This window comes from Ranitomeya imitator, chromosome 1 (assembly GCF_032444005.1).
Source record: "Ranitomeya imitator isolate aRanImi1 chromosome 1, aRanImi1.pri, whole genome shotgun sequence".
Lineage (NCBI taxonomy): Eukaryota > Metazoa > Chordata > Amphibia > Anura > Dendrobatidae > Ranitomeya > Ranitomeya imitator.
Genome location: NC_091282.1, coordinates 1,105,644,227 through 1,106,220,942, shown reverse-complemented (window position 1 = coordinate 1,106,220,942; position 576,716 = coordinate 1,105,644,227). Strand labels below are relative to the sequence as shown.

The 576,716-nt window shown below is 43.4% G+C and overlaps 1 protein-coding gene across 19 annotated transcripts; it reads left to right on the top strand.

Moving 5' to 3' along the window:
• Positions 1-137,150: 137,150 nt before the first annotated feature.
• Positions 137,151-570,759, top strand: SORBS2 (sorbin and SH3 domain containing 2). 19 transcript variants are annotated; one of them, XM_069744344.1, is made up of 24 exons: positions 137,824-138,044; positions 267,379-267,478; positions 410,520-410,569; positions 414,065-414,157; positions 421,802-421,828; positions 422,077-422,132; positions 441,768-441,900; positions 446,268-446,437; positions 460,477-460,543; positions 466,004-466,048; positions 469,699-469,891; positions 474,871-474,985; positions 489,724-489,807; positions 498,328-498,384; positions 508,272-508,315; positions 510,760-510,938; positions 517,752-517,837; positions 519,407-519,447; positions 519,561-519,675; positions 522,361-522,489; positions 523,320-523,523; positions 561,580-561,623; positions 563,078-563,184; positions 566,476-570,759. In XM_069744344.1, the coding sequence occupies exons 3-24, from the start codon at positions 410,560-410,562 to the stop codon at positions 566,535-566,537; spliced, it is 2,061 nt and encodes a 686-aa protein (XP_069600445.1). In that variant the 5' UTR covers positions 137,824-138,044; positions 267,379-267,478; positions 410,520-410,559; the 3' UTR covers positions 566,538-570,759. The 19 variants fall into 19 exon arrangements, with proteins under 19 accessions (XP_069600453.1, XP_069600451.1, XP_069600454.1 ...); XM_069744340.1 differs by having other exon boundaries at positions 422,005-422,132; XM_069744357.1 differs by lacking the exons at positions 489,724-489,807; positions 498,328-498,384 and adding exons at positions 513,639-515,210; positions 538,033-538,851 and having other exon boundaries at positions 422,005-422,132; positions 566,476-570,297.
• The last annotated feature ends 5,957 nt before the right edge of the window (positions 570,760-576,716 follow it).

The following is a 576,716-nucleotide window of genomic DNA, read 5'->3' as shown; positions in this document are numbered from 1 at the left end:
GCTATGACTGAAAGTTTGCAGAATACTTGACGGGGTTGAAAATACACGTGCGGACTGAAAACAATCCCCTTGACCACCGGGAAAATGAGATGCTGGGTTCATTGGAGCAGAGATGGGTCGCAAGAATGTCCAAATATAGGTATAATATCTTCTATTGGTCCAAATCAGAGAATACATATGCAGAAGCTCTGTCCCAGATCACCTAAGTGGGTCCAAAGAAAGATACAGATGAAGAACTCTAAGGCAATAAAATCCCAGATTTCAAGCAGCTTACGGCCCACAAGAGTCCAGGGAAGAACCCAGGTTCTGGGCAGTCCCAGAGATAAGTGGGTGCAACTGTAGCAGTCTGACCCCAAATTATCAGAGCTGGGTCACCCTAGGACAGAAACCGGGCATAGAGGCAAGGACCGCTCTACGTGCAAGAACCCTGCAGATCTTGGGCCAGTGGAAGAGGCTCTTCATGAAAGACATGTTTCTGTATTGAAGGATCCAATTACCTCAAGAATTTGGCAAGTGGTAGTCCCGCAAGGGTTGGTGGCCATGAAAGCTCCTGAGAAGGGTGCCCACTTCAGTATTGAGAAAACCTACTGATGGCAGCAGCAGCTAGTGAATTGACTTCAACTGAGACAGGTGGTTGAAGAGGCCTGCAGAAGATGTCGCTAGCGTCAGCTGACCAAACCCCCAGAGCAAAGGGCCCCTATCCAAGCTATCTGGACCTCCATGCTCTTGGAGGTGTTGATGATTGACTACCTGATGATCGGGAAGTCCCAGAATGGATACAAATATTGCTTGGTGATGACCGATCACTTCACTAAGTTCGCTCAACTCAGGACCAAACAGAGGAGGCAACGGCGAGAGCCATATGTTGGGACTAAATTTGTGTATGTGGGTGCCCGATGAGGATTCATTCAGATAAAGGAGCCTGTTTACAGGGAAGGGTAATGGAGAGTTGCACCAGATAAGTCTCGAACTAAACCATACCGCCCGCTGGGCAACAGAGCCTGTGAATGCTTCAATAGGACCTTGTTGCAAATGTTGAGAACATATGAAAAAAACAAAAAGTTGAAGTGGCCCAAATTCTTCTCCAAGTTGGTGTGGCTGTAGAATAATTGAGTCCACACAACTACTAGATAATCACTTATACAGCTCTGGCCACTGCAAAATGTTCAGTTTATCTATTTCTCTTTCTAGGTATATTTTTGAGTAAAATGTAAATTGTTCTTATAGTCTATAAACTTCTGACAACATGACTCCGAATTTCCTAGCAATAAATTTTGTATTGCTAGGAAATGGTCAAAATGAAAAAAAGCAGTGCTTTCAGACCTCAAAAAATGCAAAGAAAGCAAGTTCATAATCATTTCATCATCAACAATACTAATGTTTTAACTCAGGAAGAGTTCAGAAATCAATATTTTGTGGAATATTCATGTTTTTTAATCACAGCTTTCATGCATCTTGGCATGCTTTCCACCAGTCTTTCACACTGCTTCTGGCCCCAAAATTTAAGCAGTTCTTCTTTGTTTGATGGCTTGTGACTATCCACCATCCTCTTGATTACATTTTAGAGGTTTAAAATGGGGTTCAGGTCTGGAGATTGGGCTGCCCATGAAAGGGTTTTGAAGTGGTGGTCTCTTAATTTTTGCTAGAGCTGCATATGCTGCTGTTCAGGCTTAGTGGTCGAGAGATTACCAAGTTAGAGTTGGAGCCGGAAGACAATTGTCTGGGGAGTAGTCCAAACACAAGGTCAGCGAACACAGACACAGACCCCAGATGAGGTGGCTAGTAGAGCAGAAGTTTCAGGAAGTGGAGCATTCAGACAGATCCCCAACACAGTCAGAACCGGATGCTGGTGCAAGCCAAATGGCCTAAGAACAAACTGGACTATTGCTGGGAGGCAGTGCCCTACCAAGTAGTGACGAAAAGGCTCTGACTCGAGTATTGCATCGAAATATGCTCCGTCCCTGCTTTTCTGAAGTGGAGGGGGGGTCACAGAAATGAGTCCCCTGGAGAACCCACCTAATGCCACCCATTAAAGCTGTGGGTGATAAAGAAAAATGGGTTACTGTGCTTATGAGTCCGCAAGAGTTGTCCATACCACTCTCGAAGGGGGCAGAGAATGGGCCGTGAGACGACCTGCGGACCCAGGTGGCTAAAACTCCGGAGGCTCAAGAGGCACCCTTAAAAGAAGAATCACAAAGAACCAAACTCGCTAGTGCTAGCATTCCCCCCAACTGAAAAGCTCAAGATCAATTAGTTTGGGAACAGATTAAGCAGAAGACCAGAGAGTGCACTCAACTTCTGGCAGAAACTGGCCTATCTTCGAGGAAGCTCCAACCCTACAGGGATTCTAATAGAGACTAGAGACTTCTAGGATAAGAATTCACTATTTATCCTGCATTGTATATTTTGTCTGTGATTACCCCGTTTTGTATTGTTTAACCGTTGCTAAAGCTACCGCAATTTCCTACCACACTAGGTAAATAAACAGTTTTATTGGTTAATTCTACCTTGTTCCTGGCTGCATGTTGCATCCGGTCACCTTATAACACTGTGCTGACAGAGTCCCTTTAATTCTGGTCAATATTAAGTAATACAATTAATATAAAATTATAATTAATATGTTAATATTAATATTGAGCAGAATTAATTTCAGCCTATTGGTTTGACCTCCACAACAGTCACGGTCTCATGTGGCCTCTAGAGAAAATTAATTTCTCACCCCTGTTTTAAGGGGTTGTCCAGTTTATCGCACATCCACAAAATTGTTGATAAGCCACTGACTACTGGGACTCTAATCTATGAGAGCACGGGTCCCAACTCCCCCATTTGAATGGAGAGTTGGTGAAGCTTGCTCACTGCTGTTCTATTCAAAGCTTTTGGAGTTCATGGAGATAGCTGAGAACTGTAATGGCTACTGTATTTCCTCCTGTCCCATAGACCTTGAATGCACTACAAGTTTTACTCCGCAATGCATAGAGAGCAATCTGCATAATGTTTGTTTAGGATCTGTCTAAATTTGTGACCTTATTATCCCTGCTTCTTCCTTCAAATAACTTGACAATTACTTATTTGATTTATTTTGCCTGTATTTTATTACTGAACTAAGAAGTACATTGTAGCCTGATTTCTGTGTGATCATTGTGTTTTCTAATAGAATGCTTGGGATCAGGTCTCAATATTTCCTGTTCCTCTGTCACCAGATCTATTGCAATACACTTTGAGACTGGGAAAAGGCATCACTGAATGGTTCAGTTATCCACCTAGCTGGTCTTTTACACTTGTTTGTGGTGATAAAATATCTTGCATGTAGAAACTTTATTTTAAAGGGGAAATACACCAAAATGAAATGTTTAAAACTTTATGGACTAATTTGTTAAAACATGTAAAGACAGAAATATAGTAATAAAATACCCTACAGTAAATAAATAAATAGTATAGTGCACAAAAATAATATATGGTATTTAACCCCTTCATGACCATGGGATTTTTCGTTTTTCCGTGTTCGTTTTTCTCTCCCCTCCTTCCCAGAGCCATAACATTTTTATTTTTCCGTCAATTTGGCCATGTGAGGGCTTATTTTTTGCGGGACGAGTTGTACTTTTGAACGACATCATTGGTTTTAGCATGTCATGTACTAGAAAACGGGAAAAAATTTCCAAGTGCGGTGATATTGCAAAAAAAGTGCAGTCCCACACTTGTTTTTTGTTTGTTTTTTTTGCTAGGTTCACTAAATGCTAAAACCGACTTGACATTATGATTCTCCAGGTCAGTACGAGTTCGTAGACACCTAATATGACTAGGTTATTTTTTATCTAAGTGGTGAAAAAAAATTCCAAACTTTGCTAAAAAAAAAAAATCCGCCATTTTCCGATACTCGTAGTGTCTCCATTTTTCATGATCTGGGGTCGGTTGAGGGCTTATTTTTTGCGTGCCAAGATGACGTTTTTAATGATAGCATTTCGGTGCAGATACGTTCTTTTGATCGCCTGTTATTGCATTTTAATGCAATGTCGCGGCGACCAAAAAAACGTAATTCTGGTGTTTTGAATTTTTTTCCCGCTACGCTGTTTAGGGATCAGGTTAATGCTTTTTTTTAATTGATAGATCGGGCGATTCTGAGCGTGGCAATACCAAATATGTGTAGATTTGATATTTTTTTAATTGATTTATTTTGATTGGGGTGATTTAAACTTTTATATTTTTTTTATTTTTTTAACATTTTTTTCAACTTTTTTTTTTACTTTTGCCATGCTTTAATAGCCTCCATGGGAGGCTAGAAGCAGGCACAACGCGATCGCCTCTGCTACATAGCAGCGATCTGCTGATCGCTGCTATGTAGCAGAAATGCAGGTGTGCTGTGAGCGCCGACCACAGGGTGGCGCCCACAGCCACCGGCGATCAGTAACCATAGAGGTCTCAAGGACCTCTATGGTTACAATGGAGACGCATCGCCGACCCCCGATCATGTGACGGGGTCAGCGATGCCGTCATTTCCGGCCGCCCGGCCGGAAGCGGTAGTTAAATGCCGCTGTCTGCGTTTGACAGCGACATTTAACTAGTTAATAGGTGCGGGCAGATCGCGATTCTGCCCACGCCTATTACGGGCACATGTCAGCTGTTCAAAACAGCTGACATGTCCCGGCTTTGATGCGGGCTCACCGCGGAGCCCTGCATCAAAGCAGGGGATCTGACCTTGGACGTACTATCCCGTCCAAGGTCAGATAGGGGTTAATTAACGTGTTTTTGATTTTAAAAAAATGCGAAAGCCATAACGCCTTGTCACGGCAACAGTAATTGGGAAGGTCCTAACTCTAATATTAGAAACCTTACCGCTGCATATAAAAGGTGTGGCCTGTCATTGTATTTAACTGTCAAAAAAGAATGATGTGCACTCTGTAAACTGAAGTAGAAAGGTGCAGGCTGAACAAATAGTCCCAATGTTTATGGAAAAACAGCCGCACTCAGGTAGTTTGAAGATTATGCAAAAAGTATTATTTCTTTATTTGTGTGTACAGACATCACAAGGTGCTTAATGACGTATATGAGTTTTGCGGACAATAGAGTTAACGTTTCGACCAGGGATGGTCTTTGTCAAAACCTCACTTGCAGTAAGAGTAAAGGATGTAGAAGGAGAAAAGAATCAGTCCGATATGGGCGGTGCCTGTAGGAACATTGGAAAGCTATGTCCGTTTCTTAATTATGCCGGATGGGTATTTTCCGTAGGCCAGGGGACATAGGCTATTGTTCTTATGAGTCCAAACATTGATTCTTAATTGATTATTGTGTTGCTATCCTTGGAGGAGGATAGGGATGCAGGGTAATTGAACAATTGATGTTTGCCAATATGTTGATTACCCTTGGTAAAAATCCATGTAGCTTGTAGACCTGCAAACAGTGAAGGACAAACTATGATTAAAGGGACACTGTCACCTGAATTTGGAGGGAACAATCTTCAGCCATGGAGGCGGGGTTTTGGGGTTTTTGATTCACCCTTTCCTTACCCGCTGGCTGCATGCTGGCTGCAATATTGGATTGAAGTTCATTCTCTGTCCTCCGTAGTACATGCCTGCACAAGGAAATCTTGCCTTGCACAAGCGTGTACTATGGAGGACAGAGAATGAACTTCAATCCAATATTGCAGCCAGCATGCAGCCAGCGGGTAAGGAAAGGGTGAATCAAAAACCCCAAAACCCCGCCTCCATGGCTGAAGATTGTTCCCTCCAAATCCAGGTGACAGTGTCCCTTTAATACTGCTGGTCAGCTCTGCTCAGTTCAACTGGAAGTTGTACAAAAAATCTCAGGTCTGCTATATCGCTGAGTCAACTCTGCAGTAATTGTGCCAGTACTGCAATGAACTGCATGACAAACTAAGGTTTGCTACTGCGCAAAGTCAGCACTGCTCTGCCACTGCCAGCTCATCATTGAATGTTGCAAACTCAACTCTGCTACTTAGCTGAATCAATTCTACATAGCTGATCCAGTCCTATTTAGAACCTCCTGTGTTACTTAGGCCTGCTACATAGGCTCCTCATTGCTGAGTCTCCTCTTCATTCTTATGAACCACAAATCTGCATGACTGTTACAATTTTCTCAACTCTGCTTCATCAGATCCCATGATCTCCGTTTGCTCCTCCTGTTGCCGTTCTGCCAACAGAGCGGTTATCTATTCATGCTGCATAACAACTGCTTATTCTCCTTAAGAGCCGGAAGAGCAGTTGCATAACTTCCAACCGTCCCATCGGCTCCGGAACATTTCCATTTGGGCAGCAGGGCATGGCATCTCTGCTCACATGTAGTTAAACTAAATAAACCATTCTCTTCTCTCCACCAACAATCAAACTCCAACCTACATGTTCGCAGGCAGCAGATTTAGCTATGAGACACAGCCAACACTGATAATGGTAGGACAATGTGGTAATTTTGAGCTGTATTGCAGGCAGTGACCCCAAAAGCAGATTATAAAGGCACATAGAGATACATTATACACAGCAATGTATCTCTATGTCCCTGTACTCAAGAGGTGAAGAAAATAATTGCAGACAACAGCTAAGGCCGGCGTCACACACAGCGTAAAACAATACGGTCCGTATGCGCAAGGCATGTACTACGGAGGACAGAGAATGAACTTCAATCCCATATTGCAGCCAGCATGCAACCAGCGGGTAAGGAAAGGGTGAATCAAAAACCCCAAAACCCCGCCTCCATGGCTGAAGATTGTTCCCTCCAAATTCAGGTGACAGTGTCCCTTTAAATACTCAAACATTGAGTTAAATCTCATCCCACCTTCTCCTTGACCTGTGAATGATAGCCTAAAGGACATATAAAAGGGGATTTGCCTCTGTTTCCAGGGAGAATCTACAGGAGGCCAGCTTAATGGACCATAGCCTTAGCTGGAGGAATACAGATCTGCTTCATCGACCATCACTGAACTCTCAAAGACATTTGGAGAATCCAGGTTGGGACAATCAGGTCACCTGCCCACATACCTCACTGCACTCAGTCAGTTTCTAAGCTTGTCATTACTTCCTCTTTGTGGGTGCCCACCAAAAGCAAGGTGCCACTGGTGGGAGTAGTCGTCCCTGGTAGCCCCAAAGTCACAAATTCTCTAATCCCGGTGAGCCAACGGAAGGGTGAGACTCTGTATCTTGTACCATTTTGGGTATTTTCTATATGTTATTGTCTGTTGATGATTCAATCAATTATTGCCACATTGTTTTACCCTCACCCTGTGTTGACTGAGTGGTATTCTACCCACGGGAAAGGAGTGCGGGCATTCAGTGGGATAAACCCTGGTCCAAGTGGTCTTTCTTAAGGCAGCTGGGCAATCGGACAAGAGTACCCACTGACCCTTGTGTTACCACACACTCAGGCTGGCCACAATAAAAGGTCACTCTAAAATGTGCAGCTTTACCTTATTGGGTTGGTCCAAGAGGGTCAGAAAACAAGTCAGTGTCTGGTGTGACCACCATTTGCCCCACGCAGTGCAATACATCTTCATTGCATAGACTTGATCAGGTTGGTTATTGTGGCCTGTGTAATGTTGGTCCATTCTTCTTCAATGGCTGTGCGAAGTTGCTGGATATTGGTAGGAACTTGAACACACTGTTGTATATGCCGATCCAGAACATTCCAAACATGTTCAGTGAGTGACATGTCCCATGAGTATGCTGGTGGTCATGCAAGAATTTACATTCTTATATGTTAATATACAGTATATCCTGTAAATACCGTATATAATATATATATACATATGCTCAGCATAAATAAGTACACCCCTTTAAAACATAAATTTCAGTCAATTTCTCACTGAATGCAAGAACTATTTCCAAAATTTTTACAAGACTTGAGTTACATAAAACATTTTTTATCCCATAAGATGAAAGTAAGATGAATAATACAACTTTTGTTACAAAATCTTCAGTTTTACTAAAATTTATTGATGCAAAAATGAGTGCACCCACATCAAAAACTACTACCTTTAGAATTTTGTATGACCCCCATGATTTTTATAGATAGCACCAAGTCTCCTAGGCATGAAAGGATCAAGTTGGCGATATATTGCAATATCTATCTTTTTCTATTCTCTCTCTATATTTTTCTCTGTCACCAGGCATGTAAAAAAATTGGCATCACGCAATATACTCAATATATATCTGGGCCACTGAATAGTGTGTAAAAAATATGACTGCTAATAGAACAGTTTTATCCTAAATAAAAAAAAAGTCCAGATTCCAGTAAATGAGAAGTTTTGGGACAAGTACTGCAGCACATTGTGGATTACTTAATTATCCGAAGTCACAACAAAATGTAACCATAAACCCATGAAATCAACAAACATTGAGCCATTGCTCTAAATTCTCATGTACAGTATATATCTACAGTTTTACATTTTGGATAAAAACCCTCTGCCCCCGCTAGTATGTAGCAGGGGAAAGTTTATTTTTTGTTGTAATTTCCTTTTTACTGGATGTTGTAGTTTTACAGTAACTGTCCTGAATTGAGTGGTAAAACTAGTAGCTGAACGGAAATCTGCCGGTCTTAACATCCTGACATTGTTTACCATCTCAAAAGTCATTTTTTGGAAGTAAGGAAATCCCTTCCCAAGTAGCTAGTTATACTTATCACAACATAACATCCAAAGTAAACTTAGATTTGCATGATAAGGTGTGATTGTAACAAACTGGTTCATTATACATTATATTTAGCAGCCCTGTTTTATGTGAAAAATTCATATAGAGCATTCCTGCCACTCTGGAAAGATCATGGAATTTAATGGTTAATCCCATACCATTACAAAAGAATATGTAATCTATGACAATTTTGGAAAAAAATTCTATAGACATTTATCCTGAAAATGTCTTTTTTCAGTTTTCCAGTATAACCTGGAAGTTCTCATTTGCTTAAAATATTAAAAGTTATCCCCCTATTAACATGATAGGAGGTTCCTTACTGACCCCTTTGAATCCAATCTCTGGGACGCCCAGTGATTCAAAGAATGGAGCTCTGCAGAACCTCTGAATAGAGTAAAAGATAAGCAAGCACACCTCTGCTCCATTATTTATTTTTCTTGTAGTGCTATTTCTAACAGTCCCATAGACAATGAATGGTGTGGTGCGGTGTATGTTTGACCTCCACTTTACTCAGATGCCATGTTGCTAGCAGGATCCCTAGATATCAACAATATACCACCCAGGCTGTGGATCTTAGTCACCTGCTTATATAACAAACTTTTTATTCCCAATCAAGTCAAGTTTCGCAGCCATGATGGTGCCTTGTCAAAAATCAAATAATTTGTGATTAATGAAAAAATTCTTACTTATGGGAAATATAGAGGAGCACAGTTTTCCAATTTGAGTTCATGAAACTAACAATGTAAGAAAGCACAGTATAAAGGGCCTACATACAAAATAATGGCCTAACACTTCTCCACACTGTATAATGGCCCTCACTCAGCCCTCCACATAGTTTGATGGACCTCATACAATCCTTGACATTGTATAGTTGCTTGCATACAGTATAAAGGCTCCCAAACAGCCCTCCAAATATTCTAATAGTCCAGACATAGCCATCCATATAGTATAATGTACTCCATAATCCTCCATATAGTATACTGTACTCCCCATAGCCCTCCATATAGTATACTGCACCCCATAGTCCTCTAAATATTATAATGCACTCCTCATAGACCTCCATATAGTGCAATGCACCCCATAGTCTTCCATATCATATAATGCACTTCCCATAGTCCTCAATATAGTATAATGCACTCTCCATAGTCCTCCATATAGTATAATGTAGCCCATAGTCCTCCATATAATATAATTGCCTCCTCATAGTCCTCCTATAGTATAATGCACTCACCATAGTCCTCCATATAGTATAATGCACCCTTCATAGTCCTCCATATCACATAATGCACTCCCCATAGTCCTCCACATAGTATAATACACTCTACATAGTCCTTCATATAGTATAATGCCCTCGCCATAGCCCTCCATACAGTAAAATGCACTCCCCATTGTCCTCCATTTAGTATAATGCACTCCCTATATTCATCCATATCATATACTGCACTCGCCATAGTGCTCCATGTAGTATAATGCACCCCTTATAGTCCTCCATATCATATAATGCACTCTCCATAGTATAATGCACTCTACATAGTCCTTCAAATAGTATAATGCACTCGCCATAGGCTTCCATACAGTAAAATGTACTCCCCTTATTCCTCCATAAAGTATAATGCACTCTCCATAGTCCTCCATACAGTATACTGCACTCCCTATTGTTCTCCATATAGTATAATGCACTCGCCATAGTCCACCATATAGTATAATGCACTTCCTATATTCATCCATATCATATACTGCACTTCCCATAGTCCTACATATAGTGTAATGCACTCACCATAATCCTCCACATAGTATAATACACTCTACATAGCCATAGGCCTCCATACAGTAAAATGCACTCCTCATATTCCTCCATACAGTATAATGCAACTTTCTATAGTCCTCCATACAGTATACTGCACTCCCTATTGTTCTCCATATAGTATAATGCACTCTCCATAGTCCTCCATATAGTATAATGCACTCCCCATTGTCCTCCATATAGCATAATGCACTCTCCATAGTCCTCCATATAGTGTAATTGTCACGCTCACACCCTGACTGGTGGGCGTGAGCCAGGGGGTTTGTGGACCCACTGTGCCACGAACCAGACTACCCTGGAAGGGGCGTGACTAAGACACCTGCCTTGGTTTTCACTGGAGACTCTGATGTGAGGTCAGGCTTGTGCGGCAGGCAGCTGCCAGGTGCCACTCCAGGGTGGTGTCTGGCTGTGGCTGCTGATCCCACTTGGGGAGACGCACAATAAGACAGGTACGAGTAGCAATGGGGCTGGTGAGCACGGCTAGTACTCTGGCAGGTGGTCATGGCTAGTGTTGAGCGATACCTTCCGATATCGGAAAGTATCGGTATCGGATAGGATCGGCCGATATTCAAAAAATATCGGATATCGCCGATACCGATACCCGATCCCAATGCAAGTCAATGGGACCAAAATATCGGAATTAAAATAAACCCTTTCTTGCCTTGTAGGTTCATTCTACATGAAGGAATACAACTAAGAATAATGCCGGATGTATTTGGGGAGGTGGCGGAGACATTAAAGTCATAGAGGTTTATCCCAATCAAATAGAATAGCATGTTTTTTGTTTTTTTTTAAGACGTTCGGAGTGACAAAGATATTGACTATGTAAATTTTTTTTTTTATTTTGTCAGATATTGATGTTTCACTATTCCACGCCCTTCCCCTTCTTTTTTTTCTTTTTTTTTTTTACTTTTCCCACACTTTCATCTTCATCATCATCAGCAGCATCTTTGACATCAACTTCTTCTTCACCTTATTCATCTTCTTCTTCATCCTTTACTTTTTTTTTTTTTTTATTACATTCTTCATATTCATTTTATTCAACTATTATTATTCTTCCTATTCTACATATTCTTTTTATTCCACTGTTATTATTCTTCCTATTCTACTTCTTCATCATATTCTCATATGACAGGCATTCCCGTAGTTGTTATCTATAAAAGTTTGAAGATTACACCTTCCGTTCTGCCAGTCACAAAAGTTACATTTGTCCGCGTTCAGTTTGGCCTGCAGCATCAGGCTTTATCCAGGGGCACCACGAGGAGGAACGGACTCACCCCCATACACTGCTTAGTCTTCTTCTGCATATAATTTAGATAATATCTTTTGCTCTGATATTAAGTCTTATGCTTAATGTTCTTCTGCTCTTTGTTCTGCAGCCTCTTGTTCTTCTGCTTCTCGGTCTTCCATGTCGTCGTCTCCAGGGTCGTCGTCTCCAGTGTCGTCATCTCCGCCGTCGTCGTCTCAGCCGTCATCATCTCCGCCTTCGTCGTCTCCGCCGTCGTCGTCATCGGGGTGGTCTTCCGGGTTGTCGTCGTCGTCATCGGGGTGGTCTTCCGGGTCGTCGACTTTAGGGTCTTCAACTTGGAAATGTAGCAGAAGGTACAAGAAGGCTGAGAAAATGCCAAGAACCAGCTGATGGAACTGGAACTCGGATGGCTACCCGAAGGTTCAAGAGCCTATGGAACTACCGAGGACCAGCTGACGTTACTGGAACCCGGTTACTAAGCAGGAGGTACCCGTGCTAAAAAGCACTACCAAGGACCGCCTGACGTTGGCGGAACTCGGATACCCAGAAGGAGGCACCTAAGCCAAAGGCTCTGCCCGGAACCAGCTGACGTTACTGGAACCAGGATGGGGAGCAGAAGGTACAAGAGCAAAAGACACTGCCGAGAACCAGCTGACGGTACTGGAACCCGGATGGGTAGCCGAAGGTCCAAGAGCCAATGGAACTACCGAGGACCAGCTGACGTTACTGGAACCCGGTTACTAAGCTGTAGGTGCCCGCGCTTAAAAGCACTACCAAGGACCGCCTGGCGTTGGCGGAACTCGGATACCCAGGAGGAGGTACCTAAGCCAAAGGCTCGGCCCGGAACCAGCTGACGGTGCTGGAACCAGGTGGTGGACCCCAAGGCCCACAGGAGAGGAGAGAACAGCTAGGCCGCGAGGCAGCCGCAGTTACCGAACCCCAACAGTCCTACAGGGGGAGCTGGGCCTACTGGCACTACAGAACCAGCCTTGACTACCAGTTCACGCAGCCCACATAGGAAGCTCCTAAACTGGAGGCACCCTGGAGTTGGCTAACCCGACCGCACCACGACGGGGCAAGCATAGGCGTCTCAGTGAGCTTGACACAACCCGGAAACAGCTGACGGTGCTGAAACCAGGCTTGGCACGAGGGAGTACCTGTGACAAGAACACTGCCGAGAACCAGCTGGCGGTGCTGGAACCCGGATGCGTTGCCCCAGTGTGCAAGAGCCAATGGCACGACCGAGGACCAGCTGACGGTGCTGGAACCCGGTTACTAAGCTGTAGGTGCCCGCGCTTAAAAGCACTACCAAGGACTGCCTGACATTGGCGGAACTCGGATACCCAGGAGGAGGCACCTAAGCCAAAGGCTCGGCCCGGAACCAGCTGACGGTGCTGGAACCAGGTGGTGGACCCGAAGGTCCACAGGAGAGGAGAGAACAGCTAGGCCGCGAGGCAGCCGCAGTTACCGAACCCCAACAGTCCTACAGGGGGAGCTGGGCCTACTGGCACTACAGAACCAGCCTTGACTACCAGTTCACGCAGCCCACATAGGAAGCTCCTAAACTGGAGGCACCCTGGAGTTGGCTAACCCGACCGCACCACGACGGGGCAAGCATAGGCGTCTCAGTGAGCTTGACACAACCCGGAAACAGCTGACGGTGCTGAAACCAGGTTTGGCACGAGGGAGTACCTGTGACAAAAACACTGCCGAGAACCAGCTTGCGGTGCTGGAACCCGGATGCTTTGCCTATCAAACATTGTCTTCCTACAGCCCCAACTAGCAGTGTTGGAGCAAAAGGTAAGCAGGGGGAGCAGAGTGTAGGCCGAAGCCTGCACTGGAGTCAGCTTTGTGTCTGCGTTGCGTTTGCAGGACACTTTGCCGGCTACACAGTGGGGGAACAGCAGGCGGTGCTGAACCCCACTAACACATTGGCTGGTGTTTTTCTCTGTGCAGCTAGCACTTCCGGGCAAAAACTAGCGTTGTTACAGCCCAGGGTCAGCAGGAGGAGGAGAGGAGCAGAGTGTAGGCCGAAGCCTAGTTGAACCAATTTCAAAGGTAACCTTTAACCCCCCCTCAGGTGTTACAAAGTACAAGAGCCACACCTTGTGCAGCATTAATGCTGCACAAGAAAAGGTTGCTCTATTAATTTGTCTACTTGCACACGCTGAATGCAACACGTACACAATTTAGCCCATTCTACAGTCAAACTGTAGTTGAGGCGTGACTTGTATTTTTAAGGAGACGCAGCATAGGTGTCCCAAATAACGCCTTTGTGCTTGGCGCAGCTTCCTGAGCGTTGTTTTTTGCTGTACAGGAGTCTGCGCTCTTGTGTTATCCCTTGGCAATGCCCTCTTAGCGCTGCCCGTCTTATGACCTCATTTCATGTTGGCCGCTGCGGTTAACGATGGCCATAAATCCCAGACCCACACTGCCTTTTCATAAAGTCACACTGCGGTGCTGGGATTCGTGGCCTTGAGCAGTAAATATTTTCGACGCTCACACACGTCCTTACACCTGCTTCAGACTGGGCGGCCTCTGCTGATCCCTTTTCGCATGCCGCGGCCAGGAGGCCGCACAGTCTGAAGAAGGCGGAAGGAGATGAGTGACGACAGGCGAACATATGCACTGCTCGTGCACATAAACCACACCCTCGCTGACAAAATAAATAAGACAACGAGGGGCGTTGTTTCACGCAGGGCGGATGCACAGGCACAGCCAGCTAACCATGATGTCAAAAGACGGGAAGCGCTACCAAGGGGGGTGCTGCGTATCATTACAAAGGAAAGTCACACCTCGGGGACAGTGGAATGGTCTCAATGAGACACATTTTGTACGTGTTGAGTTCCACGTGGGCAAGGAGAAAAAGTCAGCCACCTTGTACAAATGCAGCAGTACTGCTGAACAAGGTGGCTGTTATACATAGAAACACCTGGGGGTGGGGGGCAGGCTCCCTTCAATTTCAGTTCATGTGCCTGCATGGCGTTTGCAGGGCACGTTGCCGGCTACACAGCTGGGGAACAGCTGGCGGTGCTGAACCCCACTGACACATTGGCTGGTGTTTTTCTCTGTGCAGCTAGCACTTCCAGGCTAAAACTGGCGGTGTTATGAGCCCAGGGTCAGCAGGAGGAGGAGAGGAGCAGAGTGTAGGGCGAAGCCTGCACTGGTGGCAGCTTTTGTTCTGTTGTGCCTGCGTGGCGTTTGCAGGTCACGTTGCCGGCTACACAGCTGGGGAACAGCTGGCGGTGCTGAACCCCACTAACACATTGGCTGGTGTTTTCTCTGTGCAGCTAGCACGTCCGGGCAAAAACTGGCGGTGTTAAAGCCCAGGGTCAGCAGGAGGAGGAGAGGAGCAGAGTGTAGGCCGAAGCCTAGTTGAACCAATTTCAAAGGTAACCTTTAACCCCCCTCAGGTGTTGCAAGGTACAAAAGCCACACCTCGTGCAGCATTAATGCTGCACAAGTAAAAGGTTGCTCTATTAATTTTGCTCCTTGCACACGCTGAATAAAACACGTACACTATTTAGCCCATTCTACTGTAAAACAGTAGTGGAGGCGTGACTTGTCTTTTTAAAGAAAAGCAGCACAGGTGTCGAAAATAACACCTTGGTGCATGGGCGCAGCTTCCTGAGCGTTGTTATTTGCTGTACAGGAGTCTGCGCTCTTGTTATCCCTTGGCCATGCGCTGTGAGAGCTTCCTGTCTTCTCACCTCATTTCATGTTGACCGATGCGGTTAGCGGTGGACATGAATCCCAGACCCACAGTGTGTTTGGAAAAAATCACACTGCGTGGCTGGGATTCGTGCCCTTGTGCAGTTAATATGTTTGCCGCTCACACATGTCCTTACACCTAATTCAGACTGGGCGGCCTCATCTGATCCCTTATCGCATGCCGCGGCCATGAGGCCGCACAGTCTGAAGAAGGCGGAAGGAGATGAGTTAAGACAGGCGAACATATGCACTGCACATGCCCATCAATAACACCCTCGGAGCCAAAATATATGAGACAACGAGGGGCGTTGTGTTGGCAGGGCGGACGCACAGGCACAGGCAGCCAACCAATGATGTCAGAAGACGGGCAGCGCTACCAAGGGTGGTGCTGCGTATCATTAGAAAGGAAAGTCACACCTCAGGGACAGTTGAATGGTCTCAATGAGACACATTTTGTACGTGTTGAGTTCCACGTGGGCAAGGAGAAAAAGTCAGCCACCTTGTACAAATGCAGCAGTACTGCTGTACAAGGTGGCTGTTATACATAGAAACACCTGGGGGTGGGGGGCAGGCTTCCTTCAATTTCAGTTCATGTGCCTGCGTGGCGTTTGCAGGACACGTTGCCAGCTACACAGCAGGGGAACAGCTGGCGGTGCTGAACCCCACTAACACATTGGCTGTTTTTCTCTGTGAAGCTCGCATTTCCGGGCAAAAACTAGCAGTGTTAAAGCCCAGGGTCAGCAGGAGGAGGAGAGGAGCAGAGTGTAGGCCGAAGCCTAGTTGAACCAATTTCAAAGGTAACCTTTAACCCCCCTCAGGTGTTGCAAGGTACAAAAGCCACACCTCGTGCAGCATTAATGCTGCACAAGTAAAAGGTTGCTCTATTAATTTTGCTCCTTGCACACGCTGAATAAAACACGTACACTATTTAGCCCATTCTACTGTAAAACAGTAGTGGAGGCGTGACTTGTCTTTTTAAAGAAAAGCAGCACAGGTGTCGAAAATAACACCTTGGTGCATGGGCGCAGCTTCCTGAGCGTTGTTATTTGCTGTACAGGAGTCTGCGCTCTTGTTATCCCTTGGCCATGCGCTGTGAGAGCTTCCTGTCTTCTCACCTCATTTCATGTTGACCGATGCGGTTAGCGGTGGACATGAATCCCAGACCCACAGTGTGTTTGGAAAAAATCACACTGCGTGGCTGGGATTCGTGCCCTTGTGCAGTTAATATGTTTGCCGCTCACACATGTCCTTACACCTAATTCAGACTGGGCGGCCTCATCTGATCCCTTATCGCATGCCGCGGCCATGAGGCCGCACAGTCTGAAGAAGGCGGAAGGAGATGAGTTAAGACAGGCGAACATATGCACTGCACATGCCCATCAATAACACCCTCGGAGCCAAAATATATGAGACAACGAGGGGCGTTGTGTTGGCAGGGCGGACGCACAGGCACAGGCAGCCAACCAATGATGTCAGAAGACGGGCAGCGCTACCAAGGGTGGTGCTGCGTATCATTAGAAAGGAAAGTCACACCTCAGGGACAGTTGAATGGTCTCAATGAGACACATTTTGTACGTGTTGAGTTCCACGTGGGCAAGGAGAAAAAGTCAGCCACCTTGTACAAATGCAGCAGTACTGCTGTACAAGGTGGCTGTTATACATAGAAACACCTGGGGGTGGGGGGCAGGCTTCCTTCAATTTCAGTTCATGTGCCTGCGTGGCGTTTGCAGGACACGTTGCCAGCTACACAGCAGGGTAACAGCTGGCGGTGCTGAACCCCACTAACACATTGGCTGTTTTTCTCTGTGAAGCTCGCATTTCCGGGCAAAAACTAGCAGTGTTAGAGCCCAGGGTCAGCAGGAGGAGGAGAGGAGCAGAGTGTAGGCCGAAGCCTAGTTGAACCAATTTCAAAGGTAACCTTTAACCCCCCCTCAGGTGTTGCAAGGTACAAGAGCCACACCTTGTGCAGCATTAATGCTGCACAAGTAAAAGGTTGCTCTATTTAGTTTGCTCCTTGCACACGCTGAATAAAACACGTAGACTATTTAGCCCATTATACTGTCAAACAGTAGTGGAGGCGTGACTTGTCTTTTTAAGGAGACGCAGCACAGGTGTCAAAATTTACACCTAGGTGGTGGGCGCAGATTCCTGAGCGTTGTTATTAGCTGTACAGGAGTCTGCGCTATTGTGATCCCTTGGCCATGCGCTGTGAGCGCTGCCTGTCTTCTCACCTCATTTCATGTTGGCCGTTGCGGTTAGCAATGGATATGAATCCCAGGCCCACAGTGTGTTTTTCAAAAAATAACACTGCGTGGCTGGGATTCGTGGCCTTGTGCAGTAAATATGTTTGCTGCTCACACATGTCCTTACACCTGCTTGAGACTGGGCGGCCTCAGCTGATCCCTTATCGCCTACCACGGCCAGGAGGCCGCACAGTCTGAAGAAGGCGGAAGGAGATGAGTTAAGACAGGCGAACATATGCACTGCACATGCCCATCAATCACACCCTCGCAGCCAAAATATATGAAACGAGGGGGGTTGTGTCGGGCAGGGCGGACGCACAGGCACAGGCAGCCAACCAATGATGTCAGAAGACGGGCAGCGCTACCAAGGAGGGTGGTGCGTGTCATTAAAAAGGAAAGTCACACCTCAGGGACATTGTAATGGTCTGTAATGAGACACATATTTTACGTGTTTAATTCTACATGGGCAAGGATAAAAAAACAGCCACCTTGTACAAATGCAGCAGTACTGCTGTACTAGGTGGCTGTTATACATAGAAACACCTGGGGGGGGTGGAGCCAGGTTCCCTTTAATTTCAGTTCATGTGCCTGCGTGGCGTTTGCAGGTCACGTTGCAGGCTACACAGCAGGGGAACAGCTGGCGTTGCTGAACCCCACTAACACATTGGCTGGTGTTTTTCTCTGTGCAGCTAGCACTTCCGGGCAAAAACTAGCGGTGTTTAAGCCCAGGGTCAGCAGGAGAAGGAGAGGAGCAGAGTGTAGTCCGAAGCCTGCACTGGTGGCAGCTTTTGTTCTGTTGTGCCAGCGTGGCTTGTGCTGGACACGTTGCCGACTACACAGCAGGGGAACAGCTGGCGGTGCTGAACCCCACTGACACATCACCTAGTGTTTTTTCTGTGTAGACAACACTTCCAGGTGGCAACTGACAGTGTTGAAACCCAGGGAATCAAAGAGGAGCAGAGTGTAGGCCGAAGCCTGCAGTGGAGCAAGTTGAAAGGGAACCTTTAACCCCCCCCAGGCATTTGTTGCTGAAAGAGCCATCTTGTACAGCAGTAATACTGCACATGGAAAATGGTGGCTCCGAAAATTATGCTCCTTGCAAACGCTGAAGTACACACTCATATAATGTGTCCCCTCACAATGTCAAACCGTCACGGAAGTGGGACTTTCCTTTGTAATGTGACACAGCAAAGCCGTCATTCCAACCCCCTTGGTGCCGTGCGCCACCTCCTCAACGTTGTTTGGTTCTGTCACGGAGCCCGCGCTGTAATGTTATCCCTTGGCCATGCACAGTTAGCGGTGCCCGTCTTCTGACATCATGTAGGTGTCAGGCTGGCAGTGCCTGTGCGTCCAAGCTGCCCGAGATCCAACCTTGCAGTGTCATCTAATGTAGTCCCACTGCGGGCCAGGGATCCATGGGCATGCGCAGTGCATATCATCGACTCTCACTCACCTCCTTCCTGCTTCTTCAGACTGTGCGGCGTCACGGCCGTGGCATGCTATTAGGGATCAGCTGACGCCGCCTAATCTGAAGAAGCGTGAAGAAGGGGAGTGAGAGGCTAGTATATGCACTGCGCATGGCCATGGATACCAGGCCCACTGTGGGATCACATTAGACGACACTGCGAGGTGGGATTTCGGGCAGCGTGGACGCACAGGCGCAGCCAGGACGACAACAAATTATGTCAGAGGACGGGCAGCGCAAACTGTGCATGGCCAAGGGATAACATAACAGCGCAGGGTCCATGACGGAATCAAACAACGCTAAGGAGCCAGCGCACGGTGGCAAGGGGGTAGCAATGACGGCTGTGCTGCGTCACATTACAAAGGAAAGTCCAACATCCGGGACGGTTGGACGGTGTGAGGGGACACATTACATGAGTGTGTAGTTCAGCGTTTGCAAGGAGCATAATTTCAAGAGCGACCTTTCCCTTGTGCAGTATTAGTGCTGCACATGGTGGCTCTTTCAGTAACAAACGCCTGGGGGGGGGGGACAGGTCCCCTTACATTTTAGGTGTGCCAGCGTGGCGGTCGCATGACACGTTGCCGGATACACAGCTGGGGATCAGCTGATGTTACTGAACCCCAATAACAGAGGAGCGACTGTTGACTGTGCAGACAGCACTTCCAGGCACCAACTGGCGGTGTTAGAGCCCAGGGACAGCAGGAGGAGCAGATTGGAGGTATTGCCGCACACACAGCTGGGGATCAGTTGACGTTACTGAACCCCAATAACAGAGGAGCGACTGTTAACTGTGCACACAGCACTTCCAGGCACCAACTGGCGGTGTTGGAGCCCAGGGACAGCAGGAGGAGCAGATTGGAGGTATTGCCGCACACACAGCTGGGGATCAGCTGACGTTACTGAACCCCAATAACAGAGGAGCGACTGTTAACTGTGCACACAGCACTTCCAGGCACCAACTGGCGGTGTTAGAGCCCAGGGTCAGCAGGAGGAGCAGAGGAACAGAGTGTAGGCCGAAGCCTGATTGGAGCAAGTTGAAAGGGAACCTTTAACCCCCCCCCCCAAGACGTTTGTAGCTGAAAGAGCCATCTTGTGCAGCACTAAGGATGCAAAAGGAAAAGGTTGCTCTTTTAATTATGCTCCTTGCAAACACTGAAGTAAACACTAAAAATGTGTCCCCTTATACCATTCAACCGTCCCGGAGGTGCAAATTTCCTTCGTAATGGGACACAGCACAGCTGTCATTCCTATCCCCTTGGTGCCGTGCGCTGCCTCCTCAGCGTTGTTTTAAGCTGTCACGGAGCCTGCGCTGTTCTGTTAGCCCTTGGCCATGCCAATTAGCGCTGCCTGTCTTCTGACATAATTTGGTGTCAGGCTGTCAGTGCCTGTGCGTCCACGCTGCTCCAGATCCCACCTCGCAGTCTCGTCTAACGTAATCCAACTGCGGGCCTTGGATCCATGGGCATGCGCAGTGCATATCATCGCCTCTCACTCACCTCCTTCCTGCTTCTTCAGACTGTGCGGCGTCACGGCCGTGGCATGCTATTAGGGATCAGCTGACGCCGCCTAATCTGAAGAAGCGTGAAGAAGGGGAGTGAGAGGCTAGTATATGCACTGCGCATGCCCATGGATCCCAGGCCCGCAGTGTGACTCAGTCAGAAGACACTGCGAGGCGGGATCTCGGGCAGCGCGGCCGCACAGGCGCAGCCAGCCTGACACCAAATTAAGTCAGAAGACAGGCAGCGCAAATAGGGCATGCCCAAGGGATAACAGAACAGCGCAGGCTCCGTGACAGCTTAAAACAACGCTGAGGAGGCAGCGCATGGCACCAAGGGGGTAGGAATGACGGCTGTGCTGCGTCACATTACGAAGGAAAGTCCCAGCTCCGGGACGGTATAACGGTATCAGTGAACACATTTTATAAGTGTTAAGTTCTGCGTGTGCAAGGAGCTAAACCAAAAGAGCTACCTTTTCCTTGTGCAGCATTACTGCTGCACAAGATGGCTCTTTCAGTAACAAATGACGGGGGGGGGACAGGTTCCCTTACATTTAGGTTGTTGTGCCAGCGTGGCGGTCGCAGGACACATTGCCGGCTACACAGCTGGGGATCAGCTGACGTTACTGAAACCCAATAACACTGGGTCGTATGTTTTTACTGTGCAGCCTGCACTTCTGAGCCGCAACTGGCGGTGTTGGAGCCCAGGAACAGCAGTTCAGGTGGTAGAAAGATGAACACAGCAGGAGACCTGGATGACACCCAATTACTTAATCAGGCAGAGGAGTGGCAAATTCCTGCGAGATCCAGGCCTGGTTCATTTTCAGGAAAGTAAGCCGGTCAACGTTATCGGAGGACAGTCGCATGCGACAGTCTGTTAGTACACCACCTGCGGCACTAAAGACACGTTCCGATAAGACACTAGCCGCAGGGCAAGCCAGCACCTCCAATGCATACTGGCTTAGCTCTGGCCATGTATCCAGCTCAGAGACCCAAAACTTGAACGGGGAAGAGCCGTCTGGGAGTACAGTAAGAGGGCAAGCCATGTAGTCTGTCACCATCTGACGGAACCGTTGCCTCCTGCTGACTGGAGCCGCCAGTGATGGTGTAGACATTTGGGGCGGGCACACAAAAGTGTGCCAGAGTTGTGCCATACTGGGCTTGCCTTGGGCAGAGGCACTGCTTCTGCTCCCTCTTTGGGCAGAGCCTCCCCCACTGCCTCGACGCACTGAGCTGCTTTGTAAAGCACTAGCAGCACTCCTCTCAGTTGGACAGGAGAAGATGATGGAATTCACCAGTGTGTCGTGGTACTCCCGCAATTTACGCTCCCGGGTCAACGCTGGGATGAGGTTTTGGACGTTGTCCCGGTAGCGAGGATCGAGGAGGGTGAACACCCAATAATCAGGCATGTTGAGAATGTGGTCGATGCGGCGGTCGTTTCTCAGGCACTGCAGCATGAAATCCACCATGTGCTGCAGAGTGCCAACTGGCCCAGAAACGCTGTCCCCTGCTTGAGACATGATCTCTGCCCGCTCGTCATCACCCCACCCTCGCTGTACACACTGACCACTGGACAATTGTGTCGCTCCCTCCTCTGGACGGAGCTCTTCCTCCTCCATTGACTCCTCCTCATCCTCCTCACAAATTGGCCCCTGCGTACCCCTTTGTGAGGAACCACGTGGCGCTGACTCTCCAGAAGCTGATGGAAAAGGTGACTCCTCATCCTCCACCTCTTCCACAACATCATCCCTTAACCCTTGCAAAGTTTGCTGAAGCAGGCAGATAAGGGGGACAGTCATGCTAACTAGTGCATCATCTGCACTTGCCATCCGCGTGGAATAATCAAAAGGACGCAAAACGTGGCAGACGTCCTTCATAGTGGCCCACTCTGTGGTTGTGAAGTCTGATCGGCGCTGACTGCGACTTCTTTGCGCCTGATGCAGCTGGTACTCCATAACTGCTTGCTGCTGCTCACACAACCGCTCCAACATATGTAACGTGGAATTCCACCGGGTAGGTAGGTCACAGATGATGCGGTGTTCCGGAAGGCGGAATCGGCGCTGCAGAGCAGCAATGCGGGATCTGGCCAAGCTGGAACGCCGCAAGTGAGCACACTCTAGGCGGACCTTGTGCAGCAGGGCATCAAGATCCGGATAGTCCCTCAGAAAACTCTGCACAACCAAATTGAGCACATGTGCCAGACATGGGATGTGAGTGAGGTTGCCAAGGGCCAAAGCTGCCACCAGATTTCGGCCATTGTCACACACTACCATGCCTGGCTGGAGATTCGCTGGCAGTAACCACACATCGCTCTCCTGCTTGATGGCATTCCAGAGCTCCTGCGCTGTGTGGCTTCGATGCCCCAATGAAACTAGTTTCAAGACGGCCTGCTGACGTTTGGCCACGGCTGTGCTCATGTCGGTCATAGGTAAACGTTCACGGGTCCATGTGGAGGTGGACTGTGACGGATCCTGCAGAGAGGAATCTGAGGAACTGGTGTAAGAGGAGGAGTCGATGCGTACAGACTGGATTCCTGCAATCCTTGGAGTGGGCAGGACACGTCCTGCGCCACTCGCACGATCTGTACCTGGCTCAACAACATTAACCCAATGGGCAGTGAGGGAAACGTATCGCCCCTGTCCATGCTGACTGGTCCACGCATCGGTGGTGAGGTGGACCTTGCTACTGACGGCGTTCAGTAGCGCATGTTTTATGTTTGCCTCAACATGCCTGTGCAGGGCAGGGACAGCCTGCCTGCTGAAGTAAAAGCGGCTGGGCACCTTGTACTGTGGGACTGCCAATACCATCAAGTCACGGAAGCTGTCAGTCTCCACCAGCCTGAACGAGAGCATTTCCAGGGACAACAGTTTGGCAATGCCTGCATTCAGAGCCTGTGCTCGGGGGTGGTTGGCCGAGAATGCCCGCCTTTTCTCCCATGCCTGTACTACCGATGGCTGTAGAGTAGACTGGGAGTGTGAGGATGACTGGGAAGGTGGTGCTGTGGGTGGAATTACACAAGGTCTCTGGACAACAGTGCCAGAGGTTCTTCCATGGCGATCCTGGGAGGAAGCCAAGCCAGCTGTGCGTGAGCTGGAGGAAGAGGCAACACGAGCTGAAGAGGTGGTAGCTGCCGCTGTTGGTTGGCCTACATCTTCAGTCTATTTCTGTAACTCCACCGCGTGCCTGGTCCGCACATGTTTCCACATATTTGTGGTATTGAGGTTGCTGACATTTTTCCCTCTTTTTACTTTCTGATGACACAGCTTGCATTTGACAAAACAAATGTCATCTGCAACTGTGTCAAAAAAGGACCAGGCACTGCAAGTCTTGGGAGCGCCCTTTTTGGCTTTGGAAAAAGACAGGCTCCTAACGGGTGCCAAAGTGGAGGCTACAGGCTCCGCAGTCTTCCCCCTCCCTCTCCCTCTTTGGCCCGTAAGGGGAAGCTCTTCCTCAGAGCTGCTCCCACCACCTTCCTGTTCCTCACGCCACGATGGGTCAAGGACCTCATCATCTCCACTACCCTCTGCCACCAACTGCTCCTCCTGGGTAGTCTCGGCAGCACAGTACGCATCAGAAAGCGGCACCTGAGTTTCATCATCAGATGCGTACTGCGCTGTGGTCACCGGAGGCACTGGCCCACCTGCCTCTTCAGAGTCAGAGAGAAAAAGCTGTTGGGCATCACTGCACACTGCCTCTTCTTCCATTTCTCCAATGCTGCTTGGCTGGCCCCCTGTTTCCAAGCCAAGAGATTCAGAGAACAGAAGTAGAGACGGCTCCTGTCCTGGGCTCTCTGACTGCCTGGCCAATTTGGCAGGTGGTGAAGAGACAGATGGCTGCTCTCCAGTGCTCTGTGCCTGAGAGGATGTGGCACTAACTGAAGTCGATGCCGAGGCGTTAGCTGCCATCCACCCGACAACGGCTTCAATTTGGTCTTCACGCAGCAGCGGTGCACGGCGCTCTCCGACAAAGCTGCGCATGAAGGACTGTTCCCTGCTGAAACTGAGTGACGACGAGTCACCGGCGCCCGCAGCAGTCACAGAATCACCACGTCCTCTCCCTGCTCCTCTCCCTGCTCCGCGCCCACGCCCACGTGCCTTACTCCCTGCCCTCTTCATCTTGGTTGACAGATAAAGATAAGCAGAAAAGTACTAAGGCCTTAGTGTGCTTATTCCTGAAATGCTCCTCCTAACAGGTGTAAGAAACACTAATGTTGTAAAGTGTGGACTAAACTTTATTATTTTTCAAATGTGGCCTACACAAGTGTTAAGTTGTGTTTGGTGAACTTTACTTTTTTTTTTGTGCAGATCGGGCTACAGAGCTAGTTTAAATCACACGGAGACCGTGCAGACAGCCGTAAACAGCGCTGCAAGGCCAAAAAACCCTCCTCTAGGTTATCCTATATAGTGTTTTTCCACTATTTAGCTGGAGACGGGTGGAAAGACACTAATAGGAATTTTTTTTTTTAATTTTAAACAGGCTGCACTATTTGAAAAAAAGGAAATTGTTTTTCAAGGTATGAGGCAGTAACGCACCCTGAGCTGAATCCAACCGGCTATAGCTGCACACAGACTACAGGGCGAGCTGCGCTCACACAGAGACCGTGCAGACAGCCGTAAACGGCGCTGCAAGGCCCAATAAACCCCCTCTAGGTTATCCTATGTAGTGTTTTTCCACTATTTAGCTGGAGACGGGTGGAAAAACACTAATAGGAATTTTTTTTTTTAAATTTTAAACAGGCTGCACTATTTGAAAAAAAGGAAAATTTTTCTCAAGGTATGAGCCAGTAACGAACCCTGAGCTGAATCCAACTGGCTATGGCTGCACACAGACTACAGGGCGAGCTGGGCTCACACGGAGACCGTGCAGACAGCCGTAAACGGCGCTGCAAGGCCCAAAAAAACCCCTCTAGGTTATCCTATGTAGTGTTTTTCCACAATTTAGCTGGAGACGGGTGGAAAAACACTAATAGGGAATTTTTTTTAAAATTTTTAAACAGGCTGCACTATTTGAAAAAAAAGAAAATTTTTCTCAAGGTATGAGCCAGTAACGAACCCTGAGCTGAATCCAACCGGCTATGGCTGCACACAGACTACAGGGCGAGCTGGGCTCACACGGAGACCGTGCAGACAGCCGTAAACGGCGCTGCAAGGCCCAAAAACACCCCTCTAGGTCATCCTATGTAGTGTTTTTCCACAATTTAGCTGGAGACTGGTGGAAAAACACTAATAGGAAATTTGAGAAAAAATGTGCAGCAGGCTGCACTATGAGCAAAAAAGGACAACTGTGTGAGGCAGTGTGAACCCCCCCTGAGCTGAATACAACCGGGTATATGGCTGCACACAGACTACAGAGTGAGCGGCACACACACACACACAGAGACCTTGCAGAACGCTGTTAAAACAGCGCTGCAAGGCAAGAGCAAGGTGAACAGTGAAGAGAACACACAGCGTTTTGCTAAATTAGCCTTTGGAAAGGAAAATAAAGCAATTAGCTAGCTCAACTGGCCCTCAGTTAGAACACAGCGTCCTGTCCCTAACTGAAATCACAGCAGAGTGAGCGCAAAATGGCAGCAGCGTTTTTTATAGTGCAGAGTGACATCATTTCAGCAGCCAATCACAGCCTTGCCAGTACTTACATGCCCACCATGCTAAACAGGATGTGCCCACACTTCCAATCATTCCTCATTGGCTGCTGCGTTCAGTTTGAATTCTGGGAACTTCCGATTCCGGTATCCGATACGCGGGAAGTATCGGAATTCGGTATCGGAATTCCGATACCGCAAATATCGGCCGATACCCGATACTTGCGGTATCGGAATGCTCAACACTAGTCATGTCTGAGACACAGGGCAGGCAGGCACAGATGAGACACAGGGCAGGCGGTCACGGCTGAGACACAGGGCAGGTGGTCACGGCTGAGACACAGGGCAGGTGGTCACGGCTGAGACACAGGGCAGGCAGGCACGGCTGAGATACAGGGCAGGCAGGAATGGCTGAGACACAGGGCAGGCAGGAACGGCTGAGACACAGGGCAGGCAGGTGTGGTGTATGAAGAAACAGGTAGAGACCTGTTCACACAGGAGATGCAGGTACAGATACAAGCAGGAAGGAATGAAGTATAAAGGAACAGGTTGAGACCTGTTCACACAGGAGGTGCAGCTAGAGATAGAAGCAGGAAGGAATGAAGTATGACGGAACAGATTGGGACCTGTTCACACAGGGGGTGCAGGTACTGATACAAGCAGGAAGGAAATAAGTATGAAGGAACAGGTTGAGGCCTGTTCACACAGGAGGAGAACCGCAAGGCTGCGGATAAGAGCTGTAGAGAAGCAAGAGATTCTTCAGCAGTAGAAGTACAGCAGAGCGGAACGGCAAGGTATGCCTAAAGGAGCTGCAAGAGATTACTATGGCAGCAGGAGCAGAGCAGAGTAGAACTGAGCAGAACCGCAGGAGTGCAGAGCTGGTAAAGCTGCAAGAGAGCGGAGAACAGGCAAAGTCACAAGGGTATAGAGCAGGCAGAGCTGCAAGAGTGCGGAGCATAAGCAAACAGAGAGGACACAAGGAAAGACACAGCAGGGAAAGAAGCCACAGACAAGGAGACAGGGAGACATAGGTAGGACAAAGTTCAGAAAAGATAATGATACAAGAGAAGGTACAGAAACAAAGACACAGAGACCAGGATATTCTGCCTCCTGGAGGGCAGACAGAGAATAACAAAGCAAAGCTAAGAGTAGAACCTCAGAGAAGGAGGAACACAGAGCAAGGCCTGGCAGCTCAGAAGCGAAACACTAACTGAGTTAACACATTGCACAGGCAAGTTCCACAGGGTGGAGCTGCCCTAAATACTAGAGGCCTCTTGGTAATTGGTCAGGAACACATTAGACAGGTGCACCCTGATTCCATAAGAATCAGAGAGTTCTGGTGCAGCCCCCATATACACACAACCAGGAAGCATGCAGAGAGCAGGCAGAAAGCAAGAGACACAGAGCATGGAGCCGGCAGCAGACAGAGACCACAACATGACCTGGAGCAGTGGGTAAGATGGTGTGTGAGGGATGGGAGGCCATGCAGTGATGCCGGCAGAGTTGTTACAGTAATGCACTTGCCATTTTCCTCCATGTAGTATAATGCACTCTGCATAGTCCACCATACAGTATAATGCACTCTCCATAGTTCTCCATACAGTATAATGAACCTTCCATAGTCCTCCATACAGTATTATACACTCCCCATAGTCCTCCATAGAATATAATGCACCCCATAATCTTCCATAAAGTATTCTGGCCACCACAATGATCTTACTGATTTAAAAAAATAAATAGTACAATGCTCACCTTTCCTCCTCATTCCCTCATTGCTCCAGCATCAAGCAGTCCAAAGCGCCGCAAATCTCAGCACAGCGGGTGCCATGTAGTGTGCTAAGACGACAGATGCCAAGAAAGAATGATTGGGGAGGGAGGGTCAGCTGACACTCCCTCTTTCATCAATGCTTTCAACTGAATCAGCATCTGGGATTCCGATACAGTTGAACTTGTGGTGACAAGCAGGGGGCCGGTGTTGAGCCTGGCTCACGGGCCCGTAGTGGCCACGTGGCCTGCGACCATTATTGGCAGTAGGCGACTGTTCCCCAACAGGTGGCAGCAGCAGCTGGTATTTTCAGGTGTTCATAGTCGTTGTGCCTGCACAGAACCTGGTCAAGTGAACACCTTACATATACCTTCCTTTGCACCCAAAAGGGTATCACCCAATGGTCTTGTGCACTTTTGTTCCACTACAGTTTATTTATTCATATACTCAATCTATTAAGTTCTAAGAAATTGAGTTTTGCTATTTCAAGAAGTATACAATAATTTATTAAAACATATCAGGAGAGCTGACACCAAATGTACTTCTTCTTGCTCTAAACCTGAGATTTTGTCTTGTCAGTGAATATTGCTATGGAAATTGGTAGTCATCAGCCTGACTGCTCTTCTGCGCCTGATTACTACAGATGGATGACTTATCTAAGAAGCATAAGCTGGGGATCTGAGTAGTTATGTCCAAACTTGTATGTCGGATTCCCTGGTAAAGAAGAGGAAGATCACTTAAACTAGCTGCAGTGTACCCATGCATAATCTAACCCCTTTAAATGCTCTTACACATTATTTTGTAATAAATTGAATAATATTCGCAAATTGTACGTGGCATCTATAATAACAGAGACAATTCAATTCAATTTATGTAGAATTGTCCTGTATTACTGGTCTGTAAGTGCACAAATTGGCATATTAGGGAATTGCATAATCTACAGTGCCCTAACAATCTCACACTAGATGCAGAAGCAATCTGCTGTTAGAGAATAAAATCTCTAAGGAAATTATATTCTCCCAGTAGCCTGGCAGAAAGCTACAAACTGCTTCTAGCTGTCTGTAGCATGCGCTCTATTGGCATGTAATAGGCCAACATACAGTAAATGGGCACCGGGGCAACCAGAGAGATTTTCCATAAGTGACCTACTCACGCTAATATATTTCTGCAAGGTTCTGCTTGTAGGAATATATCATACTAGCTATTGAACCCGTTCTACGCCCGGGTGACGAGCATTTATATTGGTATATGGTCTCCATCCTGGTATGTGCTGCTCCATCCTGCGCCCGCAACCTGTCATGTGCTGCTCCATCCTGCGTCCCCATCCTGTCATGAGCTGCTCCATCCTGCGCCCCCATTCTGTCATGTGCTGCTCCATCCTGCGCCCCAATCCTGTCATGTGCTGCACCCATCCTGCGCCCCCATTCTGTCATGTGCTGCTCCCATCCTGCGCCCCCATTCTGACATGTGCTGCACCCATCCTGTGCCTCCATTCTGTCATTTGCTGCTCCCATCCTGCGCCCCTATCCTGTCATGTGCTGCTCCCATCCTGCACCCCCGTTCTGTCATGTGCTGCTTCCATCCTGCACCCCCGTTCTGTCATGAGCTGCTCCATCCTGCGCCCCCATCCTGTCATGTGCTGCTCCATCCTGCGTCCCCATCCTGTCATGTGCTGCACCCATCCTGTGCCCCCATTCTGTCATGTGCTGCTCCCATGCTGTGCCCCCATTTTGACATGTGCTGCTCCCATCCTGCGCCCCCATTCTGACATGTGCTGCACCCATCCTGCGCCTCCATTCTGACATGTGCTGCACCCATCCTGCGCCTCCATTCTGTCATTTGCTGCTCCCATCCTGCGCCCCTATCCTGTCATGTGCTGCTTCCATCCTGCGCCCCCGTTCTGTCACGTGCTGCTTCCATCCTGCACCCCCATTCTGTCATGTGCTGCTGCCATCCTGCACCCCCGTTCTGTCATGTGCTGCTGCCATCCTGCGCCCCCGTTCTGTCATGTGCTTCTTCCATCCTGCACCGCTGTTCTGTCATGTGCTACTGCCTTCCTGCACCCCCGTTCTGCCATGTGCTGCTCCCATCCTGCGCCCCCGTTGTGTCATGTGCTGCTCCCATCCTGCGCTGTTATGATAAGGTAATTCAGTACCACAATGGACATAGAGGTCAGAGCACATACAGTGACCTGACAATAACCCAAAAAAATAGAACGAGCTCTGAGACGTGGGAACTCTGCTGACCGCAATCCCTAATCCTCTCCAACCACACTAGAGGCAGCCGTGGATTGCGCCTAACGCTCCCTATGCAACTCGGCACAGCCTGAGAAACTAGCTAGCCTGAAGATAGAAAATAAGCCTACCTTTCCTCAGAGAAATACCCCAAAGGAAAAGGCAGCCCCCACATATAATGACTGTGAGTTAAGATGAAAAGACAAACGTAGAGATGAAATAGATTTAGCAAAGTGAGGCCCGACTTTCTGAACAGAGCGAGGATAGGAAAGGTAACTTTGCGGTCAACACAAAACCCTACAAAAACCATGCAAAGGGGGCAAAAAGACCCTCCGTACCGAACTAACGGCACGGAGGTACACCCTCTGCGTCCCAGAGCTTCCAGCAAGCAGGAAAAAAACAAAAGACAAGCTGGACAGAAAAAAACAGCAAACAAAATAGCAAAGCGGAACTTAGCTTTGCAGAGCAGCAGGCCACAGGAACGATCCAGGAGGAAACAGGTCCAATACTAGAACATTGACTGGAGGCCAGGATCAAAGCACTAGGTGGAGTTAAATAGAGCAGCACCTAACGACTTCACCACAACACCTGAGGAAGGAAACTCAGAAGCCGCAGTACCACTTTCCTCCTGTTGTGAGTTCTGTGGCTGAGTTCACTTCTGTGGTCACAAGTGGTATTGCAGTCTCTGGGCTTCCTCCCTCAGGTGTTTTGGTGAGCTCGTTGGCTGCCTTGCTATTTAGCTCCACCTGAGTCTGTCTTCCTTGCTCCTTGTCAATGTTCCAGTGTTGGATCTGAGCTACTGCATCTTTCCTTGGGCCTGCTGCTCTGCTAGATAAGTGCTTCTAGTTTGTTTTCTGTTTTTTCTGTCCAGCTTGCTATTAACTTTTGCTGGAAGCTCTGAGAAGCAAAGGGGTGCACCGCCGTGCTGTTAGTTCGGCACGATGGGTCTTTTTGCCCCTTTGCGTGGTTTTCGTTTTAGGGTTTTTGTAGACTGCATAGTTCTCTTTGCTATCCTCGCTCTGTCTAGAATATCGGGCCTCACTTTGCTGAATCTATTTCATTCCTACGTTTGTCTTTTCATCTTGCTAACAGTCATTATATGTGGGGGGCTGCCTATTCCTTTGGGGTATTTCTCTGAGGTAAGTCAGGCTTGTATTTCTATCTTCAGGCTAGTCAGCTCCTCAGGCAGTGCCGAGTTGCATAGGTAGTGATAGGCGCAATCCACTGCTGCTTATAGTTGTGTGAGGATAGATCAGGTACTGCAGTCTACAGAGATTCCACGTCTCAGAGCTCGTCCTATTGTTTTTGGTTATTGCCAGATCTCTGTATGTGCGCTGATTACTGCACGCTGTGTTGCCTGATTGCCAGCCATAACAGTACAAGGAGACACACCAATGATTCCCAATAGAGGGAAAAAAGAAATCCTGACATCATTTTTTTTTCTTAGCTCTGTCTTCAGTCTTTTTTTTCCCCTAGACATTAGAGTGCTTCAGGACACAGCTGTGGACATGGATATTCAGGCTCTGTGCTCCTCAATGGATAATCTCGTTGTAAATGTACAAAAGATTCAAGATACTATTGATCAGAAATCGATGCTAGAACCAAGAATTCCGATTCCTGATTTGTTTTTTGGTGACAGAACTAAGTTCCTGAGCTTCAGAAATAATTGTAAGCTATTTTTGGCCTTGAAACCTCATTCTTCTGGTAATCCTATTCAACAGGTTTTGATTATTATTTCTTTTTTGCGCGGCGACCCACAGGACTGGGCGTTTTCTCTTGCACCAGGAGATTCTGCATTGAGTAATGTTGATGCATTTTTCCAGGCGCTGGGATTGCTTTACGATGAGCCTAATTCAGTGGATCAGGCTGAGAAAAATCTGCTGGCTTTATGCCAGGGTCAGGATGATGTAGAAGTATATTGTCAGAAATTTAGGAAGTGGTCAGTACTCACTCTGTGGAATGAATCTGCACTAGCGGCTTTGTTCAGAAAGGGTCTCTCTGAAGCTCTTAAGGATGTAATGGTGGGATTTCCTATGCCTGCTGGTTTGAATGAGTCTATGTCCTTGGCCATTCAGATCAGTCGTCGCTTGCGCGAGCGTAAATCTGTGCACCATCTGGCGGTATTGTCTGAGAGTAAACCTGAGCCTATGCAGTGCGACAGGACTATGACTAAAGTAGAACGGCAAGAACACAGACGTCTGAACAGACTGTGTTTCTATTGTGGTGATTCTACTCATGCTATTTCTAATTGTCCTAAACGCACTAGGCGGTTCGATAGCTCTGCCGTTATTGGTACTGTACAGTCCAAATTCCTTTTGTCCATTACCTTAATGTGCTCTTTGTCATCGTATTCTGTCATGGCGTTTGTGGATTCAGGCGCTGCCCTGAATCTGATGGATTTGGATTATGCTAAACGTTGTGGATTTTTCTTGGAGCCTTTGCGGTGTCCTATTCCGTTGAGAGGAATTGATGCTACACCTTTGGCCAAGAATAAGCCTCAGTACTGGGCCCAGCTGACCATGTGCATTGCTCCTGCACATCAGGAAGTTATTCGCTTTCTGGTACTGCATAATTTGCATGATGTGGTCGTGTTGGGGTTGCCATGGCTACAAACCCATAATCCAGTATTGGATTGGAACTCTATGTCGGTAACCAGCTGGGGTTGTCAGGGAGTACATGGTGATGTTCCATTTTTGTCTATTTCGTCATCCATTCCTTCTGACATCCCAGAGTTCTTGTCGGACTTTCAGGATGTATTTGAAGAGTCCAAGTCTGATGCCCTACCTCCGCATAGGAATTGTGATTGTGCTATCGATTTGATTCCTGGTAGTAAATTCCCTAAGGGTCATTTATTTAATTTGTCCGTACCTGAACACACCGCTATGCGCAGTTATGTGAAGGAGTCCCTGGAGAAGGGACATATTCGCCCATCGTCGTCACCATTGGGAGCAGGGTTCTTTTTTGTAGCCAAGAAGGATGGTTCGCTAAGACCGTGTATTGATTACCGCCTTCTTAATAAGATCACTGTTAAGTTTCAGTATCCCTTGCCATTGATTTCTGACTTGTTTGCTCGGATTAAGGGGGCTAGTTGGTTTACTAAGATTGATCTTCGTGGTGCGTATAATCTGGTGAGAATCAGGCAGGGAGATGAATGGAAAACGGCATTTAATACGCCCGAGGGTCATTTTGAGTATCTGGTGATGCCGTTCGGACTTGCCAATGCTCCATCTGTTTTTCAGTCTTTTATGCATGACATTTTCCGTGAGTATCTGGATAAATTCTTGATTGTTTACTTGGATGACATTTTGATCTTCTCAGATGATTGGGAGTCTCATGTGAAGCAAGTCAGAATGGTTTTCCAGGTACTGCGTGCTAATTCCTTGTTCGTGAAGGGATCAAAGTGTCTCTTCGGTGTGCAGAAAGTTTCATTTTTGGGGTTCATCTTTTCCCCTTCTACTATCGAGATGGATCCGGTTAAGGTTCAGGCCATCCAGGATTGGACTCAGCCGACATCTCTAAAAAGTCTGCAGAAATTCCTGGGCTTTGCTAATTTTTATCGTCGCTTCATCTGTAATTTTTCTAGCATTGCCAGACCATTGACCGATTTGACCAAGAAGGGTGCTGATTTGGTTAATTGGTCTTCTGCTGCCGTGGAAGCTTTTCAGGAGTTGAAGCGTCGTTTTTGCTGTGCCCCTGTGTTGTGTCAACCTGATGTTTCTCTTCCGTTCCAGGTCGAGGTTGATGCTTCTGAGATTGGTGCAGGGGCGGTTTTGTCACAGAGAGGTTCTGGTTGCTCAGTGTTCAAACCATGTGCTTTCTTTTCCAGGAAATTTTCTGCTGCTGAGCGTAATTATGATGTGGGCAACCGAGAGTTGCTGGCCATGAAGTGGGCATTCGAGGAGTGGCGTCATTGGCTTGAGGGTGCTAAGCATCGCGTGGTGGTTTTGACTGATCATAAGAACCTTACTTATCTTGAGTCTGCCAAGCGCTTGAATCCTAGACAGGCCCGTTGGTCGTTATTTTTTGCTCGTTTTGATTTTGTGATTTCATACCTTCCGGGCTCTAAAAATGTGAAGGCGGATGCTCTGTCTAGGAGTTTTGTGCCCGACTCTCCGGGGTTATCTGAGCCGGCGAGTATCCTCAAGGAAGGAGTTATTGTGTCTGCCATCTCCCCTGATTTGCGGAGAGTGTTGCAGAAATTTCAGGCTAATAAACCTGATCGTTGTCCGGCCGAGAAACTGTTCGTCCCTGATAGGTGGACTAGTAAAGTTATCTCTGAACTTCATTGTTCGGTGCTGGCCGGTCATCCAGGAATCTTTGGTACCAGGGAGTTGGTTGCTAGATCCTTCTGGTGGCCATCTCTGTCGCGGGATGTGCGTGCTTTTGTGCAGTCCTGTGGAATTTGTGCTAGGGCTAAGCCCTGCTGTTCACGTGCCAGTGGGTTGCTTTTGCCCTTGCCGGTCCCGAAGAGGCCTTGGACACATATTTCGATGGATTTCATTTCTGACCTTCCCGTTTCTCAAAAAATGTCGGTCATTTGGGTGGTCTGTGATCGCTTTTCTAAAATGGTCCATCTGGTGCCCTTGGTTAAATTGCCTTCCTCCTCTGATTTGGTGCCTTTGTTCTTCCAGCATGTGGTTCGTTTACATGGCATTCCTGAGAATATTGTTTCTGACAGAGGTTCCCAGTTTGTCTCGAGGTTCTGGCGAGCCTTTTGTGGTAGGATGGGCATTGACCTATCTTTCTCCTCGGCCTTCCATCCTCAGACTAATGGCCAGACCGAACGAACCAATCAGACCTTGGAAACTTATCTGAGATGTTTTGTTTCCGCTGACCAGGATGATTGGGTGTAATTTTTGCCGTTGGCTGAGTTCGCCCTTAATAATCGGGCCAGCTCGGCTACCTTGGTCTCTCCATTTTTCTGCAATTCTGGGTTCCATCCTCGTTTCTCTTCATGACAGGTTGAGTCTTCGGACTGTCCTGGTGTGGATTCTGTGGTGGACAGGTTGCAGCAGATCTGGACTCAGGTAGTGGACAATTTGACCTTGTCCCAGGAGAAGGCTCAGCTTTTCGCTAATCGCAGACGCCGTGTTGGACCCCGACTTCGTGTTGGGGATCTGGTTTGGTTATCTTCTCGTCATATTCCTATGAAGGTTTCCTCTCCTAAATTTAAACCTCGTTTTATTGGTCCATATAGGATTTCTGAGATTCTCAATCCGGTGTCTTTTCGTCTGATCCTCCCAGACTCCTTTTCCATACATAATGTATTCCATAGGTCGTTGTTGAGGAGATACGTGGCACCTATGGTTCCATCTGTGGAGCCTCCTGCCCCTGTTTTGGTGGAGGGGGAATTGGAGTATATTGTGGAGAAGATTTTGGATTCTCGTGTCTCTAGACGGAAACTCCAGTATCTGGTCAAATGGAAGGGTTATGCTCAGGAAGATAATTCCTGGGTTTTTGCCTCTGATGTCCATGCCCCAGATCTTGTTCGTGCCTTTCATGTGGCTCATCCTGGTCGGCCTGGGGGTTCTGGTGAGGGTTCGGTGACCCCTCCTCAAGGGGGGGGTACTGTTGTGAGTTCTGTGGCTGAGTTCACTTCTGTGGTCACAAGTGGTATTGCAGTCTCTGGGCTTCCTCCCTCAGGTGTTTTGGTGAGCTCGTTGGCTGCCTTGCTATTTAGCTCCACCTGAGTCTGTCTTCCTTGCTCCTTGTCAATGTTCCAGTGTTGGATCTGAGCTACTGCATCTTTCCTTGGGCCTGCTGCTCTGCTAGATAAGTGCTTCTAGTTTGTTTTCTGTTTTTTCTGTCCAGCTTGCTATTAACTTTTGCTGGAAGCTCTGAGAAGCAAAGGGGTGCACCGCCGTGCTGTTAGTTCGGCACGGTGGGTCTTTTTGCCCCTTTGCGTGGTTTTCGTTTTAGGGTTTTTGTAGACTGCATAGTTCTCTTTGCTATCCTCGCTCTGTCTAGAATATCGGGCCTCACTTTGCTGAATCTATTTCATTCCTACGTTTGTCTTTTCATCTTGCTAACAGTCATTATATGTGGGGGGCTGCCTATTCCTTTGGGGTATTTCTCTGAGGTAAGTCAGGCTTGTATTTCTATCTTCAGGCTAGTCAGCTCCTCAGGCAGTGCCGAGTTGCATAGGTAGTGATAGGCGCAATCCACTGCTGCTTATAGTTGTGTGAGGATAGATCAGGTACTGCAGTCTACAGAGATTCCACGTCTCAGAGCTCGTCCTATTGTTTTTGGTTATTGCCAGATCTCTGTATGTGCGCTGATTACTGCACGCTGTGTTGCCTGATTGCCAGCCATAACATCCTCCACCAACGGAAGCTCACAGAGAGAATCAGCCGAAGTACCACTTGTGACCACAGGAGGGAGCTCTGCCACAGAATTCACAACAGTACCTTCCCCTTGAGGAGGGGTCACCGAACCCTCACCAGAGCCCCCAGGACGACCAGGATGAGCCATATGAAAGGCACGAACAAGATCGGGAGCATGGACATCAAAGGCAAAGACCCAGGAATTATCTTCCTGACCATAACCCTTCCACTTTACCAGATACTGGAGTTTCCGTCTTGAAACACGAGAATCCAAATTCTTCTCCACAATATACTCCAAATCCCCCTCCACCAAAACCGGGGCAGGAGGATCAACAGATGGAACCACAGGTGCCACGTATCTCCGCAACAATGACCTATGGAATACGTTATGTATGGAAAAAGAATCTGGAAGGGTCAGACGAAAAGACACAGGATTAAGAACCTCAGAAATCCTATACGGACCAATGAAACGAGGTTTAAACTTAGGAGAGGAAACCTTCATAGGAATATGACGAGAAGATAACCAAACCAAATCCCCAACACGAAGTCGGGGACCCACACAGCGTCTGCGATTAGCAAAACGTTGAGCCTTCTCCTGGGACAAGGTCAAATTGTCCACTACATGAGTCCAAATCTGCTGCAACCTGTCCACCACAGTATCCACACCAGGACAGTCCGAAGACTCAACCTGCCCTGAAGAGAAACGAGGATGGAACCCAGAGTTGCAGAAAAACGGCGAAACCAAGGTAGCCAAGCTGGCCCGATTATTAAGGGCGAACTCAACCAAAGGCAAAAAGGACACCCAGTCATCCTGATCAGCAGAAACAAAGCATCTCAGATATGTTTCCAAGGTCTGATTGGTTCGTTCGGTCTGGCCATTAGTCTGAGGATGGAAAGCCGAGGAAAAAGACAAGTCAACGCCCATCCTACCACAAAAGGCTCGCCAAAACCTCGAAACAAACTGGGAACCTCTGTCAGAAACGATACTCTCTGGAATGCCATGTAAACGAACCACATGCTGGAAGAACAATGGCACCAAATCAGAGGAGGAAGGCAATTTAGACAAGGGTACCAAATGGACCATCTTAGAGAAGCGATCACAGACCACCCAAATGACTGACATCTTTTGAGAGACGGGAAGATCTGAAATAAAATCCATAGAGATATGTGTCCAAGGCCTCTTCGGGACCGGCAAGGGCAAAAGCAACCCACTGGCACGAGAACAGCAGGGCTTAGCCCGAGCACAAATCCCACAGGACTGCACAAAAGAACGCACATCCCGCGACAGAGATGGCCACCAAAAGGATCTAGCCACTAACTCTCTGGTACCAAAGATTCCAGGATGACCAGCCAACACCGAACAATGAACCTCAGAGATAACTTTATTCGTCCACCTATCAGGGACTAACAGTTTCTCCGCTGGGCAACGATCAGGTTTAAAAGCCTGAAATTTTTGCAGCACCTGCCGCAAATCAGGGGAGATGGCAGACACAATTACTCCCTCTTTGAGGATACCCGCCAGCTCAGATAAACCCGGAGAGTCGGGCACAAAACTCCTAGACAGAGCATCCGCCTTCACATTTTTAGAGCCTGGAAGGTACGAAATCACAAAGTCAAAACGGGCAAAAAACAGCGACCAACGAGCCTGTCTAGGATTCAACCGCTTGGCAGTCTCGAGATAAGTCAAGTTCTTATGATCAGTCAAGACCACCACGTGATGCTTAGCTCCTTCAAGCCAATGACGCCACTCCTCGAATGCCCACTTCATGGCCAGCAACTCTCGATTGCCCACATCATAATTTCGCTCAGCAGGCGAAAACTTCCTGGAAAAGAAGGCGCATGGTTTCATCACCGAGCAATCAGAACTTCTCTGCGACAAAACAGCCCCTGCTCCAATCTCAGAAGCATCAACCTCGACCTGGAATGGAAGCGAAACATCTGGTTGACACAACCAGGGGCAGAAGAAAAACGACGCTTCAACTCTTGAAAAGCTTCCACAGCAGCAGAAGACCAAATGACCACATCAGCACCCTTCTTGGTCAAATCGGTCAATGGTTTAGCAATACTAGAAAAATTGCAGATGAAGCGACGATAAAAATTAGCAAAGCCCAGGAACTTTTGCAGACTTTTCAGAGATGTCGGCTGAGTCCAATCATGGATGGCTTGGACCTTAACAGGGTCCATCTCGATAGTAGAAGGGGAAAAGATGAACCCCAAAAATGAAACCTTCTGAACACCAAAGAGACACTTTGATCCCTTCACAAACAAAGAATTAGCACGCAGGACCTGAAACACCGTTCTGACCTGCTTCACATGAGACTCCCAATCATCCGAGAAAATCAAAATGTCATCCAAGTACACAATCAGGAATTTATCCAGGTACTCTCGGAAGATGTCATGCATAAAGGACTGAAACACTGATGGAGCATTGGCAAGTCCGAATGGCATTACTAGATACTCAAAATGGCCGTCGGGCGTATTAAATGCAGTTTTCCATTCATCGCCTCGCTTAATACGCACAAGATTATACGCACCACGAAGATCTATCTTGGTGAACCAACTAGCCCCCTTAATCCGAGCAAACAAATCAGATAACAACGGCAAGGGGTACTGAAATTTAACAGTGATCTTATTTAGAAGGCGGTAATCTATACAAGGTCTCAGCGAACCATCCTTCTTGGCTACAAAAAAGAACCCTGCTCCCAATGGCGACGATGGCGGGCGAATATGCCCCTTCTCCAAGGACTCCTTCACATAACTCCGCATAGCGGCATGCTCAGGCACAGACAAATTAAACAGTCGACCTTTTGGGAATTTACTACCAGGAATCAAATTGATAGCACAATCACAATCCCTATGCGGAGGTAGGGTATCGGACTTGGGCTCATCAAATACATCCCGGTAATCAGACAAGAACTCTGGAACCTCAGAAGGGGTGGATGACGAAATAGTCAGAAATGGGACATCACCATGTACCCCCTGACAACCCCAGCTGGACACAGACATGGATTTCCAATCTAATACTGAATTATGGACTTGTAGCCATGGCAACCCCAACACGACCACATCATGCAGATTATGCAACACCAGAAAGCGAATAACCTCCTGATGTGCAGGAGCCATGCACATGGTCAGCTGGGTCCAGTACTGAGGCTTATTCTTGGCCAAAGGCGTAGCATCAATTCCTCTCAATGGAATAGGACACTGCAAGGGCTCCAAGAAAAACCCACAACGCCTAGCATAATCCAAGTCCATCAAATTCAGGGCAGCGCCTGAATCCACAAATGCCATGACAGAATACGATGACAAAGAGCAGATCAAGGTAACGGACAGAAGAAATTTTGACTGTACCGTACCAATGGTGGCAGACCTAGCGAACCGCTTAGTGCGCTTAGGACAATCAGAGATAGCATGAGTGGAATCACCACAGTAGAAACACAGCCCATTCAGACGTCTGTGTTCCCGCCATTCAACTCTGGTCAAAGTCCTATCGCACTGCATAGGCTCAGGTTTAAGCTCAGGTAATACCGCCAAATGGTGCACAGATTTACGCTCACGCAAGCGTCGACTGATCTGAATGGCCAAAGACATAGACTCATTCAGACCAGCAGGCATAGGAAATCCCACCATGACATCCTTAAGGGCTTCAGAGAGACCCTTTCTGAAAATAGCTGCGAGCGCACCTTCATTCCATTGAGTAAGTACAGACCACTTTCTAAATTTCTGACAATATACCTCTATCTCATCCTGACCCTGACACAGAGCCAGCAAATTTTTCTCTGCCTGATCCACTGAATTAGGTTCATCGTACAGCAATCCGAGAGCCAGGAAAAATGCATCGATATTACTTAATGCAGGATCTCCTGACGCAAGAGAAAATGCCCAGTCCTGAGGGTCGCCACGTAAAAAAGAAATAATGATCCTAACTTGTTGAACTGGGTCACCAGAGGAGCGAGGTTTCAAAGCTAGAAATAGTTTACAATTATTTTTGAAACTCAGAAATTTAGTTCTATCTCCAAAAAACAAATCAGGAATAGGAATTCTCGGTTCTAACATAGAATTCTGAACCACAAAGTCTTGAATATTTTGTACTCTTGCCGTGAGCTCATCCACACATGAAGACAGACCTTTAATGTCCATCACTACACCTGTGTTCTGAACCACCCAAATGTCTAGGGGAAAAAAAAGGCAAAACACAGTGCAGAGAAAAATTCTATTGAGAATCATTAGTACTTTCTGTCTCCAGTACTGTTATGATAAGGTAATTCAGTACCACAATGGACATAGAGGTCAGAGCACATACAGTGACCTGACAATAACCCAAAAACATAGAACGAGCTCTGAGACATGGGAACTCTGCTGACCGCAATCCCTAATCCTCTCCAACCACACTAGAGGCAGCCGTGGATTGCGCCTAACGCTCCCTATGCAACTCGGCACAGCCTGAGAAACTAGCTAGCCTGAAGATAGAAAATAAGCCTACCTTGTCTCAGAGAAATACCCCAAAGGAAAAGGCAGCCCCCACATATAATGACTGTGAGTTAAGATGAAAAGACAAACGTAGAGATGAAATAGATTTAGCAAAGTGAGGCCCGACTTTCTGAACAGAGCGAGGATAGGAAAGGTAACTTTGCGGTCAACACAAAACCCTACAAAAACCACGCAAAGGGGGCAAAAAGACCCTCCGTACCGAACTAACGGCACGGAGGTACACCCTCTGCGTCCCAGAGCTTCCAGCAAGCAAGAAAAAACCAATAGACAAGCTGGACAGAAAAAAACAGCAAACAAAATAGCAAAGTGGAACTTAGCTTTGCAGAGCAGCAGGCCACAGGAACGATCCAGGAGGAAACAGGTCCAATACTAGAACATTGACTGGAGGCCAGGATCAAAGCACTAGGTGGAGTTAAATAGAGCAGCACCTAACGACTTCACCACAACACCTGAGGAAGGAAACTCAGAAGCCGCAGTACCACTTTCCTCCACCAACGGAAGCTCACAGAGAGAATCAGCCGAAGTACCACTTGTGACCACAGGAGGGAGCTCTGCCACAGAATTCACAACACTGCGCCACCGTTCTGTAATTTGCTGCTCCCATCCATATGCCCCATACGCTGCTCCATAAAGGTTTATGGCCCCCATAAGATGCTCCATAGTATATGCCCCGAAAACTGCTCCATAAAGGTTTATGGCCCCCATAAGATGCTCCATAGTATATGCCCCGTACACTGCTCCATAAAGGTTTATGGCCCCCATAAGATGCTCCATAGTATATGCCCCCGTACACTGCTCCATTATGGTTGATGGCCCCATAAGATGCTCCATAGTATATGCCCCGTAAGCTGCTGCGATATATAGAAAAAAAAATACCATACTCACCTATCGTCGCTGGGCGCCGAGTGCTGGGGGGCCTGAGCAGGCGGGGACACCAGCACGCTGTGGGGGTCAGGTGCCGGAGTCGCCACTAGCTCAGGCCCCCGACACTTGCTATATTCACCTGGCCCTGATCCAGCGCTGCGTGCCGCTCCGTGTTCCGGGTCCTCTGGCTGTGACTGTTCAGTCAGAGGGCAGCGCGCATTAAGCGCGTCATCGCGCCCTCTGAACTGTGCACGTCACAGGCAGAAGACCCGGAGGACAAAGCGGAGGGCAGCGCTGGAACGGGACAGGTGAATATAGCTCATACTCACCCTCCTGGCGCGTCCCTGCTATCCGTTGGAGATCGCGGTGTGCATTCAGTGCTTACGCATACCGCGATCTCCTGGGAGCGTCACTCTGTGGGGTCCAGACTGCGCTGGCCCTTGTGCTTGCGCAGTCTATAAAGGCTTCGGACAGAGTGACGCTCCCAGCCTTATATTATAGATTAGATTTGTGTAAGTCACCTATACGTTCTTTAGGTTCTCATAAAGCAAACTATAGTGGAGATGTGTGTAAATTATTCTACAATATGATATAGTCTATTGTAATATTTACAGATATCTCACTGTAAGGGTAGGTTCACACAAGCGTATAAAAAAATTATCTAGAAAAGTGGGACAATCCTATGTCTCACTTGTCATTCGTGTGCAGTCTGTATGCGATCCGTTTTTTTACAGCAGCTATTAAAGAGAACCTGTCAGCACGATTTTGCACGTTAAATAAGTGATCCACTACCCTAACTCATTTCATTTTTTATTCATTAAGCTTGCTACTATGTGCCAGTAAATCCATACTCTTAGTACAGTAATATATACCGTTATCATGCAGATAGCATCACTTGGTATCTGCCAGCTGCAGCTCTGATGTTCACATCCATCACTTCCGATCACTCGAGATTTCCAATCATGCTCGGGTGATCTCCAAGTATTTTGGGCATGCTCGGAGATTTACTTTGTGTCCCCACAGCTGCATGATTTGCGGCTGCTAGACAGCCTGAATACATGTGGGGATTGACTGTTTATTAGGGAATCCCCACATGTATTCAGGCTGTCTAGCAGCCGCAAATCTTGCAGCTGCGACAATACAAACTAAATCTTCGAGCACGCCCAAAATATTCGGAGATTACCCGAGCATGCTCGAAAATCTCGTGTAATGAGCACACTCGCTCATCACTACTGCCGTGCGTCCGAGACCTGTCCTGGAATAGCATCTGGCGTTCATCAGGAGCCAAGTCTAACCAGACCTTCAGGGGCTCTACGGAAGAGTCCGAAGTTCTCCTAGTTATGCCCCTCCAGTCTCTTCTCAGTGTACGGCACAGTGGTTCAAACACCATTCAGGTTACAGAGCCCTAACCAAAGCTTTCAATTTCATATCCTTTTCAAACAAGCGTTTGCAAAGTCAACTCAAAGCCTTCAACAGCAGCACGCAGAAGCTCAGCAGGATTTTGTAGGAGAAAGCAGCCACGCATGAAAAGTGTGTAAAGGGTGATAATCATAATTGCCCTATAGTGACCTGATCCTAGTGGGCTTCAAACAGAGGACAGTGTGGCACTGTTCCAGATGGTAATATTAGTACTGATAAGGATATGGCAAGTTTAATTGTCTCATTTCCTGCATGTCCAAGCATGTACTGTACTAGTGGTTGCTCTTTTTTTAAAATACTGACTCAATGTGAATGGACTTCGCCACACATTTTGGATTGGTGTGAAAATAACACCTCTATTTTCCTACTGATTGCTCCAACTATAACATAGTAACATAGTAACATAGTTAGTAAGGCCGAAAAAAGACATTTGTCCATCCAGTTCAGCCTATATTCCATCATAATAAATCCCCAGATCTACGTCCTGAATGTAGTCACTACTAGATTCAGCAATGGCATGTTCACCTTTCATATCTGCTTTATCACTTGAAATAATATAACAAAACAATAATTTTCTCCAACATCTGCACAGGCAAAAAAGAAATCCCCAATGCAGTTTTCACCTACATTGTATACACTGTCAGGTTCTATTTCAGCCTGCAGCCTGTTCACAATTTACAAGAGTTTATAAGCCTAGCTAACTATTAAAGCCATAAAAATCCTGCCACCCCCAATAATATTGATTTACCTCTGTACCCATTAGTGTCATTAGTATGCTGCTAAGTCGTTATGTACATTAATTGGATTTCCAAGAAAATGCTCGTTTGAGCACCACATACACTTAGAATTCAGTTTTTCGAACTATAAGAAAATTCCTAATGAATAGTGATGGGCGAGCATTAAGATGCTCGGATACTTTTTACTCTAAACAAGCTTTTCATACTGATTGAGCGCTCGTCTCGAGTAACATAATGGAAGTCGAGCATTTTTCAGGCGGACCTTCCCAGGATATCTGGAGGGGCAGGAAAAATCGCTGAAATGGATGGAAACAACGCTGAAAAGGAATTGGAACAGTAGAGAGAAGATGCCTGGATGCATCTCTAACTCACGCTCAGAACAATGTTGTCAGTTTTACGCCACTTTTACGGACTGTCAATAAAACATACCAAACCGAAGATAAAACATATTTTACAGGAAAAAATGTTAGAAAAATTATTTCCTGTGTAATAGCTTGTATATACAGCAAAATTAAAAAGAGAGAAAAACCAACCACTAGGCTATGTTCACACATAGCGCTATTTAACTCATTTTCATTGCTTTCAATGGTGAAAAAAACGCTGCATAAACGCTGAAAAAATTTACATGCTCCTTCTTTAACCCCTTTACCCCCAAGGGTGGTTTGCACGTTAATGACCAGGCCAATTTTTACAATTCTGACCACTGTCCCTTTATGAGGTTATAACTCTGAAACGCTTCAACGGATCCTGGTGATTCTGACATTGTTTTCTCGTGACATATTGTACTTCATGATAGTGGTAAAATTTCTTTGATAGTACCTGCGTTTATTTGTGAAAAAAACGGAAATTTGGCGAAAATTTTGAAAATTTCGCAATTTTCAAACTTTGAATTTTTATGCAATTAAATCACAGAGATATGTCACACAAAATACTTAATAAGTAACATTTCCCACATGTCTCCTTTACATCAGCATAATTTTGGAACCAATTTTTTTTTTTTGTTAGGGAGTTATAAGGGTTAAAAGTTGACCAGCAATTTCTCATTTTTACAACACCATTTTTTTTTAGGGACCACGTCTCATTTGAAGTCATTTTGAGGGGTCTATATGATAGAAAATGCCCAAGTGTGACACCATTCTAAAAACTGCACCCCTCAAGGTGCTCAAAACCACATTCAAGAAGTTTATTAACCCTTCAGGTGTTTAATAGGAATTTTTGGAATGTTTAAATAAAAATGAACATTTAACTTTTTTACACAAAAAATTTACTTCAGCTCCAATTTGTTTTATTTTACCAAGGGTAACAAGAGAAATTGGACCCAAAAAGTTGTTGTCCAATTTGTCCTGAGTACGCTGATACCCCATATGTGGCAGTAAACCACTGTTTGGGCGCATGGGAGAGCTCGGAAGGGAAGGAGCGCTATTTGACTTTTCAATGCAAAATTGACAGGAATTGAGATGGGACGCCATGTTGCGTTTGGAGAGCCACTGATGTGCCTAAACATTGAAACCCCCCACAAGTGACACCATTTTGGAAAGTAGACCCCCTAAGGAACTTATCTGGATGTGTGGTGAGCACTTTGACCCACCAAGTGCTTCACAGAAGTTTATAATGCAGAACCGTAAAAATAAAAAATCATATTTTTTCACAAAAATTATATTTTTGCCCCCAATTTTTTATTTTTCCAAGGGTAAGAGAAGAAATTGGACCTCAAAAGTTGTTGTCCAATTTGTCCTGAGTACGCTGATACCCCATATGTGGCAGTAAACCACTGTTTGGGCGCATGGGAGAGCTCGGAAGGGAAGGAGCGCAGTTTGACTTTTCAATGCAAAATTGACAGAAATTGAGATGGGACGCCATGTTGCGTTTGGAGAGCCACTGATGTGCCTAAACATTGAAACCCCCCACAAGTGACACCATTTTGGAAAGTAGACCCCCTAAGGAACTTATCTAGAGGTGTGGTGAGCACTTTGACCCACCAAGTGCTTCACAGAAGTTTATAATGCAGAACCGTAAAAATAAAAAATCATATTTTTTCACAAAAATTATATTTTTGCCCCCAATTTTTTATTTTTCCAAGGGTAAGAGAAGAAATTGGACCTCAAAAGTTGTTGTCCAATTTGTCCCGAGTACGCTGATACCCCATATGTGGCAGTAAACCACTGTTTGGGCGCATGGGAGAGCTCGGAAGGGAAGGAGCGCCGTTTGACTTTTCAATGCAAAATTGACAGGAATTGAGATGGGACGCCATGTTGCGTTTGGAGAGCCACTGATGTGCCTAAACATTGAAACCCCCCACAAGTGACACCATTTTGGAAAGTAGACCCCCTAAGGAACTTATCTGGATGTGTGGTGAGCACTTTGACCCACCAAGGGCTTCACAGAAGTTTATACTGCAGAGCCATAAAAATAAAACAAAATTTTTTTCCCACAAAAATTATTTTTTAGCCCCCAGTTTTGTATTTTCCCTAGGGTAACAGGAGAAATTGGACCCCAAAAGTTGTTGTCCAATTTGTCCTGAGTACGCTGATACCCCATATGTGGGGGGGAACCACCGTTTGGGCGCATGGGAGGGTTCGGAAGGGAAGGAGCGCCATTTGGAATGCAGACTTAGATGGAATGGTCTGCAGGCGTCACATTGCGTTTGCAGAGCCCCTAATGTACCTAAACAGTAGAAACCCCCCACAAGTGACACCATTTTGGAAAGTAGACCCCCTAAGGAACTCATCTTGATGTGTTGTGAGAGCTTTGAACCCCCAAGTATTTCACTACAGTTTATAACGCAGAGCCATGCAAATAAAAAATATTTTTTTTTCCACAAAAATTATATTTTAGCCCCCAGTTTTGTATTTTTCCAAGGTTAGCTGGAGAAATTGGACCCTAAATGTTGTTGTCCAATTTGTCCTGAGTACGTTGATACCCGATATGTGGGGGGGAACCACCGTTTGGGCGCATGGGAGGGCTCGGAAGGGAAGGAGCATCATTTGGAATGCAGACTTAGATGGATTGGTCTGCAGGCGTCACATTGCGTTTGCAGAGCCCCTAATGTACCTAAACAGTAGAAACCCCCCACAAGTGACCCCATATTGGAAACTAGACCCCTCAATGAACTTATCTAGATGTGTTGTGAGAACTTTGAACCCCCAAGTGTTTCACTACAGTTTATAACGCAGAGCCGTGAAAATAAAAAATCTTTTTGTTTTCCCACAAAAATTATTTTTTAGCCCCCAGTTTTGTATTTTCCCAAGGGTAACAGGAGAAATTGGTCCACAAAAGTTGTTGTCCAATTTGTCCTGAGTACGCTGATACCCCATATGTTGGGGTAAACCCCTGTTTGGGCACACAGGAGAGCTCGGAAGGGAAGGAGCACTGTTTTACTTTTTCAACGCAGAATTGGCTGGAATTGAGATCGGACGCCATGTCGTGTTTGGAGAGCCCCTGATGTGCCGAAACAGTGGAAACCCCCCAATTATAACTGAAACCCTAATCTAAACACACCCCTAACCCTAATTCCAACGGTAACCCTAACCACACCTCTAACCCTGACACACCCCTAACCCTAATCCCAACCCTATTCCCAACTGTAAATGTAATCTAAACCCTAACCCTAACTTTAGCCCCAACCCTAACTGTAGCCCCAACCCTAACCCTAACCCTAGCCCTAACCCTAGCCCTAACCCTAGCCCTAACCCTAGCCCTAGCCCTAACCCTAGCCCTAACCCTAGCCCTAACCCTAGCCCTAACCCTAACCCTAGCCCTAACCCTAGCCCTAACCCTAGCCCTAACCCTAGCCCTAGCCCTAACCCTAGCCCTAACCCTAGCCCTAACCCTAGCCCTAACCCTAGCCCTAACCCTAGCCCTAGCCCTAACCCTAGCCCTAATGGGAAAATGGAAATAAATACATTTTTTTTTATTTTTCCCTAACTAAGGGGGTGATGAAGGGGGGTTTGATTTACTTTTATAGCGAGTTTTTTAGCGGATTTTTATGATTGGCAGCCGTCACACACTGAAAGACCCTTTTTATTGCAAAAAATATTTTTTGCAATACCACATTTTGAGAGCTATAATTTTTCCATATTTTGGTCCACAGAGTCATGTGAGGTCTTGTTTTTTGCGGGACGAGTTGACGTTTTTATTGAAAACATTTTTGGGCACGTGACATTTTTTTATCGCTTTTTATTCCGATTTTTGTGAGGAAGAATGACCAAAAGCCAGCTATTCATGAATTTCTAATGGGGGGAGGCGTTTATACCGTTCCGCGTTTGGTAAAATTGATAAATCAGTTTTATTCTTCGGGTCAGTACGATTACAGCGACACCTCATTTATATCATTTTTTTATGGTTTGGTGCTTTTATACGATAAAAACTATTTTACAGAAAAAATAATTATTTTTGCATCGCTTTATTCTCAGGACTATAACTTTTTTATTTTTTTGCTGATGATGCTGTATGGCGGCTCTTTTTTTGCGGGACAATATGACGCTTTCAGAGGTACCATGGTTATTTATATCTGTCCTTTTGATCGCGTGTTATTCCACTTTTTGTTCGGCGGTATGATAATAAAGCGTTGTTTTTTGCCTCGTTTTTTTTTTTTTTTCTTACGGTGTTTACTGAAGGGGTTAACTAGTGGGACAGTTTTATAGGTCGGGTCGTTACGGACGCGGCGATACTAAATATGTGTACTTTTATTGGTTTTATTTTTTTATTTAGATGAAGAAATGTATTTATGGGAATAATATTTTTTTTTTTTTTCATTATTTTGGAATATTTTTTTTTATTTTTTTTACACATTTGGAAAATTTTTTTTTAACTTTTTTACTTTGTCCCAGGGGGGGACATCACAGATCAGTGATCTGACAGTTTGCACAGCACTCTGTCAGATCACTGATCTGACATGCAGCGCTGCAGGCTTCACAGTGCCTGCTCTGAGCAGGCTCTGTGAAGCCACCTCCCTCCCTGCAGGACCCGGATCCGCGGCCATCTTGGATCCGGGGCTCGAGCAGGGAGGGAGGTGAGGAGACCCTCGCAGCAACGCGATCACATCGCGTTGCTGCGGGGGGCTCAGGGAAGCCCGCAGGGAGCCCCCTCCCTGCGCGGTGCTTCCCTGCACCGCCGGCACATCGCGATCATCTTTGATCGCGGTGTGCCAGGGGTTAATGTGCCGGGGGCGGTCCGTGACCGCTCCTGGCACATAGTGCCGGATGTCAGCTGCGATAAGCAGCTGACACCCGGCCGCGATCGGCCGCGCTCCCCCCGTGAGCGCGGCCGATCGGCTATGACGTACTATCCCGTCCAGGGTCAGATAAGCCCAGGGCACCTCGACGGGATAGTACGTCTAAGGTCACAGAGGGGTTAAAATTGCAGTTTTCCATTTGAATAATGAAAGAAAAGGAATAAGGAATTGTGTGCATGCGATTTCAGACATTTTTTTCCCATTTGGAAACAGTGGGACTCAGACTGGTGAAGCTTATGCAGTACGTGCAAGGCCTACCGAAAATTGAAAGGGGAGATTGCAATACACCCTGGAATACACATAGAGGATGGCCTCAGAAAACATTTTTTCCCCATTTGAAAGCAGTAGGACTCCTAGATTAGTAAAGCATATGCACTATGTGCAAGGGATGTGAAAAAATAGAATGAAGCACTGAAATACATGCTGGAAGAGATGTAGAGGAGGTCAGGAGGTCTTCAGACAACATTTTTTTCAGTATTTGGAAGGAGTGAGATTCCTAGACCTGTAAAGCTGATGCACTATGTGCAAGGGCAGAAAGACATTTAACCCTGGGGGATAATGTATGTGTGTATATATATATATATATATATATATATATATATATATATAGATATGGTGGAAGAGGACACAAAGTTACAAAACAAAAACTATATACCGTTGTTTAGGTGAAAAAGGGTGCATGGAAATACACAAGAAAAAAAGGAACATTTTATTTGACTTTATGTTCTATTGCTGTCATCAGGTAGGGTTGAGGAGTCTGCGCCAATAGAGGCCTTGTTCATTTTGATAAGAGTCAGCCTGTCAGCATTTTTAATTGATAGGAAAATGCGCCTATCGGTTATTATGCCCCGGCGGCACAAAAAAACACTCACACAAAACACTAATGGAAGACCTTTAAAAGTGTTCCCCTGCCTCTGTTGGACCTGTTGTGTGTCTCCCCCCTCTCTCTTCCTTGATTGTCCACAGAACAGTGTCCTCTGCCGTCAGTGTTGTCAGATGGGAATTTTTTTTAACAGATTTTAAACTAAGGCCTTCTGGTATTGCACCACAGAAAGGAGAGATGGAAATTTCTCCTTGTAGCGTGGTTCACCCAATTCACGCTGAGAAGATGATATGAGGCAGGGCTGGATAGGATCACCATGTCTACTTTCTTCTTCCATTGTCACCTGGTCTGCATGCAAAGCTTCTCTTTCAGCATGTGGGCAGGTCGCAACCCAGTCAATGAGATGGCAGTTACAAGTGCTGCTGCAGATCGACGGCATTGCAGCTGACTTGCGGAAATGGGCAGACACATGGCATACATTCACAAGAAGCTGAATCAAATCTGGGTAGGTTTTCAGAAAGCACTGAACCACTAAGTTGAGAATGTTGACCTGGCATGGTATGTGTGCCAGCTTACCAAGCTTTACAGCCACCACCAGGTTACGGCTATTATCACACACAACCATGCTTGGTTGTAGGTTCAGTGGCGAGAGCCACTGATCTATCTGGTCTGTTAAACATTTCAACAACTCTGCCGTAGTGTGCTGTTTGTCAACTAAAGATATGAGTTTAAGCAAAGTCTGTTGCCGCTTCGCTGAGGCAGTGCTGCATTGCTTACAGCTTGCGACTTATATGCCTGGTAATTCTGAGGTGGAGGATGAGGAGGGGGTGCAGGAACTGGAGTAAGAGGAGGGGGAAACACTGATTGAACTTGGAGCAGCAATTAGAGGCGGGTAGCATGTGTGCTGTCCCAGGGTCCGACTCGATCCTAGTGTCCAGCAGGTTCACCCAGGGAAATGTAGCTTCCCTGGCCAAAAGCACTTGTCCACGTGTCGGTGATTAAGTGGACCTTCCCAGTAACTGCATTTGTCAGGGCATGGGTTATAATATGGAACACATGCTGGTGTAAGACGGGGACGGCTTTCAAGGAAAAATAGTGGCAGCTGGGGACCAAGTACCGAGTGACGGCAGCTGCCAGGAGGTTGTGGAAAGCCTCAGTGTCCACAAGCCTAAATAGGAACATTTCCAGGGCACGCAGTCTGGAAATGTGGCCCATTTAGTGTTTGGGCCTGTGGGTGGGTGGCTGTGTATTTCCGCTTGCATTCCAAGGTCTGAAGTATGGACAGCTGAACGCCGCATTCGGACAAGGAAGTGTACGTGGCTGCTAATGGTGGGTGTTTCTATGCAATGACATACCTAGATTGTGGACCCAGATGTGCGTCCCACCTAGTCAGGTGCATGGATGACATGCCAGAACATGTAGGTGGTGGTAAGGCTGATAGAGGTCTGGCCCCTGCTGAGCTTGATATGGCACAGGTTGCAAATGTCTGTTTTCTTGTCTTCTGCGCTAAAGTCTATATATTAGTAATGTAAATTAAAATTAATATCTTTTAGGCCATGAGTCATCATGGTAATTATATCATGATACGTTTGTCACTTTTACACCAGTTTCGGTCAGCTATGTAAAAATGGTTGGAGCTGGGAGGAGCCGGAATGAGACAGAACGTGGCAAAGCCTGTTTGGCAAAATTAATTAAAAGTAGCGGCGTTCTTTACCCCAGAAACGTTACTTCAATCTCTGATTGTAAGTTACATTCTAGCAAGGCGAACAGAAGTCCAAGCCACTGATAAGTCATGCCTAAGGCTACGTTCACATTAGCGTCGCGTCGCTGTTGCGTCGGCGACGCAGCGGCGACGCACGGAAAAACGCGCGCGTGCGTCGTTTTTTGACGAAATCGGACGCAAGAAAAATGCAACTTGTAGCGTTTTCTTGCGTCCGACGCTAGCGTCTAAAACGACGCACGTGTCGGAAACCGCGTGCAAAAAGACGCACGCGTCCCCTATGTTAAACATAGGGGCACGTCGCCGCTGCGTCGCCGACGCAACAGCGACGCACATTAGCGTAACGCTAATGTGAACGTAGCCTAATTGATTAAGTGGCATGTGCCTTTTAATAAATTAAGCACAAACTATTCCTGTACCCCCTCATTAAATCAGGTGTATGAAATTGGGGCTTTAGCGTTTGCATGTAATTTGAAGCATTCAGAGTGAAGCTGTCACTGCATAAATTACAATACTTCGCAGTCTCCGTAGGATATGTTCACATGCAGCATTTTTGCTCCAATTTTTCATGCAGCCAAAACTCACTCTCTTAGCAGTTTTGTGGCATTTTCATACCTTTTTTTGTTGCATTTTTCAGAGATTTTTAGGTGCTAATTACATATGTGCTTTGTCTGCAGTACACAACAAACTTGCATGACCAAAAACACTTCTAAAACACAACAAAAACTCTGTTGCATTTTTGTTGCGCTTTTTCACTTTCTCATTGCTTGCTGTGGGTGAATAAAATGCGGAAAAAAACTCTGAAAGAAATTACTCGCTGCAGATTTCAAAAACCCCGCAGTTCTCAAATTCAAGCAAAATTTAAAATAAACAACAAAGGCGTGTGCATGAGATGTTTGAAATCTCAGCCTTTGATGGTACTGTAAATGGAGTTTTTAATTTGCATAAAAAAGCAGCAAAAAAGGCTGCAAAAACGCTGCATGTGAACATAGCTTCAAATTTTATGTCCACCTTCATTACCAAACAAAACTTTGTTAAAGTTTTTAGTAACAAAAATCCTGATTTTGTTTCTACAACTCTTTTATAAACCTTTGTAACAGACATAACAGACACTAATTCTATATAGTGATTCCGCAATAATACTCCCAGCAGATGCTATATTTTGCTGTTAAAATTTGCCAGCGCTTACTTTAGCAATCAATGACTATAATTCCAACTCTATTAACATCTAACTACAGGAGTAAAAGTCTCGTTAACGACTTGCACTTAATTATACTTTTCTCTCAATTTTAATTAGATGAGATAAAAGCTAAAACCGTAATTGAGCATAAATACCTGCTAGATGATATAACAAATCACCCGTTCCTATGTACAGCGGCCTATCACATCTATTATTTATAGTAAAAGAATTAGAAAACATTTCCAGCCAGACGCTGCAGCTTTTGGGTTCGAATCTCGTCCATCTAAATGCTGTCAAGGCGAACTCCAAAGGGACATACTGTACACACATGCTGTACTAACCCAGATGCAACGTAACAAGCAAGAAATCCAATGTAGAACCAAACCAGAAAACATATTAGCAATGAGTTAATCACTTTCTAATCCTCTTAAGCTACATTATATCGATAGGAATTAAACTTCTTCCTGCCTTGAAGCCGAAGTTATGACATCTGAAATCTATGTCTATTGTGCGGACCCCGTTATCAAAGGGCCTCTGTGCAAGAAGAAAATATGGATTCCCTAGCTCTCTAATACGATAGAATGCACCTTTGTGTATCTGCTACTCAACTCATCCTGGATCTAGCACCAGGCACTGCATACTCATCCTGTGGCCATCTCCATCTGTTCATTGATGCATTAGGTTACCATGGCAACCTGATATCATGCCCCTTACAGACTGAAACAGGAGGCAAGACTGTTATGATCCGGTGCTTAAGAGCACATGGAATGACCTGATAATTACTGATAATAAGGACGAGCTCTGGGACGTGGGAACTCTGCTGACCGCAATCCCTAAACCTATCAAAACACACTAGAAATAGCCGTGGATTGCGCCTAACGCTCCCTATGCAACTCGGCACAGCCTAAGAAACTAGCTAGCCCTGAAGATAGAAAAATAAAGTCTACCTTGCCTCAGAGAAATTCCCCAAAGGAAAAGGCAGCCCCCCACATATAATGACTGTGAGTAAAGATGAAAATACAAACACAGAGATGAAATAGATTTAGCAAAGTGAGGCCCGACTTACTGAACAGACCGAGAATAGTAAAGGTTACTTTGCGGTCAGCACAAAAACCTACAAAAGACCACGCAGAGAGTGCAGGGAAAAATACCTTCCGCACCGACTCACAGTGCGGAAGGCGCCCCCTCTGCGTCCCAGAGCTTCCAGCAAGCAAGACAATATTTGACAAAAGCAAGCTGGACAGAAAAAATAGCAAACAAGCAAAATAGCACAGAGGAACTTAGCTTCTGCTGGAGCAACAGGAACTCAGAACGATCCAGGAGCGAACTAGAGCCATAGTACAACATTGACAGCTGGCATGGGGCAAAGATCTAAGTGGAGTTATATAGAGCAGCTCACTAACGAATTAGCCTCGTCACCTGTGGAAGGAAACTCAGAAACACCCACAGGCACCAGAGAAAGTCCATGGACAGAACCAGCCGAAGGACCATTCATGACCACAGGAGGGAGCCTGACAACAGAATTCACAACAGTACCCCCCCTTGAGGAGGGGTCACCGAACCCTCACGAGAGCCCCCAGGCCGACCAGGATGAGCCAAATGAAAGGCACAAACCAGATCGGCCGCAATAACATCAGAGGCAAAAACCCAGGAATTATCCTCCTGACCATAACCCTTCCACTTGACCAAGTACTGGAGTTTCCGTCTCGAAATACGAGAATCCAAAATCTTCTCCACCACATACTCCAACTCCCCCTCAACCAACACCGGAGCAGGAGGGTCAACGGATGGAACCACAGGCGCCACGTATCTCCGCAATAACGACCTATGGAACACATTATGGATGGCAAAAGAATCTGGAAGGGCCAAACGAAATGACACAGGATTGATAACCTCAGAAAATTTATACGGACCAATGAAACAAGGCTTAAACTTAGGAGAGGAAACCTTCATAGGAACATAACGAGACGACAACCAAACTAAATCCCCAACACGAAGTCGGGGACCCACACAGGGCCGGCGGTTAGCGAAACGTTGAGCCTTCTCCTGGGACAATGTCAAATTGTCCACCACATGAGTCCAAATCTGCTGCAACCTATCCACCACAGTATCTACACCAGGACAGTCCGAAGACTCAACCTGCCCTGAAGAGAAACGAGGATGGAAACCAGAATTGCAGAAAAACGGCGAAACCAAAGTAGCCGAGCTGGCCCGATTATTAAGGGCAAACTCAGCCAACGGCAAAAAGGACACCCAATCATCCTGATCAGCAGAAACAAAGCATCTCAGATATGTTTCCAACGTCTGATTAGTTCGTTCGGTTTGGCCATTTGTCTGAGGATGGAAAGCTGAGGAAAAAGACAAATCAATGCCCATCCTAGCACAAAAGGATCGCCAAAACCTCGAAACAAACTGGGAACCTCTGTCTGAAACGATGTTCTCCGGGATGCCATGTAAAGGAACCACATGCTGGAAAAACAATGGCACCAAATCAGAGGAGGAAGGCAATTTAGACAAGGGTACCAAATGGACCATCTTAGAAAAGCGATCACAAACCACCCAATTGACTGACATCTTTTGAGAGACGGGGAGATCCGAAATAAAATCCATAGAAATATGCGTCCAGGGCCTCTTCGGGACCGGCAAAGGCAAAAGCAACCCACTAGCACGAGAACAGCAGGGCTTAGCCCGAGCACAAGTCCCACTGGACTGCACAAAAGAACGCACATCCCGTGACAAAGACGGCCACCAAAAGGATCTAGCCACCAAATCTCTGGTACCAAAGATTCCATGATGCCCAGCCAACACTGAACAATGAAGCTCAGAGATAACTCTACTAGTCCATTTAACAGGGACAAACAGTTTCTCTGCTGGGCAACGGTCAGGTCTATCAGCCTGAAATTTTTGCAGCACCCGCCGCAAATCAGGGGAGATGGCAGACAAAATTATCCCCTCTTTGAGAATACCTGCCAGCTCAGAAACACCCGGAGAGTCAGGCACAAAACTCCTTGACAGGGCATCAGCCTTCACATTCTTAGAGCCCGGAAGGTACGAAACCACAAAATCAAAACGGGAGAAAAATAATGCCCATCGAGCCTGTCTCGGATTCAACCGTTTGGCAGACTCAAGATAAGTCAAATTTTTGTGATCTGTCAAGACCACCACGCGATGCTTGGCTCCTTCAAGCCAATGACGCCACTCCTCGAATGCCCACTTCATGGCCAACAATTCTCGATTACCAACATCATAATTACGCTCAGCAGGTGAAAACTATCTAGAAAAGAAAGCACATGGCTTCATTCCCAAGCCATCAGAACTTCTTTGCGACAAAACAGCCCCTGCTCCAATCTCAGAGGCATCAACCTCAACCTGAAACGGGAGCGAAACATCTGGCTGGCACAACACAGGGCAGAAGAAAAACGACGCTTCAATTCCTGAAAAGCATCCACGGCCGCAGAAGACCAATTGACCACATCAGCACCCTTCTTGGTCAAATCAGTCAACGGTTTAGCAACACTAGAAAAATTACAGATGAAGCGACGATAAAAATTAGCAAAGCCCAGGAACTTTTGCAGGCTCTTCACAGATGTCGGCTGAGTCCAATCATGAATGGCCTGGACTTTAACAGGGTCCATCTCAACAGTAGAAGGGGAAAAAATGAACCCCAAAAATGAAACCTTCTGAACTCCAAAGAGACACTTTGACCCCTTCACAAACAAGGAATTAGCACGATGGACCTGGAACCCCATTCTGACCTGCTTCACATGAGACTCCCAATCATCCGAAAAGACCAAAATATCATCCAAATACACAATCAGGAATTTATCCAGGTACTCTCGGAAGATGTCATGCATAAAGGACTGAAATACTGATGGAGCATTGGAAAGCCCGAATGGCATCACCAGGTACTCAAAGTGGCCCTCGGGCATATTAAATGCTGTTTTCCATTCATCGCCCCGTTTAATACGCACAAGATTATACCCCCCTCGAAGGTCTATCTTGGTAAACCAACTAGCCCCTTTAATACGAGCAAACAAGTCGGACAGCAACGGCAAAGGTTACTGAAATTTGACTGTAATTTTATTAAGAAAGCGGTAATCAATACAAGGTCTCAAAGAACCATCCTTCTTGGCCACAAAAAAGAACCTTGCTCCCAACGGTGATGACGATGGGCGAATATGGCCTTTCTCCAAGGATTCCTTTATATAACTCCGCATAGCGGCGTGTTCTGGCACAGATAAATTGAACAATCGGCCCTTAGGAAACTTACTACCAGGAATCAAATTAATTGCACAATCGCAATCCCTATGAGGAGGTAGGGCACTGGCTTTGGGCTCATCAAATACATCCTGATAATCCGACAAAAACTCCGGAACTTCAGAAGGAGTAGAAGACGAAATTGACAAAAATGGAACATCACCATGTACCCCCTGGCAACCCCAGCTGGACACAGACATAGATTTCCAGTCTAATACTGGATTATGGACCTGTAGCCATGGTAACCCTAAAACGACCACATCATGCAGATTATGTAACACCAAAAAACGGATATCCTCCTGATGTGCAGGAGCCGTGCACATGGTCAATTGGGTCCAGTACTGAGGCTTATTCTTGGCCAAAGGCGTGGCATCAATTCCTCTCAATGGAATAGGATGCTGCAAGGGCTCCAAGAAAAAACCACAGCGCCTAGCATACTCCAAGTCCATCAAATTCAGGGCAGCGCCTGAATCCACAAATGCCATAACAGAATAGGATGACAAAGAACAAATTAGAGTAACGGACAAAAGAAATTTAGACTGTACCGTACCAATGGTGGCAGACCTAGCGAACCGCTTAGTGCGCTTAGGACAATCGGAGATAGCATGAGTGGAGTCACCACAGTAAAAACACAGCCCATTCTGACGTCTGTGTTTCTGCTGTTCAGCTCTGGTCAAAGTCTTATCACACTGCATAGGCTCAAGCCCATGCTCAGATAGTACCGCCAAATGGTGCACAGTTTTACGCTCACGCAAGCGCCGATCGATCTGAATAGCCAAAGACATAGACTCATTCAGACCAGCAGGCATGGGAAATCCCACCATTACATCTTTAAGGGCTTCAGAGAGACCCTTTCTGAAGATTGCTGCCAGGGCACATTCATTCCACTGAGTGAGCACAGACCACTTTCTAAACTTCTGACAATATATCTCTGCTTCATCCTGACCCTGACATAGAGCCAGCAAGATTTTCTCTGCCTGATCCACTGAATTAGGTTCGTCATAAAGCAATCCAAGCGCCAGGAAAAATGCATCCACATCACGCAATGCCGGATCTCCTGGCGCAAGGGAAAATGCCCAGTCTTGAGGATCGCCATGTAACAAGGAAATAATGATCCTTACCTGTTGAACAGGATCACCTGAGGAGCGAGGTTTCAAAGCTAGAAACAATTTACAATTATTTTTGAAATTCAAGAACTTAGATCTATCACCAAAAAACAAATCAGGAATTGGAATCCTAGGCTCTGACATCGGATTCTGAACCACAAAATCTTGAATGTTTTGTACCCTTGTAGTGAGATTATCCATCCAAGAGGACAGACCTTGAATGTCCATGTCTACACCTGTGTTCTGAACCACCCAGAGGTAAAGGGGAAAAGTGAGACAGAACAAGCTGCAAAGAAAAAAAAATTGTCTCAGAGCTTCTCTTATCCCTCTATTGAGATGCATCAATACTTTTGGCCCGCTGTACTGTTATGATCCGGTGGTTAAGAGCACACGGAATGACCTGATAGTTACTGACAATAAGGACGAGCTCTGGGACGTGGGAACTCTGCTGACCGCAATCCCTAAACCTATCAAAACACACTAGAAATAGCCGTGGATTGCGCCTAACGCTCCCTATGCAACTCGGCACAGCCTAAGAAACTAGCTAGCCCTGAAGATAGAAAAATAAAGCCTACCTTGCCTCAGAGAAATTCCCCAAAGGAAAAGGCAGGCCCCCAAGCAAAATAGCACAGAGGAACTTAGCTTCTGCTGGAGCAACAGGAACTCAGAACGATCCAGGAGCGAACTAGAGCCATAGTACAACATTGACAGCTGGCATGGGGCAAAGATCTAAGTGGAGTTATATAGAGCAGCCCACTAACGAATTAGCCTCGTCACCTGTGGAAGGAAACTCAGAAACACCCACAGGCACCAGAGAAAGTCCATGGACAGAACCAGCCGAAGTACCATTCATGACCACAGGAGGGAGCCTGACAACAGAATTCACAACACAAGACACCTCCTGTGTAGTGATGAGCACAAGTGCTCGTTAGTTGAGTTTGCCTAAGGTGCTCGTGTATGCACCGAGTATTGCGGGAGCTCGAGTGACATGTTCTAGTCCATGCGCCCGCATGTTCCACAGCTGTTAGCCACAAAACATGAGGTAGCTGTGGTCTATGCCGCTAGCATGGACTGACTCTCCTCTTAGACCTTGTTATAAATCCAACACTGCCTTACTGGACTCTGTGACAAACCCAGCTGTACTACACTGCTGCTCAGCTCTACTATAGTGGACTATGCAACAAAACCAGCTGTACTATAGCACTGGCCATCTTTACTATACTGAACTCTGATAAACCCACTTCTACTATACTGCTAACCTGCTCTGTGACAAACTCAACCCTATTAGGGTATGTTTCCACGTTCCGTAAAGGCAGCGCTTTGGATGAGCATCTCCGTAAGATAAATAGACATACTGCAGTCTATAAAGACGCGCCGCATGTGCGTATACGCAGGTCTGGCACCTGTGTCTGTGAATGCATAGTGGAGACGGGATTTCATAAGATCCCCTCCACTATGCTGTAACATCTCGCCGATGCGGATTGGACGCTGTGGCTGTAGGCAGCGTCCAATCTGCAGTATATACTGAACATGGAAACATACCTTAAAGGGACACTGTCACCTGGATTTGGAGGGAACAATCTTCAGCCATGGAGGCGGGGTTTTGGGGTTTTTGATTCACCCTTTCCTTACCCGCTGGCTGCATGCTGGCTGCAATATTGGATTGAAGTTCATTCTCTGTCCTCCGTAGTACATGCCTGCACAAGGAAATCTTGCCTTGCACAAGCGTGTACTATGGAGGACAGAGAATGAACTTCAATCCAATATTGCAGCCAGCATGCAGCCAGCGGGTAAGGAAAGGGTGAATCAAAAACCCCAAAACCCCGCCTCCATGGCTGAAGATTGTTCCCTCCAAATCCAGGTGACAGTGTCCCTTTAATACTGCTGGTCAGCTCTGCTCAGTTCAACTGGAAGTTGTACAAAAAATCTCAGGTCTGCTATATCGCTGAGTCAACTCTGCAGTAATTGTACCAGTACTGCAATGAACTGCATGACAAACTAAGGTTTGCTACTGCGCAAAGTCAGCACTGCTCTGCCACTGCCAGCTCATCATTGAATGTTGCAAACTCAACTCTGCTACTTAGCTGAATCAATTCTACATAGCTGATCCAGTCCTATTTAGAACCTCCTGTGTTACTTAGGCCTGCTACATAGGCTCCTCATTGCTGAGTCTCCTCTTCATTCTTATGAACCACAAATCTGCATGACTGTTACAATTTTCTCAACTCTGCTTCATCAGATCCCATGATCTCCGTTTGCTCCTCCTGTTGCCGTTCTGCCAACAGAGCGGTTATCTATTCATGCTGCATAACAACTGCTTATTCTCCTTAAGAGCCGGAAGAGCAGTTGCATAACTTCCAACCGTCCCATCGGCTCCGGAACATTTCCATTTGGGCAGCAGGGCATGGCATCTCTGCTCACATGTAGTTAAACTAAATAAACCATTCTCTTCTCTCCACCAACAATCAAACTCCAACCTACATGTTCGCAGGCAGCAGATTTAGCTATGAGACACAGCCAACACTGATAATGGTAGGACAATGTGGTAATTTTGAGCTGTATTGCAGGCAGTGACCCCAAAAGCAGATTATAAAGGCACATAGAGATACATTATACACAGCAATGTATCTCTATGTCCCTGTACTCAAGAGGTGAAGAAAATAATTGCAGACAACAGCTAAGGCCGGCGTCACACACAGCGTAAAACAATACGGTCCGTATATTACGGCCGTAATACGCTGAAAAGTCCCGAAAAAAGTGGTCCGTAAAGCCTGGGAGCTTTCTAAGTAATTTCCCACGATCTATGAACAGCCAGCAGAGGGCGCCTCACCGCAAATGAAGCTAAATATAGATCATTGATCTATTTTTAGCCTCATTCCCTGGGGTTTTGCAGCGAGGAGCAGCCTGCATTAGCACAGCTCCTTGCTGCAAAATGTTTTAACCCCTTCAGAAGGATTTACATCGTTGGACGTTACAGATCTGCGGAGGGTAAGTATATTGTTGGTTTATTATGTTTTTTTACTCACAGAACGAGGGTCTTCAGTGACTGGATTGGGCGTTGAATAAAATACTGCAACAACCATTGTTTTTATTTCATTAAAATAATTTTAAATAATGTGTTTGTGTTTTATTTAACCCTTCACTACAATTGGATTAATAATGGATAGGTGTCATAATTGACGCCTCTCCATTATTAATTAGGCTTAATGTCACCTTACAATAGCAAGGTGGCATTAACCCTTCATTACCCCATATCCCACCGCTACACGGGAATGGGAAGAGAGTGGCCAAGTGCCAGAATAGGCGCATCTTCCAGATGTGCCTTTTCTGGGGTGGCTGGGGGCAGATATTTTTAGCCAGGGGGGGGGCAATAACCGTGGACCCTCTCCAGGCTATTAATATCTGCCCTCAGTCACTGGCTTTACTACTCTGGCGGAGAAAATTGTGCGGGAGCCCACGCCAATTTTTTCCGCCATTTAACCCTTTATTTTAAGAGCTAGAACGGCCAAATTTTGCAGATACACACTACTGACATTAGTAGTGTGGAATCTGCAAAAAAAATGGAGAGAAGACATGGTTTACTGTATGTAAACCATGTCTCAAATCATGTCGGGTTTTAGGAAGGAGAAAGAAAAAGCCGGTAATTGAATTACCGGCTTTCAAGCTGTATAGCGCTGGAATAAATATTAATATATATACATATATGTGTCTCACTGACATATATATATATATATATATACATACCTATTCTATGTGTACACATTTATTCTACCTATTCTACTGTAAGCTGTCAGTGTGATTTTACTGTACACCGCACTGAATTACCGGCTTTTCTCTCTAACAGCGCTGCGTATTTCTCGCAAGTCACACTGCTTGTCCGTGTGTAATCCGTATTTTTCACGCTTCCATAGACTTTCATTGGCGTATTTCTTGCGCAGTACGGTGACAAACGCAGCATGCTGCGATTTTGTACGGCCGTAGAAAGCCGTATAATACTGATCAGTAAAATACGGCAAATAGGAGCAGGGGCATAGAGAATAATTGTGCCGTATTTTTTGCGAGTTTTACGGACGTAGATTCTGCGCTCTTACGTCCGTAAAACTCGCATGTGTGACGGCGGCCTAAAGCCTTACCAAACCCACAGGCAGATAATACTGGTACATAGAGATAGAAATACACTTCTTTGTACAGTTGTATGTCCCTTTATTCTAGAGGGAGAATAAAAAAGGATTTTTCATTTCTTCCTATAAAACTAGTAAAAAAAATTATATAAAAATAAAAGCTGCATTTTTTCTGCTGCTTTTTTTGCATTGAAATTCTGCTGTGTTTCACTGTCCGTGCAGATCAGGAGTGATTTCATGAAAACTCCTGCTACTGAGTATCTAAAGACACTGATGAACTATGTGATGTTTGTGCTTTTATTCTCTACCGACTTCTATGTGGAGCCTAAAAAAAGGCATGTACAAAAATGCAGGTGGTGTTTTTTTTAGAAACAAATAGTAAATGGTGCAGCTTGGCGTGTGGTTAGAGGAGTGGAAGTTGGGAGGTATTTTAAATGTGTGTAGTATTTGTGCATGTAATGTAGCTTTAGTTTATTAACCTCTTCACCACCTTGGGATTTTCAGCTTTTGCGTTTTCGTTTTTGTTTTTGCTCCCCTTCTTCCCAGAGCCATAGCTTTTTTTTTCCATATTTATGGCCATGTGAGGGCTTGCTTTTTGTGAGATGAGTTGTACTTTTGAACAACACCATTTATTTTACTGTTTAGTGTGCTGAAAAAAATTCTAAGTGCTGTTGAATTGCAAAAAAGTGCAATCCCACAATTGTTTATTTTTTTTTACCATGTTCACTAAATGCTAAAACTGACCTGCAATTATGATTCTCTGGGTCATTATGAGTAGAGATGGGCAAACCCGAACAGTAAAGTTAGGCGTCCGTACTGAAGACCTACTGTTCGCGCATGGACACCGGACACGGACTTCATCAGGAAGTCGGTGTTACGGTTCGGGTTCGGCCCCCTGAATGCTGGGTGTTTGTCATGATGTCTTGTGCATGACAGTGCAGCAAACACCACTTCTGATCGGCGGTAAAATTATTACTGCCAGTCAGACAGATGCGGTTCCCAAACTGTGCAAAGACAGTGGAAGCTATAAAGTTTTCCTCCGGTCACTTGTGTCAGGTGATGGGACTACTGCTCCCATCATCCAACACCTACAGCCTCTTATAACAACGAGAGCAGGAGCGGCTGATGGGAATATTAATCAGTCGGCGCCCGCGCTAGAAATAATTTTTTTTTTTTTTTAAACTGTGTGGTTCCCCTGTATTTTGATTACCAGCCAGGCAAAACTGACAACTGGGGGCTGCAACCCTCAGCTCTCAGCTTCATCAAGGCTAGCTATCAAGAATAGAGGTGTCCCCACACACTGTTCTTGTAGCGAACCCGATCTTTTTGCAACTGTCCAGCCGAATTTGGCGGACCCAAACATCCAGGTGTCCGCCCATCTCTAATGATGAGTTCGCAAATACCAAACATGTAGAGGTTACTTTTTATTGAAGCAGTGAAAACAAAACATTTGTAAAAAAAAAAAAAAAAAAAAGGCACTATTTTCCAAGACCCATAGCGTCTACATTATTTGGGATCTGGGGCTGAATGAGGGCTTATTTTTTGTGCCCTGAGTTGATATTTTTATTGATGCCATTTGGGTGCAGGTATGATGTTTTGATCGCCTGTTATTGCATTTTATTGCAATGTTCCGGCGACCAAAAATTCATAAATCTGGCACTTTTTTTCGTTAATCCGTTTACCGATTTGTTTCAGTCTTTTTATATTTTGATAGATTGGGCATTTTTGACTTACCAAATATGTGTACTTTTTATTTTTTCTATTGCTTTATTTTGAATGGTGCAAAAGGGGGGTATTTAAACTTTTTCTTATATTTTCAAAAACATTTTTTTTACTTTTTACTTGCTTCGATAGTCTTCAATAGGAGACTTGAAGCTGTGATCTTTTGATCCCTTGTGCTACATCAGCCCTGCTATGTGTAACAGAATTTCTCATCTGCTATGAATGCCAGCTACTGGGTGGCGCGCATAGCAGATCGACATTGACAACCACAAGGGTCTCCTGCAGACCCAGGGTTGTTATTCCAACCAATCGGTGTCCAGAGATCATGTTACAGGGGAGCAGACATGTTAAATGCCAGTCAATCCCTGACAGCGACATTTAATATGTTAACAGCTGTGGGTGTATCGCTATTCCACCCATGGCTGTTAGGGGCACATGACAGCTGAGATCAGCTGTCATGTGCCTGAAAACATGCGGGCTCAGCGCCAGAGCCCACATCAAAGAGGGGGAGGCGACCAATAATGTACCTATATGTCTTAGGCCATAAAGGGGTTAATATACTCACCTGCCGCCATTTACTCTGGGATCCAATGCTGTTCTGCTCCGTTTCTCAGTGACGCCACTGCTCCGCAGACTGTCCAGGTCACACTGCGCTCTGCATGACCCAGAAGTGGCTTTTACAATATAGCATTAGAACAAGGCTCCATAGGCTTACATTGTAAAAGAGACTTCGGGTTCATGCATAGAGTGAATCTGAGGCTAATCTGAATTGTGATGTTATCGAGAAGCAGGAAGGAACAGCATTGGACACCGAAGAGCAGGGGTAGGTGAATATATTAATACATTCACGCTACCCACCATACGCATATACTCACATTTAATGTAGAACATGGCTTCTTTAATCTCCATATCATGCTATAAAATAAAGTTTTTGGTATTAAATACTGTTATTTGTAAGCTTCTTCTCATGATTTCTGACTCATTTAATTCTGCACAGATGCTTATGATATCATTAGGAGATTTGATTGTCTCCATTACTGTGCAATTAATCATCAACTTCATAAAGTAAACAGGCGCAGATGTTTAATCCAAAGGCATTTCACAGTGTGTAGAGATGAAGAACTCTACTTAAGTCCCTAACCATGGTATGAAAGAAGTGATGGTTAAAGATATGTGACAAATGTGGGACTTTTTGGCCAAAAATGGAAAATTAATTTTGAGATTGAGACTTCCATGAAATCCTTGTAATCACATTTTCCTTAGTGGGGATAAAGCTGTGTGCACACGTTGCTGATTTTTCACGTTTTTTCATATTTTTTCGCTATAAAAACGCTATAAAACCGCAAAAAAACAGCATACATTATGCATCACATCATTTAGAATGAATTCCTCAATTTTTGTGCACATGATGGATTTTTTTATGGATTTCCCACTATATTATTGCATTGGGAATTCTCTGGAAAAATCCGCAAAAAAAGCGCAAAAAATGCATCAAAACCGCGCAAAAAAAAACAAACAAAAAAACCGCATGCGGATATCTTGCAGAAAATGTCCTGTTTTGCTCAGGAAATTTCTGCAAGAAATCCTGAACATGTGCACATAGCCGTAGGCTCACAGGTATAGCAGAGTTTCTCTGAGATTTGATTTTTCTTTCCTACTCAGCTTACAATTCTACTGTTAGACAATGAAAGGTAAAATGGTTTCACTTTTTCTGGCATTCTGAGCTGTTCTGAGTTATTTTATTTAAAGAACAAGCATCTGATCTTCACAACACGTTTGTAGTACATGGCATGAACAAAGGAGATTTCTAAAGGCCTCAGAAGAGTTGCTGATGCTCAGCAGGCTGAAAAGGTTACAAAACCATCTATAAAGCGTTTTGGACTCCAAATTCAAACTGTGTACAAAAGTAGTAGATTTAAAACTATTACCCTCCGCAGGAATGGTCGACCAAAAAAGATCACTCCAAGAGCAAGTTATGTAATAGGTCATGAGTCACAAAGGAACCCAAAGTAACTTCTAATCAACTAAAGGCTTCCCTTACATGACATTGCTATTGGTCGATCCTTCCCAGGGACGAAAACCCCTTTTCTATACCTTAGCTTCAGGTATTTTACCAAATAACGACAGACTCTGAACTTGGATTATAATTGGCCACAGTGGCCCTTTATTATAAACATACAACAATAATAAATAACGAAGGGAGGAGTCCTTGAAGCTCCAAACTGGTGGTCAACCATAACAGGGAGTGGACAGAAACAAACCATTTATTTACTCCCAGCCGTAACCATCCAGGCTCGGGAGCACCAAGTACCCCGAAGGGTTAACCATGTCCACTTTTAACCTGGGGATCCGGCCCACCGTTGCCAAGATCCCCCCCCCCCGAACCACCAGACCCGAAAACCAAGTTTACACCCACTGAAGGATCCGTACCCCGACGGATCCCCCAGGCCAATTTATCACCAACTCCAAGGACCCCTCCCACCGCCTCAGGCCACCATGACCCAGCAATTACACAAAACGCAACAAAGCAAAACACGAAAATTAGGGCGGGCGGGCGGGACCTTCTTGCTGCTCCAGAGCGGGAACTGGTGAGCCCCACCCCCCCCATCACCTTATAAACCCTGCCTCATGCATATCTCCCCCCTCCCATAATTAACCCCTTCCCCTCCTAATTATCCCTCCCAAACCCCTGTCATGACGGCCTGCACGTACGCCGTCTGCGGGGGGATGGGACGGCTCGCTCCGGCCTGCTCTTGACATTGCTATTGGTCGATCCTTCCCAGGGACGAAAACCCCTTTTCTATACCTTAGCTTCAGGTATTTTACCAAATAACGACAGACTCTGAACTTGGATTATAATTGGCCACAGTGGCCCTTTATTATAAACATACAACAATAATAAATAACGAAGGGAGGAGTCCTTGAAGCTCCAAACTGGTGGTCAACCATAACAGGGAGTGGACAGAAACAAACCATTTATTTACTCCCAGCCGTAACCATCCAGGCTCGGGAGCACCAAGTACCCCGAAGGGTTAACCATGTCCACTTTTAACCTGGGGATCCGGCCCACCGTTGCCAAGATCCCCCCCCCCCCGAACCAGACCCGAAAACCAAGTTTACACCCACTGAAGGATCCGTACGGATCCCCCAGGCCAATTTATCACCAACTCCAAGGACCCCTCCCACCGCCACAACGAGGGTATTTGAATACCTTAAATACCCGAGACCCCACCACACTTCACCGCTATTGCCCTTTCAATACCGTTCTGTAAACCCAACGCCCATAAGTCAGTGCCCACTGCGTTCAGGTGAACACCATCACCCAGGAGAAAATCCTCCCCACCCTGTTCCAGCTCCGGATGACGGACAAACAGACCTCCGTTCTTTACCACAAACTTGGCGACCGTCCGATTGACTTTTATTCCAGCCTTGTTGACCTTGTCCGCCGATCTGGCGTGCCTCCAACACCTCCGTGGAACAATATCAGACCACACAACCAGCACCTTTCCAAAAGACGCCCATAATCTGAGAAGATCATGTTTTATATCCCGGATCAATTCCCGACAAGGGCGAATCCCCAAATCGTTACCTCCAACGTGCAAAACCAAAATGTCCGGGAATTTATCTAAACGAGCATTGTTGTGCACTTCCTTCAAAACCCCGTTCCAGCCCAATCCCCGAAAGCCCAACCATCTGACCACGGCCACCTCTTTGGAAAACCCGAGCTGCCGACCGTCCCGTCGAACGTCCGCCCGTCTCGCGCCCCAGTACACGTATGAGTGACCGACGATCCAGATCAACAGGGGATTGGAACCTGAAAATACATAACAACTTAAAATCCACAACCGTACTACAATTATAAACATCATGACAAAAACCCCCCTCCTCCATTCCATCCCCACTTAAGGTCTCACGTAGCTCTTATAACGCTTCGACTCCCATCTCCCAATTCGTTGCACTACTTCCGGTCTTAAACCTCCCAAAGCCGCCTCAGTTGCAGCCCCAATTCGGAAGGAGTGAGAGGCAAAGCGAGAAGCATCCAATCCCAACTCTCCCAGAGCTCGTCTCAGCACTGCCACAAACTGAAACTTGGACAAAAAGGACCCATTTTCGTGACACAACAAAGGACCTTCTTTCGGGGGCTGAAAACCACTAAAAACCTCCCAACAACTAACGGGACACATGCGTGAACCCACGACTGCACCCAAAACCACACGTTTTCCTCTACCCTCCGGATCAGTCTTCGATCTACGCAACCAAAATTGTAACCCCTTTTCGGTAAGCACCACATCCCTGGCCCAAAGCCCCCCCTGTGCGTACGTGCTAGGCGACACGATCTCACTCACCCGCAGCGCGCCAAAAAATAACAAGGAAAATGCCAAACGAAAAAGAGCCACCTCAAAGTCCGATGTGCAAATCTCACTGAGTTTCGCACCTACTCGTTCCAACAAGCTAAAGGAAATCGGGCGCCTTAGATCGCCCTTTCCCACCTTCCTTCTGACGCCCTTCATCGCCTGTCTCACTACAAACAACTTCGTTATATCCCGTAAACCTCTAAGCTGAAAACCAAAAGCCAAGGCCGACCGAATCCTCTCTACTTTTGACGCCGACCATCCGTCATCAGCACCCCGTCTCAACCACAATAACAGGGCCCCAACGTAATCCTCACCCATGTTATCCACCCCACAAGACACCAACCAGGTCTCCCAATCACACCACACCGCCCGGTATGCTGCCCAGGTGCTGGGTGCCAAAGACGCCTGAATCAAAGGTGCTGCAGCCCGGATACCACGTTCCAGAGTTCCTGAGGGCAGTCCTGACCCGTCTCCTCCGCCTCCGGAGCCAACGCACGGAAACGCTCCCACTGAAACCGAGACAAAGAGTCAGCGATGGAGTTCTCAACACCGGGCACATGAATTGCCGAAACATGCGCATTGATAGACATGCAGCCCAACACTAACTGACGCAACACCCGAATGACTGGGGGGGACGATGCCGTCAAACTGTTGATCACACAAACGACTGCCATGTTGTCACAATTAAACCGTACCCTGCAATTGCGCAAATCTTCCTTTCCCAAATGAACAGCTACCAAAATAGGAAAAATCTCCAATAGGGTCACATTTTTTACCAGCCCGGAACCGAACCAGTCGTCCGGCCACCTTGAGGCACACCACCGCCCTCCAAAAAAGGCGCCAAAACCGATCCCGCCTGACGCGTCCATAAACAAATCCAAGTCATGATTGCCAACCACTTCATCCATCAGAAGCGATCGGCCGTTGTACCGTGACAAAAAACTATCCCACACCTCCAGATCGGCTTTGTGCTCACTAGATAAGCGCACAAAATGATGGGGGGACTTCGCCCCTGCTGTAGCACCTGCCAGCCTTCGAGAAAACACTCTCCCCATTGGGATAATTCTGCACGCAAAGTTCAACTTGCCAAGAAGAGACTGAACTTCCCGCAAAGGCAACTTCTTCAAGCGACGCACTCGAGCCACCTCGCTTCTCAAACCGAGCACCTTATCCTCGGGTAACCGAAACTCCCATGCGACGGAATCAATAACGATGCCCAGAAATGAAATACACGTACTGGGCCCCTCGGTTTTTCCTGGCGCCAGCGGAACACCGAACCGCCCGGCCACCCAAATCATTGTTTGTAACGCCATTTCACAACAACCAGACTGAGCCGGCCCGATGCACAAAAAGTCATCCAAATAGTGGATGATGTAATCCAACCCAGACACATCCCGAACGACCCACTCCAAAAACGAACTAAAAGCCTCAAAATATGCGCAAGACAACGAACAACCCATCGGCAAACATCTGTCAACATAAAACCCTTGGTCCCAATAACAACCCAACAGTCTAACGCTGTCCGGATGGACAGGCAGTAACCAGAACGCCGATTCGATATCTGTCTTGGCCAATAACGCTCCCCTGCCGCATCTACGCACCAAACGTGTAGCGTCGTCAAAAGAAGTATAAACCACGGAACAAAGCTCCGGATCTATGCCGTCATTCACAGACCGCCCCTTAGGGTAAGACAAATGATGAATTAGCCTAAACTTGTTAGGCTCCTTCTTAGGAACCACACCCAACGGAGAAATAACCAAATCTTCAATGGGTGGCGCGGGGAAAGGGCCAGACATCCTGCCCAACGACACTTCCTTGCTCAACTTTTCCGACACGACCTCCGTGTGTAACACTGCCGACTTCAGATTCCTTACAACTTGCGGAATACTAAAAGTAGGTGCAGGTATTTGAAAACCATTCCGAAAGCCCAAAAACAACAACTCCGCTTTCGGCCTATCTGGAAACCTATCTAGAAAGGGGGCCATCACGTCCAGCCTCACTGGCGTCACCCCCTTTTGAATTACCGTCTGGCTTAACTTTCTTCTTGAAGCACTTTGCTGCCCCGTGGGAGGATCCACTGCAATGCGAGCACACGTGCTTGAATTTACAGGTGGCCCCAAATTTGCACTGGCCGTCGTTAAACTGCCAGCACAAGCCGTGCTTCTGGCTCGCTTGGCCAGACTGACTACCTGCTCCCGCACTACTTTGTGCTGCGGTCTGGCCGGCATTTCCGGCCCCCCCTTGAAAGGAGTGGCCAAACTTTGTGGGCGCCATCACCCGCAACCATAGGCCAATGTCCTTCTGATCCCACCGGATCGACGGACGAACTGCCTTCCGCTGCCTAAATTGCTCATCGTACCGGAGCCAGGCCTGGCCCCCGTACGCTCTGTGCGCCTCCCCTATCGAATCCATATAACAGAAAAGCGCCGAACAATTTTCTGGCGCCTTTTCACCAACTACACTCGCTAAAATCGCAAACGCTTGCAACCAGTTCACAAACGTCTGCGGGATAAGGCGCCACCTCCTTTTTTCCTCATCCTCCTTCTTACTGTCTTCTTTTTTGCTCTTATCTAAATTGAACTTTTCTAAAGGAAGAAGCGAAAAAATTTCCACGTACTCATCTTTCCATATCTTCTCCCTTACTTCCTTCTTCAAATGGGCCCCTAGCGGCCCCTCAAAACAAACGTAAACCTCACCCCGCGCTTTGTCGTCCCAACGGATCCCGCCTTCCTTCTCCTTCTCAGTTTGTACCGACACTGACACCGGGACACTTGAACTGCTGGGTGCCACTGCACCCTCCCCAGATGCCCCGGCACACAAATCTGTAGAACCAACCCACGCGGCCAACGGGGACGGCACCGATCTAACACCACCCAATCTCGCGAGCAACTCCCGAACGCTCGACAATAATTCACCAACCCCTTCGTTCCCCGAAACCGCCCCCATAGCCCCTACCCCACTTGTCTGATTAGCCCCTACCCCCGGGGAATATAATCGTGTTGGAGACAAAACAGACATAGAGTCTTGCTCACCAGGCTGCAGAGGAACTGCAGTTCCCCCAGCCGCAGGCGTCGTCCGTGTCCTGTTGTCCTCGGCTCCTGGTCCACTCTGTCCGCGAGGCTGCGTCTCACCCTGAGATGATGAACGAGAGGATGCGGCCCCGTCTCGGCCCGACGCTGAAGATCCCGATGCGGCCCGATATGAAGGACTGCCCGGTACTGGCCCACCGTCCGATCCATGCCCCGGGGACGCCCGGCCATTACTCCCTCTGGCTCCCACTTGTGCTCCAGCTGACGTACTTTGCGTCCTGGACGGGCCCGGCTGCACGGGGGACGAAGCGGTGCTGCCGGCCGCTGTATAACCGTCTCTCCCTCGCTGACTCACTGTAGCAGCAGGAGCAGTACGCCCGGCCGCAGCTACACCACGGCGCCCCCCCGTGACGTCACTGGTACTTGGCGCTCCAGCGCGCGAAGGCCCCGCCCCCTGAGCTGATGAAGCGGGCCTCACTACCGCCGCAGGCCCCGTCGCTGCTTGTGCACACCTCCCGGACCGGGCCCTGCTGGGACGCTTACCGGCAGGCACACGGTCCGGAGGGTCGATGGAGGGGCTCCTTCGCCGTCTCTGAGGCCGAATCGGATCCGGGGACAGCCGTTGAGGAGGCCGCACGTGCCGGGAGCGCCGCTCACTGCTGGCCGCCGTCTGCGCTCCTCCGCTGCCGCTACTACCGCCGCTGCCGCTGTCGCCGCCCAGAATACCGGAGACCTGGGTCTCCAACCAGCCTGGCGGCTGCTTCTCCGCTGCTGCCCGCAGCTGCTGCAGGACACCGTCTATCCCGGACATGTTGACCTTCTTGCTGCTCCAGAGCGGGAACTGGTGAGCCCCACCCCCCCCACCACCTTATAAACCCTGCCTCATGCATATCTCCCCCCTCCCATAATTAACCCCTTCCCCTCCTAATTATCCCTCCCAAACCCCTGTCATGACGGCCTGCACGTACGCCGTCTGTGGGGGGATGGGACGGCTCGCTCCGGCCTGCTCTTTAGCTAATGCTAATGTTCATGATTCCACCATTAGGAGGACACAATCATTTGTACTGCAGGAATGTAAGGAGTAAGGTAACGTTCACACTAGCGTTATGCGAGTGTGCGTCGGGTTAGCGTCGGGCGACGCAGCGGCGACGCACGCGTCATGCGCCCCTATGTTTAACATGAGGGACGCATGCGTTTTTGTTTGTTGCGTTGTGCGACGCATGCGTCTTTTTTGCCGCAAGCGTCGGACCAAGAAAACGCAAAAAGTTGCATTTTTCTTGCGTCCGATTTTCGGCAAAAAACGACGCATGCGTCGCAAAACGCAGCGTTTTTGCGTGCGTTTTGCCGCGTTTTTGCGTACGTTGTGCGTTGCGTCGCCGACGCAGCGGCGCACAACGCTAGTGTGAACGTAGCCTAAGTCACTGCCTTCCAAATAGAACATTGCTGCCTGTCTGCAGTTTACTAAAAATCATATAATGAAGTTATATATATTAGCTGGCTCAGGGATGGGAAACAAAGGATGGTTATTAATGGAGCACACTCGGACTGGGTCGCGGTTAGCAGTGGGGTGCCACAACGGTCAGTATTGGGCCCTCTTCTTTTTAACATATTTATTAATGACCTTGTAGGGGGCATTCAGAGCAGAATTTCAATATTTGCAGATGACACTAAACTCTGCAGGGTAATCAATACAGATTAGGACAATTTTATATTACAGGATGATTTATGTAAACTAGAAGCTTGGGCTGATAAATGGCAAATGAGCTTTAATGGGGATAAATGTAAGGTCATGCACTTGGGTAGAAGTAATAAGATGTATAACTATGCGCTTAATTCTAAAACTCTGTGCAAAACTGTCAATGAAAATGACCTGGGTGTATGGGTGGATGACAAACTCACATTTAGTGGCCAGTGTCAGGCAGCTGCTACAAAGACAAATAAAATAATGGGATGCATTAAGGCATAGATGCTCATGAGGAGAACATAATTTTACCTCTATACAAGTCACTAGTTCGACCACACTTAGAATACTGTGCACAGTTCTGGTCTCCGGTGTATAAGAAAGACATAGCTGAACTAGAGCGGGTGCAGAGAAGAGCGACCAAGGTTATTAGAGGACTGGGGGGTCTGCAATACCAAGATAGGTTATTACACTTAGGGCTATTTAGTTTGGAAAAACGAAGGCTAAGGGGTGATCTTATGTTAATGTATAAATATATGAGGGGACAGTACAAAGACCTTTCTGATGATCTTTTTAATCATAGACATGAGACAGGGACAAGGGGGCATCCTCTACGTCTGGAGGAAAGAAGGTTTAGGCATAATAACAGACGCGGGTTCTTTACTGTAAGAGCAGTGAGACTATGGAACTCTCTGCCGTTTGATGTTGTAATGAGTGATTCATTACTTAAATTTAAGAGGGGACTGGATACCTTTCTTGATAAGTATAATGTTGCAGGGTATATTTACTAGATTCCTTGATAGAGCGTTGATCCAGGGAACTAGTCTGATTGCCGTATGTGGAGTTGGGAAGGAATTTTTTTCCCCAAAGTGGAGCTTACTATTTGCCACATGGGTTTTTTTTGCCTTCCTCTGGGTCAACATGTTAGAGCATGTTAGGCTAGGCTATGGGTTGAACTAGATGGACTTAAAGTCTTCCTTTAACCTTAATAACTATGTTACTATAAGACTATTGGAACAATGTTTTAGGATGTAGGAGACCAAAATAAAGCTTTTTCATTTACATAAGAAGCATTGTTTGCAATAAGAAAAAACTGCATTACAGCACAAAAACCTCATACTATCTGTGAAACATGTTGGTGGTAGTGTCATGGTTTGAGCCTGGTTGGCTGCATCCAGGGCCGGTTTTAGGCAAAGTGGGGCCCTGGGCAAATAATTAAAATGGGGCCCCAAATGCTAACATATTGCACCATCAAACAGAAACATGTTGGTTGTAGCTACATGCGCTGATTTCAGGCCACTAAACGAGTGTGATTAACAATATTGAAGTCATTTGCCACTTGTTTCCAGTCTCTTTACACTGGCTGAGGAATAATGATGGGGACAGAATGATCACTAGTAGATCAATCTGTCCCTATACAGTATCATCTTAGCAGCATATCTGCAGTTTTAACTGGGCGATGTGCTGATGAGAACAATGATTTTTGTTCCGGCATATACTGTACATACACACACCGTACATACACACAGATACACATACCGTACATACATGCACAGACATATACCTTACATGCACACATACAGTTATATACACATATAGTATACACATACCGTACATACATACACACAGATACACATACCGTACATACATACACAGACATATACCTTACATGCACACATACAGTTATATACACATATAGTATACACATACCGTACATACATACACCATACATACATACAGATACACATACCGTACATACATACAGACATATACCTTACATGCATACACACATACAGTTATATACACATATAGTATACACATACCGTACATACACACACCGTACATACACACAGATACACATACCGTACATACATGCACAGACATATACCTTACATGCACACATACAGTTATATACACATATAGTATACACATACCGTACATACATACACCGTACATACACACAGATACACATACCGTACATACATACACAGACATATACCTTACATGCACACATACAGTTATATACACATATAGTATACACATACCGTACATACATACACCGTACATACACACAGATACACATACCGTACATACATACACAGACATATACCTTACATGCACACATACAGTTATATACACATATAGTATACACATACCGTACATACATACACCGTACATACACACAGATATACATACAAATACAGTATATGCAAACACATACATATACCTTACATGCACACAGATACACATACATATACCGTCATACATACACATACCGTACATACACACATGCATATACCGTACATTCACACAAATACCGTACATACATATACCATACATACACACAGATACACATACATATACCGTACATAAATACACATACCTTACATGCATACACACACATATACCGTACATACACAGATAGTTATATACACATATAGTACACACATACCGTACATACATATACCATACATGCACCCAAATACACATACCGTACATATATACATATACCGAACACAGATACACATACATGTACCATACATACACACATACAGTATATACACATAGTATACACATACCGTACACACATATACATACACATATACTGCATGTACATGCACATAAACATACATATACACCATATATCCAAAGAAATTTATTGCACATACACAGATACTGTACATGCATACACACATAGACATACACATACTGTACATGTATACACACACAGCCATACAAATATACCATACATACACACATATGCCGTACATACATACACAGATATACACACAGATGCACACACACATACATACATACAAGCACATATATACACACATACTAATCTTGTATAGGTGATCAGATGAGCCCTGGATGAGGTCACATAGTTCAGCTGGAGAGGGCTGCAGACCCCACTGTGGGGGATGGGGCGCAGAGCAGACAGCACTGATATCAGCCCCCTGGTTCTACCTGCTGTCCCGTGCAGTGAGCCTCCTCCCCATCTCTTCACAGTGAGGAGACGCTGCAGCCTGCTGGGAACAGAACAGTGGAGGGAGCAGAAGACCCCCTGAGGGCTTGTTTTCACTTGCGAGGAACACGTCCGTGTCTCGCATGTGGAAACGAAGCTGTGGCGCCGGCACTGTGGAGCGGAGCGTGCGGCCGCATAGCAACACATGCAGCCGCACGCTCCGCTCCGGAGTGCCGGCACCAGAGCTTCGTTTCCACATGCGAGACACGGACGTGTTCCTCGCAAGTGAAAACAAGCCCTAAGGCTCTCTTCCTCCACTGCTGTCTGTATGTGCTGTGCGGTGGGGCACCTCACCTGACTGTAGGGGTGAGTACTCACGATTGGGACACGCCATGCAGGAGGACAGCAACCAGTGAGCGCTCTCCTCAGTCTGGTCATGGTGAGGTAAGGAAAGCGTTCATTGGCCAGCGTCTCTCCCTGCATGACACGCCCCCTTTTTGATCTCCTGCAGTTCGCGCCCCGCTCTCTCCCTCGCACTGGGTGTTCCATGATTATAGGAGGGAGTGAGAGGGGCCCGATCCTGCATAATACCGGGCCTGCCTGCAGGGGCCTCCCTCCACCGCTGGGCCCTGGAGCAGTGCCATCAGCAGTGTGTCCGCCCCTGGCTGGGGGCCCCTAGGGCAGCATGGGCCCTAGGCAGCTGCCTAGTCTGCCTGCCCCTAAAGCCGGCCCTGGCTGCATCTGGGTCAAGATCTCTTGCCAGGATATCTGTCAGGACATTTGTCCATGAGTTGAATCTCAAACTGCACTGGCCAAGCATGTCTCCAGACCTAAACACTATTGCGTATCTGTGTGGCATCTTCCAAAGGAAGGAGGAGGAGTAGAAGGTCTCTAACATCTGCCAGCTCTGTGATGTCATCATGGAGGAGCGGAAAAGGATTCCAGTGGCAACATGTGAAGCTCTAGTGAACTACATGCACAAGAGGGTTAAGCCAGTGCTTGAAAATAATGGTGACCACACAAAATATTGTGTTTTCACTTAAAGGTGTACTCTCTTTTGTTGCCAGTGGTTTAGACATTAATGGCTGTGTGTTATTTAGAGAGTAGAACAAATTTACGCTGTTATACAAGCTGTACAATGACTACTTTACATTGTGTAAAAGTGTCAGATCTTCAGTGTTGTAACATGAAAAGATATCTACTATATAAAGCTGAATGTGTGTGTGTGTGTGTGTATGTGTGTGTGTATGTCCGGGATTGGCATCTGCACCGTCGCAGCTACAGCCACAAAATTTTGCACAGTCACACGTCTGGACCCCGAGAGCGTCATAGGCTATGTTGTGAGGTGAAATTTTAACCCCGCGCGTTCCAATTCACCAAACAATTTTGCCCCTATCTACATAATGGGGAAAAAAGTGAAAGGAAAAGTGTTGGAAGCGTCGCAGCTACAGCAACAAAATTTTGCACAGTCACACATCTGGACCCTGAGAGCGTCATAGGCTACGTTGTGAGGTGAAATTTTAACTCCGCGCTTTCCAATTCAACAAACTATTTTTCCCCTATCTACATAATGGGGAAAAGTGAAAGGAAAAGTGTTGGAGGCAAATTGACAGCTGCCAGATGTGAACAAGGGAGACTTAAAGAGTGAGAGCGATGGCACCAAAGAGTATATACCGTACAGTTGCTAAGGTAGGACCCCGACATGAGATACTCACCACACATGGGGATATGAACACACACACAAAATGCGCCACACACTACCACGTGCTTGAACACATATACCACCCTCAGCACACATTTCACCACACATACGCCAAGCTCGCCACATAAAAGTCGAAACACAAAAGTCGCCACTCAAAACTCACCACGCGCAAAACTCGCCACATGCAAAAAATAGGCTCACGCAAAACTCGCCACAAGTGCAAAACTCACCTCATGGAAAACTCGCCACACGCAAAACTTGCACATGCGGAAAAATTGCCATATGCACATAATTTGCAACACATGCAAAAGTTGCCTCACACAAAACTTGCACATACTCAAAAGGCACCAGGCATAAAACTCACCACGCGCAAAACTCGCCATGCGCAAAACTCGCCATGCGCAAAACTTGCTGCACACAACTTGCTACACTAACCTGTCACATGCAACTCGACACACAAAAAGTTGCTACACGCATGTTGCCACACAAAACTCATCTCACAAAAGTCGCTACATGCATGTCGTCACACACAACTCAACACACACAACTTGACAAACGAAACTCGCCCTAAAACACACACAAGTCTGGTATTAGCCTTCAAAAATAAAATTCTGATTAATAAGCAGACAAACTACAAGAGCAACAAATGTACCATATAGGAAATACGGCAGCTGTCAGTCACATGACCTGTCTATTATGTGTATGTGTGAGCTAATATATACTGCCAGGGGGAGGGCTTCCTGTTGGCTAGGGATTTATCAGGCTGCCAATTTATCTTACAAATACTGAGGTAAAAATACTGAGCAAATAACGTGTTAACGAGGTCTAATGCAGGAGATCACACAGGTATATACTATATACAGGGGAGATGACACACAGATATATACTATATACATGAGAGATGACACACAGGTATATACTATATAAAGGAGGAGATGACATACAGGTACATACTATATACAGGAGGAGATGACATACAGGTATATACTATATACAGGAGGAGATGACACACAGGTATATACTATATGCAGGAGCAGATTACCTACAGGTATATACTATATACAGGAGGAGATGACATACAGGTATATGCTATATATAGAAGATGACATACAGGTATATACTATATACAGGAAGAGATGACACACAGATATATACTATATACAGGGGAGATGACACACAGGTATATACTATATACAGGAGGAGATGACCTACAGGTATATACTATATATAGAAGGAGATGACATACAGGTATATCTATATATAGGAGGAGATGACATACAGGTATATACTATATATAGGAGGAGATGACATACAGGTATATACTATATAGGAGGAGATGACATACAGGTATATACTATATAAAGGGGAGATGACACACAGCATGTATATACTATATACAGGGGAGATGACATACAGGTATACACTATATACAGGAGATGACATACAGGTGTATACTATATATAAGGGAGATGACAAACATGTATATACTGAGGTGAAAATGAGAGGTGTGAGGTAAAAATGAAAAGGTGTGAGTGCAAAATGAGAGGAGTGAGGGAAAATAGTGTAGTGATCGGAAAATGACAGATGTGAGGTCGAAATGACAAGTGTTAGGCGGGAATGAGAGGAGTGAGGGAGAAAATGAGAGGTGTGAGGGAGAAAATGAGAGATGTGAGGGGGAAAATTAAAGATGTGATTGGGAAAATGAGAGGCGTAATGGGAAAATAAGAGAAGTGACGTGCTATAACTAACCACAGATATTTACTATGCCCAGGCAACGCCGGGCTCTTCAGCTAGTAATAAAATATTTTACAAAATGTGAGGGGTGTACTCATTTTTGTGATATACTGTATATAGGGGAATTGGAATACAATTTTAGAATACTGTATATAGAGGAATCTGAAGTTATATAGGGGGTATCAAAGGGCATTAGTATATGTAGGAGTTCAAGGGGCATTATTTGTATATATAAGTGTATCAGGGAGAATTATTAGTATACTAGATGGCAGCCCGATTCTAAAGAATCGGGAGTCTAGAATCCATATATACTTTATTTATTCAAATGTAAGAATAATACAATTAATAAATAATAGTAAGAAAGAACAAAAATAATAGGCAGTATATGGAGAAAACACCAAACAAAAGTTCAAAATTGGTGTGAAAATGTCACTGAACCACTTCACAACTAAATATATATAGTTTTGGTAAATGGTATTATCATTTTTTGGACGAAATTCGGCAGGAGCTTGAAGAGCAACGTCACTGGGCCCGCCTCCACGCAGTAGAAACTTGCTGTGAGGTAAAAATTCAAAAATCACACCAAAATGGCGGGCGGAGTGTGTCACAGTACGGCACGTTTCTGATTGGTCGCTCGCAGCAGGCGGCAACCAATCAGACACTGGACACTGTTGACGTCACTTATCTCTGGACATTAGCTCCGGACATTAGCTCCGGACATTAGCTCCGGACATTAGCTCCGGACAAAGCCACGGAAGTTGGCACAAATTGCAGGAAGTAGTATTCTAGGCAATTATATATTAGATATACAGTAGGTGGGGTGATCAAGGGGCATGACATTTTTAGCATATATACAGCTCTGGCAAAAATTAAGAGACCACTGCAAAATGTTCAGTTTGTCTGATTTTTCTCTTTATAGATATATTTTTGAGTAAAATGTAAATTGTTCTTTTTTTCTATAAACTTCTGACAATATGTCTCCGAAGTTCCAAGCAATACATTTTGTATTTGTGTTCTGAAAAGGAGAAATGGTCAAAATTTAAAAAAAAACAGTGCTTTCAGACCTCAATTAATGCAAAGAAAACAAGTTCATAATCATTTAGAAACAACAATACTAATGTTTCAACTCAGGAAGAGTTCAGGAATCAATATTTTGTGGAATAACCATGATTTTTAATCACAGCTTTCATGCGTCTTGGCATGCTTTATACCAAAATTGAAGCAGTTCTTCTTTGTTTGATGGCTTGTGACTATCCATCATCCTCTTGATTACATTCCAGAGGTTTTCAATGGGTTTCAGGTCTGGAGACTGGGCTGCCCTTGACAGGGTTTTGATGTGGTGGTCTCTCAATTTTTGCCAGAGCTGTAGGGGAGTCAAGGGACAAATAATAATGGTGTGCACTCAGCCTAGAAGAGCGAGGTGCTAGTGTCAGGGGGCAGTATTAGTATAAATGAGGAATCAGAGGGCATTATTTGTGCTCTATATACTAGTGTAATAGTATGCAGGTACTGAGTATGTCACCACGGAACAGACAGACCAACAGTTGAGGGGTTTAATAACAGTAATAAGGTTCTCCTCGCAGGGAGGAAGCAATGGAAAATAACTAGCAATAAAACAGTGCAAAAATATGGGAGTCAAACAGTGTAACAGAATTAAGCAGGATTTTCTTGAGAAAAGAACACTTATCAGTCTGATGAGGACTTGCTTGAAGGGTCGTCTTCTCCAACGTAGGCGCCAAGAAACAGCGGCACTTGTTGTTCCTCTGTTGTCCGTGGGCTGGGTAGTCTCTAGGAGCCTGCTGCCTGGGGTTTCGGGAGTTAATGTGATATGCACAAGTTCTGAGTCTTTAGCCTTTACAGCACAGCAGGAATCAGGGGCTCTGCACTGTTAAGTCTCTGTACCAGGAATCAGGGGCTCTGCACTGTTAAATCTCTCACCAGGAATCACAGTCTCTGTACCAGGAATCACAGTCTCTGTACTGATAATGTGGGTGCCAGGGGTCGCAGTCTCTATACGGGCCAATGTCTCTACATGGGTCTCAAAGCGCCCCTCACCAGTCACAGCAGAGTCCGCTTTCAGGTACTCACAAGATGCAGTCTTTCTGGGCAATCTCCCTGTTCTTGTCCTCTGACCGGGAGATTTCTCTCTCTCCCGGAGCGCAGCTGCACCCTGCTCTGATCTCTGCTCACGCTGCTCTGTGTCTTGCGTGCGTGCCTTTCACGCTCTCTGCCCGGCTTACTTCCTGTCCCAGTCTCTAAGTCTGTCCCCTCGGGAACCTGCTGCACAGCGCAATGGTTCCAGGCACAGAGCCGAGAAGGTAACCGCCCCCAGACTCTCATTGTGCTTCACCTCCTTATATTCCCCCCCCCTCTTTCTGCTCGCCATTCCACGGGCGAGATTTTCAGGAGTTCCTGTTGGCAATCTTCCAGTCCTTGCACAATCTGCTGCCAGATGAACTCATCCTGATTGTAGCAAACAGGGGGTACACCAGCTGTCGAACCTTCAGAGCGTCTTAAATCTGCAGGGGCGGTGATCTCAACTGCTGTGGGAGGAGTCGAGGCTTCCTCCGATACGTTGGTAGTTTCAGGCACCATCCCTGTTTCTGGGTTCCCTGGTAGAGATTGGGAGTCTTCCTCATCTTCCACATCTACATTGATCATTGGTGCAGCTGGTGGGGGCGCTGGAGCCAATTGGACTGATTCAGGATCTCGAGACAAACATGGACGCAACATATTCCTGTGCAGTGTGCGGGTGGGAGTCCCCTCTTCTGTTTCAGGCTGGACCTCATAAACGGAACCTCCGTTGCCGAGCCGCTGCTTCACTCGGTACGGCCTTTTCTCCCACTGGTACTCTAGTTTGTTGTGTGGACGCTTTTCCCTCACTAAGACTCGGTCTCTAGGCCGCAGGGCTGTCCCCTTTTGAGGAGCTACCTGAGGATGCTCCAATTCTTGCAGCCGGTTCTGCACTAGACGTTGAATTGTCCGCAGCCACCGACGATGTTCTTGAACCCAGGAGCACACCCCTGTCCGTGGGTAGTCCACTTCGGGTTCCAGCTCCAGCTCTGCCAGCCCCTTCCCGGGTCGGCCAAAGAACAAAGAGTAGGGGGTGAATCCGGTGGTGCTGTGTTTCTGATTGTTATATGCCCACACCAATTCAGGGACGGACTCAGTCCACTTCGCCTTCTAGTCCTCTTTCAGGGTCCTCAGCATTTGAATCAGAGTGCGGTTAAATCTTTCACAAGCCCCATTCCCCTGTGGATGATAAGGGGTGATCCGGGACTTATCGATTTTGTACAGCTGGTGTAGCTCCTCCATTACTGTTCTGAGGAAGCAGGCCCCTTGATCAGAATGGATGCACTTGGGGCACCCGTACACCTGTATGAAGTGTTTGCAGATTGCATGAGCAGCAGACTCGGCAGTCTGGTCCCGCGTGGGCGTCACTACGGCAAATTTAGTAAAGTGGTCGATCATCACTAAACAATGCTCATAGCCTTGGTGTGCTGGTCCAATTGTCAAGTAATCTATTGCCAGTAGGTCCATGGGGACAGAAGACCTCACCGTCTCTGTGGGAGCTCGTTGTTCTGGTGGTTTAACCAGCTCACAACTTCTGCATTGCTGACATACTTTCTCCACAATGTTCCTTAAGTGGGGATGATAAAATAGGCGCTGTAAGCACTGGAAAGTTTTATCTGGCCCAAAGTGTACTCCTTTCTCATGTGCTTCCTTAGCCACCACCTGGTCTATCAAGGACAACGGAATCACCGTCTGCCAAACAAGACTGAGTTCTGTTTGCAGGAATACCTTCCGGTACAGGATACCATCCCGCAACTGGAGCCTCTCCCACTGGCGTAGCATCTTCAGTAGTTCAGGTGACATGGACCTCCTCTCCTGCCGATTGGGCATTTGTTCAGACACGACCCACTTTCTCAACTGAGCTAGCTCCGGATCCTCTTGCTGCACTCGGACCCACTCATCATGGGTCTGCTCCAGCAAATTCACACAGGCCTCTTCCTGTTCAATTTCCCGTGCCACTGCCACCGTCCTGGCAGTCCCTCCAAAACCTGGAACCTCTACATCTTCCAGTTCCTCATCTTGGCTGGGTGCTGATTTGCGATAGTTTACTCGAGAGAGGGCATCCGCATGAACATTCTCAGCTCCTCTTTTATACATAGTAACATAGTTAGTAAGGCCGAAAAAAGACATTTGTCCATCCAGTTCAGCCTATATTCCATCATAATAAATCCCCAGATCTACGTCCTTCTACAGAACCTAATAATTGTATGATACAATATTGTTCTGCTCCAGGAAGACATCCAGGCCTCTCTTGAACCCCTCGACTGAGTTCGCCATCACCACCTCCTCAGGCAAGCAATTCCAGATTCTCACTGCCCTAACAGTAAAGAATCCTCTTCTATGTTGGTGGAAAAACCTTCTCTCCTCCAGACGCAAAGAATGCCCCCTTGTGCCAGTCACCTTCCTTGGTATAAACAGATCCTCAGCGAGATATTTGTATTGTCCCCTTATATACTTATACATGGTTATTAGATCGCCCCTCAGTCGTCTTTTTTCTAGACTAAATAATCCTAATTTCGCTAATCTATCTGGGTATTGTAGTTCTCCCATCCCCTTTATTAATTTTGTTGCCCTCCTTTGTACTCTCTCTAGTTCCATTATATCCTTCCTGAGCACCGGTGCCCAAAACTGGACACAGTACTCCATGTGCGGTCTAACTAGGGATTTGTACAGAGGCAGTATAATGCTCTCATCATGTGTATCCAGACCTCTTTTAATGCACCCCATGATCCTGTTTGCCTTGGCAGCTGCTGCCTGGCACTGGCTGCTCCAGGTAAGTTTATTATTAACTAGGATCCCCAAGTCCTTCTCCCTGTCAGATTTACCCAGTGGTTTCCCATTCAGTGTGTAATGGTGATATTGATTCCTTCTTCCCATGTGTATAACCTTACATTTATCATTGTTAAACCTCATCTGCCACCTTTCAGCCCAAGTTTCCAACTTATCCAGATCCATCTGTAGCAGAATACTATCTTCTCTTGTATTAACTGCTTTACATAGTTTTGTATCATCTGCAAATATCGATATTTTACTGTGTAAACCTTCTACCAGATCAATAATGAATATGTTGAAGAGAACAGGTCCCAATACTGACCCCTGCGGTACCCCACTGGTCACAGCGACCCAGTTAGAGACTATACCATTTATAACCACCCTCTGCTTTCTATCACTTAGCCAGTTACTAACCCATTTACACACATTTTCCCCCAGACCAAGCATTCTCATTTTGTGTACCAAGCTCTTGTGCGGCACGGTATCAAACGCTTTGGAAAAATCGAGATATACCACGTCCAATGACTCACCGTGGTCCAGCCTATAGCTTACCTCTTCATAAAAACTGATTAGATTGGTTTGACAGGAGCGATTTCTCATAAACCCATGCTGATATGGAGTTAAACAGTTATTCTCATTGAGATAATCCAGAATAACATCCCTCAGAAACCCTTCAAATATTTTACCAACAATAGAGGTTAGACTTACTGGCCTATAATTTCCAGGTTCACTTTTGGAGCCCTTTTTGAATATTGGCACCACATTTGCTATGCGCCAGTCCTGCGGAACAGACCCTGTCGCTATAGAGTCCCTAAAAATAAGAAATAATGGTTTATCTATTACATTACTTAGTTCTCTTAGTACTCGTGGGTGTATGCCATCCGGACCCGGAGATTTATCTATTTTAATCTTATTTAGCCGGTTTCGCACCTCTTCTTGGGTTAGATTGGTGACCCTTAATATAGGGTTTTCATTGTTTCTTGGGATTTCACCTAGCATTTCATTTTCCACCGTGAATACCGTGGAGAAGAACGAAATTCTGTATCGGAACTTGGCCATTCGGGCTACCCAACGTTGTTCTAGGGCACCTAACTTGGCATTCTCGAGATAAGCCAACGGATTGTTATTGGTGCGTACATGAACTTCTGAGCCAGCCAGATATTCCGCGAACTTCTCAGTCATTGCCCACACCAGCGCCAACAACTCCAGCTTAAATGAACTGTAGTTTTCTGGATTCCTTTCCGAGTCATGCAAAGACCGACTGGCGTATGCAATGACGCGCTCTTTCCCATCCTGCATCTGCGATAGTATGGCCCCGAGGCCCTGCAGGCTCCCATCAGTGTGCAAGATGAACGGTTGTGTGAAGTCAGTGTAGGCCAGCACGACCTTCTTCAAAGCCAAGAATGCCTCCTCCTCCAGGGCCATCAATGCAATTTCTGCCTCCAGGGCTGGTGTCATGGGATGCATCCGCATCATTCCCCGGATATGCTCCGTCCAACTCCACAGCATTACATTGCTCCCAGTGAACCCAGGGAAATGCTAGACCTGGGAACTTCCCCAGCTGCTTGGTCTGCCCTATCCGCACTACCGTGTGACATCCTGCCGACTACGCCAAATGTAATAGTATGCAGGTACTGAGTATGTCACCACGGAACAGACTGACCAGGAGATTTCTCTCTCTCCAGGAGCGCAGCTGCACCCTGCTCTGATCTCTGCTCACGCTGCTCTGTGTCTTGCGTGCGTGCCTTTCCCGCTCTCTGCCTGGCTTTCTTCCTGTCCCAGTCTCTAAGTCTGTCCCCTCAGGAACTTGCAGCACAGCTCAATGGTTCCAGGCACAGAGCCGAGAAGGTAACCGCCCCCAGACTCTCATTGTGCTTCACCTCCTTACACTAGGACAACTTAGTAGGGAAGATGCCCAGCAACAGATCCGGAGAAGTAAGTGTTAAAAACAACTTTTTATTTAAAAAAATGATAAAAAGAAAAAAAAAAGTTTTTTCCCCAAAATTTGTATTATATTAGTAAATACTACATATCCCTGGGAATGCCCCAAAGTGACTCGTTTCAACCTACTTGTGCTTATTCATAGTATGGTATGCGTCTTAGACCTATGGTGCTGTTTAGTATAGTAAATAAACAGGAAATGACACTGACAAAATTCCATATTATATACCAGTTCTTTACACCAGTTTTTTTATTTTATGTATTTAGTGACATTGCATTTGTCTAATATATAATTGCCTAGAATACTACTTCCTGCAATTTGTGCCAACTTCCGTGGCTTTGTCCGGAGCTAATGTCCGGAGCTAATGTCCGGAGCTAATGTCCGGAGATAAGTGACGTCAACAGTGTCCAGTGTCTGATTGGTTGCCGCCTGCTGCGAGCGACCAATCAGAAACGTGTCGTACTGTGACACACTCCGCCCGCCATTTTGGTGTGATTTTTGAATTTTTACCTCACAGCAAGTTTCTACTGCGTGGAGGCGGGCCCAGTGACGTTGCTCTTCAAGCTCCTGCCGAATTTCGTCAAAAAAATGATAATACCATTTACCAAAACGATATATATTTAGTTGTGAAGTGGTTCAGTGACATTTTCACACCAATTTTGAACTTTTGTTTGGTGTTTTCTCCATATACTGCCTATTATTTTGGTTCTTTCTTACTATTATTTATTAATTGTATTATTCTTACATTTGAATAAATAAAGTATATATGGATTCTAGACTCCCGATTCTTTAGAATCGGGCTGCCATCTAGTATTTAATAAATCTACATCAGATCTGTTCTGATGTTCATGCCATTTGATAGTCTGGTATTTCATTTAAGAATAGTAGATGTCACCTCCTGTTTTGGGTGGAGGAACACTTTCAACTGAATTAACTAAGGGGATCCAGGGGCATTTTTAGCATATATAGGGGAATCAGAGGGCTGAATTAGTATATATTCGAGATCAAAGGGAACTATTAGTATGTAAGAGGGGATTATGAGAAAATGTGCGGTATCAGGGGTCATTTTTACTATATACAGGGGATCAGATGATGTTATTAGTATATTTGGGATATCAGGGGACATTCATACTATATTTGGGGATCAGAGGAAATTATTACTATAACTACATTTGAGGCATCAGGGGATATTATTGCTACTTATGGGGAAAATGGGACATTATTACTACACGTGAGGATCTCTGGGTATCAACATTACCTTAGGTGGGGGTACAAAGTAGACATTATTGTTTCATATTGGGACAAATGAGGGGGCATTATATTTATGTGGGAGACTCAGGGGGCAATCTATATATATAATTGTCTAAGGGTTTTTCCGTCTGTCTGTCTGTCTGTCTGTCCTGGAAATCCCACGTCTCTGATTGGTCGAGGCCGCCAGGCCTCGACCAATCAGCGACGGGCACAGTATCGACGTAGAAACCCGCGTCTCTGATTGGTCTAGGCCACCAGGCCTCGACCAATCTGCGATGGGCACAGCGACGATGATGTCATAAAGGACGTAGACATCCCACATCTGATTGGTCGAAGCCGCCAGGCCTCGACCAATCAGCAACGGGCACAGTGACGATGATGTCATAAAGGACGTAGAAATCCCACGTTTCTGATTCAGCGACGGGCACAGTATCGACGTAGATGTCATAATAGTTGCCATGGCGACGATGATGTCATAAAGGTTGCCTCGACCAATCAGCGACGGGCACAGTCTGCCGCAAATTCTGGAATCATCATTGTCCATATACTACGGGGACATGCATATTCTGGAATACCCGATGCGTTAGAATCGGGCCACAATCTAGTATGTAGTAAACTTGGGGTAATATTACTTTTGGTGTGGCACTCAGAGCATTATTACAATGGGGAAGCTCAGGGGGTCTTCTTACTTGCAATGCAACACTGAAGCGGGCACTCTTACTCTTTAGGAACACTCAGGGCATTATTTTTTTATGTAACACTCAGGGGGCATTATTAAATTGTAGGGGTACTCAGTTCATTATAATGATTACAGGGTTGCACAGGAGACATTATTCTTTCTAAGAGGTTAAAACAGATCACTTTTACTTTTGAGAGTGCTCACTGAGGGCTTTCATATTTTAGGGGAGCTAGACCGCACAAAGGTAGCATTATTGGGATGAAGATGCAAAGTAGTAGCCATTATTGCTATGTGAAATGCTAAAAGGAGTTTTGTTAGTTTTTCTGTTTCCCTAACAAGTGCAGTAATAGGGAGAACTATGGCAGCACAGGCTCAGTATTGGGATATCAGCAGGATGAGCAGTTTATGTAGTTCAGAATGAGAGGGGATAATGCGGAAATGTGGGAAATCAAATGTGCCCTTGTTGTGATCTCTGCAGATGAGTCATGGATGGAAAAAGTTGAAATGGCGGTCTAGACCAGATGAAAAAGATTTGAATACTGAATGATTCTGTCTGAAAGTACACCACCTGTAAGTCCCTAACCATAACTGTAGTGAAATCACTTGTATGTTCTGCAAGAAATCCTCTCAAAGGGAACCTGACATCTGATTCATGCTGCCCAATCCACGGGCAACATGTATCAGACCGTGGCTGCAAGCATCAGAGAAAAGCCGGCAGGGAGAATCACAAAACAAAAAGAAAAAATGTTCCAGCTTCTGGTAAAATTTTCAGAGCAATCTTTACTCCATCAAAAAAACAATTTAAAAAATATATGGTGGACAGGAACAGGAGCAAGCGACGCGTATCGAACACGGTTGTTCTTTATCAAGCTTTATTAAAGAACAACCGTGCTCAAAACGTGCCGATTGCTCCTGTTCCTGTCCACCTTATTTTTTTTTTGTTTTTTGATGGGATAAAGATTACTCTGAAAATTTTACTAGAAGTTGGAACATTTTTTCTTTTTTTTTGCAATTGCTACACATGAGTGGTCGGCTCGTGGTTCCGTGCATGCTGGACTTCTATAAGCTTCAACCGTGAGGTGGCATTGTCCTTTTCTGTTTTCGGCAAGGAGAATCCACCTGTTCCATTAGTCTCCAATGCAGCTCGGTTCCCGGTGGCTATTATTTTTTCTTAAACAACGCAGTGTTTGAGTTAGGGCGCAGTGAGACTGTTGTATAACACGGAATACAATCGCATGTGCATGGACTGGCCGGCAGCTCTACTGACCTGAGCATGACAGCATGTATTTCTATACAGCTGTCACACTCTGGTCAGGAGAACCGCCAGCCAGTCCGTGCACTAGTATGCGATAGTCATCAGTGTTGTATGGCTGTCTGAATGCGCCCTTAAACATATACAGTTAGGTCCATATATATTTGGACAAAGACAATATTTTTCTAATTTTGGTTATAGACATTACCACAATGAATTTTAAACAAAACAATTCAGATGCAGTTGTAGTACAGACTTTCAGCTTTCATTTGAGGGTATCCACATTAAAACTGGAAGAAGGGTTTAGAAGTTTCAGCTCCTTAACATGTGCCACTTTGTTTTTAAAGGGACCAAAAGTAATTGGACAGATTCAATAATTTTAAATAAAATGTTAATTTTTAGTACTTGGTTGAAAACCCTTTGTTGGCAATGACTGCCTGAAGTCTTGAACTCATGGACATCACCAGACGCTGTGTTTCCTCCTTTTTGATACTCTGCCAGGCCTACACTTCGGTTGTTTTCAGTTGCTGTTTGTTTGTGGGCCTTTCTATCGGAAGTTTAGTCTTTAACAAGTGAAATGCATGCTCAATTGTGTTGAGATCAGGTGACTGACTAGGCCATTCAAAAATATTTCACTTCTTTGCTTTAATAAACTCCTGTGTTGCTTTGGCTTCATGTTTTGGGTCATTGTCCATCTGTAGTGTGAAACGACGACCAATCAGTTTGGCTGCATTTGGCTGGATCTGAGCACTCAGTATGGCTCTGAATACCTCAGAATTAATTCGGCTGCTTCTATCCTGTGTCACATCATCAATAAACACTAGTGACCCAGTGCCACTGACAGCCATGCATGCCCAAGCCATCACACTGCCTCCGCCGTGTTTTACAGATGATGTGGTATGCTTTGGATCATGAGCTGTACCACGCCTTCGCCATACTTTTCTCTTTCCATCATTCTGGTAGAGGTTAATCTTGGTTTCATCTGTCCAAAGAATGTTCTTCCAGAACTGTGCTGGCTTTTTTAGATGGTTTTTAGCAAAGTCCAGTCGAGCCTTTTTATTCTTGATGCTTATGAGTGGCTTGCACCGTGCAGTGAACCCTCTGTATTTACTTTCATGCAGTCTTCTCTTTATGGTAGATTTGGATATTGATACGCCTACCTCCTGGAAAGTGTTGTTCACTTTGTTGGCTGTTGTGAAGGGGTTTCTCTTCAACAAGGAGATTATTCTGCGATCATCCACCACTGTTGTCTTCCGTGGGCGCCCAGGTCTTTTTGCATTGATGAGTTCACCAGTGCTTTCTTTCTTTCTCAGGATGTACCAAATTGTAGATTTTGCCACTCCTAATATTGTAGCAATTTCTCGGATGGGTTTTTTCTGTTTTCGCCGCTCAAGGATGGCTTGTTTCACTTACATGGAGAGCTCCTTTGACCGCATGTTTACTTCACAGCAAAACCTTCCAAATGCAAGCACCACACCTCAAATCAACTCCAGGCCTTTTATCTGCTTAATTGAGAATGACATAACGAAGGGATTGCCCACACCTGTCCATGAAATAGCTTTGGAGTCAATTGTCCAATTACTTTTGGTCCCTTTAAAAACAGGGTGGCACATGTTAAGGAGCTGAAACTCCTAAACCCTTCATCCAATTTTAATGTGCATACCCTCAAATGAAAGCTGAAAGTCTGAACTTCAACTGCATCTGAATTGTTTTGTTTAAAATTCATTGTGGTAATGTCTATAACCAAAATTAGAAAAATGTTGTCTCTGTCCAAATATATATGGACCTAACTGTACATGGCTGAAATCATGCAGACGCAGTCTGAAACAGGCTAATTGTGAATCAGACAGCATCAGGGTGGACGCACCATTTGAGCAACCTGTGCAGTCACATGGGGTCCAACCCAAGAGTTAATGGGGTCTGTTTCCATTTATAAAGCCAGTGGAATTATGTATTTTGATGATTTTTGGAATGCACTGGCCCTCTTCTGTCAGTGTCCACTACTAGGCAGCATGTACTAGCTGTCAGGTTCCCTTCAAATGCAATAAGGGGTGGACTTTGTGTTTTCGATCCTGGTGCTACAGAATGCCAACCATTCTAGGCAGTATTATGTGTGTTTGACCTGCCACTATCTTCCCATACAACGAGTGAATGTAAAATAGGGCTTCACATGTTTTCAATGTTGTGATCCTTTGGTAAAGCATATGAGAACTGTGTAAAAAGTGTTTTAAGACAAACCTTTTTTTATTTCTCACTAATTTAAAAATATGGTATTGAAAGAATGAAGTGGGGTAAGTGTGCCATGAGGTGGGGTAAGTGTGCCATGCTTTGTGCCAGATATGTGTTCATTATGTTCATTAAGTATTAAATACTCTATAGTCTCATCTCATTGTATGTGCATCATTGTCTACATATTGCAGGAAGGGAATACTTACACAAAGAAACAAGGCAGGGAATATTTTGTAATGATATTTTAACTCTTTCAGTAACTAGTTAAACCTTGTGTGTAAGAGATTCAGCTTATCCCCCACCCAATCACATTTATGTATGGAGACATAAAGACGATTAGAGCTAAGTAGAGGCGGGAGTCTGAGGAGAATGTAATTAACTGTACAGCAAGTGGCAGCTCTGCTCATTGTACAGGTCTGCACAGAAGCACAACGTAATATAGTAATACTCACAGTACAATATACAGTATACTAAATCACAGGTTACTACTCGCATAATTATCAGTATTTTTAGATGCGTCCCTTCTTCCAGCTTCCCTACACATTGGGTGGGATAATACTATCCTCCTATTTTCAGTATAAAATGGAAACTGTCTATCTAAAAATGCTATTTGCTTGCTAATTTAGGGTTAATCTGCAGGTAAATAAAAAACCTGCCTGCCGTACTAAAGAGCAGCTACAGGGAGAAATGAACTTACATCCTCCCTGCAGTCGCTCCTTATACAGTGATCGTGGCCAGGGCTGGACTTGCCATCTGGCAATTCTTGCAAATGCCAGAAGGGCCTTCCTGGTCATGGGATGCCTTGTCTGCTACGATGTTAGCAGAATCGGTGTTCTCAAGACACCCATACTGTTAAGAGTTGTGATGGAGCACAGAGTTGCTGACTTCGTCACTTACCCCAGCAGGCCACGGGTATCATTAGAAATATTGGTCTTGTAGAAAATCTTCCTTTACTTCATCCTGGGTAATATTAGTGATATATCCCATCTGGTTCATGGGGACGGGGATATCATGGGCCTGTGTGATTTGAAATGCCAGAACTTAATTTCAGCCCCAGTCCGTACCTGATTGTGGCTATAATCACTCCTCTACACATTGATTGACAGCCTACAGTGCAGCATGCATGTACAAAGGAGCACTGTGATTCAATGTGTGAAAGCAATGATTACAGCATGCTCACAGTGTAGTGAGCGGTGAATGTAATAGCTCCCTGTACTGCCCCAATGACTGGAAGCGAGCAGGTACAGGGAGGATATAAATTCATTTTCTCCCTGTAACCACTGCTGCAATAAAGCAGGCAGCATTTTAGTTCTATTTACCTGCAGATTAACCCTATGGCTATGTGCACACGTTGCAGATTTAGATGCGGATCCGCAGCGTTTTTGTGCACATGCTGCAGAAAAAAACTTGCGGATTTGCAGCGTTTTATTTTCTGCAGCATGTCAATTCTTTTGGCGGATCTGCAGCATTTCTGCACCCATTGACTTCCATTGTGTCAGGCCAATCCGCAGCAAAACCGCAGGTTAAAAAAAGATCTGCTGATTTGCTGTGGATGTGCCTGCGAGAAACACTGCAGAGCGGGAGGGGGAAGAGTGTGTGGGTAGAGACTGTGTGTGAGCGGAGAAGATGTGCGTGTCTGTCTGCTGGGGTCTGCGGGGGTGTGCGGGGACCTTACCTTACTTCAAAACAGGTAAAATTATTTTATTGTTGTCCTAATTGTTGCCACTAATTTCAGAATTAAAATTTATTTTTTAGAATTAAAAAGGTTCCCTTTAAACTTTAAACCACATCATCCTATTTAAAGGATATAGACACTATTCTGACTCCATGACTAAGATGCAAGCATAGGGCGCTGTGAGACACCATTTCTAGGCTGCCTTTTTTAAACCGTACTCCCACATAGTGATGTCCTCAGTTAGTTTTAACTCGACTGTAGGAGGCACATATGAAGACTCCAGAAGAAGGTTTATTTTCCAGCTGAATTCTTGAAGATATGCACACATACATGACATTGGTATTGTCGATAACCAGACAAGGGGGTTATTTTCGTAAATCAATAAACCCCCAAGCCCCTAATCAGAGCTCCCCACCAACCAAGTAACGACAGGACTCCGGAATTGGATAATAATTGGCCTTTATTATAAAACGTACAAAACATGTAACAGTAATATAAGCTGAGAAGAGGTCCTTGAAGCTCAAAATCTGGTGTTAACATACGAGAAAATTAGTGGACATAAACAAACCATAATTTACTCTCAGCCATTACCCCACTGGCTCGAGAGCACCAAAAATGCCCCGGAGGGTTACCATTGTCCACTTACAACTTGGGAATCTGGCCCACTGTTGCCAAGATTCACCCAAAACACCAGACCCGTAACCAAAATTTTATACCAACTGAAGAATCCATATCCCATCGGATCCCCCAGGCCAATTTAGCACCAACTCCAAGGACCCCTCCCACCGCCACAACGAGTGTACTTGACCACCTCAAGTACCCAAGATCCCCCGACCCTGAACCGCTATGGCTCTCTCAATGCCATTCTGTAACACGAGGGCCCATAAATCAATGCCCACTACGTTCAAATGCACGCCATCTCCCAGAAGAACTGCTAGGCCCCCATTCCTGACCACAAAACCAGATACAGCCCGATTTAACTTAATGCGAGCTTTATTGATCTTGACCACCGATCTGGCATGCCTCCAACACTTCCGTCGCACGATATCTGACCACACTATAACCATTTCACGAAATGAAACCCATAGCCTGAGCAAATCGTGCTTAATATCCCACATTAGCTCACGAACCGGGCGAACGCCCAAATTGTTCCCCCCAACACGCAAAACCAAAATGTCAGGAGGCCTATCTAGCCAAACCACATTATGTACCTCCTGCAAAACTCTGTTCCTATTCAAACCCCTAAAACCCAACCACCTGATGATGGCCACCTCTCTGGAAAAAACGAGTTGTCTTCTGTCATGCCGTACATCTGCACGCATCGCACCTCAATAAACGTAAGAATGGCCGACAATCCAAAAAAAAAAAAAACATCCAAAAAACAAATAAACAAAAGGGAAAATCAAAAACCCAGCCAGTGGGCTCTAATGGTCAATAATAGGTACCTATACTCATGCACAGTCAAAAAGACAAAAATAGATGATATCAACAGCAGCCAGTGAAAGGGGTGTTAGCCCAAAAATAAACACTTAGCTGTCAGTATAACGCGTTGGGGCGGTATATAGGTTTTTTGTGCACCTTAGTTTTTCTCTACCCTACATCTTCCTTCATTTCTTTTTATTGCTCATTGTTTTCCCTCCTATAGCTGACTAGTTACATTAATAGGGATAGCAGGTGTCAGCCGTCGCGGAGTGGGGGCGCCAAAATATCTATCAGGGTGCCAACCTCCACTGTCAGGAAGGGATAGTAGGTGAGTGTAGGGCTATCTGTGAGGAAAGGTGCACTTAGTGGATTCGTTTCTGTATTCCATTTTTCTGTGTTCACTGGGAAGTGGTATTTTTTTTTTAGACTATTTCCGACAATCCAAACCAACATAGAATTGGAACCTAGAAAAAACAGAAACAACTTAGAATACACACAAATGAAAACAAATTCCAGCCGATAAGAAACCCACCTTCCAGGGTCTAATGTAAGTCCTATAACGGCCAGACTCCCATCTCCCAATCCTCCGCACCACTTCAGGAGCCAAACCTCCCAATGCCGCCTCAGTCTCTGCCCCGATATGAAAAGAATGCGATGCAAACCGAGAAGAGTCGAGATCAAGAGCCGACAATGTTCGCTGAAAAACTGCGACTGGAATCTAGAAAGAAAGGACCCATCATCATGACACAATAAAGGCCCATTTTTCCGCGGCTGGAAACTCTCGAAAACCCACCAACAATGAATCAGACACATGGCAGAACCTGGGACCGCACCACCTTTTTACCCTTACCCGCTTGGTCAAATTTAAACCTCTGAATCCAAAATTGCAAATGGCCCCCAAAGAAAAACACGTCCCTAGCCCACAGCCCCCTTTCCTGTAAGTAGTAGGAGACACAATCTCCCCAACCCTCAAAGCTCCAAAAAAGGCAAGGGAAAAAGCCAAACGAAAAAGGGCCACTTCAAAACCAGATACACAAATTTCTTACAAACGCACGCCTAAAAGCTCTAACACTGCAAAAAAAAAAAAAACAACACCTGCGATCTTCCCGGTCCCCTGATCTTCTAAACCCCTTAACAGCTTGTTTCACCAAAAATACCTTTGTCAAATCCCTAACACCCCGAAGCCGAAAACCTAAAGCCTAAGCCGCATTAATTCTATTGGCCTTCGCCGCCGACCAACCATCATCAGCCCCACACCTCAACCACAACAACAAAGCTCCCACCTGATCGTTACCAGCATCGGTAGCCCCGCATGACACCAACCAAGTCTCCCAAGAACACCATACTGACCGATAAGCAGACTACGTGCTGGGAGCCAACGACACCTGAATCAAAGGTTCTGCAGCCCGGATACCATGCTCCAAAGCTCTGGCGGGCATTCCAGACCCAGCTCCTCCTTGTCCGGAGCCAGCGACCGAAAACGCTCCCACTGAAAATGAGACAAAGAGTCAGCAATGGAATTTTTAACTCCAGGCACATGAGACGCCATAAAATGCGCATTAATGGACAAGCAAAATAAAACCAACTGTCAAAGGACCTTAATAACCGGAGGCGAATATGTCGTTGGACTGTTGATGGCACAGATAACAGCCATGTTGTCACAATTAAAGAGAACCCGTTTGTTTTGTAAATCACCTTTCCACAGATGGACCGCAACCAGAATTGGAAAAATTTCCAGCAAAGTAATATTCTTCACCAACCTGGCTACAAACCATTCCTCAGGCCATCTAGCGACACACCACCGGCCACCGAAAAAGGCCCCAAAACCAACACCACCAGAAGCATCAGTGAAAAGATCCAAATCCACGTTACCCACCACTTCCTCCATCAACAACGATCGACCTTTGTAACATGTCAAAAAACGGTCCCAAACTTCCAAATAGGCCTTGTGCTCACATGATAATCGAACAAAATGATGTGGGGCCTTAACCCCCGCCGTAGCACTAGCCAGCCGTCGCGAAAAGACCCTCCTCATTGGGATAATCCTACATGCAAAATTCAGTTTCCCAAGAAGCGACTGAACTTCCCGCAGCGGCAACTCCTTCAAACGCCTTGCTCGAGCCACTTCACACCTCAATCCTGTCATCTTTTCTTCAGGCAACCTGAACTCCCAATTAACCAAATAAATAACAATACCTAAAAAAGATAGGCTCGTACACTGACACTCCATTTTTCCCGGTGCCAATGGGATGCCAAAACGCTCTGCTATCCAGATGACCGTCTTTAAAATGACGTCACATTGCCGAGACTGACCCGGCCCAATGTACAGGAAGTTATCCAAATAATGTATAACGGAATCCAAACCGGACACATCCCGCACCACCCATTCGAGAAAAGAACTAAAAGCTTCAAAAATATGCGCAGGACAACGAGCAACCTATCGGCAAACATCTATCAGCATAAAACGCCCCGTTCCAATAACAGCCTAACAACCTCACGCTATCAGGGTGAACCAGTAACAACCGAAAAGCGGATTCAATATCAGTCTTGGCCAGCAACGCACCCCTACCGCAACTACGCACCCATCGTGCCGCCTCATCAAAAGATATATAGACCACGGAACTAAGCTCTGGGTCTATCCCATCGTTCACAGACCTCTCCCTAGGATAAGACAAACGCTGTATCAGCCTAAACTTATACGGTTCTTTCTTCGGAACCACGCCTAAAGGTGACACAACCAAATCTTCCAACGGAGGAATAGCAAAGGGGCCAGCCATCCTTCCTAAATAAACTCCCTTGTTCAATATCTCGGATACAACATCTGCATGTAACTCAGTCGATCTAAGGTTTTTCAAAACCTGAGGTATTACGAAAGGTGGGGCGGGTATATGAAAACCATCACGGAAACCCGCCAACAGCAACTCTGCTTTATCTCTATCAGGGAATCTATTTAGATAGGGGAACATCGCATCCAGACTCACCGGCGTCGCCCCCTTTTGAACTAGTCTCTGGCTTCCCTTTTTTCTTAAAACATCTGGTGGCACCATGGGAAGAGCCATTGCAGTGCGAGCACATAGGCTTAAACTTGCAAGTGGCTCCAAACTTGCACTGGCCTTCGTTAAACTGCCAACATACGCCGTGTTTGTGACCTCCACCTTGTCCAGACTGACCCCCGGTACCAGAAGAACTGCCTTGCAAAGCTGACGGGCCGTAATTTCCGGCCCCGCTTTGCAAGGAATGACCAAATTTAGTTGGAGCCATAACACGCAACCACAAACCTATATCCTTCTGATCCCACCGAATTGCGGGCTGAACCGCCTTACGTTGTCTAAACTGCTCATCATAACGGAGCCACGCTTAGCCCTATGAGCCTCCCCAATTGAGTCCATATAGCAAAACAAAGCGGAACAATTTTAGGGAGCTTTCTCGCCAATTACGCTTGCCAGAATCGCAAAAGCCTGAAGCCAATTCACAAAAGTCTAAGGACTAAGACGCCATCTCCGTTTTTCCTCATCCTCCTTCTTACTGTCCTCCTTCTTATTATCCATATTAAATTTCTCTAATGGTAAAATTGAAAAAATCTCCACATACTCGTCCTTCCAAATCTTCTCGTGCACTTCCTTCTTCAAGTGTGCTCCCAACGGCCCCTCAAAACAAACATACACCTCACCACGCGCCTTATCATCCAAACGAATCCCGCCATCTTTCTCCTTCTCAGTCTGCACAGATATTGACACTGGCTCAGAGGACCTGTCCTGCGCCACGGAACCATTATCTGATAACCTGAGACCCAAATCCGAAGGTCCCACCCAAGCTGCAAAAGGAGACGGCCCAGTCCTAACACCCCCCCAACCATGTCAAAAGTTCACAAATATTAGACAAAAGCTCACCAACCCTTTCAAACCCCGAATCAGATGGAACTCCAACTCCCTCACCCTGACCTACAGACTCCACAGCCCGATTAACGCCAACTAACGGAGACAATGAAACGCTGATCACAATCGAGACAGACTCATGCTCACCAGGCTGCAGGGGAGCGGTGATCCCCCAGCTGCAGATGTCCCGCTCGTCCAGCCGTCTCTCGACCCCGAACCGATCTCAGGACCCTCCTGAACCTGTGGTGCGCTTCCCGAGGAAGATCTTGACATCCCGGGCCAATGCAGGGGTCGCCAACGCCAGCCAGCAGCCGTGGGTGCAATCTGATAGGGGGGCCCCCAGACACAGGCCCACCGTCCATACCACCCCCAACGGATACTTGTAGACGACAGAGTCCAGTCCCTGCAGAAGGTTAAGAAAAAGGTCCGGAATCTATAGCCAGGTCAAACAGCCCAGGGGCGCCTGGAGCGCTGCCTGCCGCCGCATCTGAGGAACTGCCCTGCTGTCTGCTTGCGGCTGAGGAAGCGGGCCGCCTGGCCGGGTCATCACCCTAGCGACCCGCTGCAACATTACGTGGGACAATGGTGGGTCTGGCGCGTGCAGGCCCTGCCCCCCGAGGCGCAGGAGGAGAAGGCCTGACAGCCGCCGCAGGCCCCAGCAAAGCTTGCGGATTCCTCCCGGACCGAGCCCTGCTGGGGCATTTTTGGGCAGGAACCCGGTCCGGAGGGTCCCTGGAGGCACCTGAGGCAGATCAGGAGATAAACGCTCCATAGGCCTTACCCGCCGGGAGCGCCGCTCCCCTGTAGCGTCCGCCGGGGGACCTGCGCTGCCACCGCCGAGGATTTCAGACAGCTGGGACTCCAACCAGCCAGGAGGCTGGTTCACCGCAACCGTTCCAGCACCTGGTCCACAGAACTCATCTTCGGTGAGTAGGGATGTCCTGCTCAATGGCTTCCAGAGCGGGAAGTGAGTAATCCCACCCCCCAATACCTATAACCCCTTCTCCTGCATACTCCTCCCCTTAAAATAACCCCACCCCCTACCCTTCTCCTCCAAACCCCCTGTAATGCCGGCTTCCACATACGCCGCCTGTGGGGGAGGGTGGGGCGTCTCGCTTCAGCCTGTCCTGCAGGTAAAAAGGACTTTTCAGAAACAGGGCTGCAGCACATGAGCTTCTAAGGCTACTTTCACACATCAGGTTTTTTGCATCAGGCATAATCCGGCGAATGTTGGAAAAACTGGATCCGGCACAGATTATGAAAAACTGATGCGACGGATCCGTTTTTTCTAGCAAACAGCCGGAAGCGCCGGATCCGGCGCTTATGGCTTTTTTGCCGGAGACAAAAAACGTTGCTATGGATGTTTTTTCAAGAAACGGCAGATTTGCTGGATCCGGCAAAAACCGGACGAAACACAAGGTCATCAGGCGCAATCCGGCACTAATGCAAGTCTATGGGATAAAAAACGGATCCGGCAGCAACATTCGCCGGTTCAAGTTTTTTGAAAATTAGCCGGATTGAGCCTGACGCTGAAAACCTGATGTGTGAAAGTAGCCTAAGTTGGCTGGTGAAGGTGAATGAGGAAGAAGGGTGGGGTTACTGACATCATAAAAGATGATTTCTCAGCAACAACTCAGCTGTTATGAGGCATACAGGTAGGACTCTCCTGAGCAGTTTATAACCGGTATGTCCATATTAATAGTTTAGATAGATCAAATATAGTGACAGATTCACTTTAAAGGGAACCTGTCACCCCGTTTTTTCAGTATGAGATAAAAATACTGCTAAATAGGGCCTGGGCTGTGCGTTACTATAATGTATTTTGTGTACCCTGATTCCCCACCTATGCTGCCGAAATAACTTACCAAAGTCGCCGTTTTCGCCTGTCAATCAGGCTCGTCTGGTCAGATGGGCGTGGTGACATCGCTGTTTCTTCCCCCAGATCTTGCATACATTTCCGTTGGTGGCGTAGTGGTTTGCGCATGCCCAACTTCTGAATCCACTACGCAGGTGAAGAAAAAACGCGCGATCGGTGCTATTTCCCTGGTGATCGGTGGGGGCGGCCATCTTCCTGAGGCCACGCGTGCGCATATGGAGTACTCTTCTGCCCGGGGCTTCAGGAAAATGGCCGCGGGATGCCGTGCGTGCGCAGATGGAGATCGCGGCGGCCATTTTCCTGAAGCCGAGATGCGAGATAGCTCAGGCCCTATTTAACAGTATTTTTATCTCATACTGAAAAATCATGGTGACAGGTTCCCTTAAAAGACTAGCTGCCTGCGATATGAAGACACCTATGTAAGATGAAGCATCTATGTAAGATGAAGCAGCATGACGGCTCAGTGGTTAGCACTGCAGCCTTGCAGCGTTGGAGTCCTAGTTTCAAATCCCACCAAGGACAACATCTGCAAAGCGATGGTATGTTCTCCCCGTGTTTGCGTGGGTTTCCTCTGGGCTATCTGGTTTCCTCCCACATACTGGGAGGGAATTTAGATTGTGAGCCCCATCGGTGACAGCGATGATGATGTGTGCAAACTGTAAAGCACTGCAGAATATCTTAGTGATTATTATTATTATTAAGTCATTATGGAGAAAGTACTGAAGGCAATTTAAGGAAATCTGTTTAGTGATGAGCAAATTCGCTCGTATAACGTCTTATCAGACCACACTCGAGTATTATCAGAGCATCTGGGATTATTCGAATATTATGTTCAGGCAACTGCATTATCTGCGGCTGTTAGACAGCCTCAACACATGTGGGGATTGCTTCTCTATTGCCCAACCCCACATGTGTTGAAGCTGTCTAACAGTTGCAAATCATGCAGCCGCAGGAACTCGAACATAACATACAGTCAACAGATGCTAGGATAACACCCGTGTATGGTCTAATAAGATGTTAGGTGATTCATGCTGCATGAGTCACTGGTGGAATGATTCAGAATAGGCTCCCTTATTTGGTGATATCAACTGTATTTTTTACTCTAAAATGATGCGAATGTTCAAAGAAAACCAAGTTTAACCACTTCCCGACCCATGACGCCACGTAGGCGTCATGAAAGTCGGTGCCAATCCGACCCATGACGCCTATGTGGCGTCATGGAAAGATCGCGTCACTGCAGATTGGGTGAAAGGGTTAACTCCAATTTCACCCGATCTGCAGGGACAGGGGGAGTGGTACTTCAGCTGTTGGCTCTGATTGGCTGTTGAAAGTGAAACTGCCAATCAGAGCGATTTGTAATATTTCACCTAAAAAACTGGTGAAATATTACAATCCAGCCATGGCCGATGCTGCAATATCATCGGCCATGGCTGGAAACACTGATGTGCCCCACCCCACCGATCGCCCCCCCCCCCAAGCCACTGATCTGTGGTCCGCTCCCCTCCGTCCTGTGCTCCGCTCCCCCGTCCTCCTGTCCGCTCCCCCCGTGCTCCTATGCCACCCCCCCGTGCTCCGACGCCCCCCCCCCGTGCCCTGATCTCCCCCCCTTATACTTACCGAAGCTCCCGGTGTCCGTCCGTCTTCTCCATGGGCGCCGCCATCTTCCGGCCGGCAGATTCATTCCATGTACATTTTGATCACTGTGATAAAACCTCTCACAGTGATCAAAATAAAAAAAAAGTAAATGAACCCCCCCCCCCCCTGTATCACCCCCATAGGTAGGAACAATAATAAAATAAAGAAAAAAAAAATTTTCTTTCCACTACAGTTAGAACTAGGGTTAGGGTTTGGGAATGTGCACACATATTCTGGTCCTCTGCGGATTTTTCCGCAGCGGTTTTTATAAATCCACAGTGCAAAACCGCTGCGGATTTATCGCGGTTTGTCTGCGGATTTCACTGCGGTTTTCTATTGGAGCAGTTGTAAAACCGCTGCGGAATCCGCAGAAAGAAGTGAAATGTGCGGAATGTAAATCGCTGCGTTTCCACGCAGTTTTTTCCGCAGCATGCATGCAGCGTTTTTTGTAAACTCATGGGAAACTGCTGCGGACCCGCAGCGGCGGAAATGCTGTGGATCCGCAGCGTTTTCCGCATCGTGTACACATACCCTTAGAATTAGGCTATGTGCACACGGTGCGGATTTGGCTGCGGATCCGCAGCGGATTTGGCTGCGGATTCGTAGCAGTTTTCCATCAGCTATACAGTTCCATGTAAACCTATGGAAAACCAAATCCGCTGTGCCCATGGTGCGGAAAATACCGCGCGGGAATGCTGTGTTGTATTTTCCGCAGCATGTCAATTCTTTGTGCGGACTCCGCAGCGTTTTACACCTGTTCCTCAATAGGAATCCGCAGGTGAAATCTTCACAAAAAACACTGGAAATCCACGGTAAATCCGCAGGTAAAACGCAATGCCTTTTACCCGCGGATTTTTAAAAAATGGTGCGGAAAAATCTCACACGAATCCGCAACGTGGGCACATAGCCTTAGGGTTAGGGTTGGAATTAGAGTTAGGGTTGGAATTAGGGCTAGGGTTGGAAATAGGGTTAAGATTAGGCTTGTGGTTAGGGCTATGGTTAGGGGTGTGTTGGGGTTCGGGTTGTGGTTAGGGGTGTGTTGGGGTTAGGGTTTGGATTAGGGTTAGGATTATGTTTAGGGTTGGGATTAGGGTTAGGGGTGTGTTGGGGTTAGGGCTGTGGTTAGGGGTGTGTTGGGGTTAGGGTTGTGATTAGGGTTATGGCTAGAGTTGAGATTAGGGTTAGGGGTGTGTTGGGGTTAGTCTTGGAGTTAGAATTGAGGGGTTTCCACTGTTTAGGCACATCAGGGGTCTCCAAACGCAACATGGCGCCACCATTGATTCCAGCCAATCTTACGTTCAAAAAGTCAAATGGTGCTCCCTCCCTTCCGAGCCCCGACATGCACCAAAACAGTGGTTTACCCCCACATATGGGGTACCACCATACTCGGGACAAACTGGGCAACAACTATTGGGGTCCAATTTCTCCTGCTACCCTTGTGAAAATAAAAAACTGCTTGCTAAAACATCTTTTTTGAGGAAAGAAAAATTATTTTTTTTATTTTCACGGCTCTGCGTTATAAACTTCTGTGAAGCACTTGGTGGTTCAAAGTGCTCACCACATATCTAGATAAGTTCCTTTGGGGGTCTAGTTTCCAAAATAGGGTTACTTGTGGGGGGGGTTTACTGTTTAGGCACATCAGGGGCTCTGCAAATGCAACGTAACGCCCGCAGACCATTCCATCAAAGTCTGCATTTCAAAACGCCACTACATCCCTTCCGAGCCCCAACGTGCGCCCAAACAGTCGTTTACCCCCACATTTGGGGTACCAGCATACTCAGTGCAAACTGGGCAACAACTATTGCGGTCCAATTTTTCCTGTTACCCTTGTGAAAATAAAAAATTGCTTGCTAAAACATCATTTTGAGGAAAGAAAAATATTTTTTTTTATTTTCACGGCTCTGCGTTGTAAACTTCTGTGAAGCACTTGGCGGTTCAAAGTGCTCACCACATATCTAGATAAGTTCCTTGGGGGGTCTAGTTTCCAAAATGGGGTCACTTGTGGGAGGTTTCTACTGTTTAGGCACATCAGGGGCTCTGCAAATGCAACATGACGCCCGCAGACCATTCCATCAAAGTCTGCATTTCAAAGCATCACTACTTCCCTTCTGAGTCCCGACGTGTGCCCATACAGTGGTTTCCCCCCACATATGGGGTATCAGCGTACTCAGGACAAACTGGACAACAACTTTTGGGGTCCAATTTCTCCTGTTACTCTTGTGAAAATAAAAAATTGCAGGCTAAAAAATAATTTTTGAGGAAAGAAAAATGATTTTTTATTTTCACGGCTCTGCGTTATAAACTTCTGTGAAGCACTTGGGGGTTTAAAGTGGTCACCGCACATCTAGATTAGTTCCATGGGAGGTCTAGTTTCCAAAATGGGGTCACATGTGGGGGAGCTCAAATGTTTAGGCACACAGGGGCTCTCCAAACACGACATGGTGTCAGCTAATGATTGGAGCTAATTTTTCATTCAAAAAGTCAAATGGCGCTCCTTCCCTTCCAAGCCCGGCCGTGTGCCCAAACAGTGGTTTACCCCCACATGTGAGGTATCACTGTACTCAGGAGAAATTGCCCAATAAATTTTAGGATCCATTTTATCCTGTTGCCCATGTGGAAATGAACAAATTGAGGCCAAAATAATTTTTTTTGTGAAAAAAAAGTACTTTTTCATTGTTAAGGGTCAATTTGTGAAGCACCTGGGGGTTCAATGTGCTCACTATGCATCTAGATAAGTTCCTTGGGGGGTCTAGTTTCCAAAATAGGGTCACATGTGTGGGAGCTCCAATGTTTAGGCACACAGGGGCTCTCCAAACGCAACATGGTGACCGCTAACGATTGGAGCTAATTTTTCATTCAAAAAGTCAAATGGCGTTCCTTCCCTTCCGAGCCCTGCCGTGTGCCCAAACAGTGGTTTACCCCCACATATGAGGTATCAGTGTACTCAGGAGAAATTGCCCAATAAATTTTAGGATCCATCTTATCCTGTTACCCATGTGGAAATGAACAAATTGAGGCTAAAAGAAATTTTTGTGAAAAAAAAGTACTTTTTCATTTTTACGGATCAATTTGTGAAGCACCTGGGGGTTCAAAGTGCTCAATATGCATCTACATAAGTTCCTTGGGGGGTCTAGTTTCCAAAATGGGGTCACATGTGGGGGAGCTCCAATGTTTAGGCATACAGGGGCTCTCCAAATGCAACATGGTGTCCGCTAACGATTGGAGCTAATTTTTCATTCAAAAGTCAAATGGCGCTCCTTCCCTTCCGAACTTTGCCGTGTGCACAAACAGTGGTTTGTTACCACATATGAGGTATCGGTGTACTCAGGAGAAATTGCCCAACACATTTTAGGATCCATTTTATCCTGTTGCCCATGTGGAAATGAACAAATAGAGGCTAAAAGAATTTTTTTTGTGAAAAAAAAGTACTTTTTCATTTTTACGGATCAATTTGTGAAGCACCTGGGGGTTCAAAGTGCTCACTATGCATCTAGATAAGTTCCTTGGGGGGTCTAGTTTCCAAAATGGGGTCATTTGTGGGGGAGCTCCAATGTTTATGCACACAGGGGCTCTCCAAACGCGACATGGTGTCCGCTAAAGATTGGAGCCAATTTTTCATTGAAAAAGTCAAATGGCGCTCCTTCCCTTCCGAGCCCTGTCGTGCGCCCAAACAGTAGTTCCCCCCCACATATGGGGTATCGGCGTACTCAGGACAAATTGAACAATAACTTTTGGGCTCCAGTTTCTCTTTTTACCCTTGGGAAAATAAAAAAATTGTTGCTAAAAGATCATTTTTGTGACTAAAAAGTTAAATGTTCATTTTTTCCTTCCATGTTGCTTCTGCTGCTGTGAAGCACCTGAAGGGTTAACAAACTTCTTGAATGTGGTTTTAAGCACCTTGAGGGGTGCAGTTTTTAGAATGGTGTCACTTTTGGGTATTTTCAGCCATATAGACCCCTCAAACTGACTTCAAATGTGAGGTGGTCCCTAAAAAAAATGGTTTTGTAAATTTCGTTGTAAAAATGAGAAATCGCTGGTCAAATTTTAACCCTTATAACTTCCTAGCAAAAAAAAAATATCATTTCCAAAATTGTGCTGATGTAAAGTAGACATGTGGGAAATGTTATTTATTAACTATTTTGTGTCACATAACTCTCCGGTTTAACAGAATAAAAATTCAAAATTTGAAAATTGTGAAATTTTCAAAATTTTAGCCAAATTTTCATTTTTTTCACAAATAAACGCAAAAATTATTGACCTAAGTTTACCACTAACATGGCTTCTCCCCAGATACGTCTGCTTGAGTAACAGGCTTCTCCTTATGTATTTAAGGAGACTTGTTCAAGGGAGCAAAACATATATATCTTCAAAACGGGAGCAAAAAATGTTTTCTTTTTTTTTAAATTTTCAATCATATTATAATATTAGAATTATATTTTTCATTGTTATGTTGTCACATTGTACTTAAAATGGGAAAGTAAGCAAAAAGAAGTGAAATAGTAGCAAGAAAATATGAAGACATGGTTAAAAATGCTAACTCCTCCACATACACCTACACTTTATTGCTTACTCAATGTAGAACAGATTGTAGATTTGTCTCAGATCCCTGGTACAACCCTTAATTTTGAAAATTATTAGTTAAATTGACGTTACAAACAGATGCAGAAAATAGTACATACTACACAGAGTAAGGAAGAAGTAGCCCTAAAGTCAAGTGTAGTATATAGTATTTTGAAGTATAATATAAATCAGTAAAATAATATGTAATGATGGTAATACTAGAATTTCAGAAATTAATATAAGTGAAAAATTCACATATCATGAGAAATAGCTTACTGATTATTATTTATCTCAGTGAGTTTGGCTCCTTGAACTTTCACTGATGAGTAGTGATGGGCAAAACCCTGGATGTTTAGGTCCAGCAGGTTCGACTGATCAGTTCGGGTACTAGAACAGTACCCAAACTCGAACCCCATATAGATTAAAACCCTAGAACGCATACCTGGGGCCTCGCAGGCTTGCCAGGTTACTTGTTTTCTATTTTCTGTAAAATTACTTTAGTTAGAATTTTGAAACTCTAGGTATTCCTCAGGTATATAGTTGTTAGTAATTTCCAGTTATTCATATATTTTTATGTTACAGACATTTCGGTATAACAACCTTTTTTGAGGACTACCCCATATTCACGCACCTGGGGCCTTTTAGGCCTGTACTAGGTTTACATGTGATACTCAGTCTTTTTGTCTGTATTGTTGCTGGGGAAGAACTTTTATGAGTGTGGATTCTGCATGACAACATGGTCATGTGATCTTGGAAGGGCAAAGAAGCTGATGCTCCAGTCCAGAAAGACCTATGTTCCGACATAGTAAAAACACTTGCTCTACCAATTTTCAATTCAGGAAAAAATATTACAATGGATAATTACTTTACCAATTTTGAGATGGCCAACTTTTTGCTTCAAAAGCAACTTACACTTGTTGGTACTATGAGGCCAAACCGCCGCGAAATTCCTCCAATCATGAAGCACAATGCACAGCGAACAATCTACGAGAGTGTATTCGGTTTCTGCAATCAAGCAACAATGGTGTCTTATAAAGCCAAGAAAGAAAAATCCGTGATATTACTGAGTACAATGCATCATGATGGAAGTATTAACACCAATGACAGGGAAAAAAAACCTGAAATCATACTGCATTATAATAAAACAAAAGGAGGTGTCGACAAGATGGACGAAATGATTGGAGAGTACTCGTGCAAAAGGCAGACTGAACGTTGGCCTGTTGCCCTTTTTTCCAATATCCTTGATGTGTCAGCCCTCAATAGCTACATTGTTTATTGTCAAACTAATCCAGAATTCCATGCCAACAGGAAAGACAAGAGACGTCTATTTTTGACAGAACTTTGTTATGAACTTTTGATGCCTACTATGATGGAGAGAAGCAGCATGATATGCTTATCAAGGCAAATTACGGAGGCAGTGATCCTCCGTAGATCTTGTAGATTGTGAGCCCTCGCGGGCAGGGTCCTCTCTCCTCCTGTACCAGTTGTGACTTGTATTTTTCAAGATTATTGTACTTGTTTTATTATGTATACCCCTCCTCACATGTAAAGCGCCATGGAATAAATGGCGCTATAATAATAAATAATAATAATAATAATAATCCGATGTGGAATACGCTTTCTGGAACATCCAGAGCAAAGAGAAAAAAAAAGAAAGCGCTTCTATATTTTTCCAGCAAAGAAGGAAAGAAAATCGGAGCGTTTCTGTTCTACTTGCGGACAAAATGTATGCAAGGAACATTCAGCCGAAAAAATAATATGCGAAAATTGTCGGGGGAATATGTAAAGTCACAAATAAACATTCCTGCACCAAGTTTGCTACAACCAAAAAATGTTTTCATAAAAAAATTGCATATGCAATGCCTATATTTGGCGTGCCCGTTTACTTACTTTTTTGTTGTTTTATGCACATAATTATGTTTTGAAATATACACATCTTAGGCTGTGTTCCCAGTAGCGCTGGGGTTCGCCAGAAGGGGATCCATAATGGATCTGACCTCCTGGTAACTCCAGCTAAGGCTGCCGGAATGGAGGGATTCCTCCAGCCTTAGCCGGGGTCACCAGGAGGTCAGATCCATTACGGATCCCCTCCTGGCAGACCCCAGCGCTAGTTGGAATGCATCCTTACCTTGCAATTGTAAAATACATTTTGAAAAGTATTTTTATTTGAGTTATTCCGTGTTATTTGCACACAGGCCTAAAAGGCCCCAGGTGCGTGAATATGGGGTAGTCCCAAAAAAAGGTTGTTATACCGAAATGCCTATAACATAAAAATATATGAACAACTGGAAATTACTAACAACTATATACCTGAGGAATACCTAGAGTTTCAAAATTCTAACTAAAGTAATTTTACAGAAAATAGAAAACAAGTAACCTGGCAGGCCTGCGAGGCCCCAGGTATGCGTCCGCCAGCCTTAGCTGGGGTCACCAGGAGGTCAGATCCATTACGGAATCCCATCCTGGCGGACCCCTGCGCTAGTGGGAATGCATCCTTACTTTGCAATAAACTTTGAAAAGTATTTTTATTTGAGTTATTCCATTAAAATTGTAAACAGGCCTAAAAGGCCCCAGGTGCGTGAATGTGTAGATTTCTATGGGTATGCGTTCTAGGGTTAATGGGGGGCCCAAACATCCATTGTTTGCCATACTGTCATCTGCATGACAGAGTGGCAAACATTGCCTCTGATTGACAGCAAGATAATTACCGCCGGTCAGAGAACTGCAGTTCCCACGCTGTCAAATGACAGTGTGAGCCCGCAGCTGTGACCGAAGGTAAAAAGTTTACCTCTGGTCACTGGCATTGGCTGATGGGACAACTCCCATCAGCCAACCCCTGCTGTTGCTAATAACAGCGAGAGCAGGTGCTGCTGATAGGACTATTCATCAGCCAGTGCCAGCACTATAAATAAATACATTTGAAAAAAATTACATGTGGTCTGTTCTATTTTTGATAACCAACATGGCAAAACTAACAGATGTGGACTGAAACCCTCAGCTGTCAGCTTTATCAAGATTAGAGGGGTCCTCATGCAGTTTTTTAATTATTTAAATAAATAATTGTAAAAATCCCGTCCCTCCCATTTTTGACAATCAGCAAAGCTAAAACAGACAGCTGGGTTCTGATATTTTGAGACTGGGAACCCCATGCCATTTTTTTAAATTATTTAAATAATTTTAAAAAATGCACGAGAACCCCTCTATTCTTGATAACCAGCCATGATAAAGCTAACAGCTGATGAATACTCTCATCAGGGTCACCTGCTCTTGCTGTTTTCAGCGACAACAGGCAGATTGGAGTAGTACTCAAATTACAGGTCTGTGTGACTGTAGGTAAAGTTTTTACCACCAGTCACAGCTGCTGGCTCACACTGTCATCTGACAGTGTGGAAACCACAGCTCTCTGACCGCCGGTAATAATCTTCCCGCTAATCTTTCTCGCGGGAAACACCCAATGGTTCCAAACTTGAACAACAACATGGACTTCCGGGGTCCATGACCGAACAGTAGGTGTTCGGTATGGACCCTGAGCTTTAATGTCTGGGTTCGCCCATCACTACTGATGAACCACTATTGCCGGGTCATACACTTCTCTTGTAGAAGCCAACTGTGTCATAAATGAAAGGGCAAGTCTGCCATTCTGATGTATTCCACTCTTGTTTATTATTTATTTTATTCACTTAGCAGTATTATTTCCACAGCGCTTTACAGACATTATCATCGCTGTCCCCAATGGGGCTCACAATCTAGATTTTCTATCAGTATGTCTTTGGCGTTTGGGACAAGACAGGAGAACCCAGAGGAATCCCACACAAACATGGGGAGAACATACAAACTCCATACAAATGTCATTGGTAGGATTTGAATCCAGGACCCCAGCGCTGCAAGGCAACAGTGCTAACCACTGAGCTACTGTGCTGCCCAAATATCTAAATTTATAGAGAAGCAGAGTAGGATGCACTACTCTATGATGTTGCAGTGGACTACCATCCTATAGGGAACTATAGATCAAGTTCTTTTTGAAAGAAAACTGGTATTAAGAAAAGCTGCAACACTTTAGCACAAAAAAGTTGACCTTGCATTTTCCATCAGCTCCACCAACTTTTTGGAAAGTTGGAACAACTTAGTCGAATGGGTCATGGGCTCATGGCCTATTGTTTCCCTGTAAATTTATTAAAACTTTCACAAGAAATAGTATATTTCTGAATCTAGTGCATGAGTGACTGAAAGATGCATTAACTTTAGAGCATCATAATTTGGCAGACCCGCGATCAAGATTATCATATAAAATGCCAGACTGGATTATATCCTTCAAAGTTCTTTACAAATTAGAGTTGGAGAACATGTACCAACACTATGAGATGAATGCATTAACACTGGTAGCTTTTCTTCAACCTTTTGCTGGCAAAAAAGTCTTGATAAATTGGCCTATATGTGTTTCATGAATTCACTATTACAATGTGGTTTGTACATTGCAACAACTAGTGATTTAGGATTCTCCTGTATCTTTTCCATGAGCTTGTGTTCCTGTTTTAAGATACATCCATCATGATTCAACATGTCTACCTTGGCCAGAGTCGGACATACCACCGATGCAGCTGGTTCAAGTGTACAAAACTGATAGTTTTAAGTTAGTGTTTGTTAGAGAGCAATTCTTTCCAAAGCCAAAATGCTACCAGTAAATATAGATGGTACTGTAAATTTCCCCTTCTAGTTACAGTACTGATGATCCACCTTGTAACACCTTTCTAAAATACAACAGGGCTTCCAGGGGAATTTGTGAAGCCGCGATAATAAGGACATCAGCTGCACAGAATTTGTTTGGGCTGCCCTTCAAGATGTTATTTCGACTTTACAAAGTAAATACCTAAAATATTCCTAAACCTACGTGACCCTCTAATAGACCATGAGTGTACAATAGAGTCACAGCACTGAAATCATTGACAATCTGACAATACAAAATGATTTTCTGAAAGAGGATTATTTGGACCCACCCGTAATGAGTTGATGATTCATGTAATCACACAGACGATCCTGTGGAATATACTGTACAGTGTTGGGGGAAAGTCTGTGGAATAAAGAGGATTGTTCCTCAGGAAACATTACATATTGTGTGTGAGACAATGCATGTACAGTATTGTCATCTCTTGCTTGGCGTGTATGTCAGATTTGAAGTTTAACTTTAGCTTAATAGTTAATCATGTTTGGTAATTTTTTCTTCAATTTGATCATCCAAAGCTTTCTTCCCGTCTGTAACGCATCGGTCTGTGCCCTGTGGTGTAGCCTTGTGCTTCTGTTATTGATTATCCAACTGTTATACAAACTTTATGACTTTTACTGTATCTGTCCAAACTGTGATTCTGATTCATTTCTGATTTTCCCCATATTGCTTATTCCAAAGAAAATGAGGATGATGAAAAATAAAAAAAACTATAATAATGAAAAGGTAATAATACATTGTTTAAATGAATAGTAGATGTTGCAGGACAGTGTTAACATCAATGCATTGCTCTGTAATGAGATGGACATACTGCCCATGTTTCCATCTTGAAGAAACAAGTTTAATATTATGTGAACTATGATATGTAATGTGAATTGTGATGTACATTAGTGGTGTTATTAATACTGATAGTGTGTGTAGTTTGACAGTAGGGATAGTGAGAGTTAATGTTTGGGAGCAGTCCAGAGTGGGAGTGGATAAGTTTCAGGGAAAGTGACAATTTCCTGTCAGAAAAAAGTTAGATAGGGACTGGAGTGCATAGGAAAAGTCCATTGTAAGCAGAGCCACATTTGGGCAGTGTGTGTGGCATCACTTGAGGTGCTTGTGGTGCTAGATCAGAGTGTCTTTGGTCTGAGCAGTGATAGGCCAGGAGCTTGGACACCAGGAGAAGCAAGCTTATCCCTCTGTGGTGAGGTTGACTGTAAACTTTCTGGTATGGAAGTGGAGCACAATGGTCAAGAAACAATATGAAGAGGCCTGTAACAAGCAATGGAAAAGGGGTTGTCAGTTGGAGTGTGAGCTAGCAATTGAATTTGGTAGCCTTTTTCCAGCCGGTGCATTAAAAGTCCAATGTAAGAACGACTTGCTGGGAATATGGTCAGTCTTTTGAGCTTTGTTTAATCGCTTTCATGTTTGCAAAGCCTTATTGCATTTAAAAGAAGTGACCTGACTATTCTACAGACAGATTGTGCTTGAAAGCTGCTCAATATTTTTTTGCATGCAAATAAAAAAAATGTTGCTGCACAAAAAACATCAAACAGACATCAAACAAGAAGATTCAGGAAAAAAGGGGGGTGAAAATATTGCATTTTTTGTTGCATTTTTGTTGTGTTTTTCCCTGCACAGTTTTATCACAAAAACTGAAGAATTCCCTAGTACCAACTGAGTGAGTGAGATTTCTGAAATCTCCTATTTATTTTTTTACTTGCAGACTTGCAACAGATTCAAACCTGCAGCATGTGAATACTTACAGCGTTTTTGCAGCAGATTTTACACAACAAAAATGTATGCAAATAAGACAGCAAAAAGTGCGTATTTTCGACAGCATTTTTCCTGCCAAGACATCAGGATTTGCTGTAGAATTTTCTGCTGCAAATCTTGAATGTGTGCAAATACCCAAACATTGCCGGAATTTTATTGAAGAGTCTTCTACTTGAAAAACTTGGCGGGTTCATCTGAAAGATGTTGGGTGCATATACTTTTAAGCTGATAGTTGTGTTGTACAGGTGGAGTGTTTTGTGTGGGTTGCTGTTTGACTGGTGATGGCTGGGGTGTAACAATAGCCCTTAGTGACTCTGTAGAGCTTGCTGGAGCTGTAGGAGCAGTCACTCTAGTTGGGAATCTGTAGCATGTAGGAGTGATGTGCTAAAACCCTAAGGAGGCTTTAGTGGGATCCTCAAGAGGAATTGGGAGGATCTCTGGGACCAGTAAAATGTAAACAAACTGTAAAGGGAAGCTAGCTTACCATAATGTAAGGATCACAGTTAGAACAGAACCACGTACTGACAATACAGCGCATGTTCTTGAAAAAGAACATGGGACTTTGTTCAACACGCGTTGCCTTTCCTTTTGCCTACCTGTACATACATGTGGAATTAATGGAATTCATTTTAATCATTGAATACTAATAAAATTGTACTTTTTTTTACCAGAAGCTGCCTGTACATGTGTAGCACTTGCACTTTTATAACCCAGTTAAAATAACATAATAGATATGCTTTCAAAAGGATGTCTGCTTTGGTCAATTCCTGTAAATAAGGCTGATTACAGTGATTCCCATTGTAGTGGTTAGGACTAGGTTTATAGTTAGCATAGAGATGATACTGAAAGCCATGTGACTATATGAGCTGTCCCAGGTCGAAGGTGTAGACGAAAAAGAGCAAGGGTCCTAGAACTGAACCTAGGGGGACACCGACAGATAAGGGGCAAGATGAGGAGGTGGTGTGTGAGTGGGAGATACTGAATGTCCAGTCTATTAAGTATGATAAGATCCAGGATAGGGCCAGGTCTCTGATGCCAAGAGATGAAAGAATCTGTAGTAAGAGGGAATGGTCCACTGTGTCAAACGCAGAGGATAGGTCCAGGAGGAGGAGGACAGAGTACTGTCCTTGGATTTGGTGGTTAGGTCATTGGTGACTTTAGTCGGGCCAGTTTCAGTAGAATAATGTGGTCGGGAAGAAAATTGCAAGCAGTCAAACAGGGAACAGGAGGAGAGGTGGGAGGCCATATCAAGATGAACATGGAGCTCCAGTAATTTTGAGGCATAGGGCAGGAGTGATATAGAGCAATAGCTAAACGGAGAAGATGGGTCAAGCCAGGGCTTTTTAAGAATGGGTGTGATCAATGCATGTTTGAAGCAACAGGGGAAGACACCAGTTGTTAGTGATAGGATGAAGAAATGGGTTAGGGTCTGGATAAAGAATGTGGTGACATCCGGGATGAGGTGGGATGGGATCGTGTCGAGTACACTGATGGTGAGGTGGGATTGGGAGAGTAGAGAGGAAAGTTGATCTTCCGTAATGGCAGAGAAGCTGGTTTAGGAGAAGGAGGGCTGAGTAGCTATGAGGAGGGGCAGTGGGGACGGTAGGCCAAGGCTTTCTCTGATCTTATCAATTTTCAGCTTGAAGAATAAGGCAAAGTCTTTAATTGAGATTAGAGGAAGAGGCGCTGGGGGTCGGAGGAAAGAATTGAAAGTGTTAAATAGCTGTTTAGGGTTATGAGACAGGGAGGATATGAGAGATAAAAAGTATGCTTATTTTGCTGCAGTGAGTATGGACTTGAATGTAGTGATAGACTGTTTAAATGCGATGAAGTGCTTGCTGGAGTGGAATCTTTTCCATCTCCGCTCAACAATCCTGGAAGTTCTTTATTTCCTCAGTCAAGCTGGTGTGCCAGGATTGCCTGTTGAATGTGTGAGCTTATTAATTACTAATTAATGTAGTAAGCTTCCTAAGAGCCGATTGTTCAATTTATCTGTGCCAGAACACGCCGCTATGCGGAGTTATATAAAGGAATCCGTGGAGAAAGGCCATATTTGCCCGTCGTCATCACTGTTAGGAGCAGGGTTCTTTTTTGTGGCCAAGAAGGATGGTTCTTTGAGACCTTGTATTGATTACCGCCTTCTTAATAGAATTACAGTCAAATTTCAGTATCCTTTGCCGTTGCTGTCTGATTTGTTTGCTCGTATTAAAGGGGCTAGTTGGTTCACCAAGATAGATCTTCGAGGGGTGTATAATCTTGTGCGTATTAAACAAGGCGATGAATGGAAAACAGCATTTAATACGCCCGAGGGCCATTTTGAGTACCTGGTTATGCCATTCGGGCTTTCCAATGCTCCATCAGTATTTCAGTCCTTTATGCATGACATCTTCCGAGAGTACCTGGATAAATTCCTGATTGTGTATTTGGATGATATTTTGGTCTTTTCGGATGATTGGGAGTCTCATGTGAAGCAGGTCAGAATGGTGTTCCAGGTCCTTCGTGCGAATTCCTTGTTTGTGAAGGGGTCAAAGTGTCTCTTTGGAGTTCAGAAGGTTTCATTTTTGGGGTTCATTTTTTCCCTTTCTACTATCGAGATGCACCCTGTTAAAGTCCAGGCCATTTACGATTGGACCCAGCCGACATCTGTGAAGAGCCTGCAAAAGCTCCTGGGCTTTGCTAATTTTTATCGGCGCTTCATCGCTAATTTTTCTACTGTTGCTAAACCGTTGACTGATTTGACCAAGAAGGGTGTTGATGTGGTCAATTGGTCTTCTGCGGCTGTAGAGGCTTTTCAGGAGTTGAAGCGTCGTTTTTCTTCTGCCCCTGTGTTGTGCCAGCCAGATGTTTCGCTTCCGTTTCAGGTTGAGGTTGATGCTTCTGAGATTGGAGCAGGGGCTGTTTTGTCGCAGAGAAGTTCTGATGGCTCGGTGATGAAGCCATGTGCTTTCTTTTCTAGAAAGTTTTCGCCTGCTGAGCGTAACTATGATGTTGGTAATCGTGAATTGTTGGCCATGAAGTGGGCATTCGAGGAGTGGCGTCATTGGCTGGAAGGAGCCAAGCATCGCATGGTGGTCTTGACAGATCACAAGAATTTGACTTATCTTGAGTCTGCCAAACGGTTGAATCTGAGACAGGCTCGATGGTCGTTATTTTTCTCCTGTTTTGATTTTGTGGTTTCGTACCTTCCGGGCTCTAAGAATGTGAAGGCTGATGCCCTGTCAAGGAGTTTTGTGCCTGACTCTCCGGGTGTTCCTGAGCCGGCGGGTATTCTTAAAGAGGGGGTAATTTTGTCTGCCATCTCCCCTGATTTGCGGCGGGTGCTGCAAAAATTTCAGGCTGATAGACCTGACCGTTGCCCAGCGGTGAAACTGTTTGTCCCTGATAGATGGACTAGTAGAGTTATCTCTGAGATTCATTGTTCAGTGTTGGCTGGGCATCCTGGAATCTTTGGTACCAGAGATTTGGTGGCTAGATCCTTCTGGTGGCCGTCTTTGTCGCGGGATGTGCGTTCTTTTGTGCAGTCCTGTGGGACTTGTGCTCGGGCTAAGCCCTGCTGTTCTCGTGCCAGTGGGTTGCTTTTGCCCTTGCCGGTCCCAAAGAGGCCCTGGACGCATATTTCTATGGATTTTATTTCGGATCTCCCCGTCTCTCAAAAGATGTCGGTCATTTGGGTGGTTTGTGATCGCTTTTCTAAGATGGTCCATTTGGTACCTTTGTCTGAATTGCCTTCCTCCTCTGATTTGGTGCCATTATTTTTCCAGCATGTGGTTCGTTTACATGGTATCCCGGAGAACATCGTTTCCGACAGGGGTTCCCAGTTTGTTTCAAGGTTTTGGCGATCCTTTTGTGCTAGGATGGGCATTGACTTGTCTTTTTCCTCAGCTTTCCATCCTCAGACAAATGGCCAAACCGAACGAACTGATCAAACTTTGGAAACATATCTGAGATGCTTTGTTTCTGCTGATCAGGATGATTGGGTGTCCTTTTTGCCGTTGGCTGAGTTCGCCCTTAATAATCGGGCCAGCTCGGCTACTTTGGTTTCGCCGTTTTTTTGCAATTCTGGTTTCCATCCTCGTTTCTCTTCAGGGCAGGTTGAGTCTTCGGACTGTCCTGGTGTAGATACTGTGGTGGATAGGTTGCAGCAGATTTGGACTCATGTGGTGGACAATTTGACATTGTCCCAGGAGAAGGCTCAACGTTTCGCTAACCGCCGGCGCTGTGTGGGTCCCCGACTTCGTGTTGGGGATTTGGTTTGGTTTTCATCTCGTTATGTTCCTATGAAGGTTTCCTCTCCTAAGTTTAAGCCTCGTTTCATTGGTCCGTATAAGATTTCTGAGGTTATCAATCCTGTGTCATTTCATTTGGCCCTTCCTGCTTCTTTTGCCATCCATAATGTGTTCCATAGGTCGTTATTGCGGAGATACGTGGCGCCTGTGGTTCCATCCGTTGATCCTCCTGCCCCGGTGTTAGTTGAGGGGGAGTTGGAGTATGTGGTGGAGAAGATTTTGGATTCTCGTGTTTCGAGACGGAAACTCCAGTACCTGGTCAAGTGGAAGGGTTATGGTCAGGAAGATAATTCCTGGGTTTTTGCCTCTGATGTTCATGCTGCCGATCTGGTTTGTGCCTTTCATTTGGCTCATCCTGGTCAGCCTGGGGGCTCTGGTGAGGGTTCGGTGTCCCCTCCTCAAGGGGGGGGTACTGTTGTGAATTCTGTTGTCGGGCTCCCTCCTGTGGTCATGAATGGTACTGCGGCTGGTTCTGTCCATGGACTTCCTCTGGTGGGTGTTTCTGAGTTTCACAGGTGACGAGGTTAATTCGTTAGCTGCTGCTCTATTTAACTCCACTTAGATCTTTGCTCCATGCCACCTGTCAATGTTCCAGTATTGGTCTAGTTCACTCCTGGATCGTTCTTGTGACCTGTCTTCCCATCTGAAGCTAAGTTCCAGCTTGTATTTCTTTGGTTTGCTATTTTTCTGTCCAGCTTGCTATTTAATTTGTTGTCTTGCTTGCTGGAAGCTCTGGGACGCAGAGGGAGCGCCTCCGCACCGTGAGTCGGTGCGGAGGGTCTTTTTGCGCCCTCTGCGTGGTCTTTTTGTAGGTTTTTGTGCTGACCGAAAAGTAACCTTTCCTATCCTCGGTCTGTTCAGTAAGTCGGGCCTCACTTTGCTAAATCTATTTCATCTCTGTGTTTGTATTTTCATCTGTACTCACAGTCATTATATGTGGGGGGCTGCCTTTTCCTTTGGGGAATTTCTCTGAGGCAAGGTAGGCTTTATTTTTCTATCTTCAGGGCTAGCTAGTTTCTTAGGCTGTGCCGAGTTGCACAGGGAGCGTTAGGTGCAATCCACGGCTATTTCTAGTGTGTTTGATAGGTTTAGGGATTGCGGTCAGCAGAGTTCCCACGTCCCAGAGCCCGTCCTTATTATCAGTAACTATCAGGTCATTCCGTGTGCTCTTAACCACCAGGTCCATTATTGTCCTGACCACCAGGTCATAACAGAGAGATTAGTTGGAGAAGTTAGATAGGGAACAGAGGAGGGTGAAGCTCAGGTTCAGTGTGTGGTCATCTTTGTGAGTGGCTGTGGAAGACCATTGAGAAAGGCCGAAGGAGGAAGTGAGAGTTAGAAACTTAAAGACAGGTGAGTGGGATGCATTAATGGGGATGTTGAAGTCACCCATGATGATAGTGGGGATGTCAGCAGAAAGGAAATAAAGTAGCCAGGTGATGAAGTGGTGAAAAAAGGTGGTTTATGGCCTGGGTGGGAGCGGTATATGACAGCCAGTTGGAGGTTGGAGGGGGAGTAGATACACATAGAGTGCACCTCAAAGGAAGGGAGAGTAACGGAGAGTGTGGAAAAAACACCATTCACGGAAATGCAAAGACACGGAGCATAGATTTTAATGGGTACGCGTTCTATCAATGAAAAACACGGATAGAACATGTACATGCAACCCATGATGTCTGAATGAAGTTTCATAGTTTTTTTCACAGAATTTCATAGATTGAATAAATGCATTTCTGTCATTATAATTTCCTTTTCTGACAACTATTGTACAGTTTACTTTTTTATATTTTGGTAAATTGAAGTTTCACGGCCAAGATTATATCAAATATGTCTATTTTATATTTTCCTTTTTTCAGTGTGTTAATCCTTAAATGGGGAAACGTTAGGTTTGATTTAAAGTTTTGATTTTTTTTGTAAATATTTTATTTTCTTTCTTAGTACACTTAGGTAACATAAACCAGCAATCTTTTGATCTTTTATTCCACAGTAAATAGTGGGGGAAATAAGTATTTGATCCCTTGCTGATTTTGTAACTTTGCTCGCTGACAAAGACATGAATAGTCTATAATTTTAAGGATAGGTTAATTTTAACATTGAGAGCTAGAATAGCAAAAATAAAATCCAGAAAATAACATTGTATAAATTATATAAATATATTTGCATTTTGCACAGAGTCCACGGCAGGGAGCAAGAAAGGGAACAGGTGGACGGAGTCAGGTATGTAAGGGAATGAGACAATGCTGAGGAGAGAGGTGAAGGGAGAAGCTGCTGAAGAGAGGGGTGATGGGAGAAGCTGCAGAGAGGTTTGATGTGAGACGCTGCTGTGGAGAGGGGTGATGGGAGAAGCTGCAGAGAGGTGTGATGGGAGACGCTGCTGAGGAGAGGGGTGATGGGAGAAGCTGCAGAGAAGTGTGATGGGAGAAGCTGCTGAGAGGGGTGATGGGAGAAGCTGCTGAGAGGGGTGATGGGAGAAGCTGCTGAGGAGAGGGGTGATGGGAGAAGCTGCAGAGAGGTGTGATGGGAGAAGCTGCTGATGAGAGGGGAGAAGCTGCAGAGAAGTGTGATGGGAGACGCTGCCGAGGAGAGGGGTGATGGGAGAAGCTGCTGAGGAGAGGGGTGATGGGAGAAGCTGCTGAGGAGAGGGGTGATGGGAGAAGCTGCAGAGAGGTGTGATGGGAGAAGCTGCTGATGAGAGGGGTGAGGGGAGAAGCTGCAGAGAAGTGTGATGCGAGACGCTGCTGAGGAGAGGGGTGATGGGAGAAGCTGCTGAGAGGGGTGATGGGAGAAGCTACATAGAGGGGTGATGGGAGAAGTTGCTGAGGAGAGGGGTCATTGTCATTGTCATTCACCGGCCAATCCGCTCTTGAAATGGCTGGAGGGGACATCGCCGCTGGACCACGGCCAGGTAAGGGGGAAAGTGTTTTTTGTTTATTTTATTGAAAGCCGCAAACCCCAATATGTTTTATGGCAAGATGGAGACACATGGGGCATGATAGAGACAGATGGGACAGGATGGAGACAGATGGGGCCGGATCATAGGGCACAATGGAGACATATGGGGCAGGATGGAGACAAATGGGGCAGGGTAGAGACAGATGGGGCAGGATGGAGACACATGGCACAGGATTATGGTGCAGGATGGAGACAGATGGGGAGGGACGGAGACAAATGGGACAGGATGGAGACAGATGGGGCAGGAAGGAGACAGATGGGGCAGGATGGAGACACATGGTGCAGGATCATGGTGCAGGATAGAGACAGATGGGACACGATGGAGACAAATGGAACAGGATGGAGACAGATGGGGCAGGATGGAGACAGATGGTGCAGGATCATGGAGCATAAAGGAGTCAGATGGGACAGAATGGAGATAGATGGGGAAGGAACATGGGACAGATTGGACAGGATAGAGACAGATGGTGCAGGATGGAGACAGATGGGGCAGGATCATAGGGCATGATGATGGGGAAGGAACATTGGACAGATGGGACAGGATAGAGACAGATGGTGCAGGATAGAGACAGATGAGATAGATGGGGCAGCATGGAGACAGTTGGGGTAGCAGTGAGACAGATGGGGCAGGATGGAGACAGATGGGGCAGGATCATGGGGCAGGATGGAGACACATTGGGCAGGATGGAGACACATGGTGCAGGATCATGGAGAAGGAAGGATACACATGGGGCCTGATGGAGACAGCACAGGATCATGGGGCACGATGGAGACAGATGAGACAGAATGGAGACAAATGGAGCAGGATGGGGAGATCATATGGGGCAAGATGGGACATCACTTGGGAGCAGAATGGATACTCATGAGGGCTGGATGGGAGAACATATGGGGCCAGGATGGGAGAGCATATGGCTGGAGCCACCAGGATTGAGACACAATGGGGCTAGGATGGGGTATATTATTACTGTAGGGGCTAATTAAGGGATATTATTACTGAAGTGATGTATTTTATTTTTTGAGGATTCCGTTTTCAATTGGGGGTCCTGTTACTGTACAGAGCAACACTATTTTGCCCTTTTTTCTTCATTTGGTGTAATGTGCTCTGCAAGCGGTGCTCTAGATAAATGTGTTATTTCCTGCAGAGACGAGTCCTGCCTGGAAGAAATTATGGCTTTCTGTGTTGGATGAAGATGAAAAGTGGAGATGAACGACTTCACCTAGAGAAGTCACTGGTGAGTCAGTGTGTTACCTGTACACTTACACTATACACTGTATACTATATACAGCCCTTATGTGTATAATGTCACTGGTGATCACTGTATTACCTGTACACTGATGCTATATACAGAGCTTCTGTGTATAATGTCACTGATGATCACTGTATTACCTGTACACTACAGTGGGTACGGAAAGTATTTAGACCCCTTTAAATCTCTTTGTTTGATTGCAGCCATTTGGTAAATTCAAAGAAGTTATTTTTTTTTTTTTTTCATTTTTTTGCACCCCATCTTGACTGAAAAAAAACAGAAATGTAGGAATTTTTGCAATTTTTTTTTAAAATGAAAAGACATGATATCACATGGTTATAAGTATTCAGACCCTTTGTTCAGACATTGATATTTAAGTCACATGCTGTCCGTTTCCTTGTGATCCTCATTGAGATGGTTCTACTCCTTCATTGTAGTCCAGCTGTGTTAAATTAAACTGATAGGACCTAATTTGTAAAGGCACACACCTCTCTATATAAGCCCTCACAGCTTGCAGTGCATATCAGACCAAATGAGAATCATGAGGTCAAAGGAACTGACCAAGGAGCTCAGAGACAGAATTGTGGCAGGGCACAGATCTGGCCAAGGTTACAAAAGAATTTCTGCAGTACTCAAGGTTCCTAAGAGCACAGTGGCCTCCATAATCCTTAAATCAGTGGTCCCCAACTCCAGGCCTCGAGGGCCGCCAACAGTGCAGGTTTTCAGGATTTCCTTAGTATTGCACAGGGGTTGGAATCATCACCTGTGCAGATGATCACATTACCACCGATGCAATACTAAAGAAATCCTGAAAACCTGCACTGTTGGCTGCCCTCGAGGCCTGGAGTTGGGGACCCCTGCCTTAAATGAAAGACGTATGGGACCACCAGAAGTCTTCCTAGACCTGGCCGTCCAGCCAAACTGAGCAATCGTGGAATAAGAGCCTTGGTGAGAGAGGTAAAGAAGAACCCCAAAATCACTGTGGTTGAGCTCCAGAGATGAAGTACGGAGATGGGAAAAAGTTCCACAAAATCAACTATTACTGCAGTCCTCCACCAGTTGGTCCTTCATGGCAGAGTGGCCCGACGGAAGCCTCTGCTCAGTGCAAGACATATGAAAGTCCGCATAGAGTTTGCTTAAAAAAAAAACAAGTTTTTCACACCTGGGTTTGGGGATCCTCTGCCATTCTTCCTTTCAGATCCACTCCAGTTCCCTCAGGTTGGATGGTGAATGTTGGTGGACAGCCATTTTCAGGTCTCTCCAGAGATGCTCAATTGGGTTTAGGTCAGGGCTCTGGCTGGGCCAGTCAGGAATGGTCACAGAGTTGTTCTGAAGCCACTCATTTGTTATTTTAACTGTGTGCTTATGGTCATTGTCTTGTTGGAAGGTGAACCTTCAGCCAAGTCTTAGGTTCAGAGCACTCTGGAAGAGCTTTTCATCCAGAATGTCTCTGTACTTGGCTGTATTCATGTTTCCTTCAATTGCAACCAGTCATCCTGTCCCTGTAGCTGAAAAACACCCCCATAGCATGATGCTGCCACCACATTTCACTGTTGGGATTGTATTGGGCAGGTGATGAGCAGTGCCTGGTTTTCTCCAAACATACCTCTTAGAATTATCATGAAAAAGTTCTACCTTTATCTCATGAGACCAGAGAATCTTATTTCTCATAGTCTGGGAGTCCTTCATGTTGCATCAATGTGATATTTCAGTTTTTCTTTTTTTTTTAAATTTGCAAACATTTCTACATTTCTGTTTTTTTTAGTCAAGATTTGGTGCAGGGTGTACATTAATGAAAAAAACTTTTTTGAATTTACCAAATGGCTGCAATGAAACAAAGAGTGAAAAATTTAAAATGGTCTGATACTTTCCGTACCCACTGTATATACAGTGCTCATGTGTATAATGTTACTGGTGGTCACTGTATTACCTGTACACTGACACTATATACAGAGCTCCTGTGTATGTTACTGTATTACCTGCACACTGACACTGTATACTAAGTGCAGATCTCCTGTGTATAATGTCACTTATGGTGATATTAGCATCATGTTTTTCTATTAATGATCATAGTAACATAGTAACATAGTTAGTAAGGCCGAAAAAAGACATTTGTCCATCCAGTTCAGCCTATATTCCATCATAATAAATACCCAGATCTACGTCCTTCTACAGAACCTAATAATTGTATGATACAATATTGTTCTGCTCCAGGAAGACATCCAGGCCTCTCTTGAACCCCTCGACTGAGTTCGCCATCACCACCTCCTCAGGCAAGCAATTCCAGATTCTCACTGCCCTAACAGTAAAGAATCCTCTTCTATGTTGGTGGAAAAACCTTCTCTCCTCCAGACGCAAAGAATGCCCCCTTGTGCCCGTCACCTTCCTTGGTATAAACAGATCCCCAGCGAGATATTTGTATTGTCCCCTTATATACTTATACATGGTTATTAGATCGCCCCTCAGTCGTCTTTTTTCTAGACTAAATAATCCTAATTTCGCTAATCTATCTGGGTATTGTAGTTCTCCCATCCCCTTTATTAATTTTGTTGCCCTCCTTTGTACTCTCTCTAGTTCCATTATTTCCTTCCTGAGCACCGGTGCCCAAAACTGGACACAGTACTCCATGTGCGGTCTAACTAGGGATTTGTACAGAGGCAGTATAATGCTCTCATCATGTGTATCCAGACCTCTTTTAATGATCAGTATTGTAGTATTCGGTCACTCACTATGGTGGTAATATGTGGTCTGGCCATGGTGTGGCGATACTTGTCCCCTGTATGTGGTATTATTCGGTCGCTATGTGGTGGGAATATGTGATCTGGTCATGAAGTGGCAGTATTTGTTCCTTGTATGTGGTATTATTCAGTCACTGTGGTGGTAATATGTCTCCTGGCCATAGTGTGGTGATATTTGTTCCTTGTATGTGGTATTATTCGTTCACTATGTGGTGGCCATATGTGGTCCTGCCATGGTGTGATGTTACTTGTACCCTGTATGTGGTATTATTCGGTTGCTTTGTGGTGGTAATATGTGGTCTGGTCATGGTGTGGCAGTATTTGTTCCTTGTATGTGATATTATTGGTCATTTTAAAATTTGAAAAATAAATAAAAATATACATAAAGAGTATTGGATATTTTAACAAATGTTTAATAAGATACAGTAGAGTAGAGCCAGGCCAGAGGAGTCTACCTTGTCGTTGTGGTGGATAAAAAAATCTTTTGGCCAAAAAAACGCTGCTGTGTATGTGATCTGGTGATGAGAGCTGTTAATGTGCAATTGGTGAGGATATAGGGCAGAAGTGGAGTTTTTCCAAGAGAGGACGGTGGGACAGTGGAAGGATCAAAGGGTGGAGGCAGACCTGGGGTGGAGCCTGGGCTGAGTCTCAAGAAAGCCCTGAAAGTTTTGCCAGTATGGGGCCCCAAAATTCCTAGTGGCAGCCCTGATGCCCCCCTATCCTGGTATATGCCCCCATCCTGGTATATGCCCCATTCCTGTATATGGCCCATCATCCTTGTATATGCTCCCACATCCTGGTATATGTTCCCCCATCCTGGTATATGCTCCCTCATCCTGTTATATATGTATATCTCCAATCCTTGTATATACCTCACATCCTTGCATATGCTCCCCCATACTTGTATGTAGCGCCCCAGAGATCTGGTCGTTGCAGTAACGTCGCTCTGCCACTAAGGGGAGTGATGGTACGTCTGATGGCACTAAAGGAGTTCTTCTGACCAAGTATCACCAGCACACATTACACTTCACACTCCGGCCACTAGGGGGAGAAAAAGGTTTTATTTATTAGGCCACTCCTCACACTGGTAAAACTAGGGGTTGGATAGGAAGTTAGCCAGAAGCTGACTGGGTTGGATTCAGGCAACATCCCGTGGCAGGGGGTGTTGCAGGGAGAAGATTCAGGGGGTCCCTGCCAGGTGTGGGAACCTGGCAGGTACCTAGCGACAAGAACAGAACGTTACGTAACCGCGCCTGCACTACCCGTGGCGGTATCCTAAGAAAGAGACACGAAGCGAAGGATATTGTGGACAGTGAGAAACAAGATCAAGCATAAACGAGAGCCAGTAGGAGTCGTGCCCGGAGAACGGCAACATCCCACTGAGGCGCGTAGCCGGTGGCCGGAACACCGAGGAAGTAACTGACTCTAAGCCTTACTTCAAACTCCGCAGGACAGTTAATTATAGGTTGGCTGTCTACCTTACATCACCTAAGCAGACATAGGGGGCAACGCGTGGAGAGGGGCGTCTCTAGGGTCCCGGAAGAACTCCGAGCCTACCCGTCAAACGGGTGTGTTCTAGCCATAACATACCTGGGGGACGGAGAACTAGAAAGAACTGGAACGAATTAGAACGAACGAGAATAGAAGTTGTGAGGACTATCCCGAATGCTCAGCAGGGAAGCATAACAACACACAAGCGCTAGTGGTAGGCAATGATTTCCACTTGTAAAGGGAACTCTGGATGTGCCTTTGGACCGGCCGGTCTCAGACAGCCCTGTTAACTGTGCTCTGGATTGAGGATCCTGAAGTCTTCAGTAAAGAGGTAAAGAGATTGCAACCCTGTGTCCTCGTTATTGTCTGCACCCCACACCATCACCATCCATCATACTGGGAAGCCCTGGGGACATACTTCACCTGTGGGAAGGTATACCATCTAGCTGCCATCACATCACCCCAGTGGACCTCAAGCAGCGTCGGTCATCCTGACCGAATACCACAGGTGGCGTCACTAAACCTTGACAGATTCGTATCACCTTTCATTGGACGCCCCTTAGCAGGGTCACGGACCGGGTCCAGCCACCGTGACATCCCCAGAACTGAGCCAGCAGAGGACCGGTACCGAGTCACCCACGGCCCTGCGTCTGGGGGCGCTCTATTTATATGCCCAAATCCTTGTATATGGCCCCCCATCTTTGTACATGCCATCCATCCTTTTATATGCCCTCCATACTGGTATATATCCCCTCATCTTTGTATGTGCCCCCATTCTGGTATATATCCCCCATCCTTGTACATGTCCCCTATCCTGTTATATATCCCCCATCCAGGTATATGCCCACCTTCTTATATATGCCCCCCATAGTTGTATATGCTCCTCATCATTGTATATGCTCCCCCATTTGATATATACCCCCTATTCTTGTATATGCCCCAATCCTTGTATATGCTCCCACATCCTGGTATATATCCCCAATCCTTGTATACGTCCCCCATCTTTGTACATGCCAACCATCCTTTTATGTGCCCTCCATACTGGTATCTGCCCCCTCATACTTGTATATGCCCCCAATACTTGTATATCCCTCCAATCCTTTTATATGCTCCCCCATCTTAGTATCTGCCCCCCATCCTGGTGTATGCTCCCCATCCTTGTATATGCTCTCGAATCCTGATATATGCACCCCATCCTGGTACAGTATATGCTTCCTGTTATGAGCTGGTGGTTTAGAAACACAATGGACCTGGTGGTTAAGAGCACACAAAGTGACCTGATAGTTACTAATAACATAGGACGAGCTCTGAGACGTGGGAACTCTGCTGACCGCAATCCCTAATCCTATCACACCACACTAGAGGTAGCCGTGGAGCGCTCCTGACCAGACCTAGGCGCCTCGGCACAGCCTGAGAAACTAGCTAGCCCTGAAGATAGAAAAATAAGCCTACCTTGCCTCAGAGAAATTCCCCAAAGGAAAAGGCAGCCCCCCACATATAATGACTGTGAGTAAAGATGAAAATACAAACACAGAGATGAAATAGATTTTAGCAAAGTGAGGCCCGACTTACTGAATAGACCGAGGATAGGAAAGATAGCTTTGCGGTCAGCACAAAAACCTACAAACAACCACGCAGAGGGCGCAAAAAGACCCTCCGCACCGACTAACGGTACGGAGGTGCTCCCTCTGCGTCCCAGAGCTTCAAGCAAGCAAGACAAACCAAAATAGCAAGCTGGACAGAAAAAATAGCAAACCAAGAAACACAAGCAGTACTTAGCTTATGCAGGGAAGACAGGCCACAAGAACGATCCAGGAGAGAGCAAGACCAATACTGGAACATAGACTGGAGGCAAGGAACAAAGAACTAGGTGGAGTTAAATAGAGCAGCACCTAACGACTTAACCTCGTCACCTGAGGAAGGAAACTCAGAAGCCGCAGCCCCACTCACATCCACCAGAGGAAGCTCATGGACAGAACCAGCTGAAGTACCACTCATGACCACAGGAGGGAGCTTGACCACAGAATTCACAACAGTACCCCCCCCCTTGAGGAGGGGTCACCGAACCCTCACCAGAGCCCCCAGGCCGACCAGGATGAGCCAAATGAAAGGCACAAACCAGATCGGCAGCATGAACATCAGAGGCAAAGACCCAGGAATTATCTTCCTGACCATAACCCTTCCACTTAACCAGGTACTGGAGTTTCCGTCTCGAAATACGAGAATCCAAAATCTTCTCCACTATATACTCCAACTGCCCCTCAACCAAAACCGGGGCAGGAGGATCAACGGATGGGACCACAGGTACCATGTATCTCCGCAACAATGACCTATGGAATACATTATGGATGGAAAAAGAAGCTGGAAGGGTCAAACGAAAAGTCACAGGATTAAGAACTTCAGAAATCCTATACGGACCAATGAAACGAGGCTTAAACTTAGGAGAGGAAACTTTCATAGGAATATAACGAGACGACAACCAAACCAAATCCCCAACACGAAGTCGGGGACCCAGACAGCGCCTGCGGTTAGCGAAACGTTGAGCCTTCTCCTGGGACAATGTCAAATTGTCCACTACATGAGTCCAAATCTGCTGCAACCTATCCACCACAGTATCCACACCAGGACAGTCCGAAGACTCAACCTGCCCTGAAGAGAAACGAGGATGGAAACCAGAATTGCAGAAAAACGGCGAAACCAAAGTAGCCGAGCTGGCCCGATTATTAAGGGCGAACTCAGCCAAAGGCAAAAAGGACACCCAATCATCCTGATCAGCAGAAACAAAACATCTCAGATATGTTTCCAAGGTCTGATTGGTTCGTTCAGTTTGGCCATTTGTCTGAGGATGGAAAGCCGAGGAAAAAGACAAATCAATGCCCATCCTAGCACAAAAGGCTCGCCAAAACCTCGAAACAAACTGGGAACCTCTGTCAGAAACGATGTTCTCCGGAATGCCATGTAAACGAACCACATGCTGGAAAAAAAATGGCATCAAATCAGAGGAGGAAGGCAATTTAGACAAGGGTACCAAATGGACCATCTTAGAGAAGCGATCACAAACCACCCAAATGACCGACATCTTTTGAGAGACAGGGAGATCTACTATATAAAGCTGAATGTGTGTGTGTGTATGTCCGGGATTGGCATCTGCACCGTCGCAGCTACAGCCACAAAATTTTGCACAGTCACACGTCTGGACCCCGCGAGCGTCATAGGCTATATTGTGAGGCAAAATTTTAACCCCGCGCGTTCCAATTCACCAAACAATTTTGCCCCTATCTACATAATGGGGAAAAAAGTGAAAGGAAAAGTGTTGGAAGCGTCGCAGCTACAGCAACAAAATTTTGCACAGTCACACGTCTGGACCCTGAGAGCGTCATAGGCTACGTTGTGAGGTGAAATTTTAACCCCGCGCTTTCCAATTCACCAAACAATTTTGCCCCTATCTACATAATGGGGAAAAAAGTGAAAGGAAAAGTGTTGGAAGCGTCGCAGCTACAGAAACAAAATTTTGCACAGTCACACGTCTGGACCCTGAGAGCGTCATAGGCTATGTTGTGAGGTGAAATTTTAACTCCGCACTTTCCAATTCACCAAACTATTTTTCCCCTATCTACATAATGGGGAAAAGTGAAAGGAAAAGTGTTGGAGGCAAATTGACAGCTGCCAGATGTGAACAAGGGGGACTTAAAGAATGAGAGCGATGGCGCAAAAGAGTATATACCGATCAGTTGCTAAGGTGGGGCCCCGACATGAGATACTCACCACACATGGGGATATGAACACACACACAAAATGCGCCACACACTACCACGTGCTTGAACACATATACCACCCTCAGCACACATTTCACCACACATACACCAACCTCGCCACATAAAAGTCGAAACACAAAAGTCGCCGCTCAAAACTCGCCACGTGCAAAACTCGCCACATGCAAAAACTAGGCTCACGCAAAACTCGCCACAAGTGCAAAACTCACCTCATGGAAAACTCGCCACACGCAAAACTTGCACACGCGGAAAAATTGCCACATGCACAAAATTTGCAACACATGCAAAAGTTGCCTCACACAAAACTTGCACATACTCAAAAGGCACCAGACATAAAACTCACCACGCGCAAAACTCGCCATGCGCAAAACTTGCTGCACACAACTTGCTACACTAACCTGTTACATGCAACTCGACACACAAAAAGTTGCTACACGCATGTTGCCACACAAAACTCATCTCACAAAAGTCGCTACATGCATGTCGCCACACACAACTTAACACACACAACTTGACAAACGAAACTCGCCCTAAAACACACACAAGTCTGGTATTAGCCTTCAAAAATAAAAATCTGATTAATAAGCAGACAAACTACAAGAGCAACAAATGTACCATATAGGAAATACAGCAGCTGTCAGTCACATGACCTGTCTATTATGTGTTTGTGTGAGCTAATATATACTGCCAGGGGAAGGGCTTCCTGTTGGCTGGGGATTTATCAGGCTGCCAATTTATCTTACAAATACTGAGGTAAAAATACTGAGCAAATAACGTGTTAACGCTGGTCTAATACAGGAGATCACACAGGTATATACTATATACAGGGGAGATGACACACAAATATATACTGTATACAGGAGAGATAACACACAGGTATATACTATATAGAGGAGGAGATGACATACAGGTACATACTATATACAGGAGGAGATGGCATACAGGTATATACTAAATACAGGAGGAGATGACACACAGGTATATACTATATACAGGAGCAGATTACCTACAGGTATATACTATATACAGGAGGAGATGACATACAGGTATATGCTATATATAGAAGATGACATACAGGTATATACTATATACAGGAGGAGATGACACACAGATATATACTATATACAGGGGAGATGACACACAGGTATATACTATATACAGGAGGAGATGACATACAGGTATATACTATATATAGAAGGAGATGACATACAGGTATATACTATATATAGGAGGAGATGACATACAGGTATATACTATATATAGGAGGAGATGACATACAGGTATATACTATATATAGGAGGAGATGACACACAGCAGGTATATACTATATACAGGGGAGATGACATACAGGTATATACTATATACAGGAGATGACATACAGGTGTATACTATATATAAGGGAGATGACAAACATGTATATACTGAGGTGAAAATGAGAGGTGTGAGGTGAAAATGAAAAGGTGTGAGTGCAAAATGAGAGGAGTGAGGGAAAATAGTGTAGTGATCGGAAAATGACAGATGTGAGGTCGAAATGACAAGTGTTAGGGGGGAATGAGAGGAGTGAGGGAGAAAATGAGAGGTGTGAGGGAGAAAATGAGAGGCGTGATGGGAAAATAAGAGAAGTGACGTGCTATAACTAACCACAGATATTTACTATGCCCAGGCAACGCCGGGCTCTTCAGCTAGTCTGTAATAAAATCCATAGAGATATGTGTCCAGGGCCTCTTCGGGACCGGCAAGGGCAACAGCAACCCACTGGCACGAGAACAGCAGGGCTTAGCCCGAGCACAAGTCCCACAGGACTGCACAAAAGAACGCACATCCCGCGACAGAGACGGCCACCAAAAGGATCTAGCCACCAAATCTCTGGTACCAAAGATTCCAGGATGACCAGCCAACACCGAACAATGAACCTCAGAGATAACTCTACTCGTCCATTTATCAGGGACAAACAGTTTCTCCGCTGGGCAACGGTCAGGTCTATTAGCCTGAAATTTTTGCAGCACCCGCCGCAAATCAGGGGAGATGGCAGACAAAATTACCCCCTCTTTGAGAATACCCGCCGGCTCAGGCAAACCCGGAGAGTCGGGCACAAAACTCCTAGACAGGGCATCCGCCTTCACATTCTTAGAGCCCGGAAGGTACGAAACCACAAAGTCAAAACGGGAGAAAAACAGCGACCAACGAGCCTGTCTAGGATTCAACCGTTTGGCAGACTCGAGATAAGTCAAGTTCTTGTGATCAGTCAAAACCACCACGCAATGCTTAGCTCCTTCAAGCCAATGACGCCACTCCTCGAATGCCCACTTCATGGCCAGCAACTCTCGATTGCCAACATCATAATTACGCTCAGCAGGTGAAAACTTCCTGGAAAAGAAGGCACATGGTTTCATCACCGAGCCATCAGAACTTCTTTGCGACAAAACAGCCCCTGCTCCAATCTCAGAAGCATCAACCTCGACCTGGAACGGGAGCGAAACATCTGGCTGACACAACACAGGGGCAGAAGAAAAACGACGCTTCAACTCCTGAAAAGCTTCCACAGCAGCAGAAGACCAATTGACCACATCAGCACCCTTCTTGGTTAAATCAGTCAACGGTTTAGCAATACTAGAAAAATTATTGATGAAGCGACGATAGAAATTAGCAAAGCCCAGGAACTTTTGCAGTCTCTTCACAGATGTCGGCTGAGTCCAATCATAAATGGCCTGAACTTTAACAGGGTCCATCTCGATAGTAGAAGGGGAAAAAATGAAACCCAAAAATGAAACCTTCTGAACACCAAAGAGACACTTTGACCCCTTCACAAACAAAGAATTTGCACGCAGGACCTGGAACACCATTCTAACCTGCTTCACGTGAGACTCCCAATCATCCGAGAAGACCAAAATATCATCCAAGTATACAATCAGGAATTTATCCAGGTACTCTCGGAAGATGTCATGCATAAAGGACTGAAATACTGATGGAGCATTGGAAAGCCAGAATGGCATAACCAGGTACTCAAAATGGCCCTCGGGCGTATTAAATGCTGTTTTCCATTCATCGCCCTGTTTAATACGCACAAGATTATACGCACCACGAAGATCTATCTTGGTGAACCAACTAGCCCCCTTAATCCGAGCAAACAAATCAGACAGCAGCGGCAAGGGGTACTGAAATTTGACTGTGATTTTATTTAGAAGGTGGTAATCAATACAAGGTCTCAACGAACCATCCTTCTTGGCCACAAAAAAGAACCCTGCTCCCAATGGCGACGACGACGGGCGAATATGACCCTTCTCCAAGGATTCCTTTACGTAACTCCGCATAGCGGCGTTCTCAGGCACAGACAAATTAAACAGTCGACCTTTAGGAAACTTACTACCAGGAATCAAATCGATAGCACAATCGCAATCCCTATGCGGAGGTAGGGCACTGGACTTGGGGTCATCAAATACATCCCGGTAATCCGACAAGAACTCTGGGACCTCAGAAGGGGTGGATGATGAAATAGACAGAAATGGAACATCACCATGTACCCCCTGACAACCCCAGCTGGACACAGACATAGATTTCCAATCCAATACTGGATTACGGACTTGTAGCCATGGCAACCCCAACACGACCACATCATGCAGATTATGCAACACCAAAAAGCGAATATCCTCCTGATGCGCAGGAGCCATGCACATGGTCAGTTGGGTCCAGTACTGAGGCTTATTCTTGGCCAAAGGCGTAGCATCAATTCCTCTCAATGGAATAGGATACTGCAAGGGCTCCAAGAAAAACCCACAGCGCCTAGCAAACTCCAAGTCCATCAAATTCAGGGCAGCGCCTGAATCCACAAATGCCATGACAGAATAGGATGACAAAGAGCAGATCAAAGTAACGGACAAAAGAAATTTCGACTGTACCGTACCAATGGTGGCAGACCTAGCGAACCGCTTAGTGCACTTAGGACAATCGGAGATAGCATGAGTGGAATCACCACGGTAAAAACACAGCCCATTCCGACGTCTGTGTTCTTGCCGTTCAGCTCTGGTCAAAGTCCTATAACATTGTATAGGCTCAGGTTTATGCTCAGATAATACCGCCAAATGGTGCACAGTTTTACGCTCACGTAAGCGTCGATCGATCTGAATGGCCAAAGACATAGACTCATTCAGACCAGCAGGCATAGGAAATCCCACCATGACATCCTTAAGGGCTTCAGAGAGACCCTTTCTGAAAATTGCTGCCAGTGCACATTCATTCCATTGAGTGAGCACAGACCACTTCCTAAACTTCTGACAATATATCTCTACCTCATCCTGACCCTGACACAGAGCCAGCAAATTTTTCTCTGCCTGATCCACTGAATTAGGTTCATCATAAAGCAATCCGAGCGCCAGAAAAAACGCATCAATATCACATAATGCAGGATCTCCTGGCGCAAGGGAAAATGCCCAGTCTTGAGGGTCACCACGTAATAAAGAAATAATGATCTTAACTTGTTGAACTGAGTCACCAGAGGAGTGGGGTTTCAAAGCCAGAAACAGTTTGCAATTATTTTTGAAATTCAGAAACTTAGCTCTATCTCCAGAAAATAAATCAGGAATAGGAATTCTAGGTTCTAACATAGATTTCTGAACCACAATGTCTTGAATTTTTTGTACTCTTGCAGTGAGATGATCCACACAAGCAGACAGACATTTAATGTCCATCACTACACCTGTGTCCTGAACCACCCAAATGTCTAGGGGAAAAGAAAGACAAAACACAGTGCAGAGAAAAAAAAATGGTCTCAGAACTTCTCTTTTCCCTCTATTGAGAAGCATTAGTACTTTGGGCCTCCAGTACTGTTATGAGCTGGTGGTTTAGAAACACAATGGACCTGGTGGTTACTAATAACATAGGACGAGCTCTGAGACGTGGGAACTCTGCTGACCGCAATCCCTAATCCTATCACACCACACTAGAGGTAGCCGTGGAGCGCTCCTGACCAGACCTAGGCGCCTCGGCACAGCCTGAGAAACTAGCTAGCCCTGAAGATAGAAAAATAAGCCTACCTTGCCTCAGAAAAATTCCCCAAAGGAAAAGGCAGCCCCCCACATATAATGACTGTGAGTAAAGATGAAAATACAAACACAGAGATGAAATAGATTTTAGCAAAGTGAGGCCCGACTTACTGAATAGACCGAGGATAGGAAAGATAGCTTTGCGGTCAGCACAAACACCTACAAACAAACACGCAGAGGGCGCAAAAAGACCCTCCGCACCGACTAACGGTACGGAGGTGCTCCCTCTGCGTCCCAGAGCTTCAAGCAAGCAAGACAAACCAAAATAGCAAGCTGGACAGAAAAAATAGCAAACCAAGAAACACAAGCAGTACTTAGCTTATGCAGGGAAGACAGGCCACAAGAACGATCCAGGAGAGAGCAAGACCAATACTGGAACATAGACTGGAGGCAAGGAACAAAGAACTAGGTGGAGTTAAATAGAGCAGCACCTAACGACTTAACCTCGTCACCTGAGGAAGGAAACTCAGAAGCCGCAGCCCCACTCACATCCACCAGAGGAAGCTCATGGACAGAACCAGCCGAAGTACCACTCATGACCACAGGAGGGAGCTTGACCACAGAATTCACAACAGCTTCCCCATCTTGGTATATAATTATATATCCCCCATCCTTGTATCTGTTCCCCATCCTGGTATATATCCCCCATCCTTGTATATGCTCCCCATCTTTGTATAAGGCCTGACATCCTTGTATTTGGCCCCCATCCTGGTATATGCTCCCCATCCTTTTATATATACTCCATCCTTGTATATATCCCCCCATCCTTGCACATGCTCCCCCATCCTGGTATATGCCCCCCATCCTGGTATATGCTCCCCATCTTTGTATATGCTCCAACATCTTGGTATTTGTCCCCCATCCTGGTATATAACCCCATCCTTATATACGCCCCACATACGTGTATATGCTCCCCATCTTGATATATTCCCCCCATCCTGGTATATGCTCTCCATCCTTGTATATATCCCCGGTCCTTGTATATGTCCCTCATTCTTGTATATGACACCCATCCTTGTATATATAACTCATCCTTGTATATGCCCCCATCCTGGTATATATCACCCATCCTGGTATATATCTCTGATCCTTGTATGAGTCCCCATCCTTGTATATACTCCTCATCCTTGTATATGGCCCCATCCTGGTATATATCACTCATCCTGGTATATATCTCTGATCCTTGTATATGTCCCTCATCTTTGTATATGTCCCCCATCCTGGTATACATCACCCATCCTGGTATATATCCCTGATCCTTGTATGTGTCCCATCCTTGTATATACCCCTCATCCTTGTTTATGCCCCCATCCTGGTATATATCACCCATCCTGGTATATATCCCTGATCCTTGTATATGTCTCTCATCCTTGTATATGCCCCCCATCCTGGTATATATCACCCATCCTGGTATATATCCCTGATCCTTGTATGTGTCCCCATCCTTGTATATACCCCTCATCCTTGTTTATGCCCCCATCCTGGTATATATCACCCATCCTGATATATATCCCTGATCCTTGTATATGTCCCTCATCCTTGTATATGCCCCCATCCGGGTATATATCCCCCATCCTGATATATGTCCTCCTGACTGCGCTGGTGTTGTTCAATATATAGGGAAAAACAACAATACTCACCTTTCCCCTGCAGTTTGTCATTTTCGGAAGCTAGCAGCTGACGTCAACATACAACATACGGGGGTGCATGACATCTGTGCTATGCGTCCAGTCACGTGCACGCCGACGTCAGGGGCTGGACTATAATTGGCTGGCAGCTTGTATTGCGGCGCACGATATGGCAAGTTTGTCCGCTGCAATACTCTGGCATATACAGTGTCTTCAATAAAATGGCGCCGTAGTGCGGTGTGCGTATATGCCAACTCTGTCGCCACACTATGCAGGCTTCGGACAGAAGGACGCATCTCCGGTTATATTATAGATACCACCAGTGATCCAAACAATGAATACATTTTATCAAATTCATCTATTTCTCCCTATGTCAGTAATTACAATACTACCAGGGATGCATGACTTACAGTCACAGTCTGACCCTTAAATCCACATGTAAATGAATGGCTGCCGATTGCTATTGTGGCATATGTAGAAATGATACAATTAACGAACTAACAGGGACGGATAAAGCACAGTGTAATTGACAGAAATTAGCAGTCAGGGCTGGTGACCTGCACATGGTCGGCCATGCTTGCTGTGTAAGCCTGTCTGTTGGCTGTTTCTATAGTTACTAAAAGCCAGTGCAACCCAATGAGCAAACTGCAGCACTGCTGAAAGGACCAGCCATTTTCCTCCGAGGCGGCAGTGTGCTGTGTGCTATGCCCTGCTATATCCTTTATTTCCAGGGAATTAATAGCATCTACTGCGGGGTCCAGTGGGGCAGAGGACAGCAGGGCTTGCTGATCATTGCTCCAGCTGAGAATGACTGGGAGCCCCTGCTTTGATGAGCTGCTGACTGCTTGTGCTATGAGCTGATTCCAGAAGATGGAATGCAGGCTGATAATGCTGCATATCCTTTATCAGGCGGTGGAGTAGGTTTTTTGTCTTGTAAAGGCAACGTTATCTGAAGGGCTCAGTATTAGCTGCACACAAGGGAAGCTTAGTGACCCGAACAAAGGGTGTTGCCCTTTTTGTAATCTGTGCTTTTTTTTTCTTAATACAAGAAGACAGCAGTAGAGAAGAAGCAGGTGTATCACTCATCCAGGCTCTCAGCTACAGTACACAGCCCCATCACCGGCTCTGGTCCCTGAGTGGCGGTCTACCATCAACTCTACCAGCACCGGCTCTGGTCCCAAGTGGCGGTCTACCATCAACTCTACCAGCACCGGCTCTGGTCCCAAGTGGCGGTCTACCATCAACTCTACCAGCACCGGCTCTGGTCCCAAGTGGCGGTCTACCATCAACTCTACCAGCACCGACTCTGGTCCCAAGTGGTGGTCTACCATCAACTCTGCCAGCAACGACTCTGGTCCCCTAGTGCCGGTCTATCATCAACTCTGCCATCATCGGCTCTGGTCCCCAAGTGGCCGGTCTACCATCAACTCTGCCGGCACCGCCTCTGCTTTTGCCTTACCATTACTGAACACTTTCGCTTAGGAACCAAGGTGCACATCATTACGATCCCTACCTACCTGCGTAACAAGGTAAGAATTTACCCTTCACATGGAAAATGTAATAGGATAAATAGATATATATTTACAAAAAATATGGCCTTCTATTTGATACTTTATAATGAAAATACTGCTTTGTGTAAGGCTTTAAATTGTGGTACTTCAACACATATGTCTGTACATATTTTACATGTATTAATATGAGAAAGTATAACATATAATAATAAATCAGGATTTCTTCTTGCACCATTTCAGAAGATGTAATGTTTAAGGAGACTGCAAAAATGTCAAAGCACTTGGCCTGTCAGAGTGTTCTCCTGCCTCACCATTGTTATGTTATCTAGGTCATACTAGCAGGTGGCATGCCTTTATGTTTAACAGGGGCATTGCCATACCCCGAAAGTTATTACTCAATTATTTTCTAATCTGTAGGAAAAAGAGTGTAGTTTCAAATGCTGTGGCTATAAAAGAGTTAAATGCATCCTTTATACACCCCACCACTCAGAATAGCACACCCACTGGGCTCCATAGCGTGGAGTAGGGGGGAAGAATAGACAGCCGGCTGGGAGTGGAGCACATACAGTGCCATGCTATTATACTATGCATACCGTCTCACTTTCCCCATGGAAAACAGGATCTAACACACAATGAAATGAGTTTCTTACTCCGCAGATATTTAAAACCACAGCGCAGACCAGCACCCACCATTAATTCCCTCTCCACCCTCAATGGTCTCTTAGGGACACTTAAGCTGTCAATATTGGAAAAGGTCAATACCGGAAGAAAGAAATGCAATGGGTTAATGATTAAATTATCTATAAGGGACGGTATAGCGTGACACGCAGTAAGCCGCTGCCGGGCATCACTTCTAGGTGAACAGAAGGGAAAATGTACTAGTTACAATTGAAAATTCCTTCCTAGCAGAAGCTGGTCTTTGTGCCGTTACTATGCATGCAAATATTAGCATTTCCATAGAGTTGTCCAGGTGATCTGCTGGATGTAATGTATCTGGCAAACAATGCAGCTCAAGTTATAATCACAACAGGCGGATTGATGTCACTGTCACATCCTTTAGATCAACTTTATTGACACGAGTGCACAATAACACGGGTACAATGTAGCGTTATAACACAGTAAGCATGCACAGGTTTAGCGTTGCCAGGCTTTATCGCCGTTGAATAGATATTTTTCTGTTTCCGTTTGGATGATTATTTAGGTCCTTTAACGACCCTCATGCCTCCTATGCATTGTGAGGCTATTGATTTTGTCTGCCCCTCCCCCGTTCTGTAATGCTGCATCCTATTTTTCCCACTGTGTGATGAATTTCATTTGTCTTATTCCGAACATGTGGATTAAATTGTCTGCAATGTATCTCATGCAGACGGATTAATAGGAATATACACAGTCCAGTTATTAAAAGCCATAAAATGTGTACAAAGTGTAAAACAAAGGAAGTGTAAAAACCTTACGACAATGGGTGTGGAGGAGAAATATGCCTTTTATTACAACCTGCTGAGGGAAGATAAATGAAGGTGACAGGCGCAAGGCCCACCCCGAAACATGTCACTATGGCTGCTCCCTGTCATCTAAAGACTTTGTTTACAAGGATTACCCCGAATACTTAGCTCTTCTTGATGATATTACGGTACTATGGCACCTTACTATTATAGTAGGGGACTGTAACTTTAGATTTATTGACCCAATGCATTCATTTAAATAATCTTTATTTTTATAAATAATCTTTATTTTTATATAGCGCTAACATATTCCGCAGCGCTTTACAGTTTTTCACCAATTATCATCACTGTCCCCGATGGGGCTCACAATCTAGATTCCCTATCAGTATGTCTTTGGAATGTGGGAGGAAACCGGAGTACCCGGAGGAAACCCACGCAAACACGGAGAGAACATACAAACTCTTTGCAGATGTTGTCCTGGGTGGGATTAGAACCCAGGACCCCAGCACTGCTGTGCTAACCACTGCGCCACCGTGCTGCCCATTTAACTCTGTTTCTTATCAACACCACCTATAGATGGTCAAGATAATATAATTAGAATACATGATAGGAGGATTATATTAAGATGCATTTAGATGGACAGAGTATCAGTTCCCAGAGTTCCCAGGTTTTCATAAGAACGATCATTCACGATTATTGGTCCGTGTGAACATGACAGCATTATCATCATAATTGTTGGCAGCAAATCAACCTGTGTAGTCTGGAGATATGCTGCCGATAATATGGGGACACACTGGAAGTATTAAAATAGTTATTCACTACACTGATATTGATGACCTATCCTTAGGAAAGGTTATCAATATCGGATTGGTGGGCAACCGATCTCCAGGGGTGTTTGGGTGTAAACACTGTAACGGAGCTGGTCTCCAGTACCCAAGAGGGTGATGGAGTGGTGGAGTCTCGCCACTACCAGAGCTTCTAGCAGTTGATGAATGGGTATGCCAGGTGCAAGTCCCCCACCCATCTGATATTGATGATCTATTCAAAGGATTTCTCATCAATTTCAGTATGGTGGTAAATACATTTAACAATCCTTGGTACTCTTTGGTCTGTGTTAGCAGGCCAACAAAGAAGCACTGATCTACTTGTATGTAGTCGACTGGTGGTGCTTGTTAAAAAGCTGTGATCAGACCATCTGAGCAACTGGGTCTGGAAACTTGGATTAGTGGCACCACTCCAGCACTAAAGTAAAAAAAAACCACTGGAGTGGTGCTTTAAAACAATAAAAAAGGTATTCCACACCAACCCCTTCTCATTTTTTAAATCTTGGAGGTCATAAAAATTATTTAGTTGGGGTCCATCTGCTCTGAGCTCGATTTATGCCAAGAATGAGGGTTTCCCAAATACAGTTTTTGGGCAAAGAACAATATGACCATTGACCACCCTTGTCACGGGCCAACCTCTTTAAGCTGGTCATATTGATAACACAGCTCTCCAGGTATCCCACAAATCCCCTGTGTGCATATGTCCTCGGATTGTCAGAATGTGCATATTTATTCCTTGTGGAGCAAAGGATCGATCATATTTAAAAATAAGAATTTACAATCCTTGAGTACCCCAACTTCTGGGTTAGGTATAGTCTGGCTACACCATACACATGATTATGTTTGCCTACAAATATCTCGTCCATGGCCTTTTGGGGGTTGAAGCAGAGAAGATCCATCAGTGGGTGAGTGTCAGATAGTTAATGCGACAATAATTCAATGGGCGAAACTCTAGCATGTCTCCTCTATAAATAAAAAAGGGCATGTAATAATGTTCAACATATTATTTAACCTAATTTAAAAAAATGGCCACACAAAAACATAATAACATTGTAACATGATTCGGGCTTTTATAGACTTCCATCATAGATAACATCTTGGAGGCCTTTTCATGTGTGTTAAAGAGGTTACCCAGGGTTTTTCTTTTTACTGCCAGGCAGTTGCCAACTACTTGCCAGTTCTACCCAGCTCCTGCTCAGAGTGGTCACTGACCACTCCTGCTGGCATTTCAGCTGCTCCATTTCAACAGAGCAGCTCTTTTTCTTCTGTTCTGCTCTGTCGGCAAGGTGTGGCTACCAACATCATGCTCATTGACAGCCAGCTTTCCGCAGTTAGACAGCAGAGAGCCAGGTGTCAATCAGCATGATGTTGACAGACATGACCTGTCAGTAGAGCAGAGTGGAAAAGAAGTCATTGCTCTGTTGACGTGATGTCAGGAGCTGAATCGCTGGCAGGAGCAGTCTGTGACGGCTGTGCATCATCAGAGGTTGGCGCTGGGCATAAAATGCAGGTGCTTAGCAACTACTTGCCTCTTAGTTCTTAGGCACATTGTAAAAAAAAACATCCCGGATAACTCCTTTAAGCTTTGCGCCTTGGGGTGCAGCGTCGTCGGCGCATACCGACGCATGCGTCATGCGCCCCTATCTTTAACATGGGGGGCGCATGGACATGCGCCGGTATGCGTTACACTGCGTTTTACGACTCATGCATCACATTGACGCACACGACAGGGCGCAGAGGACGCTACTTGTAGCATTTTCCCTGCGCCGAAAGTCTTGATCAATAGGGTCTTATGACAATGCATGCGTCGCAAAACGCAGCGTTGTGTATTTGCGTTGTTGGTTGCGTTGCGTCGCGTCGCCGACGCTGCGCCCAACAACGCAAATGTGAACGTAGCCTTAAAGGGAACCTGTCACCCCGTTTTTTAAAATACAGTTAAATGATGCAAACTCGGCTTCAGGAAAATGGCCGCCGCGATCTCCATCTGCGCACGCGCGGCATCCCGCGGCCATTTTCCTGAAGCCCCAGGAAGCAGAACACTCCATCTGCGCACGCGCGGCCTCAGGAAGATGGTTGCGCCCACCGATAAACTGCTGAATAGCGCAGATCGCGCTCTTTTTCTACAGCTGCGCAGTGCATTCGGCACTTGCGCATGCAAGAAGCACTATGCCACCAATGGGAAGATAAGCAAGATGTGGGCGAGAAACAGCGCTGTGACCACGCCCTTTTGACCAGACCAGCCTGATTGACAGGCGAAAACGGCGACTTTTGTAAGGTATTTCGGCAGCATAGGTGGGGAATCAGGGGACAAAAAATACCCTATTGTAAAGCACAGCTCAGGCCCTATTTAACGGTATTTTTATCTCATACTGAAAAAACGGGGTGACAGGTTCCCTTTAACAATGCTGTGTGTTGCAGTATCGGTGGTGGAGAGGAACATCTACGTGAATATAATGCTTGATTGGCTTACTTCATACATCTTTGATGAGAAATACTTCCCAAAGCTGAGCAGTGCTGACTTATATTAAGTTTCTCATTTTATGGTAAAGTAAAAAAATGCAATTTTCTTTAAAGGAAAATACAGGTGATACATACTGCCCAAACCCTAGGCAACATGTATGAGACACTGGCTGTACAATCACAGCCATGTATGATTGAAATGCTGTGGCTGACAATGACTGACAAATCTGTGCCCATATGCGGGTATTGGCAGAGGCATGTCAGTCACTGTTAGCAGGTGGGAAGAAGCCGCTAGGGACCCGCCTATATGACTAGTGCACAGTGTGCATCAGACAACTATTAAAAGTATGTTTTTCCTTAAAACGCTGCAGCGTTTCAGATGCAAACATTCTTGGCTGTGATCCGACAGCCAGTGCCTGCTATACATGCGGCTCATGGTTTGGACAGCATGTATCACCTGTCAGGTTCCCTTTAAACTATGTTACCTCTTTTTATTACATAGAAAGTAGCATTTGTTGTTACATATTTCTAATAATAATTCTGAAAGTTTATAGGTTAATTGATTTAGCGTTGTGCTTATGAATAAAATATTTACTTACCAACAATCTCATTAAACTGTAATGATATATAAAATCATTTTTATTAATACAGTCAGCAAGCTGATGATCCTTTACAATACATAATAAGTAAAGAACCAATAACCTTGATAGCCGACATAAGATAAAGACAGGAACCTGGAGGTCCAGGGAGTATAAGTGATTTACCAGCTACCTAGTGTAGAGGAGCCATTGCTGGAGCGGTGCAGGCTTTTTTTTGTTGGAGTGACGAGCAGAGACTTAGGCCGGGGTCACACTAGCGTAGACTAGAAAACATCGCATAGCACTCGGACCAGTGTTAATCTATGGGGCAGCTGACATCACCTTATTTTTTCTCAGGCATATTCGACATATGTGTAAAATCGCAGCATGCTACGATTGTACGCGTATATTATCCGAGACTCGCCAATGTAAACCTATGGGTGCGAGAAAAAAGATCACACAGCACTCAGACCATGCCAGTGCTGTCCGATTTTTACGCACCGATGTCCGTTGAAAAGCCGGCAATTCATGTGCCGCATACAGTAAAATCACACTGAAAGGTTAGAATTAGTGATGAGCGAATATACTCGTTACTTGAGATTTCTCGAGCATGCTCGGGGGTCATCCGAGTATTTTTTAGTGCTCGGAGATTTAATTTTCCTTGCTGCAGCTGAATGATTTACATCTGCTAGCCATCATAAGTACATGTGGGGATTCCTTAGCAACGAGGCAACCCCCACATGTACTTATGCTGGCTAACAGATGTAAATAATTCAGCTGCGGCAATAAAAACTAAATCTCCGAGCTCTAAAAAATACTCGGAGGACACTCGAGTAACGAGTACATTCACTCATCACTAGTTAGAATAGAATAGATAGAATAGGTATATACACATAGAATACATATATACTGTATATGTATATACAGTAAATACAAATGGAATAGGTAGATATATAGATGTCAGTGACAAATACAATTAGTACAGTGTGTGTGCAAATTATTGGACATGTATTTAATTAATAAAAGATTATTTTTTGGAAAAAATGGCGTGGGTTCCCGCGCATATGTTTATAGTCTTGGAAGAGGGTAATACCCATGGAGCTTCCCAGGTTATTAATATCAGCTCACAGTGTACGGACTGGCGAAACACACCGAGTTAATCTAAATGTTATAATTGGTGCGTTCGCAGCCCGGGTTCCACCGTGCAGGAGAGAACCTGCTGCTTGAAGATGGTGGCACTATATGGCGGTATAAATGAACTCCGTTACTTCACTGAGTCACACTGCAAAGAACACACTGTGCCCTGTTAGTGTCACAGAGGAACCCAGCTAACTGCTGAGCTGATGGCAGTCAGTGGTCACACACACAGAGAAGCACATAAACACTCCTCTCTGGTGGAACCGGAATTCTAGTGGCTATTAGCCAGCCCTGAATACATTCATACAAACTCCTCACCGGAGGTGCCGGTATTCTAGGGGCTTATTTCAGCCAAACCCTATCCACATACAGGAGCGACCACAATTAGCAAGCTCATAACATAAAGTGATACTAGCGCATGGCCGTGTGGCCATGCAAACCTTTTATAGCTGCAGCAGCTTCAGGGCCTTCCTAGAGGGCCACTGGAAGCTGCTACCATACTTGAGCAACTTCAGGACCTTCCTAGAGGACCAATGGGAGCTGCTGCAGTACCTGAGCATGTGACACCCGACCTCCAATGAGAGGCCCTACCCTGGGCATGCTCAGAAGGGAAAAAGCAGGACTTTGTCCCAGAGACATCTGCTCACCGCTGAGCAGTACTGGCTACAATGGCTGAGCCTGGGAAGGCAGCAGAAACCATCCGCACAGTATCAGGCTGAGCCAGACGCTGGGACCGATGTCTTCGCTCAGCAGGCTCCACTGTGGCTGGAGAAGAATGGGAGACTGCAGCGGAGATGGCTCGAGATTCCTCCTGTGCAGAGGTGGGAACTCGACCCCTAACACAGTTTTATAATTAGCCTTTACTGGCCATTAAAACGGGGGACCCCCCAAAAAAATGACATAGGGCCCCCCTATAATTAATAACCAGCAAAGGCCATGCAGACAGCTGTGGGCTGATATTAATAGCCTAGGAATGGGCCATGGATACTTATTGACACCTCAATTACTAACCTCGGGACACCATCAGGTGACATCACCCAACTATCACCCCACTTGCCACCGCTACAGGGCAAGTGGGAAGAGCAAGGCTAAGTGCCAGAATTGGCGCATCTTAGAGATCCGCCATTTCTGGGGCAGCTGAGAGCTGATGTTTTTAGCCGGGGGGCCAGTATCCCTGGCCCCTTCCTAGGTTATTAATATCAGCCCACAGCTGACGAATATTTCCTTTGAAAACAATGTGTAAATGACAGACAACTGCTGTATGTAAAAGCTCATCTTAAAATCGCACTGCACTCGGATGTAAATCGGATGCTAGGTATGAAAAATCGGATTGTACTCACATGACACTCGCATTACACTTGTGTGACTCTCGGAAGGGAGACTCGGAACGATTTTTTTTAAGTGTGATCCCGGCTTTAGATTCTCCCTACCTTGAGTCTTACAGAGGGGCCTCATGATGACTAATGCCTACTTGAGTAAGTGAACTTTTGGCCAAAAAGAATCAATGTTAGGTCAACGAAATACAACATAAACATGGAGAGAATATGCAAACCCCAAGCAAATGTTCCCTTGATTTGCTCCAAACCCAGGACCCCAGTATTGCAAAGCAACAATGCCAAACACTGAGCTCAAGGCTAACCACCAAATAAGGGGCAGAGGCAAAGTGAAGCGTGACAATAACCAAAGTGATTTCTACTTCCACCAGATTTCATATTGTTTCCTTTGGTCACTATTAGCAGTTTTATTTATTCAGTAAAAGAGATGAGCGGATCAAGTTCAAATCGAATTTCCTGAAATTCAATATTTTCACATTAATTCAAACACTGCTGAAGCATCAGAGAGTGGGCTAATGTCTTTCTGCATTGTCATGAGCGCTTCTCCGTAATGCCCTGCAACTATGACAGTAAAAATCAAAATATTGCTTCGCAAATAATATTTGTGTAGATTCAGACTCTTATTCCAAACTAAATAGCGTTCAGTGGAACCAAAATGCCGCAGTATCATCTGTTTTATACAAATTGCTGAGCTTTTAATGCACAAATGGAAGTAAGTGTCACCTGGCTGAATGCTTTAGTCTGCCATGGTATTGAATAATTTAGGAGTTTAAGATGGGAACAAAGTAATGAGAAGCTCAGCCCAACAGTATCAAAGTTTTTGTACAAAAGCTAATGGCTATGTATACCTAAATAGAGAATATTTTTTATTGTACATTTCCTAAATGCATGCTTAAGCAACTTTCTAAATAGTCTTGATAAAAAAATTCTACATTTATCTAGCTCACTGATCTGCAAAAATGTTATTAATCTATCAGAGACACTGCTCCTGGTTCTGATGGCTCTCTCTGATCGGTTCCTCCCTTTTCTCTGTGTGAGGCTAGGGTCACACTACCATTTTCTCTCCATCTGAGAAAGTGCTAATCAGGCTGTAATCAGAGTTTGATCAGAGTGGGTTCCGTTTTTCTCAGAGGTAGAGAGAAAAAACTTAAACGTTTCTTCACTTCCTCCATTCAGTCAGTCCGTGAAAATCAGACTGCACTCGGATGTCATCTGAGTTTGGTCCAATGCTGAACCGCCTCAGATTTTTATTCTAAGGGCAGAGATAGACTGCTGTACTTCTCGTGCGAGAATCACATTGCACTGCACGGACTGGCCTGGCACCTCTCCTGACCTGAGCAAGACAGCGTGATGGCTTACTATGCAGCTGTCAAGCTTAGGTCAGGAGAGGTGCCAGCCAGTATGAAAATTACGATGCGATTCTCGCACAAGAAATACGGCAATCTGTCTCTTCCCTAAGTTTATTCTGCTGTTGAGCAGAAACTACACTATTAAAACTGCTGCTAACTTATGTGAGAAGGAAGCACAGTGACTATCCTGAGACTGGCGTAACGTGCGCCACCACTTTTAATGAATCTGTCAGGCAAGCATTGACACAGCCCCGTCCCAAACCACTTTGGTTGAAAATGACATCAAAATTTGTGACTTTTCAAAGTGTTTTTACACCAGAATTCTGGAGTTTTATTAATGATGTGAGACCTAAGTATATAACTCAAAACCAATTGTATTTACATGTGCTTTTCCATGTCAATGTTTCTGAGCAAGAGCCTGATTGGGATGGGGGTGTAATTTTGCACAAAATTGTACCCGTGCCCTTGTGTCTGAGGTTGCCCAAATAGTTTATCATATAAGAAAACAATAGCATTCTATACCAGGGGTCCCCATTACAGAAGTATCATTGGGACCAAGGAGCTTCAATTTACTCTTTTTCTGCTCTGTAAAGGTACCGTCACACTGAACGATATCGCTAGCGATCCGTGACATTGCAGCGTCCTGGCTAGCGATATCGTTCAGTTTGACAGGCAGCAGCGATCTGGATCCTGCTGTGCCATCGTTGGTCGGCGCAGAAAGTCCAGAACTTTATTTAGTCGCTGGACTCCCGCAGACATCGCTGAATCGGCATGTGTGACGCCGATCCAGCGATGTCTTCACTGGTAACCAGGGTAAACATCGGGTTACTAAGCGCAGGGCCGCGCTTAGTAACCCGATGTTTACCCTGGTTACCAGTGTAAATGTAAAAAAAAAAAACACTACATATTTACATTCCGGTGTCTGTCCTCTCCGGCGTTCTGCTTCTCTGCACTGTGTAAGCGCAGCGGCCAGAAAGCACAGCGGTGACATCACCGCTGTGCTCTGCTTTCCGGCCAGTGCTTAGTGCAGGAAGCAGAGCGCCGGAGAGGACAGACGCCGGAATGTAAGTATGTAGTGTTTGGTTTTTTTTACGTTTACGCTGGTAACCAGGGTAAACATCGGGTTACTAAGCGCGGCCCTGCGCTTAGTAACCCGATGTTTACCCTGGTTACCAGGGGACTTCGGCATCGTTGGTCGCTGGAGAGCTGTCTGTGTGACAGCTCTCCAGCGACCACACAGCGATGCTGCAGCGATCGGGATCGCTGTCTAGATCGCTGCAGCGTCGCTTAATGTGACGGTACCTTAAGCCATGTCCCGATCAAACTGAAACTTGAAAGCCTAAATAAACAACAAAGAGGATAAAAGCAGGTTTATGTCTCATCTCTATGTCTCTGTTGTTTTTGTTTTGTAAGTCTGTGAGTCCTCACTGTTTTATATGGGAGTTTGCTTATTCCCTTATTGACACAAAGAAGCAATAAAAAGGATTTAGTACAAGCTTGGTGAATAATTATATGTAATAAAGCTGCCCTTAGAGGGTTATATCTGCTAAGGGTTAATTTAAAGTATCTAATGAAACAGAAACACTGAGAAGGGACAAAAATAAAGTATTATAATTCAGCGCCATAACCTATTTTGTTAGCATTTCTTGACGAAATCCAAATAAAACTAAATAAGGCAACAAATTCTATAAGATGATTGTACATGTCATAATATGCAGTTTACAATATATAAACTACTTTTAGGATTGCAAACTACTATTTCAAATTTAAAGCGTCTTCCAATTCTAATACATTTATGACCAATCCTAAATGTTTGTTAGTTGAGGGTTTGACCATCGATACATGGGTGATCAACAGTAAAACAGGGCAGCAGTGATTGTTTACACAGGGCCTCCATTACTTACATAGGGATACTGTGTCAATAACTCCCATTAACTAAAAGTAACAAAGTAACAAAGTTAGCAAGGGCGAAAAAAGACATGTGTCCATCCAGTTCAGCCTATATTCCGTCAGAATAAATCCCCAGATCTACGTCCTTCTAAAGAACCCAATAACTATAAGATACAATATTGTTCTGCTCCAGGAAGACATCCAGGCCTCTCTTGAACCCCTCGACTGAGTTCGCCATCACCACCTCCTCAGGCAAGCAATTCCAGATTCTCACTGCCCTAACAGTAAAGAATCCTCTTCTATGTTGGTGGAAAAACCTTCTGTCCTCCAGACGCAAAGAATGCCCCCTTGTGCCCGTCACCTTCCTTGGTATAAACAGATCCTCAGCGAGATATTTGTATTGTCCCCTTATATACTTATACATGGTTATTAGATCGCCCCTCAGTCGTCTTTTTTCTAGACTAAATAATCCTAATTTTGCTAATCTCCCTGGGTATTGTAGTTCCCCCATCCCCTTTATTAATTTTGTTGCCCTCCATTGTACTCGCTCTAGTTCCATTAGATCCTTCCTGAGCACCGGTGCCCAAAACTGGACACAGTACTCCATGTGCGGTCTAACCATGGAATGGAGGTCTGAGAAGACATCCCTATCGCTTCTTCCATGAAACTATTGCAGCCATGGGAAGACATCCCTATTGCTTCTTCCATGAAACTATTGCAGCCATGGGAAGACATCTCTATTGCTCCTTCCATGAAGCTATTGCAGCCACATATGTAATTCTTCATTCAGGCCTGACCTTCTTTTCAACTTCAAATGATAATTTGAATACAGATTGAGAGGAAACAAACTGAGGGCACTACTAAAAATATATATCAAAATGGGATCACTGGCCACACACTTCAAAAATTACAAATGAAGAATAATAATATTTTTAATACAGATATTATTATCTGTATTGTAAGATAATTTTAATACAGATCACAATGTGCTTCATACTGCTGGGTTCATAAAAATATGTAGGGTTTGTCAGGTTTTAAAGAGTCTGTCTGTTATGATCTGGTGGCCAAGGAGCAGCATGTGACGTACTCTGGAGAAGGTGGTACCTGTACTGACTGCAGACCCTGAACTTAGCACCGCAACTAGAAGTAGCCGTGGGATGTACCTAACACTCCCTAGACACCTCGACACAGCCTAAGGACTAACTTCCCCTAAAGATAGAAACGGGAAAACTATCTTGTCTCAGAGAAAATCCCCAAAGGATAGACAGCCCCCTACAAATATTGACTGTGAGAGGAGAGGGAAATGACATACGCAGACTGAAATCAGGATTTAGCAAAGGAGGCCTTTCTAGCTAAAAAGAAAGAATAGGACAGAGTACTATGCGGTCAGTATTAAAACACTAGAAAATATCCACCACAAAAAATACAAATCTCCACATCTGACTAAGGACATGGAGGGTATATCTGCATCTCCAGAGATACAGCTTGGCTGCAAAAAATCCTTACACAGACAAAGCTGGACAAGACAAAACATGAAAATGCACAGAACTATAAGGCCCACAGCATGTGGACAGCAAAAACAAAGCCAGAACTTATCTTTGTTGAAAAGAACAGCAAACAGAAGAGACCAGTCAGGGATGTGAATCCTCCAAAAACAATGGACAACTGGCACTGACTAAAGGATCAAGCAAGACAAAATAGCCCAGTCCAAATTGCAATAAGTGGACACACCTGATAAATGCTGCGATCCAAAGACAGCAGCACTACCACTCATAACCACCGGAGGGAGCCCAAGAGCAGAATTCACAACATCTGTCACCCCAAAAATGCTAATTACTCCACTTTTACAGGTACAGGACTTAGCCCCTATAAAAATCATATCTGTAGTATAGATCTCAGTGGTGTAGTTGCCAGAAGTATATATAATAATTTATTAGTTTGTAAATGCATTTTATTTTTTTTTGTCTTTCTCCCAAAAATTGGTATAACAATGACCTCCCTGAACATCTGTGATCGGGTGCAATCGTTTCTACAAATATTCCAATCACTGTTTAGCCTAAAATACTGTTTTACTACTTCTTAGCAGATTTGTATTCCATTTGTTTTCAGCACAGTATAATATTGATCTGCACAGAGCTCCATTTATCCAAGCATTGGAGGATTGAAAAGAACATGGTGTAAGATAGAACAAGGTATGGCTCCTCTGGTCCACAGAAATAATAGTGATTTAAGAAAAAATTACATTTTATTACTCTACAGAACACAAGGTGCTTCAGTTCACTGCTGGGAGAGATTTTGGCAATAAAAGGGATAAGACTCACTGAAGTGCTGGAGGGTAAAGTGTCCACACTGCTGTATCCGAAATATCTCAATGACTTCAATCTGTTCTATTATCTCCTGTTCTCATAAGTCATGAATACGCAGAGTGGTGATATACACCTGAACCCTATAATTATGTCTATTAGTGTATTTATACCACTAGTGCCAATTGTAGTGCTCAGGTAGAACAATGACCACCCACAATTGTCAGGGCCAAACATGGTCTTTCCACGGTATTATTACCAGCGTTTTGACTTATTTTATCCACTTATTGAAGCTGAAACCTGGACTCTCAAACCATACCTGATTTTTAGTAGCTCAAATACAGTTTTGCGTAAAGATCACGCTTATTGATTTTGCTGGCTTTGTTGATTGATCTTTCGATTTCAATTCATGGCTAATATCTATAAAATCAGTTTTTTTGTGAAGACAGACTTACCCATTACTGAGGTCGGAGATGGCAATTTGGTGCTCATAATATTTTATAGATTGGTGAGGAGAACTTCATAAGCACCAACTGTCATCTCCTATGTCAGAATGAGAACATCTGTTTCCACTGAAGACAGATTTTACTCATGAATTGAGAATTTTGAGAAAAAATGATCAGACCTGGAAAATGAAAAAGCTGATTTCCTTATAAGATATATTACAAAGTTTCTTATTTTCACATGTACTATTTAATTTATAAAAATAAATAACATGACAGTTACTGTTTAAGGACTACATCATAATGATAACCAAGTATCATTTCAATATTTAAGATTTTCTATACATTTGAATGATATTTCGGTTCTCTGTCTTTTAAATGTACATCCTTTATATAAATATCTAAGCTAATTAGTTTGAACACAGAGTTATTAAAAGGTGCTATTCTTTATGGGCAGGTATTATCTTTGTAGTTCAGAGGGAATTATAAAAATAAACACCCTTAGAAAATTCTCCCTCTCCCCATGGATCACATGGTTTACAGAAGAAACAGAATTAGAAAAATAGAAAAGAATGACCTGTATGTTTAATCCCGTAAAAATAATAATTCACCACTACATCAAAGTTGTTTGTAAGGCTGCGCACATAAGATTAATGCTGGCAGATAATGCTGACAATATAATTGTGTGTGTGAAGGCAGATGTCTGAGTAAACGAGGATTGGGCATCTTCATTTTCAACATTCTGAACCCCTTTGTTCTGGAAGGAGATAAGCCAAGATTGTACAGTATGGATTGGTGCTTTATAAAAATATTATTATTATTATTATTAAAGAGGTGGTCCGAAACTAATATCGATTGACTTCACTTTCAGGGGTAGGTTTGGTGCTTTATAAAAAAATATTATTATTATTATTATTATTATTATTATTATTATTATTAAATGGGTGATTTGAAAATAATATCGATTAACTTCACTTTCAGGGGTAGGGCTGGTCCCTGCTCACCACATTCTCTCCTTTTAATGTGCACTGACAGTGTGCCCACTTGCTGGCTTGTTACTTTTCATTAGAACCGGTGAGGGAGTGCACTGTCACTGTGCATTGAAAGGAATACTGCACTGTGACAATGGAAAGAGTGCAAAAGCAGTAGTCATGACCGAGCTGCTGTCTAGTTATTCTCAGGTACAATATAGACAAATGGTATACCAATGTCAGTGTGCTCTCAGGTGTGGGGTGCATCACACTTACTTCTAGGCCGCAGGCCTCTGCTGCCTGCAGGCTTGCATCCTCAGGAGCCGCCGAACATAATTCAGTGGACACCAAGTTTTATACAACAAACATATACTGGTCAGTTCAAGTTCATCAGGTGATGGCATGTGGGATAGGGCACAGCATTTCATGTTTCCTTCCTCCTCAATACAGTACCTCTTCAGCCCTGCCATTTGTTCATCCTGGACTACCCCTAAGCCCGCTGACTCCATCAGCTCCAGGGATTTCCTGCCCACTTCAGCAGTGTACCCGTGCCTGGCCACCTTCCCCTCATGTAATTCCATATCCACTGACCTCAATGTGTCAGAAGACCAGGCCAGCTCCTTGATACTTGGCCCAAGCCCTAGGCTCCAGATGTTACAGGAATGTCCATCAGTGATCTCAGTTTGGCCTCCCACTGCCTCGAACGATTGGCTCATGCTACCTCTAGCAGCCCACTGCACCTGAACTTGACCTGGACACTACACTTCCCTAAACCACTTACTAGCAGGAAGTGCCCCCCTTTTTATCAACACTAGTTCCACCAATTGGGCTAGTTCTATTATTAACGATTTCCTATCCTACTTACTTAAACCTATTGTCCTTATCCTACGTCTCATACCAGGGGTCCCCCAACCTTTAGCTCTGGAGCCACATGTTGCGGTCCCATGAATGTGGTTCGTGGCTGTCTGCCAGCTTGATGCATTAGCTCCAGATTTAGTAAACTGGTATGAAGAGCACATCTCAAAATGGTGAACTTTGTGAGTAGCCCTGCATAGAAGAGCAGATTTGGGCACACTTCTACTGGTCTTGGGGGTTTAGAGATAATTCAAGTATGGTACGCTGGAGACAGGATGATACTACCGGTCAGAGGAGGTGCTTGAAGATGAATGTGACTGTGTTGGGAGTGCATGATGGGAGAATACTAAATGTGGTGGGGTGTGGTGGGAACCTCTGGATCTTGGTATACTGCTTCGGAGAGATCTGTGTGGAAAAGCTTTGGTTATCATTATACCCATAAAGGGGGCTTTGGTTGCCACTACTTTGAGGGGGGCAGTAGCTGAATGTGGCTTGCGACCCTCTTGCAAAGCCGAATGTGGCTCTCAAGGTCAGAAAGGTTGGGGACCACTGCCTTATACCATTGCTAAACCACTTACTATGTACACCGTACTTATCTTCTCACTAATCTAATCCTGTGCTTACGCTGCACTATGCACTACTCACATTATACATCAACACTTTACATTACTTACATGCTGTACAATACCACAACACATTATATTACTTATGTAACACCCCAGGTAACCAGTTGTTACAGTGGCATTGCTTTCCTCATGGGGAGAGTGATGTCATGCTTGGAAGCATGGAAGGATTAGGTATTCAGCAGATACAACACTGTTCTGACTCCAGGCCAGAAGGGGGAGCTCTGAACCCAGTTTCAGGGGAGCTTCCCTAGATTATATATATATTCTGGCCTGGGGGAGGAGCTAGACTGTGGGAGGGAGAGACAGAGAGAGGAGTCTGACAGAGCAGAATGAAAGCAGATGGAGAGAGTCTGAGAGGAAAGCTGGGGCCGTGCAGCCACGTGAGGTGCTGCAGCTCCTTGAAGGAATAAGAACAGAACAGTATGTAGGAGACTGAGAGGGGAAATGGAGCACTGGAGAGTAAAGAGCTGGAAGGGAGCTGTGACTGGGCTCCTTCTAAGCTGAAGCGCAGAATTTCTTTAGCCGGAAGACCGAGGTTTTGGGGGTAACTTCCTGCCCCACGACAGAAACCGGCGGACAGCTAGATTTCAAGTGACCTGTCCACCCTTAACAAGCAAAGACACAGAAGCAGATAGAGCCCGGAGTCATCTGAGAGACCCTGTAACAACGCTCTAGTTACCTGTCATGCGGGTAGTGTCCTACCTAAAGGAGGACAGAGAGAACATGAGGACCTTGTGTGAGGCCTAAGGCAGCAAGGGACTATAACACAGCGCTAGAAGGAAGGCTTCCAACCCCGCCTGGTTAGGGGGATTCCAGGTTCGCTTCCAAGCCGGCCGGACCATACCAGTACCTGTGATCCGGTACCCTGGACTGTGGCTGCCTGAATTCTACAGTAAAGAGACTGCAACTTGTGTCCTCTTTAAGCAGTGTCGATAATCCCTGACCGAATAACACAGGTGGCGTCACGAACAAACTTTATTCCTCAAATCCCTTGAAAGTCCTTTCCCCCTTTTTGCATGGGCGCCCAGGGCCACGGACTGGGTCCCCGCCACCGTGACACATCCCTTTAAGTACCGGACCCGATACTGAGTACCCCACGGCCCTGGTGGGCATTCCACTTACATGTAAACCGCATGATACCATACACACACAGCGTGATTGTTGTCTTCAGGGGCAGAAACAGGCTACAGTCTACATCCCTACAGCAAGGTTGCTCGTACCGAGCATATGTTGGAATTGAGGATCGATGTGCCCAGTACATCAGAAGTAGATCAGAGCCTCTGAAACAAGCATCACTGATAACACTTAGTTTTAGGGTAAAGACAGAGCCTGCAGCCGTGATCACAGCCTTTGCCCCCTGATGATGTCCCATCTGAGTATCTAAGCATGCATTGGGGATTCTCAAAGGAAACATCAAAAGAGAAGTAGAAAATCAATAAAGTAGTTGGAGAGAGTAGAAGATGAAATAATAGGGACTTTCTAATTAAAACATATTAGATATTAGAAAAGCGCCTGGATTATTACAATACATACATAGACATTTAGTATTAAAATCAATATTAGTTTCGGACCACCGCTTTAAGCCAATGCCAGTGATGTATTGCAGCAGCTTGTCTTCCTCTCACCTCGGCTGAGTGGAGGTTGATGTTGATCAACTCTTCAATTTGATTTTCATTCCAACTGTTATTGCTGGCAGGCCTCATTACTTTGGTGTACCACATGCCAGTCAGTATGTTGTCTGATTGGCTTCCAGGATAACCACAGACCTATTACTAAATTAGGAATGCAACAAGTTTTCTTAGTTTTGATATCTTTTACTAAATGGGTTTGCATATTTAAGTTGTGGGCAATTTAGTTAAATTTGTGATTTTAATTTAGTTAAAAACTGTGGCCAACCCTAGCGTTACCCCATCCCTATGTGTCTGTTATTTGCTATTCTTTGGATATTTATGGATAAATATTATTTGGGACTTTCGCTGATAGGTCTTTCACTGGGTACATACTGCTACAGTCTAAGCAGATTAGGGATCCCCTTTTTGCAATTTAATTGGAGGGAAAAGGTTTCAATTTACTGCTCCATAATGTAATAAAAATTATCATGAGTGGTTTCCACACAGTGGCATAACTTGAAGGTCAGGGACCCCAATGCAAAATTGCAAACAGGGTCCCCAAGTATCACAGGTCTTTATTAGTTTTGGTCTTCTCATATGAGACAAGGGGGCATTTCCCTCTCACCTAGGCCCCATTAATGCAACCTCTTCATCCATGATAGTTACAGCTCTGTTCCGGGACGTGTGACAGCCTTGACCTTGATGGTGACATCAATAAATGCCTTATAGAAATACCCTCTGCTAGGAAACCAGCAATAAACTTTACAAAAATGTTATTTATTTAGAAAGGACACGTCTTACATTTCTTATATGCTAGTGCTGTAGAAAAAGACCTAGACCGCACATCCAAAAATCATATGTTGATCTAATGCTGCTAGGCAAAAAAAAAACAAAAAAACTGAACATGAGGTTTTTAGTTTAACATTCTGATCAGACTGTATGAATACCACTGCCACATCACAGCAAACCTCTCAGTGGGTCCTACCTTTTATAGCCTTAATGATGAAGCATTGTGCACTAACCACAGCTACAGCGACAGTGCACCAGCAGGGTAGGCAACGTGGTACCCCACCGCACCCAGGCTGCAATGCTGACTCCTCATGGCTCCATGGCTGAACACGAGGTTTCAGCTTAAGATTCTGATCAGACTGTACGAAGCCCACTGCCATGACATGGTGAACCTCTCTGTGGGTCTCTAATAGCTTACAAGTGCGATGCTGTGCACCAACCACCATTGCTGTGATGGCAGTGGGCTTCATATATTCTGATCAGAATGCTAAACTGAGAACCTCATGTTCAGTTTTTTACGTTTTTGCCTAGCAGCATTAGATCAACATATGATTTTTGGATCTATGGTCCATGTCTTTTTCTACAGCATGGTCATACTACATTTCTTGTAACAGTCAAAGGCAAATTTATATTGTAATATTTCTCTCATCCCCCATCCATTAAAACATTTTTGGAAAGCAGCCTCCACATAATGCCGCCTATGCTTAAATAATATAAATCCTAATGATCATAAATGATCACTTACATAACGTCTTAACACAAAGAGATCAAATCTACATGGACTCTTCATATAGAGCGTTCTCTAGTGAGAGGCTCTTTGTAGAAGACAGTAGAAGACGAGCTCAGCGAAAGTAATAAATAAATCACAAGTTTAGCTGTTGTGGAAAACTCACATACCCTGTAGAAGAGGAGCTGGAGTTGTACATTCTGGCAACTGTCTTCAATCTAAGAGCCCTCTTGAAATAAATTTCCATAGTAAAAACTACTTGACAGAACCAGAGTATTGACAGTCTGCCTAAAGAGTATCATGCTGCCAAAAAGAGGAATAAAACCCTCTCTACAAGAAACATTAAGCCATGCTCGCATTCATGACTTCAGGGTCTTGGCATTTTCGTGAAGGACTGGCCAAAATGACAAGCATCTTTCCTAGCTACAATTCATTTGCAATGGAAATGCAACGTTGCCAAGATGTCGTTGGGTTTTTTTCTTTTTCTCTAACTGAAGAAGCTTTGTCAGTGACAGACACCACGCGATCCTGGGCGCTCTTGGTGTTTGGGTAAAAGCACATATTTCAGACTGTACATCAACTGCACATAACACTGGCAATAATACACTGGTTATGATTTAGGAGGGAACCCATATAACCAGTGTTATTCATAGCAGAAGAGAGGATTATGAGCTGACAAATGCTTGGCTATAACTGGAAAGCTATATGCTAGCATTGTGTTTGTGTTCTTCAAGTGAAGTGCATTTTAACACTTCTGTAAAAAGAATGAATGTAGTCAAGGCTGCATACCGCTGTCATCTATCAGGAGAGGCTGACCACAAGAAAAGTGCTGAAATAAATCAAGAGGACAGTTGTAATGTATGGAAAATATCCCATCTGCACATTACACTGGTGCAGGGCAAAAACAGCTGAAGAGTGAAAAATTAAATATATGTAAATAAAAGTGTTCCCTCTACATCACAAATTAGGGAATCATTTACACCCTATTGATCAAAAAGGAGTAAAGAAGTGAAGTGTCACCAATACATTAGAGATTTTTGCTTTACTGAGAAATGAAATGTGATCTTCATAGAAAATTCTAAAATACATGAAGGAAATAAAGCATAAAGTAATTACCGTAATAAGATTTAACCTGAAAAATAGCTTGAGTCATTTTCAATTGTCATCCATGTAAACATGGCAATAGGAACATCTTTGCAAAACTCCCTCTTTGGCCGGGGTCACACTAGCGTATGGCACCCGATGCGATATGCTAATGACCCTCGGCTCCTGCTCTGCTGCGAGTGGGAGCCGAGTATAATGCGCCTGTGCTCCAAGCCTCTCGCACAGAGCGGATCGGAGCACAGCTGCGGAGGAGGCGGAGAAATGATTCTCTCCATCTCCTCCATTGCTGGGGTCCGCTTATAGCGCACATCACTCGGATGATATCTGAGTAATGTGCGCTGTCTCACTCGCACCCTTAGGCTTATATGGGTGCGAGTGAGCAGAGACTCGGCCGAGTGTCGGTGACAATCGCACGCTGAAAACGGCCGAGGAAAAAAACGGTCATGTGAGCTGCCGCATAGAAGAATACTGGTCCGAGTGCTATGCGATTTTTTTTTTCTTTATCGCATAGCACTCGTCCGTATTACTCTCGTGTGACTCCAATCTTTGAGTCAGAGTAAGAACCCCTTTACTTTGAGTCATACGCTACATGATTACACTTGTAATCACATTAAAACCGTTATTAACATTGCTGGCGTAGGTCACGTTCTCAATAAAGTCTAATAGATTTCTTTTTATTACCTGTTATTTTATTTTTCTTAAATTATTGCTACACATGAAACTGAGAAACTGTGTGATATACTTTATTAGATTAATCCATTTATTTCTCCTTCTGGACTGATTAGTCATTCTCAAAATTCTTAAAGGATTGGAAAAATCTGTCTTCCTATTACTGAAATAGATGACAGCTGATGCTCATAAAGTTCTATGGGACTCTTAGTAGTATGTCTGTGTCTGTCTCTCTGTCTATCGCATCGGGAGGGCGGCAATGTCACGATGGAGGCAGACTTTGCAGCGTTGAGAATCTCTCCCCCCACCATGTGCTCACCCACCTATTCACTCTCTCTTTCCCCATGTGCTGACTTCTCCCGTCTGTTCTCTCTTCTTTGACCTGTCTACCACATGAGCTATCCCCCCTTGTCTCTCTCCTTCCTGTGCTGTGTTCTCCCCTGTGAGGCAGTGACTCATGTCACAGGTAGGGGTCGCTGTGTGTTCTCCCCAGGTTGTGCATGCAGATGGATGAAGTCCATAGGTGTGCATGGGAGTCACGGATTTCCGGTCCGGGTTTTCCATGTGGCTGAAGGCCACAGGTTTGTGTGTGTTAAAAGCCCTGCAGTAAGAGGTATGGGTGTGTCAGGTGTCAAGTGTGTGAGCTGCAAGTCAGCGTCAGTCTAGTGTGTAGAGCAGAAGCCTGCAGAGCCCTGGCTGAGTGCATGGAGGCAGAGGCCAGCAAAGCCAGCACCCAGGGCAGCTGAATAGCCTGGCACCCGCAGTGCATACAGCGATGCAAGTCTTCTATGGTACTGGTCTCGGATGTGGACAGTCCTGTGCCCGGAGGTGGATGTCCTGTGCCCGAAAGAGGACTAGCATGTGTAACGATTGCAAACAGGTGGATATGGTATCCGGCTGCTATCCGGAGGATATCCTGGGCTGTGTACGTTTGTGTGAGTAAAGAGACTGTGATACAGCGATGCAGCCCCCCACGAGAACTAGTCAGAGGAATGCTGGCGTGTGTAGTGTCTGCAACATATGAGGCTGTGTGTATGGAGACTGTAGTATGGCGTGCGGTCGCCCAGGGAAACTAGACAAGGGAAGTCTGGCCTGTTTAGGGACTGCAAATTTAAATCCATATGATATGTATTGCTATGAACTGGTGTGAACTGAACACTGATAATATACACTGAAGTTATATGCATTTATGTGAATTGGACTTTAATGCTGTGAGGAAGCACATTAAAGAGACTATTGTGTTTGAACTTTGTGGGTCACTGCCTCTTCACTGTGTATGATGCTACCACAATCTTACACCCCTCAAAGACGATACTAACATTACAGCAGGAGTTCAGAGGATACATTTTGCGAGGTAAAATATTTTTTAAAAATAGTCAGTGAAATAATTTACTTCACAAAATGAACCCACTGTGATCCCCTGCTGTAATGTAAGTATTGTGTTTTGCTTTCTCCCCTGCCCAGGAGATGTGGTATGCTCTGTACACGGTCAGACACAGTCAATTTTTAAAATGAACTTTCATTCGTAGGAAAACCCCTTTAATGTGGCCAGCTTCCTCTGCCTGTAGCCGTCGGGATAAGCCGAATGATTCACTGCACCTGCGAGTAATTCACGCATGTGCCGGAAATCAGACCACCGCCATCTTTTTGCAGACAGATAGCGGTGGTCACATTAAAACTGTGCATGCGCTCCTCCTGTACAAAGATGGCGGCAGTCAGTGAATCATTCGGCTGATTCCGGCAGCAGCGTGTTCACGACTGTGTTCTGCCGGTGGTACAGCGCAAGAGGCTGCGTGAGTGTGTGAGTGTGTGTGTGAGTGTGTGTGGTGCGTATGGCGTATAAAGTGTATGTGTGTGTGTGTGGTGCGATGGTGTTCCGCTGGTGGTACCGCGCAATAGGTTGGTACCAGCAGCAGTTTCCATATTGAGACACCCATCACTTGGGTCAATCAAAAATTATAAGTTAAACTTAATCATGTTATGGTGGGGGATCTGCTGCTGGAGGGCTACAGGTTGTGCAACACTGTTGTACGGAACAACACCCCACCAAGGAGAACATCTGCAAGGAGTTGGTATGTTCTCCCCGTGTTTGCGTGGGTTTCCTCCGGGTTCTCTGCTTTACTCCCACACGCCAAACATATACAGATAGAGATATTGTGAGACCCAATGGGGACAGTGATGATAATGTCTGTAAAGGGCTGTGGAATAGGATAGTCCAATATATGGCACCATAGGCAATGCATACTAAAATAAATACGGTAATACTGGTACCGTAATTGACCACTAACTCTGCGATAATCTTTCTGTTTACCGTATGTTCGAGAGTTTTTTTAATGAAACAAGCTGGAGTTTTTATTGGTACAAACTTGTGGTACAGTACTTATGATTTTTCAATCACTTTTTTATGCGGAGGGTTGAAAAAAAGCGTGTGCACAGATTGGTTGAAATCTTGTATTTTTTGATTTGTTAAGAGTTGTTTTGGCACCGTTTGATTCTGGATTGGGGAGTGGTGCTGACATCCTACCATCAAAATGAAAGAACCGTAGTTGCCAATCATGCATCTGTCCACGTGTGATTGCCGCTCACATCCCAATGCGGAAGTACTGTAAACACTATAAAGGGAACCTGACAGCTGATGCCTGCTACCGTAATCCGCGAACAGCATGTATCAGACACTGGCTGTATGATCTAAGCCGGGTACGGAATGCTTCACTCTGAAATGCTACGGCGTTTCAGAGAAAAACACACCATACTTTGGCATTTCCCCTCCTGCTGCCAATCACTGACAGGTCTTTTCCTGAACCTGCATGCAGAAAGAAAATTGTCACTCAATGGGAGCGGATGGGGAGAAGCCGCTGAGGACCCACGTGTCTGACTAGTCTCCAGGTGGCTTCTAAATTACGGGCTGACCAATGCTTAGGCTGCATGTATTAGTGTAAGGCTAGGTTCACACTACGTTAGTGCAGTCCGTTCAACATATCCGTTAAACGGACTGCACTAACGCAAGTGCCGGCACTTGCACAGCGCTAGCGCAGATGGAGCTTCTGCTAGCTCCATCTGCGCTAGCGGCGAGCTAGCAGTGACGGACCCGAAAACGCTGCAGGCGGCGTCTCGGGTCCGTCACTCAATGACGGCACATCGCTAGCGCACGCCCATTGTGGGCGTGCGCTAGCGATGCGCTCGCCATTGCTTGTAATGGCGGCGTTAACGGACTACGTTACACCGCGTTATGCCGCGGTGTAACGTAGTCCGTTAAACGGGTTCACACAACGCAGTGTGAACCCAGCCTAACAATGAGCTGTATGATTTTAGCCACTTATTTTTCTCTGAAATCTGTGGAATTTCAGAGAAAAAAAAGTGGCTAAAGTCATACAGCTCATTGCTACACTAATACACGCAGCCTATGCATTGGACAGCCTCTATCAGAAGACATGTCACCTTTAAGATCTCATAGGTGCCATTTATGATGTCAAGTGCTTTGGAGAACTATAACTCCCAACATGTCCCGCAGCTCCTGTAACTTGCTGGGAGTTATAGTTCACCACAGTAGTGATAGTTCTTTAACTTTTTTTTACTTTAATACAAATTACTGTACGTCACATCTGTGGCCACGCTAGACAGGAATTAAGCGTTTTCCCATCCAGATCACGAGCCGCAGTGACTACAGTAAATGAAGAGGCAGGGCCAGAGGTACTGCGCTGTGTACAGTTCTGTGCTGCTCCGGCCCCTGTAATACGTCACTGCAGCACGTGACCGGATGGGAGAACTCCTACTTTCTGTCTAGCATAGCCACAGTATATTAATAGCGACGGCGCTGACAGACCTGCTGTAATGCCACTCTGTGACTCCACCCCTGGCTGCTCCACTGCAGCTGATAGGGACATACTGATAGGGATTCTAGATTGTGAGCACCATCAGGGACAACGATGATAATGTGTGCAAACTGGAAAGCACTGCAGAATATGTTAGCGCTATATAAAAATAAAGATTATTATAAGATTATTATCTACAGTTACATTCCAACAATAAGATGCACCCTCATTTTCCTCCCGAATTTGGGAAGGGGGAAAGTGCATCTTATAGTCTGAAAAATACGGTAACCCCACAAGTCCTTCGTCAGGGTGACTTCTTCCGAAACGCGCGTCAGGGCACGTGTCTGCCCATATCTACACAGCCACACAGGTAATCATCCCTCTATGGTACTATGTATATTTCCCTCGTCCTCTGTATCTAATTGAATATCATATCCAGCGTCCGCACAGGCGATATGACCCACTGATTTAACACTCTGGATATTACTGGCGCATTTATGGACATGGGATAACATACCCACTGCAAAGCCAGATTACATCTGCACTCAGGCTATTATGTTTTGATACTATTTGGTCCTAGTGCGCCACTCCTTGGACGTATTATATCTATTTATATACTACTAGATGGTGGCCCAATTCTAACGTATCGGGTATTCTAGAATATGTAGGTAGTATATAGCACAGGCTACGTACTATATTGCACAGTGACGTAGTATATAACACAACTGACGTAGTATATAACAGAGCTACGTAGTATGTAACACAGCGTACGTAGTACTGTATATAGCAGAGCTACGTAGTATATAACATAGCCACGTGGTATATAACATAGCCACGTAGTGTACTGCACAGCTATGTAGTGTATTGCACAGGCACGTAGTATATTGGTCAGCCACGTAGTATATAGCAGGGCCACGTAGTATATAACATAGCCACATCATATATCGTAGTATATTGCACTGTCACGTAGTATATAACAGAGCCACGTAGTATATTGCACAGTCGACGTAGTATATAACAGAACCGACACAGCCACATAGTATATTGAACAGCTACATAGTATATAGCACAGAGCACGTAGTATATTGGACAGTCACGTTGTATATTGCACAGTCACCTTGTATATTGCCCAGCTACATCGTATATAGCACAGAGATATAGTATATATCAGAGCCCACGCAGTATGTAACACAGCCCACGTAGTATATAGCAATGTGGGCACTATATGCGTGGTTAAAACAGATTTAAAATAAAAATAAACATACCGTATATACTCGAGTATAAGCCGAGATTTTCAGCCCAAATTTTTGGGCTGAAAGTGCCCCTCTCGGCTTATACTCGATTCAAGGTGGGTGGCAGGGTCGGCGGGTGAGGGCGCTGAGGTATACTTACCTAGTCCTGGCGCTCCCCCTGCCGTCCCACGGTCTTCTGTGCTGCAGCGTCTTCCCCTCTTCAGTGGTCACGTGGGACCACTCATTAAAAAAATGAATAGGCGGCTCCACCTCCCATAGGGGTGGAGCCGCCTATTCATTTCTCTAATCAGCGGTGCCGGTGACGGCTGATAGAGAAAGAGGCTGCGGCACCGAAGACCAGGCAGAGGGAGCGTCAGGATCGCTGGGACTAGGTAAGTATTTTATATTCACCTGTCCACGTTCCAGCCGCCGGGCGTCGCTCCATCTTCCCGGCGCCTTCATCTTCCCGGCGCCTTCATCTTCCCGGCGTCTGCGCTCTGACTGTTCAGGTCAGAGGGCGCGATGACGCATATAGTGTGCGCGGCGCCCTCTGCCTGATCAGTCAGAGCAGAGACGCCGGGAAGATGGAGGCGCCGGGACCGGACGCTGGGAGCTGCAATCAAGAGAGGTGAGTATGTGTTTTTTTTTTTTTTATTGCAGCAGCAGCAGCGACAATGGGGAAATATGAACGGTGAAATGGGGAAATATGAACGGTGCAGAGCACTGTATATGGGGCACAGCTATGGGGCACAATGAACGGTGCAGAGCACTGTATATGGGGCACAGCTATGGAGCACAATGAACGGTGCAGAGCACTGTATATGGGGCACAGCTATGGGGCACAATGAACAGTGCAGAGCACTGTATATGGGGCACAGCTATGGGGCACAATGAACGGTGCAGAGCACTGTATATGGGGCACAGCTATGGGGCACAATGAATGGTGCAGAGCACTGTATATGGGGCACAGCTATGGGGCAATAATGAACGGTGCAGAGCACTGTATATGGGGCACAGCTATGGGGCACAATGAATGGTGCAGAGCACTGTATATGGGGCACAGCTATGGGGCAATAATGAACGGTGCAGAGCACTATATGGGGCACAGCTATGGGGCACAATGAACGGTGCAGAGCACTGTATATGGGGCACAGCTATGGGGCAATAATGAACGGTGCAGAGCACTATATGGGGCACAGCTATGGGGCACAATGAACGGTGCAGAGCACTGTATATGGGGCACAGCTATGGGGCAATAATGAACGGTGCAGAGCACTATATGGGGCACAGCTATGGGGCACAATGAACGGTGCAGAGCACTGTATATGGGGCACAGCTATGGGGAAATATGAACGGTGCAGAGCACTATATGGCACAGCTATGGGGAAATAATGATCTATTTTTATTTTTGAAATTCACCGGTAAATGCTGCATTTCCACCCTAGGCTTATACTCGAGTCAATAAGTTTTCCCAGTTTTTTGTGGCAAAATTAGGGGGGTCGGCTTATACTCGGGTCGGCTTATACTCGAGTATATACAGTATACTCACCTTCCGAAGAGCCATTGAAGTCCTGGCGCCTGTGTGCGGTGCACGCGGCAGCTTCCGGTCCCAGGGTTGGTATGAGCGCAGGTCACATGACCGTGACGTCATGGCAGGTCCTTCTCGCATAGCATCCTTGGCACCGGAACCTGCCTCTTGCACTGCCGAGGACAGCAGGCGACGTCGGAGGGTGAGAATAACCTTTTTTTTAATTATTATTATTATTTGTAACATTAGATTGTTTTACTATTGATGCTGCATACGCAGCATCAATAGTAAAAAGTTGGTCACACAGGGTTAATAGCAGCGTTAACGGAGTGCATTCCATGACAGACAGAGGCCGCGACCAATGAATATCCGTGACAGACAGACAGAAGACAGACAGACAGACGGAAGTGACCCTTAGACAATTATATAGTAGATATTTTCCCTATATGATGGTTATTTGGTTTAACCCTAAAGTACCTTTTCTACATTGTTCAACTGACACTTATACAGCCATTTTTTATACTGTGCATTACCAATATCATCTGATTTGAGATACTATACTGGCTAGTATTGTGCACATAGATACTTATACACCCGCCTTATAGGGCATGTAGCATTTCCATTTGTTCTATATAAATATACATTTTTTGTGATTTTTATCTCCTTTGTGCATGCAATGCTACCCATTTCTATTACTTTTGTATATGCACCTTTACCTGTTTTAACACTATGTGCAGTCGTTGTGACAATTCTGTGCTGTGTATTTTTCGGGCAGATACACAAACTGTGTGTGATTGACACATATTGCCGGGCTTTCTTCCCTTCTTTTGTTCCATATATTTATAATAAACTTTTTTTGTACCTTCCATTTTATTGTTGTTCATTATTTTGACCTTATAGTTCGGTTTTCCTTTTGAATTGCTAATTATATATTACCGAATGGTCTGTCATTCTTTCCATAGCAAGCATGTGTTCATTTGCTGTTGCATACCGATATGGTATTCGTTGTATTGCTTATTCTCTTCGTATCTGCTTGTTAAGTGTGTAATTCCTCATACAGACAAAGATGTATAGTGTATATACACTGCTCAAACAAATAAAGGGAACACTTAAACAACAGAATATAACTCCAAGTAAATCAAACTTCTGTGAAATCAAACTGCCCACTTGGGAAGCAACACTGACAATCAATTTCACATGCTGTTGTGCAAATGGAATAGACAACAGATGGGAATTCTTGGCAATTATCAAGACACCCCCTATAAAGGAGTGGTTCTACAGGTGGACCCGTAGAAGTGCCGCAGAGCACGAAACGGCTGTTGTCCGTAGCTGACTCTATCCCTCCCTGCTTTTCGTTTATTTGTATGTCCTAATAAAGTGATATTCACCGCAACAGGGTAAGTGCATGCCTACTTTTTTCTATTTTGCTACTGGGTTCTACAGGTGGGGACCACAGACCACATCTCAGTACCAATGCTTTCTGGCTGATGTTTTGGTCATTTTTGAATGTTGCTTTACACTCGTGGTAACATGAGACAGACTCTACAATCCACACAAGTGGCTCAGGTAGTGCAGCTTTTCCAGGATGGCACATCAATGCGAGCTGTGGCAAGAAGGTTTGCTGTGTCTGTCAGCGTAGTGTCCAGAGGCTGTAGGCGCTACCAGGAGACAGGCCAGTACACCAGGAGACGTGGAGGAGGCCGTAGGAGGGCAACAACCCAGCAGCAGGACCTCCACCTCAGCCTTTGTGCAATGAGGAACAGGAGGAGCACTGCCAGAGCCCTGCAAAGTGACCTCCAGCAGGCCACAATTGTGAATGTGTCTCCACAAACGATTAGAAACCGACTCCATGAGGATGGTCTTAGTGCCCGACGTCCACAGATGGGGGTGGTGATCACAACCCAACACCGTGCAGGACGATTGTCATTTGCCACAGAACACCAGGATTGGTAAATTTGCCACTGGTGCCCTGTGCTCTTCACAAATGAAAGCAGGTTCACACTGAGCACATGTGACAGACGTGACAGAGTTTGGAGACTCTGTCGAGAGCGATCTGCTGCCTGCAACATCCTTCATCCTCCATCATTTCTTTGGAGGGCCGCACAGCCCTCCATGTGCTCGCCAGAGGTAGCCTGAATGCCATTAGGTACCGAGATGATATCTGTTATGTTTGCTAATGACAGGTGTTATGAAGGCAATCCAGAAACACAGTGTGCTTAGCGATCAGAGCGCACACAGTGATCTGACAAATACCCAAAAATACAAGAACGAGCTCTGAGACGTGGAAACTCTGTAGACTGCACACCTGATCCTATCCTAAACACAACTAAAAGCGGCTGTGGATTGCGCCTAACAACTACCTAGGCAACTCGGCACAGCCTAAGAAACTAGCTAGCCTGAAGATAGAAAAATAGGCCTGACTTGCCCCAGAGAAATTCCCCAAAGGAAAAGGCAGCCCCCCACATATAATGACTGTGAGTAAGATGAAAAGACAAAACGTAGGGATGAAATAGATTCAGCAAAGTGGGGCCCGATATTCTAGGACAGAGCGAGGACAGTAAAGCGAACTTTGCAGTCTACAAAAAACCCTAAAGCAAAACCACGCAAAGGGGGCAAAAAAAACCCACCGTGCCGAACTAACGGCACGGCGGTACACCCTTTGCGTCTCAGAGCTTCCAGCAAAACAAAAGACAAGCTGGACAGAAAAAAAGCAACAAAAAAGCAAAAGGCACTTAGCTATACAGAGCAGCAGGTCACAGGAACAATCAGGAGAAGCTCAGATCCAACACTGAAACATTGACAAGGAGCAAGGATAGCAGCATCAGGCGGAGTTAAGTAATGAAGCAGTTAACGAGCTCACCAGAACACCTGAGGGAGGAAGCTCAGAAGCTGCAGTACCACTTGTGACCACAGGAGTGAATTCAGCCACAGAATTCACAACAGTACCCCCCCCTTGAGGAGGGGTCACCGAACCCTCACCAGAGCCCCCAGGCCGACCAGGATGAGCCGCATGAAAGGCACGAACAAGATCGGAAGCATGAACATCAGAGGCAAAAACCCAGGAATTATCTTCCTGAGCATAACCCTTCCATTTAACCAGATACTGGAGTTTCCGTCTAGAAACACGAGAATCCAAAATCTTCTCCACAATATACTCCAATTCCCCCTCCACCAAAACCGGGGCAGGAGGCTCAACAGATGGAACCATAGGTGCCACGTATCTCCGCAACAACGACCTATGGAATACATTATGTATGGAAAAGGAGTCTGGGAGGGTCAAACGAAAAGACACAGGATTGAGAACCTCAGAAATCCTATACGGACCAATAAAACGAGGCTTAAATTTAGGAGAGGAAACCTTCATAGGAATATGACGAGAAGATAACCAAACCAGATCCCCAACACGAAGTCGGGGACCCACACGGCGTCTGCGATTAGCGAAAAGTTGAGCTTTCTCCTGGGACAAGATCAAATTGTCCACTACCTGAGTCCAGATCTGCTGCAACCTATCCACCACAGAATCCACACCAGGACAGTCCGAAGACTCAACCTGTCCTGAAGAGAAACGAGGATGAAACCCAGAATTGCAAAAAAATGGAGAAACCAAGGTAGCCGAGCTGGCCCGATTATTAAGGGCGAACTCAGCCAACGGCAAAAAGGACACCCAATCATCCTGGTCTGCAGAAACAAAACATCTCAGATATGTTTCCAAGGTCTGATTGGTTCGTTCAGTCTGGCCATTAGACTGAGGATGGAAAGCCGAGGAAAAGGATAGGTCAATGCCCATCCTACCACAAAAAGCTCGCCAAAACCTTGAAACAAACTGGGAACCTCTGTCAGAAACAATATTCTCAGGAATGCCATGCAACCGAACCACATGCTGAAAGAACAAAGGTACCAAATCAGAGGAGGAAGGCAATTTAGCCAAGGGCACCAGATGGACCATTTTAGAAAAGCGATCACAGACCACCCAAATGACTGACATCTTTTGAGAAACGGGAAGGTCAGAAATGAAATCCATCGAAATATGTGTCCAAGGCCTCTTTGGGACCGGCAAGGGCAAAAGCAACCCACTGGCACGAGAACAGCAGGGCTTAGCCCTAGCACAAATCCCACAGGACTGCACAAAAGTACGTACATCCCGTGACAGAGATGGCCACCAGAAGGATCTAGCCACTAACTCTCTGGTACCAAAGATTCCAGGATGACCAGCCAACACCGAACAATGAAGTTCAGAGATAAGTTTATTAGTCCACCTATCAGGGACGAACAGTTTCTCTGCTGGACAACGATCAGGTTTATTCGCCTGAAATTTTTGCAGCACCCGCCGCAAATCAGGGGAGATGGCAGACACAATGACTCCTTCCTTGAGGATACCCGCTGGCTCAGATAAACCCGGAGAGTCGGGCACAAAACTCCTAGACAGAGCATCCGCCTTCACATTTTTAGAGCCCGGAAGGTACGAAATCACAAAGTCGAAGCGGGCAAAAAATAACGACCAACGGGCCTGTCTAGGATTCAAGCGCCTGGCAGACTCGAGATAAGTCAAGTTCTTATGATCAGTCAATACCACCACGCGATGCTTAGCTCCTTCAAGCCAATGACGCCACTCCTCGAATGCCCACTTCATGGCCAGCAACTCTCGATTGCCCACATCATAATTACGCTCAGCGGGCGAAAACTTCCTGGAAAAGAAAGCACATGGTTTCATCACTGAGCAATCAGAACCTCTCTGTGACAAAACCGCCCCTGCTCCAATCTCAGAAGCATCAACCTCGACCTGGAACGGAAGAGAAACATCTGGCTGACACAACACAGGGGCAGAACAAAAACGACGCTTCAACTCCTGAAAAGCTTCCACAGCAGCAGAAGACCAATTAACCAAATCAGCACCCTTCTTGGTCAAATCGGTCAATGGTTTGGCAATGCTAGAAAAATTACAGATGAAGCGACGATAAAAATTAGCAAAGCCCAGGAACTTTTGCAGACTTTTCAGAGATGTCGGCTGAATCCAATCCTGGATGGCTTGGACCTTAACTGGATCCATCTCGATAGTAGAAGGGGTAAAGATGAACCCCAAAAATGAAACTTTCTGCACACCGAAGAGACACTTTGATCCCTTCACAAACAAAGAGTTAGCACGCAGGACCTGAAAAACCATTCTGACCTGCTTCACATGAGACTCCCAATCATCTGAGAAGATCAAAATGTCATCCAAGTAAACAATCAGGAATTTATCCAGATACTCACGGAAGATGTCATGCATAAAAGACTGAAACACAGATGGAGCATTGGCAAGTCCGAACGGCATCACTAGATACTCAAAATGACCCTCGGGCGTATTGAATGCAGTTTTCCATTCATCTCCTTGCCTGATTCTCACCAGATTATACGCACCACGAAGATCTATCTTAGTGAACCAACTAGCCCCCTTAATCCGAGCAAACAAGTAAGATAACAATGGCAAGGGATACTGAAATTTAACAGTGATCTTATTAAGAAGGCGGTAATCAATACACGGTCTCAGCGAACCATCCTTCTTGGCTACAAAGAAGAACCCTGCTCCCAGTGGTGATGACGATGGGCGAATATGTCCCTTCTCCAGGGATTCCTTCACATAACTGCGCATAGCGGCGTGTTCGGACACGGATAAATTAAATAATCGACCTTTAGGGAATTTACTACCAGGAATCAAATTGATAGCACAATCACAATCCCTATGCGGAGGTAGAGCATCGGACTTGGGCTCTTCAAATACATCCTGATAATCAGACAAGAACTCTGGGACCTCAGAAGGGGTGGATGACGAAATCGACAAAAATGGAACATCACCATGTACCCCCTGACAACCCCAGCTGGATACCGACATGGAATTCCAATCCAATACTGGATTATGGGTTTGTAGCCATGGCAACCCCAACACGACCACATCATGCAGATTATGCAACACCAGAAAGCGAATAACTTCCTGATGTGCAGGAGCCATGCACATGGTCAGCTGGGCCCAGTATTGAGGTTTATTCTTGGCCAAAGGTGTAGCATCAATTCCTCTCAATGGAATAGGACACCGCAAAGGCTCCAAGAAAAACCCACAACGTTTAGCATAATCCAAATCCATCAGATTCAGGGCAGCGCCCGAATCCACAAACGCCATGACAGAAAACGACGACAAAGAGCATATCAAGGTAATGGACAGAAGGAATTTGGACTGTACAGTACCAATGACGGCAGACCTAGCGGACCGCTTAGTGCGCTTAGGACAATCAGAAATAGCATGAGTGGAATCACCACAGTAGAAACACAGACCATTCAGACGTCTGTATTCCTGCCGTACAACTCTAGTCATAGTCCTATCGCACTGCATAGGCTCATCGTACAGCAATCCGAGCGCCAGGAAAAACGCATCGACACTACTCAATGCAGGGTCTCCTGGCGCAAGAGAAAATGCCCAGTCTTGAGGGTCGCCGCGCAAAAAAGAAATAATAATCAAAACCTGTTGAATAGGATTACCAGAAGAATGAGGTTTCAAGGCCAGAAATAGCTTACAATTATTTTTGAAACTTAGAAACTTAGTTCTATCTCCAAAAAACAAATCAGGAATAGGAATTCTTGGTTCTAACATAGATTTCTGATCAATAGTATCTTGAATTTTTTGTACATTTATAACGAGATTATCCATTGAAGAGCACAGACCCTGAATATCCATGTCCACACCTGTGTCCAGAATCACCCAAATGTCTAGGGGAAAAAAAAAAGTGAACACAGAGCAGAAAGAAAAAAAAGAAAAAAAAAAAAAATGATGTCAGAACTTTTTCTTTCCCTCTATTGAGAATCATTAGTTTGGCTCCTTGTACTGTTATGTTTGCTAATGACAGGTGTTATGAAAGCAATCCAGAAACACAGTGTGCTTAGCGATCAGAGCGCACACAGTGATCTGACAAATACCCAAAAATACAAGAACGAGCTCTGAGACGTGGAAACTCTGTAGACTGCACACCTGATCCTATCCTAAACACAACTAAAAGCGGCTGTGGATTGCGCCTAACAACTACCTAGGCAACTCGGCACAGCCTAAGAAACTAGCTAGCCTGAAGATAGAAAAATAGGCCTGACTTGCCCCAGAGAAATTCCCCAAAGGAAAAGGCAGCCCCCCACATATAATGACTGTGAGTAAGATGAAAAGACAAAACGTAGGGATGAAATAGATTCAGCAAAGTGGGGCCCGATATTCTAGGACAGAGCGAGGACAGTAAAGCGAACTTTGCAGTCTACAAAAAACCCTAAAGCAAAACCACGCAAAGGGGGCAAAAAAAACCCACCGTGCCGAACTAACGGCACGGCGGTACACCCTTTGCGTCTCAGAGCTTCCAGCAAAACAAAAGACAAGCTGGACAGAAAAAAAGCAACAAAAAAGCAAAAGGCACTTAGCTATACAGAGCAGCAGGTCACAGGAACAATCAGGAGAAGCTCAGATCCAACACTGAAACATTGACAAGGAGCAAGGATAGCAGCATCAGGCGGAGTTAAGTAATGAAGCAGTTAACGAGCTCACCAGAACACCTGAGGGAGGAAGCTCAGAAGCTGCAGTACCACTTGTGACCACAGGAGTGAATTCAGCCACAGAATTCACAACAGATATCCTCATACCCCTTGTGAGACCATATGCTGGTGTGGTTGGCCCTTGGTTCCTCCTTATGCAGGACAATGCCAGACCTCATGTGGCTGGAGTGTGTCAGCAGTTCCTGCAAGATGAAGACATTGAAGCTATGGACTGGCTCGCCCATTCCCCAGACCTGAATCTGATTGAACGTATCTGGGACATCATGCCTCGCTCCATCCACCAACATCACGTTGCACCACAGACTGTCCAGGGGTTGGCGGATGCTTTAGTCCAGGTCTGGGAGGAGATCCATCAGGAGACCATCCGCCGCCTCATCAGGAGCATGCCTAGGCATTGTATGGAGGTCAAACAGGCATGTGGAGGCCACACACAAACTACTGAGCATCATTTCCTTGTTTTGAGGCATTTCCACTGAAGTTGGACCAGCCTGCAATTTGATTTTCCACTTTGATTTTGAGTATGGTTCCAAATCCAGGCCTCCATTGGTTAATAAATTTGAATATTCCATTGATGATTTTTGCGTAATTTTGTTATCAACACATTCAACTTTGTACAGAACAAAGTATTCAATGAGAATATTTCATTCATTCAGATCTAGGATGTGTTATTTGAGTGTTCCCTGTTCCCTTTATGTTTTTGAGCAGTGTATGTATGTGTGTATATATATATATATATATATATATATATATATATATATATATATATCGAGATAGCGCTCCCTGAGTGTGTTGGGGGACACTCGCTTGGCAACGGGATTAAAGCACTCAGGCACGGTTTGTCACATAAACAGTGTCACGCTCATGCCCTGACTTGTGGGCGTGAGCCAGGGGGTTTGTGGCCCCACTGTGCCATGAACCAGACTTCCCTGGAAGGGGCGTGACTATGACAGCTGCCTTGGTCTTCTCTGGAGCCTCTGATGGTGAGTTCAGACTTGTGCGGCAGGCAGCTGCTTGGTGCTACTCCAGGGTGGTGTCTGGCTGTGTCTGCTGATCCCACTTGGAGAACAGGAACTCTAGGACAGGTGCGGGCATCAGGCAGGACTAGCAGATAAGCACGGATGAAACTCAGACGAGTAGGCTGGCACGGCTGAGACACAGGGCTGGCAGAGACACAGGACTGGCAGGAATGGCAGAGACACAGGGCCGGCAGAAACGGCAGAGACACATGGCTTGCAGGCACGACAGAGATACAGGGCTGGCAGGCACGGCAGAGACACAGGGCTGGCAGGCACGGCAGAGACACAGGGCTGGCAGGCACGGCAGAGACACAGGGCTGGCAGGCACGGCAGAGACACAGGGCTGGCAGGCACGGCAGAGACACAGGGCTGGCAGGCACGGCAGAGACACAGGGCTGGCAGGCACGGCAGAGACACAGGGCTGGCAGGCACGGCAGAGACACAGGGCAGGCAGGCACGGCTGAGACACAGGGCAGGCACGGCTGAGACACAGGGCAGGTTGTGTATTAAGGAACAGGTAGGGACCTGTTCACACAGGAGGTGCAGGTAAGGAAACAAGCAGGAAGGAATGAAGAGTGAAGGAACAGGATGGGACCTGCTCAAACAGGAAGAGATCAGCAAGGCTGCGGATAGGAGCGGTAGAGCAGCAACAGAAGGAAAGCAGAGCAGAACCACAAGGAATGCGGAGAGGAGCTGCAGCAAGAGATTTCTGCAGCAGCAGAAGCTAAGCAGAGCAGAACCGCAAGGAATGCGGAGAGGAGCTGCAGCAAGAGATTTCTGCAGCAGCAGGAGCAGAGCAGAGTAGAACGGAGCAGAACCGCAGGAGTGCGGAGCAGAGGTAAAGCTGCAAGAGAGCAGAGCACAGGCAAAGCCACAAGCGACACAAGAGTGTAGAGCATAAGCAAACAGAGAGGACACAAGGAAAGACACAGCAGGGAAAGAAGCCACAGACAAGGAGATAGAGGAAGGACAAAGTTCAGACAAGGTAATGGAACAAGACAAGGTACAAGAACAAAGACACAGGGACCAGGATTTTCTGCCTCCTGGAGGGCGGACAACAAGATCAAGGCAAGGCTAGAACAGAAACACTGAGACCAGGATATACAGCTTCCTGGAGCGCAGACAGACAAGATCAAGGCAAGGCAAGGAGAAAAGCCTCCAGAGGAGGAACACAGAGCAGGGCCTGGCAGTTCAGAAGCTAAACACTAACTGAGTTTAGACATTGCACAGGCCCAGTCCACAGGGTGAAGCTGCCCTAAATACTGGAGGCCTCTTGGTACTTGGTCAGGAACACATTAGACAGGTGCGCCCTGATTCCATAAGAACCAGAGAGTTCTGGCGCCACCCCCCTATGCACACAGCCAGGAAGCAAGCAGAGAGCAGGCAGAAAGCAAGAGACACATAGCATGGAGCCAGCAGCAGACAGAGACCACAACATGACCTGGAGCAGTGGGTAAGATTGTGTGTGAGGGATGGGAGGCCATGCAGTGATGCTGGCAGAGTTGTTACAAACAGTATATCCGGTTTATTTTGGCATCATAAACCGCACCATGAAAAGTTCATTATCTATATATCAATGGAACACAATAACCACCGACAGTCTGTTCCAATGGCAGATACTTCTCTGCCCATAACCCCCTTTATCTGGAGTTACCTTCCTGGAGCTCCTGCTTCACACTCTGACTCCTTGTCAGTCCTTGTTCCCAGGGAAGCTGCCTAACTGGGATCACCATCCCGGATGATGCCTTGCTCACCAGGCCACACTACAGTCTCAGACCCACAGAAGGATGGTAGCTTCCCCATCGCAGTGCCGTCACAGACTCTGCACATACGGCCTCTCCATTTGCTATTCAGGAAGACTAGTCGTAGGAACTCCCAACACACAGGCTTTCAGTCCATGGCCTCAACATGTGCTTCCAGGAATCTAGTCCACTCCAGGACATTCCAACACACAGGCCATCAAGGAACTCACACTCTGACCATTCAGGTCCATACACTCTGAACATGTGACCCAAACCCTGGTCACATTATGTGCCTGTAACCACCCCCATAGGTGGGAGGTGTGTGTGGTTAGTCAGTCCCGCCGAGTTCTCCAACTATGCCTGTAAGCCCCCTTATAACAAAACAAACACTTGTGGAACTACAAGTTCCAGAACAACAACATTTTGGGCTTACAGCGCAGAGGACAACCTCTGTCTCTCCGATACATACCGGCTATTCACAATGTCGCCAGTCACTGTATCACAATATATATATATATCTATTTGGGTGACTATTTATTAGAATTATATAACATGGTTCTGTGTTTATATAACCCCCTACTTTTTGATCCTATAGCTACTGACTAGGTCACCAATCTCAAATTCGGCACGAACGTAGCACATTCGGATTCGTGTTTGCTTTCACGAGCATTTTTACTCAAAGTTGGCGAAAGTCGGTCACAGTTCGTTAAATCATCGCATTTCCACTAATCATTTTGTATTATTTTGGCTAGGATAGTTCTGATGTATGATAAGGGGAGGGGACAGGGGGATGTGTTTGATGAGGGGAGGTGGTGTGGAGAGATTAGAAGAGCATCTGAGGAGATTACAGGAGCGGCGCCTGCTTTTTTTCCCCCCTTAACTTTAGATGTGTGTTGATTCCAGCAACCAATTAGAGCACAGAAACCATCCACAACGTCATGACACAAGGTCTTCTGTGATTAGCTGCCGAAGTCACATCTCCCTGGCCATATAAAAAGCGGATATCTTGTTTTGCTGGCACCATTTTCTCAGTGTCACAGTGCAGAAAGGCTGCTCCTGCACTACTGCTGGTGGTAAAACTTAACTTATCCTGTTTGAAATCGATCTTCCAGCTTCGAAGTAGCAAAAACTGTGTGGCAGTCTCCGGAAGCCCCATTTGCTTCTCCAAATCGTTTGTGCTAAAAATGTGTTTCAGTGGCAAATAAAAAGGCCACATTTCCACAGAAAAATTGTTAGGAATAATATTGCGGTGCAGCCTAGAGGGCCAATTAACTACTCCAAATCATTTGTGATAAAACTGTGCTTCAGTGACAAACCAGAAGTCTACATTTGAAAATATACATTTCTTGTGCTAATACCGTTGTCCTGAAACAATGCCACATTTTGACAGAATAATATGTTGTGCTGGTAATATTTTGGTCTAAGCAGGAGTCTACATTTCAAAATATAAATTCTTTGTGGTGATATTGTGGTCCAGAAGTAATGCCACATTTCTCCAGAAAAATATTTTGTGCTGGTAATATTTTTTGCCATGCATGTGCAGTGCCCCAGGGTCCTGGTCGTTGCAGTAATGTCGCTCTTCCACCAGACGGAGTGGTGTTACGTCTGAAAACAATAAAGGAGATCACCCTACCAGGTATCACAAACCGCACAACACACTACACACTTCAGGCCGTCAGGGGGAGCCATGCTTCTATCTATTAGGGCACTCCTCACAACTAGGAAAAACTGGTAGTCTGGATAGGAAGAAAGGAGAAGCTAGCTAGAGGGAGAGGGAGCCAGATGCAGACTGAGGTCTGCAGAGGACGAGGGTCCATGGAGCTGCGCCTGCCCCATGTGCGGCAGCATCCTAAGAAAGAGACATCAGAAGGGAATTGTCTTGTAGTGAGTGAGAAACAAAGTCATAGCAAAAGGAGAGGAAACCAGAAGGAGTTCTGCCCTGTAAAAGGCTGCCTCCTTTCTGAGGCGCAGAAGCCGGTAGCCAGAACACCGAGGGAGTAAGGATCTCTACGCTTTACTTCAGAGACTGGCAGGACAGTTAATTCCATGTTGGCGGCCTGACCTTATACCCAGGAGGCACGGTGGAAACTTGTGGGGGCTGGGGCATGATAGAGTCCCTGTAAAAAGCCTCAGGCCATCAGTCATATGGGTTTGTCCTATTCTATCCATCAGGGGGACAGAGAGAACGAGACGTTACATCTACAATAGCTGTGAGGACCTCACCGAGAAGCTCAGCAGGGGAGGCGCTAGAGGAAGGCTACTGATTTCCACCTGGATAAGGGGACTCTGGATTTGCTTTCAGACCGGCTGGACTCTGCCTACCCTGTGATCCGGTGCTCTGGACTGTGGACACTGAAGCCTCCAGTAAAGGTAAAGGTAAAGAGACTGCAACCTTGTGTCCTCATTCTTTACTGCGCCTCTCACCAGCCACCATCTATACACTGGGAAGCACTGGGGACATACTTCACCTGTGGGAAGGTATACCAACTAGCTGCCATAACATCACCCCAGCGGACCCCTAAGCAGCGTCGGTCACCCTGATCGAATACCACAAGTGGCGTCACGAACATTATCCCTTTAAAGACCTTTCCCCCAATTTACAATGGATGCCCCTAGGGCCACAGACCGGGTCAGCCACCGTGACATCCCCCTCGAGAACTGAAGGGCCCGGCTCCGAGTACCCCACTGCCCTACTGGGGGCGATCCACATGAGTCCACATTTGAGTATACAAATTTTGTGCTAATGCAGCGCCCCAGGGTCCTGGTCATTGCAGTAATGTCGCTCTTCCACCAGGGGGAGTGATGTTACGTCTGAAGGCAATAAAGGAGATCACTTTACCAGGTATCACAAACCACACAACACACTTCACACTCCAGTCCACCAGGAGGAGCTATGCTCCTATTTAGTAGGGCACTCTTCACAATTAGGAAAAAATGGTGGTCTGGATAGGAAGTAAGGCATTTTAGGCAGAAGCGAGCTGGGCTTCACCCAGTGAGCTGCTATCTGAGCTCCACTCAGGTAGTGGGTCCCTGACAGGAGTGGGATCCCAAAAAGTAAAAGAAGGAGCAGCATCCATTCCAGGTGAAAAGTGTTCATGAAAAATCTTTATTCTGCCATCACAGGAATACAACGTTTTGGCCGGAGTGGCCTTTGTCAAGTATGTCATACTTGACAAAGGCCACTCCGGCCGAAACGTATTTACTTTTGTGACTATTGGTCCAGTTGGATCCTTGGACTTTGGAGCGTGCAACCTTCATCTGAGTGCTGTTGGTTGATTGCCTTATAGGAGTGGGATCCTGTCAGAGTCCTAGACAGAAGGCCACGGAGCTGCGTCGGCCTGACGTGTGGCAGCATCCTAAGAAAGAGACATTGAAAGAGAATTGTGTTGCAGAGTATGAGAAACGAAGTCATAGCAAAAGGAGAGGAAACCAGAAGGAGTTCTGCCCTGTAAAAGGCTGCCTCCTTTCTGAGGCGCAGGATCCGGTAGCCGAAACACCGAGGGAGTCATCGTCTCCAAGCCTGGATCCAGAGACCGGCAGGACAGCTAATTCCATATTAGTTGCCTGACCTTTACCCAGGAGGCACGGTGGCAACTGTGGAGGCCGGGGTATCCTAGAGCTCCTGTAAAAAGCCTCAGGCCATCAGTCATACGGGTTGTTCCTATCCATCTGGGGGACAGAGAGAAAGACATAACATCTAGAACACCACTAACAGTTGTGAGGACCTTATGAGAAGCACAGAAGTAAGGTACTACAACATCCAGGGGCTAGAGGAAGGCTACTGATTTCCACCTGGATAAGGGAACTCTGGAATTGCCTTCAGACCGGCCGGACTCTGCCTGCCCTGTGATCTGGTGCTCTGGACTGTGGATGCTGAAGTAAAAAGGTAAAGAGACTGCACCCTTGTGTCCTCGTTCTTCACTGCGCCTCACACCATCCACCATCTACACCTCTGGGAAGCCCTGGGGATACACTTCAACTGTGGGAAGGTATACCATCTAGCTGCCATCGCATCACCCCAGCGGACCCCTAAGCAGCGTCGGTCACCCTGACCGAATACCACAGGTGGCGTCATGAACATTTCCCCTTTAAAGACCTTTCCCCCTTTTAACAACGGACCTCTCGAGGGCCACGGACCGGGTCAGCCACCGTGACATCCCCTTTTGAGAACCGAAGGGCCCGGTACCAAGTATCCCCTAGCCCTCGGGGGCTCCACTTCTCATCTCTCATATCATCCCTGTTTCACAACACTAAACAGCTATTCAGTACTTTCAATTCTCTCCTCATCTGCCAGCTCTCCCTCCCTATCCTCTCATCTCAGCTGACGACTTTGCCTCATTCTTTAAGCAAAAGATTGACAACAAAAGGCAAAGCTTTTGCCTGAAGTCCCCACAACCTCTCCTCATAACTACTCAACTCTCCTCCTCCAAAACCAACTTCACCATCACAGAAGATCAACTTTCCTCTTTCTTTTTCTCCAAATTACTTCTCACCACCTGTGAACTTGACCCAGTACCGTCTCATTTCATTCCAAACCTTACAACAGTCTTCATCCCAAAACTAACCCATCACTTCAACCTGTCACTAACAACTGTTGTCTTCCCCTCCTGCTTCAGACATACCTTGATCAAACCCATCCTCAAAAAGTCCTCCCTCGACCCATCCTTTGTGAATAGCTATCGCCCCATATCACTCCTCGCCAGAGACGGACTACACCTCAACAAACCTGGGAAACACACATTCGCCAGAAGACTCGCTACACTCATCAGGAGGGCGTTAAACTAGAAGAAGAGGGGACGGGAAGAAAAACATTAGACTCGAACAAAGACGACCCAGGAAAACATACTCAGAAGGGAGGTAAGAACATTTCTAAAACAATCCACAGTGAGGAGATTGGAACAAAACAAAATCCTCTAAACTGCATGCTCGCAAACGCCAGAAGCCTGACAAACAAGATGGAAGAACTAGAAGCAGAAATATCTACAGGTACCTTTGACATAGTGGGAATAACCGAGACATGGTTAGATGAAAGCTATGACTGGGCAGTTAACTTACAGGGTTACAGTCTGTTTAGAAAGGATCGTAAAAATCGGAGAGGAGGAGGGGTTTGTCTCTATGTAAAATCTTGTCTAAAGTCCACTTTAAGGGAGGATATTAGCGAAGGGAATGAGGATGTCGAGTCCATATGGGTTGAAATTCATGGAGGGAAAAATGGTAACAAAATTCTCATTGGGGTCTGTTACAAACCCCCAAATATAACAGAAACCATGGAAAGTCTACTTCTAAAGCAGATAGATGAAGCTGCAACCCATAATGAGGTCCTGGTTATGGGGGACTTTAACTACCCGGATATTAACTGGGAAACAGAAACCTGTGAAACCCATAAAGGCAACAGGTTTCTGCTAATAACCAAGAAAAATTATCTTTCACAATTGGTGCAGAATCCAACCAGAGGAGCAGCACTTTTAGACCTAATACTATCTAATAGACCTGACAGAATAACAAATCTGCAGGTGGTTGGGCATTTAGGAAATAGCGACCACAATATTGTGCAGTTTCACCTGTCTTTCACTAGGGGGACTTGTCAGGGAGTCACAAAAACATTGAACTTTAGGAAGGCAAAGTTTGAACAGCTTAGAGATGCCCTTAATCTGGTAGACTGGGACAATATCCTCAGAAATGAGAATACAGATAATAAATGGGAAATGTTTAAGAACATCCTAAATAGGCAGTGTAAGCGGTTTATACCTTGTGGGAATAAAAGGACTAGAAATAGGAAAAACCCAATGTGGCTAAACAAAGAAGTAAGGCAGGCAATTAACAGTAAAAAGAAAGCATTTGCACTACTAAAGCAGGATGGCACCACTGAAGCTCTAAAAAACTATAGGGAGAAAAATACTTTATCTAAAAAACTAATTAAAGCTGCCAAAAAGGAAACAGAGAAGCACATTGCTAAGGAGAGTAAAACTAATCCCAAACTGTTCTTCAACTATATCAATAGTAAAAGAATAAAAACTGAAAATGTAGGCCCCTTAAAAAATAGTGAGGAAAGAATGGTTGTAGATGACGAGGAAAAAGCTAACATATTAAACACCTTCTTCTCCACAGTATTCACGGTGGAAAAAGAAATGCTAGGTGAAATCCCAAGAAACAATGAAAACCCTATATTAAGAGTCACCAATCTAACCCAAGAAGAGGTGCGAAACCGGCTAAATAAGATTAAAATAGATAAATCTCCAGGTCCGGATGGCATACACCCACGAGTACTAAGAGAACTAAGTAATGTAATAGATAAACCATTATTTCTTATTTTTAGGGACTCTATAGCGACAGGGTCTGTTCCGCAGGACTGGCGCATAGCAAATGTGGTGCCAATATTCAAAAAGGGCTCTAAAAGTGAACCTGGAAATTATAGGCCAGTAAGTCTAACCTCTATTGTTGGTAAAATATTTGAAGGGTTTCTGAGGGATGTTATTCTGGATTATCTCAATGAGAATAACTGTTTAACTCCATATCAGCATGGGTTTATGAGAAATCGCTCCTGTCAAACCAATCTAATCAGTTTTTATGAAGAGGTAAGCTATAGACTGGACCACGGTGAGTCATTGGACGTGGTATATCTCGATTTTTCCAAAGCGTTTGATACCGTGCCGCACAAGAGGTTGGTACACAAAATGAGAATGCTTGGTCTGGGGGAAAATGTGTGTAAATGGGTTAGTAACTGGCTTAGTGATAGAAAGCAGAGGGTGGTTATAAATGGTATAGTCTCTAACTGGGTCGCTGTGACCAGTGGGGTACCGCAGGGGTCAGTATTGGGACCTGTTCTCTTCAACATATTCATTAATGATCTGGTAGAAGGTTTACACAGTAAAATATCGATATTTGCAGATGATACAAAACTATGTAAAGCAGTTAATACAAGAGAAGATAGTATTCTGCTACAGATGGATCTGGATAAGTTGGAAACTTGGGCTGAAAGGTGGCAGATGAGGTTTAACAATGATAAATGTAAGGTTATACACATGGGAAGAAGGAATCAATATCACCATTACACACTGAATGGGAAACCACTGGGTAAATCTGACAGGGAGAAGGACTTGGGGATCCTAGTTAATGATAAACTTACCTGGAGCAGCCAGTGCCAGGCAGCAGCTGCCAAGGCAAACAGGATCATGGGGTGCATTAAAAGAGGTCTGGATACACATGATGAGAGCATTATACTGCCTCTGTACAAATCCCTAGTTAGACCGCACATGGAGTACTGTGTCCAGTTTTGGGCACCGGTGCTCAGGAAGGATATAATGGAACTAGAGAGAGTACAAAGGAGGGCAACAAAATTAATAAAGGGGATGGGAGAACTACAATACCCAGATAGATTAGCGAAATTAGGATTATTTAGTCTAGAAAAAAGACGACTGAGGGGCGATCTAATAACCATGTATAAGTATATAAGGGGACAATATAAATATCTCGCTGAGGATCTGTTTATACCAAGGAAGGTGACGGGCACAAGGGGGCATTCTTTGCGTCTGGAGGAGAGAAGGTTTTTCCACCAACATAGAAGAGGATTCTTTACTGTTAGGGCAGTGAGAATCTGGAATTGCTTGCCTGAGGAGGTGGTGATGGCGAACTCAGTCGAGGGGTTCAAGAGAGGCCTGGATGTCTTCCTGGAGCAGAACAATATTGTATCATACAATTATTAGGTTCTGTAGAAGGACGTAGATCTGGGGATTTATTATGATGGAATATAGGCTGAACTGGATGGACAAATGTCTTTTTTCGGCCTTACTAACTATGTTACTATGTTACTATGTTACTTCTCCTCTATGCCTCAAAACTAGTGGAACAACACGTCAATTTTGAACTGTCCTCAAATCTATCCTCCTGCATCCTCTTTGACCACTTACAATCTGGCTTCTGACAGCACCATTCAACTGAAACTGCTCTGACTACAGTCAACAATGACCTACTAACCAACAAATCCAAGCGACACTACTTTGTCCTACTCCTGGACCTGTCATGTGCTTTCGACACAGTGAACCATTCCCTCTTACTACAGACTCTCTCATCTCTTGGCATCACAGACTTGGCCCTATCTTGGATCTCCTCATACCTATCAGACAGGACATTCAGTGTCTCCCACTCACGCACCGACTCCTCATCTCTCCCATCATCTATCAGTGCCCCCCCAAGGTTCAGTTTTAGGACCCCTGCTCTATTCCATCTACACCTTCGGCCTCGGAAAGCTCATCATGGAGCCTCACGGCTTTCAGTATCACCTCTATGCTGATGACACAAAAATCTACCTCTCTGGACCTGATATCACCTCCTTACAGAATCCCACAATGTCAGTCCTCTATTTCATCTTTCTTTTCTGCTAGGTTTCTAAAATGTAACATGGATATAACCGAATTCATCATCTTTCCACCATCTCATTCAATCCCCCTCAACTAACCTATCCATCAAAATCAATGGCTTGTCTCTGATCTCTCCTTCAAATCTGAGATCCAAGCGCTTTTCCCTTTCTGCAGACTCCAACTTAAAAATATCTCCGGATATTGCTAACACTCAATGTTCTCTATTCGCCCCTTTTTTCCTTCCCCCTCTCATGAACCCAAACATATTTGAGTAAAAATTGTTATATATTGGATTTATATAACTCACGTCAAGGATATTGTATCTTTTTTTCCTTAATCTGTCATATATTTCCCCCTGCAAGGGGGTCCTTGAACTTTATAACCTATGTTATTCATGTTTAGTGATTTTTCCTGAAATAAAAATTGTTGAAACTAGAAATATCTCCCGAATCCGCAGATTCCTCAACTATGAATCTGCAAAAACACTAGTGCCTGTCTTCATCATCTCCCGCCTCGACTACTGCAACCTCCTGTTCTGTTGCCTCAATTTTAACACTATCGCACTCATGCAATCCATCCTAAACTTTGCTGCCTGACTAATCACCTTTCATCCCTCTATTCCCCGCTTTCTCCCATTTGTCAATCCCTGCACTGGCTCCCCATTGCCCAGAGACTCTGGTTCTGAACCTTAAGTTTAGCATACAAAGCGATCCAAAACCTGTCTCCTCCATACATCTGTGACCTAGTCTCCTGGTACTTACCTGCATGCAACCTCCGATCATCACAAGATCTCCTTCTCTACTCTCCTTTTATCTTCTCTTCCCACAATCGCATACTAGACTTCTCCAATAGATACACTCTACTCTGGAACTGTGTCCCTCAACATATCATACTCTCGCCTACCAAGGATATGTTCAAAAGAAAGCTGAAGAAATACCACTTCCAACAAGCATACAACCTACACTAACCATCGCTCCACAATACAGCTGCGCAAGAAGCTCTGCCCTCACCTATTGTATCCTCACCCATCCTTTGTAGACTGTGATCCCTCATGGGCAGGGTCCTCTCTCCTCCAGTAGCAGTCAGTAACTTGTAATGTTTAACCCCTTAGCGACCGCCGATACGCCTTTTAACGGCGGCCGCTAAGGGTACTTAAACCACAGTGCCGTTAATTAACGGCGCTGTGGAAAAAGTGAATAGCGCCCCCCAGAGTCGGATTTTCTCTGGGGTCTCGGCTGCCGGGGGTAGCCGAGACCCCAGAGAACATGATTCGGGGGTTTTTAACCCACCCCGCATTTGCGATCGCCGGTAATTAACCGTTTACCGGTGATCGCAAAAAAAAACCGCGATTTCTTTTTAATTTCTCTGTCCTCCGATGTGATCGCACATCAGAGGACAGAGAAAAGGGGTCCCAGGTAGCCCCCCAATACTTACCTGTCTCCCCCGGTGCTCCTCGTGGCTCCCGGTGGGCGCCGCCATCTTCAAAATGGCGGGCGCATGCGCAGTGCGCCTGCCGGCCGGCCCCGGGACAATCTTTGGGGTCTCGGCTACCTTTGCGATCGCCAGTAATTAACTGTTTACCAGCGACCGCAAAAAAAAAAAAAAGCAAAGTGTAACTCTCTGTTCTCTGTCCTCTGATGTGATCGCACATCAGAGGACAGAGAATTGGGGGATTCGGGGACCCTATCATACTTACCAGTGTCCCTGGGTCCTCCTGCTGCTCCTCCTGGCCGCCGGCATCTTCTGGGGAAAAGAAAATGGCAATGCATCGGCCCGACATACCGACGCACGTTGTGAAAATTGTGCACAACATGGGCAGCGGATGTAGTTTTTCAACGCATCTGCTGCCCAATCTATGTCCTGGGGAGGATAGGGCGGCGTTACGGCCACGCATGCGCGGTCAGAAATGGCGGATGCGACGTACAAAAAAAGTTACATTGAACTTTTTTTGTGCTGACGGTCCATCAAAACACTGATCCAGTGCACGACGGACGCGACGTGTGGCCATCCGTCACGATCCGTCGGCAATACAAGTCTATGGGCAAAAAACGCATCCTGCGGGCACATTTGCAGGATCCGTTTCTTGCCCAAAACGACTGATTGCGACGGATGCCAAACGACGCAAGTGTGAAAGTAGCCTTAGGGCTAGGGTTAGGGTTGGGGCTAAAGTTAGGGTTAGAGTTGGGATTAGGGTTAGGGTTTGGATTAGGGTTAGTATTAGGGTTAGGGTTGGCATTAGGGTTACGCTTGGGATTAGGGTTAGGGTTGTGATTAGGGGTGTATTGGGATTAGGGTTAGGTTTGAGGTTAGGGTTGAGATTAGGATTAGGGGTGTGTTGGATTTAGGGTTTTGATTAGGGTTATGGTTAGGGTTGACATTAGGGTTGTTTTGGCGTAAGGGTTGTGATTATCGTTAGGGTTAGTGATTAGGATTATGGATCAGGTTCGGATTAGGATTAGGGGTGTGTTGGGGTTAGGGTTGGAGCTAGAATTGGGGGGTTTCCACTGTTTAGGTACATCAGGGGTTCTCCAAACACGACAGCCAATTTTGTGCTCAAAAAGTCAAATGGTGCTCCCTCCTTTCTGAGCTCTGCCGTACCAAACAGTGGGTTACCCCCACATATGGGGCATCAGCGTACTCGGGATAAATTGGACAACAACTTCTGGGGTCCAATTTCTCCTGTTACCCTTGTGAAAATAAAAACTTGGGGGCTACAAAATCTTTTTTGTGGAAAAAAAAATATTTTTTATTTTTATGACTCTGAATGCCCAAGTGCTTCACAGAAGTTTATAATGCAAAGTTCTCACCACACATCTATATAAGTTCCTTGGGGGGTCTAGTTTCCAAAACGGGGTCACTTGTGGGGGGTTACTACTGTTTAGGTACATCAGGGGCTCTGCAAACGCAACATAACGCCCACAGGCCATTCTATCTAAGTCTGCATTCCAAAACGGCGCTCCTTCCCTTCCGAGCTCTGCAGTGCGCCCAAACAGTGGTTTACCCCCACATATGGGGCATCAGCGTACTCAGGATAAATTGAACAACAACTTTAGTGGTCCAATGTCTCCTGTTACCCTTGTGAAAATAAAAACTTGGGGGCTACAAAATCTTTTTTGTGGAAAAAAAAATATTTTTTATTTTTATGACTCTGAATGCCCAAGTGCTTCACAGAAGTTTATAATGCAAAGTTCTCACCACACATCTATATAAGTTCCTTGGGGGGTCTAGTTTCCAAAATGGGGTCACATGTGGAGGGTTTCTACTGGTTAGGTACATCAGGGGCTCTGCAAACGCAACATAACGCCCGCAGACCATTCTATCAAAGTCTGCATTCCAAAACGGCGCTCCTTCCTTCCGAGCTCTGCCGTGCGCCCAAACAGTGGTTTACCCCCACATATGTGGTACCAGCATACTCAGGACAAATTGGACAACAACTTTTGGTGTCCAATTTCTCTTGTTACCCTTGTGAAAATAACAACTTGGGGGCTACAAAATCTTTTTTGTGGAAAAAAAAATATTTTTTATTTTTATGACTCTGAATGCCCAAGTGCTTCACAGAAGTTTATAATGCAAAGTTCTCACCACACATCTATATAAGTTCCTTGGGGGGTCTAGTTTCCAAAACGGGGTCACTTGTGGGGGGTTACTACTGTTTAGGTACATCAGGGGCTCTGCAAACGCAACATAACGCCCACAGGCCATTCTATCTAAGTCTGCATTCCAAAACGGCGCTCCTTCCCTTCCGAGCTCTGCAGTGCGCCCAAACAGTGGTTTACCCCCACATATGGGGCATCAGCGTACTCAGGATAAATTGAACAACAACTTTAGTGGTCCAATGTCTCCTGTTACCCTTGTGAAAATAAAAACTTGGGGGCTACAAAATCTTTTTTGTGGAAAAAAAAATATTTTTTATTTTTATGACTCTGAATGCCCAAGTGCTTCACAGAAGTTTATAATGCAAAGTTCTCACCACACATCTATATAAGTTCCTTGGGGGGTCTAGTTTCCAAAATGGGGTCACATGTGGAGGGTTTCTACTGGTTAGGTACATCAGGGGCTCTGCAAACGCAACATAACGCCCGCAGACCATTCTATCAAAGTCTGCATTCCAAAACGGCGCTCCTTCCTTCCGAGCTCTGCCGTGCGCCCAAACAGTGGTTTACCCCCACATATGTGGTACCAGCATACTCAGGACAAATTGGACAACAACTTTTGGTGTCCAATTTCTCTTGTTACCCTTGTGAAAATAACAACTTGGGGGCTAAAAAATCTTTTTTGTGGAAAAAAAAATATTTTTTATTTTCACGACAATGCATTCTAAACTTCTGTGAAGCACTTGAGCATTCAAAGTTCTCACCACACATCTAGATAAGTTCCTTAAGGGGTCTAGTTTCCAAAATGGTGTCACTTGTGGGGGGTTTCCACTGTTTAGGCACATCAGGGGCTCTGCAAACGCAACATGGCGTCCGATCTCAATTCCAGACAATTCTGCATTGAAAAAAAAAAACGGCACTCCTTCCCTTCCAAGTTCTGCGGTGCGCCCAAACAGTGGTTTACCCCCACATATTGGGTATCGACGTATTCAGGAGAAATCGCACAACAACTTTTGTGGTCTAATTTCTCCTGTTACCCTTGTGAAAATAAGAATTTGTGGGCGAAAAGATCATTTTTGTGTAAACAAAAGCGATTTTTTATTTTCACGGCTCTACGTTATAAACTTCCGTGAAGCACTTGTGGGTTCAAAGTGCTCACCACACATCTAGATAAGTTCCTTAAGGGGTCTAGTTTCCAAAATGGGGTCACTTGTGGGGAGTTTCCACTATTTAGGTACATCAGGGGCTCTCTAAACGTGACATGGCGTCCGATCTCAATTTCAGCCAATTCTGCATTGAAAAAGTCAAACGGCGCTCCTTCACTTCCAAGTTCTGCGGTGCGCCCAAAAAGTGGTTTACCCCCACATATGGGGTATTGGCGTATTCAGGAGAAATTGCATAACAAAATTTATGGTTACATTTCTGTTTTTACACATGTGAAAATAAAAAAAATGGTTCTGAATTAAGATGTTTGCAAAAAAAAGTTAAATGTTCATTTTTTCCTTCCACATTGTTTCAGTTCCTGTGAAGCATGTAAAGGGTTAGTAAACTTCTTGAATGTGGTTTTGAGAACCTTGAGGGGTGTAGTTTTTAGAATGGTGTCACACTTCGTTATTTTCTATCATATAGACTCCTCAAAATGACTTCAAATGTGATGTGGTCCCTAAAAAAAAATGGTGTTGTAAAAATGAGAAATTGCTGGTCAACTTTTAACCCTTATAACTCCCTAACAAAAAAAAATGTTGATTCCAAAATTGTGCTGATGTAAAGTAGACATGTGGGAAATGTTATTTATTAACTATTTTTCGTGACATATCTCTCTGATTTAAGGGCATAAAAATACAAAGTTTGAAAATTGCAAAATTTTAAAAATTTTCGCCATATTTCCGTTTTTTTCATAAATAATCGCAAGTAATATCGAAGAAATGTTACCACTAACATGAAGTACAATATGTCATGAAAAAACAATCTCAGAATCAGCGGGATCCGTTGAAGCATTCCAGAGTTATAACCTCATAAAGTGACAGTGGTCAGAATTGTAAAAATTGGCTCGGTCATTAAGTACCAAATTGGCTCTGTCACTAAGGGGTTAAGATTATTGTACTTGTTTTTATAATGTTTACCCTTTTCACATAAATGGCACTATAAGAATAAATAATAATAATAATAATACGGCTGTGCAGCTGCCAAAGAAAATGAGTCGAGTAGACTGTACAGTAACTGAAGTTTTCAAAATACTGCACAATTATAATTTCTACTCTGGAAAATTGATGACACTTTACTGGTGTGTGTCAGTAATTTTGGGAAATGTTTGTGCTCCAAGTTGGGTCTCGTTCATGTGTGTTGCATGTAGCAGTAGGGCCCCGAGACCGGCCCGCCAGCAATTACTTTCAGTCAGCTACCTGTGTTACTATCCTTAAATTTGTATAACATTTGTAAAAATATTTAGAATTGAGAGTCCTCAGTGGTTGATACCTTTTAATGGCTAACTGAAAAGATGGTTACCATCTTTTCAGTTAGCCATTAAAAGGTATCAACCACTGAGGACTCTCAATTCTAAATATTTTTCTATCTACTGGCTAACACTTTACCAAGATATATATCTTTCCTGTATAACATTTGTGGGATAACAAGCTGATATTTGTGCCACCAGAGTGTGACTGATCAAAAATCACATTTAAGATGTTGCATGAGGTATCAGGGCTTCCAGCACAGCAGGTTTACAGCGGTCCCTCACCCACCTCATCTTAATTGAAACTTCAATTCCAAGCTGTAAATGCTAGACCAGACCCTGATACCTCGTGCATGGCCCATGGCTGACTGCTGCTGAGCCATTTGCAAGTTTCTACTGTGGGTCAATTGATACGTGTTTTCATGGTGTCTACCCCTAATTTTAGCTGTTTGGAAGCTTTTTGTCACCCTTTAAGTTATTGTGTATACGTTTCACTTGGCCTCCCTTTGAATCTAATGGTGTTCAGGTATGCTCGTCGAACCATTCAAATGTCTAATCGTTCGGCGAGTCGAAAATACCGAACCTTGAAAGATTTGCTCATCTCTACTACTGACCTGGAATAAAATGTTGTAGACCAGTTCATAAAGCTAGGGGGCATGCCAACTGAAGAATGGGTCAATTGTTGTGAATTCTGTTGTCGAACTCCCTCCTGTGGTCGTGAATGGTACTTCGGCGAGTTCTGTCCATGGACTCCCTCTGGTGGCTGTGAGTGGAGCTGCTGCTTCTGAGGTTCCTTCCACAGGTGACGTGATTTATCCTTTGGTTGGCTGCTCTATTTAACTCCACTCAGATCGTTACTCCATGCCAGCTGTCAATGTTCCTGCATTTGTTCAGTTCGCTCTTGGATCTTTCTGGTGACCTGTCTACTCCAGCAGAAGCTAAGTTCCTGCCAGTTATTATTTGTTCATTGTTGCCTTGTCCAGCTGGATATCATGATTTTGCCTTACTAGCTGGAAGCTCTGGGATGCAGAGTGGCATCTCCGCACCGTTAGTCGGTGCGGAGGTCTTTTTGCACACTCTGTGTGGTCTTTTGTAGTTTTTTGTGCTGACCGCAAAGATACCTTTCCTATCCTCTGTCTGTTTAGTAAGTCTGGCCTCCCTTTGCTGTAACCTGTTTCATTTCTGCGTTTGTGACTTTCATCTTTACTCACAGTCAATATATGTGGGGGGCTGCCTTTTCCTTTGGGGAATTTCTCTGAGGCAAGGTAGGCTTTATTTTCTATCTCTAGGGCTAGCTAGCTCTTAGGCTGTGAAGAGGCGTCTAGGGAGAGTCAGGAACGCTCCACGGCTATTTCTAGTTGTTGTGATAGGATTAGGGGTTGCGGTCAGCAGAGCTCCCACATCCCAGAGCTAGTCCTGTGTCAGTTTAACTATCAGGTCATGCCGGGTGCTCCTAACCACCAGGTCCATAACAGTACAGCTGGCCCAAAGTATTAATGCATCTCAATAGAGGGATAAGAGAAGTTCTGAGACCATTTTTTTTTCTTTGCACTGTGTTTTGTTTTTCTTTTCCCCTAAACCTTTGGGTGGTTCAGGACACAGGTGTAGATATGGACATTCAAGGTCTGTCCTCTTGTGTGGATCATCTCACTGCAAGGGTACAAAACATTCAAGATTTTGTGGTTCAGAATCCGATGTTAGAGCCTAGAATTCCTATGCCTGATTTATTTTCTGGGGATAGATCTAAGTTCTTGAATTTCAAAAATAATTGTAAACTGTTTCTAGCTTTGAAACCCCGCTCCTCTGGTGACCCCGTTCAACAAGTAAAAATCATTATTTCTTTGTTGCGTGGTGACCCTCAAGACTGGGCATTTTCCCTTGCGCCAGGAGATCCTGCATTGCGTGATGTTGATGCGTTTTTTCTGGCGCTTGGATTGCTTTATGATGAACCAAATTCAGTGGATCAGGCAGAGAAAATCTTGCTGGCTTTGTGTCAGGGTCAGGATGAAGCGGAGGTGTACTGTCAGAAGTTTAGAAAGTGGTCTGTGCTTACTCAGTGGAATGAGTGTGCCCTGGCGGCAATTTTCAGAAAGGGTCTTTCTGAAGCCCTTAAGGATGTCATGGTGGGATTTCCCACGCCTGCTGGTCTGAATGAGTCTATGTCCTTGGCCATTCAGATCGATCGGCGCTTGCGTGAGCGCAAAGCTGTGCACCATTTGGCGGTATTCTCTGAGCATAGGCCTGAGCCTATGCAGTGTGATAGGACTTTGACCAGAGCTGAACGGCAAGAACACAGACGTCAGAATGGGCTGTGTTTTTACTGTGGTGAATCCACTCATGCTATCTCCGATTGTCCTAAGCGCACTGAGCGGTTCGCTAGGTCTGCCACCATTGGTACGGTACAGTCTAAATTTCTTTTGTCCGTTACTCTGATTTGCTCTCTGTCATCCTATTCTGTTATGGCATTTGTGGATTCAGGCGCTGCCCTGAATTTGATGGACTTGGAGTTTGCCAGGCGCTGTGGTTTTTTCTTGGATCCCTCGCAGTATCCTATTCCATTGAGAGGAATTGATGCTACGCCTTTGGCCAAGAATAAGCCTCAGTACTGGACTCAATTGACCATGTGCATGGCGCCTGCACATCAGGAGGATATTCATTTTTTGGTGTTGCATAATCTGCATGATGTGGTCGTTTTGGGGTTGCCATGGCTACAGGTCCATAATCCAATGTTGGATTGGAGATCTATGTCTGTGTCCGGCTGGGGTTGTCAGGGGGTACATGGTGATGTTCCATTGTTGTCAATTTCGTCTTCCACTCCTTCTGAGTTCCCTGAGTTTTTATCAGATTACCGGGATGTATTTGAAGAGCCCAAATCCGGTGCCCTACCTCCTCATAGGGATTGCGATTGTGCTATTAATTTGATTCCTGGTAGTAAGTTTCCTAAGGGCCGACTGTTTAATTTATCTGTGCCAGAGCACGCCGCTATGCGGAGTTATATAAAGGAATCCTTGGGGAAGGGTAATATTCGCCCGTCGTCGTCACCATTGGGAGCAGGGTTCTTTTTTGTGGCCAAGAAGGATGGCTCTTTGAGACCTTGTATTGATTACCGCCTTCTCAATAAGATCACAGTCAAATTTCAGTATCCTTTGCCGCTGCTGTCTGATTTGTTTGCTCGGATTAAGGGGGCTAGTTGGTTCACCAAGATAGATCTTCGAGGGGCGTATAATCTTGTGCGAATTAAACAGGGCGATGAATGGAAAACAGCATTTAATACGCCCGAGGGCCATTTTGAGTACCTGGTTATGCCATTCGGGCTTTCTAATGCTCCATCTGTGTTTCAGTCCTTTATGCATGACATCTTCCGAGAGTACATGGATAGATTCATGATTGTATATTTGGATGACATTTTGGTCTTTTCGGATGATTGGGAGTCTCATGTGAAGCAGGTCAGAATGGTGTTCCAGGTCCTTCGTGCGAATTCCTTGTTTGTGAAGGGGTCAAAGTGTCTCTTTGGAGTTCAGAAGGTTTCATTTTTGGGTTTCATTTTTTCCCCTTCTACTATCGAGATGGACCCTGTTAAAGTTCAGGCCATTTATGATTGGACTCAGCCGACATCTGTGAAGAGCCTGCAGAAGTTCCTGGGCTTTGCTAATTATTACCATCGCTTCATCGCTAATTTTTCTAGTATTGCTAAACCGTTGACTGATTTGACCAAGAAAGGTGCTGATGTGGTCAATTGGTCCTCTGCGGCTGTAGAGGCTTTTCAGGAGTTGAAGCGTCATTTTTCTTCTGCCCCTGTGTTGTGCCAGCCAGATGTTTCGCTCCCGTTTCAGGTCGAGGTTGATGCTTCTGAGATTGGAGCAGGGGCTGTTTTGTCGCAAAGAAGTTCTGATGGCTCGGTGATGAAACCATGTGCCTTCTTTTCTAGAAAATTCTCGCCTGCTGAGCGCAATTATGATGTTGGCAATCGAGAGTTGTTGGCCATGAAGTGGGCATTCGAGGAGTGGCGACATTGGCTTGAAGGATCTAAACATCGCGTGGTGGTCTTGACAGATCACAAGAATTTGACTTATCTCGAGTCTGCCAAACGGTTAAATCCTAGACAGGCTCGATGGTTGCTGTTTTTCGCCCGTTTTGATTTTGTGGTTTCAAACCTTCCGGGATCTAAGAATGTGAAGGCTGATGCCCTGTCAAGGAGTTTTGTGCCTGACTCTCCGGGTGTTCCGGAGCCGGCGGGTATTCTTAAAGAGGGGGTAATTTTGTCTGCCATCTCCCCTGATTTGCGGCGCGTGCTGCTGAAGTTTCAGGCTGATAGACCTGACCGTTGTCCAACGGAGAAACTGTTTGTCCCTGATAGATGGACTAGTAGAGTTATCTCTGAGGTTCATTGTTCGGTGTTGGCTGGTCATCCTGGAATCTTTGGTACCAGAGATTTGGTGGCTAGATCCTTTTGGTGGCCTGCTTTGTCACGGGATGTGCGTTCTTTTGTGCAGTCCTGTGGGACTTGTGCTCGGGCTAAGCCCTGCTGTTCTCGTGCCAGTGGGTTGCTTTTGCCCTTCCCGGTCCCGAAGAGGCCCTGGACGCATATTTCCATGGATTTTATTTCTGATCTCCCTGTTTCTCAAAGGATGTCGGTTATTTGGGTGGTTTGTGATCGCTTCTCTAAGATGGTCCATTTGGTACCCTTGTCTAAATTGCCTTCCTCCTCTGATTTGGTGCCATTGTTTTTCCAGCATGTGGTTCGTTTGACAGGCATTCCGGAGAACATTGTCTCGGACAGAGGTTCCCAGTTTGTTTCGAGGTTTTGGCGGTCCTTTTGTGCTAAGATGGGCATTGATTTGTCTTTTTCTTCGGCTTTCCATCCTCAGACTAATGGCCAAACCGAACGAACTAATCAGACTTTGGAAACATATCTGAGATGCTTTGTTTCTGCTGATCAGGATGATTGGGTGTCCTTCTTGCCTTTGGCTGAGTTCGCCCTTAATAATCGGGCCAGCTCGGCTACTTTGGTTTCTCCTTTTTTCTGTAATTCTGGTTTCCATCCTCGTTTCTCTTCAGGGCAGGTTGAGCCTTCGGACTGTCCTGGTGTGGATACTGTGGTGGACAGGTTGCAGCAGATTTGGACTCATGTGGTGGACAATTTGACATTGTCCCAGGAGAAGGCTCAACATTTCGCTAACCGCCGGCGCTGTGTTGGTCCCCGACTTCGTGTTGGGGATTTGGTTTGGTTGTCATCTCGTCATGTTCCTATGAAGGTTTCCTCTCCTAAGTTTAAGCCTCGTTTCATTGGGCCATATAAGATTTCTGAAGTTCTTAATCCTGTGTCATTTCGTTTGGACCTTCCAGCTTCTTTTGCCATCCATAATGTATTCCATAGGTAGTTGTTGCGGAGATACGTGGCGCCTATGGTTCCCTCCGTTGATCCTCCTGCCCCGGTGTTGGTCGAGGGGGAGTTGGAGTATGTGGTGGAGAAGATTTTGGATTCTCGTGTTTTGAGACGGAAACTCCAGTACCTGGTCAAGTGGAAGGGTTATGGTCAGGAAGATAATTCCTGGGTTTTTGCCTCTGATGTTCATGCTGCAGATCTAGTTTGTGCCTTTCATTTGGCTCATCCTGATCGGCCTGGGGGCTCTGGTGAGGGTTCGGTGACCCCTCCTCAAGGGGGGGGTACTGTTGTGAATTGTGTTGTCGAACTCCCTCCTGTGGTCGTGAATGGTACTTCGGCGAGTTCTGTCTATGGACTCCCTCTGGTGGCTGTGAGTGGAGCTGCTGCTTCTGAGGTTCCTTCCACAGGTGACGTGATTTATCCTTTGGTTGGCTGCTCTATTTAACTCCACTCAGATCGTTACTCCATGCCAGCTGTCAATGTTCCTGCATTTGTTCAGTTCGCTCTTGGATCTTTCTGGTGACCTGTCTACTCCAGCAGAAGCTAAGTTCCTGCCAGTTATTATTTGTTCATTGTTGCCTTGTCCAGCTGGATATCATGATTTTGCCTTACTAGCTGGAAGCTCTGGGATGCAGAGAGGCATCTCCGCACCGTTAGTCGGTGCGGAGGTCTTTTTGCACACTCTGCGTGGTCTTTTGTAGTTTTTTGTGCTGATCGCAAAGATACCTTTCCTATCCTCTGTCTGTTTAGTAAGTCTGGCCTCCCTTTGCTGTAACCTGTTTCATTTCTGCGTTTGTGACTTTCATCTTTACTCACAGTCAATATATGTGGGGGGCTGCCTTTTCCTTTGGGGAATTTCTCTGAGGCAAGGTAGGCTTTATTTTCTATCTCTAGGGCTAGCTAGCTCTTAGGCTGTGAAGAGGCGTCTAGGGAGAGTCAGGAACGCTCCACGGCTATTTCTAGTTGTTGTGATAGGATTAGGGGTTGCGGTCAGCAGAGCTCCCACATCCCAGAGCTTGTCCTGTGTCAGTTTAACTATCAGGTCGTGCCGGGTGCTCCTAACCACCAGGTACATAACAGTCAATGTCCTTATCTAGCATTGTACCATCCACCTCTTATAGCTGGGGTGCAGCTTTAGTAATCAGTTTTGTGATTTCCTTGCTTCCCTTGTACTTAGTCTTGCTTTTGAGGATGACTAATATTTACTTTTCCTGATACGTGAAGATTTGTACAATAAAGGATAAGTGAGACATGTATTACTACAGTTTACAACTGAGTACGATTATCATCAATTAAAGGGCTGATCCAGAGGCAAAATAATTTTCATTCTAAATCCCTATTGTCACGATGTGACGGTCCTGGTGTGACACGACCTTGCAGGTGGTCGGTCACAAAACGGTGAAACACACACGGGTACACCGGGGACACTTTAACAACGGTGGGCCCTGTCGGTAGGGAACGGGGAATGGGCACCTCCTGCACTCACCTGAGGCTGTGTCCTGATCTTGCTACCGTCCCTATATGGGTTCTTTCAACCCATCGCCGACCAGGATACCTAGTCCCTCACTTGCCCTGCTCTAATCCCTATGTAGGTCCTACTGCTGCACTAATACAACACTGAGAAAGTTACAAACAACAAAGGAACAAAGAAACAATAACACGACACTTAGCTTTCTCTGCTGCAATGCACTGCACAGCAGAGTAAGGCACCAGGAATAAGTATTCAGCTGTAGAACAACAGCACTAAGCAAGCTCCTATTCCAGCAAGGTTGGTATCCAAAGGACCTGTATAACCAACAGTCAGCTGATGCACCAGGTGACCTTTTAAAGGAAGGTGGGAGTGGTCACCACCCACATCAGCAGAACAAGCTGTAATGCAATTACACCAGCGGCCAACGGGGAAAAACTGCATTAACCCCCAATGACCTGAAAGGAAAAAAGGTTTTAATCTGAAGGAAACCAGATCTGCCACAGATCCAAACATGGATCGTGACACCTATCTTTTTAGTGACATTATTTCTAATATGCTTCATTAAAAAATTCCCTATGCATCCCTAGCTACACTATCTAACTGCTTTTCTATTTTTTTTCCTACTTCCTTTGTGATGACACTTCGTTTGAGAATCCCAGTGCAGTGACCACAGTCTTTGCCCCATAATTGAATGAAGTGTTATCAGTGACGCTTGTTTCAGGGACCAGCCTTCTCCCTGTGCGATATGCACAATGACAGTGCGTATTCTGTTGTCAGCTCAGATCAGCAGTAACAAGTCGGTAACAGAGATGTGTCATAACACCCAGCATGCAGAGACTAGTGACATCACTTGCAGGTGCTGCAATGGTCTCTTCACGCTGGGTATTCTGACATTCTTATGTTCCCAGTAGGTTATTTCTGATCTGAGCCAACAACAGAGTGCACCCCGTCATTGTGCACAGCACGCAAGGACTAGTCCTATCCCTGAAACCACTGACAGTGATGATGTTTATTTTCAGGAAGGAGGCAGAGACTGCGGCAGGGAAAGCAGTCTCTGTCCCTGATGATGCTACTTTTGAGTATCCCAGCATGTACTGGGATTCTCAAACGAGGAGTCATCAAAAGGAAGTAGGAAAAAAAATAGATAAGCAGTTAGATAGTGTAATTAGGGAACGGAAGGGAATTTTCAATTCAAGTATATTAAAAAATAGATTATGGTACCACTCCTTTAATAAAATATACAGAAATATTGATGTAATGAATACAAAATGCACATATTCATCATATCACTACAGTTTTTCATGATGTATTGGTTATTTATACACCATGAAATATGAATAAGTGGAATATGAAATAATGCAATTGGTTTAATTACTGTTAATTAATGTACACAGAACACCTACTGTATAAATAAGGGAACAATTGTACCCTGTAGTTTTCTTGAGAAAGGCTCATTGTTTTCAGAGAATAAATGTTGAAACATCTGTGGGCTAAGTTCATTTTTCCCTTTGAAAATGTACTGGAGTGCTGCGTAATTTTGAGAATACGTTATATGTCCAGTGTTTTGGTGTTTGTGTTTGAGGCGTGCATCCATATCTAAGACTTGTCCTGCTTAGATTTCTTTTCTACGCATGTAGATGAACATTTTCCACATGTTCGCATACGTTTTTACTTATATGCCCAATGCATAGATTATACGACTGCAGATGTACAAATGTGAACCAAGCCTTAGGTGGCAAGCCGGGTAAAGGTTTCATATGGTTTATCTTTTCACTTCTGTTACTTTCAAGTCTGAAATGTAACAAGCTTCATAATTTTCTATGTTCCTTACAGTGCGTGCCGTGTAGCATTTGAAAATAACCTAAATAAGCAGTTTTAGAGTCTTGATCAAAAGTAGAAAACAAAATATAGTGAAAAGTCTCATTCCTGAGACTGACCTAGATATGTCCCTCTAATTAATTTGCAAAACTAGTACAGCATAGAATTCAACAAACAAAATATGATAGATAACAATGTTCATCTTATTTATGATCATAGAGAATAGGTATGCAGCACCCTAAATTTGATATCTAAATACACTAATGAGTGTAAAATTGGGGTTTTGTAGATAGGAAAACCCCTTTACAGAAGGGGTCCACTACTTGGACATCTTCTCTTCTCATACCAGTTTCTTGGCTCCGATAAAATAAGAAAGCTTATACTCACCTCCCACTCACGTTCCCGGGGGTCTCATGCGGTTCTGATAACACGTGCGTCAATCACCCAATCTGCCCTGGTGTCACTGTCCCCGCCTTTGGACAAATCGAACATCAAGAGGAAGTCAGAACTGCGTCTGCTCTCTCATTTCCTCTTGATGTTCAGTTTGTTCAAAGGTGGGGACAGTGATGCCAGGGCAGATTGGGGGCTGGGCTCACATGTCATAATAAGACCCCCAGGAACACAGTGGGAAGTGAGTATAGACTTTTTTATTTTATCGGTGCCAAACATTGAAGGGGTTGTCCTAGTAATGGAAAATCCCTTTAATGCCAGACACTGTATTAGCCACACTATATTATCATTCTAGAATCCCTATTTATGTGCAATAGTTTGATAGGACAACTACAGAAAGCAGTTATTTTTTCTATAAATTTGCCATTGATAAGAATCAGGAAAGGGATTTTTCAGTATACATCCATCTTTATATACATTATATCCGTAGTTGAAGATACATGTAATAATGATGAACTGTGCATTCAATAAAACCATGATGAACACTGTGTGGTGGTGGGCAGAAAGTTCACAAGAATCTTATACAGGGCACCTGTGATTCAGGTTTGCATGGTCTTATTTTAACATGACGATTGGCGTCTTTACAGTAAATGTTTGCAGCCTGTGTGCCACAAGATTAAAGGGAAGTAATGTGGGTATTAAAGTCAACAGTAAGTTAAATTTCAAGCTTCTTTTAGATGAATGCAGGTGACTTAGCAAAAGGGAAGGACAGATCAATATTTTGGAAACCTTCTGCCGAATATATTAGGAGACTTCAGTTTCAGTTACATCAAAACATTAAAACCTAAATCCTAAATGTGCAATGTAAGCAACACTAAGAAAATATTTATACAACATCTGACATCTATGGGACATAAACCTAGCATGGAAATGTAAAGATTAATCCTAAACGTGCCTTTGATCGGATTACACGGGCTTGTTTTTCTTAGGACATCATATGACCCAAATTGGAAAGGTGGACCTGCCCTAATAACATTCCATTTATAGGGATTTTTCAGGAGTGAAAGGGCACCATTCATTAACTAGGCAGAGCGACGTGTCTGTTGGGAGGGGCTCTTTCCCATTCACTTTATTTTTTTAATATGATGATCAGCACTGTTACTCCTTTAAAACTGATCCTTTCAGGTAAATGTAGTGTATCTAAATACCTTGGTCCATCAACAGCCATGTCACCATTCTGCTAGGAAAACAGCTATTTCCATTTTTGAACAATCAGATCTTGAAACTGTAAATGCAGCATTAGAATTTAATGATTTAGAATACTTTGCATCTTGTCTTTAAAACATCCAGGGCCCAATTTCTCAGTTTGTGCCAGAAAAATGCATGACGAATTGTGAGCTGTTGGAAATCTTGCTGATATGTAACTTTTATTCCAGGTCCAGCAAATTTTTGTAAAGTTTTCAGAGCTTAGCGTGAGGGGTCTTGGCTTAGTGCAGCCAAATAAATTCATTAGAATTTATAGAAGTGCCATAAATTATAGCAAAAATATGCGGTTACTGACTTTTCTGCATCTTATTCCAGTGGACTCTGCATTAAGGGTACCGTCACACAGTGGCACTTTTGTCGCTACGACGGTACGATTCGTGACGTTCCAGCGATATCCATACGATATCGCTGTGTCTGACACGCAGCAGCGATCAGGGATCCTGCTGAGAATCGTACGTCGTAGCAGATCGTTTGGAACATTCTTTCGTCGCTGGATCTCCCGCTATCATCGCTAGATCGGTGTGTGTGACACCGATCTAGCGATGCGTTCGCTTGTAACCAGGGTAAACATCAGGTTACTAAGCGCAGGACCGCGCTTAGTAACCCGATGTTTACCCTGGTTACCAGCGTAAATGTAAAAAAAACCAAACAGTACATACTTACATTCCGGAGTCCGTCAGGTCCCTTGCCGTCTGCTTCCCGCACTCACTGACTGCCGGCCGTAAAGTGAAAGCAGAGCACAGCGGTGACGTCACCGCTGTGCTGTGCTTTCACTTTACGGCCGGCAGTCAGTCAGTGCGGGAAGCAGACGGCAAGGGACAGACACCGGAATGTAAGTATGTACTGTTTTTTTTTTTACGCTGGTAACCAGGGTAAACATCGGGTTACTAAGCGCGGTCCTGCGCTTAGTAACCCGATGTTTACCCTGGTTACCCGGGGACCTCGGCATCGTTGGTCGCTGGAGAGCTGTCTGTGTGACAGCTCCCAAGCGACCACACTACGACTTACCCACGATCACGGCCAGGTCGTATCGCTGGTCGTGATCGTTGGTAAATCGTATAGTGTGACGGTACCCTAAGAGCGATGTACAAAATGCCAGTCTAGATGAATCTGTTTATGTTAAGAAAATAATGAAATCACATTGTATGATTTTTACATACCGTAATTAATTTGCATTTCATTGCATAAAATACGTATTTGATACAATAGAAAAACAGAATTTGATATTTGGTACAGAAACCTTTGTTTGCAATTACAGAGGTTAGTCATTTCCTGTAGTTCTTGACCAAGTTTGTACACACCGCAGCAAGGATTTTGGCCCACTCCTCTATACAGAGCTTCTCCAGATCTTTTAGGTTTCGGGACTGTTGCTGGACAACACTGAGTTTCATCTCCCTCCAAAAATATTCTATTGGGTTCAGAAACTGGCTAGGCCACTCCAGGACGTGGAAATGCTTCTTATGGAGCCACTCCTTAGTTGCCCTGGCTGTGTGCTTTCCAAAATCTCGTGATACATGATCCCATCCATCCTCTCTTCAAGACTCTCATAGACTTGAATTGAAAAGTGACCTCTGCGCCACTCCATGAAACTCTGGAGCTGCAGGCTACTCACTTTTCACTAGAGACCAATGGGAGCAATGCTGGAAAGTGATGTAGGCGGTGACAGGTAAGAATGAGACAGGGGGCACGGGAATTACATTTAAAGCACCACTCCCACAGTGCAATAAGAAAAAAATCTGGAGTAGTGCTTTAGAGATCCAAGCACCCTATTGTATGTCCGTAGTATCCCAACAAAGTATGCTGTGTCAGTTTTTGAGTAGGCCATACATGTGCATGGGGTTGAGAATACATAGAGGACTTGGTGAGCCTGATATTCAAAAATTACACAAGGAGATTTAATGACATGATACAAAACTCCTCGTGGTGACAGAATCTTTGCTAATAGACAAAGAAATCATCAGGCATTCACAGTAACAATGGCATAGGAAATAGAGGACATAAGATACCCCCGGCAGTCTGTCCTCTCTATTATCCATCTGTCCCTCAACACATAACCTCTAAACTGATCTACTATATAATTGTCTAAGGGTCACTTCCCTCTTTCTGTCTGTCCTTCTGTCACGGATATTCATTCGCTGATTGGTCTCGCCAGCTGCCTGTCATGGCTGCCGTGACCAATCAACGACGGGCACAGTCCGGAAGAAAATGGCTGCTCCTTACTCCCCGCAGTCAGTGCCTGGCGCCCGCATACTCCCCTCCGGTCACCGCTAACACAGGGTTAATGCCGGCAGTAACGGACCGCGTTATGCCACGGGTAACGCACTTCGCTACCGCCACTATTAACCCTGTGTGTCCCCAACTTTTTACTATTGACGCTGCCTATGCGTCATCAATCGTAAAAAATGTAATGTTAAAAATAATTGGCAGCCCTATCATTTCAATCTTTGCCATGTACATATCTGGTCTCTCCTGATGAACCCAGTTTGGATTGGGGGAAACGCGTCGAGAGGTGTTTTGGAGATGTTATCTGCGCGTTTATCGTGTGTCTGGCCACTACATCTGGAATGATCTTCAGTTGTGAACTATTTGGTGCAGCAGATGAGTATATCTAAAAATTATATTAAATTTTTTTGTTTTTTTTTCTCATTGCTGTGTTATGCATCAGTTGTATTGTTCACACTGTTGAAAATATCTAGGTACTATATATCTGGATGTATGTGGTAGCGCGCCATTTTTTGTATCTATATGGTTTATATGCATTGCTTGAATCAGTCCTGATATTTTTATATGCATCTAGTGTTGTAGCATTTGCTATGTTTCTTGTATTATAAGCACTGGTAGACTTATTCGGTTTTTTGTATATAGTTTGTGCGCTTGATGTATGTATAGATCCTATCCCTTTACCTCACATCACATTTGAGGGGAGGGGTTGTTTTTGTGGGATCACATATCTATACAAGTTAACTACAGCCATCTGGCCTTCTGTTTCTATTCCTATCCCTTATAGTAAATAGATAGGAGATCAGGGAGAGTCATCGTACGAGCGGGGGCGCCATTCTCGATATTTCTTAGGGTGCCAACCTCCGCATCTAGGCAGGATCAGCGTGTAGGTATTTATTTTTGTAGCCGGAAGGGATATGCTGCACCTATATCAGTCACCCTTACGGATGCTTTAAATATATCACAGATTGCATCACACAGTCTATCTTTATTCTACCAGCTTGCATTAAGGTTATCTGTGGGGGATCCTTTGTCCTCTTTTCTTAGGACTGTATACACTTGATAGGGACTTTTTTGTGGGTTTTTATACCTATTTTTTCATTTTTTGGTTATTCAAATAAAGTATATATCTTTTTATGGGGTTTTCTTTCTAGTTGTTAAACGTTTCTATTTTCCCTTGGAGCATTTGTTAATTTGGTAAACCGTTAAAAATAATAATAAAAAAAAAAAACTGCTATACTCACCCTCCGTAGTCTGCTGAGCCGCTCGCGCCGGCTGCCATCTTCCGTTGCAGGTTCCGGTGGCAAAGATGGTATGGGAGAAGGACCTGCCATGACGTCACGGTCATGTGACCGCGACGTCATCACAGGCCCTGCGCGCCTGCGCGAGAAAGACCTGCCATGACGTCACGGTCATGTGACCGCGGCGTCATTACAGGTCCTGCGCTCATACCAACCATGGGACCGGAAGCTGCCGTGGACTACAAGGGGCCCTCGGAAAGGTGAGTATATGTTTATTTTTTACTTTTTAACCTGTGACAAACGTGGCTGGACAATATACTACTTCGCTGTGATAAACCTAATTAATAGGCATTTTGTATACAACCTAAGAGCCAACATCATCTGCAAGGGAACTAGTTGTTTTTTCCATATGGATAACTAGAAAACTAATAGAATCCAAGGGGACATTTACATATTAATCTTATTGTATACAGTATAAGTATTTCAGCTTTTGGAAAACCAAGTGTAAAAGAGAGGTTTCAGTAGAAAGTCCGCTTCACATAGATTTACATAACTGTTAATGATTACATTTCTGATTATGAGGTTATACAGTCACTTTTTATTATACAAACAGACTGTACAATAGGTTTTACTATGAATTTACTATGAAGCTCTCACCCCACTCATTCCCCATATTAGTATGAAGATTTATATCTATCCTGACAAATGTGCACAGAGTTGGATGCACAGATGACAATTATATCATTGTTGTACTTAATATTACTAATAATAGGCTACTTGCATTGCAATTAAACTGTTAAACACCCTTTGTGGTTCATTCCAAAACCAACTTCTCCACCATTACAGAAGATCAACTCTCCACTCTACTGTCAAGATCACATCTCACCACCTGTGCACTTGACCCGCTCCCATCCCACTTCATCCCAAACCTCACCACAGTCTTCATCCCAACCCTAACCCATCTCTTCAACCTATCACTAACAACTGGTGTTTTCCCCTCAAGCTGTAAACATGCCTCCATCACACCTATCCTCAAAAAGCCTCTCTTGACCCAACCTCTGTATCTAGCTATCGCCCTATATCACTTCTCCCCTATGCCTCCAAACTACTGGAACAACACGTCTACCTTGAACTGTCCTCCCATCTCTCTTCTTGCTTTCTCTTTGACCGCTTACAATCTGCTTTCCGGTCACACCATTCCACTGAAACTGCGCTAACTAAGGTAATCAATGACCTCTTAACCGCCAAGAGCAATCGACACTACTCTGTCCTCCTCCTCCTCGACCTGTCGGCTGCCTTTGACACGGTGGACCATTCCCTATTATTACAGACCCTCTCATCCCTTGGCATCACAGACTTGGCCCTATCCTGGATCTCATCATACCTAACAAGACCGGACATTCAGCATCTCCCACTCACACACCACCTCCTCACCTCGCCCACTATCTGTCGGAGTCCCACAAGGTTCAGTCTTAGGGCCCCTGCTCTTCTCCATTTACACCTTTAGCCTGGGACAGCTCATAGAATCTCATGGCTTTCAGTATCACCTCTATGCTGAAGACAAACAGATCTACATCTCTGGACCAGATATCACCTCCCTACTAACCAAAATCCCACAATGTCTATCCGCTATTTCATCCTTCTCCGCTAGATTTCTAAAACTTAAGATGGACAAAACAGAATTCATCATCTTTCCCCCATCTCACGCGACCCCCCCAACGAACCTATTCATTACAGTAAATGGCTGCCCACTCTCCCTAGTTCCACAAACTCGCTGCCTCGGGGTAATCCTTGACGCTGATCTCTCCTTCAAACCACATATCCAAGCCCTTTCCACTTCCTGCCGACTTCAACTCAAAAATATTTCACGAATCCGTACATTCCTCAACCAAGAATCTGCAAAAACCCTAGTGCATGCCCTCATCATCTCTCGCCTTGACTACTGCAACCTCCTGCTCTGTGGCCTCCCCTCTAACACTCTCGCACCCCTCCAATCTATTCTAAACTCTGCTGCCCGACTAATCCACCTGTCCCCCCGCTATTCCCCTGGCAAGTTTTGCCAGCTTAAAAACAATCATGGACACATTGATTTTTTTTCTTTTGCCCACAAGGGAAAAAATGCCCTATTTTTACAGTGTGTCTGCAAATTGGCAACCCTGACATTTTGTGATATATTAATTGAAGCACAACATGTGTTTGATCTGAAAGTTGTAGAATCATAAAATCATAGAATGTTAGAGTTGGAAGGGACCTCCTGGTCATCTGGTCCAACCCCCGGCTCAATGCAGGATTCAATAAATCATCCCAGACAGATGTCTGTCCATCCTCTGTTTGAAGACTTCCATGGAAGGAGAACTCACCACCTCTTGTAGAACTATTTATTTATAAAACTGCAAAACCCTTTTAAGTGTACAGTGTATAATATGGAAACATTTTAGAGTAAAAGATGCCCTCTTCACAGGCAGTGTTATTGTGGACGCTTGTAGAGAGTATCTTCAACAGAGTGATTCACTCGGCTCTAAGAGAGTCAGCTATGTGTGGATTTATGGGGGCTTTGATCTAAAAACCCACAGAATTTATCCATGCCAACACAGGGTATCATGTTATAAGAATCTCTCAGTAGTGGAGCTACAGCAATAACCCTTTCACATCAAGTCTTTTTAATTTTAACATAAAAGAAAGATATTTATGAAGGTAGGTCAGCTTTAACGCTCTTTGCACACCATGATAGAGCTCTCCATCATTCTGAGGACTAGCTTGCTGCATTTTGATATACAGTTATGTCTCAGGCATATTAAGGGTACAGGAGCTGTGCCCATATTATCACTATGGGTGTAAATGACAGTGGGGCTCCCACTGTATCTAACATCATAATAGATCATTCTGATCTCGGACATGTAACCACTGAGATTTCACCGCCAATTGCGGCCGCAGCACCTAAAAGGTTTGAATGGAAGAGAAGGTTGTCCTGGCAGCCAATGGCCTACCAATAATGTCTTGATCTGTCCTATATGGAAGCCTATTAGACTGGGTTACATAGCCTCCCTGTCATGATAACACTTGCAGCTAGTTATAATACATTGCGCTACATAAGTAGGTCAATGTGTTGTGTAAGAAAGCCAAACATTGGATACTCCATTTGTTTTGGACTACTAAATTCTGTAAAAAAAATCGTATTGTTAGGTATATTCTTTTTAGAAAATATATAAAAGGGTTAGGAAAAGTTTACCAAAATGTTACTGTATAGACACCCCCAAAATGGTTTAGCTGAAAAATACAACTGGTCCCATGAAAAAAAGCCCTCTGAAGGCTACAACATTGACAAAGTAGAAAAGTTATATATGGTATCTTGGAATGTGACTCAAAAAATAATTGTAAAAAATTTTGTCTTAAAAGTCCAAACTATGACGAATCTAAAGAAGTTCAAGATGACAATGGGAACCAAGTATCTTGTTAAATTGACAGTAATAAAATGCTAGGATTACCTAAGTCAAGCTTCTTGGATTTCATAGTTTTACAAAAAGTCAAGACTTTCAGTAAAAGCAGACAATTTTCCAACAAAACAAGGAATACCGTAAGTCCAATAGGCGTGGTCAGTAACAGACTACTGTTCTTGAACTAACCGTGCAACCTGCTATCTGTTAATAGAGACCACCATGTGAAGAAAAAGAAATAAGTGGCCAACATGAGGTTCTTCGCTGTTCACATGCTGGGTTTTGGTGTTGACCATGGAATTTTTTTTATATCGACAAAGGTTTCTTTGTCTTCTATTATTAAAGGGGTTGTTCAACCTTTGGCTACAAGTCTGGAGTCACTTTATGTGACTGCAGACTTGTGAATCCCCACACTAAGTGCAAGTGTGAGGATTCTCTGGTGCCAGCACCAGGAGCAGGAGGTTATGTGATCAAATATATATACTATTTGCATACTCCTGGCTACATTCTGACTATACATGTCCAGCCTCGCTCAATTTACTTACATGGAGTGAGGCTGCACACATCTAGTGGCTTTTGATCATGTGTATGGAAATCGCATAGTTGTGACTGCCACTCCTAGCACAGCGATTCTTCACAATGTGCAGTTAGGGTTCCCAGTAGACTAACGCTGGACAACTCCTGCAGGACCTTAGGTATCCATGGTTACGACCACTGATATAGTGACAGTCAGTTAGCTAGTTGCTAATGGTCATAACCATGGATACCTAAGGTCCTGCCTAAGTTCCTGCAATGACTGCACATGAGGAAAGATACATAGCAAATCAGAAAAACTATACTACATTTCTAATTGGAGGTATTTGCTAATAGTATTATTATTATTATTATTATTATTACAGCTACTACATATTGGGATAAGATCTTGGAGATGGGAATACCCCTTTAAGGCTAGACTTGTACAAAAGATGTTCTGCTCTTCAGTTTTTGTACAATTGTTTCCTTTAAGTTGCAAACCCTGTCTAAATAAGGTTTTAGAAAACCATACTATTATAAATTATGATTTGCTGTATCTTGTGCAGAGGTAATAGTTTTTAGTTTCAAAATGTTATGGAGAATCTGTAAAATGCATAACGAGGCATTTAAAAATATATACTAATTAAAATGCACTTGCAGATTTTCATAGAGTAGCACAGCCCTCTTGGGAAGATGCAAATTTACTGAATTGAGGGCAATAATCCTAAGAAGATGAATATATAAAATGCATATAAAAGACACCCATTCATCTCCATTTTCCATTTATACTTATTGGATAATTGCATAAAATGCCAAATAAATTAAAGCAAAAACATTTTTGTTTAATTGAACTATCAGGTGAGAATAGGACGTGATAGAACTTGCCCTAAACTTCTCTTTGACACTTTTCATTCCCTACTCAACGTAAGAGTGCAGACCCCAACCACGGATCTCTGCGCTGACGATCTGGCCAATTACCGTATTTTTCGCTTTGTAATACGCTCCGGATTACAAGACGCACCCCAAATTTTGAGGAGAAAAATAGGAAAAAACTTTTTTTAATAAATTGGTGGGGCGTCTTATGATCCATGCGTCTTATTACTTACCAGGGGTTGTGGCTGCGGTGGATCAGGGTCCCAGGGTCGTTGCTGGAGGCAGGAGTGGAGCATTTCTGCAGGGGGGCTTCTGTGCTGCAGGGGGCTCCTGTGCTGCAGGCTGGGATGAGGGGGTCTGCAGGGAGGCTCCGGTGTTGCAAGGCTGTCTCCGATGCTGCGGGGGGCTCTGGCGACATTTTGTGAAAGAGCAGAGCCCCCCGGCACTTCGTCCATGCGTTCCTGTATCACTGACTCCGGGAAAATGGCCGCCGGAATCTCGAGAGATGAGATCTCAGCGCTGAAATCTCATCTCCCGAGATTCCGGCGGCCATTTTCCCGGAGTCAGTCATACAGGAACGCATGGACGAACTGCCGGGGGGCTCTGGTCTTTCACAAAATGTCGCCAGAGCCCCCCACAGCACCAGAGCCTCCAGTATCACCCAGGGCAGCAGCGGTGGCGGGCAAGATGACAGCGGTGGCAGGCGGTAGCGGGTGGCGGCGGACACCCCCTCATCCCGGCCTGTAACGGTAAGTGGTATATCCGCTTTGTAAGACACACCCCCATTTCCCCCCCAAATTTGGGGGAAACAAAGTGTGTCTTACAAAGCGGAAAATACGGTACTTCAAAGAAAAAATTGACCATATCCGACAGGAAATTATCTCACAGTCCCCTCATACCATGCACTGTCCTCCCTCCCCCACTTCATCTAGCTCAGTCTCTAACTTCGAACCAGTCACAGAAGTAGTAATCAGGCTCCTTGCATCTTCTCGCCCAACCACTTGCACCAGTGACCCCATTCCGTCACATCTTCTCCAGTCCCTTTCCCCTGCTGTCACCGCTCACCTAACAAAAATATTCAATCTTTCTCTTCCAGTATCTTTCCCTCCTCATTTAAGCATGCCATCATACATCCATTGCTTAAAAAACCATCCCTCGACCAAAACTGTGTCGGTAACTATAGACCTGTCTCTAATCTTCCCTTCATCTCTAAACTTCTCGAATGCCTGGTCCACTCCCATCTTATCCGCTATCTCTCAGATAACTCTCTTCTCGACTTTCTTCAATCTGGCTTCCGCTCTTTACACTCTACTGAAACTGCCCTCACTAAAGTCTCTAATGATCTACTAACAGCTAAATCTAATGGTCACTCACTACTCCATGCTTATTCTCTTGGATCTCTCCGCAGCATGCAACACTGTGGATCATCAGCTCCTCCTCACTATGCTATACTCCATCGGCCTCAAGGACACCGTTCTCTCCTGGTTCTCCTCCTATCTCTCTCTTATCGCTCTTTCACTGTATCCTTTGCTGGTTCCTCCTCCTCTCATCTTTCCCTAAGGTACCGTCATATTAAGCGACGCTGCAGCGATATAGGCAACGATGCCGATCGCTGCAGCGTCGCTGTTTCGTCATTGTGTGGTCGCTGGAGAGCTGTCACACAGACAGCTCTCCAGCGACCAACGATGCCGAAGTCCCCTGGTAACCAGGGTAAACATCGGGTTACTAAGCGCAGGGCCGTAAAGCAGAGCGGTGATGTCGGCTTTACGGATGGCCGGCGCTCACAGTCAGTGCGGGAAGCTGACGGCGAGGGGACAGACACCGGAATGTAAGTATGTAGTGTTTGTTTTTTTTACATTTACAATGGTAACCAGGGTAAACATCAGGTTACTAAGCGCGGCCCTGCACTTAGTAACCCAATGTTTACCCTGGTTACCAGTGAAGACATCGTTGAATCGGCGTCACACACGCCGATTCAGCGATGTCTGCAGGAGATCCAGCAACTAAATAAAGTTCTGGCCTTTCTGCTCCGACCAACGATGTCACAGCAGGATCCAGATCGCTGCTGCGTGTCAAACACAACGATATCGCTATCCAGGACGCTGCAACGTCACGGATCGCTAGCAATATCATTGTTAAGTCGCTCAGTGTGAAGGTACCTACTGTTGGGGTTCCTCAAGGATCAGTCCTAGGCCCCCTCCTCTTCTCTTTGCATACCGCCCCTATTGGACAAACAATCAGTAGATTTGGGTTCCAGTACCATCTCTATGCAGATGACACCCAATTATACACTTCTTCTCTTGACATCACGCCTGCCTTTTTAGAAAACACCAGTGATTGTCTTACCGCTGTCTCTAACATCATGTCCTCCCTATCTGAAACTGAACCTGTCAAAAACTGAACTCCTCGTCTTTTCTCCCTCTACTAGCCTACCTTTGCCTGACATTGACATCTCCGTGTGTGGTTCCACCATTACTCCCAAGCAATATGCCCGCTGCCTTGGGGTCATACTTGATTCCGAGCTTTCATTCACCCCCCACATCCGATCACTGGCTCACTCTTGTTATCTGCACCTCAAAAACATTTCTAGAATTCAACCTTTTCTGACTTTCGACACTGCAAAAACTCTTAGGCTGCCGTCACACTAGCAGTATTTGGTCAGTATTTTACATCAGTATTTGTAAGGCAAAACCAGGAGTGGTTGATAAATACAGAAGTGGTGCATATGTTTCTATTATACTTTTCCTCTAATTGTTCTACTCCTGGTTTTGGCTTACAAATACTGATGTAAAATACTGACCAATTACTGCAAGTGTGACAGCAGTCTTACTGTTTCTCTTATTCATTCTCATCTGGACTATTGTAATTCTCTACTAATCGGCCTCCCTTTTACGAAACGCTCCCCTCTCCAATATGTCCTGAAAGCTGCAGCCATGATCATATTCCTCACCAATCGTTATACTGATGCCTCTAGCTTATGCCAGTCATTACACTAGTTACCCATCCACTCCAGAATCTAGTACAAACTTATTACCCTCATCCACAAAGCACTCCATGGCTCAGCACCACCCTACATCTCCTCCCTGGTCTCAGCCAACAACCCTACCCGTGCTCTCCGTTCTGCTAATGACCTAAGGTTAACATCCTCAATAATCAGAACCTCCCACTCCAGTTTCCAAGACTTTTCACATTCTGCGCCAATGTTTTGGAATGCACTACCCAGGTTAATACGATTAATCCCCAATCCCCACAGTTTTAAGCCCTTTCTGACCTCGGACGGGATAGTACGTCCGAGGTCAGATCCCCTGCTTTGATGAAGGGCTCCGCGGTGAGCCCGCATCAAAGCCGGGACATGTCAGCTGTTTTGAACAGCTGACATGTGCCCGTAATAGGCGCGGGCAGAATCGCGATCTGCCCGCACCTATTAACTAGTTAAATGCCGCTGTCAATCGCAGACAGCGGCATTTAACTATCATTTCCGGCAGGGCGGATCAGCAGATCGCTGCTATGTAGCAGAGCCGATCGCGTTGTGCCTGCTTCTAGCCTCCCATGGAGGCTATTGAAGCATGGCAAAAGTAAAAAAAAAAAAGTTAAAAAAAATGTGAAAAAAATAAAAAAAATATAAAAGTTTAAATCACCCCCCTTTCGCCCCAATCAAAATAAATCAATAAAAAAAAAATCAAATCTACACATATTTGGTATCGCCGCGCTCAGAATCGCCCGATCTATCAATTAAAAAAAAAGCATTAACCTGATCGCTAAACGGCGTAGCGAGAAAAAAATGCGAAACGCCAGAATTACGTTTTTTTGGTCGCTGCGACATTGCAATAAAATGCATTCAAAAGAACGTATCAGCACCAAAATGCTATCATTAAAAACGTCATCTCGGCACGCAAAAAATAAGCCCTCAACCGACCCCAGATCACGAAAAATGGAGACGCTACGGGTATCGGAAAATGGCGCAATTTTTTTTTTTTTTTTTTTTTAGCAAAGTTTGGAATTTTTTTTCACCACTTAGGTAAAAAATAACCTAGTCATGTTAGGTGTCTATGAACTCGTAATGACCTGGAGAATCATAATGGCAGGTCAGTTTTAGCATTTATTGAACCTAGCAAAAAAGCCAAACAAAAAACAAGTGTGGGATTGCACTTTTTTTGCAATTTTACCGCACTTGGAATTTTTTTCCCGTTTTCTAGTACACGACATGCTAAAACCAATGATGTCGTTCAAAAGTACAACTCGTCCCGCAAAAAATAAGCCCTCACATGGCCAAATTGACGGAAAAATAAAAAAGTTATGGCTCTGGGAAGGAGGGGAGTGAAAAACGGACACGGAAAAATGAAAAATCCCAAGGTCATGAAGGGGTTAAGCGTGCCCTAAAAACGCATTTGATCAGACTGACCTACCACCTCAACGCATTAACCTAACTATCCCTGTGTAGCCCATTCAGAAAACTTAAACCGTAATCAGGTTCCTTGCATCATGTTCTCATACGCTTTATGCATTTAATAGCCCTCTGTGTCTTGGAATTTTTTCCCGTTTTCCAGTACACTATATATTAAAACCAATGGTGTCGTTCAAAAGTACGACTTGTACTGCAAAAATCAAGCCCTCACATGGCCAGTAAAAAAGTTATGGCTCTGGGAAGTAGGGGAGCAAAAAACAGGAATTCAAAAACTGAAATGCCCCTGGTTGTTAAGGGGTTAAAAACAATTTAAAAACACAGACACAAAAGGCGTGATATAATAGTACCAGAAAATGTAGAGATATAGTATGCAATATAGATACAATGCCTACAAGTAGTATTCAACCCCCTGCAGATTTAGCAGGTTTAATAAGATGCAAATAAGTTAGAGCCTTCAAACTTCAAACAAGAGCAGGATTTATTAACAGATGCATAAATCTTACAAACCAAAAAGTTTTGTTGCTCAGTTAAATTTTTATAAATTTTAAACATAAAAGTATGGGTCAATTATTATTCAACCCCTAGGTTTAATATTTTGTGGAATAACCTTTGTTTGCAATTACAGCTAATAATCGTCTTTTATAAGACCTGATCAGGCCGGCACAGGTCTCTGGAGTTATCTTGGCCCACTCCTCCATGCAGATCTTCTCCAAGTTATCTAGGTTCTTTGGGTGTCTCATGTGGACTTTAATCTTGAGCTCCTTCCACAAGTTTTCAATTGGGTTAAGGTCAGGAGACTGACTAGGCCACTGCAACACCTTGATTTTTTGCCTCTTGAACCAGGCCTTGGTTTCCTTGGCTGTGTGCTTTGGGTCATTGTCTTGTTGGAAGATGAAATGACGACCCATCTTAAGATCCTTGATGGAGGAACGGAGGTTCTTGGCCAAAATCTCCAGGTAGGCCGTGCTATCCATCTTCCCATGGATGCGGACCAGATGGCCAGGCCCCTTGGCTGAGAAACAGCCCCACAGCATGATGCTGCTACCACCATGCTTGACTGTAGGGATGGTATTCTTGGGGTCGTATGCAGTGCCATCCAGTCTCCAAACGGCACGTGTGTGGTTGGCACCAAAGATTTCGATCTTGGTCTCATCAGACCAGAGAACCTTGAACCAGTCAGTCTCAGAGTCCTCCAAGTGATCATGAGCAAACTGTAGACGAGCCTTGACATGACGCTTTGAAAGTAAAGGTACCTTACGGGCTCGTCTGGAACGGAGACCATTGCGGTGGAGTACGTTACTTATGGTATTGACTGAAACCAATGTCCCCACTGCCATGAGATCTTCCTGGAGCTCCTTCCTTGTTGTCCTTGGGTTAGCCTTGACTCTTCGGACAAGCCTGGCCTCGGCACGGGAGGAAACTTTCATAGGCTGTCCAGGCCGTGGAAGGCTAACAGTAGTCCCATAAGCCTTCCACTTCCGGATGATGCTCCCAACAGTGGAGACAGGTAGGCCCAGCTCCTTGGAAAGGGTTTTGTACCACTTGCCAGCCTTGTGACCCTCCACGATCTTGTCTCTGATGGCCTTGGAATGCTCCTTTGTCTTTCCCATGTTGACCATGTATGAGTGCTGTTCACAAGTTTGGGGAGGGTCTTAAATAGTCAGAAAAGGCTGGAAAAAAGATGATTAATCCAAACATGTGAAGCTCATTGTTCTTTGTGCCTGAACTACTTCTTAATACTTTAGGGGAACCAAACAGAATTCTGGTGGGTTGAGGGGTTGAATAATAAATGACCCTCTGAAAAGACTTTTCACAATTTAAAAAAAAAAAAAAAAGAAATAACATTCTTTTTTTCTGCAGTGCATTTCACACTTCCAGGCTGATCTACAGTCCAAATGTCACAAGGCCAAGTTAATTCCAAATGTGTAAACCTGCTAAATTTGCAGGGGGTTGAATACTACTTGTAGGCACTGTATATACATATATTCACACCCCTACACTCAGGTATACACTAATTATATAGTCAATGTCATATGATCCATCTCCCCCCAAAAAACTGTAAGATCTAGGATGGGTAATTCAATTGAAATATAACAGAATATAAAATACTAAATACCTAGTATCGTGTACAGTAGAGTATGAAGGATGCCACCATTGAAGCATGAGAATCGCTCTGTGGATCCATGTGTATGTGTTCTAACAGAGCCCATATTAACCCATTGTCTGATGTGCCAAGTGTTAAAATATGCTAAAAACACACTTCTCAGTTCAATAATAATAATAATAGGATCAACTGAAAGTAAAAACAACTTAAAAATCCTTAAAAAAAAGCTTCAAGGATTTTTGATGTGTTACGAGCAATGTGAGTTGTAAAGTTGGGAAAGCAGGCAGACTTGAGTTCAAGTGATTGGCTAATATGAATGGATCACTGAAATTCCTGAGATTGCTCTTGTGAAGAGCTACAAAACCTCCCCTGTCACAATTGTTAAAGCAAGATTTATAGCGGTCACTGGCACAAAAAATGTCTTACTGGAAATTATTCACTAATGATTATTTAATCTTTTCATTCTATTTGCAAAAAAAGTCCTGTTTGCTTAACAAAGAGTTAAAAGAGTTTTCCAGGACTTTGATATTGATTCTCTACTCATAAGATAAACTTCAAAATTAGATTGGTGAAGTCTAATTTCTGGGGCCGATCAGCTGCAGAAGATCTGCAGTACCAGAGTCATCCACTCCAAAAAGTGCTTGGTAAGCAATGTCGGGAATGCCTTGGCCCTCATGGGGATGACGGGGATATAATTACCATCCTTCTTGCATCAATTCTGGAAAACCTCTTTGACGGAAGCAAAACTCTACAGTATGTTCTTGTTGCGAAAAAGACCCCATAAAGAAAACAGCTTTAGGCCGGTTTCACACGTCAGTGGTTCCGGTACGTGAGGTGACAGTTTCCTGACGTACCAGAGCCACTGACACACGTAGACACAGTGAAATCAATGCATCTGTGCAGATGTCATTGATTTTTTGCAGACCGTGTCTCCGTGTGCCAAACACGGAGACATGTCAGTGTTCGTTGGAGTGCATGGATTACACGGACCCATTAAAGTCAATGGGTCCGTGTAAAACACGTACCGCACACGGACGTTGTCCGTGTGCAGTCCGTGTGCCGTGCAGGAGACAGCGCTACTGTAAGCGCTGTCCCCCAACTGGTGCTGAAGCCGCGATTCATATCTTCTCTGCAGCAGCGTTTGCTGTAGAAAAGATATGAATAATCATGTTTAAAATAAAGATCCATGTTCCCACCCCCCTCCCACCCCCTGTTGCCCCCCCCCCAGCTGTTATTAAAATACTCACCCGGCTCCCTCGCTGGCTGGCTCTGCTTCCTGTCCTGGCCGCACTTTCTACTGTATGAGCGGTCACGTGGGGCCGCCGATTACAATCATGAATATGCGGCTCTACCTCCCATAGGGGTGGAGCCGCATATTCATTACTGTAAATGAGCGGCCCCACGTGACCGCTCATACAGTAGAAGGTGCGGCCAGGACAGGAAGCAGTGCCAGCCAGCGAGGGAGCCGGGTGAGTATTTTAATAACAGCGGGGGGGAGGGCACACAGGGGGTGGGAGGGGGGTTGGCACATGGATCTCTATTTTAAACAGGATTATTCATATCTTCTCTACAGCAAACGCTGCTGCAGGGAAGATATGAATCGCGGCTTCAGCATCAGATGCAGGGGACAGCGCTAAACTTTAGCGCTGTCTCCTGCATGGTGCGTGTGGTACCCAGTGGGCACACGGGCGGCACACGTGTGCCGCACGTGTGCCACACAAACGCACCGGCACACGGACACTGATAATTCCGGTACTGATTTTTCCGGTACCGGAATTATCTGGACGTGTGAGACTGCCTTAGGTGAAGTTGTGTTGCCTAGAAGGAATGGTGTCTTCACAGTACAGGTAGTTGTCAGGGAGCTTCAACCTTCACAACCATCCATTTAAATTATAATGACAAGAATGTTTAAGGGCGTTGCAGCTTCCATTACATGTTAATATACAAAATGCTAAAACTACCCAAATAAATGTGCTTATGGATATTCATAATACCTTTACATTATTTTGTTGCTGGTGACAAATTTTTAGCTTCAAATTATGATCTTGTAAAGTACATAAGTTTCAATGCCTTGACAGATCCAGGTTTGGCTCCATCTTGTTCAATCAGGTGTGGCAAGAAGGATCCCTTCACATCTGGTTAGATAGGTCTGGGGCAAGCAGATCTGACAAGCTTGACAAAGTAGTAAGGTATTATTTTTCTTAATCATGCCTTATAAGACTCCTGCTTCTTATTTTTGCAAATGTAGAGAGCTTCAAGCTTCTAATTTAATAAATATGTCTCATGCATCCTATCTACAATATATAAGTCAATAGCTGTAAAAAAAAATCACCTTCTCTCTAAACTCCTCAGAAAAGAAAATGAACGCAAGACGATATTTTAACACATACTTAATTAAGTATTCATAAAATCAAAACTTGCAAAGAATTTTAATAAATATGCTAACACCTGTATCTTGGCAAATGTCCTATTGAATGTAAACAATGGACAGACTGCAAATAGTATTACAACAAAGAGACTAATTATTATAGGGTAAGGGATTGTTTGGATTTGGCCAGAAAGTCTGCAGTCACTCTGTGTGACTGCAGACACTCTATGTGACTTCAGACTTGTGAATCCACATAGCATGCCCGGCGTACGATGTCAGGATTCTCCAGTGCTGGCGGCAAGTCCAGGCGATCATGTGACTGCAAGAATGCGATATGCATACTTCTGCCACATTCCAACTAGATGGGCGCCGCTTCACTCAATTCACTTGTATTCAACGACGCCAGGCACGTCTAGTCGGAATGTGGCCGGGAGTATGCATATCATATACTTGCGGCCACATGATCGCCCATTCCAAGCACCGGAGAATCCTGACAGTGAGTGCAATCATATAGAGTGACTGCAGACTTTCGTGCCTAACCTGGACAACCCCTTTAAAAGGTGTGTTTAAACATATATTTATATTTATGATGTATACATACTATAGGTAATCAAGATTGGTGTAGGTCCAACATCGGGCACATCCACCAATCAAAAGTTATTTGCTTTGTTTATACACGGATGTAAATACAAGCAATGGTGCTGCAAAGCACAGCTCCATTCAGTGTGTAGGAGTTGCTGCAGAGTACGACTCTGTTTCATGTGTTTAAATCCAGTGGCAGCCAAAGGAAGTAACAGCTGATCCATGAGGGTCCTGAGTGTCAGACCTCCATGATCTCATATTGATGACCTATCCTATGAATTAATCATCAGTATGGCATGCCTGGACAGCCTCTTCAATATAGCATTTTTTTGTTTTAGATGAAAATAAAAACATTTTTTGTTTAAAACTTATCGAAGTGGCTGTACTTTTTTAATGGCATTGAAGCCATTTAAACTTTTGCAAAGTGTATACCAATAGAGGAGAAGTGTAAAATATATGATTCATCTATCTCGAGAACCTTGCCATGTCACGCTCCACATCATTAGCTTCCTCGCAGAAGGCATAATATTTTCTTCTAGGATTTCCAGATGCCTGACTGCAGGTTTCCAGTGTCAACGGTAGCAAAGCAGCTTCAGAGCATCATTAGGTCACCAACATGCTTCACTGTAGGCAGGGTGTTTTTTTCAGCTTATTCTTTGTCCTCCAGACATATCACTGATCTATTGAGCCAAAAATCTCCAGTATTGTTCCATCACTTCACAGAACAGAATATCAAATCATCTGTGTCTTATTTATATGGGTTTGAGCATATTAGAGCTGACGATCAGTAGAAGTGTACATCCTGGAGTTTGGGCATGGAGACATTCGGCATTTAGTATGCTCCTTACTGTATAAACTTAAACCTTAGTTCTGACTGCCACCAAATCATGCTGTAGGTCTTTTGCAGGCACACAAGGCATTTTGATCACCCACCTTGTCAGTAATCTGGTGTCAGCCAGTGATAGCTTCCTCTTTTTGGCACATCCCCAAGCTGATCGACTGGCGCAATCCAGGAAGCCCTGTTCCCTCTGCAGCTTATTTGGCAAATGCTACAGCTTGCTGAATAAGAGGGAACCCGAGCAAATTTGCTCATCTCTAGTCATAATAACCAAGGGTGCTCTACACAAAACTAAAGATGATTATCATGAAGGCATGCAATAATGCTGAGACTGTTTTATGATGCCGAGATTACTTGTTATATTACTTGTGCTGATCTATTCAAATTGCTCTTTTTATGGATTTATTGCAAAGAACAGAAAGTTTGTAATTTTGATAATAAACATAATTTGCAATTAATACTTTTGATTGCAAATGTATTTGTATAAAAGTACTCTTACATTAACACTGTGAATGACCTGTGTTTATGGATTATTAGTTGGGAAAGACGTGATAAGTAGTTTCCACACCACTGAAAAAAAAAATCTGTTACAACAAACTATGAGAAGCCTTATTGGGGGAAGAAATATAATTTCCCAGTATATCTGCCTGCATACGTCTACCATTAGGTTACATCAGGGAACATCCGGGAGCCCTCATGTCACAAAATAGCCAGTGGTTTCTGATGACAGAATTAAGACGCCATTAGCTTCCAGTTACAAAAAGTCAAAAATAGTTGACAAGATGAATGCTTAAATCTAAGTAAGAACCAGACAGAGTGGTGTCATAAGTAATAAGAGCCAGGTTGTTTTGACGTGTTCACAACACTGGGATCCTAAACACAAAGCTACAATTGCTGAACAAAAGCAAAACAAAATGGCCCACAGCCAGTCCGTACAAACACTTCCTCAAGAATGTCAAGTATGAAATCTTCCAAGTAATGATCATGTACAATTAACAATTCTTTGCCACGGGAGCAGAAAATATGACTTCAAACACAACACACTTCCACTGGAGAGACTGGAGAGGATTCTGTAGTAACTGTGAGCTCCTTCTGATATTTTTCACATATTAAACTCTTTATTTAGGGGAGATATCGCACATTTTGGGTTGTCATAGCAGCAGAAATATTTTTGTTCAGTTGCATCTTCAAAAGTTACCCTTTTGAAGAAAAAAAGCATGCAAAAACCTAGACTGAAGCCTCAATCTATTCAAATATAGCAGTATATCTTTGTAGACCCCTACTTCTATTCCTTAAATTACTGGTTACTTTGCTATTGAAATGTTCTTTATTATAATGTGTCTGCGCAGTTGAGTCAGAATTAATTAAAAAAAATTAAAAAACAGCAATTCTGGAATTGATTCTTAGCATTATTTTTACAGTATTCATACAATTTGACATAGTAAATTTATTCTAGGTGGTCAATATGTTTTCAGCAATCTTTAAGTTTCACCGTGTTGCCATAAAGAGACATAACGGGTCGATTCATTAAGGGAATTCTGGCGTAAAACAGGGTATGTGCACATGTTGCAGATTTGGCTGCGGATCCGCAGCTGATTTGACACTGCAGATTTGCAGTAGTTTTCCATGTGGTTTACAGTACCATGTAAACCTATGGAAAACAAAATCCGCAGTGCACATGCTGCGGAAAATACTGCACGGAAACGCTGCGTTGTATTTTCCGCAGCATGTCAATTCTTTGTGCGGATACCACAGCGTTTTACACCTGTTCCTTTATAAAAATTCACAGGTGTTAAAAGGCAGGTGAAATCCGCACAGAAAATGCTGGAAATCCGCAGTAAATCTGTGGGTAATCTGCAGGTAAAACGCAGTGTGTTTTACCTACGGATTTTTAAAAATCTGCGCAGAAAAATCCGCACACGAATCTGCAACGTGTGCACATAGCCTAATAAGCTGCAATATTTTTACACAACTCAGAAGTTGCAAAACAATATTGAGACATTTGACATTTAAACGCCAGTCCTGGCCAGCTGTGCGAATTTGGGCATAGCAAGAAAGGGATACAGGTGGGACGGGGCGTGACTACTCCCCTATAGCAAATTCATAAAAAGTTACGCCACTAACACTAACTTCAGAAATGTACTCGAGTGCATGATTGGAGTACATTTCTGACAATGGCACAGGCTGGCTAACAGATGAACTTAATTTATTGGGCTAATTCTATTCCAGTTTCATTAAGATTGGGGTGCACAATGCCTGTGTTGATTAACCAACCCCCTAGCCTTTTTTTTCTTCTTTTGACAAGGCTGTACTGTATAACCTTTTTTTGTAGGATGAGTTGTAATTTTTATGGATGCTATTTTGCAATTTATCATATATGACTTTTTTATTACTGTTTTCTGGGGAGTGAAATGTACAAAAACAGTAACTCTGGAATTTTTATTTTTTTAGAGTGTTCGATATACATTGTAGGTAACATGATACTTTTAGGGTATGTGCACACGTTGCGGATTCTCTGCGGATCCGCAGCGTTTTTTGCAGTGCAGAAACGCTGCAGATCCGCAATTGATTTACAGTGCAATGTAAATCAATGAGAAAAAAAAATGCTGTGCACACTTTGCGGACAATCCTCTGCGGAAAAGCTGCGGTTTAAAAGAAGTAGCATGTCCCTTCTTTTTTGCGAATCTGCAGCGTTTTTGTACCTATTCCATTATAGAAAACCTCAGGGGTAAAAAAACGCAGTAAATCCGCAAAAAAACACAGAAAAAACGCACAAAAAATGCTGCTGAACCGCACAAAAAAAGCGACAAATCCGCAGGTGAGTTTTCTGCCAGGAGAGGCAGAATCTGCACCAGAAATTCCTAAGGCTAATCCGCAACGTGTGCCCATAGCCTTATAGTTCAGATGTTACGGATGTATTTCTGTACTTGGATTTTTTTTTTGCATTTTAAAACATATTGGACGCAATTCAGCCATTGTGATTTTTTTTGTCTTGTGGTATTCACCAATGTTTTTTTGTGCCAAATCCCTCAAGATGGTGCATGTGGTTCATACATTTTGGGAAAAATTAATTGCTTATAAAAATGCTCTATATTTCAGTGTGTAACCTGAGATGTGGATTACACGCGCTTTTGACTAGTTTCTGCCACCAAAATACACTTAGGCCATGTGCACACGTTGTGGATTTTGCTGCGGATTCGCAGCTGTTTTCCATGCGATTTATAGTACTACGTAAACCTATGGAAAACCAAATCCGCTGTGCCCATGCTGCGGAAAATACCACGTGGAAACGCTGCGTTGTATTTTCCGCAGCATGTCAAATCTTTGTGCGGATTCCGCGGCGGTTTACACCTGCTCCACAATGGGAATCCGCAGGTGTCAAACCGTAGGTGGAATCAGCACAAAAACCGCAGGAACTCCGCGGTAAATCCGCTGGTAAAACGCACACGATTCCGCAACGTGGGCACATAGCCTAAAAACTCAGCAATGCCAAAAGAGAAATTGCCATGTTGAAGGTTTGAAACACGGACAGACAGCAGATAAGTTTATGCTGAGTAAAAAAAAAAGCACAGCAGACAGGAGATTTCCATAAATCACATCCACCTTGCTGTAACTGAAAGACGCTGTGTTTTTGAAACAGCAAAAATCTCCAGTCAAAAACTCACCAAAAGCTTATCATCAAAATTTTCTATACTAATTAGTACATTAGTATGCATTAAAACATTATATCAGAGGTCATTTTGTGCAGCACGTTGTACTCTTAGGCCATGTTCACACATTGAGTATTTGGTGAATTTTTTTACCTCAGTATTTGTAAGCCAAAATGAGTGGAACAATCAGAGGAAAAGTATAATAGAAACCCGTCACCACTTCTGTATTGATTACCCACTCCTGGTTTTGGCTTACAAATACTGAGGTAAAATACTGACCAAACACTCAATGTGTGACCGCGGCCTTACTTGCGTTTCTTCATTGCATTTGTTTGTGCAGTATTTTGACGTGCATTTTTATTGAATTTTTTACGCTGCGGTTTCTGTCTTTTGTTGGTGTGTCATGCTTTATATAAAGCTGCTTTGGTTTTGATACTTTGTGGTATTTGGTTTTGAGTGACAAAACATTATTGATATACTTGGATGTGGATTACATGCCTTTTTGATGTGTTTCCGCATACTACAAACTAAAAACACAGGTGCTTTTTTTTTTACCTGTGGAATTTCCATACCTAATGCAAGTCTATGGGAAAGTCCACACTACAAGCACAACGTATCCGCAAGACAAACTGACATCTGGCGGATTTGAAACACGGGCCACAGATCAGTTTATACTGAACAAGAATCCCCATTTTGCTGGGTCTGTAAGATGCTGCGCTTATGATGCAGTGAAAATGGCGTCAAAACTCACCAAAAGCTCCTTTGGGCACACAGTAATTGTCACTGATGATGACACTGGGGGCAGAAGGAATAGTGGAAGGGTCACATACGGCAACAAATCAACTTCCAAATGTTATTTTTCAGAGCAACTGACTAGTTGCCATGGTAATTGCTCATCTTTTTGCACATCTCCCTCATTGTATGGTGTAGCGTCGCACACATCATGCTGCTTTTTAGGCTGGTGAACAGTTCGTGGTACATAGGGGGCCTTTATTTCGTTACTTAAAACTAATGAGAAAACATAATCATAAATGGGATTTTCCATGGAAACCTGATTGTTGCCTATGGCAACAGTTGAACTTTTTCTGTAGTTTGTGTGTTTTGGACATGATTCCACTGGCAGGGAGGTGTATAATGCTGGTGTCTGTTCCCCTGTCACACAGTAAGCAGCAGGCTGGCATGTTGTGGTGTGATAGGTAGACCCTGGAGAGAGAGGAAGAAAGGGAGGTCTCTGTGTACACACTGCAAGCACACAGCCGGCTGGGAAGGCTGCAAATAGCTCCAAGCTCTGTGAACACCAGCAGCTGAGACACCGCTCCCCAGACTGCCTGCCTGACTGACTGCCCACTGCAAGCAGGAGCTGCACTGTGGGACTGTACCTGAGCTGCACAACAGTACCAGCCAGGAGTCACAGCAGAGCCTGATACCAGTGCCTGAGGGGTTACAGCAGCCCCTGATACCAGTGCCTGAGGAGTTACAGCAGCACCTGATACCAGTGCCTGAGGAGTTACAGCAGCACCTGATACCAGTGGGCAGCAGAGCTCACAGCTATACCAGTGTCTGAGGGGTTACAGCAGCACCTGGGCAGCAGAGCTCACAGCTATACCAGTGCCTGAGGGGTTACAGCAGCACCTGGGCAGCAGAGCTCACAGCTATACCAGTGCCTGAGGAGTTACAGCAGCACCTGATACCAGTGCCTGAGGGGGTTACAGCAGCACCTGGGCAGCAGAGCTCACAGCTATACCAGTGCCTGAGGGGTTACAGCAGCACCTGGGCAGCAGAGCTCACAGCTATACCAGTGCCTGAGGAGTTACAGCAGCACCTGATACCAGTGCCTGAGGGGGTTACAGCAGCACCTGGGCAGCAGAGCTCACAGCTATACCAGTGCCTGAGGGGTTACAGCAGCACCTGGGCAGCAGAGCTCACAGCTATACCAGTGCCTGAGGAGTTACAGCAGCACCTGATACCAGTGCCTGAGGGGGTTACAGCAGCACCTGGGCAGCAGAGCTCACAGCTATACCAGTGCCTGAGGGGTTACAGCAGCACCTGGGCAGCAGAGCTCACAGCTATACCAGTGCCTGAGGGGTTACAGCAGCACCTGATACCAGTGCCTGAGGAGTTACAGCAGCACCTGATACCAGTGGGCAGCAGAGCTCACAGCTATACCAGTGTCTGAGGGGTTACAGCAGCACCTGGGCAGCAGAGCTCACAGCTATACCAGTGCCTGAGGGGGTTGCAGCAGCACCTGGGCAGCAGAGCTCACAGCTATACCAGTGCCTGAGGGGTTACAGCAGCCCCTGGGCAGCAGAGCCCACAGCTATACTAGTGTCTGAGGAGTTACAGCAGCACCTGGGCAGCAGAGCTCACAGCTATACCAGTGCTTGAGGGGTTACAGCAGCACCTGATACCAGTGCCTGAGGAGTTACAGCAGCACCTGATACCAGTGGGCAGCAGAGCTCACAGCTATACCAGTGCCTGAGGGGTTACAGCAGCACCTGGGCAGCAGAGCTCACAGCTATACCAGTGCCTGAGGGGTTACAGCAGCACCTGATACCAGTGCCTGAGGAGTTACAGCAGCACCTGATACCAGTGGGCAGCAGAGCTCACAGCTATACCAGTGCCTGAGGGGTTACAGCAGCCCCTGGGCAGCAGAGCCCACAGCTATAATAGTGTCTGAGGAGTTACAGCAGCACCTGGGCAGCAGAGCTCACAGCTATACCAGTGCCTGAGGGGTTACAGCAGCACCTGATACCAGTGCCTGAGGAGTTACAGCAGCACCTGATACCAGTGGGCAGCAGAGCTCACAGCTATACCAGTGCCTGAGGGGTTACAGCAGCCCCTGGGCAGCAGAGCCCACAGCTATACTAGTGTCTGAGGAGTTACAGCAGCACCTGGGCAGCAGAGCTCACAGCTATACCAGTGCCTGAGGGGGTTGCAGCAGAGCTCACAGCTATACCAGTGCCTGAGGGGTTACAGCAGCACCTGGGCAGCAGAGCTCACAGCTATACCAGTGCCTGAGGGGGTTACAGCAGCACCTGGGCAGCAGAGCTCACAGCTATACCAGTGCCTGAGGGGGTTACAGCAGCACCTGGGCAGCAGAGCTCACAGCTATACCAGTGCCTGAGGGGGTTACAGCAGCACCTGGGCAGCAGAGCTCACAGCTATACCAGTGCCTGAGGGGGTTACAGCAGCACCTGGGCAGCAGAGCTCACAGCTATACCAGTGCCTGAGGGGGTTACAGCAGCACCTGGGCAGCAGAGCTCACAGCTATACCAGTGCCTGAGGGGGTTACAGCAGCACCTGGGCAGCAGAGCTCACAGCTATACCAGTGCCTGAGGGGGTTACAGCAGCACCTGGGCAGCAGAGCTCACAGCTATACCAGTGCCTGAGGGGGTTACAGCAGCACCTGGGCAGCAGAGCTCACAGCTATACCAGTGCCTGAGGGGGTTGCAGCAGCACCTGGGCAGCAGAGCTCACAGCTATACCAGTGCCTGAGGGGTTACAGCAGCACCTGGGCAGCAGAGCTCACAGCTATACCAGTGCCTGAGGGGGTTACAGCAGCACCTGGGCAGCAGAGCTCACAGCTATACCAGTGCCTGAGGGGGTTACAGCAGCACCTGGGCAGCAGAGCTCACAGCTATACCAGTGCCTGAGGGGGTTGCAGCAGCACCTGGGCAGCAGAGCTCACAGCTATACCAGTGCCTGAGGGGGTTACAGCAGCACCTGGGCAGCAGAGCTCACAGCTATACCAGTGCCTGAGGGGGTTACAGCAGCACCTGAGCTCATTAGAGAAGCCCTGAACCTGGGAGCTTCAACAATACCAGTAACCTGGGAGCGGCACCAAACTCTGACACTGTCTCTAGGAGACATTACACTTGGACTAAAAATGTGATAGTAACAGTGGTGCCTGATATCAGTGCTGCCACCTGAGCTGTATAGTCAAGAACAACACCTGGACCTGTGCTAACCATACTGGTACCTGTGCTGCACCCAGTGGAGAGCACCTGATCCCAGCACCTGAGCTGCACGTCTCCCTGAGGCACCTGTCTGGTGGGTACAGCTTTGTCACCTTCTTTTCTGTTTCCTGATAGGTAAAGCATGCAGCCCGACCTGTCTGTGATATGTGCTCATAGGTAAATGTTTAGCTGTCGTTATTACTCTTTTGACACATTTTCTTCCTTACAACCTGTTTGCGTTATCCTGGACGAATTTATTTATATCATAATGAAATGTATTTTGGTAGATAAATTATTGTTTGCATAGAACATAACTGGCGAAACGGATGTCTGAAATGGATATTGTGTGTATTGGATCGTTTATTTTATTTTTTTAAGTAGGCTGCTGAGCATTTTTGTCTTTAAAGAACATGAAAGCTAAACATTTACCTTTTCATATTATTTTCTGGTTCGCCAATAAAGGTATCACTCCTAGAATACTTCTGTCATAATTGGGCAGAAAAGTATTCACATCGATTTTTCTGGCTAACACGGTACCACAATACTATTTGTTATTGTACATCACCTTTTTAATATATATATATATATATATATATATATATATATATATATATATATATATATATATATATATATATAAAAAAAAAAAACTTTTACAGTCTATGGAAAAAGTATGTAAATGTATTCCTTCACATTCACATGTCTGTTATTTTTTGTATTTCCTTTCCAAAAAAACAAGTGATTTGCTAACTTTTTTTTTATGGATGCAAATAGATGCAATGCTCATGTGAAAAAAAGGATATGCTTGCTCTAAAATGCATGTTTTCATCAATTTTACATGGAAAGCTTTTTATTTTTTGATACATTGTAACAACATGCAGCTGTTTCAGATTCTAGGATTGTAGTGTGAGACTAGTCCTAGATATTGGTGAGTTGCGTCTTTTATGAGAGACACCTACCCACTGCTCCATCTTTTCTTTGACCTTTCCGAGGTCAAGGTGACATGCAGACTGGCATTTATCAGTGTGATCTGTTGCTTCCTTATACCTGTTATAGCCGCGCACACAAGACAGGTTTCTGTGCCCTCATCTGACATTGAGGTTTACAGGCTGATAACACGAGTGTCAGTACTGACAGGGCCGGCTCCAGGTTTTCATGGGCCCTGGAGTAAAGCGTCGCGGTGGGCCCCTTTAAGGCCGGCGTCACAAACAGCGTAAAACAATACGGTCCGTATATTACGGCCGTAATACGCTGAAAAGTCCCGAAAAAAGTGGTCCGTAGCTCCTCCGTAGGCAGGGTGTGTCAGCGTTTTTTGCGCATGGCATCCTCCGTATGTAATCCGTATGGCATCCGTACTGCGTGGTTTTCTCGCAGGCTAGCAAAACCAACATACCGCTATAGAAGTGATCCATGTGTCCCAAAAAGAAAAGAAAATATATAATACTGTATATATATATATATATATATATATATATATATATATATGTATATATATATATATATATATGTATGTCAGTGAGACACATATATGTATATATATTAATATTTATTCCAGCGCTATACAGCTTGAAAGCCGGTAATTCAATTACCGGCTTTTTCTTTCTCCTTCCTAAAACCCGACATGATTTGAGACATGGTTTACATACAGTAAACCATGTCTTCTCTCCATTTTTTTTGCAGATTCCACACTACTAATGTCAGTAGTGTGTATCTGCAAAATTTGGCCGTTCTAGCTCTTAAAATAAAGGGTTAAATGGCGGAAAAAATTGGCGTGGGCTCCCGCGCAATTTTCTCCGCCAGAGTAGTAAAGCCAGTGACTGAGGGCAGATATTAATAGCCTGGAGAGGGTCCACGGTTATTGGACGGTTAAATAGGAGCAGGGGCATAGAGAATAATTGTGCCGTATTTTTTGCGAGTTTTACGGACGTAGATTCTGCGCTCTTACGTCCGTAAAATTCGCATGTGTGACGGCGGCCTAACACATACCACAATTCATAATGCACAGATGCGGCAGAGAAATATACAGTAGGGATAGTACAATGCCAAAAGATTTCACTTAGGCTATGTGCACACATTGCGGATTCTCTGCGGATCCGCAGCGTTTTTTGAGGTGCAGAAACGCTGCAGATCCGCAATTGATTTACAGTACAATGTAAATCAATGAGAAAAAAAAAATGCTGTGCACACTTTGCGGAAAATCCACTGCGGAAACGCTGCAGTTTAAAAGAAGTAGCATGTCCGCACATGGAGTACTGTGTCCAGTTTTGGGCACCGGTGCTCAGGAAGGATATAATGGAACTACAGAGAGTACAAAGGAGGGCAACAAAATTAATAAAGGGGATGGGAGAACTACAATACCCAGATAGATTAGCGAAATTAGGATTATTTAGTCTAGAAAAAAGACGACTGAGGGGCGATCTAATAACCATGTATAAGTATATAAGGGGACAATACAAATATCTCGCTGAGGATCTGTTTATACCAAGGAAGGTGACGGGCACAAGGGGGCATTCTTTGCGTCTGGAGGAGAGAAGGTTTTTCCACCAACATAGAAGAGGATTCTTTACTGTTAGGGCAGTGAGAATCTGGAATTGCTTGCCTGAGGAGGTGGTGATGGCGAACTCAGTCGAGGGGTTCAAGAGAGGCCTGGATGTCTTCCTGGAGCAGAACAATATTGTATCATACAATTAGGTTCTGTAGAAGGACGTAGATCTGGGAATTTATTATGATGGAATATAGGCTGAACTGGATGGACAAATGTCTTTTTTCGGCCTTACTAACTATGTTACTATGTTACTATGTCACTTCTTTTTTGTGAATCAGCAGCGTTTTTGTACCCATTCAATTATAGAAAACCGCAGGGGTAAAAAATGCAGCAAATCCGCAAGAAAACCGCAGCAAAAACGCTGCGGAACTGCACAAAAAAGACAAATCCGCAGGTGCGTTTTCTGCCAGGAGAGGCAGAATCCGCACCAGAAATTCCTAAGCCTGATCCGCAACGTGTGCACATAGCCTCACTTCTTACATTACATGAGTGATATCTATTGTACATTCTCCATTAGCTCAGAAACCGGACAATATAGTCCTCTATACAGAATACTGAGCCCCATATATTGCTCCAAACAGAATAATGAGCCGAATATATTGCCCCATACAGTATAATGGCCCCAGATAGTGCTCCATACAGTATAATTGGCACCACATAGTCCACTGTACAGAATGAGCCCCATATATTGCTCCAAACAGTATAATGAGCACAACAGTGCTTCATACAGAATGAGCCGCATATATTGCTCCATACAGAATTGACCCCCATATAATGCTCCATACAGTATAGTGAGCCACATATAATTCTCCATACAGTATATGATGGGTCCCATCTATTGCTCCATACATAATGGGCCTCATATAATGCTCCATTCAGTATATAATCGGCCCCATACAGTATACTGAGTCCCATATATTGCTCCATACAGAATGGGCCCCATATAATGCTCCTCACAGTATATCATTGGCCCCATATAATGCTCCAAAGATAATTGGCCCCATAAGATGCTCCATGTATAATGGGCCCCATATAATGCTCCATATATAATTGGCCATATAAAATGCTACATATATAATTAGTCCCTTAAGATGCTTCATATATTATTGGCCCCATATACTGCTCCATATGGAATTGGCCCCATATACTGCTCCATATGGAATTGGCCCCATATGATGCTCCCTATGGAATTGGCCCCATATGATGCTCCCTATGGAATTGGCCCCATATGATGCTCCCTATGGAATTGGCCCCATATGATGCTCCCTATGGAATTGGCCCCATATGATGCTCCCTATGCAATTGGCCCCATATGATGCTCCCTATGCAATTGGCCCCATATGATGCTCCCTATGCAATTGGCCCCATATGATGCTCCCTATGCAATTGGCCCCATATGATGCTCCCTATGCAATTGGCCCCATATGATGCTCCCTATGCAATTGGCCCCATATGATGCTCCCTATGCAATTGGCCCCATATGATGCTCCCTATGCAATTGGCCCCATATGATGCTCCCTATGCAATTGGCCCCATAAGATGCTCCCTATGCAATTGGCCCCATAAGATGCTCGCTCCCTATGCAATTGGCCCCATAAGATGCTCGCTCCCTATGGAATTGGCCCCATAAGATGCTCGATCCTTATGGAATTGGCCCCATAAGATGCTCGATCCTTATGGAATTGGCCCCATAAGATGCTCGCTCCCTATGGAATTGGCCCCATAAGATGCTCGCTCCCTATGGAATTGGCCCCATAAGATGGTCCCCATATATTGCCTCAAATATAAAAAATAAATAAAATAAAAAATGAAATGCTCATCTCTCGTTGCTTGTCGCTGCTCTGCTCTGGACTCTTCAGTATTGCGTCTTCCTGCTCTCTGTCCTGTGACTGCTCAGGCAGAGGGCGAGCACTGGTGACGTCATCGGCACCCGGGCAAGTGCCGGGGCCCTGAGCCTACTCGCCATCGGGGACACTGGCGTGCTATGCGAGCTTGGTGCCGTGCCGGCCCCCGCGAGTGGACCAGCCCCCCACCCCCACTTACCTCGGGCACGCCACTTGCAATACTCAGGTACATAGCTGTCAATCAAGTGATCATTGAGCCGCCAGCAGACTAATGTGTGTTTTGGCCTGTAGGGAAACAGACTACAACCAGACACTTCTGACAGTACCCTAACACGTGGCATAACAAAACATCTGGCACGTGGAAACGGGGTTGAATTTTCTATCATTGGTACAGTCAGGAGGACTCTAAAGTACACACATTCAGCATAGTTGGGTTAGAGCTTGTAGCACAAGGTAGGATTTCAGAGTTTGTCCAGTATTTATAGTTTACTCATGTACAAGAATAAACCTAAAACCTTTCCTGGTGACAGTAAAGAGGAGCCCTTATGCAGCTATGTCATATCTGACTGACGTTTTACCCCTCATTAATATATATATATATATATATATATATATATATATATATATATATATATATATATACATGCTGTCGCATAAATGCGTACTTGCACTGTAAAAATTAGAGATCCCTGGTCTTGTCTTGTTTAAAAAGAAAATGAACATTCTTTAGTGCAGGGCAATATCTAGTATCGCTAACCACTTGAGTCATCCTAAATTATTATAGGTTGGAATCCCCTCTGAAGACAGGAGACGCCGAGCCTCATTTAGGATGCCTTCCTTATTTAGACACCTGTCCACCTTGGATTTCCTCTGTAGCATAGTGAGAAATAAGCTAAACTTCAGGACAATTCACCATTCTTGATTAGATCAGCACGCTCTCCCTGGTCCTAGCACCTCCACTTCTGCAAGGGGAGGAACAGGGCAACAGCATGAACCAATGACGAGAGAGGTGGTGTGTCTCAGATTACTGTAGACACTGTAGCCAAAGACAATGAGCAAGCACAGAGAAAAATAAAGGGATGATCATCCCCTGTAGAAAACAAGACTATAGGCACTGCTATGTTAGTGGTGCCCAAGCCATACATTATTAAGGATAAACTTGGCACACACGTCGTATGATGCAGTGAGAATTTAACAAAGTAGAGTACATACAGTAGACGTTTCAGTCAAATTTAGACCTTCATCAATGTACCTCACTAAAGAGCTTATGGGTTTGTGGGTCACATGGGGTTAACAACCCCACTTGTGGTAAGGCATCAGTCTTAGAAAGGGTCGTGTCCGGCACCAGCCGGTAGGAGTACACTTTGGACTAGCGGTGGATACCGCGTGCTTTTTGTCACTTGAAATAAAGCTAATTGAAAGTTGGCTTCTGGGAAGGAAAAAAAGTGATTTCCTGTTTGCAGATATATTGGGCTGTGTTCCCACTGTCAGTAAACGCTTCGGGTTGGACGCTGTGTACATCTGCAGCGTCCAGCTGTTACAGCATAGTGAATGGGATTTCAAGAAGTCCCATGCCCACTATGTGTTCACCGATGCCCGCGGCTCACCCGCAGAGACCGATATGCGGCGCGTGTTTCCAGACCGCAGCATGTCAATTTATGAAGAGGAGACGCTCAGTCTCCTCTGCATAAATAACCCATACACTTTCATTAGATGAGGTAAAACCGCAAGATCTTCCTAGTCACATGCGTATTTAGTGCGGGAAAGCAGCTTACTATGCATGTGTACTAATTTATATAATAGTAAATCTTGTGACACAGCCCGACGTACATGACACAGGAAGTGGAGGAAAACACAGTGAGAGGTCCCCTCATTTTTAATAAAAAAATTTTTTTTTTTTAAATAGCGTGGGGTCTCCCTAAATTTGTTAACCAGCCAGAGTAAAGCAGACTACTGGAACTGGTATTGCAGGCTAGTAAGGATCCAGTATCCATGAACATTACCAGACTGATAATACCAGGTCGTAGCAGTCTGCTTACCTTGGATTGTTAGCAAAAATAGTGGACTCCCCTCAAAAAAAAATTGTGTGGGTTCCCCTTTTTTTTGTTAAACAGGCAAGGAAAAAGCAGACAGCTGTGGCCTGGTAGTCTCAGGCTGGCGAGGCCCATGGATTTTGGCCCTCACCAGCCTAAAAATAGCAGCCCGCAGCCACCCCACAATTGGTGCATCCAATGATGCGCCAGTTGTGGCACTTTATCCGGCTCTTCCCACTTGCCCTGTAGTGGTGGCAAGTGGGGTAATATTTGTGGGGTTAATATCACCTTTGTATTGTAAGGTGACATCAAGCCCGGCTTAGTAATGGAGAGGTGTCAATAAGACACCTCTCCATTACTAATCCTATAGTTGTATTGTAAATAAAGACACAGCCAGAATAAAGTTCTTTAATTGAAATAAAGACACAAACTCCTTTTAATATTCTTAATTAAACCATACTTCCTGCATCGCCTATTCCACTGTAGCCTGTAAGAGAAATAAAATAAAAGTACCTGTCCCACAACAAGTCCAGCTCTGCTACATCTGGATGCCTTTGGCTGACCTGTGGCATTATGCCACCATCCAGCCTGACATCCAGACACAGCGGAGCTTGTAGATGACCACCGAAGATAACTTGGTCCCTGGCGGTAACATGTACGGCAGTTCTCGCGGTCAGCTGATGTCATGGCAAGAACTGCAGTGGACGCGAACTTCAGGCTTTTGCTCAAGGTAAGACATTATTTAAATTAGTTCACATGCGTAGTAAGCTGCATTTTCGCAATTTTACCGCATGTAATGATAGTCTATGGGTAATTTACACTGCGGAGACGGAGCGTCTCCTCAACATACATAGACATGCTGCGGTCTGTCCATTTACGCAGCTCTGAATGCATAGTGGAGATGGGATTTCTTGAAATCCCATCCACTATGCTGTAATATCCGGACGCTGCGGGTTGGATGCTGCAGATGTGAGCAGCGTCCAACCCACAGCATTTACTGACCATGGGAACATACCCTAAGGCGTCTTGTCAGCATTATAACCCATTTTATTATCAGAAGAACCTTTATCTGCAGATAAATGGCATTTTCTGAGTTCACAGTTTCCCTTTAACCCCTTAGCGACCGCCGATACGCCTTTTAACGGCGGCCGCTAAGGGTACTTAAACCACAGCGCCGTTAATTAACGGCGCTGTGGAAAAAGTAAATAGCGCCCCCCAGAGTCGGATTTTCTCCAGGGTCTCGGCTGCCGGGGGTAGCCGAGACCCCAGAGAACATGATTCGGGGTTTTTTTTACCCTCCCCGCATTTGCGATCGCCGGTAATTGACCGTTTACCGGCGATCGCAAAAAAAAAAACAAAAAAAAAAACCGCGATCTCTTTTTAATTTCTCTGTCCTCCGATGTGATCGCACATCGGAGGACAGAGAAAAGGGGTCCCAGGTGGCCCCCCAATACTTACCTATCTCCCCCGGTGCTCCTCGTGGCTCCCGGTGGGCGCCGCCATCTTAAAAATGGCGGGCGCATGCGCAGTGCGCCTGCCGGCCGGCCCCGCGAATATCTTTGGGGTCTCGGCTGCCGGGGGGGCTGCCGGTTTACCGACCCCTGTTTGCGATCGCGGTAATTAACTGTTTACCGGCGACCGCAAAAAAAAAAAAAAAAAAGTAAAGTGTAATTCTCTGTCCTCTGATGTGATCGCACATCAGAGGACAGAGAAATAGGGGGATTCGGCGACCCTACAATACTCACCTGCGTCCCTGGATCCACCTGCTGCTCCTCCTGGCCGCCGGCAAAAGAAAATGGCGGGCGCATGCGCAGTGCGCCCGCCATCTGTCTCCATCTGCTGGCCGGCAGGAGAACAGCAGTTGGGGCTAATATTAGGGGTAGGGTTAGGGTTAGGGGTAGGGTTAGGGCTAGGGTTGGGGCTAAATTTAGGGTTAGGGTTGGGGCTAAACTTAGGGTTAGGGTTGGGGCTAAATTTAGGGTTAGGCTTCTTTCACACTTACGTCGGTACGGGGCCGTCGCAATGCGTCGGCCCGACATACCGACGCACGTTGTGAAAATTGTGCACAACGTGGGCAGCGGCCCAATCTATGTCCTGGGGAGGAGGGGGCGGAGTTACGGCCACACATGTGCGGTCAGAAATGGCGGATGCGACGTACAAAAAAACGTTTCATTGAACGTTTTTTTGTGCCGACGGTCCGCCAAAACACAACTGATCCAGTGCACGACGGACACGACGTGTGGCCATCCGTCACGATCCGTCGGCAATACAAGTCTATGGGCAAAAAACACATCCTGCGGGCACATTTGCAGGATCCGTTTCTTGTCCAAAACGACGGATTGCGACGGATGCCAAACGACGCAAGTGTGAAAGTAGCCTTAGGGTTAGGGTTGGGGCTAAGGTTAGGGTTAGAGTTGGGATTAGGGTTAGGGTTTGGATTAGGGTTGGTATTAGGGTTGGCATTAGGGTTACGCTTGGGATTAGGGTTAGGTTTGGGATTAGGGTTAGGTTTGGGATTAGGGTTAGGGTTGTGATTAGGGGTGTATTGGGATTAGGGTTAGGTTTGAGGTTAGGGTTGAGATTAGGATTAGGGGTGTGTTGGATTTAGGGTTTTGATTAGGGTTATGGTTAGGGTTGACATTAGGGTTGTTTTGGGGTAAGGGTTGTGATTATGGTTAGGGTTAGTGATTAGGATTATGGATCAGGTTGGGATTAGGGTTAGGGGTGTGTTGGGGTTAGGGTTGGAGCTAGAATTGGGGGGTTTCCACTGTTTAGGTACATCAGGGGTTCTCCAAACACGACAGCCAATTTTGTGCTCAAAAAGTCAAATGGTGCTCCCTCCCTTCTGAGCTCTGCCGTGCGCCCAAACAATGGGTTACCCCCACATATGGGGCATCAGCGTACTCGGGATAAATTGGACAACAACTTCTGGGGTCCAATTTCTCTTGTTACCCTTGTGAAAATAAAAACTTGGGGGCTACAAAATCTTTTTTGTGGAAAAATATATATATTTTTTTTATGACTGCATTATAAATTTCTGTGAAGCACTTGGGCATTCAAAGTTCTCACCACACATCTATATAAGTTCCTTGGGGGGTCCAGTTTCCAAAACGGGGTCACTTTTGGGGGGTTACTACTGTTTAGGTACATCAGGAGCTCTGCAAACGCAACATAATGCCCACAGACCATTCTATCAAAGTCTGCATTCCAAAACGGCGCTCCTTCCCTTCCGAGCTCTGCCGTGCGCCCAAACAGTGGTTTACCCCCACATATGGGGCATCAGCATACGCAGGATAAATTGGATAACAACTTTAGTGGTCCAATTTCTCCTGTTACCCTTGTGAAAATAAAAACTTGGGGGCTACAATATCTTTTTTGTGAAAAAAAAAAAAAAAAAAAATTTATTTTCACGACTCTGCATTCTAAACTTCTGTGAAGCACTTGGGCATTCAAAGTTCTCACCACACATCTAGATAAGTTCCTTGGGGGGTCCAGTTTCCAAAATGGGGTCACTTGTGGGGGGTTACTACAGTTTAGGTACATCAGGGGCTCTCCAAACGCGACATGGCGTCCGATCTCAATTCCAGCCAATTCTACAATGAAAAAGTAAAATGGCACTCTTTCTCTTCCAAGCTCTGCGGTGCACCCAAACAGTGGTTTACCCTCACATATGGGGTATCGATGTATTCAGGAGAAATCGCACAACAACTTTTGTGGTCTAATTTCTCCTGTTACCCTTGTGAAAATAAGAATTTGTGGGCGAAAAGATCATTTTTGTGTAAACAAAAGCGATTTTTTTTTTATTTTCACGGCTCTACGTTATAAACTTTTGTGAAGCACTTGGTGGTTCAAAGTGCTCACCACACATCTAGATAAGTTCCTTAAGGGGTCTAGTTTCCAAAATGGGGTCACTTGTGGGGGGGTTTCCACTGTTTAGGCACATCAGGGGCTCTCTAAACGTGACATGGCGTCCGATCTCAATTCCAGCCAATTCTGCATTGAAAAAGTCAAACGGCGCTCCTTCACTTCTAAGTTCTGCGGTGCGCCCAAAAAGTGGTTTACCCCCACATATGGGGTATTGGCGTATTCAGGAGAAATTGCATAACAAAATTTATGGTTACATTTGTTTTTACACTTGTGAAAATAAAAAAAATGCTTCTGAATTAAGATGTTTGCAAAAAAAAAGTTAAATGTTCATTTTTTCCTTCCACATTGTTTCAGTTCCTGTGAAGCACGTAAAGGGTTAATAAACTTCTTGAATGTGGTTTTGAGAACCTTGAGGGGTGCAGTTTTTAGAATGGTGTCACACTTCATTATTTTCTATCATATAGACCCCTCAAAATGACTTCAAATGTGATGTGGTCCCTAAAAAAAATGGTGTTGTAAAAATGAGAAATTGCTGGTCAACTTTTAACCCTTATAACTCCCTAACAAAAAAAAATTTTGTTTCCAATATTGTGCTGATGTAAAGTAGACATGTGGGAAATGTTATTTATTAACTATTTTTCGTGACATATCTCTCTGATTTAAGGGCATAAAAATACAAAGTTTGAAAATTGCAAAATTTTAAAAATTTTCGCCATATTTCTGTTTTTTTCATAAATAATCGCAAGTAATATCGAAGAAATGTTACCACTAACATGAAGTACAATATGTCACGAAAAAACAGTCTCAGAATCAGCGGGATCCGTTGAAGCGTTCCAGAGTTATAACCTCATAAAGTGACAGTGGTCAGAATTGCAAAAATTGGCTCGGTCATTAAGTACCAAATTGGCTCTGTCACTAAGGGGTTAAATCCATTTCTGTTTTTATAAAATGATGCACTGTACGCCTTTTTTTTAACAGTTCTTTTCTTCTTTTACATCAAAGGTGAATATGCGCAGCACATAAAACCACATGTAAAAAAACAACATTGTGCCTAATAGCACTAAAAGATCACATGATAAAGCGCTGTGATATTAATTGTCTTTAAAAAGACAAAGGAATACCAATAACATCATATAATGTCTTTTTTTTGTCACTCACAAGTATAACTTTGTAGACCTGAACAGATCTTACTTTACATGCTGATTGTCGTGAAACCTGATTTTATGATAGACTTTATTAGTCTGCCTTCTGTTAATTCCTAAATAGTATTTAGATCTTCACATGGTTGGCCAGGCTGTATTTGGTGTCCTCCATGATGCTTGGCTCAAAATGCTTCTCATTTTCCCAGCTGACCATTGCTTAATAAGTCCGGTACAGTGACTGTTGTGGAAGGTAGACACAGGCCATTCATAGCTACAAGAAAAAAACTCCCATGGGAAAACTGGAATGCCTTTTATTTGCTTCACTTTACCTCTGGGTTCAGAGCAGCAAACAGTAACATTTTGTGCAGGTTTTGGGCAACACAGTGATGCCTTTGTAAACTTTCCAAAGGTGGTGTCAAATAGATTGGGAAAATAGCTGAAAAAAACTCATAGCCAGTTCTCCTTATCCTTCCTTAAAGGGACTCTGTCACCTGAATTTGGCGGGACTGGTTTTGGGTCATATGGGCGGAGTTTTCGGGTGTTTGATTCACCCTTTCCTTACCCGCTGGCTGCATGCTGGCTGCAATATTGGATTGAAGTTCATTCTCTGTCCTCCATAGTACACGCCTGTGCAAAGCAATCTTGCCTTGTGCAGGCGTGTACTATGGAGGACAGAGAATGAACTTCAATCCAATATTGCAGCCAGCATGCAGCCAGCGGGTAAGGAAAGGGTGAATCAAACACCCGAAAACTCCACCCATATGACCCAAAACCAGTCCCGCCAAATTCAGGTGACAGGTTCCCTTTAATAAGATCCACTCCCACAGAACAGTACAAGCCTTCATCAGCCCAGTGACGTATATTCACAAGTGGGTTACCGATGTACTCCCATTTTTGTGTTTATGTTGGATTTGGCAGTGTGTGTTGTAAACTAATGTAAGAAGTTGCTTCCATCTGCACATTATAGCGGTGTTACACAGGACATGATAACATGCTGTAAGTATTTATATTATTATTATTAAACAGTCAGTTCCTATCTACAGACCAAAATTGGTCATAGGAACCTTGCTCTGTAAGGGCACGCAGATGCCCGTTTTTCATCTACAAGCCCTGTCGGTGATTTTCACAGATATCTCCCTGTCTATTAGGTTGGCTTCACAAGTTGCTTTTTCTGCAGTGTTTTTTTTTTTTTTTTTTTTTTTTTCTTTCATCAGCCAAAACCTGTTTTGTTTGCAGTACAAATGCTGGCAGGTCCTTCTCCCATACTATTGTTGGCACCGGAACTTGCCGCTTGCATTGAGCGGTTACCGGAGCATATCGAGGAGCGGGAAAGGCGGCGGAAGGTGAGTATATAATGATTTTTTATTATTTTTAACATTCGATCCTTTTACTATTGACGCTGCATAGGCAGCATCAATAGTAAAAACTTGGTCACACAGGGTTAATAGCGGCGGTAACGGAGTGAGTTACCCGCGGCATAACGCTGTCCATTACCGCCGGCATTAACCCTGTGTGAGCGGTGACCGGAGGGGAGTATGCGGGCGTCGGGCGCTGACTGTGGGGAGTAAGGCCATTTTCTTCCAGACTGTGCCCGTCGCTGATTGGTCGCGGCAAAACAATCAGCGATTTGGATTTCCTTGACAGACAGAGGCCTCGACCAATGAATATCCGTGACAGACAGAAGGACAGACAGATGGAAGTGACCCTTAGACAATTATATAGTAGATATATATATATGAGATTTTTTTATTTGTCTACAGTGCATGCTTATTAAAGTAAATTTACATTGCAAAAAGCATTTAGTTGTGTTTTTACACTTTCTCAGTGTTTCTACTAGTGGAAAAACACTGCAAAATCGCAAAAAAAAAAAGGGAAGTCCAGAAAAAAACAAGTGTGTGCATGAGATTTTCGTAATCTCATAGCTTTTGCTGGTACTGTAGAAAGCAGCTTTTAATTTGCATGTAAAAACCCAGCAAAAAACACAACGTGTAACCATGGCCCTATAGTCTATGAGGCTGTTCACGTGTCCGTTTTATTTTCCGAATTGAGTCGTATGCTCCAAGGCACAGAAACATGTCCAACTTAAGATTTGAGTCACTGCTTAAGCTCGCCTATGCAAGTCTATGGGTCTGTGAAAGAAATTTTATAGCTCTTAAATGCTATCTATATGTTTGATAGGAGAATCTTGAGAAAACTTCATGAAACTTTGATAGTAAAAACAGGCACATTGATCAAGCACTTGGCATTTCACTCCAGTTTTGCCCAACTCTGCTGATATAGTTAGAGTTTGGGTGCACCCGAAGTTGTGTATCACAGGTTTACTGCGACAGATAGGTGCCAGAAGACCGCAGAGTCTGATTTTGCCTACTCCTGCAATGTTTACAAGGACTTCACCTCCACATTAAATAGTGCAGATTTATTTTAGCAGTGCAGGGGTTAATCTCAGTTAAGGGAACCTGTCACCCCCAAAATCGAGGGTGAGCTAAACCCACCGGCATCAGGGGCTTATCTACAGCATTCTGTAATGCTGTAGATAAGCCCCCGATGTATCCTAAAAGATGAGAAAAAGAGGTTATATTATACTCACCTACGCGGGCGCTCTGATCTGGTGGGCGTCACAGTCCGGTCCGGGACCTCCCATCTTCATAGGATGACGTCCTCTTCTGGTCTTCATGCTTCGGTGCAGGTGTACTTTGTCTGCCCTGTTGAGGGCAGAGCAAAGTACTGCACTGCTTCGGCGCCGGGAAAGGTCATAGAGGCCTGCGCACTGCAGTACTTTGCTCTGCCCTCAACAGTGCAGACAAAGTATGCCTGCGCCGGAGCCGCAGCGTGAAGACCAGAAGACGACGTCATCTGATGAAGATGGGAGGCGCCCGACCGGACCGCGACACCCATCGGACCGGACCGCGACACCCATCGGACCGGACTGGGACCGCCCATGAGTGAGTATAATCTAACCTCTTTTTCTTATCTTTTAGGATACATCGGGGGCTTATCTACAGCATTCCAGAATGCTGTAGCTAAGCCCCTGATGCTGGTAGGCTTAGCTCACCCTCGATTTTGGGGGTGACATTTTCCCTTTAAAACTTCCTGGAAGCTTTCCCGCATTAAGGCTCTCAGCTGTTCACCGTTAGCCACTCCCATCTCCTATATAATCTGGGATGTGGCAAACACTCATTGCCTGAGCCAGCTTATGCTGCATGGTGGTTTGTGGTTGTTGTTGTTTGAGAAGGCGTTTGGTGGATTTATCTGAGACTGTTGCAAGGTTTTGGGTGTGTGTGCTAATTCCCCTCCTTCTTCTACTTTGGTTTTACCCCATCCTCTTCTCCCCGGTGTTTACCCCCTGTTGCTTGTGAGTATTTGTATGACTGGTATTTTACTTTATCCTTGTTTGTATTACCTTGTTAGTCTGGTTGGTGTATTACAGTACACTACTACTTCCCTTAGTGGTGGAAGGGTACAGACTGAGGACAGATTCAGGAGGTAAGGCAAGGTATGTGGCCCCGGCACTTTCACCATCAGAAGTAATCTGGAACAGGGTGAGTTAAGGTGCCCCTAGTGTTAGGTACAGGGAAAGAGCCCCTGGTCCCGGGACACCTGACAAGAGTCATGACACCGCAGTTTGTCTAATTCATCAAAAGCTGTGGTTTCTTATGCCAGAAATCTTAAGATTTGTGTTGAGTTACTCTCTGCTTGACACTCCTGATTCATTAAGAGCCTCTGACTCCAACACGTCCCTTTCTTCAAGTCTGGAGTGAACATAGGTGGTCTTGATGAATCCGGGCCATAGAATATTTCAACTTGGTTTCTATCATGTATTGCTTTAAAAAGAGGGAATTACTTTTACCTACTAATCCCCCAACCTCAAGCCTGGCCAGCATGCAAAAAACCAGACCTGTACAGAGCTGAATAAGACAGTGAAAATAATGACATTATCGTTAAGTTATGGTGGAGTTATCTAATGATCATTCTCAGGGGCGGATTATAAGAGGGTCAATCTGGGCGGTAGCCCAGGGCCCAGTGGTGTGGGGGGGCCCTGGGCTACCGCACACAGATTGCCCGCTGGCCGCCGCCATCATCAGGGCACTCGCAGCAAGTCTCATCATCATATGACAGTGACTCAGCACAGTGCACACAGTGAGTCACTGTCTCACTGACACAGTGCAGTGGCACCCCCGGCCGTGACCCACCCACCCAGCCGCCCGCCTGCTGCCCCTGTCAGAAGACTGGTTTGTTTGTATGTGTTGCCGGCGCGAGTGCCGGGCCCGTGCGGCCGGCCGCCGTGCCCCTGCCGTGCCGTCACTCTCGATCACTGAGGACACTGCCCATGCCGTGCCGGGAGCCCCCCCGGACCCGGTGGGCAGAGAGAGGGGGCTCACCGGGCCCCTAGCGGCGCTGCCTGCGTCGGTTAGTTTCCTATTGCCGTGCGGGCGCGCCCGCACGGCAATAGATAACGTCGGCCGCAGGCGCAGCGCACACGTCGCCGGCGTCTGACGTCATTGTCAGTCGCCGGCGAGTGCGCGCTGCTGGAAGGGAGGGAGCTCACCGCCTGGATCGTTGGTAAGGTGAGGACTGGAGAATTTTTTTTTTTTTTAATAATCTGAGTGGAGATATAATAAATATAACGGTGGAGAAGTCGGGAGTGGGGGTGATGGGGGTGTGTGATTGGGGGGGGGTGGCAGGTGCAGAATGCTGGGAGCAGGAGGACACAGTCTGGGACTGGGGCAGTCTGATATCTGGACACACTGGGTCTGGGGGGGCAATGATGCTGGAGGAGGAGGGGACACAGTCGGGACTGGGGGGGCCTCAAATGATTGCTATTTCTGGACACTGGGGCCTGGTGGGGGGCAATGCAGGAGACACTGGGGGGGGGAATGCTGGAGGACACAGTCTGGGGACTGGCTGGGCTGTGGGCAGATGATTGCTGGACATACTGGTCATGGTGCAATGATGCTGGAGGAGGAGGACACAGTCGGGACTGGGGCCTGGGGCCTCAAATGATTGCATTGCTATTGCTGGACACACTGGGGGGGCAATGCAGGAGACACTGGGGGGGAAATGCTGGAGGACACAGTCTGGGGACTGGCTGGGCAGATGATTGCTGGACATACTGGGGCAATGCTGGAGGAGGACACAGTCTGGGGCAGATGATTGCTGGAGACACTGACTGGGGCAATGCTGGAGCCTGAGGACACAGTCTGGCTGGGGCAGATGATTGCTGGACATACTGGGGCATATTGCTGGACAGGACACACTGGGGGCAATGCTGGACATACTGGGGCAGATTGCTGGATACACTGTGTGGAGGTAATATGCTGGACACACTGGGGGTAATATGCTGGCCACACTGGGGCAGATTGTTGAACATACTGTCATGGGACAGGATGGAGACAGATGGGGCAGGATGGGTAAATCATATGGGGCAGGATGGATACTCATGAGTGCAGGATGCGAGAATATATTGCAGGAGCCAGGAATGAGATAAACGGGGCCAGGGTGGGAAATATTATTTCCGTAGGGGCTAATTAAGGGATGTTATTACTGCAGTGATGTATTTATTTTATTTTTTGCGTATACTTTTTTTAAATGGGGGGGCGGTCCTGTTACTGTGCAGAGTGACACTATATTGCCTTTTTTTCTTCATGTGGTGTAATGTTGAAATTGTGAAAATTTAAGTAATGTGTTCTGCAAGCGGAGCTCGAGATAACTGTGTTATTTCCTGCAGAAACAACAAACAAGCCCTGGCTGGAATAAATGATGGCAGTCTGTGCTTCATGACAGATGAAGGACTTCACCGCTAGAGACGTCACTGGTGAGTCAGTGTTATCTATACACTGACACTATACACTGTAAACCAGGGGTGTCAAACTGCATTCGTCGAGGGCCTCAGCTCAGACCGTGCGTGTTTTCAAGATTTCCTTTGCGTTACACAAGGCGCTGGGATCATTCTGTGCAGGTGATTAAATTATCACCTGTGCAATACAAGGAAATCCTGAAAACATGACCTGTTTGCGGCCCTCGAGGAATGCAGTTTGACACCCCTGCTGTAAACCATATACAGAGCTCCTGTGTATAATGTCGCCAGTGATCGCTGTATAACCTCTACACAGAGACTGCATACCAATTACAGATCTCCTGTGAATACTGGCAGTTATGGTGACAGTATTTTGTTTTTTTATTTATTTATTACTGTCAGGATTGTAGTATTCAGTCACTATGTGGTGGTAATATGTGGTCTGGAAATGGTGTTGTGGTATTTGTCCCTTGTGTGTGCTATTTGGTCACCAAGTGGTGGTAATATGTGCTCTTGACATGGTGTAGCGGTATTTGTTCCTTGTATGTGATATTATTCGGTCACTGGTGGTAATATGTGGTCTGGCATTTGTTCCTTGTGTGTGATATAATTTGATCACTGTGGTTGTAATATGGTGTCTGGTCATGGTGCGGTGCTATTTGTTCCTTGTATGTGATATTATTGGTCAAAATATACCTAAATTGTATTGCAGATTTTAACAAATATTTAATAGGTTACAGTAGAGTAGGACCCGGCCATTTTTCTGGAATAATCTGGCTCGGGTATGTCACATGACCCCCGTCACATGACCCCCGGGCCCCGTCACATGACCCCCGTCACATGACCCCCGTCACATGACCCCCGTCACATGATCCGGGGGGCCCACAGTGTCTGAACAGCCCGGGGCCCTGGCTACCCTTAATCCACCCCTGATCATTCTATTCATTATATAATAATAATTTTTATTTATATAGCGCCAACATATTCCGCAGCGCTTTACAAATTATAGAGGGGACTTGTACAGACAATAGACATTACAGCATAACAGAAATACAGTTCAAAACAGATACCAGGAGGAATGAGGGCCCTGCTCGCAAGCTTACAAACTATGAGGAAAAGGGGAGACACGAGAAGTGGATGGTAACAATTGCTTTAGTTATTCGGACCGGCCATAGTGTAAGGCTCGGGTGTTCATGTAAAGCTGCATGAACCAGTTAACTGCCTAAGTATGTAGCAGTACAGACACAGAGGGCTAATACTGCATAAAGTGTATGAGAACATGATGCGAGGAACCTGATTGCCTATTTAAAAAAAAAAATAATAAAAATAATAGGTTTTTTTTTTTAAATAGGCCACACAGGGATCGTTAGGTTAATGCGTTGAGGCAGTAGGCCAGTCTGAACAAATGAGTTTTTAGGGTACGCTTAAAACTGTGGGGATTAATCGTATTAACCTAGGTAGTGCATTCCAAAGAATCGGCGCAGCACGTGTAAAGTCTTGGAGACGGGAGTGGGAGGTTCTGATTATTGAGGATGCTAACCTGAGGTCATTAGCGGAGCGGAGGGCACGGGTAGGGTGGTGGACTGAGACCAGAGAGGAGATGTAGGGTGGTGCCGAGCCATGGAGTGCTTTGTGGATGAGGGTAGTAGTTTTGTACTGGATTCTGGAGTGGATGGGTAGCCAGTGTAATGACTGGCACAAGGTAGAGGCATCGGTGTAACGGTTGGTGAGGAATATGATCCTGGCAGCAGCATTCAGGACAGATTGGAGCGGGGAAAGTTTGGTAAGAGGGAGGCCGATTAGTAGAGAGTTACAATAGTCCAGACGAGAATGAATAAGTGAAACGGTAAGAGTTTTTGCAGAGTCGAAAGTAAGAAAAGGGCGAATTCTAGAAATGTTTTTGAGATGGAGGTAAGAAGAGCGAGCCAGTGATCGGATGTGGGGGGTGAATGAAAGGTCAGAATCAAGGATGATCCCAAGGCAGCGGGCATGTTGCTTTGGAGTAATGGTGGAACCATACACGGAGATGGCAATGTCAGGCAAAGGTAGGTTAGTAGAGGGAGAGAACACGAGGAGTTCAGTTTTTGACAGGTTCAGTTTCAGATAGAGGGAGGACATGATGTTAGAGACAGCGGTAAGACAATCCCTGGTGTTTTCTAAAAAGGTCGGCGTGACAACAGGAGAAGAGGTGTATAATTGGGTGTCGTCAGCATAGAGATGGTACTGGAAACCAAATCTACTGATTGTTTGTCCAATAGGGGCAGTATTCATTCCATTGACATATTTGTTGGTGACAGATGACATGGTGATTTAAGGAACGCTAATTGTTTTTATGGTCTTGCATTGGTGCCCTAGCACCTTGTATTGTTCATGCCTGTATTGGGATCCTGAAAAGGGCAGCAAAAACAAATTAAGAAAAGGTTTCGCCGGCATTTTTGCAGCTTATTTTTGGCTGTAGCAGCCAAAGAGGAACGTGTGAACATAGCCTAAGGGTGGTTTCCTGTTTTCTGACGGTCAATGAATGCTTTTGTTACTGCTACGCACACACACACACACACACACACACACACACACACACACACACACACACACACACACACACACACACACACACACACCAGTTACAGCTACACACATGGCCGTGATGCGCACACGCACACACACACACACACACCTGACCTATATACACAAAGACCTGCTACATAAACAAACAGTGTATTCAAGGCCACATTTTGAAGTTCCTTCTGTGCATGTGACTTTTCCCATGACCTGAAAGGTCCTTCAGCTAGTCAGGACCTGCAACATCTGTGCAGCTATAGTAATGTATAGATCTTGGTGGCTTTCTCTCCTTCCCTGCACTGATCAAGCTGGTGAGTGTTGTGCTGTAGGATAGAAGACTTTGATCTCTCAGTCATAGGGAAAAACGCTGTTAGGGTACCGTCACACAGTGGCACTTTTGTCGCTACGACGGTACGATTCGTGACGTTCCAGCGATATCCATACGATATCGCTGTGTCTGACACGCAGCAGCGATCAGGGATCCTGCTGAGAATCGTACGTCGTAGCAGATCGTTTGGAACATTCTTTCGTTGCTGGATCTCCCGCTGCCATCGCTGGATCGGTGTGTGTGACACCGATCTAGCGGTGTTCGCTTGTAACCAGGGTAAACATCGGGTTACTAAGCGCAGGGCCGCGCTTAGTGACCCGATATTTACCCTGGTTACCAGCGTAAATGTAAAAAAAAAAAACAGTACATACTTACATTCCGGTGTCTGTCCCTTGCCGTCTGCTTCCCGCAGTCACTGACTGCCGGCCGTAAAGTGAAAGCAGAGCACAGCGGTGACGTCACCGCTGTGCTGTGCTTTCACTTTATGGCCGGCAGTCAGTGAGTGCGGGAAGCAGACGGCAAGGGACAGACACCGGAATGTAAGTATGTACTGTTTGGTTTTTTTTACGCTGGTAACCAGGGTAAACATCGGGTTACTAAGCGCGGTCCTGCGCTTAGTAACCCGATGTTTACCCTGGTTACCCGGGGACCTCGGCATCGTTGATCGCTGGAGAGCGGTCTGTGTGACAGCTCTCCAGCGACCACACTACGACTTACCAACGATCACGGCCAGGTCGTATCGCTGGTCGTGATCGTTGGTAAATCGTATAGTGTGACGGTACCCTTAGTCTTCTACTTGATCAGAGTAAGCTGCCTCCAGACTATAAGGGTATGTGTAAACGTTGCGGATTCCATTGTGGATTTTTCCACGTGGACTCTGCCCTGCGTTTTACCTGCAGACTTTCTGCGGATTTTGTGTGGATTTCGCCTGCGTTTTTACACCTGCAGATTCCCATTATGGAATAGGAGTAAAACGCAAAGAATTGACATGCTGCGGAAAATAAACCTCTGTGTTTCTGCTCTGAATTTTCCGCAGCATGTGCACAGCAGATTTTGTTTTCCATAGACTTACATGGTACTGTGCAACGCATGGAAAACTGCTGCAGATCCGCAGGGCCAAATCCACTGCGGATCCGCAGCCAAATCTGCAACGTGTGCACATACCCTAAGACACACACACACTTTTTAGCAAGATTATAGTCTTGTTAAAATGAGTATCTTTTAGTCTAAAAAATATGGTTTAAAAACACAACTTATCACCGTTATTTTAAATTCATGACCACAAAGTAAAACATGACTTCATGCTTAAATATTGTACTGACCTTTTCAGCCTTAAAAAGTGGTATCATCCCAGAGCCAAGATATCCCGCTCATATAAAATCAAGTCATTAAATATAATAGAGGTAACAACCAGGATTTGAGATCAGAGGTTAATCTGTTTGCTAGCGCTGCTCTTCTCCGTTGGTCTAGCAGATTCACAGCTTCCCTCTGTATAATTTTTAGAAAATCCACAGCTCTTATTGGTGCTGAAAAATATGGTCTAGTTTAATTTTTTTAGAAGCTATAATCTAAATCTTTACCTTACCTTAATACTTATAATAGAAATTGCAGATCTAGTATTGCATTGTAACATGATATAAAAGTATAAAAAAGTTTTTATTCCATAGACAGCCTTGCAGATTCACTAATGGCTTTTCTCAACGTTTTGTTCACCTAGCAGCATTAGTGTATGTATGCCCATTGCGTAGCAACAGGAGGGCAGAAAGTGGGTGCCAAATTTCCTTTACTGTTTTGGAATCCTGGTCAGTGAGTGTGATGTGCCATCTGCACACCAGGTATCTACTTGATAGATGGTGACTGGTACAGAGTGTAGAAAGGTACAGCATTGGTAGTAATCCAAGTGGGTACAGAAGGCACAGAGGTGAGGATGGTTACGCTAGAAACAAATTCATATGCTAAAAAGTGAGCTTCAGTGAAGACTAAAAGAAGAGCGCCCCCTGACTGCAGTCATACAAGGTGAAATCGTCACTACATTCAGACACAGACTGTATGGAGAGGTTTTCTCTGTGCTCTCTCACTCCTTATTTGTGAATCATTTTTACTTGCAAAAAAATGAACCCTTATTACTGTGGAAATCTCTAATATCTGGATACTTAATCTGGTAGAATAATTATTTTATATAAAGCTGTTAACCTGGGCAAAACAAAGTGTAAATATGTATTTTTCTTTATTATATCCCCATTACTACAGTAGTATTTTGGATAAATGCAGTAATATAACCCTAATACAATTATTAAAGATAATTCTGATTCTTGGAGTATCGTTATCTCTACCATATAAAAGTAACCCCAGTTCTAAAGTGTTTTACTTTCAAAACGTGTTTAAGTTTTCATGGCATCGAAAATAAAATAGCAGATATGGGCTAGGAAAGGTAGCCATGTGAATGTGAAAATTGATAAGCTAAACGTTATCATGTGTACACGCATGAGCTCAAAACATCACTTTACTTATGTCTTCCATGAACTATCAGAATAGAGACTAAAGAAGACTACTAGTTGGAGTACTATATGTCTGATACTGCCCGGTGGGTAGCGTTCACCTGCTCAATATCATCTTGGTGACTGCAGATTAGCAGAATGGAAGCCTAAAGACCCCCATACACATTGATGGCTGTCAGCCAAATGATTCTTCGGCTTATCGTTCAGCCAACAGCCATATCGGCGGTATCTCCCATACACAGAAGCACTAGTTTGGCTGCCGACAAACATCTTGGCAGGTAGCTTATTTCCGAGAGAACAAAGTGATTGGCAGTCGGAAACTAGACATGTTCAGTCGATATCTCCACTGACAATAAGGCATCTGGCAAAACCAACTGCATCGGCATGTGCATCCGACATTAGTACTTGTGTGGCCCACCGGTGGCTCAGGTTGCGGCTTTATACTTACCTCTCTTGCGCTGTAGCTCTGCGTATATATAGTTGCTGCTATGTATACACAGAAGCTTATGAGTCCATTGCATACTGCTATTTTTTTTCCTCATTCCAAGTATAAAATAGTTGGAAATCGCAGGCAACTAAATCCCCATTAAGTAAAGAAGATTATCTTGTACTTGTGACACATAAACTCAGCTAAATGATTCTTTGTAGACTTGGAGTTCTCCTTTAATTAGGCAGATAACATATCTCTTACCTGCCACTTGTTTTTCTGTATATTTGCTGAAAACTAAAGTGTCAAATTGAATCTAATGTGTGTGTCCAATTTTCAATCACACTATCTATATAATTCGATGATCTGTGTACTCGTAGGGTTGGAATATGTGGAAAAAAAATAATTGCTGCATATAAGCAGCTTAATTTTCTAAAAAAGAACCAAGCTGCCATCTTTGTCAGAAATGCTCCTTGTTCCTTCTTTTACAGTGCAGAATTGCTGTTGACTAAGGCTTTCTGGTATGTTAATCCCAACTAATAGCAATTAAACACCATCTGGTTAACGACTTGTTATTCCTATCACACAAATGCGGATATTGTAAGGTAACAGTTACGAATGGTTTAATTATTCTGCTAAACCTCTTGCCGTGCTTCCCAATACAAGTTACTCTTTTATTTAGAATATAATCTTGTGACAAGTAAGGTAGGAAACGGATATTTGTAGGACATTAATTTGAAGTTTGGGTTGATTTCATGTGACACTGTCACAAACAAAGGATAACCTGTTCACACCATGTAAAATTATGCGCAGGGTCAAGTCGCATGATGTAGGAAGTGCTGTGTGGGTTTCAAGCGGGATATTGGATCTCCGTTTTACCTGACCGGATGCAGAATATAACTAGCCATGCGATGTCTAGTCCATGGCTAATCTAGACCATGTCTTTCTATGACTTTGTTTCCCTCCTACCTATCTATGCCTTTAGTTTGTTATTGCTACGCCTCAAAATGTCAGATGCAACCAAAGAGGGATGGATGACTGTAAAAAAAAAAAAAAAAAAAAAAATCAATGCAAGTAAAACTCTGACTGGATGCTAGGAATTTGACCTGATTTGGACTTTGTGCTGATTTGAATCCATGCTTCTATTTAGGTCTTGCTTGTGAGGAAAATGAGTTTAAAAAAAAGATATAATCCTACAATAAGCCAGATTGGCTAAAAAGGAATGTCTTACCTAGGCCAACCATATCTATAAACCTATTATCCATCATAGAGGGGCCTCCCTTTCTCGGGACCTGTGTCTATGAGCCAGATCAGCATATCCATGAAGTGTTTGTGACTCAACAAGGGACATCACTCATCCTTGTACTACTGTGACAGTCATTCACTTACCGTGAACCTGTGATAATGAACATGGTGCCCAGCTGCAGTCACCCTGTTATAGAGTAGACAGTGCAAGATTTGATATAGGTTCTAGTAACATATATAGTGTATTGATTTAAATTCCTGCTTAATTTTGGGTTTGAGTCAAGTGTTTGGTCAATTACTGAGTAGGACTATCCATTCCACTCCTAATCCCAGAATAAGTGGTAATTTACCGTACATTAATAAAAAATGATGTTATTCTACTCCCCTTCTGCTCTATAACATTCTGACCATAGATAGGGCTGAATGTTCAATATATACACAACAAGCTCCTCTTAAAAGTAATGCTTAACTTTTCCTGCAGCGGCTACTGGTCGGCATCATGGCTTTATTCCTGAAACGCGTTAGAAAACCTTCTATTGAAAAATAGTAAGGGTGCCAACAGAAAAGTTTTTGTAAGAATGATAGTACAGATGAATAGAGCAGTGCGTCAATGTGAGTCTTATGTGATTTCGATTTGTGAATAATTAAGAATATTTGACATTTCACTTCAATAATACACTGAAGAATGCCCTAGATGAAGCAGAACCTTCTACACGCAGAAAGACCCGACACTGACAATGGCAGCCTTAGCACACAATGCAAACACGCTTTCTTCAGCGCTGCTCAAGGTGTGCAGAGCGGCAGTGGAGAAAATCTCTGTTAGCAGAAGACTTCATCCACTATAAGTTCATGCTCAAAAGCTATAACTCTGCCCTTCATCTGGCCAAACAATCCTACTTCGCTACCCTCATCACCTCACTATCCAACAACCCAAAATGACTTTTTGAAACCTTAAACTCCCTCCTGAAACAAAAGTACAGGCCCCCATCACCAACCTCAGCGGTGAGGATCTGGCCACTTATTTCCTAGAAAAAATCAACCCCATCCATCAGCATATCTCAGCCCAATCTCCGCAGTGCATTGATCCCCCTCTCTGCTGCACCTCAAGCTCACTAGACATCTTTGAGCCTGTTTCAGAAGAAGAAATTTCCAAGCTCCTTGCTTCTGCTCGGCCTACAACTTGCAACAGTGACCCCAGTCCTTCACATCTCCTGCAGTCTCTCTCACCAGTGGTCACCACTCACCTGACTAAAATATTTAACCTCTCTTTCTTCAGGTATCTTTCCCTCCTCATTTAAACATGCCATCATTACCCCTTTACTTAAAAAGCCATCGCTGGACCAGAACTGCACTACTAACTACAGACCTGTCTTTAACCTTTGCTTCATCTCTTGACTCCTGGAATGCTTGGTCCACTCCCGTCTAATCTGCTATCTCTCGGATAACTCTCTTCTCGACCCCTTACAATCTGGTTTCCGCTCTTTACACTCCACTGAAACTGCCCTCACTAAAGGCTCTAATGATCTAATAACAGCTAAATCCAAAGGTCATTGCTTCCTGCGGATTCTCCTGGATCTCTCTGCCGCATTTGACACTGTGGATCACCATCTCCTCCTCACTATGCTCCGCTCTATAGGCTTCAAGGACACAGCCCTCTCCTGGTTCTCCTCCTACCTCTCTGACCGCTCCTTCAGTATATCTTTTGCCGGCTCCTCTTCCTCTCCTCATCCCCTTACTATCGGGGTTCCGCAGGGCTCAGTCCTAGGCCCCCTCCTCTTCTCTCTATACACTGCCCCTATTGGACAAACAATCAGCAGATTTGGGTTCCAGTACTATCTCTATGCTGACGATACCCAATTATACACTTCTTCCCCTGACATCACCCCTACCCTAATTCAAAATACCAAGGATTGTCTGTCTGCTGTCTCTAACATCATGTCCTCCCTCTATCTATCTGAAACTAAATATCTCCAAAACTGAACTTCTTGTGTTTCTCCCCTCTTCTAACCTCACTCTATCTAACATCGAAATTACCTTGGAGGGTTCAACCATAACTTCCAAGCAGCGTGCCCGCTGTCTTGGAGTCATATTAGACACTGAACTTTCCTTTACTCCCTATATCCCATCACTCACTCGCTCTTGTAACCTGCATCTTAAAAACATCTCCAGAATCAGACTGATGCCTAGCCCCGACTTATTCAAGCGCACTTTGAAAACCCATCTCTTCAAACAAGCCTACCACATGATCTACTCAGTAAACTAACTTTGCCCTGTTCCCTCCTTCCAAATATTATTCTGAATCTGCACCCTACTGTTCATCTGTCTCCACACCCTCCATGCACACGAAAACTGCACTTGATACTTGACTATTGCACTTAAACACACGGGCTGATGACCAGATCATGCATATGAAAATCCCTATTTATTATACCGTATATACTTGAGTATAAGCCGACCTGAGTATAAGCCGACCCCCTAATTTTGCAACAAAAAACTGGGAAAACTTATTGAGTATAAGCCTAGGGTGGAAAATGCAGCAGCTACCGATAAATATCAAAAATAAAAATAGATACCAATAAAAGTAAAATTGAGACATCAGTAGGTTGTGTTTTTGAATATCTATATTGAATCAGGAGCCCCATATAATGCTCCATACAGTTCATGATGGGCCCCATAAGATGCTCCATACAAAATATGACCCATATAATGCTCCATAAAATTTATGATGGGCCCCATAAGATGCTCCATATTAAAATATGCCCCATATAATGAAGCACAAATGCTGATTATGGCCCCATAAGATGCTCCATACGGATATTTGGCCCATATAATGCTGCACAAATGCTGATTATGGCCACATGATATGTGCCACATGTAATGCTCCATACAGTTCATTATGGCACCATAAGATGTTCCATATAACAATGTGCCACACAATGCTGGTGCTGCAATAAAAAAAAACATACTCCCACTCACCCACCCCCACCCCCGTCGCTGCCCGCTGCTCCTCACCTTCCCATCTCTCTGCACTGACTATTCAGGCAGAGGGCGTCGCGTACACTAATACAGCATCGCGCCCTCTGACCTGAACAGTCACTGCAGAGGACGCGGAAGACGGGGCGGCGGTGGAACGAGGGAAGGTGAATATGAAATACTCACCTGCTCCCGGCGCGGTCCCTGGCAGCTTCTCCCGGACAGATGGTCTCTGGGAGCCGGCAGCTTCTTCCCCTGTTCAGCGGTCACTGGTACCACTCATTACAGTAATGAATATGCGGCTCCACCCCTATGGGAGTGGAGTCCATATTCATTACTTTAATGAGCGGTACCACGTGACCGCTGAACAGGGGAAGAAGCTGCCGGAGACCATGGGACCTGCAGGGACCGCATCAGGAGTGCCAGGAGCAGGTGAGTATGTGACAGTCGTTGCTCCCCCTCATCCGCCGACCATCACTAGAGTATAAGCCGAGAGGGTCACTTTCAGCCCATTTTTTGTTGCTGAAAATCTCGGCTTATACTCGAGTATATACGGTAATTCCCAGACCTGAAATAACAAGCACTTTTCACCTATTGCGTCCCCCCATTTCCTTGTAGATTGTAAGCTTGCGAGCAGGGACCTCACTCCTAATGTCACTGTTTAAATTGTCTTAACTTGTATTACATTTATTGTCTATACATGTCCCCGCTTAATTGTAAAGTGCTGCGGAATATGTTGGCGCTATATAAATAAAAATTATTAAAAATTGTTACATGATTATATAATTCATAATATTCAGCCAAAGAGTTTTCAACATTACATAAACCTGTATGTCCTGCAAAATCCTTGAGTGAGCAACAATTACTGGAATCAGCTGGGCTTTTCCTGCATTTGTTTCCCATGAATCATAATCATTAAGAGGAATAACTGTGCAGTCAACAGTGCAAATGCCCTCCTTGTCACATTTCTTGTCACTATTCCAAATTAATTCTCCTTCATTACACCACTGCAATTTTGGCTGAGTATTTAGAGCAACAATAGTACAGTCTAGTCAACAGTGAAAGTAAAGTACTAAGACCCTCATTATGTGCATGTAAACGCTGTGGGATACTGATATTAGGAGCATGGCCGAGGACGCTGTAGTGTAGTCTGTGCCGGAAATACGAGTCTTTCCTAGACTTACATATAGTCCACTATGATCGAAATGTCATATTAGGTTTTTAGGCTATGTGCACAAGATGCGGATTTGCTGCGGATCCGTAGCGGATTTTTCCGCACAGAAACGCTGCAGATCCACACTGTGATGTACAGTACAATGTAAATCAATAAGCCAAAAAAAAAACTGTGCAGATGGTGTGGAAAAATCAGTGCAGAATTGCTGTGGATTTCAAAAAAGTGCATGTCACTTCTTTTCTGCGGATCTGCAGTGTTTCTGCACCCCTCCATGATAGAAATGGCAAAAACCGCACAAAATCCGCATCAATTCCGCATAAAAACCACACACAATCCGCATAAAAACCGCGGCAAATCTGCACCTCTTTTCCTATGTGTGCTCATAGCCTTAGTCTAAATAACATTACTAAACACCTGCTTAGCAGAAATCTATACAAAATCTCTCCTGCCAGGGTAAATAATGGAGGAAGGTGTCGAAAACATCAAAATTTGTTGATGCCTTCAGGCCAGCCACACAATCAACATGGCTTAGTACTTGTTGTGGTGTGACTGGTTGTATCGCTCCTTAGCTGTGGATGCCTCCCAGTCTAATTTAGAGATTCACTCTATATTGCAATTTTTGTAAAATTTAAAGTGACCTAAATAATCCATCATCCGCGCTGCGTGCCATTTAATTTATAGGGGAATGTGTCTGTTTCTCTTTAATTTGTTTCCCTATTGCGCAAATCTTCGTTCTACTTATTTATGGATATTTCTATTTCCTTTGACAAGGGGCACAGCTAGGTTGCACACATGTATTCAGAATAAAGAAGTAGCTTGATTCATCCCCATGTGAAATATGTTCCAAATGAAGTGTTCTTTCTCTTGCACATGAACACAATGATGTCTGATTCCGTCTTTGTGTGGGTAAACCCGTGGAGGTGGGATGTGATCCCCTCTCAACAGTTCAGTGCACAAGAGAAGGATAATAAAGGCTGATTCTCTCCATATACAGGGCTTCTGTCTGCCTTGCTTCCTGCTCTGTGCACAGCTCGTGCCTCTTGCTCCTATTCGTACCATTCTGGATAGGCGATCGCTCTATGGACCGCTACAGTTGACATCTCTTTTCACGCTGCTCTCTGTAGCCCTAACTTCAGTCTTCCTGTCATCCATGCACACTTGTCTTCATGTTGTCCAGTCTTAGGCCAGTCTCGCACGTCCAGATCATTCCGGTACCGGAAAAATCGGTACCGGAATTATCCATGTCCGTGTGCCGGTGCGTTTCTGTGGCACATCAGTGTGGCACACGTGTGCCGCCTGTGTGCCCACTGGGTACCACACACACCGTGCCGGAGACAGCGCTAAAGTTTAGCGCTGTCCCCTGCATCTGGTGCTGAAGCCGCGATTCATATCTTCCCTGCAGCAGCGTTTGCTGTAGAGAAGATATGAATAATTGTGTGTAAAATCAAGATCCGTGTCCCCCCCCCCCCCCCCCCGCTGTGATGAAAATACTCACCTGGCTCCCTCGCTGGCTGGCGCTGCTTCCTGTCCTGGCCGCACCTTCGGTCATGTGGGGCCGCCGATTACAGTCATGAATATGCTGCTCCACCCCTATGACCTGGATCTTGATTTTAAACACGATTATTCATATCTTCTCTACAGCAAACACTGCTGCAGAGAAGATATGAATCGCAGCTTCAGCACCAGTGGGGGGGACAGCGCTTAATGTAGCGCTGTCTCCTGCACGGCACACGGACTGCACACGGACAACGTCCGTGTGCGGTACGTGTTTTACACGGACCCATTGACTTTAATGGGTCCGTGTAATCCGTGCGCTCCCACGAACACTGACATGTCTCCGTGTTTGGCACACGGAGACACGGTCCGCAAAAAAGTCAATGACATCTGCACAGATGCATTGATTTTAATGTGTCTACGTGTGTCAGTGGCTCCGGTACGTGAGGAAACTGTCACCTCATGTACCGGAGCCACTGACGTGTGAAACCGGCCTTAGACTCGTGGTCCAGATCCTGCAGCCATGCTGGTGTAGCCTTCACCTCCTTCATGGTTCCAAACTGCTCGTCATTGATTGAATTCAGAGGTTTTGCAAGGTAATGCCGAAGAAAGTTGGTAGCAATAGATGTTCTTTGTCCTTTCTCAGGTTAGAGTCAGTTCACTTGTGTTCACTTTTTTTCTTTACCAAAAGTGATTCAGAAGCAATTACAAAAAACATATCCTCTGTATCAACACTGTGTACAGAATTATTAGGCAACTTGTATTTTTGATTATTAATTTTAGAGTTGAAAAACTTTGGTGCTGTCAGTCAATGCAAAAGGTTAGTAAACGTCAAACCTGAATATTTAATAAAGTAAAAGTGAGTTTTTGGAGAATATTTTTGTGCCGAATTATGCAACTAAATGAAAAACATAAATGTTCACATCTCAATTGTTTGTTTTCATTTGTTAAAGTGAGAATAACAACCAAACATCTCAAAATGTATAAAAATATATTTCTGACATTCAGAAAATAAAAATCCGTGACCAATATATCCACCATTCTTTTCAGTAAGTCATAAACCTTCCAACCATGGAGTCCTTCAGTTTCTAGTCTGTTGGGTAGCACCAGGGTGTAGTATCGTCGTTACAGAAATACACATCACCTGATCTGCGTCTTCGAATAAGCATTCACATATAGACTATGTGCACACGTAGGAAAAGAGGTGCAGAATTTTCTGCACAAAATCCGCATCTCCTGGCAGAATCTGCAGCCGCAGATTTGCCATGGTTTTTAAGGCGGATTTTGTGCGGTTTTTATGCGGATTTTCTGCGGTTTTTGCCACTGCGGATTTTTAACATGGAGGGGTGCAGAAATGCTGCAGATCCGCACAAAAGAAGTGACATGCACTTCCTTGAAATCCGCAGCAATTCCGCACTGATTTTTCTGCACCGTCTGCACAGCTATTTTTTTTTTACCCCATTGATTTACATTGTGCTGTACATCACAGTGCGGATCTGCAGCGTTTCTGCGCGGAAAAATCCGCTGCGGATCCGCATCGTGTGCACATAGCCTTATACAGCTTGGAGTTGGAAAATCTGCATTAATATATGGTCACTTACCTAATAATTCTGCACACAGTGTAAATGGTATTTAGATCAGATTAAAAATATCTCAAACATTTACCACCAACACAACACGTCATTTACAATGGACAGAAACTTTGGAGCAGTCTTACTATAGTGATTGCTCATCTGTGGCTTTATGACGCAGCATGGTTTAGCTGGAAAGGCTGTGGCTTAAGATGCACCAATCTGTGCCAAGACATTGGCACAAAAATAAGTATATAAGAAAGCCATCCAAGCGGTGTAGCAAAATTGGACAAAAGAGTCTAAGGATAAGCCAAATGTATTATCCAGCCTAAGCCACTGAGATACATTTGGTGCATTTTGAGAGTTTTCAGGAATACTAAATATGTTCTGTGTAGTGATTTTTTTTTTTTTTGTCTAGCACCATGACGTTTAACATCCCAGTTATTCTTTAAGGGGGTTTTCTTGAGTTTTCAATCAGAAGTGTATCACCCGCCAGCCTCAAGGCTTCCTCCTTCCCATGGAATGGATCTATCCTGACTGACATTTCAGACCAACATGGTTGCATTGCTGGTTTGAACCGCGTTCTTATTGGGCTATGTGCACATGATGTGGATTTGCTGCGAATCCGCAGCGGATTTTACCGCGCAGAAATGCTGCAGATCCGCACTGTGATGTACAGCACAATGTAAATCAATGGGGTAAAAAAATAGCTGTGCGGAAAAATCAGTGCGGAATTGCTGCGGATTTCAAAGAAGTGCATGTCACTTCTTTTGTGCGGATCTACTGCGTTTCTGCACCCCTCCATGTTAAAAATCTGCAGTGGCAAAAACCGCAGAAAATCCGCACAAAATCCGCATAAATTCCGCACAAAATCTGCATAAAAACCGCGGCAAATCCGCAGCTGCGGATTCTGCCAGGAGATGCGGATTTTGTGCAGAAAATTCTTCCCCTCTTTTCCTACGTGTGCACATAGCCTAAGAGTGTGTAAGCACTGCCTTTCTTGCATAGAAGATCAGCCACCAACCATCAGCTGGTAATCTAAGGAATGGACAGTAAACAATAAAATGAAAAATCCCTCCAGTCTTGAAGATGAGTTTAAATAACCATTAAACTGCAAAGTTGTTTGTTTTTACAAGCACTTTGCAATTTTAACAATTAATGAATTTTAGGATAATCCTTTAAACATTTGAAGTCAATTGACTTTTAAAATGGTTATAAAAAAAATGTGGCATCACAATGACTGCAGTCGCTAAAACACGGACAATACTTTTCCATTCTTTGGCAGGAATGGCATGGTGGGTGAAAAGTCAGTGCACCCGACAACCTTTGTTTTAGTCATAATTCCATAGTGACATGGATTGGAATTAATTTTCTACTACTCCCTCTTTATTACAGCTCCACTAGAAGGACTGTAGTCCCCGAAAATGCTCAAAGCACCATCAGAAATAAAATGCATGGATTCAGATAACTAAAAAAGAGTAAACGCCGGTGTGTCAGCTATTCAAAGAGTGTCCATAGGATGTAGCAATGATAATTGATCTGTCCCATCATGACCATTGTGCAATGTTGTTATAGTCATTGGGTGAAGTTGCTGGGCTAAAGCCTTCCTTTTCCTTTTTCTTAACTTTCTCATGCAGTAATAAAGATTGGCTTGCTTCCCCTATAAAGAAATAATGAATCTCTTGTTGGAGCATCTCCCTGTGCCATATATGTGTAGTGTGCCAACTATCACCATCCAAGAAGTGTCTGCACTGCAGTGAGATGAGATCATGTTAGTAAAATCCTGTACTCGTCTGTGCTCCTTGTGTGCAGATATTGTACACTGGTGTTTAATGTGTGCAGGGTATTTTATTGTAAATTTACAGTGGTTGTAATTGATGCAGTTATGGCCAAAGAAAGGTGCAGTGAGGAATACACTCATGAAAGTTTTATATAGCGGGCAAAGCAAGATTACTACACCGTTATGCTTTCATTGGATACAAGACAATTTTTACTTATATTTTTAATATACTATTTTTCTACTATTACTTTGAAAATAATGGCATTTGACTACATTTTCTATGACTTGGTCTAAATTTCCAGAACAATTTATTGTTCCATTATATTGTGCACATGCTATGCATGCTTCCAGCAAATAAATATTAGCCTATCCATGAAGGCAAGCCAAACATGATGCTTATCCGCTCTACCCCAAGCTCTGTAGTTCCAGTGCCTTGTTTTCCTCTGACAGTTTCATCCCTTTCATCAGTGACAAGTCATCTACTTATGTATCAAAGCAATCTGTGGTTCTGGCTCTAGAACAGAACACCACAGACCATAGCGCTGGCTGCTGCTGCTGCCAATGGTCTCAGGACCTCGTTGACTTGCTCCAGGCTGCCACATAATCCAATGTCACATGCCGGTGAGGGTTGTTTGTGGGAACTACATAGTATAAATATTTTATTCTTTTACATCTCAGATGCGGCTGCTGGGAATCTAATTTATACATTATGTTTTACTGTTATTGTTTTCAAATTTATCTAACAAACTGATTGGTGGTTGGTTGTCTTGTCTTCTAACTTTAAGGCCATGTTCACACGTTGCAGATTTTGCTGCGGATCCGACGCTGTGGATCTGCAGCAGTTTTCCCTAAGTTTACGGTACAATGTAAACCTATGGGGAAAAAAACCGCTGTGCACATGCTGGGGAAAAATCAGCGCGGAAACGCAGCGGATTATTTTCCGCAGCATGTCAATTCTTTGTGCGGATTCTGCAGCGGTTTTAGACCAGCACCAATAGGAAAGTGCAGTTGAAAACCCACAGTGGAATCCGCAGAAGAAACCGCTAGAAAATCCGCAGTGAAAACCGCAGTGATTTTGCACTGCGGAAAAATCCGCAGCAGAATCCGCAACGTGTACACATACCCAAAGGGGTTGTTTAAGACTTTAACACTGATGGCCTATGATCAGGATAGGTCATCAAAGTCTAATCAGTGGGGGTCAAAACGCGGCACACCCCCCAACCCCCCCCCCTCCCCCCGATGATCAGCTATTTCTGGTGTCTGCAGCACGCGGAATTGCTCAGTTACAGAGCTGCACAGCTCCATCAGCGGTATAATGGCCACGATTGGATACTGCACATCCACCGCCTGTTGATTTTGAATAGGGGGTGGATATGTAGTACACTGCTGCATAAACTATACGGTCGCCGGAGCTGTGCTGTGCAGCTCCATAACTGAGCAATTCCAGCCACGACCAACACCTGGAACAGCTGATCTGCGTGGGTTCCAGTAGTTGCACCCCACTGAACAGACACTGACCTATCCTAAGCATAGGCCATCAATATTAAAGTCGCAAGCAAACTCTTTAATCAATATATTGTCTCACTAGTTCATATGCTAAAAAACTTAATCGGTTAAAAAAATTTTTTTTAATTTTTACTGCACTTCTACATTCCTCAACATTGAAATTGTAACACCAAGAAGGAAAAGTTGTGGATTTATGAAAATTACAGTATGGATAGACGTGTTAATAATATACAAATGATGAAGAAATTGAAACTAAATCTTTATAACAACTTTATTTAGTCAATGTAGACTGAGCACAATAGGCACACCTTGGAATATTATCAGTGAGGATATTAATGGATGTCTGAGGAATGTTATTCAATGCTGAATGCACTTTGGATAATTGTCAAGATCCACTCCTGGCAGCTTCCTTTGCAATTGCCAACCAATGATGTCAAGATTTCCTTGATGTGCTCGATGAGAGATGAGGTTGGAGACACTGAAGGCCATGGTAGCATATTTAGGCCATGTAGGCTGCTCACAGTATAAGGACTATTAACCTACAGTCTACTGTTTTTGTTTTTAAAAGAATTTAAATTTTTTCATCATTTGCTTACAAATTAATATGTCCCTCGATCCTGTAATTTCCATGACTTTTCCTTTATGTTGTTGCAATTTCAATGTTGAGGACTGTATGTAAGCTTCTTTATTGTGGTGTGACACACAGAATTTTTTTTTCTTAAATTCTTTGACAATTTTTGCAGCAAGAAAGCACAGCATCTACATATTCACTGTAAGTTAAAGGATATATCTGGGACTTTATGGGAAAAAGCAAAAAATGTGCCAAAGCACTAACAAACAGGTAATTGCAGTTTACCTGCCTGTTGTGCATGGCGCCATCCTACCCCATCACAGAGCGGCCTCTAATGATGTGACGGGGCGTGATTTCCAGTGTCATTCTGATCGGCAGCCGGGTCCCTGCAGCCTAATTGGGGGAGCTGGCTGTCAATCAGAATGACATGGGAAGTCCTGCCCTGTTGACAGAGCGGCATGGAAAAGAAGCCTTCACTCTAGACGTGACATCAGCAGAGGCTTCTGAAGAACGGCGCCGTGCACAACAGGCAGATAAGCTGCAATTACCTGCATGTTTGTGCTTAGGTACATTTTATTTTTTTTATAAAGTCCCAGATATACACTTTAAATAAGAATAAAAACACTACACACTGATGTATCACAGCTGCATAACAGCCACGTCTTGGCTACACAAGGGTCTTTATGTGAGATCCTACCTGTGGCATCAAACTGCACCTGACTTGTAAGAAATGGATAATAACATGTGAAACCTAATGTTTACCATCTAGACGTCTACAGATAAGCTATACACCTCAGCATGTCCTCTGAGTCCATTCATAAGTGAGCTCTATGATCTATGGCAGGGGCAGCCTAATCAAGTAAAAACATGTTGAGATTTGCCATTGAGGCCAACCATATATATATAATTTTTTTTTTTTTGTTAAAATAATTTTAGATGAGCTTCTCTTAAATACTTCAGATGAACTTTGATGAAGACTTGTCAAAACAGCACATCTTGTTATGGTGTACAAACAAAACTCTGCTTGCTATTAATCCGCGTTTCCCGAGGCTTAATACTTCAATGGGAATTGTAGATTGAGTCTCCACAGACATAAGAGACACAGAACAGCTTCCCGCTAAACATGTCTCAGTAGCGGTGGTTCAGCATTCTTTCACTTGAAGCTTGAACTCACCAATATATCACTTCACAGGCAAATAGGTTTTCCTTCATGGAATGTCTTTTATGCAGGAGGATCCTTTATCTCCACGGTAGGCTGCTTAATTCCCACCACTCTCATGTTAATGAACTGAATTGACATGGAGGCCTATTGAAAGTACAAGTAATTTGATCTCCTGTGTACAGGGCTTCCCGCTACATGCAGGTCACAATTGACTCCATAGTGATTTATGTGGAAAGAGCAAAGTTCTGCATGCCTTCTGTAATGTGCCACAACGGAAGCAGTGTTTACATTGTATTCTGATCAGAATGACTGAGAGAAACAATTTTTGGACCATTTTTTTTATTTAAAAAACATAACATATCTTTCAGAGTACTGCGTTATTAAATTGGTTGGGTTACCATCAGGCTTGGACTGGCCCACAGGAGAATTCTCTGGTGGGCCCCTGTGGAAGAGTGGACTACCACCCTCTTATATGAGCATGCTTGGTACTATGTACAGATGAAGGCAGCATCTTATTCATTTAACAATCTACCCAGTTCTTTTTTTTTTATATAAATTTGTGATTGAGGATAATGTCACATTTGCATGAAACTGAAAAGTTGGGCCCTGGAGTTAGATACCTGTGGGCCCTTGGCACCCCAGTCCGACACTGGTTACCAACCATTTCTATGATGGTCACTTTCATATTACTAATGCTGTGTTTGCTTTAAAGAGATTGAAAGGGGTGAGACAGTCTTAGAGGCCTCAGAGTGTTACACACCTCTTTTCAGGGCAATTGAAGGATTTACAGTATTGGAATTAGGGATAAATCAATTTGCTGCAAATCAAATTTGTTGGAAAAATTTCATCAAACTTGGCAGATTTAAATTTCAAAACATTCGCTCATCTTCTATGATAACATTCAAGTATGTTGGGTAAATTCACACGCAGGTAAAATGTGGATGCTGCATAGTGTGAAAAACAAATGAATAGTTTTCTAAAAATGTCTGTTTGGTGAAAGTATGATCCTACTGTATGATCCTACTGCCGCCACCTATACAACTTCCATATAAACTTTCTTTAGTGCTTCTAGACGGTTGGGAGACGTCCTCCGCAGACACTAGCCTCACTTGTATATATTGGCAAGTTGCAACTCCAGTCGTGTGATTGCACATTTTCTACAGTCGCCCAATTCCCGATGCATCTGTTACTAAGCAATGTATGGCATTATCTACCCAAAACTATTATTAATTAGGGTATCTGAAAGGCTTACAAATAATAAGAACAAAATATTTTTAGTCAAATATTTTTACATTCGCTTAACCTCACACATCACCAGATGGTATTTTTACACTGGCTAAATGGAAATTGTTCTACCAACATAGACCTATTTGCATAAGATTTGTGTGATACATTTTTACCATAGCAAGTTTTTTTTATTTGGCTTTGAGGTCATTGAAGATAAATAATATCTCCCTCCTGTGGTTACATACAAAGTCCAGATGCAAAAGTGATAGAAATTTGACCAGTTTTATAAGATAAAAGAACATTCCCTAGCATTTCCCCTCTTTGATCTTAAAGGGGTATTCCATCTGCAAGATAGTATTCCAATATGTAGGAGGTGTAATAATAATATCAGCAAATACCTCCCATTAGAAGTGAAAATAATAAAGAAGAATAATAAAGAACAGAAACCATGACTAAGACCTGTACTCGGGATCCTAAACCCATGTGGGAAGGCCCAGTACAGGAGAATCGAGGGATATGCCAAAAACTAGAACAATATACTGAAATAACGGAGCTATATGTCCAAACATGATGTATAGAAAGGTATAATTTTATTTAGTAGACGGAAAACCTATATCAATACATGTAAATACACTATCAATTAGTTTCAGAGAGTATCAGACAATAAGGATCAGGTCGAGAGCGGCCTGTGCATCAAGATTGCAGCAAAAGGGGGTTTCCCAGTAAAAGGGCATAATGCTTGCATAAACTGCAGTGTCATTGAGACATAATGGGGGAGATAACGATGTTTCATTATAAGGCTAACCCTAGAGTCAATGCAGCTGTAAACCCACTACATCATGTGAAGACACATTCTTACCCATGATTAGATGCAGCGATGACATGCCACAAACTCCAACACGTGTTACGTCTGCTTTCTCAGTGGACCATGCTCAAGGATTTTAACCAACGTTTGCTATTATATGTTGAATAAAGATTATTACTTTTTTCATATACTTGGCATTGGCTTCCTTATGTTTGTAGGATTATAGAAATGTAGTATAGTTTTTCTGATTCGCTATGTCTCTTTACTCATGTGCAGGCATTACAGGACCTTTGGTATCCATGGTTACGACCACTGATATAGTGACAGTTGGCTAATTGCTAGTGGTCGTAACCATGGATACTTAAGGTTCTGCAATTCCTGCACATCAGTAAAGTGACATTGTGAATTAAAAAAAACGATGATACATTTCTAATTGGATGTATTTGTTATTATTAATAATAATATTACACCTACTACATACTGACAGGATCATGGAGATGGGAATACCACTTTATGCTTACTTTTGATCAAAGCAGACAAATAAGAGCAGATCTCCTGACCATGATGAGAAATGGCCCGAGGTTGTTTTCTAGGATTATTTTCTAGACCTTTTCAAAAAGCATTATTAGGAAAAAGTATTAATCAGTGAGACAGAAATGTAAGCAATCTAATATGGGGGATTCCTATGTAAGATCAGCAAATTATAGCTACAGGTCCATACTGCTAATAGTCACATTTTGGGGAAAAAAATGGCATTTTACTAATGGCAGCAAAACTGAGTCCAGTGGAGACCTCTGAATCTGCTGCATTCATGAGGGTATATCTCCCAGGCTTCCCTTCGCTGTGGTAATTTAGTGGCGGCTGCACATTTTTTTTGCATGCACATCCTCCTGGTAGTCTGTAAGGAGGACTCGCTTCATGTTTCATACGAAGTATGATAATTTTGTAAGCGATTACTTCAACAGATCCTCATTAGTTGGGTGCAGTGCTGCATCAACAATCTGCAGCACTGCACCCAGTCTTGCCTTGCAGCCTGCGGCTTGTGAGCACCTCTGACTGAGCATGAAGCTGGAAGATCTCATGGAACTAATGTCTATAATTAACCAATGAAGTTCAATTTCTACTTTCATCTTATTGAAGAGAAAAAGTAAGAGGCGCTTACTACTGACAAATCCAATATTCTTTGTTCTATGTGTATGGTCATAAGATGGAATACATAAACATGATGTTTCACGTGTAATCACACTTCATCTGGGACCAAAGCAATATTATTCGCGAAACAGCTGTCGCCTCATGTCTCTGAATTCCATGTTATGACCATGCAAGATGAATAAATAATGGTTTCGTCAGTGGTGAGTGCCGCTTTCTACTTTTGTCTTTCTGAAGAGAATTGATTATGCAATTTTACAAGTTGAGCACCAACATATCTGACAGCAATCTTTGAAAAGGGAGTGATGCACTGCTGTCACACACGTCACAAGAGTATGAGTGTATTCTTAGGGAACTGAATTCGATTTGTGTTGCTGTGTCTTAAACACACCAGATGAACCAAAGTTATCTGTATCCTGTGTACCCTGATTAATAAACATTTATACTTCTGATTGTCTAAGTTTTCAGAAATTGCTTTCCCTACAAATCATAGAGAGGGGTGCAGGCAGGTGAGGACAGGCTTCTAGAAGAATATGTTGTCATGCATTTAAAAATGAAAAGATCCTCAAACAACATCCAATATAGCGGTCACTAGAAGAACCCAATGATTGTATCAGATGATATAGTTGTATGAAATTCTGACATCAGTGCTCTGACTATAAAGCTTCTTTGGTAAGACGTGTGTTTCTAAGCAGAACCTATAATGTGACCCATCAATTTTTCACTGTTCGTTCTTTCAGGAAATATCCTTACTCATCTGACAGACTGAGGATAAGGCTACAGATTTGTCATTGAACTCCAGCCTCTCGGTCCCTATTGTAAAGCTGCCAAGTTTAAAGGGTGAGTATCATATATCTGAGCTGGAAATTATGGATGGGAATGTTGTCATGAAGTAGACTTTAAGTCTTATTCACTAATCATCGAGATTTATTGCCCTTTTCTTCCTAGTTATCTAAAATTTGTGTAGTTCTCAACTTACAGAACATCAAGTGTTCATAGCAATGGCTAAATATGTTAGGGCCCGAAACATAGCAGCTATGATGCACTGAGTGCAAAAACCACTTCCAAATGGTCTTTTATTTCTCTTCCTCATCAGGCCACTTTCTTTTTGTAATGCCACAATATATTTTCATATGGACACAACATATTTGGATATTACCCCAATACTGATGCTGGTTCCTCAGTGCTCAAGGCCAAACACCTTTCTGAAAACACCATTTTAGCACAGCACTTTTTCCCCAATAAGCAGGACCATGTGCTACTCCCGTCAGTTCAGTGTAATGGCCAGGTATTTTGCTACATTGCAAAAACATTACATTTTTAGAAAGTTCACAATATATGGTATTTAAAAATATCAGGAATAAACCACTCTAGTTTTGCATATGGACTGGTGTCTTATGACCCTTTAGGGTAAGTTCACACAGGGCGTTTTTGCTGCTTTTTTTTTTTTTCTGCAGCAAAACCTGATCATCTTGACAGGAAAGAAGCTGCGTCAAAAACGGAGATTTAGGTGCGTTTTTGGTGCGTTTTTTTTTCTTTGCCCAGGCTAATATCCTTGGATTTTCAGCAGCAAAAATGCAGCAAATAATGCTACCTGCGTTTTTGCTACACTATTGCTGCATTTTTTTCAACACCCATTCAAGTCAATAGGTGAAAAAACGCAGCAAAAACGCTGAAAGAAGTGACATGCTCATGGAGCGCCCCCAGACACAGGGCCACAAGTCACTTAGTACCGGTCCCTTCTCCTCCGGTTCTGCGGTTGTCACGGTGGCTGGACCCGGTCGTGACCCTGCTAAGGGGCGTCCAATGAAGGTGGTAGTACAGTCTGTCAGGGGTTCGTGACGCCACCTGGGGTGTTCGGTCAGGGTGACCGACGCTGCTGTGGGGTCCGCTGGGGTGATGGAATGGCAGCTGGATGGTGTACCTTCCCACAGGTGAAGTATATCCCCAGGGCTTCCCAGTAAGGTGGATGGTGAGGGTGTGAGGTGCAGGCAATAACGTGCCATCAGACGTGCCGCCACTCTCCTTAGCGGCAGAGTGCCATACTGCAACGACCAGGTCTCTGGGGCGCTGCACTCTATGTCAAAAAAATGCAGCAAAGCACAAAATACTGATCAAACAAAAAACAATGTGTGTGCATGAGATTTCTGAAATCTCATAGGCTTTGCTGGTACTGTAAAAAGCAGCTGAAAATTTGCATTAAAAAAAAGGCAGCAAAAATATTCAGCAAAAACATCTTGTGTAAACTTACCCGTAGTTGGCCAGACTACCCAAGATAAGAACATTTGTTTTTGGCCATTGTTAACGTGTCACCAATCGATCAATGAACTGGCAAAATTCTTGTTTGGCAGCTGATTGTTTTGTTCTCATTTTCGGCAGCACATCTTCCTGTGTAAATAGATGTAGTGACGGCAGTTTGCAGACTATATGGGATGTGAATAGTCCATTTAAAGAAGCATGCCCGTGAAGTTGTTTTTGTTTTTTTTCACATATTCTGTGGATATGAGAATTGTAGTGTAGTATGTGTTAATATACTCTCCTACCACCACCTTCTCCTGTATTGAGCGCTGTTCCTCTCCTCTTTTGAGTGATGTCAAGGCTCTTCAGACTCTCCTGCATCTTCACCATAAAATTCAGCGTCAGATGTGTATGCAAAAGAACATCTAAACAAGCCTGATGCATTTAGGAAACAAGTCCTGTGGACCGATGAGGTTAAAATTGAACTATTTTGTCACAGTGATCAAATGTATATGTGGAGAAAAAAGGGCACAGAATTTCAGAAAAAGATGATCTCCCCAACCATTAACCATGGGGGTGGGTCAATCATGCTTTGGGGTTGTATTGTAACCAATGGCATGGGGAACATTACATGGGTAGAGGACAGAATGGATTAAAAAAAAAATCAACAAATTACATCTAAAAGTGCAACCTGAAGGTTTTACAATGGCCCTCACAGTCCCCTGATCTGAACATCATTGACAATCTGTAACTAGACCTCAAAATATCAGTGCATGAGAGACAACTCTGGAATCTCACAGAACTGGAAGAATTTTCCAAGGAAGTTCTTTTGCAAGGTCCTGACAATCAGATCCCTTCTCATCAGTAAGCAAAATACCATTATGTTTAATGCTAGGGGATCTCCTTTAGGCTGGAGCCACACACAACGTATAAAAAAAAATCGGTCTGTTTTACACGGACGAGAATCGCAGAAATGTTCCCTGAACAGTGATCCGTATGTCATCTGTGTACAATGCGAGGATAAGATTTTCTTGCATGTAAGCATCCGTATGGCGAGATTTTCTCGCCGGCTTGCAAAATGACATATAATGGATCCATGGGCTCAAATATTTGTGAAAATAAATATATATATATATATATATATATATATATATATATATATATATATATATATATATATATATATATATATATATATATATATATATACACACATGTCAGTGACACACATACCTCTCTGTATTCATCATCTAATTAAATACATTTACATTTGACCAGCTTAATTTTCCTGAAATTGCCTGTGCCACCGACAACCAATGTGCGAAAATTTCGCACGGGCCAACTGGTTATTAATATTTGCCAAGAGCCAGAATAATGAGAGAATGTTTTAAGGCATTTTATTACTTACTGCAAAATCAAAAGTTTACATACACTAACATTACTATGAACACCTGAATCACACTGCTTCTTTGTGTAGCATCATTGGGAAAATCCTAAAGAAATCAGCCAAGATGTCAGGAAGAGAATTGTGGATTTGCACAAGTCTGGCTCATCCTTGGGTACAATTTCAAAAAACCTGAAAGTGCCTCGTTCATCTTTACAAACAATTATACAGAAGTATAAACAAGATGGGAATGTCCAGCTATCTTAACAATCAGGAAGAAGACGGGTTCTGTGTGATGAACGTGCTTTGGTCCGACATGTGCATATCAACCCAAGGAAAAAAGCAAAAGACCTTGTGAAGATGATGGTGGAAGCTGGTAAGGTTGTGTCCATATCCACAGTGAAACGAGTTCTATATCAACATGGACTGAAAGGCCACTCTGCTAGGAAGAAGCCATTACTCCAAAAGAAACCTAAAAAAGCCAGCTTAATGTTTGCAAATGCACACAGGAACACAGACCTTACTTTTTGGAGACATGTCCTGTGGCTGATGAAACTAAAATTGAACTTTTTGGGGATAATGACAATCGTTACATTTGGAGGAAAAAGGGAGAAGCTTGGAAGTCTCAGAACACCATCCCAACTGTGAAACACAGGGGTGGCAGCATCATGTTGTGGGGTTGTTTTGCTGCAGGAGCGACTGGTGCACTTCACAAAATAGATGGCATCATGAGAAAAGAAGAATATGTCGCTATACTGAAGCAACATCTCAAGAGTCAAGACATCATCCAGGAAGTTAAATCTTGGGCAGAAATGGGTATTCCAAATGGACAATGACCCGAAGCATACTGCCAAAATGGTAACAAAATGGCTTCAGGATAACAAAGTCAATGTTTTTGTGCGGCCATCACCAAGCCCTGATCTCAATCCTATTGAACATTTATGGGCAAAGCTGAAAAGGCAGGTGCGAGCAAGGCGACTTACCAACCTGGATCAGGTACACCAGTTTTGTCAGGAGTAAAGGGCCCAAATTTTGACGAACTATTGTGAGAAGCTTGTGGAAGAATATTCCAAACGTTTGACCCAAGTCATTCAGTTTAAGGGCAATGGCATCAAATACTAATAAAATGTATGTATACTTTTGACTTTGCAATAAGTGATAAAAATGCCTTAAAACATTCTCTCCCTCTCATTTTGGCATATTAATAATTATTGCAATCCTAATTGAAACTTGTGCTTTCAACTGAGATATATACAGGTCCTTCTCAAAAAATTAGCATATAGTGTTAAATTTCATTATTTACCATAATGTAATGATTACAATTAAACTTTCATATATTATAGATTCATTATCCACCAACTGAAATTTTTCAGGTCTTTTATTGTTTAAATACTGATGATTTTGGCATACAACTCCTGATAACCCAAAAAACCTGTCTCAATAAATTAGCATATCAAGAAAAGGTTCTCTAAACGACCTATTACCCTAATCTTCTGAATCAACTAATTAACTCTAAACACATGCAAAAGATACCTGAGGCTTTTATAAACTCCCTGCCTGGTTCATTACTCAAAACCCCCATCATGGGTAAGACTAGCGACCTGACAGATGTCAAGAAGGCCATCATTGACACCCTCAAGCAAGAGGGTAAGACCCAGAAAGAAATTTCTCAACAAATAGGCTGTTCCCAGAGTGCTGTATCAAGGCACCTCAATGGTAAGTCTGTTGGAAGGAAACAATGTGGCAGAAAACGCTGTACAACGAGAAGAGGAGACCGGACCCTGAGGAAGATTGTGGAGAAGGACCGATTCCAGACCTTGGGGAACCTGAGGAAGCAGTGGACTGAGTCTGGTGTGGAAACATCCAGAGCCACCGTGCACAGGCGTGTGCAGGAAATGGGCTACAGGTGCCGCATTCCCCAGGTAAAGCCACTTTTGAACCATAAACAGCGGCAGAGGCGCCTGACCTGGGCTACAGAGAAGCAGCACTGGACTGTTGCTAAGTGGTCCCAAGTACTTTTTTCTGATGAAAGCAAATTTTGCATGTCATTCGGAAATCAAGGTGCCAGAGTCTGGAGGAAGACTGGGGAGAAGGAAATGCCAAAATGCCTGAAGTCCAGTGTCAAGTACCCACAGTCAGTGATGGTGTGGGGTGCCATGTCAGCTGCTGGTGTTGGTCCACTGTGTTTCATCAAGGGCAGGGTCAATGCAGCTAGCTATCAGGAGATTTTGGAGCACTTCATGCTTCCATCGGCTGAAATGCTTTATGGAGATGAAGATTTCATTTTTCAGCACGACCTGGCACCTGCTCACAGTGCCAAAACCACTGGTAAATGGTTTACTGACCATGGTATTACTGTGCTCAATTGGCCTGCCAACTCTCCTGACCTGAACCCCATAGAGAATCTGTGGGATATTGTGAAGAGAAAGTTGAGAGACGCAAGACCCAACACTCTGGATGAGCTTAAGGCCGCTATTGAAGCATCCTGGGCCTCCATAACATCTCAGCAGTGTCACAGGCTGATTGCCTCCATGCCACGCCGCATTGAAGCAGTCATTTCTGCCAAAGGATTCCCGACCAAGTATTGAGTGCATAACTGAACATTATTATTTGATGGTTTTTTTGTTTGTTATTAAAAAACTTTTATTTGATTGGATGGGTGAAATATGCTAATTTATTGAGACAGGTTTTTTGGGTTATCAGGAGTTGTATGCCAAAATCATCAGTATTTAAACAATAAAAGACCTCACAAATTTCAGTTGGTGGATAATGAATCTATAATATATGAAAGTTTAATTGTAATCATTACATTATGGTAAATAATGAAATTTAACACTATATGCTAATTTTTTGAGAAGGACCTGTATGTGTATATCCCCATCTTGGTGTGCATGGCTCCTCATCCCTATGCTTGTATGCATGGTTCCTCATCCTTAACCTTGAATGCATGGCCCCCATGAGAAAAGCATAAAAAACACCTACTTACCTTCCATGTGTGCCCTTGCAGCATCCTGTTCCGGCTTCCAGCAGCTCCTGCGGCCGAGTAATCACGTGACCCCGCTCATTAAGGTAATGAATATTCACCTCTCTCCACTCACCGGGTACACGTGATCGCTCGCAGCTGCTGGAAGCCGGAAGGTAAGTAGGAGGTTTTGTTTTGCTTTTTTACAGCTGCTGGAAGCCGCGGCTGTAACTATGCATGCTATAAGAGAAGATAATATTCATTGCAAGTGCAGTGAATATTTATTTCTCTTTAGCAGAGGGCACAGTTACAGCCGCCAGCTCCTGCCTCCTGTGACCCGCCGCTCCCCCTCCCCCATATATGTGTATGTGTGTGTGTGTATGTATGTATGTATGTATGTATGTATATATATATATATATATATATATATATATATTTACTCATGGCCAAAAATATTGACACCCCTGCAATTCTGTCAGATAATACTAATTTTCTTCCTGAAAATGATTGCAAACACAAATTCTTTGGTATTATTATCTTCATTTAATTTGTCTTGAATGAAAAAACACAAAAGAGAATGAAGCAAAAAGCAAAACATTGATCATTTCACACAAAACTCCAAAAATGGGCCAGACAAAAGTATTGGCACCCTCGGCCTAATACTTGGTTGCACAACCTTTAGCCAAAATAACTGTGACCAACCGCTTCCGGTAACCATCAATGAGTTTCTTACAATGCTTGGCTGGAATTTTAGACCATTCTTCTTTGGCAAACTGCTCCAGGTCCCTGATATTTGAAGGGTGCCTTCTCCAAACTGCCATATTTAGATCTCTCCACAGGTGTTCTATGCTATGGGATTCAGAAAACCTATGAAAATGTGTACTGGGTGATGGAACAGTAACAAATATCGAGAGTTAGATAAAGTAGTAAAATTATCGATCAAAAATTCCACACCAGAGCAATAGAGGTATCAAAAACAATCAATATCATGTATCTTTGATCAGTATTTTTTCCATCCTATGATACTGATTTCTTTAGCTGTTATCTCTCATTCATTTTTGTGTGTCCATTTATGTATTCTGTATATGTATATTTGATAATAAATTGATATTGATTGTTTTTGATACCTCTATTGCTCTGGTGTGGAATTTTTTATTGATAATTTTACTACTTTATCTAACTCTCGATATTTGTTACTGTTCCATCACCCAGTACGCATTTTCATAGGTTTTCTGTGCTTTGACCTAGAGGTATGCCCTCTGTTGGTCGAGAGGGCATCTTTGTTTAGGTGTTCTATGGGATTCAGGTCTGGACTCATTGCTAGCCACCTTAGAAGTCTCCAGTGCTTTCTCTCAAATCATTTTCTAGTGCTTTTTGAAGTGTGTTTTGGGTCATTGTCCTGCTGGAAGACCCATGACCTCTGAGGGAGACCCAGCTTTTTCACACTGGGCCCTACATTATGCTGCAAAATTTGTTGGTAGTCTTCAGACTTCATAATGCCATGCACACGGGCAAGCAGTCCAGTGCCAGAGGCAGCAAAGCAACCCCAAAACATCAGGGAACCTCCGCCATGTTTGACTGTAGGGACCGTGTTCTTTTCTTTGAATGTCTCTTTTTTTCTCCTGTAAACTCGATGTTGATGCCTTTGCCCAAAAAGCTCTACTTTTGTCTCATCTGACCAGAGAACATTCTTCCAAAACGTTTTAGGCTTTTTCAGGTAAGTTTTAGCAAACTCCAGCCTGGCTTTTTTATGTCTCAGGGTAAGAAGTGGGGGTCTTCCTGGGTCTCCTACCATACAGCCCCTTTTCATTCAGATGCCGATGGATAGTACGGGTTGACACTGTTGTACCTTCGGACTGCAGGGCAGCTTGAACTTGTTTGGATGTTAGTCGAGGTTCTTTATCCAACATCCGCACAATCTTGCGTTGAAATCTCTTGTCAATTTTTCTTTTCCGTCCACATCTAGGGAGGTTAGCCACAGTGCCATGGGCTTTAAACTTCTTGATGACACTGCACACGGTAGACACAGGAACATTCAGGTCTTTGGAGATGGACTTGTAGCATTGAGATTGCTCATGCTTCCTCACAATTTGGCTTCTCAAGTCCTCAGACAGTTCTTTGGTCTTCTTTCTTTTCTCCATGCTCAATGTGGTGCACACAAGGACATAGGACAGAGGTTGAGTCAACTTTAATCCATGTCAACTGGCTGCAAGTGTGATTTAGTTATTGCCAACACCTCTTAGGTGCCACAGGTAAGTTACAGGTGCTGTTCATTACACAAATTAGAGAAGCATCACATGATTTTTCGAACAGTGCCAATACTTTTGTCCACCCCCTTTTTTATGTTTGGTGTGGAATTATATCCAATTTGGCTTTAGGACAATTATTTTTGTGTTTTTTTTCATTTAAGACAAATTAAATGAAGATAATAATACCAAATAATTTGTGTTTGCAATCATTTTCAGGAAGAAAATGAGTATTATCTGACAGAATTGTAGGGGTGTCAATACTTTTGGCCATGACTGTATATTGTGTGTCATCTTTAGCTTTAAGCCTTTTAGAGATTACTTCATCTACAATTTGCTTTGCTGTTTGCAATAACAGTAATTTTGACCAGGGGTGCCCAAACTTGCCACTGTATATGCACAAATTCCAGTAATTACCATAGAAACTTTGCAGATGTAACTTGGCTTCTTATAGTAATGGTGGTATTAGTATTCCTCTGCAGCATGAGAATATGTACCTATGACAATATTTAAATATTTTTTACAAATTTACCAAAAGGAATCTAAAAGCTGCACATTTATCGTAAATTAGTTAATACGTTATCCATTTAAACATGGCCAAAAATCTAATATATTGGCAATGATTGTGTTTGGAATATATCACAGGGTGTTCAATGCTAATCCAGTACAAATTGATTGGGGTATTTTTGGTGTGTTTGTGCATTTATCTCTATCCACATGTGCATGATCCATTGAGTAAGAGGGGATTTGGGTTCTTAGTCTGCACTTCAAATCCCCTCTCTAATACAATTATATACATTTCAGCATTGAACAAAGTCCCGGAGGCGAAGCGGCTCAATGACTACAGAATCATATATTTATTACAGAGGTCTTTGATTTATTGTCAATTTCATGCATCTGGCAGACAGTGATGATATATGAATAGTCTTCTTTTGGGTTTGTGTTAAATAGGGCAGTGTTTGCCTTTATTCTGCATTTCTCCAGTGGAAATATGGAGAGCTTTATATTCTGCTCAAGTCATTCTGTTGAGAAGTGTCATTGTCTCTCAATGTGTGTTAGCCGCTATTCGATCTCAAAAAGAAAGCATCAGCTGGAAGATGAGGATTAATAGGAAAGGCAGTGGGCAATATGAATACTAAATCAAGACAGTTGAGAGATGTAGTGGACACTTCAGATGCTAAACAAATCCATTTAACCTGTACCCACATGTGCTTATAGGGAGGGGGTGCATCTGTTAGTCATGATATTAACCCTGCTGTTCTGTTGGTCAAAAATGACCGACTTTGAACTTCAATATTCTTTAAAATATTCAAGATGCGGCTCTGAAACCCGTGGCCGACCGACCCATCCTCATTTAAGTCAATCAACCACAAGTTTCAGAACCGCATCTTGAACACCCCAAAAAATACCAAAGTTCAAAATAGGTCTCACCAGACCGAACAGAACAGCAGGGTTAAAGGGAACCTGTCACCCCCACCCCCAGGCGTTTGTAACTAAAAGAGCCACCTTGTGCTGCACTAATGCTGCATTCTGACAAGGTGTCTCTTTTAGTTCGGGTCCCTGCAAACACTACAATAATCGCTTTTATAATTTGTCCCCCGTACCTTGAAATAGACCTGGGGGTATGTCTTCCCCCCCCCCCCCCTGGACAAACTCCTCCCAGCCGTCAATCAGGGCCTCTGGGCGCCGTCTCCTCCTCCTTCATTAGTTTCTCCGGCGCCTGCGCTGTAAGTTCGAAGGGCAGCGCAACTGCGCATGCCCCAAAAAATGTACTTATTCCCCTGAATGATGTTGATAAATCATAAGCAGGAGGAGATAAAGATTATAATGTCCCCACAATAGCTTAGAACAGGCTGTTTTCTGTTATGGACCTGGTGGTTAGGAGCACCCGGAACGACCTAATGGTTAAACTCACACAGGACAAGCTCTGGGAAGTGGAAGCTCTGCTGACCGCAACCCCTAATCCTATCACACAACTAGAAATAGCCGTGGAGCGTACCTAACACGACCTAGACGGCTTTTCACAGCCTAAGAGCTAACTAGCCCTAGAGACAGAAAATAAAGCCTACCTTGCCTCAGAGAAATTCCCCAAAGGAAAAGGCAGCCCCCCACATATATTGACTGTGAGTAGAGATGAAAGTCACAAACACAGAAATGAAACAGGTTTCAGCAAAGGGAGGCCAGACTTACTAAACAGACTGAGGATAGGAAAGGTATCTTTGCGATTTGCACAAAAAACTACAAAAAGACCACGCAGAGTGTGCAAAAAGACCTCCGCACCGACTCACGGTGCGGAGGTGCCACTCTGCATCCCAGAGCTTCCAGCTAGCGAGACAAAATCATGATAGCAAGCTGGACAAGGAAACAATGAACAAATAATTAACTAGCAGGGACTTAGCTTCTGCTGGAGTAGACAGGTCACCAGAAAGATCCAAGAGCGAACTGAACCAGTACAAGAATATTGACAGCTGGCATGGAGTAACGATCTGAGTGGAGTTAAATAGAGCAGCCAACCAAAGGATAAACCACGTCACCTGTGGAAGGAACCTCAGAAGCAGCAGCTCCACTCACAGCAACCAGAGGGAGTCCATGGACAGAACTCGCCGAAGTACCATTCATGACCACAGGAGGGAGTTCAATAACAGAATTCACAACAGTTTTCTATGTGAGAAATGTAATGACTGACAGATTGCTCTCTTTACTGATCTCACTGCAGTGTTGTGTGTGATTACAAATTGCAAGCTTAGAGTAGAGATTTAACTTTCATCTCTCAGTAGGGAGTGTGTTGATAGGGACAGTACAACAGAGCTGAGCTCAGTATAAACACCTCTGCAACTATACTCATACGATGCAATCGAATTCTAATGTACGCTTCCCCCCACACTGACTGCTGGAACATGAAAGCTGGAGAAGTTAGTAATCACACACACCTGTGCAGTGAGATCAGTGAGGAGATCAGACTTTCTGTCATAACATGTGTCACAAAGGAGGAAGCCTGGGTTTTTTTTCTTGGATGTTGCTGCCTGCTTATGATTGGTCACCTTCATGTAGGGAAATAAGTATATGCCCCCAGAGACAAATATTTGGTAACTCCACCTTGGGGTTTTATTTAACTTTACAGCCACTATTCCATGATGTGACCAGTTAACATCCTAAAACTGAAGATCCCCTTTAACTCTACTTCTCACTCAACAGTAAATAACTTGGATCTTAAAGTTTATACTGTCTTAATGATGTTGCTATCCAACATCATCCTGCAATCTATTCTCCTAACAGAGACATGAAAAACAACAAGCTCTAAATGGTTCTAGATTAATGATGCTAGCTCATGTTTCAAACTTTTATTCATTTTTTTTACATCTTTTTTGAAGTAAAACAACAAAAGGGGATTTAAAGACAGATAAAAAGTAGTATTCAACTTTTAAAGGCAGTATTTAACTTTTAAAGGCAATCTGTCAGCAGGCTTTTTCTATGTAATCTGAGAACAGTAGCTGTTAAAACAGATGTGACTTGTCAGGCTATGTGCTATTGTTTACACTACGCTAAAGGTTTCATCATTTGGGGATTATCCTTGTCTGGACTACAGCTCTAATTCCACCCCATCCTGTGATAAGCAAATCACTGTCTATAGACAATGTAAATACTGAGCCTGTTGTGGGCGGGATTAGCTTTCTCAGCTGTGCTGTATTGATAGATGTAAAAACTCTGTCAGAAGTGCTGTACCCAGTAAAATAAGTGATACATCATTAGATTCAGGGTCTCTTTGCCTATCTCATGCTTCTTTCAGATGAGGTAGCAAAAACTGCTCACCGGTTCCCTTTAACACCTTCCCGACATAGGACGTACCAATACGTCCAATTTTGCATTGCGTTCTCACAAGTAGAGGTAGCATGCATGGTGGTAGCACTATCGGCAGCGGGAGTTCAACTTACGGTGAGTTATAGCCGAAATCCAGCTGTCACTGCCTGGAGGCGTGCCTGCACCGCCCCGGGCTGTTTAACACCCTAATTTATGTGATCAATCGCGATCACAGCATTTATAAGGCAGGGAGATAGAGGGGGCTTCCTCTCCCATACAATCAACGTCCTGTGATGTCATTGCGGGGGCTCAATTTTTTCCAGATCAAATGACGACTTCTGAATCTACCAGCTACGGTGGCCTGTTTTAGATGATATAATTGTGGCATTGATGTAATGATACTGACCCAAAGAATAAAACTACCTTATCATTTTTACCACACGGTGAAAGACCTTTCCAAAAAAAAAAAAATCTAAATTGCTGGATTTTGTTAACTCGTTTTCTCCCGCAAGGCTGTTTGCACATTAATGACCATGCCATTTTTTACAATTCTGACCACTGTCACTTTATGCAGTAATAACTCTGGAACGCTTCAACAGATCCTAGTGATTCTGAAATTGTTTTCCCATTACATATTGGACTTCATGATAGTGGTAAAATTTCTTTAATATAGCTTGCGTTTATTTGTGAAAAAAAAATCTAATTTGGCAAAAATTTTGCAATTTTCAAACTTATTTTTTGTGCCCTCTAAATCCGTTATATAACAAAAAATGGTTAATAAATAACATATCTCACATGTCTACTTTACATCAGCATAATTTTTGAAAGATCATTTTTTTTTTTATAGGAACTTATATGGGTTCAAATCCTGAGTATGACTTCCTATTTTTCCAACAAAATTTACAAAAGCATTTTTTAGGGACAACATCACATTTGAAGTGACTTTGACAGAAAATGACAGACAGAAAATACTTCAGAAGTGACACCATTCTAAAAACTGCACCCCTCAGGGTATGTTCACACGTTCAGGATTTCCATCCTTTTTTTTTCCTGACTGTTTTTTAAAAAACTGCAGCTCTTGGCAGAAAACGCAGGTCCTTTTTTTGGTCCTTTTTTGGTCCGTTTTTGATGCGTTTTTTGATGCGTTTTTTGATGCGTTTTTTTGATGCAGTTTTCTAGCCAGAGTCTGTGTGTTTTCTAGGAATTTTTTTAGGGTTAAAATGGCTGAAAATACCCTAACCCTACCCCTACCCCTACCCCTAACCCTAACCCTACCCCTAACCCTACCCCTAACCCTAACCCTACCCCTAACCCTACCCCTAACCCTAACCCTACCCCTACCCCTAACCCTAACCCTACCCCTAACCCTAACCCTAACCCTAACCCTACCCCTACCGCTAACCCTAACCCTACCCCTAACCCTACCCCTACCCCTATTCTAACCTTAGTGAAAGAAAAAAAAAAAAAAATTCTTTATTTTTTTTATTGTCCCTACCTATGGGGGTGACAAAGGGGGGGGGTGTCATTTACTATTTTTTTATTTTGATCACTGAGATAGGTTATATCTCAGTGATCAAAATGCACTTTGGAACGAATCTGCCGGCCGGCAGATTCGGCGGGCGCACTGCGCATGCGCCCGCCATTTTGCAAGATGGCGGCGCCCAGGGAGAAGACGGCCGGACGGACACCGGGACGCCGGGTGAGTATAAGGGGGGGAGATTAGGGCACGGGGGGGGCATCGGAGCACTGGGGGGGGGCATCGGAGCACTGGGGGGGGGCATCGGAGCACGGGGGGGCGGGATCGGAACACGGGGGGGGCAGCCACACTCCGCCCACGCACTTCCGCCCGCTCCCCGCACTTCCTGCTGCAGCGGTTCTGCACATCAAATCGCAGTAAAACCCGCAGATATATTTTTGATCTGCGGGTTTTACTGCGGTTTGGACCTCACAATGGAGGTCTATGGGTGCAGAACCGCTGCGGCTCCGGAAAAAGAATTGACATGCTCCTTCTTTTTTCCGGGAGCTATTCAGCGCGTCTTTTTTTTAACAATTTCCGGACCATGTGCACAGTGTGTCCTGTTTTCCATAGGGTACAGTGTACTGTACCCTGCATGGAAAACAGCTGCGGAACCGCAGCGGCAAAACCGCCGCGGTTCCGCGGTAAAAAACGCACTGTGTGAACATGGCCTTAAGGTGCTCAAAATAACATTCAAGAAGTTTATTAACCAGTCACATGCTTCACAGGAATTTTAGGAAAGTGGAAGTAAAAAATTAACATTCAAATTTTTGTCATAAAAATTTTCCTTTAGACCCCAATAATTATATTTCTGCAAGGGTAACAGGAAAAAATGGACCTCAAAATTTGTTGTGCAATTTCTCCTGGGCATACCGATACCGCATATGTGGGGCATAGACCAGGGCACATCCCACCGAACGCCCGCTCCCCTTTTACTGTGGACGTAATGCTACTCATACGAACAAGGATAATGGTGTGCACTCAGGTCAAGGACACGGAGGTGCTGGTAAAACAGACCGTGTGGTCAAGTCAATAGTAGAAGAAAAAATACCGCACTCTCGAAACTGGTATGATGCAAAAGGTATATGCCAAATTTATTCACGAAAACAAGTCAACAATTGCCACTGTGATAATTCGTAGATAGAAACCCGACGTTTCGACCCTCCCGGGTCTTATTCATGGGGTTACTAGGAAAGCAAATAAACAGTATAAGTAACTGTATGTGACATAACATTATATGTAATAGAAAACGAATAAGAACAAAAAAGGCAAAATAATAAACATACACCAAAATATAAAATATAATATGTACAATATTTACAAGGCAACCAGAGGCGATGAAGGGAATACTGTCCGGAGCAGCGAAAAGTAAGCCTGTAGCTAAGAGGTAATTCTAGTACATCAGTTAACCACTGTTTAGGGGAAATATAATGTTTACCTTAGCTCTTTTGATACACAGACATAGAACATGCTACTCATACAACACAGGGTGAGGGTTAAACAGTATTGCAATACTTTACTGAACCACAAAACAGGCAAATAACACATAGAACAGTCCCATCAAAATACCCAAGATGGTGTAAAATTCCAGTCTCACACTTCCGCTGATTCACTGGGATAAGAGAAGCTATGACATCAGAGCTTCCAGGGTTGACTACCCCACCTGTGGCACGCACAGAGAGGAGATAATGACAAGCTTAGGAAACTCACAGTCTATTGAGGTCCAAGGCCAGGTGACCGGAGGGTCACATCCTGGCTTCTCCGAACACCTCCAAGGAGACAGGTGACTGGTGGGTCCCCTTCATAGCTTTCCCAGACATATCCATAGGGCTCAGGTGACCTGTGGGTCCAAATCCTAACTACCCAAAATGTATCCATAATTCAGTGATGAGCAATGGAGAAGATCTGTATTCTTTCAGCTGGGGCCATGGTTCCCTAAGCTGGTATCCTGTAGAATGTCCAATCTGTGTCCTTCGTGATGCAGCTATGATGTCTTGGCTGCTGTCTTGCAAAGAGTCTCTTGTTCTTTGGATCTCTGGATCTCTTTGCTGTCTGGATGTGTATATGGTTACAGAGTCACATAACCTCTTTTTATAGTTCTCAACTGTTGTCCTTCAAGCCAGCATCCAGAGGTCAAGAGGAATATTTTTTTAATCAATTTGCACAGTTTTTACACCTGGAAGTGAACAAGCTTGCTGGCCTGGACAATGTGTAATCAACACATCAGCAAATATTGTTCAATTGCCATGTGCTTCTGTCATCCAGGATAACATCACAATATTACAATGAACGTCAACATAAAAGTCAATATTACAGGCTTATACAAACAGAAGTCTGTAATTTCTTGACCAACCAGAAAGAAACACATAAACTCAAAAGTCAACATATAGCTAAGTCTAGTCCTCCTGGCTTACTGAAAATGGATGTCTGGCTAATTAAGATAAAATGCTGTGTCGTCACAAGCGACACTTGACTTTTTGAATGTAAAATTTGCTGGAATAATTAGAGGATGCCATGTTGCGTTTGGAGAGCCCCTGATGTGCTTAAAAAATGGGAACCACCCACAAGTGGTGCCATTTTGAAAACTAGACCCCTGAGGGAACTTATCTAGATGTGTGGTGAGCACCTTGAACCCCCAGGTGCTTCACAGAAGTTTATAACTTTGAGCTGTGAAAGAAAAAAAAAATTCCTCAGTTTTTTTTAGCCGCAAATTTAGCATTTTCACAAGAGTAACAGGAGAAATTGCAGCATAAAATTTATTGTTCAACTTGTTCTGAGCACGGAAATACCCCATATGTTGGGGAAAACTACTGTTTGGGCGCACAGCAGGGCTTGCAAGGCAAGGAGCCCCATTTGACTTTTAGAATTAAAAATTTGCTGGAATAATTAGTGGACGCCTTGTCTCATTTGAAGAACCCATGATATGCCTAAACAGTGAACCCCTCTCCCCCCACAAATAACATAATTTTGGAAGCTAATCCCCTCAAAGAATGTATCTAGATGTGATAATAGCACTTTGAACCCCCAGCTGCTTCACAGAAGTTTCTATAGTGCAGAGCCATAAAATATCAAATTTTTCCCACAAAAATTTTTTTTAGCCTCAAATTTTTTTATTTTCACAAATAGCAGGAAAAAAATTGATCCCAAAATTTGTTGTGCAATTTCTCTTGAGTACGCCAGTACCCCATATGTGGGCGAAAACTACTATTTGGCCACAGTGAAAAGCTCAGAAGGTAAGAAGTGCCATATTGGAGTTCACGTTTTCCTTGTCTTACTGGTTTCAGCATTCCATGTCACAATAGTAGAGCGTCAGAGGTGCCAGAACAGCAGAATCCTCCATCCATAAGAGGCCCCATTTTACAAACTACAACTCTCTATGAATTCACCTACGGGTGAAGTGATCATATTGACACCACAGATGGGTCACAGAATTTTATACCATTGGGAAATGAAGAAAAAATAATTACATTTTTACCACCAAAAAATTTTTGGGGCCCCAGATTTTACAATTTTACACTGGGAAATGGGTAAAAAGGCACCAGTGTTTGTCTCACAGTTTCTGCTGAATGTAGAAATACCCCATATGTGGCTATACATCAAAGAAGTCGTCGTCTCCAGGCTCCTCTCTTCTTCTCATCCGACTACATGGACCACCGACCCCATTCCCTCACACCTCCTCCAGTATCTCTCTCCAGCTGTCACAACTCGCCTAACTACAATCTTTAATCTCTCCCTCTGGCATTTTCCCGTCCTCCTTCAAACACTCTATCATTAGTCCATTACTAAAGAAACCCGCTCTCGACCCATCCTGCCCAAATAACTACAGACCAGTCTCCAATCTCCCCTTCATCTCTAAACTCTTGGAGCGCCTGATATACTCCCGCCTTACCCGTTACATCTCCACTCACTCCCTCCCAGACCCTTCACAGTCCGGTTTCCGCCCCTACATTCGACTGAAACTGTACTCTTCAAAGTGAACAATGACTTTCTGACAGCAAAACGTAACGGTGACCACTCTCTGCTCATTCTTCTCGACCTTTCTGCAGCTTTCAACACTGTTGACCACCCTCTCCTACTCTCTAGGCTCCAGTCACTAGGCATTAGGGACACTGCTCTCTTCTGGTTCTCTTTTAACCTTTCTGACCGCTTCTTCAGTGTTCTGTTCTCTGGCTCCACTTCCTCTCCTCTTCCTCTCACTGTCGGGGTACCTCAGGCTTCAGTCCTTGGCCCCCTTCTCTTCTCCCTCTACACGGCCCCAATTGGTCAGACCATCAGCAGATTTGGCTTTCAGTATCATCTTTATGCTGATGACACACAACTATACACGTCATCCCCTGACCTTACCCCCGCTGTACTACAGAACGCCACTGACTGATATTAACTGGGAAACAGAAACCTGTGAAACCCATAAAGGCAACAGGTTTCTGCTAATAACCAAGAAAAATTATCTTTCACAATTGGTGCAGAATCCAACCAGAGGAGCAGCACTTTTAGACCTAATACTATCTAATAGACCTGACAGAATAACAAATCTGCAGGTGATCGGGCATCTAGGAAATAGCGACCACAATATTGTACAGTTTCACCTGTCTTTCACTAGGGGGACTTGTCAGGGAGTCACAAAAACACTGAACTTTAGGAAGGCAAAGTTTGACCAGCTTAGAGATGCCCTTAATCTGGTAGACTGGGACAATATCCTCAGAAATAAGAATACATATAATAAATGGGAAATGTTTAAGAACATCCTAAATAGGCAGTGTAAGCGGTTTATACCTTGTGGGAATAAAAGGACTAGAAATAGGAAAAACCCAATGTGGCTAAACAAAGAATTAAGACAGGCAATTAACAGTAAAAAGAAAGCATTTGCACTACTAAAGCAGGATGGCACCATTGAAGCTCTAAAAAACTATAGGGAGAAAAATACTTTATCTAAAAAACTAATTAAAGCTGCCAAAAAGGAAACAGAGAAGCACATTGCTAAGGAGAGTAAAACGAATCCCAAACTGTTCTTCAACTATATCAATAGTAAAAGAATAAAAACTGAAAATGTAGGCCCCTTAAAAAATAGTGAGGAAAGAATGGTTGTAGATGACGAGGAAAAAGCTAACATATTAAACACCTTCTTCTCCACGGTATTCACGGTGGAAAATGAAATGCTAGGTGAAATCCCAAGAAACAATGAAAACCCTATATTAAGGGTCACCAATCTAACCCAAGAAGAGGTGCGAAACCGGCTAAATAAGATTAAAATAGATAAATCTCCGGGTCCGGATGGCATACACCCACGAGTACTAAGAGAACTAAGTAATTTAATAGATAAACCATTATTTCTTATTTTTAGGGACTCTATAGCGACAGGGTCTGTTCCGCAGGACTGGCGCATAGCAAATGTGGTGCCAATATTCAAAAAGGGCTCTAAAAGTGAACCTGGAAATTATAGGCCAGTAAGTATAACCTCTATTGTTGGTAAAATATTTGAAGGGTTTCTGAGGGATGTTATTCTGGATTATCTCAATGAGAATAACTGTTTAACTCCATATCAGCATGGGTTTATGAGAAATCGCTCCTGTCAAACCAATCTAATCAGTTTTTATGAAGAGGTAAGCTATAGGCTGGACCACGGTGAGTCATTGGACGTGGTATATCTCGATTTTTCCAAAGCGTTTGATACCGTGCCGCACAAGAGGTTGGTACACAAAATGAGAATGCTTGGTCTGGGGGAAATTGTGTGTAAATGGGTTAGTAACTGGCTTAGTGATAGAAAGCAGAGGGTGGTTATAAATGGTATAGTCTCTAACTGGGTCGCTGTGACCAGTGGGGTACCGCAGGGGTCAGTATTGGGACCTGTTCTCTTCAACATATTCATTAATGATCTGGTAGAAGGTTTACACAGTAAAATATCGATATTTGCAGATGATACAAAACTATGTAAAGCAGTTAATACAAGAGAAGATAGTATTCTGCTTCAGATGGATCTGGATAAGTTGGAAACTTGGGCTGAAAGGTGGCAGATGAGGTTTAACAATGATAAATGTAAGGTTATACACATGGGAAGAAGGAATCAATGTCACCATTACACACTGAATGGGAAACCACTGGGTAAATCTGACAGGGAGAAGGACTTGGGGATCCTAGTTAATGATAAACTTACCTGGAGCAGCCAGTGCCAGGCAGCAGCTGACAAGGCAAACAGGATCATGGGGTGCATTAAAAGAGGTCTGGATACACATGATGAGAGCATTATACTGCCTCTGTACAAATCCCTAGTTAGACCGCACATGGAGTACTGTGTCCAGTTTTGGGCACCGGTGCTCAGGAAGGATATAATGGAACTAGAGAGAGTACAAAGGAGGGCAACAAAATTAATAAAGGATGGGAGAACTACAATACCCAGATAGATTAGCGAAATTAGGATTATTTAGTCTAGAAAAAAGACGACTGAGGGGCGATCTAATAACCATGTATAAGTATATAAGGGGACAATACAAATATCTCGCTGAGGATCTGTTTATACCAAGGAAGGTGACGGGCACAAGGGGGCATTCTTTGCGTCTGGAGGAGAGAAGGTTTTTCCACCAACATAGAAGAGGATTCTTTACTGTTAGGGCAGTGAGAATCTGGAATTGCTTGCCTGAGGAGGTGGTGATGGCGAACTCAGTCGAGGGGTTCAAGAGAGGCCTGGATGTCTTCCTGGAGCAGAACAATATTGTATCATACAATTATGTTCTGTAGAAGGACGTAGATCTGGGGATTTATTATGATGGAATATAGGCTGAACTGGATGGACAAATGTCTTTTTTCGGCCTTACTATGTTACTATGTTACTATGACTGTCTGTCCGCAGTCTCCAACATCATGTCCGCCCTCTATCTGAAACTCAACCTCTCCAAAACTGAACTTCTTCTGCTCCCGCCATCTACTAACCTCCCTAAATCTAACATTTCCCTCACCTTGGGTGGCACCATAATAACACCCCGGCAGCAGGCGCGCTGTCTGGGTGATATGTTTGACTCCGATCTCTCCTTCACCTCCCATCTACAGTCTCTTGCCCGCTCGTGCCGCTTACACCTAAAGAACATCTCTAGAATCCGCCCTTTTCTCACCATGGAAACAAAAACCCTCACTGTCGCCCTGATCCACTCCCGTCTGGACTACTGTAATGGTCTATTAATTGGCCTCCCCCTCACGTGACTTTCCCCTCTCCAGTCCATCACTAATGCAGCAGCCAGGGTTGTCCATCTGGCTAATCGTTACTCGGACGCGTCCGGTCTTCGCCAGTCATTACACTGGCTGCCCATTCATTACAGGATACAATTCAAAATACTTGTTCTCACCCACAAAGCTCTCCACAGTGCGGCATCCCCTTACATGTCCTCCCTCATTTCTGTCTATCGGCCTAACGGACCGCTGCGCTCTGCAAATGACTTTTGACTAACCTCTGCACTAATCCGTACCTCCCACTCCCGACTCCAAGACTTCTCCCATGCTGCACCAATCCTCTGGAGTGCTCTACCCCAAGATATTAGGACCATCCACAATTTGCATAGTTTTAGGCACGTTCACTAATCAAACTCATTTTATGTTTGTGTGTGTGTGTGTGTGTGTGTGTAGCCCATTCATTATCTCCATCTACCCCCCACACCCTGAAGATGGCTGGACCATCATTGTAAATACACACCTGTGCTTTGTATCTCCCCCACCTCATTGTAGATTGTAAGCTCTCACGAGCAGGGTCATTTTATTTCGCTTTAATTATTGGATTGTTAACGTTATTATTTATGTCTGTTGTGTTTGATACTGTTAAAACTGTAAAGCGCTGCGGAATATGTTGGCGCTATATAAATAAAGATTATTATTATTATTATTTATACAGTATCTCTTAGATATACGGCGAGACTCTGGAGGAAAGGAAAGCTATTGGCAAATAGTGATCCGTCCTTCCCGAGTCTCGCCATATGGCTAAGCAGTACTGTTATACAGGAGGCATCCTGGAGCACATAATTTTCTATCATAGTTTGCAGACTCCATATATAGAGCCCCTAGTGCTATAAAGAGCAGAATTCCCCCCTCAAGTGACCCCATTTTGGAAATTATTTCCCTTTGGAAATGTATCTACCGGTGTAGTGACGATTTTGACTCCACAGGTGTTTTCCAGAAACAAGCAGCAGTGTATTTACCAAGTAAAAATTGCAAACTGCCATTGTAGTGACCAGTATGGTGTAGTGCCCGTACATTGTGCCCAGATCATGCACCCGTAAATTAAGCAGACTGTCATCGCTACAGAAATGCCAAACATGTGGACACTGACTGTGGTTTAGGCATACTGGAGCTCAGAAGGGAGGGGGCATTTTTCCTTAGGAGCACATAATTTGCTGAATTTCTCTTGGGGGTGAGGTGCCATTTCGCTTTTCCAGAGCATTTGTGCTATCAGTAACGTGAAAGCCCCCTATATTTCCGTTGACAGATGACAGACCTGAGTGGAGACTTGCTTTTTTGTGATTGAGTTGAAGCTTTTATTGGGAACATTGTACATAACAATTGGGATCACATTTATCCTGCGTTCTATGCTGAGCATTTAAATCAGGGTTTCCGTTTAAATTTCTGAGTGACGTGATTCAGATGTTCAGCGTTGTTTTGTTTTTTTCAGTGGTGCACAAAACTGTGGCCAACGGCACTTTTATGCACTCCTAATAAAAAGATGGACACAGCTGGATCACAGGCCAGACACCATCCACAGTGCCTCCATCTGCCTCCTTGTACGGGATCTTCTGCAGGGGTTCAGTCTGAATCACGTATTTCAGAGAATTACATGGAAACAATGGTGTAAGCACTTAGCGCAGAGTGCAGGATAAATATGCTCCGACCCTTACTGCGATCTTTGTGAGTCATAATGAAAAAATCTCCTTTTTTTTTACACCGTTCCTCGTGTGGTATAAGTGATTAGGCGACTTTATTATTTGTGTCTGTGTCATTACAGTGATGCCAGATTTATATCGCATCTTTGTTTGGCTGCTGTCACACACTAAAAGACACTTTTTTTTCGAAAACTTATCTTTACATCGCCATATTTTGAGAGCTATAATTTTTCCATATTTTGTCCCATAGAGTATTTTTACAACTTTTTTTCACTTTTTTTTTTTTAACACTTTTCTCCACTATGGGACTTTCACTTTCTGCAGTCTGATCACAGTTATAAGGTATAGCAATGCAGGAGCATTACAAATTTGGAGCCAAAGGAACATTTTGGTGGAAAAATTGTAATTTTCCATTTACTCAGCTCCATGTTATCCAATTCTGTGAATCCACTGACGGTTAAAAATGTTCATTACAGCCTTTCATGAATTCCTTAAGAGGTATAGTTTCTAAAGTGGCATCACTGATGGGAGTTTTTGCTGTTTTTGGCATGTCGGGGGCTCTTCAAATGCAGTTAGGTATCCGCAATCTATTTCAAACAAAATTATGCTCCGAGTCCACAGTTCAATTGGCACTTCTTCTCTTCTGAGCCCTGCCATGCACCCAAACAGTAATTTTCCACCACATATGTGGTATCCGTGTATTCTGGAGAAATTGCATAACAAATCGTATGGTCCATTTTCTCCTGTTCTTGTGAAAATGAAAAATTTGATGCTAAAGCAATATTTTTGCTAAAATATGTATTTTTTATTTTCATGGCTCAACATTATAAAATTCTGTGAAGCACTTGTGGGTTCAAAGTACTCACCATACCTCTAGATAAGTTCCTTGAGGGGTTTAAATCCACAATGGGGTCTCTCGTGGGGAGTTTGAACTGTTTAGAGACATCAGTGTCTGCAAATGGGACATGGTGTTTTCTATTTATTCCAGCCAATTTTGCGCTGCAAAAGTCAAATGGTGCACCTTCCTTTTTGAGCCCTGCCGTGTGTTCAAATAGTAGTTTTCCAACACATATGTGGTATCTGTGTACTCAGGAGAAATTGCACAACAAATTGTGTGGTCCTTTTTCTCCTTTTACCCTTCTTAAATTGAAAGATTTGGGGCTAATGCAACATTTTTGAGTTACATTTTCAATTTTTCCTTCCACATTTTTTTAAATTCCTGTGAAGCACCTGAAGGGTTACTTAAACATCTTGAATGTGTTTTTGAACACTTTGCAGGGTGTAGTTTTTAAAATGGTGTCCCTTTTGGGTATTATCTTTCACTTGAAATGCGATTCAGTCCCTAAAAAAAAAAAATGTGGTTGCTAAAGCAACATTTCATTGCGCGGGTGATTGCTCAGCCGTAATATTCCGTCTCTGGTCAAATAGGCTCAGGGAACAGGGTTGGAATATTACGTCCAATGTGAGAACAGCACTCGCATGACCCCAAGTATGCGATATTCATACTCCAGGCCAAAATCCGACTAGACTGTTTCCAGCCTTGCTCAATGCAGACTCCGGCTTCGCTCTGTGACTGCAGACTTGTCATTTTAGACCGGACAACCCCTTTAATGTAACCCTGGAAATGAGGAGAGTTTCTTTCAGATATACACTGAAAGAAACCATAATTATTTGTTTTTCTACTAGAAATTATGTACTTCAAAACGAACTTATTGGAAAGGTTGCTAATAGTGCTACAGAGCAGCCAGGTTACCTAGGTCTAATGAGCGACCTTGTCATTGCGGGTATGCACCATGTAATTTCTTGGCCTAACCCATTAGTTCTCTCTATGAGCCAACTCTATACTAGTTTTTATCTCCTCCACAGTGAAGATACAAATTACCATTCTTATCAGTGATTACACATAACTGCCCTGACTCAAACCAGTTTGTGATGACATAGATTTAGAAAGTAATCTGAATACTTTGGATACAATGGTGGAGTTTAAGGACATGTGACTGATGTAAAGCTCGAGCTGAAGGCTGATGATGTACTTAGTAAAAGTTGTAGCAGCACATGGGAAACCAAAGGTAGAAATGTACTGTGTTTACAGCAGAACCCAAAATACATTTTATCAGGAGCACTTTACAAGTTGAGGAAGCCTGTGATAACAGATTTTGTTTTAGCGACTAAATATTTAATTTCTGTTATGGTGGTTAATCCCGAAATATTCTCCAGACATAAATAATTCAGATGTCTGTACTAGTGCCAAAAAGCAATTTACAGCCAAGTGTGTCTTTCTCTGTCTAAAGATACGTCGTCAGTCCTGTTTAAGTAAAATGCAGGTCGTAGTAAATTGTCGTCTGATATCTAAGTCCATGGGGGCACTAAATGCAATTAAAGTAATTTTTGTAAAGGCTTTTCTAACAATTAACAAAATTCATTTTCAATCTGTATTGTCGGGACACAAAAATCACAAGAGCGAAGCCGTTCTCATAGTCGAAAGCCACTCGAGACACAAAGTACAAAGAAAAGTGTGTTTTATCTCAGGGTAACATTTCTTCAAGATGTACAATTCTACTTGTATTCCCCCAAAGGAAAAGCATAGTTTTTGTATGATCTGCAATTGACATTATTAACCCCTTCATGACCCAGCCTATTTTGACCTTAAAGACCTTGCCGTTTTTTGCAATTCTGACCAGTGTCCCTTTATGAGGTAATAACTCAGGAACGCTTCAACGGATCCTAGCGGTTCTGAGATTGTTTTTTCGTGACATATTGGGCTTCATGTTAGTGGTAAATTTAGGTCAATAAATTCTGCATTTATTTGTGATAAACACGGAAATTTGGCGAAAATTTTGAAAATTTCGCAATTTTCACATTTTGAATTTTTATTCTGTTAAACCAGAGAGATATGTGACACAAAATAGTTAATAAATAACATTTCCCACATGTTTACTTTACATCAGCACAATTTTGGAAACAAAATTTTTTTTTGCTAGGAAGTTATAAGGGTTAAAATTTGACCAGCGATTTGTCATTTTTACAACGAAATTTACAAAACCATTTTTTTTAGGGACCACCTCACATTTGAAGTCAGTTTGAGGGGTCTATATGGCTGAAAATACCCAAAAGTGACACCATTCTAAAAACTGCACCCCTCAAGGTACTCAAAACCACATTCAAGAAGTTTATTAACCCTTCAGGTGCTTCACAGCAGCAGAAGCAACATGGAAGGAAAAAATGAACATTTAACTTTTTAGTCACAAAAATTATCTTTTAGCAACAATTTTTTTATTTTCCCAATGGTAAAAGGAGAAACTGAACCACGAAAGTTGTTGTCCAATTTGTCCTGAGTACGCTGATACCTCATATGTGGGGGTAAACCACTGTTTGGGCGCACGGCAGGGCTTGGAAGGGAAGGAGCGCCATTTGACTTTTTGAATCAAAAATTGGCTCCACTCTTTAGCGGACACCATGTCACGTTTGGAGAGCCCCCGTGTGCCTAAAAATTGGAGCTCCCCCACAAATGACCCCATTTTGGAAACTAGACGCCCCAAGGAACTTATCTAGATGCATAGTGAGCACTTTGAACCCCCAGGTGCTTCACAAATTGATCCGTAAAAATGAAAAAGTACTTTTTTTTCACAAAAAAATTCTTTTAGCCTCAATTTTTTCATTTTCACATGGGCAACAGGATAAAATGGATCCTAAAATGTGTTGGGCAATTTCTCCTGAGTACACCAATACCTCACATGTGGGGGTAAACCACTGTTTGGGCACATGGTAAGGCTCGGAAGGGAAGGAGCGCCATTTGACTTTTTGAATGAAAAATTATTTCCATCGTTAGCGGACACCATGTCGCGTTTGGATAGCTCCTGTGTGCCTAAACATTGGCGCTCCCCCACAAGTGACCCCATTTTGGAAACTAGACCCCCCAAGGAACTTATTTAGATGCCTAGTGAGCACTTTAAACCCTCAGGTGCTTCACAAATTGATCTGTAAAAATGAAAAAGTACTTTTTTTTCACAAAAAAATTATTTTCGCCTCAATTTTTTCATTTTCACATGGGCAGTAGGATAAAATGGATCATAAAATTTGTTGGGCAATTTCTCCCGAGTACGCCGATACCTCATATGTGGGGGTAAACCACTGTTTGGGCACACGGCAGGGCTCGGAAGGGAAGGCGCGCCATTTGACTTTTTGAATGGAAAATTAGCTCCAATTGTTAGCGGACACCATGTCGCGTTTGGAGAGCCCCCTGTGTGCCTAAACATTGGAGCTCCCCCACAAGTGACCCCATTTTGGAAACTAGACCCCCCAAGGAACTTATCTAGATGCATATTGAGCACTTTAAACCCCCAGGTGCTTCACAGAAGTTTATAACGCAGAGCCATGAAAATAAAAAATAATTTTTCTTTCCTCAAAAATGATTTTTTAGCCTGGAATTTCCTATTTTGCCAAGGATAATGGGAGAAATTGGACCCCAAATATTGTTGTCCAGTTTGTCCTGAGTACGCTGATACCCCATATGTGGGGGTAAACCACTGTTTGGGCGCACGGCAGGGCTCGGAAGGGATGGCACGCCATTTGGCTTTTTAAATGGAAAATTAGCTCCAATCATTAGCGGACACCATGTCACGTTTGGAGAGCCCCTGTGTGCTTAAACATTGGAGATCCCCCAGAAATGACACCATTTTGGAAACTAGACCCCCAAAGGAACTAATCTAGATGTGTGGTGAGGACTTTGAACCCCAAGTGCTTCACAGAAGTTTATAACGCAGAGCCATGAAAATAAAAAAAAAAATTATTTTCTCAAAAATGATCTTTTAGCCTGCAATTTTTTTATTTTCCCAAGGGTAACAGGAGAAATTTGACCCCAAAAGTTGTTGTCCAGTTTCTCCTGAGTACGCTGATACCCCATATGTGGGGGTAAATCACTGTTTGGGCACATGCCGGGGCTCGGAAGTGAAGTAGTGACGTTTTGAAATGCAGACTTTGATGGAATGCTCTGTGGGCGTCACGTTGCGTTTGCAGAGCCCCTGATGTGGCTTAACAGTAGAAACCCCCCACAAGTGACCCCATTTTGGAAACTAGACCCCCAAAGGAACTTATCTAGATGTGTGGTGAGCACTTTGAACCCCCAAGTGCTTCATAGAAGTTTATAATGCAGAGCCGTGAAAATAATAAATACGTTTTCTTTCCTCAAAAATAATTATTTAGCCCAGAATTTTTTAATTTTCCCAAGGGTAACAGGAGAAATTTGACCCCAAAAGTTGTTGTCCAGTTTCTCCTGAGTACGGTGATACCCCATATGTGGGGGTAAACCACTGTTTGGGCACACGTCGGGGCTCAGAAGGGAAGTAGTGACTTTTGAAATGCAGACTTTGATGGAATGGTCTGCGGGTGTCACGTTGCGTTTGCAGAGCCCCTGGTGTGCCTAAACAGTAGAGACCCCCCACAAGTGACCCCATTTTGGAAACTAGACCCCCCAAGGAACTTATCTAGATATGTGGTGAGCACTTTGAACCCCCAAGTGCTTCACAGACGTTTACAACGCAGAGCCGTGAAAATAAAAAATCATTTTTCTTTCCTCAAAAATTATGTTTTAGCAAGCATTTTTTTAGATTCACAAGGGTAACAGGAGAAATTGGACCCCAGTAATTGTTGCGCAGTTTGTCCTGAGTATGCTGGTACCCCATATGTGGGGGTAAACCACTGTTTGGGCACACGTCAGGGCTCGGAAGTGAGGGAGCACCATTTGACTTTTTGAATACGAGATTGGCTGGAATCAATGGTGGCGCCATGTTGCGTTTGGAGACCCCTGATGTGCCTAAACAGTGGTAACCCCTCAATTCTAACTCCAACACTAATCCCCCCACACCCCTAACCCTAATCCCAACTGTAGCCATAATCCTAATCACAAACCTAACCCCAACACACCCCTAACCACAACACACCCCTAACCCTAACCACAACCCTAATTCCAAACCTAACCCTAAGGCCATGTGCCCACGTTGCGGATTCGTGTGAGATATTTCCGCACCATTTTTGAAAAATCTGCGGGTAAAAGGCACTGTGTTTTACCTGCGGATTTTCCGCGGATTTCCAGTGTTTTTTGTGCGGATTTCACCTGCGGATTCCTATTGAGGAACAGGTGTAAAAAGCTGCGGAATCCGCACAAAGAATTGACATGCTGCGGAAAATACAACGCAGCGTTCCCGCGCGGTATTTTCCGCACCATGGGCACAGCGGATTTGGTTTTTCATATGTTTACATGGCACTGTACACCTGATGGAACACTGCTGCGGATCCGCAGCCAAATCCGCACCGTGTGCACATAGCCTAATTCTAAAGGTATGTGCACACGCTGCGGATCCGCAGCAGTTTCCCATGAGTGTACAGTTCAATGTAAACCTATGGGAAACAAAAATCGCTGTACACATGCTGCGGAAAAACTGCACGGAAACGCAGCGGTTTACATTCCGCAGCATGTCACTTCTTTGTGCGGATTCCGCAGCGGTTTTACAACTGCTCCAATAGAAAATCGCAATTGTAAAACCGCAGTGAAATGCGCAGAAAAAAACGCGGTAAATCCGCCATAAATCCGCAGCGGTTTAGCACTGCGGATTTATCAAATCCGCAGCGGAAAAATCCGCAGAGGACCAGAATACGTGTGCACATTCCTAACCCTAACCCTAACCCTACCCCTAACCCTAACCCTACCCCTAACCCTACCCCTAACCCTACCCCTAACCCTAACCCTAACCCTACCCCTAGCCCTAACCCTAACCCTAACCCTACCCCTAACCCTAACCCTATTCTAACATTAGTGGAAAAAAAAAAATTTCTTTATTTTTTTATTGTCCCTACCTATGGGGGTGACAAAGGGGGGGGGTCATTTATTATTTTTTTTATTTTGATCACTGAGATAGATTATATCTCAGTGATCAAAATGCACTTTGGAACGAATCTGCCGGCCGGCAGATTCGGCGGGCGCACTGCGCATGCGCCCGCCATTTTGGAAGATGGCGGCGCCCGGGAGAAGATGGACGGGACCACGGCTGGATCGGTAAGTATGATAGGGTGGGGGGGGGACCACGGGGGGGGGGATCGGAGCACGGGGGGGGGAATCGGAGCGCGGGAGGGGTGGAACGGAGCGCGGGGGGCGTGGAACGGAGCACGGGGGGGCTGGAATGGAGCACGGGGGGGTGGAACGGAGCACGGGGGGGGGTGGATCGGAGTGCAGGGGGGGTGATTGGAGCACGGGGGGGTGATTGGAGCACGGGGGGAGCGGACACGAGCACGGGGGGGGAGCGGAGCACTGGACGGAGGGGAGCCGGAGCAGTGTACCGGACAGATCGGGGGGGTGGGGGGGCGATCGGAGGGGTGGGGTGGGGGCACACTAGTATTTCCAGCCATGGCCGATGATATTTCAGCATCGGCCATGGCTGGATTGTAATATTTCACCCGTTATAATGGGTGAAATATTACAAATCGCTCTGATTGGCAGTTTCACTTTCAACAGCCAATCAGAGCGATCGTAGCCACGAGGGGGTGAAGCCACCCCCCCTGGGCTAAACTACCACTCCCCCTGTCCCTGCAGATCGGGTGAAATGGGAGTTAACCCTTTCACCCGATCTGCAGGGACGCGATCTTTCCATGACGCCGCATAGGCGTCATGGGTCGGAATGGCACCGACTTTCATGACGCCTACGTGGCGTCAAAGGTCGGGAAGGGGTTAAGGGCAAAAGAAGGTAAAAAATAAAATGCAACGTATTTAATATTATATCATTTGCAAAAAAATTAATTCTCATAGGGTCCCTCTACAAATACCATTTCTGTTCACAGCAGATTTCACCTTTCATTTCAGAAATAAAATATAAATAAATATCTAATATATAAAGCTGAATGTGTGTGTGTGTGTGTGTGTGTGTGTGTGTGTGTGTGTGTGTGTATGTATGTATGTCCGGGATTGGCATCTGCACCGTCGCAGCTACAGCCACAAAATTTTGCACAGTCACACGTCTGGACCCCAAGAGTGTCATAGGCTATGTTGTGAGGTGAAATTTTAACCCCGCGCTTTCCAATTCACCAAACAATTTTGCCCCTATCTACATAATGGGGAAAAGTGAAAGGAAAAGTGTTGGAGGCAAATTGACAGCTGCTAGATGTGAACAAGGGGGACTTAAAGAATGAGAGCGATGGCGCCAAAGAGTATATACCGTACAATTGCTAAGGTGGGGCCACGACATGGGATACTCACCACACACGGGGATATGAACACACACACAAAATGCGCCACACACTACCACATGCTTGAACACATATACCACCCTCAGCACACATTTCACCACACATACACCAACCTCGCCACATAAAAGTCGAAACACAAAAGTCGCCGCTCAAAACTCGCCACGCGCAAAACTCGCCACATGCAAAAACTAGGCTCACGCAAAACTCGCCACAAGTGCAAAACTCACCTCATGGAAAACTCGCCACACGCAAAACTTGCACACGCGGAAAAATTGCCACATGCACAAAATTTGCAACACATGCAAAAGTTGCCTCACACAAAACTTGCACATACTCAAAAGGCACCACACATAAAACTCGCCACGTGCAAAACTCGCCATGCGCAAAACTTGCTGCACACAACTTGCTACACTAACCTGTCACATGCAACTCTACACACAAAAAGTTGCTACACGCATGTTGCTACACAAAACTCATCTCACAAAAGTCGCTACATGCATGTCGCCACACGCAACTCAACACACACAACTTGACAAACGAAACTCGCCCTAAAACACACACAAGTCTGGTATTATCCTTCAAAAATAAAAATCTGATTAATAAGCAGACAAACTACAAAAGCAACAAATGTACCATATAGGAAATACGGCAGCTGTCAGTCACATGACCTGTCTATTATGTGTATGTGTGAGCTAATATATACTGCCAGGGGGGAGGGCATCCTGTTGGCTGGGGATTTATCAGGCTGCCAATTTAGCTTACAAATACTGAGGTAAAAATACTGAGCAAATAACGTGTCAACGAGGTCTAATACAGGAGGAGATGACACACAGGTATATACTATATACAGGGGAGATGACACACAGATATATACTATATACAGGAGAGATGACACACAGGTATATACTATATAGAGGAGGAGATGACATACAGGTATATACTATATACAGGAGGAGATGACATACAGGTATATACTATATACAGGAGGAGATGACACACAGGTATATACTATATACAGGAGCAGATGACCTACAGGTATATACTATATACAGGAGGAGATGACACACAGATATATACTATATACAGGGGAGATGACACACAGGTATATACTATGTACAGGAGGAGATGACATATAGGTATATACTATATATAGAAGGAGATGACATACAGGTATATACTATATATAGGAGGAGATGACATACAGGTATATACTATATACAGGGGAGATGACACACAGGTATATACTATATACAGGGGAGATGACATACAAGTATGTACTATATACAGGAGATGACATACAGGTGTATACTATATATAAGGGAGATGACAAACATGTATATACTGAGGTGAAAATGAGAGGTGTGAGGTGAAAATGAAAAGGTGTGAGTGCAAAATGAGAGGAGTGAGGGAAAATAGTGGAGTGATCGGAAAATGACAGATGTGAGGTCGAAATGACAAGTGTTAGGGGGGAATGAGAGGAGTGAGGGAGAAAATGAGAGGTGTGAGGGAGAAAATGAGAGATGTGAGGGGGAAAATGAGAGGCGTGATGGGAAAATAAGACAAGTGAGGTGCTATAACTAACCACAGATATTTACTATGCCCAGGCAACGCCGGGCTCTTCAGCTAGTATATATATAATGTTAGAGATCTCAAAGTGCTGCCAATTGTTGGGGGTTTAAGTACAGAGACCCTCATCAATCACTCAAAGAACTGCTCTTAATTGTGCATATCCTGGTTGAAAGCGTTCACAGATCTGTGTACAGCTTTATAATAAGTCTGTGGATCTGTACACCAACCTTAGTGGCAAGTTCCAATCCAATAGACTATATATCCCAATGACTTTTATAACAAAGGACACATTTGAATCCCTTTTTCCCAGCCCCTTTCTGCTTTCTCACTTGATGATGTAACTTGCATTATATGCCACATTGTACTTCGCAACATTTGGAACCCATATCGTGGTACAATTTAAAAGCTCACCCATCTTTCTCTAAAATGCTCTCTATAAAATCGGAATAAGGCCTCCATCTTTGAAAATTTTTTAGAGCTGGACAGCAAACAATAAAAAAAACGTTTAGGATGATATAGCATATTAAAAATGCCCTCCGATTAACTTTATTTCTAAATCTGTGTGTGTATGCAGTGTTAATATACTCCCCATCATTCTCTGCTCCTCTTCTGAGTGACATCGGTGACGTCACCTCTCCTGAGACTCCCTGTATCACTTTATCCTCTATGCATAAGATGGAAGTCTTGTTCTGATGCTCGATAGGCTTACATTGTAAAATCCATTGCGGGGTCACACAGAGCGCAGCGTGACCCAGACAGCCTTAAGGGGGCGGTGGCGACACTCAGAAGAGGAGTAGAACAGCACTGGATACCAGAGAAGACAGCTGTAAGCGAGTACTATTTAAGGGAATCTGTCAGCAGGAGCAACCGTAAGCCGTCTATATCGGCATGTAGGTCATAGGACACTTATCTACATGAGAATCTGCCTCCAGAGATTATTTTAACTAAAAGGAGGCAGTACCAGTGTGAGACCTAAACTAACACAGAACAGGAGAACTGAACTTTGCCTCATACCAAACACGTTGGCAGCTGCAGCTCTCAGAGCTCTGCTGTATTGCAGTAATATTGCATTGCTGTCTGCCTGTGAGATGGAAGCTAAGAGAAACCTGCAGATGTGTCCGGTATAACCGCACACTGCTCTGCAGTAAGATCAGGAGAGCAGAGAGCGGCCATTACACATCACACTGGTAACTCCCCCTTTAATTTGAGATGAGCTCTGGGGCAGATTCTCATTCAGATCTGTGTCTGGCCCATAGTCCTAAACAGCTAAGTTTAACCCCTTCACCCCCGAAGCTTTTTTCGTTTTCATTTTTCGCTCCCCTTCTTTCTAGAGCCATTACTTTTTTATTTTTCTGTCAATATGGCCATGTGAGGGCTTATTTTTGTGGGACGAGATGTACTTTAGAATTAGACCTTTGGTTTTACCATGTCGTGTAACAGAAAACGGGGAAAAAAATTCCAAGTGCGATCTCACACTTGTTTTTTGTTTGGCTTTTTTGCTAGGTTCACTAAATGCTAAAACTAACCTGCCATTATGATTCTCCAGGTCATTAGGTTCTCTTTTATCTAAGTGGTAAAAAAAATTCCAAATTTTGCTAAAAAAAAAAAAAATTGCGCCATTTTCCGATACCCGTGGCGTCTCCAATTTTCATGATCTGGGGTCGGGTGAGGGCTTGCTTTTTTGCATGCCGAGCTGGCATTTTCAATGATACCATTTTGGTGCAGATACATTCTTTTGATTACCAGTTATTGCATTTTAATGCAATGTTTGGCGACCAAAAAAACTTAATTTTGGCGTTTTGATTTTTTTCTCGCTACGCCATTTAACGATCAGGTTAATCCTTTTTTTTTATTGATCGGGCGATTCTGAACGCGGCGATACCAAATATGTGCATGTTTGATTTTTTTGTTTGTTTTATTTTGATTGGGGCGAAAGGGGGATGATTTGAACTTTTATTTATATATATATATATATATATATATATATATATATATATATATATATATATATATATATATATAGTGGGGCAAAAAAGTATTTAGTCAGTCAGCAATAGTGCAAGTTCCACCACTTAAAAAGATGAGAGCCGTCTGTAATTTACATCATAGGTAGACCTCAACTATGGGAGACAAACTGAGAAAAAAAAATCCAGAAAATCACATTGTCTGTTTTTTTATCTTTTTTTTTGCATATTATGGTGGAAAATAAGTATTTGGTCAGAAACAACCAATCAAGATTTCTGGCTCTCACAGACCTGTAACTTCTTCTTTAAGAGTCTCCTCTTTCCTCCACTCATTACCTGTAGTAATGGCACCTGTTTAAACTTGTTATCAGTATAAAAAGACACCTGTGCACACCCTCAAACAGTCTGACTCCAAACTCCACTATGGTGAAGACCAAAGAGCTGTCAAAGGACACCAGAAACAAAATTGTAGCCCTGCACCAGGCTGGGAAGACTGAATCTGCAATAGCCAACCAGCTTGGAGTGAAGAAATCAACAGTGGGAGCAATAATTAGAAAATGGAAGACATACAAGACCACTGATAATCTCCCTCGATCTAGGGCTCCACGCAAAATCCCACCCCGTGGGGTCAGAATGATCACAAGAACGGTGAGCAAAAATCCCAGAACCACGCGGGGGGACCTAGTGAATGAACTGCAGAGAGCTGGGACCAATGTAACAAGGCCTACCATAAGTAACACACTACGCCACCATGGACTCAGATCCTGCAGTGCCAGACGTGTCCCACTGCTTAAGCCAGTACATGTCCGGGCCCGTCTGAAGTTTGCTAGAGAGCATTTGGATGATCCAGATGAGTTTTGGGAGAATGTCCTATGGTCTGATGAAACCAAACTGGAACTGTTTGGTAGAAACACAACTTGTCGTGTTTGGAGGAAAAAGAATACTGAGTTGCATCCATCAAACACCATACCTACTGTAAAGCATGGTGGTGGAAACATCATGCTTTGGGGCTGTTTCTCTGCAAAGGGGCCAGGACGACTGATCCGGGTACATGAAAGAATGAATGGGGCCATGTATCGTGAGATTTTGAGTGCAAACCTCCTTCCATCAGCAAGGGCATTGAAGATGAAACGTGGCTGGGTCTTTCAACATGACAATTATCCAAAGCACACCGCCAGGGCAACGAAGGAGTGGCTTCGTAAGAAGCATTTCAAGGTCCTGGAGTGGCCTAGCCAGTCTCCAGATCTCAACCCTATAGAAAACCTTTGGAGGGAGTTGAAAGTCCGTGTTGCCAAGCCAAAAGCCAAAAACATCACTGCTCTAGAGGAGATCTGCATGAAGGAATGGGCCAACATACCAACAATAGTGTGTGGCAACCTTGTGAAGACTTACAGAAAACGTTTGACCTCTGTCATTGCCAACAAAGGATATATTACAAAGTATTGAGATGAAATTTTGTTTCTGACCAAATACTTATTTTCCACCATAATATGCAAATAAATTGTTAAAAAAACAGACAATGTGATTTTCTGGATTTTTTTTTCTCAGTTTGTCTCCCATAGTTGAGGTCTACCTATGATGTAAATTACAGACGCCTCTCATCTTTTTAAGTGGTGGAACTTGCACTATTGCTGACTGACTAAATACTTTTTTGCCCCACTGTGTATGTATATGTATATATACAGGTCCTTCTCAAAAAATTAGCATATAGTGTTAAATTTCATTATTTACCATAATGTAATGATTACAATTAAACTTTCATATATTATAGATTCATTATCCACCAACTGAAATTTGTCAGGTCTTTTATTGTTTTAATACTGATGATTTTGGCATACAACTCCTGATAACCCAAAAAACCTGTCTCAATAAATTAGCATATCAAGAAAAGGTTCTCTAAACGACCTATTACCCTAATCTTCTGAATCAACTAATTAACTCTAAACACATGCAAAAGATACCTGAGGCTTTAATAAACTCCCTGCCTGGTTCATTACTCAAAACCCCCATCATGGGTAAGACTAGCGACCTGACAGATGTCAAGAAGGCCATCATTGACACCCTCAAGCAAGAGGGTAAGACCCAGAAAGAAATTTCTCAACAAATAGGCTGTTCCCAGAGTGCTGTATCAAGGCACCTCAATGGTAAGTCTGTTGGAAGGAAACAATGTGGCAGAAAACGCTGTACAACGAGAAGAGGAGACCGGACCCTGAGGAAGATTGTGGAGAAGGACCGATTCCAGACCTTGGGGAACCTGAGGAAGCAGTGGACTGAGTCTGGTGTGGAAACATCCAGAGCCACCGTGCACAGGCGTGTGCAGGAAATGGGCTACAGGTGCCGCATTCCCCAGGTAAAGCCACTTTTGAGCTACAGAGAAGCAGCACTGGACTGTTGCTAAGTGGTCCCAAGTACTTTTTTCTGATGAAAGCAAATTTTGCATGTCATTCGGAAATCAAGGTGCCAGAGTCTGGAGGAAGACTGGGGAGAAGGAAATGCCAAAATGCCTGAAGTCCAGTGTCAAGTACCCACAGTCAGTGATGGTGTGGGGTGCCATGTCAGCTGCTGGTGTTGGTCCACTGTGTTTCATCAAGGGCAGGGTCAATGCAGCTAGCTATCAGGAGATTTTGGAGCACTTCATGCTTCCATCGGCTGAAATGCTTTATGGAGATGAAGATTTCATTTTTCAGCACGACCTGGCACCTGCTCACAGTGCCAAAACCACTGGTAAATGGTTTACTGACCATGGTATTACTGTGCTCAATTGGCCTGCCAACTCTCCTGACCTGAACCCCATAGAGAATCTGTGGGATATTGTGAAGAGAAAGTTGAGAGACGCAAGACCCAACACTCTGGATGAGCTTAAGGCCGCTATTGAAGCATCCTGGGCCTCCATAACATCTCAGCAGTGTCACAGGCTGATTGCCTCCATGCCACGCCGCATTGAAGCAGTCATTTCTGCCAAAGGATTCCCGACCAAGTATTGAGTGCATAACTGAACATTATTATTTGTTGGTTTTTTTGTTTGTTATTAAAAAACACTTTTATTTGATTGGATGGGTGAAATATGCTAATTTATTGAGACAGGTTTTTTGGGTTATCAGGAGTTGTATGCCAAAATCATCAGTATTAAAACAATAAAAGAGCTGACAAATTTCAGTTGGTGGATAATTAATCTATAATATATGAAAGTTTAATTGTAATCATTACATTATGGTAAATAATGAAATTTAACACTATATGCTAATTTTTTGAGAAGGACCTGTATATATATATATATATATATATATATATATATATATATATATATATATATATATATATATATATATATATATATATATATATATATATATATATATATATTTTTTTTTTTTAAACACTTTTTTTTTTTTTTTTTGGCATGCTTCAATAGCCTTCATAGGAGGCTAGAAGCATGCACTACACGATCGCCTCTGCTACATAGAGGTGAAGCACAGATCACCTCTATGTAGCAGAAATGCAGGGTTGCATTGAACACCGACCACAGGGTGGTGCTCAAAGCAATCGGCCATCAACAACCATAGAGGTATCAAGGAGACCTCTGGTTATTATGGCAATTCACCGATGACCCCCGATCATGTGATGGGGGTCAGCGGTGCGAGCACTTCCAGCCGCGCAGCCGGGAGCGCTAGTTAAATGCCGCTGTCAGCGTTTGACAGCGGCATTTAACTAGTTAACGAGCGTGGGCAGATCGCGATTTCACTCGCGCTCATTGCGCGCACATGTCAGCTGTACAAAACAGCTGACATGTCGCGGCATTGAGGTGGGCTCACCGCCGGATCCCACCTCAAAGCTGGGGTTCTACCAGCTGACGTACTATTCCGTCAGCTGGCAGAAAGGGGTTAAATGTAAGAAAAACCTGGATTTCTTTCGAATAAAACATTGTATCGCAGATATCAAGGTATCATTTTATTAATCTTCTTACATGTAAATTTACTGTTGTCAAATATTAACATTGTGCTTATTCAGTTTCTCACCATCATATAAGTAATCAGACCACTTAGAGCAAAAACTATATTTATTAGAATACAATTAGAATATAGCAAAAAACTTTTATAAACTTTTCTAAACAAAATAAATTTGTCCTCAGAAAAAGTATTGCCTCTGTCAGATCCTCCTTCATGGATGCCCTCAAATCTGATCTAATTATTTTGAGAGCAGAGAACAACCTCTCTACACTAACTTGGGTTGGTGGCAAAGCAGTAACCACTCGGGCAACATCTTTGACAATGTCAGGATACAGAGGAATCGCTTGTTGTACTGTTATTTTTGATGAACAGTCAAATTTCTCAATTTCTTTTGGTGCACATGAAAAATTCTGCTGAAATGTACTGGCTGTGTTCTTTGATGGGGATGACTCTTCTATGCGGGAACGCTTTGCACGGTCCTTGTGATCCAAATATTTTTCAAAATTAAATTCTTCATCAGTTGATGAGGGTGAAGATGTGGCAGGACGACCAAATTCTTCTTCTTCCTCCTGACTGTTCTGCAACCCTTTCATCCTTACTGCTATTTCAAACAGAGCTTCTTTTCCTTTATTTAGCTGTTGATCATCTAGAAGAATCCGATGCATTGGGTCTACATAAACAGCTGCCAAAAGAATGTTATTTTGTAATAGTAGCTCCTCACTCCGTTTCATTGATGTAGCAATGCCACTTGCAATTAACCCTCCTCTTTGGGACAGGCGAATCATCAGGTTCTTCCACTCCTTTAACCCCTTACCGGCATCGGACGTACTATACCGTCCGATGCCGGCTCCCCTGCTTTGATGCAGGGCTCCGCGGTGAGCCCGCACCAAAGCCGGGACATGTCAGCTGTTTTGAACAGCTGACATGTGCCCGTAATAGGCGCGGGCAGAATCGCGATCTGCCCGCACCTATTAACTAGTTAAATGCCGCTGTCAAACGCAGACAGCGGCATTTAACTACCGCTTCCGGCCGGGCGGCCGGAAATGACGTCATCGCCGACCCCCGTCACATGATCGGTGGTCGGCGATGCTTGTATATTGTAACCATAGAGGTCCTTGAGACCTCTATGGTTACTGATTGCCCGTCGCTGTGAGCGCCACCCTGTGGTCGGCGCTCACAGCACACGTGCAATTCTGCTACATAGCAGCGATCAGCAGATCGCTGCTATGTAGCAGAGCCGATCGGGTTGTGCCTGCTTCTAGCCTCTCATGGAGGCTATTGAAGCATGGCAAAAGTTAAAAAAAAAAGTTTAAAAAAATGTGAAAAAAATAAAAAAAACATAAAAGTTTAAATCACCCCCCTTTCGCCCCAATCAAAATAAATCAATAAAAAAAATATCAAATCTACGCATATTTGGTATCGCCGCGCTCAGAATCGCCCGATCTATCAAATAAAAAAAAGTATTAACCTGATCGCTAAACAGCGTAGCGGGAAAAAAACTCGAAACGCCAGAATTACGTTTTTTTGGTCGCCGCGACATTGCATTAAAATGCAATAACGGGCGATCAAAAGAACGTATCTGCACCAAAATGCTATCATTAAAAACGTCATCTCGGCACGCAAAAAATAAGCCCTCAACCGACCCCAGAGCACGAAAAATGGAGACGCTACGAGTATTGGAAAATGGCGCAATTTTTTTTTTTTTTTTTTTTAGCAAAGTTTGGAATTTTTTTTCACCACTTAGATAAAAAATAACCTAGTCATGTTTGGTGTCTATGAACTCGTAATGACCTGGAGAATCATAATGGCATGTCATTTTTAGCATTTAGTGAACCTAGTAAAAAAGCCAAACAAAAAACCAATGTGGGATTGCACTTTTTTTGCAATTTCACCGCACTTGGAATTTTTTTCCCGTTTTCTAGTACACGACATGCTAAAACCAATGATGTCGTTCAAAAGTACAACTCGTCCCGCAAAAAATAAGCCCTCACATGGCCAAATTGACGGAAAAATAAAAAAGTTATGGCTCTGGGAAGGAGGGGAGCGAAAAACGAACACGGAAAAACGAAAAATCCCCCGGTCATGAAGGGGTTAAGAAAATACCTGGAGTTAAGTCCTCTGCTTGTAATTTTTTAGTCACTGTAAATGGGTGCTCTAGCAATTTTTCCAGCTCAGTCACCTGATTCCACGGACTTTCATTTAGCGTCAGTTGAGGGTTAGCCATGTCTGCAAGAAAGGTTTTCAGTTCAACCAAGCGCTGAATCATTAAGTAAGTACAGCCCCATCGTGGCTTGATCAATAATTGCCCCTTTTCCAGCACGTCTCTTCAAAATTGAGTCAACTTTAGGGGTTCTGGCAACAGTAGCCAATATACTCACCTTGCCAATCCGTGCAGCAGCATGTCCTTCTTGCAGACTGTCTCTTATAGCCAGCTGTAGCGTATGCACAACATAGCGCATGTGATGAATGAAAGAACGTATTGGCACCGTTTCAACAAGATCATCTAAACTATCATGATGCTGTTCATCTGAAGCAACTTCAGTTTGCTCCTCAGTGTCAGTTACAATACTGTGTTCCTCTATTTCAAACATTTCTGTGTCTGTGGACCCAGAATGTTCTTCTAGCTGCTGGTCACCATCATTACTCTCATTCATTAGCTTAATAGTACTTATCATATTTGAAGCATTGTCAGTTACGACAGAAAGAACTTGCTCTTTTTTAAGATCATAGTCTTGCAGAACCTTTTCCACCAAGACCTGGAGAAACTCACTGGTGTGATGAGCTTTGGTGTCTTTTACTGCCAATGTCTTGGTAACTATTTCATTTTTGTCACAAACAAATCGGACATTGATGGCAAAATAGTTCACTCTGTGACGTGTGCAGGCATCCATTTTAAGAAACAGAAAGCGTCCCTTGAGAGTTTTTTTTAAGTTCTTCCATTTGTTTAAAAGCTTCTTCGATTACTAATTTTCTAATACTCTCTCTCTCCAGAGAAACACCAAGCTTGCGGGCCATTTCCCCATTCAGACACATAAAAGCTGGTCGTGAAAATAATGAAATAGGCACACTATCCTTTACAACAAGCTCTATGATCTGTTTTTTTAAATGTATCTACTGTCATTGTCACAGTAACTTTGTCACTGACAAAATATCTTGCAACTGATGGCTGCAAAGTTCTCTGCTCCTTTGTTTGGCTGGAAGAGCTGGGCACTGGTTCTTTGGTTTGGATGCAGTCTTTCTCATCCACTGCTTTCAGTACTTTTGGATAAAAGCGCTGTAAATGTCTCTTTAGATTAGAAGCTCTGGTAGGAGCATTTTTATCTTTGCCTGAATATGCACTGATCTTGGCTTCACAGCATTTGTTTTCGTCTGGATCATTTGTCATACACTGACAGACATAATGTTTCCTATCTTGAGTGATGGTGAAATGTTAAAATACAGCTGATTTAATGTGACGCTTCTTTGACATTCTCAGGTTTTTAATTCTGCATTCACAATCCAAATGACAATTGTTTTTCCTAAAAACAATTGTACAAAATTATTGCCAGGCTCTACAACTGATATAGTGGTCAGTAATACTGTTATTCCTCATGTACTCACAGTTAACTGATGCAAAGTTTGTTGAAAGGATAATACTTCTTACAGTCTTCCTCTTCTGAGTAGCAGCTGTGAAATGCTTGGAAGACGCACACCAAACATCTAGTCTAGAGGAGGAGCTTTACTACTAAGAATTTGCACCACATTTTCACTTTGTTTCACACATTCTAAGTAGGGGGGTTGGGGCATCATGAGGTTAACCAAGTATAAGATTAGATAAGGGCAGTGGAGAACAGTGACACACAAGAAGTTAAGGTACCTTCACACATAACGATATTGTTAACGATATCGTTGCTATTTGTGACGTAGCAACGATATCGTTAATGAAATCGTTCTGTGTGACAGCGACCAACGATCAGGCCCCTGCTGGGAGATCGTTGGTCGCTGAATAAAGTCCAGAACTTTATTTCGTCGCTGGACTCCCTGGAGACATCGCTGGATCGGCGTGTGTGACACCGATCCAGCGATGTCTTCACTGGTAACCAGGGTAAACATCGGGTAACTAAGCGCAGGGCCGCGCTTAGTAACCCGATGTTTACCCCGGTTACCATGCTAAAAGTAAAAAAAAACAAACACTACATACTTACCTACAGCCGTCTGTCCTCCAGCGCTGTGCTCTGCTCTCCTGCTGTACTGGCTGTGAGCCGGAAAGCAGAGCGGTGACGTCACCGCTCTGCTTTCCGGCTCACAGACAGTACAGGAGGAGAGCAGAGAAGCAGAGCGCAGCGCTGGAGGACAGACAGCTGTAGGTAAGTATGTAGTGTTTGTTTTTTTTTTACTTTTAGCATGGTAACCAGGGTAAACATCGGGTTACTAAGCGCGGCCCTGCGCTTAGTTACCCGATGTTTACCCTGGTTACCGGCATCGTTGGTCGCTGGAGAGCGGTCTGTGTGACAGCTCTCCAGCGACCAAACAGCGACGCTGCAGCGATTCGGATCGTTGTCGGTATCGCTGCAGCGTCGCTAAATGTGAAGGGGCCTTTAGAAATGTCTCTATCTCCAGCAGAACTGCTTATCACTGTTGTTCATAGTTTGATAGAACATATATATTTGAGTAACATTTATAAAATTCATATGAAAGTTCAATTACGAAATATTAATACATTTTTTTTAAAGCTGGAGTCGGTACATATCTACCAACTCCGACTCCAACCAAAACTAACTCCGACTCTGACTCCAAAACTCCGACTCCGACTCCACAGCCATGGTCAGCACAGTAGCATTGCTTTCCTCACTGGGAGGGTGATGTTACGCTTGAAGGCAAGAAGGGATAACTGTAACCAGGTAACCACAAGCATGCTACACATTTACACTCCAGGCCACCAGGGGGAGCTTTTGATCCTATTTCCTAGGTGACTACCCATATATAAGGTAGTTTTGGAGGGAAAGGTCAGAACAGTTCCTGTCAGAGAGACAGAGGGGAAGGAAGCAGAAATATGTGCTAGAGAGAGATTGCTAGAAGGCAGCTTGTCGTGGAACATCAGCTGAGGTGGAACTGGTACGATAGGAGAATAGCTGAGCAGACGTGGGGGTCTGCAGCTCCTGGCAGAAAGAGGAAACTGAGCAGGAAAGAAGATCATTGAGGGAGTTGTTACCAGGAAATAGACTGGATCAGTCAGAGGCAGAACAGGATTTACGGAGCTGTGTAGCCGCAGTGCAGCAGTTCCTGGAAAGATACATTCAGAAAGTCGAATCAATTGTACTGAACGTGCAGGAGGGCAAAGCACAGGAGAGAATACCAGGGGGAGACCAGCCCCGAGCAGGCTGCCTCCTTCTGAGGCGCAGAGACTGGTAGCCGGAACACCGAGGTTGTAAGGACCTCTATGACTTACATCAGAGACCGGCAGGACAGCTGAACTCCAAGTTACCTGTTTGACCTAATATCCAGGAGGCACGGTGGCACCCCTCAGAGGCCAGGGCGTGCTAGAGTACCTATAAACAGCCTCAAGCCACCAGTCATACGGGTTATGTCCGATCCTATCCGGGGGACAGTGAGAGATAACATCTGTGAGGACCTTATGTGAAGCCCTAGGCAGTAAGGGACTACAACACCACGGCGCTAGAGGAAGGTTTTTGATTTCCAACTGGATAAGGGGACTCCTAACTTGCCTCCAAGCCGGCCGGACCCTGCCTGCCCTGTGATCTGGTGCCCTGAACTGTGGCTGCCTGAAGTCAACAGTAAGCAAGGTAAAGAGACTGCAACCCTGTGTCATTCTTTACTGCGCCTTTCACCATCCTCCATCTACATATCGGGAGCCCTGGGTATATACTTCACCTGTGAGAAGTTATACCATCTAGCTTCCATAACATCACCCCAGAGGACCCTTTAAAGCAGCGTCATTCCCCACTGACCGAATACCATAGGTGGCGTCACAAACACAAACTCTATTCTCTTTAAAGACCTTTCTCTTTTTACATGGGCGCCCAGGGCCACGGACCGGGTCGCAGCCACCGTGACATCCCCCTGTGAACGCAGGACCCGATACGGAGTACCCCACGGCCCAGGCAGGGCGACTCATTGTCAGAGGTTAAGGGGTGGGGTGTGTTCATGGGACGACTTCTTAAAAATGTTTAAATTATATCTCTTTACATCAGTGATTTGCAACTTGTTACTCTCCAAATGTTGTGAAACAACAAGTTTAATCAAAGCTGATTTGGCATGCTGGGGCTTGTGGTTTTATACCATAGGTCAACAGCATTAATGTTTGTGTGTAAACAGCCAAGCACAAATATTGTGGCAACGTTTGTCCTCATTTAACCCCTTCAAGACCCACCTTTCTGAATCTGCCAATTTTTACACTTCTGACCACTGTCACTTTGAGGTAAGAACTCTGGAACGCTTCAACGGATCCTGATGATTCTTTTCTCGTGACATATTGTACTTCATGTTAGTGGTAAAATTTATTTGATATGACTTGCGTTTATTTGTGAAAAAAATGGAAATTTGGCAAAAATTTTGAATATTTAGCAATTTTCAAACTTTTAATTTTTATGCCCTTAAATCAGAGAGTCATATCACACAAAATAGTTAATAAATAATATTTCCCACAGGTCTACTTTACATCAGCACAATTTTGGAACCCAATTTTTTTTCGTTAGAAAGTTATAAGGGTTAAAAGTTGACCAGCAATTTCTAATATTTTCAACAAATTTTACAAAACCATTTTTTTTTAGGGACCACATCACATTTGAAGTCACTTTAAGGGGTCAACATGAAAGAAAATACCCAAAAGTGACACCAGTTGCAAAAATGATCTTTCAGCAACAATATTTTTTATTTTCACAATTGTAAAAGGAGAAAATGGACCCCAAACATTGTTGTGCAATTTCTCCTGAGTACGCTGATACCCCATATATGGGGGAAAACCACTGTTTGAACGCATGGCAGGGCTTGGAAGGGAAGGAGCACATTTTGACTTATTGAGCGCAAAATTGGTTGGAATTCACACGTGCGAAATATGGGTGTGGGTCGAGCCATTTCATCCCTTCCATTGATAGGTATTCTCAATTCACAGGGTCCTCAAGGATTTATCTCCTCTTTATACACTTATCTATTATCCATGGGAGAGGGGTCTACTATAGATTCTATTAAGAAAAGGTGGGAGGGGCTTCTTCCGGATACACTGGGGGAAGAATGGGAAGACATTTTGAAATCTCCAACTAAGGTTTCCCCATCAATTAACAATAGGATGACTCAGCTGTACATAATATATCAATCCTATCTGACCCGACTCGTCTTTTCAAGATGGGACGTCTCCATTCGTCAGACTGTCTGAGATGTCACTTAAGTGATGCAGATTTTATTCATATGATATGGAGATGTCCCGTTATCTCTGATTATTGGAGAGAGGTGACGACATTGTTGACATCCTTGTTGCTGATTCCTGTCCCACTTGAGCCATTGACCTGCTTATTTGGGGTGTGGGATGCGGAGGTTTGGGACCACCACACTGGGATTTTTTTGCGAGAAACACTGTTCCTGGCGCGAAAGGTACTGGCGTTCTTTTAGCTCTTTTTGTAGTTGAGGCAGTTAAGGTTATATAATAGGATACTTGTGATTGACATGCACTGTTTATTACTTTTGTAATACTACGCATTGTAACGATTCACACTGTATGTCATAATGGATAATGATAGAAACAAATGCAAATGTGTGTATTGTATGATTTATTCTGCAATTAATAAACGAATTAAAAAAAAAAAAAAATTGGTTGGAATTGATAGCGGATGCCATGTTGCATTTAAAGAGCCCCTGATGTGCCTAAAATTGGAAAACCCCCACAAGTGAACCCATTTTGAAAACTAGACCCTTCAAAGAACTTATCTAACTGTGTAGTAAGCACTTTGATCCCCCAGGTGCTTCACAGAAGTTGAGAACGTAGAGCCGTGAAAATAAAAATCAAATTTTTTCCACAAAAATTATTTTTCAGCAATGACATTTTTTATTTTCACAAGTGTAAAAGGAGAAAATGGACCACAAAAGTTGTTGTGCAATTTCTCATGAGTACGTCGATACCCCATATGTGGGGGAAAACCACTGTTTGGGCGCACGGCAGGGCTCGGAATGGAAGGAGTGACGTTTTGGATTGCAGATTTTGATGGAATAGTCTGCAGGTGTCATGTTGTGTTTGCAGAGCCCCTGATGTGCCTAAACAGTCGAAACCCCTCACAAGTGACCCCATTTTGGAATCTACACCCCTGAATGAATTTATATAGAGGCATAGTTTTATAGTATTGATTATAATGCTTTTTGTTTTACTGGTGTTTGAATTTATAATGTGGTGTCATATGTAAGATGTGTGGGGTACATCAGATTTATAAAAGTGTGTTGTGTCAACAGGGTATAAACAAATTTTATTAATTTTTGGATGTGTGGTATGCTTTGAAGCAATCCTTAATTCAAAGGCCAGGTTTCTCAGGGCAGGTTTCACAATGGTAAATTGTGTCCTTTCAGATTCCCCTCTTGGAGCATACTCTCCACCGTTTTTGTGATTTTCCTGTCCTCGCTGTTTGGGGAACCTGTCCTGGGAAATGTTGACCTGGGACAATACGGGCACTATCAGATTCAGAAGTACTGGGACCCTCACCTCCCTGAGTGCCAAACATTAGGGCGTATGATGACGTGGGATTTTGGGTGAAAAATTGTTAGGCATACAGGTTCGTCTGGGCCACCATAAGATTTAATATTTCATTACTGAAAAAGAATTTGAAGAAGTCAATTTCAGTGAGGCCAGTGGTGTCAAACTGGATTCCTGAGCTGCTGCTGAAATCCGGAATGACGGGCTGAAAATTTTCAGGGGGTGCAATCCAGGAGGATGATAAGGAATAGAGGAATTTGGGGTCTTCCTCACTGGCTGAATCCGTGTCGGACGCAAGAATGGCGTAAGCCTCCTCTGGTGAATAGCGACTTGTTGACGAATGGGCCATTTTTATTTTTTTTCCCAAACCCTGGGGATGTGTGTGTAAGTGGTGCTTTTACACGTGTAATGTGTGGGGCTAGTGTAATAGGGTACTCTTCATTATAACAAAACGGAGAGAAAAAAGTAGAGCGATAAAATGTAGAAAAGAAAAAAATGAAAAGAAAAATCAGATGTTAAAAAAAAAATAAAATAAAAAGTTTGTAAAAAAAAATTAGATGTTCACTACACTAATGCCCTCATAAATTTACCCGCTGCAAATAATTCTTTTTTACAAAAGGAAAAACGGACGTCAGCAACAATGTGACGTACGCTCCCCTAATGCACTAGAAATTACCCGGCGATAGCAAAAATCAGACGTCATTTAGACTGTGATGACCGCTACGCTAACTAGCTAAAAAGAGAAAAATCCCTGTGGCGCAGCCTTTGATCAGCAGCGATACTGATCAGAGCACTGCGTACACAGGAAGAGCACAAATGCTCTGCACAGGATGCAGCGCACACGAAAAAAGCGCAAAAAAAGTGCGCTAAAAATTCAATTGGAGGTGGGGGAGGGGGTACTGGAACAGGGTGGGGGGATGGGAAAGGGGGCGTCACCAAACACTGACGTTGGCTACGCTATGTCTAAAACTACACTGTACTAACTACTATTATAATTTTATAAAAATAAAAAAAATCTGAACGTCGCTTAGACTGCGAAGTCCACTATGCTAACTATCTAAAAAAAGAAAAATTCCCGTGGCGCAGTCTCTGATCAGCAGCGATACTGATACTGGTTCAGCCAATCAGTGCCCTAGGGGTTAATCAGGTGAGGTGACGTGGTGATCACCCCACCTACTGTGACGGCTGTGATTGGTGCTATGTCACTCAGCACAGCTCACAACCGGTCACATGCTTTTTTTTTTTAATAACTTTATTGTTTTATTGCTGTGATTGGCTGGTCAATTCTGACCACTCAATCACAGCGATCGCCGATGTGGGTGGTTGGTGAACCCCCCCCCCCCTCCGGGGGACAGAAGCCATCGGAACCCGGTCACCGCGCGATGCTGCGTGGTGACCGGAAAATGGTGGCGCCGTACTAGTACTGCGCTGGTCAGAAATGCACCTCCCGCAGCGCAGTACTAGTACGGCGGAGGTCGGGAAGGGGTTAATATGGAAGCTGCTAGAGAACGAAATACCTCATTAGATAGAGTGGGAATGTGTTCTCTTTTCCAGCAGTTGTGTTCCTGCCTGCAGGTAACTGCTATACAAGGCCACCAGGAAAGTGTGGAGGCAGACAGGAAGCCATAGTGCAAGTTACAACAGCTTCAATTGTTCTTGCCACAAAGTATGCTTCACACAATTGTCCTGAGCACACGATTGTCCTGAAGGAAACAAATTAGCCACAAAATAATGCAAAAAAAATATGAAAAAGAAACATTATCAGAGCAGAAGTTGGAGCGAGCACAATAGTAAGTAAAAGTCAATTGAGTGAGGACTTCAGCTTTAATGGCATTTCCTTGCAGTAACGTTTCCCTAGTCAGATAACCTTGGCATGTGATAATTACTAATGGACAGCACTGATTGTTTTGGCATGCAGTTCTAAGCCTGATTTTAACTTGTCAAAAGAATTTTAGTACATAAGTAACCACACAAACATGGGTCATATGGCAGAAGGATAAAGCCTACAGCTAATCGCCTCTATTGCAGTCATGAAAATAGAAATCTGGAGAAGGCTTCTAGTATCCACTCACTCCTCACTCACTTTGTCAGACTGCTATTGAATATATAGATAGTGTGCCACTTAAAGGGAATCTGTCAGCAGGTTTTAGCTCCCTCATCTGAGAGCAGCATAATGTAGGAAAAGAGACATCGCTGGATTCAATTCAGGGTATCACATAGAATCATAGATTACTGGGTGCTGCCGTTCTGACACAATTGGAGTACTTGGATTTAGCAATGCAGCAGAGCTTAGAAAGCTAACCCCGTCTACACCATGTACATAGTCTATTGACAGTGAGCTGCTTATCACAGGAGTGGGCAGAGTCGGACTAGCATGCACACGCTTCTGTAGTCCAGGCAATGATAATGTGGAATGTGGAAATACTTCATTGTAAGTAAACAGCATACAGCCCAACATGTGATAAATCTTTGAAATCTGTGTTTTAACCCCTATGTCATACTGATTACAGAGCAAAAACCTGCTGACAGATTCCGTTTAATATAGATGGTCCATCCCTGTAATTACTGTGTCACTGTTGTGGTTTTAAGGGCTTATTGTGTATCCTAGGTTTTCTGGCACCCGGGGCACAAATTCAGTTTGGTGCCCACCCCCCAGCACATGTGTGATTTCCACATTTGGTCACGTGCCGACGAGCTGCTCTTTCTAATTCAATGTTCAGTGAAAATCGCATATGAGTGAAGCGGTCATGTGATGACTGTTGGAACCAGCAAGCAGATCTGAATTCTGACAGTCAGGATATTACACTCTGTTAGGATTGTCTGCATGGCTTCATTTGATAATAATAGGGTGCATCCAGATTGAGATGAAAATCTGCAGTCACTGTAGGTGGCTGCAGGCTTGTTCTGAATTCTCACAGTGCATGCACTGCACAGTTTTAGGATTCTCCCTTACACAAGTATGTGATTTGGATACTTCTGGCCACATTCTGACTAGACGTGCCCAGCCTCACTCAATTCATTTTCATTGAGTGAGGCCACACATGTCTAGTCAGCACATGACCACCTGTATGCAAATCACAGGCAACAGAGAATTGTGGCAGCGTGCAGTGTGCACTCTGAGAATTCAGAAGTCTGCAGTCACATAGAATGTCTGCAGACTCCTCACAAACCTGGACATCCCTTTAATGCTCCTAACATAAATAAAAATGACAATTAGTATCACAAAAAAAACATTTACATCCATACCTTATAAATGATGTTGTCTTCGGAGATGTTCTCTTTCTTTTCATCTTCATCTTGTCCAGACTCCATGAGTCTTCTCATCCACCGCTGTCTCTGCAGACTTCCATCCTCTCCGGTCTTGTGCAGCACATCCCCACACTATGCCTTTTAAGATAGCAGTGTCATTATAATGCTCCCAAATAAAAGTATTTGCCCTACGCTGAGCCTCTGAATAAATAATTGTCCCTCGCTATATTCCCTGCACAAAATATGACCCCACTTTGTCCCTCTTATGGTACATGCTCTCCACATTGCTCCCTCCTTTCCATACTGGGAACCCTCTTCACACTGTTCTCTCACACTTGTTCCCCCCCATAGGGCTCAGTCTCTAAACTGTGCCCCCTCCTCACATCCCTTACACTGCTATCCCATACTACCCCCCTCACACTACTCAGTCTCTATTCTGTGCCCACTCACACTTCCCCCCCCCCCCCCATACTGCCTCCTCACACATCCCTCCGACTCCCCATACTGTGTTCTAACCCATCGCATCACCCTCCATACTGTCCTCATACATTTCCCCTCTCTCCTTATACTGTCTGCACACACACCACCACTCACCATACTGTGTCTGCACCTTTGCCCCATACACTCCCCCATCTCATACCTTCCTCCTCTTATTGCTTTCAAATTTCTTCTGCTCCCCATATTGTCTGCACCTATCACTTCCTTGCTCCCGAAAGTTGTCCTCAAATCATAGCCCGTTACACAAAATCTCACCCAGCCCCGTTACGCTAAAACCCATCACAGTAAATCTCCCCACACAGTAAATACCACACACACACACACACACAGTGAATACCCCTCTCACACACACAGTAAATACACACACAGTGAATACCACTCTCACATACACACAAAGTAAATATCCCCTCACACCGTAAAAAAAAACAGAACCCTCCACACACAGTAATTACCCCCCCAGCAAATACCCCCACACACACTAAATATACCACCCCCCAGTAAACACCACCCAGTAAATATCCCCCTGACTTCCTATCTTCGGTGTCTTCAGCTCCACTAACGTGAAGTCCTTACCACCAATGTGCGCCTCTGCAACGCCGGCGAGTGACATCAGTATTGTGATCACATGATATGATTACATTGCTGGCGTCGCTATGACCAGGCGGTCAGAGCTTCTTTTGTACTCGTGTCTGTTAGACGCGAGTACTATTGAAAACTGGGAGCCAGCGCCCAGCAGTTTCTCTGTGCCTGCTGTCTGCTCAGAGAACTGCCGACTCCCAGTCTGGAGGGCAGCAGAATGCAGCTGCCGGGGCACATTAGGCGGTCCTACTGCGCACCCCCGCCGTCTGCGCCCGGAGCACACGCCCCCCCTTCTCCCCCTAGATACGCCTCTGATTCACACCCTACAACTAAATGAGATTTCTGAAGTCTCATGAACATGTTGCATGTTTTTTCAAATCTGCAGTATCTTTTTTTCACCGTTTTTACAGCATTTTTCATTCATTCAAATGAATGAAGGGAGCAAGGGCCAGTGCTTGAGCAGGGACAGATGAGTTACACAATCGATGTGAGGGCTGTAAGTCACTTGGTTTGAATATATACAATATTAATATGTCAGCTTGACACTGGTTGAGATTTTTTGGTTTTCCAGTATAAGAAGAAAAGACTGAGGGACTGCAGACTGTGGAATCATGACAGTATGCGCATTGCAAACTGCCATGATTTTGCTGATATTCTGAAACTCAGTTGCACTGGAACTTATAAATATGGTATTTAGCTCTGCATCTTATTGTGTTCTTGCTGGAAAAACTATCTTAAATAGATTGATCATCTACCCAGTTCTGTGATAACTAGTAGAAGTCTTGAGGAGTTGTACATGGCATACCAGTTTTTTCTCTTTCATGTTCTTTGAAATAATGCTAGAATATGCCATCACTTCATAATCGATGGTTTCCTACCTCTGAGACTCCAACTGATCCTGAAAACGAAGGGGCCTGCAGCTCTCATTAGGTGATGACATTTCCTAGTAGCCTCACTTATTAAGATGGGAATATCACTTTAATACATCGTAGTGTTTCTTACCCAACTATACCTCCTACTGTGCGCCTTGCATCTCTCAATGCCTAATGTCAGATCTGGTGGTTAAGTTGGAGACACACTTTAACCGAAAACAAACACTAGACATACATTCACTCTTTGCTCCAAACCAGAATCCATTATTGATATTTAGAAATATTCAAAGGCAGGAATGATTTTATATCACTTATAGGATTGTTCAGACTGGTGAGAAGTGGTAGTATTTTTACATGTCTTTTCATTCCTTTCTTCATCTGGTAGATGTAAATTACATTTGTGAAAATGAAATGATCTCTCTTGAGACCCTGGTGACTCAGAAACATCTGCTTGTCCTTATCTAAAAAATATGCCATGGGCATTGCTAAACACTGGAATTAGCTGTAGTCGTGTATTCCTGTTCAGGTGTTTATAGCGATTTAGAACTGATGTAATAATTATTTCTTATGTTTTCTTCAGACTGGTTCTTATTGCTGGACACCATATAAGCTACAACTGACCTCGGCAGGGAATTGTAGCGCAAGCATTTATGTAATAAGCAACTGATTACAGACATCTAAGCTGAATAATGGTCATTTGTGATTTCAAAAGAACTTACTTGTTAATGATCATAAAGGCAAATGTTTTGTTGCATATTACTAGTTTTCCCATATACTGTGGTCATTTGGCGTTTCTAATGTCCTCAGAGTCATCACAGCTCTAAGATGCAGTTATTACACTCAACTATTGATCTGGGGTATATGTCCGATCAATCTTCTGTAATATTTACTTCTATAGCCATGCGTACAGAACACCACCATCCATGATTTGAAATATAGTATAGCTATTATTCTTTTTTTCATATTGGTTTGGCTTTGCTGCTGCTTTAAAAAGTAGAGAATCAATGAGAAATTGGTAATTTTACAATCCTATTTTCATTCTGGGTCTGTGCACTTTGTTTTTGTATATTTTATATTGCAAATTAGGACACTTTAGGATATAAAAAGTCAATACATTTGTTGAAAAAATACTTATTACTGTCCTGTTAAAGGACCATGCCTAGTGACATCAAGTTTACTGATAATGGACGGGTTGTGTGCACAATTGTCAAATATCTGGAACTTATCCTATTCTTTTAAATTGACCCAACGAGTATCAGTGCACAAGACATCACTAGCCTCAATTACCTCCCAATATGGAAGTGAGCTGAGTCGGAATACAACTACTAAAGCTAGCGACTGCGAGTAATAAATTTGCTGTTGTGATTGTTAGGCTACTTTCACACATCAGGTTTTTTGTTTCGGGCAGAATTCGGCTAATGTTCGAAAAAACGGATCCGTTGCAAATAGTGAAAAAAGATGCAACGGATAAGATTTTCTGCCAGTCCTGGTTTTTATTTTTAACATGGAGTTTGCAGTGACTTCCTGGAAAAGGAAGAGAGAGCGAGACCCAGTCCCAAGAATGGGAAATCTGTATAATTTCAATGGAAAATGCTTTGAAAACCGGATCCGGACGGATTCATTGTCTCACAACTCCGCTTCACGTGTTTTTGGCCAGTTCCATCACTGTGCGCTTTTTTCGCCGCTCAAAAAAAAGTTCCTCTTTCTCCGTCCGCCGTAAACGACTATTTGGACGGATCCAGAAAAAAACGGATGAAACGTCTGGCCATCAGGAGCAAACCGGCGCTAATACAACTGTATGAGAAAAAAACGGATCCAGATTGTGCTTGAAACAAAAAACCTGTTGTGTGAAATTAGCCTTACTGTTTACTGACTTTGTCATAAGAACCTAGCAGTGAAATTACCAGCAGTACTAAAACTGTCACATGATGGAAGTGAGCAGTGCCAACACACTTAGTGGCCTTTGTAGTGGGTCTGACAGGTTCCTGTCATGGTATCTGGCATTTCACTGAACAAAAGAGTGCAGCACCATATGTCCATTATTTATACTGAAATCTGTAATAGGTCCTCTAGACTGATTCCTCAATTCAGATGTGAATTTAACCTAACATAATGTATATGAAGAATTATGGAGACATACTTCTAGCTAAGAATATCTTCATACTGTTATGCAACTGACCCTGACGCTTCCTGTACAGACTACAAACTATACTGCTCAAAAAAATAAAAGGAACACTAAAATCCCACATCCTAGATATCACTGACTGAAATATTCCAGTTGCAAATCTTTATTCACTACATAATGGAATGCGTTGAGAACAACGAAACCTAAAAATAATTACTGAAAATCAAAATGAATATCCCAAGAAGGTCTGGATTTGGAATGATGCTGAAAGTGGAAAATCAAATTACAGGCTGATGCAACTTCAGTGGAAATGCCTCAAGACAAGGAAATGGTGTTAAATAGCCTAAATGCTCTCTCTAAAATTATTTGCCAGGGTCTGTGCCAGAAACGGCTGTCAAGTATGCAGTATGCATTCTCCCAGGTAGAACCTGTGTAGGAGACGAGGCCTCACTAAAAACTGTATTGAGCAAGTAGCACCACTAGACAGGTTCTGGCCTGGAGTATGCACATTGCATAGTTGACCGCCGATCTCAGCACAGACAGCGGCAAATCCTCACAATGCACATTGCTTGCACTGGGAGGATTCATAAGTCTGAAGTCACACAGAGTGACTGCAGACTTGTCATTCTAGACCGGACAACCCCTTTAAAGGGAAAAAAGTTCTGAAATGATTTTTTTTGTATGATTTATTTTATATGATAAAAACCTGACCATTCCTGACAGGAATGTGTAGACTTTTTATATTTACTGCAAGTGAAATGATTAGATATTATAATTTGCTTAATCAATCTTGGAGTGGGAAATGTTCTAAATAATCTTTATTTTTATATAGCGCTAACATATTACGCAGCGCTTTACAGTTTGCACACATTATCATCGCTGTCCCTGATGGGGCTCACAATCTAAGTTCCCTATCAGTATGTCTTTGGAATGTGGGAGGAAACCGGAGTGCCCGGAGGAAACCCACGCAAACACGGAGAGAACATACAAACTCTTTGCAGATGTTGTCCAAGGTGGGATTAGAACCCAGGACCCCAGCGCTGCAAGGCTGCTGTGCTAACCACTGAGCCACCGTGCTGCCCGTTCTGCAAGGAAACAAACAATTTATTGGTTTCCATTATTGCTATTTTCATTAAATCATGTTATGAATTTGCATCTCACAATATGTATGACGCTACCACTTAGTATTAATAATTCTGAAAATGAAATCTGCGTAATCTTTTATATAAAGCACCTCAGACCGTATTATTCGCCTGCATTTATCTTACACAAACAAAAAAACAATGTAGAAATTCATAAAAATATTGTTGTCTCGTGTGCTGGTAAAATTATAAAATATAATAATGATCAAAACCAACCTGAAATCAAATAACTGGAATCCAACTATAGAGCATGTCCTCTCCCTATAATATAGTTACATACAGGTGCTTCTCACAAAATTAGAATATCAGCAAAAAGTTAATTTCAGTTCTTCAATACAAAAAGTGAAACTCATATATTATGTAGAGCCATTACAAACAGAGTGATCTATTTCAAGTGTCTATTTCTGTTAATGTTGATGATTACAGCTTTACAGCCAATGAAATTCCAAAAATCATTATCTCGGTAAATTTGAATACTTTATAACTGCTTAAAAAAATTATTTTAAAATCCAAAATGTTGGCCTACTGAAATGTGTATGTTCCTTTTGCAATACTTACTGCATCAATGTGGCGTTGCATGGAGGTGATCAGCCTGTGGCACTGCTGAGGTGTTATGGAAGCCCAGGTTGCTTTGATAGCAGCCTTCAGCTCATCTGCATTGTTGGGTCTGGTGTCTCTCATCTTCCTCTTGACAATACCCCATCTATGGGGTTAAGGTCAGGCGAGTTTTCTCTCCAATCAAGCGCAGTGATACTGTTGTTTTTAAACCAGGTATTGGTACTTTTGACAGTGTGGACAGGTGCCAAGTCCTGCTGGAGAATGAAATTTTCCATCTCCAAAAAGCTTGTCTGCAGAGGTAAGCATGAAGTGCTCTAATATTTCCTGGTAGATGGCTGCGCTGACTGTGGTCTTGATAAAACACAGTGGACCTACACCAGCAGATGACATGGCTCCCCAAACCATCACTGACTGTGGAGACTTCACACTAGACCTCACAAAGCTTGGATTGTGTGCCTCTCCACTCTTCCTCCAGACTCTGGGACCTTGATTTTCAAATGAAATGCAAAATTTACTTTCATCTGAATACATCACCTTGGACCACTGAGCAACAGTCCAGTTCTTTTTCAACTTGGCTCAGGTAAGAAGCTTCTGGCGGTGTCTGTTGGTCATGAGTGGCTTGACACAAGGAATGCGACACTTGTAGCCCATGTCCTGGATACATCTGTGTGTGGTGGATCTTGAATCAATGACACCAGAAGCAGTCCACTCCTTGTGAATCTCCTCCAAATTTTTGAGTGGCCTTTTCTTAACAATCCTTTCAAGGCTGCGGTTATCCCAGTTGCTTGTGCACCTTTTTCTACCACCCTTTTTCCTTCCACTCAACTCTCCATTAATATGCTTAGATACAGTACTTTGTGAACTGCCAGTTTCTTTAGCAATGACCTTTTGTGGCTTATCCTTCTTGTGGAGTGTATCAATGACTGCCTTCTGGACATCTGTCAAGTCAGCAGTGTTCCGCATGATTGTGGAGCCTACTGAAACAAACTAAGGGACTTTTTTAAATGCTTAGGAAGCCTTTGCAGGTGTGTTTTGTTAATTATTCTAATTTACTGAGATAACGACTTTTGGGTTTTCATTGGCTGTGAGTCATAATCATCAATATTAACAGAAATAAACACTTGATAGATAGATAATAATCATAGATAATAATAATAATCATAATAGATGACTCTATTTTGTAATGATCAGAAGAACAAGTAATCCGTCCCTTTCCCCTGCTGTCACCTCTCGCCTAACAAAAATATTCAATCTTTCTCTCTCTTCCAGTATTTTTCTCTCCTCATTTAAGCATGCCATTATACATCCATTACTTAAAAAACCATCCCTCGATCAAAACTGTGCCACTAATTATAGACCTGTCTCTAATCTTCCCTTCATCTCTAAACTCCTCGAACACCTGGTCCACTCCTGTCTTACCCGCTGTTACGGAGAAGCCGGGTCAGTGGGTGCTCTTGTGCGCTGGCCCAGCTATCTTTAGCAAGACTGCATGGACCACGGCTCATACCACTGAACGCCCGCTCTATCTCCCAGTGGGCAATACACTACACAGACAACACAGAGATGGTCACTGGATCAGATCTGTGTCCTTCCAACCAGAGCCGAAAACCCCTAGGTTGTATCCTATAGAATCATAGATCATTGTCCCTCGTGATGGTGCCATCATGAATTGGCTGCAGGCCTTTCTTTTGTCTCTTGGGTGGTTTGCAGAATGTCCGGCGGGTAGCTCTGTATTACTTCAGACTCCCTCAGAATGTGATCTCCCAGTCTTTTAATACCCAAGGCATGTAAGCTATTTTTAGAATTACCCAGTGTCCTTTAGTTCAACATCAAGATATGGCAAACAATGGTGATGAGATTACCTAGTACTACTTGACCACTCAATCTATTTGCACAGTCTTTCCTTCTCTGCTTTAGAAGTCACCCAGCTAGTTCTGGAATTGAATGTACAATTTGCATATCAGCACACATCAATAAACAAAGATAGACACACACAATGTACAAGTCACTATTACAGACTCAAGGCCCCTTCACATTTAGCGACGCTGCAGCGATACCGACAACGATCCGAATCGCTGCAGCGTCGCTGTTTGGTCGCTGGAGAGCTGTCACACAGACAGCTCTCCAGCGACCAACGATGCCGGTAACCAGGGTAAACATCGGGTAACTAAGCGCAGGGCCGCGCTTAGTAACCCGATGTTTACCCTGGTTACCATGCTAAAAGTAAAAAAAAAACAAACAGTACATACTTACCTACAGCCGTCTGTCCTCCACCGCTGCGCTCTGCTTCTCTGCTCTCCTCCTGTACTGTCTGGGAGCCGGAAAGCAGAGCGGTGACGTCACCGCTCTGCTTTCCGGCTCACAGCCAGTACAGGAGGAGTGCAGAGCGCAGCGCTGGAGGACAGACAGCTGTAGGTAAGTATGTACTGTTTGTTTTTTTTTACTTTTAGCATGGTAACCAGGGTAAACATCGGGTTACTAAGCGCGGCCCTGCGCTTAGTTACCCGATGTTTACCCTGGTTACCAGTGAAGACATCGCTGGATCGGTGTCACACACGCCGATCCAGCGATGTCAGCAGGAGTCCAGCGACGAAATAAAGTTCTGGACTTTGTTCAGCGACCAACGATCTCCCAGCAGGGGCCTGATCGTTGGTCGCTGTCACACATAACAATTTCATTAACGATATCGTTGCTACGTCACAAATAGCAACGATATCGTTAACAATATCGTTATGTGTGAAGGTACCTTTACACTGTATGTTAAATGGTATCAGTTTGCAAGTCTGTCTTCTTGAACCACCAGAAATAAACACTTAAATGCACAAGCCAATATACAAATGAAAAGTCGGTTCTTATTGGTTTGCAAAAAAAAGGTAGCTGTCTGGGTAATTAAGATACAATCTGGTTTCTTCACACCCGCTAGCTCTCAGATAACTCTCTTCTCGACCCTCTTCAATCAGGTTTCCGCTCTTTACACTCTACTGAAAAATGCCCTCACTAAAGTCTCTAATTACATATTAACAGGTAAATCTAATGGTCACTACTCAATGCTAATTCTCTTGGATCTCTCCGCAGCATTCGACACTGTGGATCATCAGCTCCTCCTCACTATGCTCCGCTCCATTGGCCTCAAGGACACCATTCTCTCCTGGTTCTCCTCCTATCTCTCTGACCGCTCCTTCACTGTATCTTTTGCTGGTTCCTCCTCCTCTCACCTTCCTCTTACTGTAGGGGTTCCTCAAGGATCAGTCCTAGGCCCCCTCCTCTTCTCTTTTTATACTGCCCCTATTGGACAAACAATCAGTAGACTTGGTTTCCAGTAGCATCTCTATGCTGATGACACCCAATTATACACTTCTCCTGATATCATGCCGACCTTTTTAGAAAACACCAGTGATTGTCCTTCTGCTGTCTCTAAATTATGTCCTCCCTCTATCTGAAACTGAACCTGTCAAAAACTGAACTCCTCGTGTTCTCTCTCTCTACTAACCTACCTTTGCCTGACATTGCCATCTCCGTGTGCGGTTCCACCATTACTCCAAAGCAACATGCCCGCTGCCTTGGGGTCATACTTGATTCCGAGCTTTCATTCACCCCCCACATCCGATCACTGGCTCGCTCTTCTTATCTGCATCTCAAAAACATTTCTAGAATTCGCCCTTTTCTTACTTTCGACTCTGCAAAAACTCTTACTGTTTCACTTATTCATTCTCGTCTGGAGTATTGTAACTCTCTACTAATCGACCTCCCTCTTACCAAACTCTCCCCGCTCCAATCTGTCCTGAATGCTGCTGCCAGGATCATATTCCTCACCAACCATTAGGCTAGGTTCACATTGCGTTAATGGGTGTCCGCTAGCGGACTCCGTTACATGGCGCAATTAGTGCTATGTAACGGATCCCTTAGCGCACCCATTGACTGCAATGTGCTAACGGATCTCTGACGCATCGCTAGCGCATGCCATTTTTGGCATGCACTAGCGATGTCCCGTTAGTTTCGGACGGACCGCGGACGCTGCTTGCAGCGTCCGAGGTCTGTTCCTTGCTAGCACAGATCGGGTATCTGCGCTAGCGGGATCTCCAAATGCGATCCCTTTTGGGACATTGCGTTAGCGCAATCCGCTAGCGTATGCACTAAACGGATTGCCCTAACGCAATGTGAACCTAGCCTTACACTGATGCCTCTACCTTGTGCCAGTCATTACACTGGCTATTCATCCACTCCAGAATCCTGTACAAAACTACTACCCTCATCCACAAAGCACTCCATGGCTCATCACCACCCTACATCTCCTCTCTGGTCTCAGTCTACCACCCTACCCGTGCCCTCCGCTGTGCTAATGACCTGAGGTTAACATCCTCAATAATCAGAATCTCACACTCCCGTCTCCAAGACTTTACACGTGCTGCGCCGATTCTTTGGAATGCACTATCCAGGTTAATACGATTAATCCCCAATCCCCACAATTTTAAGCGTGTCCTAAAAACTAATTTGTTCAGACTGGCCTACCGCCTCAATGCATTAACCTAACTATCCCTGTGTGGTCCATTCAAAAAAAAAAAAAAACTTAAACCATAATCAGGTTCCTCGCATCATGCTCTCATACACTTTATACAGTTAATAGCCCTCTGTGTCTGTACTGTTACATACTTAGGCTGATAACTGGTTGATGCAGCTTTACATTAACACCTGAGCCTTACACTATGGCTGGTCCGAATAGCTAAACCAATTGTTACCATCCACCTCTTGTGTCTCCCCTTTTCCTCATAGTTTGTAAGCTTGCGAGCAGGGCCCTCATTCCTCTTGGTATCTATTTTTCTATTTTGAACTGAGATTTCTGTTATTCTGCAATGTCTATTGTCTGTACAAGTCCCCTCTATAATTTGTAAAGCGCTGCGGAATATGTTGGCGCTATATAAATAAAATTATTATTATTATTATTCTAGTTTGTAATGACTCTCTATAATACATGCGTTTCACTTTTTGTATTGAAGAACTGAAATAAATTAACTTTTTGATAATCTAGTTTTGTGAGAAGCACCTGTATATAAAAACAATACAGGCAAGATTTAAAGGGAATCTGTTGCCCTCTGGGACGCATTTAAGCTATTAATATGGGCATACAGGTGATAGAATTGTTAAAATAGTCCTACCTGTATGCCTCATAGCTGCTGTTGCTGAGAAATAGCCTTTTTGATGTTAATTAGTTCTTCGATGAGCGCATGCCTGGAAGAAAACTCTGCCTCCAGTGTTAATTTGTGTTCCAACCCCCATCCTCACCATGTACGTCACAGTGCCATGTGATGTGAAGTTGTGGCACCTGAATCCCACACCTGTGCCTTGCAATTGCGCGACTGTTCTTGCTTTTTCAGTCTTGCTATGAACATTGGCTTCATTATTCTTCTTGTCAGGTGCTTGCGAGTCACTGCTACTGAAGGGGCACTTTCAATATTTGGACAGTATTTCACATCAATATTTTTTAGCTAAAACCAGGAGTGGGTGAAAAATACAGTGGTGCACTTTTTTGTACTTTTCCTCTGATTGTTCCACTCCTGAATTTGGCTTACAAATACTGATGTAAAATACTGACCAAATACTGAACGTGGGAACGTGGCCTTCTGGGTTAAAAAAAAAAAAAGCAATTGAACAAGCAGCAAGCGCAGGGAGTTGAAATTATGAAACCTTTTTGTTAAAGCTGCTGATTTGTAACTCTATTTCTTCAAAAGATGAGAGGAGGGAATGAGGTGAGCAGCTAACTACTGTATAGAAATCAGTGGGCTGTAGAGAATTGATTGTGAGATTAAGGGGTAACCCCTTTCCTGGATTGTAACTATTGCGCACTCTTGTTGAGGTTTATGAGGCCGGGCTCCATGTAAACAAGCTGTACACTATAAGGGTAAGTTCACACAGGGCGATTTTGCTGTGTTTTTTTATGCTAATTTTCAGCTGCTTTTTACAGTACCAGCAAAGTCTGAGATTTCAGAAATCTTATGCACACACATTGGTTTTTTGTGTGATCAGTATTTTGTGCTTTGCTGCGTTTTTTTGGACATAGAGCATGTCACTTCTTTCAGTGTTTTTGCTGCGTTTTTTCAGCGTTTTTCACCCATTGACTTGAATGGGTGTTGAAAAAACGCAGCAAAAATGCAGGTATCATTATTTGCTGCGTTTTTGCTGCTGAAAATTAAAGGAAATTAGCATGGACAAAGAGAAAAAAAATGCGCCAAATACGCACCAAAAACACACCTAAACCTGCGTTTTTGACGCAGCTTCTTTCCTGCTGCAGAAAAAAAAACCAGCAAAAATGCCCGGTGTGAACTTGTCCTAAAACATGAAATCTCTCATTGCAAGAGAATGACAGCTGGTAAAAGCAAGTCAATTGCAAACTTGCTTTTTTTTCATGCTGTCTAACTACGGTAATTAAAGCAAGTAAAGAATTTAAGAATAGCCTTTTAACCTGGATTCACATAGAGATTCCCATGAAATTTGAATAGATCAGTAATCTATTACATTTACTAGTAATGTCAATTGTTAGGAACAGGAGGTTCCACTTAACCAAGTTTTGACTGAAACAATTTTGGCATAGTTAAAATCACTTTTGTAAGTGACATAAATTTGTCGGGTTTTTTCTAAGACAGACTAAAATGTAATTCCTTCTGTTTGTCTTTTCTGCTGTTCGAGTTTTTTAGTGTATAATATACTCTTTCGGTTAGTGTATAGAGTTGCAGACTGTCAAATATTTTTTTGTTAAATATAAAATGGAGATAAGAAAAATGTAGGTTTGAGTCTGCTAATGACTAACGCTGCATAGTCTCTGCATCCTATCTAGTCCCTGATATACTTTACCTCAAATTGTGGTCATTAAATAATTGTAATTTCTGTTCTTTATCATGGCCACTTGAATAGTACTAATAGCCCCTTTCTCAGATTAATGGATCTTTCTAGATGGAAACTTCCCATTTTAATGTACCCTGAATTTCTCCTCATTATTGCTGTACAGGGAGGAGAGACTGTTTTGCGAGTGACAAGTTAATCATTTCAGAGGAACTGTGACTTCAACTCATTTTGTCATATAGCAGTAAGGTCCCGGGTAATGACACTCTTTGAACAAAAATCCTATGAAATGCTAAACTTTAGGGGCTTATTTTTTTCTAAACACCTAAAACAAAATGTTTTGTTTCTCTGCACCTTATGGCTCTCAAATGATACATTTTGCTGGAATACTTTTCACTAGCTTGTGATATAAAATAAAAGTATACAATTTATGGCTTATGTAAGTGATTTTAATGCTGCTGTGGGGCTTTGGAAAAAACTGGGAGGCTAATAAACTATAATATCGTTACTAGCGCAATACGAAGAATCCAAAATTCTGCTCACAACTACCAAAAAACTGCATTTAATTCGGGCAAATATTTTTAGTGCCATACATGACTTAAGGTGTGGTTTACTTAGTAAAGTCTAAGATACCAGACAATCTGTAAAACCAGTGCTGTGTATTTGCTCATAGACAATATAATGCTGCCTCTGCCCTTCTACATTCACCAGTTATTTTTCTCCTTTCATGGATCAACGACATCATGTTTTCATTTAAGGCCATTTAAATTCCTTTTATTTTTATTCTTCTTATCTCTTAGTGGCCTCACTTTCTACTCCTTCATCCATTTGCATTCATTTTCTCTTTATTTTCCTTCTTTAAAGTATGTGTCCACGGTGGGAAAAATAGTCTGTTTTATTGTAGAACCAGAGCAATTCTCTAGAAAGGCCCCAATGTGTAGACTGTAACACCGCACTATGGTTGTAACAATCGCCTTCGCAGAGTGTGCAACAGCGATCATGACCGTGCGGGAGGGAAGCCTGCCAACACCAGTGCTTATTTCAGGAGGATGCATTGCGACATATAGACTTGCCAGTTCTCTGTGTCGGTATACAAGCTACTGGCCAATCAGAGACCGACAGCTACCACCGGCGTGCAAGTCATCAGCTGCGCATGGCAGTGACATCGTGCACTGCCCATCGCTTACACGCTGTTGTCAGCTGCCAACTAAAGAGGACGCTGCGCATCGTGGGTGCAGGGAAAAGTGATAAGAATTGTTAATATTTTTTCATGCATTAAAGAACAACGGCTGAATGGTGGATATATATACTAGGATGAAACCAAGATGAGGAACATATTTGCCAGGATGGGCCCAAGATGGTGGATATATATACCAGGATGAGTCCAAGATGGGGAACACATACCAGGATGGGCCCAAGATGGGGAACATATATACCTGGATGGGACTAAGATAGTGGATATATATACCAGGATGGGCCTAAGATGGTGAATATATATATATACTAGGATGAGACCAAGACGGGGAACATATATACCATGATCACTCTGGATGAACTGCAGAGATCTACAGCTGAGGTGGGACAATCAGTCATACACTGCACAAATCTGGCCTTTATGGAAGAGTGGCAAGAAGAAAGCCATTTCTTAAAGATATCCATAAAAAGTGTTGTTTAAATTTTGCAACAAGCCACCTGGGAGACACACCAAACATGTGGAAGAAGGTGCTCTGGTCAGATGAAACAAACATCGAACTTTTTGGTAACAATGCCAAACGATATGTTTGGCAGAAAAGGCAACACAGCTCATCATCCTGAACACACCATCCCCACTGTCAAACATGGTGGTGGCAGCATCATGGTTTGGGCCTGTTTTTTCTTGAGCAGGGACAGGGAAGATGGTTAAAATTGATGGGAAGATGGATGGAGCCAAATACAGGACCATTCTTGAAGAACACCTGTTGGAGTCTGCAAAAGACCTGAGACTGGGACGGAGTTTTGTCTAACAAGACAATGATCCCAAACATAAAGCAAATTCTACAATGGAATAGTTCACAAATAAACGTATCCAGGTGTTAAAGTGGCCAAGTCAAAGTCCAGACCTCGATCCAATCAAGAATCTGTGGAAAGAGCTGAAAACTGCTGTTCACAAATGATCTCCATCAAACCTCACTGAGCTCGAGCTGTTTGACAAGGAAGAATGGGCAAGAATTTCAGTCTCTCGATGTACAAAACTAATAGAGACATTCCCCAAGCGACTTGCAGCTGTAATCGCAGCAAAAGGTGGCGCAACAAAGTATTACGTTAAAGGGGGCCGAATAATATTGCACGCCCCACTTTTCAGTTTTTGAATTTCCACAAAAATTTAAAATAACCAATAAATTTTGTTCAACTTCACAATTGTGTTCCACTTGTTGTTGATTCTTCACTGAAAATTTACATTTGGTATCTTTGTTTGAAGCATGATATGTGGGAAAAGGTTGAAAAGTTCCAGAGGGCCGAATACTTTTGCAAGGCACTGTATATTGCTTGCACCAAACCAGACGGCTGCCTCATCGACTCTGTTCCGGGGTTTGACAGAGGCAGATGTGTCACTCTAGAAAGCAGCTGATGCAGCAGCTGCACGGCATGGCACACTCATCAGCATTTTGTAATTGTGCCGGACGACTGCTGCATCAATGGCTTTCTGTAATGACAAAGCATCTCTATTAGTTTAAGAAGGCAAAGGCTTAATAAGTGCACCAGGTTAGACTGGGCCAGGTGCCTTGCTCCTCTTACTCATACCTGCACCCAGAGCACATGCCCGCCACCCTTGCCTTATGATGCCTTCTTTATGTGAATGAACACCATCCATATATTATTAAATTCAACTTGAAGGTGTTTTCGTCTGGTCTTAGCCTTACTAATCAGTACAGATAACGAAACCGTTTATACATAAAGACATCAGTGTCTTTCTGGATAGAATACAAAGGTGACTAAGATTTATTTGAAAGAATGGAGCATTTAAAGATGACAAATGTTTCTTTTCGCAGGTATGTAAAATATATCCAAGTTTTGCACCATTACAAGAATTTGGAATCAGCCGAATTGTAAGGCATTTTGTAAATTGTGTTATTTTCACTTGAGGAGGCCCTGTCACCTGTCCTGCATATATTTTTTTTTTTTACTTTGTGTGAATGCCTCTGTTCTTCTGAATGTGGCATTGTTTTTCTTTTGAATCTCTAAATAAATCTAATCTTTTTATTCAAGACAGCATGATCCTCAACATTTCTCAGTGGGCATCTTCTTGAAGGTCACATTGGCTTGTCTAACAAGACCAAATATATATACAAGGTTCAAAAAAGAGTGGGTGATATCTCAAGAATGGAGAGGCACAGAAATAAAGATAAAAACAATGCAGGAGAACAATGGCCTTTACATTTGGTAAATAAGATACATCTATATATATAATTGCCTAGAATACTACTTCCTGCAATTTGTGCCAACTGCCGTGGCTTTGTCCGGAGCTAATGTCCGGAGCTAATGTCCGGAGATAAGTGACGTCAACAGTGTCCAGTGTCTGATTGGTTGCCGCCTGCTGCGAGCGACCAATCAGAAACGTGCCGTACTGTGACACACTCCGCCCGCCATTTTGGTGTGATTTTTGAATTTTTACCTCACAGCAAGTTTCTACTGCGTGGAGGCGGGCCCAGTGACGTTGCTCTTCAAGCTCCTGCCGAATTTCAAGTATATATGGATTCTAGACTCCCGATAATTGCCTAGAATACTACTTCCTGCAATTTGTGCCAACTTCCGTGGCTTTGTCCGGAGCTAATGTCCGGAGATAAGTGACGTCAACAGTGTCCAGTGTCTGATTGGTTGCCGCCTGCTGCGAGCGACCAATCAGAAACGTGCCGTACTGTGACACACTCCGCCCGCCATTTTGGTGTGATTTTTGAATTTTTACCTCACAGCAAGTTTCTACTGCGTGGAGGCGGGCCCAGTGACGGTGCTCTTCAAGCTCCTGCCGAATTTCAAGTATATATGGATTCTAGACTCCCGATTCTTTAGAATCGGGCTGCCATCTAGTACCATATATTTTTTATGGCAAGTTACAGGTCCTTTTTGAAATACTGATAAACACTTTACAGCAGCTAAGGCTGTTTCCACTTCTTGGTTGGAGGCTCCATTAGGAGCCTGTATCATAATTTTTTTTTTTTTTTTTATAAATTGCAAAATTCCAGACTCAAGAATCCCGACTTTACCTGTTGCAACCAGGAGTTGGAATTTGTCCAACATTGCTGTTATTTTCATTGTACTGCACCCATGATGGAACAGAACAAAATAAATAAGCAAGGCATACAGTAGTGGCCAAAAGTATTGACACCCTTGCAATTCTGTCAGATAATACTCATTTTCTTCCTGAAAATGATTGCAAACACAAATTATTTGGTATTATCTTCATTTCATTTGTCTTAAATGAAAAAACATGAAAAGAATTGTCCTAAAGCCAAATTGGATATAATTCCACACCAAACATAAAAAAGGAGGTGAACAAAAGTATTGGCACTGTTCGAAAAATCATGTGATGCTTCTCTAATTTATGTAATTAACAGCACCTGTAACTTACCTGTGGCACCTAACAGGTGTTTGCAATAACTAAATCACACTTGCAGCCAGTTGACATAGATTAACCCCTTCATGACCCAGCCTATTTTGACCTTAATGACCTGGCCGTTTTTTGCTATTCTGACCAGTGTCCCTTTATGAGGTAATAACTCGGGAACACTTCAACGGATCGTAACGTTTCTGAGATTGTTTTTTTGTGACATATTGAGCTTCATGTTAGTGGTAAATTTAGGTTAATAATTTTTGCGTTTATTTGTGAAAAAAATGGAAATTTAACTACATTTTTGAAAATCTCGCAATTTTCAAATTTTGAATTTTTATTCTCTTAACCCCTTCCCGACCTGTGACACAGCGTATGCATCATGAAAGTCGGTGCCAATCCGACCTGTGACGCATATGCTGTGTCACAGAAAGATCGCGTCCCTGCAGGCCGGGTGAAAGGGTTAACTCCAATTTCACCCGGCCTGCAGGGACAGGGGGAGTGGTAGTTTAGCCCAGGGGGGGTGGCTTCACCCCCCCCCCCCCCCCCCGTGGCTATGATCGCTCTGATTGTCTGTTGAAAGTGAAACTGCCAATCAGAGCGATTTGTAATATTTCACCTAAAAAACTGGTGAAATATTACAATCCAGCCATGGCCGGTGCTGCAATATCATCGGCCATGGCTGGAAACACTTATGTGCACCCACCCCACCCCACCGATCGCCCCCCTAGCCCCCCGATCTGTGGTCCGCTCCCCTCCGTCCTGTGCTCCGCTCCCCCGTCCTCCTGTCCGCTCCCCCCGTGCTCCAATCACACCCCCCGTGCTCCAATCAAACCCCCCCGCACTCCGATCACCCCCCCGCACAGCGATTCCCCCCCCTGTGCTCCGATCCACCCCCCTGCACAGCGATCCCCCACCCCGTGCTCCAATCCACCCCCCCGTGTTCCGATCCACCCCCCCATGCTCCGATCCACCCCCGTGCCCTGATCTCCCCCCCCCCCCCCCCTTATACTTACCTCCCGGGATCCGTCCGTCTTCTTTCCTGGGCGCCGCCATCTTCCAAAATGGCGGGCGCATGTGCAGTGCGCCCGCCGAATCTGCCGGCCGGCAGATTCGTTCCAAAGTGAGTTTTGATCACTGAGATAGGTTATATCTCAGTGATCAAAATAAAAAAAAAATAGTAAATGACCCCCCCCCCCCCTTTGTCACCCCCATAGGTAGGGACAATAAAAAAATAAAGAATTTTTTTTTTTTTTACACTAAGGTTGGAATAGGGGTAGGGGTAGGGTTAGGGGTACGATTAGGGCTAGGGTTAGGGCTAGGGTTAGGGTTTCGTTATGTGCACACGTATTCTGTTCCTCTGCGGATTTTTCCTCTGCGGATTTGATAAATCCGCAGTGCTAAACCGCTGTGGATTTATCGCGGATTTACCGAGGTTTTTCTGCGCATTTCACTGCGGTTTTACAACTGCGATTTTCTATTGGAGCAGTTGTAAAACCGCTGCGGAATCCGCAGAAAGAAGTGACATGCTGTGGAATGTAAACCGCTGCGTTTCCGTGCAGTTTTTCCGCAGCATGTGCACAGCGATTTTTGTTTCCCATAGGTTTACATTGAACTGTAAACTCATGGGAAACTGCTGTGGATCTGCAGCGTTTTCCGCAGCGTGTGCACATACCTTTAGAATTAGGCTATGTGCACACGGTGCAGATTTTGCTGCGGATCTGCAGCGGATTGGCCGCTGCGGATTCGCAGCAGTGTTCCATCAGGTTTGCAGTTCCATGTAAACATATGGAAAACCAAATCCGCTGTGCCCATGGTGCGGAAAATACCACGCGGAAATGCTGCGTTGTATTTTCCGCAGCATGTCAATTCTTTGTGCGGATTCCGCGGCGTTTTACACCTGTTCCTCAATAGGAATCCACAGGTGAAATCCGCACAAAAAACACTGGAAATCCACGGTAAATCCGCAGGTAAAACGCAGTGCCCTTTACCCGCGGATTTTTCAAAAATGATGCAGAAAAATCTCACACGAAACCGCAACGTGGGCACATAGCCTTAGGGTTAGGGTTGGAATTAGGGTTGTGGTTCGGGGTGTGATTAGGGTTATGGCTACAGTTGGGATTAGGGTTAGGGGTGTGTTGGGGTTAGTGTTGGAGGTAGAATTGAGGGGTTTCCACTGTTTAGGCACATCATGGGTCTCCAAACGCAACATGGCGCCACCATTGATTCCAGCCAATCTTGTATTCATAAAGTCAAATGGTGCTCCCTCAATTCCGAGCCCCGACGTGCGCCCAAACAGTGGTTTACCCCCACATATGGGGTACCAGCATACTCAGGACAAACTGCGCAACAATTACTGGGGTCCAATTTCTCCTGTTACCCTTGTGAAAATAAAAAAATGCTTGCTAAAACATCATTTTTGAGGAAAGAAAAATTATTTTTTATTTTCAAGGCTCTGCGTTGTAAACGTCTGTGAAACACTTGGGAGTTCAAAGTGCTCACCACATATCTAGATAAGTTCCTTGCGGGGTCTAGTTTCCAAAATGGGGTCACTTGTGGGGGGTTTCTACTGTTTAGGCACATCAGGGGCTCTGCAAATGCAACGTGACGTCCGCAGACCGTTCCATCAAAGTCTGCATTTCAAAAGTCACTACTTCCATTCTGAGCCCCGACGTGTGCCCAAACAGTGGTTTACCCCCACACATGGGGTATCAGCGTACTCAGGAGAAACTGGACAACAACTTTTGTGGTCCAATTTCTCCTGTAACCCTTGGGAAAATAAAAAATTCTGGGCTAAATAATTATTTTTGAGGAAAGAAAACGTATTTATTATTTTCACGGCTCTGTGTTATAAACTTCTGTAAAGCACTTGGGGGTTCAAAGTGCTCACCTCACATCTAGATAAGTTCCGTTCGGGGTCTAGTTTCCAAAATGGGGTCACTTGTGGGGGGTTTCTACTGTTTAGCCACATCAGGGGCTCTGCAAACGCAACGTGACGCCCGCAGAGCATTCCTTCAAAGTCTGCATTTCAAAACGTCACTACTTCACTTCCGAGCCCCAGCATGTGCCTAAACAGTGGTTTACCCCCACATATGGGGTATCAGCGTACTCAGGAGAAACAAATTTCTCCTGTTACCCTTGGAAAAATAAAAAAAAGCGGGCTAAAAAATCATTTTTGAGAAAAGAATTTTTTTTTTTAATTTTCATGGCTCTGCGTTATAAACTTCTGTGAAGCACTTGAGGGTTCAAAGTGCTCACCACACATCTAGATTAGTTCCTTTGGGGGTCTAGTTTCCAAAATGGGGTCATTTGTGGGGGATCTCCAATGTTTAGAAAGTATAATATCTGATAATCCAAATTAGTATTAAACCAAGAAAAACAAAGAAAACTAATCTATCCAATAAACTTTATTAAACAAAATAAGGATAAAAGACTGACACAACACCCAGACCCCTCTAAATGGGGGTGGGTCAATTAAAAAACCTGGCCCAAAAAGATTATAAAGGGCAAAGGGTGGGAGGGACAACTGGGCCGATAGCAAAAACCCTACACGTCCCTACAAATATTCCCTGCCTGTCTGCGGAGGTTGGCACCCTCTTGGACGCAATATGGCGCCCCCGCTCACCGTCGACTCACCCTTAAGGCCCTATAAGTCCCTCTACATGTATAAAGATACTATACCACAAACAACACCCAATACATGGCCTAACCAAACTCGGGACCAAAAAAAGAGAAAAAACACCAGGTAGTGATTCACCAGTAAAGACAAACGGTCTGACCGTACCAATCCCTAATGCTAAAGTATAACGCCTGAAACTAAGGCTAATACACCCGAAGGAGTCCCTAACCGAGTCTCCCTACCTGTCAGCGGAGGTTGGCACCCTCTTGAACGCAAATGGCGCCCCCGCTCCTCGGCGGCTGCCCCTATTAACCCTGGCTGAATCCCTAAAAGAAGATATATCGGGATACTAAATACGGGTGGTGCCTTAGGGGCTATACTAGTGACCCAGATAAATAGGTCCCTATAGCTCGGTCAGACCCTAAAGATAAAGCAAATAGCAACAATACTTAAACCAATGCTTGCACAGCAATAGGAAAGATGTATATAACAGCTTAACGAATACAACTATATTATGATCACAGTTGGTAAAGTACTCGTATGCAAATACAATGGTTGCGGGGAAAAAAAAAAAAAAAAACACACAACTGGTGAAAAACATATAAACTTAAAAGGCCTGAAACACTTATCTGTGTTCAGGTCTCGCCTCTACGCGTTTCCCCCCCATGATGTGGTTCCTCAGGAGGCATATGGGAAAAAGAGATACTGTGTGAATAGATCACATCAGAGATACATGTTGTGCCTGGTTGCAGGTAAAGCACTTGGGGGTTCAAAGTGCTCACCTCACATCTAGATAAGTTCCGTTCGGGGTCTAGTTTCCAAAATGGGGTCACTTGTGGGGGGTTTCTACTGTTTAGCCACATCAGGGGCTCTGCAAACGCAACGTGACGCCCGCAGAGCATTCCTTCAAAGTCTGCATTTCAAAACGTCACTACTTCACTTCCGAGCCCCAGCATGTGCCTAAACAGTGGTTTACCCCCACATATGGGGTATCCGCGTACTCAGGAGAAACAAATTTCTCCTGTTACCCTTGGAAAAATAAAAAAAAGCGGGCTAAAAAATCATTTTTGAGAAAAGAATTTTTTTTTTTAATTTTCATGGCTCTGCGTTATAAACTTCTGTGAAGCACTTGAGGGTTCAAAGTGCTCACCACACATCTAGATTAGTTCCTTTGGGGGTCTAGTTTCCAAAATGGGGTCATTTGTGGGGGATCTCCAATGTTTAGGCACACAGGGGCTCTCCAAACGCGACATGGTGTCCGCTAATGATTGGAGCTAATTTTCCATTTAAAAAGCCAAATGGCGTGCCTTCCCTTCTGAGCCCTGCCGTGCGCCCAAACAGTGGTTTACCCCCACATATGGGGTATCTGCGTACTCAGGACAAACTGGACAACAACATTTGTGGTCCAATTTCTCCTATTACCAATGGCAAAATAGGAAATTCCAGGCTAAAAAATCATTTTTGCGAAAAGAAAAATTATTTTTTATTTTCATGGCTCTGCATTATAAACTTCTGTGAAGCACCTGGGGGTTTAAAGTGCTCAGTATGCATCTAGATAAGTTCCTTGGGGGGTCTAGTTTCCAAAATGGGGTCACTTGTGGGGGAGCTCCAATGCATAGGCACACAGGGGCTCTCCAAACGCGACATGGTGTCCGCTAACAATTGGAGCTAATTTTCCATTCAAAAAGTCAAAAGGCGTGCCTTCCCTTCCGAGCCCTGCCGTGTGCCCAAACAGTGGTTTACCTCCACATGTGAGGTATCAATGTACTCAGGAGAAATTGCCCAACAAATTTTAGGATCCATTTTATCCTGTTGTCCATGTGAAAATGAAAAAATTGAGGCTAAAAGAATTTTTTTGTGAAAAAAAAGTACTTTTTCATTTTTACGGATCAATTTGTGAAGCACCTGGGGGTTTAAAGGGCTCACTATGCATGTAGATAAGTTCCTTGGGGGGTCTAGTTTCCAAAATGGGGTCACTTGTGGGGGAGCTCCAATTTTTAGGCACACGGGGGCTCTCCAAACGTGACATGGTGTCCGCTAAAGAGTGCAGCCAATTTTTCATTCAAAAAGTCAAATGGCACTCCTTCCCTTCCAAGCCCTGCCGTGCGCCCAAACAGTGGTTTACCCCCACATATGAGTTATCAGCGTACTCAGGACAAATTGGACAACAAGGTTCGTGGTTCATTTTCTCCTTTTACCATTGGGAAAATAAAAAAATTGTTGCTGAAAAATAATTTTTGTGACTAAAAAGTTAAATGTTCATTTTTTCCTTCCATGTTGCTTCTGCTGCTGTGAAGCATCTGAAGGGTTAATAAACTTCTTGAATGTGGTTTTGTGCAGCTTGAGGGGTGCAGTTTTTAGAATGGTGTCACTTTTGGGTATTTTCAGCCATATAGACCCCTCAAACTGACTTCAAATGTGAGGTGGTCCCTAAAAAAAATGGTTTTGTAAATTTCGTTGTAAAAATGAGAAATCGCTGGTCAAATTTTAACCCTTATAACTTCCTAGCAAAAAAAAATTTTGTTTCCAAAATTGTGCTGATGTAAAGTATACATGTGGGAAATGTTATTTATTAACTATTTTGTGTCACATAACTCTCTGGTTTAACAGAATAAAAATTCAAAATGTGAAAATTGCGAAATTTTTAAAATTTTTGCCAAATTTCCGTTTTTATCACAAATAAACACAGAATTTATTGACCTAAATTTACCACTATCATGAAGCCCAATATGTCACGAAAAAACAATCTCAGAACCGCTAGGATCCATTGAAGCGTTCCTGAGTTATTACCTCATAAAGGGACACTGGTCAGAATTGCAAAAAACGGCAAGGTCTTTAAGGTCAAAATAGGCTGGGTCATGAAGGGGTTAAACCAGAGAGTTATGTGACACAAAATAGTTAATGAATAACATTTCCCACATGTCTACTTCACATCAGCACAATTTTGGAAAAAAAAATATTTTTTTTGCTAGGAAGTTATAAGGGTTAAAATTTGACCAGCGATTTCTCATTTTTACGACGAAATTTACGAAACCATTTTTTTTAGGGACCACCTCACATTTGAAGTCAGTTTGAGGGGTCTGTATGGCTGAAAATACCCCAAAGTGACACTATTCTAAAAACTGCACCCCTCAAGGTACTCAAAACCACATTCAAGAAGTTTATTAACCCTTCAGGTACTTCACAGCAGCAAAAGCAACATGGAAGGAAAAAATGAACATTTAACTTTTTAGTCACAAAAATGATGTTTTAGCAACAATTTTTTTATTTTCCCAAGGGTAAAAAGAGAAACTGGACCCCAAACTTTATTGTACAAATTGTCCTGAGTACGCCGATACCTCATATGTGGGGGGGGGAACCACTGTCTGGGCGCACGACAGGGCTCTGAAGGGGAGCACCATTTGACTTTTTCAATGAAAAATTGGCTCCAATCTTTAGCGGACACCATGTCACGTTTGGAGAGCCCCTGTGTGCCTAAACATTGGAACTCCCCCACATGTGACCGCATTTTGGAAACTAGGCCCCCGAAGGAAATTATCTAGATGCATAGTGAGCACTTTGAACCCCCAGGTGCTTCACAAATTGATCCTTAAAAATGAAAAAGTACTTTTTTTTTCACACAAAATTTATTTTAGCCTCAATTTTTTCATTTTCACATGGGCAACAGGATAAAATGGATCCTAAAATTTATTGGGCAATTTCTCCTGAGTACACTGATACCTCACATGTGGGGGTAAACAACTGTTTGGGCACGCGGCAGGGCTCAGAAGGGAAGGAGTGCCATTTGACTTTTTGAATGAAAAATTAGCTCCAATCGTTAGCGGTCACCATGTCGCGTTTGGAGAGCCCCTGTGTGCCTACACATTGGAGATCCCCCATATGTGACCCCATTTTGGAAACTAGACCTCCCATGGAACTAATATAGATGTGCGGTGACCACTTTAAACCCCCAAGTGCTTCATAGAAGTTCATAACGCAGAGCCATGAAAATAATCATTTTTCTTTCCTCAAAAATTATTTTTTAGCCTGCAATTTTTTATTTTCACAAGGGTAACAGGAGAAATTGGACCCCAATAGTTGTTGCCCAGTTTGTCCTGAGTACGCTGATGCCCCATATGTGGGGGGGAACCACTGTTTGGGCACACGTCAGGGCTCAGAAGGGAAGTAGTGACTTTTGAAATGCAGACTTTGATGGAATGGTCTGTGGGCGTCACGTTGCGTTTGCAGAGCCCCTGATGTGCCTAAACAGCAGAAACCCCCCAAAAGTGACCCCATTTTGCAAACTAGACCCCCCAAGGAACTTATCTAGATGTGTGGTGAGCACTTTCAACCCCAAAGTGCTTCACAGAAGTTTATAACGCAGAGCCGTGAAAATAAAAAACAATTTTTCTTTCCTCAAAAATGACGTTTTAGCAAGCCATTTTTTATTTTCGCAAGGGTAACAGGAGAAATTGGACCCCAATAGTTGTTGCCCAGTTTGTCCTGAGTACGCTAATACCCCATATGTGGAGGTAAACCACTGTTTGGGCGCACGTCGGGGCTCGGAAGGGAGGGAGCACCATTTGACTTTTTGAACACAAGATTGGCTGGAATCAATGGTGGCGCCATGTCGCGTTTGGAGACCCCTGATGTGCCTAAACAGTGGAAACCCCTCAATTCTACCTCCAACACTAACCCCAATACACCCCCTAACCCTTATCCCAACTGTAGCCATAACCCTAATCACAACCCTAATCCCAACACACCCCTAACCACAACCCTAACCCCAACACACCCGTATACCTAATCCCAACCCTAACCCTAATCCTAACCCTAATCCCAACCCTAACCACAACTTTAACCCCAACACACCCCTAACCCTATCCATAACCCTAACCACAAGCCTAATCTTAACCCCATTTCCAACCCTAGCCCTAATTCCAACCCTAACCCTAAGGCTATGTGCCCACGTTGTGGATTCGTGTGAGATTTTTCCGCACGATTTTTGAAAAATCCGCAGGTAAAAGGCACTGCGTTTTACCTGCGGATTTACAGCAGATTTCCAGTGTTTTTTTTGTGCAGATTTCACCTGTGGATTCCTATTGAGGAACAGGTGTAAAACGCTGCGGAATCTGCACAAAATTGACATGCTGCGGAAAATACAACGCAGCGTTTCCGCACAGTATTTTCCGCACCATGGGCACAGCGGATTTGGTTTTCCATAGGTTTACATGGTACTGTAAACCTGATGGAAAACTGCTACAAATTTGCAGCGGTTAATCCGCTGCGGATCTGCGGCCAATCCATTGCGTGTGCACATACCCTAACCCTAGCCTTAACCCTAACCCTAGTTCTAACCCTAACCCTAGTGGAAAAAAATATATATACAGTGGGGCAAAAAAGTATTTAGTCAGTCAGCAATAGTGCAAGTTCCACCACTTAAAAAGATGAGAGGCGTCTGTAATTTACATCATAGGTAGACCTCAACTATGGGAGACAAACTGAGAAAAAAAAATCCAGAAAATCACATTGTCTGTTTTTTTAACATTTTATTTGCATATTATGGTGGAAAATAAGTATTTGGTCAGAAACAAAATTTCATCTCAATACTTTGTAATATATCCTTTGTTGGCAATGACAGAGGTCAAACGTTTTCTGTAAGTCTTCACAAGGTTGCCATACACTGTTGTTGGTATGTTGGCCAATTCCTCCATGCAGATCTCCTCTAGAGCAGTGATGTTTTTGGCTTTTCGCTTGGCAACATGGACTTTCAACTCCCTCCAAAGGTTTTCTATAGGGTTGAGATCTGGAGACTGGCTAGGCCACTCCAGGACCTTGAAATGCTTCTTACGAAGCCACTCCTTCGTTGCCCTGGCAGTGTGCTTTGGATCATTGTCATGTTGAAAGACCCAGCCACGTTTCATCTTCAATGCCCTTGCTGATGGAAGGAGGTTTGCACTCAAAATCTCACGATACATGGCCCCATTCATTCTTTCGTGTACCCGGATCAGTTGTCCTGGCCCCTTTGCAGAGAAACAGCCCCAAAGCATGATGTTTCCACCACCATGCTTTACAGTAGGTATGGTGTTTGATGGATGCAACTCAGTATTCTTTTTCCTCCAAACACGACAAGTTGTGTTTCTACCAAACAGTTCCAGTTTGGTTTCATCAGACCATAGGACATTCTCCCAAAACTCCTCTCCATCATCCAAATGCTCTCTAGCAAACTTCAGACGGGCCCGGACATGTACTGGCTTAAGCAGTGGGACACGTCTGGCACTGCAGGATCTGAGTCAATGGTGGCGTAGTGTGTTACTTATGGTAGGCCTTGTTACATTGGTCCCAGCTCTCTTCAGTTCATTCACTAGGTCCCCCCGCGTTGTTCTGGGATTTTTGCTCACCGTTCTTGTGATCATTCTGAACCCACGGGGTGGGATTTTGCGTGGAGCCCCAGATCGAGGGAGATTATCAGTGGTCTTGTATGTCTTCCATTTTCTAATTATTGCTCCCACTGTTGATTTCTTCACTCCAAGCTGGTTGGCTATTGCAGATTCAGTCTTTCCAGCCTGGTGCAGGGCTACAATTTTGTTTCTGGTGTCCTTTGACAGCTCTTTGGTCTTCACCATAGTGGAGTTTGGAGTCAGACTGTTTGAGGGTGTGCACAGGTGTCTTTTTATACTGATAACAAGTTTAAACAGGTGCCATTACTACAGATAATGAGTGGAGGAAAGAGGAGACTCTTAAAGAAGAAGTTACAGGTCTGTGAGAGCCAGAAATCTTGATTGTTTGTTTCTGACCAAATACTTATTTTCCACCATAATATGCAAATATAATGTTAAAAAAACAGACAATGGTTTTTTCTGGATTTTTTGTTCTCAGTTTGTCTCCCATAGTTGAGGTCTACCTATGATGTAAATTACAGACGCCTCTCATCTTTTTAATTGGTGGAACTTGCACTATTGCTGACTGACTAAATACTTTTTTGCCCCACTGTATATTTTCTTTTTTATTATTGTCCCTACCTATGGGGGTGATAAAGGAGGGGGTCATTTACTATTTTTTTTATTTTGATCACTGTGATAGGTTATATCACAGTGATCAAAATTATACCTGGAACGAATCTGCTGGCCGGCAGATTCGGCGGGTGCACTGCGCATGCGCCCGCCATTTTGGAAGATGGCGGCACCCATGGAGAAGACGGACAGACACCGGGAGGCTCGGTAAGTATGAGGGGGGGGAGATAGGAGCATGGGGCGGATCGGAGGACGGGGGCTGGCATCGGAGCACGGGGGGAGCGGGCAGGAGGACGGGGGAGCAGACAGGATGACGGAGGGGAGCGGAGCACAGGACAGAGGTCTGTGGAGGAGATCGGTGGCGGTGGGGGGGCACATCAGGGTTTCCAGCCATGGCCGATGATATTGCAGCATCGGCCATGGCTGGATTGTAATATGTAACCAGTTTTTATAGGTAAAATATTACAAATCGCTTTGATTGGCTGTTGAAAGTGAAACTGCCAATCAGAGCGATCGTAGCCACGGGGGGGGGGGGGGGTGAAGCCAAACCCCCTGGACTGAAATACCACTCCCCCTGTCCCTGCAGATCTGCAGGGACGCGATCCCTCTATGACGCCACATAGGCGTCACGGGTCGGATTGGCACCGACTTTCATGACGCCTGCGTGGCGTCAAAGGTCGGGAAGGGGTTAAAGTTGACTCAACCTGTGTCCTTGTGTGCACCACATTGAGCATGGAGAACAGAAAGAAGACCAAAGAACTGTCTGAGGACTTGAGAAACCAAATTGTGAGGAAGCATCAGCAATCTCAAGGCTACAAGTCCATCTCCAAAGACCTGAATGTTGCTGTGTCTACCGTGCACAGTGTCATCAAGAAGTTTAAAGCCCATGGCACTGTGGTTAACCTCCCTAGATGTGGACGGAAAAGAAAAATTGACAAGAGATTTCAACGCAAGATTGTGCGGATGTTGGATAAAGAACCTCGACTAACATCCAAACAAGTTCACGCTGCCCTGCAGTCCGAGGGTACAACAGTGTCAACCCGAACTATCAGTCGGTGTCTGAATGAAAAGGGACTGTATGGTAGGAGACCCAGCAAGACCCCACTTCTTCCCCCGAGACATAAAAAAGCCAGGCTGGAGTTTGCCAAAACTTACCTGAAAAAGCCTAAAACGTTTTGGAAGAATGTTCTCTGGTCAGATGAGACAAAAGTAGAGCTTTTTGGGCAAAGGCATCAACATAGAGTTTACAGGAGAAAAAAAGAGGCATTCAAAGAAAAGAACACGGTCCCTACAGTCAAACATGGCAGAGGTTACCTGATGTTTTGGGGTTGCTTTGCTGCCTCCGGCACTGGACTGCTTGACCATGTGCATGGCATATGAAGTCTGAAGACTACCAACAACTTTTGCAGCATAATGTAGGGCCCAGTGTGAGAAAGCTGGGTCTCCCTCAGAGGTCATGGGTCTTCTAGCAGGACAATGACCCAAAACACACTTCAAAAAGCACTAGAAAATGGTTTGAGAGAAAGCACTGGTGACTTCTAAGGTGGCCAGCAATGAGTCCAGACCTGAATCCCATAGAACACCTGTGGAGTGATCTAAAAATGGCATTTTGGAGAAGGCACCCTTCAAATATCAGGGACCTGGAGCAGTTTGCCAAAGAAGAATGGTCTAAAATTCCAGCAGAGCATTGTAAGAAGCTCATTGATGGTTACCGGAAGCGGTTGGTCGCAGTTATTTTGGCTAAAGGTTGTGCAACCAAGCATTAGGCTGAGGGTGCCAATACTTTTGTCTGGCTCATTTTTGGAGTTTTGTGTGAAATGATCAATGTTTTGCTTTTAGCTTCATTCTCTTTTGTGTTTTTTTCATTTAAGACAAATGAAGATAATACCAAATAATTTGTGTTTGCCATCATTTTCAGGAAGAAACTGAGTATTATCTGACAGAATTGCAGGGGTGTCAATACATTTGGCCATGACTGTATGTGAACAGAGCCATATGATGCAAAACTATTGTAGCTATACTTCCCCTATAAGTTTAGCTTTTAGTAACCTATGAGCAGTTAGTCTGTCTACCCATACATATGTTATTTACAGTTTTTTGTAGAAGACTTCACTTCCAGAGACTGTATTACAAGAGCGTTAAACCCCCCTTTCAGATATAGACCAACGTTGGCCAACTCCCACCCAATCCCAGCTATCGACAGCTTTGGCCAATAATCTAATATGTATGGTGTCACTAGACAGATGATTGACATGGGGAAGTAAGGATCCAGCATGTCAAATTTCGGACTGCCAAAGCTTTTCTTCTACCTGAGGTGAGCTGCTGCCAGTCATCTCTCATAGGGAACACGAGTGCTTGGCGGAGATAGTGTTCCTGTGTATGGAAGTGACAGCTGTGATATCTTGTGGCCAAACGATTGACCAAACAATGAAGAGGCTTTATGCTGATACTTCAAAGAAAAGCTCATTCATAAGATGCAATTAATAGAAAACCGAGGGTTCTTGCCTCCTACACACTGGATCAAGTAAGAATTCTTAATTTTTTCAAACTTATTGGATTTTAGACGCAACAGATTATGACTTTTTTGATAGCATCCATCATGGATGTCAGCCAAACGGTGGTTTGGTCAATCGCTCTACCATCAGCAATTTCTCACAACTTCCTCTGCACAGTAACACTCCTTGATTAAACTTGCTGAGAAGCTCCTCCGACAGAGGCTTATCTCCAGGATAACAGAATGATCAGCTGTCTGAAATTGGGAAGCCCCCATACACATTAGACATTCGGCTGACGTTAGGCTAATGAGTATCTGGGGGCCTTATAATGGCACATGGTATGTTTGGAGTTCTGTTACAAATTACATATTATAGGAGCTTTAAATCACAAAACAATTTGTGTATATTTATACCATTGCTTTTTTTGCAGACAAACCAAAACTAAGCATTACTACAAACCTAACCAAAAAAGAGAAATAAAGCAATATACGTAAGGGCAAGGTGCTGGTAAAAACTGAATGCAGTTGTGCCTCAGATGCTTGCTTTTCTGAAGGGAAACAGCAATGGCGCTGTATGTAGCCTTAGGGCTCGTTAAGACAAGCATGTTATACAGACGTGTGCTGTCCTTGCCCACCACGGAGCGCACAGTGTGAGCACATGTGCCCATTATAGCCAGTGTACCAGTGCACATGGCCGATTTTTCACACAAACCAACAGCCTGCGTGGAAAAAAATCTGTGTGCACTATTGTAGCCTAATTTATAGACCAATCTAGTGTTTGTACTGTAAATGGCAGGCAGCTCCTTCACTCATCCGCCATGCAGACGACCACACATTGCTGCACACGGAGCCAGATGCTTCCACAATCTGCAGACATGACTGACTGCAGACTTGTTAATCCTCACATCTCACGCACTGCATGCTGTTAGAATTCTCCGGTGTTAGTGCCAGGAACGTTCGTCATGTGACCATAATTAGGCAATATACTCTCGGTCACAATCGAACTAGATGGGCCTCATGGGACTGGAAACATTCTAGTCGGCTTATGACCAGGAGTCTGCATATCACACATTTGTGGTCCTTGCTTTACTACATTTTTCTGCTGGATTTTCTAGTAATACATGCATACATACTTAGAGGTTTACCCCCGCTGATCAGCTGTCATGCGCTGCCAAGTACTTCCAGCAAGCGGCCACCAAACACTGATAATAGCTGATCGGCGGGGGTGCTGAGTGTCGGACCCTGACCCACCAAACATTGATGACCTATCCAAAGGACAGGGCATCAATGTACTGGACAACCTCTTTAAATACTAAAAATTCAGTGAAGAAATGGATTGGGAAAAATTCTAAAATAAAAGTGCTCCTATCCAGACCGGCAGCACATAGCTTTCTGCAGTGAACCTTCGTTAAAACACAAACAATGAATACTTTTTCTACACCTACGCCTTCTTCCTGCTCTCAGCTGAAGGAAGCTCGCCGCTCCAATCTGACAGCAGTGATTTTGAGCTTCGGCCAATATGAGAACAATGTATGTGGCACTCGACTTGCTTTCAGCCACATCAGACTGTACACAGTACAGAACCAGTCTTCTATTTAGGGTGAAGCAGCGGTCAGTAACCTTCACACCCAAGATGCTGAAAACGTGAGTCTTCTGCGCAACCAGTGTTGTTTTTTTCCCCTTTTGTATAATTAAGGACTAGTTTTTCTATGCTGTATATTTGTCCTCCCTTCTGGATAACTAAAACACATTACACTTTTAAGCATTTCTTTAATTTGATCCATTTTCCTATTGCTCCATTAGTCTTATTTATCACTGGTGTTCTTCCGGTAGCAGGTTACTACCTTTGCAGCAGTTTTGCATTGATGTAATTTTTCTTTAGGATGCTTTTCTGCTTTACTTAGTTTGACTTTTGCATTATGACATTTTAATTGTCAAAAATATTTTTTTTTTACTAATTATCATGGTTATGTTTTTATTCTAACTGGGAACAGATGTATTGAGTTTGTATGTTAATATTCTCTTTATCACGATTCCATCTGCGTAGTTCAGTTTTTGCTCAAAGTAACGCTTAATCGTATCTTCAGCTATTGCTGTTAAAGTAAGAATATCTCATTTCTAGACGCCCAATGATCGGGAATAAGAGAGGGAGCCATTGAAGGAGGAGAGAGCAGAGAATGAGGATTTCTGTGAAGATGGTGTCTATCTATAGCATAATAATTGATTCACAGATTGGTATATTACTGGAATAATATTTTCTATCCGAATACCTTATGTCAGATGTGGCGATCTGTGATTACTGGGGACTGGGTGTCCTAACTCCAGTTAATAATGTAAAGACTCCGATAATAGGTTTTATATTTTAATAGAAGTTGTAATTATTATTTTTAGACCTCTAAGCTCCATTAGTTTAATCACAAAATGTAATTTTATAAATACTTGTCATTCATTCTCACTTTTTTCCAAAATGAACACGTCAATCTTTTCAGAAAGGAATAGTATTATAATTCCCATTTCCTTTATCGAATGAAAAAAAAAGCGATGCTCATGATTATACCGGTAACAGACTGCAAGTCTTCATTCTAAGATGTCAGTCATTTCAAGGCGTTTATGATGTAGCCATTTGTTGCCAGTCGAAGTGTCACAAAATTTGTGTGGGTTTCCTTCCGGTTCTCCGGTTTCCTCCCATACTTCAAAGACCTACTGAAAGGGAATCTAGATTGTGAGCCCCAATGGGGACAGTGGGAACTATCACTATTACATAAGGTAAGCATTATCACTATGTCTGTACTATATACAGTAAGTCCTCAAACAACCTATTATACTGTGATCTTAATCCCTGCTTCACTGCAGAGAATGGCACCCTAAAATAAACGGCAAAAGCCCTGTGTGATAGTTATTTGTTACTGACATTTTCTGACTGGGGGAATACTGATAATTACTTATGTTTAGTGATAGAAGAGTACGATATCACATTGATCGGGCTGCATTGCGGTAAATGAGAAATCTTTTGTTATCTAAAATGGTTCTTTATTGGGCCAACATGTTGCATCTTTTCTCAAGGTAAAAATTATATATATATTTTTTTTACCTCCATGAAGGCACCAAAACGTGTTGGAACAATAAAGAACCAATATGGAACACAAAAGACTAGTGATGAGAGAATATACGCGTAACTCGAGATTTCCCGAGCACGCTCGGGGGTCCTCCGAGTATTTTTTAGTGCTTGGAGATTTAGTTTTCCTTGCAGCAGCTGAATGATTTACATCTATTAGACAGCTTGATTACATGTGGGGATTCCCTAGCAACCAGGCAACCCCCACATTTACTTATGCTGGCTAACAGATGTAAATCATTCAGCTGCGGCGCTGAAAACTAAATCTCCGAGCACTAAAAAATACTCGGAGGTCACCCGAGCATGCTCGGAAAATCTCGAGTAATGAGTATATTCGCTCATCACTACAAAAGGCTTCTCATTTACCCCAATGCAACATGATATTGTTGTCTTCTATCATTATTCATCTGGAAGAAGTTTTTCTCGACCAGCCACCGGGCTAGAGCAACAGCAGGTACACACATCGACTGGTGTTGTGCCTTTACACAACACCGCCACTTGAGTGCATACTCCAACATTTCACTGTCCTTACCAGGCGACACTGCTCTGTGTTTCGTCCCCCAGTTTGTTCTTCATGTATGTTTAGTGAGCTCTGATGGTTTCCCAAGTCCCTTCCTGTTATGTTGACTTTGTGATCCTCCATTGTAAGGAACCTATATATGTACTATTATGATATTACTAGATGGTGGCCTGATTCTAGCGCATCGGGTATTCTAGAATATGCATGCCCACGTAGTATATTGCACAGCCCACGTAGTATATTGCACAGCCCACGTAGTATATTGCCCAGCCACGTAGTATATTGCCCAGTCACATAGTATATTGCATAGCCCACGTAGTATATTGCCCAGCCACGTAGTATATTGTCCAGTCACGTAGAATATTTCATAGCCCACGTAGTATATTGCCCAGCCACGTAGGTATATTGCCCAACCATGTAGTATATTGTCCAGTCACGTACTATATTGCACAGCCCACATAGTATATTGCCCAGTCACGTAGTATATTGCCCAGTCACGTAGTATATTGCCCAGTCACGTAGTATATTGCCCAGTCATGTAGTATATTGCCCAGCCCACATAGTATATTGCACAGCCCGCGTATTATTATAGCCATATGGCCATCATATCCCTGTTAAACAAAAAAAATTAAAATAAAAAATAGTTATATACTCACCCTCCGTTGGCCCCTGAATCCAGGAAGCGTTTACCGACGCTCCTCGCGCGCTCTGGTCTCAAGAGTGCATTGCGGTCTCGCGAGATGATGACGTAGCGGTCTTGCGAGACCGCTATGTCATCATCTCACAAGATCGCAATGCATGGACTGGTCACCGGAGCGTTGCGAGGAGCGGGAAAGGCGCCGGAAGGTGAGTATATGATGATTTTATATTTTTTTTATTATTTTTAACATTAAATCTTTTTACTATTGATGCTGCATAGACAGCATCAATAGTAAAACAGTTGGTCACACAGGGTTAATAGCAGCATTAATGCAGTGCGTTACACCGCGGCATAACGTGGTCCATTAGCGCTGCCATTAACCCTGTGTGAGCGCTGACTGGAGGGGAGTATAGAGCGGGCACTCACTGCGGGGAGGAAGGAGCGGCCATGTTGCCACCGGACTGCGCCCGTCGCTGATTGGTCGTGGGCGTTTTGCCACGACCAATCATCGACTTGGATTTCCATGACAGACAGAGGCCGCGACCAATGAATATCCGTGACAGAAAGACAGACAGAAAGACAGACGGAAGTGACCCTTGGACAATTATATAGTAGATCCCGGTCTTTTTTACTCCTTTGTCCGGTTGGACCATTATTAATTGGTCCCTTTTTAAGGCAGATCTAATAAATACTATGATTTTAAGAGCTGGATTATTCAGGGAATTTTTTGATTACTCTGGATACTTCCATTAACTAATTCTAGCTATCGTGATCTCTACATGAAAACAGGTGAAGACATGACCGACTTGAAGTTTCTCCTCTGCAAATTCCAAAAGAACAGCAAAGCTATCTTTGCTCTTTAGTTGGGAGTCCAGACCTAAAGCTTTCACAGTTCTGCGATGAATGTTTTTAGAATCTTCATTCAAAAAATCCTTCTACTTTACTTGATGATCTGCCTCTGAAATAGAAGTATCCGGAAGTGTAAATGTAATTTTGTCACTTATGATTTTGTTGATTTCATTTGCATAGGACATCAAGTGACAAAATGAAAAAAAAAAATCACTTCACAACACTAGCGATGTGACTTTTCAAACATCCCACGCACATGCGGCATCCTTTGTTTGGTTGTGACGGATAGTCACAATTCTTCTAATCCCTTTAATCATCTCTAGTACCAGCTCATGTAACTATATTAATCCCACATAAAAGATACTGCAAAAGATTTCCTTGGAAACCAGATCAACAAGTTTTTGTGTAATCAATCACGATTTGTACCTCTTACTAGCAGCGGTAGGGAAGCTAATGATGGCAGTCTTACTCATCATGTTGTGATTGAGCTGTCAATGTAGCTTCACACCTCCAGAACATGCCCCTCACAAAGCTTGCTACATTTCAGCCTCCTTGGCTCTTAGGTTCACAAATAGTTGCTTCAGTTTCTAGTTCCCTCTAGCCTGCAGCGCTGTATATTTAGGTCACAATAATGCTTAGATGTCGGCTTGTTTTTAGTGTTCTACTAAACTTAGAAGGCTGTCCACGCCACTTGTCAAAATTAGGACAGCGGATGACTGTTCACAAGATTTGTCCCTGCAAGTTTAGTCTACAAATGTGTGTTCTTATCAATAGATTCTATAACCTAGCGATTTACAATATTCATTGTCAGGGTATATTAGGTCTAAAATGCAACTAGATCATAAAGATACAAAAGGACTTGACAAGCACTAAATAAGTGGACTTGTAAGAAAGTATATCTATCCTGTGTTTATCTGCAAAGCCAATGTAATGTTTTTAAAACAACAAAGACCAGGTCATAAATGTCTGATCGATCGGTGTCCGACACTCATCATCCCCACCGATCAGCTGTTCTTGATGTTGGCCCCCTGCTGGGACTGCTGGATTGTGGAGATGCTCCATCTTCTGATAGTGGCAGCAGCAGGGTACTTTACATCCGCCTCCTATTGATATGAATAGGAGGCTGATGTGTAGTACCGTCACGGCCACTATCGGGAAACTGATCAGGTTCTCAATCCAATAGTTCCGCCCACCACCTGCCTTTCCCAAAAACTGCTGTTGATCAGCGGGGATGCTGGGTACTGGAAACCACCAATCAGACATTGATAATCTATCTTAAGGATAGGTCATCAATGAAAAAGTAGTGGACAACCTCTTTAATATGAACATATGCCATGGTTCAGTTCTGCAATGTTTGAGAGAACACATGGCTTAATAAATAGTACTGGCCTTGGATGAAAACTCTAGGCGCAGAAAGACGTCTGCTGGGTGGCTTCCTCTGGCTTCTCCCCATCCAGTTCAGTTTCAATGATGTTGAAATTAAGAATACCACTCTGTAATAATAGAGCTGTTATTCTGACTCCACATCTAGGCTGCAAGTGTGGGGCTCATTAGACACTGTTTCTAATGATGTCTGTATTAACCAGTACTCACACAAAGTCATTTCATCAGATAGCTTGACTTGAATGCAGAGACATGTATGAATATTTCAGAAGAAGGTTTATTTTCAGGCTGAATTCTTGAATTATACACAGTAGTATCTTCCACAGTTGCAGTAGATAAAAACACAATTCTGAACTAGAAATATACAGAGATCATCATCATCAGACGAAGATGGCTGACAAATCCTGACATAGGAGGGAGAAGGGAGGGGTTCCTTATATTAGTGCTGGACCACAGGGAGAGAGACAGGACAAACTTCTAAAATGGCAAATCTGTTTGCTCGGCAGTATAATACCAACAATACAATACTGTATGATTCCCAAGTTGTGGGACATGACAGCTGTCTTGATTTCTAGTTGTGGTGCTGGCAGCTTATATAGGTGACAGGCTACCTTTTAAAGAGGTTAACATTTTGTGCAAACAGTGCATATAAACCCTTCACTTTTTTTGGACCTGCAGCCCTGAGCACTTTAGGCTTCTTTCACATTTCCGTCGGTACTCTGCCGTCGCCAAGTGCCGGCGCGAAGTACCGACGGAAGTCTGTGAATTTGTGAGTGACATGAGCAGCGGACACAGTGTTTCAACGTGTCCGCTACCCATTGTAAAGTCCCATGGAGGAGGGGGTGGAGTTCCGTCCGCGCATGCGCAGTAAAAAATGCAGGACACAACGTACGAAAAAACGTTCCCTTGAATGTTTTTTCGATACGACGGCCCACCGTATACCGACGCATCCAGTGCACGACGTATGGAAAGTGTCCATACGTCGTGATGCGTCGGTAATACAAGTCTATGTGAAAAAAACGCATCCTGCGGGTCACTTTGCAGGATGCATTTTTTCCACAGAACGACGCATTGTGACGGTCTGCAAAAGACGGAAATGTGAAAGTAGCCTTATCCAGTGATCATACACTTCTTTTTATACTGCTATTACTGTGTCACTGTATAATTTTTCAGCTTTTGACAATACTGACACGCTCCTTTATTGCCCGGAGCAACGCTGTCAACATTTCATTCCATGACATTTATCACAGTACTGCTGTCTTTATTGGATGGTGCACTTTTTTATTCCACTTATGACGCTTCTTTTTTCACATGAGCCTTCTTTACTACTTCTGAACAATTGATGGGTTAATTATCTTTTACATAATGATATGCTTTTGTGTAGGTGTTGTGGGAAAACAAAATTGTAATCCCGCTATCAAAGAGATTAGTGTAAAGACTAATCAGACAGTGGATTTAACTTTTTCCTGTCTTTTCTTTAATAGCTTTTCAACATGTTGGTGTACAAATTCTAATGTTAATGTAACAATCCTCATTGGGTCATTAATATTGAGACTTTTGTTACGTGACTTAGCCAGCTTACAGGAATCACTTCCAGTTTTGATTTCTCATAGTTCGGCATTACAGTATACATCGAACAATTGGGAATACACAGATCCCTGACAGATTACTTTATTTAGGCTGTATTGTGTGTGTTGGTCTGGTAACAGAAAGTTATTTCATAATGACAAAGCATAATTTGCAATATTAAAGCTTGTATTCAGTGATTATTTTAGATTTGTTTTCCTTTTGTGGCTCTCCTTTCCAAACATAACATTGGCCCATGTGCACTGTTTTGCCGGATCTTTTTAGGCTTTGATTGTATCACTTGTTAGTTCACCGATAAAGTTGCCCATTTACAATAAATAAATGAATATGTTGTAGCCTGTTATATACAGCTGACTGGTTGGTATCAGGGTCCACACAACGCACTCTACACCCTCAAACGTAAGTTGATTCCTTCTTCTCATTTGGTTTGAGCAATCATTAAGGGTCGGTAACTGTATAAAGCCATCAAGACTTGCTGAAAGGCAACAGAAATAGGTTGTATATATTGTCTATGTAATAGAAGTACCATGCGTTATTTCCTGATCTCAGAAATTGTTGTCAGTATCCATTAACCAAAATAAACGCACCCACCTCTGAATGAGTCTCACATGGACCTCGTGGAACTAAGTGTTTCTTGGTTTTATGATACTTATAATGTACCTGTAGTGTACTGTATATCTTATACTTTGACAGGTGTTGTTGTAACTCGATAATGAATGTTATTAATCTTACTTGTCATTGGTCTTTATGATATAGCATGTTGCTCTATTTCTATATGTCTAACTACTCTATCAAAATGTCCTTATCAGTAATCATAATGTGCAGTCCTATGGGGTTCATGCAGTTGGATCGCCCCCAGACACAGGGCCACAGGTTACTTGGTACCGGTCCTTTCTATCTCAGTTCTGGGTTGTCACGGTGGCTGGACCCAGTCCGTGACCCTGCTAAGGGGCGTCCAATAAAGAGTGATGGGGCGTAGTGCGAGGAATAACGAGGACACAGGGTTCAGTTTCTTTACCTTTTACTGAAGGTTTCAGGATCCTCAATCCAGGGCACTGTCAACGGGGCAGTCTGAGACCGGCCGGTCCGAAGGCACATCCAGAGTTCCCTTTGCAGGTGGAAATCAGTGTCTACCCACTAGCGTCTGTGTGTTGCAGTGCTTCCCTGCTGAGCATTCAGGATAGTCCTCACAACTTCTGCTCTCGTTCTTTCTAGATCTTTCTCTTCTCCGTCCCCCAGGTATGTTATGGCTAGGACGCACCTTTAGGACAGGTAGGCCTGGAGTTATTCTGGAACCCTAGTGTCGCCCCTCTCCCACGATTGCCTCCTATGTCCTTCTTAGGTGTTGTATGGTAGACAGCCAACCTGTAATTAACTGTCCTGCCGCGGTTTGAAGTAATGCGTGGAGACTGTTACTTCTTCGGTGCTCCGGCCACCGACTATGTGCCTCAGTAAGATGTTGCCGTTCTCGGGGCACGACTCCTACTGGATCTCCTTTATGCTGATCTCGTTTCTCACTGTTCCACAATATCCTTCCTTTCTTGTCTTTCTTAGGATACCGCCGCAAGGTAGTGCAGGCGCGGTTCCGTAACAATCTGTCCTTTCGCTAAGTACCTGCCAGATTTCCCAGTTCTGACAGGTCCTCCCTGGACCTCTCCCAGGCTTCGTTCTGCCCAACTTCCTGTCCGACCCCTAGTTTTACCAATGTGAGAAGTGGCCCAGTAAATAAGCCTTTTGCTCCCCCTAGTGGCCGGAGTGTGAAGTGTAGTGTGTGCTTGGTGATACCTGGTCAGTAGAACTCCTTTAGTGCCATCAGACGTACCATCACTCCCCTTAGTGGCAGAGCGACGTTACTGCAACGACCAGATCTCTGGGGCGCTGCACTCCCCTTCCCCCCGGTTAAATCCAGTACTCCCGGACTGGGAAAAGAAGAACAACAATACATGTTAATAGAAAACACACAAAAATTCTTATATATATACTATGAACAAATAAACATAACAGTGCTTTCCGTTATGGAAGGTAAGGACGCTTGAACGTTGCAAAAGATTGGTCATGCACAGTCCATGACTCCCAGTTCTGTAGGTGTAACCATAGAATAGCAGGGACACTGGGTAAACAAAGGAGCCCCTGTGAAAGTTTTGTAGTGATTCACTGTCCATCACACCATTGTCCATTTTTAACCTATAACACAAATATTAACACAATGATTTTCAACCAAATAACAACTATTGTTAATATCGCCAAGGTCTATAACAAAGTGGAGTCTGATTCTTGGTGCTACGCGTGGACCTCCGCAGCGCAGGGGTTGCTACTGGCCTGACAAGACCCGCTACGCTTGCTATCGCTAGTGTAGTGCACTGTCTTCTAGCTACACTTCTAGTGATTCTGGGCAGCACTGGCATACTTGCGTCCTCAGAGCTACCGCTATTAGTGGTGGGCATGGCAGATTCACCGATGACAGAGGGAGGACCCGCTGGTTCGACCATTGGCATCGCATCTTCTGGTGGGGTCGGCTGCGCTGGTGGGTCCAGCTGCCCTGGCACCACATTTAGTTCTGGCGGTCTCGGTTGACGGAACGTTAGGACAGGTACCACAATGGCCTGAATTATTTGAGTCCAGGACTGGGGAAAATCGCCAAGAACAGTGTGTATCATCTTCTCTTCTTCCACGGGCGGAGAAATCCTGGGACCTGTTTCCCCATCTTTCAGCTTATCCAGGCATATTTTCAGGTGGTCTCTGGATATGGCCGCTGAGGTCTCTCCTCCATCCTTACTGATGAGACAGACCTTTGTATTGTCGAAGTCGGAGGGGAGAATGGTATACGGTTCCACTTCCCATTGATCATCAAGCTTGTGTAGTCTCCTCTTTCTTTTGAGTACTTGCTCACCAGGTGCCAATGGAGCCGCGGGAGCATGCTGGTTGTAGTCCCTCTCTTGCTTCTGTTTGGCCTGAGCGAGACTCTTTTCCACACATTCCTGTACTTTGCGGTACCTCTGCTGCCTCTCGGTATCCCAATCTGCATCTGGTGATATGTCTTCGGGGGTCAGAACCCCCATGTCCAGATCGACGGGTAACTTGCTAGACCTTCCTCGCATCAGGTACGCTGGGGTGCAGTTGGTGGAATTCACCGGGATGTGGTTGTACATGTCCACCAAGTCTGGTAACTTTGTAGGCCACAAGTTCCGCTCCTCTACAGGTAAGGTTTTCAGTAAGTCGATCACCACTTGGTTCATCTTCTCACACATCCCGTTGGTCTGTGGATGGTACGGCGTGGTTCTGATCTTCTTACACCCGTACAAATTGCAGAACTCCTGGAACACCTCCACCTCAAATGCCGGCCCTTGATCAGTCAACACCTTCTCTGGGTACCCATGTGTACAATTCTGTTGTCTAACTCCCTCCTGTGGTCGTGAATGGTACTTCGGCGAGTTCTGTCCGTGGGCTCCCTCTGGTGGCTGTGAGTGGAGCTGCTGCTTCTGAGGTTCCTTACACATGTGACGTGGTTTATCCTTTGGTTGGCTGCTCTATTTAACTCCACTCAGATCGTTACTCCATGCCAGCTGTCAATGTTCCTGCATTGGTTCAGTTCGCTCTTGGATCTTTCTGGTGACCTGTCTACTCCAGCAGAAGCTAAGTTCCTGCTTGTTATTATTTGTTCATTGTTTCCTTGTCCAGCTGCATATTATGATTTTGCCTTGCTAGCTGGAAGCTCTGGGATGCACACTCTGCGTGGTCTTTTGTAGTTTTTTGTGCTGACCGCAAAGATACCTTTCCTATCCTCTGTCTGTTTAGTAAGTCTGGCCTCCCTTTGCTGAAACCTGTTTCATTTCTGCGTTTGTGACTTTCATCTTTACTCACAGTCAATATATGTGGGGGGCTGCCTTTTCCTTTGGGGAATTTCTCTGAGGCAAGGTAGGCTTTATTTTCTATCTCTAGGGCTAGCTAGCTCTTAGGCTGTGAAGAGGCGTCTAGGGAGAGTCAGGAACGCTCCACGGCTATTTCTAGTTGTGTGATAGGATTAGGGGTTGCGGTCAGCAGAGCTCCCACATCCCAGAGCTTGTCCTGTGTGAGTTTAACTATCAGGTCGTGCCGGGTGCTCCTAACCACTAGGTCCATAACACCCATGGGGTCGACAGAAGTACTGCTGGAAGGTTTTGGCAGCCGTCCTAGCTGTCAGATCTTTGACTGGTATGACTACCAGGAATCGGGAATAGTGGTCCACAATGGTGAGAGCGTAGATATACCCTGACCGGCTAGGTGTTAGCTTTACGTGATCCAGCGCGACCAACTCGAGCGGCCGTTTGGTGATGATGGGCTGCAAGGGAGCCCGTTGGCTGTCACGATCCTTCCGGCATAGGCTACAGGGGCCACACTCTCGACACCACTTCTCGATGGCCTTCTTCATGCCGACCCAGTAGAACCTCCCACGGAGTAGCCTCTCCAGCTTCCTCCATCCGAAGTGTCCTGCCCCATCGTGGTACGCTCCCAGGACCATGGGCACATCTTGTCTGGGGACCACAATCTGCCACACTAATTCATGGGTGCGAGGGTCGATGTTCCTTCGGCACAGCTTGCCATCGTGAAGAAACAGCTTGCCCCTCTCCTTCCACAACTGTAATGTCTCCGGTGGATCATCCGGGCCAGGATGCAAACCTGCCTGTGTCAGGAGCTCCTTCACCTGACGGACCGCAGGGTCACCATCCTGGTTCTCTGTCCACCCGTGGTGGGGCAGGGGATTCAACGGGGCGCCCTGTTTGTTTCTGCGCCTGTTCTCCACCTGATGGGAACACTGAGTTGACTTGGGACGATGGAAAGCAGGCAGCTCCACCTCTTCAAATGCTTCTGGGTCTTCCTCCATTTCGGGTAAGTGAGGCATTCGGGACAGTGCATCGGCATTCGCATTCTTGTGCCCCGCCCGGTACTTGATGGTGAAGTCATAGTTGGACAACCGGGCCATCCACCGCTGCTCCAAGGCGCCGAGTTTCGCTGTGTCCAAGTGCGTAAGTGGATTATTATCCGTGAAGATGGTGAATTTCGCTGAGGCCAGGTAATGCTTGAACCTCTCCGTCACGGCCCAAACGACTGCGAGGAACTCCAGCTTAAAGGAACTGTAGTTGTCTGGGTTCCTTTCAGTGGGGCGAAGCTTCCTGCTAGCATAAGCGATTACTCGTTCCTTGCCCTTCTGGACCTGGGACAGCACCGCTCCCAGCCCCACGTTGCTGGCGTCTGCGTACAATACAAATGGTTGGTCGTATTCCGGGTAGGCTTGTACTTCCTCTCCCGTTAATGCCGATTTTAAGCAAGTAAACGATCCTTCCAGTCCGTCGTTCCAATCCAATGGGGTATTCTTAACCTTGGGTTTCTTGGGCTGGCCCACCAACAGGTCTTGCAACGGTGCGGCCTTCTTGGTGAAGTCCTTGATAAACCTCCGGTAGTAACCCACCAACCCGAGGAACTGCCGGACCTCATGAATGTTACTGGGCTGCGGCCAGTCCCTGATCACCGTGACCTTGTCGGGGTCTGGGGCCACTCCTTCGGCACTCACCACATGGCCCAGGTACTGTACTTTGGGTTTGAGCAGATGGCATTTGGACGGTTTCACCTTTAGGCCAAAGTTGGACAGCGCTTCAAAGACCTCGGCCAGGTGCTTCAGATGGTCTTCATAGGTCTTAGAGAAGACAATGACATCGTCCGGATACAGCAGCACGGTCTCAAAGTTCTTGTGTCCCAAACAGCACTCCATCATCCTCTGGAACGTCCCCGGGGCGTTGCACAATCCGAAGGGCATGTAGTTGAACTCGCAAAGACCCATCGGCATCGTGAAGGCTGTCTTTTCTTTGTCTGCCTCTGCCACGGGAACCTGCCAATACCCACTGGTGAGATCTAAAGTAGAGAAGTAATTAGCAGACTTTAACGCAGCCAAGGACTCCTCTATCCTAGGCAGGGGGTATGCGTCCTTATGTGTAATGCGGTTTAATTGCCTATAATCGACACACATCCTCATGGTGCCATCTTTCTTTCTAACGAGGACTAATGGAGTTGCCCAGGGGCTACAGCTGTCTCTCACTACCCCAGCCTCCTTCATCTCTCGCAACATGTCCTTGGCACACTGATAATGAGCTGGGGGTACAGGACGGTATCTTTCTTTTACGGGTGGGTGATCTCCTGTGGGGATGTGATGTTGAATCCCTTTTACCCGCCCGAAATCAAGGGGGTGTTTGCTAAATACCCGCTCATACTCGTGAACCACCCTGTAGGCCCCCTGTATCTGGTGAGATGGAGTAGCATCAGTGCCCACATGTAATTCTTGGCACCAATCTTTTGATTGCTCTGCAGAGCCGTTGTCCTCCGCCGACTTGGACGGAGCCAAGGGCCCGGGTGCCTGTATCACACTATTATTAACAGTAAACAGCTTGGCAAGTGTGACATATTTAGTTAGGTGGACTTCCTCCTCCCCGCAGTTAAGAACACGTACCGGCACCCTCCCCTTGCGGACATCAACCACCCCTCTGGCTGTGAGGAGGGTAGGCCTATTCTCCGAATACACAGGTTCTACCAGGGCCTGATAGTCTTTACTCCCGAGACCTATGGCTGCCCGACACCATATTAACATTTCACTCCTTGGGGGTATTGCAATGGGGTTCGAATCACTCACTGTGACCCGGCCAATTTCACCACCAGTCAGCTCCGCATTAGGGCTCTGATTTCTTTCTGTAAGGCACGTTGTTCACTGTGACCAGCTGTCTCTGCTACTTGCTGCAACAAAACAATAACTTCTGCAAGACAATTTTCTATGACATTAGTACCGATGGTCATAATGGGGTTACGTTCACGCCGGTCAATATCAACAATGACAATTCCTTGGGCCTCCAATTCTACCCATTCCACCTTAATAGTGACCTCTTTATATCCCATTTGCGGCAGTGGCTGACCATTGCTAGCTATTATGGTGAAATCATCATCAGGGGCACGGGTGATGTCAGTGTCCTCCCAATAACGCCTATAAAGAATGTAGGGCATAGTTGTCACCTGGGAACCGGTGTCCAGCAAAGCATTCATGGGGATACCGTCGATCACGATGGGGAGAACAGGACGCCCCCCGACGTATTTGTCTCTCCAATTTTTCAGGCCTGAGCGTTCTACTCCTGGGGGTTGGCCCTTGGCCCCAGGGGTTGCTCGTTTAACGGACAGTACCTTGCAAGATGTCCCACCTGATGGCAGCGGCGGCAGATAGGTCGTCCATCCTGATGAAAATGATCATCGTCTCTGCCTCTGGTCGATGGAACCCTCCTTGGTCGTTGCCAGGGGACATCCTCCGGTCTGGAAGCCAGCTGGATCTTCTCCTTGGGGGCCTCCTGTAGGGACTGGACGGTCCGGGCTAGGGCAGCAACGCTCCTGGTCAGTTCCTGTACCTGGAGGCGCAGTCCTGCAGGGGAGTCGTTGTCCAGGATCTAGGCATCGGCCTCGGCGGAGACAGGTGCGTCCGGCGCCACCTCCTGGTGGTATATGAGGGCTTGCCGCCTGGGAAGTGTGGCACGGCTGGGCTGCTGCTCCAGTAGCGCCTGGATAGCTTTATCTTTGAATTGTGCGAAAGTCAGATCTGGATTCTGCATGGCCAGGAAGTGTAGCTGGGTCCTTTGGTTACTGCACAGGAGCCCTTCGATGAACCGCTCTTTCAGAAGTTTATCTTCATCTTGCATGCTGCTTGGGTCACTTTGCTTGATGGCCCGCAGCGCCTCCTGCAGATTAAGGGCATAGTCCCGTAAGCTATCCTGCGGCCGCTGCTTGCACCCATAGAACGTCAATTTAATTTCCGTAGCTGTGCGGGTGTCAAAGGTGGCTTTAAGCTTGTCAAATAATTGTTGCGCAGTTTTCTTGTCCGCAGCGGGCCAGGACTTTACTTCCCTCAATGCCGCTCCAAAGAGTTGGCCGATTATCATATGAACCTTTTGAGGCTCCGTCAAGGGATAAAACTCGAGTAGGCTACAAATCCCTTCTTTAAAGTCAGTTAACGTATGAGCTTCTCCAAAGTATCGCGGGAGCCAGGCGGCCCCTGGTAGGTACGGCATAGAGAAGGGCATTATGGCTGCTGTAGCGGCGGCACTATCTGGCTGGTTGGTGGGAGCGGTAAGCCCCGCGGCCTCTAGCGGTGATACCGGGTTTGTGGCTGCACTTACCGCGGAATCCGGAAGTGCTCCCGAGTCTGCAGCTGTGGCCGCCGCCTCCACTCCTCCGGGGTCCGACATGGCCGTTCCTCCCCCTTGCTAATCGGTCAGGGTTCTCCTTCCGGGGTCGGCGCCTCACCAAGTCTTCCGCTCCGCGCGCTTTTCCAGCCGGCTCCACCCACGAAGCTATGGCTCCTCCCTTCGCGCTCCACACGGCGCGGCAATGGCGGATTTTTGGCGGCAAATAGCGGTACACAGTCTTTGCAATAAGTCACAGTTCAATCACAGTTCCAAGGCACACATGACCTGATTCCTCAGGTTTAAGTAGATCCTGTTCGTGACGCCAATTTGGATCGCCCCCAGACACAGGGCCACAGGTTACTTGGTACCGGTCCTTTCTGTCTCAGTTCTGGGGTTGTCACGGTGGCTGGACCCGGTCCGTGACCCTGCTAAGGGGCGTCCAATAAAGAGTGATGGGGCGTAGTGCGAGGAATAACGAGGACACAGGGTTCAGTTTCTTTACCTTTTACTGAAGGTTTCAGGATCCTCAATCCAGGGCACTGTCAACGGGGCAGTCTGAGACCGGCCGGTCCGAAGGCACATCCAGAGTTCCCTTTGCAGGTGGAAATCGGTGTCTACCCACTAGCGCCTGTGTGTTGCAGTGCTTCCCTGCTGAGCATTCAGGATAGTCCTCACAACTTCTGCTCTCGTTCTTTCTAGATCTTTCTCTTCTCCGTCCCCCAGGTATGTTATGGCTAGGACGCACCTTTATGACAAGTAGGCCTGGAGTTATTCTGGAACCCTAGTGTCGCCCGTCTCCCACGATTGCCTCCTATGTCCTTCTTAGGTGTTGTATGGTAGACAGCCAACCTGTAATTAACTGTCCTGCCGCTGTTTGAAGTAATGCGTGGAGACTGTTACTTCTTCGGTGCTCCGGCCACCGACTATGTGCCTCAGTAAGATGTTGCCGTTCTTGGGGCACGACTCCTACTGGATCTCCTTTATGCTGATCTCGTTTCTCACTGTTCCACAATATCCTTCCTTTCTTGTCTTTCTTAGGATACCGCCGCAAGGTAGTGCAGGCGCGGTTCCGTAACAATCTGTCCTTTCGCTAAGTACCTGCCAGATTTCCCAGTTCTGACAGGTCCTCCCTGGACCTCTCCCAGGCTTCGTTCTGCCCAACTTCCTGTCCGACCCCTAGTTTTACCAATGTGAGAAGTGGCCCAGTAAATAAGCCTTTTGCTCCCCCTAGTGGTCGGAGTGTGAAGTGTAGTGTGTGCTTGGTGATACCTGGTCAGTAGAACTCCTTTAGTGCCATCAGACGTACCATCATTCCCCTTAGTGGCAGGGCGACGTTACTGCAACGACCAGATCTCTGGGGCGCTGCACTATGACCTCGATCAACTACTACAGGAAGGTGGTTTTGACGGTATGAAAGTGTTATCACTGATTATTAGCTCTACTTATAGCAAGAAGGATGAACTCTCTGGCCCCACCGATCATTCACTGATGGCACATTGTACTGATATGCCACCAATGTCTATGGTGAGGCAGGAACTATCTATCTATCTATCTATCTATCTTTGAACACCTCTTCCTCTCCATTTTTCAGTCTGTCCACCCCTATATAACACTCAATATGTTGCAGTATTAAGTATTGCATAACTGCACAGAATTCTTGTAGTTAATGATCTATTCTTGGCTTCATTTTTTTGCGGTTTTGATAGAGAAGTTTCAAGTGCTGGTTTCTGTTTTTACTCTACAAGAGATTTGACCTTGTGTTGCCATTGATTGTAAAGTAGAGATTAGGGCAGGGAAGTTTCTACATTCCAGCAGTATCTACAGAACATACAAAGCTGAGGCTGCGGAGTGAGCCCGAGCTAAAGGTTACTTGTGTAGTAGTGGACAGCTATCACGATGCCAACAGGCCAGCATGGCATTCCTGCTTGATAAGGTGCTGTTAACGTTTTCTTGTCACCTAGTGCAGGCTGCATTTTCATGGACTGAACGAATTGTCATTCCATCACTTCTCTGAGAACAAAATGTCTCCTGTCCATATGATGTCACCCTAGTGATTAGATAGTGGTATCTCCAAAAAGGTTGTGCTCCTCAGCTATATACATTTGTAGTGAGCTGACCATTCTAAATACAACTGACAGGTCAGGAGCTTTCCAATATTTCATACTTATGAGCTGCCAATATGTCCTTAAGGCGGGATCACTGGGGGTCTAGGACTAGCTAAATCATATTCATTTCAGTAGACCACTCATCACCCTATAAAGGGAATCTGTCAGCAGGTTTTTGCAAATACATCTGAAAGCAACCTGGTGTAGTGACCCAGAGACCCAGACTACAACAATGTGTCACTTACTTGGCTGTGCTTTGTTGTTTCAATAAAATCATTGTTTTATCAGCATGAGATTTTCACTAAAGGACTGGTTAGCTCCTGCCAAGTAGCTCTACTGCTCTGTGCAGCCGCACCCCCATCACTGATTGGCAGCTTTCTGCCTATGCACAGTGTACACAGAAAGCTGCCAAGCAGTGATATGAGTGGGGTTATACAGAGCTCAGCATTCAGAGAACTACTTGGTCTGCAGCAGGTCAAACAAGGATTTTATCAAAACTTCACTCAGTCTAGTAAGTAAAACATCGTTGGAATCAAGGTTTTTTGCCCCTACATTTGTCTGCTCTCAAATTACAAAGCACACATTTTCTGACTGATTTCAGTTTAACAGATGGATGTGCATTCCTTTCCAGTGAGTAGAAGTGACACAATATTGTCCAACTTCCTTTCCTATTCCTGAAGAGATGACAACTTCGGCATTGCTGAGCTTATATACAGTTGTGCTCAAACGTTTACATACCCCAGCAGAATTTTTGCTTTCTTGGCCTTTTTTTTTTTTTTTTTCTTCAGAGAATATGAATGATAACACCAAAACTTTTTCTCTACTCATGGTTAGTGTTTGGGTGAAGCCATTTATTGTCAAATCATAATGTCAACCCAAAACATCCAAATGGCCCTGATCAAAAGTTCACATGCCCCATTTCCTAATACCGAGTACTGCCTCCTCTAACATCATTGACAGCTTGAAATCTTTTGTGGCAGGTGTGGATGAGGTTCTTTATTTTCTCAGATGGTAAAGGTGCCCACTCTTCTTGGCAAAAAGCCTCCAGTTCCTGTAAATTCCTGGGCTGTCTAGCATGAGCTGGGCGCTTGAGATCTCCCCTGAGTAGCTCAACGATATTGAGGTCAGGAGACTGAGATGGCCACTCCAGAACCTTCATTTTGTTATGCTGTAGCCAATGACAGGTTGACTTGGCCTTGTGTTTTGGATCGCTGTCATGTTGGAACATCCAAGTACATCTCATGCGCAGCTTCCAGGCTGATGACTGCAAATTTGCCTCCAGTATTGGCTGATAACGTGCTGCATTCATCTTTCCGTCAACTTTGACCAAGTTTCCTGTGCCTTTTGTGGCTCACACATCCCCAAAACATCAGCGATCCACCTCTGTGCTTTAAATGGCTTCACCCAACCACTAACCATGAGTGGAGAAAAAGTTTTTGTGTTATCATTCATATTCTCGTAAAAAAGGTCAAGAAAGCAACAATTCTGCTGGGGTATGTAAACTTTTCAGCACAACTATAAGTACTGAGAAGCGATGTGTTTGAAAAATCCAGTCCTTATAAAATACTCACCTTTTCTCGCCACGCCCATATGTCCTACATTTTGTAATGGGACATTTAAAAAGTAGCTTTTATGTATTTGCTCAGTGTAATCTTCAAAGTGCTCTAGCATCACATCTGTATCACCTTGTACCGTATTTTGTGCAGATCATTGTGCGTTTCTGTGCTTTGTACACGAGACATTATTCTGTGCTGGAGAGCAGAAGGATAAATCAGAAATGCCACCTCCGATAATTGAATCCTAAAACTTAATCAAATGGGATTGTTTTAGGTTGTAGTGCCAGCTAGGCTGTATTGAAACAGTAAAGCCATTATGTGCAATTACAATAGATCTTATATGTGGCATGGAGTTTATTGAATGCTGAAGGCAACAAATCCTTTCAGGATTTTGTCTCTGTATTTCTTTCTTGCCCCCTAAATCCTATAAGATTTACTAAATGATATGTGCCTGTGTAATGACTTGAAGTCCCCTGCCAGCAATGTGTTTTCTTGCAGTGATTGGTGTCTGTAGACTTGCTTTGTTGTTTCGCAGGTGGAATATATTTGGTAGCATGTGTACACATTAGATAACAGGCGTTTTGAAGGTGAATAACTATAGAATGAATCGCCAGGTGAACAACTGCTAAACCCCCAAAAAGCCATTAAACCAACATTTTAGCCCATACTGGTCATTAGTTATTCAAGTGGGCTGGACATGTTTAATGATGGCAGGCGCTGAACAAACAATGTTTCTGGGAATATTCTTTCATTTGTGGACAAAACAGATGGCCGAAAGATCTTTTGACCAACAAACGCTACCAATTTCATTTGAGACGATCATCGTGATTAATTGACTAGAATGATCATTCTTTAAGTTTTCCCTGATACACAATTGTTTTGGTTGATCGCATTCATTTTTATCAGCTAAAGTCTAATGTCTGTGTGCAAATTAATGTATTCTGAGGTTTACAGGACCTTATAGTGGAGCCACTTCCCGCTGATTTCAGTTTGGAAATTTGGAATTGAAATGCTACCTTATGTAGAATATCTCAGTAATACCGTGCCACATGAACACACCTAGCAAGTCACACAGATTGCCCACAGCTCAATTCTATGAAGCTGCAAGAACAGAGGCTACATAGATATTAACTAGACTTGACTGATTGGGAAAATAACCCCTTATGATATTTTGGCACTTGTGCGGCTGCCCATCTGGAAGGAGGCCCACTACCACCTCCAAATCAGCACTGCGCTACTCTCATATTCTCATAGATAGAACTATTTACTCCAAAGGTCCCATGTACTGTTGTTGCACAGGGGCCTTTTTCTGTCTGTGTTCGCCACTAATTCCAGACATTAATTAGTGCTCCAATTTCAGAAGGTATCTGGTTGTGGTTTCAGGGAATTTGATGTTCCCTGCAGAGCACAAAGGCTCGTTCTGTAAGAGGAGGTAGATGGATTGTGGCCGTCCAGATAGTTTCACAATTTATCATTAAAATAGCAAAGTGAATAGTTCTTTCGTGAGACAATAATTTAACTTATTTGATTGGGAATTCATCATTTAGAGGCATTTTAATTTTCATAAGAGACATGAACTTTCCTGTTCGTGGAAGATTTCAGAAACCCAATTTTGTTACAGAATCTGATTGGAGATCTTTTTTTTTTATGTAGCAATGCATTTACGTGTGTTAAACTGATTTACACTGAATATTGGCATTAATATTTAGTTCTGTGAATGTATATACACTCCTCAACATTGAAATTGCCACCAAGAAGGAAAAAACATAGAACTATAGAAATCACAGGATCTATAGCCCTGCTAATGATACATACAAATGATAAAAAAATGGGAAAAAATACATTTCAAAACATTTCAATTTATGTGGTACTGAGTGTCACACCATCAATGTCTGCTGCTGGCAGCTCTTTATTCATTTATCGATCAATGACATCCCAGAGTGCTCAATGTGAGACAAACCTGGACATGCTGCTGACTGCTCACAGTAGCACAAGCAACATGCGGCCAGGCATCATGTTAAAAAACTGCTCTTGGAACACTTTGAAAAAATGGCCGTATCACTGGTTCCACCACCAAGTCAATGTATTTGCTAAGCTGTTAGTGCACCAATAAATGAAGACTCCATGGGTCCAGTTATCGTACATTATGCCACTCCACACCATAATCTCTGGACTAGGACCAGTGTGACATTCCCTCAGAAAGGTCTCTTCATGGCTTTGCACACATGGTCTTCAGATGGAGAACTGAGGCTGCAATTAAGGCTAAAACGGAAGTCTATCCTCTTCAGCAATGAATACCAATTCTGCCTTTGAAGCAGTTTGTCCAGAAACCACGTATTCCGCACCATGAAGATGCCTTCAAGAGGGAACATCGTAAAGGTACTACCCCCAGGATTGTGGTGTGGGGTGGCATAATGTACCATAGCCCTTTAGACTTCATTTCAGGTGCACTATGAGCTCAGGGTTACATTGATTTAGTGGAGGGACCAGCGGTACAACCATTTATCCAAAGTGTCCCAGGAGCTGTTTGTTAATATAACCATGCCACACTACATGTTGCTTATGCTACTGTCGGTTAGTTAGAATTAGTTGGCAATTGTAATGGGATCTGGCAGCAGCAGATCTTGATGACTTGCCCAGGTGCACTCAATGTGGCTGAATATTTCTCAGACAACCATTAATGACTTCATTGATAGCAGTTAAGGCATGCAATAGGGTGCATTTCTGAGCATGGCTCATACTTGCTACTGGAAAAATCGAGTGGTTTTAAAATGTTTCGTTTTTTTAAAAAAGTATTTGCATATCATTAAAATGTCTATGAATGCTTTCGATTTCCATAGTTCCATGACTTTTGATTCTTGGTGTTGCAATGTTAGTGTTGAGTGTACTTAGACATTTTGTGTATTATTCTGCCATCGATGCATGTATGTGAGATGTGTCTGAGGGAGGTGAGCACGGATCTCTGTACAAGCAATGGCAGGTAGTGTTACTTGCTATCCTTTCCTCCTATGCTTGACCAGCTGCACATGGGTAATCCGGAAGGACGATGCAGTGATGATCTTTACATTTTTTTTACTCACAGCACCTTGGTGAGATGAGGTAAGATGTCAGGGAAGATGAAGTACAGCATGGAGGGTAGAGGTAACAGGCGAATCCTCTCTTCAGGCCTGATGCACGTGCTGCAAGATGGCACTTACCTGCAGAAAGGATGTGGGGAAACAAGATAGGAGGAGTTACAGAGAGAGAGGCATTGTGGGTATTACAGCTTCAGAAGCGCTCAATATATATAGATTCCATAGCTGTGCTCCCTCTTCCCGCTCTCATGTATCCCGTCCATAATGGGATAATTGTGTAGGAATACCATGTACAGTGGGGCAAAAAAGTATTTAGTCAGTCAGCAATAGTGCAAGTTCCACCACTTAAAAAGATGAGAGGCGTCTGTAATTTACATCATAGGTAGACCTCAACTATGGGAGACAAACTGAGAAAAAAAAATCCAGAAAATCACACTGTCTGTTTTTTTAACATTTTTTTTGCATATTATGGTGGAAAATAAGTATTTGGTCAGAAACAAACAATCAAGATTTCTGGCTCTCACAGACCTGTAACTTCTTCTTTAAGAGTCTCCTCTTTCCTCCACTCATTACCTGTAGTAATGGCACCTGTTTAAACTTGTTATCAGTATAAAAAGACACCTGTGCACACCCTCAAACAGTCTGACTCCAAACTCCACTATGGTGAAGACCAAAGAGCTGTCAAAGGACACCAGAAACAAAATTGTAGCCCTGCACCAGGCTGGGAAGACTGAATCTGCAATAGCCAACCAGCTTGGAGTGAAGAAATCAACAGTGGGAGCAATAATTAGAAAATGGAAGACATACAAGACCACTGATAATCTCCCTCGATCTGGGGCTCCACGCAAAATCCCACCCCGTGGGGTCAGAATGATCACAAGAACGGTGAGCAAAAATCCCAGAACCACGCGGGGGGACCTAGTGAATGAACTGCAGAGAGCTGGGACCAATGTAACAAGGCCTACCATAAGTAACACACTACGTCACCATGGACTCAGATCCTGCAGTGCCAGACGTGTCCCACTGCTTAAGCCAGTACATGTCCGGGCCCGTCTGAAGTTTGCTAGAGAGCATTTGGATGATCCAGAGGAGTTTTGGGAGAATGTCCTATGGTCTGATGATACCAAACTGGAACTGTTTGGTAGAAACACAACTTGTCGTGTTTGGAGGAAAAAGAATACTGAGTTGCATCCATCAAACACCATACCTGCTGTAAAGCATGGTGGTGGAAACATCATGCTTTGGGGCTGTTTCTCTGCAAAGGGGCCAGGACGACTGATCCGGGGACATGAAAGAATGAATGGGGCCATGTATCGTGAGATTTTGAGTGCAAACCTCCTTCCATCAGCAAGGGCATTGAAGATGAAACGTGGCTGGGTCTTTCAACATGACAATGATCCAAAGCACACCGCCAGGGCAACGAAGGAGTGGCTTCATAAGAAGCATTTCAAGGTCCTGGAGTGGCCTAGCCAGTCTCCAGATCTCAACCCTATAGAAAACCTTTGGAGGGAGTTGAAATTCCATGTTGCCAAGCGAAAAGCCAAAAACATCACTGCTCTAGAGGAGATCTGCATGGAGGAATGGGCCAACATACCAACAACAGTGTGTGGCAACCTTGTGAAGACTTACAGAAAATGTTTGACCTCTGTCATTGCCAACAAAGGATATATTACAAAGTATTGAGATGAAATTTTGTTTCTGACCAAATACTTATTTTCCACCATAATATGCAAATAAATTGTTAAAAAAACAGACAATGTGATTTTCTGGATTTTTTTTTCTCAGTTTGTCTCCCATAGTTGAGGTCTACCTATGATGTAAATTACAGATGCCTCTCATCTTTTTAAGTGGTGGAACTTGCACTATTGCTGACTGACTAAATACTTTTTTGCCCCACTGTAGCTGAACAGGTTCCACATGTGAACAGTTTTTCCCCTTTTTTATATATTTTGAGCAACAATAAATGGATTCTCCTTAATGAAAGCTGTCATTCTTTCATTCTGAGTTCTCCCAGGTCTAACCTAATGATGACTTTACAATTTCTGTATCTGAGAATAAATAGGCAAATGGCACTGTATGCCTCATTCTCATTTTTGTACATTTTCAGGATTCCGCTATAAAATAAAATTGTTTTCTAGATGGCAGGACTCGGGAAGTTCAGCATCCAGTTCTTGTGCATGCCGGAAAATTGCTCTTTCTTTGATGCTGTGTGTTGATTCTGTATCTGAAGGATGTTTATTCTGTTCCTTAATAGTAAGATTCCTTTCATTATTTTATAGTGTTCATTTATTTTATCGTGTTCCTCATAGACTTCCTCCTTTTCATTATTAAGGCGGTTACCTGCTTTATATATCCTAATTATTCACGATCAGTAATATGTTGGGGGGATCCGCCATAAGCAAAACTTTCCTCTTAACTATACATTACATGGCCGGTCCATTTAATTTCTCACTGCATCTACTTGTATTGAAGCTTAAGAAATAGTCTCTCTTTTCGAAATTTCAATGATTTTCAACTTATATTATTGTATTCTAGTTAGATGTGCTGCAAAATATCTTTCTCCACAGCCTTATTTTGAAGCGTGCCTGTCTAGTTTCCTTTGTATTAAAGGGAATCTGTCACCGTATTTTTCGCCTATAAACTGCGGCCACCACCATCAGGGGCTTATCTACTCGTACAGCATTCTGTAATGCTGTAGATAAGCCCCCGATGTAACCTGAAAGATAAGAAATGAGGTGAGATTATACTCACCCGGGGGCGGTTCGCTCGATGGGCGTCGTGGTCCGGGTCCGGCGCTTCCTATCTTCATACGATGACGTCCTCTTCTTTGCTTCATGCCATGGCTCCTGTGTAGGCATACTTTATCTGTCCGGTTGAGGGCAGAGCAAAGAACTGTAGTGTGCGCGGGCGCTGGGCCTCTCTGACCTTTCCCTGCGCACTACAGTACTTTGCTCTGATGAAGATAGGAGGCGCCGGACCGTGACGTCCATCGGACCCCACCGGGACCGCCCAGGGGTGAGTATATTCTAACCTGTTTTTCTTATCTTGCAGGTTTCATCGGGTGCTTATCTGCAGCATTACAGAATTCTGTAGATAAGCCCCTGATGGCGGTGGCCGCAGCTTAAAGGCGAACAATCGGGTGACAGATTCCCTTTAAGCGACAAAGGTCTCAACCATTATCACATACTGTAGGAATAGCCATTTCCAGAAGAATAACTTGTCTCCTCTGATGTTTAAGCTGTTTTTAGCATCTTAGGTGCACAGTGATTCTGGGCACAGATAATGTAGGTATAGTACCATAGCTGTAGAGAAAGACCTGGACCGCACAGCCAAAAATCAAACATTGATCTAATGCCGCTAGGCCAAAATATAAAAAACTGAACATGAGGTTCTTAGTTTAACATTCTGATCAGACTGTATGAAGCCCACTGCCACAAAACAGCGAACTGCTCAGTGGGTCCTAACCTTCATCTCCTTAGTGCTACGGCGCTGCGCACTAACCACTTCCGCAGCGATAGTGCCCCAGCAAAGAGGGCGACCTGGTGCCACAAAGAAGAATCACTTGTCTCATCTGAAGCCGTTTTTAGCATCTCTTGGTGCACAGTGATTCCGGGCACAGATAATGCAGGTATAGTGCTCGGCTGCTTACACATGGGACGTGCAAACCTGTTTTTTTACGTGGCATGTGGTAAAGCAGATGGACACCTCAGAATAGAGCAGAAAACATCTTAATCACTAGTTGGCAATTACTTTGCATTTTACAAATGATTGCTCACAGATTTGTTTTTTTTTTCAAATTGTGGGTTTTTTATTTAAAATTTTCAGCAAAAATGGTTTATGTACTAAAGTTTTATTATTGTGTGTATATTAATAGTGAGACGACATATGCTATAAAGAAGTTTCATCTGCTCTGGAAATTGTAATTTCTGTGTGTTTTTATATAAATGGCTATGTGATGAAAAGTTCTAATATTCCTTCCATCCCATGTGCATAGTACGTAACTGTACCATGCCGTGTATTTGTGAGAAAATAAACCGGACTGCCTGAAATACATGTTTTGTTAATCATGGTTCAGCATGAAGCTAAATTTATTAGATGCATTTTTAGCCTTCGGTACAGGGAAACGATCAAATAGTTCTCAGCTACTTCTTGGTGGGAATTGTAAGCTACAATAGTCCCAGGAAGATCTGCTGCATTCATAGGTATTTCTACCATTTAGGGGTATGTTTAAAGGGATCCTGTCAGCAGGATTGTACAGAGTAACGTACAGACAGTGTCAGGTCGGCGCCGTTATAATGATTAAGATGATACCTTGATTGATGAAATCCGTCTTGTGGTTGTTGTTTAATCTTTATTTTCAGTTTTGAGTTAATGATATGTCCATGCTCTGGGACGGTCTGTGGAAGGGGCCAAAGGAACAACAGTGGCCAGTGTGAAAATTGCAAGATTTTTACTTTTATACACTAAAGACAAAAACCTGCTTTAAGTAACAATTCTTTCTTTGGTGATAACTTCTCTTCAATGGGCCAATGATGGTGTAACTAAAAAAGAAACAGACTTATTGGATCCTGAACTAGCATTGCTCCTCCACATTTTGTTGACCTTTTTTGAAGGCCGCAACCCCTCAGTGGCCACTGATTGGCTGCAGCAGTCATATGACACCGTTCACCAGTAGTGATGAGCGAGTGTACTCGTTGCTCAGGTGGTCTCTGTGTATTTGTAACTCATCGCAGTAGCTGAATGATTTTCTGCTTCTTGCCAAGCTGAGTACATGTGGGGGTTGCCTGGTTGCTTGGGAATCCCCACATGTAATCAAGCTGGCTAGTAGCTGTAAATCATTCATCTGCGGCGATGAAACCTAATTCTCCGAACACTAACAAATACTCGGAGACCACCCAAGCGTGCTCTGAAAAACCCGAGCAACGAGTACACTCACTCATCACTATTCATCGGCTATTGATGCTGGGGGACATAGTATGGGGTGGAGAGGAGCGGTACTACTCAAGGAGGTGAGTTTTTAGTTTTTCTTTTCTTACACCACCCTGGGCCCATTAAGATCATTCAGTATAATAGTGGAGAACCCTTTTATAATTTGGTGAACCCTCTGTGTTTTCCGATAGTAGCGGAAAGGAAAGAATGCAATAAAACAGAATAGGCCCTGATCTCCTGTAACTGCTAAAACATCTAAAAACATCTACAGCTGAAAGTACAATACATTTTATTTTCAACCTGCATTTCCTTGTTAGGAAGTACTATGAAAATGTAAAGAATAAAAAATAACATCTCATGCAATTCCTACTTTCTCTAGTCGCGTGACTGGTGTGTTGTGATCATTTACATTACAATATATTACCCCATCGTCTCCGATGTCACTTTACATCATTTAGATAAAGACTAATTACATGGCGCTGCCAGGCACAAATTACATTAGCAGCATTAAAGGGTTATTAGTTTTTCATTGCTAATAGCCCAAAGGCTTATTATTATTAAAAATAACAAAATCCTCATTACTGTCACTCCAGTGCTCCTTTCTGAAGGTCTTTCCTTCTCTGCAACATTGGCATCGCTTCTAAAGCAGGTGACCACTGCAGCCAATCACTGGGCTTGGCTTTCGTGCCAAGTTGGACAAAACAAGTTAGCCTTGTGATTATTTGCAGTGGTCACAACACTTAACCCCTTAACAACCGCCAATATGCCTTTTAACGGCAGCAGTTAAGGGTACTTATTCCTCAGCACTGCTTTTTAATGGCGCTGAAGAATAACGGTCTAGAGACACACAGCGTCAGAAAATCTCCAGGGTCTCAGCAACCCGGGGTCGCTGAGACCCAGGATAACATGATCAGGGCGGGTTTTTATGGTCCCATGTCACGTGATTCACAGAATAATGGCGATCACAAAAAAAAAGGTCAGATTTAAAATTTCTCTTATATGAGCTGGTATATCAGAGAAGAACGAAATGGGGTCCCCCGAGCCTGCCCGGTTTCTCCGCCATCTACAGGCCTTTCCGATCTGTCCCTCAGCCCTCCACATCATCTTCCTGGAAAAAAATGGCGGACGCCTGCCAAGATCTATTTGCTTACTAGAGGGTATTTGCTCATTTTCTTTTGATCTTACTTTCTGTTTGTTAAATGGCCAGAGTGTGAGTGGACACCTACACATTGCACTTATGCCAACCTTTGCTCTGGCTCAATTTTCTTAGGTTTCGGTTTCTTTTTTTGCACTTTATCTAGCTCTCCATCGTCCCGATTGTAGTACACCTTGTCGTGGTGGGATGGCTTTTACATTATTTTTTTTTAAATGAAAACAATGTTAGCGAAATACCATATTTTGTTCACATGTTCTAATACTATTTATTCACTTACTACAGGGTATTTGCTCATATTGGTAAAAGACCACAGTGTGAATGCACACCTATGCATTGCACTTATACCAACATAGGCTTCGGCTCAATTTTCTTTGTTTTGGCCTCAGATTCAATATCCAAGACCTGCTGAAAGATTCCCTTTAATAGCAGAGTTTATTTGGATCTACTTTTTGGAGCACCCAGGGTTGCAACGCATCTAGAAATTTCTGAACAGTTCATAAAAATAAGGCACTCCCCCACACCCCCTGTTTGTAACTAAAAAAACATACGGTATGTTGCGCATGTGACTTTTTTTGAAGCTGGAGAAACTCATACAGATTATTTTGAATTACTGTCTATCATTTTACAGTGTAGAGTTTATGCAGCTGATGTCTCCATATCAGAATTCTGGGCTGTAAACATGTATGCTTCATAATCATAAAGATTTATTATAGTATTGTAATGTGTCCATGAAAAAGAAGTTCTCCTTCCGTGATTTTTTTTGGGATACGGTCGAGAAAAATTGCAAAATAAAATTGGCAACCCGGCTTTAAAGGGAACCTGTCACCCCCAAAATCAATGGTGAGGTAAGCTCACCGTCATCAGGGGCTTATCTACAGCATTCTGTAATGCTGTAAATAAGCCCCCGATGTAACCTGAAAGAGGAGAAAAAGAGGTTAGATTATACTCACCCAGGGGCGGTCCCGCTGAGGTCTGGTCAAATGGGTGTCTCAGGTCCACTCCGGCGCCTCCCATCTTCATTCCATGAGGTCCTCTTCTGGTCTTCACGCCGTGGCTTCGGCGCAGGCGTACTTTGTCTGCCCTGTTGAGGGCAGAGCAAAGTACTGCAGTGTGCAGGCACCGGGCCTCTCTGACCTTTCCGGCGCCTGCGCACTACAGTACTTTCCTCTGCCCTCAACTGTGCAGACAAAGTATGCCTGCGCCGGAGCTGCGGTGTGAAGACCAGAAGAGGACGTCATGGAATGAAGATGGGAGGCGCCGGAGCGGACCTGAGACACCCATTTGACCAGACCACAGCGGGACCGCCCCTGGGTGAGTATAATCTAACCTCTATTTCTCCTTTTTCATGATGCATTGGGGGCTTATCTACAGCATTACAGAATGCTGTAGATAAGCCCCTGATGACGGTGAGCTTACCTCACCATTGATTTTGGGGGTGACAGGTTCCCTTTAAAATACAAAAAAGGTTGTTTTTTTTTTGTTTTGTTTTTAGGGGGAACTGTACATTTCTTTGCTTATTTCAGAAATAGATTTTATTTGTTTCGAGAATAGTACTGTAGGGACCTTGAAAAAGACCACTGGAGAGAAGCAAGAGGGAGGCTTTAGCATTTACATTACACAAATGGCCAAACTATGGAGATTGTCTGGCCTGATGAACACATGACTACGATTTTTATTTGCATTTTTGTATGGATAGTGTTTAATATCACAACTTGGATTTCTTTAAATAAACTGGACTGAGTTGTTATACCATAGATACCCCATAGACAAGAGTGGTACTAGAAAATGAAAAGCTGCTTTTTGTAGTATTTTTTTTTTTACTAGTTATTAAAACATTGCTGTAAAAGTCCCTGCAGAAGAGGTACTACCGACACGAAGATGGCCCTAATTTCTATAGTAAAATAAGGCAGCAAACCTCATTAATGACTGAGTTCGAACCCAAAGATGGTAGAAATAATCACACAATAAAGCTTAACCCCTTCACCCCAAAGCCTATTTTCACCTAAGTGACAGGGCCAATTTTTACAATTCTGACCACTGTCACTTTATGAGGTCATAACTCTGAAACGCTTCAACGGATCCTGGTGATTCTGACACTGTTTTCTCGTGACATATTGTACTTCATGATAGTGGTAAAACTTCTTCGATATGACTTGCATTTATTTGTGAAAAAAACAAAAATTTGTCGGAAATTATGAAAATTTAGCAATTTTCAAACTCTTAGTTTTTATGCCCTTAAATTAGAGAGTTATATCACATAATATAGTTAATAAACAACATTTCGCACATGTCTGCTTTACATCAGCACAATTTTGGAAACATAAATTTTTTTTGGTAGGGAGTTATAAGGGTTAAAAGTTGACCAGCGATTTCTCATTTTTGCAACAAAATTTGCAAAACCATTTTTTTTTACGGACCACCTCACACTTGAAGTGACTTTGAGGGGTCTATATGACAGAAAATGCCCAAAAGTGACACCATTCTAAAAACTACACCCCTCAAGGTACTCAAAACCACATTCAAAAAGTTTATTAACCCTTCAGGTGCTTCACAGGAATTTTTTGAATGTTTAAAAAAATTGGACATTTAACTTTTTTTTCACAAAATTTTTACTTCAGGTCCAATTTGTTTCATTTTACCAAGGGTAACAGGAGAAATTGGACCACAAACGTCGTTGTACAATTTGTCCTGAGTACGCCGATACCCCATATGTGGGGGTAAACCACTGTTTGGGCACAAGGCAGAGCTCGGAAGGGAAGGAGCACCATTTGACTTTTCAATGCAAGATTTGCTGGAATTGAGATCGGAGCCCATGTCACGATTGGAGAGCCCCTGACGTGCCTAAACAGTGGAAACCCCCACAAGTGACAGCATTTTGGAAAGTAGACCCCCTATGGAACTAATCTAGATGTGTGGTGAGCACTTTGAACCTCCAAGTGCTTCACAGAAGTTTATAATGTAGAGCCGTAAAAAAAATTTCATATTAATTTTCACAGAAAATGATCTTTTTGCCCCAAATTTTTTATTTTCCCAAGGGTAACAGGATAAATTGGACCCCAAAAGTTGTTGTGCAATTTGTCCTGTGAACGCTGATACTTCATATATGGGGATAAACCACTGTTTGAGCGCATGGCAGAGCTCGGAAGGGAAGGAGTGCTATTTGACTTTTCAATGCAAAATTGGCTGGAATTGAGATCGGACGCCATGTCGCATTCGGAGAGCCCCTGACGTGCCTTAACAGTGGAAACCTCCCACAAGTGACCCCATTTTGGAAAGAAGACCCCCTAAGGAACTTATCTAGATGTGTGGTGAGCACTTTTAACCCCCAATTGTTTCACTAAAGTTTAGAATGTAGCATTGTGAAAATTAAAAAATCATTTTTTCTTTCCACAAAATGATGTTTTAGCCCGCAATTTTTTTTCCCAAGGGTAAGAGGAGAAATTAGACCCCAAAAGTTGTTGTCCAACTTGTCCTGAGAACGCTGATACCCCATATGTTGGGGGGAACCACTGTTTGGGTGCACGGCAGAGCTCAGAAGGGAAGGAGCGCCATTTGAAATGCAGACTTAGATGGATTGGTCTGCAGGCGTCATGTTGCATTTGCAGAGCCCCTGATGTACCTAAACAGTAGAAACCCACCACAAGTGACCCCATATTGGAAACTAGACCCCCCAAGGAACTTATCTAGATGTGTTGTGAGAGCTTTGAACCAACAAGTGTTTCACTACAGTTTATAACGCAGAGCCGTGAAAATAAAAAATATTTTTTTTTCCACGAAAATGATATTTTATCCCCTATGTTTTTATTTTCCCAAGGGTAAGAGGAGAAATTGGACCCCAAAAGTTGTTGTCCAACTTGTCCTGAGAACGCTGATACCGCATATGTTGGGGGGAACCACTGTTTGGGCGCACAGGAGAACTCGGAAGGGAAGGAGCACTGTTTTACTTTTTCAAAGCAGAATTGGCTGGAATTGAGATCGGACGCCATGTCGCGTTTGGAGAGCCCCTGATGTGCCTAAACAGTGGAAACCCCCAATTCTAACTGAAACCCTAACCCCAACCCTAACCCTAGCCCCAACCCCAGCCCTGACCCCAGCCCTGACCCTAGCCCTGACCCTAGCCCTGACCCTAGCCCTGACCCTAGCCCTGACCCTAGCCCTAACCCTAAAGGGAAAATGGAAATAAATACATTTTTTTACATTTTATTATTTTTCCCTAACTAAGGGGGTGATGAAGGGGGGTTTGATCTACTTTTATAGCGTTTTTTGGCAGATTTTTAGGGTTGGCAGCTGTCACACACTAAAAGCTGTCACACACTAGTTTTTGCATCACCACATTTTGAGAGCTATAAGTTATCCATATTTTGGCCCACAGTCATGTGAGATCTTGTTTTTTGCGGGACGAGTTGACGTTTTTATTGGTAACATTTTCGGGCAGATGACATTTTTTGATCGCTTTTTATTCCTATTTTTGGGAGGCGGAATGAACAAAAACCAGCAATTCCTGAATTTCTTTTAGGGGGGCATTTATACCGTTCCACGTGTGGTAAAATGGATAAAGCAGTTTTATTCTTCGGGTCAGTACGATTACAGCGATACTTCATTTATGTAATTTATGTAATTTATGTTTTGGCGCTTTTACACAATAAAAACTATTTTATATAAAAAAATAATTGTTTTTGCATCGCTTTATTCTGAGAGCTATAACTTTTTTTATTTTTCTGCTGATGATGCTGTATGGCGGCTTGTTTTTTGCGGGACAAGATGACATTTTCAGCGGTACCATGGTTATTTATATCCGTCGTTTTGATCGCGTGTTATTCCACTTTTTGTTCGCCTGTATGATAATAAAGCAATGTTTTTTGCCTTGTTTTTTTTTTTTTTGCGGTGTTCACTGAAGGGGTTAACTAGTGGGATGGTTTTATAGAGCGGGTCGTTACAGACGCGGCGATACCAAATATGTGTACTTCTATTGTTTTTTTAAATTTACATAAATGGATTTACTGGGAAATGTTTTTTTTTTTTTTTTATTTGGGGATTTTTTTTTTTTTTTGTTTATACATTCTATTTTTATTTTTTTTACTTTCTACCATTGTCCCAGGGTGGACATCACTGTATTAGATCAGATTGTTGATCTGACACTGTGCATAGCACTCTGTCAGATCAACGATCTGACAGACAAGCTTAGGTGGCTTTCTGGCGCCTGCTCTCAGCAGGCGCCGGCTAGCCAGGTCATTTCATGACCCGGAAGGAGTCCGGCGGCCATCTTGGATCCGGGGACTCCTTCCGGGTTACCGGAGCAACGCGATCTTATTGCGTTGCTCCGGTGGGAGAGCACAGGGAGCCCCCATCCCCCATCAGAGGAGTTAAATGCCCGCGATCGGCGATAGCGCCGATCGTGGGCATTGCTGCGGGGTGTCAGCTGTCATATACAGCTGACACCCGCACCCGATCACCGCGGCGCTCAGCGCGAGACCGCGGTGATCGGTGCGCCGTACTAGTACTGCTGCTGGCACAAATGCAGTGCCGGCAGCGCAGTACTAGTACGGCGCATGGCACGAAGGGGTTAAAGGGAATCTGTCGCCCCAAAATTCGCCTATGTGCTAAGGCCACTGGCATCAGGGGCTTATCTACAGCATTCTGTAACACTGTATATAAGCCATCGATGTATCCTGAAAGATAAGAAAAACTGCAAGAGAAGTATGCTGCCTTCCAGGTGCGATGATCAAGGATGTGACCGATAGGATACCAAAGCTTTTCAGCTCCAAGGACGTCCACCCATTTTTTCTGATACATGTTGGCACCAATGACACGGCAAGGAAGGACCTACCGACAATCTGCAAGGACTTTGAAGAGTTGGGGAAGAAAGTAAAGGAACTGGATGCACAGGTAGTTTTTTCTTCTATCCTTCCAGTAGACGGGCATGGCACCAGGAGATGGAACAGGATCCTTGATGCAAACAACTGGCTAAGACGATGGTGCAGACAACAAGGATTCGGATTCCTGGACCACGGTGTGAATTACTTGTACGATGGACTCCTCGCCAGAGACGGACTACACCTCAACAAACCTGGGAAACACACATTCGCCAGAAGACTCGCTACACTCATCAGGAGGGCGTTAAACTAGAAGAAGAGGGGACGGGAAGAAAAACATTAGACTTGAACAAAGAAGACCCAGGAAAACATACTCAGATGGGAGGTAAGAACATTTCTAAAACCATCCACAGCGAGGAGATTGGAACAAAACAAAATCCTCTAAACTGCATGCTCGCAAACGCCAGAAGCCTGACAAACAAGATGGAAGAACTAGAAGCAGAAATATCTACAGGTAACTTTGACATAGTGGGAATAACCGAGACATGGTTAGATGAAAGCTATGACTGGGCAGTTAACTTACAGGGTTACAGTCTGTTTAGAAAGGATCGTAAAAATCGGAGAGGAGGAGGGGTTTGTCTCTTTGTAAAGTCTTGTCTAAAGTCAACTTTAAGGGAGGATATTAGCGAAGGAAATGAGGATGTCGAGTCCATATGGGTCAAAATTCATAGAGGGAAAAATGGTAACAAAATTCTCATTGGGGTCTGTTACAAACCCCCAAATATAACAGAAACCATGGAAAGTCTACTTCTAAAGCAGATAGATGAAGCTGCAACCCATAATGAGGTCCTGGTTATGGGGGACTTTAACTACCCGGATATTAACTGGGAAACAGAAACCTGTGAAACCCATAAAGGCAACAGGTTTCTGCTAATAACCAAGAAAAATTATCTTTCACAATTGGTGCAGAATCCAACCAGAGGAGCAGCACTTTTAGACCTAATACTATCTAATAGACCTGACAGAATAACAAATCTGCAGGTGGTTGGGCATCTGGGAAATAGCGACCACAATATTGTGCAGTTTCACCTGTCTTTCACTAGGGGGACTTGTCAGGGAGTCACAAAAACACTGAACTTTAGGAAGGCAAAGTTTGACCAGCTTAGAGATGCCCTTAATCTGGTAGACTGGGACAATATCCTCAGAAATAAGAATACAGATAATAAATGGCAAATGTTTAAGAACATCCTAAATAGGCAGTGTAAGCGGTTTATACCTTGTGGGAATAAAAGGACTAGAAATAGGAAAAACCCAATGTGGCTAAACAAAGAAGTAAGACAGGCAATTAACAGTAAAAAGAAAGCATTTGCACTACTAAAGCAGGATGGCACCATTGAAGCGCTAAAAAACTATAGGGAGAAAAATACTTTATCTAAAAAACTAATTAAAGCTGCCAAAAAGGAAACAGAGAAGCACATTGCTAAGGAGAGTAAAACTAATCCCAAACTGTTCTTCAACTATATCAATAGTAAAAGAATAAAAACTGAAAATGTAGGCCCCTTAAAAAATAGTGAGGAAAGAATGGTTGTAGATGACGAGGAAAAAGCTAACATATTAAACACCTTCTTCTCCACGGTATTCACGGTGGAAAATGAAATGCTAGGTGAAATCCCAAGAAACAATGAAAACCCTATATTAAGGGTCACCAATCTAACCCAAGAAGAGGTGCGAAACCGGCTAAATAAGATCAAAATAGATAATTCTCCGGGTCCGGATGGCATACACCCACGAGTACTAAGAGAACTAAGTAATGTAATAGATAAACCATTATTTCTTATTTTTAGTGACTCTATAGCGACAGGGTCTGTTCCGCAGGATTGGCGCATAGCAAATGTGGTGCCAATATTCAAAAAGGGCTCTAAAAGTGAACCTGGAAATTATAGGCCAGTAAGTCTAACCTCTATTGTTGGTAAAATATTTGAAGGGTTTCTGAAGGATGTTATTCTGGATTATCTCAATGAGAATAACTGTTTAACTCCATATCAGCATGGGTTTATGAGAAATCGCTCCTGTCAAACCAATCTAATCAGTTTTTATGAAGAGGTAAGCTATAGGCTGGACCACGGTGAGTCATTGGACGTGGTATATCTCGATTTTTCCAAAGCGTTTGATACCGTGCCGCACAAGAGGTTGGTACACAAAATGAGAATGCTTGGTCTGGGGGAAAATGTGTGTAAATGGGTTAGTAACTGGCTTAGTGATAGAAAGCAGAGGGTGGTTATAAATGGTATAGTCTCTAACTGGGTCGCTGTGACCAGTGGGGTACCGCAGGGATCAGTATTGGGACCTGTTCTCTTCAACATATTCATTAATGATCTGGTAGAAGGTTTACACAGTAAAATATCGATATTTGCAGTTGATACAAAACTATGTAAAGCAGTTAATACAAGAGAAGATAGTATTCTGCTACAGATGGATCTGGATAAGTTGGAAACTTGGGCTGAAAGGTGGCAGATGAGGTTTAACAATGATAAATGTAAGGTTATACACATGGGAAGAAGGAATCAATATCACCATTACACACTGAATGGGAAACCACTGGGTAAATCTGACAGGGAGAAGGACTTGGGGATCCTAGTTAATGATAAACTTACCTGGAGCAGCCAGTGCCAGGCAGCAGCTGCCAAGGCAAACAGGATCATGGGGTGCATTAAAAGAGGTCTGGATACACATGATGAGAGCATTACTGCCTCTGTACAAATCCCTAGTTAGGCCGCACATGGAGTACTGTGTCCAGTTTTGGGCACCGGTGCTCAGGAAGGATATAATGGAACTAGAGAGAGTACAAAGGAGGGCAACAAAATTAATAAAGGGGATGGGAGAACTACAATACCCAGATAGATTAGCGAAATTAGGATTATTTAGTCTAGAAAAAAGACGACTGAGGGGCGATGTAATAACCATGTATAAGTATATAAGGGGACAATACAAATATCTCGCTGAGGATCTGTTTATACCAAGGAAGGTGACGGGCACAAGGGGGCATTCTTTGCGTCTGGAGGAGAGAAGGTTTTTCCACCAACATAGAAGAGGATTCTTTACTGTTAGGGCAGTGAGAATCTGGAATTGCTTGCCTGAGGAGGTGGTGATGGCGAACTCAGTCGAGGGGTTCAAGAGAGGCCTGGATGTCTTCCTGGAGCAGAACAATATTGTATCATACAATTATTAGGTTCTGTAGAAGGACGTAGATCTGGGGATTTATTATGATGGAATATAGGCTGAACTGGATGGACAAATGTCTTTTTTCGGCCTTACTAACTATGTTACTATGTAAGTTAGATTATACTCACCCAGGGGCGGTCCCGGTCCGGTACGATGGGCGTCGTGGTCCAGGTCCAGCGCCTCCCATCTTCATACGATGACGTCCTCTTCTTTGCTTCCTGCTGCAGCTCCGGCGCAGGCATACTTTGACTGCCTTGTTGAGGGCAGAGCAAAGTACTGCAGTGCGCAGGCGCCAGGCCTCTCTGACCTTTCCCAGCACCTGCGCACTGCAGTACTTTGCTCTGTCCTCAACAGGGCAGACAACGTATGCCTGCGCTGGAGCCGCGGCAGGAAGCAAAGAAGAGGACGTCATTTTATGAAGGTGGGAGGCGCTGGACCTGGACCGCGACGCCCATTGGACCGGACCACACTGGGACCACCCTGAGATGAGTATTATATAAGCTGTTTTTCTTACCTTTCAGGATACATCGGGGGTTTATCTACAGCATTACAGAAGGCTGTAGATAAGCCCCTGATGCCGGTGACCTTATCTCATATACGATTTTTGGGGTGACAGACTCCCGTTAATTCATAACTCGTTGGCTACCTTATTTTTGTGCAGCATTATTTCTGTAGAATCTAGCTTTATATTTTTTTTATTCTTCATCTTTGAGTTTTGTGGAAAAAATATAAAAAGTGGTGTTTTCTATTGACGATCAGTTTTGGTTAGATGAGATTCTAAATCTATAGGAGAACCTGGCGCCAAGTGTCCTGTGCCTCTACAGTGTAATCACAGGGAATGTTGTAGGCTACCAGTGTAATGCACATAGTGGGTCCTCCCAAGACAGAGTCGCTCTTCAAAGCCTTTCTCTTTTTTGGCTACATGATAGCGGTCCCAAATTAAGAGCATTCCTCTCGTAACTTCCTAAAAAAAAGACCACCTATTATAATGTTCAATGGAGGATGACTTTGATAAGAGATGCACTTGTAATACCATAATGATCTGTGCACAGTTGTGGTCTCCTGGTCAACAGTACGGTCTATCCTTTTCCTGTCTCGTCTGATCTTTGGCCAGTAGAATTAAATTACGGAATGGGCTACTTTAAAAACTATAAAATAACAAAGAATATTGAAAGTTGAAGGTGGACACAAGTCCATTGAGTTCAACCTATAGCCTAACATGTTGATCAAGAAGAAGGGAAAGACCCCATGAGGCAGATGTTAATTGTCGCATATTAGGGGGAAACGTCCTGCCCGGCTCCACATTCGGCAATCGGACTAGTTCCCTGGATCAACATCTCATCACCATAACATGTAATATTATGTTTTTCAAGAAAGGCATTCAGGTCCTCCTTGAAATTTTGTGTTGAATCAATCATTACAGCACATGTGGCAGAGAGCTCCTTAATTTCTCTGCTCTTACAGTAAAGAATCGCCGTCTGTGACAATGGTTAAACCTTTCAGATTACAAGTGTCCTGAAGTATGTTTTTTACATAAGCTGTGGTCCATAGAGAAAAGCCTTACATCTTTTAACTATGCAACAGAGGTCTGTTTTAGAACATGAGACCAGAAAAATTTCTGAAATTTGTCATTTTGAATAATCGCATTATCAGCCAAAGTGAAGTATTTCATGTTCAACATGACTATAATGGGAAGAACAGAGCAGTCCAGCCATCTTCTACATAATTTACAGGGCTCGTGCTGTTACCTTGGTGTTTCATAAAATATGTAACAGTATCACAGCCTGTATCTGCTCGGAGAGGGCTGCAAGTCCACTCACCAAGGAGGCAGTGAGGTATCAAAATAGCTCAAGAGAAGGAATTTTAATGAATAGATTGCAGAGCCTATAAATATACCTGGCAGATAATGCTGGTCCACTGCCCAGTGTGTTGTATTAATACTTTCCCACCACTTAAAAAAATTACATGTATCCTCAGTCTTGTGCATGCCTCTGGCTCCAGTCTCCTTGACTTTCCTCAGATAGTAATGTTAGTGAATACTACTATGATTCCTGTACATACTGTCTGACCACTAACTAGCACAGTCGTCTATCCCCGTAAGTGGAGTCTTGTGAAGCTAGGCTGGTTAAATATTAGTCTCGACCCATTTCACCTCTGAGATTTATTAAACCAAAGCATGGCCCCAATGCTCAATAGTCAAAGTTTGGTAATTACTTTTTTTGTGCGTTATATCATTTTTTTTTTTTTTACTATGAAGCAAAAAGCTAATGGGAACATAGTTACGAACTACTTGCCTACTCTACCCGGTGTCAGCTCAGAGCGGTCACTGACTGCTCCTGCTCCACATCATCAGAATAGCTCTTTCTCTTCCAGGCTGTTCTGTTAATGGGACATAACTGTTATTGTCGTGCTAATTGTCAGCAGATAAACTGCGAGGAGCTGGCTGTCAATCCGCATTACATGAGCTAAGATGCCACATCAACAGAGCCGAGTGGATGAGAAACCGCTGCTTTGTCAAAATTAAATCAGTGGAAGATAATAATTCAAACCCTTGCTTCTGCAGGCAATGCAATGATAACACTGGTGTTAGTAGCTATGATGTACGATTTGTAATTTGGACATAATTATAAATTTAAAATTTGCCTCCTTTTGTGTAAAACCACTACACTGAGTCATCAGTAGGAGAGAGGGTAAAGCATACTGGCCGAGACACCAAGTCATCAGAAATACACCGATTCTCTTTTCATTGATTGCTCCACAGTCTACACTGACATCTTTGAAATTTTGCTCATACTCTATTAAAGCGAACTTGTCAGCAGGATTTTGCGTAATAAACTACAGACCATGTCAGGTCGGCGCCATTAAACTGACTAAAATGATACTTTGGTTGATCAAATCCATCTTGTGGTTGTTGTTTAATCTGTATCTGTAGTTTTCAGTTAATGAGATTCTAGTGCTTCGTGGCAGCCTGTGGGGGGGAGCTTTATGTGATGCTCTGCTTAGATATTCATCTTTATTGACTATTTTGCCCCCTATTTTACTTACTGCATATACTATGGTGGGTTTAGAAAAAAAAATTACATTGAGCAAAATGGTGCTGCTGGTGGCACCTGCGCAGTATCATGTAAAGCATTATGCCTATAGTATTGCCGGGTAAAAAAAAATAACAATCATCATCATCATGTTCTGATAGATGCTACTGCGCCAGTGCCATTTTACTGCAGCCAATTTTTTTTGTCTCTAGCAAAGTGGTGCAGGCGCCTGGGCAGTAGCATCTATCACGTTCCGATAGATGCTACTGCGCAAGCGCCACCGGTGCCATTTTACTCGAGAAAAAATAATTGGCTATAGTAAGATGAACGCCTGTGCCATTTTGATGAAGGTAATTTTTTTTTATTCGGACTCCCATGACAGCACTACGAGAGAGGGGATCCGCCCTTAAGGAACAGGAAACCTACAGATACAAAAGGGCGGCACCTCTCCCATGCATCAGTTGGTTTCCTGTTCCTGAAGGGACTGGATCCTACGGAAGATACTAGGATTCCAGGCCGGCCGGGCCGAATTAGGTAGCGAGAGGGTCTCCTACCTCGGCCGGTGCGGGGTACCTGAAGGAGACACGGTGGCTCTGGGGGGCTGCACGGCAGTGTCTCATCAGCGTGGAGCGGTCGCCAGGGGGTGTCCGATCTCCGAAGCCGGCGCTTGGTGAGTATATTGTTTCCCTCCCTTGAGCGGCTTAGGGGAGGCTCTGAGGGGTCGGCGACATTGAGGGGGAGCCACCCGGAGTCTCGTGGCAGGTCTCGGCGTCCCACGTTGTTCACAGCGCTAACAGGAAGCGCTGTGGGCCGGGGGTGACGTCGGAAGGCGGAGCCAGCTGTGACTTCCGGGTCACGGAGCTTCTGCGCATGCGCAGGAGCTCCAAGATGGCGGCGCCCACCGGAAAATGTGCGCTCATCACCCTCAGGTGTCGGCTGATCCCCTGCAGCTGCATGGGGGGAAGGGGAGCAACTGGAAGCGCGGTGCAATTACGCTGGCCGAAGGAGGGGCTATATATCGGCTCCAGGTGCGCGTTCCTTGCTCCTGGTCTCCAAACTGCTTCAGATGGAGTCTGATCAGGATCAGCAGCCTCTGCTGCTGGATGAAGAACCCCAGAAGCTTATGGAGAAGGAACGTGAGAAAAGGAGCGATGGATCTGGCCGCAGAAGCTCCTCCAGACAGGGGACTGGAGCATCAGCCAAAAAAGATCCCCCTCGTGCTTCGGTATCTCTATGGGTGTGGGCAGCCTCTGGTAAGTGATCTTCGAGAAAGTTCACTTAGTGACTAGTTTCCCCTCATATGTTTTATGCAGGGAAAGAAAAGCGTCAGTAAGGCGAAGCATAGGGAGTGTGCCATCTGCGGGGTCCCCTTGCCTGACTCACACCCTAAAAAACTATGTGACCCCTGTATCCAGCAGACGGTGAGGTCCTGGAAAGAGGGAGGGGATATAGCATGTAGATCTTACACTCTAGTCTACCTTACTTATCCCTGTAGGTGGCAGAAGAATCCTCTTCTATGGTGACCAGTCTGAAGGAAATGGTTAGAAGGGAGGTCAAGCAATCCATTAAGGATCTTTCACAGTCAGGCTCTAAGCAGAGAACTCAGTGGGCATCTGATTCATCTGTGGATAAAGACAAGAGTGAAGAATCGGATGATTCAGCAGCATCATCTTCCTCGTCGGGGGAAGACGCTGCCCGGTTTTGTTTACCCATAGAGAGGATAGACAAATTAATAAAAGCGGTCAGAGGCACAATGGGTATAACAGAACCCAAGCCTCAGCTATCTAAGGAACAAATGATGTTCAGCGGCCTAGAACAGAGGAAGCGCAGAGTCTTTCCCCTGAATGAAAAGATACAGGAACTTATCAACAGGGAGTGGAGAAAACCGGAAAGGAAAGGCTCCTTACCACCTGCGCAGAAGCGTCGGTATCCCTTTGATGACCCAGCAGTGGGTAATTGGGAAAAGGCCCCAAAGCTGGACGCGGCAATTGCCAAGGTGGCAAAGCGATCCTCTCTCCCGTTTGAGGATATGGGTACGCTTAAAGACCCCCTGGATAGGAAAGTGGATACCTTCCTAAAAGGAACCTGGGAGATGGCAGCCGGCTCCTTAAAACCTGCGGTGGCGTCAACCTGCACGGCAAGGTCAATAATGGTCTGGCTGGACCAGTTAGAAACCCAATTAAAACAGGGGGCCTCTAGAGATTCCATACTTGCAGCGTTACCAGTAATCCAGGAGGGGGCAGCTTTTTTATCGGATGCCTCAATAGACTCTGTTAAATTGGCGGCTAGGGCAGCAGGTCTTTCTAATGCTGCGAGAAGAGCCCTATGGTTGAAATGCTGGCCGGGGGATATGCAGGCAAAAACAAAACTCTGCGCTATCCCTTGTAAGGGCGAGTATCTATTCGGACCTACCCTGGACGAACTCCTGGAGAAGGCAGGAGATGATAAGAAAAAATTTCCTAACCTTTTCAATCCATATCGTCGTCCCTTCAACAAAAGAAGGTTCAATCGGGGAGGAAGGCGGACCTTCTCACCGGGTAGGGATCGTTCCAGATGGGATGATAAGCGAAAAAGAGGCACAGGTCTCATGTTTCGCCGTAACCCGACGGAAAACAAAAAACAAGACCAATGACTGGCAATCCCGGTGGGAGGGAGACTGTCGCATTTCTCAGCAGAGTGGTCAAAAATCACAAACAGTGTTTGGATAAAAGACACTGTTTCCCATGGTCTCAGACTTGAGTTTGTCCATACCCCACGGGACAAATTCCAGTTAACACCCTGGCGCTCATCTCCCACTGAACAATTTGCCTTAGAAGAGGAAGTGAGGACTCTTTGCTCCAAAAATGTTTTGATTGAAGTGCCGTATTCTCAGGCAGGGAAAGGGTTCTACTCTCCCCTTTTCCTAATTCAAAAGCCGGATATGTCTTATAGGACCATTATAAACCTTAAGGGTCTCAATAAGTTTTTGGTGAAACATACCTTCAAAATGGAGTCCATCAATTCAACAATAAAAATGCTTTTCAACAATTGTTTTATGGTAGTAGTGGATTTGAAAGATGCCTACTATCATGTACCCATTCACGCTGATTTCCAACGATACCTAAGGGTAGCAGTACTAATGGGGGGTAGGATTCAACATTTTCAGTTCAGGGCACTCCCCTTCGGGATAACTTCTGCTCCTAGAGTGTTCACTAAAATAATCGCTGAAGTCATGGCACACTTAAGAGAATCAAACGTCCTTATAATTCCTTACTTGGATGATTTCCTCATTGTAGGGAACTCGATAGATCACTGTCTGTCACAATGGGAGGTTACTAAAGCCAAGCTAGAACACCTGGGTTGGATCATAAACTTCGAAAAATCTAAGTTACAGCCCCTAAATATTCAAAAGTTCCTGGGTCTAATGTTGGATTCAGTGACACAACAGTGTCTCCTCCCCATAGAAAAAATAGATCTAATTCAAATTTATGTGTTAAATGCAATTAATACACCTTCCATGACACTTAGGCAAGCAATGTCCCTACTTGGGTCACTCACATCTTGCATTCCAGCAGTTAAGTGGGCTCAGTTCCACACCAGATCCCTACAAAGAGAAGTCTTGTTCCATGACAGAGCCTTGGGAGGCGTGTTAAATGGGAAAATAACGTTAGAGCCAACCACGCTAGATTCCCTTAGGTGGTGGTCAGATAAAAAGAATTTATCAGCAGGGGTCCCCTGGATAGTAAATGTGTCCCGGGTGATAACCACGGATGCCAGCTCTTCAGGGTGGGGAGCCTACATGGGGGACATGGTGGTCCAGGGACAATGGGAACCCTTCACAACATTCTCATCCAACCAGAGGGAGTTGTTGGCGGTTGAATTGGCTGTTAAAAAATTCCTCATATATCTGCAGGGCCAGCACGTCAGAATTCTGTCGGACAACAGAGTTGCAGTCGCTTACATAAACCGGCAAGGGGGAACTCGTTCCGAGACATTGATGCAAATCACGGATCGATTGTTCCAGATGGCAGAGCTCAATTTTCTATCTTTGACGGCTCTCCACATCAAAGGAAAGGAAAATGTGGCAGCAGATTTCCTCAGCCGAAACATGTTAAGGCAAGGAGAGTGGTCTCTCAACGAAGACATTTTCAATCTGATCGTCTGCAGATGGGGTCAACCAGTGGTAGACCTGTTCGCCACCAGAAACAACAGAAAAGTAAAACTTTTTTGCTCGCTAAATCCCAGGGAAAATCCCTTGGCGGTGGACGCGTTTCTGATAAAATGGGATTTTCCACTGGCCTATGCTTTCCCACCACTGAACCTGATACCTCTAGTGGTGAGGAAAATCAGGGAGGATCGAGCGAAAGTCATCCTTATCGCCCCCTTTTGGCCCAGAAGAACCTGGTTTGCCTGGGTCAAGACAATGTCTGTATCGGTTCCCTGGGTACTACCAGAGATCCCGAACCTGCTTTCTCAGGGACCGATCTCCCATCCACAAGTGGCAGCACTCCATTTAACGGCGTGGAGTTTGAACGGTCACTATTAGTGGGGAAAGGCTTCTCTCCAAATTTAGTCGAGACACTCCTAAAGAGTAGAAAGCAAGTAACTACAAAAATCTACTCTAGAACTTGGAGGAAGTTCTTGTCTTGTTCAAGATTTGACATCCAAGACGGGATACCAATACAACAAATCTTAGAGTTCCTACAGAGGGGTTTCGAGTTAAAACTCTCTACTAGTACCCTTAGAGTACAGGTCTCAGCTCTGGGTGCCCTGTTTTCATGCAATATAGCAAACAATTATTGGATAGCGAGGTTTATGAAGGCAGTTAGTAGATCTAGACCGGTATATAAGGATAGGACAGTTCCATGGGATTTAAATTTAGTTCTGTCCTCTCTAACAAAACCCCCCTTTGAACCTCTGCAAGAGGCCTCAATCAAAATGTTGACACTTAAGACCGCCTTCCTGATTGCCATAACCTCAGCTCGCAGGATAGGGGATATCCAGGCGCTTTCCAGAGCTCCTCCATACACAGAAATCTTATCAGACAGAGTAGTCCTTAGACCAGACCCGGCATATCTACCGAAGGTGGCGTCACGTTTCCATAGATCACAGGAGATAGTTTTGCCATCCTTTATTCCTAATCCCTCTAATCCTAAAGAGCAGGAGCTTCATACGTTAGACGTTAGGAGATCTCTCCTTCAGTATATCTCAGCTACTGATAATTGGAAGAAAGATGGAGCACTGTTTCTTTCATTCCAAGGTCCAAGGAAAGGATTTAGAGTGTCAAAATATTCACTAGCCAAATGGATTAGGGAAACTATATCTCTAGCTTACACAGCAGGTGGGGGGCCAGCTCCGCAGAATCTAAAGGCACATTCCACCCGGGCCATGGCGTCATCCTGGGCAGAGAGATCTGGAGTGTCAGTGGAGCAAATATGTAAGGCGGCCACTTGGTCATCTCCTTCCACTTTCTTTAAACACTATCGGTTGGATTTGGGGTCCTCCTCTGATCTCTCCTTTGGGTTAAGGGTGCTACAGACTATAGTCCCTCCCTAATGTAGCTTACATCTCTGTAAATCTCTCGTAGTGCTGTCATGGGAGTCCGAATAAAGCATTAAGCTACTTACTGGTAGCGGCATTTTTCGGAGGCCCATGACAGCACCCTTAGTTCCCTCCCTATTCACGTGGGGGTAGCACTTCCTGATATGTAAATAGTGTAGTATGTAAATCTCACATATGGTGTCTGGTTACAATATAGTAGATTATTTTTTGGTTTCCAAATGTATATAATGTATATAATGTATGTTTGTGTACCACTAACCGCGGTAGTCCTCTCAGGCTCTGAAATACAACTGATGCATGGGAGAGGTGCCGCCCTTTTGTATCTGTAGGTTTCCTGTTCCTTAAGGGCGGATCCCCTCTCTCGTAGTGCTGTCATGGGCCTCCGAAAAATGCCGCTACCAGTAAGTAGCTTAATGCTATTTTTTAACCCGGCAATATTATACGCATATGCTTTATATGATACTGTGCAGGCACCAGAGCCATACAGATTAATATCTAAGCAGAGCACAACATAAAGACCCCCCTACAGGCCGCCCCGGAGCATGGGCATATCATTAACTGAAAACTGCAAATAAAGATTAAACAACAACCACAAGATGGATTTCATCAACCCAAGTATCATTTTAATCAGTAGAACAGCACCAACCTGATAGTGTATGTAATTTAATTGGCAAAATCCTGCTGACAGGTCCCCTTTAAGGTCCAGACTCAGAACATCTCTGTAAAGCTTGGTGAGGTTGAGCTGTATACGCCTCGGCGCACTACATATGATAGAGGCATTCTGAGTCTGGACCTTTAAAGATCAGGGGCTGTATGCCAAAAACGTCTGCGCTGACGTCACCAAAATATGAAACGATCAATCAAAATTCATTAGAATGGGCGTGTTTCCAAGAATCAATTGGTGACTCGGTAATTGTGCTGTACCGCCCTGATGACGGTTTTCTGAAAAAGGAGGCAAGTTATTAATTTATAATTATGGTAAAACGACAAATTATACAGCTTTAAATATATGCACCATTATTGTTATCACTAGATGGTGGCCCGATTCTAACGTATCGGGTATTCTAGAATATGTAGGTAATATATAGCACAGGCTACGTACTATATTGCACAGTGATGTAGTATATAACACAACCGATGTAGTATATAACAGAGCTACGTAGTACGTAACACAGTGTACGTAGTATATAGCAGAGCTATCTAGTATATAACACAGCCACGTAGTATATAACATAACCACGTAGTGTATTGCACAGCTACGTAGTGTATTGTACAGGCACGTAGTATATTGGTCAGCCACGTAGTATATGGCAGAGCCATGTAGTATATTGCACAGGCACGTAGTATATTGCACAGCCCATGTAGTATATAGCACAGCTACATAGTGTATAACAGAGCCCACGCAGTATGTAACACAGCCCAAGTAGTATGGAGCAATGTGGGCACTATATGCAAGGTTAAAAAAAGACTTAAAATAAAAAATAAACATATACTCGCCTTCCAAAGGCCCCTTGAAGTCCTGGTGCCTGTGTGCGGTGCACGCGGCAGCTTCCGGTCCCAGGGTTGGTATGAGCGCAGGACCTGTGATGACGTCGCGGTCACATGACCGTGACGTCATGGCAGGTCCTTCTCGCATAGCATCCTTGGCACTGGAACCTGCCGCTTGCACTGCCGAGGAGTGGACAGCGTGTGACGTCGGAAGGTGAGAATAACTTTTTTTTATTATTATTTGTAACATTAGATCTTGTTGGTCACAGGGTTAATAGCTGCGTTAACGGAGTGCGTTACACCGTGGCATAACGCGGTCCATTAACGCTGCCATTAACCCTGTTTGAGGGCTAACTGGAGGGCTGATTGGTCGTGGGCATTTTGCCACGACCAATCATCGACTTGGATTTCCATGACAGACAGAGGCCGTGACCAATGAATATCCATGACAGACTGACAAACATACAGACAGAAGGGACCCTTAGACAATTATATAGTAGATTCTCGGCAGGAACATGGAGGCAATTAATATTTTCTGATGTCAGGTTCCCATTAAAGGAGTTGGGTGATGGCGTACCAATTGCTGAGGGTCCAAGTGCTCATTACAACAAACTGTGTCCTCTAAAGTGAATTGTGCTACTGATTTGGGTTGGCTCCGGACCCGTTAATCAGAGCTGGTGGCAGCATACTTTGTTCTGTGCAGTTGGGAATCTTTTCAGCGACGGCGGCGTTGATAATTATTGTTCCCGCCTGTGTGGGAGTAGTTGTATTGCCCTCGCTGCAGTGTGACCAATAGCCAGTACATAGCAGGCAGCCTTTCTGGCGACTAATTACCCTAGGTGCAGTACCTAATCTGACCTGAGGGTAAGGGGGGCGTCGGAGAGTTGCAAGTTCCAAACCGGACCTGGGAAGAGAGATATAGATAAATCCCCTTCAGAAGGAACCAGGGTCAACCAAAAACCTCGGTTCGTGATATCCTCCCTGGGATCCCGGACATACTGCTGGGATCCATGACATAGTGATGGCAGCATGGTGTGAACTGTGACATCCCCATTAACAGCCCCACTTCCACATCTGCGTCTATCACTAACCACTTCCCTTGGCCTCTCTCAGCTCTCAACCTCTGAAACACACAAAGACGGAAAGGCCGGCGTCACACTGGCGTATTGCATCCGATGCGAGATCATCAGATGCGATATGCTAATGACACTCGGCTCCTGCTCGCAGCAGAGCAGGAGCCGAGTGTCATGCGTCTGTGCTCCGATTCTCTCGCACAGGGAGGATCGGAGCACAGTTGCGGAGGAGGCGGAGAAATTAATATCTCCATCTCCTCCATATCCGAGTGGTATGCGCTGTCTCACTCGCACCCATAGGCTTTTATGGGTGCGAGTGAGCCGAGAGTTTTCCTCGGTCCGAGACAATCGAAGCATGCTGCGATTGTCTTGGACCGAGGAAAATGGCCGACAAAAAGTCGTCTGGTGGGAGCTGCCCCATAGCTTAACATTGGTCCGAGTGCAATGCGATTTAAAACGCCAGTGTGATGCCGGCCTAACACCCTTGACCTGGTCTTTGTTCAATCTCCTACCTAGATCACCACTTCCCCTCTCTGACCACAACATTCTTTCCTTCACACTCACAATTCCTCACTCACCCCAGCACTCTCCTACCTACCACACTTTCAGAAATCTACATGCTATTAACCCTCACACACTTTGACTCCCTACACTCATCATTGTCCCCAATCTCCTCTTTTTCCTGTCCCGATCTGGCTGTACATCACTACAATGACACTCTTAGAAGCACCCTTGACCAAGTAGCTCCCCTCACCCTCAGAACCTTCAAACACAGAGTAAAACAGCCCTGGCTCACATCGCAAACCCGATTTCTCCAGTGATGCTCTGGGTGTGCTGAACGCTTATGGAGGAAAACACTCGCACACCAGAAGACTCCGTACACTTCAACTTTATGTTAAAAACCTATATCTCTGCCCTTCACCACGCCAAACAGACCTACTTCCCCACTCTGATTTCCTCACTATCCAACAACCCCAAGAAACGTTTTGCCACCTTTCATTCCCTCCTCAGGCCAAAAGCACAAGCCCCTATCACAGACATTTAGGCCGGCCTCACACTCAGCGTTGAAAAATACGGTCCGTATATTACGGCCGTAATACGCTGAAAAGTCCCCAAAATAATGGTCCGTAGCTCCTCCGTAGGCAGGGTGTGTCAGCGTTTTTTGCGCATGGCATCCTCCGTATGTAATCCGTATGGCATCCGTACTGCGTGTTTTTCTCGCAGGCTTGCAAAACCAACATACGGCTATACAAGGGATCCATGTGTAAAAAAAAAAAAGAAAAAACATGTATACTGTGTATATATGTGTATGTGTGTATATATATATATATATATATATATATATATATATATATATATATATATATATATATATATATATATATATATATATATATATATAAAAAATAATCAGTAGGCACATATATGTATATATATTATTACTTCATACAGCGCTAGATAGCTTTAAAGCCGGTAATTGAATTACCGGCTTTTGCTCTCTCCTTTGTTGTGAATTCTGTGGCAGAGCTCCCTCCTGTGGTCACAAGTGGTACTTCGGCTGATTCTGTCTATGAGCTTCCGTTGGTGGAGGTGAGTGGTACTGCGGCTTCTGAGTTTCCTTCCTCAGGTGATGTGGTGAAGTCGTTAGGTGCTGCTCTATTTAACTCCACCTAGTGCTTTGCTCCTGGCCTCCAGTCAATGTTCTAGTATTGGTCTTGATTCCTCCTGGATCGTTCCTGTGGCCTGTCTGTTCTGCATAAGCTAAGTTTTGCTGTGTTATTTTTGTTTGCTATTTTTTCTGTCCAGCTTGCTTATTTGGTTTTTCTGGCTTGCTGGAAGCTCTGGGACGCAGAGGGAGCACCTCCGTACCGTTAGTCGGTGCGGAGGGTCTTTTGCCTCCTCTGCGTGGTTGTTTGTAGGGTTTTGTGTTGACCGCAAAGTTATCTTTCCTATCTTCGGTCTGTTCAGTAAGTTGGGCCTCACTTTGCTAAATCTATTTAATCTCTGCGTTTGTATTTTCATCTCTACTCACAGTCATTATATGTGGGGGGCTGCCTTTTCCTTTGGGGTATTTCTCTGAGGCAAGGTAGGCTTATTTTTCTATCTTAGGCCTAGCTAGTTTCTCAGGCTGTGCCGAGTTGCATAGGGAGCGTTAGGCGCAATCCACGGCTGCCTCTAGTGTGGTTGGATAGGATTAGGGATTGCGGTCAGCAGAGTTCCCATGTCTCAGAGCTCGTCCTATGTCTTTTGGTTGTCAGGTCACTTTGTGTGCTCTGAACTTCAAGGTCCATTGCGGTTCTGAATTACCTAATCATAACACTCCTTCCTAAACCCGACATGATTTGAGACATGGTTTACATACAGTAAACCATGTCACATCCCCCTTTTTTTTGCATATTTCATACTACTAATGTTAGAACGGCCAAATTTTGCATATACACACTACTATCTTCTAAATTAAAGGGTTAAATGGCGGAAAAAATTGACGTGGGCTCCCGCGCAATTTTCTCCGCCAGAGTAGTAAAGCCAGTGACTGAGGGCAGATATTAATAGCCTGGAGAGGGTCCACGGTTATTGGCCCCCCCCTGGCTAAAAACACCTGCCCCCAGCCACCCCAGAAAAGGCACATCTGTAAGATGCGCCTATTCTGGCACTTGGCCACTCTCTTCCCATTCCCGTGTAGCGGTGGGATATGGGGTAATGAAGGGTTAATGCCACCTTTCTATTGTAAGTTGACATTAAGCCAAATTAATAATGGAGAGGCGTCAATTATGACACCTATCCATTATTAATCCAATACTAGTAAAGGGTTAAAAAAATACACAAACACATTATTAAAAATTATTTTAATGAAATAAAAACAAAGGTTGTTGTAATATTTTATTCAACGCCCAATCCAATCACTGAAGACCCTCGTTCTGTAACAAAAAAAACATAATAAACCAACAATATCCTTACCTTCCGCAGATCTGTAAAGTCCAACGATGTAAATCCATCTGAAGGGGTTAAATTATTTTGCAGCCACGAGCTTTGCTAATGCAACGTTGTTCGTGGCTGCAAAACCCCGGGGAATGAAGGTAAAATAGATCAAAAACACTGGCGGTTTTTGTCCGCATTATGCAGCCACTTTTATATTTTGTTTAAATATTTTTTCATCTCCTGGTATAAGTGCTTTTCTTTTGGTTTCTTTTTCCCCCCTACCACATGGTGTATCCTACTCTTTAAATAAATATTTATTAATTCATTTGGGCATGAGTTCGGTCTGTTTTTTCCTTTTTCCTTGCTTGTAAATATCCGAATTGTCCGTGATTCTGTCCATAATGGGATACAGATTAGGCATGATTTTGTAGCACATGTATTTTTTTATATTTTGTTGCATTCTGATCCATTTGTTATGTATACCCTGCCTTGAGATTTGTATTTATTATGTTTGGGTAGTTTAAGGCCATGTTCACACAGTGCGTTTTTTACCGCGGAACCGCGGCGGTTTTGCCGCTGCGGTTCCGCAGCTGTTTTCCATGCAGGGTACAGTACACTGTACCCTATGGAAAACAGGACACACTGTGCACATGGTCCGGAAATTGTAAAAAAAAAGCCGCGCTGAATAGCTCCCGGAAAAAAGAAGGAGCATGTCAATTCTTCTTCCTGAACCGCAGCGGTTCTGCACCCATAGACCTCCATTGTGAGGTCAAAATCGCAGTAAAACCCGCAGATCAAAAATATATCTGCGGGTTTTACTGCGATTTGATGTGCAGAACCGCTGCAGCAGGAAGTGCGGGGGAGCGGGCGGAAGTGCGTAGGCGGAGTGTGGCTGCCCCCCCGTGCTCCGATCCCGCCCCCCCGTGCTCCGATGCCCCCCCCCCCGTGCTCCGATGCCCCCCCCCAGTGCTCCGATGCCCCCCCCGTGCCCTAATCTCCCCCCCTTATACTTACCCGGCGTCCCGGTGTCCGTCCGGCCGTCTTCTCCCTGGGCGCCGCCATCTTGCAAAATGGCGGGCGCATGCGCAGTGCGCCCGCCGAATCTGCCGGCCGGCAGATTCGCTCCAAAGTGCATTTTGATCACTGAGATATAACCTATCTCAGTGATCAAAATAAAAAAATAGTAGATGACACCCCCCCCAATTTGTCACCCCCATTGGTAGGGACAATAAAAAAATTAAGATTTTTTTTTTTTTTTTCACTAAGGTTAGAATAGGGTTAGGGTTAGGGGTAGGGTTAGGGTTAGGGTTAGGGGTAGGGTTAGGGTTAGGGGTAGGGTTAGGGGTAGGGGTAGGGTTAGGGGTAGGGTTAGGGGTAGGGGTAGGGTTAGGGTTAGGGGTAGGGGTAGGGGTAGGGTTAGGGTTAGGGGTAGGGTTAGGGTTAGGGTATTTTCAGCCATTTTAGCCCTAAAAAGCTTCCTAGGAAACACACAGTAAAAAAAGGATAAAAAAACGCATCAAAAAACGCATCAAAAAACGCATCAAAAAAGGACAAAAAAAGGACCTGCGTTTTCTGCCAAGAGCTGCAGTTTTTTAAAAAAACTGTCCTGAAAAAAAAAGGATGGAAATCCTGAACGTGTGAACATACCCTTAATATTTGTTACTGAATAAATGTCACAGCGGCTGTTTTAACTATAGGAAGCACTGGAAGGTTGAGGCTAAGTAGGCTGACTTGCCTAGAGATGTTACAGGGCATTTGGCTACTGGTCTGTTGTGAAGTTGAAAGTGCTTCCTTCCATTGTTATATATGTTATATATGAAAAAAGAAACTAAAGCTGTGACCCTCACCCAGCAATTTACTTGTGTTGTTTCTTTATTGGGAGATGGAATACTACCCGGGAGGGGGAAGGAGAGTGGTTTTGCTGGTGGGGTGTTTATTGGGGGTCGCCGCAGTCGTGTCCTGGCTGCAGTCATCACCGGCTTCTGTGGTCACCTGTCTGTCTTCAGTATTGATGACATGTCAGCTGTTGTGTGAGAAACAATGAGAGAAGAATTGATAATCTAAGTACATACCATATTTTTTCAAACTATAAGACGCATTGGTCCATAATACGCACCCCAAATTTAGAGGAGGAAAATGGTGAAAACATTTGTTCAAATATGAAAATGGGGTTCTGACTTATAGTCCAAATTTAGCTTACCGGGGGTGGCGGTGGAGCAGAGTCCCAGAAGGCAGGGTCACCGCTGCAGGAAACCGGCAAGGGTAGGAGTGGGTAAATGTTGCAGGCCCTGGGGTGGGAGGAGGGGGTGTCCCAGCAGTGCGAAGAAAGGCACCATTGTTCTTTCGGTGGTGGGCTTCAGGAAAATGACCACGATCCTGAGGAAGCGAACACAAAACATGCGTTGGGGCAGCATGGGTGGCACCACAGATAGGAATATGGGTAAGAGCTAATGATCTGCAGTACTCATGTCACCGTTGTCAGTGTTATTACTTTAGTGACTCTTTGATCTGATCATGTGTATTATAACTTGTTCCCTTTGACGCGGTCTCCTGAATCTGCTATAATACTTCTTTTGAATTGGTAGCACTGTCACTTTATATGGACACTTATTCTAATAATACTCTTGCTGATCACACTATATCTGTGCACCTGATACCTGTTCTAAACAGCTCTGTTATTGATACGGATTTTTACTTGTGTATTGTCTTGTATATTTTGAAAATTACTATTAAAGATTTCTTACTTTCTGTTGGATTATATGCTCCAATTTTGTTTGTATGCGATCAGTTCTCTGTAGGCAGAATGTCTAAGACATTTATTGCTTTTTATATCTTTTAGCACCATGATGCATAGACTGCTATTCCCAGTTGCTTTAGGTGTCTTGTGTGGCTGTCCTGCTGGCACATGTTAGAGATCATCATGCCCGACTGGGATGAATTGGATCAGTGTTGAGTTCCACTATCTTTTTTTTTTTTCACGGATGCCAATGCTGCTTAAGTTACATTGTCTCAGAGAATAGCCCCAGTGCTGTCTCCACTAGCAGCCTGCAAGCACTCCAAGAATGTGGTATCCTCCGTAATAATTTGTAGCTCTTTTGCTTGGCCGAGGTTGAAATCAAAGAAACTTTATCAAAACAGAACAGAAATGATTGGACTCGCTCTAGTTTTAGATGGCGTAAATATGTGACCTGCATGTAAATGAATTTCAAAATGAATACCAGGCATTTTACTTGTACCATTAGGAACGCTGTTTGCCAGAGCTCTCCATATGTGTAATCTTAGATTTTATGTGTCTGAAAACAAGACCGTGGAATTAAATGGGAGCTGGAGTCTGTGGTTAATATCAGATAATACAGGCGATAACAGTCAGCAAGCTGTTTGTTACGGTGTCTTGTTTAAGACATCTGACAAAGTGTAAGGTCATTCGCCTTATAGGGGTTTTCAGTTTTCAAAATATCCCCTCTCCCCTGACTGCAAACCGTGCTTTACTTTACCCACCCTCCCCTGGTCCAGCGCTGGGCGGAGTCTCAGCCACTGCCTCAGTGTCCATTGTTGTCTGCAGTGCTGACATAACGTTGATAGCCTGCAGCCGATCGGTGTCTTTTTTGCACTATAAAAAATGCATTAAAAATCTTCAAATATGGAGCAAAAAAAAGCATCATTTAAGGGGGGGGGAATACAAAAAAAAGGTGCAATAACGGTAATGCAAGTGTCGGCCTGCAACCCACAGAGGACACGAGGCAGGAAGAGTCAGCAAACTATATAATTTGGTTTAAATGCAATAGTGGTTTGCAGAAATTCTAAACAATTAGCGGTAATAAAGCCATAAAAAATTAACGCAATAACTGTAAGAGTGATATAGCAATGCGAGTTCTTCTCTATATAATACTAATATCCCTTTTACTGAGGAGCGCCCATTCACGGGGTGTACCACGCAAGCCTTGGCGGGGATTACCGGGTTTAGGATGCAGTCTATTCGAGCATATTGAGCCTCCCTCGCACCAATTGGCCCCCTCACAACCTGTTGTCCTAATCCTGATCCTTCCCGGTACCGTTTGTGAGAGCTGGAAGTGAGGGCCCTGCTTGCACACACTGTTCCTGTGCAACCACAGGCATGCCTCTCTAGTTGTGGCCTCCTTGCAGATCTTTGTGGCTTGACCGTTGATGGCCTTAGACGAAAAGGACTGGGCCTCAAGTCTCGGTGACACATTCTGGTCTCCGGACCTTGACCAGCGTAGGTCTTAGATACTGGACATTACCTGCGTAGTCTGAGCTCTGGGTTTTCTTGGCTGTAGTCTGCACCCCATCAGACTGTGACCGGCACCTTAGTAGTGTGGGCTTCCCGCTGAGGCCTCTCATGCGATTAGATCAGAGCAGGAGCCGAGTGTCATTAGCATATCGCATCCCATGTCATACGCTAATGTGATTCCAGCCTTAAGGTACCGTTACACTTAGCGACGCTGCAGCGATACCGACAATGATCCGGATCGCTGCAGCGTCGCTGGAGAGCTGTCACACAGACAGCTCTCCAGCGACCAACGATCCCGAGGTCCCCGGTAACCAGGGTAAATATCGGGTAACTAAGCGCAGGGCCGCGCTTAGTAACCCGGTGTTTACCCTGGTTACCATCGTTAAAGTAAAAAAAACAACCACTACATACTTGCCTACCGCTGCCTGTCCTCCAGCGCTGTGCTTCTGTGCTCTGGCTGTGAGCGCCGGGCAGCCGGAAAGCAGAGCGGTGACGTCACCGCTCTGCTTTCCGGCCGCTGTGCTCACAGCCAGAGCAGAGAAGCAGAGCGCCGGGTACAGACAGCGGTAGGTAAGTATGAAGCGTTTTTTTTTTTTTACTTTAACGATGGTAACCAGGGTAAACATCGGGTTACTAAGCGCGGCCCTGCGCTTAGTAACCCGATGTTTACCCTGGTTACCAGCGAAGACATCGCTGAATCGGCGTCACACACGCCGATTCAGCGATGTCAGCGGGAGAGCCAGCGACCAAATAAAGTTCTGGCCTTTCTTCCCCGACCAGCGATATCACAGCAGGGGCCTGATCGCTGCTGCGTGTCACACTGGACGATATCGCTAGCCAGGACGCTGCAACGTCACGGATCGCTAGCGATATCGTCTAGTGTGACGGTACCTTTAGAGTGTTAATCAGCACTCAGCAGTGATGGGGCTAACGCGCACTGGAAGTCAATGGATTAGTCAGTGGATTAGTGTGCACTATTATATGTTAGCTACTTGCATTTCACATTTCTATCAGTGTCTAGGATTTCTTTCAGCCTCCACACTTTTAAGTTTTTATTTTACTGTGAAATGCTGCAGATTTCTTTGTTACTCTGGTTGCAACTGGTGACCGGCAGCCGATGGTGGGAAATGTCTGGTGGTTTATGCTATGATGTTTAACAGATAAAGATGGTTGGCACAAAACTATGCCAAGGCAATAAGATGGCAGGGAGATGGCTGAGCACAACATGCACTTAGATCTGTAGTGATAATGGTCCGTTCATTACAGAGTAACACGTAAAGTATCAGTGCGCGGCACGGACATTACAGGAGGAGAGGTGATGTTACCATCTCACGCTCAACTCGCATCTTTGTATTGTTGTGTGGCAACAAACATTCTTATTTGTAAAAAAAAAAATGACTGAAGAAAAACTGTGTGAACACTATAATTATTTGTATTCATTTTTGTTCATGTTTATTTCGCTTTTTCACTGCAGAAAAAAATGCTTTTTAAATATCTGACACAATATTCCTTCACCTCCTGTGAATGTCTTCAACACTGCTCTTTTTTTCTTCTACTTTCTGCTCTAATATGTTTTGTTGATCTGCGCCTTTAGAAATACCCTGGTTTAGGGAAAGAGGGGAAAAAATAGACAAGTGCGGCGCTTCCTCTGAGCGTAATACGTTTTTACCAACAGTAAAAAAAAAAATTCTTTTAATTGTGGTTATCCTCACCTTCAATTGGTAAGAAATGCTCGTTGAGATTCTCAAGGAATCAATTCTTTAGGCAACTCTTCTCCGTATCTTCTCTTGTATAATCCAATAAGGTGTGCAGCTCACTTTGGAGAACTGTGTGTTGATCCTGCTTCAGATCCACATAGGTGGTAAATTCAAAGGGAAAAAAAAACTCCAAGCAAATGTGGCGCTAAGCACCTTAGGATTTTTTTGAATGCATCCACTTCCAGTGAAAAAATGTTAATAAAAGTTAATTTATTTTCTCAAAACAAAAAGGAAAAAAAATTATATTTTTACAATATTTTTTAAATACAGTATAACGCGTTTTTCTGCTATTTTTACAGTGCAGCCTTCATCAGGTTGCAAAAAACAAACAAACATACAAAAGCACTATAAAGTGATGTTACAACCTCCAAGTTTTCTTATTTACACAATGCTCCAAATTATTATGCAAATTGGATTTAAATGTCATAAAGATTTAATTGTTTTGTTTTTCAAATAAACCCGTGGATGATATTGTCTCAGGGCTCAATGGATCACTGAAATCAATCTTAAACACATGTGATAATTAGTTTTCCAGGTGATTCTCATTAAAGGAAAACTACTTAACCCTCCGTCAGGGGCAATATGTTTCATAACGAGTTTAGGGGCATTGCGCCTGTCCGGCACAGGCTAGAAAATTGGTTATATTTTCCTTTTTTAAAAATTTCAATGCTCTAAAAGTGATCAGTTACCTTAATAGGAATGTAATAAAAGAGAATACACATAATCAGGTGTAAAAAAAAAAAAAAATGTTTAATAACCAGAAAAGTAATATGTTTCTATGTCTTGAGCATCCTCCTCACTCTCTCCATCTTGATCTGTATCCGACACATCTGGACATTCTTCCACATCATCTTCTGAATCAATGTCACTTTCTTCCCCTAAATCTTCTAGCTGTAAGGGGTCTCTCTCATCATCAAGCAGTATATTTTGCACTTGCTCAACATGAAGGGCATTGGACAAGTCAAATATTCTCCTCGCCATTTCATAAGAAAAGCAGAAGCAAGAGAGAGAATGTGTTAGGGCGCAATGTGCCTGAGAAGCACACTCTTATTTCTAACAAAATCTTCTATGACAAATCCACAAATTTAGCACTAGCTATTCATAAACAAGCTAAAAAAACAATTGGGATGAATAAAAACAGCAAATTCTAATCGTCAAAGGTGTGACGCATTCAGGGGCAATGAGCCTGAGAAGCCAAAACACTGATATCTGATCTCCTGCAGCTCTTCAGCACAAGAGGCTTCTCAGGTTTCACACAGCCTTTAAAGTTATGAAGGTACTGGGAGTATGGTGTTTCCCAGACAAACCACTGAAAATAGAGAAATAAAACTAAGTGAGCTGCGCCTATCAGATCAGTTGCCCCTGACGGAGGGTTAAAAATGATGTTCCACATTATTAAGCAGGCCACAGGTTCCAAGCAATATGGGATATAAAAAAAGGATCTCTGCTGCTGAAAAGCATTAAATAGTGCAATGCCTTGGTCAAGGGATGAAAACATTAGATATTTCACGAAAACTTAAGGGTGATCATCATACTGTGAAGAGATTTGTGACTGAAACAGAGCACAGACAGAGTTCATGCAGATAAAGGCATAATGAGGAAGGATTCTGCCAGACAAATTCATTGGATTAACCTTCGTCCGGCTCAGTAGGTACAATTGTAACTATTCCGTTTTAAAATAGCAATAACTTTTTTTTCGAAAAGCCGTAGAGGGCTGAAATTTCGTGACATCTCTGCAGTTTTGGTACAATTGTACCTCTGCAGCCTGTTAACGTTGTAAAATTATGCAGCCTGATGAAGGTTAAGAGAACAGCTGCCAAAATACCATTATAAAGCAGTTATTTGAAGCTGCTGGTGCCTCTGGAGTCCCTCCAATCTCAAGGTGTAGGATCCTTCAAAGGCTTGCTGTGGTGCATAAACCTACTATTAGGCCACCCCTAAAAAGTGATCACAAGCAGAAACTGTTGCAGTGGGCCCAGACATACATGTAGACTAATTTCCAAACAGTCTTGTTTACTGATGAGTGTCGAGCAACCCTGGATAGTCCAGATGGATGGAGTAGTGGATGGTTGGTGGATGGCCACCATGTCCCAACAAGGCTGCAACGTCAGCAAGAAGGTGGAGGAGTCATGTTTTGGGCTGGAGTCATGGGGAAACAGCCATTCAGATTCCTGAAGGTGTGAAAATAACCTCTGCAAAGTATATAGAGTTTCTGACTGACAACTTTCTTCCATGGTCTAAGAAGCAGAAACATGCCTTCAGGAGCAAAATCATCTTCATGCATGACAATGCACCATCTCATGCTGCAAAAAATACCTCTGAATCATTGGCTGCTATGGGCATAAAAGGAGATAAACTCATGGTGTGGCCACCATCTTCCCCTGACCTCAACCCTATAGAAAACCTTTGGAGTATCATCAAGCAAAAGATCTATGAGGGTGGGAGGCAGTTCACCTCAAAACAGCAGCTCTGGGAAGCAATTCTGACTTCATGCAAAGAAATATAAGCAGAAACTCTCCAAAAACTCACAAGTTTAATGGATGCAAGAATTCTGAAGGTGATATCAAAGAAGGGTCCTATGTTAACATGCAACTTGGCCTGTTGGGATGTTTTGGAGTTAAATAGCTTTTTTGTTCAGTGAATGTGACCTCCTAATGCTGCAAATTCTACTGTGCCTAATAATTTGGAAAAGTGCATTTTGAGATTTTATTCATTTTGGAAATTATACTGGTATCATTGGGAGGTTTCTTCAAGTAAAATTCAATGTATACTCTAACTTTTGATGACTTTTATTAGACTGACTGTGATTTGCACCGACTATTTAGGGAAATCCGACAAAAATATAATTTGCATAATAATTTGGAACATGGTGTATGAGGGTTCCTAGAAGGGATTAGCTGGGCGGGATCCGAAATCGGGTTCTCCTCCCTGATTAATATCTACATGTTAGCGTCTAAAGAAACTCATTTTTCTTATATAAATAAATAAAAGAACAGTTTAGTACTTGCATTCTATCCAAAATGAGCTTTTAAATACAAAAATACAAAGTTTTTTTTTGTTTTGTTTTTTTTAATGGGATGAATTGATTCATGTAGAGATGATAGTAGTATACTTGATAAAGCATTAGAGTGAATTATATTTATAATTCTACTTATGGTATAAGTAGAATTATAAATATAATGCTTACACTTATAATGTTATGTTTGTTCGCAACAATGTAACACCATGTATTTAAAAGCCTCATAAATAAGAAAACTTGGAGGTTGTAACATCACTTTATAGTGCTTTTGTATGTTGTTTTTTTTTTTTGTTTTTTTACCTGATGAAGGCTGCACTGTAAAAATAGCAGCCAAAACGCGTTGTACTGTATTTTAAAAATATTATTTTTTTTCCCTTTTTTGTTTTGAGAAAATATCTTTTATTAACATTTTTTCAGTGGAAGTGGATGCATTCAAAAAATCCTAAGATGCTTAGCACCACATTTGCTTGGAGTTTTTTTTCCCCTTTGTTGATCTGGGGGCTATTTGTTCTGTTACAGTTTTTTTTAATTTTGTGTATAGACCTAGATAAACATGTGCATGCTTACAGTCACCACTAAGGGGCGCTCAGGAGCTTACTGAATGTACAGCACAAAGGGGCTGCAGTGCTTACCTGTCCAGGTGTCTGAACTAGTGAACTTCCAGGGTGCAGCAAACCCATGTGACAAAGATGGCGGCAACACAGGTGCAAAATATTGATGAGGCAACCACTCACAACCTACCCACTCATGGAGGGGTGATTGCTTAGTATAGGATTGCACAAAAGGGGCCTGTATAGGGCGCTGGTCACACACGGGTAATGCACAGTGTCGGGTTTACAGCCTGTTAGTGACGCCCATACTATTAGATCAGGCGGGCTGCCCAGCACTATATACTGTACATGCATCCCATGAGGGCAGACACCCTAGTTTACAAGGCCTAAAATACTGGGCCTAGTTGCACACTCAAAAACGAAATGCAAAAGGTTATAAGTGATGGCCTCATCAGTATTTTGCACCGTGTTGCCGCCATCTTCGTCACATGGGTTTGCTGCACCCTGGGAGTGCACTAGTTCAGACACCTGGACAGGTAAGCACTGCAGCCCCTTTGTGCTGAATTAATTCTTGATTTTTGGAGGATTTTTCTCCCCTTTTTGTGGCTTTTCTATAAATGCTGATTATCCCCTAAATTCAACAATAATGTACTATGCAGCAAGTTCCTAAACTACCCCTAGTGGTGATATAATTACTTGCATTTAAAGGGGTTGTACCAAGTGTGGACGTTATCCCATATACATCCCAAACCAACTGTCGGGACCCTATGCATTCTGAAAACCGGATCTCTGATGGTGATTGATCATGTGGTTTTCCGTTCCATTAATTTTCAATTTTTCAATGGGAGCTCTGAAGACCAATCAGATTCTGAGCTTGGTTTTCTCCAATGGACTTATTAAGAAAAGGATCAAATGTAATGTCCAAACTTGGTAGAAACCCTTTAACTGTGTGCAGGGGAGCTCTATGAGGCCCCAATACCCCTCAGAAATATAAGGGATAGCAGCACAGTATAATAATAGTAAATCCACTAAATCTCACAATGCTGGTGCCTGTCGCTGCCACTAGAGAACACTGCAGTCTGGCTGCATGGGGCAATTGTTAATGGCTGTCATCTCTACATATACGGTATCTGATATTCATGAATACAAGTTATTGAAACTGTTTTCTTTTATCTGTAGGTAAACTGAAGCCAGTTTCCTTTAACCACGAGGAATCAAGATGAATACAGGTATGAATCCAGTAATATAGATCGCTTCTAGGCATATTTACATGTATAATACATATTACTGTTCAGTAATGTCTCCTTTTAAAGTATTAAAACTCATGTGTGTACCACCAAAAGAATGCAATTATAAAGTTATAACAGTGTTTCAACATGTCATTTGTAATACGAGATTGTACCCCGCATCCCACAGGAAGGAAGCCCCCGTAGAGCTTTTGCAACTTGAAAATTAAACTGTATTGGAATACTTTGATGAAAAAAAAAAATCACTGCTTCATCAAGCCCCCAAATCCCTGCATGATGGATTAAATTAGAACATATGTTCTCTGTCCTCTACTGAGGAAACACAGGCACTAGAGGATTCTGGGTAAATTTATTGTATTGATTCCATTTTCTGGAACTAGCAAATAGGTAAAATATAACTTTTAATTAGTTAAGCAATGAAAGGTTACCAACTAACTTAATAAAAAAGTTCTTAAGTACCAGTGATTAGTGTGCAAAAAATGGACGCAACTTGCATTCCAAATCAATGTGTGGGTTTTTTTCCAATAGAGAAGCTTAAACTCTTATTTTTAAGGACAACAAAGCATTTTTTTGAAAAAACAATGTCCCATTGGGCCCATATAAGGAAAGGAACCAACTATGGGTATATTTAAGCCCAATGGTACCCTAATACACAAAGATTTAGGTTGGTGCTTACAATGGTTCTCCTACCGAAGCAAGCGGACCTACTCTCAATATTCACATAAATAATTGCAGATCATATCCACACAGGCCCAGCCTAGGAGTGCATTGAGAGACAAACGTACACTGGGGTGCTACACGTTGCTTCCATTTTTGCACACTAATAACTGGCACTCAAGCACTTTTTATTGCTTAACTAATTAAAAGTTATATTTTACCTATTTCCTATTTCCTGTTTACCTTTGGGTTACACCTCGTAGCTAAATAAATAAATTGATTCCATTTTCTACCATATCAAAGATTATAGACTGTAGGAGCATTTCACATTATAGCTTGGTAGTAGGAAGATGCAGTTCTACAAAGCACCTCTGTGGGCGACCATGGACCTGCCAGCCAGCGCCAGTGGTGGCATGTCAAACTGGACTCTACCAAATGGTTGGCAAAGCCCTAAAAGCAGTTTTAATAGTGGAGTGTCACTTTATAGCTAGTATTTTTATGTAAATTGATTGTAACTACAAGATACAAAAATTTCCTTATCTAAAGAACCTCACATTGTGTTTTCCATGGGAAAATTATTTGATATGAAAGGGAACTTGACAACTGGCGATCCAGTGCTTGTCTATGAAAGTCAGTTCACATGATAGGGACACATAAAGTAGCGGACAGCCCCTTTATCTCTTATCTAGGGTTATCTAGGGTTTTTTCCCTTTTATGCAAACTGTGTTTTGTTTTGTTTTTCCTCCATCTTTAAATTGGATGAACATGTGTCCAATAATGCTTAGGGCACTTCATCAAAATACGACAACCGAATCCCACATCATTAAATGTTTGGGATAAAGAAGAGATCCCACACAATGTATTAAAATCAATATTTTTATTCAAGCCAAAAAAAGGACAGAAAACAACAATAAAAATGCAAAATGCCGTCTAGAGGACACCAGAAATATCTAATAGAAAAATCCCCCACACATAATCAATAGTTAATAATAAATGCTGGAATTGCCTTAATATCAACCAATTTGATGGTATATACTGTTGTTGAAATCTAACACATAATTATGTAAAAGCTTTCAGAGCAATAGTAGCCAATCAAAAATCAAAAAACCTATTCTACACATTTACAAAATGTAACCAGGCTCAATATCTCAAAGAGAAGATTATATTAACATTAACGATCCTGTGTTAAAATTAACAAACAGGAAAGCAGGAGACCTGTCTCTTTAAATCACTACATAGTCTCCAGCCAATATACATGCCAATAGCCTTCCCTGGTATACAATGGTAGTTTAGGGTGGTAGAAAAATATTGATTTTAATACATTGTGTGGGATCTCTTCTTTATCCCAAACATTTAAAGATGTGGGATTTAGTTGTCATCCTCCATCTTTCAATGTATTGTATCATTAAAAGAAGAATAATCATCAAACATGTAAGCTGTGATGAAAAGTGTATTATAGTGTCATTTCGGAGCCGGTCACCTCTGGGAAAGAACCGTGACTGATCCGGGGTTCAGGATGAAGAACTTGGCATCCAGCCCCAGAAGTGTTAGATTTGTCATTCTTATCACCTGAGAAGTGATTATTTTTTTTGCAAAAAAGGATGTCAGGCATGCAAGAAGCCTGGAAATCAGCTCAAAATATATTTATTTACTGAAAACTATGACCATGGACCAAAAAAGACACTAAAGAAAGGGAAATCTGTCAGTCACCAAACAAGCCAGATCAGCCATGGTCACGCTCAACCATTCATTTAGTCACCTTTTATATTTTGTCTGCCAGATGTGGGAAATCAATTTATGATGACGTATCATCTTTCTCCAAATAATTCCATGTAAGTGGGAATCTAAACAAGAAAACAAATGTCCATAGCCATCATTTTGTTTTTCCCACTACAAACCACTGACTTTCCCCAAGAGAAGTAAATCTTGCCGAGAGAGACTTGCAATGTGTGGATTGGGACGTGGTTACCGATATTCTGGTATTAAATGGGTAAGCAAATAAGAAATGTGAAGGTGTCTAAGCACTATTATTGGGGCTCAGGCACAAGTGCTATAATGGGCCTTGTTCACATCACAAAAGAGGACCAAAAAACGTTTTAGGTTGGTCAGGCCGGTATATGTCGGCATAGTAGAAATAAAGTATGGAATAGCATAGTACATTGTGGTGCTCCATAAAATAAACTGCTCTAGGCACTATGTACAATGATGTATGGCCAATGCATCCCACTGTAGCACTGTAGTTGGATGTGTCGCAGGCCTAACAGGGGTTGTCTGGCCTCAGGGTACAATTGTGCAGTCACTCTACTTGACTGCAGACTTGTGAACCTCACAATGTGATTTGCACACTAGCGGCCACATTCCAACTAGACCTGTTCGGCCTCGCTCAGTACACGTGTATTAAGCTAGGTGCGCACAACTAGTCAGCACAAGACCACATGTTTGCAAATCACATGCTTACTATAACGTACCGGCCATCACCGGAAAATCCTGACAGTGAGCCGCGTGCGCTCTGTCTGCAGTAATATAGAGTGACTGCAGACTTGTATCCCCCTTACTATGGGGTATATTTCTATAGCTTTACCTGGTGTATTTATATCATGTGAAGGCCATTAATGTGCGCTGAAGATGAATCTTTTTTGCCTCCTAATACAAGGTAGAAGTGCAGCGGCGGTCCTGTGCATACTCATCTGTATATCTGTCCTACCATCTTCTCTTGTTTTTGCACTAAAAGGCCACAAATTCACAAATCCGTGCTGAACATTGCATGTGCTTGCCGTGTCCGTGTTTTGCTTGCATCACTGTCACTTTGTGTGCTTCCAGATAGCGGTGGATGTGCTCGCAAACGTGCCGCAATGTCTGTCACACTAACAGCTGTGAAGAGAGTACAAAGTTCTCCCAATCTGTTGGCTTCAGGTATAGCAACTAACCAAACAGAGATGACGTCCACTTTTATTGCAGCTCTCACCCTTCCTGCCTGCTGTGAAGCATCTGTGTGTCTCCCGCTGCAGCTCCCCATGGGTGCATATCTGACATCTCTCCCCATATTGCTCAATTCATCTGGCAAAATAAAACCAACCCTTTTATTATGGCATATAATGGCTGCCGTCATGTGCCCTGTCCATGTCTTCTTGCCATTTTACAATAGTGACTGTTATACCTGGCTGGGAAAATGACATAAAAATGTATTAATTATTAAAAACTTACCCAAATGCCTTGTATAGGGCGTGTAGGCATCACATAGTCACGTCTACACGTAAGACCCCTGGGAAAAGAGCAGCTACCAAGCGGCGGCTCTTGCACTGGTAGACCTGATCTGTCCATGTAATACATAGGCGGCCATTTATCAGAAGGACTGCTTCCTTTTCCTTCCCATGGCCGGTAATTTGTACAGCCATACCCGCAGTAATCCGCTCATCACCCAGGTAGTCCTTATATAAAGTTGTGATGACGCAGACTCTGTATTCCACTGCATGTGAATTCTGCTGCAGCTTCGCAGAGCACCGCAGGCTACGTTCCCAGAATGAGCATTCGGGGAGTTTTTGATGTTGCAGATTTTTCGCACTAATTTCGTAAGTTTTTTACCTTCTCGTTGTCCGCATTGAATGCAAGTCTATGGGGAAAATCTGTACATAAAACTCGGCGCACCCGCCAGAGAAATGGACATATTGCGGATTTCGTACACGCACCGCAGGTCAGTTAACACAGCGTGAAAAACCCCACAGAGGGCAGCAGATTTCTATGAATCGCATCCACTTTGCCGGAACGGTAAGAGGCTGCGTTTCTTCTGCAGCGGAAACAAAAAGCATCAAAAACTCAACTAAAATGGCAATTTATATAAAGATTGCTGCAAAATGTGTAGAAGAAAACGTTTGTAGCTTATATCTATTGTAATATGTACAATTTTACAATGTAAAGCTCAGAGGTGGTCGGCGACTAGAAATATGTCAGATTTTTGCCTAAACTACAACTATTTATTGAAAGCTTACGGTAACTTGTTTTTTTCCTGTAACAAAAATCTTGCATTCCTGTTTTATTCATGTAGCAAATCTGAATGATGTTCTTGTGAAGTTTTCTTGCCTTTTAAGCTATGTGCACATATTGATTAAATGGATGGATTCGTTTCGGCATCTCTTGGCAGAAGAAAGCACAACGTTTTTTTGTTGCGTTTTTCCCTGTGCTTTTGACTGATTTGAAGGCACTCAATGGTGAAAAACGCACAGAGAACTGACATGACGCAGATTACTTTCTGCACCAAATCTGCGATCTCGGTGCGTTTTTGCCATGCAGATTTTCTAGCAAAGCCTGAAGCCATCCTCATGGCAGCAAAGTAAAGAGAACCCTGAAGTGTCCTGCACACGTTGCAGATTTGGTGCAGAAAATAATCTGCAGCATGTCCATTCTCTGTGCATTTATTCCTGCATTATTCACCATTGACTTCACTCAGATCAAGCAAAAAAAAAAAAAAAGCATAAAAAATGCGTCAAAAACACATCAAAAGCTGCGTTTTTCTTGCCAAGAGATGCAGAAATTTCTATATCCATTTACTCAAAGTGTTCACATAGCCTAAACTTGTACAATTCACATAAACCTATCAAAAAGGTTAACGGAAAGCGCTCTTTTTACATTAATATGGAAATTATTTTTCCACTTGAAAATGTCCAGGAATGAGTCACTGAGTGAAGACCTTTTCAGTGAGGCAATAACTTGCACTCGCGAAAACATTATGTGCTGAATATCATTGTCAGTAGGAATCGGTCAGTAATTCAGTCCCACAATATTTAGGATATTTTAAACTACTGTTCATATTTTAGAAAGCAACAGTATTAAGAGTCGGCAGTAGTGATGAGCGATAAGGTGTTATCTAGGCATGCTCGAGTGCGAACTGAGTATCTTGGGCGTGCTCGAATACTATGTTCGAGTCCCTGCAGCTGCATGTCATGTGGCTGTTAGACACATGTAGGGATTGCCTGTTTGTTAGAAAATCCTGGCATGTATTGCAGCCGTGGAGCAGCTGCAGCGACTCAAGCATAGTATTAGAGCACACTGAAAATACTCTATTAGCACACGAGCATGCTCAGATAACACCTTACCCAAGCACACTCGCTCATCACTAGTAGGCAGTGCTTGGAGGGGACATTGTCAATGAGACTACGGTAAAACAGATATTTGAAGCAGATCTGTCACAATACAAACTGCATACAATATTGAATACATTTCTTAGACCTAATGGAGCTGGTGTACTTATCTTGATTAATCCATGTCAAAAATGGCTGTTTAATCCTTTTAGAAAGTTTGATTGCTCCACTTATTTTGATTGACAGCTTTTCTGATTCCAGCGTGTCCCTTACTGTGGGTTCTTGTTTCAATAATGTCATTGTTTTATCAGCAGGAGATTATCACTACATGACTAAGTGTCTCGTGCCTCTTAGTCAACTGCTCCTTGTAGCTAACTCCAACTACTGATAAGCAATGTTCTGCCTATGCACAGTGTACACAGAAAGCTGCCTGTCAGTGGTGTTTTGGCGGGGTTATACACTGCTCAAAAAAATAAAGGGAACACTAAAAGGGATCTCCTCCCAGACTGGGACTAAAGCATCCGCCAACTCCTGGACAGTCTGCGGTGCAACATGACGTTGGTGGATGGTGCGAGACCTGATGTCCTAGATGTGTTCAATCGTATTCTGGTCTGGGGAACGGGCGGGCCAGTCCATAGCTTCAATGGCTTCATCTTGCAGGAACTGCTGACACACTCCAGCCACATGAGGTCTGGCTATGTCCTGCATTAGGAGGAACCCAGGGCCAACCGCACCAGCATATGGTCTCACAAGGGGTCTGTGGATCTCATCTCGGTACCTAATGGCAGTCAGGCTACCTCTGGCGAGCACATGGAGGGCTGTGCGGCCCTCCAAAGAAATGCCACCCCACACCATTACTGACCCACTGCCATACACTTCATGCTGAAGGATGTTTCAGGCAGCAGATTGCTCTCCACTGCGTCTCCAGACTCTGTCACGTCTGTCACATGTGCTCAGTGTGAACCTGCTTTCATCTGTGAAGAGCACAAGGTGCCAGTGGAGAATTTGCCAATCTTGGTGTTTTGTGGCAAATGCCAAGCGTCCTGCACAGTGTTGAGTACAACCCCCATCTGTGGACGTTGGACACTCAGACCATCCTCATGGAGTCGGTTTCTAACCGTTTGTGCAGACACATGCACATTTGTGGCCTGCTGGAGGTCATTTTGCAGGGCTCTGGCAGTGCTCCTGCTGTTCCTCCTTGCACAAAGGCTGAGGTAGCGGTCCTGCTGCTGGGTTGTTGCCCTCCTATGGCCCCCTCCACGCCTCCTGGTGTTCTGGCCTGTTTCTTGGTAGCACCTCCAGCCTCTGGACACTATGCTGACAGACACAGCAAACCTTCTGGCCACAGCTCGCATTGATGTGCCATCCTGGATGAGCTGCACTACCTGAGCCACTTATGTGGGTTGTAGAGTCTCATGTTACCACGAGTGTAAAGCACAACCAACATTCAAAAGTGACCAAAACATCAGCCAGAAAGCATTGGTACTGAGATGTGGTCTGTAGTCCCAACCTGCAGAACCACTCCTTTATTGAGTGTGTCTTGATAATTGCCAATAATTTCCATCTGTTGTCTATTCCATTTGCACAACAGCATGTGAAATTGATTGTCAAACAGTGTTGCTTCCTAAGTAGATGATTTGATTTCACAGAAGTTTGATTCACTTGGAGATATATTCTGTTTTTTAAAGCTATGTGCACACGTTGTGGATTTTGCTGCGGATCTGCAGCAGTTTTCCATGCGTTGTACAGTACCTTTAAACCTATGGAAAACAAAATCCGCAGTGCACATGCTACGGAAACGCAGCGGTTTATTTTCTGCAGCATGTCAATTCTTTGTGTGGATTCCGCAGTGGTTTACACCTGCTCCTCAATAGGAATCCGCAGATGTAAAACAGCAGGTGGGATCCGCACAAAAAACGCACAAAAACCGCCGTAAATCCGTGGGTAATCTGCAGTGTGGTTTACCTGCGGATTTTCCAAAAACAGTGCGGAAAAATCCGCACACCAATCCGCAACGTGTGCACATAGCCTAATTGTTCCCTTTATTTTTTTGAGCAGTGTACATGGCTCAACATTCCAATCTTCTAGATCTGCTGCAGAAAAAACAAGGATGTGTAACACAATGATAGCATGCAGACCAATCAGTGACACATAGCTGGAATCAGGACTCCTCCATGCTGCTATCTGACTACAAAGCAAAAACCTAGTGATAGATTTCCTGTAATATTAGGATTATGCAAACATTCTCAAAAGGTTTTTCAAAGTGCACAAGACTCATCAGGTCTAAGAGAGCTAATTATCCTCTTCCTGTATAGGTGATTTTCTTTTTTGCATTCTCCTTTTTTTTTCTCCCATTCTTGTAGGACGAGTTGTAGTTTTGAATGACGTCATTCATTTTACCATTCAATGTACTTGAGAATGTGAAAAAATGAGTAAAAAAAATGCTGCTTTTGTCACAGTGTTCCAGGACCCGTGTTATTTTAAATTTTTCCTTTGATGGAGTTATATGATAGTTTTTTGAATTTCAAGATGATATTTTTTTTTACCATTTTGAGATGCATGAAATAATAATAATTGTATTTCTATAGCGCCAACATATTCCGCAGCGCTTTACATTATAGAGGGGACTTGTACAGACAATAGACATTACAGCATAACAGAAATCACAGTTCAAAATAGATACCAGGAGGAACGAGGGCCCTGCTGGCAAGCTTACAAACTATGAGGAAAAGGGGAGACACGAGAGGTGGATGGTAACAATTGCTTTAGTTATTCGGACCAGCCATAGTGTAAGGCTCAGGGGTTCATGTAAAGCTGCATGAACCAGTTAACTGCCTAAATATGTAACAGTACAGACACAGAGGGCTATTGACTGCATATAGCGTATGAGAACATGATGCATAGAAACTGATTATGGTTTAAGTTTTTTGAATGGGCCACACAGAGATAGTTAGGTTAATGCGTTGAGGCGGTAGGCCAGTCTGAGCAAATGCATTTTTAGGGCACGCTTAAAACTATGGGGATTGGGGATTAATCGTATTAACCTAGGTAGTGCATTTCAAAGAATAGGCGCAGCACGTGTAAAGTCTTGGAGACGGGAGTGGGAGGTTCTGATTATTGAGGATGCTAACCTGAGGTCATTAGCGGAGGGCACGGGTAGGGTGGTAGACTGAGACCAGGGAGGAGATGTAGGGTGGTGCTGAGCCATGGAGTGCTTTGTGGATGAGGGTAGTAGTTTTTTACTGGATTCTGGAGTGGATGGGTAGCCAGTGTAATGACTGGCACAAGGTAGAGGCATCGGTGTGACGGTTGGTGAGGAATATGATCCTGGCTGCAGCATTCAGGACAGATTGGAGAGGGGAGAGTTTGGTAAAAGGGAGGCCGATTAGTAGAGAGTTACAATAGTCCAGATGAGAATGAATAAGTGAAACAGTAAGAGTTTTTGCAGAGTCGAAAGTAAGAAAAGGGCGAATTCTAGAAATGTTTTTGAGATGCAGATAACAAGAGTGAGCCAGTGATTGGATGTGGGAAGCTCGAAATCAAGTATGACCCCAAGGCAGCGGGCATGTTGCTTAGGGGTAATGGTGGAACCACACACGGAAATGGCAATGTCGGGCATAGGCACATTTGTAGAGGGTGGAAACATGAGGAGTTCCGTTTTTGACAGGTTCAGTTTCAGATAGCGGGAGGACATGATGTTAGAGACAGTGGTAACACAATCATTGGTGTTTTCTAAAAAGGCAGGCGTGATATCAAGAGAAGTGTATAACTGGGTGTCATCAGCATAGAGATGGTACTGGGAACCAAATCTACTGATTCTTTGCCCAATAGGGGCAGTATACAAAGAGAAAAAGAGGGGGCCTAGGACTGATCCTTGTGGAACCCCAACAGTAAGGGGAAGGTGAGAGGAGGAGGAACCAGCAAAAGATACAGTGAAGGATCGGTCAGAGAGATAGGAGGAGAACCAGGATAGAATGGTGTCCTTGAGGCTGATGGTGCGGAGCATAGTGAGGAGGAGCTGATGATCCACAGTGTTGAATGCTGCAGAGAGATCCAAGAGAATTAGCATGGAGTAGTGACCATTAGATTTAGCTGTTAGTAAATCATTAGAGACTTTAGTGAGGGAAGTTTCAGTAGAGTGTAAAGAGCGGAAATCGGATTGTAGAGGGTCGAGAAGAGAGTTATCTGAGCGATAGCGGATAAGACGGGAGTGGACCAGGCGTTCCAGGAGTCAAGAGATGAAGGGAAGATTAGAGACAGGTCTATAATTAGCGGCACAGTTTTGGTCAAGGGATGTTTTTTTAAGATTCTGATAGCTTTTTATTGCATTTTTTTGCTGTTTGCAGCAATAAAAAAATATATTTTGTTAAATTAAAGTTTTACATGATACGGTGATACTAAATATGTTGACTTTTTTTACTTACATTAGTGGGGGAAATGGGGTCTGATCCATTTTATTTTTTTTACTGTATTTTTTAGCCAGATTACGGCATTTATATTTGTGACCAAGTGATCGATTGTACTCTGTACTACAATACTATAATGTTACAGTACAGAGTAGAAATCATGGTCTATGAACGCCGGTCACAGGCTGGTCTCCACCGGCGCAAAGTCTTAGCGGCCCAGGCAACTCATCGGCACCCCTAAATGGTGTTGTGGGGGAGCCGGTGGGCGCATGGTACGGAGTGCCCCCATTTTGTGTGTCTGAAATGCTGCTGTTCGAGATTGACAGAGGTATGCTTAGGAGAGTAGTGATCCATAGCACCTGCCTGCGCCTTATTTCTGATCCGTACAGTAAATTTCTGTAATATTGCCTTGTGTCAATCTAACGAAATAATAAAATCTAGTATGACATACTTTTCACTAATTGTGCTCATTAATAAAAACACTGGAAACATTTTTTTTTTAAACTCAATTAGAAATATAATTTTTAGCCCTAAATGGATTTAAATTGTCTCTAAAGCCGGACACCGCCTTTAGCAAGCGGAAGCGCAGTCATATTTGTTAACACCTCTGATATAGCTTTTCAGAAGTTATCATGTCTGGCGGTCCAACAGGCAGAGAGGTATGTTCTAGCTTTCTATCCTGAAATAATGTTTTGCGATTGTAAAAATGTTTGCTTATTTTCTAGAAACAGTGCCCCTCTTGCTCACAGGATTTGTCCGGTATTGCAGCTCCATCTCATTCAATTTAATAGAGATGAACTTACACTACCCGACACAACCATGGACAAGCTTAGCTCTGTTTCCGTGGAGGTAAAGGAAAACCCATTCTTTCTAATCTCAGAAAACCTCTTTAATTTCGACTGATTTTACCCTTCAAAAGAGGAACTAGGAAATGTATATAAGCTAAGAAGACGGCGTTGTTAAGTAGCTGGCCACTGTTCACCTGTCCAATAAAATTGATTAATTATATTTTACATAAAATACGGTATACATACATATACATAAGGTATATTAATTATTATTCCTTTTTCTTTTAGGGCAGGACTCTTATTCCCCGGACTCAGGTACTAGAATGTTTCTATAGCTTTTTTTTCCCCGTTGTGCTAGTTCTGTATTTGTGCCAGTATTGTTGGTGATATGAGGCACTGAAGGTGCACAGTAGGTGGCTGTCCTCTTCCTTCCATACTATTCACCTTAGTATTGTTAATGGCACTGTACGTATGATCTGATTTGACTCTAGATATCTGGAGATCTTACAATGATTGTGTGAAAGATGCTCTCAATGGTGATCCAAGTGGTTCCTCCCTTGCAGCAAAAGGCTTTAGAAGTGTCCGGCCAAACCTGCAGGAAAGGAAATCGCCCACTCAGGTAAATATGATTTATGTCAAGTATTTGTTCAGCTCTTTTAACAAGCTTGCAACTATAACCAGCTTACACATAGATCTAATCTATACAGCCGCAAAGAATTGGAGAGAATCACTAAACGCATACAATTGTCTACAAGCTTATGTTTTTAACACTTTAGCAGCTCATTTATGTTGTTCTATTCCACATAAAGGAAGAAGACCATGAACTTTGTAAATAAATGGATTAAAGGGGTTTTCACTCTTTGCAAAGCATATAACTAGGATATGTCATGACTTTATGATTGATGTGAGTCTGATCTCTAAAAAACCCATCAATCCTGAGAATGAAGGGTCCAATGCGCTGGTGTAGAGTTGCAGCTAGGTGGCCAGATATGTGTATACAAATCCAGTGCAAATCTATCTGTTCCTGTGGTTAGGGGCAACCTAGAACTGAAGTTATTTGTTGCTACCATCCGTCTACTCCTTCTGCTGTCAGTATATTATCAGGAAAGTGAGTAAAGGGAGTGGAATAACACATTGGATGCAATTACACAGGGTTTGTATGTATTCTGTTACCATGCAGAAATGGGATTTCGAACTTGGGAGTTAAATTGTCTTGATTACAAATCTTTGTAATGTTTCCTAAAACGATTTGCTCAAGTTATGTCTTGAGCAGCTCTGCAGTCTCATTGCTTCTAGTTTCTGGCAGGGCAGGCTCTCATCTTTAAGTGACAGTTCTGCTGAGTAGTAGAATTGTAGCATTAGTTGAACTATAAAGCTCAGCACGGGTTCTGCTGTAACACATTCAGCCATTAGTGGTTTATGCTGGAGAGTGCACTGGTATTACATATTTACCCATAGAGATAACAGGGTATGTGATAATGCACATGGCTCAGGATAGTGATAGCTGTGATGTTGGGGGCCAGGGAGATTGTGTTTACTCAGGACTAATAAGAGCAGCTTGTCAGATAACTTCTACAGGATATTAGAAGTTAACACCTCTCCTGGCATCTAACTACTGCACACACTTGGCTAGAATCTAGGCAGGCACTAGTGAACAAACTATTAACCAGCTGTACACTATGTAAGATGAAAGCTCTCAGCAGGATGTTGAAAACAGATAGGAAAAAGTCCATTGTAAACTTGCTTATTTTCATGTTGTCTAACTAACCGCCACATGCAGTATGATGACATCTACAATCCCCTCACACACATAGTATGATGTCCCTAGTGTCCCCCACACACAATATAATGCCCTCACATGCCACCCCCCACACACACACACCCACACACATTGATGTCACCACAGTCCCTACACAAAGTATGATGTCTCTATGTCCTCCCAGCACAGTATGATTCTGCAACAGTCCCTCACACAGTATGATGCTCTCTGTGTCTTTCACACTGTATGATTTTCTACACTGTTTCTCTCACACAGTATGATGACCCCCTACAGTTCCACCACAGTCAGTGCGATGCCCCTCTCACGCATCCCAATTGCCTGTGTGTCCGGCTTCTCTGCTGCTGAGTTATTCTCTGTTGCAGGTCCTTCAGTCTCTCCACAGATGAAATGGTGGAGAAGGTATCTGTCAGCTACCTGCTCCACCACTGTAATCAATGGTCTCTGAGTCCTGAAGACACATATACAGTTGATGTAGAGACGATACCCTTCTACCTCCTGGTGCAACGCCACAAATGTGAGACAGTCCAGCTGGTACTGGGCATAAAAATCAAATCCATGCAGCTCTTTTCAGTGGTGGCCCAAACATATTTAACAAATTAATTGTTACCTCCAGAATCTGACTGCCAAACATATTCTGACTCATACTTGTCAATTAAACAACATAATTATTCAGAATTCTAAGTGACTCTTCGCAGAATAATAACGATGACTCTTATCCCGTCTTATATTGCTTTCTTCTACTTCGTTCCTATAATTAGATTGCATTCAAATGAGCTCAAACTATCGGAGTACAGAGGTTTATTGAAAGCTCCATGCTCTCCATGCATCGAGTCATTATTCTTAAGTGAGATTTAACACAGCAGCTTGTGAAGAACCATCTGCAACAATGCATAATGCTGTATAATGGTGTTTGGGGTTTATCCCAGATTCATAATGATGCTACCATATGGAGAGACAACATCAAGACTGCATGTTTTCATCCAACAGGTTTAATCTTTAAATCTTCATACATACAGTAACAGAAACACCTACTTAATTAATGACATATCCTTATTTTCACAACTCATCAAAGTATGTCTATTCTTAGATCCCATGGTGTCTAAAAGAATACTTTAAAGGGGTGTTCTCAAATGTAAAAGTTATCACATGCTCACAGACTAGGGGATAACTTTCCGATCGCTGGGGGTCGAACGGAAGTTGCCCTACCGTACGTACATGGGAACCAGAGCTCTGAAGAGCCCTGGCGGATTGGAGTGGAGGTCGATCATGCACACTGTCTCTCCATCCCTTCTAATTGGAGCCCTGATCACGTGAGCGCTGCACTCGGCAAGCTCCGGCACTCCCATTAAGAATCAAAGGAGCAGTAGTGCACGTGATCGACCTCTGCTCCATTCATACAGTGTGCCGTCACTCTTTCTACATATGCCTACCGCATTTATTAAGGTAACCTATGTTTACGAGGCAATAGTAGAAGCTATGGAGGTTATTGGTATTCATAATGTTACACTTGGAGTAAAATAGCCCAAACACCATGATCGTAGATGCACCAGAGATTAGCACCACACCAGGGATATATAATTAAAATCTGCTTTTATTACGTAATTCAAGTAGCAACAATACATTCATTAAAATATGTATCATATAAAGTCAAATACTAATACGCACCACAGGACATAAAAAATGGTACATTTTACTCAAAAATATACCTATAAAGAGAAAAATCAGACAAACTGAACATTTTGCAGTGGTCTCTTAATTTTTGCCAGAGCTGTATATTAATAAAGGATTTTTATTGGGTTTTATTGTAACATATGCAGGCTGCACAAAGTTTTTTGTAGGTGTACTGTTATTTATAGGCACAGTTTTGTTAGAAGTAGGGCTTGTTCACACATTGAGTTGTTGATGCGTTTTTTTCTTATGGCAAGTGCCACATTTTACAGTAAAAACAAAATGAATGAGATTTCTAAAATCTCATTCACACAGTGCGTTTTTTCTTAGCCATTTTTTTTATCTGTGGTCTTTTTAAAAAACATAGAACGTTAATTCTTTCACTGGATTTACTGCAGTTTTTCTCCATCGTGATCAAAATGGGTTAGTGGCAAAAAAAGACACAAAAAAGCATCAGAATTGCACCTAAAATGCATAAAAAGGCATAGAATTTCCACTGGAGTTTGTCGGCATTTTTCATGAAAAAGTGTCAAAAACACTATGCCTTTTTGATGCTTTATTCTACCTAAAAAATGTAGACTATGGCTAGAAACCTGCAGTGGAGAATTTGCACTTTTTATGTGTTTTGGGTCATTTTGATCTCATTGGGGAAAAACTACTGTAAAATAAATGCTGATAGAATTGACAAGCTGCATTCTGTAAAAATGCACGACGGGTCAAAAAGTGCACCAAACATGCATAAAAAACGCACTTAATTTCTGTGAATCAGCGGCGGGTTCCAATGGGAGATTGCTACCCTGGGGAGGACACTCCCATTGCTAACACTTTTGGACAGTGGGGAAGAAACCGCCACGCCAGTGGATCTTCCCTGCACAGGACTACACGCTGATCTGTACGTGTGTCTCAGCGCGGAAACCTTTTACATTATTGATTTTTTTGATATTCTGGTAGTTTTGCACACCGCACTAGCTGGTTTGCCTGCTGCTGTACTTTTAGGCACACGTGTTCAGCGCCATTGTGATCTATTGATTTATCATTCACATTTAATTTCTGCTTCAATTTTTTGGGCAATAGTCTGCAGTTTTCCTTGTAAAAAATATTTTTTAAAACGGAAAAATGCACAAGAAAACACAACATATGAACCAGCCCTTACAGTTTTTAACAGAAATTCTAGGTCCTTGAACTATTCACTTCTGTCTTGTCAGCAATTTTGTGTTTTCTTCCCATGTTTTCCTCATGTCACGACTGGTAAAGGCTGTACAGTGCCTTCAGGGTTATTATTTGTGAACTAGATCTACAGATCTGGAAGTATAGGCTGCCATACATAATCCTGATGGATATACACATGCAAATTGGGCGTTGTACTGACTGATATTGAACCCTGTCCTTTTCATATGAAAAACCCTCTCCAGCAGTTGGTTATTTTATACCAAGGATGGTGACGGGCACAAGGGGGCATTCTTTGCGTCTGGAGGAGAGAAGGTTTTTCCACCAACATAGAAGAGGATTCTTTACTGTTAGGGCAGTGAGAATCTGGAATTGCTTGCCTGAGGAGGTGGTGATGGCGAACTCAGTCGAGGGGTTCAAGAGAGGCCTGGATGTCTTCCTGGAGCAGAACAATATTGTATCATACAATTATTAGGTTCTGTAGAAGGACGTAGATCTGGTTATTTATTATGATGGAATATAGGCTGAACTGGATGGACAAATGTCTTTTTTCGGCCTTACTATGTTACTATGTTACTATGTTACCATATTATCTCTTGCAATTTCTTAGATATTATACTGTATAATTCACGTGGCGGCTGATGAAAAGTCTCTGCCTGACGTAACGCACCCTCCTTTTTGTAAGCAATCAGTGGTTGGCTCAGAAAAGGAGCTTCCTAATAAAACCGCCTGCAGTAGACTTCTACAGAAAGAGATAAGCAGCTCTAATCTCTTGATAACCAGCAGCTCTTGGTGTCTAGACAGGTCAATGACTTCCATTTACAAGTATCATAAATCAGATTCCATATACTTTTAAATGATTCCTGAGTTGTTGACTATCGCAAGATCTTGTAGTGCATTTCGGTATAAGACCATTTGGTTTTTGGACATGGAGAGCCTTTCCATTTTCAACAATTTAGCTGATGATGTACAATACCAAATTGTATTGTGGTACCGTGTTAGCCAGAAAAATCGATGTGAATACTTTTCTGCCCAATGATGACAGAAGTATTCTAGGAGTGATACCTTTATTGGCTAACCAGAAAATATGTTTGCAAGCTTTCAGAGCACAGTGGCTCCTTCTTCAGACAAGATTACGCTATCTGTAATCTTGCCTGAAGAAGGAGCCACTGTGCTCTGAAAGCTTGCAAACACATTATTTTCTGGTTAGCCAATAAAGGTATCACTCCTAGAATACTTCTGTCATCATTGGGCAGAAAAGTATTCACATCAACCATTTAGCTGGAAGAGTGAGAAGACCAGTTTTCCTGAATAAGTGCTCCGCAAGAGAGCACTTCTGGCCGACGTCCGCCAGCACCTATAACAGCTGATCGGTGGGGGTTACCGGGTGTCAGACCCTGACTGATGAGACATTGATGACCTATCCAAAGGATAGATCATCAATGCTAAAGTAGTGGACAACCTCTTCAAAGCAAAAATAGGTCATTTGCTGATGACACATTCCCTTTAAAACTTCCTTTAACTAACGTTATAGATTTAGAACATTTGAAGAAAAAAAAACTCTCTAGAATACGCTTAGAAGAGAAAACTGCATGGTGGCACCACAGATATTAAATAACTAACTGTATTTCTGCAACTAAACCATGGATGTATTTAAGCTATGGAAAAAACTGTATTTTTCATCCACTTTATGTACAGCCATGGCCAAAAGTATTGACACCCCTGCAATTCTGTCAGATAATACTCGTTTTCTTCCTGAAAATGATTGCAAACACAAATTATTTGGTATTATCTTCATTTAATTTGTCTTAAATGAAAAAACACAAAAGAGAATGAAGCACAAAGGAAAAACATTGATCATTTCACACACTCAAAAAATGGGCCAGACAAAAGTATTGGCACCCTCAGCCTAATCCTTGGTTGCACAACCTTTAGCCAAAATAACTGCGACCAACCGCTTCCGGTAACCATCAATGAGTTTCTTACAATGCTCTGCTGGAATTTTAGACCATTCTTCTTTGGCAAACTGCTCCAGGTCCCTGATATTTGAAGGGTGCCTTCTCCAAACTGCCATTTTTAGATCTCTCCACAGGTGTTCTATGGCAGGGGTCCCCAACTCCAGTCCTCAAGGCCCACCAACATGTCATGTTTTCAGGATTTCCTTAGTCTTGCCCCGGTAATAATTGCATCACCTGTGCAATGCAAAGGAAATCCTGAAAACATGACCTGTTGGTGGGCCTTGAGGACTGGAGTTGGGGACCCTTGTTCTATGGGATTCAGGTCTGGACTCATTGCTGGCCACCTTAGAAGTCTCCAGTGCTTTCTCTCAAACCATTTTCTGGTGCTTTTTGAAGTGTGTTTTGGGTCATTGTCCTGCTGGAAGACCCATGACCTCTGAGGGAGACCCAGCTTTCTCACTGGGCCCTACATTATGCTGCAAAATTTGTTGGTAGTCTTCAGACTTCATAATGCCATGCACACGGTCAAGCAGTCCAGTGCCAGAGGCAGCAAAGCAACCCCAAAACATCAGGGAACCTACGCCATGTTTGACTGTAGGGACCGTGTTCTTTTCTTTGAATGCCTCTTTTTTTTCTCCTGTAAACTCTATGTTGATGCCTTTGCCCAAAAAGCTCTACTTTTGTCTCATCTGACCAGAGAACATTCTTCCAAAATGTTTTAGGCTTTTTCAGGTAAGTTTTGGCAAACTCCAGCCTGGCTTTTTTATGTCTAGGGGTAAGAAGTGGGGTCTTCCTGGGTCTCCTACCATACAGTCCCTTTTCATTCAGACGCCGACTAATAGTACGGGTTGACACTGTTGTACCCTTGGACTGCAGGGCAGCTTGAACTTGTTTGGATGTTAGTCGAGGTTCTTTATCCAACATCCGCACAATTTTGCGTTGAAATCTCTTGTCAATTTTTCTTTTCTGTCCACATCTAGGGAGGTTAGCCACAGTGCCATGGGCTTTAAACTTCTTGATGACACTGCGCACGGTAGACACAGGAACATTCAGGTCTTTGGAGATGGACTTGTAACCTTGAGATTGCTCATGCTTCCTCACAATTTGGTTTCTCAAGTCCTCAGACCGTTCTTTGGTCCTCTTTCTTTTCTCCATGCTCAATGTGATACACACAAGGACTCAGGACAGAGGTTGTGTCAACTTTAATCCATGTCAACTGGCTGCAAGTGTGATTTAGTTATTGCCAACATCTGTTAGGTGCCACAGGTAAGTTACAGGTGCTGTTAATTACACAAATTAGAGAAGCATCACATGATTTTTCAAACAGTGCCAATACTCTGTTTGGTGTGAAATTCTATCCAATTTGGCTTCAGGACAATTCTTTTTGTGTTTTTTCATTTAAGACAAATTAAATGAAGATCATAATACCAAATAATTTGTGTTTGCAATCATTTTCAGGAAGAAAATGAGTATTATCTGACAGAATTGCAGGGGTGTCAATACTTTTGGCCATGACTGTACAATGTATTATAGGCTATTAAGCTGCCTTTTATCATGTTTGTGCCAAAGCAATAATTGTAATTGATTGCACAAATAGGAATAATTGTGGCATAGAAGAGCACAGGTTCTAAATCAGGAGCGCAGTTTCCCAGCTAAGGGGGCATGGTACTTGGAATAAAACTGCAGCCAGCTTGTTTCCATCATGGCCGTCTCTACATCCCGACCTCACTATTAAAATTGACTGCCATGTCTGTATGTGCACTGAAAATGTATTCTAGTGCATATGTGATTAGTAATGTTTGTCTAGAAATCCACATGGCTAAATGTCACAATGTTCCTATTTGAAATCAATAGATTAAAAATAAAAAATGTAACTAAATGTGTTTAATATTTGTATAATCAGCTGGAAATATGATCTGAAAAGCCCTTTAGAGCTGCTGCTATCACATGCACATATGCCAACATGAACCCTGTGTTTACGGTGAATCAGATTATAAGAACTGGAATTATACGGCACTTAACACATGACCTTAGGCTAGTAAGCATCTTGAAAGAATTGCCATCTGTTCACCTGAGATCTTAGACCGCTTGACCACAAGGAATACCAGCTGACAACTCACCAAAATAAGCAAAAGTGGCAAAGTTTTATCATCTCTAGTCAAAATATTCCAGTATCCATGTTACAATGATAACCTAGCAAACAGTGCTCTGTGTATAGAAGGGCATTGTCTCCTTTATTGCATGCAAGTGAGTTACTGTTGTATTATATGTTGTAGAGCTTATATTTTCTTACGCTGCCATTCATATGGAATCACACCATAAAATGCTTTGATAGAGAAAATACTGCAGTCTTTGCTGCTGCCAACATACAATACATCAGTTAGGACCATGTCTAGCACTGAGTGCTCTTTTTTTTCGCTCTCATTGTAATACTGGTGAATCAACCTTTTTTAATGAACAACTATGACAGTAGTTTATAATATACAGCGCACACACTCCATCATGCTTAAAGGGAATCTGTCAGAAGTGTTGTGTTATGTAATCTGAGAGCAGCACGATGTAGGGGCAGAGAGCCCGATTCCAGCGATGTGTCACTTACTGGACTGCTTGGTGTAGGTTGGATAGAATCTTTGTTTTCTCTGCTGTAGATGTAGCATGTAGCTGTACATCACCCCGCCCACACCTCTGATTGCCAGCTTCCTGTGTACAGTGTTGTCAAACTACCAATCAGTGGTGGGGGCGGGGTTACACAGATCAGTCTGACTAGCTTGCACATGATATCTAGTCCTCTAGTAATCCCTGGCTGATAAAACACTGATTGTATTGAAACTACAGCACACAGCCAATTAAGTGACACATCATTGGAGTCGGGGTCTCTGCTTCTACATAATGGTGTCTCAGATTACATCGCAAATACCTGGTTACTGTTTTTCTTTAAATTTTATCTAGCCAATAGAAGAATCCATTAACACACAAAGGTGTATTACTTACAAGTGTTTATTTTGCACTGGACTTTGCAATGATTAGACACTTGGTTAAATGTAGCGTTCGATACATGAACTAAATATTTTCTTTCTTCTGAACATGCTAATGTTGGCTTCTCCTTTTTGTTTCTTTCCATGTTCTCCTTTGTTCTGTTGTTCCATATTAATAACAGGGCCCCCCACCTCCTCCCAGAAAAGGCAGATATCAAAGGTCATCAACTAATTACCTCCAGGGCGAGATAAGTGGGCACACAGTGAGCCCGCTGAGTACACAGTCCAATAAGGATAGCATCCTTTATTCTACTCTGTCTAGCTCAAGCATGCGACACACCACCACTAATCCACAGGTTTCATTTTCTAATGTTAATTCAGAACATGTGAACAGTAAACTGCTGGAGCGTAAGCAGGAGTCAAAAGAACGTAGAGTTTCCACCCTAAAGCTAATTCTAAAGGAGTACTCTTCAGGAAACTCTCCATATAACACTCTTCCCAGAAAAGCCCATTCTTCTGCCCAACTAGACTACTCTCCCAACTTCCCTGCCCATAACGCTGTTCCTGGAAGACACACCGCCTCCCTGTCTGTGGCCATAGCTTCAAAGCAGGACACCAGGGGAGAAGACAATCCAGGATATCATGGACCTCCTGCAGCCATGGGTTTGGACACTTTCAAGGCCCCTGCTAGTATTTCTGGACAAAAGACTGCTGCAGAAAGACAAGTGGTATACTGATAGTTTCAAGTGTCTTGTCTAACAAGGAATGCAGTGCCGTGATCTAGTGCTTTCATCTAACCTAATAGTTCTTTACGAATGGAACCTAGAATTAGTGAATTGATCAAGTAGCATGTGTCGGCATGTTGTAATTACAGGGGTCTGTGTATCAATGCCCAGGTCTCAGCTTCACAATACCCTCATACATCCACAGATATCATATCGGAGAGAACAGTAATGGATATCAATATTTGTCAAAGCTTTAGCTACTAAATCGCTGTCCTGCTGTTAGCATTGATGCAACGATCCCTAAATTGTTACTGTGTGTTTTGTCCTACTGCTAACATACTGTAAAATACCCTACAGGAGGTTTAATTGTATTTGTACTGCAGATGCTTTTGAGATCACAAGTTTCTGCCATTTCTTTTATGATTTTATGACCCTTAGGGTACCGTCACACAGTGCCATTATGATCGCTACGACGGTACGATTCGTGACGTTCCAGCGATATCCATACGATATCGCTGTGTCTGACACGCAGCAGCGATCAGGGACCCTGCTGAGAATCGTACGTCGTAGCAGATCGTTTGGAACATTCTTTCGTCGCTGGATCTCCCGCTGTCATCGCTGGATCGGTGTGTGTAACACCGATCCAGCGATGCGTTCGCTTGTAACCAGGGTAAACATCGGGTTACTAAGCGCAGGGCCGTCTGCGCTGTGCTGTGCTTTCACTTTACGGCCGGCAGTCAGTCAGTGCGGGAAGCAGACGGTAAGGGACAGACACCGGAATGTAAATATGTAGTGTTTGGTTTTTTTTACGCTGGTAACCAGGGTAAACATCGGGTTACTAAGCGCGGCCCTGCGCTTAGTAACCCGATGATTACCCTGGTTACCCGGGGACCTCGGCATCGTTGGTCGCTGGAGAGCTGTCTGTGTGACAGCTCTCCAGCGACCACACAACGACTTACCAACGATCACGGCCAGGTCGTATCGCTGGTCGTGATCGTTGGTAAATCGTATAGTGTAACGGTACCCTTAGGATTTGTTCCTTCCAGTGGTACATCAGATTTATTGCTCACTATGTCTAGAAGTCCCGTCATCTTGGACTTAGATTATATATTTCAATGATGAAATATGATATTGAGTGTTGTTCAAAGTATTAACCAGTCTCAAAATTTTCACATCAAAATGGTTGAAAAATCCATGAAAAAGGTTCGTTTTTCATTATGTACAGCTCTGGCAAAAATTAAGAGACCACCACATCAAAACCCTGTCATGGGCAGCCCAATTTCCAGATCTGAGCCCCATTGAAAACCTCTGGAATGTAATCAAGAGGATGATGGATAGTCACAACAAGCCTTCAAACAAAAAATAATTGCTTAGTTTTTTGCATCAGAAGCAGTGTGAAAGACTGGTGGAAAGCATGCCAAGACGCATGAAAGATGTGATTAAAAATCATGGTTATTCCACAAAATATTGATTTCTGAACTCTTCCTGAGATAAAACATTAGTATTGTTGTTTCTAAATGATTATGAACTTGTTTTCTTTGCATTATTTGAGGTCTGAAAGCACTGTTGTTGTTGTTTTTTTTTTTGACCATTTTTCTTTGTCAAAAAAAAAATGCAAAATTTATTGCTTGGAAATTCGGACATGTTGTCAGAACCTTATAGAATAAAAGAACAATTTATGTTTTACTCAAAAATATACCTATAAAGAGAAAATTTTGCCGTGGTCTCTTGATTTTTGCCATAAATATTCTCACAGTGCTCAGCATAAAGGAGTACACCCCGTTTGAAAAGTACGATTTTAGTCAATATATCACTAAATACAAGAACAATTTCCAAAATTTTGACAAGACTGAATTTCATAGAATGATTTTTTAACCCATGACATGAAGGTAAGTTTAATAATATAACTTTAATTTCAAAATCTTCAGTTTTAGTCAAATCAGTTGATGCAATGAATACACATTAAAACTACTACATCTAGTCTTCTAGGCATGGATTGAATAAGTTGGTGACATAGTATAACAACGATCTTTTTTAATTCTTCGAGAACGGCCTCTTTTAGAGCCTGGATGCTGGAAGGAGAGTCATGCTCATCTTGTCTCTCCCAGTGTTCAGTTGGGTTCAGAGACACATTTTTTTACCCCTTGCAGAGTGGACCACGCAACGTGTTTCGTGTTTGTGGATGGATAAGTATACTAAAGCTCTGATCTCCATCTTTTTAATATGGCTTTTCAGTAAATTTTGCTTAGCGAGCCCCAAATTAAAAGATGCTGAGACTAGATTATTGATATAGCTGTATAAATTAATATAATGCTTATAAGCATATGGAGTTCTTTCATCATCTTGGTAGGACTACATTGAAATTTGATGCCAGTGGCATATTTTTTCTGTTCTTCCCTATGAGAAATTTTCTGTAAGAAATGGTGGTCATTTCTGACCTTTCTCTCTAGGGAACCGCATCAAAAACCCATGTAATGCACACCGAAGTATATCAATAAAGTGTTGTCAAAGCCAAATACCAGGAAGTATCAAAAACAAAGCAACTTTATTTAAAGCATGACACACCAACAAGAGACAAAAACTGCAGCAGCAAAAACACGATAATAAACGCATGTTAAAAAAACACAATGAAAAAGCACTTATACCTCATATACTCGTGTATAAGCACAATTATTTGTGCTGAAAACGCCCCCCTTGGCTTATACACAAGTCAGTTGTTCAGAACGCTGGCGGTGGAGCGGCATAGCAGGGGCAGGAGCGGGTGGCTATGGCACAGTGACAGCTGCAGCCACCAGCTAACAGAAGACATCCTACTCACCCTCCGTCACATCTCCATCCCTGCATCTCCATTGTACCGGCGCCAGCGTCTCTACTGTCCTGTGTTCAGCGGTCACGTGGTACCGCTCATTAAGGCAATGAATATGGACGCGTCTCCACTCCCATAGGCATGGAGTGCATATTTATTACCTTAATGAGCAGTATTACGTGACCGCTGAGCAGAGGAGAGTCGCCAGCGTCGGGACAACTGAGATTCAGGGACGGAAATGCAGGTGCGAGGAGAGTGAGTATGACGGGGAGGGGGGCAATGTGAGCCGTGCATACAACCTGGGGAAGGGGGGGGAGCCGAGCCTTGCGGATCGGGGGAGCTGTGCAATGCGGGACGGGGTAGCTGAGCCATGTGGATCGGGGGAGCCGAGCAATTTTGGACTAGGGGAGCCATGCATACCAGGACAGGACAGGGGGAGCAATGCATAGCAGGAGAGGGATGAGGGGGACAATGCATACCCGGCTTATGCTTGAGTCAATAAGCTTACCCAGTTTTCTGTGGCAAAAGAAGGTGCCTTGGCTTATACTTATACTTGAGTATATACGGTCCTAGGTTCTGCAGTGTCAAAAACTCAACAAAAGCTTCTCATGGAACGTAGCCTTAGGGGGGGGTATGTCTGAATGTAGCATTTTTAGAGCTTCTTTATCACACATGAAAAACATAGGATTTGGCCAGAAAATCTGCAGAAATCTACAGCGTAGATTAGGGGTGTTTATGGTCTGTATTCTATGCCTTTTCATGTTTAAGAACTGCTGTAAAAATACTAAAATAATTGACATGCTACGTTAAAAAGAAAAAAGAGGAAAAAAATGCAACATGTGAATGAAACTTTAGAAATCTCATTTGTTTTGTCATCACTGTAAAACGCATTTTTTCACAAAACATGCCCGTAATAATACGTTCTGTGAACAAACCTTTGCTGTCAGATGGATGTCACGTCATTGACTGACAATAAAGGACACCCTTACAAGAGAAAATGGGGAATTGTAACACCAAGGCAAACGCTCTCATTTTTCATATTTCTAGTGCAGTAATGCAGTTCAATTTTCGTATTTCATGTTTGCATGTTTTAGCGCTGCCTTATTTACTTAACCAAGGCAAGGGTCACACCACAGCAAAAAAATCATTCTCATCCAGAAAACTGGAACGATTTTTTCTCTCAGTTCCGTATAAAATCCATTTTTTTTACTCAACAGCTCTGAATCATTTACAGGACTATTTCCTATTGTACAGAATTGCAATGTATCCATAAAAATCAGATGCTATACTGTGGCATTTTTTTCTCGCACCCATAGACTTGAATCGTTGAGTCTTATCTAATTTCAGAATCAAATTGCAGCACGTTGCGATTTTTTCACAAACAGTTTGGTCAGTGCTTCCATTGAATAACATGGGTCAGAGTGCTGTCCGATTAAAAAAATCTGATTTATACGCTTGTGCGCGTGAGCCCTAAGGCTGCCATATACTTCCAGGAGGAGTTCTAATGAATCTGATCACTTTCCGTCATATTATCAATTCACAGGAACACAAATATTTACTAAAGCAGACATGTCAGAAACAATATGGTAGAAACTAGGAGCAAAAAAAGCGCAAATAGGGTCTTATGTGAGAGTAACAATTCTGCAAAAAAAAAAAGATATGCTAACCTGATAAGATGGTATGACGCAACCATTAATACGCATGAAAACAGCTGCTGCAGATCCACGGGTCATCCAACTAGGAAAGAGGGGAAAAAAGGTGCCAACTGTGGTTTATCCGCGCTGCTGGGAGGCAATGAAGATCCAAACAGAAGTATAATAAAGGATTTTTATTTCTGGATTTTTAGATAACGCGTTTCAGTCATTCCAGAGTTCTTACTCAGGACACAAGCATTATTTATTATTATACTTCCATTTAGATCTTCGTTGCCTACCGGATAAACCAGATTTGGCTCTTTTTTTTCCATGTCAGAAATAATGACTGATTCTCTTTGTTTTAATTGATTATTATTTTTTTTTTTTTTAAATCTCCGATTTAAGTTTTTCTTCTGAAATACAAGTAAGGTCTAATAGATTATAAGTACTGCTGGCAGTATAATTACAGCATTAATAGGAAATGCTTATAGTAAATTAGGTTACTACATTAATAACAGGAGACTTGCAATTATATATATATCCAGAGGCCATCTACTTCTTCCCCTTTTAATGTTGTCGGTAGAACCACATATTTGCCATTTTGCCAGGTTAATGTATGTAATTATTTTAAGACCTGTCACTTTAAGGGCTATATCTTTGATCTGGGGCGGTGATGGCGTTCACTGCAAAATTACTATCATCACTCTCCGTCCAGCACAAACAATTCTCTAAGCTTTCTACCCTGCTATTAATCTACTATCCTTAACCATTGCCGTGGAATGAGAAAATAATTGTGGATGAATTTAATTTTTTAGATTCTGTTAATTTTGTTAACTGTTTTTATGAGGACTCGTGCAGACGACCATCGTTTCAGTCCTAGTGCATTCCGTCTAAACATCGGATCACCCTCGGACCAATTTTATTCAATGAGGCTCTGCACATATCTGATTTTTCCCATGGATCCAGTGATCCGAGAAAAAGGTCACAGTATTCAAAATTTGCCTCTCATATTCCGATTGCACTCAGCCATTCATGTCCATGAGTCTGTGAAAAAAAAATCGGTCCATCCTCTGATGACACCTGAGTGCAGTCCGATATTTATAGATTGAATGGAGAAGATGGCGAATCGCGATCCTACAGAAAAAAAACCTGGCATGCTGTGATTGCATGCCAAATTCGGATCTCACACACCCATATATGTCTGTGGGCACGTGTGAAACATCTCAATGCACTCAGATATCACCCGAGTGCAGTGTGATTCCCGCCGACATCGGCAATAAAGGGGATGGAGAAATTACTTTCTCCGTCTCCTCCACACTGACACTCGGATCACACTCGCAGCAGAGCTGGAGCCGAGGGTTATAATATCATCTCGCATCCGATGTTATACCCTAGTAGTGTGACCCCCGGCCTAATGCGGAGATAACAATGTATAGTCACTATGCATTTGAAACACTAGATTTAGTTATTGTAGAATCATGGAAGAGAAGGGTAAGATGTCCGATAGGTGTAGGCTCATCCACAATAACGGCACACAGCGCCATATACTGTAGTTTGTAGAATATTGTTTGGGAAATATTCTAAACTCCGGAATGACGGTCATCAGAATATTTTGGGGCCCATTTCTTGCGTTGATGGATTTCCAGCCTATGAAGCATTTTTGGTCTACAGAACTAGGCTGTGCATTGGCGCGTGGAAAGTCAAACATATCTGATTACAGATTAGTCCTCAGATTCTCAGGTTTGCTTTGTGATTACAAAGCTGAAATGTGGAGTAAGCTTTACCTAGTACGGCGTACCTTCATGCAGAACTACAGGATTTGCTGTGATAACAGTAAAATGATATTTGTCTGCAATATTTCATGTGTTTGTGAAGGAACATCAGAGCGGTTTGCTAGTGATGTGTTCTCTTAAGGAATCCAGTTTAGGTTTGTACTAACAGGGCAATATCTGCATAGAAATCAAAACAGATGCGTTTTCTACAGAAAGAGGAATATGTACATTATGTACCTCCTCAGCAATTGTTGTTGTGGGCACAGTGCATGTATTAAAGTCCAAACCGATCAACGTCTTTTCCCATTCCCAGTGCTGTTCCGATCTTCTTCTTTGCCATGTGACCGCAGTTCTATCTAGATATCTCCCGATATCTTCCGTTATTTCAGTCTCATACACTTGTATTGAAAAAGTAACGTAAGATAAAGTCCCATGATCAGTTTTTGATGTTGTGCATTTTGAAAAAAATGCAAGTTACATATGGATGCAGAAATGCTGCAGAAAATCTGCAACATCAAAACTCCCCAAAACCTCATAAACGTAGCCCCACAGTCCATATGGAAGATGTAGTGTGAGTCGTGTGTGGTGTGCGCAGAAGAGGATTGGAATGGCCTATAATCACAGTGTGCTCAGATAATGTGTTCAAGTCCCTGCGGCTGCATGATTTGCTGTTGTCGCAACACATGCGGAAGTTGCCTGTTTGTTAGGTAATCCCCGCATGTAATGCGCCTCTCTAACATGCAGTCGCAGGGACTCAAACATATTATCCGAGCATGCCCATAATGTTTAATAGTTTTAGATTTCTTATGTGGGCTAAATGGACTACAGGCAGGTACGGACTGGGGCCAAAACTCAGTCCTGGTATTTGAAATCACACAGGCCCATGTTGTCCCCGTCCCCATGAACCAGATGGGATATATTACTAATATTATCTTGGATGGAGGAAAGGAAAATTTACTACAAGACCGACATCCGTGGCCTGCTGTGGTCAGCGACTTTGTGCTCGGTAAAAACTCTTAACAGTACGGATGTATTGAGAACACGGATTCTGTTAACAATGTAGCAGACAAGGCAGCCCACCATCAGACAGGCCCTTCTGGCATTTGGTAGATGGCCAGTCCGGCCCTGGACCCTGGGGGCAGATCTAGGGTTGATACATTTGCATGGAGTTTAAGGCTACGTGTCCATGATGAGTACCGTATTTTGGCGTTGCAGATTTTCTGCAGCACTTCTGTACCTACTATATAAATTAGGTTACTTGCAATTCTTTCATTGCATTTTCAATTGTTTTGCTTTTTTATGTTTGTTTTTATTATGTTTTTGATGCTGCAGTTTTTGTCACTTTTTGGTATGTCTTGTTAAGTCCAGCTTTGTTTTTTTATACAAGTGGGTGTTTGGCTTTGCCAAAATGTTATTGACACAGTCATATGTGGGTTACATGCATTTTTAGTGCATTTCTTACCTGTGGATTTTCTGCATGTAATTCTGCTCAGTGAAAATAGAGCATCAAGAATCTTGCCGAAAACTCATTGTGGGAACTTAAAGGGGTTGTCCACTACTAGGATAGCGTCTTTATTGTAAATGTTTGGCCCTGATAAAATAAAACTTATACTCTTCTCCCGTGCCGGCGCCATTTCAGCAGTGTTGGCACTTGTGTTCCCAGGGCTCTCGTGCGGTGTTTTGACACGTGAGCCCGGCGTCCAATCAGTGCTGGCATCCCTTCGCCGCCTTTGTACAAATTGAACAGGAAGAGGAAGTCCGGGCTGCGGCTGCTCTTTCACTTCCTCTTTAATTCATGTGAAGGCGGAGACAGCGACACCAGCACTGATTAGACGTCAGGCTCCTGTGTCATAACACCGCACGAGAGCCCTGGGAATACAAGTGCTGACCGTGTTGGAACGGCGCCGACACGGGAGAAGAGTATAAGCTTTTTTTATCGGGGCCAAATATTTAGATCAAGAAGGGGTTTTCCTAGTAGTTGACAACCCATTTAATCTAAATGTTCTCTCCATCTTTACCGAAAACGTCCCCTCACACCCAGAATCAGCTATAGCGGAGGAATAATGAGCATAGTGTGCATGTATTTCAGATTGTGGCCTCCTCGGTAGACAGGAGCATATGTAAGGGCATTATCTGCAAGCAGTGGTGTACGATACTATAGAGATGATCATAACTCTGCATTTTATACTGTGTTGTCCAGGTGGAATTCTTGACAAATGAAATTCCGCATTTTACCCCTGTGACATGTTTGTTTGGTTTAATAAAGCCTCCACACAATAAATAAAAACCTTTTCTATGCATTGATGGCTGCTGAGGTTGAAAGTATAATGCTCACAAGCGGTTCTGCGATCTGTGCGCAACACAATAAATGCTGGAACAGCTGTGAGAACAGCAAGCGCTTGCAGTACATTGACGTCGCCTGCCGGTGTTCTTAATTGCTTTCAGCCTGTGGGATTATAATCATTCATCAAGAATCAAGCATCAAACACCGTTATTAAATGTGCTGCACATACTGTCAGTGGAGTACATGCTTGAGTATTATGGGATGCCATGTTGATGTTGATCACGTATAATGACCTAAAACATTGCAATAATATATAGAATGAAGGTTGGAAAAAATAGCATGAGTCATATGTTACATTTATAGGCTTCAGAACTTAAATGGAACCTGTCAGATCTCTTATTTGTCTCAAACCGCCCCCTTCTCTCAAACAGCCCTCTCAAACTTTGTCTCAAACTTTGTCTCAAACCGCCCCCCAAAATACTGAATATTGCTGTGTTGCAAAAAAAAAGTTTATGGAAATGTCGCACAGACACATTGCACTTTCCCTGCCGTTGGTCTTACCATAACATGGAATGTACAGATGATGTCAGTCGCCCAGAGGGCTCATTTTTAAGAAGATAAAATCTTTTGGGGGCACATGAAAGACTTAATAAAAATGCAGCAATAGGCATATGTAAGGTAATGTTGGAGGTTTTGGATGATTAGTAGACCTTACAGATGCACCATTAAAACTATATAATATAAGGTATTGAGTGAGGAAAAAACCATCACAGTGCATAAATGATCGAGGGCACACTAGTGGTGGGGATCTGGAATACTGAGAGGTTCTATCATAGCTAAAAAGAGCATTATTCTGGACTCCCTGCGTGTATTGCGACCTCTCCACTGTTTTTGTGTGTGGGTGCCACTGCATTGCCGGCCAGCAGTAAAACGACGAGAACGAGGAACAATAACTGGCACTTTCAATGGAAATTAAAACTTTTTTTTTATTGGTATATCTGTTATTAAAGTTTCATGCGTGTTTCTGGTGTTATCCATGCCCTTAATCATAAAGATGGAAATGCGTGAGAGCCTATCAATGGAACCATGTCTGTAACTTCAATAAGGAATTTTACCTATAAAGAAAACCACCTTCAGTTTGACCTTCAGTGTCTGGCCATTGGGTGCATGGAAGGAGACCTTGCATAGATGTACAATGATGTTGGCTCACCTTGTATGTTGAATAAGCTCACATAGAAGAATTGTTTCATATTAATGGTAATGAAATGTATTATAATCTGTAGCTTGTTTTTGCCCCTTTCTATATAACATACCGAACTAACACATTTACCCGCTGTGTAGTGATTGTTGTGCTGATGGAGTGATGGTTTTACGGTTGGTTTAGCTGGCAAGGCTTGATTTTCTAGTTAAACACCACTGCTTGCTCTTCACTATGACCCTTTTAAATTGACCTTATTTTATAACAACTTTCTCTTTTTTTCACAGACTCCAGTCACAGTTAATGGGAATTCAGGGAGCCCAGCCAGTCCCATGAGTCACTTTCAAAGACCATTCTCTCCAACGTACCCCTCCCCACCATCACATAAGTCTTCGGTCATGCAACACAACAGAACATTAGGTGGGAGTCCACTGTGTATTTATATGTGCAGTTTCATTTTTATTTGTGTAATAGTGTAAAGATCCAAATACCCGCTGCAGATAACTTCTTGTACGTTTACTTGTGCCTAATTACAACAGTTTTTCTTTTTCAATCTTCAAAAGTGATCAGAATAAATGGTAGTAGACTAGAACTAGCGGACTAAAAATTATCAAAATTATACATTGGCCTGGGATTGGAGCAGTGAAAGGGAGATGACATATACATTACTGTGTATATATTGTCTGGTAAGATTTATAGTGTAAAACGTTGTATAGATTTGACTAGGCATGAGGGAGTATGTTCGGCTCCCTCCTTATTCGGCACACTATAGCGCTTACCAAAGAAGCTGCAGTGGGAACCTGGATACATGGAGCGCTCCTGATCAGCTGTTTGGCACCGCAGCTGCACGTGTCACGGCTGTGTGACCGTCACAACACATGTTTGGAGAACCTGTTTGTTGTGACTGTCACTCAGCTTCTTCAGTAAGCGCTATAGCTTGCCGAATAAGGAAGGAGCCAAACCTATTCGCTCATCTCTAGATTTGAGCACTTCCACCATCACCCCTAGAAGTGTTTCAGTATCTTCATAGATGGACTGCCACAACTTGTGTACCACCACTATATTCTCCACGACTGTAGTACCAGAGCAGGAGACTGACCAAGACAAAAGTGCAGCTATATAAAGGTTTATTGTTCACAAACCTTTCTATGTCATATAACTGAGCATGAGGAAAAAAACTGTGAAAGGGACGAAGTGCATATTTATAGAGTTGTACCTTAGTAAGGTAGATAAAAGCTTAAATCTGTTCCCTCACTTAGTGGTGTTGTGAAGGCCCATCTCCTGCTATATGTAATCTGACCAAACGTTTGCTCAATGCTGTGTTTTCTGCAGTAGACTTTATTATAGGCTCTGATTTACCTATATGTTATATTTGTTCAGATCACCGCGCCTAGGTGTAATATCCTGGGGATAACTCATAAAAGTGTGTACATGAGTAGATAGAAACAGATGGCTTACCTGGTGGCTCCCCATACAGTACGGCACCAGGCACTACACCGCACTACTGTTCATCATAACACTCTGCTCCTACTGGCAGCATGCTGATTTATTAAAGCCCAGATACAAAATGAAGCATGCCATGTCTGTCCATGTAAGAATTGTAGAATACGATAATTAGCTTGCTATCCAGTGTTTGTCCAGACTTACTCTTTACCTGTAAGATTCAGTACTTCTATTTGCTAACTTATTTGTTGAAGACCGTTCTGAAAAGAGATTGGACATATCTGGTACTGCTTTCACCAGAAAGAACTCGCCCTCCATCTATACCAGTATTTCAAAAATTGCAGTCCTCATGGCCATCAACTAGTCATGATTTCAGGATTTTGTTAGTATTGCACAGGTAATGGGAGTATATCGTCAATGCATCACAAATTCTCTCACCTGTACAACACTATGGAAATCATGCAAACCTGATCTGTTGGGGAAACACTGATCTATACAGAACTTGTGTATTATTTGTGAATTTGCCAATAAAGAAATAGGTCCTGACTCTAAAGAGATCGTACCATCAGATCTTTTATAATTCCTAACCGGCCTACTATATACGGTACTCAAGCAGCGGCATATACGGTACCTTAAATAAAATAGCTTACAAGTTATCCAGGTTATCAAGGTATATGGCGCTAACTTGGTGATATAGGGGGCTTGATAGGAGTGTATTAAATGGCTGAAGAACATGGCTGTTATAGGGAAAACCTGATAACTGGTTCCCTTTAAAGGAGTTGATCTGGGGATACATAAAATGTCCCCCTCTGCACATGCAGCAACTTTTCTTGTATATCTTTCATCCCAAAAATGTCTTCTTGTGGCGCCATAATGTGGTGACATCTGAGGCTCAGAATACACCTTTCTTTCGTGTTGTCAGCATTCACAACCCTGCATGGGACAGAATAGAGTATTTTTGGACAGCCCAATGTAGTCAGATGGTTGGACAGGGAGGAAAGATTCTTTAACTTGAATTCTTTTTCACTGAATGTTTAAATCCCACATCCATCCCGGGAATATGCAGCAACAACAAAGACAGTAAACTAGGAATTATAGTTTGGGGGCAAGCCTGTGGAGCTTTTTACGTCCACTAAAATGTTACATGAACACTGAGACTTTAAGTAACCGGCTCCAAATGGTGCTGCCCTCATTAAACCTTTGGTACTCTATTAGGGTCTCTCGTTATGTAGTCTGGTTTACAAGCTTACCAGTAGATTCTAATTAAGACACAAGGTGGAGATAAAAGTGGCGTCTTCCTTTTACAGTCTTTCTCAATGCAGGTTCTTCACCTGCTAAGCTTTTTATTAAAAGCCATAATTATATTCTTAGTGATTTTGATTTCTTCTTAAAGATTAATGAGAACTAGTGAGTGCAATTACCAGTGTAACAATAGGGTGGATGGGTGTAAAGAGGTGCGTCAGGAGGCTGCTCCTATGTGAATATGTCCTGTCTGCTGCAGCAGGAATGTGGATAATTCCAGCGTAACTACAAAGAGGAGATTCTGAAACAAAAGAGACCTCTGATATTCTGCCAGAATCAGACAATTGCCTTCTGCGTGCCCTATTTGAAACACTTATTGTTCTTGACGTTGCTTTTCACTGGCCTCCAGGGCCCACCCTAATTTGTGTAACCTTTTATACTCACGAGCTAAAAAAATGAAATGTCCCATTGTGGTGCTGGAGGATGTTGTATGACCGCGTAGGGTAATGAATCATGGGAAATCTTTACTCATTAAAGACCGGCAAGAAAAAAGATCCGGTGTCATAGCTCTAGAAATGTAGTAAAAGCATGCTAACATCTCTGGTGGGTATGATATTAGCTGCGCCAGCGACGCCTGATGTCTGTCGGTGTGTAGAGTAACGCAAGAGTTATTTCATAATCTCTCATCCTTTCTGTCCAATGTACAAGCTTTTCCACATCACCGTCGGCACCCGGCCGCAATATCTCCCTGACAGAAAATAAAAATCTGCTTCTCAACAGGAATCCATTTACTTCTCACTTCTATCATGTATTCTGATGGCGGGAATTTTTACAATGATTCAGGTAGATAAGGTTGGCACTTCTCAATGAAAGACATAAAATACAAGACTGCGAGGCTTAGGTGATAAACTAAACGCAGGGCTAGACTGGGACAAGAGGACAGTTCTGACCACATTTATGTATGTATAACCACAGATTGGCCCCGTGGACAGGGCAGGAGAATTTTCAGTGAATCGGAGACCTCCACCGGTCCATACACCGAGCGTGGTAATTTATGGGTTTTTTTGACCTACAAAAAGAATAGTTCTAAGTGTGAATTATTGACATAATTCCTTCCTCTTTGCAGAATGCGAAGTTAAATTTTTTTGCTGCGTTCATAAAGAATGGTACAGACCAAAAAAAATCTTTTGCATAGCATAAGCGCTGCGTTTATTTTTGTGCGGAAAATAGGCAACATTTAACAGTTCAAGCAAAGTCTGTGTGATTTCAGGAAAACATATACCCACTGTGTGTTTAAGATGCTGTTGAACTGGGCTTTTTTAAGTCTTTTTTCATTAGGCATCTATAGGAAGCCAGAAAAAAATGTATGTTAAAAACACAATTGCATGTTTAAGTGCAGAGGATACCTGCAATTATGCATTAAAAAAACACAAAAAAATACTGCTTCAGGTCTGCATCAAAAATACATTAAAAAACGGAGCAAAAATGCAATCGGAGCAGATTATTTTGTATTTTGGTGCAGAAACATTATAGGAGATTTGGCAGATTTAATTAACATGGGCTCTGGCTCTGAGGCTTTGTGGAAAGTTTTAACAATGCCAAACAGTGGGTCCTGCAGACTGTGAGCCCTCACTGGCAGGGTCCTCCCTCCTTCTGTACCTGTTAGTGCCTTGTTTTTTGCTCATGTTTATTGTGTTTGTCTATATTTGCCCCCTTTTCACATATAAAACGCCATGGAATAAATGCGCTATAAAAATGTATAATAATAATAATATTACATGTAAAGTGGGGTTACTGTAAGACTTTATAACAGTCCATGTTCCTTTTTTAGGGGTCAGTCTCTACTTTTCCAGGTGCCCTTATTCCTTCTGAATCATACCTGTTCCTAGCTACATGATTATATGGTATATTATTTTTTATTGCTGTTGGTTGTCTAGTTTATATATTCTACTGTTTATATATTCTACTGATACGTATTTTTAATAAACTGGATTGTCTGCCCGTTAAAACTTAAAAGGGCTATTTTGCCATTCTCTGTAATAGTTCTGTATGATCTTGTCAATGAAAATGAAATAAAATCTACATTTTTCATTGTGATGCAGACTCTACAGAGTCGTTCTCCCAGTACCAGTCAGATGGGATCCGGAGCAGCAGCACTATACCAATTTGCAGGACCTCAGAAGAAGAGAAAAAAGTCACCGTTATTAAAGCACCACATTATACAGGGATTGGACCTGTCGATGAATCGGGGATACCAACAGCCATTAGGACGGTAGGAGTCAAAATGTATTATGTCTATATGATGGTTGACAAATGTTTTTAGTTTACACTTAATATAAACAATCAAGTAATTCTGTAATATGTTACTATCTATCCTGTACTGACTGTAAATTACAGCCAATATTCTAGTCCAGCATTTATAATTCTCCTAGCTTAGTGTCTGCAAAGATCTTGCTTTAGAAAATTGCAATCTTATAGTGCCGGATTCATCAAAGCTTTTACTCCAGAATTCAGGCATAAAAAGCTTTGAAAAGTCACAAAATTTTGCTAGAACACGAGGTTGCACTAAAACTTTGCGACTTTGCTGTGGTGTCATGCCAGCTTCTCCCATCTCCAACAAAGTGGTTGCAGCTGGATCAGGGGTATGGCAACCCTCGCTCCTCAAATTCATGAGTGGCATCGTTCCTTACTCCACACATCTTACACTTGTTCATTTCAGATGCGTCAGATTCATTAAGAAGCGTGCGCCTCTTAGTGATTCTTGAATGTGGAGCATCTGACTCCAGCTTGGCCTCTTGGTGAATCGAGCCGTAGGCTTTACATCAGTCACTCTGGTTTGCGTGTCGCCATTATTTGCCTGAGACAAAAGGTCAAATGGCAATTGGGAAATGTCACTGTCTAATGCTAATAAATACAGTAAAAGAGAAGTGCTCCCATGCAATGACCATGCATTAGGCACACGAGAAGTGGTACTGTGCAGTGGTAATTTATATGGGATAAGCAAAGTGGTACTGTTCAATGGCCAATATGTTATGAATTATGCGAGTATAAATCCGATATCACTGCACGCCTGGAAGCATCATCTTCTGTGTGTAGGGAGTTTGTTCCTTGTTGTTCCCAAACATCAAAGAGGGAAAATATAGTGGAGTTGAGCGGTGTAACTGCTACAGCACCAGAAGTTTTACTGCTTGGTACTTGAAAGCTGGATGTGAAAGTGTACTGGTGTATTACCCAGGTCTTGGGTGGCAGCAGCAAGAAGAGTGGTGTGGACACGTGAACTTGCTGTGGGGTGTGCTTAGTTCATACTTCGCCTCTTGCTAAGGTGAGTGGATGAGTGATTGTGAAAAGCAAAAAAACCCTTAAAAGTTGTATCCGAGTCACATGGTGTTCGTGACACGGTACATGAGAAGTAGGACTGTGCATGTGTTGGCACCCATGAAATTGTGCCAGAAGATTAAGTGTTTCTCCCAGAAAATGATTGCAGTAACGAGTGTTTTAATATGCACGTTTATTTCCTTTCTGTATTTGAACAAGACAAAAAAAACAAAGGAAAAAAAATGGCAAATTGGCTATAGTTTCACACAAATCCCCAAAAATGGGCAGGACAAAATTATTGGCACCTTTCCTAAATTGTGGGTAAACAACTTTGTTTCAAGCATGTAAGGCTCATGCAAACTCACCTGTGGCAAGTAACAGGTGTGGGCAATATGAAAATCACACCTGAAACAAGGTAAAAAGGGGAGGTTAACTCAATCTTTGCATTGTGTGTCTGACTGTGCTACACTAAGCATGGAGAACAGAAAGTGGAGAAGAGAACTGTCTGAGGACTTGTGAACCAAAATTGTTGAAAAATATCAACAATCTCAAGGTTACAAATCCATCTCCAGAGAACTTGATTTTCCTTTGTCCACGGTGCGCAACATAATTAAAAAGTTTAGAACAAGTGGCAACGTAGCTCATCTCCCTTGATGTGGACGGCAGAGAAATGCAAGGTTGCAATGCAGGATAGAACAGATGGTGGATAAGCAGCCGCAATCAAGTTCCAAAGAAATTCAAGCTGTCCTGCAGGTTCAGGATGCATCAGCGTCAGCGTGAACTATATGTCGACATTTGAATGAATGGCAGGAAACCCTGGAGAACCCCACTGCTGACACAAACATAAAAAGCTAGACTGCAGTTTGCTTTTGGGAAAATGTCTTGTGGACAGATGAGATCAAGATAGAGTTTTTCGGTAAACTACATCATTCTACTAAAGGAATGAGGATTACAAAGGAAATAACACAGTATCTGCAGACAAATATGGAAGTTTAAAGAAGTTTTGGGGTTGTTTTACTACCTCTGGCACTAGGTCCCTTGACTGTGTGCAAGGCTTCAAGAATCTTAAGACTATCAAAGGATTTTGGGTCACAATGTAGTGCCCAGTGTCAGAAAGCTAGGTTTCTGTCCTAGGTCATGAGTCTTCCAGCAGAACAATGACCCCAAACATACTTCAAGAAGCACCCAGAAATGGATGGAGACAAAGTGCTGTAGAGTTCTGAAGTGGCCAGCAATGAGTGCGGATCCAAATCCCATTGAACACCTGTGGAGAGATCTTAAAATCTGGAAATTGCAGTTGGTAAAATGCACCCATCAAATATGAGAGACATGGGGCAGTTTGCAAAAGAGTCATCCAAAATTCCAGTTGAAAGGAGTAAGAAGCTTGTTGATGGTTATAGGAAGAGATTGATTGCAGTTATTTATTTTAAAAGTTGTGCAAACCAAATATTAAGTTGAAAGTGCCAGCAATTTTTTCCTCCCATTTTTGCAGTTTTGTAATTTGCCATTTTTTTCCTCATTTTTTTGTGTTCCAATACACACAAAGGAAATAGACGTGTAAAACAAAACATATGTAATTTCAGTAATTTTCTGGGAGATATACTTCATTTTCTGTAACAATTTCAAGCCATGACTACAGGAGAGGAAAAGTTGTACTTCTCCTCTATGGCTATTTATACAGTACAGGATAAAAGAAGTGCTACTGTCTGTTGTCCGTATTTACAGGATAACAAAAGTGGCAATGTGCAGCCCTCATGTACAGAAGATTAGAGAAGTGACAAAACTGAGAAGTACTGCAATCCTCAAAGACACAAATGTGTACAAGGACATTCACAGTGCAGAGCTGGAGACTAAAGTTGCTGCTTCCCCTCCAGTCCTGGCAGAAAACCACCTGAAGGGCTCAACTTGGCTCATGCACTTCCCCTAATATAGACATGTTGGATCTCAGCTGTTGCAGGGGGATATAAGCTGAATAGTTTGCAGACGGTTTCCAATACAAACCAGCAAAATTGTGAGTGCATCCTGTAAGGATGGGTCCAATTTGAGCAAGGCAGTGAACATTCATTAAAGTTACTCAATGTTATGTTATAGGCCATACCTGTAAGTACAATGTAAATGGTGCTCAAATGAGGATGAATGTTTCACTATATTGCATACTGTACATGCATGTCATTGGTAAAAAAAAAAAAAAATTAAATCAAGCACATTTTATCTAGTGATGAGCGAGTATACTCGTTGCTCGGGTTTTCCCGACCACGCTCAGGTGGTCTCCGAGTATTTGTGACTGCTTAGAGATTTCGTTTTCCTTGTCGCAGCTGAATGATATGCGGCTACTAGACAGCTTGATTACATGTGGGGATTCCCTAGCAACCAGGCAACCCCCACATGTACTCAGGCTGGCTAGCAGCTGTAAATCATGCAGCTATGTCAACAAAAACTAAATCTCCAAGCAGTCACAAACACTCGGAGACCCGAGCAACGGCTATACTCGCTCATTACTAATTTTATCCTCATCACAATGGATGTGCGAGTTTAAAATAAAATAAATATGTTTTTGTATTTTCTAAAAATTAAAAACCTGCCATGCCAGGTTCTTTTTTTTTTTTTTTCTTTTTATGTCTATGAACCCATTTCTCTAATCCCATGATCTAATTTTATCCTGAAATATCTGTAGATAATACAATGGAGTCAGGTTATAATAATAATCTTTATTTTTATATAGCGCTAACATATTCCGCAGCGTTTTACAGTTTGCACAGATTATCATCACTGTCCCCGATGGGGCTCACAATCTAGAATCCCTATCAGTATGTCTTTGGAATGTGGAAGGAAACCGGAGTGCCCGGAGGAAACCCACACAAACACGGAGAGAACATACAAACTCTTTGCAGATGTTGTCCTGGGTGGGATTAGAACCCAGGACCCCAGCGCTGCAAGGCTGCTGTGCTAACCACTGCGCACGTTATATTTTATATAATTTTTATCCAGGTTGATTTAAGATGTAATTTGATAGACGCTGGAGAATATATTCAGCTGAAATACAAATATGAAATTCCAAAGGCAGTAAGATGAAAGAAATTGCATTATCACAAAAAATAATAATTGCCGGTTTATGTGGGATAATGTGCCTTTTACCGTGCTAGTACAGTAACCACGCACCATTATTGTACTATTACTGTTATCAATGAAGCTAAAACTTATCCACATCAAAATGAGCTTTAATGTTTGGTCTTTTCACATATTTAGTATGAAATCCATATTACCTTTTTATCATAGGAGCAAAAAACAGATTTCAAACTGTGACAGCGCCCAATGGACTTCATTGCCTTGTAGTGATGACCATTGGGTTCTGTCAAATTACAGTAAAGACTTCTGCATGTTCCATTTTACAGACATCGCTGTCCCCATTGGGGCTCACAATCTAGATTCCCTATCAGTATGTCTTTGGAATGTGGGAAAAAACTGGAGAACCCAGAGGAAACCCACGCAAACACGGAGAGAACATACAAACTCCTTGCAGATGTTGTCCTTGGTGGGATTTGTACCCAGTGGCTGAGTCATATAAAGTACACGCAATCAAACAATCACAAGTTCAAGTCCTTGTAAGGGACCAAAAAACTTATGTAAAAAATAAACGGTTCAATCAAAAAAATAATATAAGAATATATAAAATTAAACATAAACTAATAAAAATCAGCACATTTGGTATCACTGTGTCCATAAGGCTAATCTATCAAAATATAAAATTGGTGAAACTGTATGCAGGGCCAGTTTTATACAAGGAGGAGTCCTAGGCAAGAGTTTAATGTGGTGTCCTAAATGCTAATATATTGCATTATCACACACAAGCATTTAGTTTGCATTTATATGCGCTGAGTTCAGACTGTTAAGGCCCCTTCACATTAAGCGACGCTGCAGCGATACCGACAACGATCCGGATCGCTGCAGCGTCACTGTTTGGTCGCTGGAGAGTTGTCACACAGACCGCTCTCCAGCGACCAACGATGCCGGTAACCAGGGTAAACATCGGGTAACTAAGCGCAGGGCCGCGCTTAGTAACCCGATGTTTACCCTGGTTACCATCCTAAAAGTAAAAAAAACAAACACTACATACTTGCCTAACGCTGTCTGTCTTCCAGCGCTGTGCTCTGCACTCCTCCTGTACTGGCTGTGAGCACAGCGGCCGGAAAGCAGAGCGGTGACGTCACCGCTCTGCTTTCCGGCTGACCGACGCTCACAGCCAGTACAGGAGGAGTGCAGAGCACAGCGCTGGAAGACAGATAGCGTTAGGTAAGTATGTAGTGTTTGTTTTTTTTACTTTTAGGATGGTAACCAGGGTAAACATCGGGTTACTAAGCGCGGCCCTGCGCTTAGTTACCCGATGTTTACCCTGGTTACCAGTGAAGACATCGCTGGATCGGTGTCACACACGCCCATCCAGCGATGTCAGCAGGAGTCCAGCGACGAAATAAAGTTCTGGACTTTATTCAGCGACCAACGATCTCCCAGCAGGGGCCTGATCGTTGGTCGCTGTCACACATAACGATTTCATTAACGATATCGTTGCTACGTCACAAAAAGCAACGATATCGTTAACAATATCTTTATGTGTGAAGGTACCTTTAGATGAGCATGATGGACAATATTGACGTCATTTGGTGCTGGTTACCAGCCTTTTTACACAGGCTGAGGAAGAATGATGCGAACAGAGCGATCACCAGTAGACTAATCTGTCCCCACCCATAGCATGTTATCAGCACCACATCTGCAGTCTATACTGGGCGATGTGCTGCCAAGAACAATTATTTTTGCCCCCCATAAGCAGCAGCCACAAAAGCAAACAAAATTTTAGGATGTATAAAAAGAGATAAAATCTAGTGATGAGCAGCGAGTGTACTCGTTGCTCGGGTTTTCCCGAGCACTCTCGGGTGACCTCCGAGTCTTTGTTGTTGCTCGGAGATATAGTTTTCATCGCATGATTTACGGCTTCCAGATAGGCTGAATACATGTGAGGAATGCCTGTTTGTTAGGGAATTCCCACATGTATTCAGCTTATCTGGAAGCCGTAAATCATGCAACTGAGGCGATGAAAACTATATCTCCGAGCAATAACAAATACTCGGAGGTCACCTGAGCGTGCTCTGGAAAACCCGAGCAATGAGTATACTCGCTCATCACTAATAAAATCCCATGATCCCAACATATTATTTCCCCTCTATAAATCACTGGTGAGGCCACATCGGGAATATGGGATCCAGTTTTGGGCTCCACATTTTAAAAAAGATATTCAGAAGTTAGAATCAGTTCAAAGTCAGCAACTAGGTCATTACAAGTGATGGAAGGCCTCTCATATGAGGAGTGGTTGGAAAAGTTCGGCTTGTTTAGCTTAGGAAAAAGACACCTCAGAGGAGATCTCATTTACATATGTAAATATATGTGTGGCAAGTACAAAGGACTGGCACATGACTTATTCCTTCCAAGGACTATCCTGAGGACTAGGGGGGGCACTCATTACGGGTGGAAGAAAGGCGATTCCGGCAGCTAAATGAGAAAGGGTTCTTTACAGTTACAGCAGTCAGACTGTGGAATGCCGACCACAAGAGGTAGTAATGGCAGACACTATAACAGCTTTTAAAAAAAGGCTGAATGATTTCCTTGATACACATAACATTGTGGGTTATGATGAATTTAGTGACGAAATGTACAATTGGTGGAGAAAGGTTGAACTTGATGGACCTAGGTCTTTTTTCAAGCTGTGTAACTATGTAAACAATTCATTCACCTGATGAATGAGCAGCATTTTGCTTGTTCGTTGGGCGATTGCCAACATGTTTACTCCTATGAACTGTTCTATGCACCTGGGATTTATAAATGGATGCTACAGACACACAGTATGTGACACAAACACTGTATATTACACATACACACGTGTATACACATACATATGCGCACACACACACATATACACACGTGATCAAAATTGTTGGTACCCCTCGTTTAATGACAGAAAAACCCACAATGGTCACAGAAATAACTTGAATCTGAGAAACGTAATAATAAATAAAAGATCTATGAAAATGAACAAATGAAAGTCAGACATTGCTTTTCAACCATGCTTCTACAGAATTTAAAAAAAAATAAATAAAACTCATGAAATGGTCCTGGACAGAAATTATGGTACCCCTGAAAATAATGTGACAAAAGGGACATGTTAAATCAATATGTATCCACTAACTGGCATCACAGGTGTCTACAATCTTGGGATCAGTGAGTGGGCCTGTATATAGGGCTACAGATACTCATTGTGCTGTTGGGTGACATCACACTCAGTATGGACCAGAGGAAGAGAAGGAAAGAGTTGTCTCAGGAGATTAGAAAGAAAATTATAGATAAACATGTTAAAGCTAAACGTTATAAGACCATCTCCAAGCAGCTTGATGTTCCTGTGACTACAGTTGCACATATTATTCAGAAATATAAGATCCTTGGGATTGTAGCCAATCCCCCTGGACGTGGCCGCAGGAGAAAAATTGATGACAAATCAAAGAGACGGCTAATACGAATGGTAACAAAAGAGCCCAGAAAAACTTCTAAACAGATTAAAGGTGAACTTGAAGCTCAAGGAACATCAGTGTCAGATAGCACCATCCGTCACTGTATGAGCCAAAGTGGACTTCATGGGAGACGACCAAGGAGGACACTATTGTTGAAAAAAAATCATAAAAAGCCAGACTGAAATTTGCGAAACTACATGTTGACAAGCCACAAAGCTTCTAAGAGAATGTCCTATGGACAGATGAGATAAAAATTGAACTTTTTGGCAAGGCACATTAGCTCTATGCTCACAGACGGAAAAATGAAGCATATCAAGAAAAGAACACTGTCCCTACTGTGAAACATGGAGGAGGCTCTGTTATGTCCTGGGGCTGCTTTGCTGCATCTGGCACAGGGTGTCTACAATCTGTGCAGGGTGCAATGAAATCTCAAGACTATCAAGGTATTCTAGAGAGATATGTGCTGCCCAGTGTCAGAAGGCTTGGTCTGTCGCAAGTCATGGGTCTTGTAACAGGATAATGACCCAAAACATACAGCTAAAAACACCAAGAATGGCTAAGAGGAAACAATGGACTATTCTGAAGTAGCCTTCTATGAGCCATGACCTAAATCCTATTGAGCATCTTTGGAAAGAGCTGAAACATGCCGTCTGGAAAAGGCAACCTTCAAACATGAGACAACTGGAGCAGTTTGCTCTTGAGGAGTGGGACAAAATACCTGTCGAGAGGTGCAGAAGTCTCATTGACAGTTACAGGAATCGTTTCATTGCAGTGACTGCCTCGAAAGGTTGTGAAACAAAATATTAAGTTAAGGATACCATCATTTCTGTCCAGGCCTATTTCATGAGTCTTATTTTTTTTTTCTTTTTAATTCTGTGGAAGCATGGTTGAAAAGCAATGTCTGACTTTCATTTGTTCATTTTCATAGATTTTGTATTTATTATTACTTTTGTCAGATTCAAGTTATTTCTGTGACCATTATGGATTTGTCTGACATTAAACGAGGGGGTACGAACTATTTTGACCACGTGTGTTTCAATGTATAGAGCACATACAAACCTGTACATACAGAGTACATACATATACATGTATGTGTATATATAAACATATATGTACAGTACAGACCAAAAGTTTGGACACACCTTCTCATTTAAAGATTTTTCTGTATTTTCAAGACTATGAAAATTGTACATTCACACTGAAGGCATCAAAACTATGAATTAACACATGTGGAATTATATACTTAACAAAAAAGTGTGAAACTGAAATTATGTCTTATATTCTAGGTTCTTCAAAGTAGCCACCTTTTGCTCTGATGACTGCTTTGCACACTCTTGGCATTCTCTTGATGAGCTTGAAGAGGTAGTCACCGGGAATGGTTTTCACTTCACAGGTGTGCCCTGTCTGGTTTAACAAGTGGGATTTCTTGCATTATAAATGTTGTTGGGACCATCAGTTGTGTTGTGTAGAAATCTGGTGGATACACAGCTGATAGTCCTACTGAATAGACTGTTAGGATTTGTATTATGGCAAGAAAAAAGCAGCTAAGTAAAGAAAAACGAGTGGCCATCATTACTTTAAGAAATGAAGGTCAGTCAGTCTGAAAAATTGGGAAAACTTTGAAAGCGTCCCCTAGTGCAGTGGCAAAAACCATCAAGCGCTACAAAGAAACTGGCTTACATAAGGACCGCCTGAGGAAAGGAAGACCAAGAGTCACCTCTGCTTCTGAGGATAAGTTTATCCGAGTCACCAGTTTCAAAAATCGCAGGTTAACAGCAGCTCAGATTAGAGACCAGGTCAATGCCACACAGAGTTCTAGCAGCAGACACATCTCAACAACAACTGTTAAGAAGAGACTTTATGCAGCAGGCCTTCATGGTAAAATAGCTGCTAGGAAACCACTGCTAAGGACAGGTAGCAAGCAGAAGAGACTTGTTTGAGCTAAAGAACACAAGGAATAGACATTAGACCAGTGGAAATCTGTGCTTTCGTCTGATGAGTCCAAATTTGAGATCTTTGGTTCCAACCACCGTGTCTTTTTGTGAAGCAGAAAAGGTGAACGGATGGACTCTACATGCCTGGTTCCCACCGTGAATCATGGAGGAGGAAGTGTGATGGTGTGGGGGTGCTTTGCTGGTGACACTGTTGGGGATTTATTCAAAATTGAAGGCATACTGAACCAGCATGGCTACCACCGCATCTTGCAGCGGCATGCTATTACATCCAGTTTGCGTTTAGTTGGACCATCATTTATTTTTCAACAGGACATAGACCCCAAACACACCTCCAGGCTGTGTAAGGGATATTTGATCAAGATGAAGAGTGATGGGGTGCTACTCCAGATGACCTGGCCTCCACAGTCACCAGACCTGAACCCAATCGAGAAGGTTTGGGGTGAGCTGGACCGCAGAGTGAAGGCAAAAGGGTCAACAAGTGCTAAGCATCTCAGGGAACTCCTTCAAGATTGTTGGAAGACCATTCTCGGTTACTACCTCTTGAAGCTCATCAAGAGAATTTCCAAGAGTGTGCAAAGCAGTTATCAAAGCAAAAGGTGGCTACTTTGAAGAATGTGGAATATAAGACATAATTTCAGTTGCCTAACACTTTTTTTGTTAAGTATATAATTCCACATGTGTTAATTTAAAGTTTTGATGCCTTCAGTGTGAATGTACAATTTTCATAGTCTTGAAAATACAGAAAAATCTTTAAATGAGAAGGTGTGTCCAAACTTTTGGTCTTTACTGTATACACAGCGCGCATACATACACATGCACAGAGCACATACATATAGGCATATGTATTTACACAGAGCACCTTTATACAGACACATGCATACAAGTGTTTCTCACTAAATTAGAATGTCGTCAAAAAATTAATTTCAATTCTTCAGTACAAAAAGTGAACCTCATATATTAGTCATTACAAACGGAGTGATCTATTTCTGTTAATGTTGATGATTATGGCTTACAGCCAATGAAAACACAAAAGTGATTAACTCGGTAAATTGGAATACTTTATAACACCAGCTTGAAATTTTATTTTAAAATCCGAAATGTTGGCCTACTGAAATGTATGCTCAGTAAATGCACTCAATACTTGGTCGGGGCACCTTTCGCATCAATTACTGCATCAATACAGTGTGGCATGGAGGCGATCAGCCTGTGGCACTGCTGAAGTGTTATGGAAGCCCAGGTTGCTTTGATAGCCACCTTCAGCTCATCTGGATTGTTGGGTCTGGTGTGTCTCATCTTCCTCTTGACAATACCCCATAGATTCTCTATGGGGTTAAAGGGACTCTGTCACCTGAATTTGGAGGGAACAATTATCAGCCATGAAGGCGGGGTTTTCAGGGGTTTGATTCACCCTTGCGCAGGCGTGAACTATGGAGGACAGAGAATGAACTTCAATCCAATATTGCAGCCAGCATGCAGCCAGAGGGTAAGGAAAGGGTGAATCAAACACCCGAAAACCCTGCCTCTATGGCTGAAAATTGTTCCCTCCAAATTCAGGTGACAGAGTCCCTTTAAGGTCAGGCGAGTTTGCTAGCCAATCAAGCACAGTGATACTGTTATTTTTAAACCAGGTATTGGTACTTTTGGCAATGTGAACAGGTGCCAAGTCCTGCTGGAGAGTGAAATTTCCATATCCAAAAAGCTCATCGGCAGAGGGAAGCATGAAGTGTTCTATAATTTCCTGGTAGACGGCTGCGCTGACTTTGGTCTTGATAAAACACAGTGGACCTACCTACACCAGCAGATGACATGGCTCCCCAAACCATCACTGATTGTGGAAACTTCACACAAGACCTCAAGCAGCTTGGCTACTCAACACCTGCACCCTATTACACACACACACACACACACACACACACACACAAAAACATAGATACAAATACAGACAGAGACACACACATAAACATAGTGTAAGAAGGCTGTAGGACACCTGGTGTGTGGGAGATACACTGGAGTAATGATTTAATACGTATAGGACTAGGAAGGGTTATTCGGCCATGATAGGTTGATTATGAGCAACTGACGAGTTGGGAGAGACGGCTGCTCACCAGATCTCAAATTCTGGGTGGTTTGCTTTGTAAAATAAGGCCTGTTTGTCTCATACAAGACAGTATGTGTGGAGGTGGCAGACCTTCTGAATTGTTTGGCTTTGCTAAGAGACTAAGAGACAAAACCAGGACTATTGTATGGACTTTTTACTTTGTTTCACTTTGTGTCGGACAAGGGCTGTTTTTGACTTTTCCTGTGACGTGGTTTATGAGGACTGCAATAAACCAGCCAGACTTTTACATAGAAACTGTTCCCGTAATACCTCAGATCGCTCCCAAGTTAGTAGCATTGTGTTACAATAGATACAAAAGACAGACAGGGACACACACCCATAGAGATACATAGATAGACCGGGGCATACACATAAACATAGATACAAAGACACACAGATACAAATACAGACAGATACAAGAACACATAAGTGCAAAGACAGACAGAGACACACAGTCATTGAAACAAAAAAACACACACATAGATACAAAGACAGTCACACATCTATAAGTACAAAAATAGACAGACACACACGCAGAAAATAGAAGATTTATCACGTCTATCTCCTTTTCAGTTCTTCCGATTCCCGCAGAGTGGATGACCTGTGGTGATATCACGTTGACATAACCGGTTCACATGTTCATAATGTCACCAAAGGCCCTGAAGTCCCGCAGAGAACAAGAGCTGTGGGAATACCATGGTCACATGACTGGTCACAGGAATGTGATGTCACCAAAGGTCCTGAAGCAGTCTCCACATCGGGAGGTACATTGATAAAGCAGTAATCAGTGTAGCCCCTGCTGTAGGTGCTGGGGGCCCCCAAAGTAGTGGGAACTCTGGCCAATTGCTCAACCCCCCCAATGCCAGCCCTGTCTGTGTTTTAAAACACCATAAAGAGAAATAAAATCAAAACTCAAGAGCTTTTTTTGGTCACCTAAACTTTGAAAATGACGTCACGAAACCCAAATATTGTTTTCCAAAATTCAGAATTACTTTTTTTTTACTTAAATAAAAAAAGCGACAAGTTTGGTATTGCTGTAGTCGTACTGACCTAATAAATGGTGCCATTAAAAACTCTTGTCCCGCAAAAAAAGTCCTCTTATGTTTATTTCAATGGCAAAATAAAGTTATTCCTTATAGAGGAATGCAAGGAAAAAAGGAAACCTCAAAAATTAAAAATGTCCTGCTTATTAAAGGGATAATACCACCTTGTGCCACCATATATTAGTAATGCACATTTGAGTCAATATACACAGTATATACAGTCATCTGTTTTTTTGGCCAGTTTTGCATTCTAATGGCCACCGAGAATACTGTGTGCAGGGCATGAGCAGCTGGAAACCAACTCCCTTGGTGTAAATAATGCATGCCAGTCATGAAAGCATTCTTAACAAGTCCCTGTTCATATCTGCATTTTTTAGGCTCTGTTCAGATTGTCTTTTTTACCAATTTTGATAAATATATGGTATATCATATTTTGTCCGATAAAGCCAAAAGGACACCATGACTGAAACCAGACAACCTTCCTTTTAGTCAGTTGGCTTCTTCCTGTTCTGGTTCCAATTAAGCAATAGAAATACAACAATTAATAGCACAGATGTTAACAAAACCTATTGACAAGCATTGATGGCTCCACCATGAAGAACATGACACCTCCTCATGGTAGGCCATGTCCTGGTATAAAAATATGGAAGGAAGAAATTACTGCATACAGGGTTTTAGACTTCTTCCTTCACTTTCTTAGTGAAGTCTACCTTCTAGTTGTCACCTCAAGAACCTCATCAGATCAAGTTTTTAGGATTTCCTTATTTGTCAGTACCTTAGAAATTGTTTCAGGTGTTTACCATGTAGGATATCTTCATATCATAGCAAGGGATCAAGGAAGCGTATGGTAGATGTCTGTCATTTTTCTTTGCATCGGGAAAACCTTCGCTTTCATAGCTTGTTTTTTATTGTTGGATATTTTCGGTCTTCTGTCAGCCACAGAATGCTCTCAGCATTACCAGTGCTGCTAGGCAAGAATTTGTGTGATAAATTAACACACTGCAATGTACATATAGTACAAGGAAATACAGTACGTGGCTGGTATTGTGGTACAACAGGTCGGATGAGTTCTTCTTGTTTTGTATTATGGAACGATTTCAGTCTGCCAATAACGATATCACCCAGATGAAGAATTCATCTCACAGGTTCTAGGGAGCAAAGTGAACATAGACATGGATTATCACACTGATACTTCAGTCAGTTTCTAGCGATCTGGTAGCCCTTATGAATACATTGGTAATTTGTGTACTTTTTATCCTTTTGAATGATTTTTTTTTGATAATTTTTGGACTTTCATAAGTAATGTGTTGGGTTTTTTTATGCTCTTTTTTTTTTCTTCTTAACAGACTGTTGATAGACCAAAAGACTGGTACAAGACAATGTTCAAGCAGATTCACATGGTCCACAAGCCAGGTATGTGCGTGCCCATTGTATTGTAAATTCTTTATTTCATGAACACAAGCTGTTTTGTTTCTCAGATGTGAAGGGAAATTTCATCTGAAACTTGTTATCAGATTCTGCATAGTATCTACACAAACACATTCTATTCACATTGAGATTTTTTGTTTAGAATGGCTGGTGTTTTCTCTATAAATATGTCCATACCTGGGTCTTGGAGTACCTGTACCTGAACAAAAACAAAACAAAACCTGTATAACAGTTGGGTAATCCTGTCATAGCTGTTGCATTGGGGTTATGAGTCTGGGATAGGTGACCCCCATTTTATTGAAAACACTCAATCTGTCACTTATAAAAAATGAGAAGCAGTCATTTTGTTTTTGACCCAACCCAGTGTGATAGGGATACAACTTTCGATGATAATGATATTGCTTTTTGTACATGCCACACTGCAACTTTTCTGAATATGGGATTCTGTCTATGAAGGCCCTTCAATGGTCTCAGTCCATATTTGTCACTCTGGTTTATATTTAGGGAAGCTGACTGCATTTGAGCTCCACAGACTGAAAAAACAATTTGCCTCAGATTTAATTTAATTGAATTAACGATAATTATCTGCTAAACATTTTACCCCATGTGATCCATGGAGTGGCACGTCTGTAAACAATAGGAGGAAGTCAAGGACTATACATCATAGAACCAAAAAGACTCCACCTTCTGCACATGTATAGTGGCCCTACTTGATGCCCTTCGTTTGCCTCCTGCTGTGTCTTGTGCACAGATCTACATTACATTCCTCCACTATCCAAGATGTCCTCCTCCTTGACATGGGGAATGCAGTGGTAAGTTTTCCTATGCCACAACACACGAAAGGCAGGGGAAGCATAGCTTAGACTTATCACTGTGCTATGACATTGTGGTGACCATCTTAGAAGCAGAATAGAACGATGATTATTTCAATGGAGACAACTGAAGGTAAATGAAGATCCCCAAGAAGGGTGACTATACATGATAATCCCTGGCTTGTCAAGGTAAGGAGGCTTATTCGCCGTGCAATGCTCCTCTGGGAAATATAATATGCAAATTGCCTCTTCTGAAAAAAAAGAGGACTTAAACACTATAGCGCCACCTGTTGGAAGTAGCGATCCTACAAGTCACAATCAACTCTTTAACGAGTCGTGCAATATGACTTAGGATAAAAGCCAAATTAGTATCTCAATTCGCAGACACGCTATAGAGTTTAAGTCCTCTTTTTTTTCAGAAGAGGCAATTTGCATATTATATTTCCCAGAGGAGCATTGCACGGCAAATAAGCCTTCTTACCTTGACAAGCCAGAGATGGTATGTCACTCTCCATAAGGAGAAACGATACCCCTTAGACCCCAGTCCAGAGCCTCTCACCTAGCCAAATTAGTTCTCATGCTTCGCACTGACGAGGGCCAACAGCCCGAAACACTGTGTCTGCGAATTGAGATACTGATTTGGCTTTTATCCTAAGTCATATTGCACGACTCGTTAAAGGGTTGATTGTGACTTGTAGGATCACTACTTCCAACAGGTGGCGCTATAGAGTTTAAGTCCTCTTTTTCAGAAGAGGCAATTTGCATATTATACATGATAAATGTGTAATCACTGCTCAGCCCTCTTGAAGGAGCGTTGTTTTAAAACTGCAACTGTCTTAGTTGTCAATCCTAGTTCACGGCCCTTTTTTGTTAGACAAGCAGATGATCGGTACATGAGTGTTAATTAAAAGGCTCATACTGATTACTAAGATGGGTAAGCATGCCAGTGATCAGGCCATTTATATCAGCATAAAAATCATTGGTATCGACAGCACACTGCCCTGGGTAAAAAAGGAATGTGCTGCAGAATGTTCATATTAACAATAACAATCATTCTATTCCCATCATTTTCATTGTCCTGGTCGTAGTTAACCCGCGATCATCAGCACAAATAATCATTCCTTTCAGATTGTACACATATTTGGTATCGCCGCGTCCGTAACGACCCGCTCTATAAAACTATCCCACTAGTTAACCCCTTCAGTGAACACCGCAAAAAAAAAAAAAAAAAAACAAGGCAAAAAACATTGCTTTATTATCATACAGGCGAACAAAAAGTGGAATAACACGCGATCAAAACGACGGATATAAATAACCATTGTACCGCTGAAAACGTCATCTTGTCCCGCAAAAAAAAAGCCGCCATACAGCATCATCAGCAGAAAAATAAAAAAGTTATAGCTCTCAGAATAATGCGATGCAAAAACAATTATTTTTTTATATAAAATAGTTTTTATTGTGTAAAAGCGCCAAAACATAAAAAAAATTACATAAATGAGGTATCGCTGTAACCGTACTGACCCGAAGAGTAAAACTGCTTTATCCATTTTACCACACGTGGAACGGTATAAACGCCCCCCCTAAAAGAAATTCAGGAATTGCTGGTTTTTGTTCATTCCGCCTCCCAAAAATCGGAATAAAAAGCGATCAAAAAATGTCATCTGCCCAAAAATGTTACCAATAAAAACGTCAACTCGTCCCGCAAAAAACAAGACCTCATATGACTCTGTGGGCCAAAATATGGATAAATTATAGCTCTCAAAATGTGGTGATGCAAAAACTATTTTTTGCAATAAAAAACGTCTTTTAGTGTGTGACAGCTGCCAATCATAAAAATCCACCAAAAAAACGCTATAAAAGTAAATCAAACCCCCCTTCATCACCCCCTTAGTTAGGGAAAAATAATAAAATGTAAAAAAATGTATTTATTTCCATTTTCCCATTAGGGCTAGGGTTAGGGCTAGGGTTGGGGTTAGGGTTTCAGTTATAATTGGGGGTTTCCACTGTTTAGGCACATCAGGGCATGTCCGATCTCAATTCCAGCCAATTCTGCTTTGAAAAAGTAAAACAGTGCTCCTTCCCTTCCGAGTTCTCCTGTGTGCCCAAACAGTGGTTCCCCCCAACATATGGGGTATCAGCGTTCTCAGGACAAGTTGGACAACAACTTTTGGGGTCCAATTTGTCCTGTTACCCTTGGGAAAATAAAAACATAGGGGATAAAATATCATTTTCGTGGAAAAAAAAATATTTTTTATTTTCACGGCTCTGCGTTATAAACTGTAGTGAAACACTTGTTGGTTCAAAGCTCTCACAACACATCTAGATAAGTTCCTTGGGGGGTCTAGTTTCCAATATGGGGTCACTTGTGGTGGGTTTCTACTGTTTAGGTGCATCAGGGGCTCTGCAAATGCAACATGACACCTGCAGTCCATTCCATCTAAGTCTGCATTTCAAACGGTGCTCCTTCCCTTCCGAGCTCTGCCATGCACTCAAACGGTGGTTCCCCCCCACATGTGGGGTATCAGCGTACTCAGGACAAATTGGACAATAACATTTGTGGTCCAATTTCTCCTGTTACCCTTGGGAAAAAAAAAATTGCGGGCTAAAACATCATTTTGTGGAAAGAAAAAATGATTTTTTAATTTTCACAATGCTACATTCTAAACTTTAGTGAAACAATTGGGGGTTAAAAGTGCTCACCACACATCTAGATAAGTTCCTTAGGGGGTCTTCTTTCCAAAATGGGGTCACTTGTGGGGGTTTCCACTGTTAAGGCACGTCAGGGGCTCTCCAAATGCGACATGGCGTCCGATCTCAATTCCAGCCAATTTTGCATTGAAAAGTCAAATGGCACTCCTTCCCTTCCGAGCTCTGCCATGCGCTCAAACAGTGGTTTATCCCCATATATGAAGTATCGACGTACTCAGGACAAATTGCACAACAACTTTTGGGGTCCAATTTATCCTTTTACACTTGGGAAAATAAAAAATTTGGGGCAAAAAGATCATTTTTTGTGAAAATTAATAAAAAAATTTTTTTTACGGCTCTACATTATAAACTTCTGTGAAGCACTTGGAGGTTCAAAGTGCTCACCACACATCTAGATTAGTTCCTTAGGGGGTCTACTTTCCAAAATGGTGTCACTTGTGGGGGTTTCCACTGTTTAGGCACATCAGGGGCTCTCCAATCGTGACATGGGCTCCGATCTCAATTCCAGCAAATCTTGCATTGAAAAGTCAAATGGCGCTCCTTCCCTTCCGAGCTCTGCCATGTGCCCAAACAGTAGTTTACCCCCACATATGGGGTATCGGCGTACTCAGGACAAATTGTACAACGACTTTTGTGGTCCAATTTCTCCTGTTACCCTTGGTAAAATGAAACAAATTGGACCTGAAGTAAAAATTTTGTGAAAAAAAAGTTAAATGTTCAATTTTTTTAAACATTCAAAAAATTCCTGTGAAGCACCTTGAAGGGTTAATAAACTTTTTGAATGTGGTTTTGAGTACCTTGAGGGGTGCAGTTTTTAGAATGGTGTCACTTTTGGGCATTTTCTGTCATATAGACCCCTCAAAGTCACTTCAAGTGTGAGGTGGTCCGTAAAAAAATGGTTTTGCAAATTTTGTTGCAAAAATGAGGAATCGCTGGTCAACTTTTAACCCTTATAACGTCCTAACAAAAAAAAATTATGTTTCCAAAATTGTGCTGATGTAAAGCAGACATGTGGGAAATGTTGTTTATTAACTATATTATGTGATATAACTCTCTAATTTAAGGGCATAAAAACTAAGAGTTTGAAAATTGCTAAATTTTCATAATTTCCGACAAATTTTTGTTTTTTTCACAAATAAATGCAAGTCATATCGAAGAAGTTTTACCACTATCATGAAGTACAATATGTCACGAGAAAACAGTGTCAGAATCACCATGATCCGTTGAAGCGTTTCAGAGTTATGACCTCATAAAGTGACAGTGGTCAGAATTGTAAAAATTGGCCCTGTCACTTAGGTGAAAACAGGCTTTGGGGTGAAGGGGTTAAAAGAATCATGCCCAGCATAGCTGGCTATGTAATATGAATATAGGCTACCACAGCGCTCGTTACCTGGGCATGGACATTCATTGTATAAGGAAACAATTGTAGAAAACGCAACCAGAACAATAATATCATTTGTGAAAGTCCAGTTTCCGGCAGTATGTAACTTCTGCTTACAGAACTAATATATAAATTCACCAGATCTCATTGACATTCAGGGCTCGGATCAATGCCTTGCAAAATATAGTCACAAAGCACCATTACATTTGTGAAATATTAAACAATCTCTTATGGGCGTTTTTTACTTTGAGGACTTGGCAGGTATTTACGGTATGTGCACAGATTATCATTGGGACTTGAGTTAAAACTATGACCCTGCCAATTTCACTGTTCAGAGCCCTGAAATGCAATAATATGACCAGGACAAATCTCGCGCAAGGAGACTGCATGAGGACGCCATCATTTTAAGGTGAGATGAGCTGTGAAGTGAGCTGAAGCATGAGACATAAAGGAGAAGGTGAAAGTAGTTCTTGGTTTGTTCTCGTCTGTAGTAAAAGTGATTCTGACATATTTGAGGACTCAAAGATTGCTCTTGTTTTACAGACAATGACGATGATTATTCCAGCACAGCCTATGCATATAACACAGGTGAGTTACTCAGTCGGTGTACACGACAGAACGTCTGGCTCCTGGTGTATGAAGTCTATTAACAACGATGTATGGGTTCTAGATTTACTTTACCATGCCATATTACACAGTAAGACTAGCAGTTGTCATTGTACAGAGTCAGTAGTTTCTATCTACTTTGAAGGGAAATTAACCATTTTAAGCCTAAAACTTAACAGGACACATCCAACCAAAAGTAACATTTTAGCTTTTATCGAAGTTGAAGAGGAGTCAATTGTTATTGATACAGTAAGCCGTTTCTATACTTTTCATAAGGGCATAATTACCAAATAGACAGTAATGTAACAATCGCCAATATAGATTATCATGCGTTGTATGAAGGGTTCACTAGGGTTTTGGCTCATTCAGATTTTCATATTTTTTGTTTGTTTTCACTTGTGAACAAAAAGGATCGATTATCATCAATGTTTGATCAGTACAAAAAAATGTCAACTCTTATCCTACCCATTATAATGTTAAAAACGGACACCACGTGGATTGTTCAAGAATGCCATCCGTATGCCGTCCACCACTTTCACAGTCTCACAGACCTATATGGGTGATTTTGATCCATGACTTCGATCAATAATGGACATGTCTCTGTAATTTTTTTGTTTGCAGACACGGGGGTCTGTAAAAAGACACAGACATGTGAACAGTCCCCATGCATTGGACATGTATGTGGAAAATGGACACCTGAATGAGGCCTTAGTCAAAGGCTGTGATGTTGGATATGTGCTTTTAGCATATTCGCAATCACATTTTGAAGAGCATCTCAATCACCATTGTAGCTGTTGGTTAATAAAATTAGAATAAAAATGATGATCATAGCAGTGAAATTTTACAAGCAGTAAATATTGACCTGTAAATATGGACCATGGATTATGGCATGCAGATTGCAGGCCATGCTTCGTATTTTACTTTTTACTTGTGGTCTGGAGGATGATGTAATAATCACACCTACACAATCATGGATTCGATTTAAAATTAGTTGTGTTTTTTTTTTTTTTTTTTAGGTATGAGCAAACATGCTCAGATAAGGTGTTATCCGAGCATGCTCATGTGCTAAACGAGTGTCTTCGGCGTGCTTGAAACATATATTCGAGTCCCCGTGGCTGCATGTCTCGTGGCTGTTTGACAGCCCCAACACATGCAGGGATTGCTTATTTGTTAGGTAATCCCTGCATGTGTTGCAGACGTCGAACAACCGTGAGACATGCAGCCTCTGGGAGTCGAACATATTATATGAGCACGCTGAAGTCGCTTGGTTTGCACCTGAGCATATTCGGATAACGCTTTATCCCAGCACTTTTGCTCATCTCTAATCTTTTTTATCTTGCCAGGCCTTCACAGTCACCATATCTTAATCCACTAGGGCAGGGGTAGCCAACCTTCTGCCCGAGATGACTGTTAATGTGGCCCAACAAAGATTTCCAGAGGGATGCAGTGCTCAATTGTATAGCCGGCCGCTGACCCAATTTTTCCAGCTTTTCTGTACTGAAAACTGCTATGGCGCTATTGATCAAGTCCATCAATAGCAAGTGCGAGCGTGAGAGCATTCTAATGCATTGTTAGCACTGTAGCTCTGAATCTCCAGTGTCTAGATGAGCATTTATACCGGAGTCTAGTGTGCCTTATGTGATGTATATGCAGCATTTTCGTGTATCCTATCTGATGTATAATCACAAAATACTTGGCACTCAGAAGTTATTTTGCAGAAAAAAGTTGAACATTTCGTTTATTTGTGCATCCAGTTTGAAGATTTTAAACGTTTTCGGAGGTAAGGCGGAGCCACCAGCCTCTCTGCAGCTCTACACCACGCACCAGTAAACCTAAGCGCTAGCCCACATTGCGACTCCTCGTCTTACTTCCGCGCCTCCATGCCCAGACATTTTTCCAGGATATGGTGACGTATATCACTCCCGGGGCGTAGTTATACGCAGGCCCATATACTGTGCTCATTATTACAGTTGTGATAAAGATTATTCTGATGAAGGTCTTGTGATTAGACTGAAAACGTTTAAAATCTTCAAACTGGATGCACAAATAAACAAAATGTTCAACTATTTTCTGCAAAAAAAATTCTAGTGCCAAGTATTTTGTGATTACCATTTGACGGGTTGGAAACCCGACTTGTGCACCACCAACAAGGACCTTGAGTGCCGTGTGTACCTTCTTGATTCTATCTGATGTATAGACAGAAGTCTCTGTATCCTATGTGATGTATTTACAGCAGTCTCATGTATCTTATGTTATGCAGCTGTCTTATGTACCCTATGTGATGTATATACATCTGTCTGTGTCTCATACATGAGATATACACAGCAGTCTCTGTGTATTCTCTGTGATGTGTACAGCACTGGCAAAAATTAAGAGACCTCCACATCTAAACCCTGTCATGAGCAGCCCAATCTCTAGACCTGAACCCCATTGATAACCTCTGGAATGTAATCAGGAGGATGATGGATAGTCACAAGCCATCAAACAAAGAAGAACTGCTTACATTTTTGCGCCAGAAAGACTGTTGGAAAGCATGCAAAGACGCATGAAAGCTGTGATTAAAACTCATGGTTATTCCACAAAATATTGATTTCTGAACTCTTCCGGAGTTAAAACATTAGTATTGTTTCTAAATAATTATGAACTTGTTTTCTTTGCATTATTTGAGGTTTGAATGCACTGTTTTTTTGTTTGTTTGTTTTTTGACCATTTTTCTTTTTCAGAAAAAATAAATTATTGCTTGGAAATTCGGAGACATGTTGTCAGAAGTTTATAGAATGAAAGAACAATTTACATTTTGCTCAAAAATATACTTATAAAGAGAAAAATCACACAAACTGAACATTTTGCAATGGTCTCTTAAATTTTGCCAGAGCTGTATATACAGCAGTCTCATGGCTCCTATATAATATATATGCAACAGTCTCAGAGTCTGCCATGTTTTGTATGTTCAGCAGTCTTTCTTATGTGTTGCATACACAGCAGTCTCAGTGTTTCCTATGTGACGTATACAGCATAGCCTTAGCTTCTCATATGTGGCGTATATACCAGCATCAGTGTAGCATTTTATTTTAGATTTTCTATAGTAGTGATCACAATCTCAGGACCTATTTGACAATTTTGAAAAAAAGCTCTCTGAATGTGCCACTGAAGAATTACGATGATTATGATTATTATAGGAGGGATTTTTTGCCTATTTATGGTGACATAAAGCAGGAAAATTATGCACGGACCTTTTTGATTTAACATATATACGGTAATGTGCAGCCCAAGACAACTCTTCTTTCCTGATATGGCCCAGAGACACCAAAAGATTTTACACCTCTGCACTAGTGCCCCGAGACTCCCCAGGATGAGGTACAAAGAGCTTTTCACGACAGCTCTACGCCTCCACCTCATATACATGGGCCAATATTCCTGCAGAACGATTTTAACACCAAGTGGAGTAAATGCCATGCAGCTCAGACGGAGAAAGAAGGTCCAACACATAGTCATAGGTGGCTGTCTCTAATAAAGTGGCGGCTCCTTGTATGTGTCTATACAGTATATAATCCACGTTTTTTTGTCTTACTAGTCCTGTAACATGTTGTGTCCATTTTATATTACTGTGTTTCTTGTTTTTGTGATAACAGATAACTACAGCTCGGCTTTACCTGCCTATTCACACCCTGCTGCAAAGACACAAACTTACCGTCCTTTATCTAAAAGTGTCTCTGACAATGGCACAGATGTATTTAGAGTTTCCTCCCCATTGCCGCCTCCTCCAGTACCTGTGCTTCCTCCATCTGTGCCTCATCGCATGCGGGAATTGAGCTCTCCTGAGAAGTAAGTCACCAAAAATTGCTGTTCCTCTACTTCATTGTTCTTTCTGTTCTGTGGAAAATAAACATTGCAGCCATGATTGTAGCAAATCAACATCAAAAACTTCATGTATTGTCATTTCACAGACCTCTATTATTTTGCAGTAGTGGACAGCAATATGTTACCTCACGATTGTCTATTGTCTCATGTACATGCACCTAAGGGCCGAGCTGCACAAGAAAGATTTTGTAGAACATCTGTAGGAATACATTGTGTTGTATGAGAGACACGTACACCAGAGGTGTCAAACTGCATTCCTCGAGGGCCGCAAACAGGTCATGTTTTCAGGATTTCCTTGTACTGCACAGGTGATAATTTAATCACCTGCACAGAATGATTCCAGCACCTTGTGCAATACAAGGAAATCCTGAAAACATGACCTGTTTGCGGCCCTCGAGGAATGCAGTTTGACACCTCTGACGTACACAACATTCAGAAGCTTTTCATATAATTTGTATATACCAGTAACATCTACTTAGTGAGAGTGACATGCCTAGCCTGGCATGCCAATGTGAGGATAGGATACTTCTAAGCCTTGCAATGCTCCTCTGGTAAATTAAATATGTACATTTCCTCTTGAGACGAAGAGGACTTGAACTCCAATGACACCTATTGGAAGCAGGAATCCTAAAAGTCACTATCCACCCTTTTTAACGAGCCCCTCATCAATGCAAAGTATGAGATCTGATTCGGCTGTTTGAGAGGCTTCTTAGTGGGATCTAAGGGGTAACATATCTCCTTGTGCTTAGCCTGGCATGCCAATCTGAGGATGTTACCCCTTTGATAACACTAAAAAGCCTTTCATATAGCTAAAGGTACCGTCACACTTAGCGACGCTGCAGCGATACCGACAACGATCCGGATCGCTGCAGCGTCGCTGTTTGGTCGCTGGAGAGCTGTCACACAGACCGCTCTCCAGCGACCAACGATGCCGGTAACCAGGGTAAACATCGGGTAACTAAGCGCAGGGCCGCGCTTAGTAACCCGATGTTTACCCTGGTTACCATCCTAAAAGTAAAAAAAACAAACACTACATACTTACCTACAGCCGTCTGTCCTCCAGCGCTGTGCTCTGCACTCCTCCTGTACTGGCTGTGAGCACAGCGGCCGGAAAGCAGAGCGGTGACGTCACTGCTCTGCTTTCCGGCTGACCGACGCTCACAGCCAGTATAGGAGGAGGACAGACGGCTGTAGGTAAGTATGTAGTGTTTGTTTTTTTTTTACTTTTAGGATGGTAACCAGGGTAAACATCGGGTTACTAAGCGCGGCCCTGCGCTTAGTTACCCGATGTTTACCCTGGTTACCAGTGAAGACATCACTGAATCGGTGTCACACACGCCGATTCAGCGATGTCTACGGGGAGTCCAGCGACCAAATAAAGTTCTGGACTTTCTTCCCCGACCAGCGACAGCACAGCAGGGGCCTGATCGCTGCTGCCTGTCACACTGGACGATATCGCTAGCAAGGACGCTGCAACGTCACGGATCGCTAGCGATATCGTCTAGTGTGACGGTACCTTAAATCACATCTCATACTTTGCAAATTGAGATTCTGGTTTAGATTTTATCCTAACACATGTTTCAACGCTCGTTAAAGGATAGATAGTGACTATTAGGATTGCTACGTTGAATAGGTGCCACTAGAGTTACATAGTAACATAGTAACATAGTTAGTAAGGCCGAAAAAAGACATTTGTCCATCCAGTTCAGCCTATATTCCATCATAATAAATCCCCAGATCTACGTCCTTCTACAGAACCTAATAATTGTATGATACAATATTGTTCTGCTCCAGGAAGACATCCAGGCCTCTCTTGAACCCCTCGACTGAGTTCGCCATCACCACCTCCTCAGGCAAGCAATTCCAGATTCTCACTGCCCTAACAGTAAAGAATCCTCTTCTATGTTGGTGGAAAAACCTTCTCTCCTCCAGACGCAAAGAATGCCCCCTTGTGCCCGTCACCTTCCTTGGTATAAACAGATCCTCAGCGAGATATTTGTATTGTCCCCTTATATACTTATACATGGTTATTAGATCGCCCCTCAGTCGTCTTTTTTCTAGACTAAATAATCCTAATTTCGCTAATCTATCTGGGTATTGTAGTTCTCCCATCCCCTTTATTAATTTTGTTGCCCTCCTTTGTACTCTCTCTAGTTCCATTATATCCTTCCTGAGCACCGGTGCCCAAAACTGGACACAGTACTCCATGTGCGGTCTAACTAGGGATTTGTACAGAGGCAGTATAATGCTCTCAGTTGAAGTACTCTTCGTCTCTGAAGAGACAATTTGCATAAGAAACTTGTGGAATATAAGAGTTACATCTCAGATATTAAAGTTATTGTTGTAAATTAGCAAAGATCTTTGAGCACAACTTGTCTTCACTCTCCGTTAATGTAGGCAGGATAAAGAGTAACTAAATTTTTTTATATATATTTTTATCTAGCATGGAAAGTTATGAAACTGCAAATTATTTAATCATGGAATTGTCTTAATTCTTCTTAGGCTATGTGCACACGTTCAGGATTTTTCGCATTTTTTTTTCACGTTTTCTTGGCCGTTTTCTGCAGAAAAAAACTCTTAAACGCATACATAAGCATCTCATCATTTTTAATGCATTCTTCAATTTATGTGCACATGATGCGTTTTTTTCCGCAAAAAAAATGCATTGCGGTAAAAAACACAGTATGTTCATTAATTTTGCAGATTTTTCTTATTTTTGCCGCTATTTAATGCAATGGGAAGCTCCAGAAAAAAACGCACAAAAAACGCATGCGGATTTCTTGCAGAAAATATCCGGTTTTGTTTAGGAAATTTCTGCCAGAAATCCTGACGTGGTCACACAGCCTTACCCCTGCTTTTCCTGTCTATTTGCCTGCTTAGAGCTACATTGGTATCGAAATGTGCACATTTGTAGTACAGATGATGGCAGTGAAAGAATCAGCACATCATTCTCAAACTCAGTGGGAATTTTATAAAGTGGGAAAGGCTGCTAAATCCAATGAGCCATTGATAAAGTCTGCTCTTGTTCGGTATGGCTTCCTGCTAAGCCCAATAGTAGAGTATCCAAGAATCCTAAAAAGTTAGATTTTTATTCCATAATATTAAAAAAAAATCAAAACAATAGGAAGACAAGGCAATGTTTCGGCCATATCTGGCCTTTCTCAAATCTCAAAATACAGCTGAAGAAAGACTGCTGCTCTGGTTTCATTGGTCTGAGATGCAGAATTTTCACATTCTTCTAAGCAAAAGTTCTAAGATTTATGCTTTTTCCTTTCCATTTTTTTTCCATTCATCTCCTTTTTATTGAAGGAAATTCCAGGATTTAAGTTTCTACTGGCTTGCCTAGTGTAATAATATCTAAAAAACACTTTAATCACCTACTGTAGCTTCAGCACTGCCTCTCCGCTGCTGGTCTTTGTGCGCAGGCTGCAGTGGTGATATCACAGCTGGAATGTGACAGCTGCAACTAATCGCTGGACTTAATCAGTTCATACCAACTACATCAGCGTCATCGCTGAGCCCAGTGACTGGTTGCAGCGGTGAAGTCCAATGCACCGCTCCAGCCTTTCAACATGGACAGATACTGAGAGTCCGCATCGGATGTGTAATGTGTGAATAAAGCATTTTTTTAAATTATTTTTACAGTGAGCAAGTTAGAGGAATAAAAATAAAATCTGGGAACAATTTAACATTAATGAAAAATAAAAGTATCGTATCTGTCCTATGGGGACTCCTGTTACTGATATCTGTCTACTAGATGTAGTCCAAGTACATATTATTTCTCCCTGTACTTCTGTGGCCTAAAGCACCATGCTAGTGTTATGGTTTTTTTTTTAATTCCAGCGCTGGAGTGGCACCACTAATCTAAGTTTCTTGACCATAGTCTTATACTTACCAGCCGCCATCTTCAGCTCTTCCCCCGCACTGCTTCGGTTCCACGCCTCTATTTTGGGACCCCAACTTCTGACTGACCGAAAGTCAGAGGAAATGGTCACAAGTTCTCAATGTAAGTCTGAGAGTCTCGTTCTGGCCTCGTTCTATCTCTCATAGACTTCCATAAGGTTGTACCTTCCGGATTACCCAGCAAACACTGGAGAGATTCAGCAAGTGATAAACTGCTAGCAGCACCAATAACTGATGAAGACGGCGGCTGGTAAGTATAAGACCAGGGGCTGTGAACTTAGATTAGTGGCACGACTACAGCGTTCCAATACAAAAATTGCATGAGTGGTGCCTCAACGCTTTACTGTGGAGAAGATGCATGTCGTGCCTTTGTATCATTCTACTGAAAGACACCGAGGAGATGACAGTGTATTATATTCTGATATTCAGACTGATTTCCACCTTTCTTTTGAAAAGTAAAGGAATAAGTTGACATCTAAATATACAGTTCATGCATAGAAAACAGTCCATGGTGAGTTGTCCTTTGTAACCACTCATTAGGTCGTCATTCAGACTCACTATGGAATTGCTTTCTAGCACCATTACTTGCTGGGTGGGTGCTTGAATATGTTTAGCGCCATTCACAGGAATACAAATAATGGCGGGTGGGTATCCTGTCCGGACATCTGAATGCATCACTCACATTTCCTACCAGCCTCAGTTGTGTATTGATTGTACACATCAGCACTTCCGCTCGTCAGTGCTGGAGACTGGGAATAGAGGAAATTAAGGTTTTTGATTAACACTGACCTTAAATGGGAAGGTATTGGTGTATATATATAATAAGGAAGCTATCAATTCGGGAGAAAAACAAAAATACATGGAAATTACTTTGTCTTGCCAGAATCTGTCCAGGAGCCCAGAGGTTTAGCCCATCAGTGTTTGATTGGTAAGAGGTTCTCCTGAAGAACGTTGTAAAAGGCATTTTCCTTGCCAACAAAGGGAATCCTGGTCTTAAAGTATATGTCATTTATACTAATATGTGTAATTCCTCTTAAAAGGAATGAGTGGGAACCACCCGACAGAAAAGTCGATACTCGCATGTTCCGCTCTGAACCCCGAAGTATCTTTGAATATGAACCTGGAAAATCTTCCATCCTTGAGCATGAAAGACCGGTAAGAGCAATGTGTGAACTGTCTGTCTGTGATAAAGGACTGCCTTACATTTCCAATAGCAGAGCTGAAGAAACAAGTATGATAGATAATTATATATCCTATCAAGATTACGTTTCTAAAAAAGCATTCAACACCTAAGCGCAAACTCTCCAGATCTCCTATTAGGGGCTTCATAGATGTCGGAAAATAACAACTCCAAGCATACTCCAGTCACCAGAGTTTTAAGACCACTGCTTTAGGCTTTTGTTGTCTAAGATAATATTGAATCAAAGGGGTTGTCCACCTTTGAGGACTGTTTTTTTTTGTTTGTTTGGTTTTTACTTAAACACGTGTATTTGGGGGCAAATTCATTTTTTCAGTTGGATTTCATTAAAAGTTTTGCATGCCCGTTGTTCCCCTACACATTCAACTTTAATGTGGTCTATGGTCATAAATCAACTCACAGGAGCCCAGAAACAGGTAGGTAAAAGTGTAAAAAAAACCTCCTTGTCTGACCATAATAGTGGGCTGGCTGAATGATTAATTCTCAGTTAATTCTGCAGCCAGTAATACAGTACAACATGGAGGCTATACAAAGCAAACTCCTCTATATTATATTTAGATTTTTCTAATAAAACCCAATTACAAAAATAAATTTTAGCCCCAATTACACACCTTTTACGTAAAAAAAAAAGCCTCACAGATGGACATTCTCTAAGTGTTAAAGTCACTTGTGGATTTTTACATGACCGCTATTATGTTCTTGTGATAGTATGTGACTTCCTTTGACTCCTTTTTAAAGGGGCATTCTTATTTTGAACATTTATGACACATCCACTCAAATAACTGTTTGGTACTACTATAGAAGTGAATACCGAGAGCTGCGGATGCGAGGCCTCCTCTCCATGCACAGCAACATGACCCAGGCCCGGATTTTGATATATTGTAGATCCCATCAGAGGGGCTCACATCTTTCATCTTGATTTTTGTGATGTCCTGTGATATAGCCCTTCAGGCACAGACAGTTTGGTTGTTGTATCTTATGTTAAACTGGTATAGTCTGAACAAATATGCTATATTTATGACTGTCTCCTATAAAAGATGGATGTGGCTGTTTTTTGGCAAGGGAAATATTTGCTGCTTTTAAACATACTGGCAGAATGAATTGCTGTCACTTCAGATCATAAATATGATACAGTATGTCTCTTAAGCATATTCCATTCTGATCATAAAACAATGAATTATTTGCTTTAAGTCTAAAGCGAGAGAAGTTATCAATATATAATGTCACTTTTCAGAGCGGCTAGAAATACACACACTCTGGTTTGGAGCTTATGTCCACATCAGTTTTAGGCACACTGAGGGCATGTGCCATGACTAGTCTGCAGTCTAACTCTGACATGAAAGTAAGTGCCATGACTAGTCTGCAGTCTATACTCTGAGATGATAAATACCAAGAAACGGGAATAACTCCCAGTACATGTACAATAATTTCTTATTCTCCTTTTATATACTTAACAAAAAATTGTGAAACAGCTGAAATTGTGTCTTATATTCTAGGTTCTTCAAAGTAGCCAACTTTTGCTTTGATGACTGCTATGCACACTCTTGGCATTCTCTTGATGAGCTTCAAGGGGTAGTCACCAGGAATGGCTTTCACTTCACAGGTGTGCCCTGTCAGGTTTAATAATTGGAAGTTTTTGCCTTCTAAATGGGGTTGGGACCATCAGTTGTGTGGTGCAGAAGTCTGGTGGATACACAGCTGATAGTCCTACTGAATAGACTGTTAGAATTTGTATTATGGCAAGAAAAAAGCAGCTAAGTAAAGAAAAAACGAGTGGCCATCATTACTTTAACAAATGAAGGTCAGTCAGTCCGAAAAATTGGGAAAACTTTGAAAGTGTCCCCAAGTGCAGTGGCAAAATCCATCAAGTGCTACAAAGAAACTGGCTCACATGAGGACCGCCCCAGGAAAGGAAGACCAAAAGTCACCTCTGCTTCTGAGGATAAGTTTATCCAAGTCACTAGCCTCAGAAATCGCAGGTTAACAGCAGCTCTGATTAGAGACCAGGTCAATGCCACACAGAGTTCTAGCAGCAGACACATCTCTTCAATAACTGTTAAGAGGAGACTTTGTGTAACAGGCCTTCATGGTAAAAGAGCTGCTAGGAAACCACTGCTAAGGACAGGCAACAAGCAGAAGAGACTTGTTTGGGCTAAAGAACACAAGGAATGGACATTAAACCAGTGGAAATCTGTGCTTTGGTCTGATGAGTCCAAACTTGAGATCTTTAGTTCCAACCACCGTGTCTTTGTGCGACGCAGAAAAGGTGAACGGATGGACTCTACATGCCTGGTTCCCACCGTGAAGCATGAAGGAGGAGCTGTGATGGTGTGGGGGTGCTTTGCTGGTGACACTGGGGATTTATTCAAAATTGAAGGCATACTGAAACAGCATGGCTACCACAGCATCTGGCAGCGGCATGCTATTCCATCCGGTTTGCGTTTATTTGGACCATCATTTATTTTTCAACAGGACAATGATCCCAAACACACCTCCAGGCTGTGTAAGGGCTATTTGACCAAGAAGGAGAGTGATGGGGTGCTACGCCAGACCTGAACCCAATCGAGATGGTTTGGGGTGAGCTGGACCGCAGAGTGAAGGCAAAAGGTCCAACAAGTGCTAAGCATCTCTGGGAACTCCTTCAAGATTGTTGGAAGACCATTTCCGGTGACTACCTCTTGAAGCTCATCAAGAAAATGCCAAGAGTGTGCAAAGCAGTCATCAAAGCAAAAGGTGGCTACTTTGAAGAACCTAGAAAATAAGACATATTTTCAGCTGTTTCACACTTTTTTGTTAAGTATATAATTCCACATGTGTTAATTCATAGTTTTGATGCCTTCAGTGTGAATGTACAATTTTCACAGTCATGAAAATACAGAAAAATCTTTAAATGAGAAGGTGTGTCCAAACTTTTGGTCTGTATATATATATGTATGTATGCATGCATGTATGTGTGTGTGTGTGTGTGTATATGTGATCAATATAGGTAACCGGGAGATGAATCCAATACTAAAAAAGACAGCCGGCCATGCAAAAGCAACAACCCCAAAAGACAAAAAAAATACAAAAAAGTCCAGAATCTATTACAGACAACAATATCGCATAATTTTTATTCAATATAAGATTAAAAACAATAAGTACAAAAGAATACATACATATATAAAAATCCCATTTTATTTTTTTTAAATTGTATTTTATGTAATTGCAGAGGCGCAAACAACTCCAGTTGGTATGTCAGAATATAAACTAATGGGATACACTGAAATTTATATGTGGATAGTAATAAAATAGTGCATATAGAGCATAAAAGAATGCTAACACATATAAAAATAGTGATAAAGATATGCAAAAGCTACTTTTATACAGTGCATGTGCAAATGTTGATTTCAATTCATATATAAATAACGAAGACAATCCATATTTTCATCAGTGAAACAGTGTATACAAAGCAACCAACAGGGGTTAGTGTATCCCTAAGTATAATTTCATGATCAGGACCACAACGTAACTGTAAGTTCGAGTATTAACATTCCAACCTTCAAATACAGAGAGTAAAGTAAGACCATATAAAACTTAGCGTAATGTGATGTGTGCCTGGTCTCCTGGAATGGCGCCCAACACCCGACGCGCGTTTTGGCACGTTGCCTTCGTCGGGGGGTGGTGCCATTAGGAGAGAGGTAAGTATAAATAGAGCAAATAACCAATCAAAAAATAAGGAATAAAAAAAGGTGTGTTAAGCGCAGCCAATAAAGAGAAACAAACTTTCAGAGCTCATACGTATCAATCCCCATTGCGCATGATCGGCACATCAGCCAATGAAAAAGAGGAGGAGTGTTCAGTCTAGCCAATGAGAAAACACTCTGACATGAGAGTATGTGCCATAACTAATCTCCAGTCTATACTCTGACATGAGGGTAAGTGCCATGACTAATCTGCAGTCTATAGTCTGACATGAGGGTAAGTGCCATGACTAATCTGCAGTCTATAGTCTGACATGATGGTATGTGCCATGACTAGTCTGCAGTCTATAATGTGACATTAGGGTGTGCGCCATGACTAATCTGCAGTCTATACTCTGACATGAGGGTAAGTGCCATGACTAATCTGCAGTCTATAGTCTGACATGAGGGTAAGTGCCATGACTAATCTGCAGTCTATAGTCTGACATGATGGTATGTGCCATGACTAGTCTGCAGTCTATAATGTGACATGAGGGTATGCCCTATCACTAGTCCATAGTCTATACTCTGACATGAGGGTAAGTGCCATAACCAGTCTGCAGTCTATAATCTGACATGAAGGTAAGTGCCATGACTAATCTGCAGTCTATAGTCTGACATGAGGGTATGCGCTATGACTAGTCCATAGTCTACACTCTGACATGAGGGTATGCACTTTTACTAATCTGCAGTCTATACTCTGACATGAGGGTAAGTGCCATGACTAGTCTGCAGTCTATACTCTGACATGAGGGTATGCACTTTTACTAATCCACAGTCTATACTCTGACATTAGTATGTTCCAGTACTAGTCTGCAGTCTACACTCTTACATGAGGGTAAGTGCCATGACTAATTTTCAGTCCATAGTCTGACATGAGGGTATGCACTGTGACTAGTCCCCAGTCTATACTCTGACATGAGGGTAAGTGCCATGGCTAGTCTGCAGTCTATACTCTGACATGAGGGTATGCACTTTTACTAATCCACAGTCTATACTCTGACGTGAGAGTATGCGCCAGTACTAATCTGCAGTCTATACTCTAACATGAGGGTAAGTGCCATGACTAATTTGCAGTCTATACTCTGACATGAGGGTATGTGCCATGGCTAGCCGCAGTCTATATTCTGATATGAGGGTATGCGCCATGACTAGTCTGCAGTCTACACTCCATCATTCTCATAGGCCCTTGTGCACCCAACTTATGCCAAAAGAGTGTCCTTTTTATTGTGTAGAAAATAATAGTTTATCATGTTCTTTTGTACAATGGCAACATGGCGGAAGTACTGGTTCTCCCTAAAGAGGCCAGTTGAGTATAAAGTCTTATTGGGAATGCTCCATGAGAGGAAAGTAAATGACCGATATACGACATACAATGGCGTAAGTCAGAGGTATACCTTGGAGAAATAATCCTTGCATAAACTTCTAATAAGTGTGAAAAAAAAGATGTGGACAGAGCTTTAACAGATTTTTTTTTTATTAAAACCGATCTAAATAAAAAGCTTAATAAATTTGCAGATGCATTCCATCTCTGCACTGATCCTACAATAGTCAGGGGCTGCAGTCATAATTATTTAGGCTTTAGAGCGGAAATGTGAATTCTCGACATTACGCGACATCTGCACAGAGCTTGCTCTGGTGATTTACATTTAGAGAAGTGCGTTCTTCGTGACCTGCTCTGTACAGAGACCTAATGAAGGAAAAAGTCTTTCTCCTGTTGTAATATAGGAGCTCACCACAAGTACAATGTTACAATGAACAAAGTTAGAAAATAGCATGAAAAGGTGAACTATTACTTTACTTTAAGCAAGAATATTGAGTATATTGTATTATCATTGGCAACAATGGAATGTGCGGCACCTGCAAAATATTATTTTTTCAGTGGCACTAGATAGTATCAAATTGGTGCGCAGAATAAACTATTTGCCCACCTTTAGGCTATTCCTCACTATTACATATGTTATATTATATTGGATTTTCCTGTACCAGCCTAATAACCCTCCAACATATTCACTGGCGCAGTCACAAGATTACACAAATTATAAATGTTTTACCAATGTGGTCCATCTTACTAGACATGTTAGATAGCCGTCTCAGCCTTACACCAGCTGTGAGTCTTACAAATATTTTACACTAACAAAATGGAGACCACCGTTCGTACTGTAAATGTGCCATGTTCACACATCCAGGATTATCTGCTACTTGCAATATGAAAGCCGTAACAATTTATAGTACAATAAAACGTGAATGAGGTTTTCAAAATCACATTCACATGCAATGGAAAAATCCAGACTGAAAACAGAGCATTCTGTGGATTTTCAAATCATCAGCATCCTCCTTCTGTGGATTTTCACTGCAGCTTTTACACCGGCCAATGCTTTGTCATGAAGTACGATGCAATCCGCAGCCAAATCTGCCATGAAATCCACAAATAACGTGAGGATTCTGTTGCAGAATAAGCACAGATTTAAGAATTTGAGATAAAACCCACGGTTGAATTTTTTTGTAGTGTGTAAACACAGCCTCAGACATTTGTCAGGTACCTTTTTCTAGATACTTTTGAAAACTGCAAATATGGGTAAAAAGTGTCTAAGCACACAATAAACCTGCTGCCTGTAATGTACTACATTTTCTTTTTTATTAAATCCCCTCATTGTGTTTAATGGCAGCTTTTCATCTTATGTTCTGCTTAAGTTGCCTCTTTTCTTTAGGCTTACAGCAGTAAATTCACTTGTAATATTATTTTTAATATATTTTAGCACCTTAAATGTGCTGTGGATCGGTGAGGGTCAGAGCCAAGAGACCCCCACTGATCGAAGACAAGACTGTGCCAAAGCAATCAGGTCAGGAGGCAGAAGCTGAGACAGGAGAGAATGCAATCGAAAGTGTATGAAGCCATACATCACATGCAGAGATTTGGCACAAAAAGATTATATATATATATATATATATATATATATATATATATATATATATATATATATATATATATATATCTATCAAAAAAATGAAGGGAACACTAAAATACAACGTCCTAGATATCACTGAATTAAATACTTCAGTTGCAAATCTTTATTCATTACATAGTAGAATGTGTTGAAAACAATAAAACATAAAAACGGTCAATGTAAATCAATATGAATATCCCATGGAGGTCTGGATTTGGAATGATACTCAAAATCAAAGTGGAAAATCAAATTACCGGCTGATCCAACTTCAGTGTAAATTCATCAAGACTAGGAAATGATCAGTTGTGGGTGTGTTGCCTCCATGTGCCTGTATGACCTCCCTACAATGCCTGGGCATGCTCCTGATGAGGCGGGGGATGGTCTCCTGAAGGATCTCCTCCCAGACGTGGACTAAAGCACCTGCCGACTCCTGGACAGTCTGTGGTGCAATGTGATGTTGGTGCATGGTGCGAGACATGATGTCCCAGATGTGTTCAATCGGATTCAGGACTGGGGAACGGGCGGGACAGTCCATAGCTTCAGTGCCTTGATCTTGCAAGAACCGCTGACACGCTCTTGCCACATGAGGTAGGTCTGGCATTGTCCTGCATTAGGAGGAACCCAGGGCCAACCGCACCAGCATATGGTCTCACAAGGGGTATGAGTATCTCATCTCGGTACCTAATGGCAGTCAGGCTACCTCTGGTGAGCACATGGAGGGCTGTGCGGCCCTCCAAAGAAATGCCACCCCACACCATTACTGACCCACTGCCAAACCGGTCATGCTGATGGATGTTGCAGGCAGCAGATCGCTCTCCACGGTGTCTCCAGACTCTGTCATATGTGCTCAGTATGAATCTGTTTTCATCTTTGAAGAGCACATGGCGCCAGTAGTGAATTTGCCAATCTTGGCGTTCTGTGGCAAATGCCAATGGTCCTGCACGGTGTTGGGCTGCGAGCACAACCCCAATCTGTGGATGTCGGGCACTCAGGCCATCCTCATGGAGTCAGTTTCTATCTGTTTGTGCAGACACATGCACATTTGTGGCCTGCTGGAGGTCATTTTGCAGGGCTCTGGCTCCTCCTGTTCCTCCTTGCACAAAGGCTGAGGTGGTGGTCCTGCTGCTGGTTTGTTGCCCTCCTACAGCCCCCTCCATGTCTCCTGGTGTACGTGCGTGTCTCCTGGTAGCACTTCCAGCCTCTGGACACTACGCTGACAGACACAGCAAACCTTCTCGCATTGATGTGCCATCCTGGATGAGCTGCACTACCTGAGCCACTTGTGTGGGTTGTAGAGTCCGTCTCATGCTACCAAGAGTGTAAAAGCACAACCAACAGATGTGGTCTGTGGTCCCCACCTGCAGAACCACTCCTTTTGTGTGTCTTGATAATTGCCAATAATTTCCATCTGTTGTCTATTCCATTTGCACGACAGCATGTGAAATTGATTGTCAAACAGTGCTGCTTCCTAATCAGACAGTTTGATTTCACAGAAGTTTGATTTACTTTGTTATATTCAGTTATTTGTGTTCCCTTTACTCTTTTGAGCTGTATATATATATATACACACTACATGGTGGCCCGATTCTATCGCATTGGGTATTCTAGAATATGCATGTCCACTTAGTATATTGCCCAGCCACGTAGTATATTGCCCAGCCACGTAGTATATTGCCAAGTCACGTAGTATATTGCACAGCGACATAGTATACAGCACAAACACGTTGTATACTGCCCAGTCACATAGTATATTGGCCAGTCAGGTAGTATATTGCTCAGCCACGTAGTATACAGCACAGCCCGCATAGTATATTGCCCAGTCACGTAGTATATTGCCCAGCCACGTAGTATACAGCACAGCCCACGTAGTATATTGCACAGCGATGTAGTATATAGAACATCTACAGAGTATATACTCACCTGTCCGCAGCTGTCACCTCCGCATGTGCTGCGCTGTTTCCTGCAGTCGCAGCCGTCATGAATAACCGCGGCCGTCATCACTGACTGAGGCCGCAAATTTAGTCCCCAGCTTTTGGCGGCAGTAGGCCCAACAGCCTTCCTCACGGCGACTCTGCCCCCTTTGCAGCGCTTCTGGCTGGGCCTGTATTGGCTGGCCTCGACCAATGAATATCCGGGACAGACAGACGGAAGTGCCCCTCTGACAATTATATATATACTAGATGGTGGCCCAATTCTAACGCATCGGGTATTCTAGAATATGCATGTCCACGTAGTATATTGCACAGCCCATGTAGTATATTGCCCAGACACGTAGTATATTGCCCAGACGCGTAGTATATTGCCCAGACGCGTAGTATATTGCCCAGACGCGTAGTATATTGCCCAGACGCGTAGTATATTGCCCAGACGCGTAGTATATTGCCCAGACGCGTAGTATATTGCCCAGACGCGTAGTATATTGCCCAGACGCGTAGTATATTGCCCAGCCGCGTAGTATATTGCCCAGCCGCGTAGTATATTGCCCAGCCGCGTAGTATATTGCCCAGCCACGTAGTATATTGCCCAGTGACATAGTATACAGCACAGAGCCACGTAGTATATTGCCCAGTGACGTAGTATACAGCACAGAGCCACGTAGTATATTGCCCAGTGACATAGTATACAGCACAGAGCCACGTAGTATATTGCCCAGTCACGTAGTATACAGCACAGAGCCACGTAGTATATTGCCCAGCTACGTAATATATTACCCAGCCACGTATGTCACAGGTTAAAAAATAAACATACTCGCCTAAAGATCCGAGGGCCCTTTGTAGTTCTAACATACTCACCATTCTTGTCGCTGCTCCTCAGCGTACCGTCTCTGCGCCTCCTGGGATCCAACAGCGCTGTGCCGATGGGTGCGCGGCTGCCGCCATCTTGCGTTCCCAGGCGGCCTCGACCAATCAGAGATGTGGGATTTCCAGGACAGACAGACAGAAAAACCCTTAGACAATTATATATATATATATATATATATATACTAGATTGTGGCCCGATTCTAACGCATCGGGTATTCTAGAATATGCATGTCCCCGTAGTATATGGACAATGATGATTCCAGAATTCGCGGCAGATTGTGCCCGTCGCTGATTGGTTGAGGCAACCTTTATAACATCATCGTCGCCATGGCAACCATTATGACATCTACGTCGATACTGTGCCCGTCGCTGAATCAGAAACGTGGGATTTCCACGTCCTTTGTGACATCGTCGCTGTGCCCGTCGCTGATTGGTCGAGACCTGGCGGCCTCGACCAATCGGAGACGCGGGATTTCCAGGACACAGACAGACAGACAGATGGAAAAACCCTTAGACAATTATATATATAGACTAGATTGTGGCCCGATTCTAACGAATCGGGTATTCTAGAATATGCATGTCCCCGTAGTATATGGACAATGATGATTCCAGAATTCGCAGCAGACTGTGCCCGTCGCTGATTGGTCGAGGCAACCTTTGACATCATCGTCGCCATGGCAACCATTATGACATCTACGTCGATACTGGGCCCGTTGCTGATTGGTCGAGGCAAGTTATGGCCGAAAGTGTTCATAACTTGAGATTGTTCTATAAAATAATTAAGTATTTATCCAAGAAAATCATTGTAATTACACGTTGTGTTAAACACATGTTTATTTCCTTTATGTCTATTGGAGCAACACAAAAAAACAGAGAATAAAAAGGCAATTTAGATATAATTTCACACAAAACCCCAAGAATGGGCCAGGCAAAATTGTTTGTACTCTCAACTTAATATTTGGTTGCACACACTTTGAAATAAATAGCTGCACTCTACACCTCTGAACTGGACATTTAGACCACTCTTCTTTTGCAAACTGCTCCAGGTCTCTCATATTTGAAGGGTGTTGTCTCCCATCAGTAATTTTACGATCTCTCCACAGGTGCTCAAAGGGATTTAGGTCCGGATTCATTGCTGCCACTTCAGAACTCTCCAGTGCTTTGTTTCCAACCATTTCTGGGTGCTTTTTGTTATTTTACTCACTTATGTAGCGCCATTATTTCCACAGAGCTTTACAGACATTACTGGCATTGTCCCCATTGCAGCTCACAAGCTAAACTCCCAATCCGTATGTCTTTGAAGTGTGGGAGAAAATTGGAGTATCCAGAAGAAACTCGCACAAACACGGTGAGAATATACAAACTCCTTACAGATGTTGTCCTTGGTGGGATTTGAACCCAGGTCCCCAGCACTGCAAAGCTGCAGTGCTAAGCACTGAGCCACCATTCTGCTTCTTGAGGTATGTTTGGGAACATTATCCTGCTGAAAGACCCATGACCTAGGACGCAAACCCAGCTTTCTGACACTGGACACTATATTGTGACCCAAAATCCATTGGTAACATTCAGATTTCTTTATGCCTTGCACAAAATCCAGAGCAAGAAGCAGCAAAACAACCCCAAAACATCTTTGAACCACCACCATATTTGACTGTAGTTACTGTGTTCTTTTCTTTGTAGGCCTTTTCAGTAAACAGTAGAATGATGTACTTTACTAAAAACGCTATCTTGTTCTCATCTGTCCACAAGACCCTTTCTCAGATGGATTTTTGCTTACGTACATTTTGGCAAACTGCAGTCCAGCTTCGATATGTCTCTATATCAGCAGTGGTGTACTTCTGGGTCTCCTGCCATAGTTTTTAATTTAATTGACATATAGATGGATAGTTTTTGCTGACAGATGCACCCCGAACCTGCATGACAGCTTGGACTTCTTTGGAAGTTGATTGGGGCTGCTTATCCACCATCCGGACTATCCTGCATTGCAACCTTTCATCAAATTTTCTCTGCTGTCCATGTCCAGGGAGATTAGCTACAGTGCCATGTCTTGTAAATGTCTTGATTATGTTGCACACTGTGGACAAAGAAACATCAAGATATTTGGAGATGGAGTTTTTACCTTGAGATTTTTTTATATTTTTCAAACATTTTGGTTCTCAAGTCCTCAGACAGTTCTCTTTTCCTCTTTATGTTCTCCATGCTTAGTGTGGCACACACAGACACACAATGCAATTGGGGTAGCACGGTGGCTCAGTGCTTAGCACTGTAGCATTCCATCGCTGGGGTCCTGGGTTTAAATCCCACCAAGGACAACATCTGCAAGTAGTTTGTATGTTCTCCATGTGTTTGTGTGGGTTTTCTCCTGGTACTCCGGTTTCCTCTCACATTCCAAAGACATACTGATAGGAATTCTAGATTGTGAGCCCCAATGGGGACAGTGCCCATAATGTTTGTAAAGCGCTGTGGAATTAATGGTGCTATACAAATAAGTAAAATAAATCAAATAAAAAAAATAAAAAATGCAAAGATTGAGTCAACGTCTTGCCTTTTCATCTGATTTCAGGTGTGATTTTCATATTACCCTCACATGTTACTTTCCACGGGTGAGTTTGAATAAGCATCACATTCTTGAAACAAAGGTTTTTGGAAAAGTCCCAACAATTTTTGTTCTGCTCATTTTGGGGGTTTTGTTGAAATTATGTCAAGTTTACCTCTTTTTCTATGTGTGTGTATGTGTATATATACACATATACACACAAAAACTAAGGCAGCACTAGCACTCAATGTAGAAAGGTAGACGTGGTATTAGTGACGATTCGGGCCAGCCAAAGACCTTTCTCAAGCTTGTTGAACCAAACATTGCTATTCTTACTATTAGCTATTAAATATTTTTGGATAAGGAGGAAGGGTAAATTCAGCTTACCATGCTCTGTAATGCAGCGTCCCGGTTGAAAGCTCTCTCTTGGGGGTGCTTGCCCTGCCGGTGATTGCAGCCAAATGGAAGCAAGGAGAGGAGGGAGGAGTGAGCTCAGCACAGCCGTCAAGGTAATCCTAAAAGAAACTTCATTCAGTTCTCAAAGCATAAATAATTTGTATATAAACAGCCTGACGCGTTTCTGCCCTTAGTCAATATTTTTTACCTTTCTACATTGGAGTGCTGCCTTAGTATTTTTGATATTTTGGAAGACTGATTGTACCGGTGAGGACTTTTCTTCTTACATAATATATTTTCTCTGTTGCTTGTGCTGCACCTATTTTCTCACTATATTTGTGTATAGCAAAAACGAAAAAGGGAACAGCACAGGAATACTTATCTTCAGGTGCAAGGCCCCAAGACGATCAGTCCAGCGATCATCCACATTTAGAAGTATCCAAAAATGAGGCAGCACTCCATAGTTCAATACAAAAATGTGCAGGGTTTAATTGACCCACATATTCTGGCAACGTTTCAGCTCGCAATGAGCTTTTCTCAAGCCTTGAGAAAAGCTCATTGCGAGCTGAAACATGGCCAGAATATGTGGGTCAATTAAACCCTGCACGTTTTTGTATTGAACTATGGAGTGCTGCCTCATTTTTGGATACTTATGTTTGTGTATATATATATATATATATATATATATATATATATATATATATATATATATATACTGCATGAATGTACATGCATACATACATACGGTATATAGGAATAGCTCCAGGCATTCCTAAACATCCTCCAGACAGTAGTTGCTTTCAGGTGTTCCCTTATGGGTGTATTTTGTGCCCCAGAGTAGCCACAAACGCAGTATGCACCTTGCCCATTTGAGTGCAGTGTAATGCCTATTAAGGCCTGATAGTCGGGCCCATGTGGTGGGATAACAAGTAATGTCATACTTGCCTATCACCTGACATTGGCAATGAGTGCTAGTGACTCCAGGGCTGGCTGATCAGCACCTAATGTCAGTGGTGAAGAGGTTGTAATTTACAGAGTGCATCAGACTGAGTGAACGCTGAACACATCACATATTAAATGCATGACTTTCCCATCCAGATTTAAGATGGCCATATATGCCATACTAGACTACCAAGAAATACCAAGTGCAAAGATATATAGACTCTGCACAGCAAGTCATTAGGCAAGTGGGCATGTCTTTAGAAAGTTGGCACGTTAATGACAAAGATGTTTCTCATTGGCGACATTTACATACAAGGATCCAAAAGCTTGTAAAGACACAGACAACCTTCCCGCAATGTAGGGCACTAATGCACAATACATCCTAGGTTGGTGATGGTCTGTTGACAGAGTATTGATGGATTCCAGTGGCAACTTGCAGAAATATGAATCTGCCTTCAATATATGAAGCTTAAGATAAGTTGAAGAAAAGTTAATCAATTTTTTAATATTGTTAATCAACCTTTATGTAGAATTGTATATGTTGTAGTAAACTGAAAAGTAATGAATAATGGTAAACCTACACTTTAGGTTTATGTTCGACTTATTGTACTCAGTATGAGAGCAGCCAATCAGCAGTGGATCTGTATTAAGGAGATCTGTCTCCAGATTCCACAGCACACTCTGCATACATTAGTTAATAGTTCTCTTTAAGGCCTGATGAAAATCTAGTTCAGGATGGCTCCATAATCCTGATGCTTAGATGAGCATTCTGATGAAGTTGTAAGAAAAAAAATATAATAATCCTAATTCATCGGTATGTTTTGACCTAGTGTAGGTCTTTATCAAGCATACTTGGACGCCAACTATCTTTCTGCCTTTTGTGGAGTTTTTGGTCTTTGGACGTTGTGTGTCTTTAGTGGAGGATTGCTGCTGGCTGCCATATTTGTGGACGAAAAAGCTCACGAGTCCAAGTTTAACCTCTGCCGACCCAGCCTGAATGGCTGCAGCTTATACTCATGTCCGCCGCAGGAGAGTTACTGAGGACCTGTCAATCATGTGAAGCGGGCAGAGATTGAGTTAAACGTTCATAAAGGGTTATACAGCTATTCTGATTTGGATTTTCAAAGTGAATACAACATCCTCATCAGGTCTAAAAGATGTAGTTAGTTATGTATGCAGTTTGTATTGTAAAATCTGGTGACCGATCCGCTTTAAGTGTTGGTGCTGTTTATAAGCATCTTTTGTTGGACACCCCCTGCTGTAGTGTTTGATGCTTGTATACTGCTATCATTCTAGAATTTGTACCCTTTTTGAGTACCTTTTGACCTCCCCCCTCCTTGCTTCCTACTCCAGAACGGTCGTATAAATCCAGATGAGATAGATTTAGAAAATGAACCATGGTATAAATTCTTTTCAGAGCTGGAGTTTGGCCATCCGGTAAGTGAGGTTAGATACTAATGCTTCCAATAGGTGTTAGGACTATCTAATCCTGTGAAGCTTCTGGTTTATTAACTCCCACTTATGCACCATCAAGGATTAGCGTATGCTGTGCACCTATGGTAGACAGGAACAATTCACAGTCCTAACAATGGGAAAAATTAAGAGTAACACTTGTGTTAACATGATATATATATTTTGCGATAGATTTTCCGTAAACTGATATTTTAGGGAGTCTAATGTCTGCATACTCTAGATAAAGTGAAAAAATGCTTATCACAGTACAAACCACAGAAACCATTAAAGCCAGCAAGGACTTCTTACTTTTACACATCTGCTTAATGAATTAAACACTGTGACCAACTGAGATTAAATCTGTCATGAAAACATATACACACGCACATACATTATCAAGTAGTGTGAAAAAATAGATAATTTTTTAATGACTGTTGACACAAATATCATCTTAAAGGGAATCTGTCAGCAGGATTTTACACCCCAATCTAGTTATATGTAGCTCTTTTATAGACAAGTCCAGCAATGTCCAATGTTACATGTCTAGTCTATTCCTCCATTAGTGAGAAACTGATAAGTAAACGTGGTTGAAGATCTGTTTGTAGATCTGAAACCTCTGTCACTCCAACTCTATTCCCCACCCAGTGCCGCCGCCTCCTGCTTGACTGAGGGCTCTTTTGCCTGAAGTCACCAAGCATAGAGGCTGTCAATTAAGGATGACAAAGCAGCGCTGGGTGGGGAATAGAGCTGGAGAGACAGAGGCTTCAGACCTATACTAGCTCGTCAGCCTCATTTGCATATCAATTCAAACGCTGATTTCTCAGTAACAGCCAAACAGACTGAACACGTAAAAGGTATTGCTGGATTTGTCTTTGAAAGACCTACATGTGCATATAAATAGTTTGGGATTTGAACTCATTTTAAGGAATTACGTCCAATGTGAAGTAGATGCAAAAATATAAGAAGTGGTCTGTGTGTTGTCATTGTTCTGCAGTATTCCTAAGCAAATACATCCTTGTACTAGTGTCATGAAAAGGGAACTAATAGTACTAGTAGATTCAGAAAGATAGCGACACTGAATGAGTTTTGAGAACTGGAAAATGTCCAAATAGGAATACATTTTTGTTCTCTCAAAGTATATACAGCACAGTGCAAAAGTCAGAGACCACCCTTATGTTTCCTTAATTTGCAGTCAAAATAGTCATAATGGCAGTGAATCTAAACATTTTCTGCCAAGTTACCGCACAGATTACAGTATATTTCTTGGGGTATTAGCAGGAGGCACATGATGATCTTACCAACAAGTAAACATTGTCCAAAGAAAGGAACCCTTTTAAGGGTATGTACACACTGGGTGTTTTTGCTGCTTTTTTTTCTGCAGCAAAGCCTGATTTCTTGGCAGGAAAGAAGCTGCGTCAAAAAAGCATGTTTTGGTGCGGTTTTTTTTGCATTTATGTTGCAGTTTTGGTGCCTTTTTTTCATGTGTTTTCGGGGCTAACTCGGGTCTCTTTATGCATGCTAATAAAGTTTAGTGCACTACCATAGAACTGTACCTCCTTTGAAAAGCCGGTAATTCAAGTGCCGCTACAGTAAAATAACACTGACAGGTTAGAATAGAATAGATAGAATCGATATATACACATAGAATATATATATATATATATATATATATATATATATATATATATATATATACACACTCGTCAGTAACACACACACATAATTATTATGTATTTATATTGCACAGGATAGATAGAAAAGCCGGTAATTCATCTGCTTGCTTCTGTAAAATCACTGCAGGAGCCGACAGGACAGAAGAGATGGATTACGTACAGTAAATACATATAGAATAGGTAGATATATAGATGTCAGTGACAAATACAATTAGTACATTGTGTTTGCAAATTACTGTACATGTATTTATTTAATAAAAGATTATTTTTCAGGAAAAAATGGCGTGGGCTCCTGCGCAATTTTTAAAACCAGTAGAGGGAAAGCCAGCGACTGGGGCCATATGTTTATAGCCTGGGAAGGGGGTAATACCCATGGAGCGTCCCATGCTATGTTAATATCCGCTCACAATTGTATACTTAGCCTTTACTGGCTATTGAAATCGGTGACCCCCCAAAAATGACGTGGGGTTCATAATTAATAACCAGCAACGGCTATGCAGACAGCTGCAGGCTGATACGAATAGCCTAGGAAGGGACCATTGATACTGGCCCCCCCAATGGCTAAAAGCATCAGCTCTCAGCTGCCCCAGATAAAGCACATCTTTAAGATTCGCCAATTCTGGCACTTAGCCTCGCTTTTCCCACTTGCCCTGTAGCGGTGGCAAGTGGGGTAATAGTTGGGGGGGTTAATGTCACCGTCAGGTAACCTCATGCCCCGAGGTTAGTAATAGAGAGGCGTCAATAAGACGCCCCCATTACTAATCCTATATTTGCATGGCAAATAAAGACACAGCCAGAATAAAGTCCTTTAATTGAAAGAAACACACAAACTCACCTATTATTCTTAATTAAACCATACTTAAAACCACACCTAATTCCTGCGAAGCCCTCGATCTCCTGTAATAAAAGTAAAATAAAAAAACAGCAATATACTATACCTCTCCATCGCTGCGTCCCATATTGTAATCCATATATGGGGAATATACAGTTTTCAACCTGGACAGTGCTAATATGCGACCGTCCCTGTTATGGCTGGCAATCAGGCAACACAGCGTGCAGTAATCAGCGCACATACAGAGATCTGGCAATAACCAAAAACAATAGGACGAGCTCTGAGACGTGGAATCTCTGTAGACTGCAGTACCTGATCTATCCTCACACAACTATAAGCAGCAGTGGATTGCGCCTAACAACTACCTATGCAACTCGGCACTGCCTGAGGAGCTGACTAGCCTGAAGATAGAAATACAAGCCTGACTTACCTCAGAGAAATACCCCAAAGGAATAGGCAGCCCCCCACATATAATGACTGTTAGCAAGATGAAAAGACAAACGTAGGAATGAAATAGATTCAGCAAAGTGAGGCCCGATATTCTAGACAGAGCGAGGATAGCAAAGAGAACTATGCAGTCTACAAAAAACCCTAAAACGAAAACCACGCAAAGGGGCAAAAAGACCCACCGTGCCGAACTAACAGCACGGCGGTGCACCCCTCTGCTTCTCAGAGCTTCCAGCAAAAGACAATAGCAAGCTGGACAGAAAAAAACAGAAAACAAACTAGAAGAACTTATCTAGCAGAGCAGCAGGCCCAAGGAAAGATGCAGTAGCTCAGATCCAACACTGGAACATTGACAAGGAGCAAGGAAGACAGACTCAGGTGGAGCTAAATAGCAAGGCAGCCAACGAGCTCACCAAAACACCTGAGGGAGGAAGCCCAGAGACTGCAATACCACTTGTGACCACAGAAGTGAACTCAGCCACAGAATTCACAACACGTCCCGGCTGAAAACTACTGGTGAATGAGATGCTGGGAGCCGAGCTTCAGTGACTAGCGGTAACCTCTGGACCGTGGGAAAATGACAGTGTATGAGAAAGCCACATTATGGAAAAAAGCTATACACAAAAAACTGTTGTCTAGAGTTTCTTCCTTTTTTTCATAATTTGTCAGTTCAAATTCACAATATAAACTAAGCATATCATACATAACCTTGTAAGGGACACAGCCCCTATAAAAACTGTATCTTTAGTGTTCTAGTTCTGCCTTCACTCTGAAGAAACCAAAGTTTAATGAGATGTTCTAATTAGCGCACTCAGTGCATACTTGGTGCGGCCTAGAGGCTCAGTGCACCATTCAGCTCACTGCTTTTGCAAAACCCTCCTTCCTCATTGTTGATTGACAGTGCAGTATTGTTTGGATTAAGTACTGTGTGCAGCATAAGCTCAGACAAGTCAGTGATTGCTGTCAATCACCAGTGACGGAGACGGGCATGCAAAACCAGTTTATATTTTCAAGTTTTATGTATCCACATGTATTGCTAATTATGAAAATTGATATGAAGAGGGGCCCATGGCTTGGTGCTTTGGGCCAGAACTGAATTCTCTTTGCCCTGAAACCCTTCTTCTAAACCGTAATCACTTGTCGCACGGTAGTCCTTGTTACCTTCTCATCCATGGGAATTGATACAGCTGCACACTCAACAGGAGACTTTAGGTCCAGCTTTACAGTGCAATGGTTGTGGCACACAGAATGAGACAGAGTCCCCTTCGGTTTGTGTTCCCTTTGTCTGGTGCACGATCAGTCTTTGCCTCCATTCTGCCCAACCTGCCCCACCTCAACAGCTTCTGTTGGTAATGGGGACTTCTTATCGGACATTACAGCTTTCCTGAGGCCCACCATCTTTACCTCTCACTGTGAACCTAGGGAGGACAGAGTCATGGAATCCTATGCCTCTTCTTGGTCCTATTCCCTGGACCGCCCCAGGATCTGTGCAAAGCTTTGGGTGTGTCCTAACACTGTACTGGAGACTTGTTACTCACAGGACCCTTTGCTGCATCCACTGAACTTGAATCTGTTATACCTGTCACTTTCTTAGGCTTCCTCCAGCTCTGCCTAGGAAATACTACCCTTTTTATCTCATCTAACCCCTCCCAACATATGGACTATTCTCAAGCTTTTAACTATGTATACTACCCTGAGTGATGCAAACTGTATCACTATGTCTTCCACTAGTTCCCCTATGGACAGTCTTCCCCAATCCCAAGGGACAGCCTTGAGATGAAACTTCAAGGAAATCAAGACCCAAACCCGCCATAAGGATAAAATGCAAATCTATATGAAAACATATAACTATAAAACATTAATATTCTTACCATAACATTTAATTCTTGACTCTGTGTCGTCTTCTCACCCTCCTTACAAATAAACACTTTATAAAGCTGATTTTTTTTTTTTAATCTGCAACAACCGTAACAGAAAGGAGGGCTGGCTTGGCTAATTGAACTGAGCTTTGATAGTTTGGTCAATTCATCACATGCTGACCTACAACGGGGGCGGTAGTACTCTGTCTGTGTGTCTGTGTGGGTTGAAAGCAGAGTTGCTGGAATGGTGAAAATGTGCTGAAATCGGGCCTACAATGTTCATACTTAGAGGTTCTCTGGTCTAAACAAAAAATCTGCAGTCACCCTGTGTGACTGCAGACCTTGAATCCCTTCCCAAAAAAGTCCCCCCTGGATTTGCCAATTTCTGAGCTGGGAATGGCAGTGTTGTATGTAATATGCATACTCTCGGGCAGAAGCTGCCTATTTGGGGGCGGCTCCACTCCATACAAGTGTGTGGAGCGAGGGTGTGGCCATCTAGTGGGCAAGGCTGTCCAGGAGCACAGGCATCCAGTGGGCGAGGCCTTGCTCAATACACTTGTATGGAGCAAGGCTGCGCCCAATAAACTGCTTCTGCCCGGGAGTATGCATATCGCATATATCACCGCTGGTCCCACCTCAGAAACCGGCGAATCCAAGCAGTGCACGCACTGGGGGGGATTCAAAAGTCTGCAGTCAGAGTGATAACAGACTTTTCATTTTAGACCGGACAACCCTTTTATGTGTAAGAGTAATTTAATTAGTTTTAATTTTAAAAAATATCTAAACTGCTTTAAATCCAACCTGTCCTCCCCCTTCAGGGTATTCTCTGACTTTTGAACGGTATTGTATGTAAACTTAAAATTTCTACTCAAGTCATCTGAGCTTTGAAATACACATCTAATTTAGTGCTGATCCATTTCAAATTTGCAGCTTAGTGCTGATATGTTCCTTGTGTTCTACTAGATGTAATTTGCTAACATACTGCCAAACAAGCTCTCACACACAGATCATGACAAAAATATGAATCTGCCCAGGTTTAATTGCTTCTTTATAAATACATATCCAGTTGACAGGTAGTTCTGCTGAAAATACAGCTTTTGCCTGTTTTCACTACATTCTGACAGGGAGAAATCTATCACAAGCAGAGAGCAGGGAAGACAGGCAGAAGCTGTGTTACATAGAATACACTGAGATGCTACTTTGTGAATCTACATCACTCAGGGTACACTGAGTCTCTGCAGAGTAAGTTGGAGACAGAAAATTTATGGCACTGATCTATCACTGCTGCTATTAGATAGGAGCAGAGTAAGTGCAATATAATAAGATTATGCCCATCTGACTATAAAGAGCAAGAGTATTGTATGACATGTTAACCATATTAGTGAAAAGGAAGGAACCAAGATGATGAACATAATGGCACCTTCACTAAAACAAGTATACACAAGGCCGCCAAATTTTTTAATGGCCTATATGCTGTATTGTATATAGAAAAAGACTGCTTCTTTAACTCATACTGACCTGTCCAAAAAATGAATGTTAGTGCAGAGAGCACATTGACAGACAACTTATCAACTTTTTGTATCATAGTACATTTATAAGGGTCTGACACGCTACAATATTGTTTCTGCGATAAATGACTGCAGTGGCCAGGTACTACAGTATACAGGATTTTGTGTGTGTGATTTAAATGTGTCCTAGCAATTTTTCCCTCTGTTCCCTCCAAAATATGTATGTAATGTAGTGTAGGTGGATTAAAACATTTACTGATCATCGTCTTCCTCAGTTTCCAGCACCCCACCGGTCCTCTTCGGGCTCATGTGACCTGAAATCTTGCTCTCTAGCTCATACCAGTCTTCATGTGTGGCGCAGAAGTTGCTTTCTAAGGCTAGGTACACATTGCGTTAACAGAAGCCCATTCAACACATACGCTAACGGACTGCTGTTAACGCAAGTGCCGACATTCCATCGTGCTAGCGCAGATAGAGCTAGCAGATGCTCTATCTGCGCTAACAGTGTCGGACCCGGAAACGCAGCAGCCCGCGTCCCAGGGTCCGTCACTCAATGACGGCACATCGCTAGCGCATGCCCATTGTGGGAGTGTGCTAGCGATGCGTCCGACATAGGAATTAATGGCGGCGTTAACAGACTGCGTTACACCACGTTATGCCGCCGTGTAACGTAGTCCGTCTAACAGACGCGTGCAACGCAATGTGAACCCAGCCTAAGGCCACGTTCAGTATTTGGTCAGTATTTTACCTCCGTATTTGTAAACCAAAACCAGGAGTGGGTGATAAATACCGAAGTGGTGACGTGTTTCTATTATACTTTTCCCGATTGTTCCACTCCTGGGTTTGGCTTTTATTACAGTGCATTGTAAATCAATGGCAAAAAAAATCCTGTGCTAATGGTGCAGAAAAATCTGCACGGAGAACGCAGCAGATTAAAAAAAAAAAGGACCATGTCAATTCTTTTTGCAGATCTGCTGAGTTTCTGCACCCATTCCATAATAGAAATCTGCAGGGGTAAAAAAAAAAGGAAAAAATCCGCAAGAAAGTCTGCACATACCAAAAAAAAGCGCAGATTCAGACCTGCGTTTTCTGCCAAGAAATGCAGAATCTGCACAGAAAATTCCACAGTCAAATCTGCAACGTGTGCACATAGCCTTAATGTAAGTCTGTGGAGCCTTGTTTTGAGTCTCTTACATTGGAAAAGAGGCTCTGTCCCACACAGTGTGAGCTGGCAAAACTGGAGACCAGTCACCTGGGCTAGAAGATGACCGGCGCAGAGATGGAGACTGGCGAAGATGACGACATTCCGTAAGTATTTTAATACATTTGCACCAAACTACATAATTAGTACCAATCATGGAAAAAATTGCTGAGACTTCTTCATTCACACACTGAACCCTAATTTTAGGGCTTTCTGTAGTTGTTTTTTTTAAACCGCTGTGTATGCCAGATGTACCCTATGTGAGGTTTCTTTTTTTCTATCAATTTAGTAAAATAAAATTAATATCCAACTTCATGTACATTTTTTATGTATATTTTGTTGATGGCGCAATGCAAGTTCCCAAAGACTAATTTCCAGGGAAATCATTTTTTTCCAGGCAGTAATGGTGCTGCGTTCATGACTTGCTTATTGACAAAAGTTAGCAATCAATCAGCCATCATGAGCTTTTGTCAGTCAGCTTTTCTAAGGTTACTGTGGTAAAATTCTCAGTGCGACCACAACACATTATAAGTCCATAAATAATTAGCCATTACATTTATTAGAACGCATTTACTGACTAGTGTAGCATGCGTGGAAAGAGGTGCACAGGAGAAATGGTGCAAAATAGGGTGTTTACCGAGTGCTGGGACTGCATGTCTTCCTCTTGTCAGTGTGTGGTGTTTTTGTGTTTTCTCTCCATTGCTAAAAGCTTCTAGAGTGACTACCTGCATAGGATATCCGCGGCACTAACGTGTCCCCAGCACTCAGCAGACGTGTGCTTATTGCTTTGTGTGGCTTGCATGTAGACATTTCACAACCTTCCACTAATTTCTCTGTTTTTCCTCATGTCAGTAGTTTGCTTTCTTTACCTTTTGAAGCCTTTTTTTGGAAAAAGTAACACCAACATTCTCCGTCACTTTGGTAATGGTCTACTATCATGATTATCCATTTCACCTCTGCATTTCTGTTCTGTGTCTGCCGCCAGCCTCCTAAAAAACTGTTGGATTATGTGCAGGAGAGTCCCCCTCGTGTGTCTACTGAGGTAAATCTTATTCATTGTTTGAAGTTCTTCATCTGTCTGTTTATGGGGACATTAAGGCTATGTTCACAAGTGGAGGAAATGTTGTGGATTTTCTGTTAGGATTTGTGAGTGAAAAATCTGTGGCATAACATAGGAGCAGCAAAATGGAAGGAGTTGTCTCGTTCCCATTTTCTGGGGCACGCTGCTCCAGTCTTCCACCTTCCTGCTTGTTGGAGTGTTGTGCGGTCCTAAAGAATGACCGGGCCGGTGGCAAGGCTCTGCTGATGGCCAAATTGTATCTTTTACAATACTGTCAGCAGACGCAGACTCTTCTCCATTGGAGAAACGCAGGGACACTGAGGCTGCTAGATTCAGCAACCCTGACCGTTTCAGAGCTGCGCTTTCAAGCTGTGTAGCAAAGAGCTTGCAAGCGCGGGCTCCATGCCAAGAGAACGGTCGGTTCTGGCGTCAATTGTAAACTTGACATTACACTCCAGAATTACAAAATATCTCTATTCTAAGTTGCTTGTTCAATTTTACCCAATTATTAAGATGAGGTAACCCCTTTATGCACATCTAATCCAGTTCGCTTACTGTGAAAAAATATTTGTGCATAAATGGACATGTGATGCCTCATTTAATTTCGCACATTAATTCTTTCTCTTGGTTTATTGATAATTTGTTGCAAATTTTTGTCATAGAGTTCAATGGGGGGAAAAATTCTGCAGTGACTGCGGATTATTGTGGATTTTGCTGCAGATTCCTTTTGAATCAGAAGCAAAATCTAAAAAAAAAAATAAAAAATAAAACTACTATACTTCTCCATCTACCCTGTCTGATCCTCTACTGGTCCCTGTACGGCCTGACCGCCTACTATGACGTTTCGCTCTATATGACTGCTGCAGCGGTTGCATGGGACACGTTGTACAGAGGCCATGAAGGGAGCCTTAGGCTATGTGCACACGCTGCGGATTACTCTGCAGATTTTTCCGGACTGATTTTGGTAAATCCACAGGTAATCCACACTGCGGAATTACCGCGGATTTACAGCGTTTTTTGCGTTTTTTGTGCGGATTTCACCTGCGGTTTTATATCTGCAAATTCCTATTATGGAGCAGGTGTAAACCGCTGTGGAATCTGCACAAAGAATTTACATGCTGCGGAATAAACAACGCTACGTTTCCGTGCGTTTTTTTCCGCAGCATGTGCACTGCGGATTTTGTTTTCCATAGGTTTACATGGTACTGTAAATGCATGGTAAATCCGCTGCAGATCTGCAGCAAAATCCGCAGCGTGTGCACATACCCTTGGAGTTGGGTATAGTGGGTTTTTTTTTAACACACTCTGCAATTCTCCGCATGGTAATCGGCACGAAAACCTCTACCAAAATTTGCACAATTTGGTTCATAAGCGCTGGGGATTTGGTGATATGCCTCTGTGGTGCAGAAATTCTCTGCAACATTTCCTCTGTGTGTAGACGTACCCTGGAGGGTGTTGGAGTATACCTTTTCCATAACACTAGTTTTACATAAGAAATATACAAATCAATAATTTCATATACTGTAATTGATGGATCTTTCCTTCATAATAACACTCGTTTGTTTCCATCTCACTCTTGGAACTGTGCAAATATACATAGAGAAGGAATTGCATACAAAGTTGGAACTGGACAGACAGGATTTTGACATTTTTACGAGATCTCGTGTTTTACTTTTCAAAAGTGTTTGAGGGCATCTTTTGGGGCTAAGTTACTGTAATTACTTGAAAAATGGCAATATAGCTTCTTTTTTTACCTATTTCTATGCAGTATATTCATATTACAGAGGTTTTCTCATAAAGTCCACCGTTTTTCAAAACGAAGGATATATCTCTAGCATAAGCCACAGGCAACCACACCTTTCCCATGCTGTGGCCGCAGGGGAACAGATTGGCCAACTGTACTCTTCTCACTTGTTCTCTTGAGTAAGAAGACAAAATGTTCAACTTTTTAATTTATGGGAAACCTGTCAGGTCAGATGACTCTGTTAACTTGCAGATATAGATTTAATCTGCAGGTTAATAACATTATGACTGTGACTGGCCACTGTACTGAAATTGTGGCACCAGGGGAGAATAAATTGTCTCACAGGAGCCAGCAGCTTTCAGTCATAGTCGTGGCCAAAGTAATTGCTATCACCGCTCGCAGCACTGAGAGCTACGGTCGGACTGACAGCTGACTCTGCACTGATGTCCTGCTGAAACGGTTTTTAGTCACGTGTCGGGTACGCTTACTCACAATATAGTAAGCGATGACTGCAGCTGCTTGGGCACACCTGTACGACTGAAAGCCAGCAGCTCCCAGGGAAAAAAAAAGTACTTTTTCTCCCAGGTGCCGCATTTTCAGTACAGTGATCGAGCACCTTCATAATGCTATCAACTTACAGATTAACCCTGTATCTGCAGATTAATAGCGTTATCCGACTTGACAGGTTCCCTTAAATGTGACTTTTTATTTTCTGCAAAATCCAGCCTATACTAAACCTGAAATGTAGCCCTTAATCTTTTAATTTAACATGTAAAAACGAATAAAACATTATTAGATTTTTTTTATTATTTTTTTTATAACATAGATATATTTATATAACTTAGAGCATTTTGCGGATAGATACTAGTCCAGAAGTAAAATATGAACAGCAGTCTTTCCAGTGCATCGGTCTCCAACTTTTGGGGTTTAGTCCTTATCTGTGTACATGATATTTCTTTGTGGACATTAAAATAATTGGTATCCCTTAAATTTTTTGTGTCCTTTTATGTCTTTTTCTTTTTTTCTTTTGTTAGTTTTTTTTCTTATTCCGGCAAATTATTTGGAGGCTTCACTTGTAACTATCGAACTTAAAGGCCGCAGTGTAAATTTAACCTAGTATGTCAAGTGGTCTGATCGACCGATCCACTATTATAAAGATGGCTGAACCACTAATGAATATTTATGAGCATGCCATAGAAGGATGGACCTCTAGACAGCAGCCTGCAAGTTACTTTAAGAAAATCCTAAATTCATAGTGCAGAATAGATTCATCTCATGCCTGCTCTAAAGAAACAAAAAATGAGTATCTCGGTGCTTTTTATATTTTTGTGCACTATATACTGTATATGTAAGTGATTCTTTTTCTGCATATTGCAAAACCTTGCCTTAATGATAATCCCATATTTGTACACCGAATCCGTTCTTTTTTTAGGTTTGTTCGCTGTGCATTTAGCCGTGTTTTCTCGTGCACCAGCAGATACAAGCTTGTCTTATCATTAGTGCCACCTTTATGTTATCTTTTAAAGGTGATAATTATTCCAGAGATAGTCAATAAAGCATAATGAAAGGTCAGGTGCTATTCATCGTCAGAATAACTTACAGTACATAGAATTTTCACAGTACATAGAATTTTCAATCTCCAATAAGCAGATTGAAGGTTGCACAACGCATTTCACTTATTATTCCGAAACCATTCAGTGAATCTAATCAGATAGCAGTAACTGAGAATAGCCTGAACGTGTTCCCGTCACTGAAAATGATTGTCCTTTCCATAGTACATATATCAAGTAAGACACGAACATAACATTTCACATAGATTATTTCAATCAGTGGTTTCATAATTTTTGTTATACTTGAAAGAAAAAAAAATTACATATACCGTATATATAGCCATAAACTGCAGGAGCCATGTGGAACTAGAGAGCAACGCTGCTGAAGGAGTATTCCATTTCTTATCGTATACCTATGTTTCTGTTGACGGCTTGTTGACAGGTTGAAAAGGAAACTGCTGAGAATGTAGCATTTATTGACCTGAGAATAATAGGGGCTTTGTATGTATCTCGATAATATGTCATGTAAAGCACCTCCGAGCAGAGGATGGTCTTTAACATTGTCAGTTCAGACTTGTACTCTCATCTTTAGGGCTTGTAGGCTAGTAGTATCCTGAAACTGCTTTCGAATGTATTGAAAGTGAACCCATCAGCTTGGAAATGCAGTGCAAGTCTGTGGGCAGCGTGTTGTAGAGCAAGCTGAACTGATTGATATACATAGGTTTGTGGGAGATATCTCAGTATAAGAGCAGGTGCAGACAGCCATAGATTCTCTCATCTGAGAGAATGTGCCGATGATTATGCAAATGACAGTCCGATCAGAGTCTGGTCAGTGTCAGCATAGTGTGATCCAATTCTCTCAGATGAGGAGAGCTAGAGAATTTTTCTTTCCAAAATCTCCATTTTCTGAGTGCGCGGAAATCAGACTGGTTTCCATGGACTCACTGGTCAACAGCATTTTTGGTGCCAAAGATATTTCATCGAATTTAGGGTAACTTTGGGGTGCTGATTCTGAATATGTCATCAGTTTTGCCAGATTGGCTCAAGTTTTTGAGATTTTTCGTAAAATGTGTAAAAAAAAGACGTAATTTGCTACACGCGCATTAACTTTATTGATATTGTCATGAATACAATAAATTTAACAAAGTAAATGTTGATTTTAGTTTATTTTAACTAGTTTTAGAAAGTAATCTTCAAAAATGAAGAAGACATGAAAGATAGGAGACATTAAATCGCTGGAAAAGCGCTTTTTATATGATTTTCTTCTATGTGAGCTATTCGGGCAGTCACGCTGTAGATTCCAGCAGTTATCAGCCATCATATGTCTGTCCCATCTGCCTTGGTACCTTTCCTCCATCACCATAATATCCTGATGAAATCTCTCCCCTTGTTCTTCGCTAAAATCTCCAAGGTTTTCTGGAAATCTGTCCAAGTGACTGTGAAGATAATGCAATTTAATGCTCATGTGTACACCCAGATTTCTAAATCTCAATAGCATGTTTTGTACCAGTTCTTCATAATTGTCTGCCTTTTGATTTCCCAAGAAGTTCTTCACTACCAACACAAAACTACACCATGCAGCAGCTTCAATGTCATTCATTTCCTTAGGAAAATTTGAATCTTTAATGAGTTTCCGAATTTGAGGACCATCAAAGATTCCTGCCTTCAGTTTTTCGCTACTAAGACCAGGGAAAGATCTGCAGATGTACATGAAGCAATTACCATCTTTGTCTAATGCCTTGACGAACTGCTTCATTAATCCTAACTTTATGTGAAGTGGTGGTAGAATGATTTTTTCCCTGTCCACCAAAGGTTCGTTCACTATGTTTGATGCTCCTACTGTCAAGGTGTCCCTTGAAGGCCAATTCAGTTTCTCCTAGTGCTGATGTTTTGCTCTACTATCCCACATGCAGATGAAGCAAGGATACTTTGTGTATCCACTTTGCTGTCCAAGTAAAAAGTTGACCATTTTTAAATCAACACATATCAGCCACGAATGTTCATGGTAGCACAGTTTCTCCAAGACCATTTTGACATTTTTGTATTGTTCTGCAAGTTTAGTTGAGTGAGCTACTGGAAGAGATGCACACTGATTGCCATTGTTCAACAAAACACATTTCAAACTCCTTTTAGAACTATCTATGAAAAGCCTGGACTTCAGGACGATATACTTGTAAACCCATTTGCAGCATCAGGCCAGGAATATCCTTACAATATACAAGTAGGTCATCTTCACAGAAAAATTGAAGAAGTGCTTCTTCTCTGGTCCTGTAAGATGTAATTTTAGTTCCAGGCGTCAGACAATTTTTTTTCACTTAGCCTTGAAGCTAAAAGTTCGGATGCACTTTTTGAGAGGTTGAGGTCTCTTATTAGATCGTTGAGCTCTCCTTGGGTAAATTGCGTAGGTGTTCTGAAACTTCCTTCATATTCTAGTTCACTTCCAGAACTGATGTTTAGCTCCATACCCTGCATTTCATCATCATCAGGTGGGGGAAGGTCAGGTAACATGGTAAACACAGGTACAGGCACATCTTCACAATGAGGGACAGGCCTTCTTGCAGATTCCATGTTAGGATACTCCCATTTTCGTTTCTTATGCTTATTGAATCCTTGCACTTGCACTGCACAGAAATAACAGTCATCATGATGATTTTTTTGCTCTCTCCACACCATTGGAACACCAAATTTGAAGCTTTTTCTTTGTCCTTTGCTCCATTTTCGTAATAATTCGATACATGCTTTGCACACTATGTGTGGTGCCCAAAACTTGTCTTGGTCCCCAAGCATAACCCCAAAATAGGCAAAATACACTTTTTTTACGAAGTCTGTTATGTTTCTTCTATGTTTTGGCAGTGTGTATTCACCACAAATGTAACAGAATGAGTCTGGATCGTTAAGACAACTTCTTCTTGATGAGTTCATGCTTTTCACTGGAAAACAGACAACAACATAAAGTTAGTGCAAAAATCAAGCTATGAACAAACTTTTAGAACACTAATTAACACAAAACTATATTGAGAACTGCTCAGTTCAAGTACTAATCCAAAGAAATTAATGAGATGATGCGTCGCATTTACCAACAAGTGCTATAAATAAGATACCAAAAATCTCAAAAACTTGAGCCAATCTGGCAAAACTGATAGCATATTCAGAATCAGCACCCCAAAAATACCCCAAATTCATTAAAATATTTTGGACACCAGAAAAAAAAATTTTTTTGTTGACCTGTGCATGGCCAAGTGCTGAAAATCGAATCAAATTTGGGAAATGCAGCAATTTTTCACCTCGAGGAAAAAAATCAGACTTATGCATGGCTCTATAGTCTAACATTGTTCTGAGTGTGATCCAATGTCTTGTCGGATCGCACTAAAAAATACGGTTGTCTGCACATGCCCTAACAACTACTTTATTTATTGAAATGTATGCATATTTTCAGTTTAGCAGACGATAGGGTGGTCCTAATCCCTAAAGGATTGCCATCTATGCATAATTATGCAAATAGATGTTAATATTCGCTAAGACCGCCCATTTCACTGCTAAACCCAGACTGTGCAGGAATTTTATCAATAAAATCTATTATACTGAACCTTTCCCCCACAACATGTATATCAATGTGTTCAGCTCCTCTTGCCTTTTCTTCAACACTCTGATGGCTCACCAGACTGCATGTTTAATAAACCAGGTTGCCCTTAAAGGCGAATTAATGTCCCCATTCACAAACTTTTTTTTTTAATGTCCCAATTAGTCTAGCGTGAAAACTGAGGCAGATTTGCAATCCTTCTCAATTTCCTGCTAGTTTGTCTTCAGGTCCTATGAAGGCTTGAGCCATGTTAACAAGCTACAAAAAAACACCTGAGTACAGTTTGATCTGGCAGCCATCTTCAGCTTCTTGCAAATTAAACTAATATATTTTAGTATGAAATGAAGGATAAATAATAGAAGCTCTTTGCAGGATCAGACTACACAAGGTTTGTTTGCAGTCTGTTACTGTGGAGATGCAAAGTCCATACAGATTACAGGCACAAGACTATTTCCAAAGTTGCTATTCTTTCTTTTTAATTAGGTTGTATGTGTATATATGTATATATATATATATATATATATATATATATATATATATATTACAGTGCTCTAAAAGATAAGGGGAACACTTAACATAATATAACTCCAAGTAAATCAAACTTCTGTGAAATCAAACTGTCCACTTAGGAAGCAACACTGTTTGACAATTAATTTCACATGCTATTGTGCAAATGGAGTAGACAACAGATGGAAATTATTGGCAATTAGCAAGACACACTCAATAAAGGAGTGGTTCTGCAGGTGGGGACCACAGACCACATCACAGTACCAATGCTTTCTGGCTGATATTTTGGTCACTTTTGAATGTTGGTTGTGCTTTACACTCATGGTAGTATGAGACGTACTCTACAACCCACACAAGTGGCTCAGGTAGTGCAGCTCATCCAGGATGGCACATCAATGCAAGCTGTGGCAAGAAGGTTTGCTGTCTGTCAGCATAGTGTCCAGAGGCTGAAGGCACTACTAGGAGACCGGCCAGTACACCAGGAGACGTGGAGGGGGCCGTAGGAGGGCAAAAACCCAGCAGCAGGACCGCTACCTCAGCAAGGAGGAACAGGAGGAGCACTGCCAGAGCCCTGCAAAATGACCTCCATCAGGCCACAAATGTGCATGTGTCTGCACAAACTTAGAAACCGACTCCATGAGGATGGTCTGAGTGCCCGACGTCAACAGATGAGGGTTGTGCTCACAGCCCAACACCATGCACGACCATTGGCATTTGCCACAGAACCCCAGCATTGGCAAATTTGACACTGGCGCCCTGTGCTCTTCACAGATGAAAGCAGGTTCACACTGAGCACGTGACAGACGTGACAGAGTCTGGAGACGCCATGGAAAGCGATCTGGTGCCTGCAACATTCTTCAGCATGACCCGTTTGGCAGTGTGTCAGTAATGGTGTGGGTGGCATTTCTTTGGAGGGCCGCGCAGCCCTCCATGTGCTCACCAGAGGTAGCCTGACTGCCATTAGGTACCAAGATGAGATCCTCAGACCTCTTGTGAGACCATATGCTGGTGCGGTTGGCCCTGTTTTCCTCCTAATGCATGACAATGCCAGACCTCATGTGGCTGGAGTGTGTCAGCAGTTCCTGAAAAATGAAAGCATTGAAGCTATGGAGTGGCCCGCCCGTTCCCCTGACCTGAATCCGATTGAACACATCTTGGACATCATGTCTCACACCATCCACCAACGTCACGTTGCACCACAGACTGTCCAGACGTTGGCGGATGCTTTAGTCCAGGTCTGGGAGGAGATCCCTCAGGAGACCATCTGCCGCCTCATCAGGAGCCTTCCCAGGCGTTGTAGGGAGATCATTCAGGCATGTGGAGGCCACACACACTACCGAGCATCATTTCCTTGTCCTGAGGCATTTCCACTGAAGTTGGATCAGCCTGTAACTTAATTTTCCGCTTTGATTTTGAGCATCATTCCAACCCCAGACCTCCGTTGGATATTAGTTGTGATTTACGTTGATCATTCTTAGGTTTTATTGTTCCCAACACATTCCACTATGTAATCAATAAAGATTTACAACTGGTATATTCATTCAGTGATATCTAGGATTTGGTACTTTAGTGTTCCCTTTAATTTTTAGAGCAATATATATATATACATACATACATACATACATACATACATACATACATACATACATACATACATACATACATACATACATCCAGCTTCAGGCATACCTAAACAACCTCGAGACTGTGGTTGCTGTCAGGTGCTCCCCATGTTATGCCCCAGAGTAGCCACAACCACAGTATGCACCTTGCCCATTTGGGTGCAGTGTAATGCCTGTTAAGGCTTTTTATCCTGACAGACACTGATAATCGGCCCTATTGGGTGAAATAAATATATATATCAAATATATTAAGGCAGCACTCCAATGTAGAATGGTAAATATTAGCTAAGGGCAGAAACGCATCAGGTTGTTTTTATACAATTTTTATGCTTTGAGAACTGAATATATAATATATAGCTTAAGATTTTTCAGCTGAAAGGATCAGAGCACTGCAGATTTTGCTAGTAAAGAAGTTTACATATATTTATAGATCCCCCTGGAGTCATGGAAGGCTGAGATGTATGAGGCCTCAGTTTAGGCTCCTGTGCCTATCCCTTCACTATATTTAACTGCATGATTTTGTCATTTTCCATGAGCTACCAGTGTACAGCTGGCCCTTTCATCTCTGTCCTTTCCTAACCCCACATTTCTGCAACAGCCAGGATGTCAAAGAGCATCATTTGAAGTGCCAAGCGTTCTTACTGCAGGCAGTCCTATATATGACCATGGTTTATTTAACAGGACAGCATGTTCTCCACAGCCTGATGGAAATGGTTTTATGACTTGGTTCTGAGCACTGATTAGTATTTTTTTAAATATTTGTGTTGGTGCTTTATAAGCAGACAGATGGCTGCAAAGTACGTAATATGTATGTATACAATGTGTACAGTGTCTTCATTCAGTAATACGTTATTTTCTTCCTACAGACATCATTATACCAACCATCGATAGGCAATGAAAGACCTTCCAGGTAATGTAACTGGAATGATTTTGTACATACCCTCTACAAATTATTACCCATGTACACCTTTTAATCATATAGACACAGACTGTGAAAATTCATTAATTCTAATAACTTAGCACTTCTATTTCTAAAATAGAAATACTGATCCAAGACGTTCTTGGCAAATAAAGAACCAAAAGATTATGGTGTTGAATCAACCTCCACAGTCCCCATACATTGTAGTATTGAATATTTGTCCCTGAGAAGCTCTCAAACATGCTAAAGCTGAAGTGTTGTGGATAATCCTTAAAGGGTGTCCGTCACCCCAAAATATATTTTTTATGGACTACACAGTGTTGTAGGGGACTTAACCCCTATAGCAACCATACTAGCACTGCACCTGTGATTGGTACAATGCCTAAAAAGAAGTTTTAATTCACATGCAAATGAGGAGGTTTTCGGTGTGCCCTGGTCGTGGCCACGAGTTTTGTGCACCGTTCCGCCTCCTCATTTGCATATTGGGGCCTTTCCACCATTTCTGACTCTGAATGCTGCCGGCATGTGTGCAGCCACCGTGGCCGTGAGCGTCTCATTTCTCTGCCGACAATCACTGCACTTCTAGGTGTATCTGTGTAGTGGGGGAAAATAACGTTTGGTGCATAGCGGTGCAGCAAACTCTTGGCCTGCTCATTTGCATGCGAATTAAGTCATTTTCTCAGACACTGCACGGTGCTAGTATGGTTGTTATAGGGTCTAAGTCTCATACAACACTGTATAGCCCATTTTGGGGGTGAAGGACTCCCTTTAGGAAAGGATATACCGTAGATAGACTGTGTCTTCCCTTGTTAAAGAAGGCGGTAGATTTCTACCATAGGTGGTAACTCTACTGACTGACAGAAAGCATAGGCCAAACTGTGTGTGGTTTTTTTTATCACTGTGATGAATTGAAAATAAGAGACATTAATGGTGCATGAAAATAACACATATTTAAATTTGATTCTTGCATAAAATTGTGTAGCTTTATCTTCTGCCCCAGACAGATGACATGTGGATGCGTTTTAGCATCTGTTCGATGTCCGTAAGTTTCAGGTCCATCGTGGGTGGTTTTATGACCTGAACTAACAGTATCTTCGGGATCTATCATGTCTACACTTAACTTGAGAAGTTTGTTCTGGAAATTTGGAGGGATTTTCCAGAACTGAAAGCCTATCTAAGAATGTGGCATGAAAGAGCTCTGTCTTGAATGGGCTGGAGGTTCACATGCTCGACATCCATTCTATTTATTGTGACTGGGCTCAGCCCCACTCAGGAACATTGTCCTATGGATAAAGAATAAACCCCCCATGACACTTTAGATGGCTATCGCTTGATTAATGGTTCAGCCGATTGTTCGTCCGGCAGCTATCTTGACCAACTCTCCCATACACACCAGCGCTTGTGGCATTGTGGTCTTTATTAAAGAGCCACTGACAGACATCTCTGGCAGCAGCGTGTCTCTCAGATAACCACAAAAAAAAAATCATCAGTCCAAAATCAAATACGCCATATCCTTCTCCCCTGAAATCATCTGGGGGTGGATAGTCTGGGGCTCTCATACTCATTAGCCTGTCAATCGAACCCATTGACTTTGACAAGTTCTGCCGACATTAGTCTGTTGTGTATGGAGGCCTTTGATATCATTTCTGGGAATCTGGAACATCAGCCATTGTAATTTATTTTACTGAACATCTGCAGTCTATATAATGTAATAACGGAGTAAAGAAATATCAGAAGAAGATGGTGGGAATGATAGATTTCCCTTCCCTCTTGAAAAAGAAGCTGATAACATTTTTGGTTTAGTGGTGTTCCCTTGTCATGGTTTATCTACAGGATGTGCCATAAATGCATAGTAGCGGTGGTCCACCAACAGTGTCTGCATCCATCTCTAGAGCGAGGCCCACACTTGACCTGCTGTCAGCGCAGAAGTAGTCAGAGTTCCTATACAAATGAATAGGGTTTTGGACTCTCCACTGACAGTCGCTCTTGTCACAGCCCCGTTCTCGAAATAGATACAGATCCCACTAGTGGGATTCGCATCTCCAATACATTTATGGCATCTCCAAAACATACGTGCCATAAATGTACGACAGGGTAATATCCTTTTAATGTTGTACACTGAGCATAGATGGCAATATATACTGTAGTTATCATTGATATATTTATACTGGTACGATCCTAAATTATTAGTACCATCTTTATATAATCATGATAGATGTCAATATGGGCTATGTTAGAATTATTGCTGACGAAAGTCGTAGGGTCACACTTATTGCTCCTCAGGTATTATAGGGGTGAGGTTTGCAGGGCTGGGTATCCCTAAATGTCGTATAGCTGGTAATGTGAAAATAACCATATTTTAACCACTCCTGCAAAAAAATTACACACATTTGGATATTTTGCACATAAATTAAATGAGGTTTTTATTTTCCAAGTTCTGCAAGTGATTACAGAAAAAGACGGAAGTCTGAGCCCAGTGTCGGTCATCAAAGAGTCAGCAGTGAACAGAATGCCAACAGACACAGCCTTGGTCGGACAGGAATACGAGGCACAAGTACCACCCCGCAAAAACCTTTCATTAATTCCTCACCTCCATCTCCTTCCAGGGCAAAAGGTAGGCATGGTGGTTAGAGCTGATCATTCGCAGTGCAATATCGCCCTCTGCTGGTCCACTCTTGTAGAACACATTTATCCCATACTAGCAATTTGCTGAATATTGTCAGGGCTTTTGGTTCTAATTAGTATCCAAGAAGTATCGTTTCTCCTTGCGGAGAGTGACATGATAAGCATGTCGAGGTGAGGAGACTTAAAGCCGCAATGCTACTCTGGATCTAATTAGAAAATATTTAAAATAAATACTACAACAAAATTTGTCTGATAACAAAAGACATTTTTCATAACTATGCTTGAAGCAAGATAATCCCCTTTAAGCATTATTTTACATTTTATATAGCGATATAATCTGCATTAAATATTGGAAGACTTGGTAAATGAATTGTATTACCTTATACGGAGCTGCATTCATAATTCTGCTGGTTGGTGTTGGAAACTGTTCAGGTGCTGGTGTAAAGACTATTGTCCTAAAATATAACTCGCCAGAGCTAACAAACTCTATGATGAACCAGCAGGGAATACTTGGGAGCTTTCAGCTCTGAAGTGTGCAGAACTTTGAATACTGCTTGCATATATTTTAGCAGCCGAAACTGTGGAAAAATTGCAAATTTACATTTTAGCAACATTTCTACAGTTAGTAAAGGTCGTCTGCTCACTGATTAAAATGACTTCTGCTAGTTTTTTAGCATTGACTGTGAATGTAGCTAAACTTTGTTACAGGGAGTCTGTCAGCACAGAATGACTGTTCAAACCAAGCACTAATGCTCAGTGCTTCACTGGCATGGCTAAACATTTCAGTGCAATCTTCCACCTACTCACAGCTCTGGCTTTATAAGAGACTGAGATAAAAGGAAAAATAAGTAGTTGGGAGCATGGACTGAATTGTTTAGCAATACCAAGGAGCACTGAGCGCCAGTGCTTGATTTGAAGTCATTTTGTGCTGACGGACTCTTTTTAAACTACACTCCTCCTCCACATTGAAATTGTAGTACCAAGAAGGAAAAGCCATGGAATTATGGAAATCACAGGGTTAATAGACATGTTAATAATAAAATTATGAAAAAGTGGAACCAACAATTTCAAAACATCTCCATTTATCCAGTATTGAGCATGATTGCCACACAAGAGGTCACACACTTACACACCTTGGCATGGTGTCAATGAGGCTATGAATGGTTGAGGAATGTTCTGCCATGCTGAATACACTTGCACACGCAAATAGTCAAGATCCGCTGCTGGCAGCTCCCTTTGTAATTGTCAATCAATGATGTCCCAGATGTGCTTGATAGGAGTCAAGTATGGAGATGCTTCAGGCCATGGTAGCACATTTAGGCCACACAGGCTGCTCATTGTAATATGAGGAACATGCGGCCTGGGGTTGTTGTGTTGAAAAACAGCTCCTGGGACCCAGAAGAAATTACCATACTACTAGCTCCACAATTGATCCATTCCGTACTGCAAGTTGGACGTCGCTTATCAAACCTAAAGCATCAAACGAACAAAGCATCAAATGTCAAAGAGTCTACACAAAGCATCAGAAGACATTTGCACCGCAATGAGGTATGTCCAGTTATAGGTGTTACCGGCTTCAAGTCATCGCTCTGAAATACTATCAAGATGCAGAGCTAGATAGCAGTAGAGATTACTGGAATGTAGGTCAATCTTTCTCAGCTCTGAATTCTGCCTTTGTTTTGGAGGCAATAGTAGCCAGAGATTGGTCTGGATACCAAATGAGTTTTGAAGACGCCTTCACTAGCGAATATCACACTGGTCCTACTCCCAAGATTATGGTGTAGATTGGCATAATGTACAGTAGCCAGACCCCTCTAGTCTTCGTTTCAGGTACATGAAAAGCTCTACCATGCATTCATTAGTCATGGAACCAGTGGTACTGCTATTTCTCCAATATGTACCCGTAGCAGTTTTCTAAAACAAGGCCAGGTTGTATGTTGCGCGTGCTACTGTGAGCTGCCTGTGCGGCACTAATGTGTTTCCATGGCCTGCCGCGTCTATGGACTTGTCTTTCATTGAGCACATCTGGGACACAATTGGTCAGCAATTGCAATGGGAGCTTTATTTTTGGACCGAAGTGCATGTAGAACATTCCTAAGACGGCCATTAATAACCAGATTGATATCATGCCAAAGCATGAGAGGAGGGATTTCTGTGTGGTGCCCTCATACTTCATATTGAGTGAATTGCGAGGGTTTGAAACTTTTGTTTCCAGTTCTCCATCATTTGCATTTCACAATTTCCATAATTCCATTGCTTTTCCTTCTTGGTGTTTCTATATCAATGTTGAGAAGTGTTTGTTACTGAATTTCTTTCCTTTCATAATGACAGAAGCTCCTTGTTACATAAATTGTGCTCTTATAATGTAATTTTTGATTCAAATTATTATTATAGCACCATTTAATAAGCAGAGCAATATTTTTCTGTAGACAACAATTTTTTTATTTGAAAAATAGCCAAAGTAAAATATTGTGGCCAGTGGTTATAAATGAGAGAGTTTATTGGTTTCCATAATATAGTTGATAAATTGGTTACTTGTATGGGTTTTGCTGAGGTTACTTACAGTATATCATGTCTCTATGCCTTTTCTCTATATTTTATTCTGTTACCAATGCTGTCTCTTTTTCTATAAATCTGTTAATTTCTGGCCATGTCTCTCTCTTGTCATGCTGCTCTTTGGATTTTGAAGGTGGGGATGTTAGCAGAATGTATCCCCCCGTATTCGCTTATTCTGTACATAAACCAAATGCCTCAAACTCAATAGATTACTGTGGTGGCTATAGTTACCACTTAGCTGTGCCTGATGATACAAAACGTGCTATCAGCTTTAAGAATGGCTGGCAGATGAATCGACAGAATGCCGAGGTGTGGAGCAGTACAGAGGAAACAACGTCACCAAAAATTAAGTCTCGGAGTTGTGATGATTTGTTAACAGAGGATCATAATGACTTCTCTACAAACCAGGCCAAATCTGAAAGCATGGGATCCTTATTATGTGAAGACAAATTTAAGCAGAGTAGTCCCACGATGTGGGAAAACTCCTTCACGTCTGGCGGGTGGGCTCCAAACAAGTCCAGAGTTCGTCATAGGTCAGCACATGACACTCCAGGCTTCCTAAAGTTGTACAAAAAAATGCATCGCATCAACCGCGAGGACATAATGAGCTCTGAAGTAATCTGTTCTGTGAAATCTCGGATCATGCAGTATGAACAGGAACAGCAAAAAGGAATATTCACAGGTTGGAGAACAGAATCTGAAGAGGTACCAAGAGACATGGTCCCTACAAGAATATCAGAATTTGAACAGCTTATACAGAAATCCAAGTCCATGCCTAACCTCGGGGAAGAAATGCTGTCTGCAGTCAGTTTAGATATCTCTACCAGCACCTGCCCTAAACGTAGGTTTTCTATTGAATCTCTACTCGATGAAGAAGCTCAAGAAAGACATATATCTCAGGTACAGCAGAATGGGAAAGTGAAACCATTAGTTCCTGTCCATATTGAAGTTACGAGTGATCAGGTTCCAAAATCCCACGTGGAATTTTCGGATAGTGACCCCGAGGCGGTGGTTTCTGACGTGAGTGACTTCATACAAATAGAAGGATCTTCATTTTGCAGTGAGAGTGATTTCGACCACTATTCGTTTACATCTTCTGAAAGTTTTTACGGTTCTGGGCATCACCATCACCACCACCACCATCATCACCACCACCACCGGCACCTCATCAACTCTTGTAAAGGAAGGTGCCCAGCATCGTACACCCGCTTCACCACCATGTTGAAACATGAGAGGGCTAAGCAGGAGAAAAGTGAAACTTCAGGAAGGAAAGAAACCGATTCAGGCCTTTCTAAAATTGCTTTTCTTGTCAGTCCAGTGCCTTTTCGTAGGAAAAAAAGTTCCACGCCTAAAAGGCAGTCTGAAAAGAGCCGGAGTAAAGCATCTGTGTTTGAAGCTCTGGACTCTGCTCTTCAAGATATCTGTGACCAAATTAAAGCTGAGAAAAGGCGTGGGAGCTTGCCAGACAACAGCATCCTGCACAGACTTATTAGCGAGCTTCTACCTGATGTTCCTGAAAGAAATTCTTCTTTAAAAGCATTTCCTTTATCCACCCCTAACCCATCTTACTACCAGCTGCCTCAGGATGGTGCTATCCATTGCCCACCTTATCAGAATGATTGTGGAAGATTGCCCGTCAGTGCCTCTTACCAGAATGTGGATGCAACCAACAACAACTCCCAGGATAGCCCATATCCTTTCAAAGGTGCTCTGCTCTCATTTCCCTAAATTTCACAATGTATCCACCTCATTTCATTCATGCCAGTTTCTAAATTTGTGGAGACATTTGTGACGCAGAGATGTTGTAGGAAGATATGGATTGTTCAGACTCCTTCAGATTGTTACATTACAAATGTATTGGAAAAATACTCTGGTGAATCCTCCAACCGCTCTAATATTAGCATTTAGTCCAATATTATACCTTTCCTGCTTTCTCTTCATCTCTGTTTCAAAAAAATTTTCATACGCACCATCTATTTAGTTCTTTTGGCAAGTTTTACCTCTTTTATCAGTATATAAGCTTAGCAATCTTAAAGACTCTGCTTACATTTCCGATCTATTCTATTCAAACAAGACAGATCTAATTGTATCATGTAAAGTTATGGAAGCTGCAAATTCTCTGCAGCATTCTTGTGTCCCCTCCAGCAGGCTATAGGACGTACAATAAATTGCAGATACTGAAAGTTGACGTATCTAAATGACTATAGTTAGTCAACATAGTTGGTAGTTTGGAAATCCCCTATAGTCCAGCTTGCTATAAAGCTAAAGGGGTTGTCCACTACTCAAACAAGCCCTTCTGAATCCCTATGCTTTCCCCCCAGTAAAATAATAACACTTATACTCCCCTCCGGTACAGGCGTCGTTACAGCAGTGTTGGCACTGGCTCTCCCGAAGCTCGCGTAACTTTGTAATCCTCCTTCGGACAAGTCTAGACATCCTGAGGAAGTGACAGCTTCTCTCTAACCTTCTCCAGATGTCAATTACGTCCATAGGAGAGGAGAGTGAATCCAGCAGTGATTGACCGCAGGGATCACGTGACATAAAAATGTCACGCAAGCCCCAGGAGACACAGTTGGAACTGAGCCAGCACCGGAGGTGATAAGTGTTACTGTTTTACTTGGAAAACATGGGGATTCAGAAGCTTTTGTCTGAGCAGTGGTCAACCCCTTTAATGCTCCACATAAAGCAATGCCAAGAAAAAAAAATATGTTTATATTTAAAGGGATTATTCCATGAAAAATTAGACTTGTCAATGGATAGAACATGTAAAAATAAATCATTTTTGCAATTTAAATGTATTGAAAATACTTTGTATATTCTTGAGATAACATGGAGTCAGTGTGTAGTTGCTCCAGGTTTGTGTCTAATCGCCCATATCTGTGTCCACCTATTGTATCAAGCAGTGGTGGACACACTTGGACCATTCTTCTTTCCCGACACTATCTGCTTGTGATGCGGACATATATTTTACATATTTGTCTTCTCTTAGTCAAGGGAGAAGATCAATGTTCTTTGTATGTCAAGGGAGGCATCGAACAGGACACATGGCTGCACCACAACCAGGGATTAGTACACAGTGCCAAGATGGAGCTTTCCACACCATGCCATGAGAGGTCAATGCATGCCCACACTGCTGCTTAATGCACGAAGTCATCACAGATTATGCCGATCAGAGAAAATCTGTGGGGCGTTATCACTGACTCAAATTTACGTTTTCTTAAAACACGCAAAATATTTTTAGCCTTTAAATTCCGAATCATTTATGTCTACATGTTACATCCATTGAATAATTGTAATATGGTAATGGTACACATGTCAATCGTACATTTACTTCTGTCCAGTTCACGGTTTTTACACTTACAAGACATACAGTTCATATGGCCTTACTCAATAAGACTGCCATGCACTTTATAAATACACTGTGTTGGTGTTCGGTCATGGCTTGGAGCTCCTTCTGGTCACCTCCTACTGTTTGTTCTCGCCTTCAGTGATCCCTCACAAGGGGTAAACCAGACACTTTATAAAGAGGAGACCAGGAGGATGACCTTAATGCATGTGGCATAGGTGGGTCTGTCTGCTGACTCCTCTCTCTCAGATGGTAGGTACACATGGAATACACCAGAATAACCAAACGTTAGAAGAGGTTTTCCCAGTCGTAACAATTTGGGGGTTAATCAGTACTGTACCTACAACACGGTCAAATAAAGATTCTGCTAGCGTCTTCCAAGATTGTGAACTAGAAATGCACCAGAAAAGAACATCTTTATAAAAAGCAGTGTAAATTAAAATCTAAGGTCAGGTATTTTATCTAGTAAGTTTGTTTTGCATGCAGTTGTTCCATGCATGTGTATATAAGGCATGACGTCCCATAGATGATGCTCCCATCCGTGTCCATCTGTGTTTAACATCCACACTTTTGGTTGAGTTAATGTTTACAACAGATATGTGAGCAGAAAATAGCGCGTGATAGTATTGGAGCACACTGTGCCTGTTAGATGAAGCCGTCCTCACTGGGAAGGCTGCGGCGAAGTCACTGCACAGGAATGCATTGACCACCATGAGTGCCAAGATCAGCATACCTACTATGTAGTGGAAGGTCGGGGCGTGAGTCATCACTTAAAATAGACTGCACGGTTAGGATATGCAGCAAGTAGGAGATCTGTAAAGTTGTCATAGATAGCGAAGCGTCAGGAACCGTAAAACAACATAAATAAGAGCACATCTTAATAATATTCTGTTTTTATAGTGGATCAAGATTCTCCAAGAAATTATTCATCAGCCTTCACTGATGTGAGCAAGAGTTCTGCACGGAGGGCCGGAAGAGAGAAGGAGGTAACTTCCATTCTGTGCAATCCTGGACCTCAAGAGGGTTCTCACCCTAAGACCGTACTTTAGCTCCAAGTTCTATCAGTGGAAACAAATGATCGTACTCGGACCAATGTTCAAAGGGGCAGTGCCGAAGAGCGATTTTTTTTTTTTTTTTTTTTTTTTTTTTTTTTTTTCACTAACTGAATCTGTGTGGCAAAGAATCGCCACATGCCCTAGTTTCTTCCATAAATCTGATGATAATCGCCTATTCAAATCTATGGGTGCTCAAAAAATGTGGATCTCATATGGAGCCCCAGTATAAAATTTGATTTTTACAGATGCATTACAATTTTGTAAGATGGGAAACTGTAAATGGTCCTGTAATTGCTGCTACTGTAAAAAAAAAAAAAAAACACATTGCATATGGACAACACAGATGACGGTTGAGGAAAAAAAAAGTTTTCCGGATGAAGCTCTGAATGATTTTTTTTATACTCTCGTGTGAACCTACCCTAATAAAAAATCATTCAGAGATTAGTTCAGAAAACTCAGACAATTTACTATAATTTACAGGGCCATTTACAGTTTCCGATCTCACAATTTTGCAATTTTTCTGTAAAAAAAATTGATGTAATACTGTGTATCTGTATGGGATCCGATTTTCTTAGACTTTAATGGGTGAGTCTCATCCAATTTACAGTAGAAAAATGTATGCTGGAATTTTTTTGACAAACAGAATCCGTGAAAAAAATCTCTCACCCGCACTGCCACATTGAATAACATTGGTCTGTCTGTTTTTCCACGGACAGCACTTGGACCGAAAATACAGACGTGTGAACAAGCCCTGAATACGTTCTCCGTAAAAGAAATGTTACTGAATTGTGTGGGATTCTAGAAATACTGCCTTATAGGACATTAATAGACCTCACCTTGGCGCTTTTCACATGCTGCAATAGGCGCCAATCGACAATATGGAAAGTTGATCGACTCTTATTTAATAACTTATCTGTTGCAATTATCGGGAAGGTTCCATACAATCGTTTATTTGTGCCGCCATTCGTATGAAACCCTTTACATTACTGTCAGCAGCACATCCTCTTTGTACATGAAACATGAAACAATGCGCTGCCGATAATGTTTTTGCGATAAACCATAAATGAACGTGTTTTTGTTTGATCGCAAGGCAGGGTTACGCTGGGTAATTACCAGGAATAAAATTTATAGAAACATTCATTTGGGCAGTTTCCAAAGAGAACATGAGATGGCCATAGGCATGAGATATTTATCTGCAGATCATTGCTAGATCTAGTTTTAATCAGGAGAATGTGTTATGAGCCATACGTTTACCTTAAAAATCCACTTGATAGTTTTGGAGACAACACTTTTATGTTCATATGCAAATGTGGTGCTGAGAACATTGTGGGTGCGGCGGGAAGGTATTGCGACGTCCATAGTTCTACTCTTAGCTTCTTCTGATAGGGATTTCATGGCTTACAAAATCCAGTCCATTTCTACGTTTGTATATACTTTCTATACATGTAATAAAAACATACCTTCCATAATGGTCATCTGTCTTGACTTTTTCATGTCTAGCCCGCCAGAGCTGTGTATGACTTCAAGGCTCAGACACCAAAGTAAGTGCTTAGCTTATGATGGGATGATTGCTCATCCAGCACTTCGGATGGAGAAAGTCTTACTGTCCTCACGTGTATTTTATGCTTTTTATGAATATGATTTCATTTTTCAGAGAGCTGTCCTTTAAAAAAGGAGATACTGTGTACATCCTCAGGAAAATAGACAAGAACTGGTACGAGGGCGAACATCACGGACGAGTGGGAATATTGCCAATTTCTTACGTTGAGGTTTGTGGGACTCACAAGTACATTGTAGTTATTCTCCCAAATTGCAGAAAGTTGTTCACAGGCTTATGTGAATTTTCTTGTTTTATGTCAATCCCGGAATAATAAAAGGTTCTGACCATTGTGAAATTTTATATGCTTTTTGTTTCTAGTACTCGGTATCTGCTTGTCGGTGAATATAGGGTACAATCACTGCAGGCCTCTAGTTGGTGAGAACGACCTCTCGTCCGCTGAGTAGTTTTACTTTTGGGAGTATCACAACTATATTAAGCAACTTTTATCGGCACAAAAAGCATTTCAACCACTCTGTCAACTGAGCACAGAAATAAAGAAAGACAAGTGATTGAAATGTCCATGGGAATAGTGGATGCCTCTATAGTTATCACTATTTATGGCTACAAGTGGTTTGCTGAAGAAAAAAAAATAAGATTTAGTATTAATTTGAGAAACCAAGTTTCCATTCCAAACTATATCCCTTGCACCTACTCCACTTGATGTATTTAGTAACTTATCCTGGAGTCATCCAGAGTGTAACTTAAGCACATTGCCCAGCTGTTGTAGCTTGTCTAATTATCTCCAGATGACAACTGGAATAAATCCTGGTCAATATGAAGGAAGGATGATCATTTCAGTGTAGCTGGCAACATCTCTCTCCAAATTCTGAATGTGCATAGTATGGGGCCCCTACATATTTGTTTGTTGAAACATACAATCATTGCCGAAAGTATTGGCACCCTTGAAATTGCCCCAGAAAATTATTGCAATTATACATATTATGTTATACACCTGTTTATTTCCTTTGTGTGTATTGTAACAACATAAAAAAAAACAGAGAAAAATAGGTAAATAGGACATCATTACACACAAAACCCCAAAATGGGGAGGACAAAATTGTTTGTATGGTACCATCAACTTTAATATTTGGTTGCAAACCCTGCGGAATAAATACACGTAACTGCAATCTATCACTTCCTATAACCATCAACAAGCCATCTTACACCTCTCAGCTTCAATTTTCTTTTTTTGCAAACTGCTCCAGGTCTCACATATTTGAAGAGTGTCTTTTCCCAACAGCAATTTTAAGATCTCTCCACGGGTATTCAATGGAATTTAGATCTGGACTCATTGCTGGGCACTTCAGAACTCTCCAAAGTTTTGTTTCCATTTCTGGGTGTTGAAGTATGTTTGGGGTTATTGTCCTGTTGGAAGACCCATGACCTAGAATGTAAACACACCCAGCTTTCTGACACTGGACACTACATTGTGACCCAACATCGATTGGTAATCATTAGATTTCATGATATCTTGCACACAATCAAGGTACCCAGTGCCAGAGGCAGCAAAACAACCCCCAAACATCTTTGAACCTCCAACGTATTTGACTGTAGGTACTGTGTTCTTTTCTTCGTAGGCCTTTTTCTATTTTTGGTAAACGGTAGAATGATGTGTTTATCAAAAAAAACTCTATCTTGATCTAATATGTCCACAAGATGCTTTCCTTCTTTTTGGCCTACTCGGTACTCGCATACATTTTGACAAATTGCTGTCTAGCTTTTTAGGTCTGTGTCAGCAGTGGAGTCTTCCTGGGTCTCCTGCCATAGCATTTCATTTCATTCAAATGTTGATGGATAGTTCGCGCTGACACTGATGCACCCTGAGCCTGCAGGACAGATTGAAATTCTTTCAACTTGATTGGGGCTGCTTATACACCATCTGGACTATCCTGTGTTGCAACATTTCATCCATTTTTCTCTGCCTTCCACGTCCAATGAGATTAGCTACAGTGCCATGGGTTGTAAACTTCTTGATTATGTTGTGGTAAAAGGAACATCAAAACCTCTTGAGATGGACCGGTACCCTTGAGATTGTTGATATTTTTCAACAATTTTGGTTCTGAAGTCCTCAGACAGGCATACATGTTGCAACTCCTCCACATTATGTAGCAATGTCATGTCTCCCATCTTGGGCTCCTTCATGGTATATATGTCCTTCATCCAGGGCCCGTCCTAGTATATACGTTGTGTATGTATATACATATATATGAATATGTATGTGTGTATATAATACAGTATATATCCTTCATCCTGGTATATATGTTCCCCTTCCTGGTATATATATCCTCTTCCTTTTTATACCCCTTGGCTTGGGCCCAATCCTGGTACATATATATCCCCATCCTGGTATGAATGTTCACCATCCTGGTATATAGCTCACATCCTGATACATATGTCCCCCATTCTGCCACTGTTCTTTAATGCATAGAAAAAAAAATAAATGATTCTTCTCACCTTCCTGACTTCAGCATGCAAGCAATGGGAGTGCATGATGTCACTGCCATGCGCCCCCAGGCACATACACGCCGATGTCAGCTGCTGGCCTTTGATTGGCCTGCAACGTGCATTGCAGCGCACATCAGCACAGTGTATTGCAGTGGGTCTCTGCACCACAATACACTTCAGCTGAATGTGCGTCTGAGGATGGACATCCAGTTGAAGTTTGTGCTGGCATTGGTGGGGCCCTCACCATCACATGCCCGGTCAAGGTTATGACTTCTGTAACCATGATTGTTATGCCCATGTCAGTGCCTATGTGAATACTACTTAATGCCTACCTGAGAGCATGAATCCCTACAATGTTTTTAGAGCTTTTGTCTTTCACAATCTCAGTCCTTTTTATTTCTTTATACAGAAAATAAACCCTACTGAGAAATCACAGCCAGTACGACCCCCACCTCCTGCACAAATTCGAGAGATCGGAGAAGCAATAGCTAAATATAATTTTACTGCTGACACAAATGTGGAGCTAACACTGAGAAAGGTGAGTCCCTGATGGATAAGGCCTGTGATGCTGAAGGCTTTACTTTGTTCCACACAGTTGGGCTTGTTGGGTTCTTATTTTGAAACATTTTCTGGAAAATCTCACATTTTAATTGAAAAATAGCCCATCATATGATCTGTCCTATGGATCTGTGATAAATATGTCTTGTGGTGAAATGCATGTAAAACCATTTATTGTTTCTTAGTGTCTTATCTTCACACATGGTTACTGTTACAATCTTGTCTGCCAAAAATGCAAAAGTAATTAATAATCAAGTAATAAAAGTTATTATCAAACAGGTTGCTTGCAGGATGCTTGATGGCCAAAGCCGCACAAATTAAGCAGAAAAGTAAACACAGCTTGCTTGCTTGCATCTACAATGTAAATGCAAAAAGATGGAAATAAACTTTAAAACATTGTCTTACCCTGTAGCATTTTTAATCAGGATGTTTATAGGAAGCCTATAAAGGATAAAACAGTGGGCCTGAAGTCCCCAAAATGGGAGTTTATGGGTGCCAAGCTTGTGTTCTGTACAAAGGATTCATCAAGACTAAATGAAAGAGAGCCCCTGACTGATAATGCACAAGTGCGGCTACAAGTCAGTTCAGAAGGGCTATGGAAGCAGAATGTGGAAATATGGAACTGTAACTGATGAGCTATAGGGAAGGCTTTTAGTTCTCTGTCTCTAAAGCAGAGAAGTGACTTGACCAGGACATGTCTCACCAGTCCCGTCTGCCCATCAAAGGTTGTGAACTTTTTCTCCATTCAAGATTGCACCTAAAACTGATGAAAAAAGGCTTCTCATCAATACTAACTATTTTGACTTCCAGGGTGACAAGGTGACACTTCTAAAGAAGGTTGATCAAAACTGGTATGAAGGTAAAATTCCTGGAACCAGCAGACAAGGCATCTTCCCAGTGTCCTACGTGGAAATTGTAAGAAAGAGTCCGTCGAAGAGTCCAGGTGTATCTCCAGAAAGGTTACGTCACCACCACAATTATTCCACTGAGAGGATACATAACTCAAGTAGCACAGTAAGTCTTTCCTTCCAGAAATATTGCCATCCATATCCCTGAGCTCATTTCTTATTTCATGATGTGATAATCTTATGGCATCCAAACCATTATATGTGACCCATATACAGACGGTGACATCAGTGAGAACAGTTTTCTGGTTAATAGTTCAGTGTTGTGTATATTTAATTTGAGAATAAATGTAAAAGCCCTAGTGTTTTCTGCAGTATCTGATGACATTACCACTTGGAGAAAGTATACACATATGGAGAGTTTATTATTTAGTGGTGCCCAAAAGAGTGATGTTATGTGATTAATTATATCCTCTGCCCATTGAGAATGTGCAGGTAGTATATTAGAAAAGCAGCACCAGGGTGTGATATATTGGCTGTCAAATGTTGTTTTTTTTACTGGAATCTGTCAATAGAAACGACCCTCATAATCCATCTATATGGTCTTGTAGGAATCTGTCAATAGAAACGATCCCCATAATCCATCTATATGGTCTTGTCGGTCATAGGAACCTGAATAAAATGATACCTTGATATCTGTGATCTGATGAAATCCATGTTTTCTGAATATGTAAATGAGCTGTTAAGATCTATGGGCCGGACACTGATCTCCCTGAGGATCTGTCTCCAGTTCTTATTTGAAGTAAAATGGGGCATTACCAGTGAGAGACAGGAAATGACTGACATTCTGCTCTCCAGATCTCACTGCAGAGCTGTGTGTGATTAGAACTAACATAGTACAGCAGGGCAGAACTTTGGTGCAGAACTCTCCTTACAAAGTGCTGTCAGCTCTACTGTTGTGCCCCTCCCCTTACACTAGCTGCCGCTGAGATGGAAGCTGAAGAAATGTTAGTTATATTCACACTCAACTCTTCAGTGTAATCAGGAGAGCAGTCTTTACATGTCTCACACTGGTAATGTATCCTTTCATTTAAAATAAGCTCTGAAGGCAGATTCTTATGCAGATCAGTGTCTGGCCCATAGCCCTGAACAATTCATTTACATACTAAAGAAACGTGGATTGCTCTGGAACAAGACATTGGATCGCAGATATCAAAGTAGCATTTTATTTCTATGACCTGCTTGCCCATAGACTCCTTAGGTTTATCTTACCGATAGATTCCCTTTTAAGGAATAAAAGAAAAGCAAATAAAACATTTAGAGCAAATTTAACCCCTTTACTTCCAATGATGAGCATAGTATGTCATGAGCGGGTGTCAGTTCTCAAACCATGATGTGCTGTGTCAGTCATGACTTTGAACTGTCACTGTGTGTAAACACGCAATGACAGTTCAGTGGCAACAGTTGTCACTGACAGCTGAGAGCTATGAGAAGCCAGCATGGGTCCCCACACCCAAATTGCGGTGATGGGTCAGTTAATCTGACTGCCATCCCAAAGATCACAGTAAGGCCCGGCTCACATCTATCCGGCATACCGCACTGAGCGCTTACACCTGGGTTTCCTTGTAAATCTCTGAAATGCGTGATTTAGATGGAACCCCCAGTGAAAGATTCCTTATAATGAGGCAAATGGAGGCACTGTGGACGCCGTCTGACGTATGTTATGATTGTGTCTGTCTTTTTAGTTGTTCATAAAAACACGGCCGCCAAAATGGGGTCACTTTTGAGGGGTTTCCACTATTTAGTCACAACAGGGGCCCTCCAAACGTGACATGGCATCCACTTTCGATTCCAGCCAATTTTGTATTAAAAAAGTCAAACTTTGCTCCTTCCCTTCCAAGCCCTGCCGTGCACCCAAACAGTGGTTTTCCCCCACATATGGGATATCCGCATACTCAGGAGAGATTGCACAACAAATTTTGGGGTTAAATGACCATATTATATGATGCCGCGCTTAGGGGTAAATGATCAGGGGTATCAATATAAAAGATGGACAGGTAGAACTAGTTACCTAATCCTATAGTGTTGTCTCCGATGTGGTGTGGCCCTTATAGATAAGTGTGATGTAGAGGATGTATAATGGTGAAGCTGGGTGGTGGTCTTTTTAAAAAAATGTGTACTACAGAGTATAAGTGAAAATGTAGTACACATTTTTAAAAAAAAGAACACCCAGCTTCACCATTATACATCCTCTACATTGCAGATATAGTTATCCTCTGGTTAGTGCCTCTCACCCTTATCTGTAAGGGCGACATCACATCTGAGAGACCGCTATAGGATTAGGTAACTAGTTCTACCTCTCCATCTTCTATGTTGCTACCCCAGATCATTTACCCCTAATTGTGGCATCATATACCATGGTCATTTAGTCTTTGGCTATTTACAGAATCGGCACATGTTCTGTTTGGATTACAGCAGCTAGAGGTCGGTTTTTGTCAGGTCGCTCATTGAGTGGCGAGCGCCAGTGTGATTCAATATTTCGTATCAAATATTGGGGTTCATTTTCTCCTGCTACCTTTGTGAAAATAAAAAAATTGTGGCCTATGTAACATTTTTATGGGAAAAAAAATGAAATGTTTATTTTTTCTTTCCACATTTCTTCAGTTCCTGTGAAGCATCTGAAGGGTTAACAAACTTCTTGAATGTGGTTTTAAACACATTGAGGGGTGCAGTTTTTAGAATGGTGTCACTTTTGGGTATTTTCTGTCATATAGACCCCTCAAAGTCACTTCAAATGGGATGTGTTCCCTAAAAAAAAAATGGTTTTGTAAATTTTGTTGGAAAAATGAGAAATCACTGGTCAACTTTTAACCCTTATAAGGTCCTAACAAAAAAAAACTGTTTAAAAAACTGTAATTATAAAGTAGACATGTGGAAATTGTCTCTTCAGAGAGGAAGAGGACTAGAACTCTAGTGCCACCTATTGGAAGTAGCAATCCTAACAGTCAATGACGACTCTTTAACGAGCCTTATCACATGACTTAGGATAATAGCCAAACCAGAATCGCAATTTGCAGACACTGTGTTTCGGGGTATTGCCCCTCGTCAGTGCAAAGTGGAGATCTGGTTTGGCTGATTGAGAGGCGTCTGACTGGGATCCAAGAAGTATCGTTTCTCCTTGTGGAGAGTGACATGATAAGCAGGTCGAGGTGAGGAGACTTAAAGCCGCAATGCTACTTCACTTCTTGGATTCCGGTCAGACGCCTCTCAATCAGCCAAACCAGATCTCCTTTTTGCACTGATGAGGGGTAGTACCCCGAAACACAGTGTCTGAAAATTGAGATTCTGGTTTGGCTATTATCCTAAGTCATGTGACAAGGCTCGTTAAAGAGTCGTCATTGACTGTTAGGACTGCTACTTCCAATAGGTGGCACTAGAGTTCTAGTCCTCTTCCTCTCTGAAGAGACAATTTGCATATTTCCCAGAGGAGCATTGCGGCTTTAAGTCTCCTCACCTCCACATGCCTATCATGTCACTCTTCACAAAGTAGACATGTGGGAAGCGCTATTAACTATTTTGTGTGACATAACTCTCTGAGTAAAGGGCATAAAAATTAAAAGTTTGAAAATAGTGAAATATTAAAATTGTTGCCAAATTCCTGATTTTTTTACAAGTGAATGTCATATTAATGAAATTTTACCACTATCATGAAGTACAATATGTCACTAAAATAAATCTCAGAATCAGCGGGATCCATTGAAGCGTTCCAGAGTTGTAGCCTCATAAATTGACACTGGTCAGATTTTAAAAAATGAGGCCCAGTCATTAACCTACAAAGTGGCTTGGTCCTTAATGGGTTAAGTAAAAAGGGCAAAATAGTTTTTGGCTAGGAAGCCACATATACATTAGATGGCTGTCTGCAAATACCTACCACTCATGGCCTCCCCATCTTCACACACATGCACAATCGGTTTGATGAATGTTTTCTGTAGGAAAAGGGGAGTAAGCCGCTGCCAGATATATTGGATGTGACTTATCATCCAGAGATCACAAATGTACAAAGTGGCTGAAACCCAATTTCTCGATTCTTATCTTACCCTTTATTTACGTTCATGTAGAGTCAGGAAGACTCTATATACATTAGATGGTTGGCTGACCCTGTCATAAATAGCGGGTTTGGCTCATAGAATGCTAGGGTTGGAAGGGACCTCCAGGGTCATCATGTCCGACCCCCTGCTCAATGCAGGAGTCACTAAACCATCTCCGACAGATGTCTGTCATGGCTCATATACATCTAATATGCATGGAGGCCTTAGTCTATCCTTTTAGTAAATTGTGATAATATCTGCAGACAACAAACCTGTGTTGTCCATTATCTTTCTTTTATATGTATATATTTTTACTAATATGTGTTTTGATTTGAAAAATAGTCACTTGTGATGACATCCTAAATGGAATCAGAGATTGGATGCCCCTTTTACGCACGACACAGTCAGGGTGCTTGTGTATGAAGCGGGATCAGGAAGTTAGTCAGCGCCATACTGCGCAAATGCCTGTGTGATATAGCCAGCATCTGCCATGGAAGAGTGACCAGAACTTGCTGCTATCCCTGCTGTTTAGCGATTTAAACTTTTCTTTCAATCACAGGCAGTGGCATTTAAATGCTGCTATCTCCGCTGCGCTCGTACTTTGACACCCATTGAACCTCTGCCCCCACAAAACAATCAGGGGTTTGCCAATGGACTACAATGTCAGCCAAAAGACAGCTGAGGCCCCCATCACTGCCATGTTGAGGCTCCCATAAAGCCTAGCCTTTAGCTGGGCTTTATAGGAAGATGTCAATTTAATTATTTACTGCAGTGTTCCCCAACTCCCGTCCTCAAGAGCCACCAACAGGTCATGTTTTCAGGATTTCCTTAGTATTGCCCATGTGATGAAATTATTGCCTGTCCAATACTAAGGAAATACTGAAAACTTGACCTGTTGGTGGCTCTTCAGGACCGTAGTTGGGGAACACTGATTTACTGCAATACTTCAGAATATAGTAAAAATATTAAAGAAAAAATCGTTTAAATCACCCTATTTCCAGTTCAAATGACACAAATAAAGAAAAAACATATTTGGTAAAAGTCCAATCTGTCAAAATATAAAATTTTTGGCATTATATATATAAAAAAAAAAAAATTAATGCCCTTCAATGTGCATTAAAAGTGACCTGGCACTAGTACTTTACTGTTATATGCCAGTATGGGGTAATCTGCTATATACACAAATTGCCATAGGCAAATAGAGATCTCTCATTAAAGACCCGAATGAAACGGAACATTTGTCAATAAACGGAAAACAAAATCTTTAAAAAAAAACATAGTGCTGTGGAGGGGTATTATTATTCAAGTGATTCCTGTAGGTAATTGTGTGAAGTGCTTGGAAACCACAAAAAATATTATAAGGCCTTAATATCAAATATGAGAACCAGAAAAAAACAAAAGACCTAAAACAATAGTTTTTAATAGTAATGATTAAAAACATAAGAAAAAAAAAACACATTAAAAATTGGCAGGGTACCTACTAGATGGGTCAAAAAAAAGGAGTTAGATGAATATGAAGCCGTCTGGCTATTTTTATGGTAAAAATCCCAAATATTGTATGTATTATTTTAATTAAGGAAGAAGGACTAGGGAAGATAGAGGTGCCTTGCCCTAATAAAGTCCTTTCCTAGCAGCGGAGATTGGTACCCTGGGATACGATATGGCGCCCCCACTCAGCGACAGCCGGCCCTCAAAGACCCTATAAAGGTGTCCCAAAAAGCCACCACTATTAACACCAAAACTAAACACTACAAAAAACCAAAAACATGTAAAGGCATCATCGCCAGACATATAGTTAGAATAAGGTCATCTTCCCCAACATGTGGTGATCTAGAAGACTCGGGTAATTCAAGTAATTAGACAGACATGTAAGCAGATTATAAGCACCAATAGATCATCGTAGTGCACTTATCTTAAGGGATTTGATCTCCCATCCCAACGCGTTTCCCCCTTACGGTGGTCCCAAGGGGTTCATCAGGGGAATGCCTATGAAAGGCAATCGGGCAGCTGGAAAAAGAGAGAACGCTGCACGTGGTCCAAGAGTAATGGGCTCATACCATGTTGCGTCCGGCAGTAAATGCCGATGGCCCCGGTAGTGTCCCGGAAATTAAGATAAGTGCACTATTATGATCTATTGGTGCTTATAATCTGCTTACATGTCTGTCTAATTACTTGAATTACCCGAGTCTTCTAGATCACCACATGTTGGGGAAGATTACCTTATTCTAACTATATGTCTGGCGATGATGCCTTTACATTTCTACATAGTTTCATCTCATAGATGATCTTATGATTCCTATTGATAATTATCCTTGACATTTGTATATAGTCAAATTTAACATGTGAAATTTCATTATCTGCTCTATATTTTTTGTTATTTCTGGTGATGATGCCCACATAGGTTTGTCAATTCTGCCCAATTCAGTTATACATAAGGTTTATATTTATGCCTAAGTTCACTTTGCTATGTGTGAACATGCAAACCTAAGCTGAATGATTTATTCAATCTGGTGCCGATGCCCATATGATTGCGTCTGGCGACGATGCCGTTATTTGAATGTGTATGCATGTATTCACCCTCTGATGAGAGCATGCAAATCTAAGCTGAACAATTTACTAAATCTGGCATTCATGCCTATATGGTTTCTTTCTGGCAACCATTCCGCTATGTGTGTACCGATGCATGAGTGCACATTTTTTATGTGAGAACATGCAAACTGAAACTGAACAATCCATTTAATCTGGCGTTGATGCCCATATGTATTTTTTCTGGTGTTGATGCCGTTATGCGTTTATCTAAGTTGTTCCAGTATATGCAAACCAAAGCTGAACAATCTACTTAATCCTGGCGTTGATGCCCATATGACTTTTTCTGGCGATGATGCCCTGACACTACATTTATATCTGGCGGTGATGCCCTGATGCTCTTTTTGTACTTTATTATATTATGTACAGAATATCACACAGTATCATAGACTATCTATATCCGCCATTGCATCAGTCCTAAACTACTTTGCTCTATTTTGTAGATTTATGTGACCATAAGGAATCAATAGGAAATTTGTAATTAGCAGACAATTTATATCTTTTCTTGTTGATCTGTAATATTTACTCTCCTTCTATACACCACCACCAGTTATTATTATTAGGAGGTACTCAATTTAAATCTGTACTATAGAGTCTTCAATGGCTCATTGATATCTATATTAATTAACTATATACAGATCAACACGATTTTAGCAGCTTTACCACTTGTTTTTGTATTTTTGTAGTGTTTAGTTTTGGTGTTAATGGTGGTAGCTTTTTGGTAGGGACACCTTTATAGGGTCTTTGAGGGCCAGCTGTCGCTGAGTGGGGGCGCCATATCGTATCCCAGGGTACCAATCTCCGCTGCTAGGAAAGGACTTTATTAGGGCAAGGCACCTCTATCTTCCCTAGTCCTTCTTCCTTAATTAAAATAATACATACAATATTTGGGATTTTTACCATAAAAATAGCCAGACGGCTTCATATTCATCTAACTACTTTTTTTACCCATCTAGTAGGTATCCTGACAATTTTTAATGTGTTTTTTTTTTCTTATGTTTTTAATCTTTACTATTAAAAACTATTGTTTTAGGGCTTTTGTTTTTTTCTGGTTCTCATAATTGTGTAAAGTGCTTGTGCCTAACTGATCTAAACAGGAGTATATGCTCACTACACATGAAAGAGAGTATGAAGGGCACTAGTATTCCTCTGTATCACTTGTACACTCGAGTTGCCAACATCCACCAATGTACCATTTTATTAGTCTGACTCGTGCTGACTACTCGCATAAGGTGCTTAATCATTATTGCACACTATCCACAGTTCAGCATGTTGTCAGCCTTATATTGGGTTATGTCAGGACCAGGCCTAGCTCTCTGATACTGCTTCTTACAACAGTCTAACTGAACTCTCTTCCCATAGGAAAAGAACTTAAAAGTTAGTATCTGCATAATCGTAGTGACCTGGTGAATCATGTTTCCTGGTCGCTTTTAATGCACATTGAAGGGCGTAAAAACAAAAATTGAAAACCTGTGACAGAGTTGTGTTCATTTTACTGCATTTCATTTTTTCAATTTTCCAGTTCATTACATGGTAAAATGAATGGTGCCATTCAAAACTACAACTTGTCCCATAAAAACAAGCCCTCAAACGAGAAATAAAATGTTTCTGGTTTTTAAGAGAAGGGGAAAACAACTACACAAAAAAAAAAAAAATTTGGTTTGTGATGAAGGGTCCAATGTGGTCATGAAGTAGAGAAATTGGTAATTATTACAAACTTTATCCAAGGCACAACATATCAATATCACAATCTTTATCTTCCAGCACAACACATGCAGGCTCACACTTGACAGCCAGGTGGAGCTTTGGAACAAGTTTCCCCTCACATTCATAATAGTGAAAAGTAAAGCGTGCCATGTAGGTTAGAGGAAATGAGGCGAAGTGAAAGAAGATTCGGGAATTTTGGAGTGCAACATGGACAATTCTTGTTTCTCTAGGAGAAAAGCAGCTTTCACCGTTTTCTGACAGCAGCTTATTTTCCATACAAAAAAGCATATTCGTGAAGAACGCAGGAGGGATGGTCTTTGACTGAACAGCTATGTGGTGTGAATGGCCATCAGAGGAAGGTCCAGCTATCTATGTATGAAGTTCCCAAACTATTACTTTACTATTTGTGTTTTATGAATTGTAGGCAATTTCCAAATCTCTTCACAGTGATCACTGGAAGCAAGATGTAGGAAATATTTAAAGGCTTCTGCTTTTGAAGTCGTCCTTAAATTATTTATTATTATTATTATTATTTATTGTTATAGCGCCATTTATTCCATGGCGCTTTACATGTGAGAAGGGGTATACATAATAAAAACAAGTACAATAACCTTAAACAATACAAGTCATAACTGGTACAGGAGGAGAGAGGACTCTGCCCGCGAAGGCTCACAATCTACAAGGGATGGGTGAGAATACAGTAGGTGAGGATAGAGCTGGTGATGCACTGGTTTGGTCGATTGGTGGTTACTGCAGGTTGTAGACTTGTCGGAAGATGTGGGTCTTCAGGTTCTTTTTGAAGGTTTCGATGGTAGGCGAGAGTCTGATGTGTTGTGGTAGGGGGTTCCAGAGTAGGGGTGATACGCGAGAGAAATCTTGTATACGATTGTGGGAAGAGGAGATAAGAGGGGAGTAGAGAAGGAGATCTTGTGAGGATCGGAGGTTGCGTGTAGGTAAGTACCGGGCGACGAGGTCACAGATGTATGGAGGAGACAGGTTGTGGATGGCTTTGTATGTCATGGTTAGGGTTTTGTACTGGAGTCTCTGGGCAATGGGGAGCCAGTGAAGGGATTGACAGAGGGGAGAGGACGGGGAATAGCTGGGGGACAGGTGGATTAGTCGTGCAGCAGAGTTTAGAATAGATTGGAGGGGTGAGAGAGTGTTAGAGGGGAGGCCACAGAGCAGGAGGTTGCAGTAGTCAAGGCGAGAGATGATGAGGGCATGGACTATGGTTTTTGCAGATTCTTGGTTGAGGAATGAACAGATTCGTGAAATATTTTTGAGTTGAAGTCGGCAGGAAGTGGAAAGGGTTTGAATATGTGGTTTGAAGGAGAGATCAGCGTCAAGGATTACCCCGAGACAGCGAGCTTGTGGGACTGGGGAGAGTGCGCAGCCATTTACTGTAATGGATACGTTCGTTGGGGGGGGTCGCGTGAGATGGGGGAAAGATGATGAATTCTGTTTTGTCCATGATAAGCTTGAGAAATCTAGCGGAGAAGAAGGATGAAATAGTGGACCGACATTGAGGGATTCTGGTTAGTAGGGAGGTGATATCTGGTCAAGAGATGTAGATCTGTGTGTCATCAGCATAGAGGTGATACTAGAAGCCATGAGATTCTATGAGCTGTCCCAGGCCAAAGGTGTAAATGGAGAAGAGCAGGGGCCCAAGGACTGAACCTTTTGGGACTTCGACAGATAGGGGGCGAGGTGAGGAGGTGGTGTGTGAGTGGGAGACGCTGAATGTCCGGTCTGTTAGGTATGATGAGATCCAGGATAGGGCCAAGTCTGTGATGCCAAGGGATGAGAGGGTCTGTAATAATAGGGAATGGTCCACTGTGTCAAAGGCAGCCGACAGGTCGTGGAGGAGGAGGACAGAGTAGTGTCGCTTGCTCTTGGCGGTTAAGAGGTCATTGGTGACCTTAGTTAGGGCAGTTTCAGTGGAATGGTGTGAACAGAAGCCAGATTTTAAGCGGTCAAAGAGGGAGCAAGAAGAGAGATGGGAGGACAGTTCAAGGTAAATGTGTTGTTCCAGTAGTTTGGAGGCATAAGGGAGAAGTGATATAGGGCGATAGCTAGATACAGAGGATGGGTCAAGAGAGGGCTTTTTGAGGATAGGTGTGATGGAGGCATGTTTAAAGCTTGAGGGGAAAACACCAGTTGTTAGTGATGGGTTGAAGAGATGGGTTAAGGTTGGGATGAAGACTGTGGTGAGGTTTGGGATGAGGTGGGATGGGAGCGGGTCAAGTGCACAGGTGGTGAGATGCGATCTTGAGAGTAGAGTGGAGAGTTGATCTTCTGTAATGGTGGAGAAGTTATTGCAGTCATGGCCAAAAGAGTTGGCAGTCTTGATATTGTTCCAGAAAATGAAGTATTTCTCAGAAAATTATTGCAATTACATATGTTTTGTTATACACATGCTTATTTTCCTTGTGAGTATTGGAACAACACACCAAAAAAAACAGAGAAAAAAAGGCAAACTCTGAAACAATTTAAAATGTTGTGTATGTGTGTGTGTGTATATACAGTGGGGCAAAAAAGTATTTAGTCAGTCAGCAATAGTGCAAGTTCCACCACTTAAAAAGATGAGAGGCGTCTGTAATTTACATCATAGGTAGACCTCAACTATGGGAGACAAGCTGAGAAAAAAAAATCCAGAAAATCACATTGTCTGTTTTTTTAACATTTTATTTGCATATTATGGTGGAAAATAAGTATTTGGTCAGAAACAAAATTTCATCTCAATACTTTGTAATATATCCTTTGTTGGCAATGACAGAGGTCAAACATTTTCTGTAAGTCTTCACAATGTTGCCACACACTGTTGTTGGTATGTTGGCCCATTCCTCCGTGCAGATCTCCTCTAGAGCAGTGATGTTTTTGGCTTTTCGCTTGGCAACACGGACTTTCAACTCCCTCCAAAGGTTTTCTTTAGGGTTGAGATCTGGAGACTGGCTAGGCCACTCCAGGACCTTGAAATGCTTCTTACGAAGCCACTCCTTCGTTGCCCTGGCGGTGTGCTTTGGATCATTGTCATGTTGAAAGACCCAGCCATGTTTCATCTTCAATGCCCTTACTGATGGAAGGAGGTTTGCACTCAAAATCTCACGATACATGGCCCCATTCATTCTTTCATGTACCCGGATCAGTCGTCCTGGCCCCTTTGCAGAGAAACAGCCCCAAAGCATGATGTTTCTACCACCATGCTTTACAGTAGGTATGGTGTTTGATGGATGCAACTCAGTATTCTTTTTCCTCCAAACACGACAAGTTGTGTTTCTACCAAACAGTTCCAGTTTGGTTTCATCAGACCATAGGACATTCTCCCAAAACTCCTCTGGATCATCCAAATGCTCTCTAGCAAACTTCAGACGGGCCCGGACATGTACTGGCTTAAGCAGTGGGACACGTCTGGCACTGCAGGATCTGAGTCCATGGTGGCGTAGTGTGTTACTTATGGTAGGCCTTGTTACATTGGTCCCAGCTCTCTGCAGTTCATTCACTAGGCCCCCCCGCGTGGTTCTGGGATTTTTGCTCACCGTTCTTGTGATCATTCTGACCCCACGCGGTGGGATTTTGCGTGAAGCCCCAGATCAAGGGAGATTATCAGTGGTCTTGTATGTCTTCCATTTTCTAATTATTGCTCACACTGTTGATTTCTTCACTCCAAGCTGGTTGGCTATTGCATATTCAGTCTTCCCAGCCTGGTGCAGGGCTACAATTTTGTTTCTGGTGTCCTTTGACAGCTCTTTGGTCTTCACCATAGTGGAGTTTGGAGTCAGACTGTTTGAGGGTGTGCACAGGTGTCTTTTTATACTGATAACAAGTTTAAACAGGTGCCATTACTACAGGTAATGAGTGGAGGAAAGAGGAGACTCTTAAAGAAGAAGTTACAGGTCTGTGAGAGCCAGAAATCTTGATTGCTTGTTCCTGACCAAATACTTATTTTCCACCATAATACGCAAAAAAAAGGATAAAAAAACAGACAATGTGATTTTCTGGATTTTTTTTTCTCAGTTTGTCTCCCATAGTTGAGGTCTACCTATGATGTAAATTACAGACGCCTCTCATCTTTTTCAGTGGTGGAACTTGCACTATTGCTGACTGACTAAATACTTTTTTGCCCCACTGTATGTATATGTATATGTATATATATATATATATATATATATATATATATAATATACATATATATATATATATATATATATATATATATATATATATACATATATATATACATATATATATATATATATATATATATATATATATATATATATATATATACATATGTATATATGACACACACAGACTATACTTGTATCAGGACCCTGCCAGTAGACGGTGTACAATACATTAAGTGCCTGGTGTCCTACCCCCCACCATGGCTGCTGTCGGTTCTAATACTGGTGACTGACATTAGGATGTCAAACTTCTAAAAATACATACTATACTCGATGATCTGTTACCAGTTTACAACTCTGCTTGTTTGTCAGTAGTGCAAGCAGAAGGCCTCTCTGTATGCCAGGAGCCTGACATTTGGGAAGAAGTCACAAATCTATATAATTTAGCATATAGAGATATATGTCTGATATCATGTGATGATTCCTGAACACATGGTGAACTAATTAAATGATAGAGCATCCCCAATGATATTTTTAAGATATTGTCCTGCTTGAAAAAGTTGTTTTGATGTATTTAAATGAAACATATCCTGTCAAAACATGCTATTAACCTGCAGTTATGGGGTTAATCTGCAGGTTAGTAGCATTCTAAAGCCGCTTGGCCGCCGTACTGAGAGCCCAGCTACTGGGAAGAAAGGAACTTTTCTTCTCCCGGCAGCCTCCGGCTTTCAGTCATCGAGGCGTGGCCAAACGCAGCTTCAGTCACTGCTCAATACGTAGTGAGGGGCAGCTATAACCACTCCCCTTAATTTCCTCCCAGTAACTGGGCTTTCAGTGCAGCGGCCACATGGCTTTGGAACGCTATCAACCTGCAGATTAACCCCGTATCTGCAGATTAATAGTGTTTTTTGGCATGACCGGTCCCCTTTAAAGTCCAAAATTGTCAGTCCTGATTGTCGGCAGCTCCTATGCTGTGGAGAATGTTCCCATGACAGCACTTTCAACAGTGCTCAGAGTTGTCCTGGACTGATGATATCTAGAAATTGAAACAACTTTCTTAATTAAAGTATATAAGTAACATTGATCCTTTTGTGTTTTACACGCAACATGAAACCCTTTGAATCCCTCTACAAATCCACAGTACATGTATGGGGGTATGTGCACACGAGATGTGTGGAGTGGGCTCAGGAGCTGAGGCCGCTCCATACACTGCAGTGTTATAAGTTGTGATATACAGAGCGGACTGTAACTGCTGCAGTCAGATAAGAGCAGCATCATCCAGGACGTTTGATGGGATGGTTTAAATATCTAAATGGCCCTTGACCGAAAAAAAGTTCTCGACCCCTGAGTGAACACCCTAAAGCAAATTTAACAAAAAAAGAGAATTGGGTTTTCTAAGAATAAGCAAAGTTCCCCATATAGCAATTTAAACCTAAGCCAATTTCCAATGCTCCTCATGTTTCTGTGTCAGGATTCAGATATTAGCAAATTATTGTTCACAATGACATGATGGAACAGTAACTAATCGTTTCTGCCTGTTCTGACGTTCTGGCCATAGTGACGTTACCCCATTGCTTCTGACTCTAAATACAAGTGTCGCAGGGACCAGAGCAATGGCTGCTGCAACGACCTCCTACAAAGACCCCAAATCTGCGCTCTCTAATGGATTGCTAAATGAGTGCACATGCTGTTCTGTGAATGAACTACAAGTATACATTATAGAAAACTGTGAAATTTTTCCTGTATACACATACTTTTGCTGTAATTCTCAGTGCATTGTTCCTGGTTGATTAGTGAGTGGAGTTGATGAAGTACTGAAATTATGATACGTACTAGGTACGTGCTTCATTACAGTAAGACATAGTCTGCAGTTTAGCATTTGTACAGAGGAATCCCATAACTCGCTCGTGAAAGTCACACTGCTGCTTTGACTAGGATGACACTGACTTCTCTCCATGTTTGACATTTAGAACCCGGTCTATCAGCAGATGCCATTACATTTTACAGATTGCTTTCTCTCACTCGTTTGGTTTCATGTGCTAATAGTGTTTGGCATGTGCACCTGCACAATTATATATTTTGTCACATCCTTTTAATTACTTTTCCTCTGTTTTTGATTACAGTATTTTAGTTTTCTTTTCTTTGATTCTTAACCTATTTTTTATTTCTAAAGTTGTCTTCATCTCAGAGACTCCATACTCCACCTGCTACTCTCAGAGCAGACTCATCCTCTTGTACAGACTCTAGTAAGGGGAACTTAGAAGTTGTGACCAGTGAATGGTTGTCACTGACTGTCGGCTTTTCACCTTCTACCACACCTATCACTACTCCATCACCTTTCCCTGACCACTTTCTTCCTGTTGTAGAGAAGCCTACCTCCTTGCCATTAACCATTTTACAGCCTGATCAGTTGTTCTCAGGAGATATAAGTTCCCGAATTAAAGACGGTCATTTTGTTCCTATTGCATCACCAGAGACCCTTTCAAGTTGTCATCATAATACCATACCTTCTCCATTTCCTGACACAACACTTTCCTCTCCTGTAATTCAGCAGCTTGAGGTCCCTTCTATGCCTGCCACTAATTCTGATAGTAGTCTGACGGAACAACAGAGAAAATACTTGGACCAGACAAATTCAAATGGACAAATAAGTATGAAACAAGCGACAGAAGCTTGTACAGATTATATTACTGTACCTGAGACTATTGGAAACGAACTGCCTGTGTCAGGGTGTGCACCAGCGCCATCCTCGCACATGAGCGCAACGTACGGTGATGAACAAGAAGAGGAGATCTGTCAAGAATTATTGTCCATAATCCAAGGCAGTCAACTGGCATGTCAAGAGTCAGAGTTTTCTAGATGTGAACCAAAAACAGAGCCAAGACTCTACATCGAAGAAGATGGTGAATGTGAAAACCTACAGAAACCAGTAGAAAGCATAGCGCAACCTATTGTATGTCATGAAGAGTATTCGACCGGTATCAATTCAGAGGTATTCAGTTGCTAAGATCAAGCTGCTGCATGCTGTCTTGTGCGTTTTCCCCAACAGTGTCCTGTTATATTATTTATTTTCAGTTTATTCCAAAGCGAAAAGTGAAAATGACTATAGTAAACCCAATAGTATATTTAACTGCACAGGTGACATCCATAGGGTAAAGGTAGTTAACTTGTAGGGTTTTCATTCGAGGCAGACAGGTAGATGTTTCAGGCCACAGTCAGGTCATCACCTACTGAATTACTTGAGTTCATCAAAAAGTATGCAATTTAAGAAATCCAACAATATGCATACTGAAATCGTATTCTGTGGGAAATAGTATCATTGAATTACAAGATAAAGAATCTAAAATAAAGGCTAAAATCCTTCCTGCTTTAGAGACCATGTCTATGCAAGAAAATGTAATTTATTTGTTCCTTACAATTTGGGCTAATATTTTATACCCGTCCTTATATTGCCTAGTTAGCACACTGTTAGGCCATTGGTCAGCACGTATGCGGTAAAACCAGAAAATACAGTTCCTGTTTAATAGCTGCAAACTGTGATGTCAAGTGCGGCTCCACATTTACCACAGCACGACCCATTAAACAGAGCCATGTTTGGGAAGAGGTGACCCTACAGGTGGATATTAGATGAGGGGCCTGTGACCGCACAATCTGTTTGTGTTGGTTTTGACAACATTGATATTCTGTCATGTTGGTGTAAATGTTCTTTTCATAAAGCTGCTATTTGTGGTGTCTTACTCAATTGCGTTATTTTTTCTTTTAGTTATAGTACAATCCATATAATGTGAGATCTCCACTCATTACGTCTTGTATGTTTTATCCCGATGCATGTAGTCAATTCTGGTGCTTGTTTTTCTTCACCACTCTTTTTTGGCAAACTTCTTATTCGGACCCTACATCCCTAAATGAGGTGATATGAGGACTAGGACACTAAATTAAGCTTATTGCTAGGAATACTCAGGATACTTCTATGCCTTGATTTTGAGATGTATTCTTTTCTAAATATTTAAGAACGCCTCCATTTCTTCTGGAAAGCAAAGGTTTCCCGCACATTCTCCTCCCCACATTTCTTCTAGTCTTCCTTTTCATGCCGAGTGCGTTTCTCCATCTTTACCTTGTCAATCCACTGTATCACACCCCTCTGCGCTAACGAAAATCACATCCAGGCAGCAGACACAGTCTCCTCGGTTAAAGGTAACAGAAAAAACCTGCATGTGCCTGTCACTTTTTTTTTTATAAGCACAGCTTACGGATTATTAATACTAAAAGGCAATGTTTGGTTTAAAGGTTGTGTGGCATTACTAATTCCTAATTAAAACAGATTCCAATGCAATTGTTATCCAATATTTATGCATGCTACAAGTGTCTTCTTGTGCTCTTTAATATATGCATGATATAGCTGCTATATTATTTAGGGTGAGAATGGGTTGTTCTAACCCTTAAATCGAAGAGTCCTGGGATCAGATGCTATCGGCAGAGAAATCTAGAGGCAGACAAATCCATTCTACTCAGAGGAGGGTCTTGGGCTGGGGTCCCATTTCTGACAACAAAAAAATTCCCTACTAAGGCTAAGTTCACACGTTGAGTTTTTGCTGCATTTTTTTCTGCTGGCAAAACATTCACTCTTGGCAGTAAGTTAGCTGCTTACAAAAAGCAGGTTTTGCTGCATTTTTTAGGATCTCAAAGTTCAGCTTTGCTTCCACCACAGAAGCATGAACACAGGGCACCAATGCAAGACATATGTGAAAAATCTATCAGTTTTTGTAAAAAGGGCAATTTGATCAAATTATTTAGTAGAAAAAGATTTTTGTCTTAAAAAAAATAGTGATTATTCTGGACAAAAAAATTCACGAGTTCATGAAAAAATACACAATTACAAATGTAACAGCGGGGTAAGGTGAATTGGTCGGGAATAGCTCACCTAAGGCATTGGCACAGTATTCAGTTTGTAGGACACTGTTTACTTTCGCACTTTGGTTGGCCCCTTGAGTTGATCAGATATTGTTCAATGTCACAATGTTTACAATGTCTCTCATTCTCAGGTGAGGTCAACGAGGCATAATGGATTAAACTTGGGAAAATCACAAAAATAAATGGGATTCCTATACTTCTGTACTTTTTTTTTTTTTTTCACCAAAAGCGCAGAAAAACCTGATACTTACTGTACATTTTTGCACTTACTCATTGCTTGGTGAAAAGTGACATGCTGCAGTTTAAAAAAAAAAGTTCAGCAGTTTTCCAATTTAGTCATGAAAAAAACCCAATGTGTGTATGAGATTTCTGATATCTCATAGCATTTGCTAGTACTGTAAACCACCGCTTTTAATTTGCATACATTTTCATTAAAAAATGCAGCAAATCGCAACATGTGAATGTAGCCTAAGACTATCTCTTAAAATGTACTTTAATTAGATGACAATCAGTTTTGTTGACAATATTAACTAGACTTGTACAAGAAAAATAAAGTTGATTGTCACATCCAAAAAATAGATAAATCTTCACATTTTATTCCATACTAGATGGTGGCCCGATTCTAACGCATCGGGTATTCTAGAATATGTATTTATGTATGTATATAGCAGCCACATAGTATATAGCACAGGCCACGTAGTATATAGGAGCCATGTAGTATATAGCAGACAAATACTACGTGGCCTGTGCTATATACTATGTGGCTGCTATATACATACATATTGTAGAATACCCGATGCGTTAATACAGGCCACGCAATATATAACAGTGGCCACGCAGTATATAACACAGCCACGTACTATATAACACAGCCCACGAAGTATATAGCAGCCATGCAGTATATAACACAGGCGACGTAGTATATAACACAGGCCACGCAGTATATAACACTGGCCATGTAATATATAGCACAGCCCACGCAGTATATAGCAGCCACGTAGTATATTACACAGCCCATGCAGTATATAGCAGCCATGTAGTATATAACACTGCCCACGCAGTATATAACAGTGGCCATGTAATATATAACACAGCCCACACAGTATATAGCACAGCCCACGGAGTATATCACACAGCCCACATAGTATATAACACTGCCTATGTAGTATATAGCAGCCACGCCGTATCTAACACAGCCCACTTAGTATACAGCAGTGTGGGCACCATATCCCTGGTAAAAAAATAATTAAAATAAAAAATAGTTATACACTCACCCCTCGGATCCACCGAAGCTCTGGCGATACACGCACAGCTGCTGCCATCTTCCGTTCCCAGGATGCATTGCGAAATTACCCAGATGACTTAGCGGTCTCGCGAGACCGCTAAGTCTTCTGGGTAATTTCGCAATGCATCGCCGGGAACGGAAGATGGTGGCCGGCGCGAGCGGCTCGGCGGACTACGGAGGGTGAGAATAGCAGTTTTTTTTGTTTTTTTATTATTTTTAACATTACATTTTTTTACTTTTGATGCCGCATAGGCAGCATCAATAGTAAAAAGTTGGGGACACACAGGGTTAATAGCAGCGGTTACGGAGTGCGGTACCCGCGGCCAGTTACCGCTGGCATTAACCCTGTGTGAGCGGTGACTGGTGGGGAGTATGCGGGCGCCGGGCACTGACTGCGGGGAGTAAGGAGCGGCCATTTTCTTCCAGACTGTGCCCGTCGCTGATTGGTCGTGGCTGTTTTGCCGCGACCAATCAGCGACTTGGATTTCCATGACAGACAGAGGCCGCGACCAATGAATATCCGTGACAGAAAGAAGGAAAGACAGAAGGACAGACAGAAAGACGGAAGTGACCCTTAGACAATTATATATATATATATATATATATATAGAAGTATCAAACAATTAAAATTCTGACAGTCAGCAGTATTTGAAACTGCGCCCATTGCATACAAAGGACAGATTTGGACATTCACTGCATGGTGAGCGATTTATTCTTTCCTTTTTTAAGTATTAAGTATACTTGGTTTAACATAAAGCAGTATTTAAGGTGACTTATAATACTTTTGTCTTCATAGAATACAACAGCATGTTTTCAATTATCAGTCTTCATGATAATCTGTAGTATAGCCCAAACATATTTCTCAGTTCTGTACAATTCAGAAGGTAAATGTACAAACATTACTAGGTAACATACTAAATATCAACTGGAACAAGTAAAATAAGGGTGATGCTCACAAGAGCTTACAATCTAAGGCCATGTTCCCACCTTCACTATTTGGTCAGTATTTTACATCAGTATTTGTAAGCCAAAACCAGGAGTGGGTGATAAATGCAGAAGTGGTGCATATGTTTCTATTATACTTTTCCTCTGATTGTTCCACGCCTGGTTTTCTCTTACAAATACTGATGTAAAATACTGAGCAAATACTGAAGGTGGGAATGTGGCCTAGTGGAGAGGTTAAAATCTACAAGTTGACCATATTCCTTGTTGGCCAAATCTGCCAGTTTTCTGCCTTTTTGGCAGGTCCTGTCAATCATCTAATGTACAGGGGTCCTCCCGACTCTCCCAATGTCAGATGATGTGCCACTAAACTCATTTCTTCTCCATACGTGGCAGTGGCTTACTCCATTCTCCCCATTCAATGCCTCATCCGATTGTGGGAGGTCAGTAGAGATGGCTGTTGGCTGAGCATTAATCTAATATATATGGCCAGCTATTCTTCCATTGCGCTCTGGAAACCATCAAACATTTGATGTTGATGAAATTGTTATGATGTGTTTTGGATCATCACTCTCGGCTGTTGCCGAATGTGCATCAGTAACTGTGAGTAAACCAGTCATCACACATTCAGTGAGGGACAGCTGTTTTGCCTTTCAGGAACATTTAATCTTAGGGGATGCAATGCAAAGTAAATCTGTTTTCATACAGCAAGGCCCTGTCGACACTGGTCTTAGGTTCCTTTCAGTAGGTTCTTTGTTGTGCTCTTCTTCTGTCCCTTGCTCCAAAAATTGGGTTAAATACCTTGTGAAAATCCATGAGCTCCCCTGATTCTGCTGCTCTTTTCTATTTTGTTTTATGTCCCTCCATTGCACAGATATTCACATTTGTTTCTTTTAGAGTGCATTATGTGAAATCTCTGCTTTGCAGTCCATCTGGGTGTTTCTTCAGAGTATTCTCTGGGAGCATGTGCTTTCAGCCCTCCCTGCCAGATGCTGCCAGTCATAGCTCAGTAGTTCCAAGACAGTCAGATTAGCTGCCGAGTTATGATTGGAGAGGAAAGGACGAAGACTCTGAAGAAACACCCAGTTCTTTACAAGCCGAGATTTCACATACTGCGCTCCAAAAGCAACAAATGTGAATATTATAGCAATGGAGTAATGAAGGACAAAAGAGAAAAGATCAGCAATCAGGGGATCTCAGGGATTTTTCAAAGTATTTAACTCAATTTGGTGAGCTAGTGACAGTTTCTCTATTAATGAGAGAGTGGTTATGGGTCACCGAAAGCTGAAAATCATGAAATGAGATGATCAATACTGTTGAGGTTTCTCCTGAGTTTTGCCCCATACTGTGCAACTGTAAGCCCAACTCCCAGAAAACACAGCCGTCTGGAGGAAGAAAATCTGCCATTAAGTTTGGGTGTTAATGTAAATCAAAAATATTTAGAATTGAGAGTCCTCAGTGGTTGATACCTTTTAATGGCTAACTGAAAAGATGGTAACAAATTGCAAGCTTTCGAGACTACACAGGTCTCTTCATCAGGCAAAGATCTTTGCCTGATGAAGAGACCTGTGTAGTCTCGAAAGCTTGCAATTTGTTACCATCTTTTCAGTTAGCCATTAAAAGGTATCAACCACTGAGGACTCTCAATTCTAAATATTTTTCTATCCACTGGCTAACACGGTACCAAGATATATTTCTTTCCTGTAATGTAAATCAAAACATTGGGTACCTCAAAATTAAGATAAAAAAGACCAACATTTGTGTTAAGTTTTCCTTAGAAGTAAAACCAAATTATCACCTGCTGTTACATTCTTGAAAAAAGTCACATTGCAGATATTTCTGTCCAGCAGGTTTAATTACTCGCAGAGATTTTCCATTAAAGTGCAATAAAATAGTCTATTAAACATAGTGACTTAACAACAAAAGCCTGCAGTTCAATTACTAAGCATTAGGGTTACTAAATAAAGAAACTAGAGACACAATGATTCCAACAATGAGCTCTGAACTTATTACATTGTCCTGGTACAAGACCAACACATCAAATAGAAGACAGGTGGCTTTATAATTGGTTTATTGTGCTGAGCAGAGGTAAGGGTGCAGGACTGTGCAAAGACTACAGCCTGGAACCCTCCTCCTTCCATCCGAATTACCCAACATGACAGATGTGTGAGATCAGTAGGAAATTAGCGTTCTACATGAATTGTCCTCCATACTGCCTTGCAGCGATGTCTTATACAGAATATAATTAAGAAGTGTGAACTTGGCTTATATTACCACTTTGTACAGAAGTGCATACTTAGACTTGAGTGTAGTATTATGCTATTGGTCTGGGACATATACCAAGATGTCCTATTTTTATGTATTATGGCATATCCAACGAATCTATCCTGTCTGGTTAGATGGCCACCGGCCTCCACATCCGGGCAGGCAATGAATGTAGTGGTGGACAGCATGTGTGCTTTGTATTTACCCCTGTACTCAGCAGTTTCTGTCACTTCCATCTTCATTTATTCTTCTAGATGTGGTGACCAGGGGCCACATAACAGGGAAGAACAGGTGACATTGAGACCCTTCTTCTAGACCTAGGGGCAGATCTCATAGATGGGGACCGCATCCATCAGATATGTATGGCATATTCAGTTGATATGCCATGAATTTCTTTGGCTAAAATTAACCTTTAAATCCCTCTTACCATCCATATATAGGATAGATTTTTCTTAAGACCTTCAAACAAATGAATATAAGGCAAACCCTGCTGTCAGTGTGGAGGCATCTCAAATATATTACAATAATTCCCTGTGGAGCTAATTCCTACTGGCAAAAACATCCAGCCTGGCAAATGGCAATGTACCACAATTGTTTTATCCTTCATTCTCTATCACATGTATTACTGCAGCCCCTTTGGTTGTATGACAATAGCTGCCCTTTGTTCTCCAGACTGGCAGGTTTGAACCTATGTCAGAAAATAGAAAGACCGATCAGAGTAGATGCTTCGTAGAAGAAAGATATCGTTGCTGCCCTCATCAAATGAAACACATCTTTTTACTGTGGCATATACAGGATGGGGCAGAAAAAGTGAACAACACATAGCCAACGGCAGTTTCGCATAATCCATGACACTTCCTCAGGGCTTCAAGCTGTCGTTAACTTTGTAGTGAAAAGTACTGGATTTTTTTATAATGATGAGGCATGTAGTGAAATGATACTACAATTAAAAGTGTTTTTCCAAGATTTGATGAACTGGAGATTTCTGATAAGTGCGTGATTTGACTAAATAGCCTCTAAATTGGCTCAGATGTAATCATTTACATAATTCAACCAATTTCTTACATTGAAAACCATGATCACCATTCTTTTTCCGACCACCACCCTTGTCACTAACTGCCTCACACGTTTCAGCTTTATTCTGTAGTATTCTCTAACTGTGACTGACATGTCTTGAGCCTCAGGAGCCTCTTCCACATATAAATGTGCTAGTTCTGGTAACACGATGTCCTGTGAGTCATTCTCCAGTTAAATGTCAGAGCGTTTGGCTGCCTCACAAAATAACACAGTACTTTATGGGTATCAGCAGTAAAGGCACGCTGTCCCCTCTGCTGGTATCCCCCACTGCAGCAATAACAACTGACGGCCATGTATATACAAAGGCACACGAAATGTTCTAAGATTATACCAAGAATTTTAACCCCTGAAGAGCTTCTACTTACAGAATGAGAGCAGGTTCTGTGCTTGATTCCAGTACCGAGCACAGTCTAGTCCACTGTATATATCAGCTGTAGATCAGAATCACAAGCATGAAATGTGTATTCCAGCTAAGAAAATTACATTTAGATCCATCATCAATGCAAAAATATAGTAGTAATATATCGCTATGGAGTGTTAATGTGGCGCTAGGTTAGAAATCTGTGCGGAAAGCTGGCGATACTCCACATATACAAAGTGCAAGACTAAAACAGAGAGTCCATAGACAGTGGCTGGACCGGATCATGTGGCCTCTTGATGGATGACCAGCCGGTAGCCTTGTATTCACTAAAGCTGACCATCAGCTATCTCCCCGGGCTCCCCCATTTATTGAACAATCGTTTTTATTTAATGTGGGGTGAATAGAAAGCCATTACCAGAGAAGTTGTAGCCATGGCTTATCTCCTAGAGAACAAAAGTATCACGCGTTTAAATACTTACTGCCTAATTGTTATCTCCTATGTCCTATCAGGGAAGAGTCGGGACCTCATATACATTAGATGGGCAGTGCCAGCTAAATTTACTTTACTCTATAGCAAGGATACTTACTGTGGCTAGTTTTAGTAACTCCTAAAATGTATTCATACCAAAAACCAGACCCTTAAAATGAATCGGCCTCCAGACAAGAGCGCTAAAGCTACTCTAGACCAGAATACTGAAACTATTTAGACTCTAATAAAACGGCGCCTAAAACAATTAGGCCACTGATGTATTCTTAAAAACCAGGCAAAGCAAAACAAAAAAAAAGCATACAGTTAATATTCTATACTTCCAGGTTCCTTTTTACTTCCAAATGCCGCCACACACAAGGTTCCCATGTCGGTGAGATCAGGCCCTTGTATAGTAGGTTCTGTAGACCTCTATGATGGCAGGTCTGCAGGGTTTGGACAGCTGGTGACTCCAGTCTGGATTCAGGTCTGACTCTGTCAGTTGAATACCCCAGCTCTATGAGCGGCATCAGATTAAAATTATTGCTTGTAATTACGGTATATACACTGTGTTCCAAATAATTATGCCAATTGGATTTAAGTGTCCTTTAAGATTTAATTGTTTTGTTTTTCAAATAAACTCGTGGATGGTATTGTGTCTCAGGACTCAATGGATCACTGAAATCAATCTTAAACACATGTGATAATTATATATCCAAAATAATAGCCTATATTAAAGGCACTCCCAAATTAAAGCAAATATCCAAAGATAGAAAGAGAGCGGAAGCTTTGTGCCAATAAAAACACTGAATTTATTTATAATACATTAAAAATTCTAATAAAGTCCAATGACAATCAGTGGAGATACATAAGACAGAATATACTGTCTGCTAAGGAAAATACATACAAGACACCTATCAAAAAATCAAATGATCCCAAATACTTGCTGGTAAAGCCCAGTAGAGTTCAGAAAGGCATGAATGATAGTCAGTAATATATGCAAAAAAATCATAGATATATCGTAATAAAAATGCCTAAGATACATGAGCTGAATGAATCTGCCTGAAACGTTGCCACATGTCTAATGCCACATAGATGAAGGATACACAGAGTTAAATATGTAATCAAATATATGTTGGCAAACCTAACACATCAAATAAAGAGAGCCCTAGAGATCCAAAAGGCGGTAATACTCTATGTATTCATATGATGGCCACAAGGTGCATATAGTGCTAAAGTGCAAGGCATAGGGAGAGGTAAGGATATATTTACCTGAAAAAGCAGAGCAGTAAATGGACCCTGACGCGCGTTTCGCGGTTAAGCTTCGTCCAGGGGGATAGTCTCAAACAACAGTGGCCCTATGGGGGTTTATATAGCAGTAAAGAAGCAGTGGTGGCAGCGGTTTGTAATGGTGCTCACATCAACAACGCCGGTTCGGACGTCACTACCGCTAAGCGTCACAAGGAGCTCATCCACTCCCCTACCCGACGCGTCAGAGCAGGGGGGCGGAGAGAGCCACAGGAGAGACGCGTCGCCGCAGCAACCCGATACCAGGAGTATCAGCGCCATTACAAACCGCTGCCACCACTGCTTCTTTACTGCTATATAAACCCCCATAGGGCCACTGTTGTTTGAGACTATCCCCCTGGACGAAGCTTAACCGCGAAACGCGCGTCAGGGTCCATTTACTTCTCTGCTTTTTCAGGTAAATATATCCTTACCTCTCCCTATGCCTTGCACTTTAGCACTATTTGCACCTTGTGGCCATCATATGAATACATAGAGTATTACCGCCTTTTGGATCTCTAGGGCTCTCTTTATTTGATGTGTTAGGTTTGCCAACATATATTTGATTACATATTTAACCCTGTGTATCCTTCATCTATGTGGCATTAGACATGTGGCTACGTTTCAGGCAGATTCATTCAGCTCATGTATCTTAGGCATTTTTTATTACGATATATCTATGATTTTTTTGCATATATTACTGACTATCATTCATGCCTTTCTGAACTCTACTGGGCTTTACCAGCAACTATTTGGGATCATTTGATTTTTTGATAGGTGTCTTGTATGTATTTTTCCCTTCACCATGACAGCGCCGCACGTGAGAGATGGCATCCACCCCCAGGAACAGGAAACCTGTAGCAGAGATATAAGAATGGGGCGGCCCCTCTCTCCTCAGTTTGGTTTCCTGTTCCTGCAGGTGGACGCCTGTTGCAGAGCTCCTACCTCCGGAGGGATCTCCCTCTGATGATTCCGGTTCGGAGGCCAAGGTCCGCGGGGGGGGCCAGCCGTAGTCGGCGGCATCGCGTGCGGTGCTGTCCGGTGTCGGGCTGCTGGGTCCGCACCATCCCTTTCCCTCGCTGGACTCCCCGGCGACCGCTCTGTGCAGGAGGCCGGTCCGGGGATATGGGGGCGTGTCCTTCACTGACGCTGGCGCCGAAGTGGAGGATGACGACTTCCGGTCGCAGGAAGTGACGTCACACGCCGAGGGAGCCGGTGTGCTGGACACTTCCGGGCGGAAGCTGATCCAGTGGCGCGCACACCGCTCCTCTATATAATAGAGCAACAGAAAGGAGTCGCTGGTCCTGCTCTTCAGACGGAGATGACCGAACCAGCGGTAGATCCGGAGCTGCTGATGCCTGCGCCCAGAATGTCGGAAGACACTCAAGCTGCAGCGGTATCCAGGGTCCTGGAGGGGTGAGTGCCTTTGTAAGGCAAGCTACACACACACTGATACCCTGTGCACTATGTTTTATAGGAAGGGAAAGCCACCTCCAAGCAAAAGAATAGGGTCTGTCCACTATGTAAAGAAAAACTCCCTAGGCTATACAGCAAAAAGATCTGCCAGCCCTGTATCGACAGAACAGTTGCGGAGGAATCTTCTTCCCTATTACTAAACATTAAAACAATCATACGGGAGGAAGTTAAATCTACAGTTAAAGAACAGTTGAAACATCACACAAAAGAGACCCCCCCCTCCCCCAACAAGTGAGCAAGGGTCGGACATAGATTCAGGGGATGAGCCGGGAGCCTTAACCCCCTCTGATGCCTCAGATTTAGACTCCTCAGATGAGGAATATGGCCACCCATGTTTTCAGTCGGAGGACATTGGGAAGCTGCTCAAACTTGTCAGAACGACTATGGGGGTAGAAACCCCTAGAGAACCACGGACAATCCAAGACACCATGTTTAGCAACTTGGAGGAGAAGAAGCGAAAGTTTTTCCCTTCCACGATAACATAATCAAATTAATAAAACGTGAGTGGAAAAAACCTAATAAAAAGATGTCTGTCCCTCAGGCATTAAAACGCAAGTACCCCTTTGATGAGGAAGTCTGTGAAAAGTGGGATAAGGCTCCTAAACTAGACGCAGCCATCGCTAGCACCTCTAAAGGGGTTGCGTTACCATTTGAAGACATGGGAGCCCTAAGGGACCCCCTCGACAAAAAAGCAGATGCTTTTCTAAAGTCAGCTTGGGAAGCAGCGACATGGTCATTTAAACCCGGGGTTGCTGCCACTTGCACGGCATGTGCTATGGTCAAGTGGTTAGAGGAGTTAAGTGACCAAATCAAAAACAAATGCCCAAGAGAGAGGCTTCTGGAAGCATTACCCTCTCTACAAGGCGCCGCAAGATTCCTAGCAGACGCCTCGATAGATTCAGTTAGAAGTGCCGCACGTGTGTGTGCGTTATCCAATTCAGGAAGGAGAACATTATGGCTGAAAAATTGGACGGCTGACTTCCAATCAAAGGTCAAACTCTGTGGAGTACCCTGTGAAGGGCAATACCTGTTTGGCAAAGCTCTAGACGAGATCCTTGAGAAGGCGTCGGACAAAAAGAAGCGGTTTCCACCTCCTTCCTTTCCCAGGCGCCGATGGGATACCTCTCGTTCGTCCTTTCGTGGTGGATATAGAGGGACCCGCGGCCGATCAGATGATAGGTCTAGTCGAGGCAGACCCTGGAGAGAGCGAAAGGAAAGGGGATTCCTTTTCAACAAACCTCCCCCCAAGCCTGATCCCAAAAGTCAGTGACACCAGCATTCCGGTGGGGGGAAGACTCCGGCGGTTTGTCCATCATTGGGCAGCGCTGCCGGCTTCTCAATGGATAACAAATTTGTTGTCAGAGGGTCTGAGGTTCAAGTTCTCCAACCTCCCACCAAATCGTGTAAAAATGACCCAGGTGGGGGGAAAAAATCAGGCCATATTAGAAAGAGAAATTTATCTCCTCATGCAAAAAGAAGTGGTAGTAGAAGTACCCCATGAAGAGATAGGGAAAGGGTTCTACAGCACTTTATTTCTAACACCAAAACCAGACGGCTCGCTGAGAGTAATATTCAACCTAAAAGCCCTAAACCATTACATTCAAATAGACAAATTCAAGATGGAAACTTTAAAGACTGCAGTAAAAGTACTCGACCCAAACTGTTACATGGTGGTGATCGATCTTACAGACGCTTACTACCATGTGCCAATCGCTGTCCAACACCAACAATATCTAAGATTAGTGGTAAATCTGGGAAAAACCCCTGTCCATCTACAATATCAATGTCTTCCTTTTGGGGTAGCCATAGCGCCCCGTATATTCACAAAAGTTATTTCCGAAGTAGCATCTTTTGTCAGGAAAGAAGACATAATGTTGGTACCCTATTTGGACGATTTTTTGATAATAGCAAAAAACAAAGAAAGTTGCGAAAAGGCGGCCGCAAGAGTACTGGAGGTACTGACCAGTTTAGGATGGATGATAAACCTGAAAAAATCAAGGCTTGTCCCAACTCAAACTCAAGAATTCCTCGGAATCGTGCTCGATTCAGTCAAGCAGGAGTGTGTCCTCCCACAGAGGAAAGTTCAATCTATTCAGCAGAGAGTACAGTCATTCCAACTACAACAGACTATCTCTCTGAGGAATGCAATGTCACTCTTAGGAGTCCTAACGGCAACAATTCCAGCAACGCGATGGGCACAAAGCCACACACGAGAGTTACAATGGCAGATTCTAGCCGAACAAGAAAAAAATCCATACAATTTGAATTGGAAGATTCTTCTATCACCAAAGGTTCAAAACTCACTAGAGTGGTGGCTGAAAACAGAAAATCTAACCAACGCAGTGCCATGGTCAGTACTTGATCCAGTGGTCATTACTACCGATGCAAGTCCGTGGGGTTGGGGGGCACACTTAGGAGATCCGGTCCTACAGGGTCAATGGGGGAGCCCAATGACAACAGCGTCCTCCAATCTAAAAGAATTGTCTGCGGTAAGACTAGCACTTCTTCATATAGGAAAAAGGATTCTGGGAAGACATGTGGTGGTGTTGTCCGACAACAACACAACGATAGCTTATATAAACCGCCAAGGGGGCACAAGATCAACATCCCTTATGGCAGAGGCCAAAGAACTTTTTATATGGGCCGAAAACAACCTTCTTTCACTAACCGGAACATACTTGAAAGGATCAGAGAATCAAGTAGCCGACTACTTAAGCCGTCACACGTTACATCAGGGGGAGTGGTCCCTGAACCAGCGAGTATTTGGGAAAATATGTGCCAGCTGGGGCGTTCCAGACATAGACCTGTTCGCCACAAAACAAAATCGGAAGGTGAAGAGGTTCTATTCTCTGAACCCAAGAGAACACCCGGAGGGGGTAGACGCGTTCCTATATCGGTGGAACTTCCATCTAGCATACGCATTCCCCACAATACCATTAATCCCGACAGTCCTCAGGAAAATTCGGGAAGACAAAGCACGAGTAATCCTCATAGCTCCCTTTTGGCCGAAAAGAGCATGGTTCACGTGGCTCAGGCGCATGTCTATCTCGGACCCGTGGATCTTTCCGGATGCCCCGGATCTCCTGTACCAAGGGCCAGTTCAACATCCCCAAGTTCACAGGTTGCATCTCACCGCCTGGAACTTGAAAGGGGACTTCTGTTAGCAAAAGGATTCTCAAGCCCTTTGGTGACCACATTGCTCGCTAGCAGGAAAAAAGTCACCTCAGACAAATACCAGAAAATCTGGCAAAAATTCCTAGATTTCTCGGGGCGACAGTTGTCGAACTCTGGTCAACAGGTCCCGGTAAAGGAAATCCTTGAATTTCTCCAAAAAGGGTTGGAAAAAGGTCTGTCTACAAGCACCTTAAAGGTGCAAGTCTCTGCCCTTGGTGCCCTATTTGATCATAAACTGGCTGACCACCCTTGGGTCTATAGGTTCATTTGAGCCTCCTTTACTTCCAGACCCTCAAAATTAATACCTAAGGTAGCTCCCTGGGATTTAAATTTAGTTTTAAAGGCTCTAACCGTTTCCCCCTTTGAACCTCTTGATTCTATATCAATAAAATCCTTGACTCTAAAAACGGTTCTCCTAGTTGCCTTAACGTCTGCCCGCCGTACTTGTGAGTTACAAGCTATGTCGGTGAACCCTCCTTACACTACTTTCCATGATGACAAAGTAGTTATTAAAGCCGACCCTGCCTTTCTTCCGAAGGTCAATTCTAAATTTCATAGAGACCAGGAAATTATTCTGCCCTCTTTTTGTTCCCAACCAAAACCCCAGGGGGAAAAAACCTTCCATTGTCTCGATGTCAGACGCTGCCTCCTTCAATACTTAGAGGCCACAAAATCTTGGCGTCAGTCATCGGCCCTTTTTGTCACCTTTCAGGGGACAAACAGGAGAAAAAAGGCCTCAAAAGCAACTATTGCACGGTGGTTGCGTACAGCTATTTCACTTTCGTATTCTTTTTCTGGTCAAGTTCCCCCACAGGGTGTTACGGCTCACTCCACGCGTGCTATAGCCACTTCCTGGGCGGAAAGGGCAAACGCCTCGATAGAACAGATTTGTAAAGCGGCAGTATGGTCATCACCCTCTACCTTCTTCCGACATTATAGGTTAGACTTAGGTCAATCAGACTTGTCTTTTGGGAGAAAGGTGTTGTCTGCTGTCGTCCCACCCTAGGAATCTTCTATTTCTTCCTCTCACATGCGGCGCTGTCATGGTGAAGGGAAAAATGATAATTACTTACGGGTAATTTGATTTTCCAGAACCATGACAGCGCCGCATTAATTCCCACCCTATCTTGGTGATGGTTGTGTGATTCACAAAAAAAAAAAGAAAACTTATTGTATATAAGTAAATGTATATATGCAAAATATATGTGTAGACAAAAGCTAACGAAAGATTATACAAATGTAAATATGATACATAACTGTGTACTAACAAAGCGGTCATCTTCCATACTCTGGAAACAAACTGAGGAGAGAGGGGCCGCCCCATTCTTATATCTCTGCTACAGGTTTCCTGTTCCTGGGGGCGGATGCCATCTCTCACGTGCGGCGCTGTCATGGTTCTGGAAAATCAAATTACCCGTAAGTAATTATCATTTTCCTTAGCAGACAGTATATTCAGTCTTATGTATCTCCACTGATTGTCATTGGACTTTATTAGAATTTTTAATGTATTATAAATAAATTCAGTGTTTTTATTGGCACAAAGCTTCCGCTCTCTTTCTATCTTTGGATACATGTGATAATTAGTTTTCCTGGTGATTCAAATTAAAGGAAAACTACTTAAAAATGATGTTCCACATTATTAAGCAGGCCACAGATTTCAAGTAACATGGGAAAGAAAAAGGATATCTGCTCCCTAAAAGCATCAAATAGTGCAATGCCTTGGTCAAGGGATGAAAACATTAGATATTTCCCTAAAACTTAAGCGTGATCATCATGCTGTTAAGAGATTTGTGGCTGAATCTGAGCACAGACGTGTTCGTGCTGATAAAGGCATAATGAGGAAGGTTTCTGCCAGACAAATTCATGGGATTAAGAGAGCAGCTGTCAAAATACCATTACAAAGCAGCAAACAGTAATTTGAAGCTGCTGGTGCCTCTGGAGTCCCTCAAACCTCAAGGTGTTGGATCCTTCAAAGGCTTGCTGTGGTGCATAAACCTAATATTCAGCCACCCTTAAACAGTGTTCACAAGCAGAAATGGTTAAAGTGGGCCCAGACATACATGAACACTAATTTCCAAATAGTCTTGTTTACTGATGAGTGTCAAGCAACCCTGGATGGTCCAGATGGATGGAGTAGTGGATGGTTGGTGGATTGCCACCATGTCCCAACAAGGCTGCGACGTCAGCAAGAAGGTGGAGGAGTCACATTTTGGGCCAGAATCACGGGGAAACAGCTGGTAGGACGCTTTAAGGTTCCTAAAGGTGTGAAAATGACCTCTGCAAAGTATTTAGAGTTTCTGACTGACAACTTTCTTCCATCGTCTAAAAAGCAGAAACGTGCTTTCAGGAGCAAAATCATCTTTATGCATGACAATGCACCATCTCATGCTGAAAAGAATACCACTGAGTCATTGGCTGCTATGGGCATAAAAGGAGATAAACTCAGGGTGTGGCCACCATCTTCACCTGACCTCAACCGTACAGAGAACCTTTGGAGTATCATCAAGCAAAAGATCTATGAGGGTGGGAGGCAGCTCACGTCAAAACAGCGGCTATGGGAGGCTATTCTGACTTCATGCAAAGAAATACAAGCAGAAACTCTCCAAAAACTCACAAGTTCAATGGCTGCAAGAATTGTGAAGGTGATATCAAAGAAGGGCTCCTATGTTAACATGTAACTTGGCCTGTTAGGATGTTTTGGAGGTAAATAGCTTTTTTGTTCAGTGAATGTGACCTCCTAATGCTGCAAATTCCACAAATGAGCATTTTCAGTTCTTTAAAACATATCAAATGTTTAGAAATTCTACTGTGCCTAATAATTTGGAACAGTGCATTTTGAGTTTTTATTGATTTTGGAGATTATACTGTTATCATTGGAAGTTTCTTCAATAAAATTCAATGTATAATCTAAGGGGTGATGACTTTTATTAGACTGACTGTCATTTGCACTGACCATTTAGGAAAATCCGAGAAAAATATCATTTGCATAATAATTTGGAACACAGTGTAGTAATCAGCTCTTTAAACAAAAAGCAAAAATCGGTGCAGAAGCTTTTGCATAATAGTTGTTTGCCCTGCAAAAACTTCAAATATTAAAAAATATTTAAGTATGCACTTTTGCCACATAAATCTTTTATTATTTTATCATTTATATGAAATATTAACCAGGACTATCTAGTATTGTAGGATAAAATTATTTTTTCCATACTTAGCCTTGGAAAGCATTAATGTAAGAGCGTCACGAGGCTGTTCTGGGGCAGCTTCTTTACCGAAAGCAGAGAGACTTCAGAACTCAGAGTCATTCTGGGTCTAACTGAAATTAGAATATATAACACAACTTGTTTCCCATCATATTTTTGACCAGCCCCAACCCCGTCTTAATGATGCATGTTATTCTCGTCTGTCTTGCATTCTTCTATGTGTGCATTTTTTATCCTGCTGACTGTGACGCCTTTGAGTCTTGCTCCTTTCCATTACTTGTGTTTTCTACGTTGGTGGCTTGTTAACAGCTACGTGTGGCATTCTGCATGAGTTACGGTTAATCAAGATTAAAAATGGATTTGGTGAACTGAGAAACTGATTCCTGTCCTATGGTTTTGCAGACTGTTTATAAAAGTGACCTTGTAGTTGTTGGTAAGCCTCCTCGTAGTCCTGTGATGTCTAGAAAAGCCTGCAGTTCACCAGTGAAAAGCCCCAAAACCATCCAAAGGGTAGAATAATTTATATCACTTTGTCAACTTTATATTTTGAAGCTTTTTTTAAGGGGATCATCTAGGATTAAAAAGTAAAGAACAGCACCACACCTGTCCATGTCTGGTACTGCAGATCATCACTATTCAAGCAAATGGGACTGAGCTGCAATGCCAGACACGGTTCATTAGTAGCATTGTTCTCTTCTTTGGGTCACATACACACAGGACGGATTTCAACAAAAATCGGGGTAAAATCTGCACGTTTTATATCTTCATGCGTTTGTTGTGGAATTGCTGCAGTACAAAAAATGAAATCTGTCATGAATTTGACCCAAAGAATTGAGATGCTGAAAATGTTTGAGGTTTTAAGTATTTCATCTATTTAGCTGTACTGTATTTCACAACAAATGCTACATGTGCATTTATCCTTAGAGTTTACAAATCTCTAGCAGAGTCACTATCACCCCAAATACTGCAGTATAATGATCTGTTATACTATGTGTGAATGAGCTTGATTGTACATGTATGTCATCATGTGTGGTTTAATAGCTCAAAATATACATAAATGTGTTAATGTGTGTATTGTGTACTCATTGTGCTGCCTAGCTTTATTGCATTGAATTATTATACGTGTACAATTGTATTTTGTGTTTGTGATGCTTCATATAATACATTGCTGTATAATATCTCAAGCTTGTGTGTCTGTATGCTACTCCGTCTGTAAAAAAAAGAAAAAAAAAAGGAAAAAGATTGTTTTTCCAGAAACTCCTGCCGACCACATCATTATTCTACAGAATTCATTAGAAATATGAGTCCTATGGATTATCCTGACCAATGATAGATAAAAATGTTTCCAGCCATCTTAGAGTATTGTTAAGGTCCAACAGAATACACATTTACTACAACACTAAACATAGCATGTGTAATCTGCAATAATGGTGTCAATCTATAAAGTGCAGACCTATTCTAGATTGTGTATTTTACATTCTTATTTTACTAATGTGAAATCTGCTATGGCATTGACGGGAAGCGCCTTTCTTCTCTCATTAGTTTTATTATTTTAAATAATTTTTTATTTGGCATAATGTCCAAAAGTTCTTTAAAAATGTTTGGCTATGTACGTACACTCCGCTGCCTTGCCTTCCTGTGGTACAATCTGCTGCCATGTATCTCTGAAGCATGCGGTTGTGCCCTATTTTTCTGTGACACACTCTGATGCGCTGCTTTCCTAAGGAAAAGTTTGCTGTTTTACTTTCCTGAGGCATACTCTGCTGCCCAGCTTACTTATGAGAAACTTTGCTGCTATGGATAGTAGAGAGCGCCCTGAGGAGAGTGGGGCTAGCAGAGTGCGTCCCGAGAACAGTAGGGCAGCAGAGTGCGTCCCCAGGAGAGTGGGGCTAGCAGAGTGCGTCCCCAGGAGAGTGGGTCTAGCAGAGTGCATCCCGAGGAGAGTGGGGCAGTGGAGTGCGTCCCCAGGAGAGTGGGGCAGCAGAGTGCGTCCCAAGGAGAGTGAGGCAGCAGAGTGCGTCCCGAGGACAGTAGGGCAGCAGAGTGCGTCCCGAGGACAGTAGGGCAACAGAGTGCGTCCCCAGGAGAGTGGGGCTAGCAGAGTGCGTCCCCAGGAGAGTGGGTCTAGCAGAGTGCATCCCGAGGAGAGTGGGGCAGCGGAGTGCATCCCAAAGAGAGTGGGGCAGCAGAGTGCGTCCCAAAGAGAGTGGGGCAGCAGAGTGCGTCCCCAGGAGAGTGAGGCAGCAGAGTGCATCCTGAGGACAGTAGGGCAGCAGAGTGTGTCCCGAGGAGAGTGGGGCAGCAGAGTGCGTCCCAAGGACAGTAGGGCAGCAGAGTGCGTCCCGAGGACAGTAGGGCAGCAGAGTGCGTCCCGAGGACAGTAGGGCAGCAGAGTGCGTCCCGAGGACAGTGGGGCAGCAGAGTGCGTCCCGAGGACTGTAGGGTAGCAGAGTGCGTCCCGAGGACTGTAGGGCAGCAGAGTGCGTCCCGAGGACTGTAGGGCAGCAGAGTGCGTCCCGAGGACTGTAGGGCAGCAGAGTGCGTCCCGAGGACTGTAGGGCAGCAGAGTGCGTCCCGAGGACTGTAGGGCAGCAGAGTGCGTCCCGAGGACTGTAGGGCAGCAGAGTGCGTCCCGAGGACAGTAGGGCAGCAGAGTGCGTCCCGAGGAGAGTAGTGCAGCAGAGTGCGTCCCGAGGAGAGTGGGGCAGCGGAGTGCGCCCCGAGGAGTGTGGGGCAGCGGAGTATGCCCTAACAAAAGTGTATCACTCTACAGCCCTACTTCAGTGCACATTCCAATGCCCTAGATTTGAGACACACTATCAGGACCGACTTTCCTTCGGGCACACTCAGCTGCCCAACTTTCCAGAGGCAAAATATATTGCATTATTTTCCTGAATCTGCATTTACACAACCCAATTGGTTACATACATGCTGATCTGACATCAATCAGTAGCCTGTTTGCACAGGCTGCCCACACTTCCATGCATACAGTATGATTGTCAACACAATCATTCTGTACCATTAGAGTCACATTATTCTTAGCAGTAAATGTCTTATTTAGGACAATGTGCTGCCAAGAATGTGGATTCTCAGGCAATCCTAAAAATCATTTCACCCAATGAATGAGCATTTTGCTCGTTCTTCAGGTGATTGGCAGCCTGTTTAGACAGGCCAATTAGCAGGAACAAAGCCTAAAGTTTTGAAAATCCATGACTGAGTTCTCTGAATAAAACTGAAAATGTCAGTGGCGTAGAGGGGACATTTTCGTGCGTAGATCTGGTACAACTCAATGTAACCAACTCAAGGACCCCGGGTACAGCAGTCATTCCACAGATGCTTGCAGGGAATTAAGCCTGTATATATAGCACAAAAAGTGAGCACCTGTGAAATAGCTCCCTCATTTTTTTTCTTGTGAAACATTGTTTAAACATATTACAAGAGGCGCCGTCCTATTTATTCTTTCTCCTCTCACTACAGTCTACTTCCCTAAGACACAGTCTGCTTGCTGCCATATTATCACCCACACTGCAATGCCCTCCCTCCGAGGAATATTTCTTCATACACAACCGGCTTTGTTACACATTGTTTAATGCGTAACCTTTGCTTTAATTTTATTTTCATACATCAATAGTAGACCTGAAAATAACAAACTTTGTAATATATCTCATCACAGGAATCGGCTTCTTTCTCTGCCAGGACTGATCAGTCATTCTCAAAAGTCCAAATTCACAACTAAAATGTGTGTTCAGTGAATACAGATTGTTACATTACTTAGCTAGGAGACGACAGTTGGTGATTGTAAAGTTCTATGGAGAACGCCACCTCCTCCTTTTGCCATAGAATGTTAAAAGCACCAACTGTCATTTCCCATCTCTGTAGTGGGAAAATTTGTCTAAACTGAATATAGATTTTACAGATTTTACCCATGAGTAGTGCGTTAAAGATCCATCCAGGAGGTGAAAGAAGCCGATTTCTCTGGTAAGATATATTACAAAGTTGCATAATATTGTGTGTACTATTGATTAATGAAAGTAAAGCTACAGTTACAGTAAGCATAGGAAAGGGCAGGCAGGGTTACGGAGAGAGAGAGTACCCAAGGACCATGTGAGGTCCCTGCGACATCAGTTGTCCATCTCTGATTTGAGGACATGTATCTCACTTCCATGAAGGTGCCCTTCAGAATGTTCTTGCATCTTTAAACTGGTGGTCTCCCCACTCAGGATGCCTTGTCCTTTCATGAGATATTTTCCACTGTCCCATAAACCCTACGTGTAATAGGTCCCTGCACTTTTTGCAATCCCATTTCACATTGTCTAGTGCGGCATGTCAGTATTCAGAAAGGATGAAGTAGTGTAAAGTTCCGTGTAGCATGTCGCTTGGCTTACATATGCTTAATTGTTGTGTTACGGTCTTGGGAACATGATATTGGGGGTCACCATCTCTGGGGAAGCTAATATGCTTATGGTTGACTACATGTTTGAATAATACATGTGGTTTATGTACATGTGAATCTTTAGATGTTTGCCTGGACTTTCATTAACTGCTACGTGGTCAATGTTCCTTTTGCTGCCATGTTTGTGAATCATGTACGGTACTTTGTGTATTTTCCTCTACTATACACTGTTGTACTGCCCTATAAAATGAAAGGTGACTGGAATAGGATGGCTCTTCCCATAGCTAGCCTGCCTGAAGAGCATAGCTATAAAACTGAAGAAAACAACCAGATCACAGAATGCTTTCACATACAGATTTAGAGACGCTATATATTACAAACAGTGGCAGAGTCCTATGTATGGCCAAAAATATGTTGCTTTGCTTTTCTTACATAAAAGCACTGAGCTTTTCAGTAGGATCCATAGTACGACCAGGGTTTGTCTATAGAAATTACATGGCAGTGTAAGTGAATGTATGCTCCTGTTTACAATGGGTTTGTCCGCAACACAAACCACGGTAAATAATTAGGATGGGTGTCTACATACTATACATAGTGTATTACAGCCTCACATTTATAAGCTGTGTCTTTGGGGCTTATTACTGGGGCCCTGGTGTGTAAAAAGGATATAGTCCTAAATAAAAGTATGTAAAACACAAAGCTTTGCATAGCAGTAATTTGTGCTTAGCAGTGTCTTGTAAGCCGACATGTTCCCTGTACAAGTATTATCAGTCTGTCTGCATTATGTCTTTGTGTTCTGCAATGAGCCATGGTGAAGAATTAGGTTGTCCAAGATCTATCTAAAATATTTTTTAATAATCATGAGTGTTATTTTCCCTAACAGCGAGCTGTATTCACTCACGACAATATCCAGGCTATGGGGGAACCGTAAGTATTCTTTCAAATTTTTTTTTAATTCACCGTTTCACTAGTCCCGCACTCTATGCAATTAATCAGTTATGTAATGTGATGACATGGTGACCCCTGAGAATTACCGTACATTGACTTATGTTCTGAGAAAGGGATCACTATATCATTCAATAGAAGTTCTTGTATGATGCAATTGCATGGACTGCACCACTGAAGTTCTCAACAGGAAAAAGGCGCAGAAGCTCACAGATAATGTCGATAACGGCACAGTGCCTGTCGCACAGTTTTTTATCCAGGAGTTCAGCTTCCCTTACTGTGTGTAATCTATTAGATTAATTGCCACCACAGACAGAGATTATAATGGCTCGGACGTCTCAAACTAACAGCGGGATCTGGGGCCACTTAGAAAAATTCTTGTTGGAAAGCGGCTGCATTGATAAATTTAGGCTGGGGCTACACAGTGGACGATGGCCAGGACAGAGATTACATGGTCAAATTTCGCTCTGTTTTGTAATGTCTAGTGTACATGACAGCCCCTATATACAGTATGGTGGCTCCATAGCTCCTCTATATACAGTATGATGGCTGTCTAAAATCTATACAGTATGATTGCCACAGATTCCTATATACATTATAATAACCTCACAGCTCATCTATAGTAGTTTGATGGCCACAAAGCCCTCTCTATACAGTATGATGGCCATATTGTCTCTCCTATATACAATATGATTACCTCTGCAACTTCCGTATATAAAGTTTGATGTCCCACAGAACACTATATACAGTATGATGCCCCACCACTCCCTATATGCAGTAATATGGCCCCCACAGCCCCCCGATTTATTGCCTGACGGCCACAAAGCCAGACAGACAGCGCATACCTCCTACCTGTTGCTTGGATATCCTGTCCTGCTGGTAAAGGCAGTGCCAGGCGCGCTGAGATACACCATTCAGAAGACACAGACTTGCACAGCATGCGTGTACCTGACACACTTAGACACAGTGCTGGCCCGGCCGATAGCTGCCCCTCTACCAAATTGCCAAGTCCGCCCCTGACTACTAGAAGCAATAAATTGATTTGGGGGCCAAGTGTTTGAGACACATGCTCTAGCTGGTCATGTAAAGATGTGCTGATTTAACAAGGGATTCATAGTAGTGCATGGATTTAAAAATGGATGATGAGAGCTAGAAATCAAGATGGAGGCTGAGGGTGAAAAAAAAAAAAGTTGAAACACATGAAAGTAAGTACACGCTATACAAGAGAAGTGCACAGTGTCCTAGGCAATCAGATGGAGGGTGCAGTTTTAGAAGAAAAAACTACTGGAATGACTTCTTTAAATATCGCAATGTATCACATTATCCTATGGTTCTGTAGATAAGGACCACTAATAACTTGTGTCAGAAGAATGACAATTGACATATGGTATAAATCCTCATCATGGCAGACTAACATGTTATATCTTTACTGGCAGATACCAGTCCTTGTACAACTATACCCCACGGAATGAAGATGAGCTAGAATTACGGGAAGGTGATGTGATAGATGTCATGGAAAAATGTGATGATGGATGGTTTGTAGGTATGTCTTCTCTTGCCACATCTTTCTCGCATTATTTTGGAAAAAAAGCAAAAAAATATGCAAACAAAATCTGCAGTAAAACTACATTGTGCATGCGGGCTCTAATAAAAATATAAAAAAGGATATATTCAATATTGGGATCATTTACATTACTAAGTATTATTTTTTTTTTTTACACTAAAAGCCTTTGGACTCTCGCCGATCAGGAGGATAAAAGTTCCCTTTTCACAATCCAGAAAGAAAAAGATAATTCATTCAGCTCTTTCCATTGTAGTTAATGTGAAATGCTGAAGCAGTCAAGCGTTCCCCTTCTACAATAAACCGCACTGAATACAGCAGCACTCCTGCTTCTCCACTTCATCTCATTTACTCTTGTGTTATAGAGGATTTAAGACTCCCCATAAAATGTGTATACATATACAGTGGGGCAAAAAAGTATTTAGTCAGTCAGCAATAGTGCAAGTTCCACCACTTAAAAAGATGAGAGGCGTCTGTAATTTACATCATAGGTAGACCTCAACTATGGGAGACAAACTGAGAAAAAAAAATCCAGAAAATCACATTGTCTGTTTTTTTATCATTTTATTTACATATTATGGTGGAAAATAAGTATTTGGTCAGAAACAAACAATCAAGATTTCTGGCTCTCACAGACCTGTAACTTCTTCTTTAAGAGTCTCCTCTTTCCTCCACTCATTACCTGTAGTAATGGCACCTGTTTAAACTTGTTATCAGTATAAAAAGACACCTGTGCACACCTCAAACAGTCTGACTCCAAACTCCACTATGGTGAAGACCAAAGAGCTGTCAAAGGACACCAGAAACAAAATTGTAGCCCTGCACCAGGCTGGGAAGACTGAATCTGCAATAGCCAACCAGCTTGGAGTGAAGAAATCAACAGTGGGAGCAATAATTAGAAAATGGAAGACATACAAGACCACTGATAATCTCCCTCGATCTGGGGCTCCACGCAAAATCCCACCCCGTGGTGTCAGAATGAACACAAGAACGGTGAGCAAAAATCCCAGAACCACGCGGGGGGACCTAGTGAATGAACTGCAGAGAGCTGGGACCAATGTAACAAGGCCTACCATAAGTAACACACTACGCCACCATGGACTCAGATCCTGCAGTGCCAGACGTGTCCCACTGCTTAAGCCAGTACATGTCTGGGCCCGTCTGAAGTTTGCTAGAGAGCATTTGGATGATCCAGAGGAGTTTTGGGAGAATGTCCTATGGTCTGATGAAACCAAACTGGAACTGTTTGGTATAAACACAACTTGTCGTGTTTGGAGGAAAAAGAATTCTGATTTGCATCCATCAAACACCATACCTACTGTAAAGCATGGTGGTGGAAACATCATGCTTTGGGGCTGTTTCTCTGCAAAGGGGCCAGGACGACTGATCCGGGTACATGAAAGAATGAATGGGGCCATGTATCGTGAGATTTTGAGTGCAAACCTCCTTCCATCAGCAAGGGCATTGAAGATGAAACGTGGCTGGGTCTTTCAACATGACAATGATCCAAAGCACACCGCCAGGGCAACGAAGGAGTGGCTTCGTAAGAAGCATTTCAAGGTCCTGGAGTGGCCTAGCCAGTCTCCAGATCTCAACCCTATAGAAAACCTTTGGAGGGAGTTGAAAGTCTGTGTTGCCAAGCGAAAAGCCAAAAACATCACTGCTCTAGAGGAGATCTGCATGGTGGAATGGGCCAACATACCAACAACAGTGTGTGGCAACCTTGTGAAGACTTACAGAAAACGTTTGACCTCTGTCATTGCCAACAAAGGATATATTACAAAGTATTGAGATGAAATTTTGTTTCTGACCAAATACTTATTTTCCACCATAATATGCAAATAAAATGTTAAAAAAACAGACAATGTGATTTTCTGGATTTTTTTTTCTCAGTTTGTCTCCCATAGTTGAGGTCTACCTATGATGTAAATTACAGACGCCTCTCATCTTTTTAAGTGGTGGAACTTGCACTATTGCTGACTGACTAAATACTTTTTTGCCCCACTGTATGTAGATATACACACACACACACACATACTGTCATACCATATAAATAGTTATACAAATAGACGCCCAAACAGTAATGAGCTTAATCACTGTGAAGGGGATCCTAAGATACTTATAAGTGATAGTCCATCCATACATAAACAAATATAATCATCATAAAAAGTCATGATGGGCTCTTACAGTAGTATCTTATATCCATATAGGAATATTATATCCATATAAGACTAAAAGGACATCACATAAAGCATGATACCAAACACAGACATAAAAGACTTATTATACAGGTAAAGGTACCAGCAGAGCAGAAGGCCAGGGACCCACCACACCCGATACGTTTCGCTATTGAAAGCTTCATCCAGGGGCTTTTTTGGCCTGAATATATAGGATTGACGATATTTGATGTAATTGGAAAATACATGTTAACAACCACAAGACATGATTAGGCAGGTCTCTGACCAGATGGTTGAGGGACGCAGAGAAGGGCATCAAGGGCTGCAGAGGAGGGCATCAAGGGCCGCAGATTGTGCATCCGTGCTGTAAAACATCCTATTACTTTAACCCAGTGTAGCAAACATAGACTAGAAGGTGACACCAATGACATCAGATGTGTATCGCTTGTCTTTCTGAGGACATAGTAGTAAGCAGCATAAGTCTGGATGCATCACGTGATCATAAACGTCGTATTGTGGACTCTTCTGTTTCATGATTGACCCTGTAGGTGCTGTACATTACTACATTATGCACCTGGAGCACATATAATAAGCTGCTTGCACCAGAAATCGCACATAATTTGTGCAAAAAAAAAGTCTTGCATGCTTTGTGCCAGTTTATTATGTCTCTCAGACGCATTCTAGCCATATTTTCGAAGGTCCTGGAAACGGGACATGACCTATCAGAAAAGGATGCGAATAAAGGGCATGGGCTTGAAAATCAGGATCAGGATCCTATGCAGGAAAATTTTGACAATGGTGCTACTTTGTGGACCAAAGTAAGATAACTGACAAATGGAACACGCCAAGACTAGACAGTCTAAAGATGATCAATATTTATCAACCATCATAAAACACATTGAATAATCTGGCGCATTTTAAGACCGTCAAGTCTAAGTTTGCATTACCTAAAAGACCGCTTTAGTAAATCTGCACACTTAGTCTATCTTACTCATCTGCAACACTCCGATATCACAAAGCTTTTACTTACAAAAGTTAAACTTCGCCATACAAGTGAAGCAACTGACCCTGAACTCATTTTCCTCTCTATTTTCAGGGACTTCTAGAAGAACCAAGTTCTTTGGAACTTTCCCCGGAAATTACGTCAAAAGGCAGTGATTGCAGTTTGTTGTGCTGGATGCTCGACTTGTCACATGTATTGCTAGGAAGCACGCATCTTTATTTTTGACCTGAACCAATCCATATGTAGTCCTGCAGCCTGCCAACGTTGTCTAGCAGTATTAGAGCCTTCCCGGCCCAGTCTCATCACTACTGATGTTCTAGCACCAATTCACTCCTCATAAATCTGCAGGCTCATAGGACGCACTGCCTCTAATAAAAGGAGTTTTGGAAGTTTTAGTGCATCAGAAACACAGTGTAAGACACTCTGAGAACACGTTGGCCAAGATGTTAATCTGCCTAGATATCTGTTTATAGAAATGGATGATTGGGGGGAAAATAGCACTTCCATCACAGATGTATCACACAGCCTGATGTATAAAGAGGGAAATGGCGTCTGATGGCCCTGGCATTAAGTATGTATGGCTTTCTGGTATAAGAACACCGGTTTTCACACTCCATGAGATAAATGGCAGATGAAACATTAGGTCTTGCTACAGTCAAGTCTATGTGATAAGAATAAAACTAATGAGAATATACTTCTTTGTAGTTTGTCATTACCTGTCTATTACAGATTGAATGAGCTGATACTTTACAGTGATATTCCCATCTCGAAGATCCTATCCCAATATGTAGTAGGTGTAACAATAATATAATATTACCAAAAATATCCATTTAGAAATGTAGTTCTTCTGATTCACTGTCGCTTACCCCATGTGCAGGGCATTGAAGTAGCTTGTGTATCCATGGTTTCAACCACTTGTAACAAGACAATTAGGAAGTTAGTGGTTGTAACCATGGATACTCAAGTTGCTGCAATTCCCTGTACATCTGGTAAACAACAAAGCAAATCAGAAGAACTATACTACATTTCTAACTTGATGTATTTGCTAGTATTATTATTATTACTACACCTACTATCCATTGGGATAGGATCTCGGAGATGGAAATACCCCTTTAACTGGTGAAAGAAACTTTAAACCGAAAATAGAATAAAAAAAATCGAAGCAAATTCAAACCTAATTCCAGAGAAGTTACAGAAATACATATTACCTAAATGTAATGGGGCAATCTGAAATAACATTAGGTAACAAATACTGTTAGCCCTTATTTCTGCTGCCCATATTCTTGCTATCTGCAAACTACATCAGCAGATGCATGGATTTCTCCTACAGCCCATCTATACAGCAATGGAGAACATGGCGGGCTGTTGTCACACTATGTATATGAGCAGTTATCTGTGTATGTGCTTTCTTATCATGAATATTAGTTCTAAAAAAAAAAACACCTCTTGCAATGATAAGTTCTTCGAGTACCATATTCTGGTGTTTATTTCTGCTGTGTCAAGCCTCAGATTGTCTCACGTCTGAATAAAGAAATGGCATTTTGCTATCTTTTCTTTTAAAAAGTCATCGGCGGATCAGTTGTGCGATTTGCTTTTCTTCTACCGCATCGATGTTATCTGAGTACATGACAGACCTTTATATGTGTCTGAATTGTGCGAATATTAAAGGCGTCTGCCCCGTTAGCGACATATTCTGTGTTCGTGTCGCTTACCTGCTGCATCCCACATTGGCTCCCATACACATAAGACTAATGTCAGCTGAACCCTTCAATATCGGTAGGTTTGGCCAACAGTCTAATGTTTATGGTGTCGCCAGACTGATCATATGGGAAGATGTTGGTCGGACATGTCTGATTTCGGACTACCGGTAGAGATGTCCATTTTCAGCTTACTCATAGGAGCACTGGGACGAACAGGCGCTCCTATGTTTGAGATAACAATCGGCTGAAGCATCATTCTGCTGACAGCCATCTAATGTGTATGGCGGACTTTAGAGTTGTATTTTGAGAACAGCAGATAATGATGCTATATAAGAAGTGGGTACTCGCTGTATATACTCGGTCCCATTCTTCTGCCACTTATTCTTCCTCACCCCCGTGCCCATCCTGTGTGTACAATAGAATTTAGCAATGTCCATACTGACATCATGATGCACTGTGCTATTTTACATACAAGATTTGTGCACCGTTAACTGAATCCGCACGAGAAAAATAACGCTATTCAGCACTGCCCCATAGAATAACATTGGTCCGATAAAACATCATATGGCATTCATCCGATGTATACACAGGTGTGAGAGTCCTAAGACACCGGCAGTAAGTGGCAATAATGCAGTCAGTGCCTGATTTGTTGCCCATGGTTCGGGCAGCATGAATCCGCTGACAGGCTCCCTTTAAGAAGCTAATCAAAGAAGAATTCTCAACATATTTGAATTAATAAAATTCAAGTGATTTTCCAGGGTAGATGTTCATGAAGCAAAGGATAACTAAATACATATAGCACACAAACTGCTGTAAAGAATAATATGGAACAATGTGCAATGTCTTTTCTGTGCTATCGGGGGGGTCATCTCTCATTCACATGCTGGAACAGTATTGGACATTGGCTATGGGTAATCAGTGAGTTCACGGCACATATTTATCACCACCTTTACCAGAGTTTCACAATTTTATATCCGAATACAGTACCACAAGCAGATAAGTCACAAATATTAACACAACACACTTTTACAATGAAACATTCTATACACCACATTTTGTTATAACAACAATGACATAATATGAACTTGACTTTCCCAGTATTAAACTCAGTTTTGAAAGACAAAATAACATAAGTCTATATTTGATATAAATATCAAAGGAAACATCAGAAATTAATGCAAAAACAATTTAAAGAAATGCAAGAAATCTGCCTTTACATGGCCCTGTATGGTATGAGCTGCAATGCCACACCAAACCCAAGTTGGTGTTTTCTATCACAATCTCAGATAGCTCCATTAAGCAGTGGAATCGCTATATTGGAATAATTTTTCGATGGTACACCCCAATCTACCAAAGATCTGCACTGATGTACATTATAACAAATGGATGGTGTAGTCATAACATACAGTATAGCACCATGAAGGATGAGATCCTGACGATCAGTGGAGGCCCCACCAGGGTAGGTGAAGGTACGTTCTTTACAAATGGTATTACGATTATTTTCGGACGTTGTATCATTTGAAATCTCTCTTGTTGGTTCAGCGAGTGGCTATGCAATGTAAGAATTCTACCTAACATATCGAATTCTAAAAGCCATAGTTTGTAGTTTGCATTTAGGTGATGCCAGTGTTGGGATCAATAAGATAGGAACACATTCGGAGGGGGGACACTTACTGTTTGTAATGTGGTAAGTAAAACACGAAGGCAACACACGGCCACATAACATGTCATATACCTGTGAAGTTGCCCGTGGCCACCAACAGTTGTGGAGATAGTTTGTCCATGGCCAGTTCTCGCACTGCTAGTTTACAGGTGAATTTTAGCTCTGGCTATTTGATACTAAAGATTAGGCCCCAATGTATAGGAGGGTCACCGGACATTGAGTGCACAGGTTTTTCAGCACCTTATTAAACCGTGTTTACTATATTTCTGCTTTTTGTTAGATACACACTCACAATTTCTGTAGTATTTTGTACATATTTTGCCCGTTGTAAAGAGCCTCTGTCCCGTGTCCTCTGTGATGCCATTGGGAGTTGCCACGTCGGCATAAGGCTGCCAGCTTTTCTCTGCTCTCCGCCACACTAGCCAGTTCAGACCTGTAATAATAGCCTTTTATGAGCGATTTTGTGAAACAATGAACTTGTTTTACCAGTGGTATCTAAATGTACATATTTATTTGTTACAGAGAAATGCTATAAAATAGACATCCTTTTTGCAGTACAAGTATTTCATGTTAAAGAAATAAAGAAGCTTTATATTTGTAAGGCTTTGACTTTTACAGATGTTCTACTGCATGCAGCTTTGCTATAAACACCTACTTTTGATGGCGTTACTATGGGGGAATATAGTGTCTAATGCACGCATGGGTATCCTTCTGCATCCCACGCCTTCTAAACGACATCTCTCATGTACAGCAGGGTGGTGTGGCCGGAGGCTCGTGGGAGATGTGGCTCTAGAACGGGTGGGATTGGTTGGCTTTCCCATGCTTGATTTAATGCCTTGTATTATTTAATAGTGCACTGTTTCTACTCTGTATCTGATTTAAAAAAAAAAAAAATGTTTCATACCTGGCTTCCAGATAATTAATGATGGATTCTTACAAGCAAACAATGTGTTATTTTTCCTTGGTTTGTTATTTTTCTTCAATAGACTTCTAATAAATTTTGCCTGGAATAAACGATGACTCACGAGTTATTATTTACTGTAAGAAATTGACAAAACTCTGCAGTTTCTAACCTAAAACTCGAAGTGAATTTAAAAAATAATAGTGTAAAAAATATTCTTGCAACTGTTCCAGATACCACAAAAGTGTATGGGTTGCGATTCTTGTCTGCCTTATTCGCATTGACTGTTCCATGATACTAGGTAAAAGCTCCTGCAATCTAGTAGGAGCAGGTCCAGATACAAGACAGAATGGATATGAAAGAAAAAACAAATTTACTCCCTCCCACATGCTGTGCCAACCCTCTGGGCTGTGCAGCCTCTCTCCTCCCATATCTGAGTGCATGGTTTCTGGCCGAAACCGTGGATGTCCATAACTTTCCGCCCGAAGCTCTAAATGGAATGCCAGCTGCGCCAATGGGTTCTGCTGGATTTTATCTGCGCAAGGAGACTAAATACGGCTACCGTATTTAATTCCTGGTAGCTATGCTTTATAGCTCAATAACGCAGGGTTCTAGAGGCGGCTGCTTGGGATAGGCTTGTGGGGAAAGGGATACACAAAACAAGAGAACGGAGCAACAAAATCCCAAAAGACATGATCATAAAATCATACAAATTTTATTAAACCAATATTAACACATTATCAAAGTATATAAATATACAGCAGGCATGTAGCCAAAAAGTGGAGTGTGGAGGAAACTGGTGGAAAACTAGGGAACCAGGAGGCAGTAAACAACATTACATCCAGGGATCAGTCAGAGAGATTACCATATCACATTGCCATCTCATAGAGTCATATCATGGTTTCAAGGACCTCAATACAAATGTCCATGGCAGAGTATATAGTTATAGACTGCCAACCTAACAGTGAAAATGGTCACTAGCACGAATCAGACAGGCTTACCCATAGGTCAGGATGACTCCCTCCGGTACCACAAGCAGGCCCCCTGACGCGCATTTCGCCGTCCGCTTTTTCAAAAGGGGTGTGTAAATTGGTAGTTCTTTGGAGTTTAAATAGGGAGAGAACCGGAAGTAGCGCTGGCATATTGGCGCACGCGCACTCGAGACCCGGCCCCCACAGCCCCGGTGGCCGTCATCGCTGCGCGCGCATAAGGCGGAAGTCCGCCTATTGACGTCACATAGATATACGTGCGTAGCTTTGTCAGATAGCCCAACAGGAGGAGGAGGAACAGGGTTAAGAGCGCGCGTGCGCTCGGCCTGTAGCCATCTTGCCGGAGACCATGGAGGTGGCCATCTTTCAGAAGAAATATACAAAGACAGAACTAACGTGCAGTGAAACAAAGTGCGCAAATAAGTGCAATTGAAATACAGCGCACAGAAAACATACAACACTGTGCCGCTGTTACAGTATATATAACATAATATTAAAAAGGCTATCTCAGTATACAACCGACCAGCGGCCATATTACCGAAGGCCATTTTTTCAGGGATACAGTGCAAGCAGCATGATGTATTAACAGTTTGTCATGCTATTTCATAATAGGTGAAAGATGCATCCTATAAGTGGAACAACCTGTGTCAATAGTCACGGTGAACATAATAACATAAGTGTAAACATTTATACAAACACATATAAAATAACCCTACATATCCACAACACAGGATAACGCAATGGAAGGCAAGAGCTTCTTCGTCCATGGGAAACCGGCAGAGTATTAAGTACTGTAGTCCGGCCGATGGAAGCACGATACATAACGTAGACCCGGCACTCAACACCCATTGGATAGATAACTACAACAAAGAACAGCAAAAATTAAAAACAAAATAAAAACAAAAATATGGAGGAGAATCGCAGGGGAGAGGACAAGCCAAAAAGTAGAAAAACACTGGTGGGGAAAAGTCCACACCAGAGGTCGCAAGAACAGGAGGACGAGCACAATGGAGGAACACGGCAAAGGACTAGACCCAAAATATCACAAAAAAGGGACAAAACTTAGCTGTTCATTTAACCCCTTGGGGGACATGGTGTCAAGGGTGACAATCCACCTGCATTCTCGTTGTGCAAGTAATTGTTTTGGATTGCCACCCCTGACACCCCCATGGATTTTATCAATCCCCCTCACTTTTAAACCGCTGGGATCAGATCCATGACATACACGAAAAAGCAGAGGAAGAGTTTTAAGCATGGAGAAGTCAGTCACCTCCCTTGCAGCTATTATCTCCCGAACGTGTTCGCGCGTCCTAACTTTCAGTTCCCTAAAAGTGAGACCGACATAGATGAGGGAGCAGGGACACGTGGCATAGTATACCACATAGGTGGTATTGCAGGTGATATATTCACGAATCTTATATTCCCTGCTCCCATCAGATGTTTTGAAGGTCCCGCTTCTAAGGATGTTAGGACACGCGACACACGAGCCGCAGGAAAAACACCCAACCCTTGGGTTAGTTTTTGTAAGGAAGGTATTGTGCTTAGCCACATAGTGGCTAGCAACCAAACTGTCTTTTAAGCTTCGTCCCCTGCGTTGTACCGTGCATGGAAAAGGGGAGAGGTGTTTTGCCAAGGCATTGTCCGTAAGTAAAACCGACCAAGGTTTGGTCATGATATCACGGATCAGATCCCAGCGGCAATTAGCCGTAGAGATAAATCTGACCTCAGTATCTCTCAACTGATCACTTTTTTTGGAGGGTATTAATAGGTCCTCTCTATGGGTTTGTTTGGCATGTCTGTACCCAGCCCTAATGCACCGATTACTGTACCCCCTGGCTTTAAACCTATTGGTAAGGGTCGCGGACTGCCCCTCAAAACGGGCCTCCGTAGAGCAGACACACCTGTTCCTCAGAAACTGGCCAACCGGGATGGCCTTAATTGTGGAGTAATTGTGTGCCGAGGAGGCATGCAGTAATGAATTGACTGCTGTCTCTTTCCGATAGAGATCTGTTTCAATTGAGCCATCCTCGGCAACACACAGAGTGATATCCAAAAAATTAATACGACTGTGATCCCATATATATGTGAATTTCAAATTAAAACAATTTGTGTTGAGGTTTTGCATGAACTTGGTTAGGCTGGTCTAGTCACCGCTCCAAATCATAAGCACATCATCGATGTACCGAAACCAGCCCACTACTTGGTCCGCGGCATGCGCCCCGTGTGGGGAAAGGGATGCAGATTCCGATTATGTGCTCGGCTAGGCTCAGAGATATTGCATTCTTTTATTATAGGTCACTTTATAGATTCAATATCTCAGAGCCTTGCGCTGGTTAGCTTGGGATCTGTTGTGCCACAATGGCAGCCTGAGATAAACAAAGGAAGCCAGTTCTGCACAAGAGTTCACACCCCTGTGATAATTGCTGGGGACACAGGTATCTTTTGGGACACTGAATCTGACAGGGAATTCCATCAGATATCAATTACATATCATTTTCCCATATCTCACAGGAAACAACATTTGTGATGCAAAAGGACAATGACCCAAAACATCTTCAGGCTATGTAAGGGATATGCGACTGGTGCATATGGATGGAGTGCTGTGTTAAATTGCATGGCCTCCACAATCACTCTGACCTTTTTGCCAGTCTCTTTCTCCTTTGTGTCTGCTTTGGTTGGCGGGCGACGAAGGGCAACAATACGGTAGCCCTGTTTTACTTCTGGGACTTGTGGTCTACCTCGGCTTGAAGTTAGCGGTTTAATTTCTGGATAGTGTTTCTCCCAGCTGTCAGCTCTGGGTGGGGCTGCTCTCAATTTAAACACCTGAGAGTCAATTTCCAGCAGTCTGATATTGGATCGCAATGCATAGACTGGCCACACATCTAACAAGAGTGCGACAGCTTCATAGAAATATATGAAGCTGTCACACAGGGGTCAAGAAATGTGAGTCCAGTTTTGTTTTTTTTTGTGCCAAAAAAAAAATGATTCTACTTCATCAGGTTTTGGCACCAAAAATCCAGCAAAACCTGACACCTACATTTTTTTTCACCCCATTGCTTTCAATGGGTGAAATGCGCTGAAAAAATGCTGAAAGAATTGACATGCTCCATTCTGCAAAACATCTGGCTTTGCACAAAATAGTGAGGGGAAAAAAAATAAGCTGCATGAGATTTCGGAAATCTCAAACTTTGCTGATACTGTAAAACGCAACTAAAATTTGCATTAAAAAACGCACCAAAAACACATACGTGTTTAACATACTCTTGTTTTATTACTTTTTTACATTTTCTTATAGTACTTTTTTTTATTCATTTTGCCTATTGTACAAAATTATGGAGACAGCCATCGTGCAATAGCTGACAAGTTTCCCTTTTTAAATACTGCTTAGACATATGCTTCAGGCCATGTTCACACATCCGTGTGTCAAAGTCCATGACTCACAGACAAGCCATGGGTCTCCAGACCTAAAATCTATAGCCTCTTAGGCATATGTGAAGCTGTCAAGTTCTGGTCATGAGTAGAGATTCAAAATTTATTCTAGTTCGACGAACATAACCGGACCCCATTGAATTCAATGTGCGACAAAACCAAACCTTCACGAGGGCCCAATAGTTGACAAAACAGCTCAAATTATGGGCAGACAACATGGAAAGTGACATAAATTGACTCACAGTAAAAATTTAATAGGCCATGCATGAGATTGGGTCTGGGCTAGCAATTACAGCTTTGAATTTAAGTTAAATTAATAGGTGGGTGAGGGACCACTCTAAGCCTGCTGTGCTGGGAGCCCTGATATCTCATGCAACAGCTCAAAGTGCTTTTCTGCTCAGCCACACTCAGGTGGCACAAATATCAGCTTTGTAGACTACTATTGTTAGACATAACTAAAAAAGCCATGCAAGAAAATGACACGTGGCTCATGGAATGCAAATATATATCAAATTTATTAATAATTACATAAACATAATTCATAATACCAGAATACCTCAAAAATGCAACAAAAACACCATACGGCTAAGGCATGATAATATTTCCAACTTAGTGCTACATCTCACTTCTATTGGCCAATATATATATATCATATATCACAGCCTGATACTCACAACAGTGACCTTTACTAAAATAGCATTAACAGGAACCAACTGGACCATCAGGACCTAGATGGAAAGTGTGCCAGAGGGACACTGCAGTACCAGGACTGATCTGTTTGAAGTCAATAGACCAAGTAAGAATCTATAGCGTTAAATGAATAAAGATGTATTACCCGTCCCCCCAGATGACCGAAGCAGGACGCTCCGGAGCGGTCCAAGTCGCGCATGCGCACAGCCCGGCAGAGCAAACATAAGAGACGCCGCAGTAGCAGGGAAAGGGGATAATAGTGATGCGGTGCTCAATTTACACATATTAAGATAAAACTGTATATATAAAGTGCATGGTGCATTATTATTAGCAATAATTTACTAAACATCCTATTACATAACGTGAGCATTACTATACTAAAAAATTAGCCCCTACACATTGGGGTGATAATTACCTCTTTATTAGACCAAATACTAGGTATAAACTGTTGTGCAAAATAAACAAACAATGATACAATACAAAACATACATATATTTAACACATATACATAACATATTAAGCCGCCGCCCGACTCACATATGGATCCCATAATCAGTACCATCCAATATTTCTATACATACTATAGTAATAACCCACACATATTCTTGTTCCTCTAATTTTCATCTGCTTGCTCATCTCCTCACAGTTCTTCATCATAATTTTGCTGTAGCACATTTTCACGGAACTGATAGGGGTGTAATTGAGCAACTTGATGAAACCATCACCACCAGGCAAAATAGACCGCAACAGAACAATTCTAGAAAAATAAAATACTATTAATACACAAACAACTATAGATACTCAAAATATACAAAAAAATAATAAAAAAATATAAAATAAAACAACCCTCCCCTAAAAGACTTCTAATTTTGATGAAGGAGACCACAAAAATCTGCACTAATTTCCTACAAAAATGATCCAAAACCGAAGCTTTCGTTTAGGCCCTGTGGTGCAATCGTGCC

Coding starts and splice junctions, on each gene's coding strand:
- SORBS2 (XM_069744357.1), top strand. Junction 510,939..513,638: donor ATCTCCTTCCAGGGCAAAAG/GTAGGCATGGTG, acceptor TGGATTTTGAAG/GTGGGGATGTTAGCAGAATG. Junction 522,490..523,319: donor TGGAGCTAACACTGAGAAAG/GTGAGTCCCTGA, acceptor TTTGACTTCCAG/GGTGACAAGGTGACACTTCT.